At 41.2% G+C, this 522,602-nt stretch overlaps 4 protein-coding genes across 9 annotated transcripts; 2 read left to right on the forward strand and 2 right to left on the reverse strand.

Annotated features, from left to right (window-relative positions):
• Positions 1-847: 847 nt before the first annotated feature.
• On the reverse strand, positions 848-52,800 carry LOC126248852 (ER membrane protein complex subunit 7 homolog). Of its 2 annotated transcripts, none has more exons than XM_049950282.1 (4): positions 52,470-52,800; positions 28,048-28,306; positions 4,787-4,861; positions 848-4,298 (listed from the first exon to the last, which is right to left on the reverse strand). In XM_049950282.1, the coding sequence occupies exons 1-4, from the start codon at positions 52,670-52,672 to the stop codon at positions 4,170-4,172; spliced, it is 666 nt and encodes a 221-aa protein (XP_049806239.1). In that variant the 5' UTR covers positions 52,673-52,800; the 3' UTR covers positions 848-4,169. The 2 variants fall into 2 exon arrangements, with proteins under 2 accessions (XP_049806239.1, XP_049806238.1); XM_049950281.1 differs by lacking the exon at positions 52,470-52,800 and adding an exon at positions 45,763-46,075.
• On the forward strand, positions 46,190-143,775 carry LOC126248850 (protein unc-50 homolog A). 3 transcript variants are annotated; one of them, XM_049950278.1, is made up of 7 exons: positions 46,190-46,625; positions 46,729-46,880; positions 76,376-76,441; positions 82,902-83,022; positions 119,267-119,406; positions 134,269-134,370; positions 143,398-143,775. In XM_049950278.1, exons 1-7 carry the CDS (start codon positions 46,519-46,521, stop codon positions 143,532-143,534), a joined length of 825 nt encoding a protein of 274 aa, XP_049806235.1. In that variant the 5' UTR covers positions 46,190-46,518; the 3' UTR covers positions 143,535-143,775. The 3 variants fall into 3 exon arrangements, with proteins under 3 accessions (XP_049806235.1, XP_049806237.1, XP_049806234.1); XM_049950280.1 differs by lacking the exon at positions 46,729-46,880 and adding an exon at positions 53,436-53,587; XM_049950277.1 differs by lacking the exons at positions 46,190-46,625; positions 46,729-46,880 and adding exons at positions 52,897-53,332; positions 53,436-53,587.
• Positions 143,776-156,905: 13,130 nt separating this feature from the next.
• Positions 156,906-377,745, reverse strand: LOC126248853 (phosphotriesterase-related protein). Its single transcript, XM_049950283.1, has 7 exons — positions 377,590-377,745; positions 263,220-263,379; positions 258,809-258,999; positions 253,470-253,628; positions 220,761-220,925; positions 174,290-174,507; positions 156,906-157,196 (listed from the first exon to the last, which is right to left on the reverse strand). The coding sequence occupies exons 1-7, from the start codon at positions 377,615-377,617 to the stop codon at positions 157,053-157,055; spliced, it is 1,065 nt and encodes a 354-aa protein (XP_049806240.1). The 5' UTR covers positions 377,618-377,745; the 3' UTR covers positions 156,906-157,052.
• Positions 377,746-427,165: 49,420 nt separating this feature from the next.
• LOC126249779 (centromere protein S-like) lies at positions 427,166-504,689 on the forward strand. 3 transcript variants are annotated; one of them, XR_007545660.1, is made up of 6 exons: positions 427,166-427,337; positions 428,339-428,496; positions 428,611-428,677; positions 430,112-430,235; positions 502,747-502,853; positions 504,456-504,550. XR_007545660.1 is itself a non-coding variant. In XM_049951462.1 (5 exons), the coding sequence occupies exons 1-5, from the start codon at positions 427,302-427,304 to the stop codon at positions 504,470-504,472; spliced, it is 402 nt and encodes a 133-aa protein (XP_049807419.1). In that variant the 5' UTR covers positions 427,166-427,301; the 3' UTR covers positions 504,473-504,683. The 3 variants fall into 3 exon arrangements, 2 of the variants coding, with proteins under 2 accessions (XP_049807419.1, XP_049807420.1); XM_049951462.1 differs by lacking the exon at positions 502,747-502,853 and having other exon boundaries at positions 504,456-504,683; XM_049951463.1 differs by lacking the exons at positions 430,112-430,235; positions 502,747-502,853 and having other exon boundaries at positions 427,172-427,337; positions 504,456-504,689.
• Positions 504,690-522,602: the final 17,913 nt, after the last annotated feature.

Here is a 522,602-nt window from a genome sequence, read left to right on the forward strand (position 1 = left end):
TATAATAAAATCACTAGTGCAAGCAACATTTTTCTCAGAAAGTACAATAATTTCTCATTACAATAATTTCTTGACTGAAAAAATAATTCGGTCACATTCTGTGGAAACATCTTATCTTGTCTACAAAGATACTACGCACACAGCCAACTGCTATAGCACCAGACCTTTAGAAACAATTACAGTATTGTTAGGTCTAATAACAGATAAAAAATTATCTTCTGAACATGAAAAATCTTTGCAAAACCAATGAGAAATTGCCAAAAACCAGGCTAATCAGCTGATGTTTTGGCAGGAATATAACCTATGCAAGTGCTATTAGTTTCTGGATATCAATGACACACAACCATTTTCACCAGTAATAATTCAATGCGGTACAATGCTGGTAAGAGTACACTGTTAACAATTACCAAAGTTTTGAAGGAAATGTGTTGATTGTGTTAATAGGATGTTAAACTTATGTGGGCAGAAAAGAACAAATATATATTGTTACATGATTTCCTTTTTTATTCTTGTTCAATAAATGTAACAAACTACTCAGACCATTGTAACAGTGTAAAAGTCATATTGCTTTTTGTTGGTGTTCAGTAGCACATCAGTCAAAGGCATGAATACTCTATTGTGTATGGCTATGACAATGCTAGATGTGTAAATAAAAAAATAAAATAACTTACTGGATCAAGAGTGAACACATTACCACTGGGTGAAACACACTGAGTCCCTTACATGTGTTGTTAAGTGTAAAAAAAAAAAAACAACTGGCAATGTACTGCCTCCACCAAATCAGGTTTGACCCTATTGTAAACAATACGAGTCCTGTTATAACTTTCAGTCCAGCAAAACAAAACTGTTCATATAACTTTTATTCCGCAAACTTACAAGCACAAATTTGTGGATACTTAAAAAAATTCTGCAACAGTGGCACTGCTGGTGACAATTTGTGCGGTAACTGTTACTATAAACAAAAGGAGTGACCGAGTGAAGGTCTTTGTCCTGAAGTTTAACCTTGTGTGTGTGTGTGTGTGTGTGTGTGTGTGTGTGTGTGTGTGTGTGTGTGTGTGTGTACGCGCATGCAGTGGCAAACGCACGTGCATGTACACATTTACATTTTTTTAAGGGGTGGTGGCACAAAGAGAATAGAGGGTTAGGTTGGGTCAGAGTCAAATTAAAAGGGATTGCTTTGAAAAAATTATGGCTCTCAATTAATGGGGAATATGGTCTAAGGTAACAGTGTATTGACCCGCACTCATTGTTTTTGAGAATTTGTTTTTACAGACAGTATCCAAGAAGAAGCATTTTAATACAAACACAAAATTAGGAAGTATGGTATTGAAACAAAGATCGTCTGAAAGTTTCCTCTTCATGCCTCACAATTCTCAAGAAAATGCAATTCTCAAAACTATTTACCCAGTGTAGCAATACATAATTCCTACATACTGCCCTTTTATTTCACAGGCCACAATTTACAATCAAAATTCACACACTATCACTGCACTAAAGAGAATATGATATGCATATAACAAAATTGTTTTTATATTAGGAGTACAATAGATTCTACTACTATCAAAATACAATGATTGTAAGATAATGAAATTTTGATGTTTCAATTAGTTGTACCCAAAACGAAATGGTCCTCTGGCTTCCCCCCCTCAGTAATCATATTTGTAAAGAATTATTTTGGATTTCATTATTAAAATGTACAATATATAGATCATAAACAAGGAGATGAAATAAGGCACACGTTTGCGTACTATGCAGTACCAGCTGCATATGATGTACTGCATTCACATCTGTTTCTCAAGAATGGTCAACTGTAGTAACAGGAATAGCTAAATGTTTGGGTTTTCCTTGCAGAAGCGTGACTTTGCTAAAACTTAAGACTTCTGCATAGAAAAATTTGTCCACAGCACTCACACGAACACGAAATTTTTTTAGGCATATCTGCTGAAAATTAAATCACTCGCAACATTTTCCATAAGTATAGAATGACTAGGACACACATTCATGTATTCCAGCTATAAATTTTCACTTAATATTTACAAATAAACATCAGCTGACTAACAGACAATAAAATTACTTTTAGTAGACTCAAGTATTAATAACAAATACTCCTAACAATGGCAATGTCTTTTCTCAGACTTCTTACTCAACATATTGTTTCTTTTACAGTCTAATGTTTTCCATTACGAATGTAATTGTCTTATTGTATCAAGAAAAATCTCATCAGAAAATGAAATGACGTATGCATAAAAAACATATAAAAAACACTAAGATAGTTTGCAGAAAGCAGGGAAGCTGTATTACAAATGAGAGATGCAAGCACAGCCAGAGTGAGACCAAAGATAATGTTAATTCATTAACTGCAAGGTGAGACATTACAGGAAAGTCACTTACAGCACGAATAAAATAAGTTTGCAATTGAGAGATTGCTGTGGTTGTGGGTGAGGTGTGTGTGTGTGTGTGTGTGTGTGTGTGTGTGTGTGTGTGTGATTTGGGGGAGGGGGGGGGGGGGGGGGAGTTCTGCTAGCCTGCAAGCATGCACACTTGACAAGACTCTGCAAGTACCTACAAAACAGGCAACACAGCAAATACACTGTGTTCTATAATTGGGTGGCAGCTGGCCCCAATACTTGACATCTATAGCAATGTTACTTTAATCTAAGTATAGTGACCCGTGAAGTCTAATTAAATCAGACAATCTAGAGGAGAATTAGATTAGGAACAGACACATGGGATGTGGTACATGAGTTTTGATATTTGGACAGAAAAATTACTGCCAATGGCCAAAGTAAAGATAATATAAAATGCAGGCTGGCAATAGCAAGAAAAGTGTTTCTCAAAAAGAAAGGCTGTTTAACGTCAAATACAAATTTAAATGTTATGTTGTCTTTTCTGAAGGGATCTATCTGAATTATAGCCTTGTATGGAAGCGAAACACAGACAAACAATACAAACAGGAAGAAAATAGAAGCTTATGAAATATGGTGCTGCAGAAGAATCCTGATGATTAGATGGGAGGAGAAGGTAACTAATGAAAAGGTACTGAGCCAAATTGGAGAATAAAGAAATGTACGGCCCAACTGGACTAAAAGAAGGGAACGGTTGGTAGAACTCATTCTGAGGCATTAAGGAACAGTCAGTCTGATAATAAAGGGAAGTGTGATGGTACAAATTTTAGAGGGAAAACAAGAATTGGGCAGAGTTCAAATGGATGTAAGTTGGAATAGTTATTACAGAGATGAATAGGCTTACATAGAATAGAAAAGCTGCATCAAAACAGTCTTCAGACTGAAGAAAATAACATCAACTATTACTACAACTACTGTGATCCATTCCACTGCATGTGGAAATACAGAACATAATAATGAATTTTTTATATAAACTAAAACAATGCTACTGTGGTAGCATAGATAAGCAGACAATAGATAAAACAAAAAGTTTCAGAGCATAACTAAGAGGTTAGAGCATAACTAAGAGAAGTTGTCTTCAGTTTTACCACAATAAGTGATATATCAGAGAAAAACTTTCTAACAGTAATAATTCACACAAAGTCAATAACAACCTTGTGCAAAAAGTTATTACCCGATTCCAATGCATGAATGTATCAAAATACTGCCAGCAAGAAGGAAACAAGAGGATTACTTTCCCACACCAGTATATTAGGTTTTTCTTTTTTTTAGTCTTAAAGCAACAACCATTCATGATTCTTACAGAGCATCCTTTGGGCTGAAAAATAAATTCCAAACGGATCTTGTTCCCATATGTAACATCTGTCATGTCTCTCAAAAGCACAAACACAAGCATATGACCACACACACACACACACACACACACACACACACACACACACACACACACAAAGCAATTCTGAGATATTCGTTTTCAGATCACCTTTCATGCATTAACCCTTTAGAGCACATTTTGTAAAATAAAAACTAAATCTTTAACAAACTGATGTTCGAGCCATGATCTATAAACAATTGTGAAAAATTTTCAGTAGTTTGCCAAATACTAATCACTAATAGATTTCCAACTGTGATTAAATCAGTTCACTGTGATGCTGTACTCCAAGATATAAATATCAAATAAAAACATGTAAAGCATGATAGAGTCTTAAATTCTTTATGAAAATGAAAATTTCACATTCCATTTTTATACATCATCTTCTTCTGTTACTGTCTCTTTTTGCTTGGTTTGACTGCTCTGGATTTCTGTTTTTCTCCACCAGCAAAAAATGAAGTCAGTACTTCTGACATTTCTGGCATATCATACTTAGTTAAATTATTGATCTGCTCCATCTCCTGTTACGAAAATATCAGCATATAATTAATATACTACAGAATAAGTGGTAAGAGTAACTAAAGGATGAAAAGAAATTTGGATGAACAATCAAGAGTACATATGCTGAATCTTGGAATGAAATCGATTTCACATATGCACTGATGATACACTGATGCACAACAACTAACACTTCCCTTAACAACGCATTTATTTATTACGAATTACAACCAAATGTTAAGGGATTATCGTACACCTGGCATGTGAAGACAACACAGAAAACGGCAGGAGTAGGGTAATTACGGCGTATGTAATAAATGAACTACATAAATGATGGTAAAAGCTACTGTTATTAATGATTAATGAGGCAACTTGATGTGCTGTGAATGACACACACTTAAAGACCTCTTCTATTAACAAAAATTGCAAAACTGTTATCACTGAATGTAATGTATCTCATTAGCTACTGGAAAAATAAAACAAATTAAAGTATTTAAATTGACAATATTACCTTTCTTGTTTCTGGATCATTCATCATTTTTGGGAGTACCATGATAAGTAACAACGGTAGTACCATCATAAGTACCTGAAATTAGTAAAGTGTGTATTTTAAACTTACCACATTACAGAAAATATTAGAAATTAAAAAGATTATGAACCAAAGAAATTAATGAAGACCTATACAGTAAAGAAGGAAAATAGACAATTAAAAGAGTGATAGAACTTTCTCAAAACTTTTGGAGTGACACACACAGGCCAACGATGACAATAACAGGAAAACCTGTCTGATTTTGGGATGGGATTCGTGGCAGAATTGAAGCAAGGGTATTTATTTTACCTGGAGTAATTTACAATTACTTCAAATCACAAGAACACTGAATCGGCATCTCCAAATGAACCGATATTTAGTACTATAGAAGGATGGTTCACATCCCAATGTCGTACGCTGTGTGTTTAAATACTGAACACCCATGTATAATGAATGCATAGATCCCACAAGAAGAGAAGAACCAAGAAAAATAGAATGGTCAACCACCAGTCTCTGAATAATCTGGCAACAGGGAATGTATAAACAATGAGTGTATGAAAACACAATTCATACAGCCTCTACATAAGTAAATTGTAATCTAGCATTAAATTAAAAAATCACCCAATTTTCTAGCTATGGATATATTATATTCCTTGAAATTGTACTTCAAACACTGCTTTATATATGTCTTAATCTCCCTAAAGAAGTCAATGGTGATTCTGGTACAAACAGCAGTTTTAGCACACTTCTAATTCATTTTTATTGAGTCACACAAGCACATCCCTTCTCACTTTGTAACCCTAGTAAAACCAAACATGGCTTTCAGCACACACATTCGGCTCCCTGTGCTCACTTTTCTGGCGTAAGCTATTGTAAACAATGATGGTGCACTTTCTGCATAACCTTACAAGAATTTTCCTTCCTTTTCACGTAAATCTTGCAAAAGCACATATTGTTTAATAATAATAATAATAATAATAATAATAATAATAATAATAACAATCTCATCATGTACTGCACCTATTAGAGGAAAGTCCTGTCTACAATCATTACCAAATTGAACAAATTGTAGCATAGCCACGTACACCATCTGTATAAGATCTTGCTTAGTTTCATATTTGCAATCAGTAATAGCTTCACCACGACAGAGGGTCTGGTGTGAACCAGCTGCAGCTTAAGCCACCACCATCCAAGCAACGAAATATTACTAGCATTATAATAAATTAAATTTGACCTCGACCATACACCAAATGGAATAAAACTTTCTGTTATGTCAATAGCTAACAACAGTGTTAATTCCAGTGTTGTGTCTACAGTACTTTTAGAGAGACACAAAATGCAGAATTTGGGACTTCCATGAGAAATTAACACCCTGTCAAGTCCATATGTATCAGTTAAAAGCAAATGATGTTTAATGACTTATCAAGCCATCCAATAACATAAAAATCACATAATTACAAAAACAAATTAATTTTACATAATTTTATATTCTAATTACATCATGATTTATGTTAAGTATTGCCAATTTGATTTGTTTTATTGCTTGAGCAGAAAGGAAGAAGTAAGTGTGATATGTGTATGACATGAAACTCTTTCCAATTGTAACTGAACATATACAAGTGTGGGAACCTGAATGTGACACACTGATTGTTATCAGGGGGCGAATTGTATGTAGGGGGCGACGTGAATTGTGAAGCAGCCACTTTAAGGTGCTATGGAATAATAATACCTCCTATAGTTCTCCAGACAATTGATGAAAAAGTTAATCTGATATGTTTTTTGTGGTGCTTATTATTCAATAATTCTGTCTAAAGTAACTTCAGTATGGGATTGGTTCAAGGCAGAGAACATGGGGATTCCATGGATCTTAATATATAAAACTGATTGGCTAAATTCCAACTGAGCCAATCAAAGCAAGACAGTCCATTAGGGCTAGGAGCGAAGTTTGGTGTATGGGTCTGGAGGAGTCAGTGCCCAACTCTCATGATGGTCAGACACGTTTGCACTGAGCTGGGTAAAAATGTTTAATTTGAGTAAATATTGGATTTAAATGATTGTGGAGTATCAGGAAGTGTTACTTAATGAACTACAATGATGATTGCATGAATTTTGTATCTTTTATGTATAAACTCTCCAGGTTGTGCAGTTGTAACTGAGAACTTTTAGTTCAAAGTAAATATTCACAAAGTATTGTGTGAGCAGTCGAACTATGTATTTTTGGTATCAAATCAGGGTTGAGATCTTCAACTGGCTACTAAGAGTGGCTGTGGTGGACGTGTGAAAGTCGAATTGGAAACTGTAACAACTGTGGCTCGGTAAATTAAAACTGTACAAATTGTGACAATACACTGGAGTTTTCATTCTACAGCTCTCTCATTTTGTCGTTAGCGACCCTTGGAACTTAATTTTTGCTCCTTGTCAACACATTTAGAGTGGCTAGTTCCTATTACAGCTTTTCTAGCTGAGAAACATTATACATCATGTCAGGCCAGATGTGTTACAGGAGGTCAGCTAAAGATGGCTGGAGCATTCTTGTATACACACAATGAACTGTGCCACCACAAAATGCTTCAAAAGCAGTTTCAATGGACACTTCCTTCTCACTGATCTGATATCTTGTTGGTAAAAAGTTTGTGCAAGGCCCAGAAATCATCCTACTATTCTCATGATAGACTTCTTCAAATATTTTCAGTTATGAATATCATTCAGTCTTGCTTCAACTGTGACTGAAACATATGAAGACCTACATAAAGCTTCGATAAAATTATTGGTGGCAAGTTGTCTGCCTCCCAAGTTTTGCCACTTACATCTTTCTTTATGTTGATTTTTGTAAAGCTAAAATTTCTTCAAAATCTGTAAAACATAGAAGTGGATCAGTTCTTTTACCCCTCTTGCATAAAGGAGTCACCTGCGCTTTTTCGCAGTTTCTTGGGGCATTGCACTGGTCAAGAGATTCATGATAACTTCAAGCAAAGTAAGGGGCCAATCCCATAGAATACTCTTTGTAAATCCTAGCTGGGATTCCATCAGGGCCTGGCGACTTACTTGCTTCACACTCTTTCAGTTTATTCTATATGCCACAGATGCCTGCTGCTATGTTCTCAGTACAGGAATCTGTGCAATGATCATACAACGTACAATCCTCCTGCATGAACAATTTCTTTAATGTGAAATTTAATACTTCAGCTTTCCTTTTGCTATCTTCCACTGCCACATCAGATTGGTCAATGAGTGTCTGGGTAGAAGCCTCCAACCTGCTTAGCAATTTTACATAAGACCAGAATTTTCTTGGGTTGTCAACTAGATCCTTTGCTAAGGTATGACAGTGGTAGTTGTTTCATGCTTCATGCATTGATGTTTTCAGAGACACACGAATTTCAAAATTAATTTTTTCCTGTTATCATTTGCGCATTCTCTTTTAAGCTGATAGTGTAACAGTACAAGAAGATTAAAACAACTGGACTAAAAAATAACATAATATTGGCACCCTTAATATATTAACCCTGCTCTTTCTAGAAAAAATACTCCCCAGCCCTCTTGGCCAATTTATTATAAGGGTGGTTTGAAAAGTTCTCTGAACGGAATAGAAAAAAAGTACTTACATCACTGAAACTTTTTGTTATTTTTCAATTTAGTCTCCTTGTAGATTAATGCACTTGCTCCAACTATGTTCCAGTTCCTTGATCCCATCTCGAAAATGAGTTTTCTCCAGGCCTGCAAGATAGTTATCAACTCCGGATATCAATTCTTCGTTTGAAGTGAATCTTCATCCACCAAAAAAATTTTTAGTTTTGAGAAGAGATGGAAGTCTGACGGAGCCATATCAGGTGAATAAGGTGGGTGTGGCAACAATTCCAACCTCAGTTTGTGTAATTTTGCCATGGCGACAGCATGTGTGTAGGCGCATTGTCTTGATGGAAGATGACTTTCTTCCTTGCTAAACCTGCCTTTTTTCACGTGTCTTTTGTTGCAATTTGTCCAGGAGGTTTAACACGGTATTCTCCAGTATTGTTTGCCCAGTGGTGAGATAATCTACAAACATAATTCCCTTCCCATCCTAGAACACTGATGCCATGACCTTTCACACTGAAGGAATTGTCTTTGCTTTCTTTGGTGACGGAGAATCAGCATGTTTCCACCGTTTTGACTGTTGTTTTGTCTCTGGGTATAGTAGTGCACCCAAGTTTCTTCTATGGTCAAAAAACAGAACAAAAAAATCTTGTTCGTTTCTCCTAAAACGGGCCAAATATTGTTCCGATATGTCCATTCTCATGCGTTTTTGATCCAGCAGCAGGAGTCACAGCACCCATAGTGCAGATAATTTTTTCATTTCCAATTTTGCAGTTAAAATGTGATATACCCTTTCAGATGATATCTGGCAAGTGCAAGCAATTTCATGCACTTTCAATCAGCAATCCTCCATGACCATTTTGTGCACTTTTGCAATGATTTCTGGAGTAATAACACATCTTGGCCGACCACTGTGTGGAGCATCACCTAAGTTCTCCTGACCACATTTAAATTCATTTTTCCACTTGGAAAGTTGAATATGAAAGCGCAGAGCCCCCAGTGTATTCCGGAAATTGGCATTAATGTCCTTTGCTTTCATACCTTTATTTATGAAGTACTTAATCATGGCTCGGACCTCTATTTTTTCCATCTCCGCAAATCACTATGTGGGAACAATAGAGCCACATCACCATCACAGCTCTCTTCCAAGAGCACTGACATGGCACGTGTTTATAGGCAATAGTCCAATGAATATCATGTGAACAACTCGTTGGGCTAAAGCTGATCTCTTGTAGGGATTCCGAGAACTTTTCAAACCACTCTTGTAACTTTTAGTAAACATTGTCACTATAAATACATCTTGATCACTAATCCCTGTCTCTATACTGACACCACTGATAAGCTGAGGCCTGTTTGTCACTACAAGGTCTAAAATATTTCCGCTGCATGTGGGCTGTTGAACTAGCTGCTCAAGACAGTTTTCAGAGACCTGTGTTCAAAAGTACTTTGCAAGACTGCCTGTCCATAACTCCGGTACTGAATCCATAGATGTCCCAGTCTGTACTCGGTAGGTTAAAGTTGCCTCCAACTAGTATTGCATAATCTGGGCATTCCTGTGTTACTAAGTGTACACTTACTTTGAATGATGCTCAAACTGTAACAGTGTAATCTGGCAGCTGTTAAAAACATCCAACAAATAACTTCATTTTACCTAGAGCTGTCATATGCATCCAGGTAACTTCACAGTCAAACTCAAATTTTACCTTGATAGAGAGAATATTTTTGTTGATTGCAATGAACACTCCACGCCCTACAGCATCTAATCTGTCTTACTCATATATGTTCCACGACTCGCTAAATATTTTGGAGCTTTCTACTTCAGGTTTCAGCTAGCTCTTGGCCCTGAGAATAACAGGCTGTGTACCAAACCTCATGGAGGGCAATAAATTCGGAAACTCTAACGGATACTGCGACAATTTACTTATAAAATATCACCAGTCAAAGTGTCTTTAGTCTGTACCTGGTCTGATTTTGCTATCTGTGTGTCAACTGCAGAGAGTTTATCAGAGTACCTTAAGCTACCACCTAGCATAAAAAACCTCATTTACCCTCCACGAGTAATCTGCTATCCTAGTTGCAATTTCCTTTGTGTAATGCGCTCCTGGCCTATCAACTGACATGCTAGTAGTCTCCATCTGATAATGTAGATCCAGAAATACACAGCCAAGACCATCACAGAGTCGATGAAGTCTTTGCCCAAGACCCTCCACTCAGCTCCAAACCAAAGGACCCCAATCAACTGCGAGCTCTGACTGCACCGCAGGGCACAAGGCCAGCAGCCTTCGCTACTTCTGCCAGCCACCTGTATGAACCGAGAAAGGCCTCAGAACCCAAGCGACAGGCATCATTGGTGCCGATGTGAGCCACAACTTTCAGACAATTGCACCTTGCATTCTCGATAGCAGAGACAAGGCCACCTCCACAGCTCTGACGAGGCCGCCCATCAGACAGGCTGAGTGCACATTGGCTTTCTTTCTGTCTCTGAGCAGTATTTCCCTAAGAGGTTCCATAACTTGTCTAACATTGGAGCTCCCAATGACAAGCAAATCTGTCCCCCCCCCCCCCCCCCCCCCCCCCACGTGCCTGCTCAGGCCCTGCTGAAGAAGCAGCCACCTGTACACTAATCAGGTGAGTAAGCAAGGCCAGATAGCCAGCCTTCACATTGGTCCTCTGCCTTGGGGTATGTGAATGCGTTACTACCTGCCACTCATCCTGTAATGAGGTCAGATGACCCATTTGGGTTCCACTGGAATATGCATTGGCAGCAGAGCTTCAGAGTGAAACACGTGACAATTGATGTATCCCATGCAATGGGACAAATGTTCCGCCACCACGACACTCTGAGGCAGTGGTCTGAAGACAGCTGACCATACCCAAAAGCACATTCAGCAGCTTACAAACTGGCCAGGTGCTGCTGTGTCCGCACACAGCACGCACAGAACCTATCCATCCCAGCATACTAAGAAAACAGAGGAAGAACTAAATACATAACCTGCTGCTCTGCAGGTGTTTAATAGGTGACAGTCAAAAAGAATTCTTCCTGGTTCTTCAAAACAAACAAGTGAGTAATAACTGCACTAAAGACTGTCTGAATTTACACTTTTAAGTTACAAAATGAGATATTACACCTCTTAAGTAGAAAAAGACACAGCTTATTTAAGAGTTAAACTACTAAGAAAGCACAGAAATAACTAAATACCTAGCTTGCTGCCCTACAAGTGTGTGGCAGGTGACAGTTGTAAACTCTCTCATACTCACATATTAATTGAACCTACTGGTAACAAATTGTGGTAGACCAAGATTAATTGTAATTAGGCCAACTGAATCTTATGATACCATATGTGAAGAACATGATTCAATCTGTGTTATAAATTATGTGAAAGAATTTTTTTTGTAAGACTGTGATACCCTGGAGTGTTTTTGAGCTATAAATTTTCCATATTTATTTATTAACTTAAAAAAAATCATTTTTGTGAGATATAATGTGAAACATCGCAACTTGAATAGATAGTAATCCTACTGATTTCACTTTAAAAGTGAATGGAAACATTATTTTGAGGGAAATTTGTATCTGTGGGGATGTAATGTGCCTTCATTTCAGTCATAAACAAATGCCACATATACTCACCAAATCTCCAAAATTTTATTTAAGTTGTACCAAACCATAATTTATTATCTCTCAGATAAACAGCCATCATTTTATCATGAAAATACAGTTAACTCCACTAGAAACAAACTCACTTGATACAAAAATCACAACATTTTCAAATGTAAACAAAATTTTACACAGAGAATATTTTGGAAGTTTCAGTTTTTAATTCAGGAGAATTTCATATATCTTTTATAACTATTTTGATTCTTGGATTTTTCTAATCACGAAGCTGTACTACTTTACCTAAATTTTCACTGTTATTAATACTGCATGTTACCATCATAATGAATCTGAAAAATTTCCAGAACATTCTGGTGCGAAATTTTGAGTTAAAAATGTGTCTCCAAATGTGAACCAAACAAGCTGTTTCATATTTGTACTGAGACACATTATGGTTCACACGCATCTGCAAGTAGTTCATAGTACGTCTTTTGTCCACCAAAAATGCTCCTTTGCTACAAATACAAACACTGTTGTCAAAGAGTTTTATGGTGTGAACTTCCTGTACTGCTGAGTGAAAACGTGAATTTTCTTTTAATGTGACAATTTGTTGGGAAAATTCTTCAATTGCTCAAGTAAATGTGGAGTAGTGCAGACAACAATTAATGACAGATGAGGCATAAAAATCAAATACTGAATAAACAACAAAACAGTGTTTCTTCTTGCAATAAAGACCCAAGTGACCTGTTAAACAGCCTAATCAATGAGAACCATGATTCAAGGAAGACCAGCCAACGATGAGTATTTTGATCCACCTGACAATAAATACACTTCATTAGCAATATATCGGCTAGAAGTGTGTATCTAAATTCTGAACATTATTTGAACTTGTATATTTCAAAAGAGATTGATCAATTTTATGGTGAATGGGTACAGAGGGTAGTTTTAAGTGTTTGGCTCATCTGGATGTTATTTCTCTGATGAGTTTCAAAATCTAGCAGCATACCTCAGAGTTCCTTTGACAAACTCCTTTAATTCGACATGGTTAGGATTCCAAAACACTCAAGCAGTACTCTGGGAAGGGTCACTCTTGTCTTCTGTACACAGTCTCGTTTATTAATGAGCTACACTTCCCTAGAATTCTCCCAATGAACCAAAGTCAACTATTCGACTTCCCTATTACGAACCTTAGGTGCATTTTCCATCTCATGTTACTTTGCAGCATTACGCCTACAAATTTAATCGATGCGACTGTGTAAAGCAGCACATGAATAACATTGTACTAGAACATTACATATTTATTTTCCTACTCATCTGCATTTTTGGCCTTTAGAATAAGCTGCCCTTCGATGCACGAAACAAATTTCATCTAAGGCATCCATATCATCCTACAGTCACTCATCGATGACACTTTCCTGTACGTCATAGCATCTTCTGCAAACAGCTGCAGATTGCTGTTCACCCTATCTGTATTGCTGTTCACCCTATCTGTCAGAGCATTTACGCATACAGAGAACGAGTATTCCTGTAACACTTCCAAGGATCACTCCTGGTGATATCATTGTCTCAGATGATTGCACCAATAGCTCTACTGCAATCCTTCCCTTGTTCCAAGAAAGTACTCAGAATAGTTTCACTACAGCAGCAAGGATACTGTCATGCCACCAAAAAATCATCTTAATAAGTCCCACTAGTATATCTCTAGAATGGATATTCAGTTGCAGCAACATGTTACAGAGAATACTGTTAGGGTGAGATCTGAGTTCTCCAGCTGACACAAGACAGGCACTAATTTCTACATGGAGAAGTGGCAGTTGTCTGTGTTAAGCAACTCTAAGCCCAGTCTTCTCACCTATCCAGTCTCCTAATGGTGTCGGAATATGGAATACTACCTGACACGAGATGATACAGTGTCAAATATTCTGTCATCATCTACATAATAATGGATGTTGGAATTGCTGGTCATTACTTACCTTCAGGAAGTGAAGTGTATAGTACTGCCAATACACAAACATAAAAGGCTCATACCCCTGTTGCCGGAACGGAACAGTCAATAGGTATCAGAAAGTATTATCATGACCTCTTCTTACTTTCTTTAATCACTCAACAAGTCTATGCCTGCAGCTGACCATAAGGTTGCTAGTTTGTATCACCTAATATGGACCAGAAGTGATATTCATCTATCCTCACTGCCCGAGTGACATTTTTCATTTCACAACACAGCAGGTTGCTTATTATGTTCTGCTAAGTGTTTTCGAATTGATGTGTATGCAGCTTGGGAGATCCAGCCAGTTGTACAACATCCAAACTGCTTTGTTAAGCATCCATAATCACGCCATGTAAATAGACTGCTATCTGAGATGTGCAGTCAACAAATAAGTGGTCATTTGGATGGAGATTGGTACCAACTACCAATTGGACTGTGTCTATAAGGACACAGAGCAAAAGAAAAAACTGATGGCAGAGAATGATACAGCTAATAAGTTCAAGCACATCAATTCTTTTCTGTTCAAAATACATATATCCTCTGGGTCCCTTAGGACTTAGTCTTCCTTAGGCAATAGAAGTCCTATAATTAACTCTCTGCAGGCCCCTATTAAGAGAGCTGAAATGGTTGGAGGGGCACCAAACACACATAATTGGAACACTTTCACTGAACGTGACACAAGCAACAGTATGAGCCCACTTAGCTTACCCTTATAAACATAACCAAAACAGACATGCTTCGCACAACTGATGCCTACATACATGCAAGTACACCCACAAGTATATTATTCATACTAGTTTTGTATCTGTGTTTATACAAGCAACCGATGAAGTCTTGGAACATTTTTCACTTTCTATTTATTTTTCCTTAGTTGTTTGCGATACATACTCTTCGAAATGATGGGCTAAATAACCAACACTGGAACCTACTAAACACAAAAGGTGTGAAAAATTAATCTTCGATCAGTTACTGAGCATATTATAGAAGAATAATGTCTTTCGCAAAAATAAATGAAAGGAAAAGGAGAGGGTGCCGACAGTTATGAGTGTGTGAAAGTTGAACATACAGATGTATTTTGTGATGCAGCAAAATCAGAAATTATTCACAGTAATTGTGTTGAATTCAGTGATGATTTATAGCTCACACACTAACAGAAATAAAAACTGGGTACGTTATGGAACAAAGAAACAACATTCATTGTCTTCCATTTTCCAAACAAGAATGTTTACTTATTCATCCTACGGCAATAAATCAATATATTTCTTTATGTTACTTTTTACATATGATTTGCTTCAGCTTGTAGCTAACGAAACAATGCAAACAAAATATTTATCAGCAAAAATAACACGGATTGGACTAGAATTTTTCACTGGAAACGTCAAAGCATAACTGAAGTACTTGTATTGTTGAGCCTTTCAATACATATGAATAATGTAAAACTCATTTGATTAAAAGACTACTGGAAGAAATATTTTGAAAAATAGAGGAATCTGCATGAATATGAGCAAGGTGTTCATTACGTTTGTTAAGAATCCAGAGCTCAGAAACTATATGGTACAAGCTACAGTCTATCTTACATTATTTCAACAGCAAGATATATTCTTCAGGAAGAGATCTATCTTTACTATACCAATGACTGGCTGGTGAAGAAGACTGTAATTTAGGTGGTGTATATGAAACAAGGCATACCTGACCAAACAGCTGAGTGTGTTACTAGGTCCCTTCTGGGATTCTCAGAGGCAAGTCTACCTGGATTGAATCTGTCTTGCAGACTGACAATGAGGACTGGTGAGCCAGGAAACGTGGATGTAGTTTTTAGGCATCAGAAAGTATTATCATGACCTCCTCTTACTTTCTTTAATCAGTCAACAAGCCTATGCCTGCAGCTGACCATAAGGGTGCTTGTTTGCATCACCTAATATGAACTAATATGAACTCTCTCCTCAATGCCCGAGTGACATTTTTCATTTCACAACATAGCAGAGAGTTGAAATGGTTGGAGGGACATCCAGCTAGGTAACTACTGCGCTGGTATCTATGTCACACCTCAAACACACACTAAGCAAACATTTAGAAAACGTTCTCACATTTTAACACGACATTTACTATAGATGCAGACATGGTGTACACAGACTCCATCCTGGGGGTAGTGGTGGTGTCAGGAAGGGCATCCCTACACTAACTGCGTTGACATTGCCAAAACCCACATCATATTGCTAACCCTGAAGGGAAATGGAAGAAGATGAAATGATGAAGAAATTGACGAAGAAGAAGAAGAAGATATGAATATGAAACAAAGAGTGTAATAATGCTACCACGATGAACATGAATGATATAAATGAGTGCAAAAGAATGCATGATGAAATGGGGGAGATCATTCTGAAATTGTTGGAGGACAGCTGCATATTGGGCAACATGTTGTTGTTGTTTTCAGTTCCAAGACTGGTTTGATGCAGTTCTCCGTGCCACCTTACCCTGTGCAAGCCTCTTCATTTCCGAATAACTACTGCAACCTACATTCTTCTGAATCTTTTTAAGAACAGAAATCAGTCAGTCATCAGCTGCACAAATTTTTATTAAGTTAACTTCTCAACTACTTTCAGTAAATTAATTTGCCATCCTTAGAAGATCATACAATTACAGACTGTTGGTGCTAATCATATGTCTTATGGTTTTTTAATATTTTACTTATGATGCCAAGTTTTTTTGTCACCATATCTTCACATTTTTACATTACTTTTTAAACTGCTTGACAGTACTATATAACAAATTTTAACTAAGGGCTCCATCGTCCAGAGTTTGCTTGACAATTGCTTTCCAATGTAAGCTTAATTGTATGATCTTCCGAGGATGGCAAATTAATTTGCCAAAACCAGTCAAGAAATTAATTTAACAAAAATTTGTGCAGATGATGACCGATTAGTTCTATTCTTAAAACATGCTTCACAGCTGCTGATTGACAGTCATGAATAAAATTTTAAACCTTCTGAATCTGCTTACTGTATTCATCTCTTGGTATCCCCTCTATGATTTTTACTCCCTAAACTTGCCTCAAATACTAGACTGATGATCCCTTGATGTCTCAGAATGTATCGTATTAACTGATCCCTTGTTGTCGTCAAGTTGTGTCACAAAATTCTTGTCTCCTCGACTATATTCGGTACCTCTCATTAGTTCTGTGACCTACCCATCTAATCCTCAGCATTCTTCCATAGCACCACATTTCAAAAGCCTCTATATTCTTCTTGTTTAAACTGTTTATACTCCTTGTTTCACTTCCATACATGGCTATACTCCATAAAAATATTTCCAAAAAAAGACTTTCTAACACTTAAATCTATTTTCAGTGTTAGCAAATTTCTCTTCTTCAAAAATGCTTTCCTTGTCACTGACAGTCTACATTTTATATCCTCCATAATTTGGCCATTGTCAGTTATTTCAGTGCCCAACTAGCATAACTCACCTACTACTATTAGTATCTTGTTTCCTAATCTAATTCCCTCAACATCAACTGATTTAATTTGACTGTATTCCATTTATCCTCATTTTGTTTTTGCTGTGTCTAACAGAATTACAATGCCATCAGCAAACCTAAAATATTTTATTTCTTCTCCCTGAATTTTAGTTTCTACTCCAAATTTTATTTGGTCTCCTTTACTGCTTGCTCAATGTACACACTGAATAACATCAGGGATAGGCTACAGCCCTGTCTCACTCCCTTCTCAATAAGAGCTTCCCTTTCATGCCCCTTCATTCATGTAACTGCTGTCTAGTTTCTGTACAAGTTGTATATAGTCTTTTTCTCCCTATATTTCACCACTTCTACAAGATGAATTTCGAAGAAAGTACTCCAGTCAGCATCATCAACAATTTTTTCTAAGTCTACAGATCCTGTAAACATAGGTTTGCCTTTATTTGATCTCTCTTGTAAGTGAAGCATAAGGTCAGAAATGCCTTGCGTGTTCCAACAATACTCCGGAATCCAAGCTCATCTTCCTTGAGGTCGACTTCTAGTTTTTTTATTCTTCTGTAAGGAATTTGCATTAGTATTTTGGAACCATGATTTATTAAACTGAATAGTAATATTCACATCTGTTGGCATGTGATTTTTTTGGAATTGGAATTATTACATTCTTTTCAAAGGCTGAGGGTATTTTGCTTGTCTCAAATTTTGCACACCAGGCGGAATAGTTTAGTCACGAGTGGTTCTCCAAAGGCTATCAATAGTTCTGATGGAATGCTGTCTACTCCAGATGCCTTGTTTTTACTTAGGTCTTTCAGTGCTCTATCAAATTCTTTTTTCAGTATCATACCTCCCATCATATTTTTATGGTTAGTTATTACTTTAGTGTTGTGACATTTAAAACTCTTGAATCTGAAAAAGTGTTGTGCTGAGACACTACAGTTGAAGAGGAAGAATAGAATAGTAGAAGCTGTATTGGTAAAATTAAAAATATAAACACCTAGGAAGCAAATGCAGACAAGGAAAGACCTTTGACCAAAAAATGATTATCTCAGCACCGTGCCAGGCATTTCCGAGTAAGCTCGGAAACAAATTCAGAAGCACAAGAGAAAAACTATCAGACTATACTAAATATAAAATTCAACAAAATCTATTTCTCTCATAAAGTAATGTACATTTAATTGTAAACATTATGTCACCTGCAGCACAACATGCTAAGCACAAAGCAGAAGTAGGTTGACTGAAACAGTAAATTAAATGTCTGCATTCCAAGAGGGACATGCTCACCCTTGACCTGTTCAAAATTCATCTTGAACTTGCAAATCATATAAAAATATCAGAAATATTTATTGATATCATGAATAGAGTCAAGAAACACACAAATTCTAATGGAAAGAAAGTGGGGCAAACATCAACAAAAATTACAAACACTTATAGAAACTAACACACCAGCTAACAATAGATAAACAAACCACACATTCCACATGTAAATGGTCAACCTCATTGACATACAATTCACAAAACAAAAACTAAACCTACTAGAACGAGGATTTCCGTACAATGTCAACACACAGGCTACACACAAGGCAATAAGGAACCTAACAACAGAAAGTTAATATAAGATAAAACAAGAGAAGAAGAACAACTGTAATTTCAAAGCGGGGCTAACAGGAGAGCTAACGGCAGAGGAAAACTATGCATAATATAGGAAAACAAAAATGAACACTGACAGCAACAAAAAATGAGGAAGAAAACAGATCCAGAAAAATAAGAAATAAGCTTAGAAGCAATGGAGCTCACATCATAAAATTGGACAAGAGCAACACCATGGTAGCAAGAAAACAGGAGGAATACAAAACCAAAACCCCAAAATTTACAGAAGATAATAACATTATGAAACTAACCACTGACCCAATACAAAGATCCCAGAAAAACACAAACACACACACACACACACACACACACACACACACAGGTTAGGTTAGGTTAGGTTAGGTTCACACACACACCTCTAAAAACATCTCATATATACTCACAAAACAGAAAGTAATATGTCTCATACAAAAGAACCCCAAGGAATCCACATCAAACAGCCTAACAAATATCCACAAACTAGACACACCAATACGCCCACATATAAATTACAGAAGTGCACCCACATATCACCTAGCCAAAGAAAGGCACACATACTTACAGGAACATTTTACACACACACACACACACACACACACACACACACACACACACACACAAACAACTGAAGTATAAGCGACACTGAAGAGCTTATAGAAAAGATCAAACATCAACATAGCAACAACAGCCAAACTCACATCATTTGACATCACATCCATGTACACCAATATTCCCACCACAGAAACCATCAACATCATAAAACAACAAAAACACATTCCAAATCCCAAATAAAAGAAATAACAAACATTCTAAAATTAAACACAGAACAAAACTATTTCACATCTGACAAACCACTTCTACTCACAATAGGATGTACTCCTCATGGGATCACCAATCACTGGAATCCTAGCCAACATCTTCCTAAATCACATTGAAAACAAAATATTTGAAACCATAGTGAAACCCAAACAATACAGAATAATACACTCCTGGAAATGGAAAAAAGAACACATTGACACCGGTGTGTCAGACCCACCATACTTGCTCCGGACACTGCGAGAGGGCTGTACAAGCAATGATCACACGCACGGCACAGCGGACACACCAGGAACCGCGGTGTTGGCCGTCGAATGGCGCTAGCTGCGCAGCATTTGTGCACCGCCGCCGTCAGTGTCAGCCAGTTTGCCGTGGCATACGGAGCTCCATCGCAGTCTTTAACACTGGTATAATGCCGCGACAGCGTGGATGTGAACCGTATGTGCAGTTGACGGACTTTGAGCGAGGGCGTATAGTGGGCATGCGGGAGGCCGCGTGGACGTACCGCCGAATTGCTCAACACGTGGGGCGTGAGGTCTCCACAGTACATCGATGTTGTCGCCAGTGGTCGGCGGAAGGTGCACGTGCCCGTCGGCCTGGGACCGGACCGCAGCGACGCACGGATGCACGCCAAGACCGTAGGATCCTACGCAGTGCCGTAGGGGACCGCACCGCCACTTCCCAGCAAATTAGGGACACTGTTGCTCCTGGGGTATCGACGAGGACCATTCGCAACCGTCTTCATGAAGCTGGGCTACGGTCCCGCACACCGTTAGGCCGTCTTCCGCTCACGCCCCAACATCGTGCAGCCCGCTTCCAGTGGTGTCGCGACAGGCGTGAATGGAGGGACGAATGGAGACGTGTCGTCTTCAGCAATGAGAGTCGCTTCTGCCTTGGTGCCAATGATGGTCGTATGCGTGTTTGGCGCCGTGCAGGTGAGCGCCACAATCAGGACTGCATACGACCGAGGCACACAGGGCCAACACCCGGCATCATGGTGTTGGGAGCGATCTCCTACACTGGCCGTACACCACTGGTGATCGTCGAGGGGACACTGAATAGTGCACGGTACATCCAAACCGTCATCTAACACATCGTTCTACCATTCCTAGACCGGCAAGGGAACTTGCTGTTCCAACAGGACAATGCACGTCCGCATGTATCCCGTGCCACCCAACGTGCTCTAGAAGGTGTAAGTCAACTACCCTGGCCAGCAAGATGTCCGGATCTGTCCCCCATTGAGCATGTTTGGGACTGGATGAAGCGTCGTCTCATGCGGTCTGCACGTCCAGCACGAACGCTGGCCCAACTGAGGCGCCAGGTGGAAATGGCATGGCAAGCCGTTCCACAGGACTACATCCAGCATCTCTACGATCGTCTCCATGGGAGAATAGCAGCCTGCATTGCTGCGAAATGTGGATATACACTGTACTAGTGCCGACATTGTGCATGCTCTGTTGCCTGTGTCTATGTACCTGTGGTTCTGTCAGTGTGATCATGTGATGTATCTGACCCCAGGAATGTGTCAATAAAGTTTCCCCTTCCTGGGACACGAATTCACGGTGTTCTTATTTCAATTTCCAGGAGTGTATATCATTATGTGGATGATATTGTATGGTTTCTAGATGAAACATCCGACTGCATACTACTCCACAATGAAATAAGTACAGTTCACCCATAGATAAAATTCCCCTTAGAATCAAACAAGGAAAAAAAGCTAAATTTCTTAGACATCACAATACACAGACACAATAACTAACAGCAATTTTCAATATTAAGAAAACCTACAAGCACCAGCACAACCACAGATCAACACTCAAACCACCCCATTACCCAAAAGGAAGCTGGGTTGCAACACATGGTACACATATAGAATCAAACTGCCCTCAATGGTGGAGGACAACTACAAAAATGAGGTACAAATAATCGAACAAACAGCAGTTGAAAATGGATACAAAGCAAACATGATAGGCGAACTAATCCAAAAAATTAAAACAAAAACAAAAATTGCATCCAACACACAGCAGCAAACAGATCGACACCAATGCACAACCACAGGCACACAGAAGACAAACACACAGAACACACCTGAAAACAATGAAGCACCCATAAAGACAAATGGCACACACACACCTACAACAACAGAACGGCTCACAGAATATGCAATATATTCAATAAACAAGGACCGAAAATTGCCTAAAGAACAAACAACTCTATACAAAAGAAACTGAGGGCAACTAACACAACACATCTGGGATCTACCAACTCATGGATCAAAACTGCAACTCAGTTTTACTGGACAAACGAGTAGAAATTTCAACATCACGTACACTGAACAAATAAGGGCACTTACGAGTAACAACAGTAATTCCACATTAACATGTCATCTCACAGACAAGAAACACAGACATAAACATAGACTTAAAAGTTCTTAAATGCGGGAAAAGCACTACACAGAAAATTATAACAATCAAAGACACACTCCACTCCCCCTTCCCCAGCTCAGTGTCACTGCAAAACTCAAAGTTCCCACCCAGAACAAGTAAACATCACACAAGCAGTGAAACAGTGTTTGTTACGAAGCTCCACTCAAACACCCGGGAGAAGCACGAAAACATTAGAAAAGTAAGTACACACATTTACATACATAGTCTACTCCCTCTCCGCAATCAACTTTTCACAAAGCCAAACAGCATACATTTCAACACATTTTTCAAGAATTAGTACTATAAACTAAAAAATGTTAGTCACATAGAAAAATAGCAAACCTTCATTTAAGAAACAATATAATGACAGTATTGCTCCAGGAAGGAAAAGAATCAACATCATATTAGGCCTAAAATTTTGAGAAATTAGGCAATAAAACATTGATAACCACATATTAATCACAGATGACATACTGGAAGGCAATCATTATAGCTGTGCTGCAAACACTAGAGAGATTTGTGAACACCAATATGTAATAATTAGGTATGTATTTATACTTCATGTTAACATTTCTGTCAATACTTGTACTAATGTAAACACTATAATCTCAAAAATTGGTAACCATCTTAATGCATAAATTCTTTGTATATTGTTCAACAGATAATAAATAAAACTCACTGAATATGGAGGAACACCTCTGAAATTTGTGTGGGTAGTAAAACAAGAAAGATTGTATTTGTTCAAGGCAGAACCACATTTCCTTATTACATAATGGAAACACTATTTATCAGTATTTGTACGGATTGATTCTTTTTAATTGGAAGGACAGATGAGAGCTTTGTAACATTTCTAAAGATATGTAAATATGTGTCAAATACATGCCATAAAGTAACTTCAAAAACTGTCAATTGACAAATATATTTATGTCCTGCACTGATAGGTAGCAGATGTAATATCAATATTTATGAGAATGAAGACCATATGTCGGCACAATATTTGTATAGATAAATTTTTGTATAAATAACATGCTACCCCTCATTACATCTGCAGTACATAATGGGGAAATAAAATAACACTGTATGAATGTAGCTCAAAGATAATAATGTGTGTGTAAATTGAAGGGGGTTATAGTCATAAAATGGCAGCCAATCAATGGCAAGCTAAAGCCCACACCTGTTCTGGTATCCAACTCCACAGAAGTTAAATGCTCCCCAGAGGAAATGGACCCACATGGTCGTCAGAGGGCACAGTCTCACCACAGTGCTGCACTCACAGCATAAGGATACCACTTGTCCTGCCACATGAATATGCCAGCCAATAGTGCTCCTCACAGCCAATATAAATACAACCACCCAGTGAATGGTCAGTCAGTTCTGTACTAGACTAACATCTGGAAACTATCATCACAGCACTACAAGCTATTCAATGACTACCTCACTTGGCACTTGGTCTTTCTCTCTGGTTGCAATTTGGATTGCATTTCCATTTGCTCTTGGTCTGTTGATACTGATGTGGCAGAGGTTTCTGCTTTGCTTTTCATTGTTTACATATGTTGCTTTGGTCTTATCCTTTTCTGTGTCCTGTCCACTGTCAATCAGCTGTGTTTAGCTTAGGTACAGCTTCCTATTGTGTTCTCTTCTGCAGGCAGTCCACCTTGCAGCTTCATGTGTTTCTGTTCTGGGTTCTGAGCATGCACTGATATCCCGCTACTCGCGGATATAGCATCCATGAAGAACTTGGAAGCAAGAATTTTGAGCCCACAGGGGTCCATCAATAATGTCAACTTTGTAGTGATGTTGGAAGTGGAAATTTTAAGCATTGACGGTAAAAACTGTTATCTGAGAAGAAAAAAAATTTTAAAATTTAATTTCAGTTTTCTTTTTCACTACAGTCTTAGTTCACACATGCTAATCTACAGTACCTTTTAGAATAAGAGTTCATCCATGCTGTCTGTGCTGCAGCAAAAATTAACACACACAATGTTTAGATTTAATTATTAATAACATTACAACTTACAGAAACACATGTCGACTATCTCGCCACAGTGCTGTCGTGCAGTATAGCTCATTTTTTAACCGAATAAATGGCAGTATGGTAGTTTTACCATAGCTGATTTAGTAGTCAAGCTTTATCCAGCAAACATCACGGAAAATTTGTCTCTGTAACTTGTCACGGACAACAATTTAAAGTTTTCCTAGTTTTAACTGCTTAGCTGAAACCATTACCTTCAAATGGTTTAATTAGTGGGTGCACAATTTAATGCAACATGTATTAGTTGGGGCAAGTTAGTTGGGGCCACTCCTGTTCCTTATTTACATAAATGATATGCCCTCTAGTATTATGTGTAACCTTAAAATATTTCTGTTTGCTGATGACACTAGCTTGGTAGTAAAGGATGTTGTGTGCAACATTGGCTTGGTATCAAATAGTGCAGTCCTTGACATAAGTTCATGGCTTATAGAAAAAAGTTCATGGTTTATAGAAAATAAATTAACACTAAATCACAGTAAGACTCAGTTTTTACAGTTTCTAAGACACAATTCAATGAAACCCGATGTTTTAATTTCATAGAATGGGCATATGACTAGTGAACCTGAAAAGTTCAAATTTCTAGGTGTTCAGATATACAAGGTGTCCCAAAAAAAAGACGCGATTTTAACTTATAATAATATTGAGGCAAATGTCACTAGGTAACTGAAACAGTGTTAGATGTAATTGGCACGGTCTAGAGTTTCAGAAAAAATCCACTAGATGTCGCTACCAGTGCTGATCTGGAGCGTGCAGCCAGTCTCGCACGATATGGCGTTCACGCAACAGAAGGCGTATTATGATATTGAATTTAGTCATACTCAGTCATTGCTTGCAGTTGCTTTTCATAATTGATTTTGTGCTAAACCACTGTCACCAAAGAACATTTGACCATGGTATAAACAGTTTGAAGAAACAGGGTGCCTTTGTAAATGCAAAAGTCCTGGCTGGCCATGCGTTCCTGAACAAACAGTGGAACAAATCCGATGAGCATTTGAGCGGAGCCCCCACAATTCTACGTGTCGTGCTAGCTAAAACTGTATGTTACTGCGCATGACAGTGTGGCGTGTGTTATAGTGTCGTTTAGGCCTCAAACCATACTGATTACAAACTGGTACAAGCTCTTTGAGATGCTGACAAAGTGAAGCGAGTAGACTTTAGCAATGCTATTCTAGAGGACATGGAAGATGACACTTTTATGTCGCAGTTGATATTCAGTGATGAGGCAACTTTCCACATTAGTGGTAAGGTTCACCTTCAATGTGCGTATATGGGGGCTCGAAAATCCTCATGAAACAATTGAACACGAACGTGATTAGCCAAAAGTGAATTTTTTTTGTGCTGTTTTGCAAAGCAAGGTTTTTGGACCCTACTTTTTTGAGGAAGAAACCGTAACAAGACAATTATATCTTGCAATGCTACGGAACTGGTTATTCACACAACTTAACTGACAATTTCATCTATCAGCAAAATGGAGCACCACCGCACTGTCACAATAACGTGCGCAGTTCCCTCAATGCCAACGTGCCTCAACATTGGATAGGGTGTACAGGACCGAGAGACCAGGCTTTACACTCTTTGCCTTCTAGGTTCCCTGACTTAACACCATCTGATTTCTTCCTGCGGGGATATGTTAAACAATGTGTTTACGTTCCTCCCTTACCTCATGACACTGATGAACTGAAAGCCAGAATATCAGGTGCTGTAGCTTCAGTGACAGAAGACACCTTACGCTCAGTTTGGGACAAATTCGGCTATCGGCTAGATGTCGCCCGTGCAGCCAATGGAGGACATACTGAACATTTATGATGGATTTTTATAAACTTCTGTCTTTTCTGAGTAATTTAGTATGCAATTCTTCCTCATAAATAATTCTATTTAAAATCGGGTCACTCTTTTTGGGACACCATGTACAGTAAAGTGTCGTGGAAAGCCCACATTCAGGATCTTGTTCAAAGACTTAATGCTGCCATTTTTACTATTCGAACGTTATCTGAAGTAAGTGATTGTTCCACACGAAAACTAGTCTACTTTGCCTATTTTTATTTGCTTTTGTCTTATGGTATTATATTTTGGGGTAACTCTTCCATTCCAAAAGGATATTTTTGGTTAAGAAATGGGGGGTTCGGGCAATAAGTTGTGTAAGTTCGTGAACCTCTTGTCGACCCCTGTGCGTGCGTGCACGCACGCACGCACGCACGCACGCACACACACACGCACGCACGCACACACACACGCACGCACGCACGCACACACACACACACCCCTTGAAAAATTAAGCTGATTCTTATGTTATATTGTTGACAGTGTTTACTTAAACTTATGGCTTCACTTTTTTCAGTTCATAAACATTTTATTTTTATCTGTTATTACTTTTATGTTTTAATTTATGTACTGACATGTTCCATGACCTTGGAGATTTTCTCCTCAATTCGGTCCTACGGAAACTGACATGTAAAAAAAGTGATTTCCATTAAACATCCTGCTCTTGCTGACAAATAATGTGATTCTATACAAGTTTTTACCATTTCACAGTAATATAAAACCGCTGAAAAATAGTATTCTTAAAATGTTACGCACAAATTATCATAAGAAATATTTGTGATAAAAATTACACTTATACTTTCAGGAGGAGTATGAAAGTTTAATCCACGATGCTTCATGAAGTAATTTGCACTTATTTAAACCAAATCACCAACCACCGGGAGCTGTAATGTGTTAAAATACAGTTTATGCCTAGACTAGCTTAAAACACAAGAAACTGAAAAGAAACAATAAATTGCAATTATTTGATATTATACCACTACAATAATTATCCTATTGATAAAGAATACTGTGTATATTGTTGAGTGTAACATGGAAAGTGCTACACATTTGCTGTCAATCTGGTTCTAAAAATATGGGATAAAAACCAAAACCTACCACATCTCAAAGTAAGCGAAAGCAAACTGTCACATTTATGCAAGTCACATAAGTAACAGAGTTCAAATAAACAGTAAGGCTTTACAGTGATCTACTACATGAAAGGATGGGAAAGTGTATGGAAGAGAGAAACAAAACTTTTTGACAAGTGATTCTTTTTCTTTTCTTTACTACCACGTTGCACTGTCTGCACAACTTTACCACTAAAAACATGAGAATGACTGCTTCAGCTGGAGAGCCAACACTCAGTCAGGAGATTTCACATAAACTACTTGTATAGCTATGGACCAGTGGCTAGTAATGACTGAACTCAATGCAGAAGAACCCATGAAACAATTTAATGTAACGACCTCAGTCAATCAAAGAAAATTTTGTTAGCTAACAGCAGCAAAAATATTTAAATGAAGTTGTAAGAATTAGTTCTAATAACGTATCTCTCTCTTCATCAGACAGTATGTTGGCAAACTACTAATAAGAAGCAGACGTCTCACTAGTGGTAGAGGAAACAAAGGTTGAGGCCACAGCAGCAGCAGCAGAAAGTTTGATTAATTTATATACCATACTAAAAGCTGTTCAATGAACTATAAGTAACATAAATAAGATTGGATTATGGTAACAAGCACAAAATATTAAAAATCTGTCTTGGACATGTTTAAGTAATTTTACTAAGTTACACATCAGTTTTCAGACATTACTTTAGTTCCCTAGGGAAGACTACTAAAACTATAGGATCCACAGTGTTTCAACAGTATTTTGCCTCACTGAAATTGTAAGACAATATACAATACTACACAGTATATACTCACCATAGGACTGAACAGGAAATCTGTGATTCTCCATTGCTCTCTTGCCTGGAAATACCTTAAGCGAGACAGAGCCTTCAGTTTTAAAGGGTATGTCACTGGTATCACTTGAGATGTCTGTATATAATTTACTTTTCTTGCTCTATATTTGCCTTTAGAATTTATTTCCACTCTCACAGGTTCATAGGCATAATCCGGATTGACTACTTCTAGTACATATGATCCTGAAGGCACATTATGTATGGTGAAAGTACCGTCCTCTCTGTAAAAGTATGCATATAATTTATTTCAGAAACACACACACACACAAATAATTATTTCAGGTATAAATTAAAATCAGATCAAATATATAACTTTAAATTTTCATGTAAAGGCAGGCCGCGGTGGTCTAGCGGTTCTAGGCGCTCAGTCCGGAACCGCGCGACTGCTACGGTCGCAGGTTCGAATCCTGCCTCAGGTATGGATGTGTGTGATGTCCTTAGGTTAGTTAGGTTTAAGTAGTTCTAAGTTCCAGGGGACTGATGACCGCAGATGTTAAGTCCCATAGTGCTCAGAGCCATTTGAACCATTTTTTTTCATGTAAAGCTGTAATCTTTCTCAGTCAAGTACCAAATTTACAACTATTAATCACTCTCATATCCTGTCATGCAGCACTTCTTATTTTACAATTTCGTTGAAATTGGTTTCCTTATTGCACTTTCTGGGAGATAGTATAACTCTAATGTACAGTATCTTCGTACTTGTCACCAATTAATGAGGTTCTTAAGAAGACTACTGTTTACAAGTTAAGGATAGTAAAGAAATGAGAGCAAATTTTGTGATCAAGGTATTGGGAAGTTTACAGCAAACAACACTTTTAGCATAAAACAGTCTCCACAAAAACAATTACAAATTTCTGAAAATGAAAATATACATTTTAAAAATCAATAACAAAACCAGAAAATCCCGTCCTCAACAAAACAGTTCATAAGCAACATGATTACTTATAGCTGCCTCAATTTTGGCAGCAATGTGGCATGGTTCCTATGAGGTCATCCAAGAAGTTATTGGTATTGGAAAGTTGATTTAGTGGAGTGGTACCTGAAATGCCAAAATTTGTGTACCCAACACAGCCCATGCATGCTCTTACCAGCTCTTGCGTTGAATGTCTTCACCTGTGAGAAATTCATCAGTCACCATACCTTGATAAGAAAAGAAGTGAATACCCATGAAGTTGTCTGGATAAATGGCCTCTCCGGCAAGTTGCACATGTGGTTGACATATCTCATCACTGTGTATCAAGACGTTAACAGCATCTCTCTCCTCGACAATGAATATATGAGGCCCCGTACGCCCCTACAACATGCAATCTCGTCCACATCAGAAATCCATCACCCCCAAATTGATCTCTTTACATGAGGTTTCTTGACTGTACTAGCTACCACCTTCCCATCAGACATAAGAGCAATAAAAAGTATTTTGAAAAGAGAGGCAGGATTTGTGTGCGATAAAACACATTCCTTGTCCAACTCCAATGTAGTTAACTTCAGAGGAAATCTTTGTGCTCTGGTATGATTAATATTGGACAGATTTTTTTTCTGCCTCTAGAAACCATAATCAGCATTTTCAGATTACACTTTGTGGTGTCCAACACTTACAGTCTGTATCTGAACTTCAAGGAATTAAAGCCTACAGTGAAAAACTGGATCAAAATGGAGTCTTCTGTAGCATTAGATGGGAAACTTCACCAACAGTCTACACACTGCTCACAACAAAATTGAAATGCACCAGCACATTATAGTACCACTGCATTTACTTTCATTATCTTCGAATCCTGTGCCCATTTGGCACATGGTATACTATTTTACCACATAGATAAAACAATTCCAGTTTGTGAGTAAATGTTGATCAGTTACTGAGGTTGTTCACAGCTTCTTTTTTCATTTCACTTTTCTACAACTGGACACTACTGCAGCAGGTTGACAGCAGTGCTAATAAAAATTATGACACACATAGACAGTATAAATACAGAAATATCCATAACACAAAGAATGAAACACCAGTATTAGGAGGCATATCTAATTCTGCCAAGAGCACTGACACAACTAAAAAATGCAATACTCTGGAAAACTCCACCTAAAGAATTAATTCTATGAAACTTATATTGAAATAGTAAAAGCGCCTTCAAACTAAAAGTAAGTATTGTTGGCACTACTTTTCTTGCTGGAGTGTGACTTGGAGAGTTAAATGCTATCCTTTGCGATTGTATAACAGGACAGTAATAAGGAAAGTGTCTTACCTTTTGTTTCCCATGGTCTAAGAATTTCTGAACATAAACACTGGGAAAAACTGAAAGAGAACAGTGAACTACATCTACAACAGTTGTGTGAAATTAAAACTAACATATTTTGACATTTCTAACACTGTGCGCCTCAAAAATCACTGATGAAATTATCAACTAAGCAAAGTTGTTTGCACTGAAAGTCTTTAATTATCACCTTAGCAACATTTGGGAAAGTCTACAGATGAAGGGTAAATTGGGTGCTATTGCACACAGAATGAAAAAATCATCCTAAGAAATGATAAGCTTTTGCATGTGCAAGCTAGTGGTATTGTTCGCAGGACTGAAAAACAAAATAATTCATAAAACAGGTGGTAAAGTAGCTGTACACTTGATGTCCCTCCTAAGAGTTGTCAGGTAAATTTTCTATGAGGTTTTGACAGATATTTGCAATTTCATTTTTTCAATGAGTAGCTGCAGTCAGCTAGTCATGTCTTTCACATGATGCCCAGTGTCAATGGAAAGTGTCAGTTTGCTTCCGCTTTGAGGAAAAAAAAAAAGATTTTAAAGTCGAATTTTACATGCTCATTTAACAGAGCACTCCCAAATTAGTTTAGCGCAATATCTGTGTTATTGATATGTGTAAAGTGGGGAAGTAAAACACAAAGAATAGCCAGTATCCTCCCAGTGACAGAGCAATGCTGCTGTGTGGTAGTAGCAGTCAGCGTGGGCCAGGGTGGTGCTGTTGCTGCTGGTGCGCTGGTTGTTCTTCACCTTCTATGACTTTTACTGTCTCCATTAACACACATTGTTAAAACAAATATGGCACTTGATTAATGTGGGTCCGCTCTATTCAATGGGCAGGTAAAATTCATAGCAACTGTAACGGAACTGAAATGATGGTGGGCTGACAGTAATTTGGAGCCCGCGCGTTGGAAACGGGCGCGCTGGTGTGAGACTGCCAGGGAGTGCACCCTGATGCCATCTATTGGTGAAACTGGGAAGTAGCGCTACCTGTCAGACAATGCACTAAGCTCTCGGAGTCAAATGTATTCTTTTTCTTGGTAATTATAAGTTATTACTGTATGATTTAATGTTATAAAGCACTAGTAGTAAATTATTATGACTGGTATGAACTCCAGGGTAATAAATATAAATATTCTTAAATACTAAATGATTTCGGTAAAAAGGTGGTAGGGGAACGCCCCCACTCTTGGTGATACGAGCGTAGCTAGGGGTAGCTGGAGACACAGGGACTGAACAAGGAAATGGCCTGTGGAGTGTTGACGTGATCGGACGTGCGTAACTGTGCTCACGCAAAAGCGATTGTGCAACAGCGAAGAGGCGAATATCGTCGCCGTTTGTGGAGTACAACGCGACGAATGGTTGTTGAAGCCGCCTCTACGCCACTGGGGCTGATTGTAAGAGTTACTGCACCCAGATTTTATGGCGGACGTGCAGTAACTTATACGAGTGCTACAGCTCGTAGTTCCAGCCGCCATTAAGGGCATGAGGCGTGAAGAGCTGCGTTAGCCACATGCGTCTCACCACCAGCACCGACACGTCTACCCAAGGCAAGACTGCTTGCAATTGTTAAGTCGAACTTTCTATACATGTAAAAGGAGAATACCAGTTTTCTTTTATGCAAGTGCAGAGGACTGAATATAGTAATAAGTAAAATTATGACGCATGTTGTTCATTGTAAAGTGTAGTAACCTCAAACATAGTATAGTGAAATCAGACTGAGGCCACCATCGCCTCTCATTTACAATTCTTTTGGTTGTAGAATACTTTAGCGTATAAGAATGTTGAAAAGAGCAATGGTCACACCAGAATGAGTCGCCTATTTATAGTTACTTAAATTTTTCTGAGTAACCTTTCAGGTAAAGTCACTTAACTAATTCTATATCAGTTGTCCAAAGAGTAATATCCAAAATCATTAAATAAGTGGAAGGATAGAATTTTGTTAACCTAAGTTGCATAAATTGTCTTGGTAGTAATTACCAAGCCAACTCACAGAAATTGAGAGAGTATTTGCTTTGTAGAATCACTTAGAATGATCAGAAATAGTAATATTCAGAATTAAGTTTAAATTCAACTCAAGCCGTTTCACTTTGAAACGAGCCAAAAAATTGATTTATTCTTTTGCTCCTTCAGAGCTGGCGACCGTAGTTATAAGTATTTTCAGGAGGATTCGACGGTAAGTCTGCTGCTCTCGTCGTGCTGATAGGATTATCCACTGCTGCTAGCAGTGGTGATTGGATACATAAGCTCACTACCAAGTTAAGTGGGTCAGGTAGGCAGTGTTACCGTGTGAACTGTAGGGCACTGTAGACCGTGGATCGAACCCGTTCAATCATCACAGCTTTTTGGGAAATAGTCCGGTTAGGAGTGTACTAATCATTAGGTAAATACTGGCGAGTAACGGTCAAAATGTACACGCAAGTGAATTTAGCAAGGTCCATGTAGCACCTAGTTAATGTGGTGCCATGGCGAGGGTAGGAGTGGAGTAAAAGTGAGCTGAGCTTGTGGCAGCTGTGCTGTATTCAAAGATTAACAACGTGAATTCACTACTACCTCTTACCATTAGGACTGAGCTATTTACGGTTAAAATATGTAGCAGTAAGCGCAAAGGCGTGACAGCTACAAGTCCGTATTGGCTTTATACACACGGAAGTAGGAAGCGGGTCATTCCTTCAGTGGAGGGGTTAAAACAACCGAGTCAGTTGAGAACATACCCCATTTACTGATGGAAAGATTCGGCGGTTCGGTCGCACAACTAAGACATTGGAGGTTCATTTAGGAGCAGTGAGTTTCAGGTTCCAATACAGCAATCCACATTTAGGTTTTCTGTTTCATTAAATCAGTTCAGGTCTTTCCCTATATTTATATCCAACTGGGAACAGGGACCTACAGCTTAACGTGGAATTTGAACCACATTTCATTTATGGTGATGTGCACGTCATTGAGAGATGAATGACAGTTTAAAAGTCAGAGTGAAAAATGAGTGGGTCACACAGAATTTGAGTCTGCAACATTTCAGTTTCCAGGCATGTACTTTACTGGTAGACCACCAGGCCAGAAACAGGTTTAGATTAAGCTTCGCTGCCCTCTCAAGTTGTGGTGGCAGAACTCCTAGATGGCAACGGCATCATATTCACAGTCCAGGAGAATAATTCATCACAGTTCTGCCAATTTCCACAAAATATTTGCAAATGATGTACACAAATCTTACTTGTGAATCAATATCTCTATTAGTCAAAACCGGAACAAATATACGGGCAGAAAGCATGCCATGGGACTTCAATTTATGGATGTACAGAAGATAGAAGATTATATCTAAAAACAAAGATGATGTGACTTACCAAACGAAAGTGCTGGCAGGTCGATAGACACACAAACAAATACAAACATACACACAAAATTCAAGCTTTCGCAACCATCGGTTGCTTCGTCAGGAAAGAGGGAAGGAGAGGGAAAGACAAAAGGATGTGGGTTTTAAGGGAGAGGGTAAGGAGTCATTCCAATCCCGGGAGCGGAAAGACTTACCTTAGGGGGAAAAGGATAACATTCAATTACCCCTTTTTCCTTGTGTTTTATTAATCTTATATCCTCTTTCCAAGGGGGAGGGAGGGGGAGAGGAGTGCCCCACCAACTCCTTGGTTTCTTTTACTAATTGCGCAATGCAGAGATTGTATAACATTTAGGATAGACAGACCTCTAAAACATGACATTTAAAGAAAAAGTAAAGCAGGAAAGGCTAGAGGGGAATGTGAAGCTATACAAGCATGAATGAAAAAGGGGGATGAAAGATGGTGTGCATGGGAAAATTAAACAAACCTTTGGAAGAAAGAGAAGCAGCTGGTGAATAGCAAGAGCTCAGATGGTACGCCATTACCATGCAAAGAATGAAATGCTGAACGGTGGAAGGAATGTACAGAAGGGCTATACAAAGGAAAGAAACATGAAAACAATATTACAAAAAGGAACCTTGACAAGGCACTAAATGGCTTAAGTTGAAACATGGCATATGGAACACATGACATTCTGTGAAAATTACTGAGATCCTTGGGAGGACTAGTCATGACAACACTATTCAATCTAGTATGCAAGATACACAGGATAGGTGAAATAGCATCAGACACCAAGAACAATCTAATAATCCCAATTCCAATGAAAGCATGTGGTAACAGGTAATAAATATTACCAGACCATCAGCTTAATAAGTCATTGTTGAAAAATACTAACAAATTATTTACACAAGAATGGAAAGACTGGTAGAACTCAGCTTCAAAAATTAGTTTGGGCTCCAGAAAAAATGTAGAAACATGTGAAGCAATACTGATCCTGCAACTTGTCTGAGAAGATAGAACAAAGAAAAGAAATCCTGCATGTGTAGACTTAGGAAAAACATTTGACAATGTTGACTGGAATGCACTTTCTGAAATTCTTAGGGTAACAGGGATAAAACACAAGGAGAAAACATTTTCTACAATTTGTACAGAAATCAGACTGCAGCTTAAGAGACAAACAAGATAGAAGGGAAGCAGTTGCTGGTGGTGGGGGGGGAGAGGGGGTAGGGAGTTGCAACCTATCCCCAAAATTATGCAGCCTATACATTGAGAAAACAGAACTTTCAAAACAAAATTAAAGTTCAGGTAGATAAAGAAAATTTTGAGGTTTGCTGGTGACATTGTAATTCTGTCACAGACAGCAAAAGAACTTTGAATATAAGCTGAAGAGAATGGATGATGTCTTGGAAAGATGATGATGATGACTGGTTTGTAGTGCACTCAACTGCATGGTCATCAGCACGGGGTATTGTCTTCTCATGAGTAGATATAACTGAAGAGAGAATTGCTGAATCGAGTTAACGTAGTGCAAGAATAGTATTTATGCTCATCTGAAACTTTATAAGGAATTTGGTATATCTTAAAGATATGCATTTTGATTCTTGATTTTAATGATGTGGAAGCATCATAACCAAACCCAACACAGCTGCAACAAATTAATGAGCAATAAATGAAATATTTGAAAGCATTTTCTAATGGTTCTTCGTAAATGGTCCATCACTTAACTTAGGGGGGAAAAAAGTTCAACTTGAGGCCTCATTTTGTAAAAAAGGGTTATTCACTTGAAAGTAAGCAGGATAATTAGGAAAGAATAACTAGTGATTAGAGGGAAAATTATACAATGAATTTCTGTTCAAGATTTCACAAAAAAAAAAAAAAAAAAAAAAATAATAATAATAATAATAATAATATAATATAATAATGTGAAAAACTGACAAATTGATATCAAATAGGACATAATGAGAACTAATTTTGGAAAAAAAGTAATTCCTTTAAAATAATGAGGGCAATAAAGAAAACTTCATTAGTTATTTGAGAGAAAAGTGAAATAGTTGACAAACAGCTGCTATTAGTTACATAAATGATGTGTCAAAAAGTTCATCTCTTCAAGGCCTAACTAGTTTGCATCTAAAAAGTTACTTTGGTGTGATATTTAACTGTCAAAATGGTTTCTTCGAATAAACTACTAAATTCGGAACATTTTGAGGCCAGAAGACATTAGGAAAGCAAATGAGGTGTCAATAAGATTAATGAACAAAACAAACATTGAATACAGCTGGGGCACATAATATTTGAGAAAGTGGTATTTCTTATTCAGGAAACAAATGTAACAATAGTAGACTCAAATATCCACAACTTAATACTACTCTTTCACAGAAAGGACCAAAGTACTTGACAACTCTATTGTTATTTAAAGGTGTTGTTAGTTAATAAAACTGGGATCATTTCTCTCTGATAATTCCTTCTGTTCCATAGATGATTTTCTATGTGGTGTTGATGTGGTTTTGTTGAAAAAACAAAAATAAAAAAAATTAAAAAAAATCAGTTAAACCTATGACCATCATGGAGCCATGTTCTTCAAAGAGTAAATGTATTTATGAACCTACTGACACATTCCACATTATGGTGAGTTATCATGAATATGAGCCACAGAACATGCAAAAAGAAGTGTGAAACAATCAGTAGCTATGGCAAACCAAACTGAACAACGTGATATGTATTAAGACCGGTTCCATTTTTAGATTTAAAGTTATTAAATTTTTAAAGAAACCATAATTATTCATATAATTACAGAAAGTACTCTAAGTGAGAACCTGTGGCTTGACTAATAGAATACCATACTGTTTCCACAACGAATGAATAAGTCGTGTAGAACCTTCTGGCCTACACATTACCCAGACTTAAATCATTAGGTCTGTATTTTGTATTTTAGTAGCTCTCTGAAAGGAATTGTTTGTTCAGAGCTCTTGACTGAAACAACCCTACAAGCTCCTTGTACTTTCGAAACCTCCAACATTCAATTGGTGTACGAAAACAAGAATCTAGACACAACGTGTTATATCAAAATGTGCTTGTGCAGCTGAAGGATGGACATCCAAATCAGATGAGGAAGATGGTCCGGCCATAACCATGAAACAAAGAGAAGGAATATGAATTTTAGATATGACTATGATAAACTAGCAATGAGTTGTGTAAATTACTTGCAGACAGAACCATTCAAATGAAGTGTAGAGCAGACACTTTTCAAATTCATGGTAAAACTTTATGGTTGTTGTGTTGATATACCATGATTTTTGACTAGTTCACACACATCATTGTTCATGGAAGACAGATGTTGATGAGTATAACACTTGTCAAAACATTGTTGTACTTATGTGCTGCAATTCTACTGGAAACCCGAAAGCTCTTTATCTACAGTATAGATAGGGAAAAATCAAATGTTCTTACACTCAGGAAATCTTTTTCACTCCCAGAAGTAATACAATTTTTAGCTTGGGATGTTTTCTATTTACCTTTGTCCATGGTCTTCCTGTGTTTTATAAATGCTGTCACTTATAGTTTGGAAATGAAGCACATTTCAAACAAGTAGTATTTAGTTTGGTGCTTTGGTTCCACTGGTGCAATAAGTCTTACATATTAAGGATTATTGTATATTGTGCAAACATTTATAGAAGCTAGGAGGACATCGCAGGTTTGGCTCAAGTCTAGATCAGGGCCAGAAGCAGTCACAGCTGTGCTTATCTGCTATTCATTGGTTGGCAATGCGCCAGTTTTGTGTAGCCAGGGGGATGATTCTTTAGCATAACCAATGTGAGGTGAGAACAGAGGCAATGTATTTCTAGTGCTGAAATTGAAACCGTTGTCTCGTTTGCTGTTCTTCAGTGTATTAGTGAGTTTTGAGAGAAATATCTTGTGATTATGGCAGTGGGTGCTATAAGGTGGACTGATTTAAGTAATTTAGGTCTGCATGGTGATGCCATATGTTGGTGCATGTCTTATGGATTAATTGCAGAGACATAAATATATCAAAAGTAGTGGTGAAATTGCTCTGGAAGGTTTGTGTGGATGGATAATCTGGAAGTGCGGCAAAAGCCACTACTTTGAGTAAATGGATCAATGTTTTTTTTTTTTAATTCAATCACAGGTGAAGAAAGGCAGATCAGTGTCATCAATAATAAAGTCACACTTTTAATATATTAATAAACTCTGATCGACATACCTTCTTCCATAATTTAATTAAAATAATTGACCAACTTATTTGGTGTGCTCAAGCAGATCAATTGCATAGCAACATAGAACACAGCTATATTTCACTTCTTTTTGAAATATATCACAGATTGAGACGCTGTCCTTGGTTTGTAGATACCAGCCCAGTGTACATAGCTGTGATTCGAACAAGGAGCAATTAAATTTATAATCCCCACTTACAGCAATTTTTCACCCTTTCTTCTGAATGTATTATTTCAAAACACGTCATCTGCCTGCTGCTCTCTCATTGGCTGCATAACACAAATAGCTAAATCATCTTTTGTTCCCATCATACCGCACAATAAGTGCTGACAACATTCTTGCACGAAACACACAAGTCCACCACTGGCCCTATTCTAGACTTTTACAAGCAGTGTTGGATCTATCAAAAAGAGAGTTCTGTAATATTGTTTTATGAAGTTCACACAAATGTGTACATTAAAAAAAATTTGAGTCAAGACCATAATTATAGGTCTAGAATTAATGGAAATTAATTTATATATTTCTGAGACCTCTGGGAGAAGTGTTAACTGTGCCGTAACATGATTTTTGGCACAAAGGCTATTAAAGAAAACATTGGTAATATTTTCTGTTGTAATGGAAGGAGGGCTCTAACACCACGGAAGAGTCTACTGAAAATATAATAATCACATGTGGTAAACATTTGTGACATTCTGATGGCATGTGAACAGTAAAAATTTTTGTAACATTTCACACATATAATTTGCATATGTATGTAGTGTACATTACTTAGGATCTAAATATTGTTACAATATAGTGTATATGGAGGGGGGGGGGGAGATAAAGCAAATCTTACATTACCAGTCAAGTAATAGCCTTCTCTTAATGTAACAGTCCAACTGCAGTGGAGGGCGACTTACTGAACAAAAAGTCACAAAGTTCGAAAAACATCGGTCAGTATGAGTGCCTTTAACATTTTGTCGAGACAGTAAACATATTTTGTAGCACATAAATATCAACAACATTTAGTAATGCTGTATGTATGTTTTATTTATTTAATCCCAGGATCATCTCACATTGATATACACAAAAATAAAATTGTTTAGCATTATTTTGTCTTGCAAGCTCCTTATCTTGGACATAGAGCAATCACAACTCTTGTTTTGGCACTTAACCCATTCTCAAGTGTGCATTCATTAGTATCACATGAGTCATTTTCTAAGCCCATGACTCTGCTCTAGGTATGAAAGTAACTAGTTTTACCATTATACAAAAATGGAGATCCACTGTGCTCTAGCAACTACAGATCATTTAGCCTACTGCCAATTTAAAACTTACTGAAAACAAATATACATTAGGTTTATGTCACATTTTGAAATAAAGGACACCATAAATGGTAGACTATTTGGAATCCAGAAAGGAAAATCAAGTTTCAGCATCAATTGTGTGTACAAGTATAACCTCACATATTTTAGATCACAGCCAAAATTCTTTTTGTGTACTCTGTGACTTATCAAAAACTTTCAATGTAACTGACCTTGATATTTTATTAAGGAAACACAATCACTATGGGATTTGAAGAACAGCTCTTATTAGCATTAAATTCTACTTATAACTTATAGAGTGCAGCAATCAGTCATCTTTTTTCGATTTTTTTTTTTTTTACACAAATCCAGATTTCAGCTAGTGGCTAGCCATTCTCAATGCATAATTTTTGCATAAAAAAATCTAAAAAAGGATGACTGATTGCTGCACTCTATAAGTTATAAGCCACATAACAGTTACTGAGAATTTTTATGGGTTGTATGGCCATGGTCCATGGACCTCTTCAATCCCTGACGTTTCGTCCAAGGCTACGTTGGACATCTTCAGAGGTGCCCCTGGTTGTGCTGAGTCTTGTCAACTCGGCAAGACTCAGCACAACCAGGAGCACCTCCGGAGGTGAGTTCCACGGACCACGGCCATAAAACCCAGAAAAATTCTCAGCAGCTGAAACATCCAGTTGTGAAAGCCTTCATTGTATCACATAACAGGCGCTGAGTACACCCAGGTAATTTGATTAAATCATACATTCAAAAAAGGAAAGAAGCAGTAGAAATACAATTTGAATGAAAGAAACATTATCAGAATTTCAACAAATAAATCATAGTGTAACACAAAGTAGCACATTAGGACCACTATTGTTTCTGATATACAGGGTGTCTCAGAAATGTTACGACAAACTTTGAGGAGTTATAGAGGGTGTCTCGAACAAATCAAGGATAGGAACCCATGTCCACAAACTTCATCCAACTATACTACTGAGCACTGATGTGGTGGTGCCTACCACTTGGTCATCCCTTTGGCATCAAACATGGCTTTGTGTGCTGATGGACTGCAGGCAGAATGTCTTGCAATGTTTGCTATTGATTGTCACAATTGCCAATGGAGAAGCTGAAGCTAGCTGCTGCATAGACAGGCCTTGTCTCCTAGGAACATGATGCTCTGTTGCCTTAATGGATGCCAGTTTCGGACATTGGTCTCCACCTGCAATATATTTTTCTCCTGTATACTGAAAAAGACTGGAGATTTTTGAGGATTCGAGAAGAAAACTAAATTTTGGCTGAAAACGTGCCCGAAACTGTCATCCCCCCAAGGCAACAGAGCTTTGAATTCATACGAGACGAGGCTGTCTATAAAGCAGCAAGCTCCACCTTCTCCACTGGTGAATGGAGGCAATCAGTAGAAGTCACTGAACAACTTTGTGAGACTTTTGAATCAAGCTGTAAGAAGTAACCATCAGTATAATGGCTAATGTAACAAGAAGAAACAGCTGCAGGGCCCTATTCAAAAAACTTAAATTTTAACTTTTCATTCTTTTGTTTGTGTGTGTGTGTGTGGGGGGGGGGGGGGGGGTTGCACACACAACAAAGCACACAGCTAACCTAGAAAGAAGTACAGCTTATATGGCAATAAAACTGTACAACTTTTTACCATTTCTTATTTTAAAAATTAACTTTAAAGCTAAATTTAAGCAGACAATAAAATTATTGCTTAAAGTAAGTCCTTTCTAGTCAATCAATGAATATACACCAAATGCAAAATATTTGAAACAGACCTACAGTGTAATGGAATTGAAACACGTGTAGACAGGTATGCAGGCTAGTAAACCAAAAGATTCCAGAATGAGATTTTCACTCTGCAGCGGAGTGTGCGCTGATATGAAACTTCCTGGCAGATTAAAACTGTGTGCCCGACCGAGACTCGAACTCGGGACCTTTGCCTTTCGCGGGCAAGTGCTCTACCACTGAGCTACCGAAGCACGACTCACGCCCGGTACTCACAGCTTTTACTTCTGCCAGTATCTTGTCTCCTACCTTCCAAACTTTACAGAAGCTCTCCTGCGAACCTGGAAACATCCCCCAGGCTGTGGCTAAGCCATGTCTCCGCTATATCCTTTCTTTCAGGAGTGCTAGTTCTGCAGGTTCGCAGGAGAGCTTCTGTAAAGTTTGGAAGGTAGGAGACGAGATACTGGCAGAAGTAAAAGCTGTGAGTACCGGGTGTGAGTCGTGCTTCAGTAGCTCAGTGGTAGAGCACTTGCCCGCAAAAGGCAAAGGTCCCGAGTTCGAGTCTCGGTCAGGCACACAGTTTTAATCTGCCAGGAAGTTTCATATCAGCGCACACTCCGCTGCAGAGTGAAAATCTCATTCTGGAAACATCCCCCAGGCTGTGGCTAAGCCATGTCTCCGCTATATCCTTTCTTTCAGGAGTGCTAGTTCTGCAGGTTCGCAGGAGAGCTTCTGTAAAGTTTGGAAGGTAGGAGACGAGATACTGGCAGAAGTAAAAGCTGTGAGTACCGGGCGTGAGTCGTGCTTCGGTAGATCAGTGGTAGAGCACTTGCCCGCGAAAGGCAAAGGTCCCGAGTTCGAGTCTCGGTCGGGCACACAGTTTTAATCTGCCAGGAAGTTTCAAACCAAAAGATGTTTCTTATGTATGGTAAAATAGAAATAAACTGTGTGTAGATAGACTTTTCAGTAGATATAAAATGTGTACTTATGTACGATGCTACTGTACGATATTCCTTGATAAGTAGTGTATGTGATCATTATTGTGTCTGACACTGAAAATATGTACTTGGATCTGATCCACGTACGTACATTCAAAGATGCTAAATAGAGGTACACTTTCATATATATATGTGACTCATGGTGTGCTAACAAATGAATGATCACTTGAGAAAGACACGGATGCCAAAACAAGAATAAGACATAGGTTTTTAAATGGCAATGACAAGAAATTCGTTTTTATTCAATTGTTTAGTGAAATAGACACTATCAAGAGCACTTAATGTTGTTATGATAAAGACCCAAAGATTAATTTATCATCACAGTACTTTACTAGGATTAACACTACCGGGGGCTGTATGGCAAGCTGTTTACTGCAGATCCACCTTGTGAAATAGCACACTATGAGTATATAGAACGATCTTCACACAAATAGCATCTAATCTTGGCCACGTGACATGGAAAAGAAAGTGTCATATGAAACATCATCACTGGGATTTTTTAAATCCAAGATTTGTGCCCATGGCCACTAAACAGTAGAACAGAAAATCCACATCCTTCATTGAAATGGTGCCTCACACCATCAGGCTAGGTTCCCGTATCTAATGGAAACTCGCACATGCATAACATCACTACCAGATTTATTCCCTCCATACTTTCTCCATCTAAGGATCTGAAAACTTCACTTAGGATACCTGAGAATAGTTTTGATGAATAGATTGAAGATTTCAATATTAGATGTAAACTCTGACCCACAATGTAATAATGTTTTGACATCATATGACTAGAAACAGGACATAATGCAAACAATTTTTATTTATTTTATTAACATTGCAGGCGGTGACAGACTGATACATAGTATAGTAAGAAATCCAAGTTAGGTTGGAACTGACTGGCTGTGAGTTATGGGAAGTTGAAGAATGTAAATATGAAACCTTAATTGTGACACATTGATCTGTAGTACATCCTTAAGTAGCAAGGTGACAGTATGGCTGTAAGTTGGTGAAGTATTTTATGCACACTGGATTTTTATGAGCTTTCTTGTGAATGACGAAACCATTTTCAAAAAAACTGCCATAGGCTGTCAATCCTATTATGCAAGATTATGATTATCACATCATGTATGATGATGATGTTTGGTTTGTGGGGCACTCAACTGTGCATGTCATCAGCGCTCGTACCAGGTCCCAATTTTTACACAGCCCAATTTTTTACACAGTTCAATCGAGCCATTGTCACGAGTGATGAGGATGAAATAATGAGGACAACACAAACCCCCAGTCTTCAACCAGGCTGTGAATCGAACACAGGACCCCATGATCCAGAGACAGCTATGCTAACCACTACACCATTAGCTGCAGACAATGTTGGCAGGCAGTGTTACTTTGATTCTAGTTGCATATAAAATTATTTTTAAAGCAGAATTTTACATGCCCATCATCAGAGTGGTCCCAGATTAGTCTAGTGCAACTTTAGTTTTACCAATGCGTACTAACAGCGAGAGTAAAACATACAAAAACCAGTACTCCAGCAATTACTGAGCAGTGCTGCTGCACTGCGGTAGGAGTCAGTGGAGGAAAGTGTGGTGCTGACGCTGATGAAGTGATACAGGTGCCTTGTTTCAACTTTTTCAATGCTCTGTCAAGTTGTTCTCATAGTATCACATTTCCCATCTCATCTTTTTCCTCAGCTTTTCATAATATTTTATTCAAGTTTATTTACTTTGTAAACCCCTTCTATATATCTTGCCAGCCTTCACTTCTTTACTTAGTAGTGACTTTCAGTCTGAGCACCTTATGTTCATACAGTTGCCCTAGATTTCTCCAAAGGTTTCTTCAGTTTTCTTAAATGCAGCTTTTACATTCTTCATATATATGCAAGCTTTGCATTTCTCCTCTGGCCATTCCTGCAGAGCAATTCTGCACTTACTGCCAATCTTTTTTACACATCTGTATTATTTTTGTCTATTTCCTCTTTTTTTTATCTTCTTTCATACATTAAATTCAGTGAGTCTGTTATCCAAGAATTCATATTGGGCCTTGTTATTTACCTGCAGACTCCACTATTTCATCTCTAAAAGTTACTCATCCATCACCTACTGTAATGCTTCCACTTATTTCAATCAGTTGTTGCCTAATGCCCTCTTTAACAGTCTCAGAAAGCTATGGTTGCTTCAAGTTGTTCAAGTGCAACCTTTTTGTAATTTCTTCCACTTTTCCCCATACTTTATATATATGTCATTATTTTTAAACCAAATATTACCAATGACAACTGCATTCCATTCAAAATTCTACTAGGTGACAGCTCTCATTCATTTCTCTCAGCCCATCTCATCCCTTATTCTCTTCATTTTTGTAAGACTGAAATGCAGTCCCTCAGAGGATGTTAGCTTTGTATCTATCGTGGCTCCAATGTGTTGACCTATGTTGTTCATAGCAACTTATCACATTCCTATTGTATTCTTCTTTATTAGAACTAGTGATGCATTATCCCTATTTAATTTTGTGACAACCCTATTAACTTACCGGACCACAAATTTTATTTTTCCTGCCACCTCACATCACCAGTTCCCACTACATCCACACTTTTAAATTTTCTCAGCTTTTAATGAATCTAATACTACACACACTGACTTGTCAGATTTGTTTATATACTTCCTCTTAAGTGTTTTCCACTTGGAGACCTGAAAGGACTACTACTTTACCATACTGTACAGCTGCATGTCATCCACTAATATAACAGTTTTAGCTTTCCGGTGTGTAAAGTACCAGCATAGCACGGCAATGTTGTCTAATGTCATAAGACCAGATCAGTCAGTCATCCAAAATGTTACACCTTTTTGTTTCAATAGCTCACAACCTTATCATTACCTTCAAACCTAACACAGACATCGCATTACAATGCAAATGAGTCTGACATCAATGTTTTTTTCTACAGAATGAGTCAAAAGGGTATAACAAATCAACTGGCTACACTATTTCATACATTTTAAACCATATACACTGCCACTTCCATTAGAAAGTGTTGCCAACATTCCTTCTGTCTGGACATATTCAGAGTGTCCTTCCCTTTATCACAATGACTCAACTGCAGCTTCAACACGAAAAGAGCCACAATATATACTTATATGACAATGTAGAATGAATGAGTTGTTTAAGTTGGCTACTCTATGCAAACTGCCGGTTTCCCTCTTCATTTTCAACTATTAAACCATAAAAAATAGAAGATAAAAAAGCTCATGTGGGAACATTTTGGAAGGTATATCAGCAATGTAGACAACATTGGACTTAAACACTATGTAACTTAGTGAAGTTGCTTCACTATTAAATGTAGTCAAGGTCGGGTAGCAGAGAGATGTGATCCTCAAATAGAAGCCATAAGCCATAGCAGTCCTCAAACATTTCTCACAGGTCATGAGGGAAGTTACATTAAGAGTTAACATATAATCATTGTAGCTATCTAATATTTACGTAACGATCGAGCTTTTTGTTAATATCACACTCGCAAGTTATTCCCTGTCATGGTGTGACGGGATCCAACCCTGCGGAAACAAATTAGGATATGACAGATTCTTCTATAGAAGCCTTAACCACTTTGACAAAGACGAAATGGCATATTTTGACGCCAATATTCAGCTGTAGTTAACAGCGTAATTATTGTAAATTTAGAAAATAAACACTGATATTTACAGCAGAGCAATTATTGCGACACTGTCAAATGAGGACATTATCACATTCAAAGACGTGAGAGGGGTAGATACTAAGATATATACGAAATTATACTTAAATATAGAATTAATTGTATAACGTTAATTCTACAACCATTAAAAACGATTCTTTCGTTGACCACTTACTTCAAAAAGCCTATAAACTCACCACCATTAACAAGCACTTTAGTTACAACTTGCCAGTTACTCAACACTTGTGCCTCAGGGGGATATATTTTCCCTTCTATATCATACAGTTCTGATAACGAATTCGAATCGGCACTTATGTGTGAAAACGACCTCCCAATCACATTTATTAAAAAAATAAGTACTACTATATCACAATACATTTCGTCAACTCAGCATTCCACACAGCACACACCATAATCCCAGACCCTATCGTCTGCAAGATACACTTCTCTCGTGAAGACTAGACACAGACCAAAGATCTTCACATTGTGTCGAAGATGTGTGTAGTTTCAATAAGTAAACAGAAACACAAGTAATGTAGAACGCCTGATAAATATTTATGTTTATGTTTACAAAACTGTTTCGTTCAAAACGTTTAGCGAGCATATAATGCCACTCCAATAACTGCGACTAAAGTGAAGGTAACAGAGGTAACTATACCGTTTACTTAATGAGAACGCAGAAACAGATGAAGATTGAGGTACGCAATTTGAGTGACGTTTGAGGATGTGTTGATGTTGTGGTGGAATGAGACGTTTGTCTCTTTGGCTGTGGAACGATTTAGCTATTAATGTTCCTTTCCCATATTTCATACACATATTTGAAGAAATTTTACGTTCGTGGTATCATGTCAAAATAAAAACGTAGTTCAAATCACTCCTCTGATGTTCGTCAGTTTGTGTAAATGTAACATCAGAGGTGAAGTTTCATATCATGCCGGGCAATAGATATCAGCCTTCTCCTTTGCCCAGCAGAAGCTCTTCTTCGTTAAGCAATAATATTAGGCCAGGCTCACCATTGCCTGTACCAGTGGGATATAGGTATGTCAACTTCCACAAGATGTAAAAATGAGCTACAAAGTGTGTCGTGTCTGTTGACACCTATATTGTAAAAACATTTCGACTTTTTTTCGCGTTGTTTCAGATTGGACTGTATGAGTGCTGCAGCGAAACGATACAAATACCTCAGGAGACTCGTGAAGTTCCATCAGATGGACTTCGAGTTCGCAGCATGGCAGATGATATACCTATTCGTTTCGCCCCAACGAGTTTATAGGAATTTTCACTACCGAAAACGTAAGTGTCGATATGACTAGTGAACACCTTGTCTAAAAATCTGCAAACGGAAAGTATATTGTTATTCAGGTCGAGTAGTAAAATTTTGATCGAGGGAAAAATATTTGAAGAGGGACACTTAACAGCGCTATCATTTCTCTGTGAGGTGTGTGTGTTAATGGAATTGAAAATATGGCAAATTAGTGTTTCATTAAACTGAAGATTTGTTTTGTATTTCGTTGGTATGTGAACTTTTAGGGCTAATTGATTTTGCTGTTAACTGTTCAGTGTGTGTGGTAAAAGGAAATTAACAGATAGTGTGCAGTTGACGAATGTAGCATTCTAGATAGCTACAGTTGGAAGCACCTTTTGTGAAAGATTTTAAATGCACATAATACGTTGGTTTTCCACAACACCTGCCCATGGCCAATTAGGCCAATGTGGCTCATGTTTTAAGATTTTGTAAGGAGTCAGGGCTGCTTCCCAACATATTGGATGTGCAATTTGTGTATGTCGCATAGTTGCTTCATCACCTATCATTTCTAAGTAGTCACCTTGCCACAGTAATCTGGCCCATTGAAAATGCATCTGAACTGTTATTTTATACTTGATTTTATCAAGTGATTGTCTTGTGTTTATCTGCATTTATTGGATGGTCTTATGTATATCTCCCAATGTTATTGTTTGTTAAATTCGATTTTGTTGATACAGTTTCGTTTCAGAATTTGTTACTTTGTAATAGATTTTGACAGCCCTCGTCTCTGTTTCAAGTAATGGCATTGATTTCATTGTCATTTAATACCATAAAACAGTAATCACATCACTATTGTGCAACATGGAGTGTAATATTACTTCCCAACAGAACAAGTGTATAACTGTCTATTCATTAAGTATACTTCATCAAATTTAAGCAGCTGTTGAATCAAAAACTTTCATTAAAGGTGTAAAAGACCAAAATGCAATGAGAGCAATTGTGTAACACTTGTACAGTGCCATTTCTAGTTGAAATGAAAAGACTTTATGTAACAGGCTCCAAAACATTTTAGTTCCAGTAGTCTTTTGTGGGTTAGATTTGAAAATATGTTGCATTACACTTGGCTCTGTTGGTTAAGAGTATCAACAGAATATCTTACTTATGAGGTTCTACAAATAAAGAAAAAATATGGAGTAACTGCAGAACGAAATTTTATCATGAAGTTTGAAATATTATCAAGTTATTAATAACTTCTACTTCAATATAATCATTACGTACTACAAAATGATATTGTTTTTGTGATCTGCATATCAATATACAGAGATGCAGATCGCAAACACTATTATGCCTCAGGCTATGCTACAGCTTTTACTTCTGCCAGTATCTCGTCTCCTACCTTCCAAACTTTACAGAAGCTCTCCTGCGAACCTGCAGAACTAGCACTCCTGAAAGAAAGGATATAGCGGAGACATGGCTTAGCCACAGCCTGGGGGATGTTTCCAGGTTCGCAGGAGAGCTTCTGTAAAGTTTGGAAGGTAGGAGACGAGATACTGGCAGAAGTAAAAGCTGTGAGTACCGGGCGTGAGTCGTGCTTCGGTAGCTCAGTGGTAGAGCACTTGCCCGCGAAAGGCAAAGGTCCCGAGTTCGAGTCTCGGTCGGGCACACAGTTTTAATCTGCCAGGAAGTTTCAAACCAAAAGATGTTTCTTATGTATGGTAAAATAGAAATAAACTGTGTGTAGATAGACTTTTCAGTAGATATAAAATGTGTACTTATGTACGATGCTACTGTACGATATTCCTTGATAAGTAGTGTATGTGATCATTATTGTGTCTGACACTGAAAATATGTACTTGGATCTGATCCACGTACGTACATTCAAAGATGCTAAATAGAGGTACACTTTCATATATATATGTGACTCATGGTGTGCTAACAAATGAATGATCACTTGAGAAAGACACGGATGCCAAAACAAGAATAAGACATAGGTTTTTAAATGGCAATGACAAGAAATTCGTTTTTATTCAATTGTTTAGTGAAATAGACACTATCAAGAGCACTTAATGTTGTTATGATAAAGACCCAAAGATTAATTTATCATCACAGTACTTTACTAGGATTAACACTACCGGGGGCTGTATGGCAAGCTGTTTACTGCAGATCCACCTTGTGAAATAGCACACTATGAGTATATAGAACGATCTTCACACAAATAGCATCTAATCTTGGCCACGTGACATGGAAAAGAAAGTGTCATATGAAACATCATCACTGGGATTTTTTAAATCCAAGATTTGTGCCCATGGCCACTAAACAGTAGAACAGAAAATCCACATCCTTCATTGAAATGGTGCCTCACACCATCAGGCTAGGTTCCCGTATCTAATGGAAACTCGCACATGCATAACATCACTACCAGATTTATTCCCTCCATACTTTCTCCATCTAAGGATCTGAAAACTTCACTTAGGATACCTGAGAATAGTTTTGATGAATAGATTGAAGATTTCAATATTAGATGTAAACTCTGACCCACAATGTAATAATGTTTTGACATCATATGACTAGAAACAGGACATAATGCAAACAATTTTTATTTATTTTATTAACATTGCAGGCGGTGACAGACTGATACATAGTATAGTAAGAAATCCAAGTTAGGTTGGAACTGACTGGCTGTGAGTTATGGGAAGTTGAAGAATGTAAATATGAAACCTTAATTGTGACACATTGATCTGTAGTACATCCTTAAGTAGCAAGGTGACAGTATGGCTGTAAGTTGGTGAAGTATTTTATGCACACTGGATTTTTATGAGCTTTCTTGTGAATGACGAAACCATTTTCAAAAAAACTGCCATAGGCTGTCAATCCTATTATGCAAGATTATGATTATCACATCATGTATGATGATGATGTTTGGTTTGTGGGGCACTCAACTGTGCATGTCATCAGCGCTCGTACCAGGTCCCAATTTTTACACAGCCCAATTTTTTACACAGTTCAATCGAGCCATTGTCACGAGTGATGAGGATGAAATAATGAGGACAACACAAACCCCCAGTCTTCAACCAGGCTGTGAATCGAACACAGGACCCCATGATCCAGAGACAGCTATGCTAACCACTACACCATTAGCTGCAGACAATGTTGGCAGGCAGTGTTACTTTGATTCTAGTTGCATATAAAATTATTTTTAAAGCAGAATTTTACATGCCCATCATCAGAGTGGTCCCAGATTAGTCTAGTGCAACTTTAGTTTTACCAATGCGTACTAACAGCGAGAGTAAAACATACAAAAACCAGTACTCCAGCAATTACTGAGCAGTGCTGCTGCACTGCGGTAGGAGTCAGTGGAGGAAAGTGTGGTGCTGACGCTGATGAAGTGATACAGGTGCCTTGTTTCAACTTTTTCAATGCTCTGTCAAGTTGTTCTCATAGTATCACATTTCCCATCTCATCTTTTTCCTCAGCTTTTCATAATATTTTATTCAAGTTTATTTACTTTGTAAACCCCTTCTATATATCTTGCCAGCCTTCACTTCTTTACTTAGTAGTGACTTTCAGTCTGAGCACCTTATGTTCATACAGTTGCCCTAGATTTCTCCAAAGGTTTCTTCAGTTTTCTTAAATGCAGCTTTTACATTCTTCATATATATGCAAGCTTTGCATTTCTCCTCTGGCCATTCCTGCAGAGCAATTCTGCACTTACTGCCAATCTTTTTTACACATCTGTATTATTTTTGTCTATTTCCTCTTTTTTTTATCTTCTTTCATACATTAAATTCAGTGAGTCTGTTATCCAAGAATTCATATTGGGCCTTGTTATTTACCTGCAGACTCCACTATTTCATCTCTAAAAGTTACTCATCCATCACCTACTGTAATGCTTCCACTTATTTCAATCAGTTGTTGCCTAATGCCCTCTTTAACAGTCTCAGAAAGCTATGGTTGCTTCAAGTTGTTCAAGTGCAACCTTTTTGTAATTTCTTCCACTTTTCCCCATACTTTATATATATGTCATTATTTTTAAACCAAATATTACCAATGACAACTGCATTCCATTCAAAATTCTACTAGGTGACAGCTCTCATTCATTTCTCTCAGCCCATCTCATCCCTTATTCTCTTCATTTTTGTAAGACTGAAATGCAGTCCCTCAGAGGATGTTAGCTTTGTATCTATCGTGGCTCCAATGTGTTGACCTATGTTGTTCATAGCAACTTATCACATTCCTATTGTATTCTTCTTTATTAGAACTAGTGATGCATTATCCCTATTTAATTTTGTGACAACCCTATTAACTTACCGGACCACAAATTTTATTTTTCCTGCCACCTCACATCACCAGTTCCCACTACATCCACACTTTTAAATTTTCTCAGCTTTTAATGAATCTAATACTACACACACTGACTTGTCAGATTTGTTTATATACTTCCTCTTAAGTGTTTTCCACTTGGAGACCTGAAAGGACTACTACTTTACCATACTGTACAGCTGCATGTCATCCACTAATATAACAGTTTTAGCTTTCCGGTGTGTAAAGTACCAGCATAGCACGGCAATGTTGTCTAATGTCATAAGACCAGATCAGTCAGTCATCCAAAATGTTACACCTTTTTGTTTCAATAGCTCACAACCTTATCATTACCTTCAAACCTAACACAGACATCGCATTACAATGCAAATGAGTCTGACATCAATGTTTTTTTCTACAGAATGAGTCAAAAGGGTATAACAAATCAACTGGCTACACTATTTCATACATTTTAAACCATATACACTGCCACTTCCATTAGAAAGTGTTGCCAACATTCCTTCTGTCTGGACATATTCAGAGTGTCCTTCCCTTTATCACAATGACTCAACTGCAGCTTCAACACGAAAAGAGCCACAATATATACTTATATGACAATGTAGAATGAATGAGTTGTTTAAGTTGGCTACTCTATGCAAACTGCCGGTTTCCCTCTTCATTTTCAACTATTAAACCATAAAAAATAGAAGATAAAAAAGCTCATGTGGGAACATTTTGGAAGGTATATCAGCAATGTAGACAACATTGGACTTAAACACTATGTAACTTAGTGAAGTTGCTTCACTATTAAATGTAGTCAAGGTCGGGTAGCAGAGAGATGTGATCCTCAAATAGAAGCCATAAGCCATAGCAGTCCTCAAACATTTCTCACAGGTCATGAGGGAAGTTACATTAAGAGTTAACATATAATCATTGTAGCTATCTAATATTTACGTAACGATCGAGCTTTTTGTTAATATCACACTCGCAAGTTATTCCCTGTCATGGTGTGACGGGATCCAACCCTGCGGAAACAAATTAGGATATGACAGATTCTTCTATAGAAGCCTTAACCACTTTGACAAAGACGAAATGGCATATTTTGACGCCAATATTCAGCTGTAGTTAACAGCGTAATTATTGTAAATTTAGAAAATAAACACTGATATTTACAGCAGAGCAATTATTGCGACACTGTCAAATGAGGACATTATCACATTCAAAGACGTGAGAGGGGTAGATACTAAGATATATACGAAATTATACTTAAATATAGAATTAATTGTATAACGTTAATTCTACAACCATTAAAAACGATTCTTTCGTTGACCACTTACTTCAAAAAGCCTATAAACTCACCACCATTAACAAGCACTTTAGTTACAACTTGCCAGTTACTCAACACTTGTGCCTCAGGGGGATATATTTTCCCTTCTATATCATACAGTTCTGATAACGAATTCGAATCGGCACTTATGTGTGAAAACGACCTCCCAATCACATTTATTAAAAAAATAAGTACTACTATATCACAATACATTTCGTCAACTCAGCATTCCACACAGCACACACCATAATCCCAGACCCTATCGTCTGCAAGATACACTTCTCTCGTGAAGACTAGACACAGACCAAAGATCTTCACATTGTGTCGAAGATGTGTGTAGTTTCAATAAGTAAACAGAAACACAAGTAATGTAGAACGCCTGATAAATATTTATGTTTATGTTTACAAAACTGTTTCGTTCAAAACGTTTAGCGAGCATATAATGCCACTCCAATAACTGCGACTAAAGTGAAGGTAACAGAGGTAACTATACCGTTTACTTAATGAGAACGCAGAAACAGATGAAGATTGAGGTACGCAATTTGAGTGACGTTTGAGGATGTGTTGATGTTGTGGTGGAATGAGACGTTTGTCTCTTTGGCTGTGGAACGATTTAGCTATTAATGTTCCTTTCCCATATTTCATACACATATTTGAAGAAATTTTACGTTCGTGGTATCATGTCAAAATAAAAACGTAGTTCAAATCACTCCTCTGATGTTCGTCAGTTTGTGTAAATGTAACATCAGAGGTGAAGTTTCATATCATGCCGGGCAATAGATATCAGCCTTCTCCTTTGCCCAGCAGAAGCTCTTCTTCGTTAAGCAATAATATTAGGCCAGGCTCACCATTGCCTGTACCAGTGGGATATAGGTATGTCAACTTCCACAAGATGTAAAAATGAGCTACAAAGTGTGTCGTGTCTGTTGACACCTATATTGTAAAAACATTTCGACTTTTTTTCGCGTTGTTTCAGATTGGACTGTATGAGTGCTGCAGCGAAACGATACAAATACCTCAGGAGACTCGTGAAGTTCCATCAGATGGACTTCGAGTTCGCAGCATGGCAGATGATATACCTATTCGTTTCGCCCCAACGAGTTTATAGGAATTTTCACTACCGAAAACGTAAGTGTCGATATGACTAGTGAACACCTTGTCTAAAAATCTGCAAACGGAAAGTATATTGTTATTCAGGTCGAGTAGTAAAATTTTGATCGAGGGAAAAATATTTGAAGAGGGACACTTAACAGCGCTATCATTTCTCTGTGAGGTGTGTGTGTTAATGGAATTGAAAATATGGCAAATTAGTGTTTCATTAAACTGAAGATTTGTTTTGTATTTCGTTGGTATGTGAACTTTTAGGGCTAATTGATTTTGCTGTTAACTGTTCAGTGTGTGTGGTAAAAGGAAATTAACAGATAGTGTGCAGTTGACGAATGTAGCATTCTAGATAGCTACAGTTGGAAGCACCTTTTGTGAAAGATTTTAAATGCACATAATACGTTGGTTTTCCACAACACCTGCCCATGGCCAATTAGGCCAATGTGGCTCATGTTTTAAGATTTTGTAAGGAGTCAGGGCTGCTTCCCAACATATTGGATGTGCAATTTGTGTATGTCGCATAGTTGCTTCATCACCTATCATTTCTAAGTAGTCACCTTGCCACAGTAATCTGGCCCATTGAAAATGCATCTGAACTGTTATTTTATACTTGATTTTATCAAGTGATTGTCTTGTGTTTATCTGCATTTATTGGATGGTCTTATGTATATCTCCCAATGTTATTGTTTGTTAAATTCGATTTTGTTGATACAGTTTCGTTTCAGAATTTGTTACTTTGTAATAGATTTTGACAGCCCTCGTCTCTGTTTCAAGTAATGGCATTGATTTCATTGTCATTTAATACCATAAAACAGTAATCACATCACTATTGTGCAACATGGAGTGTAATATTACTTCCCAACAGAACAAGTGTATAACTGTCTATTCATTAAGTATACTTCATCAAATTTAAGCAGCTGTTGAATCAAAAACTTTCATTAAAGGTGTAAAAGACCAAAATGCAATGAGAGCAATTGTGTAACACTTGTACAGTGCCATTTCTAGTTGAAATGAAAAGACTTTATGTAACAGGCTCCAAAACATTTTAGTTCCAGTAGTCTTTTGTGGGTTAGATTTGAAAATATGTTGCATTACACTTGGCTCTGTTGGTTAAGAGTATCAACAGAATATCTTACTTATGAGGTTCTACAAATAAAGAAAAAATATGGAGTAACTGCAGAACGAAATTTTATCATGAAGTTTGAAATATTATCAAGTTATTAATAACTTCTACTTCAATATAATCATTACGTACTACAAAATGATATTGTTTTTGTGATCTGCATATCAATATACAGAGATGCAGATCGCAAACACTATTATGCCTCAGGCTATGCTACAGATCATCGCAACCTATGTTCCAACAGGTAATGTTGCTGTTATGCTCTTCAGTCCAAAGACCAGTTTGATGCAACTTTCCACACTATCTAGGGCAAGCTTTACCTCTGAATAACTACTGCAGCTGACATCCATTTGAACCCGCTGACTGTCCATGTCTCCTCGTTTCCCTTTATTTTTATGCCCCACACTTCCCTCCAACACTAAATTGATGATTCCTTGATATCTCATAGTGTGTCCTGTCAACCAGCCCCTTCTTTCCCCCTACGTGTCTAATTCTATTCGGTACTTCCTGATAAGTCACACGATCTGTCGATCTAATCTTCAGTCTTCTTTTGTAGCACCACGTATCAGTTCCTTCTATTCTCTTCTTATCTGAACTGCTCACTGACCACGTTTCACTTCAGTACATGGCTACACTCCAGACAAATACCTCCAGAAAGACTTCCTAATGCTTACATTAGATGTTAAAAAATTTCTCTTACTGAGAAATGCTTTTCTTGCAATAGCCACCCTTCATTTTACATCCTCTCTAATTCAGCCATCATCAATTATTTTCCTGCCCAAGTAGCAAAATCTGTGTACTACATTTAGTGTCTCATTCCCTAATATAATTCCCTCATCACCACCTACATACATACTCCAGAAGCCACCACATGGTTCAAGACGGAGGGTACCTTGTATCACTACTAGACATTTCCTTTCTTGTTCTATTCACAACCGAGGGAAAAGTGACTGTCTGTATGCCTCTGTAGGATCCCTAATTTCTGGTATTTCATCTTCGTGGTCCTTAAACAAAGTGTACCTTGGCCTCAGCAGAATTGTTGTGCAGTCTAATTCCGGTGCTGGTTCTCTTAATTTTCTCAATAGTTTTTCATGGGGGGGGGGGGAAAAAAAGTTGTCTTCCCTCCAGGGATTCCCGTTTGCATTCATGGAGCATCTCCTTAACACTTGCATTTTGATTGAACATACTGGTAACAAATTTGGCAGTGTTCATTTTAATTGTGTTAATGTCTTCCTTTAATCTGACTTGGTGTGTCTCCCAAACACAAAAGCAGTACTGAAGAATCTATTGCACAAATGTTCTGTGTGTGCTCAACCTCCGTAGATGCGCAACACCTTTCTGAAACTCTTCCAATTAACCAAAATGGACTATTCGCCTTCCCTGCTATCATTCTTACGTGCTCATTCCCTTTCATATTGCTTCGCACCGATACCTCTAGATATTTAATCAATGTGACTGAATCAAACAGCACATTACTAATGCTGTATTCGAACATAATGGAAGTATTTTTTCTACTCATTTGCATTAACTTAAATTTTTTGTACATCTACAGCCACTCTCTGCAGACCACCATGAAGTGTTGTACCAGTTCCTTCCCATTTCATTGACATATGGACTGCAGGAAGAATGATTGAATGCCTCTGTGCATGCTGTAATTATTGGAATCTTGCTGACGATCCTCATATGAGAGATATGTAGAGGCTTGTAGTATAGTCCTAGAGCCATCATTTAAATCTGGGTTTTGAAACTTTGTTAGTAGACTTTCTTGCGATAGTTTATGTTTGTCTTCAAGAGTCTACCAGTTTAGTTTCTTCAGCATCTCTGTGACACTCTCTCACCTGTGACAATTTGTTCTGCCCTTCTCTGTATACATTCAATAACCTCCATTAGTCCTATTTGATCAGAGTGCCACACATTTGAGCAATATTCTAGAGTGGGTCGCACAAGTGATTCATAAGCAATCTTATTTGTAGATTGATTGTGTTTCCCAGTATTCTACCAATGAACTCAAGTCTACCACTTACTTTACACGCAACAAGGCCTATGTGATCATTCTGTTTCATATCCCTACAAAGTCAGGTATTTGTATGATTGGCTGATTGCAACTGTGACTCATTAATATTATAGAATAGAATTTTTTGTTAAGTGAACAGTTTTACAGTACTGAACATTTAAAGCAAGTTGGCAACCTCTGCACCACTTTGAAATCTTGTCAAGATTTGATTGAATGTTTAGCGTGTTCTTTCATACAGTACTTAGTTATAGATAACTGTATCATCTGCAAGAAGTCAGAAATTAATACTGATATTGTCTGCAAGGCCATTATTTTAGAACGTGAACAGCAGAGGTCCCAACACATTTAACTGGGACACTTGCAAAGTTACTTCATCATCTGATGGTGACTCTCCATTCAAGATAACATGCTGTGTCCTCCCTACCAAAATGTCCTCAATCCAGTCACAAATTTCGCTTGATACACCATATAATCGACCTTTTGACAATAAGCGTAGGTTTGGTTCTTAGTCAAATTCATTTCGGAAACCAAAAAATACTGCATCTGCCTGACTTCCTTGATCCATGTGAGAAAAGACTGAGTTGGGTTTCACATGATCGATGCTTTCGGAATGTGTGCTGGTTGGCATTGAGGAGGTCATTCTGTTCAAGATACCTCATTATGTCTGAGCTCAGAATGTATTCCAAAATTCTGCAATAAATTGATGCCAGGGACATTAGATAGCAGTTTCATGATCACTTCCACTACCGTTCTTATAGACGGGTGTGACCTGTGCTTTCTTCCAACTACTGGGCGCAATATTTTGTTTGAGGTATCTATGATAAATTATAGTTAGAAGAGGGGCTAACTCAGCTGCAAATTGAGTATAGAATTTGGTAGGGATTCTATTGGGCCCTGAAGCTTTGTTCAGTTTTAATGATTTCAGCTGTTTCTTGACACTACTGACACTTATACTGATTTAACTCATCTTTTCAGTGGCATAGGGATTAAACGGCTTTTCCTTTATAAAGGAACATTTGAAAATGGAGTGAAGCATTTCAGATTTTACTTCACTACTCCGTTTCAGTTCCTGTCTCATCTGCTAGGGACTGGACAATGACTTTGGTGCCACTAATAGCCTTTACATACTACCAGAATTTCATTGGGTTTTGTGAAATATCATTTAACAATGTTCTGCTGTGGTAGTTATTAAAGGCTTCACGCATTGCTTTCTTGACAGCCAAATGCGTTGCACTCAGAATCACACTATGTATAGTCCTATGCTTTGTTCACACCTTTGATTTAGTAGTCTCTGTTTCTTCAGAAGTTTCCTTACAGTGGATGCAGTTTAGAAAAGCTGGTGTTGGTGGGAAGGATCCAGTTGGCACAGGCTGGGACATAGTCATGGAAATGAAGAATGTTATGTTGGGCAGCATGCTTAGCAGTGGGATGTTCCAACTGTGTCTTTGCTACAATTTATTAATGGCAATTCATGCGGACAGACAGCTTCTTCGTTGTTATGCCCACATGGAATGCAGCACAGTGGTTGCAGCTTAGCTTGTAGATAACATGTTTGGTTTCACAGGTAGCCCTGCCTTTGAGCAGGCTGGGGTGGCCGAGCGGTTCTAGGCACTACAGTCTGGAACTGCGTGACCACTATGGTCGCAGGTTCGAATCCTGCCTCGGGCATGGATGTGTGTGACATCCTTAGGTTAGTTAGGTTTAAGTAGTTCTAAGTTCTAGGGGACTGATGACCTGAGAAGTTAAGTCCCATAGTGCTCAGAGCCATTTCAACCTGCCTTTGATGGGATAGATGATGCTTCTGACTGGACTGGAATAGGTGGTGGTAGGAAGATGTATGGGTGGGATAGGTCTTGCATCTGGATCTATTACAGATATATGAGCCATCAAGCAAGGGGTTGGGAGCAAGGGTTGCTTGGGGTTGGGCAAGGAGATTGTGTAGATTTGGTGGGTGGAAGAATACCACTGTAGTATTGGTGGGAAGGATAGTGGGTAGGATACTCCTCATTTCAGGACACGATGAGAGGTGGTTGAAACCCTGGCAGAGAATATGATTCAGTTGCTCCAGTCCTGGGTGGTACTGAGTCACAGGGGAATGCTCCTCTGTGGCCAGACATCAGGTCTTTGTGGGGTGGTGGGTGAATGAAGAGATGAGGTGCAGGATATCTGTTTTTGTATGAGGTTGGGAGGGTAATTACGGTCTGTGAAGGCCTCAGTGAGACCCTCAGTATATTTTGAGAGGGACCGATTGTCACTACAGATTTGACGGCCACAGGTGCTTAGACTATGTAGAAGGGACTTCTTGGTATGGAATGGGTGACAAGTTGGAGGGTCAGTATTGCCTCACATGTTCCTACATGTCCTTACAACTATGAATAATTAAAGTAATAGTTTGACAATTTTCACACCTGTTGGCACCTGATTTCTTTGGAATTGGAATTATGACATGCTTTTTTAAGCCTGAGGATACTTTTCCTGTCTCGCCCATCATGCACACCAGGTAGAAATTTTTGACATGGCTGGCTCTCCCACAGCTATCATTAGTTCTGACTGAATGTCGTCTACTCCAGGGGCACTCTCTTCACTTAGATCTTTCAGTGCTTTGTCAAAGTCTTCTTGCAGTGTTACATCTCCCATCTCATTGTTATATTCCACTCCCCTTTGTATAATATTGCCTTAAGATTCGTTTCCTTGTCCTTCTATATACCCCTCCACCTCTCAGCTTCCTCTTCTTTGCTTAATACTGGTTTCCCATCAGAGTTCCTGATATTCACAAAGATCTTACTCTTTTCTTCAAAGGTCTCTTTTAATTTTCCTATGGGCAATACCAAAAGAGAGTAGGGAGAAGAGTCCTGCTGCTAGGTATTAGCCAAGGGAGGGGTTAGGCCAGACGATACAGGACAGATTAGGAACAGGGTGCCAGGTCACAAATATTGTGAAGCCAAATGCCTTAGCCAGGTGATAGAGGACAGGGAATTTGTGCAAGGATTTTGGCAAAGAGGATTAGATTTTTGTAATAGGTGGAGCTGAGGACAGCTAAGGACAGTAATAACAGCATTAGGTGTGGCCTGGGTGAAATAGGAGTAGCAACTACTCTCACATGTGTGGGTTTTATGGAGGTCCTTCAGCACCATGACCAGCCCTGGGTTAACATGGCTGTGAGCCATGTGAACACAGAGTTAAGTAAGCTGCTGCTGACTGAAATGAAATCACATGTGGGCGCAGTGCCTGCTCTACAATTGGGAGATGGTGTTATACTAGATATGGCCTATACCTGAATTGGAGAGGGAAAGGCAGGTTGGCTAAGTTTCTTGCAGGTATTGTACAGGGGGTCAGTGTCACACAAAGCACGATCCTTTTGATTAGTGGTGTCAGGGAAATATCTTTTTAGATTAGAATCAGGATTCAGGCACCCCGAATTAAAAGTAGTCAAAATAACATAAGAGCCCCACAAAATGCCTAAGAATGCACAGGAAAGCCATAAGGTAGAAGAGCTTCTTGTCTGTTTGAAAAATTTAGAGAGCTCTGAAAAGACAGACATCCTCTACGCATCTGAGTGTCACTTAACCACAGGGTTAGATGTTTTACAAATAAATGTTACACTCAAGCAGTTTGTGCAGAACTAATATGGGAAAAGGAGGAGCGTAACAGAACACAAGTACAAAAACTTTGAGACAAGTAGATTTTGTAATGATCAGCACATAGGTGTGTGTACTTGTGAATTAATACTGGAAATTAGTTAGTTGTTAATTGTAACTTTATACAGATCTGTTTGAGCAATTTGGATTCCTTACTTTGCTATCTGTTAGACAGCAGCATGCAGTTGATAATCTGTGGTGACTTCATTGTAGATTTTTTAAAGGATTCTGATAGGAAAAATGATTTAGTAACCTTATTTGCATCCTACAATTTGATCTCGGTAATTGACTTTCCAATACGGTGGATAAAGGCACTAGGCCCCTAATTGATGATTTCTTTGGTGAAACTCAGAGAAAGAAAATACTGTTTATCCAGTAACATATGCTGTCTCTGATGATGGACAGTTGGGATAAATAACATAGTACCTTACAGTTAGGATAAGCCTCACTGGAAATCAGCAAGAACAGTTAATGACTCCAGGGCTAATGTTTTAAGAATAGTTTACAGGAGATGGCCTGGGTAAAAATTTATAATGGCCCAGACACTAATATAAAATTTAATATATTCCATGATACATTCTTACTATTATTTAAAGCTAATCAGAAGCTAACCAGAAAGGGCATTAAACAGATATTTAAAAAACGATGGACCACTAGAGGGATTAAAGTGTCTTGCAAAAAGAAGAGGGAAGTGTATCTGTTGGCAAGAACAAGTAGAGATTCTGCAACAGTTGCACACAGTGTCAGAAATTAGTAATTCAGACAACAGACTTAGCGCTACATGGAATGTAGTGAAATGAGAGACAGGACAACCAGCCACAGAACAGGATAACATCACTAGTGAACTAAAATGGAAGGGCTATAAATGATGAGTCAAAGGTAACAAATATATTTGGTAATCATTTCTTAAATATAGTAGAAAGTATAGGGACAAACAGTTCAAGAGTAAAATCACAACAGTATGTTGAAAAAGTAATTTTCATAAAATTCAATCATATGGACGTATCACTGACTTCTCCTTCTTAACGTAAGCAAATTATAAATTTGCTCAAAGTAAAAGCTAATATGTTTTGATCATGTTTTCAATTTGTTCCCATATAATAAGCCCAGTCTTATCTGAAATGTATAGTAAATGACTAACTGAAGGCAGTTTTCCAGAAAGGCAGAAATATGCCATTGTCAAACCTGTATTTAAGAAAGGTGATAGGAGAGATGTCAGTAACTACTGACTTGTCTCACTGCTGCTATCATTTTCCATAATTTTTGAGGTGGTAATTTGTTCTAGAGTAGTATCACCTCTAAGCAACAATAACATCCTCAGCAAACCACAGTTTTGATTGGACAAGAGTTGCATTACCAAGAATGCCATTTCCCTATTCGCTCACAAAATATTACAAGCATTAAACAATAAAATAGCACCAGTTGGTATTTTCTGTGACTTGATGAAGGCATTTGACTGTGTGAACCACAGTATTCTCCAAAGTAAATGATTTCATCTGTTTCTCAACACCACTGACACTAGTTCTTGTTTCATTCATCTTTTCAATGGTATGAGGATTAAATTGGGGAAATTCTCTTGGGTTTTCCAGTGTAAAGGAACATTTGAAAATGGAATTACGCATTTCAGCTTTTACTTTGCTACCCTCAGTTTCGGTTCCTGTCTCATTTGCTAGGGTCTGGACACTAACTTTGGTGCCGCTACAGCCTTTACATACTGCCAGAATTTCTTTGGGTTTCGTGAAATATTGTTTGAAAATATTCTGCTATGGTAGCCATTGAAGGCATCACACATTGTTCTCTTGATGTTCAAACATGTTTCATTCAGCACCTCTCTCTCTATAGCCCTATGCCTGGTTTTACACCTGTTATGCAGTAATCTGTTTTTTTTACAAGTTTCTTTTCAGTGACTGTATACCACGGAGCTTCCCTCCCATTATGAACTGCATTATGGGTACATATCTATCCATTAAACTTGAGCAATATTTCTTTTGCATGCTCCTGCTGTGTGCTGAAAGTTTTGAGTTCCCATTGAGATATGACACTACTGATTTTTGTATTTAGTCTACTGTAAGTATGTATCTTTCTCCTTGTTTAATTGTCCTTTGTACTTTGGTAATTATGGTTGCCACAACCGCATCATGTTCATTGATACCAGTTTCGATGTGGATGTCCTCAAAGAGGTCAGGTCTATTTGTTACAATTAGATTCAATATATTTTCTTCATGAGTGGGGTTCCCAACTATATGTTCTAGTTAGTTTTCAGAGAAGGCATTTAGTAATGTCCTATCATAACCACCACTAATAAAACTGTAATATTCCCAATCAATTGCAGGATGATTAAAGTCTCCAATGGTTGCAGTACAGTTGGAGAAAAGGGAAGATGGAAAAATGGCACATAATGACAAGGAAAATGCCGAAATCATAGCAAAAGCATTTAGTAAACTATTGAATTGTGAAGAACTCAGGAACTTTTAGCAATTAACACACACACACACACACACACACACACACACACACACACACACACACACCAAGACTCAGAGAGATGAAAAATATAAGGCATGCGGAGAAGACCAAGTTTTTGCAGAAATGTGGAAATATTCCAGTGATACAGTTCGAACATTTTTACACATAGCCCTAACAAAAATCTGGCTAACAGAAAAGTTTCCCTAACATTGGACCGCAGCCGTAATCGAACCACTCCACAAAAAAGGAGATAAAAGCAACCCAGATAATTACAGAGGTATCTCTCTCTTAGACTGCACATACCAGATTTTCTCCAGACTCCTATACAAGAGGATCAGAGAGCAACTAGAGGAAGAATTAGGTGAACACCAAGGAGGCTTCAAACCTTGGAGAAGCTGTGCAGAGCAGATCATCACTTTAAAATTAGCCATAGCATATTACAAGAAACGAAATAAACCTCTTGTAATAACCTCCGTGGACTTTAAAAAACCGTGTGACTGTATCCATAGACCTTCAATGTTAAAAATCTTAAGAAATTTTGGGCTCCATACAAAATTAATCAAATTGATAGAACTCACCTTAACCAACACTGTATCAAAACCCAAGTTCAGGGGGCAACTCTCTGAGTCATTCATCATAAAAACAGGTTTAAGACAAGGAGATTGCTTGGCACCCCTGCTGTTCAACTGTGCTTTAGAATACGTAATGAGGAAATGGTACAAGACTAACTCAAAGAACATCCAAACTGGAACACGCAAAGACAATATAAGTTTAAATTGTCTAGGATTTGCTGATGACCTTGCTCTCTTGTCCAACAGTATTCAGGAAACCAAACAAGAAGTTATCTCACTACAGGAAACATCACAGAAAATTGGTCTTGGAATATCCTTTTTTTTAAAAAAAAAAATTGCCATAGGAAACCAAGAAATCAAAATTGTAGATAAATTTAAATATGTGGGAGAAATCGTAACATATAACCTCAATGAAAAGCCAACATGGCATAAAAGAATAAACAAATTGACTAGAGCACAATGTATCACCAAGAACACCTACAACAAAAAGAGCCTGTCAATAGCAACAAAATTAAAACACTACAAAACAGCCACTCAACCAGAAATAACATACACAAGTGAAACTACCTTCAAAACAACTAACACTGCACAAATAGACAAAAATACTCAAAATAGAGAGAAGAATCATCAGAACGTGCATCAACAAATCGTACCAGAAAGATGGACACTGGAGAGTAGCTACAAATGAAACAGTCTACAAGGAAATAGAACCGGTAATGAGTACAATCAGGAAGAAACGAATTTCATTTTTCAGACATCTAATCAGAATGCCAGAGAACAGGAACATCAGGAGAGTAATAGAAAAATTGTGGAATAGTAAGTGCAACATTAAGTGGATTACAGAAATCACGGAAGATATGGATGTGCTAGAGATTACATTGGAATATCTAAGAAACAAAACTGACAAAATTGGGAAACTCACAGACAAACAAACCAGACTGCAAACAAGAATCAACAAACAGACAATAGGAAGAGTGATTTCCACTGAAGAAAGAAGGATGAGATCTGAGAGAATGAAGTAGTACTGGGCTGACAGGAAACTGAAAAATTCTTTGTATAAAGTTGGCTAGGGTGATACAATGAAGGCCATAAAATGTAAATAATAATTGGAGAACTTAAGTGCAAGTGAACTGAGATTTTCTCTAAAGTTTTCGGTTACATCAGATCAGGCTGGTGGGTGATAGAAGGTTCCAATTTTCATTTTATGCCCACCTCTGATACTGAGTCTTGCCCAACCAGTCTCACGTGCAGCTTTAATTTCTATCTCGGTGGATTAGAGTTTCTTGTCTACTGCGACAAATACACCACTTGCATTTCCCATTTGCCTATCCTTTCGATATACTCACAAATTTTCCACAAAAATCTCACTGCTACCAATTTCAGTTTTCAACCAGTTTTCTGTACCTATCATTAAGTGAGCTTCACTGCTTTTCAGAAGCACTTCAAATTCTGGCACTTTGTTGCAAATGCTTCGGCAGTTAACCATTAGAATTTTAATACTTTCACATGTGGGAGGCATTTACTTTGATCTTATACTGATACTTGTAGATTTCCTACACCTATCATTATCTGACTTGAATGGAGAGATGCCTAATCTAAAAAAAAAAAAAAAAAAAAAAAAAAACCCTTGCGTGCACCCCACACACTGTCAGCTACCTGAGGCAGTCTCTGATGTGTAGTGCACACGTGACCCACTTAGGGGGTCCCTACAGTTCCCAACTCTATGGTACAAGTGCAGGAAGTTGCAGCCTAGCTTGTCACAGAACCTTCGTAATCTCTGGTTCAGTACTTCCACTCGACTAAGAACCAAAGGGCCATGATGAGTTCTGGGGGCAGTGCTGCAAATCGTAAACTTCATTGAAACTCCATGCATATGGCTGGTCATCTCAACCTCTGCCATTCACTGGAACAACTGAGCCCAGATGACAAGCATCATTTCTTCCAACGTGTGCCACTACCTGCAGTTGATTGCACCCTGTTTCCTCAGTGGCTGCTGCAATAGCCTCTTTAACATGTTGACTGAGAACCCCAGGCGTACACACTTAGTGCATCTGGTGTCCTCTCGTGCCCTTTGCTCCATTTCCGAAGGGGTACCATCATTTGTTGTACATTTGAACTGCTGATGGTTAACAGGCCCCTACCATTTTGTGTTTGCCTCCTCTTCATGCTGAACAAAACAGGTTTCCCCAAAACAGGTGAAGTGAGTGCCACTAGCTCTGTTTCATTTTCAGTGAAACACAACACCTCAAACTTAGGGGGATTGGTACAACACCCTGGACCCTCTCTGGTCCCCATCCACCCTGTGCAGGATGCCTGGATCTACCACTGACACACCCCTCACAGTCAAGAGGACAAGTAATGACGGATTCTGTACTTTTTGCAGAGGAGAAAGGATCCACAGGAGAGGATAGGACAAGATATCTCTGGTACCGGTGTCACAGCTACGCGACTCTCAGGAGCTCTTCCAACATACTGATTTGCACCAGCTGCCAATCGTTTGGCAATAGTCGGGGTGATTTCCAGCTGCTTACGAACGTCGAGCATCTCATCCCATGTTCGAGAACAGCATTTACAGTGGGATTGCATTTTAGCTGATGTGCTGAATTACAGGGCAGTGAACAAATAATTTTAAATTAAGCCTGCTTGATTATCTTTTAATCTATTTAGCTAAAAAGTTGCTAATTCCCTATAAGAATTGGAGCAAATACACAAAACGAGATTTTTCTTAAGCCAACACAAAAGCCTCTGGTAAAAATTACTAGTTTCCTAAAATGCTTTGAGGTTAATTACAGTTGTTAGTTAACTCAAAACCAGAGTAAATTGACTATTAATGTAGATAATGTATAGGGCTACTCCTCTTTAACGGAAAACTAAATGTTATACAATATGTTAGTTAGAATATCTGCTACAGTAATTAAATCACTGCCTATTACTTGTAGATTATGCAAAGGACAGTGGTAGCTTCTGAAAATTCTCAAAAGCGTATGTTTATGTGCGTTCATAGACAATGAAATTCAGGGATGATGTATTCTTTGGCAGTAACTGTGAACCACAAATACGGATTTGCTATGCAAGTAGTTACATATCCAAAACACTCTTACCAGTAAATTATGAAAATATTGTTTTGTAAGTGTCCAAAAATTCTCAGAAATAAGTAAAAAAAATTTAAAGAGCACAATTAAGCTTAAGCATACAATTGATGATAACCGTACTCCCAAATGTTTGAAATTTCACAATATATCACAGTACGAACAGGTATTGATACAAGCAATGAAAGATTATACAGAAGCAACGCGAACAGTAAAATATTTGAATCTAGGACTTGAAATCGGCATACGAATATTTTACACGCAGTCTCACTTAAAGAAAAATTTGGAAGTCATCTTTTATGTATAGATCGACGTTCGTATTGCATGGATTTTTCACTTAGCTATTTCTATACACACTTCTACACCTTCATGCCAAAGAACAGCACTGCAGCATGAGTTTATCTCTGTCACAATCGCTAAAATATGCAGCACCAGCAAAGCATGTCTTCTGTGTGTTGCAGCTAACAGTGTTCACATTTGTAGGGATATGAGACTGTATGTACACATAGCCTCACTGACAGGTAAAGATGGTGGCAGATTTTGATTCACTTGTAGAATACTAGGGAAATGCAATCACTCTACAAAGGGGACTCGTACAACACAGTTGGGTGACCCATTCTAGAGTACAGCTGAAGTGACTGGAGCCTGTACCAAATAGGACTAAAAGGGGATATTGAAGGGATACGAAGAAGGGTGGTAATAATGGTCACAGGTTTGTTTGACTCATGGGAGAATGTCATGATGATGCTGAAAGAACTGAACTGGTTGACACTTTATGATAGATGTAAACTGTGCTATGTGATCAAAAGTATCTGGACACCTGGCTGAAAATAACTTAAAAGTTCATGGTGCCCTCCATCGGTAATGCTGGAATTCTATATAGTGTTGGCCTAACCTTAGCCTTGATGACAGCTTCCACTCTCGCAAGCATACATTCAGTCATATGCTAGAAGGTTGCATGGGGAATGGCAGCCCATTCTTCACGGAGTGCTGCACCGAGGAGAGGTATCGATGTCGCTCGATGAGGCCTGGATTGAAGTCAGCATTCCAAAACATCCCAAAGGTGTTCTATAGGATTCAGGTGAGGACTCTGTGCAAGCCAGTCCATTACAGGGATATTATCATCGCGTAATCACTCGGCCAAAGGCTGTGCGTTATGAACAGGTGCTCGATCATGTTGAAAGGTGCAATCACCATCCTCAAATTTCTCTTAAACAGTGGGAACCAAGAAGTGCTTAAAACATCAATGTAGGTCTGTGCTGTGATAGTGCCACACAAAATAATAAGGGCTGCAAGCCCCCTCCATGAAAAACATGACCATACCATTACACCACAGCCTCCGAAATTTACCCCCTGGGGGTCCAGGGGGTAGAAGAGGCTCAAGGTAATCCTGCCTGTAGTAAGAGGCAACTAAAACAAGTCTCACAGTTTTCGGCTCTATCAGCTCAGGTCCCATTCTATGGTTTGACCTGCCACTTTCAAAATTGTACAGAAGTGCGGGCCTTATGGGGAAGGATGCCTTACGTGGTGCACAAGTGCCCTTAGATTTGATTTCCTGAATCTCTTGTCATGGCTTTGCATCTTCACGTGCGATTCAGCTGTTTGGGCGAGGATACTTTCCAGGGTATGTCATCTTCTTCCATTGTCTCCTGTCCTCTTTCACCCCCATGACAATATTGAATTTCTCTGCATCCAATATCCAGCACAGTAGCCAGTCCATTGTGGTGGGGCCATCATGTACCCATTTGGTGGTAGCCCCTGACAACACAGGGATCTCACTGTTGATGCTGAGTAGATGCTCGTCTTCCTGGGGCATCAGCACTCCCAGCAACAGGCATCATGACAGTTGGCCTTTGCTGTGGCTGGGTGGTGCCTTTGGGGAGAGCCCCTGACCGGGCGGATGACGCACAATTAAATGGACTAAGTCATCCCTTGCTTGTAACCGTACTGTGCCAGCAGTCTCTAAGAAGGGCAAGATAGAGTACAATGCCGACAGGTATGACCCTAAATCGTTTACCTCCCTTGCTACATCATGGGAGGAACGTACAGTTACAGAACGGAGAGAGCCATATTAGCCTCAGTTTTTAGTCTGTAGCAGAACCGATGGGGACTCTTTTCTACCGACAAAGCCTCAATTTTTCGTTGAACACCTTGAGGATAAGTTTGGAGAAGTGATGATGCTGTCCAAGATGCGAAACAGCGCAGTCTTGATTCAGACAGCATCCCCAGTCCAATCCCGAGCATTACTCGCCTGTGACAAGCTGGGTGATATTCCTGTTTCCATCATTCCCCATAAAAGCCTCAACATAGTCCAGGGGATTATTTTCCATTGTGACCTCCTGTTGCAGTCTGATGATGAGCTCCGCGCCAATTTAGAATGGCTGGGTGTTCGTTTCTTCTGTCGTGTATACAGGGGACCCAAAGACAACAGGGTTGCTACCGGTGCCTTCATCTTGGGCTTTGAGGGTGATTCATTGCCTGAAAAGTCAATGGGATGGTTTACCGTTGTGACGTTAAACCATACATCCTGCCCCCTATGCGGTGCTTTAAGTGCTGGAAGTTCGGGCAAATTCTTCCCGCTGCACTTCCAGTGACACATGTCAAGACAGCGGATGTCCACTGCACCAAGATACTCCATGTGCGCCACCTCCCACTTGCATCAGCTGTGGAGACCACCACTCCCCCTGCTTGCCAGACTGCCCAGTACTTCAAAAGGAACGGAAAATTATGGAGCGCAAGACCCTGGAGAGGTTGATTTACACAGAAGCTAAACGTAAATTTGAAAGATTACAGCCTATTCGGTTGACGTCGACATACACTGCAGCTACATCACCATCGCCGTCCAAAGTGCCAGTGGTTCCTCACTCTGTGCCACAAACAGTGGACCCTCCAGGCCACCAGAATACATACACCTCCTTGTACCAAATCTTCCTCCATTGCTCCCAGAGCACGTACTTCGGGAGCAAGGACCCCCCCCCCCCCCCAAACACATGGGACATCAGTCCCCTCCCCCCTGCTGGACAAGCAACAGCCACCTCCGGTTCCTCTCGTGCGGAAGGGATCCCTTGGGGTCCTCTCTTCCAGGGTATCCACTAATGCCACAGCGGACACTTGCCAGTGGCTCAAGGAGCCAAAAGCTGTTGGACAAAGAGCTTCATGGTCTTTCTCAATGGCTGAAGCTGCTTTGGAGGAATCTTCCCAGCAAGAGAAGCAAGAGAGCAAGCAAACAAAGAAGTCTGCTAAGAAACAGGACCCTCTGGCAGCCCCAACACCACCACCACTCCCTATCAATTCCGCATCTGAGGATGCAGTGGAGATCTTAGGGTCCCGTGCGGACCTGGATCTCACTGATGCCTCATCCACCATAGAAATGCCTACAAATACTCAGTTGGAGGCAGCAGGTGACCCTGAGACATAACCTGCCTCCTTGTGCCCTTCATGCCTACCCAGCCTCATGATAAAGTCATCCTCCAGTGGAATTGTGGCAGTGTTTTCCACCACCTGGCTGAGCGACGGCAACTGTTAAGCTTTACACCTGCTTTCTGCGTTGCCCTCTAGGGAACCTAGTTCCTGGCAATGCGGACTCCTGCCCTCCGTGGCTATAAGGGATATTGCAGGAACCGTAGCAACTATAATAGTGTGTCAGGTGGAGTTTGCGCATGGCGCAGGAAATAACTGTCTGCAATGTATATCTTCCTCCAGATGGTACAATACCCCTGAACACATTGGCTGCACTGGTTTATCAACTCCCTAAACCTTTCCTACTTTTGGGAGATTTTAATGCCCATAACCCCTTGTGGAGTGGCACCGTTCTTGCTGGTCGAGGCAGAGATGTCGAAACATCAGTTCGATCTCTGCCTCTTAAATACTGGGACCGCCACACATTTCAGTGTGGCTCATGGTACATATTCAGCCATTGATCTCTCGGTTTGCAATCCTGGCTTTCTCCCACCTGTCCATTGGAAAGCACATGATGACCTGTGTGGTAGTGACCACTCCTGCATGTTCCTGCCACTTCCCCAGTGTCAGGCCCACGGACACCTGCCCGGATGGGCTGAAAACAAGGCAGACTAGGAAGTTTTCAATTCTACTGTCACTGTTGAAACTCCCCCACATGGTAACATCGATGTGGTGGTTGAGCAGGTAACTACAACGATCATTTCTGCAGTGTAAAACGCGGTCCCTCATTCTTTAGGGTGCCCCGGCAAAAGACAGCCCCTTGGTGGTCGCCGGAAGTCGCTGAGGCAATTAAGGAGCATCAGCAAGCTCTACAGTGGCATAAGTGGCACCCTTCCCTGGAGCACTTCATAGCCATTAAATGGCTCCGTGCCTGCATTCACCAGCTTATCAAAAGACGGAAACAGGAGTGTTGGGAGAGGTACGTGTCGGCCATTGGGTGCCATACGTCACCTTCTCAAGTCTGGGCAAAGAGCCCTTGCATATTACCCCGACTCAGATCCTGGGGCAGATCGGATCCACAGTTAGATGATTAAACATCTCTCATCTGCCTACAAGCAACATCTCCTCGTCATCTTCAACTGGATCTGGTGCGATGGCATCTTTCCATCACACTGGTGGGAGAGCACCATTGTACCAGTGCTCAAATCCGGTAAAAACCAGCTTGATGTGGATAGCTATCGGCCCGTCAGCCTCACCAACGTTCTTTGTAAGCTGCTGGAACGTATGGTGTGTCAGTGGTTGGGTTGGGTCCTGGATTCATGTGGCCTACTGGCTCTGTGTCAGGGCGGCTTCCGCCTGTGTCACTCTACCACTGATAATATTGCGTCCCTCGAGTCTGCCATCCGAACAGCCTTTTCCAGATGCCAACACCTTGTTGCCGTCTTTTTTTGCTTTACAAAAAGCGTATGACACCATCTGGTGACATCATCTCCTTGGCACAATATACAAGTGGGGTATCCGAGGGCTGCTCTCGATTTTTATCCAGAATTTCCTGTCGCTTCATACTTTCTGTGTCCAAGTTGGTGCCTCCCATAGTTCCCCCCATATGCAGGAGAATGGTGTCCCACAGGGGTCTGTATTGAGTGTATCTCTATTTCTAGTGGCCATTAATGGTCTTGCAGCAGCTGTAGGGTCGTCCGTCTCATCCTCTCTGTATGAAGAGAACTTTTGCATTTCGTACTGCTCCACCAGTACTGGTGTTGCTGAGCGGCACCTACAGGGAGCCATCGACAATGCACAGTCATGGGCTCTAGCCCACGGCTTTCATCTTTTGGCCGCAAAGTCGTGTATTATGCACTTCTGTTGGCGCCGTACCATTCATCCGAAACCAGAACATTACCTTATTGATGATCCCCTCACTGTAGTGGAGATGTATTAATTTTTAGGACTGGTTTTCGACGCCCGATTGACTCGGCTTCCTCACCTTTGTCAGCTTAAGCAGAAGTGCTGGCAGCACCTCAGTGCCTTCTGCTGCCTGAGCAACACCAACTGGGGTGCAGATCGCTCTATGCTGCTGCAGCTATACAGAGCCCTTTTTCAATCTCAGGACTATGGGAGTGTGGTTTATGGTTTGGCGGCGCCCTCAGCATTGCGTTTACTCGACCCAGTGTACCACTGTGGCATTCAGCTAGCGACAGGAGCTTTTACGACAAGACTGGTGGCCAGCATCCTTGTGGAGGCTTGAGTTCGTCCATTGCACGTCAGGCGTGGATAACTGCTCACCAGTTGTGTTGCACATGTTCGTAGTTCTCCTGTGCATCCAAATTACAGTCTCCTTTTCCCATCCATGGCAGTTCATATCCCACATTGGCGGCCCAGGTCAAAGCTTACAATTGCAGTTCGCTTCCGATCCCTTCTATCTGAAGTGGAGTCATTGCTTTTACCACATGTATTTGAGGTCCAATCACGTACACATCCATGGTGTACTCCTAGCCCACGGCTTCGCCTGGACCTTTCACATGGCCCAAAGGACTCAGTTAACCCCTATGCTCTTCGCTGTCACTTCATCTTGATTCTTGACATGTACTGAAGCCATGAAGTGATTTACACCGATGACTCGATGGCTGACGGTCATGTCGGCTTCGCATATGTCCATAGAGGACATATTGAACAGCAGTCCTTGCCCGATGGCTGCAGAGTTCTCACTGCAGAGCTGGTGGCTGTATCTCGTGCTCTTGAGCGCATCCGTTCATGCCCTGGGCAGTCGTTTCTTCTGTGTACTGACTCCTTGAGCATCCTACAAACTATCGACCAGTGTTACCCTCGTCATCCTTTGGTAGCGACCAACCAGGAGTTCATCTATGCCCTGGAATGGTCTGGTCATTCAGTGGTGTTTGTGTGGACCCCAGGATATGTCAGAATCCCAGGAAATGAACTTGCCGACAGGCTACACGAAAACCACTTATGGAGATTGGAATTCCAATAACTGACTTGCATTCGTTTTTACATCACCAGGTTTTTTGGCTTTGGGAGACAGAGTGGCATAGTCTCAGTACACACAGCAAACAGCGTGCCATTAAGGAGACTACGAATGTGTGGCAGTCCTCCATGTGGGCCTCTCGCTGGCACTCTGTGGGTCTCTGCTGGCTCCGCATTGGCCATGCTTGGGCGACACACAGTTACCTCCTGCACCATGGAGACCCGCCTCAGTGTCGGTGCGGCACATGGTTGACAGTGGCCCATATTCTGGTGCACTGTCCCACTTTGACTGCCATGCAACGAAATCTTCGGTTACTGGACTTGTTGCCGCTAATTTTATCTGACAATGCTTCATCAGCTGATTTAGTTTTACGTTTTATTCATGAGGGTGGTTTTTATCATGTGATATAAATTTCAGCACATGTCCTTTGTCCCTCTGTGTCCTCAACCCTAGTGCTTTTAGGGTGGAGGTTTTAATGTGTTGTAGAGTGGCTGGCTTCTCCTTTTTATTCTCTATGTTCAGCCAGCCATGGTAATCTGTTTTGCCGTTTTAATCTCTTGTACCTGTTTCTTGCATTTCTGTGGTTTTCTTCTCCCCTTTTTTCCATTAAGTGTTTGTTGCCCTTCGGTCGTTCTTGTGGTTTTTCCTTTCTCTCCATTTTGTGTTGTCAGTCTTGCTTGTTTTATTCTCACCCTCGTGGCATTGTTTTATTCGGAACAAGGGACCGATGACCTAGCTGTTTGATTCCTTCCCCCCTATTTTAAACCAACCTACCTACCTACCTCCAAAATTTACTGTTGGCACTACATACGGTGGCAGATGACGTTCACCAGGTATTCGCCATACCCACACCCTGGCATCAGATTGCCACATTGTGTACCATGATTCGTCACTCCACACAACAGTTTTTCCACTGTTCAATCATCCAATATTTATGCTCCTTACACCTAGCGAGGCGTTGTTTGGCATTTACTAGTGTGATGTGTGGATTATGAGCAGCCGCTCGACCACGTAATCGAAGTTTTCTCACCTCCCACGTAACTGTCATAGTACTTGAAGTGGATCCTGATGCAGTTTGGAATTCCTGTGCGATGGTATGGGTAGATGTCTGCCTATTACACATTATGACTCTCTTCAACTGTCGGTGATCTTAGTCAGTCAATAGACAAGGTCGGCCTCTACGCTTCTGTGCTGTATGTGTCCCTTCACATTTCGACTTCACTATCATATCAGAAACAATGGACCTAGGGATGTTTAGGAGTGTGGAAATCTCACATACAGATGTATGAAACAAGTGACACCCAATCACCTGACCATGTTCGAAGTCCGCGAGTTCCACGGAGCTCTCCATTCTGCTCTCTCACAATGTCTAATGACTACTGAGGTCAATGATATGGAATACCTGGCAGTAGGTGGCAGCACAATGCACCTAATATGAAAAATATATGTTTTGGTGGTGTCCGTATACTTTTGATCACATAGTGTGTCTTGTGAAAACATACTTACAAAGAACCCCTTGAGTGTGAGATCCCAATTTCAATCTTTAGTAAGGCTCACTTGAAAATGTTGGGTTAACAGCTATGACAGTAAAAGTATTTGCTGCTAATGGCTCACTGTCTGCATCAGGAGAGTGAGTGACTGGCAGGTGCAGATATCAACCTTCTGTGGGATGTTATGTGTAACATTTCACAAAATGGACATTGTCAACATTCAAGAAATTTTCAAAGCAAACTATTAACTTGCACCTAGAGTACTGAATGAGAAATGGTGCGCCTCAGTAATCACAGAGGCTTTTACCATCGAGGTTGAAGACGAACTTCTGAAGAGTTGCAAACCATGCAGGAGGTTCAGCCAGATATCCACTCTTATAGAATGCATTCAGAATGTGACTTTTGTGATGTAGTGGGTTAGTGTGTGGGGACTCACCTGCTCGCTCTTCAGTTCACAGATCTACAGAGGAGGGTATTGCATGACCACAGCCTTCCCTCATGCATCTACCTTTCAGCCACCACTCTATGCCTCCTCCATCCAACTTGTCACACAGCCAGAATATAGGTTCTCCCTTAATAAGTTCTGATGCACTTAGATGTTTCACACACATTTAGTGTTTGTTCACCTGTTTCACTTATCAATAAACATTAAATTAAACCATTAAAACACTTTTTTAATGATCTGCAATTTTCCCATCCCCTGTAATGTGGAAACTATTACTCCTAGAGAAAAAATGAATAGAAACCTTTTTGTGGAAAATTTAATGTACTTTAAATTTGTTATGGGAACATTTTTGCTAGAAGTGCAGATTTTGAGATATTCAAGAAAAACTTAAAAAGTGACCTTTAGGTCCGCAGTGTGCTGAACCCCCCCCCCCCCCCCTGCTGCCGCCCTCTTCCCCCCTCTTCCCCCCACACGAATGGTTGTTAGGAATGGTGTCATGACCAGTAAGCATGGACTACTGATGAATGATATTGCATTGTGTTCAGCAATGAATATTGTGGTTCTGCACCAAATCAGATCACCATGGTTAGCGTGTGTGACAGTGACCTGGATAGAGTTCCCATTCTTCCAACATTTTGAAGATGCACTGTGGTAATACTCCCGGCATCATGGTGTGTGGAGCTGTAGGATATGACTTCAGGTCATGGCTGGTAGTGATTGAGGGAACTGTGACAGCACAGTGATATGTCATGGATATCCTCAGTCCTCGTGTGTTACCTCTGGTGTGACAGTATTGTGGTGCCATTTTTCAACAGGATGATGTTCATGCACACAAAGTACATTTCAGTATGAACTGTCTGTGTGCTCTTGAGGTACTCCGTTGGCCAGCAAGATCCTCTGATCAGTCCCCAATGCAATACATGTGGGACGATGTCCCAGAGCCCGTATCCAGGATATGAAGGACAAATTACAGCAGTTGTTGACCAGCTTGCCTCAGATGAGAATACAACAGCTTTATGACACCCTTTCCAACTCAATCAGTGCATTCATTCAGCCCTGGGGTTGGGGGGGGGGGGGGTGCAACATTTTAACATTTTGTACTAAGTGGTCTCATACTGCCAAGTTATTTGTAAATTTGAGTCATTATTCTAGTTGTTGAAATAACATCATATGCCCTTTCAACATATAAGGTTTCACTTTGTTTCTTCTTCCCCCCTGCTTCATGTTTTAATTTGCGGCATTTCCACCAAGAAACAGAATGAAAGTACTGGCAATTGTGCACAGAGACATAGACTCAAATCCAATGTGAACTACTTGACCTTTGCTTGCTTCTGATAATGTTATTACTTAATTATTGTTGACATAATCAAAATTGTAGTTCCTGAAAATTTAACAATGTGTCTGACTTTTGTGGAATTTGAAGAGTGGCTTCTGATGAAAATGTGAAGCATATTAATTGTTGTGGTGACTTCAATCTTTCTTCTCACTGGTAATCATTACGATGGAAGTGAGAAAATATTTTTGGTTTATTTGACTGTTGTGAATATTCTTGGAATCTTTATTACTATTTATTAATTTAGGCATTTATCGTTTCAGAAACAAAATCACAGTTTGCAAGGGATGATCCAGCATTTCTTGTTCTCCTGATGTTTTGGTTGTGTGGTATGTACCCTTGAATCTTAAGAAAATCTAATATAACAGAAATATTTTAGAGGTAACATTTTACGCTGAGGTTTTTTCCATGTAAATGCATTATATTTCAGAGTGGGTGGCATCCACAACAATCTTGTGTTAATGCAGTTTAATAAATGTAAATGTGTTGTGTGTCCCACAAAGACAGACTGGCAGCTAAATAACAAAACTGGACTGCTGTGAACGTATCTTTACATATATATATTTAGCACGATTCATGTGTCTCACCAAACTCGCTGGACCCTTGCATGATAAGGTGCATTGGGTAGAATTGTTCTAGGCCTTACTGCCATATGTGAACTCATGGGATGTCAGTATTCTGACCTGGGTGAAAGACTATTGGGCATAGTAAACTTGGACAGTGGCTTTAGTCCATAGGGCACACCAGATATTTCTGCACCAGTTTTGGCTAAATGAAGCACTACATAACCCTTAGACACAAAACTGCTTTTATGACCTCTTATTCAGGGACGACAAATTGTGGAACTTTGGGATCTGAAGATAGGTCAGTGGTGTTGAAAGAAGTTACATAGCATCAAATGAGATATGTTAAGGTCATCAGGAAAGCAGTGGTATAATGAAGACGAAATCAAATTAAAAACAGAAAATATTTTGCTATACTGAGAAACAGAACATGTCTGAAATCCAGAGTTAGTGTTATTTGTAAATGATAAAATAAAAGAAACGGTTTTATTGTTATTGAAGGAATCCGAGAGAGAATAGCAAAGCTCTTTTTAAAGTAAATAAGGTATTCCAAGAAAATCATGTCAGTCTATACACCAGCATGCTCAAATTCTTATGAGGGGTCAAAGATTTCTGTGAAGAGTTAAAAAAACTGTTAAACTATGGCAAATCCCAGTAGGAGATAATGGTGGGGGATTTTATCACACATGTAAAACCAAAAAAACTGAAGAATGATTCTTTAATGAGAAACTTTATATGTCATTGCAGAAGTCATTGAGGCCATATATTATTTACATTTATAAAGAAAGATGTATTTTAGTAACACATTGTTCTGGTTGAATACAAATAGTTAAAGCAATTGACAATGATCAAATAGGCAAAACATGAAATTACAGCTTTTTATGTGACAGAAAAGAAATTAATAAAAAACTTAATAATAAAATGTCTGCTGTCTTTAAATAGCATCTTTTAATTGTCATTGTTCACTTTGAGGACCAGGTTCATCTGTAGGGCTTTAGTTGTCTACTGAGGGACCTAAATTGTGATGTCAGTGTGACAGAAACCTGTATTTTACAAGGTTATAATGTGTTTCTAAAAGAAATTACCAGAGTTATTGTAGAACATACACAATATTATGATTGAAAATAAGCAGGTTTTTACTAGAAACGTGTAATTTATGTATGAACTGTGAATCTTTCTGTTGCATATAACATCACAGTGAAGTAGCTTCCTCATGGATAAAATTCAAAATCAGTTCCTTGTATTCAAAAAAAGTGTGTTTGAAATCAACACTTACACAAAGTACAATTCAAATTAAGTTTTAGGCTCCACAGACTGCTGTATGGACAATCTACTAATATGATTGAAAAAGTGCAAGATATTCAATCAGTTCACAACTAAAAATGTGAATAATCTCCAGGAGCTCACACAATAGGAAAAAAAGTGTAGGACAAAGTGAAAACAAAATTTTATCCAGTAGTTAACATCACAGACATTCACATCATCAACCAAGAGTTAGCTTAGCAAAGGCCTCAAACACAATAAATAACAGTCATCTTCCAAACGAACTGCTCACATGCTTATTACTGATGTAACTATAATTACTTCTTTTGCTGTATCTGATTAAATTTATAGCACAATTGCAACACACAAAATTCAGGAAGCCGTTCAGAAAGAAATACAAAAATCACAAGTATCTTTTAACATGTTGCAATATGGTATGTGAAGCTGCCTGCAGGAGGGGCAGTGCATCGGGCTCTAAGGCACCTCTGATGTAGTGGTTGCTGTTCAGATTGCCCTTAGTACGTAGGAAGTGGGATCACATGTTGTAGCCAGTGGTACTCCAAACCACCACATTTGTCATTTGTCAATTATACCACTCAACAGTGCAGTCTGCCAGATATGTGGCACCATGATAACATCTACACACATGCTACCATCACTGTAGGACAAGTTAAAGTGGAACACATTTGAAAACGCTAAATTTTCATACTCAACATGCCAGTGATGGCGTTTACATGTGCTTAGCAGACAAATGAATTGGTGGTTTCGGAACATTGGAAGCTAATGCAATGGCATGTGTGTCACCAGCAAGTCCTCAGCAGAAGGCATTGAACCATAAATGTAGACATGTCGACATCCATTGCAGCACTCCATGTCAAGTCAGTGCTATGGATGAAGCTGTTTCATCAGTTAGCATCATGTGGATAAGATGGCTGTCGTCCTGAGCTGTAGTTACATTACATGATCGAGTACCCGCTCGTCGCTGAGTACGACCTTCCTCTGTCCACTGGTTTCACACAAGCATTACTGTCACAGCAACATGCCCTGTGTGAGCCATAATGTCACAGTATGGCAAACTCATTTCCAGGAAACCAATCATTCTGCCCTGTTTGAACTCTCACACATGCTCATATTGCACCCTTTTATATTGACGAGCATACCAGATCTTCCTTGCACATTTCCACTTTGTTGAAAGTTTTGCACAAGCTGAGTATAGGGTAACACTGACCTGTCTGGACATACAAAAGGGGCATTTCTGGCCCTACGTGCCACTAGAGTGTAACAATTTTATGTTGACTGTATAAGAAATGGTCTTGTAGTGATGTGAATCCACAAGCATCAGTATTCAGATCACAGCCCACAATTCACAATGCTAACACACTTATTAGACCAATTGTAAATTCACAGGGTGAAACTGCATTTAAAGTTAACAAGAAAAGATTAAAAACATCATAGAAAAATCATATGTTTTTTAAAGAAACTCTTTGATTAAGAGCAACATTGAATTAAAAATGTTCACCCCAGCCCCATGCCAAGTAACTGCATGGTAGCCTTTTTAGCTATAGGAAACATACTCCAAAATGTAAAGGTGGACCCAAATAATAAAAGATAATCTATACAAACACAAAGTATGTAAATACTGCTATTTCCAAACTCTTGGATTTATTAAAATTAGTACCAAATCATAATTATCTTAAATTTACTGGTAGAATATAAATAAGCCAATGAATTTGCTGTGGGCAGTAGCTTACCTATCTTTTATAATGGAGGGTGAAGCATTGACGATTACAGCTATTCATGCTGGCAAAATGTCATAATAATCATCAGATGAATGTTGGCCAAAGAATCCAAGACAGAAACCAACAAACAATTTAATGTACAATAAACAGTTCACTAACTGTGATGCTACAGAAGAATACTGTAGATTAAAATGGGTAAATTGGACAGCTAATGAAAAGGTCCTGAATTGAATGTTGAGAAAAAGAAAATTTGGTGCACAACTTGACTAAAAATAGATCAGTTGATTGAACACATTCTGGGGCATTGAGAAATAGTCAAATTGTTGATGGAGACCAAGTGTTGAGTACAGTTCACAGGGATAAAGTTTGCAGGAATTATGATGGAGCTTACATAGGATAGAATACCGTGGAAAGCTGCATGAAATCAACCAGTCTTCAGACTGAAGATTAAAACTGTGTGCCGGACTAACACCTGAAAGCCCAAGTGAGCTTTCCAGGCACTACTCGTGACTGCTGTCACATCTTTACTTGTGCTATAACCTCTCTTCCGCTTTCCAGACTTCCAGGAGTTCTCTTGCACATCAAGTGGGACTAGAATTTTTTGAAGAGAGGATATTGCAGAGAAATAGCTTAGCCACAGATGAGGGGTCTGTTTTGAGAATCAGTCTTTTACTCTGGAAGAGTGTGTGTGCTGTTTGGAACCTTCCTGGCAGTGGAAAACTGTGTGATAGACTCGGACTCGAATCCAGACGGTTGCCTTTTGCACGCAATGCTTTTGCCAACTGTGGTACCAAGGCCTAATGCACAACCCATTCTCATAGCTTCAGTTTTGTCAATAGTGCACATTCTGCTGCTTGGTGAAAATTTCATTCTAAACTCATGAATTTAAATGGCCAAGAAAATGTGTAGCTGTCAAATTTTTGACCTAATGGCCTCTGCTGTGCATGCCATTGCTATGCAGTTGAGGTAGACTGTATAATATTGAAAATAATGTATCAGTTAAAAGTGGAGTCACAAGAAACAAAGGACAATAACCTAGAAGATATTTTTTTAAAAAAAAAAACCTCATGCAATTTCACAACACTATATTTCCTACATGAATAAGGTTAGAAGCTAGGGGTAGATTTTTGCGTATGCATTGAAACTAAAAGTTTGCTGTGACACCAGTTGTAAGCTTCTGGTTCATGTGGTTGCCAGTAGGGTTCAACCTGGTGCTGATAGCTCACTCCCCTGCTTGCTAATTCATTACCCATTTGCAGTGAGTCAAGATGGCTATAACACAGCAACAAAAGGTGTTTTATATTTTCCGTTTAAAGTGAAGTTCAGTCACAACTAAGTGGTGTGATTCTCTTTGAGAGTACAGGCTCAACAGGTGATCAGCTAAAGGCATTACACCAATGGCCTTTAAGGTTGCCTGTGGAAGTTAAACACTTCAGTTGTGTGCTTCCCTTTCATCAACTTTGGGTGAGCTATGATGACCACATAGCAACAGGAGTGAATGCAATAACTCCAGGCATGCTCGAAAAAGTATAAGATTAGTTTGACCATCATTTGAATGAAAAGTTTGATCCCAAATGTAATATTAAGAAGTTTCCCAATGTTGCATGTGCTTTTACATGTATATAAAAGATATATCTTTGTAAAATCATATGGTTCTTTTGAAAATAAAAATTATGTGTTTCTATGTGTAAATTAAATTTTATTCCAGGTTTCTATCTTCAGTCAAGTAGAAGTTGTATTCTTTTCAAATCAGACATTTCTTTTTAAAACACTGTAAATTTCATGAAATCTACTATTGGAGCTTTTAGACACACTGATGATATTAATTCATTCTAAACTTGAGTAGATGATGACCCCATGAAGTGTGTATGTTATTAATGTAATAGGATATGCCAGTATGGCAAACCTTGAAAGATGTCTACATTATCTTCTTGATTTTTTGAACATATCCAAAATGTCCATATGTTTAAAGAAATGAGGACTATTAGCAAGATGATCTGTGACTGTAATAAATATACATAAGGCAGTTTCATGAAGTGGGCTGTGCAGTTTTTACACTGTTCTTGCCACATGGGGCATTGTTGTATTGTATTAGGCTTTGTGAACACTGTGGATGTTGGCATCGTGCAGGGATCTGCTGTGAAACACTAAAATTTAATTTGTGTTGTCCAGTTTGCAGTGTTCAACTAGTAATTTTTCCTACCTTTCATACAGTAGGGTTGCAATACATCTTGGCAACTATTGTTTGAAAATGAATACACTGTAATATGTAACATAATTATTCCTCATATGGAGAGGGAGTTTTGCTTGATTCACATCACCATCACACTATTAAGTAAAGTGGTCATGATTATCGTATACCATATTGTGTTGTTAACAACACACATCTGATGTCCGGTCACTTACAAATCACACCTTCTAAACTAATTACCTGTTAACATACATAGTATTTGTATTGCTGTTGCCAATGTGCAACAAGGCCATCCAACACCTTGATTAAAAGGAACTTTTGCACGGATGGATGTAGCAGGCGTGAATGTTCTTCTGTAGCATCTTACATGTCAAACTGTAGTCACCTGTAGTTGCTTGTGAAACTGTAGTCATAGGATGTTTTTTATGTAGCAGAAGTTGTTGTTTTGAATTGGAAGGAAACTGATAGTTTAAGCAGAACTTATCTTCATAACACTAAGATATTTTCTCGTTGATATTAAATGACATTAAGCCAATGCTGTGACTGCATGAATAAATTTTTACAAGCTTCTAATTATTAGTCAGTATTGTATAGTTTACTGTCAAATTTGTAACTAACATTGATGCTGTACTGGTGTAGGCGTAAAAACATAACAGTAATATACTTTGCAATATAGAACATTGTTACACATGCTGGATACATTTAAGTATTTCTTCAAGAGAAAGCTATATTAGTTTGTTAAGGGCCAAAAATGTGTGTATTGCTTAAAATTATATACTGTGTGAAGAAAGAGATTGACCTGTGGCTATCGTAGATGAATAGAAGATGAAATTAGACAGATGAAACTTTGTGCAAGTTGAATGCTGTTTGGTTCAGAGAATAGTTTTATCTGTATTCGAAGTCTGTTGCCAAAAAATGTTTCAGTTATATTGATATTACATACCTGATACACCAGTGTTGAACGTGTATTCATATATACAATTATTGCTAGTATTTTGGATTCAGCTGTGTAACTTGACATTCTTTATTTCAGCATCGTCTGTTGGATTTGCCATTCTTCTGCACTTGTCATTCTGGGAGTATTTCAAATTCCTGCTTTATGTGGTATTTGTAGACTGTATTGGAGTTGGTCTCCTAATAGCTACTTTTCTGTGGTAAGTAGATAAATTTTATATAAACTTTCTGCATATTTTGTGTCAGAAAAGCAATTGTTTACAATATTTGTGCACTAGAAAATAGTAACAGTTTTAAGAGTGTAAAATCATAGACAAGATATCATGTATGGATTGTGGGCTGGTCTTCTGGTGCTGGTGCATGGTCATTGCTTCCACAAGCAAAGTAATGAAGGCTAAAAGTTTTCATTGTTTAAGAACACATTATAATATCTAATCACTTCATTAATGCCATAAGGAAGGCCTCTGCCACTCTGCCACATTCCAAAGGCTAGTTTCCTTACGTATGGAAGAGATTAATACATGACTGACATAATGATAGCAAACTATGGGAACTCCAGGTAGGAATATCAACAATGTAGAAAAAGATATATTGCTACTTACTGTAAAGAAGACACCTCAAGTTGCAGACAGGCACGCTTAAGACACTTATATAAGGTTTTTGGCCATAGCCTTCAACAGTGAAGGAAACACACACCATTCATACACACAAGCAAGCACACCTCACGTACACACGACTGCAAACTCCAGCACCTCTGGTTGGAATGCAAGTATCACATGGGATGCAAGCAGCAATCTGGAGAGGGCATGGAAGAGGAAAGGATAGTAGTGTATGGGTGGGGAGAGAGAACAGTGTCTGGTGGAGTGTACAGGGACTAGACTGCCAAAAGGTGCAACATCAGGAGGTTGAGGGGCAGGGAGGTGTGGGAAAAAAGGAGAAGCGCAGCAAAAGACAGGCGGATATGTTGGCAGAGGGCTGAAAATAAACAGGCTGGGAGATGAGAATGGGGAGGAGATGAGAGGACAGAGGGGGTGGAAACTTTTGGGTGGTCAATTTGGGGACAGTATGTTACCTTAGACTGAGGCCGGGATAATTATGGGAGCAGAGAATGTATTGTAAGGATGAATTCCATTTGCAAAGTTCAGAAAAGCTGGTAGTGGAGGGAAGGATCCAGATGGCTCATGTAGTGAAGCAGCCATTGAAATAAACTGTCTTATGTTCAACTGCATGTTGTGCCACAGTGTGGTCTACTTTGCTCTTGGTCACAGCTTGGCAGTGGGCATTCATCCTGGTGGACAGCTGGTTGGTAGTCATATCAATATAAAAAGCTGAGCAGTAATTGCAGCAGAGCTGGTAAATGACATCGCTCCTTTCACAGGTGTCCTGGCACCTGATGGGGTAGGATAAACCTGTGACAGGACTGGAGGAGGAAGTGCTGGGTGGGTAGATTGGGCAGGTTTTGTACCTGGGTCTTCCACAGGGATATAATCCTTGTGGCAAGGGGTTGGGTTAGGAGTGAGATAGGGATGGACTAGGATGTTGTGGAGGTTGGGTGGGTGACAGAGAACCGCTTTAGGAGGGGTGGGAAGTATCTCGGGTAAGATGTCCCTCATTTCTGGGCATAACGATGGGTAATCAAAGCTGTGGCGAAGGATGTGGTTCAGTTGTTCCAGCCCGGGGTGGTAGTGGGTGATGAAGGGGACACTTCTTTGTGGCTGGCTCTTGAGCATGGAGGGAGGATTGGGGGTGTGAGGGGGAATGGCACAGGAGATCTGTTTGCTGTTTAGGTCTGGGCGTGGTGCCTATCTGTGAGGGCCTGATGAAACCCTCAGAATACTGTGCAAGGGGGTTTCTGTCACTGCAGATACGCCATCCCTAGGTAGCCAGGCTGTATGGGCAAGATTTGCTGGTGTGAAAGAGATGAGTGCTGTCAAAATGCAGGTACTGTTGGTCATTGGTGGATTTAATGTGAACAGAGGTGCAGATGGAGCCATTAGAGAGGAGGATGTCAACATCTAGGCATGTGGCATGCTGGGTTGAGGAGGACAGCTGTTATCCCTTTCACACCAAAATCTCTTCAATACAGCCTGGCCACCTAGGGATGATGTATCTGTAGTGACAAAAACTCCCTTGCTCAGTATGTTGAGGGTTTAATCATGGCCTTCACAGGCAGGCACCATACCCAAACCTAGTCTGCAAACAGATCTCCTGTGCCATTCCCCCTCACATCCCCAATCCTCCCACCACCTCTAAGAACCAGCCCCAAAGGAGTGTTCCCTTTATCACCCAGTACCACCCCGGACTGGGACGACTGAACCACATTTTTAGCCAGGGCTTTGATTACCTATCATCATGCCCTGAAATGAGGGACATCCTACTCGAAATACTGCCCATCCCTCTAAAGTGGTGCTCCATTACCCACCCAACCTCAACAACACCCTAGTCCATCCCTATGCCACTCCCAATCCCAACTTCTTGCCACAAGGATCATATCCCTGTGGAAGGCCCAGTTGCAAAATCTGCCCCATCCACCCACCCAGCACTTACTACTCCAGTCCTGTCACAGGTTTATCCTACCCCATTAGGTGCCTGGCCATCTGTGAAAGCAGGCATGTCATTTACCAGCTCTGCTGCAATCACTGCTCAGCTTTTTATATTGGTATGACTACCAACCAGCTGTCCACCAGGATGAATGCCCACTGCCAAGCTGTGGCCAAGAGAAAGTAGACCACACTGTGGCACAACATGAAGTTGAACATAAGACAGTTTATTTCAATGGCTGCTTCACTTCCCGAGCAATCTCGATTCTTCCCTCCACCTCCAGCTTTTCTGAACTGTGCGGATTGGATTCATCCTTACAACACATTCTGTGCTCCTGTAATTATCCTGGCCTCAAACTACAGTAACATACTGTTCGCACACCTTCCCTCCAACAGTTTCCACCCCCTCTGTCCTACCATCTTCTCCCCATTCTCATCTCTCACCCTGTTTATTTGCAGCCCCCTGCCAACACATTCACCTGTCTTTCACTGCTCCTCTCCTTTTTTGCTCTTCCCCCCCCCCCCCCTCCATCTCCCTGCCCCTCAACCTCATGATGCACCTGTTGGCAGTCTAGTCCCTGCACACTCCACCAGACAGTGTTCGCCTCTCGCCCCTCTTGTACATTACTATCCTTTCCCGTTCCCAGCCCCTCTCCAGATTGCTGGTTGCACCCCACTTGATGGTTGCAGTCCAACCCGAGATGCTGGAGTTGACTGTGTGTGTGTGTGTGTGTGTGTGTGTGTGTGTGTGTGTGTGTGTGTGTGTGTTTTACTGATGAAGACACTATCTTTTAATTGTGCCTGTCTGCAACTTGATGTATCTTCTATATGGTAAGTAGCAATCTGTCTTTTTCCTACATTATTGACATAATGATATATAAGAAGTAATGAGTAAATTAATATTCTGATGAAGAAAGGAGAGCTGCAACATTTTAGAATAAGAAAACCAATTTGAGCACAAGCGTAGATCTGGGGTTACATCTTGTTGGCAAGAAACATACATCTTTGTTTTTATGCTTACTGAGCACTATGTTGTCATGATATTCTCATTCTTGGTATCTTGTTAATTATATATTTACATACAGTTTCATACACTTGGTTATATCAGTAGGCCTGTAATAATGCTACTAGTAGTAAGAGTAGAAGAAAGGGTTACAGGAGAACGTGAGCTTGGTACTAGGAATGAGAGAGGAGAAAGACTAATTAGATTCTGCAATAAAATTCAGATGGTAATAGTCAATGCTCTGTTCATGAATCACAAGAGAAGTAGGTATACTTGGAAAAGACTTGGAGATATGATATGATTTCAGTTAGATTAAATCATGGTGAGGCAGAGATTCTGAAATCAAATATGGGATTGTAAGGCTGACCCAGGGGCATATATAGACTCGGATCTCAATTTGCTAATGATGTAGAGTAAGCTGAAGTTTAAGAGACTAGTCAGCAATAATTGGCGTGCAAAGAAGTGGGATAAGGAATGAAGAGAGATGCTTGAAGTTCTCTGAGGGCTATAGATACTGTGATAATGAATAACAATTGTGATAACGAATAGCTCAATAGGCAGTTCAATTGAAGAGGAATGAACATCTCTTAAAAAGAGCAATCAGAGAAGTTGAAGAGAAAAACATAGGTACAAGGAAGGTATTGTGAAGAAACCGTTGGTAACAGAAAAAAATACTTCAATTGATTGATGAAAGAAGGAAATACAAAAATTTTCAGGGAAATACAGAAATAAATGTCACTCAGGAATGAAATAAATAGGAAGTGCAAGGAAACTAAAGTGAAATGGCTACATGAAATATGTGAAGAAATCTAAAAAGAAATGATTATAAGAAGGACTTACTTGGCATATAAAAAAGTCGAAACAACCTTTAGGAAAGTTAAAAGCAAGGGCAGTAACATTAAGAGTGCTATGGGGATTCCACTGTTAAATGCAGAGCGGAGAGCAGTTAGGTGGAGAGAGTACATTGAGGGACTGTATGAGGGGGTGAACTTACCTGATGATGTGACAGAGCAAAAAACAGGAGTCAAAATGGAAGAGGTAGGGGATCCAGTATTAGAATCAGAATTTAGAAGAGCTTTGGAAGACTTATAATCAAATAAGGCAGAGGGGATGGATACCATTCCATTGGAATTTCTAAAATCATGGGGGAGTGATCACAAAGTAGATGAAGGACATAAAAAATAGATTAGAATTGGTAAAAACATCATTCCTGGCCAAGAGAATTCTATTAGTCTCAAAAAAAGGGCTTAATCTGAGGAAGAAATTTCTGTGCATGTACATTTGTAGCACAGTATTGTATGGCAGTGAGGCATGGACTGTGGGGAAACCAGGACACAAGAGAATAGAAGCATTTGAGATGGGTGCTACAGAAGAATGTTGAAAATCAGGTGGACTGAGAAGGTAAGGAATGAGGAGGTGCACCGCAAAATCGCTGAGGAAAGGAATGTATGGAAAACACTGACAAGAAGAAGGGACAGGATGACAGGACATCTCTTAAGACATCAGGGAATGAATATCTTATGGTACTGTAGCTGTGGAGGGTAAAAACGGTAGAGGAAGACAGAGATTGGGATACATCCAGCAAATAGAGGATGTAGGCTGCAAGTGCTACTCTGAGATGAAAAGGTTGGCACAGGAGAGGAATTCATGGAAGGACCCCATCAAACCGGTCAGAAGATTGATGACTCAAAAAAACCTAGTAATAATAATGGGTTACCTGAAGCCTTCAGTACTGCCAGTCAGGTTTGACCAGTGACAACATCAAAATGTTGGATGTAGACTCATCGAAATTTAAATGTAGCATACAGAGCGTAACAAGAATTATACTTATTTTCATTAAATGACATTTGTCAATTTAGTCATCTCTCAACCAAACGGTCAATTTTCAATGTAACCTTGATATCAGGCTATGCAAAATATCAGTATTTCACCACAGCCTACGTTCCAAAAAAATATTACAAACAAAAAGCAAAAATTGTCTTTGTTGTGTTATCTTTCTATTTGTGTACATATGACATCGAAAGTCACATCATTATGTAACAGATCAAAGGTGATGCCTGTTATTGGTAACCCATAATCATTTATTAATCCAGGGATACATTTTTGCAGTACGTAAGATCAGTTTAATATGAGGAAAAACATAATTCACATATACGGACATATAAATGTATGCAGATTAGTTTAACAAGGATAGGACAAAAGATGCCTAGGTTTTATATGATGCTGCAGTAATAGCTGAGAGCAAGAAACAAACTTATAGATATAACCTTCCAAATTTTTGTAATTTTCTTGAACCGCTGTGATCAATTAATATATGCTCCAATTTTGTGGATAAAACTTCTTGTCCATTAGTGGTATATCAATCAGGCGTTCATATTGAGAAAACAACAAATGCTACAGGCAAATGATTTTAACACTTCTATTAAACCTTTAATTGCTCTGGACGTGTTAACGTGCGCGCCTTTGTACCTGTCCCTGTGTGCTCTGAATGTGTTTGTGCGCCACCAGTCTACATGTAGGCACATTCAGAGTACCAGGTAGAAGGACTGGTGGCCTGTGTAAACACGTTCAGAGCCCACAGGAACAGGTACAAAGGCACACACGTTAACATGTCCAGAGCAGTTAAAGGGTTAAATGTTTTCATATTCATATGTGAATTAGTGTCAAGTTCACCGTAAAAATCAAATTTTAAGATGCAAGCAACTTTGCAGTATGTGGAATTGAGGCTAGATGCTGTTCTTTTCTCAGACTTCCTTTATGTAGTAAATATTCCCAACACTCTATACTTGAAATACTGATACATATTAGGGAAATCAGTGCAGTTCAGTCACTGACAACTCACAAAATTATATTGTGCAGAGTAATTTGGCACAGTTGTAAAGACACTAGACTTTTGTTTTTGGCCAAAGCCATAGCCCGTTTCCTTCTCAAAGATTATGCTCTATCTCAGATGACCTCTACGTTGATGGAATGTGAAACTCCAATAAGTGTTTTTCTTTATCATGTTCATTATTGTTACCAATTCATAGAATACTGCTATTGAATGCTCAGCTCTAATGATCTCTTTGTCAACACCGGACCTCAAACATTACACTCCCTTTTAATGTTGCAGGTGGGTGTAAAATTTTAGATCACAATAAGGGACACTCTTATAGTACCCTTCAACACAGATGTATGTGTACTCCACTAAAAAGAATCCTTCCATGTAGTCAAACTCTTAAAATAGTCTTTCAGTTCAGCCAGATGATGTCTTCACAAGCTAGACTTATGATGAAAAATGTGTTCATTCCTTGAGAATCTTATTATCTCCCATATCTACTTCATTTGGTTCTCCACTGCTTACCAAGCCATCTACCTTGATATGTACTGCAATCTCTCAAATGGTTCCTTAAGAATCCCTGACCACATTAAAAGCAACAAAGGTCAACAGTAATTGCTCTTTAACAGCTTAACTCCTTCCACACCAAATTATTTATGCCATATAGTCTAGCTGCTCGGGTATTCAGTCACAAGCAGTTCATCTCCAAATATGTAAAATAATATCCCTATCTAGACTATTAAAATATTAGTTGACAATTCATGTATCACTAGCAGCCATTCAAAAAGTAGCAGTCTCCTCATCACACATTAATTTTTGAACTCAAACATCCTTTTCTAGAACTCTAAAGACCTTTTGTAGTGCACTGAAATGATGTATTGCATACTGAAGATTCTAGTTGCAACATGCTCCATAATGAAATATCAGTGTTACAGTGTACAGTCCAGAAGAGACCCCAGCATACTAAATACCTGCAACTCACTGTGGAGAAAATAATGCCTTAAATGAAAATTTAATTGGTTGTGATGGTAACTATAACACTGAAATACATTAGATGGAAAACTAAAATGGACTGGCACATTATATTACTGAATAAGAAAATGTCACTTCTTTAAAGTACAGAAATCTACCAGTTAGATAGTGGGGAAATGATCATTTTTATTCCCTTGACAGAATCTCAGCCGCCGGCCGAAGTGGCCGTGCGGTTAAAGGCGCTACAGTCTGGAACCGCAAGACCGCTACGGTCGCAGGTTCGAATCCTGCCTCGGGCATGGATGTTTGTGATGTCCTTAGGTTAGTTAGGTTTAACTAGTTCTAAGTTCTAGGGGACTTATGACCTCAGAAGTTGAATCCCATAGTGCTCAGAGCCATTTGAACAGAATCTCAGCCCAATAAGCAATGCATAACTCAAAAATTACAAAAACGAGCATGGTCCACCCTTTTACTTGGGTATCCAAAATGTTTGGGTTTATTTGATACACTACAGATGACCTGATTAATTTTGTAGTTTCCTAAGGGTTTTATGTTTTTAATTAATGTCTGTTGGTGGTGCATGCTGTGTTTACAGAAGTTGTCTGCAGCAACAGCTTTTGCTTGCTAACTTCACTCAGTCCACATGCCTGAAGGCTATCTTTCATGATGGAATTTACAGAATACAGTTTTTGAATGAATGAATGCTGGAGAAGATTGGACTTTTACTAATGGTATGCACTTATATCTGTACAACACGAAAGATGTTACTATTTCCGTGAGCTGGTGTGTTTCTGTGTTCAACGACACTTACAGGTGCATGTTTGCTAAGTCACCTTTCAGAGGAGAGAGGGACTTCGACCTTCGATGCTGTCTCTACTATGTGTGATGCGGCATACATTTCTGAAGTTACTTGTGTGGTGGTTGTTGTTCAAAAATTAGCAAACAAGTGAAATATACTGAATAAAATGTTTCAGGTTTCCAGCTGTGTAAAGTTGTTGGAATGCCATGAGCTTTTGAGCAAGCCCTCCGTGGCCATTGTCAAGTAGAATGACTACTGAGGGCTACTGGTATACCCTTATGGACTCTAGCTGCCAGCCATGATACCAATGGTGCTCACAGCATCATTATATATGAGCATATGTTTAATTCGTGTTCAATGTGCCAGCTCCAACATCATAATCACTTATCTTACACCATGATAAGCTGCAGGCTGTCTCTATTAAGGGTGTTATCGGTGATTTTTATTGCAGTGGCCTCTTTAATTACATAATAAGCTGTTATCGTGAGCAACAACAGAGGTTTTCATCAAATTTGATCCAGTGACCATTTTCTATACTATGCTCAGGTAAAGCAGATTTTTCATGATAGCTTAATCGATAAAACCTGTTGTGCTCCTTCCTGTGTTCATCTACAGTGCACACTATTTGTCCAGCCTAAGGTTGGCCTCATTCACATGGTATTTTGTAAAGTATAGGTGCTCTGAGACCTCTGCATCTTTAACTGATTTCAATAATTGCTAAATTTTTTTGTTAGAATGCTAAGACTGATTTGGTTTTGTGTATTTCAGCAGGTAACTTATCTTGCCGTACACAGAGCCACAGATGGACAAAAAAGCAAGTTTTTTTCCTGCTCTCCATCCGTGATCTTACTGTGATTCTTGCTTGAGGTCACTTCATTCCTTTGGCGAACATAGTAGCCGTTTTTCTGGGAGACCTTGCACGGGTGACTCAGCTCATGCGGCAGGTTATCATCATCTGGTATCATTCTTACACGATGCACGAATGGTTGAAACACGATGTGCGTCTGTGCCAGTTAGTTGGTGATGACTGATATCGTGCAAGAACAGATCGACGTGCATACATTTTCTGTAAATGCTGTGGCCAAGGCATCCTTTTCATTTGTGGTGGATGAACTTTAGCTCAGCATGCTCTAAAAATGATCAATGGATCAAATTTGATGAAATCTGTGTTGTGGGTCACAATAATGGCTTCTGGGATTGTGTAATTAAAGAAGCTATGGAAATAAAAATGACTGATAACATCTTTAATAGAGACAGTGGCCAGCAGCTCAGCATGGTGTGGGATATAGCAGTCAGGAGGTTGAAGCAGGTGCAGAGCCAACGTGTCCTCACACCGAGCACCAGTGATGTGACAGCTAGTAGCTGTAGTTGATAAGGGCATACTAGCATCCCATCAGCAGTTGTTCCACTTAATGGCCAAGGATTGCTCGGTCAAAAGCTCATGGAATTTTAACCACTTGATGTGGCTGGAAACCCGAGTACATTTTATTCAATGTTACTGCCACAATACTCTGCATTTTTACAGGTGGCATACACTGTTTGATTTTATAATTAGAACTATTGATGCTACTCAATGATTATAAGGAATAGGTTATAAAATTCATTGAGCATTCAGTGTATCACTCTTTGTTTCTACAGCATCTTTGAGACTAAATGAAATAGAGCAAGTGAGATGGCTTCTGAAACACCACTATGGGCATGGGAGAGATAGACTAATAGTCTTCCAGGGTTTAGAGAAAGCATATAACACTATATCCAGAAGTAGATTTTGGAGTCACTATGAATGAAAATGGGTGAGAAATAGACTGTACTAGTAAGTGTAATTGTGTGAGAATGGGTGGAGAGAGAACAGGCCAGCTGAAGCAGTAAAACTGTCTGAAAGAAGAAAGCACACTATGACTTTTTATGGTGGTGGTTGATGACATAATAACACAAATCACAAGAGGGAGAGGAGACTGGTTGAAAGCAATATTGTTTGTTGACAGTTTAATGCTGTTGGGGATCTGCGAGGATGGTGTCCTGAGGAAGGTAGTTGCTTGTGAAAAAGCTGTGCTAGGGAATGAACTAAAATTTAATTCAAAGAAATGTGAGTTAGTGGTCACAAAAAGAAAAAAAGCAGAGGTTGTAGTAAACATGGCACTGGGTGGAGAACAGCTGAAAATGGAGTAGTACAGCTCACAAAAATGGAAGAAATGGCCATGAGGTAAGTGAATGTACAAGATAAGCTAATAACTTCATGAGAAGAGCGAAAGGAATGGTGTGAGAAAAGGAGTTCCCCAGAAAAGTAAGAAGGTGATATAAAAACGTATTATGTACAAATCTTTTGTATGTTGTAGAAATCTCAGTCTTGAAGGCAAAGAAAAAAAGTAAGTTGCAAGCTGATGGAATAAAGTTGTTGAGAAGTCAAGAGAGGTGTAACAAAATTGGAAAAGATGAGAAATGAAAGTGTCAAGGAGATAACACATGAGAAATGCTTGCAGAAGAAAATGGAAGGGAAAAGATTAAAATGTTTGGGGCATGTGAAGATAATGGATGGAAAAAGGATGCTTAGGAAGACGTTAAAGATGACGATGGAAGATAAGAAACCAATGGGAAAACCAAAGACATATTACTAATAAGAGTGTAAGAAAGCATTGGAAGACGGGTTAAGACTGGGTCAGAGTATTGATATAGAGGTAGTACGAAGAACGGAGGAGATGGAGAGGCTCGTGTTCCAAGCATACCCTGCCAGTGGCAGGAAAATTGCACAAGATGAGAATGACAACAGTGGCAATGTCGGCTTCATTGTGATATGACCCCTGAATTTATGCACTCATCTTAGCTCTTGACACTCTGTTCCATCTTAAACTGGACTAGTAGATCACAAATGCTAGAAGTAATCTGAAGTTCCTGCGGGGCAGGGCAGCCAGCCTAGCGCTGTGTGGAGATGGTGCTTACAGCAGCAGATGTGCTTGTCGGCTGCCAGTGTAAGTGCCTAACCCAGTTGTGATTGCAGAAACAAGCAGAACATAATTGCAACATATAGTGTCTGCAAGAAAGTGATAATGCTGATGAATCAGTGTGTGATGTCATTTATAATAAATGATACTGGGTGGTACTTCAACCAGTGCTGCACCTGTGATCGACTGAGACCACGCAGTCAGTGGGTCATCAAACTTAATTACTATTATTATGTCTTATAGTATGTTGTTTAACCACTGTGATACTTTCTTTACAAGTTCCTCATTGGGAGTGAACTTCTTGAAGTAATGAGTCTGCATAAGACTGTGTGCACTTTGGGTTTTCATGCATTTGTATATCCGTTTGTGGCTAAGATAGGTAGTGGTATTGTCGGAACAGTAATCTTATTGACACGTTGAGGTTGTAAAAGTATTTGGTGGGCCCCAACACATGCCGGGAGGACAATCAGTTGCGAAGGTGAATGCAGAAATCTCAAACATTTGAGATGTCGTTTGAGGCAAACCTACTTGTGAAAGCAGCCATATCTCTACTAACTTATTGCAACCAGTGCACAGCATTCTGTGTCAGTATGATGATACACTGACTCCCAAGTGACAAGTCTGTATCGGTTTTGATAGCTAAGATGACTGCCAGGATGGTTGTGGATTTATGTCAGATCCGTGTTCGAAAGATTTTTTTATGCAGAAGGTGTCATTGTTGGCAGCTGATACCTGCACCCACAAATAATGGAAGTGTCTCTTATTTGAGTGTGTTTTGTGAAAGAGACATTGACTGTAAATAAATCAAAGTGAGCATTTAAAGTTTTTAGTGTGATTGGCCACTGCCAGCATGATGGAATCCTCACCCTTCCTTTGGGGCAGAGTGTGACTTAGTATTCGTGCTATATCGGTGTGCTATGCGTTGTCAGATGAGGAGGAGAATGTGGATGACAGCACCGTGTCAGGTGCTTGCTGCCAGCTGCTGTGCCGTCCCAGGCTATTACAGCCGATGCAAAGTCAGACACCCGGCACTTATGTCACTACTTCTGGTGACTCATTGAATGATCCCATATAGAAGGCAGCTGAGCAGTTTAACATGAAGAGGCCATGCACCACTGCAAGTTTGGCATCAAATGGGAAAACTGATGTAACCAGGATGGCCACCTGCAAAGGAACAACAGCAACTGGCTTGGCTAATTAAAACAATAATGCTGAAGAGAAAACGGCGACAATTTGAGAAGCAGCTGATGTGAAACAAGGTATGAAGACTTGATAGTAACGGGTGGCTCATAGTAGAGAGGCAGCCAAAACAGCTCCAGATGCTATCATCACAGCAGTGCAAACAACACAACAAACTCCTTTGTTCATAAAATCAAGAGCAAATGAAGAGGCAAAGGTAGTGCAACAAAAACTAATGATCTTAATAAACTCCACCAAAGAGAAATTGTCCATAAAGATCAAGGAAACTAATAATGTAGTCCCCTGGAAACATATACACAAAGTGATATGGAAAAGACAATGAACAACAAACAGATGAAGAGACACTGATGTGTGAACAGCCTAAGAAAAAAAAAAAAAGAGACTTTTGATGAGGTTGTAAAAGAGAACACAGATGCAAAGACGCTAAAACAGACAATATATATGCATAACCTTGAAGATTAACTGACCAAGGAAACCTTCAAAAGTGCCGTTACAGTAAAATTTGCGATGGGATCAGTAGGAAGAAAAGTGGTCCACCAAGTTATTGAAGTGAGCTCTGAGGTTAGAACAGCTCTCAAGCAGTGACATAGTATATCTCAGATTTCATTTAGCTTTAGGGAAAGACTACCTAGTAGTGAAGCAGTGCATGCAATGCCAAGACCTTGCTCATGTGGCAAAACATTGTGATAAACAACAAGTAATTTGTGGAAACTGTGGGGGAGGAAGCCATACCAGAAGAGACTGCAGTAAAAGCAGACAATTGGCAGCACATGTGCTATGTAAATATAGGGGTAAAAAGGCACAGGGAGCCAAGATTAATGTTAAGAGTATTAAACCCTGCTAAGCTAGCAGATTTTTAAGAACAGATTATGGGTAGGTGTCTCATAACAATAGAAATCAATGAAGGCCCTAATGACATCATTAAGTGCCATCTAAATAAAAAACCTAAATCACCATCTGGGAGGGTAAGGGATGTTGAAGAGCAAGGAATTTCTGCCAAAAAGTGAACTGTGGCTGCCATAGAAAAGATTATGCAACACAAGCCTGGAGTAGAGCTTCATGCACCTATGAAAAAGCAGAAAAGAAGTTTTTGGTAAAAATTCAGAACTTTGCAGTATAACAGAGAAGCAAGGTCATAGATGGAAGCAGGAGTTACATATGATGCAGCTGAGCAGGAGTTGGTGACAGAAATTGGGCAGCTGTACGTAGAATGCAACAGCGCACAGCCAGAGCTGTCACTGCAGGATATAAATCTGCAATTGAAATAGTATGAGACAGGGTCAGTTCTTGTTGGAAACAAGGACTTTTTACAGAGACATAGCCAATAGGACAAAGTCCAGAGCAGATCAACAACAGATTTATAAAGCATAGAGAATGTGATGCAACTCATTAGGCTGGAAGAGCTGACAGCACTTTCTACATTGTTAAGACATCAGGTAAGGAATATGCACCCAGAAGGATAGTGTACTACTTCTTTTCCTGTAGATGACATGTTAGATAGAATCCATCTCAAAGTGAACAATCCGCCAACAGAAGTGGAAAAACTGAAGAATTTATTGAAACAGGTTTCTGCCAAAAGGATTGAATTATTTTTCTTAGAGGCATTACACAAGCACTTTGTGATATGGCATGGTCATGTAGCATGATACAGACACGAATGGCCAGATTATTTAATATATTTATCAATAATTCCCAATGGAGATAAAAATAGGACAGTTTAATACCATGAGCAGTGTCAGTGTATTACACAAGGCTAGAAAACTGGGAGAAGAGTTGTACTTAGATGTATTGTCTCTCCAAGAACCATATACTAAGGGAGGAAAGATCCCCAGTACTAGGTGCTCATCCAAGGGCAGTGTCCTCTGACAGCAGTAATAGGGGAGTGTCCTCTGACAGCAATAATAGCATTTAACAAGGCCATTACAGTGATAAGAATATCACAGTACTGTTCAGAAAATGTAATCTATGTGGAATTGTCAACGGGAAAGTAGAATTGAATCCTGGTCCCCATGTATTTTCATTTTAGTTATAAGATCAAGAGTATCTACTATGGCTAAAATATATTAGAATAATGTGTGTTTTACACTGTAGTCGCATTTTCTACCACTGTTGGCAAGCAGTAGCATGCAGTTGTCATACATGCTTCCCAAGTACATGTGTCAAAGTTGTATGTATATGACACACCTATTTGGGAAGCAAGCATGTTGACTGCATGACAGGAACTGGCCTGAAGATGATACTGTGTACGAAAACCGGTTACCAATAGACAAAATTAAAAATTGCAACTATAGATTAAAATATATACTTATCTGATTGTGTTGGTCGCTGTTCCAAATGTTGGAAATATGTAAAGGATTTTAGTCACTTAGGACAAATTAAGCCTCTTTTGTACACACCAATGGTGCATCCACAAAGTCAGTATTGTGGTTGATGACTGTAGAAGACAACTAGAAGCAGCCATCATGGAACTCAGCAGACAGGTGTTGAATACAACTTGCAATCCACCAACCAGCAAAGGTAGGGTTGGAGCAACTTCAGACAAATGATACTAATAAATATGCCAGCAGTGCGCCATGTGAAAGCCTGGAAGGTTGAAAGTGGAATGACATCGAGTGATTGCTGTATTGTACACTGTACCATCACTGGAAGGGAAATCAAAGTCACTACAGAAAACATGCACATAAGGCAAAAATACATATTCAAGGAGGTTAACTGGGAAGAACTGAGAAGGGTGTTCCAGTGTTCGGAAAGTTCATCATTGCATGATGATGTGGATGCTAAAGGGCAGTGGCCATATATAGGGCAATGAACGTGTCTATACCTATGAGGAGAGGTCCTAGAGGGATACCTTGCATCTGGACCACTGTAGAAATTAAGATGTGAAACAAGAAGAGCCAGGAAGCTATACCAGAGCAACACGATCCAAAAAGAAAGAATCCTAAGGCTGCATAGATACATGAGTGTCAAACAAAATTTTAAGGAAGAGTTATGGAAAACAAACCTACATGGTGTACATGAAGTCTGGGAACACTTTGAATCATTTATTGCACAAGAACCAAACACTGTACAGACATCATACATATGTCATTTTGAAAAGAAACCCTGAAAGTTTTTTTTTCATGTATACCGCCACAACATAGTTTTGTAATTTGCCGATAGTCAGCGCTAGTCAGAAACATTGCGAGTTCAGATGCGGAGCGAGCCTTCTGTGTGTTGGAGTTCAACAAAAACAAGTGTGCTACAGCTGTGCAACAGATGTGTAGAACCAATTACGGTAAGAAGCCACCAACAAGGAAGGCCATTTACCATGGACACAACAAATTTGTTAGGATGGGTTGCTTGTGCCTGGCAAAGAGAAGTGGACATCCCAGTGTGCGTGAAGTGAGAGAGCACTGTCACTTGCTATTCCTACTTGGACATGTTGCAGCAATGCCTGATGCGTCAAATTCAATCGGACTCTCTGTTCATCTTTCAGCAGGATGGGGCTCCACCCCGTTTTCATACTGAAGTTCGTGAGTACCTGAACACAGAGCAGCTACATTGATGGATCAGCCGTGCTACAGAACGGGACAGCTGTTTCATGAAATGGCCTTCCCGGTCACCAGATCTCACTCTGTGTGACTTTTTTCTGTGGGGACACATTAAAGATCTGGTGTATGTCCCACCTCTACCACATGACACATGACGTAACAGAGCTCCGGGAGAGAATACAGGAAGTGACTGCTACAGTCGACGATGCCATATTGGGATCGGTATGGCAGGAATTTGATTACCGCATAGATGTCTGCCAGGTTACTCATGGTTCACATATCGAATCTTTGTAAAAAAAAAAAAATTTAGAGTTTTTCTTCAAAATGCAATATGTATGACATCTGTACAATGTTTAGTTCTTGTGCAATAAATGATTGAAAGTGTTCCCAAACTTTATGAACACCTTGTAGAATGACGGAAACAATTCATGGAGACTAACTTAGAAACCAATCCCTGGAGAATACCATACAAAGTAGTTTGTGAGAAAATATGATCACCAGTAATCTTATCCACTCTCAAAAGAAATGATGGGACAGTGGCAGGAAATTGTAAACAGCCAGCTGACCTGCTAATGGAAACACTGCTTCCTGATGATGATGACGAAGAAGGACAACCAGTACAGAACAGTGTTATAGGAAGACTATGGAAACAATAAGCTTGTGAACTCCTTCAGACAAGAAGAAATTAGGCAAGACTTAACAGAAAAAATCTCCAGGACTGGGTAGAAGCCCTACTGAAATAATAAGCCTTATTTGACCACTTGGATGTCTACTTGAATGAACTGTAAGATCATCTCTTCCAGGGAAGGATCCCTTCCTTGTCAAAGAATGCTGAGGTGGTCATTATTAGTAAAGGGCAAGCCAATGATTCCCAAATGACGCAGACCAATTTGTCTTCTGAAATACTGATAAGATATTTGGAAAACTACTATGCAAAAGATTACAAGATCATAGATTGCTTCACAGGATGAGCCCTCACCATTATGAGTTTGGAAGAAGCAAACCAACATAGTACTCAATTAATAAGGCAATATCAATAGCAACAGACACTCATTTTAGATACATGATAGTGATGATGATTGATGTTACTAGCACTTTTGATACTCTGTGGTGACCATCATTCTTTGGTTGCCTTAGAGAATTGGTGTGTCCAGAGATGCTGTGCAACTGTCTTGGAGCCCATACTACAGAAGTTACATGATAGCAGTAATGTAAGTTAAGTGGTACCATTTGCAGACGACTTGTTGTTTGTCGTAAACAATGTCTCCAGAAGACTTATAGAAGACTTGAAGGAGGTGTTTTAAGTGTTACATTGTCAGTAGCACCCCACAAAACTATCTACCTCTTGCTAAAAGGAACCTAGCAAGAAATCCTAAAATAAAACCAAACAATGTATCTGTTAGAAGCAGCATAGTAATGAGGTATCTGGAGGTATTTCTGGACAAATGTTGTAATTTTGCGCATCATTTAGAGGAGGCAGGCAGAACAGGTACAAACATAATGCAGAAATAAGCCACCTTCATTAGTTGTAAGAGTTCAAAGAAAAGTGTCACTAAGATTAATGGGCAGCTACTGCACTGCCCCAAATGATGCATTGTTTATAGTTCTAGCAACACACCCTTTGGACTTAGAAATCAGGAAAAGGGAAGCCCTTCATTGGTTAAAGAAAAGCAATCAAGTAGAAGTATGTAGGGTACTTGGAACTTAGGTGAATACTAAAAATCTAAAACAAGATTGCATACTACAACTGTGGCAGAAATGTGGCACTTCAGTCTCAGGCGGAGAACATAAGAATTTCTCCCTAATGTCAGCAAGAAAATAAAAATGAGATTTATTCACCCATTAAGTGGGCTGATACATTCATTACCTGACCAATCATGGCCTGTATGCAAGTATCTGTACAAAATCAAAAGACAGGTGAAGGTATTTGTGCCGGTAGTAGAGTGGGCACTCCAGAGCACACATTATGTGACTTCGGAGTCTACAAAGGTGCAGCAGCTAATGGTCTAAGGATTCAGGATGTGAAAGCAGCACTGGTACATCTTGGATGATACTGCAGCCATAGTATTCAAGGAGGCCAAGGAAGAATTTATGAGGCATTCAACTTGTTGAACACAGGTCGTGCGTTGCCTGTTGTCAGTGGCTCAGCCCAATCGCAGAAGGATGCAGCGGCATGCATCCCTGCAGCCTGGCGTTGCTCTGAACATCTGTCAGACTCTCGGTGCTCTCACTGAGTGAAGCTACTCTTAAGCTCGGCCCCAGAAATCTGCATGCCCCTATTGTCAGTTGTCGAGATGGCATGTAGGTGGAAGACCCAGCTGCAACATGAAGGACAGCCTGAATGGCGGTCCCTGTGTACAGCCAGTAAGGCGGTACTTGTACTGCCCTAGTAGCAATGACACAGAGCCCAAGTTGAACAGCTTGCAGATGGGCACATTGGTTCTTCATCCACAGAAGATCAGTCTGGCCTCTATACTCAGTCAGGTGCCATTGTGATCAGCAGTACTGCAGCTTACACATCAGAAGTCCCCTCCACGGCCTGACGGTTGTAGATTTGCAGCAGTGGACTCCGAGCTGGTGGCAGCTTGTTGACACTTGCTGAATTCAGTAAAGTGTCCTGCAACTTAAGAGAACTGGTCTACCATTGATGTCCTTTGTGCAGATGGAAAGGCCTCACTATGTGAATAATTGTGAGGAGGGCGGAGGCTTTATAGCAGCCAATGACGTGACCAGTGGTGACCAAATGTGCTCGAATTTTCCGAGCCTGTCAGCGCTTTCGGCTGCTCTAGTATTTAACTTCAGGGTTTCAGAGTGTTCCTTTATATGAAGCTTGCATCCTAAGATGTTTTCTTACGACATCTCTAAGTGAAGTTACTACATTTAGCTTTGTGACAATAGCACATTCTGTCTGTTGACCATTGTTGTCGAAGTGCTGAATCAGTTGCTCCTGGCTTCCCTCTCACAAAGTCTGATGAAATGAGCTCATAGCTTATTTAGCTTATTTGTACTTCAGACCCCCCATGTTGTCATTCAGTTAAAACACCATTGCGTACCCAACAGATCCGCCCCACATAGTCATCTCCATTCGTTCTTTACAAAGATTTACTCCTGTACTTACTATTCTACTATGCAATTTTGTGAAAATAGAACTTTTTACATTTTTGCAACAGAAGAGAGATTGGTTGATAGAACCTAATGGCAGTTTGTGCATCTGTAACAAGGGATGTCTGTGTAGCCTGCAATAATTTCCACAGTCAGATCTTTGTTAAGAATTTTACGAAAGTAATAGGAAGTTCCAGAGGTATGTAAAGTTGGTGAATGGTTAAAAATCGCCCATTGTATCTTTCTCGATTTATTCTGATGTTGAAACTAAAAACAACAGACAGAAAGCTGACATTTAAATTCCATTTTTAAAACCATTTTCATTTATGAGAATACTGTCTTACCAATATTTGACTGCCTTTCTCACATGTGGTTGGCAGTAAAATGAGATTAACAATTAAAACCACTCAAAGTGAACAAGGTACAAGACCCTGATAGACTTCCTATTAGATATTGTATTGAATACACAGTAGAATTGACCCTTTTCCTGGCTTGTATTGATCAGAATCCTATTGTGCTGCAAATAGGACTTTCTGGTTGGAAAACAGTACCGTTCATTCTTGTGCAAAAAGAGGTTTTAAAGAATAGATGCACAGAATTACAGACCATTATCCCTAATATCCTTCTGATGTTGGAGCCAAGAGCATTTTTCTAAACTGAAATATTATGGGAAGGAAAGGATCTTCTCACAAAAAGTTTGCATAAGTTCAGGAAATATACTGTACTTCTTTTGAAAACAGTAAATACAGATGAAAAGGTTGAATCCATCTTCCTAAATTTCAGAAAAGCATTACACAATGTGCTACCTTGTTAAATGATAACCAGATTATAATCATATGAAGTAGCTTCAATAATATGTGAGTGGCTCAAAGACTTTTTGAGTAATTAAACCAGAATCAAGATGGCAGGAAGTCCGAGTGAACCCACCTACTTTCAGGTTGAGGAGAAAGAGTGGCCTTATTATACTGGATGGCGAATATTCAAAAGAAACGAAAGCAATGTTGACTGTGTCCCAAGCAAACAATTTATCAGATGGTCAGCAGCACTCCCAAATTGTTCACTGATGGTTCAGTTGTCAACAGGTAAGTATTGTTGCTCAGTGATTGTAAGGAAATGCAGAATGAGTTTGAGTTGGACAGCATTTCCACTTGTTATCTAGAATTTCAGTTGTCTTTAAATGTGGAAAAATGCAAGATGATTCCAGGAACAGAGGGAAAGAACATGAAAGTATCATATGAAAACATTAGTGGTAAACCTCTAAAGCAAGTTGTATGTTCTACAGTATGTTCTACAGTATGATCTACAGCTAATACTAAGAAGTGATATGAAATTGAGCGCACACATGAATTCAGTAGTAGGGAAGACATATTTAAGATTTTAACTTGTTGGACATTTTTACTTATTTTGTGACACAGATTCAAGCAATTCAGCCTTCTTAAAATGTCCTTTGAGATCCACATCCCATCCTCTGAGTGACAGAAAAATTTTGTCATTACTTGTTTTTGTAGTTATTCTTCTCATGAACAATAAAATTATACCAATTGTTGTCCAAAGCAATGATAAATGGCCTTGTGAGATTTGCCTTTAGTGAAGTTTTGAACTTTTTCTGAAAAATCACTCTGTTCATCTCTTCTTGATAATTACTTGTCTTTTTGAATGAAACATTATCAGACAATTTTGCATGAAACCGTCTGATGTACCTGCGTGTGAAACAATAATTCACCCTCCTTTTCCAGAAGGCACTGTCATTATCCCCTCCAGGGTTCCATCACTCCAACTACTACATTATAAATGACTTCCATTAACCAAAGTATCCTTGGGCTACAAAGAAGTCTTGTGTTCAGTCTGCATCATGCCAGTCTTTTTTTAATTTTGTAAGTTTTCAAATATTGTTAAAAAATTCTGTTGTTACAACAAATTATGATGAGTATTGCTAGATTCATTCCTCTGCAGTGTGCCTTGTCACATTAATTGGGTGAAGCAATAGCCAGTTAGCAATTGTAGCACAGAATTGATGACTCAACAGAATTTTGCATGTGAGGTGCATTTCATATTTTCATGTCATCTGTATTTCAGCGTAAGGTGCATGAACAGCTTTCTGTAAATGACATAAGTATACCACATACTTCAGTGTATTGGAATAAGGGAGTTGTATTCAGTGGTACCCTTCTGAAATTGATGCTCATGGGGACTCATGTAAACCAGTACTATGATATCCAGTAACCAGCCTGTCTGTTCACATCTTTGACAACAATTGTCCACGATCTAGAATCCTGAACCTGACTCCCCCTCATCGGTTCACAACTCTTTTGTGAGTATATGTTGGCTACCAAGGAGGTAGCATTACTTACTTTCTGTGCAGCATTCCTGTACTTCCTCTATCCCTTTCCCCCTCTGCCTCTCCATCAGATGGTTTTCTTGACACCGACGCTGCTTGGACCTGGTTTATGATTAGACCTCGAGGTTCCACTTCTGATGTATTCTCCAACTTTTCATTAAATAAACACATGGTCCCTATTGTTTGGTTTGACCTGCCACCAGATTTCAAAATTCCCCAGAAGTGTGGGTCTTGCAGGGAAGATCACACAATGCTGTGCATGCTCTGTCTTTGTGCCTTTCCACCTGTGCACCCTTCCCTTTAATATAGTAATACACCCAAAACCCAGCATGGTAGCCATCCCATTGTGGGGGTGGGGGTGTCAAGTACCTGCACAGTGGTTGCCCCCTGACCATGCAGGGATCATACTGTTGGTGCCTGAGCTGAAAATTCCCCGTGTATGCCAAGGACTATGTGCCCATTGTGACTGGGGCATGGAGACTTCGAGCAATTGATTATGGCCAGGGAGCTGTTGCTGAGGCCCATGGGGAGAACTCCCGTTGGAGTGGGTGATGCTGTTGTGGATCAGCTGCACATGAAACTGATGAACGGATCTTCCACTGGAGACCATACGGTTGCAGCAGTCACTATGAAAGGACAGTCCTCTTTCAATACAGAGAGATACGGCCCTAAAATGTTTCCTTCCTGCACTATGCCATGGGAGGAATGTGGGGCTAAGCAGCAAGCAGAGCAATATTTGGTTTGTACTAGGACTGCTGGTGATTTATTCTTGGCCACAAAGCTCATGTTCTTTGTGGAGAACTTAGAAGACAAATTTTGGGAAGTGGCAGTCATCTATAAAATGAAAATTGTGTCAGTTTTGATGAAAACGGCATCTGGTACCTGGTCACGGGCACTGCTCACTTGTAACAAGTTGGGTGACTGTTACTCCCCATAACAGTCTAAATTTAGTTCAGGACATCATTTTCCTGCTCTTACAATCTCATAAGGAGCTACTCACCAACTTGGAGCAGTGGGGTGTACAAATTGTCCATCATTTACTTAGGGGCCAAAGGACAATATAGTTGCTATTGGTGTCTTCATCCTGGAATTTGAGAGTAATTCATTGCCTGAAGAGATCAAGGTGATGGTATACCTATGTGATATGGAACTGTATGCCCCCCTCCACATGCAGTGCTTAGAGTGCTTGAAATTTGGGCATATGTCTTCGCATTGCAATGCTAGCCCCATCTGTAGAGATTGTGGATGAGCACTACTTCTGAACACTTCCTGTGGAGCTGCCCCCATCTATGTCAACTGTGGAAAGCACCATTCTCCCTGCTGTCCCCCCCCCCCCCCTCCCCCGGGCTTGCCACTCTTTGGCAGGTTAATGCTTGGCTACCACAGGGTCCCAGCCTTTGCATCATATTTTCCCTTCCGTGCTGCATGTCTATCCTCTCACTATTCTTTTTCCCTGACCATGGGGAAAATGTCTGCATTGTCTGTCACTGACATAAGAACAGTCTCACCAATGTTTTTTGCTTCCTTTTCCTTTCTTTGTTTCCCTTCTCCTCTCGTTCCTCCGCTTCGGTGTTTGAGGTTCCTATTTTTCTTCTTCCTCCCTTGCGCTCCTGAAGGCCAGCCCATGCATCTGACGTGTAGCAGTTGACTGGGTAATGCATAATTCCCAGCCCTGGGTCAACAGGTAGGGTTCGCACGTACCCCCTGGTACAGGCCAGGCCCAGAGAGGGGTGACTGCCTGAGGTACAACCTTCCCAAATTGCCAATTGGTCCCTATATCAGGTGTTCGGGAGGTGCGACCTGAGGTGTGAACAATCACCTAAGGCAGGTGCACCCCCTTGTGTTGGAAGGAGCGTGCCATCAAAGACACTGGCGATCATGGAGGATTTCCTCGCATTGAGTCAATCAACATCTACAAAACATAAACATAATGAGGCTAATGATTCAAAGACCCTTACCGCTGCACCACGGTTCCCCGTGGTCTCACATACTGAAGACGGTAAGTCGTTTGCCACAGTAAATCCGTTTATTATTCAGAAAGGCTTTGATGCAATTGATGCAATTGCTCCCCCTGTGAAATCCTGCTCTCATTTACAGAATGGCACTTTGCTTTTGGAGACTAATTCTGATTCTCAGGCACTACAACTGCTTGCCACCTCACTTCATGGCTACCCTGCTTGTGACGAGGCCCATAGAACTTTGAATTCATCCGGTGGTGTTATTTACACCAGGCTGCTCGATGGTCTGAGGTCAAAATACAATCTTACCTCTCTCATCAGGGTGTCATAGCTGTCCATCGTGTAATGAAAAAGGTTGATTCCTCCTTAGTGCTCACCCGCACTCTGTCTCTCACCTTTTATAGAGTGGTGCTTGTGTCCAAGATCAAAGCAGGCTGTGAAATTATCACAATCTGGCCATACATTCCAAACACGATATTTTGCTACCAGTGTCATAACCACACTGGAAAGTCTTATCCACATCCAACCAAAGGTGTAACCTGTGGTAGGGATGCACACAAGGGCGATTGTCTACCTCCTCCTCCCCGCTGTATCAACTGCAATGGCGACCATGCCGCCTCCTCTCAGGATTGTCCTGTGTATCTTGATGAGCGGACTGTTAAAGAGATCTGGGTAAAGTAAAAAGTGCCTTACTCAGTTGCTCGCAAGTTATTGGCTATTCACAAACCCTGCATTCTCCCATCTGGCACCTATAGTTCTGTTCCTGTTACCCTTGCTTCATGCAGGACATGGCCACAGACATACAACCTCCAATTCAGCTCTGAGGTTATGCAATTGGGTCAGTGTTAAGGTAGCATCGCCATACCCTGTCCACCTTTGCAGCAAACCATCAAACTCTCGTCTCAAGTGGCGAAGCCACCAGCTACACAACCAGTAGGCCGGAAAGGACAGGAGGAGTACTGCCGTGAAAACTTCTTATGTCCCTCAAGTCAAACAACACCCGAGTCTCCCTCTAACTGGAAAGGCTCAAAAAAGTCCACCAATGCCAAACGGTCTTCTCCTTTGCCGACTCGAATATCCTCTTTGAAGGTGCAGCCACCTGATATCTTAGCCCGGCCGGCCTCCGTGTCGCCAGTGCGCACCACCAACCATTTTTCAGTGTTGGAGTCCACAGACTGACTGCACAAGCTGATGCTTCTGTGGACCGCATGGGCCAAGATCCTCCTGCTTCTGTGCCCCGTAATAGTGACTCTTCATAGGCTGTTACTCGGCAGCTGCCGAAGTGACACCCCTACGTCTCTTCCTCATCGTGAGTCTCCTCCAATGGAACATTCACGGCCTTTGATTCCACAAAGAGGATTTAGCATCACAGCATCCCCTTGTACTCTGCCTTCTGGAAACGAAATTGCGCTCTCATGACTGCTGTGAGCTTTCGAATTTCTTATTGATTCATTTTGACCTTCCCCCTGAGGTCAGCATTCCATATCATGGGGTGGTCATGCTGCTCATACAGGATGACATTCATACTCAGCTCATCTCCCTGACTACCCATCTTCAAGCTGTTGCAGTTCGCCTTTTCCTTCCCCACCTGACTTTTTCCCTCTGTGCCATTTATGTCCCTCCATCATTCAGTGTCACCAGGGCAGACTCCTTCAGCTTATTGGGCAGCTAACACCCCCATTTTTTCTACTCGGTGACTTTAAAGTGCATCATCCCCTTTGGGGTTCTCCCAGGACCTGTCAGAGAAGTGCCCTCTTGGCTGACTTTCATAACCTCTTCTGCCTTAACACTGGAGCACCCACTTTCCTGTCCGACTCCTCGCACACCTATTCGCATTTGGACCTATCCTTCTGCACTGGCCAGCTTGCCCATCCTCTTTAGTGGTCCGTTCTTTCTGACACCTACTCGAGTGACCATTTCCTGTGTGCTGTCTGTTTGCTGAATCCTACTCCATCCGCGTGCGCACCCAAATGACAGCTTACTAAGTCTGACTGGCATCTTTAGTCCTCCTTGTCGACCTTCGAAGAACAATATTTCCCCAGTTGTGATGGCCAGGTGGAATATCTCACAAATGTTATCCTTAAGAACGTTCCGTTCCTCGCACTTCCTCTTTACCACATTGTGTCCTAGTCGTGAGGCATACTGTTACGCAATTCACGCACAGAGACTTGCTCTCCACATTTTTAACCGTCATCCTACGATTACAAACTGCATTCATTATAAACAGATGCGTGCAAAGTGTTGTCGCGTTCTTCGGGATAGCAAACAAGCTAGCTGTATTTCATTCACTAGTTCTTTTAACAGTTCCACACCTTCCTCTGTCATGTGGGCCAACCTCAGACGGCTCTCTGGGACCAAGATCCATTCCCCCATTGCCAGTCTCATAGTAGCAGACGATGTTATTACTATCTCCAACATCTTGGGCCACCATTTTCCAGAAGTTTCAAGCTCTTCCCACTATCACCCTGCCTTCCTTCATTGGGAACAAGTGGAGGAGGCTTGTGCAATACTGTTCTCTTCTTCTCCTAATCGTGAGTTCTACAATGCCACCTTTACTAAGAGAGAGGTAGAGCATGCTCTCAGTTCAACCCAATCCTCCACCTCAGGGCCAGATGCTATCCACATTCAGATGTTGCAGCCCCTTTCTCTTGTGGGCAAGCACTTTGTGCTTAACATGTACAACCGCATCTGAGCAGAGGGCAAATTTCCCGGATGATGGCGTGAAGCCACCATCATGCCCATACCTAAGCCCGGTAAGGACAAAAATCTTCCGTCTAGCTACTGCCCCATCTCTTTTACCAGCTGCAGTTACAAGGTGATGGAATGTATGATTCATGCCTGGCTGGTATGGTGGCTCAAAACTCACAGTTTACTGTCGAATGAAGAGTGTGAATTTAGAGTGTGGTGTTCTGCAGTTGACCATCTTGTTACTTTGTCCACCCATGTCATGAATGGTTTTCTGCGGAAATCCCAGACTGTGGCTGTGTTTTTGGATTTGGGGAAGGCGTACGACACCTGCTGTAGAACTGGCATCCTCCGTACTCTTTACATGTGGGGCTTCTGTGGCTGCCTGCCCCGTTTCCTTCAGGCATTTTTAAAAGACTGAGTTTTCAAGGTGCATGTGGGTTCTGCCTTGTTGGACACCTTTATCCAGAAAATGCTGTGCTTCAGGGTTCTGTCCTGAGCGTCATCGTCTTTGCTATCACCATTAACCCTATAATGGCCTGTCTCCTGCCAGGCATCTCCGGCTCTCTTTTTATTGACAATTTTGCCATCTCTTGCAGTTCTCCACAGACCTGTCTCACTGAGTGACGTCTTCAGCGATGTCTTTATCGTCTTTATTCCTGGAGCATCGACAATGGCTTTCACTTTTCCACCGACAATGGCTTTCACTTTTCCACTGACAAAACAGTCTGTATGAATTTCTGACGATGCAATTGATTTCTCCCGCCATCTTTACATCTTGGGCCTGTTGCCATTCCATTAATTGAAAGTACGAAATTCCTGGGCTCATGCTTCATAGGAAACACTCTTGGTTCTCCCATGTGTCTTACCTGGCAGCCCACTGTACGTGGTTCCTCAATGGTATTTCCTAGGGTGACGATCAAACCACACTTCTCCATTTGTACTGGTCCCTTGTTTGTTCGAAACTAGACTATGGGTGCTTTGTTTCTGTGTCTGCAAGTCCATCCTTCTTATGCCGTCTCAACACTATCCACCATTGTGGCATTCATTTGGCCACTGGCATCTTTTACACTAGCCCAGATGAGAGCTGAACTACCTGTGCCTCCCGCCGTGACTTTCTCCTCAGCAGGTATGCATGCCGTTTGTCTGCCATGTGTGGCCACCCATCCTATGCCTCCTTCTTTGATGATTCCTTTGTTTGCCAGTATGGGGCACATCCCTCTTCTCTGTTACCTCCTGGAATCCGCTTTCGGCACTTGCTTCAGCGGCTTAACTTCACACTACCTGCAACTTTCCCGGTTAGTGTGAACCCTTCACCACCTTGGCTTCATGAAGTGGCCCATGTTATCCTTGGCCTTCATTTGCTTCTGAAGGACACTTCTCCAGCCTTGCTTTACCGCCTTCATTTTCACGACCTTCGCATGTAACTTTGCGTTTGTACCTTTGTATATACTGATGGCTCTCAGACTGACCACGGGGTCGGGTGTGCCTTTGTCATTGGCATCTATATCGGCTTCCAGCACACTGCTCATTATTTACAGCTGAGCTCTTCGCCCTGTATCAGGTCATGGAGTAAATCTAGCAACACAATGTTTTCAGTTGTGTCCTCTACTCAGACTCATTCAGCGCCCTTCAAAATCTATGTGCACTGAACATCACCCATCCCTTAGTGCAGCGGGTTCAGGAGAACTGTTACTTGCTCCCTCTTGGTGGGTCCAGTGTGATGTTTCTGTGGGTTCCTGGTCATATCAGTCTGCCAATAAAGGACGCTGCTGATGCTCAGACCGTGCGTGTGCCTATATACCCTCCGATGATCTCTGTGTTGCCGTCTGTCAGGAGGTGGTGTCCCTTTGGCATCGCCAGTGGTCCTCCCTTCACGGGAATAAGCTCTGGCTAATTAAGCCTCTCCCAGTGGCTTGGACGACCACCTCTCAGCCCTCCCACCAGGAGGAGGGCATTTTAACTAGGCTGCATATTGTGCACTGTCGTTTTAGCCATTGTCATTTGATAAGTGGCATTACCCCAGCACTTTGTACACATTGTGCCCAAGTTTTAACTGTCAGCCACTTCCTGATGGAATGCCCATTTTTTAACTGTTTACGTTCTTGCTTGGGTTTGCTGTCTGAGTTATCAGCTGTTTTAGCAAATGACGCGGGAGGTGTTGACCGCGTTTTACTTTTTATCCTCCAAAGCAATATGGCGAAGGCCATTTCATTTTTAGTATTGGTCCTCCGTTTCTGTGTGGTCTCTCTTTTAGCCCTTTTTTCACATGCCTGTTTTTAGCAGCCTTCTGTTATGTCAATAGGGGCTGATGTATAATCATTTTTATTGCCTCTGTGTCTTTGTATTCTATAGTTTTTACTTGGGCGCATATGACCCCAGTTGTTTTTTGTGCCGTAAAGCAAACCAAAACCAATCCCTGCTGATCAGATTGAACTGTTTTCCAGAGAGGAAAGAAAATACAAGAATACAACGCTCTGGACAACTCGGTTACCAAGAGGCCAAGTAGTAGTTCGAGCAGTTACACCCAGCATGTCAAACAATGTTGTATGCTACAGCTACGATGACGTCGCCCCATTTAGCAATGGGCAGTGGGCCCTCAGGGGTGCTCAACCCTGCCTGCCCCCGTAATGGTTGGGAGCTACCCTCTTACTGCTTCCCCCACACCTGCTTTGGGTTCAGTGGCTTCCCACCCACCAGAGACGTTCATACCCACCTCCCAGCCAGAGAGAAATCACCTTCCTCCAGCTTCTCTCACCAGGAAGGGCTCGATACACTTTCTTCAAAGGTCTCCACCGGTCTACAACCAGGCACAAGCCAGTGGCTGAAGGAGCTACAGACTGCTGCTCGCAGAGCTCCATGATCATCACCTTTACCTGAAACTGATTCAGGGAAGCTCTCATGATCGTTGAAATCTTCTAAGGAGAGAAAAGACAAGAAGTAGTCCTCCAATAAGGACAACCAACCAATGCCCCCATGCCATCAGATCCCGCCTGTACCACTCATGTGGCCGAGTCAGAGATTCCGGCAGCCCCTGAGGCCCCAGTTAGCACCACATAATGGAAGCTGAAACCTATATATATATTGATGCCAGAACCCCTCAACCAGTGGCGGCAGGTGACCCAAAGGCATAACCTGCCTCCATGGTCTCTTCATGGCCTCACTGTACATCAACATCATTATTCTCCAGTGGAATTGTAGCAGTTTTTTCTATGATGTGGCTGAGCTACATCTTCTTTTAAGCACTTCACTTGCCTTCTGTATTGCCCTTCTGGAGACATGGTTTCTAATAACGCAGATCCCAGCTCTCTATGGATACCAGGGATGTAATAAGGATCATGCTGCCTATGACAGAGTGTCGGGTGGAGTTTGCACGTGCCGACAATATATATAGTGAACTCTTGCCTCTTAATACACTTTTGGAGACTGTGGCTGTTCGGGTTAGGGGATTTCAGGATATTACCATCTGCAATGTTTACCTCCCTCCCGATGGTGAAGTGTCTCAGAGCATACTGTTTGCATTCGTTTTTCAGCTCCCCCCACCTTTCCTAATCTAGGGTGATTTCAACAACCATAGCCTTTTTGTGGGGTGGAACCATGGTCACTGGCCATGGTAAAGACCCCGAAAATTTACTGGCAGAACTTGACCTTTGCCTCTTGTGTACTGGTACCCCCACACACTCGGCCACTGACCTTTCCATTTGCAGCCCTTGTCTTCTCCCATCCATCTACTGGAGGGTCCATGCTGAGCTGTGTGGTAGTGACCATTTCCTGATCTTCCTGTCCCTCGCTCAGTGTCACTCCCCTGGTCACGTGCCCAGGTGGGCTCTCAAGACGTGACCTTGGCTCCCCACCATATGGAGATTTCGATGAGGCAGTCCAGAGCACAACTACGACCATTCTTTTTGCAACTGATTTAGCAATCCCCTGTTCCTCGAGCCTGTCCAAACACAAGACGTGATCTTGGTAGTTCACGGAAATTGCAGAGGCATTAGAGATCGTAGGCGGACTTTCCAACACCACAAGTGGTACCCATCGTTGGAGCACCTCAGTGCCTTTAAGCGGCTCCATGCCTGGGTTCGCCACTAATAAAAAGATGAAAGCTAGAATGCTATGTTTCAACCATTGGACCACGTGCCTCTCCTTTACAGGTTTAGGCTACGATCAGACGTCTCTGTGGATATCAGACACCTGCAGGTGTACCTGGTATTATCTTGAATGGCACTGTCTGTACTGGCCCATATGCCATCAACGAAGATTTTGATCTGCACTATACTCAAGCCTCAGCGTCTGAGAATTATCAACCTGCCTTTCATGTTCTAAACCAGTGGGTGGAGCGAAAGCAATTACTTTGTGCTACACACCACCTCGAGTCATATAATGCTCCATCCAATGAGTGGAAATTAGTCAATGTCCTAACCCAGTGGCCTGATACAGCCCCAGAGCCAGACAGCATTCATAACCAAATGACCAAACACCTACTGGTGGGTTGTCTGCATCATATCCTTGCCATCTTTAACCGCATATGGAGCGAGGGCGAGTTCCCATTGCAGTCGTGAGAGAGCATCGTTGTCCCAGTACTGAAACCGAGTAAGCACCATCTAGAGATGGACAGTTATTGCCCTACAAGTCTCACCAATGTTCTCTGTAAGTTGTGTGAATGCATGGTGAGCTGGCAGCTGTGTTGGCTCCTTGAGTCTCGGGGTCTTCTGGCTCTGTCCCAGGGTGGTTTTCACCAAGGCTGTTCCACTGCTGATAACCTGGTTTACATGGAGTCTGCCATCTGAACAGCTTTTGCCCAATTTCAACACCTTATAACCATTTTCTTTTACCTGCAAAAGGCTTATGACATCACATGGCAACACCACATTCTTGCTACGTTACATGCGTGGGGTCTCCGGGTTGCGCTCCTAATTTTCATCCAGAACTTCCTGTCACACCGTAAGTTCCAGGTTGAGTTGGTGCGTTCCACAATACACAATACCCCCCCCCCCTTACACCCTCTCCTCCTCCCCCACCATATCCAAGAGAATGGGTGCCCGCATTGCTCTGTACTGAGTGTGCCTCTCTTTCTGGTAGCCATCAGTGGTCTAGCAGCAGCTGCTGGGTCCTCAGTACTACCCTCCTTTTATGCTGACGACTTTTGCCACTACTATTGCTCCTCTGGTGTGGGTGTCACTGAACGTCGACTGCAAGGCTCCATACAAAACGTTCAGTCATGGGGTGTCACCCATGGCTTTAGATTTTCCACTGCCAAGACTCACGTCATGCACTTCTGTCGATGTACAATTCACCTACAACCAGAACTTTACCTCGACGACCAGCTACTCAGTGTGGTGAAGACACACAGCTTTTTAGGACTGGTCTTCAATTCTCAGTTGACATGGATTCCCCATCTTTGCCATCTTAAGCAAAAGTGCTGGCTGCACCTTAATACAATTTGCTGCCTGAGTAACACCAGCTAGGGTGCAAATCACTCTACCCTTCTGCAGCTTTACAAAGCCCTGGTACAATCTCACCTTGATTATGGGTGTCTGGCATACAGTTTGACATCGCCCTGTGGGGCGGCGGATAGAATTAATTGTTATATACTGTTGTATAAATTTTTGAATGTAGAAACACTGCATTTCCCGTCCGATTAACCATATGTGCGGTGGCGGGTGCAGAAATTGTTGTTATATTAATGTTTCTATTACTTATGCTGTTGTTTGCCGTTCTCAACACTGGCTCTCTAACTACAGTATTGGCAACCAGAAAGTGATTAGCAAAACGTGAAGCCTGTAATTAGAATTCCTAGTGCCCACTTCATCTGAGAATACACTTATAGTTACAGCTTATAGCTCTGAGGAATTTGGAGATTGTCCGGGATTTATAATCAAAAACGATTTTCTAAAATAGTTGAGTATATTCTGAAAGTCACAGATGAAAAACAAAAGAATCCACACAACCTAACTAACAGAGCAGTTCAGAGTCTAATGCGCTGATGCAACTATAAAAGTCCAAATTAAATGTTAAAATGAATGCTCGCCATAATTTGATAAGGTTCATCAAACGCCACACTAACTAATGGTAGAATGTTTGTCCCGCGGCGGCACGTGAAAATACGACAATACGCAAACTGAAGATTGATAATTAAAGTCAACCCAGAATTAACACTTCACTCGAAAATGATTTCATGGTTACGCGTATCTCGAGTAACTTAATACGGCATCCGAGGCTGTTTGTAGCAACGTGACTCCCGACACAGATGGCGTGCTATTCAGCGTCTGGAGAGAACTGGGGCCTTTCTTCCTCGCGCAGCGTTCTTATATATAAAGCCGCGGTGCGGACGGCTAAGGGAACGCCTGATCAAATCGGCTCTCCCGACTAGCCGCTGGGCTAGTAATGCACCACTTTAAGTTACTTAATAAATCATAGCTTCTTTTGCTGATGGCCGATGAAGCTCTTAATTTAAATGTGCATTCAGCACGCGGGTAAGTATTGATAATAAAATTTTGACGTGGCTAAGTTAAATATTTTGAGCGAGAGAATTAATTTAATTACACTGCACGCAGTAGACGAGCTCTGAACTGGCCCTTTGGAGATACGCTATCGCTATAGTTTTATAGGTATTCAAATGAAACTTCTCACATCTTCATAGTTATAGCGGATATCCAACCTACGTAAATATAAACATCCTAGCCTTATTTATTAGCCTACTTAATCTATCTTGCTTCCTTAAGTTTTGAGACGAAAACCAGAAAATCATGAATTTCCACTAAAATTTTAATTTGTGAAATCCAAAGTACTGTTTTTATTAAATAATTATGAAAAATGAATTTAATTATAAATTTTGAATTCTCTAGCTCTTTTCTGTTCCACCAATGATTTTTACAGAAAAACGTCCAAATTTCGAAAATGGCTAAAGTTATCGAACTGATATTCAACACACATTAATTTAGTATTACTCCAGACATGCTAGAAACATTTTAGGTTATTCACTTGATTTTTAAGGTATTGCGCAACATTTATGACGTCAGAGCTAGTTACAGCGGACTGGCTGGCACACAATGGAAAGACTGATGTGAATTTATTACGGCGTGAGTAGGCTGCTTCCCTACAGCCCTCAGCATTGCAGATATTGGATCCAACATTCCACTGTGGGGTTCGACTTGCGGCAGGAACCTTTGGAACTAGATCTGTGAACAGCTTCCTCATGGAAGCTGGGTCCCTCCATTGCAGATCAGGCATCAACAACAGCTGGTCAGTTACGGTACTCTCATTCACTGCTCCACTAAGCATCTGAATTACTGTCTTCTCTTTCCAAACACTGTAATCATTCTCCTGCAATGACAGTCTCAATCAGGGATTACAGTTGCAATCTGCATCCAGTTTATCCTCTCTGCACTTCAGTTGTTTCCTCTTTCGCATCTCCTCTAGACCCACTGCCATATACCTCCATGGTGCATCCCTCAGCCATAGCTTCGTCTTGATCTATCACAAGGTCCGAAAGACTTGGTTCATCGCAAGGCCCTGCGCCACCAGTTTTTCTCCATCCTTGGCACATCCCAAGATCCAGAAGTTGTCTACCCTGATGGCTCGATGGTTGCTAATCATCTAGACTTTGCTTATACTCATGTAGGACATACTGAACTACTCTCCTTGCCAGATGGCTGCAGTGTTGTCTCTGCGGAGGTGGTAGCCATCTCTTGTGCTCTTGAACATATCCATTCCTGCACTGGTGGGTCCTTTTTCATCTACAGCGACTTGAACAGTTTGCAAAATCTTGACCAGTGCTACCATCACCATCCCTTGGTCATTGTTATTCAGGATTCCCTGTATGTCTTTGAACAGTGTGGATGCACAGTGACCTTCGTCTGGACCCTGGGCCATGTCAGTATCCCAGGGAATGAACTTGCTGATAGTCTGGCCAAACTGGCTACCAGTAAACTGACTCTTGAGATTGGAGTTCTGGAAACAGACCTCCAATTGGTATTACGCTGACAAGTTTTAGGTGCCTGGAATATGGAATGCTCACACTGACTTTACCAAACTAACTACAGGTGATAAAGGAGACTACGAATCTGTGGAGTTCCTCCTGCTGGGCTCTCGCAAGGACTCCACTGTCCTTTACCAGCTCTGCATTGCCCATACTTGGCTGACTCATGGTCATCTCCTCCGTAGTGAGGACCCACCCCACTGTCATGGTTCTTGTTTGACGGAAGTCTACATTTTGCTGGGCTGTCCCAACCTAGCGACCCTACAGAAGACTCTTAATCTCCCTGATTCCCTACCACTAGTGTTAGGAGACGATGCCCCATAGCTGACTTAGGTTTTTAGGTTTTATTTATGACACATTCTTTTACCATGCTCTTTAAGGGAGGGCTGCTTAGCCTTATCAGCCCATTGAGGGATTGGCAGAACACTCATATGCGCCTCTGCCCAAACTGGGCTGCAGCCTTCTGGGCTTGATGGTCCATCCTGATCCTCTCATTACCTGCTCTTTTACTCTTCTCCCCCCCCCCTCCCCTCCCCTTCATGTGGTGTGTTAAGACTTGTTCATCTTTTTGTTTCTCCAAGGTAATCTCAGAGTAAAGTACCTCTGTTAAATGGCAGGGGCTGGGGGGTGTATGTCCCCTCATTGCACTCTGCTATCAGGGGCTTCCGGCTGCTCCCTAGATGAGGCACCTTCCTTCCCTTTCTTCCTTTGCCTCCTTGTCTTCTTTTTGTCCTTTACCTCAACTTTGCTGACGTTAGTAAATCTCGGTTTTCTCTTCCCCTGAGTTTTGTGCAGTAGGCTACTTCTGATCTACAGTCATACAGACCTGTTTGTTCGAAGGCAAAGGGACTGGGGACCTAGTAGTTTGGTCCTTTAAACCATCAAGCCAGACAACCAACCTGAAGCTCTCTGCAATTGCAGAGGGTTCTGAACAAATATGGGACCTACACGCAGAAATAACAGCTAAACCTGACTGTCCCTGGTTCCATAAAAACCATTCTCTTTTTAAAATGATACTGTCCAGACATAGCTCCAGCAGATTGAGTAATAAACACTGCTATCCTCCCATGTTCTTATAACATTGGTGCCAGAAGAAGAAGATATGGATACAGCAGTTGTCTGTGATAGTTTAAGCCGTGCCATCTTGTATGAGTCATTGGGAACATTCCACTGTGGTAGCTCTAAGAGATACCAGTGAGAAATCCTGTGCTGTAAACTGAACAGATTAGTCAGGAAGTAGCAGATATTATGTAATTATAAAATCCACCTTTGGTATCATGATGATAATGAAAGCAGCTAATGATGTATAATGCTGAAAGCTATATTTTATCAGTTTGACCATTTTCCCTTTCACATATTCAGTTTTGCTAGGAAAAAAAAAGTAATGCAGGACAGGCCCTGTCACCCCAATAACAATTCTGACATGCATGCTGTGGCAATGACTTGACAAGACACATGATCCATGCATTCTTGGTAGCTCTTGACAGATCAGTTTTTGCAGTCCAAGATGTGAACATTCCAGTTGTTTACAGTAGCATGATGAAAGTATCTTTTTTTTCATCTCAAACAGGTTGCTGAGGTGGACAATCTGGTTCTCATGCTGTGCCAGCAAATGTCTGTATCATTTCCTTGTGATTGGTAGTAACAAACATATCAGGCATCCCATTCATCCCATGTAAAAATTTCCACCACCACTGGCCTGAACTGCACCAAACTGAAAAGACAGGTGCATCACCATACATATTTTTCAATGCGCTTGTCCTCTGTCATTAACCTGTACTAAGATTTACCACAACTCAAAAGCCAGGTGGTTTGTTTACCTTTTTATAAAATATTCTGTGATGGTTTTTTTGTGATCATGCCAAGCACTGTGGTCTTTTAAATATATGTATCAGAGTTATTCAAGTGTGCTGCTGGTTCCTGCAACCCATAACGAGTATAGATTGTTCTAAATTATATGGCTGCTCAAATGCAGCTTCTTACAGCATTGAATTGGCTAATAATCTGCTACACTGTGGCCTGTCATATCTGCAATTAAAATCCAGTACAACAAAAGGCAGTGTATGAAATTTCTACTATTCGTGGTACTTGTAGTGACCATAGACAAGGTAGACTGTGGAAAAATCATTCCCTCCTGGATTTCATAGGTGGCATACCCTGTCATCCATAGCTATTCCACAGCTAGAAACACTGTTTACTGCCAAAACAGTTGTAAGTATCGTGTGCATATGTCAGATGTACAGTATCACATGTGAGAGACTTGCAAAGGAAAGCAGTGTGTCTAACTGGCTCCTATCATACCACAGGTCTTCTAAATATGGTCTGTTGCTTGCCGATTGGTTGTTCTTCATCTTTTTTGCTTTCAAATGAAAAAGTTAGTGACCAGTGATAGTAATTGTGTTTGTAATTATAAGTTCACATTTCAAACTGTTTGTAGAATTGATCAAATGTTTTAAAAATGTAAATAAACTACATTAACACATTTTCTTTTTGCAAATGTCTTAGAATGTTGGTTTCAACTTTGTAAATTGTAGGGTAATAGCAGACTGTAAGTACAAAATCGTAATTTCTTTTTTTTTTAGGTTTGTTACTAACAGATACATGATAAAACCGTCATGTCGAGATCAGGATGTTGAGTGGGGTTATGCATTTGATGTTCATCTCAATGCTTTCTTTCCTGTCCTGATTATTCTACATGTGTTCCAACTGTTTTTCTATAGAGGTAAGTTCACAGGAATTACCTTATTTCTACTATTGATTAGTTACAGCCTACACTGTAGTTTTATCAGGTCCTTTAGCTTAGGCAGTTATGTAGTTTGCCCTGCAATTGTATTGTGTTATCAATTTTCATCTCTTTTATTTTGTTTATGGATGGCTAACAATCGAGTACATTGTGTACTAACCTATTTATTCATTGATTCTGTTATACGTATCAGTGAATGCTAGAATAAGCTGTTTAACATTGTTGGTATAAGTTTCTAGCTTCATCTGGCATGAATGTCCATGGTTCAGTGTATTGTACACGAGGGATATACAACTACCAGCACAATATCTGGCACTTTTTGGCATTTAGTTCATGAATAAGATTGTGATGGTTTTTACATCTCACTAGGATGTGACACAGTGGGATGTTGGTGTAAATAAGTGAAATTCTTAAGTTGAGATGAATTGAAGAGAAACATAACAAATGAAATTAAGGTGTTTTGCAAATAGTAGCTAATAAATGAATTGGAACATAATTGTTCATCAAGGCTTACATTTTTGTCCCAAAGTGTGAACATTCTTGTTCAGTGCCAGATTGCATCTGTGCTCCAGGATGCCAAAACTCAAGACTGGTGTGATCATATTATGTTTACTGCTTTATAAATGGGGAAGTATTTTTCACACAAAGCTTTAACTCATACCAGAAAGTTCAAAATTCTTTTCTCTGTAGAAGTATTGCAGTGTATGTTGTCCCATTTAATGTAAAGAGATTAAGAACTTGACTTGAAAAGGAATCCCGTCTCTAATGACCTTGTTGTCGACGGGACATTAAACACTAATCTCCTCCTCCTCCTCCTCCTCCTCCTCAAAAAGGAATCCTAAATGGTGAACTACAAAACAGTGTTGCTATGCAGGTGTTTCATAGGCATGAACATATTGTTTGAATGTATCCTGTGTTAACAGTTCACAGGGAGTACCTGGGCTCAAATCAGCAATTACTACTATTCTGATATGTTACAATTCTATGCAGTTTCTGTGGTTTCATGTTCGAAAGGATGTACATCATTGTATTCTGATGACATTTTCAATGAGTTATGTTGATTGTAGTGTGTGTTGACTCTTAACATAAGCTTTTTTGTGTGGGTGTCTCAGAGGTTATATTTAGCAACAACTTATGGGTATGGAAAGGTGCCACATAAAGGACAGAATTTCATGCTCATAACTGCTGTGTTTAATATCTCAAGCTGCAAAGCTGCTGGAGTCATTGCTGTGACATCACTCTCAATGTAAATTTTCTCTTGTATCACTTTCTATTGACAGTTACATCATCTTTCCTGGTCTAGAAAAAGACTCAGTTAGTATCACCTTGGTCACATTCTCCTTTAGCCTTTTTTGCCTCATCCACCTGGTTAGCTGAGTGCATTAACAAACTGCTTCTGGGATTCGGGGAAATAAGCCTGATCTGGATCATATTTGCTTCACAGATTAACTGTGAGGTCTGGTGAACTGGCCAGCCTGCACATGATTTTTACCTCTTTTCCCATATCCCAGTGGGTAAATATTGGACTGATACCCACATTTCACTTCAGATACCTGCTATAAAAACATTTCGAAAATGTTTTCACACTTGCACCTAGGATTAACTGTAGATGCAGACAGATGGGGCACATAGATTGTTCTGGGGCGGGGGAGGGGAGAAGGTAAATAAGAGGCTGGTGATCGTAGAAGTTTAATCTCTTCAGCCCTTAAGCAGCAGCAGCAGCAACAGCCTTTGTTTCATCTGCTTCTGTCATGTAAAAAAGATGCAAGTATTACTTCTGTTTTCATCTTTTATAATTACTGATAACACTTCAACTACTGCTTCTATTACAACAGCAAAAAAAAGATAAATCTTAGATATTAATAACCATTCTGAGCAATGAATTGTTTTATCACAGTAGTATTGTTATGTACATGCTTTTTGCTATGAAAAGCAAATACATCATTGTTCAGAGATGACAACATTCTATTTGTCTCGCAGTAGATTGGCCATACTGCACTTATTTTTGGCACTTCTTCAGAGGGATAAAAATGCTTTGCTAGTGGCTACCTGATGTGTGGTCCTGTATTTAACTGCTGTGTAACTCCCTTTACTAGACCTGTTTCCTGAATTGTGTAACACGGTTTATCAGTAAATAAAGGAAATCATACTTTTCTTATATCTTCATACTATACTATTTCCAAGCACTGCAAAATATTCAGTTGTATTTTTGTCAAATTTTTTGAAGACCAGGGCTTGAGATTTTTATTTATTACATCGTAGCATGTTACTTAAAATTTAAACATGGCCTGTATTCACTCATGCACATATTATAACTACCAACAGCAATGTTCTCTCTGTACTTCAGAAACTAATTATACAATATGTGTTATTACATCCAAACAACACTGCTTCTCATTTCCATAGCAATTTCTACTATTGATAAATAAAACCTACACCTACTATCAAATCCGTCTACCACTATTATAACAAAAACAGTGCTTATCTACCACATTCCACAATGCACTCCACTGCTCCCCAGTTCGTAGGCACATCCTGCCGGTTTCTTAGTTGCAGGGAACAGCTTCCCGGTGTGGAAGGAGTTGCCAGTGAGGATTATAGTCACTACAGATCTGTTTCCTTGGGTGATGAGACACTGCCTACAGGTACGCTTACAGTGCAGTGGTGTTGTTCAGATTGCTATCCATGCTATGTTAGCTTTTCATCTGCCACAACTGTTGACCTCAGCTGTCTTCACTGTGTTGCTTCTCAATCTTCTGTCACAACCTACTGCAGTGTACTAGATGGGGGTTGATTGGTAATGTAACATACTACCCCAGCCTTTCTTGAAATAGCATCAACAGTTTTGTCCAGCCTCTGCCTTTCTGCCTCGCAGAGGAGTGTCTTGTTGACACCAAGTCTTCTGTGCCGGTTCAGCTGCTGCTGCTGATTAGTATCAGCAAAATTGGCATCCTGTGGACATCCCCAGTGAGTATGTTCAGGCATGCCCACTTAACTGCAGGTGCATTTAGAAACCTCTAAATGTACCTGCAGTTAAGTGGGTAGTAGGTGTCGGAAGGCCCATAACCCATCAAGAAGTGTGTCAAGCCTCTTGAGGGATTCTGGTGCCTCATTCCCTGTGTGTGTGTGTGTGTGTGTGTGTGTGTGAGAGAGAGAGAGAGAGAGAGAGAGAGATTGTTTTATTTTTACATTTGGGACAAAACCATAGATGTGTCACAGGTGGAGGGTCAGATTGTGAATTTGCTGCTTGCTTGCATACCGTTTTCCTTATAATTTAGTGATTTATGGTATTTTTGTTTCTTCAGCCAATACATTGCCACTTTCTTCTGTATCTGGAGGTCCGAGTGGACGTATTCGAGATATTACTTGCAATGCCTCAGTTGACACAGTACGAAAAGCTCTCATCAGCTGAAGTAGTTTTCTGAAATTTGTTCACCAAAGAAGACAAAGTAAACATTCCAAAACTTGAAGTAAGAATAGCTACTGACATGACTAACTGAGAAGCAGATATCCTTGGTGTACTGAAGCAGCTTAAATTATTTAATAAAGCCAAGTCTTACAGTCCAGATTGTATACCAGTTGTGTTCCATTCAGAGTACACTGATGTAATAGCTCCATACTTAGCAATCATATAAAACTGCTTGCTCTATGAAAAATTAGTACCTAAAGGCTAGATAGTTTCGCAGGTCAGACCAATATTCAGGAAAGGAAATAGAAGTATCTGCTGAGCTACAGACCCATATCATTGATGTTGATTTGCAGAAGGATTTTGGAAAATACACTGTTTTCGAACATTATGAATTACCTCAAAGAAAACAATGTATTGACACACAATCAGTGTGGATTCAGAAAATATTGCTCTTATGTAACAAAACTAGCTCTTTATCCTTATGAATTAATGAGTGCTACCTACAGAGGATCACACGTTGATTCCATATTTATGAATTTACAGAAGACTAATGACACTGCTCCTCACAAGTAGCTTCTAATCAAATTGTGCAACTTTGCAGTATTGTCTCAGTTGTGTTACTGGATTTGTGGTTTCTTGTCAGAAAGTCACAATTTATACTAACTGATATCTGAACAGCTGTTTGCAGATGATACTCTCATTTACTGTATAGTAAAGTCATCAGAAGATCAAAACCATTTGCAAAATGATTTATACAAGACAGTGTTAAAAATGGCCATTGACTCTAAATAATGACGAGTGTGAGATAATCCACATGAGTTCTCGAAGTAGTCTGTTAAATGTTGGTTACATGGTAAATCACACAAATTTAAAGGTTGTCAGTTCAACTAAATATCTGAATATTACAATTACAGATAAAAAATTGGAACAATCAAATAGATAATGTTGTAGGGAAGATGAACCAAAGATTTACTTTTATTGGCAAAACACTTAAAATATGCAACAGGTCTACCATAGTGACTGCTTACACTAAGCTTTTCCGTCATCTGCTACAGTACTGTTGTGTGGTATGGAATCCTTACCAGACGGGATTGATGGAGGACATCAAAAAATTTCAAAGAATGGCAGCTCATTGTGTTGTATCATGAAATGGATACGATGTACAAGTTGGGATGGCAATCATTAAAACAAAAGTAATTTTTGTTGCAGGAATATCTTTTCACAACATTTCAATCACCATATTTCTCCTCCAAATGTGAAAATATTCTGTTGACACCCACCTACATAGGGAGAAATGATCATCGTAATAAAATAAATCAGAGTTTGCATAGAAAAATTTAAGTGCTCCTTTTTTCCCCATTTGATGTTCAAGCGAACAGTAGAGAAATAGTGTGAAAGAGGATCGATGAACCCATTGTCAGGCGTTTATATGTGGAATGCAATGTAGTCATGTAGATGTGGAAGCATTCCATGTTGCATCCTGTTAACTACCTTTGCTGGTGTTAAGAGTAGTAGTCTGTGGACCCAAGAACTTGCACAATATCCAATTATTGCAGTTAGGTTAGCATTACAACATGTTCTTATTGTTTGCAATGGTATTTAAATCATAACTGACTAGACTAATAATTTTGTTCATCATGTTCCTGCATCTGTTGCTCATTTCTTCAATATATGCACTATAATATTGTCACTTGGCTAAGAAATTGCCCACTTATATGGTGACTGCGTTTCTCTTTGTGGACCTGTTGCTTAATTTCATGACTTTCCCTCTTAAAAGTTTCCATTTATCAACACGTACAGGGTCTTTTCAGGCTCAAAAGGCAATTTAACTCCTTGGTAACACTAAGGTAATTGTTGAAGGACTATGTTCCATCAAACTTCCAGGTTGCCTCTGGAACTTCCCTTCACAAGGATCATCAGGTCATTGACATGTACCTGGGTATGGCAGAGTTGTTTCTCTGTTTTGAAAATAGTTCTTAACAGTTGTGTAATGCTTATGGGCAGTCAAAGTCCCTCAGGCGGTTATAAAGTGCTGGTCACCATAAGTGATTGAAAGCCTCGGCGATGTTCACCATTACGGCTACAACATATTTATTCTTAGCTTCTTCTTCTTCTTCTCTCTCTCTCTCTCTCTCTCTCTTCCCCCCCCCCCCCCCCCCCCCCAGGTCTTTATCACCTCATTTACTTCATCTTCCGTTGATTTCCTGTTTGCATGCTACACACATTGGACCTACACCTGGAGTTATGGTCTGGGGTGCAATTTCGTATGACAGCAGGAGCACTCTCATGGTTATCCCACCCGCCCTGACTGCTAAATTGTGTGTGTCCTGTGATTTGACATGTGCTGTCATTCATGAATGGCTTTCCAGTATGACTTATGGTAATCAGCAGTGCTGCTATTGACAACATCTCTATGGACTCATCGAGTAAATTGTCTAAATATTTTCAATTAAATTATAAGACTAATGAATAAAAAGAAATTGAGAACTAATAAACATAAAATGAATTGCATTAGCACACTGGAGCGATGTACTCACCCCATTTGACATCAGTGAAAAATTTAATATATTCTGCAAAGTAACTTACAGTTCCTAAGGAAAGAATTCAAAACAAATTTCATAAATTATCATTCTCATTTTTTTTTTTTTAATTTGTTTTGCAAGTATTCCTGAAGATACCTAAATCAGCTGCAACTGCCAGTAAATGTAGCAGAACTTCTCGACACAGATACGTTTGTAATTCTGATTGAAATTTCTTGGCAAATCTCTTGTCTAGGGTTTCAAGGCGAGCAACTGATTATAGGCAGTATCACATTCAACGGATCGCTGCATGTGTGGGGCCCTTAACAGGTTGCAGAAAAATATTGTGAATGGTGATTTTAGAAGCATTACTTTCAAAGTAAATTTCCATTTATGCAAGATGTGAGCTGAATTTCTTAAAACACCCTTATCAAACACTTTGAAGGTCAACCACATAGAAAAATTTTGGACTCTGAAGACCAGCCGTTTATGCCATTGTTTAAAATTTCTACTGACATATTTGTGTTGTGTTTCTTGTAGCTGTACTGTATGTGTATTAATTTAAACCATTAACTTTTCCTAGTTGTGTGTTTGCGCTACTTAACAGTGATGTTGCTATTGGCTGACTTCATCACATGTCCTATGGCCTGAATATCTGCTGTCATTGGCTGGCGAGATCAAATGACATGAGCTATGATTGGCAGACAAAGCACATTGCAATCTGGATTTCAGTGCTTCAGAAGCTACCTAGCTGTATTTAGTGGAATTCATATTTATATTTTCAAAATACGAAAATGTGCAATGTAAACATTGCCACGTATCAAAGATCTTCCCGAAACACATTTTTTTTTGCTGGGTTTCATTTCCTAAAGTGTTGGAAGTTCTATGCTGGTGTATAAAACCTTTAGCATTCAAAGAACTGATAAGCTTTACCCTCCAAGGAAGAGTATATTGTCATTTAACATGGAAAAAACTTGCTTTCACTCAGGAAAGTGTGTTTTTAATCGGGAACTCAGGGAAAAATCCAGGAACTTTTTTTCTTGTCCATGTACGCACCCTGAATAATGTTGAATAGTGAGTGTACTGTGCAAAGAAATTAAGCGGTCAGTGTGCCCATGCAACGTAACACCTCCTTGTCCAATAATACGTGGACCACTGAAATGATCATGTTCGACAATGTTCCGGGGTGTATTACATGTTCCCACCCCTCGCCACATGAGGGTATATCCAACATTGCCAAACAGGATCGTTCTGGTGGTTCAGATGTTGTGGTGTAGGGGGGGCATAATGTTGCATAGGTGTACCAACATCCTAGTCTGTGAACGCAGCACCCTCACTGGCCAGTGGTATTTTGACACTGTACTCCTTCTCTGCATATATCTTCAAAGGGGTTGCATTCGACTATTTGACTGTGATTTAATTTTTAAGGGTGACAATGCATGACCACATCTACTGGAGGAGCTCTATGAATGAGTGGATATTTAGCAAACAGACTGGTCTGCCAGTCCCCCCCACCCCGAATTAAGTATCATGGAGCACTTGTTGGGAAAGACATTTTGGAGCATGTCCACATGCACCGATGACCATGTTGTAAACTGCACTGGTGGAGGAATGGGATGTCCTATCACAATAACTCCTTACGAATATTGTTGCCATTGTGAGATCACACACCCTATTAAAAACCATATCCAATTGTTGTGATGCCCAGGGGATCATCATGAATCATCGAGGCTTTAGTTTAATTATTGTCTTTGAATAAAAGTGTCACATCTGTTCATCTCATTCCTTATTTCTTTCAGTTACCTTCTGTACTATACTGTAGCAGTTCTTTCAATGTATAGTCCAAATTTCATCGAACTGTGTTATGTAGCAGTGGCACATCAGGCGGAAGTTACTTTCGTCCATCGGTTTTGCACATCAGTGTACATTCATTAGACCACCAGTAAACCCTCAGAATTGTTGGACATTTTCTGGAATACAATTTGATAGGCTATAGTTTACCTTTTCCACTATCCCTTCATCCAACACATTTTTACTTCTTTTCGTGTACATAGTTGTAACTTAAATTGGGTTCCGCTCAACTGTTTTTTGCACCTTTATTTTCTTCATATTTTCCCTTCCCTTTCCCTCCCTTCCTTTCAGCCATTTCCTATCTCACATTTTGAGAAGCCCATGTGTATCACTTTTATTTTTCAGTTTTTCTTCTCCCACCTTTCCATTTTTTATGTATCATTCCCACTTATACATTGGCATTATTTCTTTCCAGATGGGATGGGAGGGTACACTGCTCATTATATAAAATAAAAAAAAGTCTTATTTAGCTAATGGGGGGAGGAGCGGGGGGGGGGGGGTCTCTCTCTCTCTCTGTGTGTGTGTGTGTGTGTGTGTGTGTGTGTGTGTGTGTGTGTGTGTGTGTAGCCATTGGCTATGGTGAATCAGCTCATAGGCAAGGCTAAGCGATTCAGTATTGAATGGTGCTTGTTGTGAGTGAGTCAGTTGCTGTGCAGTAAATATAAGCAGTCATTCTGATGATGACTAATTGTGCTTTTAGTTGCACTCTCTTTGAGAAAACAAAGAATGTGATCATACCATATTAATAAAAATCTTTGGAAGGAACTATGGTCATGTGAACACAGTTTTCTTAGTTGTTTTCGTATTTCTTGTGAAGAATTTGAAATATTACACAAACTCATTGAACTGGAAATCTTTACTAGCTCCAGTTTTTGTACCATTACTCACCTAGCCAAAAGGTAGATATCTAAGAATAGAATCGCTAGCTCTAAGTTCACACAAGCATATTATAATAGCAATTGAACTATGTTTTGCACAACAATACTCATTTTACAGTATACAATTACAAGTACCAGTATGCATCTGTTTATAAATTTGTTGTTGTTGTTATTGTTGCTGCTTTTGTCTTCAGTCCAAAGACTGGTTTAATGCAGCTCTCCATGCTACTCTATCCTGTGCAAGCATCTTCTTCCCCGAGTAAGTGCTGCAACCTACATCCTTTTGAATCTGCTTAGTGTATTCATCTCCTGGTCTCCCTCTACAATTTTTACCCTCCACACTTCCTTCCAATACTGAATTGGTGATCCTTTGATGCATCAGAAAGAACATGTCCTACCAACCGAGCCCTTCTTCTAGTCAGTCCGCCCCGGTAGCTGAGTGGTCAGCGTGACAGACTGTCAATCCTAATGGCCCGGGTTCGATTCCCGGCTGGGTCGGAAATTTTCTCCGCTCAGGGACTGGGTGTTGTGTTGTCCTAATCATCATCATTTCATCCCCATCGACACGCAGGTCGCCGAAGTGGCGTCAAATCGAAAGACCTGCACCAGGCCACACGACATTTCCATTTCCATTTCTTCTAGTCAAGTTGTGCCAAAACTCCTCTTCTCCCCAGTTCTATTCAGTACCTCCTCATTAGTTACGTGATCTACCCATCTAATCTTCAGCACTCTTCTGTAGTGCCACATTTCAAAAGCTTCTATTCTCTTCCTGTCCAAACTATTTATTGTCCATGTTTCACTTCTATGCAAGGCCACACTCCATACAAATACCTTCAGAAAAGACTTCCTGACACTTAAATCTATACTCGATGATAACAAATTTCTCTTCTTTATAAATGCTTTCCTTGCCATTGTCAGTCTACATTTTATATCCTCTTTGCTTTGACCATCATCAGTTATTTTGCTTTCCAAATAGCAAAACTCCTTTACTACTTTAAGTGTGTCATTTCCTAATCTAATTCCTTCAGCATCACCCAACTTAATTCGACTACATTCCATTATCCTTGTTTTGCTTTTGTTGATGTTCATTTTATATTCTCCTTTCAAGACACTGTCTATTACATTCAACTGCTCTTCCAAGTCCTTCACTGTCTGTGACAGAATTACAATGTCATCAGCAAACTCAAGGTTTTTGTTTCTTCTCCCTGGATTTTAATGCCTACTCCAAATTTTTCTTTTCTTTCCTTTACTGCTTGCTTAATATTCAGATTGAATGACATTAGTGATAGGCTAAAACCCTGTCTCACTCCCTTCCCAACCACCGCTTTTCTTTCATGCCCATCGACTCTTATAACTGTCATTTGGTTTCTTTACAAATTGTAAATAGCATTTTGCTTCCTGTATTATATCCCTGCCACATTCAGATTTTGAAAGAGAGTATTCCAGTCAACATTGTCAAAAGCTTTCTCTATGTCAACAAATGCTATTAACGTTGGTTTGCCATTCCTTATACACACGTCAAAAAAAGTTTATCACCCCGGTTCCCAGAACTCCTGAAGACAGATGTTGACTGTGGGTATTGTATCACAGGCACAGTCCCTTTGACTGTTCAGAGATGCCACTAAACCTGCCCAAAGATGTAAACAACAATGCATGAGCAGTGCCTATTAGACTGAGGGGGTCCGACAGCCGATCAGTTCCAGTCATTCCATCACGAAGGAGGTACACGGCTCATGTTGTCTGTAGTTCAACCATGCTTAGACGGTCAGTCCCGCGGTTCGATCGTGTCCGCATTGTTACTTTGTGCCAGGAAGGGCGCTCAACGAGGGAAGTGTCCAGGCATCTCCGAGTGAACCAAAGCGATGTTGTTCTGATATGTAGGATGTACAGAGAGAGAGGAACTGTCGATGACATGCCTTGCTCAGGCTGCTCAAAGGCTATTGCTGCAGTGGATGACCACTACCTACAGCTTATGGCTCGGAGGAACCCCGAAAGCAATATCATGTGGAATAATGCTTTTCGTGTAGACACAGGACATCGTGTTATGACTAAAACAGTGCGCAATATGCCGCATGATGCGCAACTTCACTCCTGACGTCCATGGCGAGGTCCATCTTTGCAACCACGACACCATGCAGCATGGTACAGATGGGCCCAACAACATGCTGAATGGACCTCTCAGGATTGGCATGATGTTCTCTTCACTGATGAGTGTCGCATATGCCTTCAACCAGACAATCGTCAGACGTGTTTGGAGGCAACCTGATCAGGCTGAATGCCTTAGACTCACTGTCCAGCGAGTGCAGCAAGGTGGAGGTTCCCTGCTGTTTTGGGGTGACATTATGTGGGGCTGACTTACACCACTGGTCGACTAGAGTGTGCAGCATGTTCTCCAGACATGAACCCTATTGAACATGCCTGGGATAGATTGAAAAGGGCTGTTTATGGACAATGTGACCTACCAACCACACTGCGGGATCTACGCCGAATTGCCATCGAGGAATGGGACAATCTGGACCAACAGTGCCTTGATGAACTTGTGGATAGTACGCCATGACAAATACAGGCATGCACCATTGTAAGAGGACATGCTACTGGGTATTATAGATATCGGTGTGTACACCAATCTGGACCACCAGCTCTGAAGGTCTCGCTGTATGGTGGTACATCATGCAATGTGTGGTTTTCATGAGCAACAAAAAGGGCAGAAATAATGTTTATGGTCATCTGTATTCCAGTTTTCTATACAGGTTCAAGAAATCTTGGAACCAAGGTGATGCAAACCTTTTTTTGATGTGTGTATTCTAAGATAAATCATAGGGTCAGTATTGCCTCGCTTGTTCCTACATTTATACAGAATCCAAACTGATCTTCCCCAAAGGTCAGCTTCTACCAATTTTTCCATTTGTCTGTAAAGAATTTGTTAGTATTTTGCACCTATGACTTATTAAACTGATAGTGTGGTAATTGTCAGCGCCTGCTTTCTTTGGAATTGGAATTATAATATTCTTCATGAAGTCTGAGGGTATTTCACCTGCCTCATACATTTTGCTCCAGATGGAAGAGTTTTGCCATGGTTGGCTCTCCCAAGGCTTCCAGTAGTACTAATGGAATGTTGTCTACTCTTAGGGCCTTGTTTTGTGTCAAATTCTGTCAAATTCTTCATGCTGTATCATATCTTCCATCTTATCCTCGTCTACATCCTCTTCCATTTCCATAATATTGCCCTAAAGTATATCACCCTTGTATAGATCCTGTGTGTACTCCTTCAACCTTCCTCCTTTCCCATTTAGGATTGGTTTTCATCTGAGCTCTTGATATTCGTACAGGATGTTCTCTGTTCTCCAAAGGTCTCTGTAAGTTTTCTTTAGATTCATCTATCTTACCCCCTAGTGATAACATGCTTAAATTACATCCTTACATTTGCCCTCTATCCATTCCTGCTTAGCCATTTTGCACTTCCTGTCAATCTCATTTTTGATATGTTTGTATTCCTTTTCACCTGTTTCATTTGCTGCATTTTTATGTTTTCTCATTTCTTTGATTAAATTCAATATCTCTTGTGTAGTGTTGGCAGAAGCGCCAACACTGTGTTGCTAGAGGAGGCCGAAATGCACGCGTTTAATTACATGCTGACTGGCGTGAGGTCTGGAACAGGACAATATCTTGAGAATTGCAAATAAAGTACGTAGATGATGTAATACTTAACTTTAATCCACAATTGTAGAACATCTCTCTTGATGATACATGCTTCACATAATAATATCAATTGAACACGGCGCCTTGCTAGGTCGTAGCAAATGACGTAGCTGAAGGCTATGCTAACTATCGTCTCGGCAAATGAGAGCGTAGTTGTCAGTGAACCTTTGCTATGAACGTCGGCTGTACAACTGGGGCGAGTGCCAGTACGTCTCTCTAGACCTGCCGTGTGGTGGCGCTTGGTCTGCTATCACTGACAGTGGCGACACGCGGGTCCGACGTATACTAACGGACCGCGGCCGATTTAAAGGCTACCACCTAACAAGTGTGGTGTCTGGCGGTGACACCACATCTTGTGTTACCCAAGGATTTCTAGTAGCCCTAGTCTTTTTACCTGTTTTATCCTCTGCTGCCTTCACTATTTCATCTCTCAGAGCCACCCATTCTTCTTCTACTGTATTCCTTTCCCCTTTTCTTGTCAAACATTCCGTAATGCTCCCTCTAAAACTCTCAACAACTGCTAGTTCATTCAGTTCATTCAGATCCCACCTCCTTACCGTTTTGCAGTTTCTTCAGTTTTAATCTACAGTTCATAACTATTAAGTTGTGATCAGAGTCCACATCTGGCCCTGGGAATTTAAGACCTAGTTTCTAAATCTCTGTCGTACCATTATATAATCAGACTGAAACCTTCTGGTGTCTCCAGCTCTCTTCCACATATACAGCCTTCTTTCATGATTCTTAAATATATGAAATATATTAATACCTGTTTGATTCAGACTTGGAGCCACTTCCCTCAGTGTTTCCACATTTTTGTCATTGGTATGGCATGTATCGTACAAAAACATTGCATGTACCAAATCAATTAACCATTTGGGTTCTTATCACATTTCTCCCATTTGCACACTGCAGTCTCTTAAAAAAAATCGAGCTGCCTGCTTTGGGCAAGAGCAACACAGCGCAGATGTCCATCCACTTGCTATTTCACCAAGACAATGTCATAGTGTGTAACAAACCACTGTGAGCTGCAGGCACTGCTCGTTCTCTGTTTATCACTTGGGCCTGCTGTTAGCAATTTGTAATTGCCCTTTTCTACATGCTTGTTCATTGCTCGGCATGTCCTCTATTTGGTAGTGATCTGTCGCCATATGTTTAATTTCCATCCTGCGTTTTCCCTCAGTTTATAAAAAAAGTTTGGGTTACAATAAAGTCACGTAAGAGACACATAGAACCTGTAATGAACAAGTTAACTCTGTAACTGGATCAAAATAACAAATTGATTCCAACAGGAGAATTTCTGAGCATGGAAAGGGATGATGCTGATTCACCATACCCAAGTGTTCAGTATGGCTGCAGCAGCAACAGCTGTGTGTTTCATACCAGATAAGCTCATACGCTGTCTATTAATGTGCAGCATTGCCCTTTGCAGTTACAAAATAACCTTGTCACTTTTCTGCATACCTTCACTCTTAGCATGCTACACAGAGCAACAAAATGCGCAATAAAATTGAATCACAACGTTTACATTACTGCTCACAAGCTTTGTCTGCTGCTGTTTCTGAAATGAAAACTATGAACAGAAAAGAACACACTACCAAACCATGCTCGGTTTGATTGTTGCTGTGGTAACTGTCCTGTACACTAATAGTTGTCAGTCTCTTTGTTATTGTGATCCAGGAATTAGTGAAAGACTCACTGTTAGTTATGGTGCTAAACATCACACTCAGTTTAAATACTTGAAGATGTGTGAAGGGCAAGGAAGAGATTGTGAGGCGGAACAGGTCATAAGCCCTAATCCTGGGTGGCAGAAGAAGAAGAAGATTTTTAAAACAAAAGAAATGTACATTTCTGTTGGCCATTGTTCCTGACATAGTTACTTTCTACCATGGGAAAGACTGCCCATTCTTTGAACTCGTGTATTTCTAAGCTGAGGAGAAGACTCATACATATCTTATCTGTGATTAATGTAGACTATGTCTCCTGTCTTTTAACTGTTGATGTTTTGTCATGTCTTAATGCAAATAAGAGTAGAAAACCTTCAGACACAACCAAATGTGCATGACAGATCGTCCATCTCTAATATGACTTGTAGATTCTCTATATCTATCAAGGTAATCATCTACATGTTGCACAGTATGAGGAAATTAGATTGCATAATTACTTTTTAAAAATGTCAGTGACAATTTGATTATACCTAATTTCAATTGAAGACCCTTGATACTTTTTTGCATGTTCAGGAATTTCATTGTGAAAATAAATGAGGGTAGTTAATCATCATATACTGAATCTTTAAAATTTTTGTGAAGCGCTGATACATTGTATCGAATGTATTACTTTGTAATAGACTTATTTTCAGAATATTCTCATGAGATGATTTAATAACATTTCTGTGATGGAATACATATATAATGTGTGTGTGTGTGTGTGTGTGTGTGTGTGTGTGTGTGTGTGTATATTTTTTAAATGCTTGTTGTTTCCTTTCCAGCTTTTCTGTATCAACCCTGGTTTGTGGCCAGATTATTTGGAAATACCCTGTGGCTGATCGCCCTTGGCTATTACATCTATATCACATTTTTAGGCTACAGTTGTAAGTATTCGGATATCACTGTGTGTGTGTGTGTTTCTTTTTTTTTAAGGAACAAATGTACATTAAAAGGTCTTTTGTTTATAATCATTTGTATAAGTGTACATTACATTGGAGTGATGCATTTTATTTATTAATACCAGTTGTTCATGATACATGTCATAGCTTTTGTGGTCCTCTCCTTCCCCAAATATGACTCTGTAATGCAGATGCTACGAGCATTTTAATGGTACAAGTGTACAGTTTTTATATACTAGAGTCTCTTTTACTGTGAAACATTTTAAAGTAGAGTAATTCATTGTAGGTACTCGTTAGCAAAAATTTTGTCTTTGCTATCTTGAAATTACATGTTGAGATACATATTTGTAATTGATCAGTTTTTTCTGACAAAAATTGTATTGAATAGTTCAGTGTCAAAGTTAGTTCTTTGATGGTCCATCATTTTAGTAATTTTACTATAAAGGAAACACAGACCTCAATCTGAAGATTATTTTAAACAACACAGGGCTCTACTACACATGGTCCTATTGGAGTTGGTATGCCCCTGCTTTTTTTCAGTCTTTAAACTGACTTACTCAGTGAGTTATGGAAGGACCTACTGTTTAATATGGATTCCAAAACATGATTTAACTTGGAATTTTTGGATACACTATCTGATAAAAACTATCCAGACATCTATTAGGAGACCTTAATATGCAGTGTGTCCTCCTTCATCTTTGACAGCTTGAACCCTACTAGGGAGCCCTTCAATGAGGTGTCTGAATGTCTGTAGAGGCATGCAGCCCATTCTTCCTCGAGATCCAAAACCAGAAGAGGTAGTGATTTTTTACCCCAGGTTCTGGTGTGAAGTTAAAGTTCTAACCCATCCCGAAAGTGTTTCATTGGGTTCAACTTGGAACTCTGGACAGGCTTTCCATTTCAGGAACATTTTGTCCACAAACCATCACCTCATTTACGCTGCTTTATGACAGGGTGCATTGTCATTCTAGTATGAGTTCTCATCACCAAACTGTTCCTCTACTGTATGCAATACACAATGCTTTAAAATGTATTCATATCCTTTCGCATTTAGCATTTTCTTGTGAACAATAAGGGGACCACAACCTAACCATGAAAAACACTTCCATACCATAAGTTGACCTTTTTTTGTACTTCACTGTTGGCACTACACATGATGGCATGTAGCATTCTCCAGGCATTCACCAACCCCAAACCCTTCCATCAAATCACCACTGCAAATCACCAGTCAACCACTGTTCAGTTGTGTTGCTCGTTACACCACCTGAAGCATCAATTAACGTTGACTATAGAAATGTGTGGCTTATGAGGACCATTGTACCTCATCCTTTTTAACGCCCTATACACGGTCATTATGCTACCTGGACTGCTGGTAGCATTTTGGAACTCACAAGTGATTCATTTTGCTGACTTCATGTGTTTTTTTACATGGATGAATTGTAATCTGCTTGGGTACTCTTGATAAATCATAAGCTTACCCATTCATGAGTTTTCTGTGGCAATTATTAATCAAAGTAAATAAATTGTGCCTCTGACACACTGTATTTTATTAAAGGTTACTGTTTTCATCAGATTAATCCTCCATCATGAAAATAAGGGTCATTCGTACAAAACTGGGGTCCTGTAGCATAAGACGTATTAAGGGGCAAATTTCATTCACTGTTTCCCCCCCCCCCCCCCCCCCCCCCCTCGGCATTTCTGTTCTCCACAGATAGATTTTAAATGCGCTAAAATGGCTCAACTGAAGGATGGCAGCTGTACCAGATGAGGCAGCCTTATGATTCTGTATAGAGTATGCAAAAGAACTTGCTCCCTTTCTAACAGTAGTTTGGCATATCTTGATAAGCCTCGCGAGTGGTTTTTTTATTGTGAAAGGGGGATGGGGGGGTGGAGGGGTTGAACCCACAGGTCATTTCCATTTCAAGAATTATTTTCAGACTGTAGCATATAAGTAGAGGTCTATATTGCTGATTTCACTCTGCTTTATAATTATGGAACATATTTTATGCTTATGAATGATTACCATTTTGGAGACTGAAAAGCTCCTGTTTAGTGTTCAACAGAGATTCATCATACAATTATTTTATGCAACTCTGATCGCTTTGTTCATCCAGATAAGTAGTTTAATGTGGAAATATTGTGAGATAGAAAGGTAGCTTTGGGCATACCCTTAGGGGAGTGTTGTAGATCTGATACTTTTCACAACATTTACAAATTGGGTAGTTGGTAAGTTACAAGTGGTGGTTTGTAAATCATACTATTGCATATAGGGATTTTGTAACACACCGGATTATTTCAGAAAGGAGGAAGCCTTCTAGAATATCTACCCTGGGTCCAGGGATTGACAATTGACACTCATCGTAAACGAATTTTATTTGTTATGTATAAGTAGGGGGAAAGGCCCATTTCTTTAATTACACACATCAAAAAAAGGTTTGCATCACCTCGGTACCGAGAGTTCTGGGACGTGTACAGAAAATTGGAATAGAGATCAACATAAACATCACTTCCGCCCTTTTAATTGCTCATGAAAACCACACATTGCATGTTGTACCACATACAGCGAGACCTTCAGAGGTGGTGGTCCAGATTTCTATACACACTGGTAACTCTAATACCGAGTAGCACGTCCTCTTACATTGATGCATGCTTGTATTTGTCATGGCATACTATCCACATGAAATGAAATGATCGTATGGCATTGTTGGCCGGGAGGCCCCATGCGGGGAAGTTCACCCGCCGTATTGCAAGTCCTTTTTAGTTGACGCCACTTCGGCGACTTGCGAGTCAATGAAGATGAAATGATGATGAAAGACACACAACACCCAGTCATCACGAGGCAGAGAAAATCCCTGACCCCGCCGGGAATCGAACCCGGGACCCTGTGGGCGGGAAGCGAGAATGCTACCGCAAGACCACGAGCTGCGGTCCATACTATCCACAAATTCATCAAGATACTGTTGGTCCAGATTGTCCCATTCCGTAATGGTGATTCGGCATAGATCCCTCAGAGTGGTTGGTGGGTCACGTTGTCCATAAACAGCCCTTTTCAATCTGTACCAGGTATGTTCAATAGGGTTCATGTCTGGAGAACATGCTGGCCACTCTAGTCGGGCGATGTCGTTATCCTGAAGGAAGTCATTCACAAAATGTGCATGTGGGGGCGTGAATTGTTGTCCATGAAGACGAATGCCTCACCAATATGCTGCCGATACGGTTGCACTTCCGGTCGTAGGATGGCATTCACGTATTGTACAGCCGTTACGGTGCATTCCATGACCACCAGTGGCGTATGTCCACCCCAAAACAACAGGTAACCTCCACCTTGCTGCACTCGCTGGAGAGTATGTCTAATGCGTTCAGCCTGATCGGGTTGCCTCCAAACACGTCTCCGACGATTGTCTGGTTGAACGCGTATGCGACACTCATTGGTAAGAGAACGTGATGCGAATCCTGAGCGGTACATTTGGCATGTTGTTGGGCCCAACTTTACTGCACTGCATGGTGTTGTGGTTTCAAAGATGGACCTCGCCATGGATGTCGGGAGTGAAGTTGCACATCATGCAGCCTATTGCACACAGTTTGAGTCCTAACACGACGTCCTGTGGGTGCACGAAAAGCATTATTCGACATGATGGTGTTGCTTTCAGGGTTCCTCCTAGCCATAATCCGTAGGTAGCAGTCATCCACTGCAATAGTAGCCCTTGCGCAGCCCAAGCAAGACATGTCATCAACAGTTCCTGCCTCTGTGTCTCCTCCATATCTGAACAACGTAGCTTTGATTCACTCCGAGACGCCTGGACACTTCCCTTGTTGAGAGCCCTTCCTGGCACAAAGCAACAATGCGGATGCAGTCGAACTGTGGGATTGACCATCTAAGCATGGTTGAACTACAGACAACATGAGCCGTGTACTACTTCCGAGTGGAATGACCTTGTACTCATCGGCTGTCGGACCCCCTCCATCTAATAGGCACTGCTCATGCAGGGTTGTTTACATCTTTGGGCGGGTTTAGTGACATCTCTGGACAGTCAAAGGGACTGTGTCTGTGATACAATATCCACAGTCACTGTCTATCTTCAGGAGTTCTGGGAACTGGGGTGATGCAAAACTTTTTGATGTGTGTATTTATTCATCCATCAGATTCTGTTTGTCCATGCAAGCCAAAGCTACCTGCTTATGGAAAATGTCAGCACAGAGTTCACAAATTAATGCTAAGAAAACTTATAAACAAAAGACACAAAAAATTTATAAACACCAAAACATCAGAGAATAAATAATACATTACAGAGAAAAGTTGTCAACTACTGCGAGGAACTAATGTGCAAACCTTTCAGCTTAGATCTGAAGATTTTTCAGTTATACAACTGGCCCTCAATCACTGGGAACAGTTACCAACAGTTAAATATCTAGTCATATAGTAAAGAGAAAAGCCTCAGATAGATGCTGATTTAACTCCAATAGCAGACTGTAAAAGAATTGTTGTACTTGATTGACATATTTTCTATTGTGTGTACATTCCAAGGAGAGTTAATGTACATAATACCTCGTCCCATGTAACCTCACAAAATGCCTATGATGGTTAGTACCGCATTTTTAAAATGTGACCACGCCTATTCGGGCTGTTTTAGTTTTATTTATAGACCATGCCCTCTTAGACAAATTATAGATTCAGGTATATCTTCTGAAGAAGGCTCAATTATTTGGGCTGAAACCTTGGTAAAGGTTGGCTTCATTACTGCAGTTGAGACAGATAGTTTCTTATATATTAGAGAAATTTGAGCTAATTTGGAAGTTTACCAAGGATCATCATTCCTGCACAAGATTTTTAAATGAAACAAGGAAGTTAGGTAAGCTAACATAAAGTTTTACATTCGGGAATTAAACGGGCCAGTTGGCCCAACCAACTGCCGTGTCATCCTCTGCCAATAGTGTTATTGGATGCGGTATTAAGGGGCATGTGGTCAACACACTGCTCTCCCAATCATTGCCAGGTTTCTTGACCTTTGAACCAGTACTAATCGGTTGAGTAGTTCCTCAGTTGGCCTCCCGAGGCTAAGTGCACCTCCTACCAGTCCTCTCACCAAGGGAATATCTTTGCCAGTACCAGAAATTGAACCTGGGTCCTCCGCATAGCAGTAGGCATGCAGACCACTCAGCTTTTGTGTCTTTTCCTGTCTTAATATGCATTTCTTTGCATTTATGTATGTTAAGGATCAGCACCAAGGATTAATTTCCTTCTAATCTTCTTGCATTTTGTAACAGTTTTCTTATGATACGAACTCTCCTTACAAATACATGTCATCTGCAAACAGTCTCAGATAGCAAGAAGTGTTTCTGGTATATAGTTTATATATCACCAACAATGACAGTTCTATCAAACATCCTTTTTGTACACCAGATGCTACTTTGATTTATTATGTTGCCACCCTGCTATTAGAAAGTAACCTCCCATTCACATATCTGTTACAGTGTACCATAAGTATGTAATTTTGCCTGCTAGATGATGGTACAGAACTGAATTGAAGGTTTCCTGAAATAAAGAAACATGGAATTAATTTGATCTCCACAACATAGCCCCTGTACCTCTTCAGTCAACGAGACAAGCTGAGTTTCACAAAACTGGTGTTTGCCAAGTTCATGTTGTTTCCTACAAAAGAGTTTTTCAGTCTCCAGAAAAGCTGTGAAACATGAGAATAAAATATGTTCTATTATTTTGAAATAATTTGACATCAATGAGATAGTTCTCTAGTTCTGTGCACCTGTTCTGTGACTTTTCTTAAAGACTGAAATCACATATGCCATTTTTAAGGGCGCTTCATCAATCCAGCCACCAGGATCAGCCAATTCTCATGCATAATTAACATAAAATCTAATGGTACTGCACTAGGCGCAGTGGGCTTTTCTCTATCAAAAGTGTTCATTTATGTTTTATTTCGAATTTGACTCATTTCTGTCTGTCACTTCTGCATCCATGCAGTGGTCACAAATAGGAAATGTATTGTGATCTTCTATGGTAAAGGACTTTCAAAGTATAATCTTTTTTAATCCAACATGGTAAATGAACATCTAAACAGGTAACTTTGATCCATTAAATGGATTTATGGAGGACCTTTTTAGAATTTTTTCAAAACTCCGTAGGCTAGATCTTTCTTTTGAATTCAGTGAATCCTTCAGGGTTTCTTCTGTATTTGTTTCTTTCCAAGGAGCTGGCTGAATTTGAAACAGCTATGTAGCTCTTTGTGCCATCATGGTAACTTTCTAGTATTGTTTTTGAGTGTTGAGTGTCTCCTAGCCCTGACACTCTCTTCCATAGTATAAATGTGCCTAGCACATGGCTTATAATAATTCTGAATTTGGGCAGTAATGTTCTTCTTCATGGAACTGAATGTTTTCTGTTGACTGTTCATGTTGTTTCTCATCATCTTATTGTCACACATTTTAATCAGAAATATCTTCCCACTTTTCTTTTCTTGTTCAGCTCTAGTAGTGATCAGTGATGTTGTAATAACCTTGTGCATGCTTATTCTTGCTTGTCAAGTGGAAAATTAAGCCCAGGATGAATAAGTGGTGCATATGAGAGAGAGTGTGTGTGTGTGTGGGGGGGGGGGGGGGGGGGGGGAGATCACACAAGTAGTGAGACAGGTGCGTAGTGAGTAAGAGGTGAGGCTGGGTATGTGAACAGTGCTATCAGAGGCAGAAACTGAACTAGCAGTGTAATAAAATGGCATGTTGAAACAAAGATGTGTGCAAGTAAAGTGCACCAGGATAACCAACCGTAGGCACTGTCACAGGGTAGTGTATAATTGGTCTGTGAAACATCTTAATAGCAAAAAATTGCGAATATAATTAATACCTTAGAAAAACATTTGTGGATCTTTGGACACTTCTGAAAATGCTAAAACTCAAGCTCAATGAATATTTGAGGGTCCAGAACTAGCTCAAATATAAATAAAAATGCAGTTCTGTTTCTTATTGTTATCAACTTCATATGTTGTAACACTGCCAACTGAGGGCATCATCAAGCTTGCAGTAGGCCTACATGAAAGGTATAATTTTTGTGGTATATAAAGCATGTATATTTAAATTGCAACAGACAGACAATTTTCAAAACAGCAAACACTTGTCCATTGTCTAAATGGGCTACACAATGAGTGAGTACTATGATCAGAATAGAGCAAATCTTTCTCCCCCTCCCCTCCCCTCCCCCCCCCCACCCCCCACACACACACACACACACACACACACACACACACACACACACACACACACACACTAGTTTTTAAGTAACGGCAGACATATAGATATTAAATAGCAATTCTTGTCAGAGAACATAATGGCTGCTACTATTTGTGTTTTACTAATTATTCTAAAAGATGTCACTATTGACTTCTTGGGGCATAAAATTTATTGGCACTGTCTTTGTGCCACAGTGCAGATATTTCCTGACTTTGTGATTTGTCAAAAGACCTGCTCCTACATTTGGACATACAGTTTTGCCACATCCTTTGCGATGATGTGCAGCTGTCATTGATATTCTGCCGCAGGTCCACATCTTGCTTCTTTCAAGCTCCAACTTGCTGTGTATTTAATGTTTCTGCACTACCTGTATCTTAGCCTTTGAAGTGTTTTTCTTCCATTGACTCATTTTTAATAGTCAGCTGAGGATCCTTGGGCTTCTACGTGTAAGACTCATTGTTGGAAATATTGGGAATACTGGTCTTTTGCTTTTTATCTGATTCATAGTAGTAGTAATACTTAGCAGAAAGGGTTCCCAGTAATCACTTGACTACTATTCTGTGTTCTGTCAACAAAGCTTGTGTACAAGATGTCTTTAGCCTTCAACAAGTTGAGGGCAAGAATGTTTGGCTACATCTCAATTAACCAGATGTTGCTATGCTTGGTTTTAATCATCTTGTGGTGCTGCAGCTCTTCTTATGTCTATGCTTGCTATGAAAATAGGACGAGGAATTCTGCCTTATGCAAGACACCTTTTCAGTTTCATTTTGCCCAGATATGTTTCAGCACTTTTTGTGCTATCTTCAGTGGTTTATTTTATTTTCTTACTGTAAAATTGTTGTCACATATTAACATTTAGAGAAATTTTTGGTACAAAATATTTACCCACCCTCTGTCACAGTTGTAAATATTTTGTACCAAAAGTTTCTATAAATGTTAATATGTAACAACAATTTTACAGCAAGAAAATAAAATAACCCACTGAAGATAGTACAAAAAGTGCTGAAACATGTCTGGGTAAAACAAAACTGAAAAGGCATAAGGCAGCATTCCTCATCCTATCTGCTTGGTTTTATTTACTTCTTTAACCAGAGTTTAAAAAATGGACTCAGTCATTTGAAATGTAACACTGTCGAAGTATATTTTTAAAAAATATGAATATTGAACGTGATATTGCAGAGTTAGATTTTCACATGGGAAGCAAGAGTAAAATGTGGTGCAGATGTTGACGTTTCAGTGAGCCGAGTGATAGGGGTCTGGTGCCAGCTAATCGTAATTGGTGTAGTTACGTGCAAAGTCATCTGGCTGTGGCATGCATTCATTTCAAAAGTTGGACTACAAGATAAACATTTACCTTTTCTGTAATGCTGAAGGTCATTTGTGAATATTAAATCAGTGCGTTTATATTTCTTTTGGGGTCCGAAGAAAATTTTTATCTCCTTAAACAATAAATCACTTAGTACTCTAAAAATGTGCAACTAATTCCACTTTGTAATTTCTCTTTGTTACTGGTTGTGTAAATGTATAGAAACTTTTTATCAAAGCGAGTTGGAAACATTTTTATCTTATTTCTTTTCTACATTTTTACAAGTGTAAGAAATTGTTGCTGTGATCAGTGCTGTAATTATCTGGTCATGATTGTCAGTAACTTGGAGACTATAAACTGAGGGTTTTGTGGCTGCAGATAGTCTTACCTGTAGGAACATCTTTTCTGAAATTGTTTCATATTTTTGTATCTCCACCAAAATTTTTCTTCTTCTTTTCCTGTTGCAGGTTTGCAAATTCTGCAGAGAACTCATATACTTCTTTATCCACTGACAGTGTTGCTGGCATTGTATGTTATAACACTGATGTCTGGTTGGAATATATCTCAAGATATGATGAACTTTTATGAAAGAAGAGTAACGTAACTGAAGATGTGAATCAGTGAAGTGTTGAATATGTATAACATGTATTATAACAAAGTATCAGAGTGGTAACAAAGGAGATGTTGTAATGTGACAGTATTGTCATAAACAGTGTTCGTGACATTAACTTTTTGTACCCAAGGCAGTGAAAAAGAAAAAATAATTTGCCTTATTTTCGGTAATGTAAATTAGTTAAATTGTTTCTTTTAATATGTGATTGTAAATATATATTTCAGAGTTTTGATATTTGTTGTTACAGTATAGTGAAAAGTTTTTGCTTTCCCTGAATTAGGTCTTTCACACAAATATATGCAGTCTTCCAGTTTTGTTACTATCACTTACAGGTAAGTTGATTAGATACATGGTGTTTGAAGTGATCAGATTATCACAAAATGTATAATTACAAGAAGCAATTGCATTTTTAACCTGAAATCAAAATAATTTATTGTACAAACATTGCCATGACTTTTTATTGCTAATGAAAACTAGACAAACAGGTAAGATATAACCTGTAGTAGCAGTAATTAAGATTATCAAACAGGCGTGTAATCTTTGAGAGATCTGGAAATGTGTCTCATCATTGGAAACACTTCAGGGGAAAAAAAGGACCTCTGTATGTAGTATCATTGTTGACAAGCTGAAATTTATTAATGCATATTTGACAATAAAAAACACACCTGTGCTTACTGCGTCCTATTGCAGTTTCACGGTAGTGTGTTTCTCATTCTTAAATATTTCTATAACTACTTACCAGCTGTTTAACAGTGACCATTGCCACATTTGAGCCTAGATATTGTAATGGTATATCAATTGAAGGCATCTTTCAGTATAAATTATACCTCTTTAACACAGATCGACCATATTATAATAGTATGGAAGATTTTGGTAAAAACCTAAGTCTTAGATTGCTTCAGAAATTACAATGTCATTTTTACATACAACTCTCCCCCCCCTCCCTCCCCTCCCCCCCCCCCCCCTATAAATACGTATTAATTTATGTGATACTGAAATGTGTTTCCAAAAGTGGACTCAAAAGTAAGATGAAACTTTCAGTCTCCTGTAAAAAGCAATGTTTTTATCGTACTGCTATGTCCTTGGGACAGCTTTGTACTGGATTATAGAAGATTTGTAGAGATATATGAGAAAACAAATTGTGTTATATTTGAAGGATTGCCTATTGAAAGGATTCTATAAAGATTCCTTCAGTCGGAAATACTATTGTTGATTTCATGTGTAATGTTATTACAGAACGATTTGTTGTTGACAAACCACATACGACTGTTTCAGATGTTTTATCACGTGTATCAAACATTATTTACGTACTCAGGAAACATGGTGTGTCTCGAACTTTTTGTGATTTATAAGCACAGTACAAAGTACCTCAAATAATGCCACTGTGTAGTTTTTAGTGAAAGAGAGGAACTCAAGGTGCCTTTCTTACATCTTCTTATTAATTTGAAATAGCAATTTTAGTTGTAGTTGTACAGTCTTCATTGAAGTGTGGACTACGTTGGAGGGCATTCTACTTTTATCTGCATTTTCACTAATAACATGTATCAATACATGCGAGGTGTTATCAATATGAAGCATACCTTTATATAAAGTAAATTATTTTATAGCATTATAGCACAATATACATGTGTGTTTTTATTAAAAGTTTCTGAAACACCATTATGCTTAAACATGTTTATTCCTTAAGAGACTGCAGTTTTAGTTCTCAGCTTTAGGTAAACTTACAAATAAGCAATGACTTAATTTAGTTCTTTGATCTCTCTCTCTCTCTCTCTCTCTCTCTCTCTCTCTCTCTCTCTCTCTCTCTCTTTTCATTTTATTTGCTAATGAGTTTTTATAACCGAATCTCATCTTGAAGCTGTGCGCCAATGTGTCATTGAAGATACAGTCATATTTTTTTAAAAAAATTGACGTTACATTTCTATAGTTGGTACTTGGATTTACTTTATGTGTTATTCTCAGTGTCTTCTGTAAAATAAAAATATTGTGTTTTATGTACCTCCCAACCCTACAATAATGCATCATGTGAAAGAAATCCGTGTGACCAAAATATTCCATCTGTAAGATTTGGTATCGCCTACTTGTATTCAACTTTCATCTTTTTATCTGTTCTTTCTTCCATTTCATATGATAATACTCTAATCATTGTGAATCCTTCCATTGGCATATTTTCAACAGACAATAGATGCCACATTCTCTAAAACATACCAGCTCTCGTCCTCAGGGGCTCAGCATTTGTTTGCTGGGTGTGGGCTTGGTGATGCTGGGGTTCCTGAGCTGGAGACTGGTAAGTGCTGCCAGTATTCTGTCATTGTAAGTTGTAGGCATGCTTCAGGGACCACCGTATGGCACAGCAGTGGTACATTGTGTGTGCTATAGGAAATGGGATCTTGGCTTGACCACCTGGATTGCAAGGATATAAAAACGTTTGTGAAAAGTACCCTCAATCTCAAGGTGTGCCATGCACCGATGTGATGAATGGCTGTTTAAGTGGAACAGTTGTTAGTGGGCAACCTGTGGGGAAACTGCTATACCTCTGTTGTATAAGGCTTACTCGGCAAGTGGGCTTTGTCTGAGTGGGCCCTTATTTCCCTAGCTGTTCTTGGAACCAAGATGGATCCCTCGAAATTTTCTCATCCGTCTCCCAGTGGAATGGGTGGGCTTCTGGCAGGTAACAACATCCAGTCTCTCAAAAGGTCTCACATGGCGAGTCCTCCAGATTCTAGTTCAGGGTAGTTCAGTCTTTTGTAAAAGAACACATGCTGTGGGTCAGAATGTGTTTCTCATAGTTAAACAAAGGAACGAAATGTTTCAGAAAGTTTCCCCTTTCTACATTCAAAAGGGTTTAGAGGGCATAGAAGGTATATTCAAATCCACCAAGTGTATGCACATTGCAATGTTGTTGGTTGAAATATGTAGTTCCCAACACGCAACAAACCTCAGAATGTGAAACCTCGGGGAATATTCCATTGAAACTGAGCTACACACCACCATGAATTACAGCAGAGGTGTTGCATCGTGCAGGGATCTGGTGGACATTGCCAAAGAACAGAAAACTGAGTGGCCCATAGAAGGCATTGTTGAGATGCTGATCAGGTCAAATCTGACTTGTTTATTCTCCCTTTCATTAGCACAAATCTACCAGAGTATGTGAAGGCAGGTTTTCATCATTTAAATATGTGGCCTTATGTCCTCAAGCCAACGCGCTGTTCTAAGTGCCAGCACTTTGGGCACACTACTCTTGGATGTAAGGGGGAAGCTACTTGTGATAAGTGTGTTAACACCACCCGTGAAGGAGTTGTTTGTTCAACTTAGAAATGTGTGAATTGCTCTGGGGATCACCCTGTCTGGAGTATGGACTACAGTGTATATCTTGAAGAATGGAAGATAAAAGAGCTTTAAACCAGGAAGTGCATCCCGTATGGTGAGGCCAAAAATATGTGTAAGGCCAAGCTGCCGCCCTCCCCTCTGCCCCCACATTCACTACCTCCTTTGCTTCACTTTGCAAAAAGCCTTCCGCCCTCCCCTGTGCCCCCACATTCATTACATCCTTTGCTTCACTTTGTAAAAAGCCTTTTCGGAAAACTGCTACTGTTACACAAACAGAGGTTGTTAGTATCAGCTCTAGTACTTGCATTTATCAATGCATTTGTGCTGCTGCAGTTATTTCAACCCCCCACCCCCCAGAAAATCAGGAAAGGCCATGTTTGCTGACAATGCGGAGCTCCCTGCCCTCGAAAGATTCAATCCAGTCCAAAGTCCAGTGCTGCCACTACCAGTGCTGCAGTTGTGGTTCCAAAGCAAAATAAAAGTCAAAGCATCAGTCACTGATGGAAATGGGAGGTAAACAGTCCGATATCGACATCCTTCTATCTGACGCCTTCCGAGCTGATGGAACGTGATGTTGTGCGGGGCCACTCATCGTGCTGCAAGTCAGAGCCTCCACACGTTGTGGGCACACCTCCCCAGTGGAGAGACTGAGTGAAAGTGCAACACCCATGATAAATGGCTCCCATACTACACTGGAACATTAATGGGTTCAGAACACGTGAAGGATGCCCTCATACTATGGGGCTATACCAGCCATTGCGAGGATGACCTGACTGGAGAAAGTACCAGGGGAGGTGTTTCTGTGTTTGTTTATGATGTGGACCACTTCCCTGCTCTCCCCCAGGCTACTGACCTGGGAGAAGTTGCAGCTGAAAATCGTGTGTCATAGAGGTTCATTGTTTGCTCATTATATTTACCTCCACAAGACGCAATAGTCTCTTAAGAATCTCATTGATCTTATAGAACAACTCCCCCAACCATTTCTCCCACTGAGAGACTTCAATGTCCATCATGTATTGTGGGACTCAGCCTCTGCTTGCCTCATGACGTCTCACAAGCTATGCATCCTCAGCACAGGCACTCCCACTCATTTCTGTGCTGCTGCTAGGTCATCCTCAGGATTCACCTACTGGATGGAGCTCCCTCTTAATAGAAGCAATCACACTGGATGATCAGAAGAGCCAACTGGATGCTGTTCAGCTAGCTGACATGACAGCATCCAGGGCCATATCACCTGAGTCATCCAGTATCCTTCTGACTTCTCCATCCCAAAGTTCTCATGTTATCTTAGGAGGCGACCTGGCCCTTGGTTGACTGGTGAGTGCCATTTAGTAATCTGGGTCAGGCGTACAGTTCTGCGACATTCTAAGTGCCTCCCAGCGGCATAAAACCTTAAGCCCTTCAATTAGCAAGGGCCAAGGCTTGACGCATCATCAAGGAGAGCAAGAGAAGGTAATGGCAAGCATTCCAGGACTCACTAAACTGCTTCACTTGTTCTACAACAGTATGGGAAGCCATCAGTAGGATTTTCAGTTAAGGCATTTGGTTACTTACAGTAACATTGAAACGGGTGTCTCCAAACAACACCTGGAGACATTGTGCAGACAGTGGCAGAGCATTTCACACTGACTACTGCCAATGCCAGCCAGAATCCAGTGTTATGTCATTACCATGCCACCATGGAGAAGGTTGAGTTGGACTTCCACCAATTTGGAATCCTACAACTGTCCGTACTTCATGTGGGAGCTGGATTTATGATGTGGCAAATTAGGTACAACATGTTGCAGCATTTGCAAACAGTGTCATATGAAATCTTCTTACAGTGTTTTAATTTAGTATGACTGACAGGCCATTTTCCTGACTCATGGTGATATCTCTCTGCAAACCAGGATAGGACCAAATGTGTCCTTATAGTTACCAGTGAATTGCCTTAATGAGCTGTGTAGGGAAGATCCTAGGGTGCATGATCAACCATTGTCTAGTTTTGATGTTAGAGATCAGGCAGCTCCTTAGCTGATCTCAGTGTTGATTCGGGAGGCATCAATCAACTGTTGACAACCTGACCCTGTTAGGGGCGGAAATCCAGCAAGCTTTTGCATGTAAAGAGCATTGCTTAGGGGTATTTTTTGAGATCAGTGAGGCGTATGATACTACTTGTAGGCACAATATTCTTAGACAACTACACCAAAGGGGCTTTTATGTCCACCTCCCTATCTTCATTCAGTCCTTCCTCACCAGATGCCTATTTAGGTTCAGAGTTGGTGATGGTCCGTCACATGGTTTTGTGCAGGGGAATGCTGTTCCCTAGGGCAGTGTTCTAAGTGTCACCATCTTTGCTGTAACTATTAACGGTATAACATGCACAGTAAGGAGTCCTGTCAAACACTCCTTATTTGTGGACAATTTTACAATCTTCTGGTCTTCCTTCAGTACTGCAACAGGGAGTTGTCAGTTGCAGTTTATGTTGAAGAGATTCGAGGAGCGGGCCACAAAGACTAGTTTCACATTTTATGCATGTTCATTTTAATCATTGTCTTTTTATGTCACATGAATTGCATATGTGGGGCACCTTTTTCCCTTTTAAAGTGTTTGTGAGGTTTCTGGGCCTCGTTTTTGGCTCCAAACTGTCTCGGTTACCACACTTGAAGGACCTGAAGGTAAGGGTGCAGAAAGCACTGAATGTCTTGAAGCGTCTTAGCCACAGGTTTGGGGAGTGGGCAGGGCATGTCTGCTCCAGTTTTAGAGAGCCTTTGTGTGATCACGGCTGGACTATAGGTGCACTTTGTACTGGTCAGTGAGGCCTTCTTACCTGCAGATCATTGACACTGTACACCAAAAGGGGATCAGGCTAGCCATGGGCACATACAGGACCAGTCCGATACCTAGTCCTGCGCTGCGGCTGGTGAACTGCCACTCGCAATCTGGCAGCAACTCTTAATGGTGTGTCAGGTGTGTAAGTTCCTTGTTACTCCCCATTCACCATCATACCATAGCGTTGCTCGTCCTGCCATGTAATTCCTCTATACCAATCATCCACAGGCAACTAAGGCATTTGTGATCCAGGAAACAAGGTCATTTGAGATCAGCAGGAAGTGTGTGCTGGAGTCCCTTGGTGTGAATCATGTGGTACCTCAAAGCCAGTGATTTAACTGCCTGCCAGCCTGGTTACTGCAGAGGCCCAGAGTAATTTTGGATTTATGGCATGTTGGGGAAGTCGCGCACGTGTTTGTGTGTGTGTGTGTGTGTGTTCTACTACATTATTTTATGACTTTTAACTGAGTGCCACACCCCTGTAGCATTATTTACGGATGGTTCTAAACATGCAGAATCGGTTGGTTGCTCATTTTCTCCCTGATCGTGTCTTTGAGATCCTACTGGGGCAGATGCGAGATGTTCTGAGTGATCAGTTCCTTGTCTGTCCACATTCCCTGTGTGACCTTCACTCTCTACAATGCTTGTATCCAGGAGATAAAGTAGTCCAGAATATCCAGTATGCCTTCATCCAATCACAAAGGCTGAAGAAGAAGGTGTCTTTCAGCTGGGTATCAGGGCACATGGATACTGTGTGATGCTATCGCTTCGTTGTTGAGGTTCAGAGTTATGCGTAGGTGAGAAGAAGAGTGGCTGACAGTGATAGACAATAAGCAGTGTCTGGTAAAGCCCACAATCTGGGCATGGTGTACCTTCTTCCAACCAAGCAGACAAGATGAGGTTCTTCTCACTTGTCTTTGAGTGGGGCACAGCCCTTTGACGCATGGTTTCTTGCTCCAGTGAGGGGACCCTTTGATGTTGGGTGCTTGTGGCATACAGATTACTGTGTGCCGTGTTTTACTAGACTGTTTTATTTTCAGACCATTGGTCAGCAGCATATCTGCTGACAGATCTGCCCTCTATTTTAAGAGACATCCAAACGAATGTGGTTAGTTTAGAGGTTTTATGAAATGTCCAACTTGTTTCCTAAAATTCTGGGGAGATGTTCTTAACCCCTTAACTTAAAACACAGAGTTATCTCATTTTTATTATTTTGACAGAAACTTAAAATCCCAAGTATACTCAGGCAACTTAAGAACAGACCGAAAAAATAAAACCCCACTTATAACCATTTCAGCACTGATAGTTAAGTGTTTGGCTGATAGAAAGCATCTGGTAATACATTTGTAGCCTGGTTGACATGTTTTGGTTGAGATGGTTGACTGTAGATGTCGTCTTTACTGTCTGCAACTTTGGATACTCAGCAACAAAATGTGCACTGTCAGGCTCTATCCTGTATTGTTTAGGCAGTGCTTTCAAAAAAGGATGGGTATAGTGATCCTGAGTTTGACATTGAATTTGATGGCTCAGAAAGTGAAGAAAAATTTGATGTTACTTCATTAGGGACTGAAAGTGATGGCAGCTTGTCAGCTGAATAACAAGTGCTCACCAGCAGTAAAAGATTAATACATCCACTGTGCTCCAACCAGCTTCTCCAAGATTTATGTTCACAGGGAACCATTGTGACTTACATGGTTAGACTTCATAGCTTAAAGTTTCAGGATATGTTTGTGCAATACATCATAAATGGAAAAACAAAGTTAGCAAAATAATTTTGATGCATTAATGCAGAAAACACTATTGCTCTCCCTTGCAATCCCACTGGAGATATCAATAAATACTACCATACAATTGACACACTGTGTAACACCTAGGTCTGGCTGGCGAACTGTGAGTGGGGAACAATACAACATCCCAGCTGTCAGGTCACATGAGCCTGCCAGTTGGCCAACTTAAGGTCAAGCAGCCACCGGCCCAGTCACATTTCTGTACGTCAGCAAGTATGTTCAGGTCCATGGCTGACTGAAGTATTGACGACAACTCTGCATGACACCAACTATTCTTTAGGGCAGGGCTTCCCAACCTTTTCAGCTGGCGGACCCCTTCTTCAGTCAAAAATCCATGGCAGACCCCTAGTCAGTCAAGAGCACAGTAACTTTAAATTTCAGGGCAAAACCCATGGGAATTGAAAGCTTCTTAATGCAAGTGCCATGTTCTCAATGACCCCCCCACCCCCGAAGTATCAATAGTCTTTGGTTTAGACATGAATGAAAACAACTTGAAATTAATGATCCAATTTGAATTCCCACTGTATCCAGACACTTACTAGTGAATTTACTCCCATTGTTCAACTCACTATAGCCTGAATAAAAATTACTTGGTAATTGACATTTCACACGTTGGAGCTGCCTTCCTCCAAGAGCAGCTACTGTTGGGTAAGGAGCATGCATATTTCATAACAGTCGTGTGTGTGTGTGTGTGTGTGTGTGTGTGTGTGTGTGGTTTTTCGTGAAAACCGAAGAAAAATGAAATGTTGAAATGTATGTAAAGTCTATGGGACTTAGCGTGCGCGCCCGCGCGCGCGCGCACACACACACACACACACACACACACACACACACACACACACACACACAAGAGTGGACTCGAACCTCCGGTGGGAGCGGCGTGCAATACACTACATGGCGCCTTAGACTGCGCGGCCATTCCGCGCGGCTGTGAAGAAAAGATGCAGACGCATGATTCGGGATACAAACACATCAAGAAAGAAAAGAGGCCAAGTAATTGCCTTTAAAGGACTATTGTGACATCTGTTGTGCAATGTGCGGGAATACATTCACCCAGTTTACATGCGTTTCCAAAATCGGATTTCATAAGCCAAAGTCCCGGTTCCACTTTTGGTTGGTCAGGTAAACACTTCAAAATTGATTCTGCAAATCTGCTTTTATAAAGCCGTTTTCCACTTCCACAATTGATTTTCATGCCCATGTAAACAGCTCAGAAATTCTAGTTATTTTTACGTCTTTGCATATCTACTGAACGGCAGCTGTCAGTCCATAGTCAGTCCATAGCCAGCAGTTAGCAGGCGGTGTTGCAACAGTGTACTCAGTTGGTAGCTGGCAACTGGCAGGTGGCGTGGCAACAGTTTAGCCACAGCTGACAACTTCAACTATTACTTGGACACTATATCGTGGCAGTCAGCCTCGACTGTAAACAAATTAGCAAAACAAACAAAAAGACTCTCTTATTTCTATATAAGAAGATAAAGCATTTCACAGAACATAAGACTTTTTTCCCAAAGTAAACAATTCTGGCAGAGGTGGTTTACATTTTACAAGGTGGCACATGAAAAGTCCTAATTTGTTTACGCTCACAGCCAGTTGCCACAATATAGTGTCAGAGTAATAGCAAGTAATTGTAATTGAAGTATAGGCAGGCCATATTTTTAACTGAGAGGACGGATATATAATAAAGAAAAAAAATTAGTTTTAGAGATCATTTTAATTTTTGTAACAAAAATATCAATGCCAACATAATTCAATAAATAATTATTTTGTAAATGATAGAAGACAGAAACAAAATTCCTACAGAATTATAGTTCAGGTACGTTAACTGAGCATCTACGAAGAAAAATGCTTTCTTCTTTATTACAGATGTAGGAATACTAATGGAATACTAATGTGATGGTTGAGGGTGCTTCTGCTGACACAATTTTGAAAAACTGGGTTCAATTGTTGACAACTGGAGACAGATGTCTGGTTCCACACCCACACGGCTTCGGTACTGAGATTTGTGGGCAGCATAGATCGAGGATCCAGATTCACACATGTATGTTGTGGCAAATGGGAGAAGCACACATTTTGCCTTTTGAACAAGGGGGTAGTATTTCTTGTTATCCAAATGGATCCAAAAGTGTGAGTAACCGTCAATGGCAAAACATGATTTCAAGGTAGGGTCTGTGACAATTTCTATCAACAACTCGTATTCATTTGATGATAGAATGGTCGGCTTTTTGGATACAGTGAATGGGTTGACCACCTATTCATATTTCTGCAGCTGTTGGGAAATAATGCTCCAGCAATGACATCAAGCTTCGGAGATGTTCCAGGATTTGATGAAACATATTCTTCCCAAGCGCCAATGTTTTGTTTTTCAAAAACTCCTTGAGAAGAGGAAAACACTCGACCTCCCCCTCCTCGACACTCTCTGCCCAAAAATTAGTTTTCCTCTTGAATGCTCAAACTTTGCCGATAGCAGTGACCTTTGTTTAACTTTGCCCTTGGAGTGAAATATTCATTTCGTTCATTTTGGAGAAAATATTTGACAAATAGGCAAGTATACACTGCCAATTTTTGTCATTAATAAGGTCTGCTAATTTGGTGTTATGCTCCAAAAGGAAAGCAAAGACTTCCAGTCTTAATTTGTACAACCAAGAGAGTGCATTCCCATGTGAAAGCCACCTCACTTCTGTGTGGAGAAGCAGGGAAGGATGAAGGCTTCCCATATCTTCACACAGTGTTGTAAAAAGTCTAGACTTCAACAGCCTTGATTTCATGTAGTTAATGATTTGAATGCATTCGTCTAAAACTTTCTTGAACGAAACAGGCATTTGTTTCGTAGCTGAAGCATATCTGTGGAGAGCACAATGACTACTGCTGCAGTTCTTGGCATTTTCTTTTATTTTTGTTATTGCTCCGACTGTAGGACCCGTCATAGCTTTTGCACCACCTGTGCACACATCTATGCAATTAGACCACAAAGCTTCATTAGTCCTTAAAAATCATCCAATAGACGGAATATTTCAGCACCTGTTGTGTTGGCAGGTAGTGGTCTGCACAATAAGAGGTCCTCCTCAAAACATCCAGAATATTCATAATGGACAAAAGCTAATAAAATCACTAATCCTCCAACATCAGTGGATTCATCTATCTGCAGAGAAAATGAATTGTGTTGGATGTGAGAAACAAGAGTTTCTTTCACATCATTTGACATGTCAACAATGCGTCTCTTAACAGTATTGTTTGATAATGGCACCAAAGATACAAGCTTTACTGCCTTTTTGTCTAGCATGCAAGAAACAATATCATTAACATACGGCTTTATGAGATTTTCTGCAATGGTATGAGCTTTTCCTGTTTTTGCCACTCGATAACTAACCAAGAAAGAAGCTTTTAATGAATTTTCATTAATTGTTTCTGCATGAGTTTTCATGCAGTGCTGAGAAGCAGCTAGTTCAGCAATCTTCCTTTTGAAAACATCGATGTCTTTAGCCTGGAAGTCCTGGTGAGTACCTTCAAAATGATGGCGCAATTTAACTGGAACCATTGAACTGTTCGGAACGACTCGCGCACAAATTACACACTGAGCTTTACCCTCCTTTGTCTCCATAAAACCCATTTCTAAATAGCTTTCATAGTACTTACGCCTCTTGGTTATTCCACTTCCACTGGACATTGCAACCAATGGAGTACTTGCAGCATTTTCACATAATAAATCCTGCTGTGGAGCTTCTTATGATTGTTCTTCCTTTGGTCGTCCTCCCTCCTCATTCATTTCAACTGGAAACTTCCCTTCTTGCGACGGCAATGGAGAAACTGCACCCTTCTTCAATGATCCTGACTTCAGCCACCGATCCATGTTAGAAGTAATATACTGGTCAAAAATTGACTTATGAAATTGGTAGTGCACTGACAAAGCAAGTTTAACATTTAATGATGCCTGGGGCCACATACGTGCTAGCGAGGGCTGTGATCAGTCGACAAAGCTCGCTCCGCAAATGCGTAAAAGGTTTCAGCGCATCTATCGCCGTGAGCCGGCACACAAACGACCCCCATATTGTTGCGAAACAGTTGGTCAGAGAAGCCGCATTCTCCGGCACTAAATTGTGTATGCGTTCTCACTTAGAAACCGCAGAGGATGCTTGGGAATACGACCTGAAGTACAAGTACACATGTTTTTCACACACACACACACACACACACACACACAAAAAAAAAAAAAAAAAAAAAAAAAAAAAAAAAAAAAAAATAGTGATGAATTTGATTTTCACAGTTTTATTCAATAATTTTACTCATTATTTTACACGATTTGGTGAAGGGTGGCTGCAGACACCCTAGAAAGAGCCGGTGGACCCACATTGGGAAGCCCTGCTTTAGGGTGTTGTCATTACAACTGGGCTTGATTATAAGCTCAGTATAGTCATATCCATCTACATCATCTTTGTCAGTGGATTGATACCATTCAGGTAAGTCATTAATATCTGCCTCACATAAAAGCGGTTTCTGGAACCATAATTCAGGCTGTGCACTACTGCCAATTATTTTCTCTTTGTAATCCTGGACTATTCCCAGGATTAGCAATGCATATGAACAGTGTTTCATTTATCTTGAGTTTCAGTGCATTCAACAAGTGTTAATAAATTACTTTTGTGTTCTAAATAGGGAACTACAAAACTCTCACAAAGTGAAGTAGTACAGTGGTCAGCAATCTGGACTCGCATTCTGAACGGTGATTGTTCAAATCTGTGTCCAGGCATCCTGATTTAGGTTTTCCATAATTTCCTTAATTGCTCCAGGCAAATGCCATGATGGTTACTGTGAAAGGACATGGTCAGTTTCATCACCCATCGGTAACAGAACAATCAAAGCATGTGCTGTGTCTCTAATGGCCTTGTTGTTGATGGAACATTAAACCCTAATCTTCCTTCCCTTTTTTTATCAAAACTTTCCAGGATAAATTATTTAACTTCATGGTATTTACTGTTCACACAGGTACTATGCTGCACGAGTGCATAAAAGTAAAGTACAGCTATCAAGTGAGAGCAAACTTCCCAGATAGGGTGTTGAGACCAGGATATTACACTGAAAATCAGAGTTCAAATGGCATCTTTGTGACATTAAATTGTTACCTTCACTAAAAGACTATCATTTGCCCATAACAAATGTGCAAATACCTTAAGGACATAGTGCAGAATAATTTAAAGATGTTTAAATCACATTCTTATTGTTAATAGGGTGTACTCCTTTCTTATACAGGTAGCACAATTCTGATGTCTGAGGAAGCCTTGAGTTATTGTCGAACATATCTCAGTTCCATTTCTTCTTTTCCCAATTAACCAAATTTTGGATTCTACTGTAATATACAAAACTCAGTTAAGGGTTTCTCAACCACTGGGTGCATGTGTATGTGTCTGCACATGTTTTTGATATGTTGCAAGAGATATGACATAAAAAATGGCATCCATTTATTTGAACCTGAATTATTTTGTGTACACATGAATACACAGTTTCACAATATATTACATTTTATATTCATAACAATTGCATTATATATCCAAAAATATGGCACCAACTTTCAACCAGTTATTCTTTAGTTTATCACTTTTGATGACAGCCATGTCTGGGGGTTTTTCATAAGTATCTGATTTATTTTTTCTCTTTCAATGCCTTTTATTTCCATCTTGGGAATAACATTATTTATGATGTGTGAAAATCCATGACCTCCAAATTTAACCTGAAACATAAAATAATTAACAGTGCTATCCAATTTAATTTTTCAAATCTAAAAGCTGTTATTGGCTTTAAACAATTATTTGTTGCTCCTTCTCCAAAACTCTTTTGTGTAAACTAGCTAAATGGGAACTTGTTATCAATTTCTACAGTTATTTACACAATATTTGCCTTATGTGACACTTTACTTGTAGCTGACATTTATGTATTCAGTAAATAACTGGTAAACAATGTTGAACATAATACAAAAGTGAGAAAATAAACAGCAGCATTTAGCAAGTGTGTGAGCTGTATGTCTGTAAGGCTGCTGTTGATGAGAAGCTCTTGGGTTTCCAGCTGGGCGGTCATGTTAAAATACTATGGCTGGAAACCCAAAAGCTTTTCATCAATGGTATATATGATGAATGTCAGCATTCATGAGAGGCCTGTTGTTGAAACTGTAGTATCAAATGAAAATCCAAGCCAGACCAGGATTCAGATCTAGATTTCCCACTTATTACGGCCAGCCATCTTAACCATCAAGATATCTGAGCACACCCGCAGGCTGACTCAAACGTTCATTTTCAATATTTCCATCAATGATTTTTGAACAGAGGAAGTGGGAATAGCATCACTAGTTTAAAATGTCAGCAGACGACAATGGCTTAGTGTGCCAAAAGGGTTATGTTTGAGAAGAACTGAATGTACCAAACACAAATGAGCAGATTAATGGGAACAAAATCAGTGAACATGCAATAATACCTGTGAAAATCACTCAGATTTGCTGAACCTGCAATAGCATGAAAGTCTAATTAGAACAGAAAATCCATGACAAATGGGGACTAGAACCTGAACTTCCTGCTTATCAAGAACAGTTGTCTTAATCATTGATCTCTCGGAGCATGCCTCCTGGCCTTCATTGTCATTGACATATCCAATTATTTTTTCAGAACACTACTACCAGAAATTCTCCCACGGAGTATATGGAAATAGCACCACTGGAGAAATGTCTCGGTCTAGCATTGATTTTCACTTGTCACTATAGGTTCATTACATGGCAGTTTCAGTATATCTGAACAGTTTGAATTGACTCATATTTGCGATATTATTGGCAGAAAGCATCAGCGAGCACATCTCTTTTACTATAATGTGTATATCAGTCAATGCTCACAAACATTTTAATGGCTACTCTCCTAGCATATTGCGATGCAGCCATTGGCCAAGAAATATTTATGAGTAGTCAGTCCAGACTGGTATAGCCATCGAACAGTTTGTGTGGGCATTGTCCTGAGTGTGCTTAATAGTTTGTGGTTTACACTGACACAATTTCATGTCATTACATCTTCACTGTCTTCATCCCCCACTGATTTCCTTTTGTGGTATTTAATACTTTCCAGAGAAAAACTTCTGTTGTTTTGCAATTTTCACTGTCATATAAAACACTGCATGGCAGACAGTATTTGTGACAACAAAGATGGATTAATAAAACTGTATAGCTAGAGAATTAGTCCCATCTGAAAGAAAAACATTTAATTTGCTGTGTAATGAGCTACAAATTAGGCAGTTCATAATACATATCGTGTTATTAAACTATTATATCATTTTTATCAGTTCCTTATTCATTGAGACTAACAGGGCAAAGTGGGTGGAACTTCTTAGGAAGTCACAAAAATCTGACATTGCAGAACTTAAACAACAATGGGCATTGCAGGGGATGGTGGATCAGGGCAAAGTATGTGGAGGAATAATAGAGAAATTAAGACGCCTGCCACATTTATTGTGACTTTCAATTCTCCAGTGCTGCCTGACCATATTGTGGCAGAGTTCCTCTGACTTGAGGTTAGGCCTTATGTTTCGTATGCAGTGTTACAAATGCCAGCCTTTTGGCTGTTGCTGAGTTGCAGAGGTGAAGTGACCTGTGTGAATGACTACCCATCTCCAGCAATCTGCATCAACTGCTCTGTCTGGTTTTTGCTGAGGTATGCAAAATTCAGGAAATAAAAGTGATCAAGCAGAAGTGACTACGCAGAATGCAAAACAGAATATAAGGTTATGAAACTCACTGTCTTTGCCACTTTCTATGCCTCCTTGGCACAGAAACTTGACATAAACAACATCCAATATACCATTATCCACCAGCAACAACTGTACTTGTACCTGTACATGCCAAAGCAAATCGAGTAAAGACATATTGATCCAGGCAGTGAACACCAACAAGGCACCCCAAAAGCAGAGTGCCTCTCAATGCCTCCTTTCCCCATCATTCTTGAAGAGAGAGGGAACAGGAAAGGGTCACAACCTTCAGGTAAAAAGTTGTCGCGGGCACCATCAGAGAAATTCTGGCATGTCACACTGATAAGGATGACATCATGGATTTTTATGCCTCATTACTGGACCCACGCAGTCCCTCCACTTCCCCTTGCTCTACAAGTGCCTCACCATCCTGGTGCAAAGATAGGGGTAAAGGGTAAATCAAAACAACACCATTGAAATGGCTGCCACACTCCAGTGGAATATGGATGGATAATGGATACAGGATTAATCTGGAGGAACTGAGACTCCTCATACAGGAGACACCTTTTTTCCTCTATCTCTAAGAGACTCATTTCAAATGGATTGATGCACCTGTACTTGTAGGCTACCACCTCTACAGGAAAGATGACTTTACTGGTGACAAGACATGCTGGGAGTTGATAAGTTTGAGTTTGAGGGTTCCATCTCATTCCCATGAGCACTGTTTGACAAGGACACATTTCACTCCTCACCTGTGCCCTTAACCCCAATGCTACTATTGGTCGCTGTTTGGATAGTGGCCCATATTGCTGCCACGGTGTGCTCTGTTTACCTACTGCTCCATGAGCCCACTGACAGTGAGGTCCTCACACATCTTCTTGATGCAGACTATTAACGAAGGTACAAGCATGTGGAATAATTTCACAGATATGTGAATGGCTTGAAAACTTGTTAAGTAAAAGAAACGAATATATTGTCCTTGGTGGTGAGTGTTCATCAGAGACAAGGTTATCATTAGGAGTGTCACAGGGAAGTGTGATAAGACCAATGTTGTTCTTTATATACATTAATGATTTGGCAGACAGGGTGGACAGCAATCTGTGATTGCTTGCTGATGATGCTGCAGTGTATGGCAAGATGTCAAACTTGAGTGACTGTAGGAGGATACAAGTTGACTTAGACAAAATTTCTAGTTAGTGTGATGAATGGCAGCTAGCTCTAAATGTGGAAAAATGTAAGTAAATATGGATGAGTAGGAAAAGCAAACCTGTAATGTTTGGATACAGCATTAGCAGTGTCCTGCTTGACACAGTCATTTTGTTTAAATATCTGGGTGTAGCATTGCAAAATGATATGAAATGGAATGAGGACTGTGGTACGGAAGGCAAATGGTTGACTTTGGTTTATTGGAAGAACTTTAGGAAACTGTAGTTCATCTGTGAAGGAGACAACACATAGGACACTAGTGCAATCTATTCTTGAATACTGCTTGAGTGTTTGGGATCAGTACCAGGTCAAATTGAAAGAGTACATCAAAGCAATTCCGAGATAGGCTGCTAGATTTGTTACCAGTAGTTTTGAAAGCACACAAGGGTTATGGAGATCATCAGGAACTCAAATGGGAATCCCTGGCGGGAAGGCTATATTCTTTTCAAAGAACACTACTGAGCAAATTTAGAGGACCAGCATTTGAAGCTGACTGCCAAATGATACTGCTTCTGCCAATATACACTGTGCATAAGGACCATGAAGATGAAATATGAGAAATTAGGGCTCGTACTGAGGCATATAGACAGTTATTTTTCTGTCTCACTATTTGCGAGTGGAACAGGAAAGGAAATGACTAGTAGTAATACAGGGTACCCTCCACCATGTGCTGTATGGTGGCCTGCAGTGTATCGACGTAGATGTAGATGAATTACCCTGCCCCTTCCTCCTTTTAGGGGTCTTTAGTGCACACAGTGCACTATGGGGTTCTAACACCACTTGCCCCAGTGGTCGGATACTTGAAGATCTTACACAAACAATAGACACCATATTGATGCATGTGGGTCAAGCTATGTATTTTAGCAGCACTATGGGTTTGTCTCTGGCCATAGGCCACTCCTTCTGCTAGCCTAATCTTGTAGACACTGCTCAGTGGGGAGTGGATGATGACTTTCATGGCAGCAACCTATAACCTATCCGGATCCATCTGCATGATGGAATAGATTCCGAAAGGAACAGCCAAGATGGCTGTCAGCCGTTTTTTAACTGTGGTCTGGCATCCAGAACTGGGTAAATTGCATTACAGTTGTGATCCATTGCACTGCTGATGCGTCCCACCCAAAGTCAATGGTAATGCCTAGGAGGCAGTCTATCCCTTGGTGGAATGATGAGTGTCACTCTGTAATCAGGGACAAGAGGGCAGCTGTGCACAGATTCAGTCAGTGCTCTACAGATGCAGATCTTGCAAACTTTTGAATGGCTTGGGCTTAGGCAAGGAGAATAATTTAGGAGAGTAAGCAGAGGTCTTGACAAGAGATCCTGAACTCCATCAACAGGTCCACATCTGCTAGTAAAGTATGGGTAGCCATCACAAGGATCTCAAGGCAGAACTCAAGACCACCAACAGCAGCTGTGCAGGAGGAGGATTGTCTCTTAACATTGCTGAGAGAAATTGCTCAGACAATGGCAGGGCTGTCTCCTAACATCACTGAGAGACATTGCTCAGACAATGGCTCAATTGCATAAGACCATCACGACCAATTTTAGCCAGGCTCCAACTTTCCGTCATTATCATGAGACACAGGAGAAGGTCGGTTTTGATTTCCATTCCAACGACACTGAGGAATGCAGCCAGCCTTTCTCTCTAGGGGAGTTGGATTCTGCATTGTCAGTAGGTTGTGATACTTTGCCCAGTCACAACCTGATAACACACAGCATGTTGAAAAATTTGATCCACAATCAAAGGAGGTCCTCCTTCAGCTCTTTAATGAAATTTGGATGACAGGAGACTTTTCCAATTTGTACAGAGAATCTGTTTTAATCCCCATTTTAAAACTAGGGAAGGATTGGACTAACTGTGATAGTTATTGTAGCATTAGTCTGACATGCTGTGTAGGAAAAATGCTGGAGTGTATGGTCAACCGACACCTAGTGTGGGCTCTCAAAGCCATGTCCCTACTAAGTCGCTCCCAGTGCAGCTTCAGGAGGTATTGCTCCACACTCGATACCCTCACCCCACTTGAAGCAGTAAGAAAACAAGCTTTCCACCATAAGCAAAACCTTATTGGTGTCTTCTTTAATTTGGAAAGGACCAACAATACTACCTGGAGGCATGATGTTTTGTTGCATCTTTATCAGTGGGGGTTCTGTGGATGTCTGCCCACTTTTGTATAGTCTTTCCTCTCAGACAGGTATTTTAGATACAATTTTGGGACTGTCCTGTCTAATCGTTTTAAGCAGCATAATGGTGTCAATCAAGGCTCTTGTGTGACCCTGATTTGGATATGGATGCCAGGTTTATAGATCAGCAAGGCTTCATACCCCAAAATGCTGGATGTGGCTCACTGTGAGGGTATTAGGCCACAAGAGGGGCTTGTCACACGAATCCAGCTGCTAGCATATGTACATAGGCTGGTGAGCCTCTGCTGGCTATTTGATGTCTTCCCCTCATGGTAGGCCATGCATACAGGTCTTTATCCATTCCAAAATTGCTAGCACCCATCTCTCTTCTGCAGCCGCCACTGAAATGGCTGTTTTGTCTCTGTCCAGGGGCAAGAAGGCAGTTTAGGATCCTTTCTGAGGATAGCCTTGCATTACTATAGGTGAGTGTCACAAGCCATGGGTGGAGTAAGAGATCCTCCTGGCTACTACAGAGTCCCAGATTACTTTTCAGATTGACAGCTTACAGGAAGAATAGTACCCCAGACAACACTTTTAAAATTAAATTTAATGAGATTTTACAGTACCATCTGGATTTTATTATTGTTTACATGGACAGCTTCCCGAACATTGTCCTCAGGATAGAGCTCCCGGAGCAGTTTTCAATTTATTACTCTCAATTATTTGCTCTCCTGAGAGCATTAGAGCAGGTTAGATGGTTCATGACAAGGAATTCCTCATCTCCTCAGATTCTCTAAGTGCCCTTCTTGCTATTGGCCAGTTGTATCCAGCAGCTCACATGGCACAAGAAGTTCAGGATGCTCTTCTATGACAAAGGCAGGACAAGGAAATAATTTTCTGCTGGGTTCCAGGGCACATAGGAATCTGGGGAAACAAACTCACTGATGCAGCTGCCAAAGAGGCTTCCTCCTTTTCACCTTCTGCTCACTGTTCAGTCCCCTGCAGGCTGTTGTGACCAAGAAGACCACATGATGGTGGGGGCCCAGTGGCTGGAAGTGAGGAATAATACGCTACATTCCATAAAACCTTCAGTGGGGTTGTAGCTTACCTCCTTCCAACCATGCCAAGCTGAAGAAGTAGCCCATACACAATTTAGAGTGAGACATTGCCCACTGATGCATGGCTTTCTCTTATGTCATGAGGAGCCACCAGTGTGTCACAGATGTGGTACACATGTGTGAATGTGACATATTTTAATTGAATGTGTCTTATATGACAACTTGATGGTTTGTCTGGATCTCCCACAGGACTTGCCCTCCATTTTAACTGATAGTGAGGCAACTTGGTTCGTGTTTTAAGATTTTATGTGATGCCTGGAACTCTTCCAAAAACATTGGATCTGAGATTTTAATGTGTCACAGAGTGACTCAGTCACCAATTATTTCAAAGTAGTCATTCAACCCAAGTCACCTGTCCCTTTCCGAAACATGTCTGTACTGGTTATTTTATCCTTTGATTTTATTGTATTGTGTTTTATCTGAATTTCATTGAGGGCGTTTCTGATGCTCACCTCATCAGAGTTGTCTTTTAAATTCTTCTGTGTGAATGCAACCTGATTTTCTGATTTATTGTTATTTTTTTAATAGATTTTCACCTTGCTTGTCACTATATCATTCATGGAAGGGCACTGATGACCTCACTGTTTAGCAGACTCACCCACAAAATCATCATCATCATCATCATCATCATCATCATCATCAGCCCTGGCCTGGATATGTGTACAAATTCTGGTGGGAAGGGTGCCATAAAGTCATTGTATCTTCCCCAGAAGCAAGGTTACCCATAACTATTGTAACTCATCTTAATACACTGGGATGGAATTGACATCAAAGATGGTCCCACACATGTTCTATTGGGGGCACATCTGGTGATCTTGCTGGCCATAAGAGTACCTTAACATCATGCAGACAGTTCATAGGAACACATGGCATGAGTGGAAGCATGTCCTGTTGAAAAGTGGGACCACAATATTGTTGAAAGAGTGGTAGCACTGATGTGCTGATGCAGGACATACCTCTGTGCTGTCAGAATTCCCTCCATCACTACCAGCCATGACCTGATGTCATAATTGATGGCTCCCCACACCATGACACCTGGAGGAACAATTCTGTGCCTCTCAAAAACATTGGAAGAATGAAACCTCTCCCTAGGTTGCTGCCATACTCACCAATTGGTAATGCCACCACTCCAAATGCAGTCATTTATGTTGTGGTGTTAACAGGCTTATATATGGTACTGAAAGTCCCTATTCTAGCTGATACTAACCTCTCACCCATGGCGCAGGATAATAAAGAATGTTTCATGGACACCACTTCTTGTACTCAGATGGCAGGTGCAAATGTGAGGTGTTATGGTGTGCTTGGTGCACAGTGTGGCAGTCCTCCCTTGTGTGTAACAGATGTGCTCAATTGGAACCTTGACAACAAGTATGCCACAGTGCAAATGCTCCCAAAATCTGGATACTGAACGATTTGATGAGCCAGTCAACTGGAGACCCACAATGAGGCCTCTTACAAACACTGTCAGATGCTGATAATGCTGTCTCACATGAGTATGTCCTTCACAGTGATCACTTGACATCTGAAACTGTTCACGCCCTTTATATACCCTGCCAGGCCTGGTAATAACACTAAACATTAATAACACAAATGGATTCTCATGGGTGTTCTATCTGATACAGAGAATTGCAACACTAATCTCATATATACCCACCAATGCTGTGTATGTGTATGAAGTAACATTGACACTGGCCATGTCTTCTGGGTGCTTTTCTTCTTTTCTTTTCTTTGTTTTTAGCCAATGTATTTCACAAAATGGGATATTAGTGCCAGTGGAGTTGAGAAACAGCTGAAACCGCTATAACTGAACAGAGCTCCATGACCTGTTGGAATCCCTTCTTATTCTATAGTGCATTTTGGCTGGCCCCGTAATCTACCATAGATCCCTTGAACAAAAAACTGTGCCCAATAGTTGGAAGAAAGCACAGGTCACAGCTGTCTACTAGAAGGGCAGCAGAAGTGATTCATGAAACCACCATCCAGTATCCCTGACATCCATTTGTTGTAGAATGTTAAATCATATTCTGAGTTCAAACATCAACAGAAATCTTGGACAGAATGACCTCCTCCATGCCAATCAGTATGGAACATAACTCTCACTTTTCTCAAATGATATTCTGAAAGCCATGGATCAAGGCAGACAGGTAGATGCAATATTTCTCAATTTCCAAAAAGGATTTGAGTCTGTACCACAACTACACTTATTACTGAAACTATTATCATATGGGGTACCAAGCCAAAATTGTGACTGCATAGAGGATTGCTTGGTAGGGAGAACACAGTGTGTTATCTTGGACAGATTTAATTGACAGATGTAGCAGTAACTTCATGTGTGCCCCAGGGAAGTCTGTTGGGTCCTTTGCTGTTCATGTTTTATACTAATAACTTTGCAGATGACATTAACAGTAAATTCACACTTTTTGCAGTTGATACAGTAATATATCATGAAGTACTGTATGAAAAAAGCTGCACAAATATTCATTTGGATCTTGAAAAGATTTCAAAATGGTCCAAAGGCTAGCAACTAGATTTAAATATCCAGAAATGTACCATTGTGCACTTTAAAAAGAATAACATAGTTTACTAGGATTACGGAATCAGCGAGTCACAATTGGGATCAGTAGACTCATACAAATACCTGGGTGTAACACATCTACATGTACATCTACATCTACATACGTACTCCACAAGCCACTGTACGGTGCTTGGCAAAGGGTGCCCTACATCACTACTAGCATTCCCTTTCCTCTTCCTCTTGCAAATAGAGTGAGGGAAAAATGGCTCCCTGTATGCTTCCATCTGTGTGCTAATTGTCTCATATTTATCTTTTTGGTGCTTGGGAAAAATGTACGTTGGTGGCAGTGGAATTGTTCTAGAGTCAGCTTAAAGTGCCAGTTGTCTAAATTTTCTCAATATATGTTCTCAAAAACAATGCCGCCTTCCCTACAAGGATTCCCATTTGAGTTCCTGAAGCATCTCCATAATATTTGTGTGTTGTTCAAACCTACAGGTAACAAATCTAGGAGCCCATCTCTGAATTGCTTCAGTGTCTTTCTTGAATGTGACCTGATTTGGACCCCAAAGACTCAAACAGTACTCAGGAATACTTTGTGCTAACATCCTATATGTTGTCGCCTTTACAGATAAAACACACTTTCCCATATTTCTCCCAGTAAATCAATGTCAACCATTTGCCTTCCCTACCATAATCTTCACATGCTCGTTCCATTTCCTATTGCTTTGCAGTGTTACAACTAGATATTTAAACAAAATGACTGTGTCAAGCAGCACACTACTAATGCCGTATTAGAACATTATGGGCCTGGTTTTCCTACTCATCTGCATTAACTTATATTTTTCTACATTTACAGCTAGCTACTTCAGTGTCTTTCTTTAATGTGACCTGATGTGGACCCCAAAGACTCAAACAGTACTCAGGAACACTTTGTGCTAACATCCTATATGTGGTCTCCTTTACAGATAAAACACACTTTCCCATATTTCTCCTGATAAATCAAAGTCATCTATTTGCCTTCCCTACCATAATATTCACATCCTCATTCTGTTTCATATTGCTTTGCAATGTTACAACTAGACATTTAAACAAAATTACTGTGGCAAGCAGCACACTACTAATGCTGTATTAGAACATTATGGGTTTGTTTTTCCTACTCATCCACATTAACTTACATTTTTCTACATTTAGAGCTAGCTGCCATTAATCACACCAAGTAGAAATTTTGTCTAAGTCATCTTGTATCCTCCTACAGTCACTCAACTTCGACACCTTTCTGCACGCCACAGAATCATTAACAAACAACTGCAGATTGCTTCCCATCCTTTCCACAACATTATGTATACATTTCCCTGGGGCACTCCTGATGATACCCGTTGTCTCTGATGAACGCTCTCTGTCGGGGACAACATATTGAGTTCTGTTACTCAAGTAGTCTTCAAGCCATCACATATCTGCGAACCTATTCCTAATGCTCATATCTTCATTAACAGTCTGCAGTGAAGTACTGTGTCAAATGCTTTTGGGAAATCTAGAAATATGGAATCTGCCTGTTGCCTCTCGTCCATAGTTTGCAGTATATCATGTGAGAAAATGACAAGCTGATTTTTCCATGAGCGATCCTTTCTAGAACAGTGCTGATTTGTGAACATAAGCTTTTTTATCTCAAGGAAATTTATTATACTTGAATTCAGAATATGTTCAAGAATTCTGCAGCAAACCAATGTTAAATATATTGGTCTGTTACTGGTCTGTAATTTTGTGTGTCTGTTTAATTACCCTTCTTATATACAGAAGTCACCTGCTCTTTCGACCAGACACTTGGGACTTTGCATTGGGTGAGAGATTCTTGCTAAATGCAAGCTAAGAAAGGGATGAATGATGTAGAGTAGTACTTGTAAAACAGAATTGGAATTCCATCTGGACCTGCCAACTTATTTGTTTCTAACTCTTTCAGTTGTTTCTGAATGCCAGGGATGCTTATTATTGTCATTCATATGAGACTCTGTACAATGGTTAAATGATGGTATGTTTGCATGATTCTCTGACATGAACAATTTCTTAAATGCAAAATTTAAAACTTCAGTTTTTGTTTTGATATCTTTGACTGCCACACCAGATTGGTCAACGAGTGTCTGGACGGACGCCTTAGACTCACTTAGAGGTTTTACGTAGGACCAGAATTTTCTCAGGTTCTCAGCCAGATCTTTTGCTAAACTATGATGTTGGTATTTGTTGTATGCTTTGGGCATAGATCTTTCCACGGATGCATGAATCTCTACTAACCTTTGCCTGACTTTATTTGAGCATTCTCTTTTGAGAGAGAGAGAGAGAGAGAGAGAGAGAGAGATGTACTAACAGTTAAAATTACTCTTCTGTTAAAAATATTTGAAATTACAAAATTTCTGGCACATTTAAAATTCATATTATTAATTGCAGAATGAAATGCTAATTATTAAATTTGTGTCTGGGTTTATTTATAAAGTAACAATATAATTTGGTAAAGATTCTCCTGTCAAGAAAGTTTGTTAACTCTTTTTCTTTGTAAAGTCTTTGAAATAATGTGAACACCGCAGAATATAAGGAGTGGTGGGCATGCCTCAGTTGGAAAAGGACATATTTTACTAAACTTGTCAACAACAATGTAATTATTGGTTTTTGTATGTGTAAATTGTAAGGTTAGTGTGATTTAGAAGAATAGAATAAAATAAAAAGCTATCCATAGCAACAGGCAACTCTTCAGCAGTTATTTTGTCATCACAAACCTAAGAAATTAAAATTTTTTGCTGGGAGAAAGTACTCCTAGACAAGACTTTGAGGCATCGACATCAACAACAAAATAATGAAGATAAGTAAAATAGTTCTTCTTTTGTAATCTTACTCCTCCCGAAATTTTCTAGATTTGTGCAATGAATGTGTCTTTAATGGTGATGTATGGGAAGGTAAGATTACAAGCAGTTGAATCAGCCATGATTTGTTGACTGATAATGAATCACCTTAAGAAAGAAGACCAGAGAACTGCCCAACAAAATTGTATCAACAGTGACAATAATTTCATATTGTATCAACAATGATGGACCAGATGAATTGAAAGAGGACTTGACAACTGCAACGAAGGACATCAGAAAAGATAAGTACAAGCCATTTGAAAAATTAATTTTTCTTGGTGGACTCATATGATTGCTAGCAAAATGAATAGAGACAAGGGTAGTGTTGTAGACGTGAAAGCTGCAGGACCCAACCAAGATGTGTTTGAACCAAGTGAAAGTGTAGAAAGCAAAGAAACCGTGAAAACTGATATTTTGCAGTTGATTTTATTAAAATTAGAGGAAATGAAGATGGACAACAATAGCAAATTTAGTGCAGTTAATGATCAGTTAACAAAAAAATTTACATCCCTAAAAGGACAATTAAATGAACTGAAAACTGAAAACAATGACAAAACGGACAGGGAACAGTATCAAATAGACCAACTTAGCAATCAGATTTCGGAGCTGAAAAATGGGTTGTCAGATGGATTAAAAAGTGTCAATGAAAAAGTCGATGTATTAGAAAATAAATGTATTGTTTTGGAAAATGAATTAGTTGCACAATCTTAGCAACAGGAGAAGGATGTTAATGACATCAGAGTTCAACAGAAGGTAGTAGAGGAAAAAATGGAACACAACTTCAGTAGACCAGATTAAAAAAATTTTAAATGTTGAAATGTAGATCAAAAACTTTCAGTAGTTAAGGAAAATTGTATTCACAAAAATCTTCATTCAAACAATGGTATTGCATGGTCCAACATCCCAATCAAAAGTTTTCCATAAGACAATTTACATCCAGTGGATTTTCTATGCCACTGTAGAGATAGTTTTGTGTTGGGCATGAGTGATGACCAAAAATTTACATTTATTAAAAGATGTCTTGAAGGTGAAGCTATGTTATGGGTAAATCTAAATTTAAGTCATTGGGAGACTTATCAGAATTTTGAAAAAAGTTTTTTAAATAAATTTTGGTCAGAAGCTGAACAAGGGAGAATTAAAAGTGAATTTCATGGTCTGGGATGGGTGATGGTAACTTGAAGAATGCAAGTACAAATCAGGCAATGAGTGTACTTAAAACCCTTGTGCACAGGGCACATACGGTGTCAGATGCAGAGAATTTGCCTATGGAACTTGCACATTTGAGGACGGTGTTCAGAGACAATGGATACTCAACTTGGCAAAATAACAGGGCCTTCTCAACTAGAGCCAGGAACCGGGAAGTGGATAAAGAGGAGAACATGCACGTCAAGTCCCTAGCTTTTATTCTCTTCGTTGGAAATATCTCCTTCAAGATAGTGACGATTCTTAATAATTTTCATGTGAAAGTGGTTTTTCGTCTGCCTTCTAAGATTTTGGATTTGCTGGGATTGGTGAACGATGATTTGTTACTGTGGAAGGTGGGAAATTACAAATTATCATGTCAATGTGGTATGGCCTATATAGGACAGACAACACATACAATGGAAGAGCATTGTACAGAACATCAGCAGTTTGGAACCGTGCGACTGCTACGGTCGCAGGTTTGAATCCTGCCTCGGGCATGGATGTGTGTGATGTCCTTAGGTTAGTTAGGTTTAAGTAGTTCTAAGTTCTAGGGGACTGATGACCACAGCTGTTAAGTCCCATAGTGCTCAGAGGCATTTGAACCATTTTTGAACAGAACATCAACGTTGCACTCGTCTGCTGCAACCCAGTAAGTCTGCAGTTGCAGAACATTGTATGTCTAACGGACATTCAATGCAGTACGACAACAATTCAATTTTGGCCACAGCAACAACTTTTTGGGACTCCATTATCAAAGAATCCATTGAAACACACATTGCGGGAAATCTAATGAACTGTGACAGTGGTTACCAATTGAATAACGCATTGAATCCTGTCATCTCTGAAATTTGCTCGAGATGAAGACACCAGAAGACTTTGATAGCTGTGGTCAGCAACAATACCAATGGCAGCTGAGTATTGCAGTTCCACCAGTGAGGGCACTGTCGCTGGGTGGTGTGGCCCTTCTGTCTCCGTGACTGCAACGCATGCACGGCAGTACTATCAGCGCCCTATATAAGACGGAGTGGGGAACGTCTTCGTCAGTCCTCATTCGGCTCACCTGAAGATGGCTGGCAGTTGTCCAGCCAAAATATCATGCAATCGAGTTTACGACGACCAGCTGCAAGCCCGAAATCTTTTTGAACAGTTGATTTGCAGGGAAAATTTCAAATTTTACGTTTTATGTTGTATGGAAAGCTACGTGATCAAATTATTTTCTTTATTATTATTGTTATTATAGGTATCATTATATACTTTTCAAGTTGTATAAACTATTACCATCAACAATATGAAAAATGCTCAAAGATGAAAAAAATAAATAAACAAATAAAAACTGTCACAGCAGAATTAGGTGGCTGGTAAAAACATCCAAAAATTAACTTGATTTCACCTATGCCTGTTATACTCAACCAGATAACTCTACTGACACACTCAATTTCAACATCAATAGAGACAATATCTCTCTCTCTCTCTCTCTATCTCTCTCTCTCTCTCTCTCTCTCTCTCCTATGGCATCTAATCCATCTTTCTGATATATGTTCCATGACTCGCTGTGTATCTTAGAGCTTTCTCCTTTGGGTTTCAGCCAGCTCTCAGCCCCAAGAATAATTTGAGCATGAGAACTTCCCTGGAAGGCAGTAAACCTGGGAACTTGGTTACGAATACTTGGACAATATGCTGCTAACATTTCGAGAGTTGAAGTGTCCTTACACTGAACATGGTCTGATTTCACTTACTGTGTATTGACTGGTTAGCGTTTGTCAGAGTACCTCAAACCACAGCCTAGCTTTAAAAAAATCCCCATGTGCACTCCACAAGTACTCTACTAACCAAGTAGCTGCTACCTTCATGGAGTGGACTGCTGACGCATTGAGGGGAGTCCACCAATTCCCCGCCCAATAACGCAGGTACAGAAATCAGCAACTGAGATCATCACATAGTTGACAAAGCGTTTGGTTGAGACCTCCACTTGACTTCAAACCAAAGGACACTGATCATCTCTGGGGACAATGCAGACAACTGCACCTTGCACGCGTGATGGCTGTAGGCAAGGCTGCCTCCACATCTCGGATGAGGCCTCTAGTAGACATACTGAGTGTACATCGGCTTTCTTTCCAGCCCTGAACCATATCTTACTACAGGGCTCCATACTGTGCCTGAAGGTGGAGCTCCTGACAACTAGCAAACCCCAGCCCACATGTGCCTCCTCTGACTCTGCTGAAGGAATGGCCAGATATTCGCTCACAGGGCAAATAGGCAAGGCCAAATGGCCAGCCTCCACATTGGCCTTCCACCTCGAGGGATGCAAATGCACTATCACCTACCACTCACCCTGCTGTGAGGGCAGAGCCATCATATTGTGTACACTAGGAGGTGTCTTGGCAGCAGAGTCTGTGGACCAGACAACTGACACCTGAGGACTTCCATGTGATGTGCCAGATTATCTGCCACTGCTACACCCCAAGGCAGCAGTCTGCAGGCAGCTGAGCATAGCCAAAAGCACATTCAGCTAAAGGTGAACTGTGGCCAGCTCCTCCTGCATCCACACAAATTATAAGGATATAAAATGGGACATTCAGATACAATCCATCACAGGTTTCATCCTTGTGGAGGTATTTTTTGTACAAAGAGTTCATTAATTTATATCACCACAAACTAAGTAATCATCTGTATTATTATTGATAATGAGGGAGAAAATGTTTACAATTAGCTTCTGTTTGTTTATTTAAGATTTAAAATAAACTTGATCTAAATTAATTATCAATGTGTCACTGTAACAAGTTATGACACACAGACCTGATCAAAAGTATCTTGACACCCCCATGCAATGCAGAGTTGAGTACTAGATGCCATGAGGGACAAACATGCCAGTATAAAAGGAGGAGGGAGTATTGTTTTCTCAGTAGAGAAGCAGTAACTGCAGAATATTTTGGTCAGGAGAGCTAAGTGCATTCGAATGAGGGTTAGTCATTGGATGTCACCTGAGTAATAAATCCTCCAGGGAAATTCAACACTTCTAAAGCTGTTAAAGTCAACATTTGATGATGTGATTGCAAAATGGAAATGCAAAGGGATAACCATAATTAAATTGTGATGGGGCATACTTTGTGCACTGAAGGACAGGAACTGTCAAGCATTGTGCAGAATGGTAGTAAAAAAAAAAAAAAAAAAAAAAAAAAAAATCACCTGATATCAGTAGAAGGAATAATTCATGAGCTTCAAAATGCTACCAGCAATCCAGCTATCATAATGATGGTGTGTAGGATATTAAAAAGAATGGGGTGCAATTGTCAAGCAGCTCCCTGTGGGCCACGCATTTCTATATTCAGTATTAAGTGGTGCTTGAAGTGGTGTAAAGAGTGATGCCACTGGACAATGGATTATTGGAAATGAGTGATTTTTAATGATGAATCGTGCTATAACATGTGGCAATCCAATGGAATGATGGAGGTTTGGTGAATGCCTGGAGTACATCACCTACCACCATGCGTAGTGCCAACAGTGAAGTGCAGAGGAGGCAGACCTATGGTATGGTGACATTATTCATGGTTAGGATGTGATCTCCCCATTGTACTTAAGAAAATGCAGCACGATGTATACCTATCTTACAGAATTGTGTACAGCATACACAAGACAATGGTTAATTGTTTCAGCATGACGGTGCACCTGTCATAAAGCACTATCTCTGAAGCAATGGTCTGTGGACAATAAAATTCCTTAAATGCACTGGCCTGCCTAGAGTCCCAACCGGAATTCAATGGAACACCTTCGATATGGGTTAGAACATCAACTTTGCTTCAGATCTCAGCATTTAACATCTCTGCCTTCGCTGTTTTCAGCTTTTGAGGAAGGATGGGCTGCCATTCTTCCACAGACATTTGGATACCTCACTGAAAGTGTCCCCAGCAGAGTACAAGCCATCATAAAGGTGAAGGGTGGACATGCTCTATATTAATATCCCATATATAATTGATCAGATAGTGTGCCATAAATTAATATTTATAAATTCTGAATCAGTTTGCAGGCACATACTAGTCTATATATGTGCTAACACGTATAACATAATACTTACCAGTCGATGTTTTGTGTGAATATCATGCGCCATAAGTATGCGATCTGTTAACCCATTTGAAATAAGTTCAACAATCCTTTGTATTCTCTGAGCATCAGACAACATATCAGTGTTTGGTTCAAGCTGATACCAAGAGCATTCAGTCCCAAAAAGATCTTGCTGTAGATATGATCCAAGTGAAGCATATTCCAGCAAAGTTTCTGTTTCTAGAATTGTCCCTGTTTGTAGAGGAAGAAATAAAATGTTACACATGTAGTTCTTGCAGTTATAAGTTAGAGAAAAAAGTGTTTTTATTGTTTCCTTACTATTGTGTTTCATTGTTATATGTTTGCTTTCATACTTCTATTATTACTTTGTGGAAACTATTGTGACATTGACAGCATGAACAATGATCAAAGATCGATAAATAAATTGAAATTTAAATTAAATTAAGGCCCAAGATGAGAGAAACATATCTCCAGAAATTACTGTAATTCCATCACGGAAATATTTTTAATATCTTTCAATCAGGCATGTAATCTGTTTGCTTACTTCAGGATTAATAAAGAAATAAGAGGTATTTTTTAACGACCGCACAACAGAAACAATAACAAAAATTACCAAAAAGACATATTCACAATAAATATTGCAACATGTTTGAGGCAATGTGTTCAACAATTTTTCCAGTTGGTGTTTGCAACGTATTGCAAACATGTTTCAAACATGAAAAACCTGTCCCTGTGTAACAGAGCAGGGTTTGACCATTCCACTTATTGTTATACCACTCCTGACATTAATATAACATTTTCTTTATTTGATTTTGGTTTTGTTAATAGCACATTATTCAGTACTTATACAAGTAATTTATTTCTTATTCATCCTTCATTTCATTGACTGTTGTTATTCACTAGATAGTTTTCAGACAACTAATGATAACAGTACATTTGGTTCTTCTGGAAATACATTTTTTAAAGTAACATCCATCATTTGTGATTTATATAAATCACGTGGAGATGAAACTTTCAGTGAGCAAATACGTGTTTGTTTCTGGATCAGGCTAGTTAATTTGAAAGCTCTCTTCTCCTCCTCACTACAAAAATTTTACTTTTTCTGAAAACTTCCAATTTAAAAAGTTATTCATATTAAAAATTTTTGTGTTCCACAAAGTTTGAATCTTAAACAGTGATTATTTCCAAAACCCAGTACCATTGATTTGTATATGAATTTTTCTGATTGCAAAAATGCCTGCTTTCACTAGAATAGCTTGTTAGTTCATTTATTATTCAATTTAGAAAATTTCACCTTCTAGAAACGTTTTGGCTGGCTCTGGGAATTCCCACATAGTAAAAATAGTTTTCATAAAATAATATGTATGAAATTGCCTTCTTTCTGGCTATACAGCTAACAGTGAAATATAGTTGCTCTTTTGCCTGTTGTTATTGTGTGTCTTTTAATTTTGCTATCTTTTATGTTATCATTTGAAACGCAACTTCAAATTTTGATTTTTAATCTTATGCCTATCTATAAGTAGGTGTATTGTACAATGGCACAGTCAGTCAGCAGGTATCAATCATTTTGCTGACTTCTCCATATCGCTATCCATCTGTGGTTAGCAACCAAAATGTATAAACTTCATGTTAAAAGGCAGTCGAAAGCTGTCATTCATTTTGCAAACACCAGCTCGTGAATCAGCAAATTGTAGAGTTACTTGACTGGTTTCCACAACAAATAGAAATTTTGTGAGGTTGTGTTTATTTTGCCACAAAACAATTAAATGCGTAATAGTAAAGTACAAAAAATGTAAAGAACACAAAGTGTAAACAACTTAACATGCATAACTTTAGATAAAATTTTCCTACATTTTTTCCAACTAAACAGATTTCCACCCACGTTCTGATGACTGGTTATTATGCTCAGCATGGGGTGTTACCACATCTGGCTGCAGTACAGGCCTGACAATGATGGGTCATGCTGTGAGTGATGTCATCAGTCTCATGTTGAGGCAATAAAGCTCATTCTTCCTGCAGGGCCAATCCCAAGTCTTGGAGAGTAGTTGTTGGATGCTCTTGTGATGCAATGTGTCTCCCTAGTGCATCCCAGACATGCTCTATGAGATTCAAATTGAGAAAGCGAGCAGACCAAGCCATGTATACAGTATCTTCTGTTACTAAGAAAACATCAACCACCCGTGCTCTATGAGGTCGAGCATTATCATCAGTCAATACGAAGTCTGGGCCCACACCACATCACAACAACTGCACATGAGGTCCCAAGATCTCACCATGATACCTGACATCCATTAAACCTTGCCAATTCATGCATACAATTTCATGAAGAGGTATTCTAGTGGTCAACATAATCCCTCCCCACACCATTAAGAATCTTCCTTGATATTGGTCTCTTTCCACAATGTTTGGATTCTGAAGTCATGTTTCGATTCCTTCCAGATTGTGAATGCATTGAGAATCACTCTCCAGACAAAATAAGGACCCATCTGTGAAAAGAACATTGGCCCACTGTTCGATGATCCGGGTGGCATTTTGACGACTCTACTCTAGACATTCCCTTCTGTGAAGACAAGTCTGAGGTACACATACATAAGGTCTCCAGCAATAAAGGCTACTCTACTGAAGCCTTCTATACACAGTTTGTCTTGATACAACACTCCCAGTTGATGCTGCGAGGTCAGATGCCAGCTGCCGTGCAATGCTAAGGCGGTACTGTGATGCCCTTATGGCCAAATAATGAATCTTTCATTTTCATATCACGCATGGTCGGCCATGCCCTCATCTTCAGGATACTGTTTTGGTATTTATAAATTGTTGCCACATCCAAGAAACAACAGAATTATTCATATTAAGCCTTTGGGTCACATCAGTTTGCGACTGTCCTGCTTCCATCCTTCTTAAGGCCCTCCACCACAGAGTCTGGTGGAGGGCCATACTGCACCATTTGTGACTGTATACACCACGTCTGTGGATGTGGGACTACCAGCAACCACTACCCCATTTCACAGGTGCCACTGACTGGAATGCCATCTTCCGTGAGGAACGCGATTGTACAGACATTTGTTGACATTTTGTCTGATTAGAATGTGAAATGACACAATACAGGGAAATAGCAGTTTGTTGCTTTAATTTTGGTCACCAGCGTGTATCAGACTACTTTTGTGAAACATTATGTATTGGGTCATCAGTATGTATATTTCTGGACCAAATAGTGAAAATTATTGTGTTAATTTGCCACCAAATAAATGTATGATATAGTGTTTATAAAAGTAACTGTTCACCTGGTTTATGTACTGAAACTATTGCTTTTGACAAAGCTGATCACCAGATTGTGACATTCACTATAAACAAACATGAAAAAATTGAAAATTAACTATTACAAAGTGGTGTACATTATTTGCAGTGTGTCAGCAAGATGCTTTCAGTACTGGAAGATCACCACCATCAAATGATGGTGAAGTTATTGAGATGAACAAAGCTACATGTGGTAGTGTCACTAAAGATCAAAGGATACAAAATTTCTGTCCAGCTATTGCATATAGCCATTGTTGGGTGCTAATGTTTATTTTTGATATTCTGTGGTTCATTTGCATATACACTAATTACTATTATTGAAATGGAGTGGGCAAGCCAATGAGTGTGGCAAGCCAATGAGTGTTGGAGTTGACATCATCATAAAGGTGAGAAGAATCCCAATGGAGTATGAGAAGTTCCAATTACAAGAACATAAATATGGAATAGGACTGACTGGAAAAATTGCTATTGCATTTTACATCAACAACAACTCTATATATAAAAACATTAGGTTACTAATTATGCAATACTGACAGGAGAAAAGAAGGTTGAGGCAGTAAGAGGTTGTGCAGTGGCCCTGAAGAATTTGTTAAGTTCAGGTTTGAGCTTTTCCATTAAAGTAAAGGAAGCAGAGGAAGTTGAAGACCCTCGTCTATCTGGTATGCTGCCTCCTCCTACTTCTCCACCTCCTCCTCCTCCACCAAAATGGCAGAAGAAAGTGGGCAGAAGGTTAGACAGCTTTTGAGCTGCTTGGGATATATTAATGAAGGTACTGAAGAAGCAAGAAAACAAAGAGGCAGACAAGTGTGGTGTCTATGCCATGCCTGTGGCATGCAAATTACAGGGACTGGCGTCACCCCAGAGTGCAACAACAATGAAAAGAATTAATCAAACAATTACTGAAGTAGAGCTCCAAAAATACAGTGCCTTCAGGTAGTCTGAATGTGGCAGACACATCAAAAAGTATCTCCTGTCACGGTCACAGCAACTAACAGTGAAAAAATATGTCAAGTTGTGTTTCATGTTGTATATTCTGTAGCTGTCAACATTTATTGAAGTATTTGATCAATGATATTTTCTTAATTTCACCTATCATTACTCAATCCAAGACAAAAAAATGATGCACCATTAAAGAATTATCCAAACAGGATGGAAATCAGTAGATGTGATATACATGTAGAGACAAACAAATGATTACAATTTCAGAAAAAATAGATGATTTATTCAAGAGAAAGAGCTTCATAAATGGAGCAAGTCAATAACACTTTGATCCTCTTCTAGCCCTTATACACGCAGTTGTTCAGTTTGGCATTGATTGACAGACTTGTTGGATGTTCTTCTGAGGGATATTGTGCCCAATTTTGCCCAACTGGAGCATTAGATCATCATAATACTGAGATGGTTGGAGGGCACTGCCTGTAATGCTCCAAATGTTCTCAATTTGGGAGAGATCTAGCGACATTGCTGGCCAAGATATGGCTGAGCAAGCACGAAGACAAGCACATTGTTATCCCACACTGCTCAGTGCATCTCTAGACATATCTTCTTCCTGTAATTTCATTGTCTGGAGTAGAATTGCCTCCAGTGATGAGTCCTGCTTTGAACTGAGCCCCAGTGACCAATGAAGACATGTCTGGAGATGCCCGGGACAGTGGCAGAATGCCAACCTGGCTGTCATCCACCATACAGCCCAACAACCAAGAGAGATGGTCTGTGGTGGCATTTCTTTTCATATCAGGACCCCTTTGGTTGTCATCCGCAGCAGCCTTACTGCACAGTGGTATGTTGAAAATAGCCTATGCTCCATTTTGTTGACCTTCATGGCAAGGGCAAGCCATCCTGGGCTGACATTTTAACAAGATAAAGCCCACCTGCACATGGCAAGAATTTCTACTGCTTGTCTTCATGTTTGACAAACCCTATTTTGGCCATCAAGGTCACTGGACCTCTCTCCAGCTGAGAACATTTGGAGCATTATAGGCAGGGCCCTCCAACCATATCAAGATTTTGATGATCTAATATGCCAATTGGACAGAATTTGGCACAGTATCACTCAGAAGGACATCCAGAAACTCTATCAATCAATGCCAAGCCAAATAACTGCTTGCATAATGGCCACAGAGGAACCAACATGTTATTAACTTGCTCAATTTGTGAAGCTCTTTCAGTTGAATAAATCATCCATTTTTTTTGTGCAATTGTAATCATTGGTTTGTCTATACATGTACATCATATCTACTGATTTCCATCCCATTCAGATAATTCCTTCATGGTGCATTGTGTTTTTTAATAATGTATTTACATAATCATTTACACTTTCAACCAATGCTCCATGAAACATTTGAGATATAACTTGCTTCAAAATGTAAAATAAATATGCTAGGCTCTGAAATGAATCTCCAGTTGCCAAAAGACAACAGTAACAGAAAGTCTTCAGTTCACTGGAATTTTTTTCTGAAATTTGTCTCTGTTGGACACAAATGGTGCTACCATATTCACCTCAATTTCGAAATTGGAGGATGACATTAGAAGTTATGGGACATATTTACTATCTTCCATATTCAGCTTCTGTAGCAGGTTATTTTTGCCACTTATTCTGTACTATGTTTTCATACACCAATGAAAACTATTCCTTTCTCTTTCTTTGCTTAAATTTTTCAGCTTTAACAGTGCAGTGCCACATATGTATATTGTTTCACACTAGATAGTATAGCAGATGATGCCAATGCACTACAAGAAACAAACACGCAGAAAATGTAAGTACGCCATGAGAAATATTTGCAGTCAGTGTGGACAGAGACCTTAACAATCAACAATGTTGTGAACAGTGGTGGGTACATGTGTGCAACAAAAACATATTGCAAACTTCAGTGTGGATGTGCATTATTCAATCCATTGTGCCAGATGTTTTGGAGCAAATAGTCTGCATCAGGATACTTGTGTAACCATTAAACTTAACTCTTTTACTTAATAAAAAAGTCCAATTTACATTCTACATACTCTTTTGGTGTAATATTGGGGATACTGTTGGTAATGTGAGGGTGTGTATCATTTCAGCATAGATGCCTCAAGAAACCTCCCATTCAAGAGCTATCAGTCTTCATATTCATCTTGCAAAGTAGATCTCACCAGTGGTAGTAATGCACAATGACAAAAACACTATCTTAGGAAATACTTTACCACTTCTGCTATCATATTCATTCTTATTTTGAAGCAGTTGTATCAGTCTTGGTATCAGTCATTTTGGTGGCCAGGGAATCTATAATGATCTAATCTGAAGTTGAATAATGATCCTCTTCACAATAATTGGACCACTTAATCAATGTTGATGGGAAGTACATCTCCACCATAGGATGTTGCAACATTCTATGAAGTTCTGTAACAGATTTCTGGACCTAAGTGACATTGTTCCACCTTGTGTAAGAAAACAGCAAGCTCTCACCTAGTTATGGACAAGAATACAGAAGTATCAGTCACTTCCCATATATGATATTATACATCAAGGTTCTACATCTAATTGATTATTCTGAATTCAATTAAGTGCCTGGCAGAGGGTTTATAAAACCACTTTCAAGCTATTTCTCTACTGTGCCCCTCTCAAACAGTGTACAGGAAAATAAATACTTAAATCATTCTATGTGAACCCTGATTTCTCTTGTTTTATTATGATGATTACTCATCCGTATGTAGGTGGGTACTAACAAAATATTTTCGTACTCTGAGCAGAAAGTTAGTGACTGAAATTTCATGAGAAGATCGTGTCACAATGAAAGACGCTGTTATTTTAATGATTGCCGCCTCAATTCATGTATGATATCTACGGCACTCTGGCCCCTATTACATGACAGTAAAAAATGAGCTGCCCTTATTAAAATTTTTCGATGTCCTCTGTCGAACCTATAAAATTTTTTAAAATTCTGTTTTAAAGTCTTTTTTTCATTTCTTTGTGATTGTTAATGTTCGGTCATCTATGAGCGCTAATATTAAATTGCAAAATAAATACCAAAATAATGTTGCCAAATTTTACTGTTTATTCATAATTCTTTTTTCTGATACTGTTGTCCTGCACATGTACACATACGTACAGTTTTTGTACTGCTAATCCATAATTCACAACCCTCCCATAAAACACTATACAAGTGGGAAAAATTAATTGAAACAAGTAATTCATATTTGTAAAGTTTTGTCTCTGCTTTTGTGGACTGAGATCATTTCAGTCTCAAGGTGAATACACTGGCTTTTACTGCCAGCTTTCAAAGCCAGCACGAAATACAAATGATTGTATCTGTGCATGCTCTACTCCTAAACTTAATGCTTAGTCACCTTTAGAAGACTTAGAACTTTTTTCAGCATTTTATTATTTTTCAAATATTTCAGTTACTATTGACATTCTGACTACTATACAGCACCATGGCAGAGACTGGAATACATCCAACACATAGTTGAGTCTGTAAGGCACAAGTGCTACTCTGAGATGAAGGGGTAGGTACAGGAATGGAATTTATGGTGGGCAACATCAAACCAGTCAGAAGACTGAATATTTGTACCCTAGATTATATAAAAAGCGATTTCACTCTTCAAAAATAAATTTATGAAAAGGAAGGAGACATTGAGTCACAGGCAGGCATAGCAGTATCAAAAACTGCACAGTAATTTGAATCATGTGCAGAGAAATTCAGTAATGTTCATGCAGATATGAGTGTTGTGAAGAGGTCATATATTTAAACAGATGATAACAAGCAGCCATCAGGTAATTAGTCATTGCATCTTACATCCATTTTATACATTTTACAAAGAATAGTCCAGGATGGAAGAACAACAATATGGAAAAGGTAGTTTGCTACACACCACACAGGGAAGGCATTGAGTCACATACGGGTCCAATGAAAAAGAATGCTAGAAATATTTCAGTTTTCATACAAAGTCTTTCTTCAGAAGTAGAGAACCCACATATATTCAGAAAACAACAACTCACACACACATGGCTACTTTCTCTGGGTGCTGGATCTGACATTGAGCGGCAGTATAGCTGGGAAGGGTAGTAATGGTAAGGAAGACCCATGGGGTAGGGAGGGGGAGGGATGGCAAGATAAGAGTGGAGGAGGGATAGGAGGGTAGGGGAAGATGATAGTGCTGCCAGTGGGAGTTAGTAGAGGCACTGTGGGGACAATATAGAGCTGTTATGTGCAGCATTTGGAGGCTGTGATGGGAGTGTGGAGGGGTTCAAAGAGAGAAGTAGAGAAACACTGAAAGATCTATGTATGTGCACTAGTGGAATAGCAGGTGTGTGTAGTACAGGAGTGACAGCAGATAAGGAAATAGGCAGGTGGAGGACAGGGACCGGAGAGAGTTGAGGCCAGTGAGGTTATGGGAACCTTCATTAGTCCCTGTCCCCTACTTGCCTAGTTCCTTCCCTTCTCCCACTCTCGTATTATGCATTATGTCACTGCTGCACCTACAGAATTCTTTCCCGTTCTCTACTTCTCTCCTTCCTCCTTTCCTTTACCCTCCCTTTACCCCTCCCTTCCCCTCCCCACAGGCCCCATGTTGCAGCACCTAGTAGCCCTGTGCCATCCTTACCAAGTTCCTCCACACAGCATGAACATCTTTTCGCACCCATACTCTGCTATCCCTCCCCCTCCCAGCACATGCCTCCTCCTTACCCCAATACCCACCCCAGCTAGATTCCTGCTCATGTCAGATGCAGTTGAACCTTACTGCCTGGAGGCAATGGCCATGTGTGTGTGAGTAGTTTATGCGTGAATGTACGTGAGTTTTCTACTTCTGAAAAAAGACTTTGTCTGATAGTTGAACTGTTTCTAGGATTCTCTTTCATTGTGCCTGTCTATGACTCAGCACCTCCTCTACATGGTAAGTAGCAGTAATTCATCTCCATATAAGTGGTGTAAGATCACGAACCTCTTGTCGACCCCTGTTCATGAGTCCGGGTATTTTGACATTGGCCTCTTAATATACATATTCCTTACTGTCATTTCTTGTTAACAATATTAGCTTATCCCAAGAATAAGCAGCTTTCACTCAGTTAATACTCGGCAGAAATCCAACATGCATTTTGATCGGACTTCCTTAACTCTTGTGCAGAAAGGAGTGCAGTATACTGCTCCATCCATTTTCAATAAGCTACCACTCAAATTCAAAAATCTTAGCAGTAATCCATGTGCTTTCAACTTGAAACTGAAGAGTTTCCTCATGGGTCACTCCTTCTATTCTGTCAAGGAGTTCCTTGAAAAATTAAGCTGATTTTTATTGTATTGTTGATTGCATTTACTTACACTTTTTTCAGGTTCATAAACATTTCTTTTTATCTATTATTACTTTTATGTTGTAATTTCATGTATTGACATGTTCCACGACCTTGGAGATTTGCTCCGTAATTTGGTCCCACGGAACTTGATGTGTAAATATAAAAAAATCATTTTATACATTTGTTAGTTTATGGCTAAATGCTACAGTCTCATATGACAAGCAGTATCTTAAAATTTGTTTTATAAATATGAACATTTTTTTATCAGTAAACGTTTTAATTTTGTGTCACAATCTGTCCCTTACATGTTCTTAGAAAGTTTGTTAGATTGTTACACTAAATCAAACAATTTATGTGTTGGTTGTGATCTGTCATTTTTAATTTTGTTCTTTTCTGAAAGTAATTATATTTTGTCCTGGTGCTGTGATCATGTACAACATTACACTTGGTAGCTTCAGTTAGTTTACTCATAAAAATGTAAGTGACTTAAAGAATATATTGTGAAGTATTTGCCTATGCCCTGTCCCATGTATAAGTCTTATTGTTCATTTCTGTGACAACAATACCCCTTTTTAAATGGATATCAGCTTCACTGCCCCACTATTCAGACACTAGTTAAGAAAAGGAGTAAACTGTTCTAATTTTAGGCTAGGAAGTATCTTTGTAAGCTGATTAAGAAGATATAAACCACTACCAGCTTTTCCACATACAAAATTAATAGGATTTATCTGTTATAGATTTTGATGTATGTACACCCTCAGAAAGTTACTGCTGCCAAGATGTTATGTAAACTATTTGCATTGATGTGGTAAGAACCGCCAGTTATAAATGCAAATAACTGAGATTTGGTGAGATTCACCTTGAGGTCCCGATCATTGAAATATTTCATTACTTGTCTTATCCCATTGGTAGTGAAAGGTTCTAGCTGCTTACATACTCTACCATGAAATAAGATTGAGGGATCACCTGCATAGCTTATAATATCAGAGTTAATTGGTTGCAACTCTTACACATAAAAAATAAATGGGGTTTCTTCATCATAGATTTTCATGTAAATACAAACCCAGAAATTTATGGCTGCCAACATGTTACATACATTATTTGCATTGATATGGTGAGATTGCCTGTTTCAGTGCTAATAATTGAGATTTGGTGACATTCGCCTAGAGGCCCTGATCATTGAAGTATTTTGTTTCTTCTGTTACTCCACTGGTAGTAAAAAGTTCTAACTGCTTACATACTCTACCACAAATAAAGACTGAGGGGTCATCTGCATAGCTTATGATATGGCAGTTAACGGGTTGTGGAATGTCATTAATGTATGTAAGGAAGAGAAAGGGATGAAGGATTGGGCCCTGAGGTACACCTTTTATTGCTGCTTCACTGGTGGATTGAAAATTCATAATTTTTCATCTAATTTGTATGTCAGTGTAGTGCACTGCTTACAGTTCAGCAGGTATGTTGTTCGAAGACGCAAGGATGGACCCCCGAAACAAAATGGCTGAAGTTCTTTCAGAAGTGACCTATGGTTTACTGTATCAAATGCTTTTGTAAGGCCTAAAAATATACCTGCAGTTTGCATCCTGTGGTCCAGTAAATATTATACTTCATGGAAGTACTGTGTAACTGCTGTGTTTGTGATAAGTTCTTTTCTAGAGCCATGCTGGGTATCTGAAAGAGGTTTCTGTATTGTGAAAAAGATACTAAATTGGGAGCAGACAATACTTTTGGGTACCTTACTCAAGGCAAGAATTAGTGATATTGTCATGTTGTAGCCACACTTAACTCTAAATCTGAAAGCAGGGTTGCCACGGAAGTACAAAACTTAGCACCAAAAGCACATTTATTATAGACATCAGATATAGCCAGATCAGAACTGAATTCCTGGATGGAGAGTACTGATACTCGTACAAACAAAGGATATTACAGAATATGCATACATTACAAATGTAACAAGTTTTGAGAATCTTCTAGGAATCTAAATAACAAATATTTGTTGGTAATGGCATTTGAACTGGTGACTTGCAGGATGTCAGTCAGTGATGCTAACCATAACTCCACATGGCATGCAGCACATCTCATGGCATTGTTCCCTCTCCAAAATTATAATCAACCTGCTGTTTCAGGTCTCTTGACCTGGATCTTGCCTGTATGGTATCACTAGTAGATCCTTGCATTCTGGTCACTTTGTCACATCCTCTTCAATGTGATGAGAATGAAAGGTAGCCCCTCCCCTCCCACCCCCCAGTCAAAGCTACATGATCCTTGACTGCATCTTCATGTTTCTTGAATGAGGAGCCCCAACATCAATCTGTGCTTCAGGACTTTAGTAGGGTTTTGTCCAGTAGACATGGACAATGTCTCTGAGCTTTTGTTTCCTTGATGAAGGGTACTAAACCTTAACTTCGTATGTGATGTCCAACAAGCAACAAAGGGTACAGTACAACCCAAAGTAATGCTTATCTAACTTTTCTGATAGTTTCATTTTCCAGACAGATGTAAAAATCCGTAACTAGTCTCCCAGGCTGTATATACTGGCCAGTGCTTGGTCTTATAGTGATCTTGGTCCTTCTCCTGGGCATCCAGGGTCCATATGGGAGCCAGCTGTCTTGCTTCTTTGGTCCTGGTACTGAGGTGTTTCATATAGCCACCTGAATTATTGGTCGATTAAAATGGGAATGGTGTCTCCATTGCCATTCCAGCCTTCCAACCATGGAGCAGAAAGAATGGTGCAAAACCTGTCGTGTCTTGCTTAGCTGCGTTTCGTAAAAATGTTGTAATGGGCAGTATTGCATCCCAATCTTTCTGCTCAATGGGTGGTGGGTAATTGTCATCCTGTGGGTGATGTCACAATGTGAAATCACCTCTGATACTAGTCTCGACTGGGAAACTTTTCCACAATCAAATATCATCACATGGGTTGCTCTGGCACTTCAAAATGATGTCTTCTATAAGGAACCTTGTGTTTTCTGGGGCTTAAGCAATCAGCATAACTTTGGTGTCAGCATAGTGGGTTTGGTAGTTGGTGCAGATTATTACCCATCGATTCCAAATTGTTGACTTCAGCAATCTCCCCAAGAGGTTGATTCCAATTGGGTGGAATTGTGCTAATACTGGTGGAATTGATACTGAAAGTTGTGAAGGTAATTGCAGATGTGCTTCCTTCACTGGCATTCATTACAGTGGTTCTCATAGTGCCTAACAGATCAGTAGAGACCTTGCCAGTGATACCAGCATCTGATTCTGATTAGCGTCTTCATGAATCCCAAGTGACTTTATGTTGAAGTGTCATGCAAAAGCTTCAGTCTAGCTGGTCACAGATGAGCTGCAATTTCGAAGAAACATTTCTACACAATCGGATTGTAGTTCCTCTTATACAATGTTCTGTTTATTAATTAAAATTCTCCTTTGTCAGCTCCTCCTCCCCTCAGACTTCTATAGTTTTCAGCAATGCTGAATCTTCCTCTGTTCAGCAAAAATGTCATTTACTACAGCTATGAATAATGTTTTGTCCTTGCTATAGTGTTCTACCCAAGTATTCCTTGAAAGGCAGTCAGTGTCCTTGTGTTGGCATTCATTTTTGTATATTCCTGTGACATCATACTCCTGAAGCCTCAGTGTCCAACTTGCCAGTTGACCTGATGGATCCTTCAAACTACTCAGCCAACCTAGAGAATGGTGATCCATCACAACAGTGAATGGTTTGCCAAATAAATACATCCAGAACTTGTTGATGGCCCAAGGCACAAATCACTCTTCCTCAGTTGTAGAGTAGTTCATCTCAGCCTTGGAGAGTATTCTGGAAGCAAAAGCTATCATCTGTTGAGCACCTTCCTGAATTTATACTAGAATTACACCTATTTTCACACCTGTTCATGCTGGTGTGAAGCTTTGCCTTGGCATTCTCATCACTCAGTGCTATGATTGGAGAAGCTGTTAGTAACACATGAAGGACAAGGAAAGATATTTCTTGCATTCTGCCCTCAGAAGATTTGGAGTCTCCCTGCAGTAGCTGTTCTGCATGAAAATGTATCACATCATAAATATGTGAAAGAGTCAGAAAATCAATGACTGCTCTTATTTTCTGTTACCTCCTGATGTATAGGATCGACATTCATGACTGATATCTCTTGTTCCTCAGTCTCAAAGTTCCGGTTGGCACAAAATGCTGTATCTCTTCTCTCACAACCTAGTGTATGAGAAAGGCAAGATTGTGGTGGTCTTCCACAGCTGCCATAGAGACCACAGTTGGGAATCAGTCATTTCTCTTTCATCTGATTTTTTTTTTCTTTTTTTTCTGTTGCATATGCTTGATGCACTGGCACCATGAGACAAATTCCTCAATTGTTGTGACATCCTTTACCCGAAGAGTTTGGTACATCTCTTCTGTGACTCCTTTCATCAGTTGTGAAATTTTATCAGCTTCTATCATATCTGCATTCACAAAACTGTATAGGGTAGAAACATTCTGTATGTGAGACTGTGTTGTTATCGTCATGACACTGGGTTGTGTTCTTCAGTTGTACTTCCACTAAACGGGCTTACTGTAGACTGTCACCAAGTATTTTCTTCATTTTGGTAAAGAATTTGTCCCTGCATCTGCGTTTCTCTACATTGTTCTTGAACAACAGCTAGGTTGTGCTATCCAAGCAAATTGTACACATTTGCCAAACATATAATGCACCCAACCTGTTGTCAGTGATGACTCAGCTGAATCCTTTGAACCATTTCCTCAGGTCCTGGCCAGTGTCTCCAGCAACACTGGTGGATGGCTAATGTGTAGCTGATTTACTGCTGGCTTGGAATTCATTGGTCTCCTGAATATATTGAGCTTTGGAATGATCTTCTACTTGTATTTCGGTACTTGTCCATGTTGGTGATGGCTTTTACATTGCCTAATTGGACCCATGGTTAAGTAGATATTTTAAAATACTTAGAATCTCCACCAGTGTCACATTGTAACCACACTCAAGTCCAAATCCATAGTGAAGTCATCAACAAAGCACAACACTGAAAGCACATGTATTATAGATGCCAATGTCCTGCCAGACAGAACTGAACACCTGGGAGGGAAGTGCTCCTATTTATACAGCCATAGAATATTCTTGAATATAAAAATGTTACAAACATAAGAAGTTTAAAGAACCATATACAAATAATAAATATAAAATAACAAATATTTGTTATTGGTGATGGGCTTCGAACATGTGACCTGCAGCACACCAGCCAGTTATGCTAATTGCTACTCCACAAGGCATACAGCACAGCTTATAGCAATATTAGTCACTAATCAGAGACATCTTTCTTTCATTCCCTTTTATACACTGGTTTCACAACACTCATTTTTAAAACAGTTGGATACATGTTTTCTCTAATGCTGCAATTAATCAGGCACCTAAGAGTTTTCAGTTTTGCAGTTCTTTTAAGCACACCTTAGTATTTGCACTGGATATACCATCCCATCCAGATGAAAAATTTTTTTGTTGGCATTAACTTGAATACTTCCTGATCATTCACATCTATAAATTTAAACTCAGTATATTGAGTGAGGTGACATCGGATCTCCACCTGTTTATCTATAATATGACTTAATATGGGTTGGTTGTGTGCTTAACTGAAATTTAAATAATTAAGCTGTCATGGGAAAGAAAATTCATTCCACCTAATGTGCTGTTAAATTATTTGCTTTCTGAATTTATTTTTACAATGTTAAAAACTCCTTAATCCTAATGTGTTACATTAGCATTGTTGCTGCAGATATTATCCACCATATGGCATGTGATGGACAGTAGATTGTGTACATATACTCACTCACATGTACGTGATGTAATTTTAAACAGTGAGAACCCATTATTTTTATTTACATACAGACATCAAGCATATATCTTTTGCAGACATAGAGTGTCTAACTAACAGTACTTAAATATTTATAATTTCTGGAAGGTTCTTGAAATATCTTATGTTTCTAATGATTCTTGACTATTTAGCATTTATGTAAATACCACATTCTGGAATATTCTATGAGCATATAAATAGCTGGACTCTCCATACAGAAAATCAGTCCTATTCTGTCAGTTGGTGTCAGTAATAAATGTGCTTTCAGTTCATTGTTGTACTTCATTTATGACCCAGCCTTCATGTTTGGCATTGCTTGTGGTTTCAATGTGACATTTTTTGGTGGAGACACTGGGTGCTTCATAACATCTACATCACCATAACTACAATTAGGCAACACAAAAGCCATCACCTACACAGGCAGGAACCAGAATACAAGCAGTACATAATTACCATGGTCAGTATATTTGGGAGACCAATGAATTACAAGGCAGCACTAAGTCAGGTACAAGCTCAGACATCCATCAGCATACTCCAGAGATGCTGCTCAGAACCTGGCAAAATGACTGAAAGGGTTAAACTGAGTCACCAAACACAACAAGTGGAATGACATGATATGTTTGGTAAATGTGTACTTTTACTTGGATGGCATAGCCCAGCAGTGGTATGAGAACAATGAAGAGCAGCTCAGTAGCTGGGACAAATTCCAGGATGAACTGAAGAAAACATATGGTGGGGTCAACAACAAGTCTCCTTAGCAGAAGAAAAACTGAAGAACAGAGGCTAAAGCCATGGCAAAATGATACAGTCAGACATACAGACTGTTTTGGCCCTTTACAAATTGCAAATCTGAATATGATACAAACTAACAAAATCTCAGATTTGATGAAAGGGATTTAAAAAACATGTACAATTTTCTTGTGGTAAAGGATGTCACAATAGTAGAAGAATTCATCTTCTGGTGCCAGCACACTGAGGAAATTTAACAGAAAAAAGTCAGATGAAAGAGCTATGATCACCTCTTGAATGTGTTCTCTTTGGGGCAGCCGTGGAAGACTAACATGACCCTGCCTCTCTCATACACTAGGTAGTATGAGAAGAGATACAGCAGTGTATGGCAGCCAGAACTGTTGAACGGAATACACAAGAGATAGCAGCCGTGAACATCGACCCCATTGTCAGGAGGTAATAGAGAATATTAAAGAAGTGACGTATCAGTCTTCATCACTAATCTCTACCACCATTTGAATATGATGTTAAGATTTAAGCAGCTACTGTCAAACAATAATTCAGCATCTGGCCAATGCCAGTACAACCAACACCTCCACCAAGTAAAATGCCCTGCAAAAGAACAGACATTTGGAGGACACATGGCAACACATTGGTCTGTTTTCACTCTGGACATCAAGACACATTGTGTTAACTATGGAGAAAGGAGACTATTATGCTGCAAAATATGAACCATCACAACAGTCCTACTCATGCCAGTCAATTGCAGATGATTATAGTTTACTTGTTGGCCAAAGTTCACTGCCGTACCCTGGAGAAGGTTACTCACAAACACACTGGAGCCATTCCCCATCATTGTACAGAGGTACCAGCTGCTCACCTAGCTGCCAAATTCAGGAAAACTAAGCACCGTGACCATCTATAAACATGAGGTCATCACAGATCAAAATCCTCCATGGATGACAGTCACCAAGATGACAGGAAATCTTACTGATGCCACCATCAATGGCCAACCTCTCTGGGTGCTAGTAGACTCCAGGGACTAGTTTTTCTGTAATGTGAAATCTTATTGTTGCCAGTTACAGGAAATTACGTTTCATGATATGAAAGTGATTGTGCTGAAGGTGACAAATGGGAACTATGTTCAGCTAACAGGAAAAAATTTTGCTGCAGAATGAAAATTCAGCCTGGAAACCATCCCCCAGGCTGTGGCAAAGCCATATCTCCACAATATCCTTTCTTCCAGGAGTGCTAGTCCTGTATGGTTTCCAGGAGAACTTCTGTGAAGTTTGGATGGCAGGAAATGAGTTACTGGTGGGGAGTAAAGCTGTGAGAATGGATCATGACTCGTACTTGGGTATCTCAGCTGTAGAGCACTCGATCATGAAAGACAAGGACCCCATTTGAATCCTGGTCCCGAACACAATTTTAATCTGCCAGGAAGATTCAATGGATACACTGTTCCCATTTCAACTGGATGATATTTAGGATGACTACATGAAACACATCACAAGGATAAAAAAAGCAAGGCAGCTGGCTTGAATACAGACACTTGACACCCAGGAAAAAGAAGAACGAAGAGCACCAGACACCAACCAGTGAGATACAACCCAAGAGACTTGATTTGGATTTTTATGCCTGTACAGAAAGTAGGATTGTTGGAAAAGTTACTAAAGGAAATTTTGGGCTATGTTGTATCTTTTATCACCTGTTTGATGTCACATATAAAGTTGAGGATTATTACACTTCATCAAGTAGACAAAAGAGCAGAGACATTGTCCATGGTCTCCATAAGTAGCCCTACTACAGTCCATAGATGCAGTTCAACAATGGGACGTTCAAGGAAAATAAAGATCCACTCAACAATCATGAAGCTTCAATGGGAGGGGCTATCTTTGATGCATATCATAGTGAAGAGGATGTGTGAAAAAAAAAACAAAAAAAAAAAAAACACATGGGTTCCCCAGTTCCATTATACAGAGGAATATTGACAAGATCTAGGTCCAGGGTGCTGTAGTCGGCTTGAATGAGAACTTCTGAAACAGCAGGTCTGGAAGTGAGTGTGATTATGACATGACAACATTCTTCTTTACAGATTTTATAGTTTTTCGATGTATAACAGTGGGACTATGAGGCTGGTATTAAAACTGTCAGTTTCACTACAAAATTATTAATATTACTTTTTTTTAATAAGAAAGATTTCAGCTTTATTTACAATGGATTCCTATGACATCAAAGATTCTCCTGAGTGAAGCTGGCTATCAAGGTATGGGATCCGATCCTCTTTTTTTAAGTTCATCATCAGTCTGAAGTAGTTACATTTAGTTTTGTTGTTGTAATCATGCACCCCTCTGCATCTATATCATTCGGCCTGGCAAGTACAAAAAAAATATGCAACAATGAATAAAAATGACTGGCTTACACAAGTAATAGATAGTAATGTTCATTCACTAAATCCACAGTATCTAAACAAATTCCTTTGTGTACAACTGGATCATAAATTGAAAAGGAGTCAACAAATAAGTAAACTAATCAAGAAGTACAGTTCAACATTTTTCCTCTTAGAAATATCTCTCATTATGTTGACCTGAAAACTGTGGTATGGTGGTGTAGTTTAGATACTTTGTTTCCTGTGACACTGCAGGCAAAGTAAATCAAGTGTTCATTAACACTCTAGGTTACTCTATAAGGTAGATAACAACTGAGATTGCAAAAGCCTATTCATAGGTTTGGGACTTCTTACAATCAAGTGGAGTCCCAATACATTGAATTCTTAATGATATTTATTGCCAATAACAAAAGTTAGTTTCAGATGAATTGTGATTGTAACAAACACCAAACTAGAAAGAAAAATAATTGTCTTCTACACTTTGATTACTTATCTAAAGTTCAGAGCAGTGCTCTGTATTCTGGTGCAATGATCTTCAACAAACTACAGTCTGATATAAATCAGAAAATTCAGAACACTTATAACTCTAACGTAAGGTAAAAACAATTTGTGTCATCAAGTAGATGAGACTGGTTGAGACTGTGTTCTTGAAATGACCATGGCAGTTTTCTGCTGAGGCATTTGTATGTGCATCATCCTATGTGCTTAACACCATATTTTGCCAGCCAATCTGAAGATGCCTTGTATATGGTGAAAAAACATCATTGGAGGATTAATAAAATAAAAAATCCAGTTTTACAAGCCATATTATTTTTTCCTTCATATTTTTACCACTGGTTGCTGTACCACACCATCATGAATTGGAAAAGGTTCTAAATAGTGTAAAAGTAGTTCAATGAATCCTCTGTCAGGCATTTAAATGTGAACTGCAGAGTAGTAACATAGCTGTAGATGTAGAGATAATAAGTGAATTGGACATACCAAAAGGTAGAAAAATTGAAGAACCAGAGCTTGTTGTTGAGAGTTTTAAAGGGGGAATTAGGCAACAATCGACAGAAATAGGGTAAATGAATACAATAGTAAATGAATGGGTAGCTTTGAGATATGAAATAATGAAGGTGGCAGAATATTAAATGGTCAGAGACATAAGACCAAGGAGGAAACCTTGAATAACATATGGCATATCGAATTTAATTGATGAAAGTAGGAAATATAAAACTGCAGAAAATGCAGCAAGCAAAACAGATGGACAAGTCCAAAAAATGAAACTGACAAAGTCCAGAGTGAGAAAGCAGAAATGGCAAGAGAAGATATATAAAGCTGGAGAAGCATGCATGACTATGGGATAGATAGATGCCATCCCTAGGAAAATTTAAGAAACCTTTGGAGAAAAGAGAAGTATTTGCATGAATACGAAGAGCTCAGATTGCAAGCTAGAACTAAACAAAGAAGGGTAGACTGGAAAGTAGAAGGATTATATACAAGAACCATACAAAAAAAGTAGAAAACATACACATGATGGGAATGTGTATGCCTTTTTCTATTTTAGAAGGGGGCCTTGTGGCCAAAAGTTCAAATGTACAGCAGTCAGGCAGCAGTAGCCGGCTGCGACACAAGCAGCTACAGGGAAGTAACCAATTTTGTGACTTTTATGAGTTCCTAACCAGGAGCAAATTTTATAATATCATCTGTGTGCTTTAATAGTTTAGTTTCTTGTGTTTCTGTGTATTTATTTAATATCTAAAAGCCAAATTTCTCACATTTTTGTTTGCATTGGAAAGTAAACCGATTTTGTGACATATTACAAGAACCTAATCAGGGGCAAATTATTTAGTTTCATCTGAGTGCTTCAGTAGTTAGGTTTTTGAATCTCTGTGTGTTAATTTAATTTATTAGGCACAGTTCCTGCATTTTTGTCAGGGTTTACAGTAGAGTTGCGCAGCACGTGCTGATAGTCCGTTTATCTGCACAGTTTAGTTTTCCAGGGTCTTTAGTATGGACCGGGACTGCAATTGTTGTGTGTGTGTCTGTGAGCCAAGTTGATGACACTTCGCTCTTAGCTTCAGACTGTGATGACTTCAGTTATACAGCTTGAGGCTGCAGTGGATGAGCACCATTCTTGTGGGCTGGTCATGGGGATCCAACGGACGTCCAGCACAGCCGAGTCTTCCGATCGGTCCTCACCGGTGGCTAGCCCAGTTACTGCTCACACAGAGGTTGGCCCCTCACCTGTGGCCGAGGGGGAGGTCACCCCAGGGCGTAGGAGGTGGCAAAAGACTTCCCAGGCAGACACACATAAGGCCTCCCCGGTTTGTTTGACAAACAGGTTCCAGGCACTGTCTGTGGCTGAGGCTGTCACTGAGCCAGATGCTGTCACCTGTCCCATTTCAGAGGAAGCCTCTCAGTCTGCAAGAACCGGACAATCACAGAGGTTGGGATTATTGATAGTTTGGAGCTCCAGCGTTAGGCGGATTATGGAGCCCCTTAGGGACACGGCTGCCAAGAAGGGAAAAAAAACAATGTCCACTCCGTATGCATACTGGATGTAGTCATTCCAGATGTGGAACAGGTTCTCCTGGTTGCCATGAAGAGCACAGGGCACAGCCAACTACAGGTGGTTGCTCACGTCCGTACCAACAATGTGTGCCACTTTGGATCAGAAGAGATTCTCTCTGGTTTCAAGCAGCTAAAAGAAGAGATAAATGCTGCCAGTCTCGCTTGAAAGATGAAAGCAGAGCTGACCATTTGCAGCATAGTCGACAGGACTGATTGTAGACCTCTGGTACAGAGCCGAGTGGAGGGTCTGAATCAGAGGCTCAGATGGTTCTGCGACCCTGTAGGCTGCAGATTCCTCAACTTGCACCAAAGGGTGGTTGGGTTTCAGTTTTTACTGAATAAATCAGGCATCCACTATATGCAGGAGGTGGCTACATGGGTAACAAGGCCTGTGTGGTGTGGACTGGGCAGTTTTTTAGGTTAGAGGGTCTCGGGAAAACACAAGAAGGACTTCAGCCACAAAGGGTGCAGGCCGAACACAGGAAGAACATAGATACAGGAACCATTGGTATAACAGTTGTAGATTGTCATAGCTGTGTTGGGAAAGTACCAGAGCTCCAAGTGCTAATAGAAAACACTGATGCTCAAATTGTTACAGGCACTGAAAGCTGCCTAAAGCCAGAGATAAGCTCAGCCAAGATTTTTGTGAAGAACCTAACGGTGTTCCAAAATGCTAGGCTAAACACGGTTGGCGGTGGCATGTTTGTTGCTGTTAGAAGTAGTTTATCTTGTCACAAAATTGAAGTAGATAGTTCCCGTGAGTAGGTATGGGTAGATGTAATTGTTAGCAACTGGAATAAAATAATAATTGGAACCTTTTACAGACATCCCAATTCAGATGAAACAGTTGCTGAAAGGTTCAAAGAAAACTTGAGTTTCATTTCAAACATGTACCCGACTCATACAATTATATTTGGTGGTGACTTTAATTTACCCTCGATATGTTGATGAAAATATATGTTTAATTTTGGAGGTATGCATAAAACATCATCTGAAATTGTGCTAAATGCACTCTCTGAAAATTATTTCGAGCAGTTAGTTCATGAGCCCACATGAATGGTAAACAGTTGTGAAAACACACTTGACCTCTTAGTAACAAATAATCCTGAGTTAATAACAAGCATCAAAATTGATACAGGGATTAGTGAACACAGGGTTGTCTTAGCAAAATTGAATATTGTAACTCCCAAATCCTCCAAAAATAAATGAAAAATATACCTAGTTAAAAAAGCAGATAAAAATTCACTCGATGCCTTCCTGAGAGACAATCTCCACTCCTTCCAAATTAATGATATAAGCATAGATCAGATGTGGCTTGAATTCAGAGAAATAGTATCAGCAGCAATTGAGAGATTTATACCAAATAAATTAAAAAACGATGGAGCTGATTCTCCTTGGTACACAAAACAGGTCAGAACGCCGTTGCAGAAACAATGAAACAAACATGCCAAATTTAAACAGACACAAAATCCCCAAGATTGGTGATCTTTTACAGAAGCTCAAAATTTACCACAGAATTCAATGTGAGATGCTTATAACAGTTTCAACAATGAAACTTTGTCTCAAAACCTGGCAGAAAATCCAAAGAGATTCTGGTCGTATGTGAAGTATGTTAGCAGCAAGAAACAATCAATGCCTTCTCTGCATGATAGCAATGGAGATACTATTGAAGACAATGCTGTCAAAGCAGAATTACTAGACATAGCCTTCCAAAATGCCTTCACAAAAGAAGACAAAGTAAATATTCCAGAATTCGAATTAAGAACAGCTGCCAACATGAATAACATAGAAGTAAATATCCTCAAAGTAGTGAAGCAACTTAAATCACTTAATAAAAGCAAGTCTTCTGGTCCAGACTGTATACCAATTAGGTTCCTTTCAGAGTATGCTGATGCATTAGCTCCATACTTGACAATCATATACAACCATTTTCTCGACAAAAGATCGATACCCAAAGACTGGGAAGTTGCACAGGTCACACCAATATTCAAGAAAGGTAATATGAGTAATCCACTCAATTGCATGTCCATATCATTACCGTCTATATGCAGCAGGATTCTGGAACATATATTGCGTTCAAATGTTATGGATTACCTAAAAGAAAACTGTCTATTGACACATAGTCAATATGGGTTTAGAAACATTGTTCTTGTGAAAAACAACTAGCTCTTTATTCACATGAAGTGTTGAGTTCTATTGACAAAGGATTTCAGGTCGCTTCTGTATTTCTGGATTTCCAAAAGGCTTTTGACATTGTACCACACAAGCAGCTTATAGTGAAACTGCGTGCTCATGGCATATCAACTCAGTTGTGTGACCGGATTTGTGACTTCCTGTCAGAGAGGTCACAGTTCATAGTAATTGGTGGAAAGTCATCAAGTAAAACAGAAGTGATTTCTGGCATTCCCCAAGGTAGTTGTAACACCCCAGGCTTATGGTTACCACCTCTGCATTATGTATTACTAGATCAATATTCTTATATCTCCAGCTATAATTAAATTCAATTACTTTTCAATAATAGGAAAAAGGCTTTTATAAGAATAATAGCAATAGCAAACAATAGCAGTTACAATACCATTTGTACCATAAACAATCAAACTCAGATTCAGGAAATTAATATATGGAAAATGTTTAGAATAATATATTTTGTTCTCATCATCTGTAAATGGTAGGAACTAACTCTCAAGCCTACTTAACAAAATATAGATAATTGATCGTTTAGCATTGTTAGAATGCTTATTTCAGCAATTTCAATATTAATGTGATTTTTATGTGCTTAGAAAATATCTTAAACTTGTTCTATCAAAGTAGGAAATATTATAGAGTGTTTGATAATGTTGTTCAACTATTTCATACTATAAATTATGTTTTGCATTATTATAACCAGTAATACATTGTAGGAAGAGAATAAATACTTGGCCTTGAGTATTGTTAGGGTAGATGAGTGTTGGACCCACTAGAGGACAGATATGTGTGTACAGTTGAGCTAAGTTCTTGGTGCATGATTCAGGTTTGAATTTACAATAGAGCAACTCGTGTGTTGGACATTGTCTTAAACAGCATATTAGAACAGTATAGTAATGGATTATTTAAGAGTGTTAAACAGTTTGATTTAATATTGCAAAAGTCAGAATGATATGTGACTTTATATTTGTACTTTGTTGAGTATTAGTGTTGAACAATGCACTGGACGTCAGACCCATATTTCTATCAAATTACTGCATCTGGACTATTTAATATTGCCAGTGTAGTCTGTATTACCATTGGTTAGCTGTAGTAGTAACAATGAGGCATATTACACCAAAGATTGATCATGATCTCATAAGATACACGTTTTGAAGTGAATAAATCTACGTACTTACTTTGTCGCTGTTAGTAGTAATTTATCCTGTAGTGAAGTAGAAGTGGATAGTTCCTGTGAATTATTATGAGTGGAGGTTACACTCAACAACCGAGCTAGGTTAATAATTGGCTCCTTTTACCGACCTCCCGACTCGGCAGCATTAGTGGCAGAACAACTGAGAGAAAATTTGGAATACATTTCACATAAATTTTCTCAGCATGTTATAGTCTTAGGTGGAGATTTCAATTTACCAGATATAGACTGGGACACTCAGATGTTTAGGACGGGTGGTAGGGACAGAGCATCGAGTGACATTATACTGAGTGCACTATCCGAAAATTACCTCGAGCAATTAAACAGAGAACCGACTCATGAAGATAACATCTTGGACCTACTGATAACAAACAGACCCGAACTTTTCGACTCTGTAAGTGCACAACAGGGAATCAGTGATCATAAGGCCGTTGCAGCATCCCTGAATATGGAAGTTAATAGGAATATAAAAAAAAAGGGAGGAAGGTTTATCTGTTTAGCAAGAGTAATAGAAGGCAGATTTCAGACTATCTAACAGATCAAAATGAAAATTTCTGTTCCGACATTGACAATGTTGAGTGTTTATGGAAAAAGTTCAAGGCAATCGTAAAACGACTTGACAGAAAATCCTAGGAAGTTCTGGTCTTACATTAAATCAGTAAGTGGCTCGAAACAGCATATCCAGACACTCCGGGATGATGATGGCATTGAAACAGAGGATGACATGCATAAAGCTGAAGTACTAAACACTTTTTTCCAAAGCTGTATCACAGTGGAAGACCGCACTGCAGTTCCTTCTCTAAATCCTCGCATAAACGAAAAAATGGCTGACATCGAAATAAGTGTCCAAGGAATAGAAAAGCAACTGGAATCACTCAACAGAGGAAAGTCCACTGGACCTGACGGGATACCAATTCGATTCTACACGGAGTACGCGAAAGAACTTGCCCCCCTTCTAACAGCCGTGTACTGCAAGTCTCTAGAGGAACGGAAGGTTCCAAATGATTGGAAATGAGCACAGGTAGTCCCAGTCTTCAAGAAGGGTCGTCGAGCAGATGCCAAAAACTATAGACCTATATCTCTGACGTCGATCTGTTGTAGAATTTTAGAAAATGTTTTTTGCTCGAGTATCATGTTGTTTTTGGAAACCCAGAATCTACTCTGTAGGAATCAACATGGATTCTGGAAACAGCGATCGTGTGAGACCCAACTTGCTTTATTTGTTTATGAGACCCAGAAAATATTAGATACAGGCTCCCAGGTAGATGCTATTTTCCTTGACTTCCGGAAGGCGTTCGATACAGTTCCGCACTGTCGCCTGATAAACAAAGTAAGAGCCTACGGAATATCAGACCAGCTGTGTGGCTTGATTGAAGAGTTTTTAGTAAACAGAACACAGCATGTTGTTATCAATGGAGAGACGTCTACAGACATTAAAGTAACCTCTGGCGTGCCACAGGGGAGTGTTATGGGACCATTGCTTTTCACAATATATATAAATGACGTACTAGTAGATAGTGTCGGAAGTTCCATGCGGCTTTTCGCGGATGATGCTGTAGTATACAGAGAAGTTGCAGTATTAGAAAGTTGCAGCAAAATGCAGGAAGATCTGCAGCGGATAGGCACGTGGTGCAGGGAGTGGCAACTGACCCTTAACATAGACAAATGTAATGTATTGCGAATACATAGAAAGAAGGATCCTTTATTGTATGATTATATGATAGCGGAACAAACACTGGTAGCAGTTACTTCTGTAAAATGTCTGGGAGTATGCGTACGGAACGATTTGAAATGGAATGATCATATAAAATTAATTGTTGGTAAGTCGGGTACCAGGTTGAGATTCATTGGGAGAGTCCTTAGAAAATGTACCGTATTTACTCGAATCTAAGCCGCACTTTTTTTCCGGTTTTTGTAATCCAAAAAACCGCCTGCGGCTTAGAATCGAGTGCAAAGTAAGCGGAAGTTCTGAAAAATGTTGGTAGGTGCCGCCACAACTAACTACTGTCGTCGAATATACACTCCTGGAAATGGAAAAAAGAACACATTGACACCGGTGTGTCAGACCCACCATACTTGCTCCGGACACTGCGAGAGGGCTGTACAAGCAATGATCACACGCACGGCACAGCGGACATACCAGGAACCGCGGTGTTGGCCGTCGAATGGCGCTAGCTGCGCAGCATTTGTGCACCGCCGCCGTCAGTGTCAGCCAGTTTGCCTTGGCATACGGAGCTCCATCGCAGTCTTTAACACTGGTAGCATGCTGCGACAGCGTGGACGTGAACCGTATGTGCAGTTGACGGACTTTGAGTGAGGGCGTATAGTGGGCATGCGGGAGGCCGGGTGGACGTACCGCCGAATTGCTCAACACGTGGGGCGTGAGGTCTCCACAGTACATCGATGTTGTCGCCAGTGGTCGGTGGAAGGTGCACGTGCCCGTCGACCTGGGACCGGACCGCAGCGATGCACGGATGCACGCCAAGACCGTAGGATCCTACGCAGTGCCGTAGGGGACCGCACCGCCACTTCCCAGCAAATTAGGGACACTGTTGCTCCAGGGGTATCGGCGAGGACCATTCACAACCGTCTCCATGAATCTGGGCTATGGTCCTGCACACCGTTAGGCCGTCTTCCGCTCACGCCCCAACATCGTGCAGCCCGCCTCCAGTGGTGTCGCGACAGGCGTGAATGGAGGGACGAATGGAGACGTGTCGTCTTCAGCGATGAGAGTCGCTTCTGCCTTGGTGCCAATGATGGTCGTATGCGTGTTTGGCGCCGTGCAGGTGAGCGCCACAATCAGGACTGCATACGACCGAGGCACACAGGGCCAACACCCGGCATCATGGTGTGGGGAGCGATCTCCTACACTGGCCGTACACCACTGGTGATCGTCGAGGGGACACTGAATAGTGCACGGTACATCCAAACCGTCATCGAACCCATCGTTCTACCATTCCTAGACCGGCAAGGGAACTTGCTGTTCCAACAGGACAATGCACGTCCGCATGTATCCCGTGCCACCCAACGTGCTCTAGAAGGTGTAAGTCAACTACCCTGGCCAGCAAGATCTCCGGATCTGTCCCCCATTGAGCATGTTTGGGACTGGATGAAGCGTCGTCTCACGCGGTCTGCACGTCCAGCACGAACGCTGGTCCAACTGAGGCGCCAGGTGGAAATGGCATGGCAAGCCGTTCCACAGGACTATTTCCAGCATCTTTACGATCGTCTCCATGGGAGAATAGCAGCCTGCATTGCTGCGAAAGGAGGATATACACTGTACTAGTGCCGACATTGTGCATTCTCTGTTGCCTGTGTCTATGTGCCTGTGGTTCTGTCAGTGTGATCATGTGATGTATCTGACCCCAGGAATGTGTCAATAAAGTTTCTCCTTCCTGGGACAATGAATTCACGGTGTTCTTATTTCAATTTCCAGGAGTGTATGTAGCGCTACGCAGGCATGCTTCGCAGGCACAAAGACAAATACTAGCACCAAAACCTCTGCGTCAGTAAATAAATATAAAAAAAAAGGTGGAAGACGAGCTTTTTTTTCTCCGCCCCGAGTTTCGACCAATGCATTTTCATACATTATCCAACGAAGTAAATACAAATTCCATATTGTTCCTCTTCGAACGTAGCAGCATTTCAATGTACTACGAAAATCCGACTGGCAAGACTTTTTGGGATATTTGTCAATATGGCCAGCTCTGCTTTCTGAATTTTTTCCTAACTGTGAGAAGAAATGGTTGCTAATAGGAACTTTTATGAATTGTGAATCACATGCAGTATTCTCTTCACCATAAGAATAATACGAATATAAACATTTTGCCATGTATTCTTTCATGTTTGCTGCTATCTCATTTAAATCCTGTCTGCCTAATAAACTACGAAACTAGAGTGAGACAACAGCAGACGCGGAAGAATATACATACCATGTCATGTTTATATTCGTATTATTCTTATGCCTAATAATGATACAGTCAGAAATGAAGCACGGCAATTGATTAGATTTTTAAATCTACGATGACTCTAATTTCTGTGCATAATGTAATGTACTAAAGAGGCGTCTGCAAAGATTTTCAAACGGAAAAAATTTTCGCTAAATTCTCGTTCAGAACATCTTCTATCATACGCAGTCTATTATTTGGTTCTTGTTGATCATTACCAAAGAAAGCAGCAGTGTAAGTAGCAACGAATAGCAGTCTCTTGCCATTGTTTCGCTAATGAGACGATTCCTCTCTTTGTTTTTTTTAGTTGTAAGCGGCGGTAGTGTGCACAAAAGCAAGCCATGCCGCGAGCGGCAACAGGCCGTAAACCCTCATTTTCAGAATGCGACAAACAATGCATGACACAGTACAGTAATACATTTTCAGCTCTGAGTGACGGAAACACCTATAACAAAGAGAACTGCACTTGTCAGATCAAAGAAAAATAAGCAATCAATTCAAACCAGATGAAGCACGTGAAAAAGGAAGGGTACCCGTATAAATATGGACTGAGCGCCTGACGCATAACAGCGGCTACCTGGTAAAGCTTAACTGCTAAGCTTACGACTCGAACCAAACTACTACAGCTGATTCATCATTCATTTGACCTAAATTGTGTCCCATATTACAATGGACCAACTTTGTTTCGATTTGGAAGTGCAGCCTAAAACTTTTCTCTCCCCTTGAATTTCGAGTCTCAGATTTCAGGTGCGGCTTAGATTCGGGAATATTTTTTTTCCTCGATTTCGAGTCTCATTTTTCAGGTGTGGCTTAGATTCGAGTAAATACGGTAGTCCATCAACAAAGGAGGTGGCTTACAAAACACTCGTTCGACTTATACTTGAGTATTGCTCATCAGTGTGGGATCTGTACCAGATCGGGTTGACGGAGGAGATAGAGAAGATCCAAAGAAGAGCGGTGCATTTTGTCACAGGGTTATTTGGTAACCGTGGTAGCGTTACGGAGATGTTTAGCAAACTCAAGTGGCAGACTCTGCAAGAGAGGTGCTGTGCATCGCGGTGTAGCTTGCTCGGCAGGTTTCGAGAGGGTGCGTTTCTGGATGAGGTATCGAATATATTGCTTCCCCCTACTTATACCTCCCAAGGAGATCATGAATGTAAAATTAGAGAGATTCGAGTGCGCACAGAGGCTTTCAGATAGTTGTTCTTCCCACGAACCATACGCGACTGGAACAGAAAAGGGAGGTAATGACAGTGGCACGTAAAGTGCCCTCCGCCACACACCGTTGGGTGGCTTGCGGAGTATAAATGTAGATGTAGATGTAGATGTACTTCAGTTGTGGTCTACATCATTGCAGTGAAATCCATTATGGTATCCTGTATTTATTAAACAAGGATATTTTAGCTCATGTATGCAGTGTTGAGGGACACTGAAGGCAAGATATTCACAGGTATTTAAACCATTTTAACTACTCACTAACCAGTGGGATGTTACATAGTGTTATAGGGCCTTTGCTGTTTCTTACTTATGAGATGGAATCCAAAATTTTTGGGACTGGTGCTTCCATCTCGAAAGCAGGAGTTGTAGATCCTTGTACCGCTAGGTGGCAAGAGCTTCATATCTGATGAGTCAGTGTGCGGAGTGGCATTCAGCTGGGAGGACACGTTGTGTGTCCACAGTGATTTCCGTAATACTCTGTGTTTGGTGTGTGGTGATTTTATGATGGATCCATGAGCAGAACAGTGCATGTGTATCCAATTCTGTGTGAATCTCAGGAAATCTTATCATGGGTTATCTCCAGTGATGAGAGCTGGATTTATGGTTATGACCCAGAGACAAAGCAACAATTGTCCCAGTGGAAGACCCCGGGCTCTCCAAGACCCAAAACAGCGAGGCAGGTGAAGAGCAAAGTGAAGAGCATGATCATAGTTTTCTTTGATACCCAGGGAATTGTGCACATAGAATTCATACCACCCAACCAAACAGTGAATTCCGCATACTACTGTGATGTATTGCAATGGCTCTGTGAATACATGTGGTGACAACAGCCCGAACTTTGGCATCAAGGGAACTGGCTGCTGCATCATGACAACGTGTCCTGTCACACGTCCTTGCTCACCAGGACCTTTTTGGCAAAAAACAACTTGGCTGTTGTACCCCACCCACCGTACTCACTAGATTTGGCACCTTGCGACTTCACGAAATTCCCAAAACTGAAACTCAGGTTGAAAGGCCAACGGTTTGACACTGTAGAGAGGATTAAAAAAGCATTGCTGGTGGTGATAAACACCCTCAAAAACAGGACTCCCAGAAAATGTTTTACCAGCGGCAGAAGCACTGGGACCAGTGTGTACGTGCGGATGGGAACTACTTCAAGGGTGATGGAGACCATTAGTCCAAAGGTAAGCTTTCAACAGATGGCAGCACCAGTCCCAAAAATTTTAGCTAGCACCTCGTATATTAACGATTTGGGAGACAATCATAGCAGACATCTTAGGTTGTTTGCAGGTGACGCTATTGTTTATCGACTAATAAAGTCATCAAAAGATCAAAACAAATTGCAAAACAATTTAGAAAAGATATCTGAATGGTGCAAAAATTGGCAGTTGACCCTAAATAACAAAAAGTGTGAGGTCATCCAGATGAGTGGTAAAAGGAATCCATTAATCTTCAGTTACATGATAAATCAGTCAAATATAAAGGCCATAAATTTAATTAATACCTACGAATTACAATTACAAACAACTTAAATTGGAAGGAACACATAGAAAATGTTGTATGGAAGGCTAACCAAAGATTGCATTTTATTGGCAGGACACTTAGAAAATGTAACAGATCTACTAAGGAGGCTGCCTACATTATGCTTGTCCGTCCTCTTTTAGAATACTGCTGCACAGTGTGGGATCCTTACCAGGTAGGACTGATGGAACACATTGAAAAAGTTCAAAGAAGGGCAGCACATTTTGTATTATCAGAAAATATGGGAGAGAGTCTCACTGAAATGGTACAGGATTTGGGTTGGACAACATTAAAAGAAAGGCTTTTTTGTTGTGATGGAATCTTCTCACAAAATTCCAATCACCAACTTTCTCCTCTGAATGCGAAAAGATTTTGTTGACACTGACCTACATAGGGAAAATGATCACCACAGTATAATAAGGGAAATCAGAGCTCGTATGGAAAGATATAGGTGTTCGTTCTTTCTGCGCACTATATGAGATTGGAATAATAGAGAACTGTGAAGGTGGTTCAATGAACCCTCTGCCAGGCACTTAAATGTGATTTGCAGGGTATCCATGTAGATGTCTCCTTGTTATGCCTGTCTGCAACTAAACCTCTCCTGTATTTGGTGAGTAGAAATCTATTCTTTCTATAATATTGTTGAAGAGGAAGTAGATAAAGATGACATGAAAGGTATGATATTGAAAAAAAATTTGAAAGGGCTCTGAAAGACATAACTCAAAACAAGGTACATTGAGCAGATGACATTCCCACCTGGTATGCAAACTATGTGAGAAAGGAAAAATACCCTCAGACTTTAAGAATGATATAACAAGCCCAACTGCAAAGAACACAGGTGCTGCCAGTGTGAATATTACCAAATTGCCAGTTTAATAAATCTTGGTTGCAAAATACTAACACAAATCACTTACAAAAACATGTAAAAACTGGTAGGAGCTTACCACATGGAAGATCAGTGAAATGTTGGAATATGTGACACAATACTGACCCTATGACTTATATTAGAAGATTCACGGAAGAAAGAGTAAATCTACATTTATAATATCTGTAAATTTAAATAAAGCTTTCTGCAATGATGATTATAATACACACTGAAGAAAGAGTAAATCTACATTTATAACATCTGTAAATTTAAATAAAGCTTTCTACAATGACGATTATAATACACTGAAATTTTGAAGGCAGCAAGGCTAATATACAAGTAGTGAAATATTATCTACAGTTTGTACTGAAACCAGATTCCAGACACAAGAGTCGAAGGACATGAAAGGGAAGCTCTAGTTGAGAAAGGAGTGAGACAGGATTCTAGCCTATCCCTGATGTTATTTAATCTGTACATTGAGTAAACTGTGAAGGAAACAAAGGAAAAATTTGGAAAGGCAATTAAAATATGACACGAAGAGAGAAAAGCTTTGTGATTTCCTGATGACTCTGTAATTCTGTCAGACACAGCAAAGAACTTCACACATCAGCTGAACAGCATGGATAGTGGGAAAGGGGGTTATGAAATGAATGGCAACAAAATTAAAACAAGGGTAATATGGTGTAGATTAATTAAATAAGGTGATGCTGAGGGAATTAGATTTGGAAATGAAAAACAAGAGTACTAACTACACTACTGGCCATTAAAACTGCTACAACAAGAAGAAATGCAGATGAAAAACGGGTATTCATTGGACAAATATATTATACTAGAACTGACATGTGATTACATTTTCACGCAATTTGGGTGCATAGATCCTGAGAAATCAGTACCCAGAACAGCCACCTCTGGCCGTAATAACGGCCTTGATACTCCTGGGCATTGAGTCAAACAGAGCTTGGATGGCATGTACAGGTACAGCTACCCATGCAACTTCAACACGATACCACAGTTCATCAAGAGTAGTGACTGGCGTATTGTGATGAGCCACTTGCTCGGCCACCATTGATCAGACGTTTTCAATTGGTGAGAGATCTGGAGAATGTGCTGGCCAGGGCAGCCGTCGAACATTTCCTGTATCCAGAAAGGCCCGTACAGGACCTGCAACATGCGGTCGTGCATTATCCTGCTGAAATGTAGGGTTTCGCAGGGATCGAATGAAGGGTAGAGCCATGGGTCGTAACACATCTAAAATGTAACGGTCACTGTTCAAAGTGCCATCAATGCGGACAAGAGGTGACCGAGACGTGTAACCAATGGCAGCCCATACCATCACGCATGATGAATACACACTTCCAATGTGCATTAACCGCGATGTCGCCAAACACGGATGCGACCATCATGATGCTGTAAACAGAACCTGGATTCATCTGAAAAAATGACGTTTTACCATTCGTGCACACAGGTTTGTCATTGAGTACACCATCGCAGGTGCTCCTGTCTGTGATGCAGTGTCAAGGGTAACCACAGCCATGGTCTCCAAGCTGATAGGCCATGCTGCTGCAAATGTCATTGAACTGTTCGTGCAGATGGTTGTTGTCTTGCAAACGTCCCCATCTGTTGACTCAAGGATTGAGACATGGCTGCACAATCCGTTACAGCCATGCGGATAAGATGCCTGTCATCTCGACAGCTAGTGATACAAGGAAATTGGGATCCAGCTCGGCATTCCGTATTACCCTCCTGAACCCACCAGTTCCATATTCTGCTAAAAGTCATTGGATCTCGACCAACATGAGCAGCAATGTTGCAATACGATAAACCGCAATCGCAATAGGCTACAGTCTGACCTTTATCAAAGTCGAAAACGTGGTGGTACGCATTTCTCCTCCTTCCACGAGGCATCACAACAACATTTGACCAGGCAATGCTGGTCAACTGCTATTTGTGTATGAGAAATTGGTTGGAAACTTTCCTCATGTCAGCACGTTGTAGGTGTCGCCACCAGTGCCAACCTTGTATGAATGCTCTGAAAAGCTAATCATTTGCATATCACAGCATCTTCTTCCTGTTGGTTAAATTTTGTGTCTGTAGCACATCATCTTCGTGATGTAGCAATTTCAATGGCCTGTAGAGTAATAGTGTCTGAAGTAGAGAGTATAAAAAATGGAGGCTGGTAATAGCAAGAAAATCATTTCTGAAAAAGAGAAATATGTTAACATACAATATAAATTTAAGTGTGAGGACATCTTTTCTAAAAGTATTTGTCTGGAATGTAAGCCTATATAGAAGTGAAATGTGGATGATAAACAGTAGAGACAAGAAGAGAATAGTATCTTTTGAAGTATGGTGCTACAGACAGATGTTCAAGATTAGATGAATATTTTGAATAAGTAATGAGGAGGTACTATATTGAACTAAGGTGAAGAAACACACACAACGTGACTAAAAGAAGAGATTGGGTAATAGGACACATCCTGAGGCCTCCATTAGTGTGTGTGTGTGTGTGTGTGTGTGTGTGTGTGTGTGTGTGTGTGTGGTGTAGTTTCAGTAGTTATGCTGAGATGAAGAAGCTTGCACAAGAAAGACTACTGTGGAGAGATCTATCAGACGAGTCTTGGAGCTAAAGAAAGCAATAACAACAACAACAATATTTAGTTCTGGCATTTTGTTTCCCTCCTGCAAGAAGTCAACTCTTTACTACACACTGTATGGTTGCCAGAAGAATATGTGTGTAGTGCAGTGGAGATAAGCATGTCATAATTTGCCCACATGTGACCATGCTGAGTTTTCCACAAGTTGCTTGTCTTGTAAATGCTATGTTTTTTTTCATAAGTCTTCTAAGAGTAGTGATTACACTCTAAATCCTCAGTTATTTTATGTATAAATTTCAGTTTCTCTTTCCCTCTACAATTTCTGCATTTCATTGCTTCTTTTAGTCACATGAGGTTATCCATGAAGTCTTACCACACATCCTGTCAACCTGTCCCTTCAGATTTCCCAGAAGATCTTTGAATGAATACCAAATATTAATTTTTCTGCTAATTTTGCAGAGAATCTTCTAGTTCTAGTCTTACTAGTTTACAATGAGTATATATGTGGTTCTAATATTTCATGCTATTTGTTAAGTTGGGAATTAAATTAAATACCTTAAACATTAGAATCCAATCAACTTCTTCATTTCTCAATTTCTTTTAACACTTTTTTTCATTTTTGAACACTGTACATGTCTTAATTTTTGCCCTTGTTGCCATAACTGAAATATTCTTATGTTGATGAGTTCTTAACGAGTGTTCATACTCTATCTACAGTGCAAGGTTTGTAACTCCATATTGTTTGGTTATTCTCCTAATTTGTCACTCTTTATAATATTCTTTGCCTTGCCATAAGTGCATGTGCCCAAAATGAGGGTTCAAATTAAGCAACCCTTTCCACACATTTCAAATGCTATGTTAGTGATTCTAGTCTAGAGGTAAATAAATTATGTTCTTTTCTGTGTCAGTAACTAATTTTATATAGAGTATTTCAAAAAATTTGACGGGTGTGGAAAGAACATCATCTTTTAGTTGAATCTATAGTCACAGGCCTTACAGTCCCCATACTCATGATGAAAAAGATAAAAAAAGTTCCTCTCTTATCCTTATTACAGTAAAAAATATGTTAATAGCCATAACTTCTATAGAGCCAGCAAAAAAAAAAAAAGTGTTTTCTGAATTATTGGTTGTATCCATAAAAGTAGCCCACAAAAAGGCACTCAAGAATAGCTCTGCCTATCTGAGTAAACTTAATATAAAAATGGTGCAGCAGATACCTTAAAGATAGTCTATCCCAGGGTGCTAAGGCGTTGGCAGCATCCTCATAAGTCAGATGTTTTAGTGAAGAACCTCATTCCCCAGGATACACAGTGATCCATCATTGCACTGCCTGGTGAGCAACTTTCGCTTAAATATTTGTTTGGACCACTGTGAGCAACACTCATCTTGGACAAAGCATTTAAACAAAAGAAGAAAAAGAAAAGGAAACCTCACAATCAGGCTCTAAAAACCACATGATAGTCGACCAACTACCACGTCATCCTAAGCCATTCATCATCGGACACAGTATGGGGGGACATAGGAACAGCACTCCCGACCACAGTCAATGTTTAGACCTCGGAGCTGCTATCTCTCAATCAGGTAGTTCCTCAATTGGCATCACAAGGCTGAGCATACCCGAGTCCAAACCTTCCATCAAGGAAAAATCCTTCACAGTACTGGAAATCGAACCCAGGTCTCATGCATGAGGGTCTGTTGTATTGATCACTTGGTTATGGAGGATGACAGACAAAGTAACTGCACATACAAATTAACGTGAAAAATGTAATCTAAACATTCCACTGATATTTAGAGTATATCTACAATTTCCTGCATGTTTTATGTGATATGTATGACAGTTTGAAACTTTTATCATGTGGATCATAGATTGGATTAGATTAGATTAATACTTGTTCCATAGATCATGAATACGACACTTCATAATGATGTGGAGCATGTCAGGTTAATAAAAGATGTCTGTATAAGATATTACATTACACAAATTATTGCATGACACTAATGTTTAAGTTGTTTTTTTCCCCTTAATTTATATCTAACAATTGTCATCTAGAAATTCTTTTAATTTATTTTTAAATGTTAGTTGGCTATCTGTCAGGCTTTTGATGCTGTTTGGTAGGTGACCAAAGACTTTTGTGGCAGCATAATTTACCCCTTTCTGTGCCAAAGTCAGATTTAACCCTGCATAGTGAAGATCATCCTTTCTCCTGGTGTTATAGCTATGCATACTGCTATTACTTTTGAACTGGATTGGATTATTTACAACAAATTTTATAAGTGAATATATATACTGTGAGGTTACTGTGAGGATCCCTAGATCCTTAAATAGATGTCTGCAGGATGACCGTGGGTGGGCTCCAGCAATTATTCTGATTACATGTTTTTGAGCAATGAATACTTTTCTACTCAACGATGAATTACCCCAGAATATGATGCCGTATGAAAGCAGTGAATGAAAGTAGACATAGTAAGCTAATTTACTGAGATTCTTATCACCAAAATTTGCTAATAACCCTAATAGCATACGTAGCTGAACTCAGACGTTTCAGCAGACCATCAATGTGTTGCTTCGAGTTTAACCTCTCATCAATGGATGCACCTAAAAATTTTGAAAATTCTACATTAGCTACAGACTTCTGTTCAAAGTCTATATTTATTAATGGAGTTGTGCCATTTACTGTACAGAACTGTGTATACTGTGTTTTATCAAAATTTAAAGAGAGTCCGTTTGCTGAGAACCACTTAATAATTTTGTGAAAATCATCATTTACAATTACATTCAAAGTTAATACAGCAACCAGATTTTTAATAGTGGAAAGTGAAAGAGGAGTTTCTATACACTTTCTCCAACTTCAGTTAAGTTTATCAAGACTCAGACACTCTTTAACAATGAACATTCACTTTCATCTATTACTTAGCTGCTTTTAACAACAGTATAAATTAAACCACCTCATAGAAAGAATTCCAAATTTATATCAAAGGTTATCAAAGCCTGAAACACAGTAATGTGGAATCTCTCATCTGCCCTTATTACACCCCTTCAATTATCTTTTTGTTTAATTGATATTTGATTCCAATTTTCTATAACATTTATCTGTCATGTATGCATGAATCAAATTATTATTTAGGTCTGATTCGATTCAGTTTCAGAAGAGGTCAAAGTATCAAGTCAGCAGCAGTACAATTTCTACATCATGTACTTGAAAAAATAAATGAAAAAGCCCAAGCAGCAGGAGTATTCCTGGATCTCTCAAGGGCTTTTGATAGAATACATGATGATGTGCTCTTATCAAAAATCGCTAAGAGTGGTGTCTGGAAAACTCATGCAATTGCTAGAAACATATTTAATGGGTAGACAACAGTGCACGGAGATTATGTACTCTAATGGAGAAATACTGGAGAGGAGGAGGTCAAGTATAAGAAATATAAATTTTGGTGCTCCTCAGGGCTCTATTTTAGGTCCAGTCCTATTCATATACTATGTAAATGATTTCCCAAGTTCTCTTGAACTCTCTCTACTTATGCAGATGATACATCTGGTATCTGCTATGCAGACAACGAGCCCAGCCTAGTTTAACAGATACATAACTTTATGGTAAAGGCAAGAGCTCATTTTGAAAGAGAGAACCTGAAAGTAAACATAGAAAATACTAATATTATGCATTTTAAACTAAGTGGTCCAAACAGACAAAATACTGTGTTTGATTAAATTCTACTAAAAACCTGTACAGATTGTAAATTCTTGGGTTCATGCATAGATGATCAACTTTCATGGAAGCAGCAAGCTGATTATATCTGTAAAAAATAACACCCAGTCTATATGTATTAAAAAGATTATCACCATATCTTAATTCTGAAACCCTAAGGACTGTATATTATGGATTAGTGTGTCCTTTCTTATCTTACGGAATAGTACTGTGGGGTGGGACATGCCAAACTAATATTAAAAGAGTTTTCATACTGCAGAAGTGAGCCTTGAGGATCATAGCAAAAGTAAAACCAGGGACTTCTTGCAAAACCCCTATTCATTAGACACAATATTCTCACAGTTTATGCGATGTATATACTAGAAACTATAGTGCTAGTGAAAGAAAACACTAAGATCACAAAAAGAAACATGGATATTCACAACTATGAAACAAGGCATAGAAAAAGTTTTCATGTGGTTAACAGAAGATTAACTTCAACAGAACAAGTCAAAGGAGCTGTTTTTATTAAATTGTTATCAAATGATGTTAAGATATTCACAGGGGATCTTTTAAAACGCAAGTCAAGCTGTGGTTTATCCAAAAATGCCCTTATAACTTGAATTTATCATGAATTAAAACATAATAAGAAATAATGTAATTAAAAAAATTGTAATTGTAAAAATTTTATACTTAGTTGAAAACACACATGTATGTAAAATTTCGTGTTACAAGCAATAAATTGAATTGAATTGAACTGAAGCTCACTTCACCACAAAATAGTCAGTCCATGACAGGCATTAACACCTATGTAACACATTCATGAGAATCCAATTTCGTAACATTGTATAAAAATTGGCCCCCAGTATTGTTCACTCAAGTTATATGTGTGATTCACACACTGCCTTTAATAAAGTGTATGATTTTGTATGAACTCCTTTTGAGTATGTGTACTGTTTCAATACAGCCAAGCCACTTTGTTCTATTAATATTGTGTTAAAATGACTGTGACTTCATAGTATGATATTTTGCTAATCCCACTTTCATGTATGGTAAAGTGATGGTACCTACTTCCATGTACCATCTGATGTGAAACTGGACCTGGTCATTGTAATATTTGTGGTGATAATAGATGTGGAAAAAGCCACCTTACTTGAAAATTTGTGTAGTGTACATGATTATTAAAATTTATGGAAATCAATTTACATCTGTTCTACAACACTACAATCACAGAAACTCTAAGGGCTTAATGGAAAAAGCAGGTAGGCACCATTGGAAGTTATATAATATTATGAAAACCCATTGGCATTATAGTGTTCTCATCTATGACCAAGGCTGGGGAATTTTAATACAATCCTTACACAAAACAATAGAATGGCAAAATTCAGTATAAATGAATAGAAAGGAAGAAGGTAACAATTCCTAAGAAAAAAAAGAAAAAAATGGGGCGAAATTTCCTCATAGATTAAAACTGTGTGCCAGACTGAGACTCAAACTAGAGACCTTGACCTATCATGAGCAAGTGCTCTACTGTTTGAGCTACCCAAGCACAGCTCATGCCCTGTCCTCACAGCTTTACTTCTGCCACTACCTCATCTCCTACTTTCCAAACTTCACAGAAGCTCTCCTGCTCAACCGTGAAAGGCAAAGGTCCTGAGTTTGAGTCTTGGTCTGGCACACAGTTTTAATCTGCCAGTAAGTTTCACATCTGCACACACTCTGCTACAGAGGGAAAATCTCATAATGGAAAAATTGGAGTAGTTACTTTTAGATTCTCTCTTTCAAAGTGGTCTCTTGCCTTTACCATAAAGTTATTATCTGCATAAATAGTAATCAATTGCTTATTGTCAAGAGAACTTGGGAAATCATTTACATAGTATATGAATAGGACTAGACCTAAAATAGAGCCCTGAGGAACACAAAAATTTATATTTCTTATACTTGACCTCCTCCTCTCCAGTATTTCTCCATTAAAGTACATAATCTCTGTGCACTGCTGACTACCCTTTAAATATGTTTCTACCAATTGAGTGAGTTTTCCAGTGACACCACTCTTCGCAATTTTTGATAAGAGCACATCATGATGTACTCTATCAAAAGGACTTGAGAGGTCCAGGAATACTCCTGCTGCTTGGGATTTTTCATTTATTTTTTCAAGTACATGATGGACAAATTGCACTGCTGCTGACGTGGTACTTCGATCTCATCTGAAATCATGCTGGAAATCATTTAATTTGTCAGCATTGTTGTAATGTTCTAAGATTTTTTTGAATATTATTCTCTCTATCACTTTGCTAAAAGTTGAGATTAGGGCAATGTGTCTGTAGTTCTGTACATGCTTTATTTCCCACTCTTTGTGTATTGGTTTCACTACAGACAGTTTCAACTTGTCAGGGAAAAAACCATCTTCAAGAACACAGTTTATTAGATGAACTAGTGGCTTCATTAGTTTGTGTTTGCATTTCTTCAATAGATATGGAGAAATTTCATCTAATCCTGCAGATTTTTTGTTTCTGAGGTCATCAATAGACTGCAGAATGTCATATGTGCTTACTGTGGGTAGTGTAGAGCAGTTCTGTTTGTTACAGGATTCAAATGAGAGCTGTATATCCTGTTTCATAGACACATGAGTTTTGACAGTATCTATGAAGTAATTATTAAAATTATTGCTGACTAGAACAGGATCAGAGATATCTTCATTATTCATAGTTAATTGTACATTATTAATCTTAGTTTGTGTTTCAATGTTTCTGATTTTATTTACAATTGACCAGTAGTCTTTGAAACATTGTCTGAACCTCGTATCTGTTGGTTCATTCTTTCTGTTTTTAATCTCCTGATTTATTTGCGGTACTTATATTTGTACTGCTTGTAGAGTTTTTTATATAGCTCTGAGTTAGTCAACCAGTGTAAGCTATACATGTTTTTCATTTTTCTTTCACATCTTTTGCTTTAAAATCTAATGGCATGGCTCTATTTAAGTGCTCAGTCATAATTTTTGTGAACATGTTCCATTTATTGTTAAACCCAATGGTAGTCATAACTGATTCCCATGATTGCTGATTTCAACTATGCCTTAGTGAAGGAATGTTGTTTGCTGATAATATTCGCCTCTATTTGTACATTTTTCTTGGTTTGAATTTGGAATTACATTTTAACACTAGTGTTGGGCCTAAATGATCTGAGAGGTGACCATTTATTATGTCCATTGAGTTGATGTGATCATAATTTGTGATAACATGATCAATTGATCTACTGTGTGTGTTAGCTATTCTGGTGGGTACTAGTCCAAGAAGATCTTTAGCTCCATAAGACAGGATACAATCTAGACAAAATTTACAATTCTACAACCTGACATTAATGTACTTATAACTCCATCAAGTGATTTCAGAAAAGTGTCAAAGTTTCCACAGGGGAATCTATATACACCTATGACATAGAAAGCAACAGTGCAAAATGTGATTTTAAGGTCTGCAATTTCGAAATCTTTGTCAACACAGAAATTGTTCCCCCATAGCACTATTTCCATGGTGGTTATGAACTTACATTTTCTTGAGTAGATGGCAACACCAACACTTTTTGTGTGTTCTGCAATAGCACATAGCTTGGTTGTAGCCTTCTAATTTCCAATATTGAATGGTATTCACTGTTTTCTGGTGTTCTGTAACTGTTACTACATGAGGAGGTAGTCCCGTGATAAAAAAATAAAAAGCATATTTTTTTCCTAAACCCTGTACATTATAATGCAAATGTAATAAATTATTCTTGTGTGGACTGACATCTGTTTGAGGCACATATGAAACACATACACTTGCATCTGGTGTTGTGCTGGTGGAAGGTTTTATTCTCTTAAAAAAACATTGCTCTTGTCCAGCCGATGTATTGTTTTACTGATCTGACATTTCATGGTTGATTTTCCCAGGTATTCATTATTTTTGTCCGTGAGAGGGATGGCCTCTGAAGCACAACACTGCACTTTAAATTTGCTGTTCACTACTTCTTGGATCCATTTTATAACTATGTCCTTCCCTGGTCTGTTGAGATTTAAGCAATGGGATGTATGGAATCTTCTTCCTATGCAGCTTATGTCCACAAACGTTACATTTTTTAATCTCATGCATATATTTAGGATCTGTTTATTGGCACTTTGCACTTCTTTATTTACACATGACCAGATTGGCAAGTCATGTCTGTGTGAAACAGAGAAGAAAATCACGTTTGAGCATCTCAGCTCATTTAGCCTTCTTTTAAGTGAGATCACTGGGTCTTTCATTTCATTTTTTTCTATGTCGTTTGTTCCCGCTAAGAACATGAAAAAGTTGTTATTTGTTGTTGCTGCTTTTATGTCATGGTTCATGGAAGTCACTGCCTGAAATTTTGCACCTGGTTTCACTATGCTAGTTATTTTTTGACTGCTTCTAGACTGAAATTTGACTGCTATGTTCCATCCTTGACTATCTGCAAACAGGTTTACTTTACACATTTTTGCTGGTTGATGATAACTGTTTTTAGGTCTGCTGGTACTTGGATGTTGCATGGTGGCAATGTTTGGTTTGTCTTTTTTTCCATATTAGCCAATAACCCATCTTGAGGAACACTTGATTTTGATTCACTGTCAGTGACTACACTCAGGGTTGAATTGTTTTTTTCCTGTGGTTGAAAGTGACTCTGCTGTTCTTTGTTTCTGATGTCCTTTTTCTTCCCATTTGGTTCAAAGCAGCTTGTTGAGATATCACAGTCTACAGCTGAAAGCATTTCAGAAGGGTTTTCATGCACAAAGATTGCGTCACCAGTTTTATACACTGAAGCACCAAAGAAACTAGTATAGGCTTGCATATTCAAATACAGTTATATGTAAACAGGTAGAATATGGCACTGCGGTTGACAGTGCCTATATAAGACAAGTGTCTGGCACAGTTCTTAGATCAGTTACTGCTGCTACAATGGCAAGTTATCAAGATTTAAGTGAGTGTGAACCTGATGTTATAGTTGGTCCGCAAGTGATGGGACACAGCATCTCTGAGGTAGTGATGATGTGGGGATTTTCTTGTACGACCATTTCATGAGTGTACCATGAATATCAGGAAAGTGGTAAAACATCAAATCTCTGACATTGCTGCAGCCTGTAACACTGAAAATGCAGGCTGCATGGCACCTGATATTGATATGTACCTTTTTTTTAATTGTATGTAAATATTTGTAATTTAAATGCTTTCTTTTTAATAAGTAAGGACATTACTTCATTGTATGTGTACATTTAGGTAGAAGTCTGTTGATGCTTTATTGTATTTATCTGTGTTTTACTGTGAAACTTATAAGCTCTGGGTAAAAACCAAAGGAATTGTTATTTGCATCGACTAGCAGCAATAATAGCAGTGCTTGTGAGTTGTAAAATCTTTGTGTAGGGGTTTGTTGTGCAAAGCATGTGGAGAGAGCGAGAGATGGGTTTCAGTGCTTGTAGTGTGTGGAAGTATGGTGTTAATGCTCTCACAGTAGAGAGTACCATTTCAGCGGCATCATGTATGCATGCTGGCCAGATGACTAGTAGCAGGAGGAAGGGCAGTGGACGGGCCGAAGAGGCTGTATTAATTACAATTGCCCGTACCTGTAATTAGCCGTAGCCCCACAAGATGCTACCATCTTCAACAGCAGCAGTTCCAGCAACACAGATTCATCGTCAGCTCTGAGTTTCGTCACACGCACAGCACTGAAGTAAGACTGTTCATTGGCAGAAAGTATTAACGGCTAACCCAGCAGCACAACTAAATGTGATTTGATTAATGAACTTTATTTAAATAATAATCAGTTAAATTCAGGGCGATTGTGTCCTCATTGCTCCCAGACATTGTTACCAAGCAGGGTCCTTGTGCCCTTTTTTCCTTATATGCTAACCGAAGTTTGAGAATCTATCACTGGAAAAAATCCAAATCTAAAGAAAATGCACAAATTAAGAGTGCGGAAGTTTTATTTATTTTACATGTAGCTTGGAGCACATGGCTGTTTTATTTGGTACATATTCTAGTATTTAATTCTGTTCAAGTCAGTAAAAATGGCTCAGTTGTTCAGACAATAATATTAAATACAATTTGAAAATTAAGTAACTGCAAAGTAAAAAGTGCTTGCCTTTCTCTAAATTTCTTTGATGACATTATGTTGAGGTCTCTGAAAGTCATTGTTCACATTACAAAGTTCAATACTAACATACAGTTTAAGTGGATATTTTCAAATCCTTACTTCATTGCCTTTTTCAAAATTTAATGACAAACTTAAGGTAAAAGTGACTTCTCAGTTTTCTTTATCATTACATACTCACTTAAAATTAGTGTCAAAAAATGTGAGAACCTTCAGTTGCCACATCAGTGTTTAATAATAAATGTTTTTCTTTCCCATCATCTTGTACAGGATTTTGGATGTAAATACCCCTAGTGGGCTGGTGACCGTAATTATTTCCTTTTCGTTCATTAGTGTAACTTTTGGATCAGTGGTACCCCTTTTCTCTCCACTGTTGTTCATGACTGAATGCACAAAATAACTTTCATTTTTCCAAATTGTAGCCCTGTTCGGTTTAATTACTTTTTTATTTTTAGTAGACTTTTCTATCAGAAAGATCGGTTGTACACTTTCCCCCTACTTATCGGTATTACTTCTTTGGGAAAGATAGCCTTATCATATTAGAAAAATTCCATTATGCATACATGCGATCCACGGTCATATTTTATATCACAAACAAGATAGGTCGATTAATAAGGGGGAGATTACAAGCTGGAAAAAAATCCTACAAGAATGGGATCAATAAAGACAGAAGAGAATAATTTAATGTGACAGAAGTGTAACCCTTCCACAAATTTCTGCAGATTTCAATGCTGGGCCATCAACAAGTGTCAGCATGCGAACCATTCAATGAAACATCATTGATATGGACCTTTGGAGACAAAGGCCACTTGTGTGCCCTCACCTGGGCCCATAAATATGACATTGGACTATTGATGACTGGCAACATGTTGTCTGGTCAGACAAGTCTTGTTTCAAATTGTATCGAGTAGAGGGACGTGTATGGGTATGGAGAAAACTTCAGGAATCCATGAAACCTGCATGTCAGCAGGGAACTGTTCAAGCTGGTGGAGGCTCTGTAATGATGTTGGGCATATGTCACTGGAGTGATATGGGATCCCTGATACATTTAGATACAGCTCTGATAGTTGACATATACATAAGCATCCTGTCTGATCACCTCAATCCATTCACGCCCATTGTGCATTCCGACGGACTTGGGCAATTCCAGCAGGACAATGTGACACCCCACATGTTCAGAATTGCTACAGAGCGGCTCCAGGAACACTCTTATTAGTTTAAACACTTCTGCTGGCCACCAAACACCCAGGACATGAACATTATTGAGCATATCTGGGATGTCTTGCAACGTGCTGTTAAGAAGAGACCTCCACCCCCTCATACCAATACGAATTTATGGACAGCCCTGCATGATTCATGGTGTCAGTTCCCTCCAGCACTATTTTAGACACATTGTGCTGCAGCACTTCTGTGTGCTCGCGGGGGCCCTACACGATATTAGGCAGGTGTACCAGTTTCTTTGGCTCTTCAGTATATAATGGAGTGATCACATAGGTTAGCTTATGGCTAAAGCAAGTGACAGTCTTTACTTCATTGGTAGCATAATATGACTTCATGGTCCATTTATATAAAGATAAGGAATGGTCATAACACATTCGTTTGGGTCATGTGCGAATGCTACAAAGGTATTGAAAAATCCAAATTGGAAGACACTTGGAGAAAACTTTGAATATCTCATAGACATTAGTTTACAAAATATCAAGAGCACCTTTTTCACAAAAGAGTGTAGGAAGATCCTTTTATCTCCTACACATCACCCACTCACATATGTGCCACAAAAATTGTATTAATTACTGCTTTTGTGGTGACACAGAAGCCTTTGAAAATAATATGAATAGTCTTCCTTATATGGTGAAATAAAAATTACCCTTATCAGAAATGTAAATTTTGGTACATATAAGTTTTAGCATAAATAATATTACTGAAATCCTGACTGACATATTGTACGAATAACTGAAACACATGTTTAATGTTTTTCTCTGAACCACAAGCATTATTTTATCACAGATATGTGCTCATTTCTCACACACTGTAAACGCTGAAACAAAATAAAGTGGATTTCATTTTAAATTTTACTTACTGTCCAAGTGTGACATTATTGTTTTTCCAGCTTTACCACCAGCTTCTGCAAACAGTCGCATTATTTCAAATGGTGCTTTTGGATGACGGCCAGGATGAAAGCTGACAGGACAGCCTAGACTGCTCTGAACCTCAGCTGTAGCTTTGATAACCTTTTTCTCAAATTCTGTGAATAAAAAATTACAAAGAGTTTGGAAGTTTTACCTACTATCTGTATTATACTGATGAAATATTACATAGCTTAAGTAATATCTTGTTTTCAGCAAAGCAGTTTGCAGATCTTATTCACAAATTGTAGGTTTTAAAAAAAATGCAAGTTACTGAGTTTGTTACCCATACTATAACACACATTTTGCACTGAAATATGATGACCTTTTTGGGTATGTGGCTGGGTATTTCTTTCAGTGTGGCATTGTACTGTGACTATGAATCTCTCTCTCTGCTCACAGCATGTGACAAAACATGTTGGATTTGTCATGACTATGAGGCAACATCAACTTCACACCACCATTTATAACCCTTTTCGATTATCCATATACATTTTTCCTTTTATATTTACTATCAACTCTGGACACCAGAACTGGAATTGGAATTATTATATTCTTGAATTCTGGCAATTCCAATTACAAAGAAAGCAAGTACTGACAGATGTGAAAATTACTGAACTATCAGTTTTAGGTCATGGTTGCAAAACACTAACATGAATTTTATACAGAAGAACATAAAAACTGATAGAAGCCAATGAGATCAGTTTGGATTCTGGAAAAATGTGGGAACACACAAGGCAATACTGACCCTATGACTTCTCATAGAAGATAGCTTAAGGAAAGGCAAACCTACATTTCGGCAAAGCTCCTGAGTTCGAGTCTCAGTCCAGCACACAGTTTTAACCTGCCAGAAAGTTCCATATCAGAACATACTCCACTGCAGAGCAAGAATTTCATTTTGGAAACATACCCCTGGTGGTTGCTGAGCCATGTCTCTGCAATATCCTTTTTTCCAGGAATGCTAGTCCTGCAAATTTTACAGATGGGTTTCCTTGAAGTTTGGAAGGTAGGAGGTGAGTTACTGGTGGAAGTAAAGCTGTGAGGATGGGTCCTGAGCTGTGCTTGGATAGCTCAATTTTTAGAGCACTTGCCCATCAAAAATAAAGTTCCTGAGTTCAAGTCTCAGTCTGGCACACAGTTTAAATCTACCAAGAAGTTTCATATCAGCTCGCACTTTGTTGCAGAGTGAAGATTTCATTCTAGAAGTGTCTAGTAATTTGTAAGAGTATAATTGTCAACAGTTTCTTAATAAAGTGAGAACCATGCAGCACACCATTCTTAAATAAAAACATCTGTACTTATTTAATAAATTTTGTAACATTCTAACTTTGATAGATTACATACTGACAATCTCCCAGAAATTCAGCAGTTACATCATAGTAATGGTCTTACTGTTAGTGGCAAGCTCTTCAGAGGCTATTGAGGCTTAGCCTACCCAAAAATTTGAAGAAGGCTTACAATTAGAGTTAGAATATAACAATGCATTGAAAACAGTGTAATGTTGCGTGTTACTACAGTTTCTTCACTCCACCCATGATCTGAGTGGTCACTGTGCTATGCATGCGATCCACTTTAACAGTTCACTGCAGGTTTCTAGTTTCCACACAGCAGCTGACAGGGCAGCAGACAGTGGCAAGTGTTGTATGAGTGTGACATTGAGGCTTGTCTCATCTGTGAAATTGTGTTATTTCATATGCTATTCAGTCCTGGTGTAACAAAACTTGTTTTGGTAATATAATTTGTGAGTGCATGTGATTAACTGATTATATTATGGCTTGTGCTGAGGGAAAACTTGTGTCTTTACTTCATGAATTAGATGACAGACCAATTTGAAGCTGGACTTACAAAACAAAATGTGCTTATAAAGATGAGCAAAGCACACCACACTTAAACATTAAAATAGTTGATGGGAAACAAAACAGAAAATTTCAATTTCTCAGGTATTAAAAGTATCCTTGGCTTACAGGTTGCTCTGTAACAACTAAATCATTTGTTGTGTATGTATTTTATTTGGTGGGTCTGGGACTGAAAAAGAATGGTCAGCTTCTTTCAGAGTAAATAAAAAATTGTCAGAAAAGTGGAGAAACATCAGAATTCAAGAAGGCATCTTCAGACTCAAGTGAGTTTTCAGTAGTTAGGTCATGAACAAATTGAACATTCAATTTCTGAAGGAGCCAAACGTCTAGCTATAAAACATAATGTGATTGTAAAACAAAATAGATTCATAATTGAGAGACTTATTGGTGATGTTCGTTTCTTGGGCAAGCAAGACCTTGCATTCAGAGGGCACTCTGAAAATGAAAGTTCTGGTAACAAATGGAATTACCTTGAACTATCAGAAATTTTGTCTAGAGAAGAATAGTTTATTCATGCAGAGCACTTCTTGTTTCAAAGGAACATCAAGCACAATTCAAAATGAATTAAGTGAATTGATTACTGATGTCACTAATGATTGCATTAAGGAAGTGTTACAGTTTGTTGGAGTGCAAGCAGATGAAACCCTGGATTTTTTGTAAGTCACAAATGGGTATTGTTCTCCGGTTTTGTACTCAAGACAAACCCATAGAAAGATTTATTGGTTTTCACGATGTTTCTCGTGACAAAACTACTCGGGGTTTCTCACAAATTGTACACAATACACTTGATATTTGTGGAATTACTGATAGAACAGTGATCAAAACATATGATGGAGCTTCAGTATTGGCATATAAACATGGAGACATTCAAAATGATATTAAACAAAAATGTCCGTCGGCTATATTGTTGCATTGTTATGCTTGTAAACTTAATCTAGTGCTGTTACATTGTTCCAAAAATATCAAAGCAGTTAAGTTTTTCATTTAAAATCTTGTAGCAGTCCACTCACTTTTTTTTTGGCAAATCCTCAAAGAGAATAAAATTCTTAAATTTCAGACAATATTGTATATTAAATACCCTGATTTTAAAGATATTTCCCAAAATATTGCCAAAAATGATGAAAACTGAGATACAGAGTCATTCAACAGTGCTTCTGGCTTGCTTAGTATTCTTAACAAAACTCAAATCCCTTTCCTACTTTGCCTTTACAAAGAAATATTTTTATATGCTGATCACCTCTAGGCACTTCTTCAGCACAAAACTGCATATAGTATTAGTATGTGTGATGCTGAAATCAAGAAGACTATCAATTTGTTAAAGGATATGAGATCAGAAAAAATTGACCTCATGTACTGAAAGCTGTAACCAGAAATTTCTTAGTGAAATAAGTGTTAGTGTGCATGACTTCCCAACCTTAAAATGTTGTCTTATGAGAGCTTAGGTAACATGATAGTGCAAATGGAAATGAGTTTTGGATATCTTTGGAATATTCAGCTTATAGAGCTGCTTGAAAACAATCAATTTGGACATTATAAACCAAATTTCCCAACAATGAAACGGAATGGACTTCTACAACTTACCCATTGTTCAAGAAAGAATGACTAGAAAATGAGTTAGGAAATATTTACATTGACAAAAATAAATATTTACCACCCACAGACTTTCTTAATATCATTGTGGACAATGATTTTCAAAATATTTACAAAAAAGTAACAAAGTTTATCAAATTGACCCTTAATGGTTCAAATGGCTCTGAGCACTATGGGACTTAACTTCTGAGGTCATCAGTCCCTAGAACTTAGAACTACTTAAACCTAACTAACCTAAGGACATCACACACATCCATGCCCGAGGCAGGATTCGAACCCGCGACCGTAGCAGTCGCGCGGTTCCAGACTGTAGAAATTGATCCTTATATTCCCTGTCACTACAGCTTCTTCTGAAATAAATATGAGAACCCTTAAAAGAATTAAAAATTGCCTTCACAGATCAATGATAAATGGTAGGTTGAGTTCTCTCTACACAGTTGTCATAGAAACAAAATGTGTTAAACAACTTACAAGTGATCAGAAATTTAAAGATAATGTATTGACTCTGGCCTGAGCTGCCAGAGTTGGTGGTCATGTGTGCAGGAGTTGTGCTTGCTTGTATTAATGAATGGTGTGTGTTCCTCTTTCTCTGATGAAAGCTGTGGCTGAAAGTCTTATGTAAGTGCCTTTTCATTGCGCCTGTCTGCAAATTAACATGCCATCTTTACAGTAAGTAGCAACCCATCTTTTTGTATATTGATGAGATTCCTACCTGGAATTTAAATTTATATTCCAAAGCAACAAATTACTCTTCTTCAGAGACACTTTTGTTGCCATTGCCAGTGTACATTTTATATCCTCTCTACCTTGGCCATCATCACTTATTTTGCTGCTACCTTTGGTGTCTCATTTCCTAATCTAATTACCTGAGCACCACCTGATTTAATGCTACTACATTCCATCAACCTTGTTTTGATTTTGTTGATTTAATCTTATATCCTCCATTCAAGATGATGTCCATTCCATTCAACTGCTCTTCCAAGACCTTTGCTGTTCCTGAGAGAATTACAGTGTCATTGGCAAACCTCAAAGTTTTCATTTCTTCTTCCTGAACTTCAATTCTTATTCCAAACTTTTCTTTTGTTCCTTTACTGCTTGTGCAACATATAGTTTGAATAATATTGGTGACAGGCTGCAACCCTGTCTCACTCCCTTGTCAACCACTGTTTCCCTTTCTTAGTCCTCAACTCTTGTATCTGCCATCTCGTTTCTATACAAGTTGTAATTAGCCTTTTGATCCTTGTATTTTACCCATGACACTTTCATAATTTCAAGAAAAGTATTCTAATCAACAGTGTCAAAATGTTCATCTAATTGTATAAATGCTATAAACATAGGTTTGCCTTTCATTACCCTATCTTCTACAAGAAGTCTTAGGGTCAGTATACCTCACATGTTTCTACATTGTTCTAGAATCCGACCGATCATCCCAAAGGTCAGCATCTACCAGTTTTTTGATTCTTCTGTAAAGAATTCTTGTTAGTATTTTGCAATCATGATGTGTTAAACTGATAGGTCAGTTATACTCACACTATCATCACCTGATTTGTTAGGAACTGGAATTATTACATTTTTCTTGAAGTCTTATTGGTATTTTGTCTGTCCCACACATCAAACAATCATGTCAGAGGAACATCCGCAACTGAGCATTATACCAGCAGCTGAAAATACCGCTACAGTTGTAAGGTTCATTTATTATCACATGACCAGTTTTGGGCTCTTATACGCCCATCTTCAGGTCTCATAGCTTGGTGCTGTGACCTCAGGTGCCACAGTGACCATGTACAAGATGCAGTGTGCTACCGATAACTTACTTCAGATACCATTCGAATAGTAAAACTGGCAGCATTAAGTCTTTGAACAAGATCCTGAGTGTGGCCTTTCCATGACAGTTTACTATCTATCTGAACACCTAGAAATTTGAACTGTTCAGTTTCACTAATCATATGCCCATTCTGTGAAATCAAAATGTCAGGTTTTGTTGAATTGTGTGTTAAAAACTGAAAAAACTGATTCATACTGTGATTTAGTGTTTGTTTATTTTCTACAAGCTGTGAACTTATGTCATGAACTACACTATTTGAAACCAAGCCAGTGTTGCACACAACATCCTTTACTACCAAGCCAGTGTCATCAGCAAACAGAAACATTTTAGAGTTACCTGTAATACTACTAAATACTACTAAATTATTCTCACAGTATCATACACTCCTGGAAATGGAAAAAAGAACACATTGACACCGGTGTGTCAGACCCACCATACTTGCTCCGGACACTGCGAGAGGGCTGTACAAGCAATGATCACACGCACGGCACAGCGGACACACCAGGAACCGCGGTGTTGGCCGTCGAATGGCGCTAGCTGCGCAGCATTTGTGCACCGCCGCCGTCAGTGTCAGCCAGTTTGCCGTGGCATACGGAGCTCCATCGCAGTCTTTAACACTGGTAGCATGCCGTGACAGCGTGGACGTGAACCGTATGTGCAGTTGACGGACTTTGAGCGAGGGCGTATAGTGGGCATGCGGGAGGCCGGGGTGGACGTACCGCCGAATTGCTCAACACGTGGGGCGTGAGGTCTCCACAGTACATCGATGTTGTCACCAGTGGTCAGCGGAAGGTGCACGTGCCCGTCGACCTGGGACCGGACCGCAGCGACGCACGGATGCACGCCAAGACCGTAGGATCCTACGCAGTGCCGTAGGGGACCGTACCGCCACTTCCCAGCAAATTAGGGACACTGTTGCTCCTGGGGTATCGGCGAGGACCATTCGCAACCGTCTCCATGAAGCTGGGCTACGGTCCCGCACACCGTTAGGCCGTCTACCGCTCACGCCCCAACATCGTGCAGCCCGCCTCCAGTGGTGTCGCGACAGGCATGAATGGAGGGACGAATGGAGACATGTCGTCTTCAGCGATGAGAGTCGCTTCTGCCTTGGTGCCAATGATGGTCGTATGCATGTTTGGCGCCGTGCAGGTGAGCGCCACAATCAGGACTGCATACGACCGAGGCACACAGGGCCAACACCCGGCATCATGGTGTGGGGAGCGATCTCCTACACTGGCCGTACACCACTGGTGATCGTCGAGGGGACACTGAATAGTGCACGGTACATCCAAACCGTCATCGAACCCATCGTTCTACCATTCCTAGACCGGCAAGGGAACTTGCTGTTCCAACAGGACAATGCACGTCCGCATGTATCCCGTGCCACCCAACGTGCTCTAGAAGGTGTAAGTCAACTACCCTGGCCAGCAAGATCTCCGGATCTGTCCCCCATTGAGCATGTTTGGGACTGGATGAAGCGTCGTCTCACGCGGTCTGCACGTCCAGCACGAACGCTGGTCCAACTGAGGCGCCAGGTGGAAATGGCATGGCAAGCCATTCCACAGGACTACATCCAGCATCTCTACGATCATCTCCATGGGAGAATAGCAGCCTGCATTGCTGCGAAAGGTGGATATACACTGTACTAGTGCCGACATTGTGCATGCTCTGTTGCCTGTGTCTATGTGCCTGTGGTTCTGTCAGTGTGATCATGTGATGTATCTGACCCCAGGAATGTGTCAATAAAGTTTCCCCTTCCTGGGACAATGAATTCACGGTGTTCTTATTTCAATTTCCAGGAGTGTATTTCCCATCACATCTTCATCTACATCCTCTTCCCTTTCTGTAATATTACCTCTTTCATCTCATTTGAATAGACCCTTGATATACTCCTCCCACCTTTCAGCTTTCTGTCCTTTGCTTAGTACCGGTTTTCCATCTGAGATTTTGATGGTCATTTTCTCCACATGGCTTTTAGCTTTCCCTCCTTTGCTCAATACCAGTTTTCCATCTGAGATTTTGATGGTCATTTTCTCCACATGGCTCTTAAATTTAACTATAGGTGGTATCTGTCCCTAACTACATCAGCTGCTACATTCTTACATTTGTCCTCTCGCCATTCCTGCTTAGCCATTTTGCACTTCCTGTCAGTCACTTTTTTAGATGTTCCATATTCCCTTTTGCCTGCTTCATTGGCTGCATTTTTATGTGTTGTCCTTTCATCAGTTAAATTCAATATCTCCTATGTTAACCAAATATTTTTATTAGGACTTGTCTTTTTATCTGTTCACTCTTCTGCTGTCTTAACTATTTCATCTCTCAAAGCTACTCATTCATCTTCTACCATATTCCTTTCCCCTGTTCTAGTCAATCATTTTCTAATGCTCCCTCTGAAACTCTCAACAACCTCTGCTTATTTCAACTCATCCAGGCCCCATCTCCTTAATTTCCTACCTTTTTGCAATTTCTTCAGTTTTAATTTAAAGTTCATAACCGACAAATTGTGATCATAGTCCACATCTACCTCTGGAAATGTCTTACAATTTAAAATCTGGTCCTGAATTGGTGCCTTACCATAATATAACCAGTATGATACCTTCTGGTGTCTCCAGAACTGTTCTATATACACAACCTTCTTTCTTGTGCAAAATTTTACCAGACAGCTTCCTCTTTCATTCCTTTCATCCAATCCATATTCACCTGCCATTTTTCCTTCTCCTCCTTTTACTATTATCAAATTCCAGTCCCCCACCATAATTAAATTTTCACCTCTCTTAACTATCTGAATAATTTCTTTTATATCATCATACATTTCTTCAATCCCTTACTCATCTGCGGGGCTAGTTGACATATAAACTTGTACTACTGAGTTGGTTGTGGGCTTGTGTCTATCTTGGCTATGATAATGCAATCAGTATGCTGTTCATAGTAGCTTACCCATATTCCTATTTTCTTATTCATTATTAAACCTACTCCTGCATTATCACTATAAAGGATATGAAAAGTGAGGGTGATGTGAGATCACTGTGAATGACATGGAAGTGCTGCATACTTGTGTGTGATAGTGTTATCAACACCTGAAAAACTTTGAACGGTGCCCCATTGCGGCTTTCCATTTGGCCAGATGGTCAAATCATGCAAAATTTAGATTTGTGGGGCATTCAGATGTGACACTGGCCCAGTACTGGACTGCATGGGAATGTGAGGGCAAACGTACGTATCGTCAAGGCTCTGTTTGACCGTATGTGGTTTTAGTTGTAATTTCTGTAAATTTAACTTTAACCAATGTGTAAGTTCAGTATCTATTATTCTGAGGATATATAAGGGCTCGATTTTTGGTCATGAGACAGTCAGTCTGTGGCTGGGTGTCAGACGAGAAGCCTGTGTTGATTAGAACTACAACAATGCTTCAACTTAACTGTGGAATAAGTGTTAAACAATTAAGCTGTGTGTAAAAACAATGACAATGTCTGCTCTGCTCCATATGTACCTGATTATTCTTTAAGAACTGTGAACTTTGTGGTTAGGTTTTACTGGTCATAGTTGTTCAACAGGAAACTACTGTTGCAGTATGTGGAGTTTTGCCTGTAAACTAATAATGAGGCTTATTGAAAGTTAAACAATAGTGCATTGGCCATATAACTGTGTATTATTAGGGGGTTGTGAAAAATGAAATTAAAGTACTGTGAATCACAACTGTGCACCTGTTGGCTACATTATTTACAGTCATCAGTGTCTGAATCCACAACCCATCTTTCAGCCAGGGTAGCAACGCAGTACATCGACACCGAGGACAACAAACAAAGAAAATAAAGCAGGCAGATCTGCTACAAGTGGTGCCATGGGTGAGGAATATTGAATGTAGCCACAATAAAACAAGGACTCAGGAAATTTGAAAAGTGAAATCAGCAGCGGTTTACTGTGAACAGATGCTACAGCCAATCAGAACTGGAGTTTCATGGTCACAGTATGACAGCAGCCAACTAGTGAGTCAGTTCTATGGAAGCAGCCATTGAGTACAGGAGCAGCCAATCAGCATGCAGGTGGACACAACTGACCAGAGATAAACAAGACAACTTGCCGCCACTGTGCAGATCCAAATGACAACTACGAGAACCACAGCACTGCATCTGCAGACAAGTGATTAAAAACAAGGTAATTCATTGTAAAAGCTGTTTTGTATTAATTGATACATAATGAGTGACCTTAAGGAACAAGATTGTGAGATGGGAGGCAAGGGACAACAGCAGACTGGTTCTGTAGATGCTATTAGTTATAGATCAAACATGAATGTAAGTTTGAATGATGGGGCAAAATTCCTTTAGTAGATGAAATGATAAAAGCATCATCTACAGTGTATCGTGAGGTGAGCGGAATGGGTAAAAACAATACTGAAGTACATGAGATCGTTAAGGTTAAGGAGGAGGAACCTAGTAGCGAAAGTAAGCAAGGACAAAAGTTTATGGCAGACGAAACTTTGGGAGCAATGTTAATACAAAATATGACTAGTTTGAGCTGTTTGAGTAATATGAGTATAAATGAAGACATGAATAGGATGGAAAATAACATTAGTAGTATGAAAGAAGACATTAGTAGTATGAGGAAAGACATTAGCAGGATGGAAAACAAAACTAATAGCAATTAACTGACATGGTTAGCTTAAAGGATGAACTGAAGAAAGAAATTAAAGAGGAGATTAAGGTAGTCAGCTCCAACCTTTCAGAATTAAATAAGATTGTTGAGGCCATAGCTAAAGATTGTGATGAAAACATAAAGACTGTAGCACATAACGCTAATGGGAAATTAACATTGGTGAGTAGTAAATGTGTAGAAGAGAGAAGAAAGCTTTGTGATGACTACAGTAGGAAGGTGGAGGCTTCTGAAAAACAGTGTAAAATTCAAGTAATAGCTGCCAGGAAATTTTCTGCTGACAACAGGGTTAAACACAGAATTATTAACTGTGGAATTGGCAGGACAGCGGTTGGAATGCAATTTCTTCATAATTCAAAATCTTAGCAGTGATGTAATATTTGGGAATAATTTCTTGTGTAATAGCAAGTAGGGGGGTTCAACATTCTGTGTTGGATTCATTATGTGGTGATAATGCTTATCCCTGCTGTCTGTCTCATTTTTCATGTTTCCTGAGGCAGTCAAACTCTTCTCCTATCCTATATGTTTTTTGTAAGCCAATAAGAATTAAGCTCTCTTCTACTTTCATATGATTTTGTACAGAAAGATATGTTAGTATTAGAATATTTTAGAAAAGGTTTCTCCAGTATTATTTATATATATTATTTTGTGTTAGTACAAGTAATAGAATGATAAGAGGAGGGTAGAAAATAAATCGGTACTATGATTAAAGAATTTATGTCAAACACAAAGGTAAGGTAAACTGAAAATGAAAGGTGTCAGCACATGTGAAGGATAATTATCATCTAAAGTAATCAGCTCATGTGTGAAGTTAGTGTAATTTAGTGCAGCAGCAGAGGTAATATGCAGTAAAAATCATCTTGAATACTAGATCTTAATATTAATTGTGGTATAATAGAAGTGCTTGTGTTCAATGCCATCAGTATATGGAGATAACAATCTACCCATAGAAGTGTCATGGTACAGCCTTTTTTAACATTAAGGAATTACAATTTCAAACATAGATGCCTGGAGTAATGTATGTGGAAAGAATAAGCAATGTTTGTATGTATATCACCCTTCAGGCTAGAATCTTAAGTAATTTGATGGAATACAGTGAAATAATAGTTTTGCAAAGTGATAATTTTGTCTGATCAGTAATGAAAGTTACGTTTGCCTTAGCATAAGGATCTGTAACTGTGGAGTGTTTTTCAGTACAGTCAATTTTGGATTAAATAAGCAGAGCAGGTGTTTATTTATTACTTAATGAAGCAATTATGATATAATCAAATAATGAATAAAGCCGGCCTCTGCTGTACGTTTTTTTTTTTTTTTTTTTTTTTTTTTTTTTTTTTTTTTACACTTGTGTGTCAATGGGGATGAAATGATGATGATAAGGACAACACAACACCCAGTCCCTGAGTGGAGAAAATCTCTGACCCAGCCGGCAATCGAACCTGGGCCATTAGGTATGACATTCAGTCACCCTGACCACTCAGCTACTGGGAGCGGACATAAGACCCAATGATGACAACATAGCTCTATCAAAACCAGTCATCCAATAAAATTCTTTTTTTAGTGATCTTAGCTTGTGAAGTTTTCTTCAGTTACTATACATTGTGTCCACCCCTGGTCAGTGAGTGGTCAGCACAACAGTGCCAATCCTAAGGGCCCGGGCTTGATTCCCGGCTGGGTTGGAGGTTTTCTCTGCTCAGGGACTGGGTGTTGTGTTGTCTTAATCATCATTATTTCATCCCCATCAATGCGCAAGTCACCAAAGTGGTGTCAAATGGAAAAACTTGTACCCGGCATACTGTCTACCCAACGGGAGGCCTTAGTTACACGACCATACATTGCAGATCACACATATGCTGACAGTGTGAGGAATGTATAAGAGGAATACCATTTGAAAAGCTCAAGTGCTCTTCTTTCATGTGAAACTTCACTTTGTTGCAGACTGCTGTGGAGGTGCTGTCACCTGTTTGAAGGAATTTTGTGAACATTTTATCATTGATTTTGGAATGTTAAATTCAATTTCTTTCACTCTCGAACTGTCACCTATTCATGGTGTTGTTCCCAAGATTTGCTCACCAGGTACAATCTGTGTTGCAGGCCAGAAGTGGTTTTTACTGGTTAGTGTCTGCTGACAGATATGTTATCAGTGTGACATCTGCAAGCAACCAATATAAAATGTTGGAAAGATGTTACATGTGCCTCCAGAGGCTGCTGCAGAACATGGATTCCAGACTTGGTTCTCTCTCCCTGTTCTCAGCCGCCGACTTGACAGCATGCACTTTCCTTTCTTTCCCATTTTATAGACTTCGGTCCACTGCAGTTCAGTTGTAATGGCTCCTCCAAACTGCTGGTGGTATGTTTGCCCTCCCCAGGCACACCCATTGTATTCAAAGTACTGAAATACAAGCTCATATTGTATCTATTTAATTCTCCTATTCTTATATGAAGCTACTCTTATTGGGTGTTCTGTCCCTCACTCATCCCAGCACCTGTATGAAACTGGTGCTAAACAAGCAGGATGGCCCATCTTACAGTCTGTAAAAGACCATATTTTCATGACTAAAAATATGGTGTGCATTATGCTTTCATTCAACTATGAAACAAGCCTGGGCACGGTTCAACTGTGGTTGGTGTCTGTCTGTCACTGGGCTGACATTGTGTGTCCTACTGCTATTTCAAGCAAAGGCTGACTGCATTTCAGCAGTCTGTGAGCAAGTGCTCTCATGCACTGAACCTGTGCTGCCACATGGTGTGCCTCCCTGACATATTTGAATGTGGCCCTGCTGTGGCCCCATGTGCCCTCACCACAGCCACTCCAACGCCTGTCCATTCCAAGCAAAGTCTGCAGGTGCACTGCCTACCACCCACTGTGGTCATCATTCAGTGCCATGCTGCCAGCCTGCTGCCCAATGCTGATAACAGTGCCTAGCTGCCTGTTTCAGCCACAATGCCACTCATGCTGCCACCCAGTGGTGACTCTCATCTGTTGCCAGCAATGTGCTATCTGACCTGGCAGTACTGCCATGGGGGGGTCCTGACTCTGACATTGGAGGCCTCATCAAACCTCATCACTGTTGCATTCAGCTGTCAACATCAGGTCCATGATGCATTCATAAGGGTGCTACATGCCTGCAAGCCCATCTGCCCACTTGCGCCTTTGCAGCTACAGGTTTATGAAGTGTCATGAACTTAGCATGTGAACCAAAACCAAAATGTCCCAGAAAATGCAACAAGACTATGAAGAGAAAATATTAGCTTTCCATCACTGTATTATTCATCATCAAAAGGAAACCAATGTGGAACTAAATATATCAAATATGGATGAAATTCCTCTGACATTTGATGTGCCAAATAACAAAACTTTTGCCATGGAAGGTGCTAAAACTGTAACTATAAAAACAAGTGGACATGAAAAATGCACTACACTGTTGTGCTTTCATGTTGTGCTGAGAGTATTAAAATTAATCCAGTGATCATTTTCAAGTGCAAAACAATGCTAATACTTTCTGAAATACAGCCAATTGTTGTTGTTCACATACATGACAAGGGTCAGATGGATGAGGCTGATATGAAACTATGGGTTAACAGAGTATAGGAGAGAAGGAAAGGTGTTTACTGAATAAGAGTTCTCTTCTTGTGCTAGATCAGTTTAGTAGTCATTTGAAAAATTCTGTGAAAGAGAAAATGAGACAGGGAAATACAGAGCTTGCTGCTATTTTGCACCCTCTTGATGTCTTGATAAATAAAACATTTAAAGTGTATATGAGAGAGGAATGGAAGAAATGGATGAAGGGTCCCACTCCCCAAGATTCCAGTGAACTGCATATCTGTGTATTAAGGGCAAATGCACCTGAAACCATATGTGGCAGTACATCCACATCTACATTTACATAAATACTCCGCAAGCCACTGTACGGTGCGTGGCAGATGGTACCCCATACCACTACTTCTCATTTCCTTTCCTGTTCCACTCACAAACAGAGCAAGAGAAAAATGACTGTCTATATGCCTCCTTATGAGCCCTAATTACTCTCTCTTATCTTTGTGGCCCTTATGTGCGATGTATGTTTGTGGCAGTAGAATCTTTCAGCAGTCAGCTACAAATGCCGGTTCTCTAAATTTTCTCAATAGTGTTTCTGAAAATGAACAATGCCTTCCCTCCAGGGATTCCCATTTCAGTTACCAAAGCATCTTACATATTGTTCAAACTTACCAGTAACAAATCTAGCAGCTAGCCTCTGAATTTCTTTGGTGTCTTCCTTCAGTCTGACCTGGTATGGATCCCAAACACTCAAGCAGTACTCAAGAATAGGTTGCAGCAGCTTCCTATATGCAGTCTCCTTTACAGGTGAACTTCTATTTCCTAAAATTCTCCCAATGAACCAAAGTCAACCATTCACCTTTCCTACCAAAGTTCTCATATGCTCGTTCCACCTCATATCACTTTGCAGTGTTACACCCAGATATTTAAATGACTTGACTCTGTCAAGCAGGACACTAGTAATACTGTAGCTGAACATTACAATTTCGATCTTCCTACTAATCTGCATTAAATTACATTTTTCCACATTTAGGGCTAGCTGCCATTCATCACACCAACTGGAAATTTTGTCTAAGTCATCTTGTACCTTCCTACAGTCACTCAACTTTGACATTTTATCGTACACCACATCATCATCAGCAAACAACTGCAGATTACTGTCCACACTGCCTGCCAAATCAGTTATATAAATAGAGAACAACAGCAGTTGTATCACACTTCCCTTGTCTCTGATGAACACTTGCCACTGAGGACAATATACTGGGTTTTGATATTTAACAAGTCTTCAAGCCACTCACATATCTGTGAACTTATCCCATATACTTGTACCTTAGTTAACAGTCTGCAGTGAGGCACCATGTCAAATGCTTTCCAGAAGTATAGAAATATGGATTCTGCCTGTTGCCCTTCATCCATAGTTCTCAGTATATCGTGTGAGAAAAGGGCAAGCTGAGTTTCACATGAGTGATGCTTTCTAAAACCATGCTGGTTCATGGACATAAGCTTCTCAGTCTCAAGAAAGTTCATTATATTCAAACTGAGGATATGCTCAAGGATTCTGCAGGAAACAGAAGTTAGGGATATTGATCTGTTATTTTGCAGGTCCCTTCTTGTATACTGGAGTCACCTGTGCTTTTTTTCAGTCACTTGAGACTTTGTGCTGGATGAGAGACTCACAATAAATGCAAGCTAGGTAAGGGAACAATGCTGTACATTACTTTTTGTAAATCGAACTGGGATTCCATGCAGACAAGGTGATTTATTTCCTTTCAAATCTTTCAGATGTTTCTCTGTGCCAGGTATGCTTATTACTATGTCACCCATATGGGAGTCTGTCCCATGGTCAAATGATGGTATGTTTGTATGATTCTCCTGTGTGAATGATTTCCTGAATGTGAAATTTAAAACTTCAGCTTTCATTTTGCTATCTTCAACTGCCACGCCAGACTGGTCAACAAGGGACTGAATGGAAGCCTTAGACCCGCTTAGTGATTTTACATAAGACCATAATTTTCTCAGGTTCTCTGCCAGATCTTATGCTAAGTTGTGACAGTGGTAGTTCTTTTATGCTTTGTTCACAGATCTTTTCACAGATGCATGAATCTCTACTAGTCTTCACTTGTCATCATTTGTTGGTTCTCTTTTGAACTGAGAGTGCAAGAGCCTTTGCTTCCTGAGCATCCATGATATTTTGTTATTAAACCATGGTGGGTCTTTTCCATTCTTCATCCATTTACTAGGTGCAGAAACCTTCAGACTCTGATTTACAATCTGCTTATATTTTGCCCATAATTCCTCCTCATCCATCTTAGTGGAACTAAGTGATGCCAGCTCAATGTCTAAGTGGGATACTAATAACGGGTTATCTTCTCTATCTAGCAGAAACACTCTCCTAGCCTTCTTGACTTATTTATTAACTTTCATAATCATAGTTGCTATACTGACATCATTGTTGTTGCGTTTCTATACTGCCTTGTCAATAAGGTCCAGCCTATTTGTAGATATAAGTTCTAAGATATTTCCATTTGATGTGGGATGCCAAGCTAGCTGCTCAAGACAATTTTCAGAAAATGTGTTCAAAAGTATTTACCATGTCTGTCTGTCTGTACCCCCCACAATGAATCTATAGATACCCCAGTCTATGCTTGGCAGGTTAAACTTGCCTCCAACTAGTACTGCATGATCTGAGTATTTGCACTATTGACCATACACTTTCTTTGAATGCCTCTAGACCTGTCACAATACAATTGGGTGGCAGGTAAAAACTTCCAACAATTAACTTGGTTCCTCCTACACCTGTTATACATGACCAGACGACCTCACTGTCACACTCAACTTCGACCTAAAAAGAAACAATATTTTTGTCAACTGCAATAATCACTCCCCCCCCCCCCCCCCCCCTCCCTATGGCCCCTAATCTGTCTTTCTGATAATATACATTCCACTACTCACTAAATATCTCAGCGCTTTCCACTTTAGCTTTCATCCAGTCCTCAGTCCCAAGAACAATTTGAGCATGAGAACTTTGCTGTAGGGCAGTAAATTTGGGAACATTATTATGAATGCTTTGACAGTTCACTGATAAAATTGTGACAGTTGAAGTGTCTTTATTTGAAATGCCGTTTGACTTCCCTTGCTGCATATGAACTGGTGAGTGTTCATCAGAGCACCTCAAACTACTGCCTAGCTTAAGAATCCCTTAAGTGCACTCCTCAAGTACTCAGCTACCCAAGTAGCTGCGTTCTTCATGTAGTGCACCCCTGACCTATCAAGGGGAATTCCCACACAATAATGGAGGGAGGTTTTTCTGAGTGACAGCCAAAATTTGAAAGCCTGATGGACCTATCTTTCTGGTTGACCTGCTCACCCAGAATGAAGTTCTAGATTGACTTCAAGTGCATGAAAAACATGCCTTTGGAAGGCAGAGATTGTGAATTGGAAAGTATGTGTACCAAATTTCTTAGATAACTTTGAATTAAAAGATGTTTTAATTCCACATGGAACTGCACAGGTCAACACCTAAAACAGTTTATGATGAACAATCACTTACGGGAGGAGTACATTTTCAAAAGAATAGGAAGCAGAAGTCATTACTAATGAAAGAAATGTACACGATCATGCCATCCATTATAAATTGTTTCCAGAAAAACTGTCAAATTTATCAGAATCAGGTACTGGAGGAGCTTGTGTGGCCATCTGAAGAAAGGTGATATTTTCTGGCCACAGATTTGACCTGTCATGAAAGTCTGACCAAGGATGCCAGACTGTAATGCCTAAGCCCTAATGAATCCCATATCATTTACAGTTGATCATAGAATAGAGTGTCCAGAAACAATTAGACATGGGAATCATTCTGCCATTCTCTAGCCCCTAGGCCTCACCTGTAGTAATTATACCCAAGAAATGTATTAGTTGTGAGGAAACCTTTTGCCTATGGGCTGACAACATGCAGTAAACAAGGTGGCCATATGTGATATATATCCTTACCTTGAATAGATTAAATTTTAGTGAGGCTCGGAATTTCCATGTACTTCACTACTTTGGATATGAAATCAGGCAATCATCAGATCCCTAATGCATATCAAAACAGGACCAAAAGAGCATTCATGGTGCCCTTCAGGGTTGCACAAATTTCTTAGGATGCATTTTGATTTGAGGAACATACCATCAACATATCAATAGTTTTCTGACCTGTTGTTAAGGGGATTGAAACTATATGCTTGGTTTATTTGGACAATATTATTGTGTTTCTGTGAACAATCAAATAACATGCCAAACAACTGAAAAGCATGGGGCACAATAACTTTGAAGTTAGAGAAATGTTCTTTTGCGAAATCATAGGTTCAGTACCTGGACCATGTTAACAGTTCAGCTGCTGTGAAAGAAAGTTGATGACTTATGGTAATGGTAGACATGAAAATTTGACAGTCACTCCTCAGAATAGCAAATTATTATCACCATTTTGTCAAAGATTATGCTACTGTGATCAATATGATGATCAAGTTGTTGATTACTGGGTATCTTGCATATCTACCACAGAATGTGAGACTGCAATGCATCAGCTTACAGATGTCTTCATGAAATCACCTTTGTTAATATATCCTGACTTTGAAAACCATTTACCTTGTCTTGTGATGCAGTCAGTTTTGCTGTGGGATGTCTTTTAAGACAGCTATTGGTTACAGCTCTCACCAGCTCAATAAGATAGAAATTGACTATAGCATGACACAGGAGTTTTATTTGGGGTGAACTATTTTAAGTACTACCTATAGGGTAGGAAGTTCATAGTAGTTACTGACCATATAGCCCTTCTGTTTCAGTTGAATTTAAAGGATCCAAGCAATCATCTGACATAAGGGGCATTTATGCTAAGTAAATATGATTATGACATGCATCATAAGCTTGGAAATTTATGTCATAAAGTGGATATGATAAGCAGGAAGGTTTAGATGTTGTAATTAGATGAGGTATTGATTGCTGAGTGGCAGGAGGTGGGAGAACAAGATGCAGAATGCCAGGTTCAAGAACAAGACAGAGAATGCCAATGATTCATATCCAAAGATGGTATCCTGTGCGGCAAAGTGCCCTTTCAGAATCAACCGGTGATATGAAAGGTGCTCCAGTACCGTATCATTATCCAAAGTCAGTATACTATCTAAGCCTGTCAAAGTGAGTGGTTTGCCACTAATGTACACATTGTGATGCATTAGTGGTGGGAAGCCCAGCAGCATGACATTGAAAATTATATTCATGTATGTATTATGTGCACCCAAAGAGTGCAACAAACCAGGCTATGAATCCCATAAACCACGTCTAAACACTTGAGGCCTTTTGAGATAGTAGCTTTACACTTTATGTGACCTTTTTCACATACTCAACATGAAGACAAGTATATTCTGTCAATTAATGACCATTTCACATGCTACCTGGTTTTAGTACTAACTGCTGACATGCCAGCTGAAACAGTGGCAAAAGCATTTCTCAAACATTTTGTATTATCTTTTGAAAGTCCTGATGTCATTTTTATGGACCAAGGAACCAGTTTTACGTCTGCTTTGTTTGAACAAATATGTGAGCTTTTAATAACCTATAACTATTGGCATAGTAGAGTGAGTTCATAAAAACCTTTTAAAAATGTTATCCTAATATGTGAGCAAAACATATAATGATAGAAATTGATATTTTCCATACACATGTCTATTGCCAACAGTACAATTCCCGAGTCAAAGGGTCACACATCCTACAAGGAGTACATATATGACTAATGAGTTATCCATTTGAGTTGGATAAACTGCCTCTGGGTGTTGATTTGTGTTAAGTGAAAAGCCTGGCCCCAACAACTTACAATGATCCAGTGACAGGTGCCGAAGAGTAACCTCAGAGTCACAGCTAGACAGATGAAGAGCAATAACAAAGGTGCACTGCTGCTCCTCTACTGTCATTTTGACTAAGTCTTATTGCAAAACCTGGCTATCAAAAAGAGAAAAACAAGTCAATTCTCTCCACCCTATGAAGGGCTATACCAAATTACATGGCTAACACCCCAGTCAGATTGTATTGCAATCATTGATTTTCACAGGTTGAACCTTATGGATATCTACATCTACATCTACATCTACATCCATACTCTGCAAGCCACCTGACGGTGTGTGGCGGAGGGTACCCTGAGTACCTCTATGGGTTCTCCCTTCTATTCCAGTCTCGTATTGTTCGTGGAAAGAAGGATTGTCGGTGTGCTTCTGTGTGGGCTCTAATCTCTCTGATTTTATCCTCATGGTCTCTTCACGAGATATACGTAGAAGGGAGCAATATACTGCTTGACTCTTCGGTGAAGGTATGTTCTCGAAACTTTAACAAAAGCCCATACCGAGCTACTGAGCATCTCTCCTGCAGTGTCTTCCACTGGAGTTTATCTATCATCTCCGTAACGCTTTCGCTATTACTAAATGATCCTGTAATGAAGCGTGCTGCTCTCCGTTGGATCTTCTCTATCTCTTCTATCAACCCTATCTGGTACAGATCCCACACTGCGGAGCAGTATTCAAGCAGTAGGCGAACAAGCGTACTGTAACCTACTTCCTTTGTTTTCGGATTGCATTTCCTTAGGATTCTTCCAATGAATCTCAGTCTGGCATCTGCTTTACCGACGATCAACTTTATATGATCATTCCATTTTAAATCACTCCTAATGCGTACTCCCAGATAATTTATGGAATTAACTGCTTCCAGTTGCTGACCTGCTATTTTATAGCTAAATGATAAGGGATCTATCTTTCTATGTATTCGCAGCACATTACGCTTGCCTACATTGAGATTGAATTGCCATTCCCTGCGCCATGCGTCAATTCGCTGCAGATCCTCCTGCATTTCAGTACAATTTTCCATTGCTACAACCTCTCGATACACCACAGCATCATCTGGGAAAAATCCTCAGTGAACTTCCAATGTCATCCACAAGGTCATTTATGTATATTGTGAATAGCAACGGTCCTATGACACTCCCCTGCGGCACACCTGAAATCACTCTTACTTCTGAAGACTTCTCTCCATTGAGAATGACATGCTGTGTTCTGTTATCTAGGAACTCTCCAATCCAATCACAGCAATAAGCAGTAATGCCTCTGCTGGTGGTCCCAGTGGATGTATTGTGAGAAAAATCTAGTACTCTTAATGGTGTTTGGTAGTGAAAAAATTTTTGCTTAGAACAATCATTTGTCGCATCTTTGAATATTGACCATTCCTCCTGGGACACCCTAACTTTTGTCAAAGACCTGCTCATCATTCCGTTCATAAAAGTTTCATTATTACACAAGAGTAGGACAGAGGAGTCTGCATTGAGATTCATTGTGCCACTTGCCTGCCAGCACCTAGCCACACTTTCTACCACATATCTCTGTGATAAGTGAGCGAAGGCTCATGTAATCACACTGTGCCTTTGGCTGCATGAACTAACTTTGAAGAGATGGGCCAACTGTATACATTTACAAGTATCATACCTGCTCCTATTCAAAGACTTCTGAAGTCAATTCAATGTGGCTGCATGATCCAAAAATAGTGTGCAATATTTTCAGTTCATTTAAATGTTGTAAACAGAACCAGTAGTCAAATCCTCCCTATTCCACAGGCCACAAGTCACAAGCCTCACACTGAACCACAAATGCATTTCCTACACTCCCCTCTCCCTCCTAGGTACCTGAACTGTGCCTCCTATCCCACCAGCTACTCACCTTGTGCACCAAAGTGAGCCACCATATTTCCCATGTTGTCACAAGTCCCCTTCTCCCCTTCTTGGAAGCAAGCCCTGCCATTATGATGCACTTATTTGGGTGCCACAACAGACCTTGTCTTGACTTCATGTTACATGAGGCTTGATAGCATTGACACTATGCTCTTATTTTGGGCATACCACACCCCATTCATCTATGGTGGCCTATCATTAACAGTTCCCAGGGTAATAAGGTCACACCTGTTTAAGCCATTCACTCAATAAGAGTACATTTTTAACATACTTTTGAACCCACTTCTTTTGTATCTACTAGAGTTACCCTTTGAAATACATCTTCATGATAAGATACCAGTGCCACCTAACATTACTGATCCCCAGGTGCTACAGCCACTAAACCAGGTAGTGGTCCATGAGAACAGGCTCATTGTTTTGGACTGTGCTGTTTCACATGATGCTGTTGGCAACAGTAAAACCATACACTGATCAGCCAGAACATTATGACTACTGACCTACAATCAATATAAACCCATCCAGGCAATAGCAGCATAACCTGGCAAGGAATGAATGCTGGTCAGACACATGCATGTAGTATCAGCGAGCCTCCTTTTCATGCGTAGAATGGGGAAGGTATGCAATCTATCTGAGTTTGACTGAGGGCAGATTGTGATGTGACAAGCTGTGACGGAACTAACAACAGATTTTAATGCTGGGCAAAATAGAAGTGTGTCTGAACACACAGTGCACTGAACACTCCTAAAAATGGGCCTCCATAGCTGACAACCCATACATGTGCCAATGTTAACACCACAACATCAGTAACTATGACTGAAATGGCCACGTGACTACTGGCACTGGACAATGGCACACTGGCAGATTGTTGCATGGCCTGATGAATCCCAATACCTCCTTCATCATGCTGATGGGAGTGCACGAATCTGTCACCTTCCAGGGGAACAGCTCCTTGACACCTATACTGTGGGATGGAGACAAGCTGGCGGTGGCTCCTTTATGCTCTGGCGAACATTCCCATGGGCATCCATAGGCCCAATGGAGCTCATGCAAGGCATGATCACAGCCAACGAGTATCATACACTGGTTGCAGACCACCTACACCCCTTCATGATGATCACATTCCCCAACAGCAGTGGCATTTTTAAACAACATAAGGCACCATGTTACAAGGCCAGGAGTGTGATGGAGTGGTTTGAGGAACACAGTGGTGAGTTCCAATTGGTGTGCTGGTCCTCCAACTTGCCAGATCTGAACCTGATTGAACACATCTGGGATGTGATTGAATGTGTCTTTAGAGTTCATCCCCCCCCCCCCCCTCCTGGGAATTTATGAGAATTAGGTGACTTGTGTGTGCAGATGTTTTGCCAACTCTCTCCAGTGACCTATCCAAGACCTCATTGCTTCTATGCCATGATGTGTTGCTGCTGTTATCCATGCCAAAGGTGGACGTACTGGATATTAAGTAGGTGTTCATAGTGTTGTGGCTGATCAGTGTTTACTAGCTGTAATGTTGCCTATCTCTGCTTCTCCTCTCTTATTTTTGTCTTATTTTTGCTTCTAGTATGGGTACTGGGAATGAAGTTGTTTGTTTATTTATCTAACCAGGTCTGACTATGGCCATCACGCTCTCTCTTACATGGGACCAGAGCTTCACACACACAGTAACCAAAGAAATAAAATTTTAGTATAACTAATACTATTAAAACCATTTACATGTCTGTAGTGACAATGTATGTAAGTAATACTAAATATGAACTGACATCTACGCCTATGTCTGTACTATGGAAACCACTGTGAGGTGCATGGCAACGGGTATGTCCCATTGTACCAGTTATTTTGAGTTATGGATTGCTTTTCTTCTTCTTCTTCTTCTTCTTCTTCTTCTTCTTCTTCTTTTTTTTTTTTTTTAATTGAGTGAAGAGACTACTTCTGGGGATTTAAATGTGACTTTCACCACAACAAAAGGAATCAGTGATCTTTATGATTGTTATGTCAATTCTACTTTTGTAGAAGCACAGAATGCAGACGTAGGATGACTGTCCTTCAACAGAGAGGTAGGGCTTATTCCCCCACACTGCTCCTCTCCCCTCTTGCAGTTTACAGTCACAGCTGACTGCCTGTGTGATAACAGCAGCAGTAGTAGTAGTAGTAGTAGTAGTAGTAATGACAATAATGATAGTGGAAGATATGAAAATAATTTATAGTTGTAGAAAATATATGTTTTCCGATACAATGAGTTCTGGGAAAGTAAATTTACGTAGACTGTGCCAGCTAAGAATATTGGGGAATGAGGAATATCTGGTTGGAAAGAAGAATGTATAAAGGCAATGAGTGCACACTGGGACAATGGTAACAATTATTGTTGCTTTAGTTGATATGTCATTAACTGTCTTCTGAAGGTGGAGGTATTATTCAGTTCTTTAATGCAATGAGGGGGACTATTACAGAGTTGGGTTCCCATTACTTAGAAGGAATTAAAGCAATTGAACAATGGAGTGGAACAGAAAGGAGTTTGCTCTGATAGGAATGAGTGTTTCCACCACATTGTTCAGGCAAGAGCATTATGGTCAAGGAGACATACGGGGAACAGTGCACATTGCTAAGACATTAGAGAAGATATGAAAATTTCTGCACACAGCCAGGATAGCCCTGCATATTATGCTGAAATATGGTCAAAGAGGCAAGCATCACAGATATAATGAACACAGGCATTCATAACAAGTGCCAGGTGCTGTGAGCTTTCCTGAGAAAGGCCTTGCAGAATAAAACTGCTGTGATCAGTAATTGGAAGTATAAGTATTTGTACCAGTTTCTTTTCAAATCAAGAGAAGAGCTTTTTATATTTTTGTAGGGTATGGAGAGAAGTGGTTGATTGGGTTTTGGATGGATGGAGTTTTAACACTATCTTGTGCACCCATTTTGACATTGCACACAGTATTGAGATTCTCGATAGCTGTCTCCAGGGTTATTGCACTTAGATACAACATTAAAATTGCACTTAGGTACAACAGGAGGTTATGAGCATATGGTATGAGTGAAACCAATGTGCTGCACTTTCTGAGCAATTTAGCAAGTTTGGCAAGTAAAATGAAGTTGACAGTGTCAAAGGCTTTGCTGAAGCCTAAAGGTACATTTACTTCTGGGATTTGTATCAGCACAAGTATGCACAACATGTATACACATCTCCAAGACATGTATTGTGACTTGTATGAGTGTGATCCTTCCAAGCCATACATATATCATCATGGGTTTACATCTGGCAGTTTTTATCAGTGGGTTCGGTGGTGCAGAGCTGTTCAGAATTTGTAATGGCTTCCCAAACGGATGTGGATAACTTTATATTTTTAGGGATGAAGAAAGGAAAGAAAGGCAAAGGAAGTGCCAACAAGAGTTCCTTCACAAATGGACTACGCATGGAGCTTATGCAATGATTGTTCAAGAACTACCTCTTGAAGATGGTTGATATTTCAAAAATTATGCGAGGATGTGCATGGAAGATTTCGATAGTTTCCTGTCTCTTGTGGATCCTCTTGTGTTCAGAACCAATACAAACTTCTGTGAAGCAATTCCACCAGAAATCTGGTTGGCAGTGAACCTCAGATTTTTGGCCACTGGGGATTCCTTTCGAACTTTAATGTACTTGCATAGGATATCAAAAAGTTCAATATGTACAATTACTGACTTTTAAGAATATATAACAATAATATAAGACTATATAATACAGGAATAATATTATATGTAATAAAGTTCTTTAAATTATTCTTATTAATTGCTGTGAAGCTGACAAATGTACCTTGTCCTCATTTTTGCCCCGTACAGAGGGATAAAATAACATTTGAAAAAAATGAATTTTTTAATTTTTATTGTTTATACTGACAATGAGCACTTACTATTATTTTTGATTTCATATAATATGAGCTCTTATATTTTCTTTTGTTAGAGTACCAAAACAGTTTCAGTAGTGGAGAACTCTAAAAATATTATCAAATTTTATCTTAATTTGCGCATGCAGGGTTAATATTGTTTGCATGAGACTAAAATATATAAAGGGAAAGGCAGTGTACTAGGTACAATGATCCTCAAGAGAGATAAATACGTAGTAATTTCTTTTCTGAAAAACAAGTGATATTAGTGGTGTTGAGAAAAGTAACATACTGCTTTAAGCACCATTCATAAGCTCTAAAAAGGAAATAAATTTCCAGAAATTTGCCAACAATGAGATACTTTTTAGTGCTTTGGAATGATCTGCTTACTTCAGACAGCAATACAGTATCAGATTTCTGGTGACACTTTCTGCATAATGAACCTATCTAACAATATTAATTTTTGTTTTATTTTATGCATTCAACACATTACTTTCCTTCAGTACACTCATCAAATTGACATTTGCCTCTTGCCTCTTGCAAACAATCATAAATTCAGTTTACTAAATTAGCCTTTATTTTTATATAGCTATTTTCAAATCAAGTGAAAGTCAGTTTGGTTTCCAAAAGGGTCTGTCAACTGAACAAGCAATCTATGCTTTCACAAATAAAGTTCTCGCTTCAATTAATGAAAAAATGCCGGCCGCGGTGGTCTAGTGGTTCTACGCGCTCAGTCCGGAGCCGCGCGACTGCTACGGTCGCAGGTTCGAATCCTGCCTCGGGCATGGATGTGTGTGATGTCCTTAGGTTAGTTAGGTTTAAGTAGTTCTTAGTTCTAGGGGACTGATGACCATAGATGTTACGTCCCATAGTGCTCAGAGCCATTTCAACCATTTTTTTGATAAAATGGTAACAACAGGATTATTTTGTGACTTATCAAAACCCTTTGAGACAGTGACCCACCAAATCCTATTCGAGAAAGCAGACCAATTAGGACTAAGTGGCACAGCAAATAAGTGAGTAGAATCATACCTCAAAGATAGAAGGCTAGGAGAGTATTCTTACTAGAAAGAGCAGATAAGCAGTTGTTAGCATCCCACTTAGTAAATGAATCGACTTCATTTACTTCCGGTGTGATGGGCGTGGAAGAATTATGGGCAAATTTTAAACACATTGTAAATCATGCATTGGAGAAGTATGTGCCGAAAAAGTGGGTTACGGACGGAAAAGACCCACCGTGGTTTAACAGCGCAATTCGGAGAATGCTCAGGAAGCAAAGACAGTTGCACTCACAGTACAAGAAAGATCGGAAGAATGAGGACAGGCAAAAGTTAGTAGAAATTCATGCTGCTGTTAAAAGAGCGATGCGCGAAGCATACAACCACTACCACCATCATACCTTAGCAAAAGATCTTGCTGAAAACCCAAGGAAATTCTGGTCTTACATAAAATCGGTAAGTGGGTCGAAGGCTTCCATCCAGTCACTCATTGATCAGTCTGGCCTGGCAATGGAAGACAGCAAAACGAAAGCTGAAATTTTAAATTTAGCATTTGAGAAATCTTTCACGCAGGAGGATCGTACAAACATACCGCCATTTGTGTCTCGTGCAGCTTCCCGTATGGAGGACATAGTGATAGACATGCCTGGGGTTGTGAAGCGGCTGAATGGGTTGAAAATAAATAAATCACCAGGTCCTGATGGGATTCCAATTCGGTTTTACAGAGAGTACTCTACTGCATTGGCTCCTTACTTAGCTTGCATTTATCATGAATCTCTTGCCAAATGTAAAGTCCTGAGCGACTGGAAAAAAAGCACAGGAGACACTTGTATGTAAGAAGGGTAGAAGGACGGATCCTCAAAATTACAGACCAATATCCTTAACATCGGTTTCTTGCAGGATTCTCAAACATATTCTCAGTTTGAATATAATGAATTTCCTTGAGACAGAGAAGTTGCTGTCCATGCATCAGCACGGCTTTAGAAAGCATCACTCCCATGAAATGCAACTCACCCTTTTTTCACATGATATCTTGCAAACCATGGATGAAGGGTATCAGACGGATGCCATATTCCTTGACTTCCAGAAAGTGTTTGACTCGGTGCCCCACTGCAGACTCCTAACTAAGGTACGAGCATATGGGATTGGTTCCCAAATATGTGAGTGGCTCAAAGACTTCTTAAGTAATAGAACCCAGTATGTTGTCCTCAATGGTGAGTGTTCATTGGAGGTGAGGCTATCATTTGGAGTGCCCCAGGGAAGTGTGGTAGGTCCGCTGTTGTTTTATATCTACATAAATTATCTTTTGGATAGGGTGGATAGCAATGTGTGGCTGTTTGCTGATGATGCTGTGGTGTACAGGAAGAAGTCATTGTTGAGTGACTGTAGGAGGATACACAATGACTTGGACAGGATTTGTGATTGGTGTAAAGAATAGCAGCTAACTCTAAATATAGATAAATGTAAATTAATGCAGATGAATAGGAAAAAGAATCCTGTAATGTTTGAATACTCCATTAGTAGTGTAGCACTTGACACAGTCACGTCGATTAAATATTTGGGCGTAACATTGCAGAGCAATATGAAGTGGGACAAGCATGTAATGGCAGTTGTGGGGAAGGCGGATAGTCGTCTTCGGTTCATTGGTAGAATTTTGGGAAGATGTGGTTCATCTGTAAAGGTGACCACTTATAAAACACTAATATGACCTATTCTTGAGTACTGCTTGAGCGTTGAATCCCTATCAGGTCGGATTGAGGGAGGCCATAGAAGCAATTCAGAGGTGGGCTGCTACATTTGTTACTGGTAGGTTTGATCATCACGCGAGTGTTATGGAAATGCTTCAGAAACTTGGGTGGGAGTCTCCGGAGGAAAAGAGGCATTCTTTTTGTGAATCGGTACTGAGGAAATTTAGAGAACCAGCATTTGACGCTGATGGCAGTACAATTTTACTGCTGCCAACTAATATTTCGCAGAAAGACCACAAAGATAAGATAAGAGAGATTAGGGCTCATACAGAGGCATATAGGCAGTCATTTTTCCCTTGTCTGTTTGGGAGTGGAACAGGGAGAGAAGATGCTAGTTGTGGTACGAGGTACCCTCCGCCACGCACCGTATGGTGGATTGCGGAGTATGTATGTAGATGTAGATGTAGAAGGCAGAAAGTAGTACTAGTAGATAGTACTGATGACATCCATAGTGGCCTGGTTTTGTCTAATTGGAAAACCACTAAACGTAGAGTGCCCAAAAGGATCCATTCTTGGTCCTTTACTGTTCCTTATATTTAGAAATGACCGACCTCAATGTACAAAGCTACAATGCTTATCTGTCATGTGAAGATCTTCAAGTATCTGTTAAGAATATTCTTATTGATTTAATGAAATGGTTTAACATCAATGGATTCTCATTGAAGTCTAATAAGATTAATTATATTCAGTTTACTGCAACTGCTAAAACTGAGTATAAGTTAACTGTGAAGTGTAGCACAGAGCCAATAGAAAGAGTTGAAACGATGAAGTTTTTATGTGTCGTAATTGACTCCAGAGTAAACTGGTCTCATCACATAATAAATCTTCAGAAGAGACTTAGCACATTGATTTTGTCCTACGCATTCTCTCCAAGAGCAGAAATATACACATAATGAAAATAGCATACTATGGATATTTCCATTCTCTTACAACATATGATACTATATTTTGAGGAACCAAACACTAGCAAAGAAAATACTTGTGTCCCAAAAACGTGTTGTAAGAATAATAAATGGTGTTGACTCTAGGTGTAGTTGTAAAATCTTTTCCGGAAACTAAAAATACTTCTCTTACTTCCCAGTGCATATTTTCTCTTATGTGTTTCATCAGCAAAGATACTGAGTTTTATAAAAGAAACAGTGAAAATCATAATCATGGATATGTTACTAGGAGAAAGTATGATTTCCACAATGATTGTAAAAACCTGTCTATGCACAAAAGGGTGTGCAGTTCAAAAAGTGGTTCAAATGGCTCTGAGCACTATGGGACTCAACTGCTGAGGTCATTAGTCCCCTAGAACTTAGAACTAGTTAAACCTAACTAACCTAAGGACATCACAAACATCCATGCCCGAGGCAGGATTCGAACCTGCGACCGTAGCGGTCTTGCGGTTCCAGACTGCAGCGCCTTCAACCGCACGGCCACTTCGGCCGGCGTGTGCAGTTCCCTGGTGCAAAAGTTTTTAATGCTCTCTCTTCAGATGTTAAAAGCAAATTTGACAGCCATTCCTCTTTTCAGGAGCATCTGAAGCAATTTCTACTGGAAAGGCCATTTTACAGTTTGGAAGAGCTTTTAGCCACAATGAAAAAACCTAGTAGATCTGTAGACCACAAATTTTGAGTGTGGTATACCATACTGTAAGTTTGAGCAAGGATGTAGGTACCATACTTGTGTAGTATTCATGGTTATTTTCACTCGTTTTGTATTTGTTTATCACTTTCTGTGTCTAATGTTTGCTGCAGTCTGTCATTTTACCACATATGTGTAACTCCAACATGGAGTGTTACTTTTACTCATATATGATTGACTGCTTTAATACTACCTATGTATAAATTGTTTACTGACACACTCTATATCCTTGTGAGCTTATCGCAGCTGGATCAATGGTGTAAGAAATAAATAAATACCTTAAATTGTTGGCAACTGCTTCACCTACATGGCTGAACTGATCAAATTTTCTGTTTGATAAATTTTTCCCACTTTCTTTAACATTTTTATTAAATCTTCTCTACTGTCTTCTTCTATTTGTTTTCTTGTTCTTTCCTGACTACTTAACTTAGCACTTCCTCTCCAACTTGCACATGCACTGTCATTTGCTCCTGCAATCTCGTCATTATTAGGAGGAGTTGTTTCAGCTTCCTCTACTTCTTACAGAGACATATCAAAAATAAAGTCATCCACCTCATGATCCTCCAAACAAAAAATAATTTATCTCTTTCTGGGAGGTGGGGCTTTGATGAACTTTACAAAATATAACACATATCTGAGACAAATATATCTTATGTGTCCAAAAGTTTTTGTTGCGAAATTAAAACAACAGTTTCCTTCCCAGCTCCTATGAATGAAAACAAATGGCTGCAAATTGCCAAAGAGTATGAAGAAAATTGGAATTTCCCTTGCTGTCTGGAAGCTATAGATGGGAAGAATGTTGACATTGTGGTACCATCCAATAGTGGAAGAGTTTATTTTAATTATAAACAGCACTTCCGCATTTCTCTGCTAGCAGTTGCTGATGCTAATTATAAAATAATTTGTTCTGATGTTGGCACACAAGAGTGCATTTCAAGTGGTGGTGTACTTAAAGACACTACATTTTATAGTATGCTAAAGAACAAAATACTACAAATACCGCCACCATGTTGGTCGCTGTGTCCGAGCGGTTCTAGGCACTTCACTCTGGAACCGTGCAACCACTACAGTTGCAGGTTCGAATCCTGCCTTGGGAATGGACGTGTGCGATGTCCGTAGGTTAGTTAGGTTTAAATAGTTATGAGTTTTAGGAGACTGATGACCTCAGATGTTAAGTCCTATAGTGCTCAGAGCCATTTGAACAATTTGAACCACCACCACCTTCTCTTCCTGGTAGGAATAGGCCTTTGCCCTATGTTTTCATAGCAGATAAAGCTTTTGGCTTAGAAGAAAATATCATTAAGCCATTTGCAGACCTGAATCATAAAAACAGTTGGCAATGTATTTATAATTATAGACTGTGTAGAGCAAGAAAAATTACTGCAAATGTGTTTGGCGTTATAAGCTCTGTTTTCAGAGTTTTGAGAATGGGTTGCCCATTAGCTCCAGCTGTTGCAAATCTTTTCATGGACAATTTTGAGGATATTGCCTTAGACATGGTACCATTACAGCCTAGTTGTTTCTTTCGATACATTGACAACATGCTTGTCATTTGGTCCCACAGATGTGAGAAACTTGATGAGTTCCTGGAACATCTCAATGGCATTAATGGTAACATCTATTTTACAATGGCGGCAAAAAAAGACAATGCACTGCACTTCCTCGATGTTCTCATCTGCCCCAAATGAAATGGATGCCTTGGCCACAGCATCTGTACAAAACCCACCAACACTGATCTTTACTTGCACACCATCAGCCATCATCACCTGACACAGAAGGGCACTGTTTTACAAACATCAGTGCATCATGCAAGAATGATATCAGATGCTGATAACATGCCCCATGAGCTGAGCCACCTATGCAGGGTCTTCAGGAACAATGGCTATAACAGCTTTCCTGACATTCTGTGGCTCTGTCTTTGGCAATACAAGCTGCCTCCTGAAATGACACAAGGTAAATCAATCTTCAGGCCTCTGGCAAAAGTCCGTCAATTACTGAGACCAGTTAAACATGCAGCAAGTCCCAGAACACTTTCCATATACAAGATACCTTGCAAGTGTGGTGAGTCTTATGTCACACAAACAGCACAGACTGTGGAACAATGTGGGAAGGAGCATAAGAGATCTTATCACTTACGCTACCCTGAGAAATCTGCTTTAGCTGAGCATGCTTTAGAAAATGGACATAAGATAAAATTTGATGAAACATCCATTATGGTCTGCACAAATGACTTCTACAATCGTGTACTTAAAGAAGCCATTGAAATAAAAGTCACCAATAACACCCTAAATAGATATGGTGGCCTGCAGCTCCGCATAGTATGGGATCCAGCGATAGTGAGGTTGAAGCAGTCACATCAAACGCCAAGTCAACATATGCCCATATATGGCAATGCCACAGGCACCAGTGACATCACAGCCAGCAGCTAGTGTATATAAGGGGCTTACCAGCAGCCCACTAGCAGTCATACCACTTGACCTTGGCCAAGGAGTGCTTGGCTGAAAGCTTGCATAATTTTAATTACTTGACACAGTTGGAAACTCAAGAATTTTTTATTCAATGTTACCCCCATGAGACTCGGCATTCGTACATTGTGCTGGACTACTCTATTATTATGTATCAATGACAATAATAAAGATTAATTCATTTCAAGATGATCAATGGCAAATATAACTTATCGGGCTGTGAACTTTCTACCAGATTACTAGTGCCACTTCAGAAATAATGAAACTATACAAAAGTTAATGACTGACTATAACAGTTTTGTGAGTGTATGTTGTTCCTTATCAGGAAGTAAATTTTTTCCAGTTTCAAATATTACAAATTATGCGTCGTTTTGGGTGCATAAATTGTAATACAAATATGGAAGAAAATTCCAAAAGATTAATGTGGAATATAAATGTATATAAAATTTATTTTAATCTATGATTGGATTTGGACGATTGTCCATTTCCATGTGATAACCATTCTACGACTGTTCAGCATTAATTATTCAAAGCTGAATATACTTCATCACAAGGGATGTAAACACATTCAAACACATGCCTTACACTTGAAACTGGACAACTATTTAAAATAAGTTATAATTTAAAACAACAGAAAATGTGTATTCCAGGCATGATTGTTTTTAATCATGTATGTTCTTCCATATTTCACATATGCTCTGTAAACCAAAAGAGCTAAGATATACAGATATGTTGATTATAATTTTACATCTTGTTACTGACATACCATGCAGAGGCCAAGAACATCCGACTTCCCCAATGAAACCACATCTAACACTTTTGTCTTCAAAACAACCTTCTGTGAGCTCACTATGCATAACATTGGCCAGATCTTCAATAGACATCTGTAGAGTGCTCTGTGGCTGAAGTCCAGCCACGTAATAACCTGCACAAGATTTTAGATTTATCAGATACATTAGAACAACAATAAATACAACATACTAAATAAGTACATACATATAAACTATCTAAATACATTCTGTTTTGGGATAAGTAATTGGCACAAATTTCTCTTCTTGGTAATGAAATTGGTCACATTAAAATGTTACATAGTCTACAAACAGTCAGAAAAAGTCCTTAATGATAACAGTATGTGCTGAGTATGAGTCGTTCACCCTCTCTACCAGCAGTCCATTGCACCAGTGTAATGTGAGGGGCCTACATGATGAAGCCACAGCGGGCCACATTTGCAGACGACAGCCAGAAAATCTCACACAGTCACTTGGCTGACAGGTGGCAGTGGGAGTACCACCAAAGGTTGCTGGCCCATTGACCTGCTTGCTTGTGCATCATCACATGGCCACAAATAGGTCACACTGTATCCTGGCACCACCAGGGAATTTAGGCTAGCACCGAGCTGTGCCAGGCCAGTTAGTTCCTTCATGCCCTCTGGGCCAGGTGCTGACTACAGTAGTGGTCCACCAATCAGAGCTGTCACTAAATAAATCATCCAGATCTCTAACATCACACTACTTCCAGTAACTGCTGCAACATGGAGCCACCAGTGACTACCTCAGGCACCACCAGGAAGTGGTCACTATTGAAATGAATGGCAATGCTATGAATGATAAACCACAAGTTGCAAATATATTTCATAACCATATAGTAGAAAGTATAGGACAAATGTTTCAACATAAAAATCGTAGCAGTATGTTTAAAATGCAAGCCTCATAAAATTCAATCATATGAATGTTTCACCAACTTCTACTTCTGAAATTAAGAAAATTATATATTCTCTGAAAAACAATAGCTCATCTGTCTTTGATGGTGTTTCCAATAAAGCATTAAAGACTTGTTCCCATACAAAAAGCCCTGTTTTATTCTGAATACAGTGTGTATCAAACAGAATCATCCAATTTGGCACATCTATATTTCTGAAACTAATAACTATACACAATGAATTTTGTTTTTTGATGAATGGGAAACTCAAAAGCTTTTTTCATACCTTTTCACAGGTGTTCCAACATGCCCACCCTGAGATGCATGGCATATGTCAATGCGGTATCCAGATTGTTCCCACATGATAGCGACCATGTCTTGAGTTACAGCTTCTACAGCTGCTGTTATGCAATGTCTCAGTTCATTCATGCGCGGGTGCATACAGCACAAGCTGTGGCTGCTCTGTTCGGTTGATGGGACTGGGAAGTACTGTACCATCCATCATGCTCACTGGACTTAAGTCCTTGTGATTTTGATTTGATTCCAAAGATGAAGGAACCACTTTGTGGCATTCGCTTAAGAACTGTGTATATACACACATCAAAAAAAGTTTTGCATCACCCCAGTTCCCAGAACTCCTGAAGACAGACATTGACTGTGAATATTGTACCACAGACACAGTCCCTTTGACTGTTCAGAGATGTCACTAAACCTGCCCAAAGATGTAAACAACAATGCATGAGCAGCACCTATGAGATGGAGGGGGTCTGACAGACAATCAGTTCCAGTCATTCCACCAGGAGGGTGGTAAATGGCTCGTGTGTTCTGTAGTTCAACCATGCCTAGACAGTCAGTACCGCGGTTAAATCATGTTCACATTGTTACTTTGTGCCAAGAAGGGCTATCAACAAGGGAAGTGTCCAGGCCTCTCGAAGTGAACCAAAGTGATGTTATTCGGACATGGAGGAGATACAGAGAGACAGGAACTGTCAATGACATGCCTCACTCAGGCCACCCAAGGGCTCCTACTGCAGTGGATGGCCACAATCTATGGATTAGGGCTCAGAGGAACCCTGACAGCAATGCCACGATGTTGAGTAATGCTTTTTGTGATGCCACAGGACGTCGTGTTACAACTCAAACTGTGCGCAATAGGCTGCATAATTTGCAACTTCAGTACCAATGTCCATGGCAAGGTCCATCTTTGCAACCACAACACGATGCAGCATGGTACAGATGAGCGCAACAACATGCCGAATGGACTGCTCAGGATTGGCATCACATTCTCTTCACTGATGAGTGTCACAAATGCCTTCAACCGGACAATCATCAGAGACGTGTTTGGAGGCAACCGGGTCAGGCTAAATGACTTGAAGGTTTTATAGATGTTAAATGTGTTATTTTTCTATAAGTCTTGTTTAATCAGTAGAAACTGATTCCTATCAAACAAACACTTCATCATGCAGATGTTTTTGGATGAAGATTTTTATTTATTTAGTTAGTTATTATTTATTTTTCTATAAGTCTTGTTTAATCAGTAGAAACTGATTCCTATCAAACAAACACTTCATCATGCAGATGTTTTTGGATGAAGATTTTTATTTATTTAGTTAGTTATTATTTATTTGTTGATTTTATTTCAAACTTGTTGGGGACATGTTAGTACTGGATGAACATCAGTTGGTTTAGAAAAGGTAAAAGTGCAATGAAAACAATTCCGACCTTTCACTTAGTGTGAAATGAAAGTACCAGTAAAGATTGTGAGGACTTGCTAAACCTCATCAAAAACTGAGCAAGACTCATTAATAGCAATGAAAGATTTCTCCTACACAGAAGCAAAATTCCACAACATGTGAACTACAAGGGAAATGTTAAAAACACATTAGCAAAAACAAGGAGAACTTTGAAAGAGTTATACTGGCAGCAAATATTCACATGAATATGAATAGTTACTGTAGATGCTGTTGTTTGTCTAAGGTGCTCAACAACTGTGGACATCACCACCCATGAACTGGAGGAAGAAGTTGCTGAGCACATCGGATATGCCATTATGTAAAGAAGGTGCAGAAGTGAAAGAATGACTGTGGTAAAGTTGAAATGCTGTGCTATCTGACAGAGTAAGCAACTTTGTAGAAAAATACTTACCAAATGATGAAGTTGGCTGTAGTAGTAGCTATACAGGCATAACAATATTGGCACAAGAGAAAAAGAGATTGAGCATAGCACCAAATGAAAGATTGATGACTATAACAACAAATGCAAATTATTTAAAATTACGAACAGTCTTGTTATTCTTACACCTTAAAAGGCCATATAGTACAACTTTGTGTATGGAAGAAGATAATATTTGCTGGGCACTTATGCACATATCTAATGGAAGGAGTTGTTGGACAGGAAGGAAACTGTATGCCAAGATATTTAACACACCAATATGGTTATGAGTTATCATGTAGCAAGAGAAAAAAGAGAAGAATTTTGAAAGAAAAGAACTGATACAAGACTAAGATTGTGCAAACATTTCCAGTTTATGTTTTTTCCTACAACAGAGTCAAAGGAACATGTCATTTTTGGATAACAAAGTTACTCTATCATTAATGAGTATACAGTGTTAAAAAGTATTCACATTTTGAGAGTTGATAGTAAGGACCAAACCAGACAAAAGTGCCTATTAAACATGGACTCTAAGGGCTATGAGCACTTGTTCATCCTTGCTACTGTGAAACATTTGTTTTCTACTGCAAGCTCTCTGATATTACATACAACCTACAGAATGCAGTAAGAAAATAGGAACACAGTCCTCTGCTACTGCCCATGGGTACATCATACTGTAAACATCTGTTAATGTTGTTACTGTAAACCATATTCATAGTCTGTGTAAGAGCAGCAATATTTCTAGTGGAACCAATTTATGCTTTTATAAGTTTTAAAAATGATTTTACATTGCTGTTTTATCTTTGCACTTACCAGTATAATGGCAGCATGTTATTCCACATTGGAAATGGTAGACATTATGTTCTGCTATGGTCTGGAAAATGGAGGTCATATGTAAAAGCAAACAGATTACATCAGAAGCTCTGCTGTTTCACAGTAACAAAATAGTCTGTTCTCATTTTTTTGCTCAGTCATTTACTGTGTTCTGGTGGTCATTTGTAACAGCAAAGATTGTCCAATAGAAGTGAGGTGTTACACAGAAGCAAGGATGAACAAGTGCTCATAGCTCTTAAGGTATGCATTTTAGAGCCCACATTCATTGGATAGTGTTAGCTTGTTTTGGTCCATACTACCATCTCTCAAAATATGGAGTACTTTTTTAACATCCTATATAGTGACACTGTATTAAAATTTTGAGAAAATTAGTAAATAGGGCTTTGTAATTATACGGTAGTATTTATAAATTTTATAAATGTATACAAATTTGTTTCTATTTATTCTAAATTTCTTATAAGCAATTATGACCTTACAGTGCTTAAATTACTAATTTATTTTTATTCAAAACAATATATACATAAATAAAGTACTATTTTAGGAACTGTAAGGATTAATCACTTAAGAGCAACATAAAATAAACCAGACAAATCTCTATACTCACCAAATAGTAGAGATAGTGAGTCATCTCAAGGCACATAAAGAAGGTTGACTAGGATGAGGATTTGACTGGGCAGAGTAGAAGAGGGGAGAAAAGAGAGAGGAAGAGGGTGGCAGGCTTGAAGATTTGTATGGTCTGGTATATGTGATTCTGAATGATACATTTTCTATAATATTTGGTGAGTTGTTCCCTTTACTCCTTAGGTTATTAACATTGCACTTGAACTTCCTATCGGCATAAAAAATAATATTTTAGGTACTATAAGGACTTAACTGCTTATGAGCAACATCCTACACATTTTGCAACAAATAAAAAATTAAGTTTCAAAGAACACTAAAATATATTTTACATAAAATTTTTAAGCAAAGACAAATGAAGAGATAAAAAACAACAGCAGTGTCTACACAGTATGAAACAGTGAAATCATATAAAACCTAAATCAAGATGCCTGGATAGTGATCACAATCTCAGCACTTGATAAGTAGGGTGTTTTTCCTACTCCCAATGTACACCATTGCAACACATTTTGGTGTGTGAGTCAAATTAAAACATTATGTTAAGTCACATACATGATTAATAAAAATTGAAACAAATTGTTAAAAATTTCAGTGTTTTCATTATTTCCATGCCAACAGTAGTTTTATTTTACTTTTTAGTTCACATGTGTTGGAACTGCCACTCAGAAGTTTTCACAAATGTATTGTGCAACACAAGATGGAACAGTATTAAACTGAATGTTGTTTTCCCAATTACAGAGTTAAAGAGGCATTTTATTTTAGTACCATGAAATTACTATCTTCTACATCTATATTTTTACTCACCAGTGCCTGCTACAACATGGATGCCAGTTTTCTGTGAAACTTCAATCATGAGAGGTATGTTTCTGTTAAGACCATGTGATGTATTCTCTACAATGGTCCCTCCCCCAAATTCATTAAACATTTGCATTTCTGTGAGAACAGCAGCATGTGTTTCCTTGTCATCAAATGTGAGATTATACTTATTGCTGTAACTGTTAAAAATGCAGTTTATAATAATATTCTGATTGGAAGTATCAGATTGCAATATAAATGGCAATAGTCTATATTACTTCATGGATACTTTAGAACTTAGACTTAGGTGATTCTAGTCAACCCTGTTAAAACAGTACAGTTTAGCATTCTTGACAAAAATTTCTTGACGCATGAAGGCTACAACATTGCACTGAGGCCTGTGTCTCGATCACGACTGATGCCAGTGACTCAGCTGTAGGCGCTGTTTTACAACAGCACACCACCGACTCCACCCAACCCCTCCACTTCTTTTCCAAGAGTCAGAGTTAACGCAAGTTGTCAACTTTCAACCGTGAGCTCCTCGCTGTTTACGAGGTGATTAAATATTTCTGTAGTGACCTTGAGGGATGACGTTTCACAATCTATACAGATCACAAGCCACTCATGGACGCTAATCCGGCTAAGGACCTTCTGCCAAGGTTTTTCCACCATATGGACTACATCTGTCAGCACTCTTCTGATGCGTGCTATATCTGCAGAGTGGAGAACATTGTTGCAGACTACCTTTCCTGCATCTGCATGCTAACAACACCACTGAATCTGGAGGATCTCAACCAACTACATGCTGATGATGATGATATACAGCAAATAATATCAGACAACGAATCATCACTCTCTGTCTAGCCCCATATACTACCTGGGTCAACAATCCCTGTCCTTTGTGACAGCCCTAAAGGCACACTCCACCCCCTGGTCCCTACCGCCCTTCATCATAGGGTCTTTACTGCCCTGTACGGCTTAGCCCACCGGAGCGCTTCATCTGGCCTGGCATGAAGCACGATTTTTGCACTTGGAACAGTGCGTGCATCCTGTGCCAGTGCAGCAAGGTCAACATGCACACTCAACCTCCATTGGGCAAGTTTGACATTCCAAAGGGGCATTTTCGGCATGTCCATATCGACATCGTTGATCCTGTCCCCCCTTCCGAGGGTTACAAAAAAATGGTTCAAATGGCTCTGAGCACTATGGGACTTAACATCTGTGGTCATCAGTCCCCTAGAACTTAGAACTACTTAAACCTAACTAACCTAAGGACATCACACACATCCATGCCCGAGGCAGGATTCAAACCTGCGACCGTAGCAGTCGCGCGGTTCCGGACTGAGCGCCTAGAACCGCGAGACCAGCGCAGCCGGTCCCGAGGGTTACAGATACATCTTATCGATCACCAACTGTGTGACCTGCTCGGTCAAAGTGGTCCCACTTATTGACGTCACAGCCGACACCGTTGCCCATTCTTTCATCTGTCCCCTGTCTCTCATGACCAACCAGAGACAGCAGTTTGAGTCCGCCCTCTTTGTGGGACTCTGCGAACACTGCAGCATAGCCAAATTTCACACCATGTCTTACCACCCGCAGGCGAACTGCCTGGTCGAGCAGTGGCACTGCACACTCAAGGCCGTGCTAATGTGCAAAGGTGGCCTATGGTCAGAGGCCCTCCTGTAGGTCCTGCTGGGTATTCACTCAGCCCATAAATAAGATTTGAATGCCTCATTCACTGAGATTCTACAGGAAACCCCTCCTTCTTTCTGCTGAGTTCGTCAAGGATTCACCGTCAGCCACAACCGAGGATCTTCCTGCCCTGGTCGAGCAGGTTTGTGTGCATGTCACATACCTCCACACCCCCATTCCCCGCCTCCACACCACCCCACCTGTGTTCATCCAAAAGGACCTCGCTGCATTCGACTTTGTAATGCTGTGGGATGACACTGTGTGAGCTACCCTCCAGCTGCCTTATTCTGGCCCTCACCATGTGCTACGTCGCAGTAGGAACATGTTTGTCATTCACCTACATGGATGGCCACAGACAGTGTCCGTTAATCGACTGAAACCAGCGTGGTCACTCACCAATCTGTCTCCTGACGCTGCCAACCTGCCTTCGGCTGACGCGTTTCCACCGGTACAGCTGTTGGAACCACAGGACGCCTGCACCGCCGACACTGACGCCCCATGCTGGCTGCCGCCTACAACTGCCACACTGGCACCAAGATTACAAATTCATGTAATGAAGCTTCTATCCGCCTTGATCCACATTTGGGGGGGGGGGGGGGGGGCTCTGTGGCATCTCTGGCGCAGATCACCCTATCTTTGTGACTTTGATTCTTTGGACTGCTTTGTTCCAGTTGCACTTTCAGCACTTAACTTTTGTGTACTGGCATGTTTGTTCTGTATCAGTAATTAATAAATGTGTATTCGATACTTGATGTGTGTTATGTCCAACCGATCCTCCATGATAACCACACACCCATAATGACATGCTCTTCTTCTTCAGTCATTCTTACTAAATTTATTTTTACTGGTAACTCCTGACTGCAGTGCTGAGGTTCCCTCCTAAATTTAACAGACCCTTCCTCCCAATGGGACCACCTCTGTTATCAGCCCTACATCCTTGTCAGCGACCTACCATTCTCATTAAATTGTTGCCCAACTCTATCACTCATTTGTGGCTAGTAGCACTGCCTCTGCATATGTCCTGTTTATGTCCTGTTTGTCCTCAATAAAAACATTTCACATCTGATGCAAATACGTGTCTTCAATCCCTCATCCCTGTCAATCTATCGATTGCCTCATATTCCAGTGCTATCCTAACCCCAGCATAGCTATCTCTGTGTGCCCCTGTATGCACCCTGCTAGACATCTCTGGTGTCAAACTCTCAGGAAAGCACTGAATGCTCATTGCTCAGCCTCCTGCAGCACCACTTTGTCCACTTCATCATTCTGTAACAAATCACTCGTGTGAACATTCAACTTCCTAATCCTATCTGCAAAGTCCTCCATTGCTTTATTATACACTCTGCACACAATACTCAACTGCTGCTGAAAAAACTGTACACTATTCTGCTTCCTGTGCCATTGTTCAGTCCCCTGCCTCATTTGATCAAAAATGTCTGCATTATGTAATGCTTCTATGGACCTTATGAACAACTTTGCTTCCCCTGTAAAATTCAACATTGCAATTTGCAATAACTGTTTATCTTACCAACCCCATAAGTTACCCAAAGACTTGACATCTTCCACAAATGCTATCAAATCATCGGATGACCTGCAGGAGAATGGAGAAACAAGGTCAGCAATAGCTGAATCCACACCTAGAACCTGAGACCTCAACAATTCTACTTCATGATCCTTCTCTGGTAACACATTTTTTACAACCAAATTATCTGCTCTCAACTGAGATACCTGATTCACTAACAACTGCAAGGCCTCCTCATTGGTGACACCTTGTGTCTCTGACTTTACCTCTGCCTCAACCTCACTCATTTTCACGGCTCAGACAAACAAGGAGAAACAACATAACTAATATAGATAGAACAGATACTCACAGATTATCCTATCAGCCTACTTCTTCTGTCTAATCATGAGCCACCTCAACTCTCTACACTGTCTAGCCATGTGCCCAAAATGATTACATACAAAGCAAGTCTCTGCTACTGATTCAGCACAAGGGACAGAGTGCCCAAGTAAATTGCACTGAGTATAACTCACAGGCAGCAAACATTCATCTCTATAATGTAATATCATTACCCATTACCATGTAATATCTTTCCCAGACTGAGCTCAGTTTGGGAAAGGAGGAGAAGGGAATCAGCTGCATCATTTTCAAAGGAACAATCTCAGCACTCTCCTTAAGTAATTTAGGGATACTACAGAAAATCAACATCTGGATGGCCAAATGAACAGCCACTGTCCTGAATAAAGTATAGTGTCTTGTCATCTTGCCACACAGAAAAGTTCAAACCATTATTTAAATTAATTTTAAAATTATATTTCTAAATTATTTGTCATTGTAAGACATCAGGCAACTGTTTAGCAAAAACAGGCTATACAACCTATATGTGAAGGGGTAATTACATCTGGATGAGAGCAGAGAGACTACCACATTAAAAAACACAGCAGGCGGCTTGTTTCCAGATATACCAGATAGTACTATGGAGGAACAAAAAACTTTAACAACTATTAAGTAAATTTTTATCAGTTAGTCTAGTTCATTTATTTTATTTTAATCATCATTTGCTTTACATCTCTCAGTACTGCATTTGCGATTCCAAAAACATATAACCTCAATATTCTGTGTTCTGACATAATCATGCACAATGTATTCTTCTTAGTAGTGAAATTTAGTGATGAATGTGACAATACTTTCAACATCTCAGCTAGGTCTAATAAAATTATTACTTACGGATATTGTCTAATAAGCCCAGCATTTTCAAGAGTAATTCCACCGTGCAAATAATTTTGCAACTGTTGTGGTGGCTCCACATAAAATTTTTGAAATGTTAGAGAAAAGTGCTCATGGGTCAATGTTATTCCAAGTTTGTTAGGTAGAACTGGTCCTCGAACTGAAAAAAATTAAGTTTATCATAAGCAATAGTTGCTAGTGATTGTCAACAGATGAGTTTTAATATACCAAAGAATTAAGTAGTGTGACCAAACTGTTTTTACCCAGACCAAAAATAATGCAAATTTTTAAAACCCAACAGAGGTAGACGACTTAATTGCTTGTTTCAGAAAAAGGCTACTGATGATGCGCAAAAATAACATGAAGGATTCTTCTTAAGCTTGGATCTAAGTAACGTATCCTCCTTTCCAGCCTTTCACAACCTATTTCTCTTTACTCGCTTAGGAAGGATCTGATAATTACTAAAGTTACATATGGTTTTTTTCTCTGCTGTTAGATATCTCAGAAGTAAGACTGGGTATCCATTCTACCTCCATAAGATTTTACAATTTTTTCAAGAGAATTTTCCTTTCAATACAAAAAGTAGTGTAACAACTTTTCTCCAAGATAGTAAGTGATGAACTAAGAACTATGTTCACTTGATTCTTGCTCTACAACATTCAATTTAAACAGTACATTTAAAACTACACTATCAAAACAAAAAGCAAGAAATCTAACAAAAAAATTTAAATCATAAGATGATACTGGGCACCTCACTACTTCATGCACTCAACTAATTCACTGCATGAAGTTTTGATTTTGTGTACTGTATATCTGAGACATTATTCATCATAGCCACTATCACCACCATAATTATAAACTGTCATTGACCTGCAATTTGGTTTGAACAAAACAGTGTTTTACTAGGCATGATCCTATTGGAAGTGGTATCCTCTCATTTTTCTTCTATTCAGCCAAGTATAGAGGGAACTACAGTTTAACATGGACTCAGAACCACAGCACAACTTGGCATTTTTCATATTAACAAACTGTAGTAAGAAGTAACAGAAGCAATAAGTGATAGAAAAATCTTCAGACCCACTAGGGTTCAAACCCTGTACTTTTGGATGGATTTGTTGTCTGTCAACTAGCCACTATGGCAGGCTGTTCCAGCTGGTGCACCTATGAGCATAAGCATGCAGGGATGGAAAGAACCCTCGTGCAGGTACAGTCAGGTGGCTGGGCTGTAGTCTAAGTGGCCGTTTGCTTTGACCGAGAGACCATGGATTGGGTTGGGTGAATGGCTCATGTATGTGCATAACAAGGAATCAATTTGGTGCAATCTGCACCTGCCCATGGGTGGGTTAGGGGTGCTCACGGTTTCCCGTGTCCTGTATGTCAGCAATGGAACACTATGCACTGAGCTGTATGAGGCTTTGTTGTGTCTCTTAAATTATAAAACAATGAGAACATAGATAGTATATCCACAAGGCTAGTGTAGCATTATTCATATTGGCTAGTGACACCAAAGACTGTTCTGACAATTAAATAAAAGGGCCCAGACAAGTGGATACAATTGGACATGAATGTATGCATATAACCACACCCCATGACATGCACACCATGTGTACATCCACCACGTGATCCACACTGGTTCACAGCATAGTGTGGGCTGTATCATTGTGAGTGGAGCAGTGTGAAGGGGATGATGGTATTCACAGTGGAGCAGTGGATGTTCATTGTGGAAAGTTACATGTCAGCAAAGTCATGGAAACGGTGTGGTCAGTTGTTTGCTGAGAAGTTTAATGGTGTCAAAGAGCCAGCAAAGAGTGCCATGCAATGTTTGTTCTGAAAATGTTGTCAGACAGGATCTGTTTTGAACAAGTCAAAAAACTTTCCGAAATGTGTCCACACAGCAGAAAATGTGACTGCAGTTCACCAGGAAATGCTTCATAGTCCTACCAAGTCAACCCAATGCCTGTCACAAGAGACTGGAACATCACATTGATCATGTAGACAAATACTCCACCGGGGACTTGCATGTGCATCCCTGCCAAGTGTCTGTTGTTCATGCATTAAAACCAAAAGATGCTCCTCAGTGCCTCTAATTTTGTGAGTGACTGCTCACTGAGATAACAAGGAATGGCTTGGGCATGGATCTGTTCTTTACATCTTATGAAGCCTGGCTTTACCTGAGTGGTTATGTCAACTCACAGAATCATAGGTACTGGGCAGTGGAGAATCCACATAACTTCCATGAGACACTGGCTTTGGCGTGTTACATTGCCAACATTTTGAAACCATTTGTGGCAGCATTAATGGAGGAGGAAAAGACCTACAGTTACTTCCAACAGGATGGAGCAACTGCTCATACAGCAGGCCGAACCTTGGAGCACATTTACACAATCTTCTTGCCTGACAGAGTTGTTAACAGGGGTCAGTCTGGTCATGACCCTAGCTGGCCACCCAGTTCACCTGATCTGTCATTGTGTGGTTACTTTGTGTGGGGAGCCCTCAAGTCTAAGATATATTGTGACCGTCCTTATAGGCTTCAAGAACTGCAGCAGAACATTTTGGATGAGACTCCTGCAGTTCCAGCAGTCCACCTTCAGTCTGCCTTCAGCAATGCTGACCAGGGCTAAAAGTGTCAAAAAATGAATGGTGGTCACTTTCAACACCTGCTATAGTCAGGTTAGTGCTGTTATTTCCTTTCTCCACTGTGTTTCGCTGTACCCTGGAACTCTGTTCCCTGGGCCACTTTTATTTGCCCCACCCTGAATAAAGGTGAAAACAAGAAAAATCCTGGAATTTTTAGGATGATTATCACTGCCTCAGTCTAATATAAGATAGAGAAAATGGTTACAAAAAAAGAATATTGAATTTATGTACATAAAAAATCTTAATTCATGTAATAGAGGGACTAGCTGAGCTAGAAATCTATTTATTTCTTTATTTTGCTATTTATATATTTAATCCATGCAACCTGATGGTACACAGTGTGTTACAGAAGGCAGAAAAAATTGTTAACACTGTTAACATATATTATGGGAAAATTATGATATTATAATACATTGCAACAGACTGATTACATTAGTATGGAAATATTATCCCACCTAATTTACTGAACTGAATACGATGTAGCTGAGTGTGTGTCATGACAGGTGCTGTATGAAGGATAGTTCTGGATGCAGTTAGAAAAAGTGATACTTCTATTTACACACTGAATTGCTACACAAAGGGAACATTAATAAGTCTCACAAATTAATTATCCTTGGAGAAATTCACTTGCTAAATTTTATGCTGTACGTACAGGAGCACATGGTATAAGTTACTGCAAAAAGTTGCTCCCTCAGCCCATGGTATACACTAACAACACTGAATTTCTACTGATGCGAGGTGCAGGATTAATTATCTCTTGCAGGGAATATCAGTGGCAAGATCAAGAACGAAAGTCATGCAACTATAACACATGCATTAATGGCAGTAATGGGCAGACTCAGATGGTACCCAAATGGGAAGAAAATGCATGCTGAATGGAATGTTTGTGGTGGGAGCTTTCAGGGGAAACTCAACGATGCGTGTCTCAATATCAAGCATGTCACCACATGACATGTGCACTGTGACAGGGGTACAGGACTGAACTGATGCTGACACCACAAGAAGAAGATCTGGAAAGAGAAAATCTAGGCTGATGGAAGACTTACGAGCACCCAGTCTAACTTCCTTGAACTGATAGACAGCGACCATAGTATCCAGGTAACCATTTGTGCTACAGAATTGACAGCTTGTCATGGAAGTCGGCAGGTGAAGAAAAAACTCACTGCCTTAGCGGGCAGCTGTAGTGACCGAGGAACATGTGGGATCGCTAGGGTCAATATGTGGTTAAGGACCACCACACAGTTCCCCCCATGTGAGAGCAGAGCTCGGATGATGAGTGAGGTGGTGGTAAAAGCTGGTACCTGTGAAGTGGCATCTCCCAGTGGTGAGGCCATGGGTGGTGGTGTCGCCACCATGGGTGCTGATTGTGTTACAAATACAAGCACCAGATGTTGGAGCACTGTGTATGAGGTGGGCAGAGTGGCCGGCTGTCAGTAGTCCCAGCCCACTGCATGGAGCACTGGCACAATGCTGGTGGCAAACATGGGCCTGAGTAAGTTGGCAGGACATGGGGGATGGGGTATGCCAGGCCTGTTCGGCATGGGGCTGTCTCCAGTGCTGAGCACACAGCTGTGAGTACATGCTGGGCACAGTTACCAGTGCAGGGCAATGGAAGCAGGCTCACAGCAGCATTGCTTGGTGGGGCTGACAGCTGGGTGGCTGTATCTGATAGCTGAAAATGGCCATGGTACTGTAGGCATGCACTACTGGTGCCTCCAGTCTTAGGATGGGTGTTGGCAGGTCTGGGGTTCATCACTGCAAGTGCATGAAATAACACTGCTACGGGGGGAGGCAGAGGCGGTAATGTTGAGTCAGAGGTGCATTCACCTGCTGGCAGTGACAGATGTAGAATCATTGCGTCGTGTGAAGGCAGCAGGTGTAATGGAGGGGTAGGCATGTGAACACCCAGGGTGTTGGGCATGCTGGCAATGACCAGTTGGTTGGAGGCAGTGCTGGGGTAGCAAGGTTGGTTTTCCACAGTGTCCCCAGCTGTGGTGGGGTAGGCGCATGACCCAGGGGCTTTGGTGGTGAACGTTCTCAGTTTGATGTCAGCAATAGCAATGTTGGTGGTGGTGTTGCCATTGCCATCGGGGTGGTGGGCTTCAGCCTATCAATCAAAACACTGGTAGGTGTGCCATGGAGATGCAATGTAAACATGTTGGAGTCCCACTTCAGGACCCAGTGGGGCCCATATTAATGAGGGCGAAGTGGCGGCTGGTGAGCATCGATGCACAGCATAATGTTCATGTTTGAAGTAAATTCATCATGAATGAATGTCCTGCATTCACCATGGTTCTGGGGAGGGTTGCTGCAGGTGGGTTATATGGTCCCGCAAGCCAGTGATGAATTCAAGCAGGATGTCATCCACAGACAGGTCAGCAGGCTCTAGGAAGTTAACCAGCACAGCTAGTGGCTGGTCATAAACATGGTTAGAGGCTGACATCACAAGGTTGGTCTTGTGAACAACACAGAAGCTTAAAAGTAGTAGCAGCAGGGTAGCAGATTAGTTGCCATTGTGGCAAGTGAGGGCAGCCTTCAAGTTATGGTGGAGCCGTTCCACCAGGCCATTGATGCCAGAGTGGTAGCTCGATGTCAGATGCAGATGCAGCCAAAACGTGCAATCCATGTGGAGTTGAAAGCAACAGCTACCATGGTGGTGGTGACTTTGGCTATCAGCATTGCCTCAAGCCGGTGGGTGACTCTGTCCACCATGCCGAAGAGGTGGCGACATCTGTCAGAGGATTGTAGAGTGCTGATGATGTCTGCATGAGTATGGGCAAAGTGACGCCTGACATCTGGGATGACGGCAATTGGAGCTGGTAAATCAGCCAAACTTGGTGCACTGGCAGCCAAGGCTGGCGTGGTCCCAGGTACTGTAGTCCCTCTGAACACCTGGCCACATGAAACACTGCATCACCAGAGTGGAAGACATGTGCACTGCACGGTGCACCAGGTTGTGCAACCAGTTGAATGCAGCCTTATGGAATGGAGTGGGCAGGAATGGGCACAGTGAGACAGAGAATATGTTGCCCCAGATATTGCTGTTAGAGCTGGAAACTGATGTACACTAAAGGCAGAGGCCAGAAGCAGCACCCAAGTTGAGGCAGGTCATTCTCCTAGATGGTGCTAACTGTTTGTAGTCCAGGGAAGAGGTGACAGCACAGGTGAAGCTGAGGCAGTCAGGGATGACATTTTCAATTCCAGCATCATGGAATATGTCAGTAGTAAATTCAGAGATGAACAACAGCTGCCAGAATTGATGTGGGGAGCACTGGTTAAAGTCTTTTGCTATGGCAAACGTGATAGGCTTACGGTTGTGGAAGGCCATGAAGTGATGGGCCTCCAATGAGGGCTGAAAGCATTTGACTGTCTCGTAGATGGTGAGGAGCTCTCTGTTGTATGTGTTCCAATGTCACTGAGTGGCAGAGAGATTGCTGGAGAAGAGAGTGAGCCTCTGTCAGGCCAGGGGTCACCAGCATGTTGCTGCAGGACAGCACCGATGGCTGTCTGGCTAGCATCAACCATGACTACAAGCAGGGTGGTGGTGTGGGGGTGGTTGAGCAGGATAGTGTCCACCAAGTCAGGCTTGGTGGCAGAGAAGCAGTCTTCCATTTGTGGTGACCATGACACTAACTTGCCCTACATTTTGGCACCATGGATGTTGTTGATGAGTGGCTCCTGCATAGCAGCAGCATTCCTTAGATGGTGGCAGAAGAAGTTTAACATGCCAACGAAGCTGCAAAGTCCCTTAAGTGTCCCTGGACATGGGAATTTGAGGATAGCTTACACCTAGTTGGGCAGGGGATGTGAACCTGTGGCGGAGATGACGTGGCCCAGGAATACCACCTCACTGGAACCAAGAATGCACTTTACTATGTTGATTACAATTCCAGCATCCTGGAGGCGTTCAAAAATATTGTGGACCTACTTGGTGTGTTCCTTGGCTGTCGTGGAAAAAATGAGTAAGTCGTCCAAGTAGGCGAAACATCATAGCAAGCCTCACAATATGCTGTTGAAGAAATGCAGTCACATTTGGGCAGTATTATGGAGGCTGAAGGTCATGAAGGCACTCTCATAGAGCCCAAATGGCATGGTGATGGTGGTCTTCTGGATGTCTTTGGGTGTGATCACAATCTGGGTAAAAGACTTGGTGCAGTGGATTGTGCTGAGAATCGTAGCCCCAGCCAGTGTGTTGTTGTAGCTGCGTACGAGTGGCACCAGGTACTAGTCAGGGATGGTGCAGGCGTTTACCTCTGGTAATCACATGGATGCCAGGAGCCATCCTTCTTCTTTGCAAGGTGAAGGGCAAATGCCCACAGGCTCTTCTAAGGATGCAGCATGCTCGCTTGAAGCAGCTCATCAAACTCAGCCTTGGCAGTCTTGAGTTTGTGTAGTGACAGGGGCCATGGCTGGCAGAAGATGGATGGTCTGGCAGTGGTGTTGATGATGTAGTGGACAGTTGAATGGCAGACATCCTGAGGTGTGCTCGACAGGTATGTGAGCACAGGAAATTTGGCCAGGAGGCAGTGTATGGGCCAGAATATGCCACCTGCTTCACATCAAAGAAAATAGTGAAACAAGTTGTGCATTTCGTTGATGTCCCAGTACTGCTGTCAATGAGGTGCCAGCCAGCAACATCAGAAAGCAGGTGTTGGTGCCTGAGTAGGTCTGCTCTGATAATGGGATCAGTGACGTCAGTGATGGTGAAGGTCAAGGGGAAGTCTCAGTGCAGATCAAGGCTGAAGATACAATTAAGTACGCCATAGGTGGTGATGGTAGCGTGATTTGCTGCTGTTAAGAAGATGGTGAGGCAGCATTAGTGTCCTGTACAACATGCCATGGAAAGATAGAAAACTTACAGCTGATGTCACTCAGGAACAGTATGGCAGAGCAAGCATCATGGATGAACAGATGCTGAGAGACAGAGGAGAACCCAGCCGCACCTAATCCCAGAGGCTTTTTGTATTTGGTTGCCAAGAGCAGGGTCTGGGCCGAAGTGCTTGTGGTACTAGCAGAGGCTGACCATGTTGCGAGGGGTGTCAGCAAGGTGGCTAGAGCTATGACAAGGGTAGCTGTTGTTGCACTGACAGCAGGTGCTGCACACAGGGCAGCAGATGGAATCAAGGTGGGCCACAGTTGTCTGTAGCATTGCCATATCGATGCTGCGGTGGGTGAGCATGTTGTATACTCCCAGCTGCTGGGTTATGTGCAGCAGGCTGGAAGGCAGGGGAATGACCAGTGACATCATTAGTATTGTGCCATGTGGCTAGGGTGAGTTCATGTCAGGAAGAATGGTGAGAAAGTCAGCAAACTGCACCAACTGGGTATGGGGGTTGGCACACGGTGGCAGCAGTGGCAGGCCAGGGAGGCCAGCATGTCATGCACTCAGTTGATGAGGCTGGTGGTGTTGGTGAGGGCCACAGCGGTTTGTATGAGGGCCGAAACATGAGCCAGCCAGATGTATAGGAAACCATCGGACACCATGTTTGTCTCCACCAGGCTTTGGAGGTGGTGCAGGAATTATGAGAGTTGCCACACCCCACACTGCTCAAGTGAATGGAGGACCTGGACACGCTGCACCTCTAATGATGTGAGTTGCATCACGAGGTGGCATCGGGGTGTCTCATAGCAATCGGTGGCTGGGGATAACGAGATGACATCGCAGACCTCTACTGCATATGTCAGATCAAGTTGGATGATCACCATAGCAAACTTGTTGGCATCCTGGGTAATGCTGCATGCTGTAAAGATGGCACCTACGGAGAAAAACCACAGGTGCAGGTCTTGGGGATTGAAGGGTGCAAAGTTGGGTGTGGCACAAGCGGACAGAGTCATGGTGGCAGGCATGGAATTGGATACTGATGCTTCAGTGATGGTGGGGATGGCAGCAGTGGCAGCAGCAGGTGCAGAGGCCAGTGTGGGCATCAGCATGGAGTCTGGCAGTGGGATTTGTGCCCCCAGCTGTCGTGTCACCAATACTTGTGCGCACAGCTTGATGTTGCAGTGTTCCAGCTCTGCATGGTCTGCAGTCAGGTCAGCGATGATGCCATGAGGCAATGGAGAGGTGACCATGTGTGGTGAGGCATCAGATGGGATGGTGGTGGAAGCCATGATTGTTAGGTTGCACAGGGGCGAACGCATGAAATACGTGTGAGGGGAAGTGGTGCGAAGTACAGTAGGGCCCATAGCACATTAACAAAGTTGCTGGTGGGGTGTGCACATCACGGGAATGGGAATGTGTGTCTAATGACTTGCCAGATTTGAAAATTAAGTCACCTAATTTTATCATCAGGTCGCCATTGTGGGAATGTTTTCCTACCTAATTTACTAAACTGAAGACAATGCAGTGGAGTGTGGTGTGATGAGTGCTGTATAAAGAACTGTTCTATATGTGGTTAGAAAAAATTGCACTTTTATTTAAACACTGAACTGATTCATGAAGGAGACATGAAGTAGTCTCACAAATTAACAGTCGTTGTAGAAAGTCACTTGCTAAATTTTATGACACTAAAGAAAGGAGCACACAGTAAAAGTAGGAGTCACTGCTCAAATCAGCCACTTTGACCCTGGGTAACCACCAGTGTAACACTGATTTTTTACCAAGGAAATGGGCAGGATTCATTATCTTTCATGGGAAATATTGATGACAAGATCAAGAACAATGATCACATGGCTATCACACATGTGTTAATGGCCGTGATGGGCAGACTCAGACAGTATCCACATGGGCACAAAATGTATGCCAGTTGGAATGTTTATGGTGTAAACTTTCTGTTGCTCACCAAGCAGGTATGGAGACAGCACAATTTGGAAGGATCTTTAAGCTCAAACGTGAGTGTCTCAGTATCAAACGTGTCACCATTGTGATGTGGGTGCAGGACCAATCTAGGAACATGTGGGACTGCTAGCTTCAATATGAGGCTAAGGGTTGTCACATTAGCATCAGTGAATAGGTCATATTTGGCACTTAAACTTAACCAGCAAAATTACTTTTCTGGCTACTCTTTTAGAGAGTAAAAACAGTGACACAGCAAATTGGACTTTAAGGCTTTAATGTTATCTTCAACAGACCTCATACATGTGGGGCACAGCTGTAGGCCTATGTAGAATGCTCCATTTTGACAAAATTGAGTGTTTGCCCATAACACTTGCAGATTTGAGTTTATCTCATGTTGTGTTTGTGTATTATACATATTCCTTGATTCTGGGTTCAGTTGATAGTGTGTGGTTTCTTAAAAATTTTACTGTCTTAAGAGTGTAAAGACAAGACAGTGTTAGGATCCCCAGCTTCCTGAAGAGGGGTTTGGGGAGTCTCCATGTTTGCTTCAATTAAAGATTGCTGTAACTTCCTTCTGGATTCTTGAAGTGTTCAGGACAGTTGTAGAATTTCCCCAGAATATCACACCATATTTTAGGTGGTATGTATGTGCAGAGTGCACCTGTTACTATTTTCTGACAAGAACATGATTTAAGTGCACTCGGTGCATAGCAGCCACTACTTATTCTGACATTTATGTTTTCAGTATGTTTATCTCATTTCATGTACACACACACACATACACAGGATTGATAATACAGCATTAGTAACCATTGCTTGATTATTTACTGTTACAAGTGGTTGGGAGGGGTTTGCATCTTCTGTGGTGTGATAGTTCATGGAAAATGTCTTTTTAGTGTTGATGGTTAATCAACTGATTGCAGTCCAGTTGTTCAGTAGCCAAGTTCACACCTTTCTGAACCACCTCTGTGTTCATACCTGGTTTATTTTTTGATGTTTCAGAGGAATTTGCTTGAACTGACCATAAAAAATCAAAGCAAAACCTTAGTTCCTATCATACAAGATATAGGACAAGTGGCAGCATAAAATCAGTTGAGAAAAATACAATGTGAAAACAAAGCATAAAATGTATGGTACTGACATAAATGTACATTCAAAATTCCAGCTGTTAAAGTATGATGCCCTTCAAGACCAGAACTAAATCTATTGCTCTTCATTCTGTATATGACTGATCTGCCCTCAGCTGTAGATGACAATGAAAATATGTATGCATATGACATCTCATTCAAAGAAAGTACAAAATAAATAGGAGAATTAGCATTGAGAGTTTATCTAAATGAGGGATATACTAAAGAAAATCAACAACACTTGTGCAGCTTTGTATGAACATATAAGCAGCCAATTTTTATCTGTCTTAAGTTTGGACAATAAGTTCCGAAATACATATACAACTATAAGTTCCTGGGTGCTACAAATGGAGAGAATCATATCAATAAAATCTGCCTCAAAATAAATACTACCATATTTCAGATTAATAAAGTGTCTGGGACGATAAATGTTTATGATATATTACATTGTTAACAATGTAAAACAGCTTTATCTATCAACACTTATCATACACACACAATAAAATGGGAAAATGTTCTATGTACATGCAGAGAGGCTATTGGATGCATTAAACTGAATATTAACCCCAGAACACTATTACAAATACAAATTAAGAGAACTAAAACTACTGATTATACCCTCATTATGTGCCCCTGAAACAACTATATACTTAAAGAATAGCAGCACAGTTTTAGTAAAGGAAGACATACAAACTTATAATACACAAAAGAGGAGTAACTACCATCTTGCATTAAGACTGTTAAAATTAACCAAGAAAGATACTATAAATACTGGATGCATTATGTATAACAAACTCCCACAGACAATAAAATACATAGACAATACAAACTTATTCAGTAATAAATTAAAAGATTATTTAATTTGAGCCAAAAAATATAACATAAAAAATACTCAGAAATTAGTTGTGAAGAACGAAAATTTTCCAAACAATAATATGTTCATCAAAAAATTAAATTTGCCTATCAAGCCTAATAAGAAGTATCATACAAAATGACAATTATTTATCTGAAAATACATTGTGGACACTGTGATTTCATCATTAGAAATTCAAATTATTTCACAAATATCTCAACAATATCAAGTAAGTGTTCTTGCTGTTGTGGTCCTCAGTCTGAAGATCGGTTTGATACTGCTCTCTGTGCTGCTTGATCCTGTGCAAGCCTCTCCATCTCCAAATGACAACTGCAACCTACTTCCATTTGAACCTGCTTACTGTGTTCAACCCTTGGTCTCCTTTTAAAATTTTAATCCCCCCCCCCCCCCCCTCACTCTTTCTCTTTCTCTCTCTCTTCTCTCTCTCTCTCTCTCTCTCTCTCTCTCTCTCTCTCTCTCTCTCTCTCTCTCACACACACACACACACACACACACACACACACACACACACACACACACACACACACACACAGTTCCCTTCATTACCAAACTGATGATTCATTCATGCCTTACGATGTGTCCTACCAAATAAACACTCCTTTTAGTCAAGCTGTGCCATACATTTTTTTCCCCTGACTCAGTTCAGTTAAGTACTGGGTTGGGTTGTTTGGAGGAGGAGAGCAGACAGCGAGGTCATCGGTCTCATCGGATTATGGAAGGATGGGAAGGAAGTCGGCCGTGCCCTTTCAAAGGAACCATCCCGGCATTTGCCTGGAGCGATTTAGGGAAATCACGGAAAACCTAAATCAGGATGGCCGTTTAGTTAAGTAATTCCTCATTAGTTTAGTGATTTACCCATCTATCTTCAGCATTCTTCTGTAGCACCACATTTCAAAATCTTCTATTCCATTTTTGTCTGAACTGTTTATCATCCATGTTTCACTTTCATACAATACTATACTCCTGAAAAATAATTTAAGAAAATACTTCCTAATTGAAACTTATATTAGACATTAACACATTCCTGTTTTTCAGAAACGCTTTATGTGCTATAGCCAATCTGCACTTTCTGTCCCCTTTTTTCTTTGGCTATCATAACTTATTTTGTTGACCAAATAGCAAAAATAATATACTACTTTTACTGTCTAATTTCCAAATCTTGTTTCATCAACATCACCTGGTAAAATTTGACAACATTTTATTATTTTTGTTTTATATTTGTTGATGTTCATCATTTTTATGTTGTATTCACCAAATACGTTTGGTATCCAAAATAAATAGGTAGCAGGAAGAGAACTCCTTACCACCAAAAGTAGTATCTGCTACAAGGTGGCTTTTTAGCATGCAGCAACTATATAATCCCATCATAGAGCCAAACAGGTTATGCCAAAGCTATACAGAAATATATATCAACACTGATTAGCAACAATTTACAATAATTTATTGAAAGAAATATTACACTGCTTAACTTTAGTATGAAGCTGGTGGGTGGAAACGTTCAATGTTCACTTGCACTGATCTAGCTTTAACTCTGATCTAGGCCTGAATCCAGTGAACAATAACTATGATCACTTGTATACTGTCTAGTTTGGCAGGTGAATGTCCAGTTGGAAGTATTGGAGTGATTTATGGTGGATGCATGAAACAGTTCGTATTGTGTGCACTGTCTACAATGTCTGACCATAATTATAAGTCACCTCCTTGGAGGCTGGTCTTCCTGTGTGCTGCCCTCTCTATGTATAGTCAAGTCTCATATCTGTGGAAGGACAGCAATGATATAAGCTCTTTTTTGCTGATCTTCAGATTACTTTCTTATCACTGAAAGAATTACAAATTCATCAGTAAATGTCAAAGTTTTTATTTCTTCTCCCTGAATTTTATTCCCTTTTCAGAATATCTTTTTAGTTACCTTTATTGATTGCTCTAAACCACAGACTGAAGAAATGGGATGGTAAGCTGCAAACTTCTTTCACTTTCTTCCCAGTTAATGCTTTCCTTTCATATCCTTCTATTTTACAATTGCAGTGTAGTTTCTGTAGAAGTTGTAGATAGCTTTTTGTTCTATGTGCGAGATGCTACCCAAATTACACAGAATTTCAGTGTAAAACTCAGAAAACTATACTTACATCCTAATGTCCTCCATCACATTCAGAGCAGTCACCTCGAGCATGTATTCAATGAACCCAGCATTATTCCCATTTTTGGAAACACTGCTGGAAGTCCACAGAATGAAGGGTGTTCAGGAACCGTTGGGATTCCACTTGGATGTCTTCAACAGAGTCAAAATGTCATCCTCTCAACGCAATTTTCATCTTCAAGAACAGGCAGAAGTTGCATGGGGCTATGTCTGGTTAATATGGAAGGTGGGGGACCTTTGCCATGTTATTTCTGCCCAGGAATTCCTTCAAAACAGGTGAGGCATACGCGGGTGCATTGTCATGGTGCGCCATCCTGTCTTTCTTTTTCCACAACTGTGGCCATTTACATTGATCATTTTACCTCAGTTGCCTCAAAACTTCACAGTAAGACTGCATATGGACAGTCTGATCAGGTGGAACAAACTCCTTATGCACTATTCCTTGAATGTCAACAAAAATTATTAGAATTGACTTCACATTGCTGCAAACTTGTTGAGTTTACTTTGGCTTTGGAGAAGATGGCATTTTCCATTTTTGTGGTTGCTGCTTTATTTTGGGATCATAACTGTAGACCCAAGCTTCATCACGTGTTATGACTCTCAATAAGAATTTTGGACACTCAAACTCTTTGTTGCAGCTCAGTGCATGTTTCAATCCTGTGGTTTTCACTGCATTTCATCTTATGTTCAATTCATCAGCTAGAATTCTCTGATATGTACCATATGACAGCTGAAGTCTGTTACAGACATCACGAATTGCCTGCCTTCAGTCATTGTGAATCACGTCATGCGCTTTCATTATCATTTCTGGTGTTGTGCATGTTGACAGTCAATCAGAATGTTTGTCATCTTCCACAAATTCTTAGCCTTTATTAAAGCACTTGAACCAATCAAATGTTCTTGCTTGACTCAGTGCACTCACACAAAATGCCTCTGTCATCATGCATTGGGTTGCAGCTGCAGTTTTATTCAACTTGAAACAGAATTTGATGCAAATCCATTGCTCCTTCATGTTATCCATTTCACAATTTGCAGAAGTACTGAAAAACATCTTGACATGCACCACTACAACTCACAACTGCATGTAGCAAAGATGATGCAACTTTGTGGCACAGTAGCCAAACTGTGTACCTTGAGACATCTAATGGTGGAATGTTTTGTATAGTGGTGAACTGTTCCATCAGATTAAACTGCAGCAAAACTCAGACAACCACACAAGGCAGGAAGTGAGTGATCAAATAGGTAAATAATACTGACTGTCACACAAGAAGTGCTGTCCAATCCAAACACTTAAAATTTCAGTCAATGAACGGATGGCTAAATGTGCAATTATGGAAATCTAATACAGTCAAAGACGACTTCCAACACCAATAATGGTGACTATTCCTTCAAGCCACACACTGGCGCCCTCAGCACTCAGGACTGGTTTTCTAAAGAGCCAGCTGTTGCCAGGCAGCATGGACTCCAGGACTCAGCTCTTACTAACTCCTGGCAGACACACAGGGCTTGTTTTCCATGTCACCACGGCAACAATAAGTCTAGAGACATTACGCTACAATTACACCACCTATTGAGATGCCAGTAAATCAGACAAATAAATGAGCCAAAGATTCAACTTGAACCATCACAGCATAACCTCCCCCCACTCAAGTAGAAAACACTCCTCCACCCCCTTCCGCTTATGGGTACAGAGAGAGGAAAACTAACTAGCCTGTTTCACCTGACTAACATGAACTTTAAAGGTTTTACCTGTAGCCAGATCATGGCCCAGTTATCTTGACCAGCCTCAACACCCTGTTCCTATAAATAGAGGAGCAAGTTTTTTTGTGATTCTGCTAGACTGCCCCCACAAACATTAAAATTGCATACAAACACTTTATCCCCCATACTGCCCTGCAAGGGTTGCCTTCCTTGGTTATAATGCCTCTCCTGATGATGGTGAGCTACATGGATGTTCCTCCTAGCTGTATTCTAATTTTTCTTAATGACATCTAGAGTGACATGCTCAGGCAATAGGTTATTGATATTCCATAAGTTGGGGAGAGGAGAATTAAGTGGATAAGCAAGCATGAGAATGGCCAGAATGACCTCAGAGGCCTCACACTGAGCAGGATGAAATGGCAAGCTAATCCAAGGGAGGGAGGTATCCCACTTAGTCTAGGCATTAACACGATAGATAATCAGAGCAGTCTTTAAATTCCTATTCACTCTTTCTGAAAAGGAAGGCTGGGGATAGTATGGGGTGTTGATAATGTGCTTAATAGCCTGGCTAAAATAGAAAGTTTAAATTCTCTGCAGATAAAGGCAGAAGCATTGTCAGTAATCAGAGCCTTAGGAGGCCCAAAGAGAGAAAATATATTAGTTAAGTGATGTATGGTGAGAGAAGTGTAGCAACTTCCCTACTAGGAATCAAGGAAACCTGGTCAAGGCATCTACAACAACCAGTACATAATGATTCCCCCCCTTTAGTATGAAGATAGGACCACAGCTTGCTGTCATCGCTGTGCATTGGTTGTATGCACTGTAAAACTTGTGTCCACAGCACCACTTGGGAAGTGACCCTGCAGTTGTCAGCAGCGGATTAAAATTTCCATCATGATGGAAAGTTTAAATATGATTCAAATTATGTTTCTGGACTCAGAAAAAATTAACTTCACTGTATGAGTTACCTCAGAATGAGATACTGTATCATATTATGAAATGAAAGCATGCCAAATATTTTATTGTTATTACATGTCTCTCAACATCTGCATTACAAATAAAAATGGGTTCAGGCATTACCATAGTTCAGTTGGGCAGTCCTTCCAACTAGATTTATAATAATGTAACAATCCTAAAAATTTAAAGGTGTCAGTCTGTTCTATCTGCATATTTCTTATAATATGCATATGCTTGATGGAAACCTCTTGAATGTTCTAAATTGAAAATAGTGAATCTCTTCAACATTTAATGAAAGAAAATTGATGACAAGCCATTGGTAACATTCACAAAAATTTCAATAGGAGCCCTTTCTAAACCTGTATTTGTTTTGCTGATTATAATATAGTTTGTATCATATGCCAACAAAAAACTTAATATCTAGCAATGTAACACATGAAAGGTCATTAATACACATGGGGTTTCACTATTATGTCTACAAAATAAAGGAGCAAGTACAGTACAATGAAAGAAGCAAATAATGTTAAGAAATATAGGTGCAGAAACTAATGGTTTCCACACTACAACATATTATGGAAAAAAAGCATATAATACAGTCCCCAAGGACCCAAACTACAGATGTGCACTTGGAGACAACCACATTACAACAAGAGTTCCACATGGCCACTATTCATGTGACAACAGGCTTCAGAATGTCTCCTGATTTATGCCTGTACATGTTCAAAACTCCCAGGTTTATTCCAAATGCATTGTCAACCATCCACAATGCATTCCTGGAGTTTTCAGCAGGGCTGGAACACACCACAGCTTTTAAATAACCCCACACAAAAATATCCAGTATATTCATATCAAGGAACTTGGGAGGGCACGATGCTGGCAAGCCACAACTGAAACACTTGTTGTCAAAACGCTGTTTACCAGTACTCAGGTATCTGAAATACAGATAAAATAAAGTGATGGCAGTTTATCACTTTGTAATTTATACCCCACTCACAGTGTTTTGAAATAAATATAGTCTTGGATGTTAACAGTGTTGTAACATTGGCATGACTGTGACTGAGCATACGCCATAGCGAGAAAATCACTGGTTTCTGGACCTATGCTTATTAGGATTATTTGCTTGCTTCATCATCCTCTACTTGCCCTTTTCATTTCTGCCTATGAGAAAGGGCGCTACAATGGAATATTGAAGAATATCACATTACTACTTCCCAGTCAAATGACCACTGATAACTCAACTTGTGGGTCTTTTGTATTGACACCCCATATTTTCAAGGAATTGCAAAAGCCACTCTATGAAGAATTCTATATAATCCCAGAGAAGGAAAGTTGCTACTCACCATATAGCGGAGATGCTGAGTCATGATAGGCACAGCAAAAAGACACACACAACTAAAGGTTTCGGCCATTAAGGCCTTTGTCAGCAGTATACACACATACACACACGCACACACATACGCACTCACATAAACGCAACTTGCACACATGTCTGCAGTCTCACAGAGCTGAAACCACACTGTGAACAGCAGCACCAGTGCATGATGGGAGTGGCAACTGAGTGGGGGTAAGGAGAAGGCTGGGGCGGTGAGGGGGAGGGATAGTATGGTGGCAGTGGCGGACAGTGAAGTGATGCAGTTTAGACAGAGGGCAGTACAGAAGATGTGGAGGGGGGAGCGGGTAAGTAGCAGAAATGAGAGAAATGAAAAGATATTAAAAGACTGGGTGTGGAGGTGAAATGATGGCTGTGTAGTGCTGTAATGGGAACAGGGAGGGAGCTGGATGCGTGAGGACAGCGACTAATGAAGATAGAGGCCAGGAGGGTTATGAGAATATAGGATGTATTGCAGGGAAAGTTCCCACCTGCACAGTTCAGAAAAGCTGCTGTTGGTGGGAAGGATCCATATGGCACAGGCTTGGGAAGCAGTCATTGAGATGAGGGACATCATGTTTGGCAGCGTGTTCAGCAACAGGGTGGTCCACTTGCCACTTGTTTTTTGGCCACAGTTTGTCAGTGGCCACTCATGTGGACAGGCAGCTTCTTGATTGTCATGCCTACATAGAATCCAGCACAGAGGTTGCAGCTTAGCTTGAAGATTACATGACTGGTTTCACAGGTAGCCCTGCCTTTGATGGGATAGGTGATGTTAGTGACCAGACTGGAGTAGGTGGTAGTAGGAGGATGTATTGGACAGGCCTTGCATCTAGGTCTATTAAAAGGGTATGATCCATGAGGTAAGGGACTGGGAGCAGGGATTGTGTAAGGTTGGACGAGTATATTGTGTAGGTTCGGTGGATGGCGGAATACCATGGTAGGAGGGGTGGGAAGGATAGTGGACAGGACATTTCTCATTTCAGGGCACGAAGAGAGGTACTCAAAACCCTGGCGGAGAATGTAATTCAGTTGCTCCAGTCCCGGATGGTACTGAGTTATGAAGGGAATGCTCCTCTGTGGCCAGACTGTGGGACTTTGGGAGGTGGTGGCAGACTGGAAAGATAAGGCATGGGAGATTTGTTTTTATACAAGGATGTGAGGATAGTTGCAGTCAGTGAAGGCTTCAGTGAGACCCTCGGTATATTTTGAGAGGGACTGCCCGTCACTACAGATGCGATGACCATGGGTGACTAGGCTGTACAGAAGGGACTTCTTGGTGTGGAATGGGGGGCAGCTGTCGAAGTGAAGGTATTGCTGGTGGTTAGTAGGTTTGACATAGATGGAGGTACTGATGTAGCCATCTCTGAGGTGAAGGTCAACATCTAGGAAGGTGGCTTGTTGGGTTGAGTAGGACCAGGTGAAGCAAATAGGGGAGACGTTGTTGAGGTTCTGGAGGAATGTGGTGGTTCTGAGTACTGTGGGACTTAACTTCTGAGGTCATCAGTCCCCTAGAACTTAGAACTACTTAAACCTAACTAACCTAAGGACATCACACACATCCATGCCTGAGGCAGGATTCGAACCTGCGACCATAGTTGTCACGCGGTTCCAGACTGTAGTGCCTAAAACCACTCGGCCACCCCGGCTGGCGGAGGAATGTGAATAAGGTGTCCTCACCTTCAATCCAGATAGCAAAGATGTCATCAATGAATCTGAACCAGGTGAGGGGTTTAGGATTCTGGGTTTTTAGGAAGGATTCCTCTAGATGGCCCATGAATAGGTTAGCATAGGATGGTGCCATGCAGGTGCCCGTAGCTTTACCACGAACTTGTTTGTAGGTTATGCCTTCAAAGGAGAAGTAATTATGGGTGAGGATATAGTTGGTCATGGAGACTAGGAAGGAGGTTGTTGGTCTGGAATCCATAGGTCATCTGGAAAGGTTGTGTTCGATAGCAATAAGGCCATGGGCATTAGGAATGGTACTGTACAGGGAGTTGGCATCAATAGTGACGAGCAGGGCACTGTGTGGTAAAGGGACAGGGACTGTGGAGAGTCAGTTGAGGAAATGGTTGGTATCTTTTATATAGGAGGATAGGTTCCAGGTAATAGGTTGAAGGTGTTGGTTTATGAGAGCAGAGATTCTCTCAATAGGGGCACAGTAACTGGCCACAATGGGGCATCCTGGGTGGTTGGGTTTATGGACTTTAGGAAGCATGTAGAAGGTGGGAGTGCAGGGAGTGGTAGGGGTAAGTAGAGAGATGGACTCTGGGGAGAGGTTCTAGGTTGGGCCTAAGGATTTGAGTAGTGACTGGAGATGCTGCTGGATTACTGGAATGGAATCACTGTAGGTGGAAGTATATGAAAGCTGACGGAGTCCTTCTGCCGTGTAATCCTTACGGTTCAAAACAACAGTGGTGGAGCCTTTGTCAGCAGGTAGGATTAAGATTGGGATCAGTTTTTAGATGGTGGACTGTGGTTCTTTCTGCAGGTGTAAGGTTAGTTTGCATATTGAGGGATTTGGGGAATGATGTTGAGTCAAGCTTTGAGGTTAAGAATTTCTGGAAAGTTAACAGGGGAGGTGGTTTGGAGGCAGTGGGGGTGGATCACGGTTGGATGGAGGAGTGAACTGAGTTAGGCAAGGTTCAATATTGGCCTTTGGTTGAGTCTGATTGGTTGGGTTGGTGGCAAGAAAGTGTTTCCACTGTAGGGACTGGAAGAAGGAGAGAAGGTCTTTAACTAGTCCTGCATGGTTGAATTTGGGAGTGGGGCAAAAGGTGAGGCCTTTGGAAAGGACTGATATTTCTGTGGGACTAAGGCTTCTGGAGAAAAGGTTCATAACTGTCTTGCAGGTCTGTTTAGGCTCTGGGTTCTGTGTGGTGGTGGGAGGGAGTTTTGGAGGGTGGGAGGTGGGGTAAGTCTTCGAGACAGGGTTTGTCAGCTAGGAGGGGGCGTAGGGGGGGGGGGGTTGGAGGTTGTTGTAGAAATGGTGGACAGTGGTACTCCGAGGTGGGAGTAGGAAGTGAGTAGGATGGAGAGATTTTTGAGGTGGCATTGTGCATGTTGCTCAAGTTCCTGCAGGGCAAGAGTTTCAATGTGTGTTATGGGTTCCAGGAATTTGGGATTACATAGCAGGAGAATTTTGTGGATGGAGAGAAGGTACTGCAAGGAGGATTGGGCTTGGTTGATATGGTTTTGCAGGATTATGTTGGTGAGGGATAAAGATTGGTGAAATCTGAACAGGTAGAGATCATTGTGGAAGGAGGGGTGGCAACCAGAGATGGGTAATTTGATGGTAAGACCATTAGGGGGGATTTCATGAGCCAAGCAACAACATACAGGGTGTTTCAAAAATGACCGGTATATTTGAAACGGCAATAAAAACTAAACGAGCAGCGATAGAAATACACCGTTTGTTGCAATATGCTTGGGACAACAGTACATTTTCAGGCAGACAAACTTTCGAAATTACAGTAGTTACAATTTTCAACAACAGATGGCGCTGCGGTCTGGGAAACTCTATAGTACGATATTTTCCACATATCCACCATGCGTAGCAATAATATGGCGTAGTCTCTGAATTAAATTACCCGAAACCTTTGACAACGTGTCTGGCGGAATGGCTTCACATGCAGATGAGATGTACTGCTTCAGCTGTTCAATTGTTTCTGGATTCTGGCGGTACACCTGGTCTTTCAAGTGTCCCCACAGAAAGAAGTCACAGGGGTTCATGTCTGGCGAATAGGGAGGCCAATCCAAGCCGCCTCCTGTATGTTTCGGATAGCCCAAAGCAATCACACGATCATTGAAATATTCATTCAGGAAATTAAAGACGTCGGCCGTGCGATGTGGCCGGGCACCATCTTGCATAAACCACGAGGTGTTCGCAGTGTCGTCTAAGGCAGTTTGTACCGCCACAAATTCACGAAGAATGTCCAGATAGCGTGATGCAGTAATCGTTTCGGATCTGAAAAATGGGCCAATGATTCCTGTGGAAGAAATGGCGGCCCAGACCAGTACTTTTTGAGGATGTAGGGATGATGGGACTGCAACATGGGGCTTTTCGGTTCCCCATATGCTCCAGTTCTGTTTATTGACGAAGCCGTCCAGGTAAAAATAAGCTTCGTCAGTAAACCAAATGCTGCCCACATGCATATCGCCGTCATCAATCCTGTGCACTATATCATTAGCGAATGTCTCTTGTGCAGCAATGGTAGTGGCGCTGAGGGGTTGCCGTGTTTGAATTTTGTATGGATAGAGGTGTAAACTCTGGCGCATGAGACGATACGTGGACGTTAGCGTCATTTGGACCGCAGCTGCAACACAGCGAATGGAAACCCAAGGCCGCTGTTGGATCACCTGCTGCACTAGCTGCGCGTTGCCCTCTGTGGTTGCCGTACGCGGTCGCCCTACCTTTCCAGCACGATCATCCGTCACGTTCCCAGTCCGTTGAAATTTTTCAAACAGATCCTTTATTGTATCGCTTTTCGGTCCTTTGGTTACATTAAACCTCCGTTGAAAACTATGTCTTGTTGCAACAACACTGTGTTCTAGGCGGTGGAATTCCAACACCAGAAAAATCCTCTGTTCTAAGGAATAAACCATGTTGTCTGCACTTGCACGTTGTGAAGAGCACACGCTTACAGCAGAAAGACGACATACAGAATGGCGCACCCACAGACTGCGTTGTCTTCTATATCTTTCACATCACTTGCAGCGCCATCTGTTGTTGAAAATTGTAGCTACTGTAATTTCGAAAGTTTGTCTGCCTGAAAATGTACTGTTGTCCCAAGCATATTGCAACAAACGGTGTATTTCTATCGCTGCTCGTTTAGTTTTTATTGCCGTTTCAAATATACCGGTCATTTTTGAAACACCCTGTAGGAACAGTATGTGGGACTGGGGTCTCGCTAGGGATAAGGAACTTTTCTGTATTGACACAGATGAAAGGAGCAAGAATCCATGGTTTTGCAAAAAAAGCATTACTTCTCCTTTGAAGGCATAACCTACAAACAAGTTCATGGTACGGCTATGGGCACTTGCAAGGCACTATCCTATGCTAACCTATTCATGGGCCATCTAGAGGAATCCTTCCTAAAAATCCAGAATCCTAAACCCCTCACCTGGTTCAGATTCATTGATGACATCTTTGCTATCTGGATTGAAGGTGAGGACACCTTACTCACATTCCTCCAGAACCTCAACAACTTCTCCCCTATTTGCTTCACCTGGTCCTACTCAACCCAAAAAGCCACCTTCCTAGATGTTGACCTTCACCTCAGAGATGGCTACATCAGTACCTCCGCCTATACTAAACCTACTAACCACCAGCAATACCTTCACTTTGACAGTTGTCCCTTCTGTACAGCCTAGCCACCCGTGGTCGTCACATCTGCAGTGACAAGCAGTCCCTCTCAAAATATACTGAGGGTATCACTGAAGCCTTCACTGACTGCAACTATCCTCACATCCTTGTACAAAAACAAATCTCCCATGCCTTATCTTTCCAGTCTGCCACCACCTCCCAAAGTCCCACAGTCTGGCCACAGAGGAGCATTCTCCTCATAACTCAGTACCAATCCGGGACTGGAGCAACTGAATTACATTCTCCGCCAGGGTTTTGAGTACCTCTCTTCGTGCCCTGAAATGAGAAATGTCCTGCCCACTATCCTTCCCACCCCTCCTAACGTGGTATTCTGCCATTCACTGAACCCACACAATATACTCGTCCATCCTTACACAACCCCTGTGCCCAATCCCTTACCTCATGGTTCATACCCCTGTAACAGATCTAGATGCAGGACCTGTCCCATACACCCTCCTACCACCACCTACTCCAGTCCGGTCACTAACATCACCTATCCCATCAAAGGCAGGGCTACCTGTGAAACCAGTCATGTAATTTTCAAGCTAAGCTGCAACCTCTGTGCTGCATTCTATGTAGGCATGACAACCAAGAAGCTGTCTGTCCACATGAATGGCCACTGACAAACTGTGGCCAAAAAACAAGTGGCAAGTGGACCACCCTGTTGCTGAACATGCTGCCAAACATGATAGCCCTCATCTCAATGACTGCTTCACAGCCTGTGCCATATGAATCCTTCCCATCAACACCAGTTTTTCTGAATTGCAATACATCCTATATTCCCATAACCCTCCTGGCCTCTACCTTCATTAGTCACTGTCCTCACCCATCCAGCTCCCTCCCTGTTCCCATTACAGCACTACATAGCTGTCATTTCACCACCACATCCAGTATTTTAATGTCTTATTATTTCTCTCCTTTCCACTACTTACCCCCTCCCCCCTCCACACTTTCTCTCCTGCCCTCTGTCTAAACTGCAACACTTCACTGTCCACCACTGCCACCATACTATCCCTCCCCCTCCCTGCCCCAGCCTCCTCTTTACCCCCACCCAGTTGCCACTCCCATCATGCACTGGTGCTGCTGTTCACAGTGTGGTTTCAACTCTCTGAGACTGCAGACATGTGTGCAAGTTGCATTTATGTGAGTGCGTACATGTGTGTGTGTGTGTGTGTGTGTGTGTGTGTGTGTGTGTGTTTGTGTGTACTGCTGACAAAGGCCTTAATGGCTAAAAGCTTTAATTGTGTGAATCGTTTTGTTGTGCATATCGCGACTCAGTATCTCCGCTATATGGTGAGTAGTAACTTTCCTTCTCTGGTATTAATACATTCCATCCTTTATTTTCCATTGTTTGAATTATATAAAATTCCATTGACCAGCAAGAAGGATACAAATGTGTCAATTCCTATCATAAATGTTTATCTTTATACCCAAATAATTCTTTATTGAGTATTAGAATACACACCTCATTATAGTACAATGCATCTCATACTACTGTACAAAATGATTCAAAGATAAGCAATTACACTTTCCTTCATGAAAACTGCAACATCCAGAAATCATTCCTCAGATCAAACGATATGCAGAATGGTGTACCAGCAGTAAGTGATTAAGACTGCAGAGAAATGTTGTACACTAGGATGACAAAAGTCACTGGATACCTCCTAATATTGTGTCGGACCTCCTTTTTCCCTCTTCTGTGCCAACTCGACACAGCATGAACTCAACAAGTTACTGGAAGTCCCCTGTAGAAAGAGTGAGCCATGTTGTCTCTATAACCATACATAATTGTGAAGGTGTTGCCAGTGCAGGATTTTGTGCACAAACTGACCTCCCAATTATGTTCTATAAGTATTTGATGGGATTTATATTGGGCAACCTGGTTGGCCAAATCATTTGCTTGTACTGTCCATAATGTTCTCAAAACTAGTCAAGAACAATTGTGGCTCAGAGACATAGTGCATTGTCATCCATAAAAATTCCATCATTGTTTGGGAACATGAAGTCTATGAATGGAGGAAATGTTCTCCAAGTAGTCAAACATAACCATTTCCAATTGACAGTTCACTTAGCTGGACCAGAGGACCCAGTCCAATGCATGTAAAAACAGCCTACACCATTATGAATCCACCACCAGCTCACACAGTGCCTTGTTGGCAACTTAGATCCATGGCTTTGTGAGGTCTGTGCCACACTTGAAAACTACCATCAGCTCTTACCAACTGAAATCGGGTCTCGTCTGACCAAGCCACGGTTGTCCAGTCATCTACGGTCCAACCGATATGGTTATGAGCCCATGAGAGGTGCTGCAAGCAATGATGTGCTGTTAGTAAAGGCAACCATGTTAGCTGTCTTGTGCCATTGCCCGTTTATGACAAATTTAACCACACTATCCTAACGGACACTTTCATCATACATCCCACATTGATTTCAGTGTTTATTTCAGGCAGTGTTGCTTATCTGTTAGCACTGACAACTCTATGCAAATTCCATTTCTCTCAGTCATTCAGTGAAGGCTGTCAGCCACTGTGTTGTCCATGGTGAGAGGTAATGCCTAAAATTTGGTATTCTTGGCACACATTGATTTCAGCGTTTATTTCAGGCAGTGTTGCTTATCTGCTAGCACTGACAACTCAATGCAAATTCCATTGCTCTCAGTCATTCAGTGAAGGCTGTCAGCCACTGTGTTGTCCATGGTGAGAGGTAATGCCTAAAATTTGGTATTCTTGGCAAACTCTTGACAATTTGGAACTCAAAATATTTAATTCCCAAATCATTTCTGAAATGAAATCTCACATGCACTAGCTCCAACTATCATGCTGCATTCAAAATCTGTTAATTCCCATCATGTGGCCATAATCATGTGGGACACCTTTTCACATGGATCACCTGGGTACAAATGGCGGCTCTGCTAATACACTGCCCTTTTATACATTGTGTATGTGATACTACCGCCACCTACATATCTGCATATCACTGTCCAATGACTTTTATCACCTCATTGTATGTGCAGCAACTTCTCTTATATGATTAGAATGGCCAGTGTTATGCCAAGCTCAGTCAAGAAAAGCCATCAAATTAAGTGGAAACATGAAAAAATTCCAGAATGCTCATAAGCATCAAAAGATACTAATATCAATATGTGAGTCAATTCTAAAACCACAGTAATGGTCACCACAAAATGAATTTTTCATACCACAACATTTCAGCAGTGAATAGAAGTCAGTTCTGTGCAGTGATGAGCAGATATTGATCCATATGACAACGGTGTAACTGTCATATTGACTGAATAGCTGCAATGGGCCTACTGCTTCTTTTGTAGTGTTGTAGTGTAGGCCGAAATTCTAAACCTAGCTTTCAAAAACTCATTTATGATAGAGGACTGCAGCACCATTCCACCTTTCGATTAACAAACAAACGAAAGGATGGCTGACATAGTGTTTAGTGTATTTGGGATTGTAAAACAGTTAAGATCCTTAGACGCCAGAAAGGCATCTGGCCCGGACAGCATCCCAGTAAGACTTAATGTTGACTATGCTACAAATATAGCACCATTCTTATCCGTCATCTATCAGATATCATTGGAACAGCAGAAAATTCCACAGGACTGGAAGAAGGCCCAGGTCATAGCAATCTATAAAAAGGGTAGAAAATCGGATGCACATAATTTACGGCCAATTTCACTGACATCGATTTGTTGTAGAATCATGGGACATATTTTGTGTTCAGACATAGTGACCTTTCTACACTCTGAGGAGCTCATCTGCAGAAACCAGCAAGGTTTTAGGAAACAGCGGTCATGCGAGACACAGCTGGCTCTCTTTGTACATGATATACAACAGACTCTAGATACCGGCTCCCAGGTTGATGCCATATTTCTCGACTTTCAAAAGGCGTTCAACTCAGTTCCGCGCTGTTGCTTGCTACAAAAAGTGCATGCTTACAGTCTATCCAGTGACATATGCGGTTGGATAGAAAGTTTTCTATCAGACAGGGAGCAGTATGTTTTCCTGAACAGGGTAACTTCAACAGAAACAAGAATAACTTCAGGTGTGCCCCAGGGCAGCGTAATAGGTCCTCTGCTTTTTACGATTTACATAAACGATCTAGTTGATGGTATTGACAGCAGCCTTAGACTGTTTGGCAATGATGCTGTAGTCTACAGGAAAGTAGTATCACATGAAAGTTGTGAACAAATCAATGAGGATTTGCAGAAAATAAATGCGTGGTGTAATGACTGGCAGGTATCTCTCAATATTAGTAAGTGTAACTTACCATGTATAACAAGGCAAAAATCCCCATTAATGTATGAGTACAAAACAAATGATCAGTCTTTGGAAGTGGTAACATCAGTGAAGTATCTGGGTGTGACTATTCGAAATGATCTCAAATGGAATGATCAGATTACACAAGTAACGGGTAAGGCAAACTCTAGATTGTGGTTTATTGGTAGAATCCTGAAGTGATGCAGTCCTTCAACAAAGGAAATAGCTTACAATACATTAGTTCATCCAGTCTTAGAGTATTGTTCGTCTGTATGGGACCCTTACCAGTTGGGTCTGATTCAAGAGATTGAGAAGGTCCAAAGAAGAGCAGCAAGATTCATGACTGGTACATTTAGCCATCGTGAGAGCATTACAAATCTCATAGAAAGTTTGAAGTGGGACACACTTGCAGACAGACGACACGCTAACCAGAAGGGGCTGCTCACTAAATTCCAAAATCCAATCTTCACCGAGGATGTAGAGCATATATTATTACAACCAACTTTCAAATCACGTAGTGATCATCATTCAAAGATAAGGGAAATAAGAGCTTGTACTGAGGTGTACAGACAGTCTGCGAGTGGAACAGAGGGGGGGCAGGGGGAAGGGGGGGGGGGGGGAAATTATGACTTTGGCGCGAATATTGCCCTCCGCCACACACTGCTTGGTGGCTAGTGGAGTATATATGTAGATATGTAGATGTAGAAACTGGCACAGTGGTTAAGGCACTGGACTCACATATGTGAGGAATGCTATTCTATGACTCAATTATGTACATCAACATGATGTTTTTCAATACATTTGTCCCTTGTTTTTTACACTGACAGAAAAAAATCACAACACCAGAAAATAATTAATGTAGACCAATGAAATTTTGGGAATACATTTGCCTAGGCAACATATTTAAATGGTTAACATGGCAAGATCACAGGTTAAGCTATTGTAAATGTGAAATGCTAATAGGTTAAAAACCAGTGTAATTGCTGAATTCTGAATGCAAGTATGCAAATGTGCATGCATCATGTTGTATAGGTGCCCATTGTCAGTCTGTGAGATGGAGTTTCATGTCTGTTGTACTTGGCCCACCAATACAGAGATGGTTAATGCTGTTTCTGTATGACACTGGAGTTGTCACCCAGTGACGTTCCATATGTGCTCAGTTCAAGACAGATCTAGTGATTGAGCAAGGCAAGGCAACATGTCGACACTCTGTAGAGCATGTTGAGTTGCAATAGCAGTTAGAAGGAGGCCAGTTGAGGGCCCGCATCTAGCCTGTATGCATGCTAGGTACACTGTACCTACAACTGGAGTTATGGTCTTGGGTGCAACTTTGTATGACAGCAGGAGCACTCTTGTGGTTATCCCATGCATCCTGACTGCAAATTTATACATCAGCCTGGTATTCAACCTGTTGTGCTGCCATTCATGAACAGCATTCCAACGGTTGTTTTCCATCAAGGCAACACTCATCCACAATGAGGAATCATGCCATAGCTTTTCCCCCAAAACTAGTGTGCTAACCATAGTAAACATGTACATTCTAAAAAGCCATGTTACTTGTTAAACAACTGCAGCCTAACAATTGTTCTGATTTGCATCAGCAAAATACCAGAAATAAAGAAAAATTTTACTTCAGGCGCCACAGAACAGTACTCTATGAAAAGGGTCCACTGTATGCAGGTTTAAAATTAGCCAATGCACTGCCTAGTACAGTTGTGACCCTTCCAAAAATGAAGCTTAAATTTCAGCTAAAGACATTCCTGTTTGAGAATCCCTTTTAACATTAGAGAAATATCATATTTACATGCAGAATGAGAATTGCTTTGAATAAATATGTAAATAGTGTTAAGCAAACCATTTTATTTGTAATCTAATCATTTTGTTAGTCAATGGCATATTCAGAAGAATGTATTGTAGTGTTATGTATCAAGAACTGTAAACTATTTTTGTACATATGCAATGAATCATTCCTTGTTGAATTAAGTATTATTATTATTATGCACTCTGGTGACTGCTCTATCTGCCACAGGGAATTGAATAGCTAATCATTTATACACCCACTGATGGGGTCCACATGTATGAAGTTACATTGACATCCAACTATGTGTTCTGTGTGCTTCACTTTTTTTGGCAGGCAGTGTGTTGCCAAGCTACATGATAAAAGTTGTAAGTTTTTAAACCTTTCTTTAGAAAAAAGTTAATTGAAATTTTGACAAAACTATATTTGATATTTCCATGCACTAGCATGGCCCATGGATTTTGGTGAGAAAAATTTGGACAGTGATAAGCCTCAGCAGTGTTAATTTCACAGCAGTCTTGACCCGGACCTGAGTACTTCTGAATCTGAGTGCCTGCTGTCAACATAATAAGTTCATATGTTGATCACATGACATTAGTGTCATACTCCCCATAATGTGAATTTGATGAACAGTTCATTCATACTTGTTTCTCACACAGCAATATATCAAAATGGCCACCTCATGGGTACTAAAATTTACATTGCATTAAAATGTGGAATGAAGTTTCGAATCTACCCTAGTTGGTCCCCTTAATACTGATTATGATGGAGTTAATGACTTTGTTCCCTCTCCATGCCTCTCCAAGTTATTATTTTTATTAATATTTATAATAAGCATGGTAACCACAGTGCTTTCTGTGTATATTTTTTCACTATGACTGTGATTAATAACCAGTCTTATTTAGTGATTAAATTTTGTACTTCCATCTCTATCAGCATTTTCTGAGATCATCACATAATGACTTCTTTTTTTCTTTTTAACCAAGATGCCCTCCATTTCCTACACTTCATTTTCTGTTCCGAAAACATAGCTCTTGATTACTCATTTGATCACATCCTTACTGCTAACTTTGCCATCATATACCACTCTGTCATTTCCTGCATTGTATTTTAATGTGCTGTATGGAACTGGGGACCTAGAAACAACAGAGAGGCTTTGCCCTCACCGTAGCCCTCCGTGGTTCACAACCCCACAACAGGCTACAGCAGTCCACTCACCCCACCACTGCCTTACACTGAATTCAGGGTTATTGTGCGGTTCGGCCCTCCTGTGGACCACCTCCCCCCCCCCTCCCCCTCCTGCCAACCCAGGAATGTCTCAAACCAGATGAGTGTAACCCCGATATTTGTGTGGTAGAGTAATTAAATTACGGTGTACTCGTACATGGAGAAAGTGTTTGTGCAACAATCACCGACATAGTGTAACTGAAGCAGATTAAGGGGAACCAGCCCACATTCACTCAGGCAGACAAAAAACCACCTTAAAAACCATCCACAGACCGACCGGCATACTGGACCTCAACACTAATCCACAGGGTGGATTCGTACCAGGGTCCGGCATGCCTTCCCACCCAGAAAGCAGTGTGCTAGACCGCACGGATAACCAGGCAGGCTCATCATTTCCTGCATACTTCAGACCATTTCAATCTTGCACATGTTTGTCTTATGAAATTCCAAATTTTCTGCATCAGGCTATCGTTCTTCATTGTCAAAATGCAAAATGAGTCAAAAGAACAACTGTTGATGATTTCATTTGTTCCATAATCAATCACAATTCTACATAAGACCTCATATATACCGATCCATTATTTCATTTATTTCACAAAATATTTCTTAGCACTCTTCTTTCTCTCTTTACTGACTGATTCTTTAAGGTTCACATGCTTAGAATCACTATCGTATAGTACCTTAAGCTGACTATTATATTAATTGTTGATGATTGTTGTCAGATAATATTCTCAATGTTTTTTCTAATCTTGGTATCAGTTGCTCCCTTTTTGTAACTTATTCTTCCGTATTCTCTCCACCACATACATGTACTGGGTTTTTTACTTGAGCTATTCAATCTTTCCAAAATTGGTGATCATCCAACATGTATCATTACTGATGCTTATACTGCATTTAGTTATCTCAGTACAAATATGGAACCCAACAACTGCTTCTCTTCTTGGAGTCAGCCAAGCTTGCTTATTGCCGAGCTGCTGGAAAAATGGTGACATTACACAAAAATGTCAGGCAGCCATTGCAAAGCCCTTTGAGCTTTGGATCTATTGTGAAATGATCACCTTCTCTTCCTCCTTAGCTTTTCAAAATACAAATGAAAAGAAGTGGTGTCTCACTTGACATCAGCTTTGGTATCATATGTCTCCTAGATTTCATCCATAAATATAAGCTTTGATACTGCTTGGACAGTATCTCATTCTCACCTGTTACACATAGACTGTGAACGTGGCAAGTTCCGAGTAAAATTCAACAGTATGGCAAAAATAACTATTATTAAGTTTTTGCAAAATGTGATACAGTCCTTGCCCCATTTTTTTTTATATGATCATTTCTGCATGCTTAAATATTCAACCTGAATCTTTCCCGTCTGAATCAAACTGAGTAATTTTTTCCTAGTTGAATTCTATTTCTTCTAGGTCTTTTACATTTTGATACTCATACTTTCCTTGATATTTCCCTTAGTGGTTGCCACATGATTAATTTGCTTATCTCAGAGTATTTTATCCACTGACCTCCACAGTTTTTGCCTACTTGGTTTAGATGTGTAGAAAGTTGGCAACATGTGGAGGTGAAACATCTGCACAGTTTGATACACCTTCTTTTCTATTCTTCAGTAAGTTAATAATCATTTAATGCACAGGGACAACACAGAGACCCTAAAAAATTATTTTTAAGCCATCTACACAATTACTTTATACATTATCATTCTTTTTATTAGGGGTTCAAGTGAAGTAGTGACGCATAAAACAAGATAAAGACAGATATTCTTTCCTATTCAATCCCATCTCTCACCTCCAGGTTGGAGGGTCAGGCAGATGGGAGCAGGAGAAATGGTCCTCAGAAGAATAGGGGGTTGAAGACAAGGACAAATTATTTTTACGAATATCTTAATAGAGAAAGTTAGACTGCCCTCATGTAGACACAAAAAACTAACAAACAAGGAAATGAATAGGACTCTCAAATTTGGAACATGGGCTATGCATATCTTGCTGCAACTAGGAGTAATGAATAGTGTAGCCAAAGAAGTGTTGAAATTTGGACTGGAATCAGTTGCCCTCCAAGAGATAACATGGAAGGGTAAAGGAGAGAGATAGAAGCCAAATTTTTTATATTCTATTACTCTGAGAGAGATGATAGATGGGTTCATTATAGCAAAAATGTGAGAAAATGTATCCTTGCCATCACACCATACAGTGATAGAATATGCACCTCAGAATAAAAGGACAATTCCATAATATGACTTTTGTAAATGTATAGGGTCAGCAGAAGGATCAATGAGCATATGGTGGACTAGTTTTACGATCAGCTGCATGAAGTCTGTAAAAGGATACCTGCACATGATTCAAGAATTGTCGAGGGAGATGATAATGCAAAGCTTGAGAAGAAGATTCTTTCCATGCCATTTTAGGTAAGGAAAGCTTGCATGAGGAAACAAGAACAAATGGGCTGAGAGTCATTCAGTTAACGACTGCCAATGATCTTATAGCAGTAAGCACATTTCCAAAGACAAAATACTAACAAAGGGACCTGGGAAATTCCCAGAATGAATGATAAAAATCAAACTGAGCATATATTGGTACCAAAAAAGATGGGTAAGTCACATTGAAAATTTATGTGTTTTGCAGAGCAAATACAGACTCAGATCACTAACTTGTAGTTGCAAAACTGAGGCACAGGATTGCTATAGCATATAAAGTGAAAACTATGAGAATTCTGAAATAGGACGTGTAAAATTGGAAGATAGAGACATAGTGTTTGAATATCAGAATAAACTGAAATAGAAATTACAGGTAGTGGAGCATACTAATGACAGAGATAAGGAATGAGAATGTGTTAAGAATGATATCATAACTGGGGCAAAGGACATAATAGGGAAATCTAGAAGACCGGAAATGAGGAATGGTATGATAATGGATGTAGACAGGTGGTGCAACAAAAGAGAGAAGCAAAATTAAAATGTGTTAAACAAAACATAAGAATTAACCAGGCTACATATAATGAAATGAGGATAGAAGGAGTAAGGGTATGAAGAAGAAAAAGACAACAAACTTCAAAAAGGAAGATAGAAGATATGAAAGAGAATTATAATAGGAATGAGAGTGAAAAGTTTGTAAGAATTTAAAAGAAGGAACACAACAGTATAGACATAAAATAATATGCTGCAAGGATAAAGATGGAAACCTGCTGACAAAAAAGGAGAAAGTCATGGACAAAATATTTTAAAGAAATTTGGAGGGTCACTGCATTGACAGAGAGTAATGGATATATCAGACAGTAGAACCAAAAATAGGTGGGACTAGAGGTGGTGAACTGTCCAAAAATCCACAAATATCTAGGAAATGGGGGAATAATTTCCAAGCTGCTGAGGAGAGGAGGCATTACTTTATACAGATGGATACATAAACTTATGTGTAATCCATAAATAATTCCAGAAGAATGGACTATAGCTGTAATTCAGCCCATACATAAGAAACGCGACAAGGCATGTTGCTCTACCTACACAGGGGTCACTCTGTAGCATGTGGCATATAAGGTTTTAACAAGAATCCTGTAAACCAGACTAGTCCCATATGAGGAAGATGTATTGGGTGATAATCAGTGTGGCTTTAGGCTTAATAGATCAACTATGGACCAGATATTCGTACTGAGACAAATACATGAAAAAATATGTGAATGTAAAATAGAACTCAACAAACGATGGACTTGAAGCAGGCCTTTAATTGTTTAAATAGGAAAGAAATGTTAGAATATATAAAACTGCTTGAAATACCATCCAAACATATTCCAGTTATTAACGCAACTTTGGAAGATTCCAAGGTAATGGTGAGAATGAATGTGGAATTAAATGACTGTTTCAATAACAATAAAGAACAAAGTGATGCTCTTCCCACAATGCTTTTCAATTTGATCTTAGAAGCACTTATATGAAAACTGTAAACATCTTGACACACATGTTTAATGACCATGCAGTTGGCTGCAAATTCAGATGATGTTGCAGTTATTAGTAGAAGAAGGATGTCACTTATGATAGTAGTTGCAGAAGTGAAAGAATCCACATGACACAGCGGACTAGACATTAATGAATCATAAATTAAATGTATGAAACTCCATAGAACAGGGGATAATAACCAGGATAAAAGACTAGCAGCAGGTTTCAATATTGATCACACAGATGACTTTTATTACCTAGGGACTAATATAATACATTTTTGAAAAGCTAATGGCATGTAGAATAGTACATCAAAAGCTCAAAATGACTGCATATAAGATTATAATTAGGCCAGTGGTTACATATGGATGTAAAGCATGAGTGCTAATTGGCACTGATGAACAACAATTCAGGATATTTGAACAAAGAATATTTCAGAAAATTTATGGAGGGATCAAAAATAATTATGATACTTGGAGAGCAAGGACAAATTATGAGTTAGATTGTCTTATACAAGGAGCTGATGTTATAGGCCACTTAAAAGTAAAAGAATATCCTGGCTAGGGCACATCCTAAGGATGGAGGACACAGGTACTACAAGGGTCCTCTAATGCAAACTGACAAAAGAAGATTAAGTGAAAGACTGTGTAAACCATGAGTGGATGATGTAGGAGAAAACATGAGAGACCTAGGAATCAGAGGATAGAGGACAAAAGGAAATGATGGCAAAATGGAAAGAAGTTGTTTAGGATGAGAAAACCCATGCAAGGTTGTAAAGCCACAAAAAGGAGTCTTTTTGACCGACTTGATGCTTGTCTCCATTGTTTCTTACCTACGGGTAACCTTTTCATCTCTACAGAAGCATTAAATCCAACATCTTATGTAATTTATTTTGAATATTCTAGTCTTTGTCTGCATTTACTATTTTTTCTCTGCCCCCCACTCTTTCCAATGTGAAATTAGCTATTCTTAAATGCTGCAGAAAACATTCCACTAAACTGCCCCTTATTCTGGTAAGGCACATCCGCAACTTTTCCCATCTACTCTTTGTAGTACCTCTTCAAATTTCCTCACCTATTCTTTTTGATTCTTTGCCTGCCCATTTTATTTTCAACGTTTTCTTGATACCACTACATTTGAAATGCTTCCAGTTTCTTCTTCTCTGAATTATTAACTGTCCCTGTTTACTGCCATACAGTGCTGAGCTCCAGGCATATACTTTCAGGAACCATTTCCCTTATTTACATATTAATATCTGATATCATTAGTTTGTAGGAAAGTAGCAGTAGATTTTAAATACTTCAGGTTTGTAGGAAAGTAGCAGTAGATTTTAAATACTTCAGGAGTGAAGGAGACCACTCTCACCAAACAGCTGTTCAGACATGGAAACGTAAAAACAAAAAACAACAAAAAACCAACTTTCAGAATAATCCTTAATACAGCTAGAGTATAAAAACACACATACACATACACACACATGCAACACACATCTACCTCTTTGCTCCTACATTGTGCCAGATGGATGCACAAAAAATTCGACAGATGGGCTAATTGGGGGCAGAGTTGTGTCAGGTGGGGTGGGGGTGGAACGTGACAAGCAGTGGGGCCTCATGGTCAAAAAAGGACATCACGACCTTACCAGAACTGGTGTGCACGGCCTTCGATTTCTTTGGAGGTGGTGAAGTCACATGTTTCTACTGCTTGCTCTGACACTAGCTTTCTGGTTCAAAATGGTGACACCATGTTTTGTCACATGTGACAATATGCAACAGAAAGCCATATTCCTCCTCATGATAATGTTGCAGATGACTCAAAGACAGCGCCATTCGAGTATTGCGCAGTTCAGCAGTCAGTTGGTGGGGAACCCACTGTGCACAGATTTTTCAAAACTTCAAGAGTTGATGCATTATAGTGTGGGCAGTGCACACACTAACACCGAGTAACCCTATGCATCTCATCCATGGTGATTCTGCAAATGTCCAGGACTAAAGCATTCACTTCTGCAACCATTTCCAGTGTGGTGACACAATGAGCATGTCCAGGAAGAGCATCGTCTTCCAGTGACTCATGCCCCTTAATGAATTGTTTGTGCCATTCCACAACACTTGAAGGACTCAGACTGTACTCATCATACACAGCGTTCATCCATCAATACATTTCATGGCCTCCAACTGCCTCTGCTGCCAAAAATTAAATCACTCCTTGTTGTTCCTACTTACTCGCCTGCATGTTCAGTAGTGGACAATAACTTGTGTGACCACCTTCTCTTCGGTGTGAAACCACACTGGCGCTATGCAACATCAAACAGTGCACACACGTCAGCCTCTCTACCAATAGATCGCACCACCATATTCACAGTTATGTGGTGCCACCTTGCGTGTAAGGCAAAGGTAGACACACTGAACAGGTTTCATTTGAATGAACCTCATACAAGAACAAGAGTGTTGCAGTGGTGATTTGGATTATGCAGTGCATGAGCCTAACGTTGCACTGCTTCCATGATCTACATGACAAAGTACTGTCATGAGAGGGCCAGGTCAAGTGGCCACAAATACTGCCCACTCAGCTATGCAGTATCTGTCAATGTCCACAGCCAGAACTGAGAAGTATTCCACACATGTTGCCAACATATTCAGGACAGTTGGTTGTGCCCAGTCCTGATGCTGCTGGGAGCTTAAATGGTCTCTTCCAGTTACAGGCCTAATGTGGTCTGACATCAGCTGAACTCCAGGGTGTCCTCCAGGGCTTCACAGCTCGTCACCAATGCTCAACCTCCAAACACATCTAATTTCCTGTTCAGCCACCAGCTGCCTCACATTCACACACTCTGCTACTGCAGACTTGCCTCCGCAGGTTACTGAGACTGCATCCTATGCTGGGGCTCTTATGTTTCAACTTCACTTGAATGCTTCCTGCACTGGGTTCATTGCATTCAAACCTAACAGCACGCCCAGTGTCGTAGCGGCTTCCATCCTGTCCAGACTCTTTCCGGACTCATCAATGGTTGGAGTGCCACACTGGCGAGCAAGAGGCATGGCTTGCAGCAGAGCAGGCCATATCGCTGTTGTGTGTCAGGCTTCAAAAAACATTGCGTCGATGCCACACTTCCTGCAGACACACAGGCTCATCATGAATCATCACCTCAGGATCTGTAAGCCACCCATTCCATTGACAGCCAAGTATTCTCCATTATTCCCCAGTCATGTGACTGTTTTTTCATTACCAATGAGACCATGCATGTTCTGGCAGTCTTTCAAATTGATACAAAATCATCCATCTCTATTGTGGATGGTGCAACATACCAATGTTTGGGCTCGCCGACTTTATCCCCACACACTAATGCCTTGCACAGTTTCAGTAATCACTATATATCTGCCGATGGCATTTTTCCACAAAAATCTCTTACAATGGTCGTTCCTTCACTGCTCAGTTTTAGTGATGGGATCCCCTGGAGCTACTCATCTTGTGGGTGTGGACATTTTTGGTCATATGGGTTTATCAGTGCAGGATGTGGTACAAGCGGTGTTGATTCCCTCATCGGATACCCTCCTCACCCTGTTGCTCAGAAAATACGACACATTGTTCTCATCCTCCATGCCAGGGGTGAAGGGTTTCACCGCGCATGTTCAGCTTCTTCCATCTGCTGTTCCTCATTTTCTTACGGCCCACCCAGTCCCCTTTGCTCTCTGAGACAGGCAGCAGATCCTAGTCATCAATACCCTGTGTGGCCTTTTCCGGTACAACCGCGTCCCATTTGGCATTGCCAGCACCCCCGCCATTTTCAAACGTTATTTGGAACACCTCACAAGCCATGAGCCCGAGGCGGCCAATTATCTGGACAGTGTCATCGTCTGTGGCTTGTCTATGGTGGACCTCATGGATAAGGTGGACTGGCTGTTTCAGGTTTTTTTCTGAGGCTAAACTGTGTTGCCTGAAATCAAAGTGTGACTTTTTTGCTAAACACGTCAGGCAGCACCTCCGCGCCAGTATTTTTCGTGGCTGGATGCTGCAGCTCCATGGGAACGTCTCCATTTGGAGTTTGCAGGGCCGTTTCATGGCTCTCAGTGGCTCCTAATCATAAACTCTGTGTCGGGATTCCCTTACATCTCCCACATGATGAACACCACTTCTGCTGAGACTATCAAAATTCTCCGGCGCGTCTTTGTTGTTGAGGAACTCCCCAAAACAATTGTTACGGATAATGGTCCACAGTTTACTTCAACCGAGTTTGTGCAATTCTGTACTGCCATTGGAATTTCCTTCATCCATACCGCCCCATTTCACCCTGCATCAAACAGCCAGCCAGAATGTTTTGGGCAGAAATACAAGACCCAGCTCAGTAAGCTGCTGCGCTATCACCCGCTGGAGGATTCTGTGCATCTTTTCTTGGCTACGTACCATGTGACTTCCCATGCTGGTCCAGTCCCATGCAGATACTTCACGGTCGACCATTCTGCTCCCCCTTACCTGTCCTGGTTCCCAAGGCTCCTCACCCTCCCACCCACGTGCCGATGCACTCCTTTTGGGTCAGGCAGGAGGTCTCGGCACGGACCATCTCTCATCCTTGGGCGCATTGGGCACCTGCCATCATCACCCTCTGAGGCCAGATGATGTCATCTATTCATTGGGCCAATGGTTCCACTGTTAGCTGGCATGTCAACCAGCTCTGCCCCCATCTGGTGGACCACGATGCCCCAGTGGAGTTGCCAGTGCCTATCGCCGACCAACCTATGGCGGAACCTCTGCTTCCACCTCTGCCTCAGCCACTGTCTCCACTGCCAGCTGCCTGTGCTACATAGCCACTTCCCACCCCGTGCTAGCTACGAACCCATGGACATCGACCAGCATGCCCCTACTCCTACGAACGTTCGTGGTGCTGTACATTCTCTTTCCTCAGGCGGAGAAATGACGTAGTGGCCCCTTATTGTTACAGGGCCCACAGAACTGACACACAAGATGTGTTGCTAACCCCCCTTCAGCAGCACAGAGAGAAACATCGCCCGCGGACAGAAACAATAACAGACTTTCGAAATAAACACAGAACTACTTCGCCAGACAACATGTGACAGTGTTCCACGAATCAGAACTCATATGACTGCTGTAGCACTCTGCCAACCTGGTTTTATAAGCACGCCTAGACTGTCAGACCAGCAGTGTTCACCAACCGCTAGGAACGGCTCCGGCCAGTACTTACTCCGGCCCTAGCCTTTTATTCATTTGCCGCAGTCTTGTAGTAGCACATTGTATTTTGTAGAGTAGTCTTGGTAAGTGTTTTCTTGCACTGTCTTGTTTCCTCATCTATTTTGCAACCACAGAGTTGTGGTTTTCTTTTCCTGCATTTAAAACTTTGTTTATGTCAACAAGGCGTTTTTTTATTTAATTGTAATAATGTGTGTTCAAATTGACTGTTAGTACTATACTGCTGATCACAGGATACTACAGTTATTGGCAACGAGCATGGGGTTTTCGTTTCTGAACAGAATGGTCTCCTCTGATGAGCTTTTTCAGTCCTTGGTGGAAAGTCTACAACAGATTCAGGTAATGCTCACACATTAAAAAATTCGCTCTCACTTGCCAGCATTGCCCATAGTGTCGATTCTGTCTCAGGTAAATTGAACACATTGCACTTCGCTCCACTGACGTTTCTGGGTTTCGATAGGTCTGTCAAACCATGATCAAATTATTTCAGATGGTTGGAATAACATTTACTGGCACATCCACGACGAAACTCGAAGTCGGGGTTTTCTTTTTAGCGACAGTCGGTCCACAGGTCCATCATTTAATTCAACAATTGAACCTTGAGCAGTGCCCTCAACACCTCTCATTTACTCACATTAAGGGCTGCCTTTTGAGGACTTTGACACACAAATACACATCACCTCCATCAGACTTTCTTTTCTTGTCGAAAGTCTCCAGGTCAGACTTTTTGGGAATGTACACTACTGGCCATTAAAATTGCTACACCACGAAGATGATGTGCTACACACATGAAATTTAACCAACAGGAAGAAGATGCTGTGATATGCAAATGATTAGCTTTTCAGAGCATTCACACAAGTTTGGCGCCGGTGGCAACACCTACAACATGCTGGCATGAGGAAAGTTTCCAACCGATTTCTCATACACAAACAGCAGTTGACAGGCATTGCCTGGTGAAACGTTGTGATGATGCCTCGTGTAAGGAGGAGAAATGCGTACCATCATGTTTCCAACTTTGATAAAGGTCGGATTGTAGCCTATCGCGATTGCGGTTTATCATATCGTGACATTTCTGCTTGCGTTGGTCCAATGACTGTTAGCAGAATATGGAATCAGTGGGTTCAGAAGGGTAATACGGAACGTCGCGCTGGATCCCAACGGCCTCGTATCACTAGCAGTCGAGATGACAGGCATCTTATCCGCATGGCTGTAATGGATCATGCACCCACGTCTCGATCCCTGAGTCTACAGATGGGGTTACCCTTGATGCTGCATCACAGACAAGAGTGCCTGTGACAGTGTACTCAACGACGAACCTGGGTACACGAATGGCAAAACGTCATTTTTTCGGATGAATCCACGTTCTGTTTACAGCATCATGATGGTCGCATCCGTGTTTGGCGACATCGTGGTGAACGCACATTGGAAGCATGTATTCGTCATCGCATTACTGGCGTATCACCTGGTATGAGGGTATGAAGTGCCACAGGTTACGCATCTCGGTCACCTCTTGTTCGCATTGACGTCACTTTGAACAGTGGACATTACATTTCAGATGTGTTATGACCTGTGGCTCTACCCTTCATTCGATCCCTGCGAAACCCTACATTTCAGCAGGATAATGCACGACCGCATGTTGCAGGTCCTGTACGGGCCTTTCTGGATACAGAAAATGTTTGACTGCTGCTCTGGCCAGCACATTCTCCAGATCTCTCACCAATCGAAAACGTCTGGTCAATGGTGGCCGAGCAATTGGCTCATCACAATACGCCAGTCACTACTTTTGATGAACTGTGGTATTGTGTTGAAGCTGCATGGGCAGCTGTACCTGTATAAGCCATCCAAGCTCTGTTTGACTCAATGCCCAGGCATATCAAGGCGGTTATTATGGCCAGAGGTGGTTGTTCTGGGTGCTGATTTCTTAGAATCTATGCACCCAAATTGCGTGAAAATGTAATCACATGTCAGTTCTAGTATAATACAGTTGTCTAATGAATACCCGTTTATCATCTGTACTTCTTCTTGGTGTAGCAATTTTAATGGCCAGTAGTGTATTACGATGCTCCAGGGTCTCTCCCACAATTTTAACTTATAGTGCGCCAACGTCACTTGCAAGCAGTCTTATGCCTCTTCATTGATTCGTGATATGGTGGTGTTTCACGCACTAGACAAGTGTCTTCGAGCTGATATTTTGAAGTTACAGGACCCGTCCCTCGACACCTGTCTGCCAGTCATTTGTGCATTCAAACAGTCTCACCTGCTACAACTACAGCATCTTGATCCAGCTGTTTACCCCGGCTTGCCAGTTGGCTAGCGCCAAGTGGGAGCCTCGTCGATCTGTTGGCCCACTCCGTGACAGTAAGTCTTTCACCCGGCCTCCATCTTGTCTGGACCATTCCCGGACTCACCAACGGTCGGAGTGCCACACTGTCGAAAAAGATGCACAGCTTGCAGCCGAGCGGGCCATACTGCTGTGGTGTGTCAGGCTTCACAAAAAAATCATGTTGATGCCACGATTCCAGTGGACACACAGGCTGATCATGAATCATCACCTCAGGACCTGGAAGCTGCGCATTCCATTGACAGCCAAGTATTCTACATCATTATCCAGTCAGCTGCTCGTTTTCTCATTACCTTGGAGATCATGCATGTTCCAGTGGTCTTTCAAACTGACATGGCATCATCTGTCTCTAGTGTGGATAGTGCCACATACCAATGTTTGGGCTCGCCGGCTTTATCCCCGTACACTCATGCCTTGCACAGTTTCAGTAATCACTCTGTATCTGTCGATGGTGGTTTTCTCACACAAATCTCTTACAACAGTTGTCCCTTCACTGCTCAGTTTTGGTGATCGGATCCCCTGGAGCTACTAATCTTCTGGGTGTGGACATTTTTGGTCGTCTGGGTTTATCAGTGCAGGATGCCCCATTGCTCAGAAAATACGACACATTGTTCTCATCCTCCATGCCAGGGGTGAAGGGTTTCATGGCGCACATGCAGCATCTTCCCTCTGCTGTTCCTCATTTTCTTATGGCGCACCCGGTCCCCTTTCCTCTCCGAGACAGGCTCCAGGTGGAATTTTGCTGCTTACAGAATGAAGGCATCCTTTCTCCTGTCATGCACAGTCACTGGGTGATGCCTATAGTGACAGTCAAGAAGCCCAAAGGTACTTTATGCTTCTGTGGCGAATTTAAGGTCACTGTCAATTTTCAGTCCGTCATCGATGCCTATCCTGTCCCATCAGTGGATGACATACTCACACGTCTTGGGGACTCGAATGTTTTTGCCAAAATTGACTTCCGTGATGCTTATTTGCAGCTGCGTTGGACGAGAAATCGCAGCAGATCCTAGTCATCAATACCCCATGTGGCCTTTTCTGGTACAAAAGCCTCCCGTTTGGCATTGCCAGCAGCCCCGCCATTTTCCAACGTTATTTGGAATGCCTCACAAGCCATGAGCCCAGGGCGGCCAATTATCTGGACAGTGTCATCGTCTGTGACTTGTCTGCGGTGGACCTCATGGACAACCTGGACTGGCTGTTTCAGGTTTTTGGGCTAAACTGTGTTGCCTGAAATCAAAGTGTGACTTTTTTGCGCGAGAGGTCAGCTATCTCGGGTTCATGATCGATGCCCACAGCCTACACGCATCTAAGGAGTATGTCGAGGTGATTCAAAACCTGCCTCTTCCCACCAACGTGAAGCAACTGCACTCCGTCCTCGGTCAAATCAACTATTATCGATGTTTTATACCCCACACCGCCGAGATTTCAGAAACCCTGACTGGGCTATTGCACAAGAGTGCACGTTGGGATTGGGACATGGAGTGTGAGCTGGCTTTCACACGTCTCTGGTCAACTCTCTCCCGCCCTCCTTGTCTGGGCACCTATGATCATTATCTGCCACTCATCGTCGCCACTGATGCCTAAGACTATGGCCTGGGTGCGGACCTCTCACAAGTGGTCGACGCCATTGAGAGGACGGTGGTTTTCACATCCGAAAAACTGACCAATGCTGAAACCAAATATAGTCAAATTCAAAAGGAATCTTTGGCACTGGTTTTTGACCTGTTGAACTTCTACGATTTCGTGTATGGTCATCATTTCACACTGCAGACTGATCACAAATCTTTGGTTTCTTTGTTTCACACAGGTGCTGCAGTGCCCACCTGGACAGCTTGCTGACTCCAATGTTGTGTGCTCTTCCTGGCATTGTTCAATTTTGATATTATCTACCGCACCTCTGAACAGCATGCAAACACTGATTTTCTGTGCTGGATGCCTGCCAGGGTGGACCATTAGTTTGACGCTTCCCCCTTGGTTTGTTTCCATGTGGAACCAGACGTGGACACAGTTCTACATGAATTTCCATCCGATGTCAATGCAGTCCGGTGGGCCACCACTCAGGATCAGACACTACATGCTCTCCGCTGCCAAATTGTTTCGGGTTGGCTGACCAGCTGTTGTAGTGTCCACAATGCTAAGGTCCAGCAGTTTTGGGATCATCGGTACAGTCTCTTTTTCCACAGTGGCGTTTCCTCTTTCCATAGTGATTCTGACATTCCCCGGGTGGTCATACTGCATGTGTTGTGCCGCCGTGTCCTTGACCTTCTCCACACTGGCCATTGGCACATTGTCCTCAAAAAATAGCTGTCCCACCGACACCTTTATTGGCACGGTATGAATAAAGACATTGCCTCCCTCATGTCAGCCTGCACCATGTGCTAAACACATCAGGCAGTACCCCCACGCCACTATTTTTCATGGCTGGATGCTGCAGCTCCATGGGTACATCTCCATTTGGATTTTGCAGGTTGCAGGGCTGTTTCATGGCTCCCAGTGGCTCCTAATGATCAACTCTGGGTCAGGATTCCCTTATGTCTTCCACATGATGAACACCACTTCTGCTGAGACTATCAAAATTCTCCGGCGCCGCTTTGCTGTCAAGAGTTTCCCCAAAAGAATTGTTATGGATAACGGTCCACAGTTTACTTCAACCAAGTTTGTGCAATTCTGTACTGCCGATGGAATTTCCTTCATCCATACTGCCCCATTTTACCCAGCATCAAACAGCTGGGCGGAACGTTTTGTGCAGACATTCAAGACCCAGCTCAGTAAGCTGCTGCGCCATCACCCACTGGAGGAGGCTGTGCTTCTTTTCTTGGCTACGTCCCATGCAGCCTCCCATGTCAGTAAAAGTCCAGCAGAGATACTTCACGGTTGACCATTCTACTCACCCTTATCTGTCCTGGTTCCCGAGGCTCCTCGAACTCCTACCCGCATGCCAACACACACTTTTGGGTCAGGCAGGGGGTCGGGGTTCAGACCTTCTCTCATCCACGGGCACACTGGGCATCTGCCGTCATCACTGAGCTCTGTGGCCGGGTGGATACATCTCTCCGTTGGGCCAATGGTTCCACCGCCCGCCACCCATGGACATCGACCAGCATGCCCCTGCTCCTATGGACGTTTGTGGTGCTGTACATTCTATTACCTCAGGGGGATAAGTGATGTAGCGGCCCCTTGTTGTTACAGGGCCCACAGAACTGACACACAAGATGCGTTGCTAGCCCCCTTTCAGCAGCACAGAGAGAAACATCGCTCCCGGACAGAAACAGTAACAGACTTTCCAAACAAACAAGGAACTACTCTGCCAGATGATGTGTGACAGTGTTCCACCAATCAGAACTCATATGACTGCTGTAGCACTCTGCCAACCTGGTTTTATAAGCACACCTAGACCATCAGACCGGCATTGTTTACCAACCGCTAGGAACAGCTCCAGCCAGTACTTATGCTGGCCCTAGCCCTGTATTCACTTGCCACAGTCTTGTAGTAGCATGTTGCATTTTGTATAGTAGTTTTGGTCAGTGTTTTCTTCCATTGTCTTGTTTCCTTATCTGTTTTGCTACCACAGACTTGTGGGTTTTTTTCCTGCATTTAAAACTTAGTGTATGGCAAGAAGACCTTTATTCTTTAATTGTAATAATGTGTGTTCAAACTGACTGTTAGTTCTTTCCTGCCAACCGCAGGACACTACACCCAGCTTATACCAGAGTTAACTGGCACTGCATGCCTGTGCCTGCAGGCCTCACACAGCTCAACACTCACAGAAGTGCTGACATAGCTTCTTCTGCAGCTGTCTGTCCAGCAAGATTCTTTGTGATGGTGGCAGTCACCCACTGAAGTGCACTGAGCCAAGCAAGCACTGCTTCACAGGGCCAACATGCACCACTGGGGTTCTGACTAAATCAAGACAATGCCAATAGCTTCTGTGTGAATTATGATGAATAAGCTTGTTGTTATTATCTCTCTGTCTAGATGATGGGCAACCACCTACTTCTATGTACCTGCTACCTCGTCAACCATCTTCCAACATAATCATGACCTGCTATGAAATTAATAAATGCTCAAGCTATTCTGACCCAACTACAATACATTTCCACTAAGTACTTAAAAATACACCAGTGTAGTTCAGGGAGTTGGCCTCCAGTACATCCTTAATACTCTTCTTAAAGTAAACTTCATTAGTTAAACTTTTTATGATTGATGGTAAGTTACTGAAAATGTGTGTTCCTGGATGGATAATGGAGACCTTCCTGGCCAAAGTAAGTGACTTTAAACCTTTGTGCAGATTGATTCCATGAACTGAGCTGTAGGTCAGAAAAAAGAGAGGTGTTATTCGTGACAAATTTCACTAAGGAACAAATATGTTGGGAAGCAGTAATAAGTATCCCAAATTCCTTGAACAAACCTATATAGGCCATTCTTGAGTTCATGCCACAAATAATTCCTATTACATTTACATATGTGTCGAGTCAGAAAATTTTTTTCTTTGCTTGATGACTTACCCCAAAAAACAATCCCATGTGACATTGCGGAATGAAAGTATGTGAAGTGTTCTAGCTTTTTTATTTTACTATCTCTTATGTCTGTCAACATCTACATTATAAATAAAGATTTGTTTCAGAATTTCAGCTGTTGTGTGGTACATTCTTCCCAACTGAATTTATTATCAAGGTGTTAGTTAGTTAATTAGTTAGTAATGTGATCCATAGATCATTTTGCACAATATATCATAATGATGTGGAACTAGTCATTATACATTCATGTTACTAATTAATTTGTACATACAGTGACATTCTGAACATTTCTAATTCTTTTTCAAAAAAAAAAAAAAAAATGTATGTCATTGTTCCTCTTGAACTGTAGTGGATTATTTACTGCAATCATGAGGGAATAAATATATTTTAAAGCAGTAGTCAGAATGCCCAACTCCTTAAACAGATCCCTACAAGATGATCATGGGTGGGCACCACATATTATTCTCACAGCACATTTTTGTGCAATGAAGATTTTCTTCCTTAAAGATGGGTTACCCCAGAACATTATTCCATATGATATTACTTAATGAAAATATGCAAAATATGTCAACTTACTGATTTGTCTTTTCCCGAGATGCAATGATTCTAAGCACAAATGTGGCTGCACTTAGTTGTTTTTGGAATTCCAAAATGTGTTTTTTTCCAATTTAAATTCTGAGCAATATGGACCCCTAAGAATTTTGAAGTTTCCTCCCTATTTATTATGTCCTCACCATGTGTTGCACATATCACTGGTATAGTACCTATAGATGTGCAAAACTGAATACATTGGGTCTTTTTAAAATTGTGTGTGAGACTATACACAGAAAATATAGTCAATGATACCATTTCTTCTGTTTCTGTATGTATACTTGGACTGATTACAATACTAGTGTCATCTTCAAAAAGAAGTAATTCTGCTTGTTGTAGTCTAGATGGAAGAGCATTTAAATAAATGAGGAAAACTTGAGGACTTACGATTGAACCTTAAGGAACCTCGTATGTGATCCCCCCCCCCCCCCCCCCCCCCCCCCCCCCCGCCAGTCAGAATTACATCCCTGGACTATATTGCTTGAATTACTAAGTACAACTTTCTGTATTCTTTTGGTTAGATGTGGCATTATCAATTGGCTGGCTATACCATCAATCCCATAAAATGTTGATTTATCTAGAAGAATGCTGTAATTCACTCAGTCAAATGCATTAGAGAGGTTGCAGAAAATATCAACAGGTGACGTTTTATTATTTAAGCTGGTTAGTGAGCACATAAACAGCATTCTAACTAGACCAACCCTTCTGAAACCCAAACTGTGATTTGCTAAGGATATTATAGTTGCTAAGATGTGATACTAGTCCAGAATACATCACCTTCTCAAAACTTTTGCAGAATTATGTCAGCAGTGAAACAGGTCAGTAATTACTGACATCTCTCTTATCATCTTTTTTAAAGCAATGGAATATCTCAATCTCTCTGAAAAATGCCTTGAGTTAGTGATGCATTAAATATTTCAGATAAAACAGGGCTTATTACATCAGAACAAATTTTTAGTACTCTATTGGAAACACCATCAAAACCAGATGAGCTCAAAAATATGGGAGAATGTATAATTTTCTAATTTCAGAAGGAGACACTGGTGATATATTCAGAGGACTGAATTTTATGAAATCAAACAATGGAAACTCCAGGTAGGAATATCAACAATGTAGGTAAAGATAGATTGCTACTTATTGTCAAGAAGTCTCATCAAGTTGCAGACAGTCTGAACTTCTTGTCCCTATGCTTTCTACTATATTTAAGAAATGATTATTAAATGCATTTGCTACCTGTACCTCATCATTTATAGCCCTTCCATTCAGTTCAGTAGTGCTGTTGTGTTTTTCTGGGGGTGGTTGTTCTGTCTCTCACTTCATTCCATTCCATATTGACTTAGTCTGTTGTTGGAAGTGCTGATTTCTGACATTATGCGCATGTTCTTTGATTTTTTAACGACCTTTCTTAGTAATTGTGAGTATTTTTTGTAGTGTGCAACTGTTGCAGGATCCCTACTTGTTCTTGTCAAAAGACACATTTCCCATTTCCTTTCACAAGATCCTTTAATGCCTCTAGTGATCCATGGTTTTTTTTACCTAGCTGTTTAGCATCCCTTCTGGTTACTTTATGTGGAAAGCTATTTTCAAATAATGATATGAATTTATCATGGAATAGATTAAATTTTATGTTAGCATTTGGTTCATTATAAGTTACATCCCATGAGGAAAACTTGAGGACCTACGATTGAACCTATTCTTAAAAACATTTGTCCTTGAGTCATTAATTATTCTCACTGATTTCCACTGAATAGTATCCATACTGTAAGGTGCTATGTTATTTATCCTAACTAACTGTGTGTAATGTAATCCCAATAATTTAACACTGTCCACCTCTTATGTCTGCTTGCCATATCTGAGACATATACGGTGGGGCTGTAATCTACCACAAGTTCTGAATTGCATGTGGTGTGCCTTTCAAAGTTTAGAGAAAGTAACTGGTTGTTGTTGTTGTTGTGGTCTTCAGTCCTGAGACTGGTTTGATGCAGCTCTCCATGCTACTCTATCCTGTGCAAGCTTCTTGATCTCCCTGGACCTACTGCAACCTACATCCTTCTGAATCTGCTTAGTGTATTCATCTCTTTGTCTCCCTCTACGATTTTTACCCTCCACGCTACCCTCCAATAGTAAATTGGTGATCCCTCGATGTCTCAGAACATGTCCTACCAACCGTTCCCTTCTTCTAGTCAAGTTGTGCCACAAGCTCCTCTTCTCCCCAAAACTGGTTAGGAAGCGTCCATGGAAATATCATTAATCAACTTTTCTAAAGCTATACTTGATTTTCAGCTTATTTCAACATTTGTATCATCAGTAAACAAAACAAACTTGGTATCTGGTAATGCTGCTTGTGAAAATCAAGGGCCCTAAAATGGAACCTTGTGGGATGCATCATGTAATTAGTTCCCAGTTGCATGATGACTGACAACTTAATACAGAATTCTTTTCTATCGACACCCTTTGTTTCTGTCAAAGATATGATCTGTCTTTAAGGGCAGTTCCCCGCCCAAAGGCCATGAGGCTGCTCTGAACCTAAGCCCCTTCCTCCAATCTCTTTTGACAAGGCCATTGACAAAAAGAGGATGAATCCTTATATTAGAAATTTTTAGTTGCCGTAGATGATAATTTTATTCAACATCCAAGCAGTGGCTGGTATCAAACATGAGACCCAGGATCTCTGGATTAGTAGCCAAAGACAATGCTCCCTACTCTGTGCTGACCTCTGCTTTTTTATGACAATGGCATTCAGAGACTTTCCATCTATGAATCAGACTGGTAATTATTGTAAATGATCATTCTTCACCTTTTCTGCACTCTCTGGTTTGTGTATTTAACCATATTTGATGCAGAAATAAATTTAGCACCAAATATTAATGTTCAAATTAATAACTCCTCCATAATGTCCATCTGCATAATAGCTTTTTGTCTGCTTTACAGTACAAAAGTTTTTCTGATTTCATTGACAATTGTGGATGATGCTAATGCCAGGGAGTACCTGTGGAGAGGCCAGGACAACTTTTAGTTCCTAACGAGAGACAGCAGCATTTTCAGTAGTTCGAGGAGTAAAAGGCTGAATGACTGACTGATCTTGCATTATAATACTAGTCAATGGCTAAAACCAAGGGAAAACTAAAACCATTATGTTTTCTGCTGAGGGCATTCATCTTACTGTAAGGCTTAATGATGATAGCACCTTTCTGGGTAAAATATTCTGGAGGTAAAATAGTGCTCCAATTCAGATCTCCAGGTGGAGATTACTCAGATGGATGTCATCACAAAAAGCAAAAATGGCATTCTTTAGGTCAGAACATGGTACATTAGAGCCCTTAATCATTTAGCTAGTCTAGAAATTTTAAAAAGGGAAATGGATAGATTGAAGTTACATATAGCGGGAAATTGTGAAGTGTGGTGGTACGAAGAATGAAACATCTGGTCAGGTGAGTACAGGCTTATCAATGTAATATCAAATAGGGGTAATACAGGAGTAGGAATAATAATGAATTAAAAAATAGGAATGTGGGTAAGCTACTGTGCACGGCATAGTGAACTCATTATTATAGCCAAGATAGACACAGAGTCAACACACGCCACAGTGGAAGAAGTTTATTTGTGAATTACCTCTGCAGATAATAAAGAGATTGAAAGAATGTATGATGATATAAATGAAATTATTCAGATAGTTAAGAGAAATGAAAATTTAATTATGATCAGTGACTGGAATTCAGTAGTATGGTAAGAAAAACAAGGAAAAATAGTAGGTGAACATAGACTGGGGGAAAGGTAGGAACTATTTGGCACAGAGCATAATTTAATCATTGCTGACACTTGGTTTAAGAATCATGAAAGAAGGTTCACACATGGAAGACACTTGATGACACTGTTAGGTTTAAAGATAGATTATATGGTGCCAAGACAGGGAGTTTTAAAACAGATTTTCAGTTGTATGAGGTTTCCAGAGGCACAGGTGGACTATGATCACAATTTATTGGTTGCATATTACAGAAAAAAACTGATGAAACTGAAAAAAGGTAGGAAGGTAAGGAAATGGGACCTGGACAGATTTGAAGGAACCAGGGCTTGTTGAGATTTCAGAGGGAGCATTAGGCAACATTGGACTGAGACAGGGAAAATGAAAATAATAGAAGATGAATGGGTAAATTTGAGATCAAAAGCAACAGAGGATCACATAGGTAAAAAGAAAAGACACAGTAGACATCCCCGGATAACACAAGAGATATTCAATGTAACTGACAAAAAGAGACAATATAAAAATGCAGCAAAAGAAGATGGCAAAAGGGAATGCAGATGTCTAAAAAATGAGACTGATAGAAAGTGCAAAGTGGCCAAGCAGAAATGGCTAAAGAACAAATGCAAGGCTGCAGAAACGCATCGCTAGGGGAAGATGCCACCTATACAGGGTGTTACAAAAAGGTACGGCCAAACTTTCAGGAAACATTCCTCACACACAAAGAAAGAAAATATGTTATGTGGACATGTGTCCGGAAATGCTTACTTTCCATGTTAGAGCTCATTTTATCACTTGTCTTCAAATCACATTAATCATGGAATGGAAACACACAGCAACAGAACATACCAGCGTGACTTCAAACACTTTGTTACAGGAAATGTTCAAAATGTCCTCCATTAGAGAGGATACATGCATCCACCCTCCGTCGCATGGAATCCCTGATCCGCTGATGCAGCCATGGAGAATGGCGTATTGTATCACAGCCGTCCACAATACAAGCACGAAGAGTCTCTATATTTGGTATTTCAAATGCCCCCATAAATGAAAGTCAAGAGGGTTGAGGTCAGGAGAGCGTGGAGGCCATTGAATTGGTCCGCCTCTACCAATCCATCGGTCACCGAATCTGTTGTTGAGAAGCGTACGAACACTTCGACTGAAATGTGCAGGAGCTCCATCATGCATGAACCACATGTTGTGTCGTACTTGTAAAGGCACATGTTCAAGCAGCACAGGTAGAGTGTCCCGCATGGAATCATGGGGGTGAATCGAGGAAGTACAGTACATACTGACAAAACTAAAATGCGCTCTAACATGGAAATTAAGCGTTTCCGGACACATGTCCACATAACATCTTTTCTTTATTTGTGTGTGAGGAATGTTTCCTGAAAGTTTGGCCGTACCTCTTTGTAACACCCTGTATAAAAATTAAAGAGACCTTGGTGAAAGGAGAAGCAGCTGTATGATTATCACATGTACAGATGACAAACTAGTACTAAATAATGAAGAAAAAGCTGAAAGGTGGAAGAAATTTTTCCAAGAAGAGGTAAGATTGAAAACTAGCCAGTGTTGATATAATTGATTCTATGAGTTTGAAAACGTGTCATGCCCCAAGAATTAAGTGTGGCAGTAAGTACATAAAACCATTGTATCCCAAAATACTGACAGTTATCTGCTTAGTTTTTTAAAGATGGATTACTTTGCTACAAAATGGTAAGTATATTCCAGTAGAAGATGATTCAACAATCTGAAATTATGACAAAATCCTGGGTATCGAAAAAGTTATGAAATAAAGCTAGAAAACAGGCATAAAAATAATTTGTCCATCATCTAATAAGTTAGATTAAAAATAAAAATTAAAATCTGAAATAAGGAATAAGTCAGAACTCCACATTAACGCCCTTCAAAGTGGAGGAAATGGGAATAAATGTTTAATTTTTTTCTTTTGCTTTAATGCTATCTATAATACTTTGCTTGCTTAGAAAACATGAAATACTTTCATGTTAATGGATTTATTGTATAACTTTCATCATTTCTATTTTTGGTGTTGATTGATATAACTGAAGTTGAAGAAAATTATGTGTTTTGAAAAGTTACATTTTTCGGTTGGTTAGGTAACCATATACCATTAGATGGATATGGAAAACCTTCCAAAACCACCTTCAAATTAGTGGAATCAACATTTAGCAGACTAGAACTGCACCAGGGTAGTGCTTGTCTCTCTTTTTGTCACATTATTGTGCAGCATGCCAACTGGGATGCAGAATTCATAGCTTTGTGACTGCATGTGGTGCTGTGTTGCACCCATAAACATAAGCCTTTGAGAAGGCCCCATTCTTTGAGAACACATTCCTTCCACCTGGAAAATTTGCACATGCTTCCTTAGACTGATAAGTGTGTGATTAAGTATAGATGTACACACCTACAATATATCTCGAGTGTGTTCCTTCAAGTGTTCTACAATATCTCTGTCCCATAAAACTGAATGCAGAATAAGCAAGCCATCATGAGTTTACTTCCTCCACAGACAAATGGTAAACTACTGTTGTGGTTCTGTTGTGCATCAAGGGGGAGGGGGGGGCGGAGGCATCCTTATGTGAACTGGTGATGGATGACTGGCACATATACTGTTGTCATTTGAATTGAATTGAATTGAATTGAATTTTTGAATTGAATTGAATTGAATTTTATTTGATCCTGTAAGATTACATTGTGTACAGTAAAGGTACGTGTAATATAGGACATGTCAAAGTATTAGAATTCTTTATCACTTATTTTCCTACACCTTTAGCTTACATTTTTACATCACTGATAATGAGTAACAATATATACAAATTTAATGGCATAAGTATTCTGCAACACTGTAAAACTCTTTTTCAATGAGATAGTCTTTAAGTTTCTTTGCAAAGTCATTGTGAAGTACACTATCTTGCAGGGTTTTGGGCAGACTTCTTAGTAGTCTTATACCAGAGTACTGGGGTCCTTTTTCTAGCATTGCCAGTCGGTGGGGTATGCTCCGTACTTCATTCTTCTTTCTTGTATTGTGGGTGTGTACACTAGCATTTGTAATCCAGTCCTCACTACCTTTTGTGATGTACATTATTGTTTTGTATATATACAACGATGAAAAAGTTAAGATACCTAAATTCTTGAAACAGTCTCTGCATGTTTCAGAGGTATTTCTTCTTAAAATGGTCCTAATTGCTTTTTTTTGTAATGTGAGCACTCGTTTTGTCTCTTGTTTGTTTGAGTTTCCCCACACAGTCACTCCATACTGTAAGTATGGTTCGAAAAGTCCATGATACACTGTACACAGAAGGTTCTTGTCTGAATACTGTGATAGTTGCATCATTAAGAATATGACAGAGCTCAGTTTCTTACAGATATTATTAATATGTTTTTTCCATTTCAGTTCATTATCCACAAGAATACCTAAGAATCTAGCAGATTCTACTTCTTCCAGCCTTGTTCCATCAACCTCTAAATCCATGTCTACAGCCTTTTCCTTGTTTTTAAACACTGCATACATAGTCTTTTTTAGATTTATAACCAGTTCATTTTCCAACAGCCATTGAGCTGTGACATTTGCAGATATGTATGCTCTTCTCTCAAGCTGTTCCATATTTTGGTCACTATTTAGTATTGTCATGTCATCAGCATACAATATTTTCTTTTCTTCCTCCTCAACACCTATATCATTAACAAATACATTAAATAACAATGGCCCCATTACCGAACCCTGCGGCACTCCATATTTGATGGATTTGGTTTCTGATTGGTACGAGTTTCCTAATGATACATACTGCTTGCGGTTGCACAAGTATGATTTTATCCATTCACCTGGTTGCCCCCGAATGCCATAGTTGCTTAATTTTTGTATCAGCATTTCATGGTCAATGGTGTCAAATGCCTTTGAAAGATCCAGAAACATTGCAGAGACAACCTTTTTCTCATCTAAGGACTGTAAAATGTATTCTGTTAGACTGAGAATTGCTGATTCTGTAGATTTACCCTTTCTGAAACCATGTTGTGAGGTCATGAGAATGTTATGTTTGTCCAAATAGTTAACTAATCTGGTATACATAAGCATTTCTAGGATTTTTGAGAAACCTGATATCAGTGAAACTGGTCTGTAGTTGTTGGGATCATCCTTACACCCTTTCTTGTACACTGGCACTACCTTCGTTATCTTCAGTTTTTCTGGAAAAATTGCATCTCTGAAAGAACAGTTTGCTATGTTCAGCAGTGGTGTTATTATCTCCTCACATACCAGCTTTATTACATGATTTGATATTTCATCATCACCAGCTGATTTCTTGGACTTCAGTTTCTGTATAGTTTTCCGCAATTCATCTTCCGTGACTGGTCTTAAGAACATAGTACTGCATGATCTTTTTGGTACCTTAATACCCTTCTGTTTTTGACTATTTCTTTCCAATTTTAGGTTTTCTACTACACTGATATAGTTATTATTCAGTATGTTTGCTATTTCCATACCATCTGTGACCACTGTGTTGTCTACTTTAATTGACCTAATACCTTCTTCTTTGTTTGACCCATCTTTTTCCTTTCTTTCAGCATTGATTGCATTCCAAGCTGCCTTTGCCTTGTTTTTTGAGTTCGCTATAGTGGTGTCAATTGCTCTTGCTTTCGCTTCTCTTATTGTTTTTCTATACTTCTTTTTTAACATTTTATAGTTTTCAGCTTCGCCCATCCGTCTCACGTCCTGAAGCTTCCTTCGCTGTTCTAGTATTTCACTCGTAATCCACTGTGCTTGATGTTGATGCCTTTCTTGTCTCTTTACTTTGGGAAATGCTACATTAAAATGGTACTTAATTGTTGAAATAAATGCATCATATTTTTCATTTACACTCTGGGCCTCTAGGGTTTCATTCCAGGTTTCCTTACTTAACATTGTTCTAAAGATGTTGATATTTTGTTCACTGATGATCCTAATTTCTTTGGTTGTTTGTTTTGGTTCTGATACTGTGTCATTACTTCTGCAAAAGCTGATTAGTTGTCCATGATGATCAGATATTTCTGTCTGAACTACATGTGACTCATAGTTACACATATTAGTAATTATGTTGTCAATAATTGTCTCACTTTGTGAAGTCACTCTTGTTGGTGCAGTTATTGTCACTTTCATGTTATGCTGTATTAACAATTCTTCAAAATCCTGTCTTATTTTTGTGTCTTTTCCCATGTCAATGTTGAAGTCTCCACATATAATAAGATTTCTCTTCATATTCATTCTCAATAAGCTAGCAACTTTTTTTAGAAAGATGCTAATATTGCCACATGGTGACCTGTACACACAAAACACTCTAAAATCCTCTGCCACTATACCAGTAACTTCAAAGTCTTTTTCTCTAGCTATGGGAAATGTAGCAGCTTCACTGTTTACATTCTTTGATAGAGTACCTGTTTTAATATATATACAAACGCCACCACCCTTATATTTAGATCTGCAGAAGTAACTAGCTAGTTTGTAGTCCTTTATTGCCACATTATGTATTTTACTTTCAGGTAGTCCATGTTCACTTATGCATAATATGTCTGGTCTTACTTCACTCAGGAGTACTTCTGCTTCTAATTTTTTGTTACCAGAGTATTGAATATTTTGATGAAGTACTTTTATGTAATTTTTCTTTTGTTGGTTTACATGTTGTGAGCTGTATTCTGGGGCAAATTCTTTAGTATCATCTTTTTTTGTGTGGTGCTTATATTTTTCTTTTCCAGCTGGAGTGTATGATTTTTCATCCCCTTCAGGCCATATTAGTTTCCCTTGCATCTAATGATTTTGCAGACATCTGCAAACATTCTGCTGAACGTTACAGACCCCAGTCTATTTAAATGCAAGCCATCCTTCGCTAGTGAGTTTTCACATAGGAATTTGTTTGGGTCTATAAAAATTGCCCCAAGACGATCACATTGTTCTTTAAGAGCACAGTTTATTTTGGCGATATATTTTTCACTCACCGACCTTCTGTTTATGATTCCGCTAAGTATCAGACGAGATCCTGCATACATATTTCTTGCAGAACGAATCATGTTTCTTGTTTCGCTTGCCATTTCTTCCTCACTGCTGCTCCTTAACGAATTCGTCCCAACACGTATAAACACCCCATCATAGTTATGTCTGGTTTCAGAATCTGGTTCTGTAGTATCTTGTCTTGCATTTACCATATTTTTAAAATGTTTACCGAGTTGATGCGTTCTAATACCAGGTCGTACGTCGATCTTGCAATTGGGGACAGCGATATTCTTCAGCAGCGAATCGCCAATTATTAAAAAGTCATTTTCCTTTTGTTGCGTATCTGGCACTTTGTTTTTCCTTTTGCTGTATGTCACCACCTTCCATTTATATTTATCTTCCGGTTTTTGGCTTACTGAGTTTACCGAGACATCAACGGGAACACTTGAAATGTTGTTTTTAAAGTACGATCGGTCATTCGTATTTTCGCGATCTTCTTGCTTTTCCGTTTGATGGCTTTTACACACACATGACTTCTTTTCTTGTATTAATGTATCGTTTTCTTTCTTGATGGTTGAAAGTTCGGTTTTTAATGCCTCAATGTCACTTCGTAGTAACTTTATAATTTCGTTTTTTGTATCAACTGCACTTACAAGATCGGCCGTTTCGTCACGTAAACAACTGTGACATGTGTTATGTGTTGGGATTCTGTGGCAGAATCCATGCAACAGCATGTCAGACCAGTTTCTTTCTGCACCTCAGTAAGTGCTAAATGAGAAAATGACAGAAAACACTGAAGCCATTATTTTGGCACATTCTGTAAAGGTTCATATCCATCTTCAGAATGAGATTTTCACTCTGCAGCAGAGTGTGCGCTGATATGAAACTTCCTGGCAGATTAAAACTGTGTGCTGGACCGAGACTCAAACTCAGGACCTTTCCCTTTCACAGGCAAGTGCTCTACCAACTGAACTACCCAAGCATGACTCACGACCCACCCTCACAGCTTCAGTTCTGCCAGTGCCTTGTCTCCTACCTTCCAAACTTCACTGAAGATCTTTTGCGAACCTTGCAGAACTAGCACTCCTGGAAGAAAGGATATTGCAGAGACATGGCTTAGCCGCAACCTGGGAGATATTTCCAGAATTAGATTTTCACACTGCAGCAGAGTGTGCACTGATATGAAACTTCCGTGCACTTGCCTGCAAAAAGCAAAGGTCCTGAATCCGAGTCTCGGTCCAGCACACAGTTTTAATCTGCCAGGAAGTTTCATATCAGCGCACACTCTGCTGCAAAGTGAAAACCTCAATCTGGAAACATCCTCCAGGCTGTGGCTAAGCCATGTCTCTGCAATGTCCTTTCTTCTAGGGGTGCTAGTTCTGCAAGGCTTGCAGAAAAGCTTCTGTGAAGTTTGGAAGGTAGAAGACAGGATACTGGCAGAGTTGAAGTTGTGAGGACGGGTCGTGAGTTGTGCTTGGGTAGCTCAGTTGGTAGAGCACTTGCCTGCAAAAGGCAAAGGTCCCAAGTTTAAGTCTCAGTCTGGCACACAGTTTTAATCTGCCAGGATGTTTCATATCCATCCTGACTGCAGATCAGTACCAAAACCACAAAAACAAAAACAAGAAATTTACTCATTGATAAAGCTGCAGTATCTCTTGTCACAGTCAGCAATGCAAAATTTTCAGTTTAGTGGCACGACAGACATTCATTGCTACAAATCTGAGAAAATTCTGTAATTAATGAAAACTCTGTACAAAGATTCCAGGAGGGGCAAGTGCCCCTCTTGTTTCTCCTCGTAGACAATTATGATTGAGGGGCTATGTAAGGGAAATAAACTTTAGGGAAGAGGAAGCAGGTGAGGATAAGATGGGACATATGATACTTCAAGAAGAATGTGACAGAGCACTGAAAAACCTAAGTGGAAGAAGGCCCCTGGAGAAGACAAAATTCCCTCAGAATTATTGAGATCTTTTATTATATCTGGAGTGCAATATACACACTGATCAGCCAGAACATTATAACCACCAATCTAGTAATGATATAAATCCATCCAGGTGATAGAATCATCACTTGGTGAGGAATGAGTGCTAGTCAGACACATACACAGTGCATAAAGTATCAGTGGGTGTGCTGTCCGTGTGTGGAATGGGGAAGGTACATGATCTATCTGAGACTAACCAAGGGCAGATTGTGATGGCCCAAAGGCTCAGCAAGAGCATTTAAGAAACTGCATGACTTGCCAGTTGTTTGAGTGGTGCTGTGGTGAGTGTCTTTAACACGTGCCAAAATCAAGGTAAAGCATGTCCAGATGTCTTGGGGTTGAGCAGCCACCACTCATTACAGATGTGGGATGTTGTAGGCTGGGAAGACTGCTAAAACAGGACAGGTGGTGAACTGTGGTGGAACTAACATCAAACTTTAATGCTGGGCAATGTTCAAGTGTGACTGAACACACAGTGCATCAAACACTCTTAATGATGGGCCTCGCAGACGATGAACCGTGCATATGCCAATCTCAACAGCACGACATCAGCAACTATGACTGAAATGGGCATGTGACCATTGGTACAGAACATTAGCGCAGTGCCAGAGCATTGCATGGTCTAATGAATCAAAATACCTTCTTCATCATTCCAATGGGAGGGCACAATCTGTCATCTTCCAGGGGAATAGTGGGATGGAGACAAGCTGACACCATCTCCATTATGATCTGGGGAACATTCATGTGGGCATCCATGGGTCCAGTGGAGTTCATTCAAGGTGCCATGATAGCCAAGGAGTATTGTAAACTGGTTTCAGACTACAAACACCCCTTCATGATAATCATGTTTCCTGACAGCAGCGGAATTTTCAACAAGATAACACACCAAATCACAAGGTCAGAAGTGTGACACAGTGGTTCAAGGAACACAGTGGTGAGTTCCAATTGATGTGCTGGCCCTGCAACTCACCACATATGAATACATCGAACACATCTGGGATGTAATTGAATGTGACATCAAAGCTCATTGCCCCCCTCCCCAGAATTTATGAGAATTACGTTACTTGTATGGGCAGATGTGGTGGCAACTCCCTCCAGCAACCTACCAAGGCCTCATTGCTTGCACACCATGATGTGTTGCCACTGTTATCTGTGCCAAAGGTGGACATACTGGCTATTAGGCAGGTGCTCATAATGTTCTGGCTGATCACAGTGTATGAGACAGGCAGAATATCCACACGTCAGAAAGAATGTACTAATGCTAATTCCAAAGAGAGCAGGTTCTGACAGATGTGAATACTACTGAAACATCAGTTTAATAAGTCATGGTTGTAAAATATTGTCACATTGTAAGCACACTCAAGCTGAAACCTGAAAGCAGGGCAGTCAGTGAAATACAATACTTTACACTGAAAGCATGTTTATTATGGACACCAATGTACAGCCAGAACAGGCTGGTGGGTGGGCTTGAACTGGTGACTGGTAGGACACCAGTCAGTAACATTAACTGCTACATCACATTACATGCCCTACAGTTTGTGGCATTGCTCCCTCTCCTGGAGAAACAGTGACCCACCATTTCAGAAGTTCTCATTGGAGCCAACTACAGCACCCTGAATCTAGGTCTCATCAGTGGTCCTCTGAATGGCAATGCTGGCAGGTCCTTTTATTCTGGTCACCTGTCACACCCTCTTCACGATGAAGAGCATCAGAGGTAGCCCGTCCCATCAAAGCTTTGCGATCCTCATGCAGGTCTTTTGCTTCCTTGAGCCTCTATCATCGATCTATATCTCAGTGCTGCAGTAGGGCATCATATTTAGGACAGGAACTATGTTTTTGCACTTTTGTCTTCTTGATGACGAGTCATAATCCTCAACTTTTTTTGTGATGTCCAACAAGTGACGAACATATGATGTGGCCCAAAGTACAGTTTTAGTAACTTTTCTGATGGTCTCACTGTCTGCACGGGCATAAAAATTCATAGAAAGTCTCCTGGGCTGTATTTCACTGGCTGGTGCGTGGCATTATAGCACACTTGGTCTTTCTCCAGAGCATCCAGAGACAGTACACAAGCCAGCTGCCTTGTTTCTTTGATCCTGGTGATGAGGTGTTTTGTGTAATCATCTTCATGATGAGGTGTTTCATGTAATCATCCTGTGTGCCATCCAGCTGAATTGGTAATAGTGTATCCATTGTCATTTCAGTCTTGTGAACTTGTAGCAGAAAGAACTGAGTGAAGCCTGTAGGGCCTTGCTTCATTGTATTGTATGCAAATGTCATGATGGGCCGTATCATATACCAGCTCTCTGTTCAACATCAACAAACATTGAGAGCATATCTGCCAGCATCTTATTAAAGCAGTCTGTGAGGCCATATGTCTGTGGGTGGTAGGCAGTTGGAACCCTGTGAGTGATGTCACAACATTAAACTACCTCTTATACTACTGGGTTGGTGTATACTTTTTTAGCATTTTCCATACGTTTAATAAACACAACAGATACACATAACAGAGAGTTTAGTATCAATAATATATTCTCCTTCACCATTTACAACAGTTTACCAATGCTGGGCTATCTTTTCGATTCTGTGACTGTAGGGATCACGTGGCTTTTAGGCAAAGAACTCATCAAGCCATGTTCAGAGTGCATTTTTGTCTCAAAAAGAAGTACCTTGAAGGTTGCACAATAGACAGTGGAAAAGGTGAAAATCTGATGGTACGAGATCAGGTGAATAAGGTGTGTGTGGAATGACTTTCTGACCAACTCCTTTATAGTGTTTTTTATCTGTCTAGCAGAATGTGGCCAGGTGTTATCATGGAGTAGCAGCACTTCATGCAGTCTTCCTGGTTTTTGTTCTTGGACTGCACCTGCAAGATGTCTCAGTTGTTGACAACAAATGTCAGCAGTTATGATTACACCTTGGGGAAGCAATTTGTAATATACCACATCGTCACTGTTCCACCAAATACATAAAATTGTCTTTTGTGGGTGTGCAAAGGTCTTTGTACAGAAAGTTGCTGCTTTCTTTGGGCTCAACCATTCCTTTCTTTTTCTTATATTAGCATAAAGACACCATTTATTGTCACCAATAATGACAGGTTAGGAATTGTTGGTGTTGTTCATGAGCGAACCGATGATTAGCAAGCAAAGATGCACATACAGCCACCCCACAATTTTTGTGATGTTGGCTTAGAGCATGTGGTACCCAAACAGCTGATTTCTGAACATTCCTCACTGCATGCAAATGTCACACAATGGTGAAATGATTACAGTCCATCACATTTGCCAATCTTTGAGTTCACTGATGTAGATCACAGTGGATTAATGTGCTTAAATGATCTTCATCAGACCCCAAATGTCTTCCTGAATGTGGAAAGTCACTAATGTCAAATTGATCCTCCTTCAAATAAGAACATCATGCCTTGTCCAATGGCATTATCCCCATACATGGAACAAATGTTTCTGGCTGCCTTCGCTGCTGTCAGGCCTCTACTGAACTCAAACAGAAGAATATGTCAGAAATGTTCTGATTTCTCCATTTAGCACTCAATTTTCTAGTTGATGATGATGTCTGGTTTGTGCGGTGCTCAACTGTGTGGTCATCAACGCCATTTCTTACACAGTCCAATTTGTTACACATTCCAATCTAACCACTGTCACAAATGATGATGATGATGATGAAATGATGAGAACAACACAAATGCACAGTCCCCAGGCAGAGAAAATCCCCAACCTGGCCAGGAACCAAACCCATGGCCCCGTGATCCCAAGGTAGCAACACTAGCCATTGGACCACGAGCTGCGGACTCCATTTTCTAGTGTCCACACCTCCACTACTTATCTCCTAATAACAAATGACAATATGTAAATTCAAACAGAAATAGTGAATTATAAATAAAAAAGACTTTCACTAAAAGAATCCATAGCAACTGGAATACCAACATGCAAAATAAAAATGCTACAAACTTATGCACCAACCTTATAGTTTCAGCTGGAAAACTTTTAGACACTCAGAGCTCATCAAATGGGTTGCTCCATGCTTCAAAATGATGTTTTCTACAAGGAACCTTGCAACTTTCAGAACTTTGGCAGTTGGCACAACTTTGGCGAAAGCGTAGTGGATGAGGTACAGTGTTCTGTCTATTAACTGGAATTTTCCTTTGGTTGTTTTCTCATTCTTCAAGGCTTCTATGGTCTTCCACAGTGTTGGATCTTCCCTCTCTTCAACAGCAATGTTACTTACTGCAGTGGTGACTGAGACTTCATCCACACTGCTGTGTTCCACCAAAGGATTCCTTGAAAGGCAGTCAGCGTACTTGAGTTTGCATCTGCTTTGGTATATTTCAATGATGTACTCTTGAATTCTCAGAGCTCATTTCCCCAGTTGCCCCAACAGTTGCAGAGTAGTTCAGCTTAGACTTGGAGAGTACTCTGAATGTATAAACTATCACGTTTTCAGCACCCTCCCAAATTTGCACTAGAACTGCACCTATGCCATAACTACTAGCATCAATATGAAGTACTGTCTCAGCATTCTTCCCATACAATTTTAGGCCTGGAGAAGATGTTAACACCACTTTAAGAACAAGGAAAGATCTTTCTTGCACCTCATTCCAAGAAAATCTGGTCTTCCCTTGTAGTAGTACTTGTAAGGGATGTGTTCAAAGGTGGCTTGAGCATACATAGTCTAGGTGGCATTAAATTGAACTAAGAGAGGCCACCATGAGTTACGAAGGCAGTCTTTTCCCAGTCAGCCTCATATGCTTTGATGTGTCAGTAGCTTGTTGTAATCAATGCACGGCAATGTCTTTCTTTGTGATGTTGTTCAGTCATCAGCAGCTGACGCAGAAATGCAATGTGCCATTGCCCTTCGCAAGGACCACAGGAGAGTACCAAGGGCTCTCTGAAGGTGCAATGATGTCATCTTGCAGCATCTTCTCCACTTCTTCCCAGATTATCCATCATGCAGCTGGCAACATTCTGTATGAACACTGGCTAGCTGGAGGATGATCCCCACTGTTGAAGCAGTGTTTTACCATGGGCCACTTGGTCTGTCTTTTCACCACTTCAGATTTGAAAACATCCAAAAATTGGTGCAGAATGGCTAACACTCACTGATGTTATTCCTCAGTGAGGTCAGATGCTGCCCTGGACTGATTCACATGCCATTATGCACATACAATTAGCAGTGAGGTTTGGTTGCTGTGGAGTTACAAGCAGCTGGTTTGACTGCTGCAGGACAAGTTGAATCTGACAGGTTGGCTGGGGCTGGTGTAAATGTTTGTTGAGGCAGCCAGATGTCAGAAGGCTGTGATAGGTGAGCTGAGTGGAAATAAAGGTGGCTAGCAAGCCATAAAGTCCAGTGGTCATCAAGGTTTTTCTAAACTGAAAGAGGGGTGTATTCTGGCAACAAGGTCACGGGATGAGCTAATATGAAGGGATGTGTGACTTGAAATGTTATCAATGAAAATGTATTTAAACTTATTACATGCAGGCTATAGAAAATCCAATGACAGTTTTGGAACTGTGGCAGTGGGACGAGCTTATTGAACATAAATCCATGTCTGAAGTTCTAATAGTTAAAAAGTTATTGACATTGTTACCATTACTGTTTATAACTATGAACTCCTCCACAGAGACACAAATTTTTGTGTCATCTCGTTGCCACTGTAGAGTCTTGTACCACGGGAAGCAAGTAGAGGATCTTGTTTGGTGGCCGGCATCCTCTTTCTATAACACAACTGCACACATGTATTAACAGGGTTCTTTATTTATCAGACCAGAAGGCTACTTATCTTAAGCCAATACATGTGTTGTGGTACAAGTTCTTTCATAATAATCCATGTTAGCCTCACTGCTGGTGAAGTGCAAGTCCCACTAAGTACACTTCTCTGGTTGCCAGGTACTAACTGACTGTAAGCTGGAGACTGTGACTGACTCTGTGACTGGGCTGACTGTCTGTGACTGACTGTGTCCTCTGGTCTGCAGCAGCAATCTAAGTACTATTGGTCGAGAGCGCGTTGGCAGCTCATTTCTTGTGAGTCTGTCTTTGGCCTCTCTCCTGATAGGCTCACTCGCTCCGGTGCCTACTACTGATCTTCTTGCAGCCTATTTGCCAACCAGAGTGCTGACAACAGCTTACACCAGCACACACATGGTATTACCAGCATGAGTTTCCTTTCAGTAACTTTTGATGTGTATTGAATTTTAGTTGTGATTTATAAAATAGGTCAAGTTACTGTTTTGACTCGTTCCACATCATTACGAAATATCGTATTCATGATCCATGGAACTAGTATTAATCTAATCTAATCTAATCTAGTGCTGAATGTGGCAATATGTGTGTTTGAAATTTATTTAAAATTGTTAAAATAAAGTGTAAATGAGTTTGTTAAGAGATTGGAAAATGACTGCAAAGATTTTCATATGTTTTATCATAACTAATTATATGAAAGTGTTATGAAAATTATGAATGGTGGTCAGGATGAAAGTACCTGCACTGAACTGAGGAGTTGTCATGTGACTGAACCTTTAAATTAGTATGCAGGGCAGAGCTCATGGTCTTTCGCCTGTTGTCTTTCGTCTGGAGTGTTGGTGAGGTATTAAGTCTGGAGCAAGTAATGCTAGGGGCAGTGAGAATGCCATGAATGTTATTTTTGTGTACCGGGACTTATACATTGTGATTTACTGCATACTGCTGGGTATAATTCTATGTCTGCATAAAGTAATATCAAAATTTGCACTGGTGATAAGACACTGTTCAGTTATTCAATGAGTTATTTGTTTGTGGCCACCATTTGCATACGTTGTGCTTCTCTAAAAAATAATTACAAGGGATTTATTCAAAATTTAAAATCAATCTGTTTTGAGCAATGTCATTAACCTTTGGGATTTCGACCAACAGATCCAACCTCAGTACACTTTTCATAAAATTATTCGCCAATATCTCATGGCTAATACAAGGATTTGGTATTAACAGTACTATGTTGTGTTGTTGAGCTAAAGAGTGATGGTTCATGGCCAGTGCCTATTGATGTTAGCAAGCCACTCTCAAAGTTAATGGTTGTACATTGCCCACACCCAGGGGAACAGGAAAAAAACATCATACTGCTCACGACAATTAATGACCCAAAGTTCTCCCTGACCAGCTACAATACTTACGATTGTTGCTGGCATGTAGATTTCTTTTGTGAGCCTGTGTAGCTTTTTGCAACTGACAAAAGCTTCACAGTGTAACTGAGCATCTCAGTTGATGCTGGAACTCATCTTGTTGATGACGGCAGCCTAACAGCTTCACTAGCAAACAACTGCCCAGTGCAATCTTTGTATAGATTTGCCAGTATGGAGCTCTGGTCTTAAATAGCCTGTGACTGCTTGTGGTGCCTGCAAAAAGTACCATCCAAGAATAATATCATGACTAGATTTTGCTAAAATGGCAAATTCAAAGGGCTGCATTCTGTCATTCATAGTTATTCTTGCAATACATGCTCCTGTTGGCCGGACATATTTCGTATTTATGACTTTCAGCACAATCACTTTCATCTCATGCAATAGTCTTCTTTAGCTGACAACATTAAGCATTCAACATTACAGAAAAAGGAGCCCTGAGTTGACTAGCACATGGAGAGATTGGTTGTCAATGATGATATTAATGAGATTTGCAAATATCTTGAAGACTGTTGTCCATGGAGAACTTTCATCTGTGGTGGCCCATCCTCATAGGTGGTCACCTTGCTTTGTTTTCCTTAATTCTGTGGCTAGTTGAGCAGCTAGTATCTCTGTACAGGATGAGGAATGGCTGCGGTGTCTTGCAGAGTGACCTTGTCCAGAGTTTGGTGAGGGGCTTCATCCTACAGGTTGGCTATATTCATCCTCAGTTGACTTGTGTAAATAGAAATGCTGTGGTGGTTGACATCTTGTGGCATAGCAGTCATTGAAAAACTCTCCTGCATTCTCAGCAGGAAGATACAATGTGTCCAGGGTGTCCACAGTTGAAACACACTGGTGGGTTTTCCTCTGTCCCCCCCCCCCCTCCCCCCCGCCGCCGCCCCACAAAGTATCTGTTCTCCTGCAGCATGTTATACTTGGCGGTGGAGTTGGTTTCACCTGCACTGGACGGCTTTCGCAGAAGTCCAATTTGGCCAAATCCATTCTTCCTGGCATGTTCGACTGGTGGCAGAGATTGTTGCTAATGATCATCACACCACTTTTTAACATTCCCTATTACCTCTTTTTGATGTATGGTGTCTCCTGCTTACTCAGTCTGACAGTTCTGGTTGCCATTAAACACTGCTCTCCTCTCTCACAACCTGGCATATGAGAGAGGCGAGGTTCAAATGATATTCCACAACTGCCATAGGGACCACATTCAGGAGTTGGCAATACTCTTTTCTGTTGCATTTCCGTGATATACTGGCACCACTTGCTGAATTCCTCAATTGTTGTGCCATCCTTTACCAGAAGATATTGGTACTCAATTTTGTTTGCTTCTGTAATGTTCACATTCATAATTAATCATAGTGCCAAATATTCTGTATGTAGATCTGTGTCATTTCCCCAAAATGTTGGGCCCTGTCCTTCAATTGTTCTTCTACTAAGTGGATTTGCTGCAGATTGTCACCAAACATTTCCTTCGGTTTCATCTGAAATTTGTTGCAGCTATTGAGTTTCTCTTCATTGCTATTGAACCACTGCTGTGTTGTGGCAACAAAGTAAAAGTACACATTTGCCAAACACATCATGTCATGCCACCTGTTGTACCTGGGGATTCAGTCAAATACTTTCAGCCATTTCGACAGATCTTGATGAGCATCTCTGGGAAACACTGATGGATGCCTAATGTGCAGATGACTTGTTGCTGTTTTGCAGTCCATTGATATCCTGAATAAATAAACATTGGGAATGATGTATCTGTAGGCAATGACTTTTTCATTGCCTAATCAGAGCCACAGTGATGTATATGTTTTGAAGTACCCTGCATCTCCACCAAACAAAGTCACATTGCAACCACCCTCAAATCCAAAACCAACAGGAGGGTCTTCAGTGAAGTACAGAACTGCGCACTGAATGCATGTTAATTATGAACCCCAGTGTACTGCCAGAAAACAACTGAACTGAACTGAACTCATGGATGGAGAGTGCCGCTCTTTATACAAATATAGAAAATTCCAGAATATAAAAACATAAAAAATTTTGAGAACCTTTGTGGAATGGTGGATAAATACTAAATCACAAATAAGTGCTGGTTGGTGTGTTCAATATGGTGACTCGCAGTGGACTAGCGAGCAATGCTAACCCTGGTGTGGCACTGCAGGCACCATTGTGTGTGGCACTATTGACACAAATTATTTACAGAAGAAAGGAATACCTGGTAGAGGAAGATAATCTAGGGGATGATCAGTTTGGGTTCTGAATAAAATAAGATAGTTTGAAGAAAGGCAAACCTACATGTATAGCATTGGTAAACTTAGAGAAATCTTTTGACAATGTTGACTGGGCTACACTCTTTGAAATTTTGAAGGTAGCAGAGATAAAATACAGGCAGCGAAAGATTATTTACAACTTGAACAGAAACTAGACTGCAGTTGTAAGGGTCTAAGTGCATGAAATGAAAGCTGTGATTGAGAAATGAGTGAGACAGGGTTTCAGTTTTAAACTCACTTAATTTAGTATGCCAGGTGAATACAGGGTTATAAATACAAAATCAAATAGGGGTAATGCAGGAGTAGGTTTAATAACGAATAAAAAAATAGGACTGCGGGTAAGCTACTACAAACAGCATCTTGTGGCCAAGATAGACACGAAGCCCATGCCTAATACAGTAGTACAAGTTTATATGCCAACTAGTTCTGCAGATGATGAAGAAATTGATGAAATGTATGATGAGGTAAAAGAAATTATTCAGGTAGTGAAGGGAGATGAAAATTTAATAGTCATGGGTGACTGGAATTTGAGAGTAGGAAAAGGGAGAGAAGGAAACATAGTAGGTGAATATGGATTGGGGGTAAGAAATGAAAGAGGAAGCCGTCTGGTAAAATTTTGCACAGAGCATAACTTAATCATAGCTAACACTTGGTTCAAGAATTGTAAAAGAAGGCTGTATACATGGAAGAATCCTGCAGATACTAGAAGGTATCAGATAGATTATATAATGGTAAGACAGAGATTTAGGAACCAGGTTTTAAACTGTAAGACATTTCCAGGGGCAGATGTGGACTCTGACCACAATCTATTGGTTATGAACTGAAACTGCAAAAAGGTGGGAATTTAAGGAGATGGGACCTGGATAAACTGACTAAACCAGAGGTTGTACAGATTCAGGGAGAGCATAAGGGAACAATTGACAGGAATGCGGGAAAGAAATACAGTAGAAGAAGAATGGGTAGCTTTGAGGGATGAAGTAGTGAAGGCAGTAGAGGATCAAGTAGGTAAAAAGACGAGGGCTAGTAGAAATCCTTGGTTAACAGAAGAAATATTGAATTTAATTGATGAAAGGAGAAAATATAAAAACGCAGTAAATGAAGCAGGCAAAAAGGAATACAAACTTCTCAAAAATGAGATCGACAGGAAGTGCAAAATGGCTAAGCAGGGATGGCTAGAGGACAAATGTAAGGATGTAGAGGCTTATCTCACTAGGGATAAGATAGATACTGCCTACAGGAAAATTAAAGAGACCTTTGGAGAAAAGAGAGCCACTTGCATGAATATCAAGAGTTCAGATGGAAACCCAGTTCTAAGCAATGAAGGGAAAGCAGAAAGTTGGGAGGAGTATATAGAGGGTATATACAAAGGTGATGTACTTGAGGACAATATTATGGAAATGGGAGAGAATGTAGATGAAGATGAAATGGGAGATGCGATACTGCATGAAGAGTTTGACAGAGCACTGAAAGACCTGAGTCAAAACAAGGCCCCGGGAGTAGACAACATTCCATTGGAACTACTGATGGCCTTGGGAGAGCCAGTCCTGACAAAACTCTACCATCTGGTGAACAAAATGTATGAGACAGGCGAAATACCCTCAGACTCCAAGAAGAATATAATAATTCCAATCCCAAAGAAAGCAGGTGTTGACAGATGTGAAAATTACCGAACTATCAGTTTAATAAGTCACAGCTGCAAAATACTAACGTGAATTCTTTACAGGTGAATGGAAAAGCTGGTAGAAGCTGACCTTGGGGAAGATCAGTTTGGATTTCATAGATAACTTATCTTAGAAAATAGATTAAGGAAAGGCAAACCTACATTTCTATCATTTGTAGACTCAGAGAAAGCTTTTGATGATGTTGACTGGAATACTCTCTTTCAAATTCTAAAGGTGGCAGGGGTAAGATACAGGGAGCGAAAGGCTATTTACAATTTGTACAGAAACCAGATGGCAGTTATAAGAGTCGAGGGGCATGAAAGGGAAGCAGCGGTTGGGAAGGGAGTGAGACAGGGTTGTAGCTCTCCCCGATGTTATTCAATCTGTATATTGAGCAAGCAGTAAAGGAAACAAAAGAAAAATTCGGAGTAGGTATTAAAATCCATGGAGAAGTAATAAAAACTTGGAGGTTCACCGATGACATTGTAATTCTGTCAGAGACAGCAAATGACTTGGAAGAGCAGTTGAACGGAATGGACAGTGTCTTGTAAGGAGGATATAAGATGAACATCAACAAAAGCAAAACAAGGATAATGGAATGTAGTCAAATTAAGTTGGGTGATGCTTAGGGAATTAGATTAGGAAATGAGGCACTTAAAGTAGTAAAGGAGTTTTGTTATTTGGCGAGCAAAATAATTGATGATGGTCGAAGTAGAGAGGATATAAAATGTAGACTGGCAATGGCAAGGAAAGTGTTTCTGAAGAAGAGAAATTTGTTAACATCGAGTATAGATTTAAGTGTCAGGAGGTCGTTTCTGAAAGTATTTGTATGGATTGTAGCCATGTATGGAAGTGAAACATGGACGATAAATAGTTTGGACAAGAAGAGAATAGAGGCTTTCAAAATGTGGTGCTACAGAAGAATGCTGAAGATTAGATGGGTAGACCACATAACTAATGAGGAAGTATTGAATAGAACAACTTAACAAGAAGAAGGGACCAGTTTTGTAAGACATTTTGTGAGGTATCAAGGGATCACAAATTTGGCATTGGAGGGCAGCGTGGAGGGTAAAAATCATAGAGGGAGACCAAGAAATGAATACAGTAAGCAGATTCAGAAGGATGTAGGTTGCAGTAAGTACAGGGAGATCAAGAAGCTTGCACAGGATAGCGTAGCATGGAGAGCTGCATCAAACCAGTCTCAGGACTGAAGACCACAACAACAATACAGAATAGAATCATTTCAGGAGGTCATGAAATATGCATATATACAAAGGAAGGGATTATGTATAAAATTGTAAATGATGTTATTTCATTAAGTGAAGACAAATATGTACAGAGAGATCTACATAGACCAGAAAGCCAGATATGTTCCAAATACTAACTATGGTATGTATTTCCAGAGGTGACACTCTTACTTTCAAACAAAACAAGGTAACCAATAAGATAAGAAAATCTTTTATAACCCTCAAGCACCTTAGCAACATAAAAAATCAACCAAAATTATCCTTCAAAACTACTACCACACATAAAGAAAGATATATAGAAACGTATTACTAGCAGCAAAAAAGTCCCAAAATGATAAATGTGTAGAAAAAGCAGGAAACAAAATCAAAGCACCATGGAATGTCACCATATATGTGGGAGAAAAACAAATAAATATCTAATTCCAGCACAATGGTACCTCAATACTTGCCCCCAAAAAACTAGCAAACTTTGCTGATCAATACTTAAGCAACATAGCTACAAAGCTACCCCAGAAGTTTGCCAAAACAGAACCTGTACAAACACTGAACTATGTACCAAACACAATGATGTTGCAACCCACTACTGGGAAAGAACTAAACAGTATCGTGCACACCTATAAAATTAAGCCTCAGCAGTTATAGATGAAGTTCCTGTATGCTTGCTGAAGTACTGCAGAGACTGTATCAAAGACCATTAGGGCACATCATAAAAGAATCCTTCACTATCTCTTTACTTTCATCATTTTCAAAGGAAGTAATAGAAAACCCAATTAAAAATTGGCTTGTAGGGTACCTAACCCTGTAAAATCTTCCATGTAAAGAACAGTTTGGTTTCAGGTCTGATAAGAGCACAGGCCCAGTTATAGCTATAGATCACATAACAGGCTTCTTCCTTGACCTTGGCATACATCAAACCACACAATTCTCCTACACAAACTGGATGCACCAGGAATAACAGGAGGAGAGAGAAGGAGGAGTAGCAAATGTACTGAGCAAGCTGTGAAGGAAACAAAGGAAAAATTTGGAAAGGGAATTAAGAAGAAATGAAAACTTTGAGGTTTGTCATTGATACTGTAATTGTGGGAGACAGCAGATGACTTGGAAAAGCAGCTGAACAGAATGAATAGTGAGTCGAAAAAGATAATAAGATAAATATCAACACAAGTAAAACAAGGGTAGTTGAAAGAAGTCTAATTAAATTACATGATACTCAGGGGATTCAATACAAAAATGAACATATTTATTCCTTGATGATACTTCACAGATATAACATATACCTTTCTGAAATTATAAGCTCAGTTCACAGGACCAGTACTAGGAATAAGAACAATCCTCAAAGGCTTATAGATGCTTACTTTGGTTATTAAAATTGTCCTTATTCAGCCAGAAACATTGTCAATGTCTTTCCACTGGATAAATTACTTATCAGCAACTTTACTTATCAGCAACTTTGACTATTCTATTGGCAAATTTTTTAGCATCCTAATTAATGTATAACTATTAATAATTTCACACAATGTGAGTTCTGTGTAATATTTCACTTCTACACATCTTGAGTGCAGCAATATGTTTGCTTATTAAGCTCTTTTACTTGATAATTCTTGACTGCAACAATCTAGGAATTATTTATACTCTGTGGTGTGTATCTGTGGAATAAACATTGAACCAAAACACATCACTTCTTGTGTAAAATGCATATTCTATATTCTAATTTCTGACATGTTTAGAATTCACCAGGATGTCCTCACTATGGGTCCATCTCAGTTATTCACATGTTCCATGGGCCAGAATTGTGAACTCTTGCTATGATATGGAACAGGTCAGTTTTATAATTATAGTACATCTGCTCAGCAGAAAATATGGCAACAAACTGATCATTTATACAATTATTCTATTTCATTTTATTTATTTATTCATATCCAGTAAATCTCTACAGATTGTGGGATGTTATTTGCACATGAGCACATGCATGTTCACCCCCCCCCCCACCTCACACACACACACACACACACACACACACACACACACACACACACACACACACACACACACAAGTTACATATAACACCGGAATTTAGTTTAACAGTACAATAAATTCATTCCTTTTGATCTTGCACTATTGTACTTCACATGGTTTAAGAATTCTGCCACTGAATAAAAGCAGTGATCTAAAAAGAATGACCTAAGGAATTTATGAAACAGTAAAAATCAAGTAATAATTTTTATTTTGTGTGGCAGGCCATTGTAAATTTGCATTGCACTATTTGTAATGGAGGTTTTAAAGGCTGTTGTCCTAGACATAAGAGTTTGTCTTTTTGCCTGGTATTATGTTCATGTACATTATAGTTTTTATCTATCTCTTTGAAACTCTTCCTCATATTTTTACAAGTTTCTGTGTCAGGAATAACATTGAGACAGTGAATAACATGGTATCCACTACAGAAGAAAACATGTATGTCACATGCATTAAAATTTCTGATATGGAAATCATAAACCTCTATAAGCCTCCAGCCCAAGCTTGGAATAACAGTACAATCCGAGATATCCAACACCCTTCAGTCGTCATGGGAGATTTCAACCGTCACAGCATTCAGTGGGGATACAACTAAACCAACCAAGATGGCGAAGAAGTATCCAAATGGGAGAGACACAGAATATTTATCTAATATATGACCCCAAAAATGGGCACATTCTATTCTGCTAGATGGGGTAGAGACTACTGTCCAGATTTGTGCTTCATCACAAAAGATGTAAAAAATACACCTTCACGTTGCAACTAGAAAGTCCTCTCAGATTTCCCTCACAGTAAACATAGGCGTGTTCTGCTCAAGGTGGGGATACAAATTCCTGATATCAGATCGATTCCTAAACCCCGATGGAATTTTGGTAAATCTAACTGGGAGAACTACATTTCTGAGCTAGATTTTAACATTCAATGGATTACTCCAAAAGCAGAAAATTATGGGCGATTTTTGGGCCTCATATTATCCATCACCAGAAAGCAAGTCCCCAGGGGCTATTAGAAAACATTCATTCCTGGATGGAGCCAGGAATGCACTGACCTCTATAATGAATACCTGGAGAATGCCAACCATGATGTCGCTGATGAGCTTTTGCAATGTTTGGACTCAGCTCGCTGAGAAAAATGGCACACATTCATGAATGAAATGAGTTTTGAACATTCCAGTAGAAAGACGTGGCACTTACTGTCAAGACTTGGTGTGACTTCAATGAAAACAGTACACAATAGTGATGATATAAGTCCCAGTGATGTTGGCTACAGAATTTTCAAACTTTCACGTAGAACACCAGAGATAGACAAAAAGAAAACCAGAGAAATCAGAGCATAATAGAACAGTGTCAAATGAAGAACACGTGAAACTGACGCCTCAAAGAATTTTGAGACATTCGAGATCTCCAAGGCCATTAAGGACACAAGAACAGGGAAATCTGCAGGCATTGACTGCAAATACCCAAAATTTTTGAGACATTGTGGCCCCAATGCTCTAAGATGGATGACAGAATTCTTCAACAACCTATTACAGACTGGAAGGCTGCCAGCCCTTTTTAAGAGAACCAAAATCATAACAATCCTAAAACCTATAAAGACAGGAAAGCACCCTGAAGACTACTGACCCATAGCACTCCTGAGGGTCTGCTATAAATTGTTCGAGAGGCTCATTCTTAACAGAATAAAATCCAATGTTGAGGAGAAGATACCAGTTGAAAAGGATGGCCTTAGACCTAAAAGGAACTGCAGCAACCAGGTACTAGCAGTAACCACACATTTCGAAAGGGGCTTTGAAGAAAATACAAAATCCACAGCTGTATTTATTGATCTATCACCAGCGTATGACACAGTGTGGAGACAAGGAATGCTGCTGAAATTCCTACGCATCACACCTTGTAAAAAACTGGCCACACTACTTGCCAACATGCTGGCAAATAGACACAATGAAATATACCTTAAGGGCAAGAAAAGCCATAACTACCAACTCAATGACGGCCTTCCCCAGGGAGGGAATATATACACTATGTGATCAAAAGTATCAGGACACGTGGCTGAAAATGACTTACAAGTTCATGGCACCCTCCATCAGTAATGTTGGAATTCAATATGGTGTTGGCCCACCCTTAGCCCTGATGACAGCTTCCACTCTCGCAAGCATATGTTCAATCAGATGCTGGAAGGTTTCTTGGGAAATGGCAGCCAATTCTTCATGGAGTGCTGCACTGAGGAGAGGTATCAATGTCAGTCAGTGAGGTCTGGCATGAAGTCGGAGTTCCAAAACATCCCAAAGGTGTTCTATAGGTTTCAGGTCAGGACTCTGTGCAGGTCAGTCCTTTACAGGGATGTTATTGTCGTGTAACCACAGGCCGTGCCCGTGCATTATGAACAGGTGCTTGATCATGTTGAAATATGTAGTTGCCATCTCCAAATTGCTCTTCAACAGTGGGAAGCAAGAAGGTGCTTAAAACATCAGTGTAGGCCAGTGCTGTGATAGTGCCATGCAAAACAACAAGGGGTGCAAGCCCCCTCCATGAAACACACGACCACACCATAACACCGCCGCCTCCATATTTTACTGTTTGCACTACACATGCTGGCAGATGATGTTCACCGAGCATTCGCCATACCCACACCCTGCCATTGGATCACCACATTGTGTACCGTGATTTGTCATTCCACACAACGTTTATCCACTGTTCAATCGTCCAATGTTTACATTCCTTACACCAAGCGAGGCATCGTTTGGCATTTACCGGTGTGATGTGTGGCTCATGAGCAGCCATTCGACCATGAAATCCAAGTTTTCTCACCTCCTGCCTACTTGTCATAGTACTTGAAGTGGATCCTGATGCAGTTTGGAATTCCTGTGTGATGGTCTGCATAGATGTCTGCCTATTACACATTACAACCCTCTTCAATTGTCAGCGGTATCTGTCAGTCAACAGACAAGGTAGGCCTGTACGCTTTTGTGCTGTACACATCCCTTCACGTTTCCACTTCACTATCACATCGAAAACAGTGGACCTAGGGATGTTTAAGAGAGTGGAAATCTCACATACAGACATATGACACAAGTGACACCCTATCACCTGGCCACGTTCGAAGTCCGTGAGTTCTTCGGAGCTCCCCATTCTGCTCTCTCACAATGTCTAATGACTACTGAGGTTCCGATATGGAGTACCTGGCAGTAGGTGGCAGCACAATGCACCTAATATGAAAAACGTATGTTTTTAGGGGTGTCCGGATACTTTTGATCACATAGTGTACATATCTGACCTATCAAACACCCACTTTAAAAAGTTCTTTTACACTGATGACATATGTTTAATTAGCCAATCTGTTGACTTTGAGACATCAGAAATTACTCTTGAAAATGACCTGAAAAATATGGATGAATATTTCCAAGTATGGTGACTTAAACCCAATGCCATGAAGACAGAGACAGCCTGCTTTCACCTAAACAACAAGCAGGCACACTATGCGCCCAGAATCGCTTTCAGAAACCAAATGTTGAGATACAATGCTCAACCAAAATACCTGGGTGTAACGCTTGACCACACTCTCACCTTCAGAGACCACCTGAAGACAGCCAGCAAAATAAAAACTAGAAATAACATAATCCAAAGACTGAGAGGAAATGGCTGGGAAACGAATGTGATAACTCTCAGGACATCGGTCCTTGCTCTTGTCTATTCAGCAGCAGAATACTGAAGCTCTACATGGTGTTAAATAGCGCCCATACAAGAGCAGTAGATACTCAATTCAATAATACTATGACGCTGATATTGGGAACCATAAAGTCAGCGTCAAGCCAGTGGCTCTCTGTTCTGTCCAACATCCATCCTCCACACTTACGAAAACAGCTAGAACTGAAAGAAGAGTAACAAAAATGCCAAGAAAATCATCAACATCCTATCCAGCAAGATCTCATCTCGCAATCTCAACCAAGGTCTTGTAAACCATCACAGAAGGTGGGAGAGGGTTTAGTAAGAGACAATTTTAGCATTGATGATGCTTGGCACTGAGAATGGTCTTCCTCCAACCCAGACTCAAATAATCTAATCAAAGATCCGAACCAACGCTCTAACAGATTTGAGCTACCAAGGAGATCCTGGACATCACTCAACCGGTTCTGAACAGAGCATGGAAATTGTCACTACTGGAGGCATAAATGGGGACACAACCAACAGACACTACAGCACATCACCACTGAATGCCCTTTAAGGAAATTCCAAGGCACCTTCACCTTCCAGGACCTTCATTTGCTTAAGGGAGAAGCTACCGCCTGGCTGAAAGGACTGGACCTTCATCCTTGAGCAGTACAGTAATGCCAACTACATGGTCACCTTATGTAATTATACATAACTTATTATTTTATTCTATGTGACTTTATGTTATATACATTTGTCATTATCAGTATTTTATAATCAGTATGTAATTATCTCAAAATGTACCAGATGTAACCTGATGCTGTATTACTGATGTAATCTGATGCTACATTTAAAGCCATATTAAATGATAATAATAATAATAATACAAGTTTCTATAAGAAAAAGACAGGGGAGAGGGAGGATTGAACACTTCTGATAGAGGGGCCTGCAGGAGTCAGTCTATTGTGCATGTGCATTGCTCTATAACTATTTTTTGGGTCAAGAAGATGACTGAGCAAGCAGATGTGCTAACCCAGAATACTATAGAATACTGTGGAACTGGGAAAATTATGCAACTCAAACAGTGTAGAAGCTTGGTTTGTGTGCAAATAAACTTTTTTCAGCATTGTATTTGTTTTTGTTACATATGTCTGTGTTTATAATCATGTTGAATCCACATGCCTAAAAATTTTGTTTCCAGTGAGGATGTAATTCCACTGCCATTTATCATCACACACATGTTGCAGGCTTCCCCTTTTAAACAGAAATTAAGAACACTTGTTTTGAATGTGGTTATTATTAGTTTATTTCCTCCAAACCAGTCATTTAGCTGATCTGTAGCTTTGTTGCAGCTGCATTCATGTTTTCCCTGTAATAAGAGTGCTAGTGTCATTTGCAAACAAGGTATTTGTTTGTGATTCTATGCTGAGATCTATGTCATTTATGTACAGAAGGTAAAAGATAGGCCCAAGAATGGATCCTTGAGCGATTAAACTTTTGATTATTCCTGCATCTGAAAAATATGTTTTAGTGCTATCATTTAGTTCATATGTTATTAATACTTTCTATTGCCGATTTGTCAAGTATGAGGAGAACCATCTTAATGTGGTGCCCCTAATGACATACTTTTGGAGTTTTTACAACAGGGTTCTGTGGTCCAAGATGTCAAAAGCTTTGCTTCGGTCTCAGAAAATAATAGCAGCATTATTTTCTTTCTTTACTATCCAGTGCTTCTAGAGCATTTTGTAAGAAATTATATATGCCAATAGTCATAGATTTATTTTTCCAAAAACCATGCTGGGTATCAGCGAGGATTTTGTTCTTACCCAGAAATACCATTAATCTGTTGTACATCATTCTTTCAGTGAGTTTGGCAAAAACTGATAATACTGAGATGGTGTATAGTTTTCCAAATTTGATTTGTTTCCTTTTTTATGAATAGTGATCACTTTGGCAATTTTAAGACAGCCAGGAAAGGTTCCTGTCAAGAAGGATGAGTTGATTATCTCTGCAAGGGGTGTCACAATGTTAATAATACACTCATTTATGATGAAGTCTGCAATACCATCAATTCCTGAGGACATTTTTCTGAAGGTTTTTGCTATGTGAATGATTTCATTTGGGAATGAATCATACAGGTAAACTGAGTGGAAGCAAGAATTTACTTTGTTCTGTTGATTGATTGGGCTCTCTCTCTTATTATTAATTATTAGATTTTTTGTATTTTCTTTATAGTACTGCCTGAAGAGATCTGCAATATGCTGGGCTCAGTAATTCTCTCGTTGTCATAGTTCAGAGTGATATTTTCTTTTTTACTATTTCCTTCCTGCTTTATTACTTTCAAGATTGCTTTGCTTTCATCTTCAAACTCTGATATAAACTTATCATTGGCTATTATTTTTGCTTGGCATATGACTTTTCTATACACCTGAATATATTTTGTTAAGGAGAGGGGATATGTTGCAGCTTTTTGGTAACTGAACCGTTTTCTTTGTGTTGCTTGAGACTTTTACGCCTTTGTTATCCATGACTTTGCTTTTAGATTTGTGTTCCTTAGTAACCATGTTTTGACAGGAAATGCTGTTTCAAAATAATAGTTGAAAATGTTAGAGAACTTTTCAAACTTTCTGTTGGTGTCCTGCACCTGAGAAACTTCTTCCCACCTTTCTCCTGATAGTAAGTGACTGAATGTTTCTAAGATCTATCTGTTGAGCCTTCTTGCAGTGAAGTTGTTTTATGCTTTTGGCTGGGTGTCTCTCTTTCTCCCTCTATTAAACAATCTCAATTACTCTCATGCCACAATGGCTTGTTGACAACAAATTTCATCAGTGGATAAGTGTACTCTGAGGCTTTTATTAATACTCCCAGTTGCTTAAACAGATATCTGCACAATGTACACATGTAAAACCCACACATAATTATAATGATTTTCTTTCGTGCAATAAATATTTCTTACGAAAGTGAGTAGCTATTTCAAAATATTATTCTGTAACGTATCAGTGAATGAAAGTCTGTAAAGTTAAAGTTTTAGATTATTCTCAAGGTGAAAGCAACCAAACCTAAACATTTTAGCAGTTATGCTATGTGGTTTTTTTCCTGTTTAAGTTTTCATCAATACACACGCCAAAGAACATGGACCTTTCTATTCTATTATTTTCATTGGTAAACTACACTGCCTGAAGAAAAATTAGTACACTTGCAAAGACAATATTGATTTTGATCTGATGACAGCATATGCCACTTGGGGTATAATAGATGTACTGATAATGGTTTCAACATTGTCTGCCAATAGATAGCGTAGTGGCATAGCTACCAGAGCACCACCCATGTCTACACTTTAATAGGGAATGCTCACAGGTAGAAGGCTCGGTGTGATGCAACTGCATGAAGTAAGCAGGCAACTATGCCACAGAGACACACCAAGCTTCCTACAGCCAACTGAGCAAGTTTGAAAGGGGTCAGATTGTGGCCTTCTGAGTGGCGGGCTGGTCCTTTTGGAGAATTGCCGCAAAACTTCAATGTGCTGTGTCACTTGTGCAATAGTGGTGGTATCAGTGGTCACATGACCATTCTCACACCTGTAGACCAGGTTCTGGATATCCACACAGCACAGATGCCCACCAGAATCAGTGTATTGTAAGGGCAGCAGTGGCAGATAGTACAGCCACAACACAGATAAGATGGCTTGTGAGTCCAGTCGTGTCAACATGAAGTGTTGCAAACTCAATATTAGCAGCAGAACTATGGGCATGATTACCTCTAGCCTGTCTTCCATTCACACCACAGCATCAACATGCACAGTTCGACTGGTACCATCAGAGGGTCATTTGGCAGATGTAATGGCACACCATGGTCTTCAGCAATGAAAGCAAATTCTGCTTGCATGCAAGTGATGGACGTATGCATGTACGACATAGACCTGGTGAGTGCAGTCTCGTAGAGTGCATTCGTGCAGGACACACTGGCCCCATCCCATACCTTATCATCTGGGGTGCGATAAGCTACAACTCTCCTTCATCTTTGGTGTTTCTGGAGGGAATGCTAACCAGTGCTCTGTACATGCAGAATGTTGTTAGACCCAATGTTTTGCCATTCTTGTAACACGAAGGTGATGTGTGGTTCCAACAGGATAATTCTCACCCACACACTGCCCATGAAACGTAATGTGCTCTGCAAGACGTGCAGCAACTTCCCTGGCCAGCATGATCTCCGGACTTGTCTCCAGTCCAGCATATGTGGGATATGATAAGTGACTCATGTGACTTGTCAGCCAATAACTCTTACAGAAGTTGAAGTTGTAAACATGGCTGCTTGGTCAGTGACCGTTTACAAATTATAATTAAAGCAATTACAGCTGTCAGTCACAAAAATTAAATCTTTTGACCAGGTTTCAGCACTTCTATGAGTGCCTTCGTCAGAAATTAAACATTTAAACTGGCATGTCAGGTATAAAATAAATATCAAGCAATAAAGCTTTAGTCACAAATTTATTTAAAAAAAAAAAGAATAACTGGAAGGCAAGCCACTATGGGCTGTTCACACATGTCAAGCCACAGGTAAAAACAGACTCTTGCAGTTCTTACAGAACTACGTGAACAGATTGAGCAAGCATGACATAACATAGCCCAGGACAGTATTCACCATCTGTACAATTGACTGGATGCCAGAGTCAGCACCAGCTTTGCCACCTGTGGAGGCTACACAACATGTTAATATGGGTGTTTCAGCATGGGTCAGTACCTGATACCTCAGAACAGTTTGTGCCATTGATCTACCAATGTAATCATTTCATGTACTCCATATGCTCTGTTGCAACAGTTAATCTTGAGTCACTTGAAAATCTCTAAAAGGGTGTACTAATGTACTTTTTTCTGGCAGGGTATATTATTAGGAAGGTTTGTAGATTTTTTTCCTCTCCAAAGTTTAAAGTTTGTGAAAAATCAATTAATAACTTTAAAAAAATGATCAGTTATTTTCCCAGTTGATGCTTCTTTTCTCAGCTTGATGGTAATGCTTGCACTGTCTGCCAATGACTATAATTCTGTCACTCATTAGATAGCTCATGTATGTTTTGTGATAAATCTTCTTCTGAGTGGGGATAAATTACTACTGGTGTTTTATGGATTTAATTCAAGACCACTCTCATTCTCACTATATTTATTTTATTTATTTACATACTCTGTACATTCTTTTATTCATGTAAGATACTAGTATGTGAACAAACCAAATATTACTTAAATATAAATTACAATAGGGCATGTAACAATGTAAAATACAGTTAATGCACAAAAACAGTTGCAGGGAAAATAAAAACATAAAACTGCAGTAGAGGTGTGGGTTAGCAGTAAGAGGGGGAGGGGGGGGGCGGGAGGGGGAGTGGGGGGACAGAACCAGAGTGAAAAGAAGACATCATATGAGGTGCAGTCCATATTGATTTACACTCTGTCTTATCCTATCATTCATGATGCATCATTTGATTCATCATTACCGTTGCAGGTATGCAGTACTTTGGTCTAACCACGGATGACAGGACAATCACTAGAGGTGTAATCCCTGCATAGTACAGTCAAATTTCCCAATTGCTGTCATTATTTGGGCAAACAAAATGGAGTGCAATAATCAAGAACAGCACTGGATGATGTAGTTTCTGCAGAAGGAGAGTGTAAACACAGCAGATATTCACATATGATTGGTAGCATTGTGTGGAGAGTGTGCACCATAATGAAAAGTGCTCCTACAACATGACAATGCTCATCCCCATATGAGTCAAAAAACCAAGGCTGACATCATTGAAATGGGGTTTCAGGTACTGCTGCACCCACTGTATTCTTCTGATTCGGCTGCTTCTGATTACCACCTATTCAGGGCTATGAAGAAATGTCTGCACAGACATCATTACACAGACTTCCAGTAACTGAAAGGAGCTGTCATGCGATGGGTGTAACAGATTCCAGGAAAGTGGTTCAAGGAATGCCAAGTCAGGATAATATGGTAGGTGTGCAGTACCTGGCTCCCCATTTCAGCAATGGAAGCCATGGTTTTCTAACTCGTATGGGGACAAGAACTGTCACGTTGCAAGAGCACTTTTTTGTGATGGTGCACGTCCTCTACACATTGCCACCAATTGCCTGTGAATATCCATAGTACTTAAACTCTCCTTCCATGGTAAGCACATCATTCATAGCTGTTCTTGATGATCACACTCCACGTTGTCTGCCCATGTGATGACAACAGATGGGAAACTGGGCTGTCCTATGCAGGGATTAGACTTCTAGTGATAGTCCTACCACCTACGGTTAGACCAAAGTAGTACACACTTGCAACTGTAATTATAAGTCAATAGTACACCATGAATGATGGCAAAAATTGAAGTGTAAATCAATGTAGCACTGCATTGATTGACTGTTCTGTCAGTTCTTGGTAGAATATTTTATAGATTATGAATGAAACATACACAATACTCGTGTAATATTCCACAATATTTATAATTTGTTTCACAAACTGGTTTTCAGCTGTTACACCATCATCAGGTACAAAATGGTAGGCCCCTTGTACAAGACCAAGCTCATGTTGAACAACAATACATAACAAACAAATAATGAAAATATATCATTTTCAACTCTGATGTAAACCTTATCAATAAATTGCAAATATCATAAGAAGTTTATATGCATCTGTTAAAAAAAATTATATAATGAACAAAAAGTTTAATCAAGCAAATACACCTTTATTTTATTTTTAAGTAACACACTGTTACTGGATAGACTATTGATGTTCCTTGGCAATGAATTAAATATTTTAATACTGGAATACTGTAGACTTTTCTGCACTCAGATTAGATCTTTGAAATTGCAATGTAGGTCAGCCCTTCTTCTTGTACTATGGTCATGGTACATCTCATTGGTTCCATACTGCACAGGATTGTCAGCCGTAAAGCTCATAATGAAACAAATATATTGGGAAGTCATGGTAAGTACCCCATTTTGTTAAAAAGATTATGACAGGAAGTTCTTGGGAAACTCTGCACATAATTTGGACAACCTTTCCCTGCAGAAAGAAAATGTTCTTTGATGTAGGTGAATTGCTGGAGAAGATGATTTCATTCAACATAACATAGTGAAAGTACCTAAAGTAAGTGGAATTTGTGACACTGATGTCTTCAGTATGAGAGGCTGTCTTAATGGCAGAAGTAATCGAGGATAACCTTTTTATAGTCTTGAGGACATGATGTACTCTGCTAACCCCACTATGTGTGTGTGTGGAGGCCTAAGAATTTGGTGCAGTATACACTTTGTGTTTGCTGTCAAGCACAGTAAGTATCTATGGTGGAATTTTGTAATTGGAGCCAAATTGGATGTAATTAGTTTTGCTCAAGTTTACTGACAGTGAGTTTACTTTGAAACAGGTTAGGAGTTCTGAGAGTAACTTGCTGGCATCAGCTTCTATACTGGTGAAATATTTGTTGTTCTTCACAATGCTAGTATTGGGAGTGAACATAGTAAACTTGCATGTTTCACCCAACAAGGTTAAGTGATTTTTTACACACACACACACACACATACAGAGAGAGAGAGAGAGAGAGAGAGAAAATAAAGCTTCACTTGTGGACATTTTTATTTGTAAACCAAACTAAATTTCACTGATGCTGCCATCAAAGTTTTTGAAGTGTCTTGCAATTCTGAAGTACAGTACTTTCTTCAGGACTTTTGTGAAAGTGATCAAGAGGGACATGGGATAATAGTTTGCTATTTGTGATGTGTCTCCTTTCTTGTGGAGATGCTTCACAATAGCAACCTTCATTGCATATGAGAAGGCACCATGATTCATTGAAGCATTAAATATGTGGGCCAAAATTTTGCATAAATGATCTTCACAGACTTTTAGAAGTTGACTGAAAAGCTTATCTACAACTGATGATCCTCTGCTTTTTAAAGAGGCTATGGTTTTCTTTACTTCACCTTATACTGAGAAAGCAGAAACAGTGCTCTCTCCTAGTGATGAAAGGAACATAAACAAACACAACAGAACAAGCAATAAATGAGATAGTCAAAAGTACTTTTGACTGGTTCTCAGTAAATGGTCTATCACTTAACTTAGAAAGAAACACAGTTAATTCAGTTTTGTGCAAGGCCAAATGTATCATGAATCAAAGGAAAGATGTAAAAGTGATTGTTCAAAATTCCTTGGTATGCATACCAATCAGAGCTTCTCAAATATCGTAGAGAGTAACTTTCTGGGACAATTCCACAGATGGACACAAAGTATTCATTGCACAGAAGCATGTTGCAAGACTAATTTCCAGTGTAGACAAAATCTGAAAATAACAATAGCTTGCACAAATATAAGACTGGAAACCCAAATAATAAAGTCCACTATCCACATCATAAACTTAATCTCGCACAGAAAGGAGCAAAGTATGAATCCAAAAAATACACTGATGAAAAAAATCACACCATCAAAAAAATAACTAATGTAGCATAACAAAATTTCAAGAATACATCTGTACAGGTAACTTATTTAAGTGATTAATCCTCACAATACCAAAAGTGGGGGGGGGGGGGGGGGGTGAGGACTTTATGCCCACCTTTTGAAAATATTTAAATCTACTTATTTTTTTAAATTTTGTAAAAAATATTTATTGTCTTTAATGAAGTCTTCCAAATTCTCAGATTCTATGATTGTTTTACATTTTTCGTTTAAGCTTAATTGGAAAATTTAAGTTTAAGTTTAAGGGAAGTGGTCATAAAGTCTCTCCCCCCCCCCCCCCCCCCCCCCCCATTTGGTAGCAAATGCGACTTCCAACAACATTTGTCTTACTCATACAAATAATAGCATTACGTGACCTTAGAACACATGGACATTATATCTATCTGGGTTGACAGCAACAATGGTCGCAACAATGATTCATTTCCCTACGTTTCTTAACTGTCTCCTGTTAAGTGACACTTAGTCCAGTGTTAGATACAACTGTGATTGAAAATGTATCGACAGCCACTTACTGTCAGTGAAATATCACAGATTTTGGAAGAATCTACAGATTCCCAAATTGAATTTGATGAAACTGTCAATGTAGTGAGTGAACCTGAAGAGGAATGTGTTGTGCACAAGGATGTGGACAGTGATAGAGTAACTACAGACACTGAAGATGAGCTCTGGGCACCTGAAACTGATGATGAGCTAGCGAGGTTAGTGACACATATATTAAAAGCATTGGAAAAATTTATAGCTCCAAACCTCCTCACATTAGAAAATGAGTAGCACAAAACATAGTGACAGAAATAGAAGACATAAGAGACAAAGATAAAGTAGGAACAATAAGAGAATCATTTGAAAAGTTTTTGTCTCCAGAAATTGTCAACATCATAATAAAGCATGCCAATGATGAGGCATTGAGGCAGAAAATATGCAAGACAGACAGACTTGAATTCATGGCATATGTAGGGCTACTTATTATTATGGGGAAGGAAAATGACAGTAAGTCATCTGTTACAGATTTATGGTCCTACACTTCAGGAAGGTTTGTTTATACTGCTAGCATGAGCTGAACCAGATTCAGGCAGCTTACTAAAAGAGTAAGATCTGATGACAGAGTGTTGCGAAGCGATCACAGGAAACGTGATAAGTTTGCTGCAAAATGAGAAGTTTTTGAAAAAATGAATGAATTGCTGCCAAAATATTATTCTCTTTGGATGCACACTGTTATTGATGAAATGTTGTCATTGTTCCGTGGCAGGTGTCCCTTCAAGGTCTTCATGAAGGAAAAACTTTTATACGCAGGCAAACAGACACTAAAACCAGATATGTTATCAGCATGGAGCCTTATGCTGAGAAAAGAAATGATGATACATAACACTCAAATTCCACTGCAGCTGTGGTCAAACACCTGGTGGTTCCTATACACAATTCAGGCCCAAATGTCACCACAGACAGATATTACACTTCAGTTGATTTGGCCAAAGATCTATGGAGGAATCATAAGCTAACTCTCATGGGAATATTACCTCAAGAACTGAAAGATATCTCAAGATGAGAATTATATACTAGTACTGGAAATATTCCAATCACATTTGTTTCTTATAACCCCCATGAAAAACCCAAAGGAAATATGCTGTTTCTATCATCTCAACATTATGACGCTGCAGTTGGTTCACCTACTGACATTAAGAAGAAAACAGTTATAAATTTATATTATAATAAGACTGAAGGTTGCGTTGAGATGACAGATCAAATGGTGAGGAAATTTCAACTAAGAGGGCTACAAGAAGAGGGCCGCTGTCTGTTTTCTATACTCTTGTGGACATAGCAGCGATAAATTGTTATACACTATTTTTGTTGAATTTCCTGGACTGGAATAAGAAAAAACCTAATAAACGATGACTTTTTCTTCAAGAACTGGGACTACAGCTCATGAGACCGTACATTGAAGAAAGGGCTACAAATATGGCAAGACTGCCACAGTTTCAAGTATGGAGGGTATTCTCAGATGGAAAATCAAGCACAACTTTGATGCAAAGGAAGCTCATTGAAGTAAAGGTAGATGTCATTTGTGTGTTAGTGAAAGCTGATGAAAAGCAGAAAAGTACAACAAAGTGAACAAAACAACAATACTCTGCAACAATTGTAAGAGATACACGTGTGGTAAACACAGCAGAAAAAAACTGTTGTATGTTCCAAGTACGAAGTAGATTCCGAAAAATCTGGTTAATAATTCTTCTCACAAAATTATGTTATGCACCTAAGCTATTTGTGTATCACCTCAAGTTTATGTAATATTTTTTAACTATAGTAAAGTATACTTCAGTAGCACTATAATGAGTTTTACTTAAATTTTTCTCAATATAATTAGACTTAGTAAACTTAAATGACTAAGTATGTGAAAGATATAAAAAACATTTTTCAAAAAGGTTTTAATAGAAGTCTTCAGGCTCTGGATCCTGATTATGCATCTATAGAGCTTTCAAAAGTATGTTATTAATGTAGTTTAAGAACAGTTAATGAATTTTATTATTTTTTAAATTTTTTTAATGGTGGGCACAAAGTAACCTTGCCCCCCTCCCTCCTCCCCCCACCCCATGGTAATACACATAACTGAAAATGGCTTGGTATTGTGAGGGTTAATGTTGCAAGATCATAGGTTAATGTAAGCATGAGATACACCATTTCAAATGTGAAATACTGGTACTGGTAACCAGTATAACTGCCAGAATGTTGAATGCAAGGATGCAAATGTGCATGCATGCATTGTGTTGTATGGGTACCGGATGTCAGTTTGTGGGCTGGAGTTCCATGCCTGTTGCACTTGGTCATTCAATACAGGAACAGTTATTGCTGGCTGCGGATGGCATTGGAGTTATCATCTGATGATGTCCCGTATGTGCTCGACTGGAGTCAAATCTGGTGATTGAGCAGGCCAATGCAATATGTCAGCACTCTGTTCAGCATGTTGTGTTACAATATCAGTATATGGGGGAGTGTTATCCTGTTGAAAAACACCTCCAGGAATGCTGTTCATGGACGGCAGCACAAGAAGTCAAGTCACCAGATTGACATACAATTATGCAGTCAGGGTGCATGGAAGAACCATGAGAGTGCTCCTGTTGCCACACGAAATTACACTGAAGACCATAAGTCCAGTGTGTCTGCCACACAGACAGATTGGTTGCAGGCCCTCAACTGACCTCCTTCTAACGAACACACAGTCATCACTGGCACTCAAAGAGAAGCAACTTTCATCAGAAAACACAACAGACCTTCACCCTGCTCTCCACTGAGCTCTTAACTGACACCAATGAAGTCACAAAAGGCAGTGGTTTGAGGTCAGTGTACTGCACATGACAGAGCTTCTAGCTCGAAACTGTCCTTGAAGCAACTCATTTGTAAAAATTCATTGTGTCCCAATGGGGCAAAATACTGCTCAAATTGCTGCTGCAGATGGAGTACAATGTGCCAGAGCCATATGCTGAACATGACAGTGTTCCCTCTCAGTAGTGCCATGTGGCCATCTGGAGCCCAGACTTCTCGCAGCTGTACATTATCGTGACAACCACTGCCAACAATTATGTACAGTGGCTGCATTCCTGCCAAGTTTTTCTGCAGTATCACAGAAGTAACATCTAGCTTTTCATAGTCCTGTCGCGCAACCTTGTTCAAACTGATTCAGATGTCGATAATGGTATCTTTATCACCTTAAAAGCATTCTTGACTAACATAAACTCACCACATCCAATCTCAAAGGTAACTAACTTTTATGATTGTTGCAGAGTGTATTTAAAGCAAACCTGATATTTATCCGCACACTGGCATGACTAGCGACACTCTTATGCAACAGGTATGAAATCTGAATAGACATAACCTTTCAGATGAAGAAACCCACCTACCAACTTTCATTTATGTAGTACAACTTCTTCTTGGTGTTGCGATTTTTTTCCATCACTGTATTTCTAATAACATTTTATTTATATTTTCAAGTGCTGAACTTTCTCCATTGGGTTTGATTACAATAAATGAATCATCATCCAGGTCTGGGATATATGATAGAGCATTTATGTATAATGAGAACTTGAGGGGACCCAATATACCTGTGATGTGCCTGTAATGATTATTCCTCATTTTTAAGATGCTGACTCATAGTGTACACTCCCTGGGTTTCTTAATACAACAGCTTGCATACTTTTAGTCATATACATTGAAACCCTCCCACCCTCCCCTCCCTGCATGAACCACAGACCTTCTGAGGTGGGGTGGATTGCGTACCTCAACGATACAGATAGCTGTACCTTACATGCAACCACAATGGGGAGGTATTTATGGAGACACCAGAGTAGCCCATGGTTCCTGAAGATAGACAGCAGACTTTTCAGTTGTTGCTGGGGCTACAGTCTGGATGAGTGAGTAATCTGGCTTTGTAAAATCAGCCAACATGGTCTTGCTGTGCTGGTACTAGGAACAGCTGAAAGTATGGCAAAATTACAGCCTTTATTTTTCAGAGGGTATGCTGTTCTACTGTGTAGTTAAATGATGATGGCATCTTATTGGGTAAAATATTCCAGAGGAAAATTAGTCCCCCATTCAGACCTCTGGGTGGGGATTACCCAGGAGGATGTCATCATCAGAAAAAAAAACTGACATTCTACGGGTCAGAGTGTAGAATGTTAGACCCCTTAATTGGGCAGGTCGCTTAGAAAATTTAAAAAGGGAAGTGGATAGCTTTAAGATAGGAAAATTGAGAATTAGTGAAGTTTAGTGGCAGGAGGAACAGAACATCTAGCCAGGTGAGTACAGGGGTACAAATAGAAAATCAAATAGGAGTAATGTAGTAGTAGGCCTTATAATTAATAAGAATGCAGATGAGATACTATGAACATAATAGTCAACGCACTGTTATAGCCAAGACAGATATGAAACCAACACCCACCACAGTAGTACACGTTTAAATGCCAACTAGCAATGCAGATAATGAAGAAGCTGAAATAATGTATGATAAGACAAAAGAAATTATTCGAATTGTTATGGAAGATCAAAATTTAATTGTAATTGGGGACTGGGATTCAATAAGAGGAAATAGAAGAGAAGGAAAAATAGTAGGAGAATATGTACTGAGGGAATGGAATGGAAGAGAAAGCCACCTGGTAGAGTTTTGTACATATAATTTAACACTTGGTTTAAAGTCATGAAAGAAGGTTGTATATATGGAAGAGACCTGGAGAAATTGGAACATTTTCGATTATTTATATAATGATAAGAGATAATTTCAGAACCAGATTTTAAATTTTAAGACATTTTCAGAGGTAGATGTGGGCTCTGACCACAATTTACTGGTTATGAAATGTAGATTACACTCAAGAAATTGGAAAATGGTAGGAAATTTAAAAAAAAAAGGGGGGAGACATGGATAAGCTGAAAGAACCAGAGGTTATCGAGAGTTTTTAAGGAAGCATTAGGCAATGATTCACTAAGACAGAGAAAAGGAATACAGTAGAAGATAAATGTGTACCTTTGAGAGATGAAATAGTGAAGATAGGAGAGTATCAAACAGGTAAAAAAACAACACCTAATACAATTCCTTGGATGTCACAGGAGATACTAAATTTAACTGATGAAAGGAGAAAACATAAAAATGCAGCAAATGAAGCAGGCAGAAGGGTGCACAGATGTCTAAAAAACAAGACTGACAGAAAGTGAAAAATGGCTAAGCACAAATGAAGAGAGGACAAATGCAAGGATATAGGATGATGCAAAGACTGGAGTGAAGATAGATACCACCTACAAGAAAACTAAAGAGGCCTTTGGAGAAAAGAGAACCACCTGCACAAATATCAAGAGCTCAGATGGAAAACCAGGACAAAGCAAATAAGAGAAAGCAGAAAGGTGGATGGAGTACGTACAGGGCGAACTTGAACTCCACAGAGAATCTTTGAGAGATTGTTCGGGGATACCTTCTGAGTATTTTGATACAAGGGACACACAGTACTCAGAGGTTCATTACAGAGTAATAATGTAATTATGATTTATTTGGTGTGTTACCACAATCACCCTCATTTCTGTGGAAATACCTTCACCAACAGTGAAGAAGCCTGCAATATGCAATACACAAAATATGCAACAACACAACACAGAGTAATGTTCGGCATAACATAGTCATGCTGTTCTTCCATAGAATTCAGTGAACCCAAACACAAGGTGCAAATCGGCCAACTCTTCATCAGTAAACCTGTTCATAGTACTGCTGTGTATCACTGTTAATGCACAACTAACACTGCTGGAAAACAAAACCCTACACATAACAATGCAGTACTGAATACAAACTTGAAGGCAATGAGTTAAAGAGAGCATTACTGTTGTCAACCGCAGGTGCCGTGACCAACTGAAATCAAGACACACAGCGCATACTGCCGATATTCACGCTGTTGTGCATTATTTTCAGTGCAATACAGATCCAAAGCTAATTGCTGCAAGAAACCAAAAAAAAAGCTATAACTATGTGATAAGCCACTGGACAATAAGGGGCTGTTGTACCAAACAAACTCAGAAGGTATCCCTGAATAACTTGCAAAGTTTGTCGGTGGAGTTTTGGTTCACCTTGTAGAGGAGCTGTATGACTGAAATGAACTTAAAGACAATATTATAGAAAAAGAAGAGGAAGTAGATGAAGTGTGGATGTGGGATATGGTATTGTGAGAAGAATTTGACAGAGCACTGAAAGACCTACATCGAAACAAGGCCCCACGAGTAGACGATATTCACTCAGAACTACTGATATCAATGGGAGAGCCAGATATGACCGTACTACTCCACATAGTGCAAAAAATGTATAAGACCACTAAAATACTCTTACATTTCAAGAAGAATATAATAATTACAATGCCAAAGAAAGCAGGTGCCGAAAGGTGTGAATATTACCGAAATCAGTTTGATAAGTCATGGTTGCAAAATACTAACACAAATTATTTACAAAATAATGGAAAAACTGGAATAAGCTGACCTCACAGAAGGTCAGTTTGGGTTCCAGAAAAATGTAGAAACATGTGAGACAATACTGACCCTACGGCTTCTCTTAGAAAATAGGTTAAGAAAATGCAAACCTACATTCATAGCATTGCAGACTTACATAAGGCTTTTCAAAAGCTTTTAATGATGTTGGGTGCAAATACACTCTTTTAAATCTGAAATTAGTAGGGCTAAAACACAGACAGTGAAAGATTATTTAAAACCTGTACAGAAAACAATAATAAGAGTCAAAAGGCATGAAAGGGAAGCAGTGGCTGAGAAGTGAGAGAGACAGGGTTGAGGCCTAACCCCTGTGTTATTCAGTCTATACATTGAGGAAGCAGTAACAGAAACCAAAGAAAAATTGGGAGAAGGAATTTGAGTTACGGAGAAGAAATAAAAATTTTGATTTTATGTAAATTGAAGGGGCAGAGGTGAGAAAAAAAAGGAATGGGAAGGAACTAATGATATCAGCTGCATCAGGACATTGTGCAGAATCAGTGACAATGGTGGATTCACTGCCCATCAAGGCAAATCAATTATATGAATGCGTGGTGTCCGTTCTTTTGAACATGCCCAAAAGAATGGATAGCACACATTCATACAATTGACTTGCCTTGATGGGCAAATAATCCACAACCTTCAGTATGGATGCACACTTATGTTTGACCTCTAGCGGAAACTAAAATTAGTGAGCATGAAGGTCATGAACGGGGACTGCAGATAGGTGGTGCTATGTGGGAATGTAGGTCGGCCGGGCAGCGTGCTGAGATAGTACGTGCATTTGCGATAAAAGCTGTGTCTGGGTAGCGCACTGGTTAATGCTACTGCCTAGTAAGAAGGAGATCCTGGGTTCGAGTCCTGATCCAGCACAAATTTTCACTTGTCACCACTGATTCCGCGCCAGGTCCTGATGCAGTTGATATCTTCTGTTCCTTCCCTTCCTCCCCCCCCCCCCCTACCCCTTCAATTTACATAATATATATCACAGCTGTGGATCCCGCATCTTGTCTGTTCTTTCAGACATATCTGAAACAACAGACACCACATATTCATATAAAAACTTTGATGTTTGCTGAAGACATTGTCTTTCTGTCAGAGACAGCAAAGGACTTGGACAGTGCAGTTGAATGGAATAGACAGTGTCTTGAAAGAAGAATGTTGTTGTTTTTGTGGTCTTCAGTCCAAAGACTGGTTTGATGCAGCTCTCCATTTCACTCTATCCTGTGCAAGCCATTTCATCTCCAAGTAACTACTGCAACCTATATTCCTCTAAATCTGCTTACTGTATTCATCTCTTGCCGCCTCCCACCCCTGCCCCGCCCCACCACCATGCTTCCTACTAGTGCTAAATTGGTGATCCCTGGATGCCTCCAAATGTGTCCTGCCAACCAATCCCTTCTTTTAGTCAGGTTGTACCACAAATTTCTCTTCTCCCCAATTCTATTCAGAACCTCCTCATTAGTTATGTGATCTACCCATCTAATCTTCAGCATTATTCTGTAGCACCACATTTCAAAAGCTTCAATTCTCTTCTTCTCTAAACTGTTTATTGTCCATGTTTCACTTCATACATGCCTACATTCCATACAGATACTTTCAGGAAGGACTTCCTGACAATTAAATCTATACTCAATGTTAACAAATTTATCTTCTTCAGAAATGCTTTTCTTGTCATTGCCAGTCTATATTTTATACCCTCTCTACTTTGACCATCCTCATTTGTATTGATTCCCAAATAGCAAATCTCATTTACTATTTTAAGTGTCTCATTTCCTAATCTAATTCCCTCAGCATCGTCTTCATCAGCCAGAACTTGGTAACTGAGTGTGTGAAAGATGTCCTGGGTCCTATTCCACACTCCCAACATAGACCCATCAAACTCACAGTTACTCCAGCAGTGGTGCCAGTGCGGATTCCATTTCGAAGAAGATTTAATTTCAAGAGGGAAAACTGGGTAGGTTTCGCAATTGGAATCGACGAAAAGCTGCAAACTCTAGAACCAACACCCAGCAACTACGATAAGTTCATAGAAATCGTCCAGAATGTATCAAGAAAGTCTATCCCTAGGGGCTGCAGAACGTAGTTTCTACCAGGCCTAACGAAAGACATCCAGCAACTATACGATGCATATAAGGAAAAGTATGAGGAGAACCCATTCTCTGAAGAAACTCTTGAACTTGCAAATGCACTTACCGACCAGCTAATCGAGAAGTGCCGAGAAGAATGGCAACATCTAATTGAAAGTGTAGACATGAAACATTCTAGCCGGATTGCCTGGAAGACAATTAAGAAGCTAAATAATGACCCTAAGCAGCAAACGGAAGCACCAAGAGTAACAGCCAACCAAATAGCGCACCAACTCGTTCTTAATGGTAAAACAAAGACTCCAGCAAAAAACCATCCCAATAAGAAGTGGCGAAAGTGACATGAACTACTACAGCCATCCATTTACCATCGAAGAGCTAGAGTCCGCACTTAAATCTCTGAAACCTGGCAAAGCAGTAGGGCTAGATGACCTTAGGAATGAAGAGATCCTTAAATTTGGCGAGTACATGAAAAACTGGCTGCTCCTACTTTTCAATACCTGTATCCGGCTAAACAACATCCCGAAAATCTGGAGAAAGTGCAAGGTCATAGCCATTCCAAAACCCGGCAAACCATTGGACGAGCCAAAAAATTTCAGACCGGTAACATTACTCTGCTGCTTGTACAAGGTGTTCGAGCGCATGCTGCTGAATCGACTTGTGCCTAATATTGATCATCAGATAATTCCGGAACAGGCGGAGTTTCGCCCTGGGAAAACTTGCACTGGACAGGTCTTGAATCTTACCCAGTTCATAGAGCATGGGTACGAGAACCGTCTAATTACTGGAGCCGTACTTGTCGACCTCTCATCCGCATTCAACACTGTAAATCATAAACTGCTGCTCACTAAAATATATGCTATGACTAATGATTTCGGGCTGATACAAATTATATCAACTCTTCTCAGCAACAGACAGTTCATCGTAAACCTAGGAGGGAAGCGAAGCCGATGGCGTATCCAGAAAAATGGAATACCCCAAGGCAGTGTCCTCGCACCTACTAATTTCAACATATATGTGAATGATCAACCAGTTGCACCGGGGACTAGGAGCTTTGCTTACGCGGATGATCTTGCAATAGCCGTGCAGGGTTGGAACTTTAACGACATAGAAATTAGCCTTACGAATGCCCCAAACGGTCTAACGCCATACTACGAAGCCAACTGACTACGCCCGAATGCAGCAAAAACATTATACTGCCCATTCCATCTTCGAAACCGAGACGCCAAAAATACCCTAAACATCATGTGGAACAACCAAGCATTCAGCAGCACTCCTTGTTATTTAGGCGTCACCCTTGATCACACACTTACTTACAGACATCATGTAGACAAGGTCAGGGGCAAACTATCAACAAGAAACAACTTCCTGAGTAAGCTCACCTCCACAAAATGGGGTGCCGACCCACATACTTTACATATGTTGGCACTTGCACTCTGCTACTCGGTTGCTGAATACGCTGCCCCAGTTTGGGAAAGATCAGCACATGCGAAACGAGTGGATCCTCTGCTGAACGATGCCTGTCGCATAATCATGGGATGCCTAAGACCCAGCCTGGTTAGCTAACTTTATTTGCTTAGTGGCATAGCTCCACCCAACATCAGACGAGCTACAGCAAGTGAAGCAGAGCGCCTCAAGCACCTGCGCGACCAGCGCTATCCTCTCTTCGGAAAAACCCTCCACACACACGTCTAAAATCAAGACGGAATTTCCTCACCTCAGTTCAACCGCTCAAAACCTCAAAACAAAAGGCCAGATTGTCAAAATGGCAAGAAACACTGCCTACGGGAGACCAGGCACCTCTAATCTCGCCCAACGAACAATTGGCCTCTGGAAATGAACTAAAATGGCCATTATGGAGAACCCTCAACCACCTACAAACTGGGGTGGGCAGATGCAATGTAAACATGTGTAAATGGGGATACCAAGACGGGACGGACATGTGCCAGTGGGGACAGACCCAAACAATGGACCACCTCCTGGAATGCAGCAACGTGGGGGAAGTGTGCAGGAAAGAAGATCTGGCAAACACTACGGCAGTGGCAGTTAAATGCGCTGAATTTTGGCGGGACGTGATATGATATATATGCTATGTTTGTCTTTATATTGTAATGTGACTCCCCATTTTGAGTTTGTTTTATTTATACGTATGTGTATTGTATTTGTATTTGTGTGTATATGTAATATGTGGGTTGTCTATGGCTTGGACACGATTAAATAAAAATAAAAATAAATAAATCTGATTTAATTCGACTACATTCCATTATCCTCATTTTGCTTTTTTTTATGTTCATCTCATATCCTCCTTTCAAGATGCTGTCCATTCCGTTCAAGTGCTCTTCCAAGTTCTTAGCTGTCTCTGACACATGTCATCGACAAACCTCAAAATTATTGTTTCTTCTCCCTGGTTTTTAATTCCTACTCCAAATTTTTCTTTTGTTTCCTTTACTGCTTGCTAAGAAAGGAGGATATTAGATGAAAATCAACAAATGCACAGCAAAGGTAGTGGAATTTAGTTAAACAAGGTCAGATAATGCAGAAATAGTAAATAAGATTTGCTATTTGGGCAGTCAAATAACTGATGGTGACCATAGTAGAGAGGATATAATAAAATGTAGACTGGCAATGGCAAGAAATACATTTCTAAAGAAAAGAAATTTGTTAACACTGAATATCAATTTAAGTGTCAGGAAGTTCTTTCTGAAGATATTTGTCTGGAGTGTAGTCTTTTATGGAAGTCAAATGCCGATGATTGGCAATTCATACAAGAGGAGAATTGAGGGTTTTGAAACGTGATGGCAGAGAAGAATGTTGAAGATAGGTGGACAGTTTACATAACTAATGAGGAAGTACCAAACAGAACTGGGGAGAAAGAAATTTGAGGCACAATTTAAATAAAAGAAGGGGGGGGGGGGTGTATAGTGAGACCAAGAGATAAATACAGTAAGCAAGACCAAGTTGTAGTAGTTATTCAGAGATGAAAAGGCTTACACAGGATAAAGTAGGATGGACAGCTGTATCAAACCAGTCTTTGGACTGAAGACCACAGCAGCAACAACAACAAGATGAAAACAAGTTACCAGCAAAATCACTGACACAATAACATCTGAGCTTCTCTATGAGACTACTCTAAACTGCACAATCTGTTGCTTTCCATATGTGAGATCACCTATAAGCCTACTTTTCATGTGTAAAAGTTTTTAGTCATGTTCTCTGCTGTCTCACTGAATATCACCTCTGGCGAAAGAGCAATTATGCTGCAGAGAAGAGTAATAGCTATTATCTAATGATTTTATGTCATTTTCTTGTTTAAAAAGAAACACAATATGATACACTCATTCAGACACCACAGTCTGCAGATCTAATCACAAAGACAGAACATCAAAGCCTAACATCCCATCAGCAATTAAGTAATTAGAGATGGATCATTAACTCAGCTGCGCAAGGACTGGAAGCAGGGACTGGCCATGGCCTGTTTTTAACAAATCATCTCAGCATTTGTCTGAAATTATATACTGAAAGTTAAATCCCCTTCATTCAGGATGGCCAGGTGCAAATTTGGTCTCTACTACTCCCACATAATAGTAAAATGTGATTTATTTGTCCCATAGATGATGAGACATGTCATGTTTAAAAGGAAACAAGTACTTAAAATGTGCACTGTTTCCCAATGACTCATACAAATTTTCACAATGCTTTTACAGTTACAATAGCTTTTCAAGCCAAAGATGTAAAATTTATGACAAAAAATGTAACTGCTAAATTAAAAGTGCACACAATGAAGTTTTGTATAATTTGAAGTGTTTCGTTACAATGTCATTCATAGCTGCAACATTATGCTGATAAATGCATATCCTCCATCATACTGTAGCAGTGTCCTTCATAAATTCTTCTATGGAGAAATAGTGCCTGTTCACAATGAGTCATACAGCAATATTTTCACTTAATCAATTTACATATGAAATTTACTCCTATCTACTAGTTTATTAAATTTTTTTAATTCCATGGACTGTGATATCATGGCAAAAAGCTTTAAATGGTATCTGCCAAATCTGAAATTAATATTAATTGACTAAAATTAGTGGTGCAAAGCCTAATTATTACAAAGAAGACTTATTTGGCAAATTAACTTTGTGCCTGCATGTCCTTCTTGTCATTACAGTCATCAGGTAACCTAAAGGAAGGAAGTTGTGTGCACCTTCTCTCTGTAAATTGTGTAAGCTTTGTTCTGTGTGTTACTCTATGTTAAACATTTATGTATTGTATTTTGTGAGATATAATTAGGGAACAGCCCAGCATTTACTAACTGAGCATGGAAAACTGCCAAGAAAACCACACTCAGGCCGATTGGTGTACCGTACCGATAGTCACTAATCTGCCACATGGATGAAGAAGAAAGGTTATACTTTAACATTCCATTGTCATTAAGATCATCAGCAATGGCTGTGGCTGATGAGGTAAACTTAAAATTTATTTTTAATTTCTAGAGGTATCATTGTTATATCGTATTCTTGTAGGTAGCATATATTAATCTTTTGCACCAGAGTATAAAACTGTAATGCCATTCCTAAATTTTGGGCATTACGGATTTACAATAAGCTCCATTGTGATTGTGGCTACATGTGAGGAAAGCAGGCATGCACAGAGATGCTGATACGTAATTTCAAAAGCGAGTCTGTTTGTATACCACAAGACAGCCAAGACAAGCCACTCAGTCATTTTGGCACTGCAAAGTTCCTGCAAGTTCGAGCCAGCCCACAGAGTATTTCGACACTGTGGAGACATGTAGGTGTTGATTTGAACATGCCTGGAGGCAATGTACAGGCACAACAAGTGTGCTATTAACCACTATAAATACCCTCTGATTCTAACACAGTTATGCACAGTCTGGCAGCACCCTCCATGGCATCAGGTACACACAAGTCTCCATCATGCTATGGGACAGTCGGCAACAGACACTGGTCTGGGCAGCCAGCTCCACCAGACCATCTCACAGTTCTCAGTCCACACCCGTGGCTTTAGAATGATGCAATACATGAGCCATCCCCCACACTCTATAGCAGCAATGAATTGAATTGGCAGATGGAACCATTATGGTGTAGAAGTGTTGGATTAACAGGTTGTGGAGGTTGTGATGCTGGTCTGCAGTTGCTAGGAAAACCCTGCTGCAAGATATAACATATATTATTTCATCTCGAGTCACAACGTCAGAGTGCTGTGATGCCCCTGGATATGCCCTCTGCAGGAGTGTGATCCATCTGTCGTGGCAATGTTGTCTGCAGGTTGTGGTAGTAGGATGGCCGTTTGATTTCGGAGAGCAGTGGTTTGCAGCCACGCTGGTACTGCCACCACGCTTCTGCACCAGGGTGAGCTTCTAACTCAGTCACAGTGGACGTCTATGAGAATTCAGCAGATGTACATGTTACTGTCACTGCTCACTCAGCACCACATAGTGCTAACTCAGGTATGCACTGCTGGGTGGGGAAACAGTGTCAGAAAAGTAGGTCGTGGAAATCAAACAGCCATCCCACCGCCACAACATTCCAACGTCATGGCCACCGCTGATGGGCCACGCTCCTGCAGAGGGCATATCCAGGGATGTCACAGCACTCTTGACATAAGTTGAGAGGAAATAATATATGTTACATCTTGCAGCAGAGTTTTCCTAGCCACTGCCGGCCAGCACTACCACCTCCACAATCCGTTACTCCACCACCTCTACGCCACGACAGCCCCACTCACCCAAGGTCACTATAAAACTTCATCCTGCACCTCAAACATGGATAAAAAGTTATTTTGTCAGTATATGCTGTATACGATGAGACACTTACTGTAATGCATGAATATGTTGCAAAACAGCAACCAACCACTAAATTCATATGATATTCAAAACATTTTATTGTTAACTGCTACTTTTATTAAAAAGCAGTCATTATCAAACAAACAGTAGATTTGAACACCACAGTGCTTTACTGGTATTAGCAATTTAAACATGGAGTGAAGCTTCGCAACGATGGATTGCATCTAAAATTACAGGTAACAATAGACTGCGTCCAAAATTAGAAACTGTTGAACTAATCACAAGGCTCCTTCACAAGTCATCATAATTAAAATCAAAGGCAACATAAGACGAGAAGTGGTACATACACTGATGAGCCAAAACGTTATGACCACTGCCCATGACGAGCTTGTACGCTGCCTGGTGTCACTGAGGGCACGTGGCATGGTAAGAGAAGTATATAAGCAGACCAGAGATGAATGAGGAATCATTCTAGTGATGATAAGTGGCCCAAATCTGGAAATCTGCCAACTTAAGCAACTTTGACAAAAGCCAGATTGTTGTGGGCCAGTGCCTATGAGCAAGCATCACAGAAACGGAAAAGCTGGTTGGCTGTTTGCATGCTACTGTTGTGAGCATCTATGGAAAGTGGTTGAAGAATGCTGAAACCAAGAGTAGGTGACAAGAAGTTGGACATCCAAAGCTCATCACAGCACATAGGGATTGGAGGTTTGCCAGCTCTCTAAAGCAGGATAGGCAGCGATCTGTGTCAGATCTGATCACAGAGTACCATGCTGGTTCAAGCACTAGGGTTTTGGAGCACACCATTCAGTGCAGTGTTGAACATGGTGTTCCACAACAGAGGACCCCTGAGTGTTCCCATGATGACCCCACAACATCATCAGTTATGATTACCTGGGCAAGGGGTATCAAGATTGGACTACGCATGAATGGAATTCTGTCACCTGGTCATTTATTGTTAAACCAGGTTGATGTCGTGTCTGGATGCTCCATCATGCAGGCAAACAGCTGCTCAAAGCATTAAGCATGCCAGAGGCACAGACCAGTGGGAGCAGTATTATGTTAAGGGGGACATTCACCTTGGCTTCCATCGGACCTGCAGTAGTAATCGAAGGCACCACAACAGCTGTGGACTACGTGAACATTATTAGGGACCACCTGTAAAACCATATGTTTGATATTTTCCACAACAGTGATGGCATCTTCCAGCAGGAAAACTGTTTGTGTCCCAAACCCAGAATCGTGTTGCAGTGGTTTTAGCAGCATGACAGTAAACTCAAATTGATGCCTTGGCCATTAAAATTCAGCTTATCTGAATCTGATGAAACCCAACTAGGATGTTATTAGGCACCAGCTACGTGCCCACAAACCAACCATCCGTTAATTAAGGGAAGTTTGTGACCTATGCGTACGCATCTGGTGCCACAAACCTCTGGAAACCTACCAAGTATGTGTAAAATCCATGGCATGCATAGTCACTGCTGGACTGCATTCCACAAGTGGGCCAACATGATTTTAAGTAGGTGGTCATAATGTTTTGGCTCATCAGTGTATATTCTCACAGAGAATGTATATACAGTTTGAGTGAATACTAAGATGGTGTTTAAATATGTTATATCATCACTAAAATGTACCTTTAAAAATTATCATTTCTGTTTGTTGTTTGGATTTGTGTGTATATATAATGTGAAACATGTAATACCTTTGTATGCTTATGGACTATTTCTGTTTAATTATTTGTTTCATGTATATATAATGAAATCAAGTTTCATGTTAATAGCCTATTGTATGACACACCCAATACTCTCAGCTGGATTTTCAGCTGGAGTCCATGGGCAAAGAATAAATAAATAAAAATAAATAAATAAACTGATGAGACAAGACATTATGATCACTGCCCACCACAAGACTGGATACTGCCTGGTGGTGTTATGGGCATGTGACATGGTAAGGAAAGTATATAAGCAGCACAAAGATGAATGAGGAATTATTCGAGCAGTGATGTGGACCACAAATTAAGAAATCCAGTGATGTAAGTGACTTCAAGAAAGGGCAGATTGTTACAGCTCTGCTCACAGATACAAGCACCTAAAGAACAGTGACACTGGTCGGCTGCTCATATGCAACTCTCCAGAGTGTGTAAAGAAAGTGCTTGAAGGATGGTGAAACCATGAGTAGGTGGCAAGATGTTGGACATCCTCACACCATCATAGAATGTGGAGGCTGATGGCTTTTTATTGTGTAAAGTAGGATAGATGGTGAGTGTGGCAGACCAGTACAGTACAGTGCTGGTGCAAACAGGTGATCAGAACACACTGTTCAGCGCACACTGTTGAACATCAAACTCCACAGCAGATGACATCTGTGTGTTCCTATGATCATCCAACGACATCGTCATTTATGATTTCAGTGGGAATGAAATCATCAAGATTACACTACAGATCAATAGAAATGTATTATCTGGTCAGATGAATTGTATATCGTGTTACACAAGGATGAATGAAGTATATGGACATGCCATATTAGAGGCTTGCACAACACCATGAAAACAAAGCAATGGGGATAGTATTATCTTATGGGGGACATTCACCTGGGATTCCATAGGACCTGTGGTAGTAATCTAATGCAGCATGACAGCTGTAGACTACATGAAAATTACTGTGGACCACCTGTTTCCCTTCATGCTTGATGTCTTCTCCAATGGCAATGGCAACTTCCAACAGGATAACTGTCTCTGTCAGGAAGCCAGAATCCTGCTAAAATGACTTGATGAGCACAACACTGAACTCACACTGATGTTTTGGTCACCAAATTTACCTGATTCACACCTGATGGAACACACCTGGGATGCCAGCTCTGCACCCACAAACCACTGGCCCATGGCCCGTAATTCACAGGAAGCACATGACCTGTGTGTAGTTGTCTGGTGCCACATACCTCCAGAAGCCTGCTGAGGACTTGTCAAATCAATACCAGGCAAAATTATTGCTGTATTCAGTTGCTAATGTGGACCAGCAGGCTATTAAGCAGGTGGTCACAATGTTTTGTCTTGCCAGTCTACATCACCAGTTAAAAAAAGAAAAGAAAGAAAGAAGAGAAAAAAGATTCACTCACCAAACTTTAGAATATTTGAAATAAAGTTCAGTGCCAGCAGAAATAAAATCCGTACTACGGCTGTTTGTCAACAGTAAACTTGCTCTAAAGTTTACAGAAATGCAAGTGCTGAGAGGAAGTGCTAGTGTAGAATACACTGCCAATATTTTTTGATGCTTTCAAACTGCAAAGACTGTAAGTTAAATTATTAAAAAATTCTTTAACAGGTATGATTTCACAATTACAAAATTATCATTTCAAATAGTAATACCATATACATGGGGAGTTCATCAGAATATACCATGTAATCATTACATTTGCATTATAATCACGTATAGCTTCAGCTTTATATACATTTTGCCTTAGCATGTTGATGTGAATATCTTGCAGTTGTAACTACTTGTGATAGATACATAGAAACTGTGTCCTTGGCACTGAAGTTTAGATAAACAGTGAATTTGAAAACAAATTAAAAAATACAAAACAATCAGAATAATAAACCAATACACTTCAGAGAGGCAAACCAGCAATTCAGTAACTTGCCCACAGAGGAGTGTCAGTTACAGTGCAAACAGTAGAACTTCACAGGCCCAGCCAACATGAGATGTTACCCAACAAACATCAGGAGAATCTGTGTCAGCCAGCATGTCAACACAGTAATTCACGAAAAATTTCAAAAACCAATTTGCACTAAAACTGAGTGAGAATCTTCAGTTATATGTGTCAAAATATGAAAGTCTTCTAGAATGTTTACAGTATGTCCTATTCGTGAACCGTGCAACAGCACCATGCTTTCACTAATCTGATCCAAACTGCACTCATACGTTTTTAAGTGATCCTTCAATGTGCTACTGCTCCCACTGTGGGAATGTTTTCTAGATTCTTAGCCACATATGTAATAGCTCTCTGAAGCAGGGTATTTTCCCAGATAGACTGAAGTATGCCATTGTTAAACCACTGCATAAAAAGGGGGATGCGTCTGATGTCAACAACTACTGCCCAATCTCTCTTCTGACTGCCTTATCCAAAATTCTTGAAAAAGTAATGTATTGTAGAGTAGCTTCACACCTTGATAAAAATAAAGTTTTAACAAAATGTCAGTTTGGTTTCCAGAAGGGCTTTTCAACGGAAAATGCTATATATACTCTCACTAATGAAATATTAAATGCTCTGAGTAACCGGAAGTCACCTGTTGGGATTTTTTGTGCTCTATCAAAGACTTTTGATTGTGTAAATCATGGAATACTTCTAGATAAGCTCAAGTACAGTGGTATTAATGGAACAGTGCTCAAATGGTTTAAATCATACCTAACTGGAAGAGTGCAGAAAGTTGAAATGAGCAGTTCACATTATATGCAAAAAACTGGTGAGTTCTCAAACTGGGGAACAATCAAGAATGGCGTACTGCAAGGTTCGGTCTTGGGTCCTCTGCTGTTCTTAATATATATTAATGACTTGCCATTCTATATTCACAAAGATGCAAAGCTGGTACTTTTTGCCGATGATACAAGTATAGCAATCACACCCAACAGACAAGAATTAATTGGTGAAATTGTAAAAGATGTTTTTCAGAAAATCATTAAGTGGTTCTCTGCAAATGGGTTCTCATTAAACTTTGACAAAACACAGTACATACAGCTCCACACAGTAAATGGAATGACACCATTAATAAACATAGACTTCGGGCAGAAATCGGTAGCTAAGGTAGAATATTCAAAATTTCTAGGTATATGCACTGATGGGGGGGTTGAACTGGAAAAACACACTGAGGATCTGCTGAAACGTTTGGATTCAGCTACTTATGCTATTAGGGTCATTGAAAATTTTGGCGATATACATCTCAGTAAATTAGCTTACCACGCCTATTTTCATTCTCAGCTTTCATATGGCATCATATTCTGAGGTAACTCATCATTGAGTAAAAGAGTGTTCATCGCACAAAAGTGTGTAATCATGATCTATGGAACAAGTACTAATCTAATCTAGATTTTGTCATGAATTCCTCCCTGTTTATCCTATGTACACACCCCACTTTGGCACAGGTTTTATTGCAACTGACACTACAGTCCTTTTACACATTCTAAGTTTTGGTGGCTTAGCATTTTTTACTCTTTTTGATTAATTATATTTACATATAACACTCCTCATCCTTACGTACTTTTGAACTTAATTATAGGATCTGATGATGGAAACAGCCTAAGTTTGTCATTAATTTAAGAGGTCTAGACAGTATTATGCGATGATAATTCTCAGAGATTCATTCCAAGGATTTGTTTTGTTTGTTAACAATTAGATCAGTCTGCCACAACAAACAAGATAGCTTTCTCTCAGCCTGACAACCCCCCCCCCTCCCATTTCTTTGACAGGAACAGCTGTAAACATTCTGTAAACACAATACAGACACATAATCTGCAGTGGTACCCCATATTAATCACTACTGTTGAGAAAACTATGTAACCTGTAAATATTTACAAAAACTTCCTAAAGAAACATAGGTGGTGATCCACTTACTGGTGAATGATATTCAGGGTACAATTTTTTGTTCTTCATCCTTCCAATCAATCCATTCAAATGTTGGAATGGGTACTAGCAATAGGCAATGGGCATCACCTTCCAATTCTAATCTCATTATTAGTAATTTGGAAAAAGGAAGATTCAGTTTTAATATGCAGTGAGGAATTCTTTATGCACAGAGCACACACTCAGACTGAGTAATGATTGGTAATGAAATTGGTCATGTACTTTTCAAAGAAACAATACTGGAATTCGCCTTACACAGTTTAGGGAAAATGATGTGAAATCTAAAACTGGATGGCCAGATGAGGATTTTAACCATTGTTCTCCTGAAGAAGAGCCCAGTGTCTTATCACAGGGCAACTGGAGTTGGTAGTAATTTAACAACAAACATACAATGAAATAAAGTTGACCACATACAATGTTAATTTTATTCACTTATTGCAATGACATGTTTCATGACAGTGTGACAATGTCCCAGTCATCCTACAGCAAAAAGCCTCCCCGCACTGAATACAATGGTTCTCATCAGGTCACCAAATTTAAGCAAACATTATAAGTTCTCCAATCATACTATAATCGTTGGTGGAGACTTCAATCATCCAACAATTAACTGCGAAAATTACTGTTTACTTAGTGGTAGGCATGATAAGATATTCTGTGAAACATTACTGAATGCCTTCTGTGAAAACTACCTAGAACAGATCGTTAGGAACCCCACTCATGATGGAAATATATTGTATCTAATGGCAACAAATACACTTCAACTCTTCTTTGAAGATTCCACATCAGAACTGGTATCAGTGATCATAACACAGCTGTGGCAACAACTAATACAAATGATCTTTCACAGAACCCAAATACATTCCAGTCATACATGTGACTGGAATTTCTGCTGCGGCACCAAAGTTAATGTTCAGTCCCTAGCGAATAAGACAGGAACCGAAATTGAGGGTAGCAAAGCAAAAACTGAAATGCTTAACTCTGTTTTTGAATGTTCCTTTGCAAAGGAAAACCCAGGAGTACCACCCCATTTTAATTCTTTTACTACTGAAATGATGATTGGAATAGATATTAGTGTCAGTCATGCTGAGAAACAGTTGAATTTTTTTAAATTGAACAAAGTCCTAGGGCTGATGGAAACGTTATCAGATTCTACATCCAATTTTTGGCAGAATTAGCCCCTCTGTTAACTATAATCTAGCATAGATCCCTTGCACAAAAAAAAACATTCCCCGTAGTTGGAAGAAAGCATTGGCCACATTTGTTTACAAGAAGGGTGGTAGAAGCGATCCAGGAAACTTCTGTCCTTATTTTTGAAATTGATTTGTTGTAGAATCTTAGAAGATTTTCTGAGCTCAAACATAATGAGCTATCTCAAACAGTACCAACCAGCATGGATTCTGAAAACATTGATCATGTGAAACTCAAGTTGCACTTTGCTCACATGACATACTAAATTTGACTCTGTACAACACCAACACTTATTGTCAAAAGTATGATCATCTGGGGTATCAAGTCAAATTAGTGATTGGGCTGAGGACTTTATGGCAGGGAGGATGCAGTATGTTATCTCAGATGGGAAGTCATTGTCAGATGTGGAAGTAACTTCGGGTGTACCCCAGGAAACAGTGTTAGGTCCCTTGCTATTCATATTGTATGTTAATGACCATGCAGACAATATTAGTAATAACATCAGGCTTTTTGTAGATGATGCAATTATCTATAATGAAGTACTATCTGAGAGAAGTTACATAAATATTCAGTCAGATCTTGATGAGATTTCAAAGTGGTGCAAAGATCACTTTAAGCATTCAGAAATGTGTAACTGTACACTTCACAAAATTAAGAAAACATAGTGTCCTTTGACTATCATATCAATTAGTCACTGTTGGAATTGACCAACTCATACAAATACCTGAGTGTAACACTTGTAGGAATATGAAATTGAATGATCACATAGTTCAGGTAGCAGACTTTGGTTTATTGGGAGAATACTGGGGAAGTGCTATCTGTCTACAAAGGAGATTGCTTACAAATCACTCAAGCGACCTGTCCTCGGATACTGCTCAAGTGTAGTAGTAGTAGTAGTGGTGGTAGTAGTAGTAGTAGTTTATTCATCCAGAGACAATGTACATTGCATCGATTTTGTCTACAACAAAAATATAAAGGGTGAACAATACTCTACACAATACAAATGTGCATAGTACACTACACAACATCAGACCACATTGAAATAGCATGTACAACTTTGATTAATTACATTAATGTATGAGAAAGGCTTTTTACATGGAATACACAGTTGATATTTAGATATAACACATAATAATTCTAACACTTTCGTATATATTATTTATTTAGATCATAGCAACAGTAAGATAAAAATTACTATTGGCACAGAGTATATAAATCTAATTGTTTTGTATGAAGCTATTCCAGGTATTCCTTTACACTATAATAGCAGCTGGTCATTAAAAATCTGAATACTACTTCTTTAAATTAAGACAATTTTTTTTATTTCTTTCATCTTTACTGGTAGTTTGTTATACAATCTACTTCCTTGTATGTTTGTTTGTTATGTGCCAAAGCCTTGTTAACTCTTTGAATATGAATGTCATTGCACTTTCTTGTGTTGTAAGTATGTAGATCCGAGCTGGATTGGAAATTGTCAGTATTTCTTTTTACATTAATTACACTTTTTTTGTATATAGAGGCACGGTAGGGGTAGAATATTTAACTGTTGAAATAACTGATTTGAAGGAGTTAGCCTTGAACTATTGGTAATTATTCTAACAGCTTGTTTTTGTAGAGTGAAGATGGTCCGAGATTTTTCTTACTATGACCCCAGAAGGTGAGACCATAGGTAATAGCAGAATGTCTATAAGCAAAGTAAACAGTTTTACAACATTCCCTATGACACACAAAGCTAATAACATGTAATGCAAAGCAAGCAGAGCTTAACTTATGAGAGAGATACAGGATGTGGGATTTCCAGTCTAAATTTTCGTCTATATGTACACCTAAGAATTTTGTGGTAGCAACTCTCACAATTTCTTTATTTTGTATTCTGAGATCCAGATCAGAGTGTGACTTTGTTTTCCTGTAATGGATATAATTAGTTTTAGAGATATTTATGGTTAATCTGTTCATTTCAAACCAATTTTACAAATACTCTATAACTCTGGTTGCAGATGTTGGCAATACCCAGTTTATGTCAGTTACTACAATGTTTGTGTCATCTGCAAACAGGGTTATGTGAGTACCATTTACTGGAATCTTGATATCATTTATGTAAAGAAGAAATAGGCGAAGTCCTAGAACACTCCCCTGTGGTACCCCAATTGGCACAGTCTGAATATCCGATCTGTAAACAATACTTTGGTTTTTACTGCTTGTTGTTGCAATTTCTACTACCTGTTTCCTATTATAGAGATATGACTGAAACCACTTTTTGCCACTCCTCGTATACCGACATATTCTAATTTGTCTAGCAGGATATCATGTTGGACAGTGTCAAATGCCTTTGATAAGTCCAAGTTTATTCCTATTGTACTGTTGTTCCTATCTAGCCCTGTTACAATATTTTCAATGAATTGGGTGATGGTTGACTCTGTACTCATTCCTCTGTGGAAGCTGTGTTGGTTTACAGACAATGGATTGAATTTCTCGAGGTAATTTGTAATTCTGTTTTTCATTACTGTCTCTATTACTTTTGAAAATACTGATAATAAAGCTACTGGTCTACAGTTTCCCACTTCATGTATATTGCCCTTTTCATACAATGGTTTTATTTTTGCAATTTTTAATCATTGTGGAAAAACTCCTTCTGACAATGATATGTTTATGATGTGGAAGAGTGGTTCTGATATGACACTAGCACATCTTGTCATGACTGAACAAGGTACCTCGTCAATCCCTGAGGACATTTTATTCTTCATTGTTTTTATTATTCGATTAACTTCCAATTTGTTCGTGGGAGGTAGCAATATTGAATTAACACTTTGTTCTCCTGGGATTGATGTTCTACTAATCCTAGAACAATTTTTACTCAGATTGATTGGACTATTTATGAAGTAGTCATTAACGTAATTTGCTAAAGTAAGATTTCTGCCTAGAGCACCTTGATCATCTTTTAAAACAAAGTCATCTAGATTTCTAACATTTTTGCTTGGGCCTATTTCTTTGTTTACTACATTCCATACAACTTTTGGTTTGTTTGCTGACCCAGCAATTACATTGTCATTGTGCATTTTCTTGGCTTTTTTTATCATCTTCCTGTAAATTTTCTTATATGTCTTAACAAAATCCGTGAAGTGTTCATCTTTGTTGTCTTTTTTGAGTTGACTGATATGTTTTAGTGTTTGACTAGATACTCTAATAGCAGGTGTTATCCACTGGCTTGTGTTCTTAGGCATGGCATTGATCTTTGTGAGCTTTTTTGGAAAACACATGTCAAATAGGAACATGAATGTACTAGAAAATGCATTGAAAGATTCCTCGGTTGTTGTTTGTGCAATGACGTCTTCCCAGGTTTCATTAGCTAACAACTGGGTGAAAGTATTTACTTTTTCTGTATAGAAGTTCCTTTTGTATTCCCACTTATATTTTACTGCCTTGGGTACAGTGGAATTTATGTATGCTAATAGTGTTTTGTGATCCAAAAGACCTAAGTTTACATTTAGTGCCTCAGTGATACCATTATCCATATTTGTGAAAATATTGTCTAAAAGAGAAGATGACAGTTCTGTTATTTTGGTGGCATCTGTAAAGAGTGGTTTCATGTGAAAGCTGCTTCGTATACTCAAAAGCTGCCTGTTTTCATCACTTTCAAATAACAGGTTAATATTAAAATCCCCACGTAACAACAATTTCACTTCATTACTATAAAAAGTGTTAAATGCTGCTTCTATTTTTTTGAAGAATATGTTTTTGTCACCCAGTGGTGATCTATATATTGTTATGACAATTAGTTTTTCACTCTTCTACTCAGTTTTTAACTCTATGGCACATGATTCAAAAAGTCTTTCTGTATTTAGATGGTCCAATTCTGTTTTCACTTTGAACTGCAGTCCTACTCTAGAGTAAATGCATACCCCACCATTTTTAAAAACACTTCGGCAATAATGTGATGATAAATTAAAGTTGCTTATATTTATGAGACTTAATTCACTAGCCTTGTACCAGTGTTCAGATAAACAAATACAAGAGACATCAGCAAAATTGTTTAACGCTACTTCTAGATCTAGCACTTTCTTTTTGAGGCACTGAATATTCTGACACATTATCCTGACTGGTTTGCAAGTACTTTTTCTTTTGTCATTACCTGGTAATGTGCTGTTTTTTTCATAGTAGTTGTGGTAATGTGCTGTTTTTTCCATAGTAGTTGTGACTTATCTGCAGATCCGTACCAGATAGGACTAACAGGGGATACTGAACATATTCAGAAGGGCAGTATGAATGGCCACAGGTTTGTTTCATCTGCGGGAGAGTGTCACAGAGATTCTGAAGGAACTGAACTGGAAGACTCTTGAAGAAAGACACAGACTATCCCAAGAAAATCTATTAACAAAGTTTCAAGAACCGGCTTTAAATGATGACTTTAGGAATATACTACAATACCCCCACGTATTGCTCACATAGGGATTGTGAGGATAAGATTAGAATAATTACTGCATGCACAGAGCATTCAATCATTCTTCCTCACTCCATACATGAATGCAATGGGAAGAAACACCAATAACTGGTAAAATGGGATGTACCCTTGCCATGCACCTTGTGGTTCTTGGCAAGGTATAGATGTAGATGTAGAATGTTGGTCATGGCCAATACTTGGATTGATAATTGCCTGGATATGCCATGCACCTTTCGCTGCTTTCCCTTCGTCTTTACAGCAAAATGAAGGAGGAGTTGTGGCATAGTTCCCCATCACCAGACTTTGCATCAATGTCCTGGATTAAACTCCAGCCTCTCCACAGTCTCATGACTTGAGGTCAAGCAACACTGTTGATGATGACCTGCCGACAAGTTGGGATGTTAAGCTCAGGACCTTGGTACTATTCATGAGATATAGCCTATGTGTTGGCACTGAGATTCACCCTGTTACTTCTCTCATCATCATTAAACACACACGACATCACACTATACACACTCATTAGACTCACCTACACTCAACTCTCACACTTCATAAAGGAAAGGTGCCATTCTGCATGAAGGATGGATAAACCTTTCCAATCAGGCAGCTGAACCTGCCCCTCAGGGTTTCCTAAAAACACGACCATAGAATTTCACTTTTTCTAGTCAACCTACATAACAAAAAACAAATTTTTGACATCATTGTACCGAGTGAGGTGGCGCAGTACTAAGACACTGAACTCACATCTGGAATGACAGTGTTTCAAATTCCCAACCTGAGCATCCAGTTTTAGGTTTTATTTGATCTCTCTAAATCATTTATGGTAAATGCTGGAATGGTTCTTCTGAAAATGACATTGCCGGTTTTCACTTCCATACTTCACCAACTTCAAGTTTGTATTCTGTCTCTAATGACCTCATTGTCAGCATGACGATTAACCTTAGTTTTTCTTCCTTCCTTACGCATCGTTACTTCTTTAAGGTGCTGATAGTGGGTTCTGTATGATTACGAGTCAAACTGTTTGACAAGATCTCATCACTAGTGTATTTGGCTATTGTATTGGCTGTATTTGACAGGCTTGACCTCAAGCCCTTGATTAGTATACACTCCAACAGTATCTCCTGGAAAGCTTGTTAATAAACTTGGGGACCATTTACATGTACGAATAACAGAAGTATGTCAAGTAATAAATCTTGAAGGCTCTCATTAGTTATATAATGCATTCTTATTCCTTTTAAGGTGTGTGAGGATTCAACATCAGTATTCTGTAAGAAAAATGGGAGTGTCATTTGTATCAAACTATGAATGTTATTTGCTTACCTCTATTCTCATAAGTGTTTCCTTTTACAGATTATTGTAGTCCTTCAGGAAATATATTCATTGACAGATTGCAAAATAGCTCAACATTCCTGTTAAGTACCTCTGTACTTGGCTAGAAACAATTTGGTGACCCAAGAATTCCTTAGGATCTTTAGAGCTGTGCAAATGAAGTCAGTGACGGTGAAACCCAGTTTTTTCCTTAATGTAACTGCATTTGCTGCTTTCTTTGTACTCGCTGCACTTTTTCCTTATTCAATAACTGGTGCCAAACATTACCACACACTGTAGTATTGGCTCCGTTCTGACTGATGAATAGTCTATGACATGATTCTTCTTTCTGCCATGTAATAATTTGACAGAAAAGTCAGCCAGACATTCTTCCCCTTATATTCGAATTTACCATTGCCTGTTTTCAACTGAAACATTCAAATTTGCTCCCAAGTATTTTAAAGGGAAACGTAATCCAGTACACTGTATTTGTTTTTAAGAGTTGCATTTTGTGACAACAATCACTGCTTTATATACATTCCTAAAATTTCTTCACACAGTGTACTTCAATACTCTGTCATTTATCATTGTCTATAATTCATTTGTGTATTTTTCTCCCTCCATTGGCTATATGTCAAGAATCAGAATCATTATCACACAATGAGTCACTAAAATGAGTATGTACTGCAAAACTAGCATTCGGCTGAAATCTGTCAATTTGCTTGAGGTGACAGACTAGTGTATAGCATAGCCTGGGGTCTAGGTTAGGTTGAAGGGTGATAATCTGGTTGTACGTCAGCGAGGCCAATGAGTGTGAATTCCCGTACAGGTTGTGGGTACTGACTAAGCACTAGTGTGGCTAATTTTCATGTTTGCGCTATATTTAGTTGGCAGATTTCAGCTAAACGCCAGTTGTTTATGTCTACGTCCGTAATCTCCAAACCATTGTAAAATGCATGGCTGAAGATACTGCCCGTTACACCAGTTATTATGGATTTTCTGTTCCATTCACAAATGAAGTGTGGCAAGAATTATTGTTTAAATGCCCCCACGTGAGCTGTAATTCATCTAATCTTGTCCTCATAAGCCCTACGGGGGCGAAATGTAGAAAGTTTCAGTAAGGAGTTGGATTCATCATCATTTAACGCTGGTTATTGGAACTTTGTAAGTAGGGTTTCTCGGGATAGTTTGCATCTATCTTAAAGTGTCTCTCAATCTAGTTTCTTGAGCATCACTATGAGACTCCCCACGGTTCAAACGAACCTGTGACCATTTGCGCTGCCCTTCTCTGTATGCATCAGTTAGTCCTATTTGATACGGCTCCCACCCACAAAGCCTATTCTAGGGTGTGTCACACGAATGATGTGTAAGCAGTCTCCTTTGTAGAATGACTGCATCCCCTTAGTATTCTACCAATAAACCGTAGTCTGCAACCTGGTTTACCCACGATTGAGCCAATGTGATAGTTCCATTTGATATTCCTAGAAACTTTTACTCCCAAGTATTTGTACAGGTCGACCGATTCCAACTGACTCACTGATGTAATCTACGTTTTCTCGTTTTGCGTAGTGGCGCCGTAATCATTTTTGTTGCTTGTGTAGCGCAAACTGGTTTGTAAAATGTTAACGCCATAAATATTAAAAAACGAAGATTAAATATTTCCCAAGCACTACATTTATACGATAGAATGTTTCAGCCATCCCCGAAAAACAAAAGTTGGTCGGAAGTATGTGATACAGCAGTGCAATTGCGTCGCTAAGAGCGCCACCTGTCTAAAATAAGCATTCAAAATTCGTAACATCGTCCTACAAGTAATTAGCCAGCACATGATACGCATTACATATCATGTTTTAGTTACGTCTGCTAAGACCATCAAATGACATCGCCGATCTCTATGCTAACGCGCATATAAACCATCACCTGCACTTCGACGTAATTAAATTATCTCACGGTACCTGTTTGGATTTGATACGTCATCGTCATGCCAACGTTTACAGGTTCGTTTCTATATTGTCTCTTATCAAAGCCCCACGTGACGCAGCCTATTGCCTCAATGACCTTGTTTGTGATAACTTTTCCTACTAGTATGCAGTGCACCTATGCACATGAAAATCAGAGGTTTCTGAAACCATCCAAAGATTCCCATACTCGCCTCTTTAATTCAAGGTCCCTTCGAAGTCCATCTCCCCTCTCGAAATTTTCCCTAGCTGGCTAACCGCACGGTTCGCTTTCCCCAGTTCTTGATCAGCAGCAACCCGTAGCATACACATTCCGGAGTTTGTGCTTTCTCTCTATCCGTTGCCAACACAAACACGTTGACTGCGAACGCATAGTCATGGATGTTTAACCGCCAGGCCAGGGGTAAAGTGTTTGGATTTGACGCATCATCATGTTTCCAACATTAACTAGGTTCGTTTCATTTGCCCGTTGTCAAAATCCCACGTACGGCTCACAAGACTTGGTGCAACAGTGACGTCATCGTGACGTCACACGCTGTATGTCTATCGACTTTCGTGTTCATACGGTTGACAACGCGCAACGCTAAACAGGAAGTTCAAAGCAATAACATTAATCTCAAGCAGAGAGAAATTGAAGTTAGGCTTTTTCTTTACTGCATGGTACGTTAACATCGAGGTTACGTCCTTTATAAATATGTAAAGTTCTGTATTAATGCGGACTGGGCTATGATAAGGGAGAAATTGAAGTGTTAAGTCGGGTTCCCACACACAACAAAAGTATCGCCACAGCTAGAGGCATACTGCAGTTGCATGTGTGAACTCCCAATTTTTAGTGGCGCAATTTTAGAGGTGCAACCTTACTCACGCCACAAAAAGTTCAGTTAAGTTGTACTTTGTTGCGCCACTTTCTTACCACCACTGCTCCCAGATGGCACCAATTCGAAAAACGAGCATTCTGTCACAATTATAGTGGAGTAATTTCTGCTGTACTCTATTCGATTTCAGTGTTTTTATTTTATTTCTGAAAATAGTGAAAACAATGGTCGGCAGGTACACTTTCATAGCCTTTAGAACTACGAAAACAGCAACCAACGTTTGATTTTCTACACCAGTGAAACTTTTTAAGACACCAACTTACAACTATCCATAATTATTGAATGCACTTTTCTAGATACACGGAATTAGAATTGTTACTAAAATTGTATTGTGGGGCATGTTATCCTTTTTTTTCAAACACTCAATTTTTTGACAGAATTTTGTAAATAAATGAACAGAAACACAAAACAACTCAGGATATTTTAATTATTCTAGTTCCATATGTGTTGAATCTCACATTTGGCATGTCTCTACCATCAATACTTTGTTTAGAAAATGGGTTATTTATTGCAAAAAATGTAGTTCAGAGGTACTGTGATATAAAACTTTTTTATTACAAATTCTTATACACACTTACCTATCTGCGTCTCTTATGCACTATGCACTAGATTGCCCTGGCCCATAGTCTGTGTTTTTTTCAGTGTCACAGCAGCCCAGAGCTTGCCTCCTTCTTTTCCTTATTGCCTCTTTTGTCATTTGCTGGGCAGCTAACTCTGCTTCACATACACAAAGCTCATCCAGTTCCCGCAGTCCTTTAGATGTTTTCTGTCCAAATCTTACCTCTAACTTCTCCAAAACCTTAAGTCTTCCATAGTTCCCACCATTAAAATTATTGCAACACCAGACACTGCTAACATCACAGTCACAAGGGTAACAAATACATTTTTAGGCACACAGCACCACACAACATTATTGAAGGACTCATTCACATTCTGGGTCTTCCCATGTAAACACTTCTTTAGTAGCTCAGGATCTGTCAAATCTCTGTAAATATGTTTGATTGCCTCCATTACTGCCAAAGGAAGAGAATGTTTATGTGTAGATTCTGCCATAAAATTCAGCTTGCCTATATTTACACCAAGTGTTTGTTGGAGGTGGTCACAAACTATGACATGGCTTTTCATCAGTTGATAATCGATGAAAGAAAGGGCTCCACACCGCTCTTTTCATCTTCTCTAAATTGTTAAAGTTATCTCTAAAGGCCTTCCCATAATATTCCTGTAATTCATCAATTACTTTGTCCATTAGTCTTCCAGCACATTTTATTGTCTTGCCATCAGACAGTTTTGTGCTACCCAGCTTGGTTTTTAGGACACGCGGACATGTTCCCATCCTTTTCTTGATATGTCCTACACAAAACAAAGCAATTGACAGCCTTATAGACTGTGTAGTTCCCAAGGTTTGACTCCTCGACAGTGGCAGTATATGTGTAGAAGCGAAATTTGAGTCACATGTCAACATTCAAAATATTATTTGAAAGTCTCACAATTGTCTGATTTTAATGTATTATATACCAAAATGTTCAGGAAAGTCCAAAGTGGATTATGGAGTAGAAAACATCAAACGTCAAAATTCAACGAATTTCATGTACAATGTCCCATCTGGTGAGCAAAATGTATGAGACAGGCGAAATAACCTCAGACTTCAATATAATAATTCCAGTCCCAAAGAAAGCAGGTGTTGACAGATGTGAAAATTACCGAACTGTTAGTTTAATAAGTCACGGCTGCAAAATACTAACGCGAATTCTTTACAGACGAATGGAAAAACTGGTAGAAGCCGACCTCGGGGAAGATCAGTTTGGATTCCGTAGAAATAGGGGAACACGTGAGGCAGTACTGACCCTACGACTTATCTTAGAAGCTAAATTAAGAAAAGGCAAACCTACGTTTCTAGCATTTGAAGACTTGGAGAAAGCTTTTGACAATGTTGACTGGAATAATCTCTTTCAAATTCTGGAGGTGGCAGGGGTAAAATACAGGGAGCGAAAGGCTATTTACAATTTGTACAGAAACCAGATGGCAGTTATAAGAGTCGAGGGACACGAAAGGGAAGCAGTGGTTGGTAAGGGATTGAGACAGGGTTGTAGCCTCTCCCCAATGTTATTAAATCTGTATATTGAGCAAGCAGTAAAGGAAACAAAAGAAAAATTCGGAGTAGGTATTAAAATCCATGGAGAAGAAATAAAAACTTTGAGGTTCGCCAATGACATTGTAATTCTGTCAGAGACAGCAAAGGACTTGGAAGAGCAGTTGAACGGAATGGACAATGTCTTGAATGGAGGATATATGATGAACATCAACAAAAGCAAAACGAGAATAATGGAATGTAGTCGAATTAAGTCGGGCGATGCTGAGGGAATTAGATTAGGAAATGAGACACTTAAAGTAGTAAATGAGTTTTGCTATTTGGGGAGCATAGTAAGGGATGATGGTCGAAGTAGAGGGGATATAAAATGTAGACTGGCAATGGCAAGGAAAGCGTTTCTGAAGAAGAGAAATTTGTTAACATCGAGTATAGTTTTAAATGTCAGGAAGTCGTTTCTGAAAGTATTTGTATGGAGTGCAGCCATGTATGGAAGTGAAACATGGACGATAAATAGTTTAGACAAGAAGAGAATAGAAGCCTTTGAAATGTGGTGCTACAGAAGAATGCTGAAGATTAGATGAGTAGATCACGTAACTGATGAGGAAGTATTGAATAGGATTGGGGAGAAGAGGAGTTTGTGGCACAACTTGACAAGAAGAAGGGATCGGTTGGTAGGACATGTTCTGAGGCATCAAGGGATCACCAATGTAGTATTGGAGGGCAGTGTGGAGGGTAAAAATTGTAGAGGGAGACCAAGAGATGAATACACTAAACAGATTCGGAAGGATGTAGGCTGCAGTACGTATTGGGAGATGAAGAAGCTTGCACAGGATAGAGTGGCATGGAGAGCTGCATCAAACCAGTCTCAGGACTGAAGACCACAACAACAACAACATGTCCCCTTAATATATGTAACCAAAAAAGCGAGTCGTATAAATTTGGTAACTTGTGAGACCAAGCATTGTGCAAACTGTGGATTATATGCAGGAAATAGCTCCAGGTGTGATTTGGCAGCTGTTAAACTGAAAATTAATTATTCGAAATGCCTATATCAACGAATACAAGTTTCTGAAATCCTGGAAGAGTGGCGGGTCCGCAGATGATATTTACATGACAGCTGTTGGTTAGTTTGCCAATGCAGACAGCATTTTCTTCTCTGAGTATTATTTATTTTATAAATGTGCTTTTATCCCGATTTACCCATGTGGGAAATCTGTTTTTGGATCCAACATTTGTGTTTCGTTTTCCTTGTATTTATCTCTTGTCACAGCTGTAAGACCATTACCTGCACTATAACGTTAATACCCACCCATATGATTTCACTTGATACCATATTGAAAACGGTGCAACTACGTAGAATTTGTGGTGTCCTGTTTGAATGGTAGCTCACGATACCACAACAGCAAGTCATAAGGGTGGCGCCACATTTTGTTTGGTGGTACCAAATTCGATGTGTGTGTGAACCCGGCTTTCGCAAGAAGTAACTGCTAAACTTACTGAAAAAGTATTACTGTTTTTCCTAATAAGCTTTCATCAACACCGAAAGTAACGCAACTCACTGATTTACAAGGGAAAAACGCTGAATCCACGTAGCATTGAATCCAATAACTTATATATTCATCAGTGTTCATTAAGGTGTCTCAATAAAATGTTTGTTTTTAGAAACTCTGAAACTTAATTTGAGGTGTTGGTCTGTCATTAGAAAGGATTCCAGCAGCTCATTTATCGAGCATCTGATGAATAAATGCTGTATCAAAACATTAAGGATATCTGGAAAACATGTCGGTATTAGTAAAATTTGTTGTAACGAAATTACGAAAAAGTCACATTGGTGGTTAAAGGTGTACATTAATTACGACATTTTTGTTGAGCAAAGAAGTATCCTAAAGGAAGTAGCTCATCAATTTTCTTTTATACTTTATAGAAGACATCACATCACACCGCGTCACTTCACATCCATCATTTTATTTCATCGTGGTTGATATGAGTTGTTTGTTGTTCATTATTTTTGTTATTTGTTATTAATTGTTTGGATTCATTAATTTCTTTATAAAAATTTATAATTTAGTGATAAACAACATGAAAGTTTAATTGAAGTAGTGAGGTAGCCATCTGAAATGTATGACATGAGTATACTAAATTACTTGCCCCTTACCACATTTATTTATAATGTGGATTTTTATACGTGCTGGACCTATATTTAATATTCTGCAATGGAATGGATTGCAATATAGCTGCAACTTGAACTAAAAAAAGTACTGTTGGTTGAATCAGATTGATTAGTAAGTGGAATTTATTTGAATTTTGTCAGGCATTTATAATGTTTCATAAAGACAGCATTTGTAGTGTTTCATAATGAAATTGAGTGAAACCAACAGACACTGCAAGAGTGGCTTTTTTGTGAAGTATATATCAAATAATGTATTAGAGTTGCTTGTTTAAATATACGTTTTGGAAGGTATATTTATTGTTAAGTATCTTTCTGAAATGCATGTGAAACAGTTTTGCAAGCATCTATTGTCAATATTTATGTGGTTTCGCTAGCTAATCCCTATACAAATAACGCACTTAAAAGCCACATGCAAGACAGAAAGAAAACCTATAATTCTTTAAGGGAGAGGTATTGAGGGACGTAAGACTACCACACAAAAATTTGCACTGGACTGCCAACTAAACTTAAATTAAACAATTTTTCATCGGATGTGATGGCAGCTCGTAACACTGTTTTCCTTTTAGGAATTCTTGGTGCAACAAAATGAAAAATCTGGTCTTTAGACTTTCTAAAATATTCATAAAATGCTAATTCCTTTTCCTTGCACTCCTCGTGTAGTGCATAAAATGCAAATTCCTTTTCCTTGCATTCCTCGTGTAGTGCATGAAATTCCCCTTCTGTACCATGTAACGACATTTCTCAGACCCACACTCTTTTTGTTTACATTGTTTTGCAGTTCTGTCTTCTCTAAAAAAAACAAGCTATCCCTGCAATCTGCAAACAATTTGAGTCTGATGTCATTTTCGTATAAATCTTGACTCCAGCATCTGTATGTATATGCTTCCGGGTTGTGTATGAGCACTTCATGCATAAAGATAGTTGAAAATCATCTTGTGAAGATCACAATTTCTGTAAAAAAAACAGCTGAGGACAGCCATGCGAGTTGAGATCATATGAATGGAATAGACTTGACGTGATGGACGTGTGAATACACCCTGACATGACAGTGCCATCATGTCATGATGTCATGACAGCCTCTGTGAATTGGTCTTAATTCGTTTGCAAATGTGTCAGTCTTTTCTATGGTTTCTATTCTGATTGGTAGTTAGTTTTACTAGATGATCAACTTGTTTTGGCTATTTGTTCACACTTGTGTGTTTCATGCTTCATCTGCGAATTACTGACAATGACAGTTCACGACTAAGGGAGAGAGAGAGAGAGAGAGAGAGAGAGAGAGAGAGAGAGAGACTGACAGACAGAGAGAGTGAGAGCACGCTTATATTTATGTAACTTTAAATATTACAGAACATACTCCTATTAACTTAATAAAGTAGTCCCAGAACTTTGTAGAAATGCGAAGGTGAAAAAAAAATTCAGGTACAACATGACGCAAATCTGCTATACAGCTGCACTATGCTCTGCAACTCAACACTTATAAACACTACATCATGATGAACTAGCCATAGCTTGCCTTTTGTGCAGTAACTTAGATTTTGTAGCAAGAACTGATATCAATCGCAGTGACAAAGACTCCAGTGACCTATTTCAGTGTTTGCTATCTTTATGTATGTAGTTCTTTCCTCTTGTTCTATCTATAATTTTGGCGCAAACAAGCAGCTCTCGTAAGTTCTGTTTTTAGAAAATTATATATTTTTATCTTGAACGTGTGGTCAGTGTATTCTCTTTTCATCACTACCATCCACCATAAATAAGATAAACAAAGTGATGACTACAACACAAGAAACAAGATATCATGGATAACAATACAAGCGAAACAACAGCAGTCACTACAGCACGTATAATGTTAATGCAGAGGTAAGCTCTTCACATGCACCTACAGTAGGGTTGCCATACGCCACGGATTTCACGGACAGTCCGCGATTTTAGGGTAAATGAAAACGTCCGGGCCGAAAAGGCAAATGTCCGCGATATTTGCTGGATTTGAAGTCAGCTTCCGGTAATTTAAAAAAATTGCTGTCAAAGAAGCATCAATATGTTATCTCTTTGCCTTCACATTATATAAAATCCAAACAGAACAGAACAGCTTTCGAGATATGGAAACAATGGGCAGTCAGGCTCAGGCGTACGGTACATCCTCTTCGATTTGCGAGATTGCGAGTTGTCGATACAGTGGGTGGTCAGTCATCTCTGGCAATGAAGAGTTCAAATGGTTCAAATGGCTCTGAGCACTATGGGACTCCCCTAGAACTTAGAACTACTTAAACCTAACTAACCTAAGGACATCACACACATCCATGCCCGAGGCAGGATTCGAACCTGCGACCGTAGCAGTCGCACGATTCCGGACTGCGCGCCTAGAACCGCGAGACCACCGCGGCCGGCGCAATGAAGAGTATTATCCTCTTTGATTAGCTTGTTGAATGTTCGTATCAGGGGGGGGGGGGGGGGGCAAATGGCCTGCGCAGATCGGCGAATATTTCGTCGTTCTGCGCATGACGTCAGCACAGGAGCACGTTGTGTCGAGGCGCCAAAAGAGCTGTTTTACCGATGTTCTTGTTTTGCTTTAGTTTGTGGTGTTGTTGCGCTGATTTGTAAAAGTATTGCGTTAAAATGCCTGGGTGTGCTGTAACAGGGTGTCTGTCGTACAGCCGAAAGACAAAAGGCACGGATATAATTTATCATTCGTTCCCAAAAGACGTTAAAAGTGCAGAAGGCCTGGATTATGAAGTGCCACCGAAAAGATCGCTTCAATGTTGCGACGTCAACTGTTTGTTCGTTGCATTTCACATCCGATGATTATCTACGTGACTTGCGAGCAGAACTTCTCAATCTACCGCCGAAGAAAACACTTAAACCAGACGCAGTGCCTTTTGTGAATATACCAGGAAGTGTTTTCAGTGTTAGTGGAAATTCAGGCCCTGAAGACACAGTTTCTCCGAATAGGGCAGACAGGTTGCAGGCAAGAAAGACAATGAAAAATGCAATTGAGCACCTGGTTAGTGTGTCTCCGAAAAAAAGAAAAATAGACCAGTCAACAGCGACAGATGACTGTGACACTCATAGTAAACAGATCAGCGAACTCTGTAAACGTATAGAAGAATTAGAATACAGGAACCGCAGACTGACAGTTATGTGTGCAAATCTCAAGTGTAGTGAGAAGCGTTTGAAACTCAAAGTGCATGCTTGTGGTGAGAAAATAAAATATCAACAAAAGTGTCAAAAGAAGCAAGTGCAGGAGAAAGTGACTCAAATATTAGGCAAATTGTTTTCAAAAACACAGATAAACTGCTTGTTGACTGGAAAGAAACGAGCAAAATAGCAAAGGGAAGATATTTGTAAAGCGGTTACACTTCATGCTGTGTCTAGGAAGTGTTATTTGTTTTTAAGAAATCAGGTCGGTGTCCCACTTCCAGGACTGTCAACACTTATGAGATGGACGTCACGCTCTTTCAGATGCTTTCCTGGTGTGCTGACAGACGTTTTGCAACTAATGAAAGCCCACTCATCTGTATTGACAAAAACTGCTGTGTACAAGATGTTGGTTACGATGTTGCTGCGGTAGTGTGCGACCTTGAAACAAAAAATCGATCTGTGTGGAAAGATTTTAATGTGACAGAAACAAATTCCTGCTTTTCCAATCCGCAGTATGGAAATAAACGAATCTGGGTGTTTTTTGATGTTCCGCATTTGTTTAAATTGATGAGGAACCACTTTCTGGATGACGGACTAAAGCTTCCAAGTGGGAAAATTGTTAATAAATCTATTGTAGAAAGACTGCTCGCACTAGATAGGAGTGAAATGAAGTGTGTCCTAAACTGTCACAGCTTCATCTCAGTGTCAAGGGGAGAGAGCGTCAAAGGGTTTATTTGGCAATGCAACTTTTTTCGAGTACCACAGCTAAAGCCATAAAGTACCTAACGCCTGAAGAAGAGGAAGCAGCAAATTTTTTTCAGTTAGCAAACGACGCATTTGACATTCTGAATGCTCGGAGGTACAATAAGAATGTGTTATCATGTTGTTATGGGATACATAACGATGTTCAAGAAAGAATATTGAGAGAACTGTATACGTGTGCCGAAAAAATGCGCGTAGGCAATGCAAATCACTTGCTCCCATTCCAGAAAGGCATTATGACAACTGTTCAGTCATTATTTGGACTGTTTTCAGATCTTCAGCCACTACAAATAACATATATTTTAACTGCAAGATTGAACCAAAATGCACTGGAAAATTTTTTCTCACAGATCAGAAGAATTGGTCATTTCCAATTGAACCCTTCTCCAACAGAAGTAAAATATCGATTATGGCTGTTACTGCTGGGACACAATGCTCATGACATTCCTCTGTCAAGTGACACATCAGTAGAGGCAGATGAGTGTGACGGATTTTTGATGTCACATCTGTTCACAGGAATTTTGCCTGACATGAGCGAAGCATTGCAAATGATAGATGGTGAAAAAGAGCTACGAGATATTAACTTTCCTGTTCAACCTGCACCAGAAGAATCTGCTGTCAAAGAGGGATGTGACTGCTCTGCAGAAGGATTCCGTTACCTGGTTGGCTACATTGCATATCGTGCAAAGAACCGTGATAAGACACTGGGAACGCCGTCTGCTGATATTTTAAGTCCTCCAAAAAATGAAAATTATGGTTGGATTGAATTTCTATCTCGCGGTGGGCTTACAGTTCCAACAGATGAGTGGCTACATAAGGTGTCTCAGTTTGAACTAATTTTTAATGAATTTAATGGATTGGATAGTAGTTTCAAGGAAAAAAATATAGTGAAAACAATATGCACTGCTGTCCAAACTAAATATCCAGAATTTTCGTCACACGTTATAAAACTGTATGTCAGAACACGACTTTTCATTCGTATGCGGTTCCTCAATACGAGGCATAAAATGCAGAAAGCAGCACCAGCACAAAACCGGAAATGAAGACAGTGGCACTCTTCTTCTACTGCAAACATCTAAACAGGTAAATCAACTGTTTTAAATAATTTCCTGAGAACTTATTGGTGTTATAAGTAGTTGCTTGTCCTTAGTATGAGTCGCTTGCTGCGTTAGCCGCTGCCTCGCTTTGCTCCTACAGTGACGTCACTCCGCCAGCCAATCACAGCCGATTTAGCTTCGGGCCCAACCTCCCTTTTAAATAACCTTGGTTCGCATGGTTTGTTGTGCTTGCGATTTCGTTGTGTTATATTGTATTAAATAGTTGTTATTATTTGCCTGGTGGTTTAATAACGTCGGCTAGACGGAAGGTTAAGTACAGGGAGGAATATACTGAACAGTTGCCAAATATAAAGCCAGGAAGAACTGAATACGAAGCTTTCTGCAAAATTTGCGGGTTAGTAACATTACGATTATACACAGACCCATTGAAATCGTTCTTTTCATAGAAAAATTATTCTATTATACGTTTTTCCTCTTCACAGTTCCTACATTTTGGAGGTAGACGTGATATTAACGACCACGTGCAATCGAAAAAGCATAAGACGGCAGTGGGTTCATCATCTTCCAAACAGCCCACCAGCTTTTTCAAAACACAGACAGATGGTAATAAAGTAGCTGCAGCAGACGCTGCATTTGCATTTCACTGTGTCAAGCACCATCATTCATACAACTCAAGGTCTTGCACATCAAAAATTATCTCTCACGTTTTTAGTGACTCGAAAGTTGCAGTAAACTTCTCCAGCGGCAAAACTAAAACAGAAGCCATCGTTAATAAAGTGATATCACCGTTCATTGAAGACAGAACAAGGAACAGTCTATCGAAGGCGAATTACGTTAGTATTAGCACTGATGCTAGCAACCACAAGTATTTGAAAATATTTCCTGTTCTTGTGCAATATTTTGATTATGACGAAGGTGTCCAAAGTAGATTGTTAAATTTAAATGAATGTGACAGTTAGGATTCTAGTACAATAACTGAGTGTGTATACAGTGCCATTTTACAACATGGGCTTAGTGATAAGGTATCTGCTTTTGGTGGAGATAACACAATTACTAACTTTGCGGGTGTTGCGAGCAAAGGAGAAAACAATGTGTACAAGAGACTTCAGAAGAAACTGAGTAGGGAAATTTTTGGAGTAGGTTGTCCAGCTCATATTTTGCACAATGCAATTCATACTGGTGCAGATGCCCTCTCTTATGACATTGAGAGCATTATCATGAAGGTTTTTAATTATTTCTCCATATATACTGTTTGTGTAGCATCACTAAAAGAATTTTCAGAATTTGTTGATGTGACACATAAGGACCTACTTAGACATGTAACAACCAGGTGGCTCGCCATGTTTCCTGCTATAGAGAGGTTCATCCACATGTTTAAGGCACTTAAGTCTTACTTTCTTTCACTTGATACATGTCCTTCTCTTCTCAAGAAATTCTTTTCTAATTCTGTTGGTGAAATGTATCTGCTCTTCTTGTATGCACAAATGAATCCTTTCCAGAGGGCAGTTAGCAGCATTGAGAGGGAAGACATATCAGAGAATAAGGTAAGACTGGAGCTAGAAAATATACTGCAAATTTTAGGAGAGAGAAAACAGTGTGTTTTCGTTACGTCTAAAGTTAAAGAATTAATGTCTGACCTCACACAATATCAGCAGTCTACATTTGTAGGGGAAGTCTCTCTTTTCTATCAAACTGTTATTGATTACTTGATAAAATGTAGTAAGCCCTTGTCTGATACTAAACATTTTGACTGGATTTTGCTAAAGACTCTACCTTCATGAGAAAATGTTGAAAAGACATTCAAGTGGATGCATGAAAACACAAGCTGTAAATTGAATGAGTCCCTTCTCTTTGACCAAGTACTGAAATTAAAGTGTGTTTTGTGGGAGGTCAAAGATGAAAGTTTTGAGAATATGATTTCACATAAGAAATGGGTGTTCTTCGTTCATAATTGTATTTCTAGTGAGCAGTATTCAGAGTTGCGGAAAATTGTGGAATTTTATTTCTCCATTCCCAGTCATAACGCCAATGTAGAGAGAGTCTTTTCCCTCATGAATTCTCAGGGGACAGAAGAAAGGAATAGGTTAACAGTAAAATCAGTTAATGCAATGATGCAAATACAGTACAATATAAAAAATGTAAGTTGCAGTGAATTTCATAAACTGATTGAGAACCAGATTAAGTTCCTTTCATCTATTCAAGGTTCTGAGAAATACGATTGGTATAAGAAAAGCTCAATTGATGACAATAGAACTTCGTGTACTGAATAATGTAATGCATATTCTTATTTTTTGTAATAAATGCTTTCTTAATGAAGCAGTCCTTCCTAAATTCTGGATCATTAATTAAATGAACATTTCCCTTAGCTTATGGGTGTGAGGACTCCTTATTCCTCTTATTTCCTTCGATTGGCTACGGTGACCGTAAGTTTTGTCCTGGTTTTGGATTCCGAGATTATGGCAACCCTAACCTACAGTCTCTACAGGAGATAGGAACTTCAGAAATGTAAAACTTCCTACATTTTTGACTAAATAACCACATCTGTAGTTCCAGCATGTAGAGACAATTTTTTGCAACATGGCATTCTGGCTTCGCTGGACAGATTTCATTGCGTGGTGGCGCACTTGGATGATGCTTAAGTTATGCATGCAGAAGATTTGTTACCTTCGCAAAGTTATGGGATCTTTAACACAGGTTTAATTAAAGAATATTCTTTAACTCCAGAGAACAGATTACATAAACTAGTATGAGGACTGCCGACCGGTGACTTGTCACCAAAACAAATTTTGGAGGAGTTAAAATCACTAGCAAGTAAGTATTTGTTGACAGAAGCTTCCCTGCATTTATTATGATTCAGACAACTTCCCCAAACAATTAACATAGTCTTGACAGCATGTACTGATTTGCCTTTGGCAGCCTTGGCAGATAAATCAGAGGCGATGGCTATGTATTCGTAACATAAAGGTGGTAGCATCGTGCAGCAGACCGGCAAAGCAGTAGGCCCTAAATCCATCATCAGCAGTGAAGGTGGACAATGTGGCCCTAACATAAGTACATCACTAGCCACAGCTGACTGTGTGCATGAAATATCTACATGAAACAGTGGCAGCACTGAAATGCTAGCGAGGATTCACACAGGAACGAAAGGTAAAGACATCTGAGCAGATGACGTCAGTGCAATTTCCCAAACTTTTTCGACGCCCCGTCAGGGTATAGATCGCCTTCAGCGAAAAATGCGCCCTACTATTTCCATTTCTTCCTTATCTACTGCGCCGGTTTTTAAGGAGTCGAACGATCCTGTACATGGGAAATGTAGTATATACCCAGGTATGTCACGCAAGAAGATTCGTGGAGGCTCGTCGTTCAATGATCAGGAACTGTTTTCACACCTAAGGATGGTATTAACTAAAATGCAGAAGCCTACGAGAAGACAATACGTGTTAGTGAATTAATCTGAAAATTGTAGTTTCAAAGAGCTCTAGTCTGCAGATAGTATACAACTCACAAAAAAAGATTGGTCTCTCGAGTTCCATGGAAGGTCAGTCTCGTCGATTATTTGTGAAGGACAAGAAGTGAGGAACGACATTTTTGACTGACAGTGGCTCTGACTGCAGCGGTTTCCTGTTCAGACACTTCAGGGGAAATAGTTTGAAGGTACTGATTATGCTAATAGCATCAAATAATTCTGGGCTGGAGATAATTGGTAAACAAGTATTGTCACTGGATTAAGGGCTACAACGTACATTCACATCGTTTTTCATCGTGGCAAATGTATCACAGCTGATCTTATGAGCCGACTTTTGCATTTCTTCCAGTTGGCTCCCTATTTGTCAACAAACCGCTTGCTCAAGGTGGATCAGTTAGCAACAGTTAACAATGGATCTGACGCTGATCTGCAGGATTTCCTATAAATAATGGAAGTTAGGAGACCAGGAATGATTTGCAAGCATGAATGACTGCAGTATATTCAGAAATCATGTAGACCTCTGGTACTGGCTCGTCCTCTCAGGCTAACGCCAGAAAAATTTGTTGTGGCTAAAGAGGACTTTGACAGACAAATTAGTGAAGGCATTGTGTCTTCATCGGATAGCTAATGGGCATCAACTATCCGTCTGGTCAAAAAGAAGGATAGTAAATGGGCCATGTTCGAGTATTACAGAGTCATAAATTCTTGTACTATTCCCAACAAATATCCATTACCTCAGGTGGTTGATTGCAACAACGACGAGCGGGAGCGAATGTTTTCAGTGTAACTGATTGCCGCAAGGCATATGTGCAAATACCGGTGGCAAAGGGTGACAGGGAGAATACTGTTGTCACTATTCGGTTCAAATTTTTCCATTTCAACTTTGTGCCCTTTGGTCTCGAAAACGTGATGCAATCGTGGGATAGACATCTATACACCAAGTACTAAGAGACCTGTGCTTCCTGTTCTGTTATGTGGATGATATTCTCGTCTTCCCAGATTTAATGGAGCAACATGAGGTGGATCTACGAACGCTTATCCAGATGCTTAAGGCTTTTGAAGTGGTGATTAACAGAGACAAATGTATTTTCGGTAACGACAGCGTGCAATTTCTAAGCTTTACCATTTTGGCAGAAGGTTTGTCACCAAACCCCGACAGGGTGCATATAATTCGTGATTTTCTGGTTCTGAAGACTTTCAAGGAACTGCGACGAATTTTGGGAGCAATTAATCTCTATCGATGCCATCTTTCACAAGCAGTTGCGAAACAGGCATCACTAACAGAACTTTGCAGGGGAAAATTCACTTACGAGAACAAAAAATTAACTTGGAATGAGAGATTGTTTGAGTTGCTCAAGAAGATGAAAGATGCAATTGCTCATGTAGTACTACTGAATCATCCTGTCCGTAACATCAAATTTGCAATCATGGTCGACGCCTACCGGGAGACAGAGGATTGATGGTCACTGGCAACCGTTGTCATTTTTTTCTCTTCTCGTAACAGAGGCACAGCATAAATGGAGCCCTACTGATCGAGAACTCGTCACCATACATGCAGTGGTAAAATTCTTCAGAGAATCCCGGGAAGGCAAACACTTTACTGTATACACAGACCCTGCATAGCTTACAACATTTTTTCCAAAACTACTGACCTAGCTCTGCCATGGCAGTGTTTGATGGCAGAATACGTGCACAATACTCCACCAACGTTAGGTACATCTGTGCTGAGGACAGTGTCGTTGCTGAGTATTTATCATGTAGCAGTACCAATGTGAAAGCAGTCTGCTGGGAGAAAATAACCCGATATCAATAAGACAAGACGGAATTACCACAATTATTGTCAGCTCAATCATACAGCTTGGTGTTGACCCACACAGAAATTATAGAAGTGGGTATTACTTTATGGTGTGATGCATCGCAGAAAAGGCACCTTGCATACATTCACTAAGACACAGATGAGATGGTTTTGGCACCTCCCCTAATCCAGCATAAGGTCTTCCATTAGATTGCTGTCAAAATGTGTCGTGTGACCCAGGATCAGGAAGGATACCCACTGTGGGGTACAATATTTTTTACAATGTCAAAAAAGCAAGGTATATCGACACATACCATTCGCATCATTTCCTGAGCCTACCTTCCGCTTTATGCATTTACACATTGATCTGTGTTCAGAGAGTTACAGCTTCATGATGACAGTCATGGATCGGTTCTCCCCTTGGCTGGAGGAATATCCCATATCCTACATTTTAGTTGACATGATAGCTGCGACACTACTATCTGGCTGGTTTGCCGACTGAGGGGTTCTACAAGTCATTACATCTGACTCAGGGAGACAATTTGAATTCTATTCGTTTCCAGAGCTTCTTCTGATGTACTGATGTCACACATCTGGACAACTAGTTACCATCCAGCAAGCAGTGGGTTAGTTGAAACATTGAATCAGACTCTTAAGGTAGTATTAATGGCACATGGTTCGAAATGGATCGAGGTTTTGCCTTTGGGTGTTATTAGGCCTTTATTTGCTTGTGAAACACAACTATCTATTTTCTCACATGGCGTGTTGAGTGCTGTCGACAAGGGATATCAGATTTATTCGATATTTCTAGATTTAGACACTATACTTCACAAGCAGCTTGAAGTCAAACTACGTTCTTATAGAATATCGTCTCAATTGTGTCACTGGATCCGTGATTTCATGTCAGAGAGGCTACAGTTCGTAGTAATTGATGGATAGTCATCGTGTAAAACAGAAGTGATTTATGGCGTTCCCCTTGGTAGTGTTATAGGCCCTCTGTTGTTCCTTACCTGTATAAACGATTTAGTAGACAATCTGAGCAGCAGTCTTAGGTTGTTTGCAGATGATGCTGTCCTTTATCGTCTAGTAAAGTCACCAGAAGATCAAAACCAATTGCAAAACAATTTAGATAAGACATCTGTATGGTATAAAAATTGTCAATTGACCCTAAGTAATAAAAAGTAAGAGGCCATCCACATGAGTGCTAAAGAGAATCTGATAAACTTCAGATATACGATAAATAAATCAGATCTAAAGGCCATAAAATCAACTACATATCTAGGAATTAAAATTACAAACAAATGAAACAGGAAAGACATAGATAAAATGATGTGGTGAAAGTGAACTGAAGACTGCATGTTATTGGCAGAACACTTAGAAGATACCACAGATGTACTAAATAGACTGCGTACACTATACTTGTCTATCCTCCTTTGGAGTACTGCTGTGTGGCGTGGAATCCTTACCAGATAGGGTTAATGGAGTACATCGAGAAATTTCAAAGAAGAGCAGCGCATTTTGTATTATCGAGATATAAGGGAGAAAGTGTCATGGACATACACAAGATTAAGGGCGAACATCATTAAATAGAAGGCGCTTCTCGTTGCGGCAGGATCTTTTCATGAAGTTTCAATCACCTAATTTCCCCTCTGAATGCGAAAATATTTTGTTGACCCTGACCTGCATAAGGAGAAACCACCATTACAATAAAACAAGGGAAATCAGAGCTCGCACAGAAAAATATATTCGTTTGTTTTTTCTTTGTGCTCTTTGAGAGTAGAATAATAGAGAATTAGTGTGAAGGTGGTTCGATCAACGCTCTCCCAGGCACAGACGTGTGATTTGTAGGTTAGCCATGTAGATGTAGATGTAGACGTAGATGTAGGATGTTCACCTGTGGAGCTGGTTTTTGCGAAGATGCACGCCTTCCTGCAGATCTGCTTACTGACAAACCAGCAGTCCTTCCATCCGATGAGTAAGCGTCAGATTGGTGTTGGCATTTCAAAAAACCAGTATCGCTGATCAACATGGACTCCCAACATCAGGGCATCAGAACAGTATTTTACACAGGGATGTGGCTACATCAGCACACATATGGATACAGGATGACACTGTCTGTCCTTCTCTTTGCCAGCCTCATATGCGGCCTTTCCGAGTACTACAAAGATTATCCATCAACATCGAGATAGACTGGTATGGAAAACTGGAGTTAGTCTCCATACAGTGGCTGAACCTGCACAGCTCGACGCAGATCAGTTCAGCAGCCAGGATTAACAAATCTCCAGTTTGCAACTAGACCTTGCACTACGGATCTCACCAGTGTACCAGAGAGCACGCCAACATTTGCATTGGTGATCAGCAGAGCCAGAAGGTTCGTTTACCATCAGTACCCTGGTATTCCCAGGGCACTGGACTTCAGAAATGGAGGCTAGTGTAGCGACAAGTGATATCGATTGCTGCCACAAAGATTGCAGTGATCTGTTTCAGTGTTTGTTATCTTTATGTATGTAGAACTTTGTTCTGCCACAAAGATTGCAGTGATCTGTTTCAGTGTTTGTCATATTTATGTATATAGTTCTTTGTTCTTGTACTATGTGTAATTTTCGGAGCTAAAGAGTGGATCTCATAATCTGTGTTTTTAGAAAATTATACAGGCTGAGTCAAAAAGAACTATAAAAATTTGGAATGATATAGAAATATACTGATATAACTTACAGAATCGGTAGGTGTGTCATTTTGTAACAAACAATCTCAAGTTTGATCCACGTGGTGCATCAGTACGCATTCCGCCACCTGGAGCGCCAGCGTAATGCACAGTTCAAATAGCTACGTTCATTGGTGCGGAGTGTGCTCGCTGTGTGTTTTGGTTTCATGAAACGAACTCTGCAACAACTGTTCGGCATAAATTTCGCACCAGATACGCTAAAGAACCTCCAAGCAGGCCTGCGTTTGGCACAAGAACTTTGCTGAGTTGGGTTTTTCACTGCTATTTGATAAATCACCAGACCGCCCGAGGGCTTATGATTAGGGAGAGTTTCGCCCACAATCCAAACAAACATACACGAGGGTGCCTCGCGAGACTGGCATTCCACAAAAGACTGTTTGGTGAGTACTGCGTGGATGTTTACACTTGAAACCATACAGATTAACAATAGCACATCACATTAGTGATGCAGACCATGCTTCTTATGGGGAACTCTGTACGGATATGTTGCATCATTTCGAGGACTAATCGACATTCCGGAACACAATAATCTTCGGCAATGACTCAACATTTCAGATCAGTGGCATGGTGAACACCGACGACTCCAGAGTATGAGGCAGCGAAAAACCACATGCTGCCCTGAAACACGCTTGTGACAGCCCCAAAGTTTGCACTTAGAAAATTGAAAGTGTTCGGCCCTTTATTCCTCGTGGGGAAAACTGTCACTTGTATTGTGTATCTGGATATGCTTCACAGCTTTTTAATTCCACACATTGATAAATATGACCAACTTGGGATGGTTTATTACCAGTAAGACGGTACACTACCTCATTTCCTCACGGAAGTTGGAGGTTTCCTCGATAATCGCTTCCCAGGTGGGTGGAATGGCCATGAAGGGCCAATCACAAGGTCACTTCGCTCCATAGCCTGGAAACCACTGGACTTCTTTCTCTGGGGTTTTATCAAAGACAGTTGTTATGTTCCTCCCCTACCAAACAGTTTTAGCTGACCTGGAAAGTCGTATCTACATGGCTTTGCGAAATTATACCTGATTTGCTGCAATGCTTGTGGGAAGAAATTGATTACCGAGGGGATGTTTCCAGTATCACAAATGGATTCACATCGAATCAAAATGAAACTTGGCTCTTCAGACTGTTTACTACAAAATGATATGTGTACAGATTGTGTAAATTATTTCAGTAAATTTCTGTACCATTCCAAAGTTGTAAAGTCCTTTTTGACTCACCCTGTGATGTGTTATCTTACACATGTGGTCAGTGTACTCTCTTTTCATCCCTATCATCCGCAGTAAAGAAGATAACTGGCAAGACATCATCATGTGACATTTAATTACAACTAATTTCACCAGAAATGATCCGTTTTTATTAATCTTCAATTTGCCATTTCCTTGATACGAAATTACAGAATCCAATATTGTATTTCACAAGTGCGCAGCATCGAATGTTAACAAAAATTAACTGCATTTCCTGTGGTCTTCGATCTGTGTGTGTGTGGCATTAAGACAACCTCACCTTTACACAAAGATGTTTACCCCATCCCAGGCTACAGCATCAAGAGTGCCAGACGCTACGGTGGCCACTGCTGGTCTTCATTCAACATGTATTTAGCCACAAATAGGTAAGGCCTGAAACTCTTCTAAAGTAGCGTATTTCACCCAGAGGCGCAGTAAGCAATGCTCAGAAAGTAATGCGTTTTCTTTGATGTGTGCATGACGTCAGAGTGGAAGCAGTTGCGACAAACAGTACACTAGTTCGTGTAGTGTGTAATAATTTTCGCTGTATTTGGTGGAGTACTTTGACTTCTTCCTTCGTAAGTACGCAGTCAACTCGCCAGCTTTATGGTTTATGGTTTGTCCTGTAAAATACTCAGTGCGGAACGTACTAGTCAGTGTGAAAATTAATTTTTACAATGCCAGGCTGTGCTGTTATGGGCTGTTTTTCCTACAACCGGAACACACTGGGAACTGACATAATATATCGGTTTCTGGCAAAATGAAACATTACAAAAACTATGGCTGTCCAAATGTTGTAAGAAAGACATTGTAAATGTTGTGTATGCACGAATATGATCTCGCCATTTCACAGAAGGAGATTACGTGAGGGATTTATAGCCTAAAATGCTCAGTTTTCCCTGAACAAGAGGCTTCAACTCAGATGCAGTATCGTCGTGCAATTTGCCATGAAGTTGTGCGATGTTCAATGTGTCACCTGCAACAGAAGACAGAAGCTAACGGTATAAGGAAGAAGAACTACATAAAAGGTCTCATAAAGCCTAGGAAAAACTGTCGGCAAATAAAAAATATTTTAATAAGGGCACATTTATGGATGACAATCTTTCTTCTGGCACAGACAAAGTTAGTTTGATCAACGTTATAGCAGCGTTAGAAAGAAGGAATGCTGCTCTTCTACAAACAAGTTTGTGCAACTTAGAGCATGTAGTAAAGAGCCTCAGAGTCATTTGTCGAACACGACTTCTGTGGGAGGAAGAAATTAATAAGGCGTTCTTACGTCTAACGGAATTACTCGAATGTTTGGGAAAAATGTTTTCATCCAATAAAATAAGAAGTTTATTAAATGACTCAAAAAGGATTCGATGGAATACTGAAGACATTCGTAAATAAATTACTCTGGGTGCTTTATTTTGGAAATGTTTTAATTTTCTGAGGAAAAATGTTGGATATCCTCTATCGAAAGTGTCTACATTGAAGGCCTGAATAAACCTCTCCTTCAAATTGCACTCCTGGCACTTTGAAAGATGTTTTAATTATGATGAAAATGGAGGCTGAAACATTCACCAACAGGCCTTAGTAAGTTGCATGCAACGCTTTGTGAGTGATCCTCCAATATATGCAAAAAGATAATTAGAATTTACGCTAGAAGCCGCAGATATATTTGATTACAAAGAAAGAATATCTGAGACAACCCATCGAAAAAACGGAATGAAATGGCTTACATCATTACAATAATCAGTTCAGAACGTAGTCTGTTTTGTAAATAACAGTTGTGCATGCAGGTACATACATTTTTGGCAGAACTATTGTATGAGTATATAAGTGTAGCTGCAGGTGATATTGTGTTTGTATACATCTCCCGAATTTTGCCACAGCATTACAAGACTGATGTTACCAATGCTTTTGCATATGTGCAAGATTGCTTGGCAGTTTTTCTGCTGAGGAGAAACGGTAAGTAAACTTGTTGTTTATTTATATAGTCATACTTTACAGCAATTACATTCTTATGTAAATTTGCTTCAATGTGATTATAGTTCCTGCTTTATTTCAGTCAACATTCCGCATTTCAAGTGTGTCTATGTGGTTGTGATCTGATATTTTACCGATGTGTAAGCCATAAGCTACGCTAGATCATATCTAAGAAAGAGTTACTAAACGAAATTTCGAGGAAACGAGATATATAATTTCGTAAAAATGTAACCCACTGTGGTTCAAAGCAAATAATGTTTGTAAACCCACAATTTTTTAGTTTGGGAACATGTTAACGATAGATAAACTTCTTGTTTATTTAGAAGATTTAGAAAATGTGAGTGGAATAGATGTACTATGCCTGTCTGAACATCATATAGTCACAGATATGGAAAAGGTAAATGTAGGATAATTTAAGCTTTCAGTGCATGTAAGTAGAGACACTATGGAGAGAGCAGGACTTGCCATATATTTTAAAATCTGTCATAGTATGAACAATTTAGAACTAAAAAATTTTGTGTAGAAAATCATATAGAAGCATGAATCATAATAACTTTATAATTCAAATTTATAATTATATTTTGTAATGTGGAACAACTGTGCCAGTGGTCTCAACCTTTTTACTGCTGAGGACCACTTGTTATCCTTCAGAATCCGAGGTGGACCACATACAATATTTCGTTTTTAAGGCAGAAATGAGAATATTTTTTTTTTCTTTTTGGCAGCAATTCACAGTTCATATATGTAACAGAAATAGGACATCCATATAAAATCAATTGGCTATTTCGTGTTCTAATTTGTTTCTTTTCTACATTTATCAAGAAAATAGTTGAATTTATTTTGTACCTTTTTGTTTCTATACGTTGCTCATATTGTAATATGATGGTACAAAAATTCAAGTCTTTAGGCTTAAATGTCATGCTCATAGAACATAATAAATAAACGTTACTTATTTATACACTCACACATGTCATTAGGTAAAATGAAATGAAACCTTCAGTTATATTAACATATTTTATTAAATATAAAATAAAATTGATACCAAACGAAATAAAACAATGCTGTTCAATGGAAATTCAAATATAATTCTTACATTATAATGAAATGTCAAAACATATGTTTCAAGGAAGAGTTACTTTTTGTTGAACCACAAAAGGTTATTTTTATTATGGTAGTCACCAAGCTGTAAAAGATTATATTCGTCATGAGCAGATATCTGAGATGGTGTTGAATGACCTGACAGGTTTCTGCCATGAGAACTACAGGAAGTTGATGTTGGTAAAATTTGAGGGACATTCGGTTGTCCTGAATAAACTCCTTCTTCTTGATCTTCAGCTGTTTTACAACAACCGTTTTGAAACGTCTATGAGTAGTGTCAGACAATTTTTCAATTTCTGGCATTAGACATCTAAAATAAAGCTTCATAGGATGTTCTCCTGATGATTTTTTTTTTTGGGTGATCGATTTAAAATATGCAGCCATTGGTTCAACCACTACCTCCGCTGGTGTGTCAGCCTGTTTTTTTTTTTCCTTGGATTCCTTTCGACCGCTGCTGTAAGTGAAGATGAAGTACCAGCGACTGTGGCAACATCTCTCTCAGTTGTCGGTTGTTCCAAGTTCTCTTCTGTCCCTTCCTCAGCTGCTACATCTGTTCACGTTCGAACCATATTGCTGGTTGTATTTTGTGGATGCCCAATGCAGGGCAGCAAAAAAATCATTGCGTCAGCCAAATACCACTTTTTCTTGTTCCCACCTGATCCACTTGGCATTTTTTTCAATTCACGCAGATATCTCGCATATGAGGACCTCAGAATGTGCCACTTGGAGTTGCACTCATTACCTAAAACAAAACAACAAAAATTAGTAAAATAAGTTAAAAACTATTTGGTATTTTCAGGTTTCTGGCTACTGAGGATGGATTTCAATACGCCCATTACAATCTTCATGTTGGTGTGATGACAGCCGGAACAGTAATAGCTGAGACATGTACTTATATTTGGGAAGTACTGTCACCGTTGTATATGTTGACTGAGCCTACACATGAGAAATGGGCATCGGTAGCTGAACACTTTGAAGACTTGTGGAATTTTCCAAACTGCTATGATGCAGTAGATGGAATATATATAAGAATTAAGGGTGCATGCAACTGTGGATCAGCCTACTACAATTACAAGAACTTCCACTCTATCATGCTTCAAGCAGTGATAGATGCTGAAGTAAACTTTTTGATAGATGGCGTAGGAGCACTGGGAAGAAACAATGATGTTGGTGTTTTTCTGTCTTCGAGCTTTTCACAGAGATTCGTTGACAAGAGGTTAAATCTCCTTGTACCCCGATTGTTGTACCCAAACAAAAACGTTTCGTTTCTTTACGTGTTAGTAGCTGATGATGCATTCGGTTTGGCTATCAATATGATGAAACCATTTCCAAGATCAACACTTCTAAGTAACGATACAAAAATATACAATTACAGGTTACCTAGAGTTCGCAGAATAGTAGAATGCGCGTTTGGTATGATGGTTAAAAAATTCAGAGTTCTTGAACAAGCAATGCTCGTTCACCCAGATGTCACAAAACAAATTGTATTAGCCTGTTGTGTGTTGCACAATTTCATAAGGAAAAGGGAGGGAAAACTAGCAGAAGTCTATGATGAGCTTATGCATATTGTTGAGGTTGATGAAGAACCACAGCAGGCTGGAACACGAGCCTCAAAAGCAGCCTACAAAGTTAGAGAAAGCTACGTTCGGTTTTTTAATAGCCCAACAGATGCTGTTCCTTGGTAAGACAGGCTGGCCTTCTGTAATTAAGATATCAATCAATACCCGAATATAGAAATGAATTCATGTATGGAAGTAAAGATGACGATTAAATTATTACCTTATTATCTTACTAAATAGTAATTTACAACCAATTTAGAAATATTTTTGTTTAAACCCTTATAAAACTTTATGTTTAAAGCTGTAAAACGATTGAAAGAAGAGGTTTTCAAAATATGAACAGTTTTATAACTCTTGAAGGTCATTTTTGATAAAATTGCACGAATTCTATTAATTTTTTTTAATTATACATTTCTTACCTGAGATCTTCATTTCCTAACCTATGTGTTGCCATGCTTTGGCGATCACGTTCTCGTTGTGGTGATCTTTCCTGGTAATCACGTACAACTCGGGTCTGGTTTCCACGAGGGTTACAACTTTATCAACATCAGTAACTGTATCGTCGACCACGCCATCTTCCCCTGTTTCAGTCATTACACAATACACTTGACTAAAACACAGATCCGAAAACCAAAAGCAGACGCTTCTGTACGGTCAGAGCTGCTCGTAACAGCTGTAGTGGTGGGTAGTGGAAGGGAGTTGGCGCATGTGCAGAACGTTTTGCTCCTTGTAACTTCAAGCATCGTGCTGTATCGGATCCAGGTGTCGTGCAACTGCTCAAATGTTTCAAGGCGTTGCGAAACACCTCGCAACGTTTGCTTGATCAGTGTGTGGGCTCCCATTTAAATACATGGAGTGCTCATACCCAGCAAAACATTTTGTTTGGCAACACTTGCTTCAGGTGAAATGCTGGATCAGTGTGCGCCCAGCCTTAGGAAACCTACAAAAAAACAGATGTGGTATCTTATTCTTGTTCTTGCTGCAACTTATTGCGCTACGTTACGCTCCCAAATGTAAAACCCATTGTACAAACCAAAGCAAGATGGCGCCATGCGGTAAAGTCGTATGTGAAAACTGCACCAGTAAAAACGAACTTATAAGTGCAAACAGCTGCAAGATTTGTGACAAGAAAGTATTAAAGGGTATCCAGTGTAGCAACTGTCGCCGTTGGCTTCACGAGTGCGTTGGTGATGCTTATGAATGCAAATTTAAAGGTGTAATCAGAAAAAAGGACGAAATAATCAGATCACTTCAAAGTTATATGTTTGATCTAAACGAAAAGTATGATTCTCTGAAGAATAAGTGTGCAGTTTTGGTAAAGAAAATACATTTTTCTCCATCGCTAGAAGATCGCGAAAAAGGATACGATGTAAACAAAGATGTGGATATGTTCATTCGCCATACAAACTGTACTTCATCAAAAGAAGACAACCATCAACACTAAGAAAGACATCTCAGAGTCGGGTAATAACGGTTTTTCAAATGAATATTAAAAGTGTTCGTCAAACAGCGGCTCAGCAGTTGAAAAACGGCTACAAAAGAAGAAAGTAAAACTATTTGGGGATAGTTATGCACGAAACATTCGAGAATTATTGACGAACAATGTGAATAACTGTTTTCACGTGTCTGGCATTGTAAAGGTGATTGACATTAGTAACTATGAAAGAAACTGTTTCACATACCATGGAATGCATCTCGACAAATACGGTAAAAAGATACTAGCTTCTAACATAAGCAATGCTCTTGATGAGATCTCTCTCGTCAACGAAAGTAAAAATAAGTCTGTTATTGTGATGGGCGATCCTTAACAGTGAAACTAATAGAGTGGGCCAATTCCCATGTAATTTGGTATACGACAAACAAAATAATGGAATGCAATTTAGAATTAAAGACCCATTCAGGTGCCACATTCGATGAGCAATTAAATGATTCCCAGTTTGATTCAAAACGTAATAATTTCATAATGCAGCTTAACATAGGCGGTCTGTCAGTAGGAATGATGAACAAATTGTATGAACTAGAAGTACTTCTGGCGAACACAATTTCTGTTGTGTGCTTAAATGAGCACTGGCTTAAAAGTGAAAATATAAACTTAATAAACTCACTTTCAGGCTACAATTTAGCAGCGAGTTTTTCTGGAAGAAACGGTTTTGGAGGATGATGCATTCTAGTAGAAGAATCACTAAGCTTTGAAGCCAGGCAGACTTTTAATTTGCTTGAATGTGGAACTATTATTGGAAAGCTGCTGCATTGAACTTTTGGAATATGGCATATTAATTATTAGTATATATAAAATCCCTGATTATTCCGCTACATGTGCATTTTTAGACAAACTTGAAACCTTATTGTATAGATTGCAAGTAGAAAAGTTATGTAAAAAGATAATAATTTCTGCTGACTTCAACATAAATGTAAGAGCTGATTACAGGTTTGCTGTTTCTCTGAAGGACATGTTATCTACAAACGGCTTAACATTAAACTTTAGTGAGTACGCTAGAATAACAGCATCTTCTGGAACATGTATAGATAGTATAGTGAGCATCATCAACTATGGTGCTAGAGAAAAGTTCATCTTAGAATTTGGTATATCTGACCATTCAGCCCTTTTTATCACATTGCCAAATTTAGATAAAACGGTAACAGTGAAACGAGTCAGGAACTTCAGCCATCACAATGTGAATACATTTGTCTGAAGACTAAATGAATCATCTGGGCCCAGCGGTTCTAGGCACTACAGTCCGGAACAGCGCGACTGCTACAGTCGCAGGTTCGAATCCTGCATCGGGCATGGATGTGTGTGATGTCCTTAGGTCTGTTAGGTTTAAGTAGTTCTAAGTTCTAGGGGACTGATGACCTCCGAAGTTGAGTGCCATAGTGCTCAGAGCCATTTGAACCAATCATTCTGGTCTTTCAGCAAGCGGTAATCACTAAACAGAAACTACAATGCTTTCATATCAGAATTCATGAGTGTTTTCAATTAATGCTTCCCCTTCATACAGTACATGACAAAAACTGTAAAAAGAACTCATGGCTAACTGAAAGCATCAGAATGTCTAGTATTAGAAAGAGGAAACTGCACATGCAAGCAAAGAACAACCATGATGCAGAGCTTGTCACCTATGTAAACAAATACAAAAATATATTTGGTAGATAAGTTGAACTGGCAAAACAAATGCCAAACAGTAAATACATATCAGATACCACAAATAAATCAAAAGCTGTATGGCAAAAAGTTTTAATCATAAATTAGGAATAGATGGGGAATAATTACAAACTCCAGATATATTTAGGAAGAATTCAACAGGTACTTCATAAATTCAGTCCAAATATAATGCAGCACATATCACTAGAATTCAAATTCACTCATTTATGCTATAAGGTGGCTAACATTATAAAATCCCTTAAAAAATCTCAATTCTGTGGGCTGGGATGAATCCCCAACAAAAATAATAAAGGCACGATGTGATAATATTGCACCCCAAATCAGTCACATAATAAATCAATCGTTTGATGAGGGATGCTTTCCGAGTAGGCTGAAGTATGTGGTTGTTCGACCTAAAAAAGAGTAGACAAGTTGCCCAGTATCAATACTAATATTTATTTCTAAAATATTTAAGCTAGATGCGTGTAACCAAATAGAAAAATATAACAGAAAACATAACATTATTCTTAATAATCAATATGGATGTAGGAAGAGCCAAAGCACTGTGTATGCTATTAATGAACTAATTACTAGAATAAGCAAATAACTCAATAACAAGGAGAGCGTATCCGATATCTTCTGTGACCTCAGTAAGGCATTTGATATGATAAACCATAAGCAGCTGCTCCTCAAATTAGCTTCTTATGGCTTCCATGAAAAATATTTAAATTGGTTTGTATCTTAAAAATAGGAAACAGAGGGTTGCTATACAACATAAGGGCGAGAAAGCTTGCTCTAATTGGAAGGAAATACAAGCAGGTGTACCCCAGGCGTCTATACTAGGCCCATTATTATTTCTATATTATACAAACGACATGGCAGGTAAGGTAACTTCCTTCACGAACTAGAAAATTGGATAAATAATAATGCTCTGAAGCTAAACTTAACAAAAACAAAAATTGTACACTTCAGGATCAAACAAATTCTTGAATATGTATCACAGTAGTTATGAAGGCAGAGAACTGCTAACTGCAGAATCTGTCTAATTTTTTGGGAGTGACCATAAACAAAAACTTGTCAGGGACTGATCATGTGGATTGCTTACTGAAGCAGTTAAATAGTTTTGTCTACGCAATGAGGGCTCTGAATAAAGTAACTGACTTAAATGTTAGGAAAATTGGGTATCATGCATATTTTATATCAGTTGTAAGATATGGCATAATTTTTGGGGAGTTGAAAAAGGAAGCCTCCTCAGAGTGTTCAACCTACAGAAAAAAATTATCGGAGGTATGACTAGAACAAACAATAGACAATCATGCAAACCTTTATTTGTAAGCCTTGACTTACTGACAATTCCTTCCATGTTTATATATGAAACACTTTTCTTTGAGTTAAAAACCCACATCTTTTTGAGGGAAATTCATTACACATATGAAATGATGCGCAAACAAGATTACATGTTACCTTGCCACAGACTAACATTATTTGAAAATACTCCATATTACATGGCTTTGAAGCTTAGCAATAAAATCCATTCAAAGCTGAAGGACTGCAAGCTAGAATCCACATGTGCAAACATTGAAAAATATTTAAAAAGCAAATGCTGCTACAGTTCATTTTATAAACAAGGAAGACAAGTAAGAGATATTACATCTGTTTTGTTTTCCAGTTTTTTTTCCTACACTCATGGAAATGGAAAAAAGAACACATTGACACCGGTGTGTCAGACCCACCATACTTGCTCTGGACACTGCGAGAGGGCTGTACAAGCAATGATCACACGCATGGCACAGCGGACACACCAGGAACCGCGGTGTTGGCCGTCGAATGGCGCTAGCTGCGCAGCATTTGTGCACCGCCACCGTCAGTGTCAGCCAGTTTGCCGTGGCATACGGAGCTCCATCGCAGTCGTTAACACTGGTAGCATGCCGCGACAGCGTGGACGTGAACCGTATGTGCAGTTGACGGACTTTGAGCGAGGGCGTATAGTGGGCATGCGGGAGGCCGGGTGGACATACCGCCGAATTGCTCAACACGTGGGGCGTGAGGTCTCCACAGTACATCGATGTTGTCGCCAGTGGTCGGCGGAAGGTGCACGTGCCCGTCGACCTGGGACCGGACCGCAGCGACGCACGGATGCACGCCAAGACCGTAGGATCCTACGCAGTGCCGTAGGGGACCGCACCGCCACTTCCCCACAAATTAGGGACACTGTTGCTCCTGGGGTAACGGCGAGGACCATTCGCAACCATCTCCATGAAGCTGGGCTACGGTCCCGCACACCGTTAGGCCGTCTTCCGCTCACGCCCCAACATCGTGCAGCCCGCCTCCAGTGGTGTCGCGACAGGCGTGAATGGAGGGACGAATGGAGACGTGTCGTCTTCAGCGATGAGAGTCGCTTCTGCCTTGGTGCCAATGATGGTCGTATGCGTGTTTGGCGCCGTGCAGGTGAGCGCCACAATCAGGACTGCATACGACCGAGGCACACAGGGCCAACACCCGGCATCATGGTGTGGGGAGCGATCTCCTACACTGGCCGTACACCACTGGTGATCGTCGAGGGGACACTGAATAGTGCACGGTACATCCAAACCGTCATCGAACCCATCGTTCTACCATTCCTAGACCGGCAAGGGAACTTGCTGTTCCAACAGGACAATGCACGTCCGCATGTATCCCGTGCCACCCAACGTGCTCTAGAAGGTGTAAGTCAACTACCCTGGCCAGCAAGATCTCCGGATCTGTCCCCCATTGAGCATGTTTGGGACTGGATGAAGCGTCGTCTCACGCGGTCTGCACGTCCAGCACGAACGCTGGTCCAACTGAGGCGCCAGGTGGAAATGGCATGGCAAGCCGTTCCACAGGACTACATCCAGCATCTCTACGATCGTCTCCATGGGAGAATAGCAGCCTGCATTGCTGCGAAAGGTGGATATACACTGTACTAGTGCCGACATTGTGCATGCTCTGTTGCCTGTGTCTATGTGCCTGTGGTTCTGTCAGTGTGATCATGTGATGTATCTGACCCCAGGAATGTGTCAATAAAGTTTCCCCTTCCTGGGACAATGAATTCACGGTGTTCTTATTTCAATTTCCAGGAGTGTACATTATGTTCTATGTGTGTGCTTATGTTCCCTTTTAATGGAGGTATATGTTCTTTTCATATGTGTCCATACTTATAAACCATGTATCATGTGAACTATGTATCTAAATATCTAGATTTAAACTTATATACTACTTTTATGAAAGTATGTCCATATTTATAAACTACAGAAACAAACATGAAAAATACTTTAAATGAATGATTTCAAACCACTGTGGAAATTTTATGGAAAAGGAAGAAATCTAACAAGTAATTATCTTTTTATGTTGTACTGTGCTTCTGAGAGCAGCCATATGCGTTATTTTAATGAGCCTTGTTTTAGGTATACTTAGGTAGGTACAGAATTATTCATTCACGAGTCACCAATATTTCAATCAAATGATTGTATATAACATGTTATGTGACAATAAGGCTTCTATGCTACTCTAATATAAACAACTACTATTGGCTCTGAGTACTATGGGACTTAACATCTGAGGTCATCAGTCCCCTAGGACTTAGAACTACTTAAACCTAACTAACCTAAGGACAGCAGACACATCCATGACCGAGACAAGATTCGAACCTGCGACCGTAGCGGTCACGCAGTTCCAGACTGAAGCACCTAGAACCGCACGGTCACACCGGCTGGCAACTACTATTCACTTTCGCTTTCTGCCTCTCTGAACATCATGTGACTACAGGTATAGATATGTTAAATCTTACAGAATTTCAGTTAGCGTCTTACTTCAGTAGACAAAATATGGAGAAATGAGGAATTATCACATTTGTTGAAAACAGTTTTAAATTTAAGAATATTGGCATTAATAAATTTTTCTTAGAGCAGCACATAGTATTCGATGTATTGCTAAGATGAGCTCTTTGATGAGCAGCCATCGTCATATGTGTTAACGTGCCACAGCAATGCCTCTGCGACGTGGTTACCGTCATCGCTGGCGGCGCAGTGTACCTGTGTATCGCAGTTTGAAGGCGATTCATGTTGACTTGACTGGGCAGTTTAATAAACAGCAATTGATTGTGCGAGGTGCCGGGGCTAGCAGTGTATTTAACACTAAATTCTTCTAGAATCTACATATGTAAATGATGCTCTAAGCCCCCCCCCCCCCTATTCTAACTCCGACTTTTGCTGTTGCACATGGATTAAAAAAAATACGCTAACTGACTGTAATCAACCCTGCCAGTGGAGTAGAAAAGAGTTTGGCACCTGCAATAATTTAATTTGATAAATAAGTTAAATAAACGAAGGTTTCATTAACGTAGTGAGAAATGATAGGGTTGCTCTACCGATTAACAGAATGAAAGTTCTGTCCAAAATAACAATATGATTTATTAAGACTAAACACAAAATAATAAACAAAAACACATGAAACATTTACAATACATCAAATTGGATACTCAAACAAACGCTGTAAAGGTGAAGTTGTCCCTAAACTAGATTGTGAGAATTATGACGAAGTGGTATGTGGAACCAATTCCTTGCCACTCAAATCTTAAGAGAGACACACAGCTAACCCAACATTAATTGCTGCTACATTAGTGAGAACTCAGACGATGAACACCCAAGACAGAACAAAGTTAGAGAAAGACGAACAGGCGAGCTCTGCTTAGCTCTGATTATCACCTAGGAAAATCCCTATCTGCCGGTGCTGTGGACATACATTACCAAACTGTCTTCTTAACTGCAAGAACACGATCTGGCGTACCGGAGGCGATGGCTGGTTGCTTCGACGTCCCGTCGTGGTGATGATAATGTCGCGAGTATAGCCCGAAACTAATTATCCTGGTCTGGTTGTTCCAGACTAAAGACTTTCTAGCAATACAAGTGCGCCTCTGAGGGAGACGAAGAAGGCTCGCCACACAATCACTGACGGTACAGTGATTTTATCAAGCGAAGTCACACTGTAACTCCGATACAGTCAACTTTAGCCAAAACTGCTCAAGACAGACAACATACGCCGCTTGTACGCAGAATGCTCAATTGCCAACTGTATTCAGAAAGTTACGTTGAAGTCGAAACTTCAGCAACTTCGTCAAACAGTTACAATTAAATAAAAGTATATTAGACAGCCAACGGAAGGCTGGCTGTCCAGAGCGGCGAGGGCTCAGTCTTGCAACCTCCTCCGACCGAAAGGCGAGAGCCGACTCCCCTGAGCACCCATACAGGCCGAGCACAGAACATTCCCGCCCCCACGACAGTGGCCGTGGTTAACCATTCCAATCAGCAACTCGAAAACCGGCGGAAAATTCCACTCTATTGCCGGAGCACTACCATTCCACCAATGGAGATTGTTGGTGCCAATTTCTGCGCCGATTTTGCTACGTCACGGAGTTATGCCCTGAGCAAGCCAATCACAGTTACTATATGGCAGAAAAACGCGGGAATTTGCGCGCCAAGGCTGCTTGGGAACACAAGTCATTCCCACGCCTCGCTGGTAGCCCGCCAGAAAGTGTTTTCGCTAAGTTTCTGCGAAGTAACGGAACCTCTAGCCCAGCCGCTACTTCAGGCCCCTGCGGGCGTGTCTCTTGACAATGTCGGCGTCTGGAAAGCATTCATTCGACTCCCTCACACCCGTCGGCTTAACGCTCTCAAGTTCAGCAGAGCCCGCCTGTCACCGGACCACCCGGGTGACGAGAGACGCTGCGTGGGAAGTCCGTGTGTGAAGGAATAGCAAATTTTCACCGCATGCAATTAGAGAGGAAAATCGTAAGATAGAAATATGAGAGGAGGCTCATGCCACCTCTCAATTGGAGGTCCAAATGTTTTTCGTGGACTCCATCTGAACTTTACCTGTGATGTACAAGCAGTGTTTGGAGGTCGTACCTCGCTGACACTTGCTGTTGTATGGGGCAATCAAGCATTTCCAGATGCTAACATTTTGGCTTGGAAGACATGGAGTATTGCTGAGACTAGAGGACTGTTGGCTAAACAGCCTTATGGTACTCTTGTTCCAAGCATGCCATTTGTTTTGACTACGATATTCGGTAGTATTAAGGACCACGGTGGCATTTCATTTGTCAGCTGGTAATATGACATGATCTTCGTCCTTAAGAATGAGCCAAAAGAACTTTAACCGCGATAGCGGATACCATCTGAGCTGTGTGTGGAAACGAGCACTTGATGCAGAGAAGCAGCAGAGACGTTCCTTACAAGGTTTACGTTCAAACGGAAGCGTTGGCGCCACCGACGCACACAGTGACACGATCTGAGACAGCAGTACGTAATCGCCGACCAATCAGAAACTGTCATCGAGCTATATAGAGGCTATCACAGCAGCAGTTAAGACAGTCAGCTCCAGGCGATGACGATAGAGGTAATCGTCGAAAGCTCGAGATTTTATCTAGAACTGACGCGACAAGAATACCGAGAATGTTTTATATATAAGTGCCGTCGCGAAAAATTTCGTTCGCATATTACTTTCCTCTACGGGGAGGACATCGCACGTCAGGTTCGTCAACTGGACAAGCTGCGCGTCAAATATGCACAGTTGCGGAGTAATTTGGCATTTCTGCAAAGCTGTCGCGATAAGGAGATTGTCCCTAGGTTTGCTGTGGTTAAACACCATATCAAGTCGGTTGGAATGAAGAATATACTACAGAAGACAAGCCGGGCGATCGTCAGAGAAAGGTTATGACACACAAGGTACGAACTGGATCTTAATGCACGAAGCTTATATAGTTGCCATCTTTTGTTATCTACAGCTCTCTCACCGTTTGACTGGGAGTGGGTCGATATGACGATGGCTGCTCATCAAAGAGCTCATCGTAGCAATACATCGGCTAGCCAAGTAAAGAAATTTGAGTGTCTTGCAGCTGTGCAAAGATCAGAGTCATCGTACGAAACAGCACACACTGTCGTCAACCTATCGGGCAAGAACCTGGACAAAGGAGCCATCTCGGCCCTTAATAAAGGTTTGGATTTTGCTCCTGCACCACGTACTCTACCCATCGTGGATCTTATCAGTGGAGTAGAACAGGCTGTGCAGCATCTTGCACAAGACGACGCCGACGAAGTGAGACTTGTTACCAGTCGCGTTTTGGCCTCAGCTAAGCCTCCCAGATCTAATATCAGTAGAGAGGAGAGGGAGGGGCTCCGTTTACTTCGGAAGGACGAAGATCTTGTCATATTACCAGCTGACAAAGGAAATACCACCGTGGTCCCTAATACTACCGAATATCATAGAAAAATGACATCACTGTTGGACGACAGTACGTATAAATGTTTTAAACGGGACCCAACTTTGACGTACAGCAGAAAAACCATGAAGTTACTGAAGAATTCCGGGCTGCCAGACGATGTTACAAAAAATCTCAGAGTCTGAGCTCCTAGACCACCCAGGTTGTACGGACTATCGAAGATCCACTAGGATAATGTTCCCATGAGGTCTGTTGTCAGTGCAATTGGTTCTCCTACTTATAAGCTGGCCAAATACCTAACAAAGTTGATGACTCCTATAGTCGGCCGGTGTGAACATCACATCAAAAACTCCCAGATGTTCATTGAGAAAATCAGAGAGATTAGAGTTGGTCCAAATGACATTTTAGTCAGCCTGGATGTGGTATCGCTGTTCACAAAAGTTCCTGTGGATGACACTTTGAAAATGCTGGCAGATCTTTTTCCTCCTGAAACTATAAAGTTTTTCCGGCACGTGATGACGACCACCTACTTCTTATATGGTAATAAATTTTATGAAATGACAGACAGTATGGCGATGGGCTCTCCGTTGTCTCCATCACTGGCTAGCTTTTTTATGGAGAATTTTGCAGAACGTGCATTAAATTCGGCTGCCCTCCGTCCATCCTAATTTTATCGTTATGTTGACGATACATTTATGATCAGGCCACACGGCGTAGAAGATCTCGAACAATTCCTGGAACACGTGAACAGCATACATTCGAACATCCAGTTCACTGTCGAGATGGAGAAGGAAGGAAGACTGCCTTTCTTAGACGTTTTAGTACAACGACAGGCGGACGGGCGTCTTGGCCACTCTGTATACCGTAAGACGACTCATACCGATTAATACCTGAATGCACAGAGTTTCCATCATCCTAATCAGAAGAGAGCCGTTTTGAATATGTTGGTATATAGAGCCTAAACTGTTTCTGACGAGGACCACTGAAGGTCCGAGATTAACCACCTGAAGAACGTGTTCCGAAAGAATGGCTATGGTGTACGCGATATAAAGGCAGCGTTTTCCAAAAGAAGGAAACGTGAAAATGCTGCAACCTCACTGGATGAAACACCGATTGCGGTTCTTCCTTTTTGTGGCGCGATTTCCAGCAAAATAGGAAGAGTCCTGCGTAGACGTGGTATAAGACCGATTTTTCGTCCTCCTAAGAAAATTAAGGAGATGATGTGCCATATTAAGGACAATCTCGGCCTCAGGGTCCGTGGAGTTTATAATATACCCTGTGCGTGTGGAAGCAATTATATAGGTCAGACGATTCGTACCGTTTCCGACCGCTGTGCAGAACACCAACGCCATATTAAAAATAGAGAACTGGAAAAATCGGCAATTGCGGAGCACAGCCTCACGAACAAACATAAAATATTGTTCGATGAAACTAAAATTCTGTCCCATGCCTCCACGTACTGGGATTCTGTTATTAAGGAGGCTGTTGAAATAAGAATGAACCAAAAGAACTTTAACTGCGATAGCGGATACCATCTGAGCTGTTCGTGGAAACGAGCGCTTGATGCAGAGAAGCAGCAGAGACGTTCCTTCCAAGGTTTACGTTCAAACGGAAGCGGTGGCGCCACCAGCGCACACAGTGACACAGTCTGAGACAGCAGTACGTAATCGCCGACCAATCATAAGCCGACCAATCAGAAGCCGTCTTCGGGCTATACAGAGGCTACCACAGCAGCAGTTAAGACAGTCAGCTCCTGACGATGACGATGGAGGTAATCGTCGAAAGCTCGAGATTTTATCTAGAACTGACGCGGCAAGAATACCGAGAATGTTTTATATATTAAATTTTGAAAGTTGTAGAAGGCCAATAAAAAAGGCAAAAACTGAGAAATTTAGGAGATTGCTCGAAGAAATTAACTGGGTGGATGATTACAGCATCCAAGACAAAATGGAAAATACAAAACATCCATTAATAAAGTTAGTACCTTATTTGAAAATTGTTTTCCCCTGAAGGTAACTCATATTAAGCAGAAGTCTAATAACAAACCATGAACCTCACAAGGGATAAAGATATCATCTGAGACAAAAAGCAAACTGTATCTGATATGTAGGTACACCTTTGACACTAGCATTATAGCTCATTACGAAAATTACTGCAAAATATTGAAGAAGATTATCCAGAAATCTGAACACCTGCATTATGAGAAGATAAATACAGCCAGCAATAAAATAAAAACAATATTTGATATAGTTAAGTCCAAGTGCGGCTCGTGGTTTCTGTACTGGGGAAGGCTGTGGCATTTATCGATCGGAGCCAACATAGACCTTGCGTTGCGCTACAGATTAGTCTGACATAAACCACTAAGAATTCAGGGGGAGAGGGTGGGCAGATCACTTTCAACCCATAATTACACGCACTGTATCTTCTATAATCAGGTATTAAATATCATTAGAAGCTAACTTCGAGTTAAAATCTTTGGTTAGTGTTTTTATACGTCATCATTACATTTTCTGACACTTTGCAGCAAATCATATGAAAAGACGCGTTTTGGAAAGATCTTTAATGCGATGAATGTTAACTTTGCGGTTGCTTAATATTTTGGTGTTTTCAGTTCTAAACTTAAGGTGTTTTTTGTGGTTTACCTCCAAAGCTCGAAGTTCACGAGTTTGCATGACGATACTGTGATGTTTTGGTGATGTGACAGGTCTTGTGCTGTGATTGGGTGGCATGAGTAATCCATGCAACTGCCATATTAATTCACAAGTTTGAGAAGCAAACAGTTCGTATTTATTGTGTATTATGAAAATATGCATTTATGTGAAATAGCGCACTAAAGATCACTGCAAAATACGTCATTTTTAACACGGTTTGTTGTGCTAAAGTACACAAAATGTGACACTGTAGCGCCACTCACTGTACCGGTACCAAAAGTGATTCGTTTCGAAAAATGTCATCACGTTTATGACTGGCTAAACATGACGCTACCCTTTTTTACTCACTTCACTTAATAGGCTAAGCAGGACTTAATATAAAGAAATTACCTCTTATCAATTATGAATGCACTTTTTCTTGCCTAAATTCATTTGTTTATAGACGAAGTCCTGATAATTTAGATTATGTAATACATTCTTGCGAAATTTACTTTAACATATATTTCTGGGCAGCTCTACCTCAGAGCCTCTAATTACGAGCTGCGCCTTGTTAAGTCAGAGACAGGTAGGACCAGAAATAAGGAGGAACATATAGCTCTAAAAATAAATGAAACCCTGGTAACAAATGCATGTTGCGTTGCAAACCATTTAAACAACTATTTTGTCTCTGTTACTGATAAATGGGGTAGTCAGGTTCAGTGAATAATGCAATGGAATATCTGAGACCACTGCACACAAACAACCACAGTAAAATGGAATTGACACTTACTTCACCCAAAGAAATAGAATCCATGATAAAGTCCTTGAATTCAAAGCATTCTAGTGGTTATGATAACATATCAACAAAGTTAATAAAAGACTGTTCATGTGAGCTTAGTCATATCTTAAATTATTTGTGTAGAAAATCACTTATCACTGGAACATTCCCGGACTGGCTTAAATATGCTGAAGTTATGCCTCTCCACAAGAAACGGGACAAAGAAATGCTGTCAAATTACTGACTGACCTCACTTTCGCCAGCTTTTTAAAAAAATCTTTGAAAAGGTTATGTTCAAGTGTCTATTTAAGCACCTTAGTCAAAATAACATACTGTCAAAGTCACAGTTTGGGTCTCTTAATGATTCTGATATTGAGAAGGCTATTTACACTTACAGTGAAAATGTCCTTAATTCATTAGACAACAAATTAGAGGTAACTGGTATATTCTGTGACCTGTCAAAGGCTTTTGACTGTGTGAATCACAGCATTCTTTTAAGTAAATTTAAATATTATGGCATCACTGGTAGTGCTGCAAAGTGGTTTCAGTCATATATTACTAATAGAAAACAAAGGGTGTCATTACGTATCACTTCAGCAGTAGGCAATCAGATATCATCTGACTGGGAAGAAATTACATGTGGTGTTCCCCTGATTCCATACTAGGTCCACTACTTTTTCTTGTATATATTAATGACGTATCATCTGTTACATTAACAGATGACAAGATTGTCTTATTTGTAGATGATACAAACATTGCAATAAATAGTAAATCAAATATAAATTTAGAAAGGGCAGCTAATCAAATTTTTACTGACATTAATAAGTGTTTCATAGCCAATTCACTGTCATTAAACTTTGAAATAGATCCACTATATGCAGCTCATAACTTCCAAGAGATTTTCTTCTATTGTGTGTATAAAAAAGTTGCCATGGAAATAGGAGAAGTTGAGAGTGTAAAATTCTTGGGATTACAACTTGATAATAAATTCAGCTGGGAGCAACATACTAACGAACGGCTCAAGTGCCTCAACAAGTCTGTGTTTACAATGCGAATGATGTCAGACATAGGAGATATAAATATAAAAAAACTTGCATATTTTGCTTATTTTCACTCCATTGTGTCATATGGTATCATATTTTGGGGTAACTCCACAAACCGAGAAAACATTTTTAGAGTACAGAAACGTATAATGAGAGTGATGTGTAGTGTAAATCCAAGAACATCATGTCGAAACCTATTCAAAGAATTGGGCATACTAACCACAGCTCCTCAGTATATTTATTCCTTAATGAAGTTTGTTGTAAATAATACATCTCTTTTTCCAACTAACAGCTAAGTACACAGTATCAATACTAGGAATAAGAACAATATACATAAAGATTTAAAATCACTTACTCTCGCCCAGAAAGAAGTCCAGTATTCAGGAACACATATTTTCAATAAGTTACCAGCAACCATTAAGAGTTTAGTTTCAGACAAGGCACAATTTAAACATAATTTAAAAGAATTTTTGGTGGCCAACTCCTTCCATTCCATCCATGAATTTCTCAACAAGTGCAGTAGACCATTTTAATGAAAATTTATTATACTTTAATTTTTGACAATACTTGGTTGTAACAGCCAAGTAACTACGTAGTGTGTGAATGATGGATGTATGGAAAGCAGATGTAAGTCTTAAGTCTGTAAATAGTGGAAGTTTAATTTTAAATCTTGAACATGATGTGGCTGTTCTGAACTGAGGATAATAGAAATAAATAATTTACTTCGATTTTTGACAATACTTGGTTGTAATAGCCAAGTAACTAGCTACTGTGTGAATGATCGATTTAATGAAAGCAGAAGTAAGTATTAAACCCTTAAATATTAGAAGTTTAATTTTAATTCTTGTACATAAGTTTACTGTTTATTGACTGAGCATCATTAAAATTAATGAAACTCAAGTTTTTTTAATTGAGAGGTGTATACCATCATGTAACTAAACTGTATCGTCAGCATTCAATTGCAAAGTACATGTGTATTAATGATTAATGTTTCGTTGCAGGAGCAGAAAATGGGTAGTTAATAGCAGACGAGAAGGCCTTATGAAAAAAGACCCAGTTTACCTGTATAATAATATTAGGTTTTGTTCGCTACATTTCGAACAAAACTAATTCATGAACGCAGACAATAATAATCTCGTGTGGAATGCAGTGCCCACATTGTTTGACATCCCAAATAAGCCACCTCAACTGACGATGAAGAGGAAAGTGCCATAAAGATTCGACAATCCATCTAAAGCTGTAAAACAGTCATATGACACAGAAGCAGCCAGTTCAGCTCTCCATGTATCAGTTCCAGATTCGTGTGAATCGTCAACACAGACCTGCTTTGACGATGAAGTGGTTAGATTAATTGCAGTTATTAGTGTCTTACAAAATCGTAATGTTTGGTATGTATTTCATTCACTTCTGTTGTTAGTCACGTAATTTTCGTTACTGCCTTCGTGTGATGACCTTGGTCACTGACAGATAGTTTGAAAATTATTCAAATATTTGGTTTTCGTGAAATGTGATGTAATCAGCTCATTATAATGTTTTCATTATGTTTCACCCATTATTTGGCAGTTGCTTGTCCCACTTAGAATAATATAAAGATGAAGGTCGTACTTGTGGTAACAGGCGACAATGACAAACACAGTAGGCCTACAGAACGATAAATGAGCTGTCGATCGCTTTTGCATGTAGAGGTACATGTCTGTGCTTCTTACGTGTTTTTTTTTGTTGTTTTTCTTTATTGTGATTTTTATCACCTTACACAAGGCGGGCTGTCAGCAGCTGAGCACGCTGCTCTTCAGCCCTGAGATTGACAATAAGTAATAAATAGAGGGGACACAGAGAATACAATCAAAATGGCGGGCAAAACAATGTAGACACCAAAAAACAAAAAAACACGGAGCTGTTCACGCCTGACGAGAAAACATCACTGACACTAGTTGACACGGCGCACAAAACAGGGATGATGGCGATGGTACACGTGAACAGTGGCGGCGTTTCGGCGAACAAACACTAAACACAAATGAAGGCACACACACGAGACACTAATGGCGATGACCTCCGGCGCGCGAATGTTCACTGTGCATGTGCGAGTCCGGGGACCTGCCAAGAGAGGAGGAGGAGGAAGGGGAGTGGGAGAGCGAGAGGGGAGAGCAGAGATGCCTCGGGCAGGGGAGAGAGGGGGAGGGAGGAAGGGGGAGGGGAAGCCCAGGGGAAGAGGGGTGGAGGGAGGGGACAGGGGAAAAGGAAAGAGAAGGGAAGGGAAGAGAGGGGAGGGAGGGTGCCTAAAGGAAAGGACACCAGAAGTGGGGGAGTGCAGGGTCAAAGTTGATAGGAGGGGTAGATGGAGGGTAGGAGGACATCATCAGGGAGGGGGAGCTGGTGGAAGCCACCTCGGGAGAGGGTAAGGAGGGTGGAGAGATGGAGACCGGGTGGGACGTGGGAATACAGGCGTGGCAGCGGGCGGGGGCGGGAGAGGATCGGGGAGACGAGCGGGTGAGGAGGATCAAGTTTACCTGAGGTGTACAGGATCCGTATCCTTTCAAGGAAAAGGAGGAGGTGGGGGAAGGGGATGAGATCGTAACGGATCCGTGTGGGGGAGGGGAGACGGATGCGATAGGCGAGGCGGAGAGCATGGCGTTCAAGGATTTGGAGGGATTTATAAAAGGTAGGGGGGGCGGAGATCCAAGCCGGATGGGCATAACAAAGGATAGGGCGGATGAGGGATTTATAGGTGTGTAGGATGGTGGAGGGGTCCAGACCCCACGTACGGCCGGAGAGGGGCTTGAGGAGACTGAGTCGGGATCGTGCCTTGGCTTGGATTGTCCCGAGGTGGGGAGTCCAGGAGAGGCGACGGTCGAGGTTGACGCCAAGGTACTTAAGGGTGGGAGTGAGGGCGATAGGACGGCCATAGATGGTGAGATAGAAATCAAGGAGGCGGAAGGAAGGGGTGGTTTTGCCTACAATGATCGCCTGGGTTTTGGAGGGATTGACCTTGAGCAACCACTGGTTGCACCAAGCGGTGAACCGGTCAAGATGGGATTGGAGAAGGTGTTGGGAGCGCTGCAGGGTGAGGGCAAGGGCAAGGAAGGCGGTGTCATCGGCAAACTGGAGAAGGTGGACGGGGGGTGACGGCGGCGGCATATCCGCCGTGTACAAAAGGTACAGAAGGGGGGAGAGGACGGAGCCTTGGGGCACACCGACGGAGGGGAAAAAGGTATAGGAATCTGTGTTCTGGATGGTGACATAGGAAGGACGGCGGGAGAGAAAGGAGCTGATCAGACGGACGTAGTTAATGGGAAGGGCGAAGGTTTGGAGCTTGAAGAGGAGACTGGCATGCCATACACGGTCATAGGCACGTTCGAGGTCCAGGGAGAGGAAGATTGCGGAGCGACAGGAATTAAGCTGTTCGGAAAGGAGATGAGTGAGGTGAAGGAGAAGGTCATCGGAAGAGAAGGACGGCCGAAAGCCACACTGGGTAACGGGAAGGAGGCGGTGCTGGCGGAGATGCTGGTGGATGCGTCGGGTGAGGATAGATTCCAGGACCTTGCTGAAGACCGAGGTAAGGCTGATGGGACGGTAGGAGGAGACGGCGGATGGCAGTTTGACGGGTTTAAGGAACATGAGGATATGGGAGGTTTTCCACAGGTCAGGGTAGTAACCTGTGGACAGGACTACATTGTAGAGCCTGGCCAGGGTGGAGAGGAAAGAGACAGGAGCTTCACGAAGGTGACGGTAGGTGACACGATCGTGACCAGGAGCAGTGTTGCGTTTTGTGCGGAGTGTAGTAATGAGATCCTTTGTAGTGATAGGGGCATTGAGTTCCGTGTGTGCAGTGTTGTCCAAGTACTGAAAACCAGGAGCGAGGGGAGGGACAGAGGTATCAGTTCGATCGCGGATATCCGGGAAGAGGGAGTAATCGAACCGGGGATCATCGGGGATGGAAAATACATCTGAGAGGTAGGAGGCAAAGTGATTGGCCTTGCTAAGGGTGTCAGGGAAAGGGTGATCATCATGGAGAAGAGGATAGTAGGGGGAGGGTTTAGTTCCGGTAAGGCGACGGAAGGCTGACCAGAACTTGGACGAGTTGATAGGTAGGGTAGCAGTTAAACGGGTGCATTTCTGTCGCCAGTCCCGGCGTTTCTTAGCCGCGAGCAAATTACGAATGTGTCGCTGGAGTTGCCGGTGGCGTCGTAGTGTGTCTGGGTCACGCGTGCGGAGGAAGGCACGGTAGAGACGGCGGGATTCACGGAGGAGGAGGACGGCCTGTGGGGGTAAGGTAGGACGGTGGGGGTGGATGGCGACAGTAGGGACGTGGGCCTCCACGGCCTCAGACAAGGTCTGCTGGAGAAAGGAGGCGGCATGGATGACATCATCGGGGTGGTGGTAGGTGAAAGGGTGGCTATCAACCCAGGTGGAGAGGGTATCCCGGTAGGCATTCCAGTGAGCACGGGAATAATCATGGACGTACTTAGGGGGAGGGTCATGACGGGGGTCGGGGCGGGAGCGACGACCGTCTGAAATGGTGAGGAGGACAGGGAGATGGTCGCTACCAATAGGCTCCAGGACATCCACCGTTATGCGGCCAAGGAGGTTGGGGGAGGAGAGGATAACATCGGGAGTGGAGTCGGATTCAGGACGGGTGTGCTGGGGGATGGGAATGAGGTCGCCTTGAAGGGAGGAGAGGAACCGATGCCACCGCCGTAACTGGGCAGCGGAACGACTATGGATGTTGAGGTCAGCGGCGATCACGTAGGAGGAGAAGGTACGGTCGATGTGGGAGAGGAAGTTGAAGGGAATAGGGGCGTTGGGGCGGACATAGATGGTGGCGCAGGTAACGGTAAGGCCGGGGAAGAAGAGACTAAGGATCAGGTGTTCGGTGGGGTCGGGAAGGAGAGGTTGGAGCCGAACGGGGATCTGGCGGTGGTGCCCAATGGCAACTCCGCCACGCGCAATCGGGAGGGGATTATCGGAGCGGTGGAGGAGGTAGGGCGAAGTGTGGATGGTGTGGTGGGGTTGCAGGAAGGTTTCATTGAGGAGGAAGGCATCCACGCGGTGGGTGGCAAGGGTGTGCAGGAAGAGGTTCTTGTTGGCTGGAAGGGAGCGGATGTTGTTGAAAAGGATACGGTGCTGCCGTGCCATGACAGGGATTTAAACGAGGCTGTCAAGACGGGAGAAGGTGAAATGGGCCTGGTTGTTGGAGTAGATGGCGTACATTTTGAGTTGGAAAACGGAACAAGCGGCGAGGGAGATCTGTTGGAGGGTGTGCGGGCACTGAAAAGGATGAACATTCTGAAGGACAATGGTGAGGAACCTGATGATGTCCTCAGCGGTAGGGGGTTGGCGAAGGGAGTTGTCAGGAGGGGTGGGGGCGTCCAGAGGGCGGACAGGAACGGTGAGTTCAGGAGTGGTAGGAGGGGGCCGGGCCTTACACTTCTGGGAGTATGTAGGATGAGGGAGGTTACAGGTATTACAGGAGGGGGGCGACTGGAGATTGGGGCACTGCCGTAAAAAGTGGGCTTGCCTACAGTGCGGGCAGGTGGGGGCCTCGCGGCACTCAGATGTTGGGTGCGCATTATACCACAAGCACCTTTGGCAGCAGAGGGAATGAGGAGGGGAACGGGAGGGGTCAACCTTATAATGCTGGTTAAAAAGGAGGGCACCCTCCTTCAGGAGACAGTCTATGGAGGGGGCGTGCTCAGAAAAAACCCGCATAAGGCGGATGGGGCCAGCAGCGTTGTGGATGTGGCGAACCGCACGCACCTCCAGATGGGGATGGGCCTGAAGCTCCGCCAACACCTCCTCCTCCGTGATCACCGGACTGAGCCGAGTGATCATGGCGGTGAGGGTCGGTGGGCGACGTGGGGGTTGGGGTTGGCGGGAGGTAGGTGGGGAAGGAGCAGGGGTGAGGGAGGCATGAGGGCCAAAGCGGGTGACAGGGATGCGGGAAAGGAGGTCTGTGTGGAGGGTAGGGCTGGGGGAGGAGATGAGTACCGAATCATGGCGAGGAGTGAGGAGGGAGATGGGGGCACCAGGACAATTCTGGCGAAGGAAGAGGGTGAGGTTCCGGGCTTCAAGGAGGGAGGGATCAGGACGGGAGAGGAGGTAACGGTAGGAGGAGGGGGTAGAGGAGGAGGAGGATGGGGCAGGGACAGGCGGGGAGACATCCATGGCATCAGGGGTGGGGGAAGGGGGACGTGGCGGAGCCTTTTTGGGAGCAGAGGAGGCAAGGGTGCCACTGGGGCGCTTGACGGCGCTGGAGGAGGTTTGGGGGATGGGAACAACTGGAATGTGGCGGGGAGTGGCAGGTCCCGGGGCTGGAGTCGGCACCGGAGATGGTGAGCGCGATGGCGAAGGCGATGGTGAAGACAATGACGATGAAGGTGAAGGGGAGAGTGGAGCGTGGGCCGTAGCCCGCCGGGCGACCACCCTGTCGGGGGCCGCAGAAACGGAAGGAGCAGGGGGAGGAAGCGGAGGGATGGAATCAGAGGAGGTGCGGGAGGGAGGAGCTGACAAATAGGGAGGGAGATGAGAGAGTGAGGAGTGGGGGGATGGACTGAGGGGGAAGTGAAGCGGCACACCACGAGATAGTGGTGGCAGCAGCGGAGGGGGAGGTGTATATAATGGCAGTGGTGGTGGCTGTAGAAGAGGTGGTGGGGGTTGACATTATGATAAGGCGGAAAAAAACACAGTACTAGATAAAGGAGCAAATGAGAGACGGGCAGGGCGACGAGAGAGATAGAGGACAATGACGAAGGAGACCCGGGGCCGAAGCCCCACTCTGCTGCCGCTGGGGGGGGGGGCGACCCGGCTGGCTGGCTGGAGGGGACGCCTCTGCTGCTGCTGCTGCTGCTGCTGCTGGCGGCAGATGGTGGGGGCAGCGAGGACCACCGCTGGCTGCGACCGCTGGTGGCAAGGACTGCTGCTGGCCGCTGGATGCTGGCTGCTGGCTGGGGCCGGCGCAGGCGAGGACCGCTGCGTGCTGCTGGCGGAGACCGCTGCTGACGGAGACCGCTGCTGACGGAGACCGCTGCTGGCTGCTGGCGAGGACCGCTGCTGGCGAGGACCGCTGCGGGCTGCTGGCGAGGACCGCTGCTGGCTGCTGGCGAGGACCGCCGCTGGCGAGGACCACCGCTGGCTGCTGGCTGCTGGCTGGACTGCTGCACGCCGACGGGCTGGCTGGCTGGCTGGCTGGCTGGCTGGCTGTCTGGAACCTGCAACACCTAGCACTTCGATTGGTTCCAGAACAGCACAAATCGAAGGGCAGTATTCAACCGAATGACCGCCGGAGATGCTTCTTACGTGTGAATCTGTGTGTTTATATTCGTTTGATATCAACGAGGTAAGCTGCAGTTCTATCCAACGTCACAAGTGTTTCTTCACGAATGTGTTGTAGTTTGCCACTCGATTCATGGTTTTTGTCCATACTTGCGCTTATTTTAGAATCATTTTTAGACACATATACGCCTTCTGTTAGTTCACAAATCCTTGGAGGCAAGAAAATAACTCAAATATTTCATAAATTTCGTGGGAAATGGATGCAAAACAAACGTTATGCATACGACACGTCTGATGTTCACCTTACTCGCCACTTCGAGCGCTAGTGTCGCTCCATCTGTCAAACGCTAACAACTTTTACAGCAGTGAGTGTCGCGACTGTTATGTTAGCCTGTGTGTTAAGGCCCGTCCACACGCAACGATCTGTCTGTGCAAATGTCTGCGCACATCACATCTGTGCAGACAGATAGTTGCGTGTGGACAGAAGATTTGCACCAACCTTAGGTGTGTGCAAACCTGGAAGTTGGAGTTGGAGGTTTGAGCGAAACCTCTCAAATCTGTGGGTTCAAACCACATCTGCGCATACAAGTTGGAGCGTGTGGACAGGAGATCGCCGCAAATCTGGCGTGAAACAGCTGTTTGCTCAGTCTAGTGTTTGTATTTGTGCGCACAGGGCATTAAAATGGCTGGGTTGACAGAAGCGTCTGATCCCACGTGTCGGCTTTGACCCGTGACGTAAGGGTGTTGTCGTGTGTGACGTCATGACGGTGCGGAGTTTGGCTTGAGTGTGGCTGTCTCCAGTTCTGTTTTATCTTACTTTATTTACTTTTCTGATCTGTTTGTTCTATCTCGTGAGATTTTTTTAAAATTTAAAGACACATTACTTATTTTAATTATCTGTTTCCTCCAATTTCTGTTTTAGTTTGTTATACACTCCTGGAAATTGAAATAAGAACACCGTGAATTCATTGTCCCAGGAAGGGGAAACTTTATTGACACATTCCTGGGGTCAGATACATCACATGATCACACTGACAGAACCACAGGCACATAGACACAGGCAACAGAGCATGCACAATGTCGGCACTAGTACAGTGTATATCCACCTTTCGCAGCAATGCAGGCTGCTATTCTCCCATGGAGACGATCGTAGAGATGCTGGATGTAGTCCTGTGGAACGGCTTGCCATGCCATTTCCACCTGGCGCCTCAGTTGGACCAGCGTTCGTGCTGGACGTGCAGACCGCGTGAGACGACGCTTCATCCAGTCCCAAACATGCTCAATGGGGGACAGATCCGGAGATCTTGCTGGCCAGGGTAGTTGACTTACACCTTCTAGAGCACGTTGGGTGGCACGGGATACATGCGGACATGCATTGTCCTGTTGGAACAGCAAGTTCCCTTGCCGGTCTAGGAATGGTAGAATGATGGGTTCGATGACGGTTTGGATGTACCGTGCACTATTCAGTGTCCCCTCGACGATCACCAGTGGTGTACGGCCAGTGTAGGAGATCGCTCCCCACACCATGATGCCGGGTGTTGGCCCTGTGTGCCTCGGTCGTATGCAGTCCTGATTGTGGCGCTCACCTGCACGGTGCCAAACACGCATACGACCATCATTGGCACCAAGGCAGAAGCGACTCTCATCGCTGAAGACGACACGTCTCCATTCGTCCCTCCATTCACGCCTGTCGCGACACCACTGGAGGCGGGCTGCATGATGTTGGGGCGTGAGCGGAAGACGGCCCAACGGTGTGCGGGACCGTAGCCCAGCTTCATGGAGACGGTTGCGAATGGTCCTCGCCGATACCCTAGGAGCAACAGTGTCCCTAATTTGCTGGGAAGTGGCGGTGCGGTCCCCTACGGCACTGCGTAGGATCCTACGGTCTTGGCGTGCATCCGTGTGTCGCTGCGGTCCGGTCCCAGGTCGACGGGCACGTGCACCTTCCGCCGACCACTGGCGACAACATTGATGTACTGTGGAGACCTCACGCCCCACGTGTTGAGCAATTCGGCGGTACGTCCACCCGGCCTCCCGCATGCCCACTATACGCCCTCGCTCAAAGTCCGTCAACTGCACATACGGTTCACGTCCACGCTGTCGCGGCATGCTACCAGTGTTAAAGACTGCGATGGAGCTCCGCATGCCACGGCAAACTGGCTGACACTGACGGCGGCGGTGCACAAATGCTGCGCAGCTAGCGCCATTCGACGGCCAACACCGCGGTTCCTGGTGTGTCCGCTGTGCCGTGCGTGTGATCATTGCTTGTACAGCCCTCTCGCAGTGTCCGGAGCAAGTATGGTGGGTCTGACACACCGGTGTCAATGTGTTCTTTTTTCCATTTCCAGGAGTGTATTTATCTTTCTGATCAGTTCGTTCTATCCCGTGAGATTTTTTTTTAAAAAGACAAAAAACACTAATCAGCTACTGAAGCATTTTTATCTTCTATGGGTTGCAGGGGTTACGACCCCTGGGAGGTGGGTGGGTATTCATGCATGGCTGTCTTCACTTACACGTTGTAGCTACGCAAGGCGTCTAAATTTGTTTATATTTAGTTTGCCCCCCACCGAAAACACCCCATTTCCCGCGCTTGTCCCGTTAGTGTCATTAGGCTTCTTGTGGAAAGTGTGTGTGTTTGTTTATGTTTCCGCCATATTTGTGACGTCATGGGTCAAAGCAGACCGGCGGGATCGGACGCTTCCGTATTTCCAAATGGCTGATACTCTTTAGTGTTCTCGAGAGTTTGTAAGTGAATTCATTGAAATATATAGAAACCACCCATATTTGTGGGAGATTAAAAGTAAAGAATATAGTGACCGAGACAAAAAGACAGCAGCATACAACGTTCTAATTGAAAAATTGCGGGCAGTTGACGCCTCGGCAAACAGAGAAACAGTAATATATATTTTTAAAAAATTCGTTGCGAACTGTTTACCGAAAAGAGTTATCCAAAGTTCAGAAATCTAGAAGATCTGTTGTAGGAGTAGATCAAGTATACCAGCCAACGTTATGGTATTTTGATCTGCTTGGCTAGCCGTTCGTGAGGAGAAAGTGTCCTTCTCATATAAGTTTTTTTTCTCATAATATGAGGGGTTACAAGCTTTAAGAGATAATGATAAGTTCGACATCCATCCGCAAATAATTTCGCCAGTCGTTAGGTTCGCCCAGCAACTCTCGCAGTAAATTTACGTGAGAAAACTGCTTTAGCAGCCAGCCATTGTCTACACCATTTTGACCGCTTTATCTGTTTCCTGCGGTTGGTCTGAATGTTTTTTCCAACACAAGTTGCGAACACAGACCACAACAGAACTTTTCCCATTTCTATATTTCAAAATAACTGAATTAAATTTTTGACGTTTACGGGGAGCGTAGTCGCTTGCCACTGATATTTCATTTCTACACCGACAGATAGCGGGCGAGTAGTAGATTTGGGTTTGTGTCGTGTGAACACACCACATTTGCAGCGATCTTTTGCATGTACAGACATCTGCGCCGATGTCTGCGCAGACAGATCGTTGCGTGTGGACCGGGCTTTAGACTGTGATGGGTCTGTAGCCAGTCGCCAGAGGGGTTAGACCAGCCGTATGTATCTTACTGTGATGATCTTTGCAGATGTTTAACGGAAGTGGCAAACAGCGGTAATTTGGATTTGGACTAGGAGTATTCTTGAGTTGCTATAATGTCAGCTGGGATGTCTGCTCTTAAGAAAGAAGAAGTAAGCCTTTTTTTTTCTTGCGTGAAAGTAAGGTAGTCATGTTTTGTAGCGCATCAACTGAAATATGTGGAATTGTGGTTGTATTTCGTGGAAGCAATGTGTGTCAAATGATGTGGTGCTGCGTTTTGTCAGCAGTGTAGTTCAATAGAATTTTGCCTTAATAGCAAGGAAGTGTTATGCACTGAGCAACAAAAGGATGTGTGCTAACAGACAATGTCGTATAAGCCGTATGAGTCAGTTTGCGTAAATTCAGAGCGCAAGTTGTTCATGCGCACAGAAATAAGTATTAGTAACAACTTTTAGTAAGACTATATAAGTGAATGAATGCCGATAGAAATATTGGAGAAACGTGAATGTACCCTTTGCAAGTGAAATAGTTCACCGACTGTAAAAGTTTGTATTTCGAACTTACCACACCTGAGCGCCGTAAGTTGATTTGAGGAAATGATTAGATAATTTATCGAGTCTATTGATTTCTATATATCATTCATCTTTGTACCCCAAACGAAGTTTGCAATGCGGTCATATTATTGTTTATAAAGCAATGATTAGTTTATTGGTCACTGTACATTGCTGTATAATGAAACTTACTTTTTTTTTGTCAGTTCTCTTTGGTAACATTGGTTCCAAAGATGGTGAAATAACAACAGAGCTTTAGCCTTTAACTTTCTGTTTTAAATTTGTGTGGGTATTTGAGACATATAGTAGTTTAATTTCTTCAGAGATTGAAATTTTTGATTTTATACAGGCTGCATGGACTGGCACAGCTTGAAGGATACCTCATTTATTAGGACTGATCCAAGATTAAATGGTAGTTAGTAAAATAATTAATTTTCCACCTGTTTTGTGTAAGTAGATAGATGTTTTAAAATTTTGCTATTAAGCATTACTATTTTTGTACTGCCAATCAACAGTTTTTCATAAAGATTTTTTTTTGTAGCAAGCGGTGCATTAGTATCAGTTTTAGGTAGATGTTACTAACTTTGTGTTTTTCTATTCAGATACTGAAGATTATCTTATTCCAAGAGGTGGACAGAGTTGTTACAGAGACGTCGAAGGAGATTGGTGTAACATGTTCATCTGAGGTTGTGAATGTATTTGCCGAAATGGCTTGGAAGAAAGCTCGTTCAATTGCTGAAGATTTGGAATTGTTTGCAAAGTATGTGTCTACCCATAAATTAAAGAATGATTGTCTGTTTATGTGGATGCTTAGAAATGCACAGTTTATGTTCTTTATTGTTTGCAATGAAAGCACCTGAACTCTTCTTTCCAGACATGCCAAACGGAGTATGGTATCTTCAGATGATGTGAAGCTTGTTGTGCGGAGAAACCCTTCCTTGGTGAGTAAATATATAAAGCTTTGTTTGAAATGTGCAAGTTCCTCCAGAATATTAGGACATGGTGTGTATTTATTTATTTTTGTAATCCTGAGTGTTCGTTTTTCAGTTTTTTTTCTCCTTAGTCCACTTTTTATGTGATTAGCATGTTAATGAAAATACCTTTTGAGCTCTGTATTCTATTGATGAATGAAGTACCAGAAGAGACTGAGAGATCCATATGTTTGATCTCCACTTTTTCTAAATTTTCCAGTAGTGTGGGCTGTACGGGGAAGATTGATCTGTATGTAGCATGATAACCAATGTTTTGGGGTCTTCAGGAATCAGCCACCTAGCCGTGCGGTCTAAGGCGCTGCAGTCATGGGCTGTGTGGCTGGTCCCGGCGGAGGTTAGAGTCCTCCCTCGTGTGTGGGTGTGTGTGTTTGTCCTTAGGATAATTTAGGTTAAGTAGTGTGTAAGCTTAAGGACTGATGACCTTAGCAGTTAAGTCCCATAAGATTTCACACACATTTGAACATTTTTTGAATCAGCCACCTAACAAAGCAGGGAATTTGCTGTTCATGCCTGAATTTGATACCTCCTTGTGGATGCTGAGAAGGTGCCTGTCTTTTTGGGAGCTTTGGACAATGGCCTTTAAGCCAGGCACCCATAGCTCAGGCTGATTGGTGCACGTGGAGGGGGATCCTCGACCAGAGAAGGCAGTGTCTTGGTGGATATCTTGCAGAGTGAAAAGATAAAAATTAAAAGCTAGTGGCTGTGAGGCTCCGGCAGTGACTCAGTACAGAGGTGAATGTTTCAGCACAGATTATAGGGTTCAATAATGTTCACTCCTCAGCCATGCCACGAGAAGAAAGCAGGATCAAACTACAAAAATTTATTCATCAGTTTTCCATTTGCACCTGGACTGATGAAGGGTCCTTTCTATCTACCAAACATATGTTCTTTATAGACAGTACCGAAAATGTTTTTGAGGAAATCTTTCCTCAAAACTACAAATCTGGTCTGACAAATTGAAACAATTCCTACCTAGTTTCAAATGTTACTGTCTTCAAAGAAACTTGATATACCTGTCATTGCAACATAAGAGCCTGAGGATGGTACAGGGTTTAATTTTTTTACTGGACATTAATGCTGCAGAAGGATGAGGAAGTATACGAAAACTTGAAATGACAATAAATCTGCTTCATACATCGTAAAAATCCAAGCCTGATAGAGCAGGAGGTTGACACCCTCAGTTTTGAGGTGGATTCACTTCCTGAATAAGTTAAAATTGAGGTCTACTGTTGTCATGTGACACTATATTTCCCACCTCGAATGCAGTGTTTTAAATGCCAACTTTGGGCCTAGTCTTACCTTTGTACGAATAATATAAGTTGTGGAAACTGTGGTTTGCTGCTTCATGAAACCACCTCGTGTGACCATACCTAATTGTTTCAGTTGCAGAGACGATTGCCGTGCATCCCCACCACCACCTTGTTGTTTGAAGTATGCTGCCTTTTTGAATACTTAAGGATCTTAGCCTATGACTGCCTCTTATATTTTGAAGGCCAGAAAAAATCGTGTACGTACACATCTTGCTCAAAAGGTATCGAATTTTGTCACTTACATGGCCAGGTCATTGGTAGTACCTCGAGTACTTATTCTACTACTCGATGTTGACTTCCTTCCATGGAGGCCTAACTAGGATTGTAATTCAATGGAACTGTTATTTGGCAAAATGACTGCTGGTGTACTCTTCTTTGATCTGGGTTTGTATCATGATTCATGGCTCATTTGTATGATAAGTCGTAATGATGTGGAACAAGTCATTTTGTATTTGCATCAAACATTACAGGGTGTGCATAAAGTCCGGGAACACCTTCAATTATTTATTGCACAAGAACCAAACATTGTGCAGATATCATACATATGTCATTTTGAAGAGAAACTCTGAAGGTTTTTTCGTATATACCGCCAGAGCGTAGTGTGATAATTTGCCAATAGTCAGTGCTAGTTGCAAACATGATGAGTTCAGGTGTGGAGTGATGCTTCTGTGTGTTGGAGTTTGACAAAAACAAGTGTGCTACAGCTGTTCAACTGATGTTTAGAACCAAGTACAGTAAGAAGCTACCAACAAGGAAGGCCACTGAAACAACAAATTCGTTAAGACGGATTGCTTGTGTCTGGGAAAGAGTAGTGGACGTCCCAACGTGAATGAAGTGAATGTGGGGTGCATACGAGAGACGTTCATAAGGATTCCAAAGAAATTGGTGTGTCGTGCATCCTGTGAACTCGAAATGCCTCAAATGACAGTGTGGAAAGTCCTGCAACAGAAGCTGTCTACGAAACCATTCAAATTTGTGAGTACCTGAACACGGAGCTGCCGCATCACTGGATCGTCCGTACTACAGAAAGGGACAGCTGTTTCATGAAATGAAATTGTCTCCCCAATCACCAGATCTCATGCCATGTGACTTTTCTGTGGGGACACATTAAAGATCTGGTGTATGTACCGACTCTACCACGTGATGTAGCGTGACATCTGTACAATGTTTAGTTCTTGTGCAAAAAATAATTGTTCCCGGACTTTGTTCACCCTGTGTTTTGTGAATACAGCTGCATGCTGATCGTTTACAAGTCTTTTTTTCTTTTTTATTCCTATTTAAAAAAAAAAGAGACCCAGATATAATTTCTGACCAGCACCTTCTGTGCATTAAGTGACAGAAATTCTATAGAAGAGTCTTCAAGCAGAAACTTTTTTTAATTTGATGTGATTCTTCAGTTTCTCCTGGCATATTTGTTGCTTGAACAGTTCACGGGTGTACTGCCGGTTCATAGTGTCCAATGGGCACAATATTTTTTAAATTTGATTTCAAAATTCTTCTTTGCTGCCTGTCGGACATTTTATATCACTGAGCAAATGATCAGAAATTTTGGTGCTTAATCTCAGAATAGAGGTGGTCCTTGTCTGAAATAGTTCTGGCTTTGTGTACTAATCTGTTCATCTTAGCTTTCTTCTGAGCTGGGTGGTAAAAGCTACGCCCATTGGCATACAGATCTGTGTGAGTCAGTTTTCTGTACACACAATGGCCGCGTCATCTGTCCGATTTCCGTTTGACCAACACATCTAAGAAAGGCAACTTCCTGTCCTTTTCCACCTCCACTATAAATCTTATGTTGGATGTATACCATTCAGATGATGAACAAACTGCTGCAGTGCCTCACTGTCATGCGGCCATATTAAAAATGTCGCTATGGCTGAAGATGAAAGATGGCAGGAACAGAGCACTGTTCAATGCTCTTTCTTCAAAATCTTCCATGAGAAAGTTAGCTATGGCTGGTGACAGTGGTGAATCCATGGCCATTCCATCAGACATTTCATAATGGTTTCCACCATACAAGAAGTAAGGGGTCGTCAGTGTGCCAAAATTATTTCAAAATTTCTGGGGAGAAATGAATGGCCAACAGTTTTAATGTGTCTTCCACAGGCACCTTCGTAAACGAGGAGACCACATCAAGGCTAACCATAACTTCATTTGGGCGTATCCTCATCTGTTTTACGATAACAACAAACTTTTGAGGCTTTTTAATGGTGTCTACATCGACCGACTGTAGCCTTAGTCAGATACATTGCCAGCCTGTATTTAGGAGAGCCGGTAGCTCTAATATTCTGTCTTTGTGTATCTTAGGCAGACCATACAGCCTGGATGGCCTCGGTGCAGCGAGGGCTATTCCGACAATCGTATTGCGATTGGCTGCACTCACATTACGTCACCCGGCAGAAAAGCTGCACCTGCGTCAGAGAGTGGGCATTAGAAAAGCAATGTTGTTGTTTTATAAATGAATTACCAACTTTTCAGGCATGTTAGACACACACACACACACACACACACACACACACACACAAAACTAAACCTAAAAAAAAATACGTAACTAACATAGTTCGACATAGGAGGTAAGAAAGAATGCGTAAAACAAACTTACCACCATTCCGTAATTTTCAAGTGCATTGATTGGCTGTAGTTACTGACGAAAAGTGGCTCTTCATTTCTTATGTGGTTTAGATGCCGTCCACATGAGATTCTTCCTTGTCACTCTTCTTTGTTGCTTCTACTAGTCTTTCTTTATTTAAATGCCTGATACGTGTAGAAGTTCGTGTTCTAACATACACGAGGAAACTTTATTTTGATAATCGAAGTTAAACTTTTAATTATGTTGTTACATTTCGAAATTGTTTGTCCATGGAAATCTGAAAATATAACTTTGAACTGTTTCACGGTATTCACCCAGTCTGTTGTTGGTGTTAGAAGACCCCCACAAGAAACAGTATTTATCCATGATTGAGAACTTGTTCCAGGAATCTAGCACATTTCAGTGCGTGATCCCAAGGCTTAATCGATAGAACGACTTTTAAATGCGAGATAGCCAGCCAAGTATTGAACAGAGTCAGGAGTAGCATCTTCTATATCAGCACTATTTTGATCTATTTCGTGGACAGTTCTCAGAAATTCTTCTTCCTCTTCGACAATACCTAAGATGTCACAACTATTTGCACGTTTCTCGTGTTATTCGTCTGTTATCTCGATACAGAGTTCACTTGTGATGATCTTCAAGATGTCGTCATCGTGTGTTTCAGTACCAGTATCTGCAGAAATGGTAGTGACATTTTCTTCAGCAACTGCTGCACTGCCTGATAAAGGTATGTCATCTGCATTTCCAGTTAAAAGAAGAAGCCGAATTCTGTGTTTGGCTTCTACAGCTGTGGGATTATTGTAGAACGCACAAAGTCCTCGAATTCTAGAAAAATAAAAAATAATTTTCCAAGCAGTCCTGATTTACACGTGATGTTAAGATAAACTTCACATTATCTTTCTTTACCTCTTCGAGTAACCCTAGAAGGGATGTGATTGAGACTATAAACCTCTTCTGAAATGTCAACAAACTCTTCCTGTTTCCACAGCGCATGTCATGGCAAACATCGCGAAACCTTTTTAAAGTGTTCTTGACTTTTAAAATTCAGACCAAATCCGCAACATAAAGGTGTGACATCATCAATGGGAGTTCTGGAATTTAAAATGTCCAAAACAGTGTTTACTAAATCAAAGAACATGCTTTCCCATTCTTTTCCCAAAACATACAAGAGAGCTTTAGCCGCAGTGAAAATAAGCGGGCTACCATCCTAACATTTTGTCGAGCACGTCCTGTAACACTGATGTGCGCTTCTGAAATGTGATGTACTACATTCAGTTCTGGCTGTCTAACAAATTCTTAATTACACTCTTGGTTATCAAAGTTCCATCAGGAGGAGATAACCCTTCATCTAAAAAGTGGTTCCTAAGGAGCTTCAGTAAATGTGGCACATTTTAAAAAACCCAGATTTTCCTTTCATTGTGTGCTGGATTTTTGAAAAAGGTTTTTGAGATATTGACACAAAGTTCATTCCACACTTTAGAATTTTTTTGCACCCACATCACACGTTACAGCCACAACATATAGTCCCGAATTTTCAATTTTTAATATTATATATAGTAGCAAGCCACAGTTCATTGTAACGTCAAAATTTTAATAAATCCACTGCTTCCAAGATGAAAACAAACCACGAATCATTGCAACTACAACATTTATGTGAGGTGCCTAAAATCCTGTCTTTTGAAGCATCATAGCAGATTCTACCATCAATGTTCATTTCATCGAAACACAACACAGTTGTCTTCTGTAGGGGAGTAAATGTATGACTCTTTGCTTCCAAAATTGCCAAAATTTCTTCTGAAATACCTGGATTACACTTAAAATTCGTAGTCCATTTTCGAAGTGTGGCTTGATATGGCAAATGAATATTTCGCTTCCTCAAATATGTATAAGCTTTTTGAGAAAGAGATTTCATAGTTAGGGCGTTGGCAATATCCTTAGCACTCCATTTAACACGTCTGTTGCCTTGTAACAAATAGTGAATTTGTCCTGGAGTGAAACACTTAGATAAGATATTCTGTCCTTCTTTCTTTACAACAGTTTCTTTCTTTAATAAGACGCGTCTAACAGTATTGGCTTTCTTCAGGGCTGCTTCACACTTTTTAAGGCTACTTTCAAGCTCGTCATTTTTCTTATAAAGAACTTCTATTTCTGATTTCAGTCTTTTTATTTCTTCGTCCTTCACTTTCAAATCAGTGTGTTCACAAATAGGCACTGTATTTGTGTCTTGGTCCAGTTTCCTTTTCCTTGGGGACACAGACTGCAAAGTATCAATTGCTCTCTTGTGCACATCTCTCATCTGCTAACATAGAGCTCGCTCACGAACATCCTACAGGAACAAAAAAAAAAAACTGTTAATTGTTTCATTTACGATTAATAATTAGTACTAAAATGATATTTTTCACTAAACAATAAATCATTTGAAAAGAGAAAAAGCTTAACGAATTAGTACCTTAATCTAACTGATGAGTATAACACAGCAGCTTGCTTACCTCGTTGTCAGGTTCAGTGCTGTTTTCAGCTGTACGTAAATCTCCATGCCAGTTAGGTAAGTGTTGAGATGGAACTGCATCTGCTTTAAGTTTCTTCTTTTCCGGCACCCCAGGCATTCGTTCTTTAAATCCCGCCCATAATCCTCAGGAAGACCCACTTTCTTATGATTAGCTCAGAAAAGAGCTATGCTAAAAACAACAAGGACCACCTTGGTTCTGAGATTAAGCATCTGAAGACAGTGTTAGAAGGAATGGGTATTCTGTCCATGGCATTAGATCAACGCTCTTGAGGAAACAAAGACGGAATGCTGATCAACCAGGCTGAGGATCAACACACAGCACGGCTTCCATTCTGTGGTGCAACAACTAGCAACATAAGTAGAACCTTAAACAGGCAAGAAATCAGACCAGTCTTCCGGCCACCCAGAAAAATTAAAGAAATGTTGCAAATAGTTAAAGATAATCTCAACCTGAGTGTGCCGGGAATTTGTAACATTCCTTGTGAGTGTGGTGAGAGTTACGTGTGACAGTCTGTACGGATGGTTGCTGATTGTTGCATTGAGCAGAATCATCATAATCTTAAATACAGGCATTTTGATAAATCAGGGGTGGCAGAGCACAACGTTATAAAGAAGCGCAAGATTTTGTGTGGACAGACGAGAATAATTGCTCACACATTGAACTTTTGGGTTTCTGTGATCAGAGAAACAGTTGAAATTAGACTTTGTGAAAACAGCTTCAACATGGCACTTAGCAATGTATGGAAGTGTGCACTTGATAAGGAAAAACACAAAGGAATACTTCCCACATGATGCGATGGATGGTGCTGTAAACAAAATCTATGGCTGTAGAGGGCACCAACTCTCTATGCGCCTCCATGACATAATCTATCAAATCGGATGCCAATCTGTGTACATAAGAGTACCTTGGCAGTTCACAACAGTCAGTTTTAGTCCCTGATGCAGATGATTGAGTATATTCTTAAAAATATGTCTAGATGATGATTGTGGGTGAGCACAAAGTACTGTTCTTGTTGCACATTTTTGAGAAATAAAGCCTATCTTCCTAAATATTGAGTTACCCAAGAACTTTATTCCATATGACATTGAATGAAAATGTGTAAAATGTCAGCTTACTGATTTGTTCTCTGCTTTCTCTCTCCCTAAGATATTCAGTGCTTCTGAGTGCACATATGACTGAACAATGTTGTTTTAGGAGTTCAAAAATGTGCTTTTTTCTGGTTTAAATTCTCATCGGTGTGGACACCTAAGAATTTGAAGTTCCAACCCTATTTGTTATTTCCTCACCATGTGTTGCACTTATTATTTGTGTAATACCCCTAGGTGTTCAGAACCGAATATGTTGTATTTTTTAAATTGAGTGTGAGACCCTTCGCAGAAAACTAGTCAGTGATACTTGAAAGAACGTTGTTTACCATTTCTTCTGTTGCTGTATGTACACTTGGATTGACCTACGCTACTAATGTCACCCACAAAAAGAACTAATTCTGCTTATTGTATATTAAACGGAAAATGGCTTAGGTAAAAATCTAGAATAGGGCCAGTAGTGTATGTGTGTGTTTCATGCAGGAATTTCAGTGCTTACTGTGAAATATGATGGGAGCAACAGGTGTGTCTGCTGTTTCTTTTACTCAGCCAATAAGAGAGCAACAGGTAGACGGCATGTTTCAAAATTATATATTCAGAAGAAAAATTGAAACATTACTGTAGGTGAAAATTATAAATTTAATTGCTTTTTGTTTGAGCTGCAACTATTTAAAGTCTGCTAGTAGCTGCACACAAAGGGCAGCATCGCAACCCATGATATGTTTGAAAAAGCAGTGAAATATTTCTGTGCTCTGTATTGCTACGCAGTCAATCTGAGAGTGTAATGAGTATGTGGATCAATGTTTTTTAATTAAATCATTGGAGAAAGTAAGTGGATCGATGTTTTTTAATTAAAGCCTGGAAGAAGGTTGGTAGATCAATGTACGTTAATATATCAAACGCTCAACTTAATTACTAATAAACATTTATCCACCTACCTTCTTCCATGACTGTAAAAAATGTTGATCCACTTGCTTGAAGTTGCAGGTTTTGCTGCACTTTGCAGGAGATTCTATCAACACAAACCTTTGACCCTGAAAGTAATTTCAGTACCACATTTGATAACATTTCTGTTTGTCAGTCAGTAAGACATGCACCAATGGATGATGTCATTGTGCAGAACTAAATCATGTAAATAAGTCCACTTTATAACACTCACTGCCATAATTGCAAAATATTTCTCTTGAAACTCGCTAATACTCCGAAAAACACAAACAAGACAATGTTTTTAATTTCGGTGCTAGGCCTACATTGCATCTTGTTGATTGTCAGAGAATCATTTCAATGGTGATGCAAAACTGGTGTGTTGCCAAACTTTGAGCAGTAGATAACCACTGCTGTGACTGTCGCTGGCCGTGATCTAGACTTCAGCTGATTTCTTACATATATCAGGAATGGTAGTGGACTTAAAATTGAGCCTTGGGGAATCCCATACATGATTTCTCCCTTGTCGGAATAATGTCCCCCAGCTACATTGGTATGGTGCTCCAAGAAATGTATTTCACGTGGCCGTTCACAAATCCTTAGAGGTTTGCGTGCCTTCTGTCAAACTGTACAGGCAACTGCAGAGGTCTTCATGTTGGTCTGTGCAGATGCCATCAGTAAATGAGTACCCTTCCATACCACAGAGGCAGCTAATGACCTCAGTAGTTGCCACTTGAAATGTCTATATAATTCTGTGCACAGCCCTTATTTACTTTTGAGATGGCCACCTTAATCCGCCAACAGCCCCACCCCCTTCTTTTCTCATAATTGGGGATTTCAGTGCACACCACCCCCTACGGGGTGTTGTTTAGTATGAGCCATATGTTTGACCAGCTGCCTTCTTTGTGCTCCTTCTAAGGCATTTGATTGTATAGGTAATGTTCCTGTCTTAAAAAATATCAAGTTTTATGGACTGATGGCTTTCTTTACGTGTAGCTGGTTTGTCATATGTGACAACAGAATGCAAGAAGTCATGCTGCATGAATGAAATAATGTTGGAAAGGTAGGAAATTTTAGTGACTGGGGAGAAATCGGAAAGGGAGTCTCACAGGGTTAAATTGTGGATCCACTCGTATTCCTGATGTAGGTGTAGGACCTTCCACTTAACATTAAACAGGCAGAATTGGTACCGTTTCATATATTTCTCATGTTGTAAAAGACCACATCAGAGATCAAGCAACAGAAGATATTGTTAATGTTTTCCAAAGCATTATTAAGTGGTTCTCTAAAAATGGGCTCTCTTAATTTTGAGAAAACAAACTATATTCAGTTTTGCACAACAAGTATTTGTACCAACAATTGGTGTACCACATGAACAGGAGTCACGGAATAGGATAGAATGCTCAAAATTTTTGAGTGTACTTATTGATGAAAAGTGGAGCTGGATGAAATGTAGTACTGATCTTCTCAAACAATTACATTCAGCTACTTTTGCTCCTTTTCTAATTGCAAGTCTTGGAAACGAGTCTGCCTCCTAAGAACATATTTTGCATATTCTTCTTCTTCAGTCCAAAGACTGATTTGATGCAGCTCTCCATGCTACTCTATCATGTGAAAGCCTCATCGGCAAATAACTACATAACCTACATCCTTCAGAATCTGCTTAATTTGTTCATCTCTGTCTACAATTTTTACCCCCTCTCCTATTCCTTACAGTACTAAATTGGTGATCCCTTGATGTCTCAGAATGTGTCCTATAAACCAGTCCCTTCTTTTAAGTTGTGCCACACATTTCTTGTCTCCCAAATTTTATTCAGTACCTCATTAGTTACACGATTGACCCATCTAATTTTCAGCATTCTTCTGTAACAGAACAGTTAAAAGGCTCTATTCGTTTCTCGTCTAAACTGTTTATCATCTGTGTTTTATTTCCAAACATGGCTACACACCAGACAGATACCTTTTAAAAAAAACCTTCATAACACTAAAATTATTTTATTTTAACAAATTTCTCTTCTTCAGAAACACTTTTCTTGCCATTGCCAGTCTACATTTTATCTTCTCTCTACTTCCACCATCAATTATTTTGCTGCCCAAGTAGCAGAACTTATCTGCTACTTTAAGTGTCTCATTTCCTAATCTAATTCCTTCAATGTCATCTGATTTAATAAGACTACATCCTATTATCCTTGTTTTGCTTTTATTGACGATTCTCTTATATCCTCCTCTCAAGATGCCATCAGCTGTGTTCAACTACTCTTCCAAGTTCTTTGCTGTCTCTGACAGAATCAAAATGTCATTGGCAAACCTCAAAGTTTTTATTTCTTCTGCTTTAACTTGAATTTCAACTCCAAATTCTTCTTTGTTTTCCCTTAATGATGGCTCCATGTGTAGATTGGATGTAATGTGATGTCTTAAGAAATAACTTTCTGGGGTAACTCATCACTTAGAAAGTGTTGATTGCATGAAAGCAAGCAGTAAGAATAATATGTAATGTTCACTTGTGGCCGCCATGTGGGTACCAATGTCATGTGGATAGCAATGATGTAAAATGTTCAATAATGTCGAATGTGGCCATAGATAATGAATAAACTGTCAAACATGTTAAAAACGTATTGAAAGTGCTGTATAGCATAGTAGTCATGAATAACACAACTTTATCCCAATTACTGTATTACAAAAATTAATCAACAATACCGAAATGAAAATACAGTATTATGTATGTAAATTAGACAGCTTAAATTTGCTCTTTAAAAATGTTTCTCTTTAAGATGTGGTGCAAATGTGATGTATTGTACCTAAAACATTGAAAATCTGACCCCCCCCCCCCCCCCCCCCCACACACACACACACACAAAACCACAAAAATCAGTAACGAGTACACTATTATTCCACTTCTGCACTTTGAAAAAATTACACATATTGGAATTTAATTTTTAGTTTTCTACACTCACAGCAGAGTTAGTGTTTAGTTTTTAGCAGTTGTGTTACCTTTAAATTCAGTACAATAATGTATACTACAGTATACTGTCCTAGTTAAGGTAATCAGTTATGTCTGTTTGCATTTAAGATGTGGTTTGCATTAATTATTGCATTAGGTTTAACATCTCATTATTGTTATTTCTATTAAACTCTTCTTTGAAAATAAGAAGTTTTTGTGCAGTTTTTGCGCAGTTTTTTTACACAGTGAGAGCTTTGTTAAGTGATGACACAGCAAACTAGTATCATTCATTTTCATGTTCAACCATTTTTCAAAAAGTCAGATGTCATCCAAGATCTTGCATAGTTCATGAAAACTTCAGGTACAGTGTGAATGTTTTTAAAACGTTTGTCTTTTCGACTTTCCGATTACCTGAAGCTTTTCTTTACATGATCACGTGATATTTTCAGCAACATAGCTGTGAATCTTGTCTTAGACATTTAATGAAGTTCAGTATGCAGCAACAAAAGTTTCTGATCATTTACCAAATAACATGTGTTCGGCAGGTAGCAGAGCAAGTTTTAAATTTGACTCAAAATCATTTCTTGTGGACAACCCCTATTCCATGACAAATTTCTGTTCAAATATTGATAGGTTATGAAATAAGAGGAACAACTAGTTTTTAAGCATAGTTGCACAACTGCTAAAAATGTGATCATTAGTGTTAAAACTAATCATATCTACATATCCTGTTAATTGGCAAGTTGCAAATCATTTTGATAAGAGAATCGTTCAAATGATATGTAGAAATGTAACTAATTAAATCACTTTTGATTTGTTTTCTCAATCCTGGTGCCCTTGCCCACGTTAGTGCAGCTCATGGCACCTATTTGGTTGTCAGGCTTGATCTTTTCCCACAGTCCCATGATTTTGCTAGAACAGTCACTGTATGATGAACTTCGTGACAGCAATCACTTTTTGGGGATGTTTGGGCTTTCCAAAGAACACCACCACTGCAGTCACCCTCATCGCTGTGCGGCTAGAGGCGCCATGTCACTGACTGCGCGCCCCTCCCGCCGGAGGATAGAGTCCTCCCTTGGGAATGGGTGTTGTGTTTTGTTCTTAGCATAAGTTAGTTTAAGTAGTGTGTAAGTTTAGGGACCGATGACCTCAGCAGCTTGGTCCCTTAGAAATTCACACATTTGAACATTTTTCACCCTCATCGTTTGAACTTTCTATAAGTCCCACCACTGGCAGTCAGTATCATGGTGGGCCAGTCCACACAAAAGCTATTCAGGACTATAAGAGGGCCCTCAGTGTGTCAAGTGACATCCTTCAGACTACCCTCATATTTTAAGGGTGTCTGTGCAAAAGCCCTCTACCTGATTAAATGCAGGAAGAAGGAATGGTGCGGGCAGTATATTTCCTCTGTGGGAAAGTGTTCTTCTTTGTACTTGTAGGCCAGGGTTCATGGATCAACAACCATTCTACGTCTCATCCTTCATGGTAGTAATTATACAATTGCTTGGATTTTTGATTAGATTGGCAAACTTGTTAATCTTTGGGAACATTTTTGCTTGTTTACTGTTAATTTTTTCGTCTAATAATCTAATACTGTATTCTTGTATCAAATTTTAATTATTTCATATGACTGGTAATTAAAGAGAGAAAAGGTATTTCTATTAAACTTATAATCCAGTATTGTTAGTATTATTTTCATTTATCAACGTGTATGAAATCTGAATAAAAGTAAAAAAAGAAGTTCCTAGTTACATTTGAACCAATGGCTTTACGATTACAAAACATCAGCGCTAGAAACTCGGCTACTATTGACTCAGCCGTTCACACTCTGAAATCTTCCCATCTTCAAAGACAATTTATGAGTTCTTTTTGAGAATCATATTGTACAACATTACAAAATTGATGTCCAGCATTGGCCATCAAATGTTATAAGTTTTCCATTGTAGAAAAGTGTCATATGTGCATGTTAAATTCAAGTGGGATCAGAAATTTTCAAAATTTGAAAAAGATTAGAATTATTGGACTGCCATTTAATCCCTTCAAAGGATTACCAGCTGTGCCCAGGTGGCTGGCTGTGTGTGGGATGCATACAAGGCAATAGATAAGGCGACGCTCTATTGAGTTCAAATAATGACAACTATGAGACGCAGAAGTATAAGTGTAAGATCCAAAAGAATGCTCCACACAGATGGGAGTATTAAGGGCAGTTTCCACATAGGGCACTGTGTTCAGACTTCGCTTCTGCTGTGTTGCATCACCTGCGTTCCTGCATAACACACCATTTGCGAACTGTGCTCGGGCACAAATGGAGCAAGTAGATAAGGATGTTGTTGTGGTTCTTGGGACTTGTTTAGTTTTGTTGAGGAGAAAACAAGAATGCGAAAGAAAGAAATGTCGTTAATGGGTTCACCCTCTATTCAGAGCTAGAGAAGAGGGAGAATTTCACATGATATTTAATAGGCTTGCAGATGATCCTGTGAAATTCTTTTAAGTACATTAGAATGAATTTTACTAACTTCAAGAAATAATGCAATCAATTATTCCTGAGATTGAAGACCCTTGGCTTCTGTTCATCAGGCCAGCATGCCGTAATGTTATAGAGATTGCAGGAGAGGAAGTGCTGTGGCTGGACCTACATCAATATCCTCAGTTTCTTCTCCATTTACATCATCATACACTGCTGGCCTCCGTAAATGCAACACCAAGAAAGACAGGAGGTAGCACAACAAGATTTATTTTGTAGATAACATGCTGACCAAGTATCAAATGATTACGTTTACAGACGTCTGTGACATCTGGTTCCTGCCAGAATCAGTAGCCAGAGTAGCCGTCATTGTTGGAGATCACCGCTGCCACACGTCTCGGCATTGAGTCAGAGATGTTGGATGTGTTCCTGGGGTACAGCAGCCCAAGCAGCTTCCACACGTTGCCAAAGATCATCTGGTGTGGCAGCTGGGGATGTAATCTGGGTCACTCGTTGAGCAACCATGGACCACATGTTTTCTATCGGCGAAAGATCCGGAGAGCGAGCCGGCCAGGGAAGCAATTCAATCTGGTTATTGACGAAGAACCTTTGGACAATGCGTGCCACGTGTGGTCGCGCATTATCCTGTTGAAATATGGCTGTGGCCGAGCCCTGAAGGTGAGGAAGGACAATTGGCTCCAGCACCTCAGATATGTAGCGCCGGCTATTTAAAGTACCGGCAATGCGTACTAGAGGTGTGCGAGAGTAATATCCAATACCGCCCCATACCATAATACCCGGTGCAAGACCAGTGTGACGGTGCATAATGCAGCTGTCCAGCATCCTCTCTCCACGGTGTCTCCACACTCGAATCCGACCATCGTGGTGCTGCAGACAGAAGCGTGCCTCGTCAGTAAAGACAACGTCATTCCATTCTGCCGTCCACATCCGTCTGTCATCACACCATTGGCGACGGAGACGTCTGTGGTTCTGCGTCAATGGTAGACGAAGCAATGGACGTCTTGCGGACAGACCACTCTGCTGTAAACGGCGTCGAATGGTACGTGCAGACACTGGATGATGCGTTACAGACGCAATGTGCTGTGCTATGGTTCGGGATGTCACTGAGCGATCCGTCACTGCCATGCGCACAATTTGCCTATCAGCACGTGCAGTGGTGCACCGAGGTGAATGCGATCGACCACGTCGGTCCGTCGTACCCTCCTGAATCCAACGGTCACATATCCGCATTACAGTTGTTTGGTTTCGTCCAACACGACTAGCGATTTCTCTGTATGATAACCCACAATCTCGGTAAGCCACTATCCTTCCTTTGTCGAACTCGGATACTTGATCAAAAGATGTTCGCTGTTGTCTACGAGGCATAACTGATCGTCTTGTGAAACAACCACAAGGTAAACACACGTGCCGAACGTACACTCGTCGAAATCGCCAAGCCTTAAATGGCGCTATGAGGTGGCGCCACAGGCGCGCGTGAAGTGCGTCTGCGCTGAAATTCTAATCAGTTGCATAACTCATCGCTGCAAACCCATGGTGTAAATTTCACGTGATTCGGATGCTTCCTTCAGGGTGTTGCATTTACGGTGGCCAGCAGTGCGTAAGGAACTTTGAACATTGGCAAGTCTTACAGTTTTGAGGAAACAGAATTAAAAACTGCTTTTCATCTTCGTCTCTGTTTCTTTATCTTCTTTGCAGACTGGCTAGATGTGGTTGTGTCTAGCACAAGCTCCAGTAAAATACAACATGCGCAGTGCCTGTTTGCTTCTGCACTCATCACCTACATGTAAGCAAAATTATAGCTGAATGTGAAAAATATTACTGCTGATACCTTCAGCAAATACACAAAAGGTGATGTGAATAGGAAACAAAACATATACTAACTAGATTTGTTAAGCTTCTTACCAATGTTGCTCCTTATATTGTCTTTGACTAGAGTATTTTGTAATCTATATGCGCCTCATTGTAGAATTCTGGGTGCTGCTGAGCAAATATTACAGGCTCCTCATCCATAATGAGATTTTCACTGTGCAGTGGAGTGTGCGCTGATATGAAACTTCCTGGCAGATTAAATCTGTGTGCTGGACCGAGACTCGAACTCGGGACCTATGCCTTTCGCGGGCAAGTGCTCTACCAACTGAGCTACCTGAGCACGACTCACGCCCTGTCCTCACAGCTTTATTTCCGCCAGTACCTCGTCTTCTACTTTCCAAACTTCACAGAAGCTCTCCTGCGAGTTCAAGTCTCGGTCTGGCACACAGTTTTAATCTGCCAGGAAGTTTCTCCTCATCCATGTTTACAAAAAACATGCAGAGCCCAGTATGAGGTCAGACATTACCTGTGTATTTGAGAGTCATTTGGGCAAAGCTGGAAAGAGCTGAACACCGAACACCTGCCAACAGTCGACGTACCAGTGCCTTGATATAATTCCCACATGACATACTGTATTCTCACTGCACACCTGTCATCTTTGAAACGAGGTGCTTGACACCTATACAAAGTGAATAGGCAGAGTTCAGTCAAGATCCCGTGCTTCATGACACAGTTGGAGCACAGTCGAGACAGTCAGAACACGGTACCCTATGTGGAAAATGGTCCATAAAATCGTATTAATTAACTGCGGAACCATTTGCAACAAAGTGCCAAAGTTTGAAGCGCTTCAGAAGAAGGGGGGGGGGGGGGGGGGTAAAAAAAAAAAAAAAACTGAAGCTCACATAATACTAGGTGCCAAAAGTGGTTTGAAACCTGAAATTAATGGGAGTGAGATTTGGGGAACATTTTAAGTGTATATTGAAAGGCTAGGCTAGGCTAGTGGGGAAATGAAGATAGTGTATTTGTTGCAGTACACAAGAAACTCAGATCCACAGAGATAGAAATTGAGGCTGCATGCGAGATTGTTTGGGCAAGGCTCATTGTGACAGTTGAGCATAAAATGGTAATTGGGTCATTCTGTCACCCACCAGATTCAACTCCTGATGTAAGTGAAAACTTTAGAGCAGGCCTCAGTTTGCTTGTTCATTACTTCCCAAGTCATACTGTAATCATTGCTGGAACTTCTAATCATCCAACAATCAGTTTTGAAAATTGCAGTTTTGTTAGTGGTGGGTGTGAAATGTTACTGTGCGAAACTTTACTAAATGCCTTCTCTGGAAACTACGTAGAGTAGATAGCTCGAGACACCACTCATGATGGAACAGTGTTAGATCTAATGGCAACAAATTGACGTGACTTCTTTGAGGATTTCCACATTGAATCTGGTATTAGTGACCATGACTCGGTTGTGGCAACAGTGATTACCAAAGTACAAAGGACAAGTAGAAATATCTACATGTTCAGTAAACTAGATAAAAAAAGCAGGTCTAGTCATATCTCATTGAGGAACTTGAAACCTTCAACACAGGAGAGGAGCATGCAGAGGAACTATGTCTCAAGTTTAAAATAATACACTACTGGCCATTAAAATTGCTACACCAAGAAGAAATGCTGATGATAAACAGGTATTCATTGGACAAATATAATTTACTAGAACTGACATGTGATTACATTTTCACGCAATTTGGGTGCATAGATCCTGAGAAATCAGTACCCAGAACAACCACCTCTGGCCGTAATAACGGCCTTAATACACCTGGGCATTGAGTCAAACAGAGCTTGGATGGAGTGTACAGGTACAGCTGCACATGCAGCTTCAACACGATACCATACTTCATAAAGAGTAGTGACTGGCGTATTGTGACGAGGCAGTTGCTCGGCCACCATTGACCAGATGTTTTCAATTGGTGAGAGATTTGGAGAATGTGCTGGCCAGGGCAGTAGTCGAACATTTTCTGTATCCAGAAAGGCCTGTACAGGACCTGTAACATGTGGTCGTGCATTATCGTGCTGAAATATAGGGTTTTGCAGGGATCGAATGAAGGGTAGATCCACGGGTCGCAACACATCTGAAATGTAACGTCCACTGTTCAAAGTGCCGTCAAAGCAAACAAGAGGTGACAGAGTTGTGTAACCAGTGGCACCCCATACCATCATGCCAGGTGTGCGCCATTATGGTGATGAGAAATACGCGCTTCCAATGTGCGTTCACCGCGATGTCGCCAAACGCGGATGCGACCTTCATGATGCTGTAAATGGAACCTGGATTCATCTAAAAAAACGAAGTTTTGCCATTCGTGCACCCAGGTTCGTCTTTGAGTACACCATCACAGGCGCTGCTGTCTGTGATGCAGCGTCAAGGGTAACCGCAGCCATGGTCTCAGAGCTGATGGGCCATGCTGCTGCAAATGTCGTTGAACTGTTCATGCAGATGGTTGTTGTCTTGCAAGTGTCCCCATCTGTTGACTCAGGGATCGAGATGTGGCTGCACAATCCGTTACAGCCATGCGGATAAGATGCCTGTCATCTCGACTGCTAGTGATAAAAGGCTGTTGGGATCCAGCACGGTGTTCCGTATTACCCTCCTGAACCCACCAATTCCATATTCTGCTAACAGTCATTGGATCTTGACCAGTGTGAGCAGCAATGTCGTGATACGATAAACTGCAATTGTGATAGGCTACAATCTGACCTTTATCAAAGTCGTAAACATGATTGTATGCATTTCTCCTCCTCACACGAGGCATCACGATGACATTTCACCAGACAATGCCGTTCAACTGCTGTTTGTGTATGAGAAATCAGTTGGAAACTTTCCTCATGTCAGCACGTTGTTGGTGTCGCCACCAGTGCCAACCTTGTGTGAATGCTCTGAAAAGCTAATCATTTGCATATCACAGCATCTTCTTCCTGTCGGTTAAATTTTGCGTATGTAGCACATCATCTTTGTGGTGTAGCAATTTTAATGGCCAGTAGTGTAGTTGACAAGCACTGGATACACATGTACCCAGTGAAAAAGGAGGGACCCCTCCATGACAGTCACTGTAAAGAAAAATGCAAAGAAACAGACTAATGGGCATGGTAGGAACTCGGAGAGTAGCGCAGCAAAATCACTTAAGTGTTTTCAAATGTTCCTTTACAAAGGGTAACCCAAGATTATTGCCCCAATTTAATTATTTTACCACTGAAAAGATGAGTGAAATAGATACTGGTATCAGAGGTGTTGATAAACAGTTGAAATTGGCAAATTTGAACAAAGTCCTAGGGCCTGATGGAATCCTTAAGGAATTCTACGTCCAATTTGTGGCCGAGTTAGCCCCTCTGTTAACTATAATCCATCATAGATCAATTGAACAAAAAAAAAAGTTTCCAGTGATTGAAAGGAAGCACTGGTCGCATGTGTTTACAAGAAGGGTGGTAGAAGTGATCGGAAAAACTGTCCATTATTCTTGATATCAGTTTGTTGTAGCACCACGGAATATATTCTGAGCTCAAACCTAATGAGGTACCTGGAACTGAATGACTTACTCCATGTTAACTGGTGTGGATTATGAAAGCATCAATCATACGAAACCTTACTTACACTTTTGTCACATGACATACTAAAAGCTTTGAGTCAAGGCAGTCAAATAGATGCAATTCTCCCAGTGTCTCACCACTCTGGTGAGTCCGTGTTTGGCTACCACGGGGCCCCAGGCTTAGCAGCACCTCTTCCCTTTCTGTGCTGCATGTCTCCTCCTGCTGTTCTTTTTCTGCTCCCTTGGGGAACATGTCTAGGGTATTTTTGGGAATGGGCTCTGAAGTTTTATAGCCTTACATCAGAACATTCCCTCATTCGTTTTTTCTTTCTTTCTTTCTCTGTTCTCCATCTCCTACTCTCCCTCTGCTTCGGTGTTTGAGGTTTCTGTGTTTCTACCTCCTCCCTGTGTGCTCCTGAAGGCCGGCCCATGCATTTGACGTGTAACAGGTGACTGGGTAGCACATAATTCCTAGCTGTGGGTCGACAGGTAGGTTTTGCATGTGGCCCCTGGTAGAGGCCAGGCTCAGGGAGGGACGGTTGTCTGACCTGTTATCTTCCCAATTTGCTAATTGGTCCCTCTATCAGATGTTTGGGAGGTGTGGCCAGAGGTGTGAAGACTCACCTAAGGCAGGTTAGCCGCCTCAGAGAGAGAGAGAGAGAGAGAGAGAGGGGGGGGGGGGGGAGAGAGAGAGAGAGAGAGAGAGAGAGAGAGAGAGAGAGAGAGAGAGAGAGGGAGGGGGGCAGTTGTAAGGAGCATGCCATTGGAGATATTGGAAATCGTGGGAATTTTTTTGCAGTGAGCCCATCGCCATCTTGGTCTACGTCTACTAAAAGTAAATGGAATGAGGCTGAAGATTCAAAGAATCTCCCAGCTGCACCTTGGTTCCTCGTGGAGGTCAGTCCTTTGTTGTGGTTAATCTGTTTATTATTCAGAAAGGTGTTGATGCAGTTGCAGGCTCTGTGAAATCCCACTGTCATTTACATAATCGAACTTTGCTTCTGGAAACCAATTGTGATATTCAAGAAGCTCAACAACTGCTTACAGCTTTGCTCCTCCACTGTTATTTTGTTTGTGTTGAGGCCCATTGAACACTGAATTGTTTGCGTAGAGTTATTTACACTTGACTGCTTGATGGTCTGACAGAGGGTGAAATCAAAATTTAACTCTCTGATCAGTGCATCACTGCTGTCCATCGGGTAATGAGAAAGGTTGATGCAACTATAGTGCCTACGCACTCTGCTTTTCTCATGTTTGATCTTGTAGTACTTCCATCAAAGATCAGAATAGGCTATGAAGTCATCACGGTCCGACTGAAGGTCCCAAACCCGATGCATTGCTACCAGTGTCAGTGTTACAACCACTCTCACACATCCAGTGAAAACATGGTCAAATGTGTTGCTTGTGGTAGGGATGCTCATGGGGTGATTGCCCGCCTCCTTCTCTCCACAGTCTCAATTGCAATGGCGGCTATGCAGCCTCATCCGGTGATTGTTCAATGTATGTAGATGAGTGGGCCATCCAGGAGATCTGGGTGAACGAAAAAGTACCTTATCCTGTTGCTTGCAAGTTGTTGGATAGTCGAAAGCCCTGCATTTTACCATCTGGCACATACAGCACTGTTCTTGCTACATTTCGGTCCTTGAAGGACATAGCCAAACAGACTTGTGACCTGAAATTCAGCACTGCAGTTGTAAAATCATATACTATGACAGTAGCATCCTCACTGCCACCTCCTGCTCCTCCTCCTCCAGCTGTGCAACAAGCCACCAAATCTTCATCCCCGGTGGTGAAATCACCTGCTTCACATCTGGCACCCCCCTCTCTTCCCCCTCCCCCCCCCCCCCCCCCACGGGGCCCACAGTCCTTTTGTGGGTACGTGTGTGGTGTGAATGGGGCCCTGAGCTATTGCAGTCTCCTTTCCTTTCCAAGCTGCAATACCATCCCTGTTCCTCTCCCTCTGTATCCTTACTCCTTTGTCCCTGCCCCCTTTTTTCCCTCTTAGTGGACTTTTTTATTTCGGTCTGGCTATCCTCCTGGCTTTGTTTTGGTCTGTGCTAGTGTTTAGTTTGCTGTTTCAATCTCCATTTCGGCATTTCTAGTCCCCTTGGGGTTTGACCTCCATTCCCAAAATTTTCCGTTCAGCGTGAGCCTTTTGGGGATGAACTCCCTACCTAGCTTCCATGGTGCACGTTCCTCTCCCCCTCCCCTCCCCTCCCCTCCCCTTTGCTTTGCACCCTGGCCCACCTCCTGCTAGGTCACCAGCACGGTAGCCAGTCGGTGTGGTGGGGCTGTTAAGTACCCACTTGGCTGAGCCCCCTGAAACCACAGGGATCACACTGCTAGTACCTGAGCTGTTAATGCCTCACGTATGCCCAGGAGTCGATGCTCGTCACTTCTGGGGCACCAGAACTCCTGGCAATGGCCACTGTGGCAGATGGCCCTTGCTGTGAATGAATGGGTGGCGCCCACGGGGCGAGCCCCTGATTGGAATGGGTGGTACTAGGGTGGAAGCCTTGCGCATGAAGCGACAAAAGCTTCACCATCCGGGCCATTCTGTGGCCGGCTCTAGGAGTGGTAGCAGATGTCACACTCCTTCTGATTCTTCGGCCTTCCCCTCTCTGGCCACCCCCTGGGAGGAGGGTCAAGCTCGCCGGCTTGGGTTGAAAACTTTCCCTCGGTACCTGGTTTGTACCAGGACGGATGGCGAAAGTCTTGAATTCTGGTCTAACAGTCAGCAGGAGCCTCCCAGCTGATACACAAGGAGGCACTTCATATCCCGCCGACAGTGTAAATGCCCCTTGTGATAAGTGTCCACAGGCCATGTTAACTGGCATGAGACTCCACTACACGGCGCCATATCCAAACGTGGGTTCTCTGCTGGGTGTGAGGAAGAGGGTGGTGGGGGTGTGTCCTCGGTTGGTTCCTGGTGACAGAATAACAACATTTATTGATAACTTGTGGGCCCTCTGGGCGAGGTTTGCATCTGCTCATAACATTCTTGGTGGCATCGAAGGGGGCCAGCAGACGCTCACCCGGGTGCCTGCTGCTGTTTCTATAGCTGCTGTGGTGTAACTCAAATCTGCTGCCTCTACAGCGGTGTTCTGGCCTCACTGGGTTGTACTGCGGTGGCTGGAACCTCACGCCACTGGCCTCTGTTTTGATCGGGACTGGGGACATGATGACAGTGGGAGAGGTCAGTGTCCCAGCTGGGTGACCATTCCAAGTCGTGGCTGTCTGTATTGGCGGGCCAGGGTCCCCAGCTCCTGCCTTGCTTACTGCATTTGTGATAGCATCATCGCAGGACGACAGAAATAGTGCATTACCACAGTGCACCCCAAGCAATGACTCCCATGACACACATCTGCCTTTTGATGGCGTCCGACGATAGTTACGGCAGCGGTGTCACTCTGGTGCCTCCTAGGCTATGACCTGCATTATGACAGCGACTATTACAATGACTGCAATGGCAGTCATGACTCCAAACTTATGGCAGCACTGACACAGGCTCTGTGTCACTCCAGTGCCTCATGAGGGACAGTGCCGACGAGCTGGCTGCCGATCCCTAAATACGGCTTTCTGCTGCCGATGTCTGCAGTTCTTCTTCCGCAGTAGCTCGGTGGAATATTCTGGTGTTGCCCAGCTGGAATAACTGACCCGATTACTGCCCTCGATGCCGACAATCTGGCATGCAGTGAACTGCTTCTTGTCACATCCTCCGCTGAGCAGTGACACAGCACTGTCCTTCGTGTTGCTTAACTTGGTGCTCCACTGACCTAATTGTGCCGTGGTATCGTAGCATAGAATTGCACAACAGAATGTAACACACATAATATTTCTGGCTCCCAGTATTCCTTTACATTTTAATTAACTTCAACACTGTAAAACTACTACCTTTGACTAACTTAATCATTGTAATCATTCGACCCCCTGCACCTCCTCTTCTAAATTCTGCCTCTACTCTATTTATATGGCTTTGAACCCTCTATTACCACAAGGAATATACAAGAGGCTGATGTTGATGAAGCAGTGAGTACCAATTGCTGTTGCTGCTTACTTCTGTAACTTTTCACGTGCTCTAAGAGATAGTCCATAGTAACACAAACATGCTGGATAGCAATTGTCTGATCTAGAGAAGTGAGCAGGTCCTCGTCAATGGTATCATCAAGAAACAGAAGGTGTACGGGAGGGCAAAACCGAGGAAGGTAGGTCAGGTACATAAATTAAGGGATGGATCATACTGATGACTATGGTTCCCATTATTGTAGCTGGTAAGTGGAAAGAAAATTCTAATGTCAGCGCACATCCCTGCTCTGGGTTTTAGCATATACTGGTGATTCAGCCTATTATCCTGTTTCCTTCACGTTGCTTCTTCCTTTTTCTCCTCCTTGTCTGCAGTTCGTTTGCCCCCTGGGATCACATGAGGCAAATTGTCTATATCCCTAGATGGGGAGCTGCAATTTAACTTTAGCCATTGACATCTCTATTATCTGGTAAGGGCCATTATACTGTGACACAAACTTCATTTTCCCCTTCAGCACATTCCCCCATGAATTTGTTAACATAACCCATTGACCCACATGGTACTTACATAACATTGCTTTCACATCATGTGCCCTTTCCTGTTTCTCTAAAGGCTTTGTATTCAGTTTTTGTACTTGACTCCAGATAAGTGTCACTCACCTAGCGAAATCCTTCATTGAGGAGCTACCTCCTTGTGGTCGGGCTTTGCAAAACACAGAGGAGGATGGCATCTTGTCCAAAAATTACTTCATATGGGGATAATCCTGTGCCCTGGTGAAGTTGAGTTGTATGCAGTGACGACGCAGGTCAATAGGATATCCCAGTTATGCTGGGAATTTATGTAAATCTCAACATTTTTGAAATTGTAGTGCGGACTTGTTCCGTGCAACTGTTAGCTCCAGGATGCAGACCACTCGTCTGTAATTTCTTAATGCGCAACAGCCTGCATAGCTACTATATTAACTCTGACATGAAATTTGTGCCCTGATACATGATTATGGTTTCAGGTGTTCCAAACTGAAGTATCCAATGGCTGGCTAGTGCCTGAACCACTGTTGTGGCTTGCTGGTCTGGTAAAGCTATTATGGAGATGTAATGAGAAAAATGTTCAATAATGGTTCATATTTAAGGACCCCCTGTTGGTGTTTGTGCTAGGGGTCCTAGGATGTCCAATTTGGAATGGCTTATCAGCTTCCAGTAACCTCTGTAGTTTAATTTTGTGGTGATTAAGATCTGTCCTTTGAGCACATTGAATACTCAGTCCTCCATGCAGAACTGCTGCTGTTTAGCAAATTGCTGACAGTCAAGGTCAGCACTTTGTGCTGTCGTCTGTTCACTTACGTCAATGCCTATGAATTCCATAGTGCGTAACTTGCAGCAGAGTCCTTCCGCATTAGTGTGAGACCTTCCCAGACGATGTACTACATCATCATTGAACTCGCTCAACTGAAAGGCCCATGTTAACAATCTACTCATTGGATCTTTACGTCCTGAAAGCCACTTGTGCTGCGTAATCAGCTGCCACATTAAACCATCTACCATAGAGGTAACAATGAAAGTACCCAATTCGAAAAATCGCTGAGTATTTCCTTCTCCGTAGTGGAGTAATTTCTTCAGCATTATTGAACTACTGTGAAGTGTATTCAATAGGGTGCTCCTGTCCATCTACTTCCTGACACAAAGTAACTCCTAAATCGCTTGAATAACAAGAAAAATTATGAACATTATCACCACCTGTCTTGAATTTGTCTTACAGAGCCAGCAGGAGCCTCCCAGCAGAGACATCAGGAGACTCTTCATATACCTACAACAGTACAAGAGAGGAAGACGTACTCCACAGCTTCAAATATAATTGATGTTCAGTCAAATACTAGTGGTTAAGAGACAGAGATGTTGGACCAAAGAAATGTCATCTTCTTACCCAATTACTTGAAGGAAAACAGGAGAGAGAGAGAGAGAGAGAGAGAGAGAGAGAGAGAGAGAGAGAGGACAAGAACAAAGCAAAGAATTAATTTGTTGGTTCCGGTGGAATGGGAACACTCTTAGACAGCAGAATAAGCTGTGGACATTATGTGAACCACACAGGTGGGATTGGAGAACACTTCAGCTCAACATGTATCACATACATCTTTGCTGATTACCTTCTCAGTTATCTTACAGTGGAAATGCAATGGCTACTATCTCCATGTGGGAGAAATTTGACAATCACAAACTATCCCACAATATGTATAGCAATAAGAGGCTCAAGATTTTTTGAAGATCATCTTCCTTCTCCTAAAAGGGTATAACATGTGTGGCAAAAATATATTGAACATGGAATGAGCATCTGGAGATGTCTTGTACATTAGTCAAACACCTTCAGTGGAAAAATTACCTATGAACAGTAAGCTTGAAGTGATAAACCTTAGAATACAGTTGAACATAATGATGCCAATGTGTACCATCTACTTTCCCCCGACAGAGATATTATGTACAGATAGGTGGAAAACTTAAGCAGTTAGGCCCAACTTCAATTTTAGTGGGAGATTTTAATGGCCATAATCACTTGCGGGGCAGTGGAACAACTAATAGCTGACCACCATTAGAGAGATTATTCTCAGCTGTTGATATCTGCCTAATAAACTTGGGAGTCCCAACACACGGCACCATCTATGGCTCCTATTCTGCAATAGATTTGACAATCGGTAGCCTAACTTTGCAGCACCAACATACATTATGCACAAGGACCACAAAGATAAGAGAAATTACTGCTTGTATGGAAGCATATAGACGGTTGTTTTTTCCCGTGCTCCATTTGTTAGTGGAACAGGAAAAGTGGCTAGTAGTGGTCAAGATACCCTCCACCATGTGCTGTATGATGGCTTGTGGCATGTATATGTAAACAGATATGATCCAGTGGGACACCCTTGTAATGGTGGAAATTACCCGATTATTGTATCAGTGCCAGTCCTACAACCTAATGATAGTTTATCACATTAGTCATTGTAAAGAGCCAATTGGAATACTTTCATCAACAAAGTGATTACAATAAAAATTATGAAGAGGCTCATGAAAGAAGTACAAGACACAATGGAAACAATCTTTTAGACTGTGAACAGTAAAATACCATTCTTTTGAGGTCATCCTAGATGGAAACATGTGCCATGTGCCATGACACCATATACCCAACTTGGACATGTGTGGTGCAAATTGTGGTGGAGTAGTTGACTAAAATACAATAACAGAATATAGGGCATCCTTGAAGGCAGAATTAGCACCTGCTCCTCTAACACTGTTGAACATCCAGCGATATATTATACATAAATGTCAGCGTCTAAGAATTAGTGTCATACTTTCACTCAGCACTGCCTTTTAACGAGGTCTTTCATCTAAACAGACTTGGCAATCTACAATATACTCATTATAGCGCAGGAACTAAATAATGCTTTAAAAGAGAGAGAGAGAGAGAGAGAGAGAGAGAGAGAGAGAGAGAGAGAGAGGAAATCAGATGATTGGCATCCGTACATAGGCTTGGGTGGAGGGTCTGAACTGCCACACACTGGTGAACTTTAACACATAGGTTAGGGGAGGGCACATTTTGGACCAAGGTTTAAACACGTGGGCATGGGGGGGAAAAAAGTTGTATTCCCCAGAATGTCTTCCGTTCCACCACATACAGTTGGCTCTGAGCCGTCAGACTCCATCTGCCCCCTTGCTCGTGGGGGGGCACCCTCCCTGTTGTTCCTGCACAACCTACTTCAGGAGCAACACCCCCTTCCCCCTCCACAACCATCGGGGAAGTCAGTTCGCACTTCTCAGCCGGAGAAGCATAAGCCTTCTTCAGCTTCTCTCACAAGGAATGGATTCCTTGGGTCACTCCCTTTCCAGGTTCCTACCAGTGGCTGAAGCAACCACAGGTAGCTAGTCATAGGGCTCCACGGTCCTCCTCAGTCCCTGAGACTGAATCAGTGAAGCCCTCCCAGCCAGACAAACCTAAGGAGCAGCGAGAGAAACCTAAAAAGAAAGACTCTCAAGAACCAAGGCACTGCGGTGGCACCACCACCACCACTACCACTATCACTATCACTATGTACAAGCTCTGTCTCTGAAGATGCGGTGGAGCTTCTGGCATCTGCTGGTGACTTCGATCTCCCTGGGCCCTCAGACACAATGGATGTCGATCGCACAGGTACTCATCTGGTGGCAGCAGGTGACCTTAAGGTGTAGACTGCCTCATTGAGTGTTTCATACCTTCCCAGTCTCTTGATCACATAATCCTCCAGTGGAATTGCGGCGTTTTTTTCCACCACTTGGCTGAGATATTGCAACTGTTCAGCTTTACACGTGCTATCTGCATTGTCCTCCATGAAACCTGGTTCCCAGCAATGTGGACTCCTGCCCTCAGTGGCTACAAGGGATATTATGGGAAGTGTAGCGAATGTAATAGTGTGTCAGGTGGAGTTTGCATCTAGATTCTGAACTCAGTATTCAGTGAACCTGTGCCCCTTCAAATCCCTCTTGAAGCTGTGGCTGTCAGGATAAGGACGACACAGGAAATAACTGTCTGCAACGTATATCTTCCTCCAGATGGTGCAGTGCCCCTGAACCTATTGACTGCACTGATTGATCAACTCCCTGGAGATTCTAACGCACATAACCCATAGTGGGGTGGCGCCACGCTTACTAGCCGAGATAGGTAGGTCGAAAATTTACTGTCACAACCTCGACTTTGACCTCTGCCTTGTAAGTACGGGTGCCCCCACACATTTCAGTGTGGCACGTGGCACATATTAGGCCATTGATCTCTCAGCTTGCAGTCCTGTCCTTGTCCCATCTATCCACTGGAGAGCACATGATGTCCTGTGTGGATTGACCGCTTCCCCATCTTCCTGTCACCCCCCCCCCCCCCTACCATCCTCCCCTGGCATCATGCCCATGGATGGGCTTCAAACAAGGTAGACCGGGAAGTCTTCACCTCTGCTGTCACCACTGAATCTTCCCCATATGTTGCCATTGATGTTGTCACTGAGCAAGTCACTACAACAATCGTTTCTGTGGCAGAAATCATGATCTCTCCCTCTTTAGGGTGTCCCCGGCGAAAAACAGTCCCTTGGTGGTCTCTGGAAGTCGCTGAGGCAATTAAAGCGTCGGCGAGCTCTACAGCGACGTAAGCAGAACCCTTTCCTAGAGCACCTAATAGCCTTCAAGCGGCTCTGTGCCCGTGTTCACCAGCTTATAAAACGACGGAAGCAGGAGTTTTGGGAGAGTTACGTGTCAATCGGTGGGTGCCATACACTACCTTGCCAAGTCTGGGTGAAGATCAGATGTCTTTTTGGGTACCACACTCCATCAGGTGTCCCTGGTATTAACATCAATGGCATGTTATGTAGACACACAAAAGTGATTGCCGGGCACTTTTTGCCGGGCACTTTTTGCCGGGCACTTTTTGCCGGGCACTTTTTGCCGGGCACTTTTTGCCGGGCACTTTTTGCCGGGCACTTTTTGCCGGGCACTTTTTGCCGGGCACTTTTTGCCGGGCACTTTTTGCCGGGCACTTTTTGCCGGGCACTTTTTGCCGGGCACTTTTTGCCGGGCACTTTTTGCCGGGCACTTTTTGCCGGGCACTTTTTGCCGGGCACTTTTTGCCGGGCACTTTTTGCCGGGCACTTTTTGCCGGGCACTTTTTGCCGGGCACTTTTTGCCGGGCACTTTTTGCCGGGCACTTTTTGCCGGGCACTTTTTGCCGGGCACTTTTTGCCGGGCACTTTTTGCCGGGCACTTTTTGCCGGGCACTTTTTGCCGGGCACTTTTTGCCGGGCACTTTGCCTCGGAGAACTACCCACCAGCCTTTCACACCCTCAAATGGGGGATGGAAAGGAAAGTCCTCTCGTTCACTACACGCCACAGTGAACTCTGTAACGCCCCATTTACAGAGTGGGAGCTCATCAGCACCCTTGCACATTGCCCCTACACAGCTCCTGCGCCCGATTGGATCCACAGTGAGATGATTAAACATCTCTCATCTGAGTACTAGTGACATCTCCTCTTAATCTTCAACCGGATCTGGTGTGTTGGTGTCTTTCCATCGCAATGGTGGGAGAGCACCATCATTCCTGTTCTCAAACCCGGTGAAAACCTACTTGATGTGGATAGCTACCGTCCCATCAGCCTCACCAACATTGTTTGTAAGCTGCTGGAATAAATTGTGTGTCAGTGGTTGGGGTGGGTCCTGGAATCACTTGGCCTACTGGCTCCATGCCAGGACGGCTTCCACCAGGGTCGCTCTACCACTGATAATCTTGTGTCCCTAGAGTCTGTTCTCCGAACAGACTTTTCCAGACACCAACTCCTGATTACCGTCTTTATAAATTTATGAAACGTGTATGACACGACCTGGCGACATCGTATCCTTGCCACATTGTATGAGTGGGGTCCCCAGGGCCCGCTCCTGATTTTTATCCAAAACTGCCTGTCTCCCCGTACTTTCCGTGTCCAGGTTGGTGCCTCCCATAGATCCCCCGGATTCAGGAGAATGGTGTTCTGCATGGCTCCATATTGAGTGTGTGTCTATTTTTAGTGGCTATTTACAGTGTAGCAGCAGCAGCTGTAGGTCCATCGGTCTCACCTTCTCTGTATGCGGATGACTTCTGCATTTCGTACTGCTCCTCCAATATTGGTGTTGCTGAGCGGTGTCTACAGGTAGCCATTCACAAGATGCAGTTACGGGCTTTGGCCAAGGCTTCCAGTTTTCAGGCAAAGTTGTGTGTCATGCATTTCTGTGGGTATCGCACCTTTGATCCAGAACCAGAAATTTACCTTAATGACGATCCACCCACTGTAGTGGAGATATATCAATTCTTAGGACTGGTTTAGGCACCTAGTTGACTTTGCTGCCTCACCCTTGTCACCTTAAGCGAAAGTGCTGGCAGTACCTCAATGCCCTCCGTTGCCTGAGCAACACCAACTGGGGTGTAGATTACTCGATGCTGCTGGAGCTCTACAGAGCTCTTTTTCAATCCCCTTCATGGTGGGACTTTGGTTTATGGTTTGGTGGTGCCCTTAGCATTACGTTTACTTGACCCAGTGCACCGCTGTGGTGCTTGACTAGTGGCGGAAGCTTTTAGAACTAGTCCGGTGATGAGTGTCCTGGTGGAGGCCAGAGTTCCTCCATTGAAGGTTAAGCATGCACAACTGCTCGCCAGTTACATTGCATATGTTCGTAGTTCTCCTGCACATCTGAATTGCTGTCTCCTTTTCCAAACCACAGTGGTTCATCACCCACATCGGTGACCCAGGTCTAGGCTTGAGATTGCAGTTCACATCCGGTCCCTTCTCTCTGAACTGGAGTCCTTCCCGTTACCATCTCTCCTCGAGGTCCATTCACGTACACCTCCATGGTGTACAGCTAGGCCGCAGATTCTTCTGGGCCTTTCGCATGGCCCTAAGGACTCCGTTAACCCTGCTGCTCTCCGCTATCACTTTCTCTCGATTCTTGACGTGTACCGGGGCCATGAAATGTTCTATGCCAACGACTCGATGGCTGATGGTCATATAGGCTTTGTGTATATACATGTATGATATATTGAACAGCACTCCTTGCCAGGTGGCTGCAGTGTTTTCCCTGCAGAACTGGCAGCCATATCTCGTGCTCTTTAGCACATCCGCTCATGCCCTGGCAAGTCATTTCTCCTGTGTGCTGACTCCTTGAGCAGCCTATAAGTTATCAACCAGTGCTACCCTTGCCATCCTTTGGTAGCATCCATTCAGGAGTCCATTTATGCCCTGGAATGGTCCCGTCGTTCAGTGGTGTTTGTTTGGACTGCAGGACACTTCGGAATCCCAGGCAACGAACTTTCCAACAGGCTGGCCAAACAGCCTATGGGGAAACTGCTTCTGGAGATGGGCACCTCCGAAAGTGATCTGCATTCTATCTTATGTTGCATGGCTTTTCGGCTTTGGGAGACAGAATAGCATAACAGTATGCACAACAAACTGCTTTGCGAAGGACTTTTAACTTTCCCAGCACCACCTACCTTCGGTGTTGGGTGACAATGCCTCAACAGCAGCTTTAGTTTTATGTTTTATTCGTGAGGGTGGGTTTTATCATTTGATTGAGCTTTAGCGTATGCCCTTTGTCCCTCTGTGTCCTCCACCCTAGTGCGCCACAGGTCCCCAGTCACTGTAAGCTCTGGTTGTGCTTCAGCAACCACCATGTGGTGCAGTGGTGGAAAGTTGCGTGTTTCAGAGAACAGGGACCTGCCGGCAATCTCAAGGTGTGCTCCGTGCTGAGGTGGTGAATGCCTGTTGAGGTAAAACAGTCTATAGCAGGCAACCTCTGGGGCACCTGCCACCCCCAGTTGTATAAGACTTGTTCAGGCATGTAGGGCTCTGCCTGGGTTGACGATTGTTTTCCTAGTGTGTCATGGGATCCCTATGGAACTTGTCTCGTGAAGCTACTACTCCTCCCCCCTGCGGATTAGAATAGACCCGAGGTATTCCTGCGTGTCATAAGAGGCCACTAAAAGGAGTCTCTTACGTTTCGGCCTTCATGATGGTCCGCTGTAGGGTTTGACATCCATTTTTCAAAATTTTCATGAAGAGCAAGCCAATTGGGGAAGGGTGCCTTACATGGTACATTGTGTCCATGTGCTGAGACCTATCACGTCATTCGCCGACGTGGATCTGAATTTCTGCTCATTCTCCAACTGTTTGATGAGGTCACCCTCCTGGGTGCGTACTTTTCCATCAACTGTGCAGAATTGTTTTCTTCACCGATGATGATTATGATGGACTTGTTTGCTTGGTTGCACATGATTTCCGGCACGGTAGCCAGTCTGCTGTGGTGGGTCGCCATGTACCCTGCTGATGCGTGCTCCGTTAACACCCCATGTATGCCGAGGAGTATATGCCAGTCACCCTGGCGCTTCGGGACTCCTGGCAATGGCCATCCTGGCAGGTGGCCTTTGCTGTGGCTGGGTGGTGCCCGTGGGGAGGGCCCCTGGTCGGAGCGGGTGGCATCGGGCCGGATGACACGCCATTAAGTGCAATACGTCATCTCTTGCTGCCGGTCTGCCGTCAGCAGTCTCTAAGTGGGCAAAGTCTAACTTCAATGCTAAGAAATATGACCCCAAATTGTTCCCCTCCGTGGCCACACCATGGGAGGAATGCCAGGCTAAGGATGGCAGTGAAGCTTATTTGCCCTGGTACCTCGCATGTATGAGAGTTGATGGGGAACGTTTCATGGCTGTGAAGCCTCAGTTTTTTGTGGAGCATTTGGAGGGCATGTTTGGGGAGGTGGAAAGTTAGTTCAAAATGCGCTCTTGATCAGTCTTGATAAAAACAGCGTCCACTGCCCAGTCATGAGCATTACTCACTTGCGACAAATTGAGGGATGTTTGTAACAATCAGGCCACATAAGAGCTTAAATATGGTCCAGGGTATTATATTCTACATGGACCTTCTTTTGCAGTCAGACGACGAGCTGTGTGCCAATTTAGAGCGGCGAGGTGTTCATTTTGTGTGGCGCATCCATTGGGGCCCGAGGGATAATCAGATTGCTACCGGTGCCTTCATCTTGGCCTTCGAGGGTGACACAGTGCCCGAAAAGGTCAAGGTGATGGTCTACTGCTGTGATGTCAAGCCATGTATCCCTCCCCCGATGCGGTGCTTTAAGTGCTGGAAGTTCGGCCGTATGTCTTCCCGTTGTACTTCCAGCGTCACATATTGAGATTGTGGACATCCATTACATCCCAATACTTCATGTACCCCGCCTCCCATCTGTGTCAGCTGCGGAGAGCATCATTCACCTTGCTTGCCAGATTGAAGGATTTTACAGAAAGAAAGGAAAATCATGGAATATAAGACACTGGACCGACTGACCTACACTGAGGCTTAGAGGAAATTTTGAGCACCTACATCCTGTGGCTATGACCACCTCTTATGCCGCCACTAGAACAGTTGTCGTCCCATGAGTTCCTTCCTGTTGCCTCTGAGAACCAGAAGACTGCACCTGCCCCCTTGGTGGTGGGGGGCACTTCCCTCCCTGTTGCTCCCCCACCACCTGCTTCAGTAGCAACACCCCCCCTCCCAAACATCGGGAATATCAGTCACCACTTCTGCGCTGGGGAAGCGCAAGTCTTCTTCGGCTCCTCTCGTTATGGAGAGGTCCCTTGAATCAACCTTCCAGGTTTCTGCTAGTGGGAAAGATGACACCCACCATTGGCTGACGAGTCCAAAAGCAGCTGGTTGTAGGGCTTCATGCTCATCCTCAGTCCTGGAGACTGAATCAGTGAAATCCTCCCAGCCTGGGAAACCCAACGAGCAGCGAGAGAAATTGAAAAAAAGAGTTCCCCAAGACAAAGGGTATTGTGGTGTCACCCACACCACCACTACCTACAAGATCTGTGTCTGCGGATGAGGTGGAGATTCTGGCGTCCGCTGAAGACTGGGATCTCACCGGACCCTCAAAGTGGATATAGATCGCTCAGGCAAAAAGTTGGTGGCAGCAGGTGACCCTGAGGCGTAAACTGCCTCATTGAATCTCCATGCCTTCCCAGTCTCATGATTATGTCATCCTCCAGCGGAATTGTGGCAGTTCCTTCCATTGCCTGGCTGAGCTATGGCAACTGTTAAGCTTTATACCTGCTTTCCATATTGACCTCCAGGAAACCTGGTTCCCGGCAATGCGGACCCCTGGCCTCCATGGCTATAAGGGATACTACAGGAGCCGTAGCGACTATAATAGAGTGTTAGACAGAGTTTGCGTGTAAGTCCTAAACTCCGTCTGTTGTGAACATGTGCCACTTCAATAGGGGTTTTAAGCTGTGGCTGTCAGAATAAGGAAGACACAGGAAATAACTGTCTGTAATGTATATCTTTCTACAGATGGTGCAGTACCCCTGAATGTATTAGCTGCACTGGTTGATCAACTCCCTAAACCATTCCTACTTCTGGGCGATCTTAACGCCCATAAACCTCTTTGTGACCTAGCACCATGTTTAGTGGCAGAGGCAGAGATGTCGAAACTTTAGTGTCTCAGTTCGGCCTCTGCATCTTAAATACTGGGGCCACCACACATTTCAGTGTGGCTCGAGTTAGCTACTCGGCCATTGATTTACCAATTTGCAGCCCAGGACTTCTCCCATCTATCCACTGGAGAGCACATGACGACCTGTGTGGTAGTGACCACTTCCCTATCTTTCTGTCACTCCCCTGGCATCATGCCCACAGACGCCTACCCAGATGGGCTTTAAACAACGTTGACTGGGGAACTTTCACCTCTGCTGTCACCGTTGAATCTCCCCTACACGGGAACATCGCTGTGATGGTTGAGCAGGTGACTAGCACAATTGGTTATGCGGCAGAAAACGTGATCCCTCGCTCGATAGGGTGCCAGAGGTGTAAGGCAGTCCCTTGGTGGTTGCCAGAAGTCACTGAAGCAATTGAGGAGTATTGGAGGCCTACAGCGATATAAGCGGCACCCTTCCCTGGAGCACCTCATAGCCTTTAAGCAGCTCCATGCCTGTGTTCGCCAACTTGACAAACGATGGAAGCAGGAGTGTTGGGAGAGATACATCTTGACCATTGGGTGCCGAACGTCACCTTCCCAAGTCTGGGCAAAGATCAAACATGTCTTCGGGTACCAGACCCCGACAGGTGTTTCCAGTGTTAACATAAATGGCGGGTTATCTAACGACGCAATCGTGATTGCTGAGCACTGTGCTCGAGCCTCTCTGTCGGAGAATTACCCCCCCCCCCCCCCCCCCCCAGCCTTTCGCACTCTCAAAATGTGGCTGGAAGAGAAAAATCCTCTGGTTCATTACACGCGACAGTGAATCCTATGATGCCATATTTACAGAGTGGGAGCTCATCAGTGCCCTTGCACATTGCCCCGACACAGCTTCTGGGCCAGATCGGATCCACAGTCAGATGATTACACATCTCTCATCTGACTACAAGTGACATCTCATCATCTTCAGCTGGATCCGGTGGGATGGTGTCTTTCCATCGCAGTGGTGGGAGAGCACTATCATTCTGCTGCTTAAACCCACTAAAAACTTGCTTGAAGTGAATAGCTATCAGCCCATCAGCCTTACGAATGTTGTTTGTAAGATGCTGGAACGTATAGTGTGTTGGCGATTGTGTTGGGTTCTGGAGTCACATGGCCTACTGGCTCCATGGCAGGGCGGCTTCCGCCACAGTCGCTCTACCACTGATAATCTTGTGTGCCTAGAGTCTGTCAAGCCGAACAGCCTTTTCCGGACACACACACCTGGTTACCGTCTTTTTAAATTTACGAAAAGTGTATGAGACAACCTGGTGACATCATATCCTTGCCACATTATACGAGTGGGGTCTCTGAGGCCCACACCCGATTTTTATCCAGAATTATGTCGCTTCGTACTTTCCATGTCCAAGTTGGTGCCTCTCATATTTCCCTCCGTATCCTGGAGAATGGGGTCCTGTAAGGCTCTGTATTGAGTCTCTCTATATTTTTAGTGGGCATTAACGGTCTAGCAGCAGCTGTAGGGCTGACTGTCACACCTTCTCTGTATGCAGATGACTTCCGCATTTCATACTGCTCCACCAGTACTGGTGTTGCTGAGCAGTGCACACAGGGAGCCATCCACAAGGCGCAGACATGGGCTCTAGCCCATGGTTTCCAATTTTTGACCACAAAGTCATGTGTTATGCACTTCTGTTGGCGTCGTACCGTTCGTCCAGAACCAGAACTTTACCGTAATAATGATCCACTCACTGTAGTGGAGACATATCGTTCTCAGGACTGGTTTTAGATGCCCGATTGACTTGACTTCCTCACCTTTGTCAGCTTAAGTGGAAGTCCTGGCAGCACCTCAATGCCCTCAGCTGCCTGAGCAGCACCAAATGGGGTGCAGATCGCTCTATGCTGCTGCATAAAAGCTACTGTCGCCTAGCGACAGTAGCTTGTAGGACAGGTCCAATGACCAGTGTCCTTGTGGAGGCCAGAGCCCCTCCATTACCGGTTAGGCATGCACAACTGCTGGCCTGTTACGTTGCACACATTCATATTTCTCCTGCGGATTCGAATCACTGTCTCCTTTTCCCACCCACGGTGGTTCATCTCCCGCATCAGCGGCCCAGCTCAAGGCTTCCAATTGCAGTTCGTGTCCGATCCCTTCTTTCCAAACTGGAGTCCTTGCCTTTAACACCTATACTTGAGGTTCATTCATGTACACCTCCATGTGTGCTAGGCTGTGGCTTCGCCTCGACCTTTCACATGGCCCTAAGGACTCAGTTAACCTCGCGGATCTCCGCTCCCACTTCCTGTCGATTCTTTACGTGTACTGAGGCCTCGAAGTGGATTACACTGCTGGCTCGATGGATAATGATAACATTGGCTTTGCATATGTCCATGGAGGACATATTGAACAGCATTCCTTGCCCGATGGCTGCAGTGTTTTCACTGCTGAGCTGGTGGCTATATCTTAGCTTTGAGCACATCCATTCATGCCCTGTGGAGTCATTTCTTCTGTGTACTGACTCCTTGAGCAGCCTACAAGCTATTGACCAGTGCTGCTCTAGTCATCCTTTGGCAGCGACCATCTAAGAGTCCATATATGCCCTGGGACGGCCCAGTCATTCAGTGGTGTTTGTGTGGGCCCCAGGTCACGTCGGAATACCAGGCAACGAACTTGCCGACAGGCTGCACAAACAGGCTACGCGGAAACTGCTTTTGGAGATCAGCTTCTCTGCAACTGACCATCCGTTCAGTACTACGCCGCAAGGTTTTGCGGCTTTGGGAAACGAAATGGCATAACCTCAGCATGCACAACAAACTGCGTGCTGTTAGGGAGGCTACGAATGGGTGGAAGTCCTCCATGCAGGCCTCTCGCAAGGACTCAGTGGATTTCTGCCGGCTCCGCACTGGTCATGCTTGGGTGACAAACAGTTGTCTCCTGTGCCCTGACACCCTCACTGTCGGGGCGGTGCCCATCTGACAGTGGCCCATATCTTGGTGCTCTGTCCTTCTTTGGCTGCCCTGCAACGGAGCCTTCAGTTACTGGACTCGTTGCCATTAATTTTAGCTGACATGCCTCATTAGCTAATTTAGTTTTACGTTTTATATGTCATGTGGGTTTTTATCATTCTATGTGTGTTTTAGACCATGTCCTTTGTTCCTGTGTGTTCTGCACTCTAATGCTTTTAGAGTGGATGTTTTAATGTGTTGCAGAGTGGCTGGCTTTTCCTCTTTATTCTCGTGGTCAGCCAGCCACAGTCATCTATGCTCTTGTTTTTACTCCTTATACCTGTTTCTTGCTTCGCCCTGTTGTTTTCTTTTCCTGTTTTGTCCATAGTAGTGTTGGTTGTCATTCTGGTTCTTCCTTTCTCTTGTTATTGTGCTGTACGCCTTCTTTGTTTTCTTCTTTCCTTGTTTATTTATTTTACCGGGAGCAAGTTACCTACCGTTGACCTCGCAGTTTGGTCTCCCCCCCCCCCCCCCCCCTTCTTTTAAAGCAACCAACCAATCCAAACCAAGGTAGTATCCCAGGGGGTGAGAGTTCTAGCATGATAAATGCACAGGGTGCCCTTGTGGTTCCTGTTAACTCGCTTGGCTTAAGACGCTTTGGGGTAGTACAGGGTGGTTGTAATATGTTTAATGCCATTGTTAAAGCAAAACCCTTGAAAGGTCTTTGAGAAGAAAGCCGGCATGTCAACACTCACCAGGCTCTTTGGAGGACCAAAACAAGAAATGATCTTTGATAGTTGCTGGACCGTGGTCTTGGCAGTGGTTCACCGCATAGGTAGCAGCCATGCGAAACGGGAGAAGCTGACCACAGCTACAAGGATATACTTATTGCCCCTTTTGGTACGGGGTAGCAGACCAATATAACTGATAAACATACAATCCGGAGGGTATTGCTCCTGTTCGGATTTCAGGAATCCTCTATGTGGTCCCGAGTCGGGTTTGGTGCACTTGCAATGATCACAGTTAATGACATAGCACCGAATGTCATAATATAATGTAGGCCTGAATAGTGTCTTACGGACCCGGTTCAAAGTCATACACAGGCCCAGGTGTCCACCCACTGGTGAGTCATGGAAATAGCAGTGTACCATCTTGACCAGTTCCCTTTACCGGACCTGACTTGCTTACAAAGAACACCCTTCTGTAGGCAAAATCCAGGAACCCCACCTCTCCTCCTTCCAACTGATTACAGAGCAGACCCCAGATCGGATCCTGGGACTGTTTGATACTAAGATTGGAGAAGAGCCCGGGTGTTTTGGAGCGAATAGTGTTCAACTGTAGGTCCGACTTTGTATTACTCTCCCCTTCCTCTGAGTCTTCTTCAAACATGCGACTGAGCGCACCCCTGACATAATTATCAGCTCCCCTTGTATGACTCACTCGAAAATGAAAGGCTGAAATGCATACTGCCCAGTGAGCAATATGACTGCTCTTTCAGGGCTTGGCCAAGACCCAGCTCAGAGCCTGGTTACCTTTCTCAATTATGAATTCTTGGTGTTCAAGATAAAAACTGAACCTTTCAAGGGCAAATAGGATTGCCAGAGCTTCACATTCATAGACGGAGTAATTACGCATGGGATCGGTAAGATGCCGGGAAGCATAGGCCACTGGGTATCTTTCTCCTTGCCATTCTTGCAGGAGAATGGCAATAATGCCAGCATGAGAGGTGTCTTTTTGGACAATAAAGGTACAGCTGAATTCGGGAATGGCCAGGACCGGGGGATTAGCAATGGCAGTTTTGAGAGCCTGAAAGGCCTCCTGCTGCTCCTGTCCCCAGACAAACTGCTCATGCTTCTTACGCAACTCATTAAGAGGAGCCACTATGTGGGCAAAATTTCGAATGAACTTAAAAAAATAAAAACAAAATTGCAATTCCCACAAAAGGGGCGATACCCCACTTATTACATGGAGGAGGAAATTCTCTTAGAACCTTGATCCTGTCCTTGTCAGTGCGGATCCTATTGGCCAAAATAAAGTGGCCCAGGAATGAAATATACAGTCTGCACAAGGTGATCTTCGATGGTTTGACCATAAGACCCTCAGAGTGCAACCAAGCAAAAACTTGGTCCAAGTGTTCCAGATTTTTGGAGAAGGAACGACTGAAAAAAGCAGGTTGTCGAAGTAATTGTAAACACAGGCAAATTCCAAGTTACCTAACACATTGTCCAAAAGACGGGACAAGACCGCTGCCCCTGTGGTGGGACCAAATGGAATATGGTTATATTCAGACAGGTCCCAGTCCGTACAAAAGGCTTTGACAGGCTTAGACGCCTCAGCGAGAGGAATCTGGTAATAGGCCTAATTTAAATCCAGGGCAGTAAATACCATAGCCCTGAGAAACCGTGTAAAGCAATTATGGAGATCAGGTAAGGGCACAGATTCTAAGATCACCTTCTTATTCAGTGCACGGTAATCAACCACAGTTTGAAATTTCCATATTGATATTGTGTTATCCAGATTTTTTATACCAGTTTCCAACTTTCCATTCAAAACGCACATTCAACTCGTATATGGATTAAAGAAGAACTGTTTGTGTCGATGCCTTTGTCTTGGCACTTATTTTCCCAAATAAGTTTTCTCTAATCAGAAAATTCTTGGTGAAATTCTCTGCAATACATATGTTCAGCAGATGGTGCCACAGCTGTGATTTGTATTATAATGCGACACTAATGCATATTATCTTAAGACCCCCACTTCATTGAGATGTTACTCCATCAATGGCTGAATGAAGTAACACCAAGCCTGCCACTCCCATGCAGCTGTACATACAAATAATAAACAGAAATTCAAACACTGTGTCAAAATGTGAATAGGAACTTCTTGTGGTGAACAATTTGGAATCGAAATAAGATATAAGTAAGTAATCACACATCTAAACTAAAAGTGCTGCCTAATATCTAAACATGTTTATAAATTTGAATAATGATTGGTCTCTCCATGGGCAACCCCCCCCTCCCCCACCCCCCAGGTGGCTCGTGCGGGGCCCCTGAGCTATTGCAGCCCATTATTCCTTCCTGGCCTGCATTTCTTTCACCATGCCTCTTCCTCTTCATCCTGGCTCCTTCACTGCCACCCCCTCCTTACCATCTCTCGGACTTTCTGCTTATGTCCACCTGGCTATCCACCTGGTTTCCTGTATTCCATGCAGTTTTGTTCCTCTTTCCTGTTCTTTCATCCATTTTTGTGTTTTTGGGCCCCCTTAGGGTTTGACCTGTACTTCTAAATTTTCTGTGTTTAGTCTGAGCCATTTGGGAAAGAACTCCCTACCTAGCATCTACAGTGACACCCCCCCCCCCCTCCCCCCTCCTCCACTGCACTTGGTCACCAGCATGTGTAGCCATTTATTATGGTGGGGCTGTTATGTACCCATCAGGCTGAGCCACCTGACTACACAGGGATCAGACTTCTGATACCTGAGCTGTTGCTTCCCCATGTATGCCTAGGAGTGGTTGCTTGTCGTTCTGGAATCTCGTAACTCCTGGCAACGGCCACTTTGCCAGATGGTCCTTGCTATCGCTGGGTGGCACCGATGGGGAGAACCCTTGATTGGAGTGCGTGGTATCAGGGAATATGCTTTGTGCGTGAGCATATCAGTCTGCAAAAATCCAGCCATTCTCAAATAGTTAGCTCTCAGAGTTGTTGTGGATCACTGAATGCTGCTTCATATGACAGTGCAACCTTCCCTTCCCTGACTACACCCTGGGAGGACCGCCAGTTTGCTGCCTTGGGATGAAACACTTTCCCGATTAACCTGGTGTGTACTAGGCCAGAAAGGGACACAAAGCTGTTGTTTTTTGTGGATAGTATTGAGGACAAGTTTGGTGAAGTGGAGTGTCTCAGTGAGATGGGATCAGGCTCCCTGTTGATGAAAGCTGCTTCTGCAGCCCTTTGTGCTTGTGATTGCCGTGACAACATCCTGATGTCTATTACCCCTGACCAGTCTCTGAATATTGTCCAGGGAGTGATTTTTCATAGGGACCTCATCCTGCAAACTGATGAATTCCAGGCTAATCTGGAGCGACGTGGCATTTGTTTTGTTTGATGTGTGCAGAAGGGTCATAAAAACAACTGCAGTGATACTGGCGCCTTTATTATGGCTTTCGAGGGGACACCCTCCCATAGGAAGCCAAGGTTGTGTGTCCCTGATGTGATGTAAAGCAGTCTGTCTCGCAACCCATGAGGTGCTTTCGGTGCTTGCGTTTTGAGCATATGTCTTCCCACTGTACAGTGGGCCCTATGTGTGGTGACTGTGACCATCCACTCCATAAGGGAAGCCCCTGTGCTCTGCTGCCTCTGTGTTACACCTGTTGTGACTGCTACTCTCCATGTTCACAAGATTGCCCAGTTTACAAGAAAGAAAAGAAGATCCAAGAGTAATAGTCCCTGGATTGTCTATTTTATGCTGAGGCTCACCAACAATAAGATTGACTCCACCCGGTGTAAACTACTTCTACTTTTGCCTCTGTTACATACTTCCCCATCGTACCTCTTCCTTACCCCAGTCCTGTCCCCCTCTCATCTCACCCTCTCCTGCGGGTTCCCATGCCCTCCCTCTGAGTGCTGCTCCCCCGTGTGGTCAAATAAGTGCCTCCCTTCTTTGCTGACTGCCAGTGGTGCCCCCCCCCCCCCAACCGCCCTCAGACTCCTGTCCCCAACATCTCTTAGGTCGGATGCCTGCTACAACAACTTGGCCGCGAGGTGCACCATCTGTGCCCCACAAGCTCACACACTCTTTCAGGTTCGGTTCTGGATCTCGCGGAAGCCGGCTCTCTCCCCTCTTTGCTCTGCACCCCTCAGCCTCTGGAGGAGGGAGGAGGAAGGAGTAAGGAGTAGTAGACCCAGGACACATTCGCCACATGATAATCTAGTGGAATAATAATGGGTAATACATCACCTATTGGAAATAAGACAGTTTGTTTCCTCATATTCTGCATTCTGTCTTGCTCTTCAAAAAACATGCTTCTGTGATGACCACTGTCAAACATTTTGTGGTTATTGGGCATTTTGTCGGAACCGTGCTGGACCCAGGATAGTGTCTGGAGGGGTCTCCACTTTGGTTCACACAGGTTTCATTAGTGACTGGATCCCCCTTTGTACCAGCCTGCATGCAATAGCAGTAAGAGTGCGAATGACCCCAGCAATCATCATTTGCAATGTCTACCTCTCTCCAGGTAGGGCACTTCCTGATGTTGACCTGCCTACCTAAATACAACCACCCCACCCCCATATCTCCTCCTCAGGAACTTCAGTGCACACCACCCCTTATGGGGGAGTGCCACTTCAATGGGTAGAGGTCTTCTAATTGATAACTTTGATTTCTCTCTCCTCAGTGACAGTTCCCCTACCCACTTTAGTGCTCCTCATGGCACATTTTCTGATTCCGATCTCACGATCTGCTCCCCTCGTATCGTGGCTTCCCCACATTGGTCACCCCATGACAATTTTTGTGGTGGTGATCATTTTCCAGTGATTCTATTGTACCCCTGACGCTGTCAGGCAGACAGCCCCCTACGTTGGGTATTCCACAGAGCCAATTGACCTTTACATATGTCCGCTGGTACCTTAGACACCTCTCTCTCGGATTGCATTGATGCGGTCGTGCAAGACATCTCTGCCACTCTTCTCCATGCCACTGGCACTACTATCCCCCTATCCACAGGTCCCTGTCACCATTGACCGGTACCGAGGTGGACCAAGGACATGGCATTCGCTATCCAGGACTGCCGATGGGTGCTGTAGCGATTTCAGCAACACCCTTCACAGACCAACCTAATCACTTTTTAATGTCTGCATGCTAAGGCTTGCTACCTTGTTAAGCAGAGTAAAAAGGAGTTCTGGGAATGCTGTGTTTTCTTCCTGGGAATGTATACCTCTTCATCACAGGTTTGGTCAAAGCTCCATAGCCTTGTGGGCCACCAGCAAGTCAGCTGTCCAGAGTCTTACCTTACAGGGTGCTCTGTGTACTGATCCACTGGTCCTTGACACTGCAGGGGGCTCGCTGCTCTTTGGTGGGGTTTGTGCTTGCCTACCACGGGGCCATGGCCTTTGCAGCGTCCTTTCGCTTCCGTGCTGTGTGTCTTGTGTTCTTTCTGTTCTTTTCCCCCTCCCTTGGGGAACATGTCTTGGATGTTTTTGGAAATCTGTTCTGCATTTTCAGTAGTCAATATCAGAACAGTCTCTACACTGTTTCTCATTCCTTTTTTTCTTTCTTTCTTCCCCTTCTCCTATCCTTCCTCCACTTGTGCGTTTGAGGTTCCTCTTTGTCATCTTTCTCCGTGTGGACGCCTGAAGGCCAGCCCACACGTCTGAGCGTAAAAGGTGACTGTGTAATGCATAATTCCCAGCCCCGAGTTGACAGGCAGGGTTCACACGTATCTCCAGGTTCAGGCCAGGTCCAGGAAGGGGTGACTGCCTGACGTGCTACCGATTGGTCCCTCTGTCAGGTGGTCCGGAGTAGGTACTGCAGCCTACATCCTTCTGAATCTGCTTAGTGTATTCATCTCTTGGTCTCACTCTACGATTTTTACCCTCCACAATGCCTTCCAATACTAAATTGGTGATTTCTTGATGCCTCAGAACATGTTCTACCAACCGATCCCTTCTTCTAGTTAAGTTGTGCCACAAACTCCTCTTCTCCCCAATTCTATTCAATACCTCCTCATTAGTTATGTGATCTAGCCATCTAATCTTCAGCATTCTTCTGTAGCACCACATTTCGAAAGCTTCTATTCTCTTCTTGTCCGAACTATTTATCGTCCATATTTCACTTACATACATGGCTACACTCCATACAAATACTCTCAGAAACGACTTTCTGACACTTAAATCTATACTCAATGATAACAAATTACTCTTCTTCAGAAATGCTTTCCTTGCCATTGCCAGTCTACATTTTATATCCTCCCTACTTCGGCCATCATCAGTTATTTTGCTCCCCAAATAACAAAACTCTTCTACTACTTTAAGTGTGTCTTTTCCTAATCTAATTCCCTCAGCATCACCCGAGTTAACTCTACTGCATTCCATTACCCTTGTTTTGCTTTTGTTGTTGTTCATCTTATATCCTCCTTTCAAGACACAATCATGAGGTGTATACCTGCAGTGAGCCAGTCATCATCTTTACAGTCAACGTCCATGAAACATATATGGAATGAGGCTAATGATTCAAAGACTCTCCCAGCTGCACCACAGTTCCTCGTGGTGTCACGTACTGAAGACGGCCTGTCCTTCATTACAGTAAACCCATTTGTTATTCAGAAGGGTGTTGATGCGATTGCTGACACTGTGAAATCCTGCTGTCACTAACACAATGGTACTTTGCTTTTGGAGATGGCTCCTGATTCTCAAGCACAACTGCGTGCAGCTTCACTCCTCCATGGCTATCCTGTTCATGTTGAGGCCCATCAAACGCTGAATTCTTTCCGTGGCGTTATTTACACTAGGCTGCTCCCCCTGCGGGTCCGGGGTAAGAATAGGCCTGAGGTATTCCTGCCTGTCGTAAAAGGCGACTAAAAGGATTTTCAACCATTTCGGCCTTCCATGTGATGGTCCCCCTTGGGGTTTGACCTCCATTTTTCAAAATTCTACAGAAGTACGAGTCTTTTGGGGAAGGACGCCTTACGTGGTGTCTCACTGGTCCTCAGTGCACTAAGACCTTCCCACTCAGCATTGTAACGGCGTTGTAACGACACCCACTATTCCTCAAATTGGGCCTAAACGCCTGATGGGTTGCACAAGTTACGCCCATAGTGCGTCCCCATCTGCACCTACGATCATGATGGACTTTCCATGGCACCCGAAATCCAGCACGGTAGCCAGCCCGTTGTGGTGGGGTCGTCATGTACCCTCTAGGTTGTAGCCCCCTGACAACACAGGGATCGTACTGCCAATACCTGAGCTGCACCCTCCCCACGTCGGCCAAGGAGTAGATGCCTGTCTCCTTGGGGCATCAGGACTCCCAGCAATGGTCATCCTGCCAGGTGGCCCTTGCTGAGGCTGGGTGGCGCCCCTGGGGAGAGCCCCTGGTCGGAGTGGGTGGTATCGGGCCAGACGTTTCACAGATGAAATGTCAACATGTATCGGGTCACTCTGCGGCCGAATCTTTTAAACAGAAAGGTACTGTCTCTGGTTCTGGTTCTCCTGCCCTTTCCCCCTTGGCCACTCCCTGGGAGGAAGGACAGGCCCGCCGGCTTGGGGCGAAGTACTTCCCGCGCTATTTAGTCTGTTCTCGGACCGATGGGGGGACGATAGCCACCTCCAAGCCCATGTTCTTTGTCCAGCACATCGAGGACATCTTCGGGGAAATCGAGGCTCTCAGTAAAATGCGTTCGGGGTCCGTTCTTATAAAGACCACCTCCGCCACTCGGTCGGCGGCGCTCCAGGGGACATCCCAGTGTCCATTGTCCCGCATCTGGCACTGAATAGGACGCAGGGGGTTATTTTTCATCGGGACCTCCTGCTGCAATCTGATGAGGAGCTTAGGACCAACCTGGAGTGCCGAGGCGTTTATTTCGTCCGGCGAGTTCAGCGCGGCCCCAAAGACCGTCGCATCGACACCGGAGCCTTTATCCTCTCCTTCGAGGGGGACGTTCTCCCGGAGAAGGTAAAGGTGATGTGCTACCAGTGCAACGTGCGACCTTACGTCCCGCCTCCTATGCGCTGCTTTCAGTGTTTGCGCTTTGGGCACATGTCGTCACGGTGTGAGGCTGAGCCCCTTTGTGGCGATTGCGGATGTCCTCTTCGTGAGGAACATACATGCACCCCACCACCTCGGTGCGTCAATTGTCCTGGCATCCACTCGCCTAGATCTTTAGACTGCCCCGCGTATCAGAAGGAGAAGAAGATTAAAGAATTAAAAACTTTGGATCGTCTCTCTTATTCTGAGGCCAGGAAGAAGTATGACCGCCTCCATTCCGTGACATTGACAACTTCGCTTGCCTCAGTCGTGTCCACTCCTTCCACAGTATCCTCACCCCTCTCCTGACCCCCCCTCCACCTCCTCAGCCCATCCGGGGTCTATCCCTCCGCCTCCCAAATCCCTCCTTTCCAAATCCTCCTCCCTCGCGGCCCCTGCCCCCTCTGCCCCAGGGGCCACCCTTCCTCCTCCTCCCCCTCCGCCGCCTGAGAAGCGATACTCTTCTCAGGCGTCCATCGGGGAAACGTTCCGGACCCCGGCTTCCGAGGTCCGGCGTTCCAAAACGGACCCCGCGCGTGAGGACGTTCTTTGGGTCCAGCCCACCATCCCTGTGCCTCATCGGACTTCCAAGAGGGCCTCCAAGAAGAAATCTTTATCCCCCTCTCCACCCCGGCACGTTTCGTCTGACGCTCCATCCATGAGTCGCTGCTCCCGGCCGTCCTCAGTTTCGCCGGGACGCTCTGCTGCCAGGCCCTCAGCTGGCCTCTCGTCGGCGAATGATGTTGCCCCTCCTCCGCAACCCGGGAAAGCGGCTGCTGCTGGCGACGACTCGATGGAACAGGTTCCGCCTCCCGCCGGTTGTAGCGTTGTTCCCTCGACACCTGGCCCTCTGCGGTGACCAGCTCTTCACCAGTTTCGTTCCACCTCTTTTCTGACTAGCGATGGCTTTGTTACATTGGAACATAAGAGGTATTCGATCTAATTGGGAGGAATTAAAACTGCTCCTCTGCCTGCACTGTCCGCTCGTCCTTGGTCTCCAGGAAACCAAGTTGCGCACAACTTACCGTATTGCTTTTACCCGCTATACCTCGGAGCGGTCTGACCTCACCCCCTGTGGACGGTATTCCAGCTCATGGTGGGGTCATGTTGCTCGTTCGGGACGATGTCTATTACCATCCCATCCCATTGACCACCCCACTCCAAGCAATAGCTGTCCGTATTACTCTTTCTGCCTTTACTTTTTCCGTTTGTACCGTCTACACTCCATCGTCATCCGCAGTTAGTCGGTCTGACATAATGCACCTGATTGTTCAGCTTCCTCCGCCGTTTTTATTGCTTGGCGACTTCAATGCCCATCATCCCCTTTGGGGCTCTCCTGCATCCTGTCAGAGAGGCTCCCTCTTGGCGGATGTCTTCAACCATCTCAATCTTGTCTGCCTCAATACTGGCGCCCCGACTTTCCTCTCGGACTCTACTCATACCTACTCCCACTTGGACCTCTCAATCTGTTCTACCACTCTTGCCCGTCGGTTCGAGTGGTATGTCCTTTCTGACACCTATTAGAGCGACCACTTCCCCCTGTGTCGTTCGTCTCCTGCACCACACTCCATCCCCACGTCCTTCGAGCTGGAACATACCGAAAGCTGACTGGGGACTTTACTCCTCCCTGGCGACCTTTCCGGACCACGATTTTCTCAGTTGTGACAGTCAGGTCGAATACCTCACGGCTGTTATCATCAATGCTGCCGAACGTTCCATTCCTCGTACTGCCTCTTCTTCACGTCGCGTTTCCGTCCCCTGGTGGAATGAGGCTTGTCGAGACGCTATCCGTGCTCGACGACGTGCTTTACGCACCTTTCGCCGCCATCCTACGTTGGCGAATTGTATTGGATACAAACGACTCCGAGCGCAATGCCGTAGAGTCATCAAAGACAGCAAAAAAGCTTGTTGGGCCTCTTTCACCAGCTCCTTTAACAGTTTTACTCCCTCTTCTGTCGTCTGGGGTGGCCTGTGCCGGCTGTCGGGCATTAAGGCCCACTCCTCGGTACCTGGCCTGACTTCAGGTGATGAGGTCCTTGTTGATCCTGTGGATATCTCCAACGCTTTCGGCCGCTTTTTCGCGGAGGTTTCGAGTTCCGCCCATTACCACCCTGCCTTCCTTCCCAGGAAAAAGGCAGAAGAGGCTCGGCGACCTTCCTTCCACTCGCTGAATCTGGAAAATTATAATGCCCCCTTTACTATGCGGGAACTCGAACATGCACTTGCACTGTCCCGGTCCTCTGCTCCGGGGCCAGATGCCATTCACGTTCAGATGCTGGCCCACCTTTCTCCGGCAGGCAAAAGCTTCCTTCTTCGTACCTACAATCGTGTCTGGACCGAAGGTCAAGTCCCCATGCGTTGGCGTGACATCGTCGTTGTTCCTATACCCAAACCCCGGAAGGATAGACACCTTCCTTCTAGTTACCGCCCCATTTCTCTTACAAGCTGTGTCTGTAAGGTGATGGAGCGCATGGTTAACGCTCGGTTAGTTTGGATTCTTGAATCTCGACGGCTACTTACCAATGTTCAATTCGGCTTTCGTCGCCGCCGCTCCGCTGTTGACCACCTTGTGACCTTGTCGACATTCATCATGAACAACTTTTTGCGAAATCGCCAAACGGTAGCAGTGTTCTTCGATTTGGAGAAGGCTTATGATTCCTGTTGGAGAGGAGGTATCCTCCGCACTATGCACAGGTGGGGTCTACGCGGTCGCCTGCCCCTTTTTATTGATTCCTTTTTAACAGATCGACAGTTTAGGGTACGTGTGGGTTCCGTATTGTCTGACGTCTTCCTCAAGGAGAACGGAGTGCCTCAGGGCTCCGTCTTGAGCGTAGCCCTTTTTGCCATAGCGATCAATCCGATTATGGATTGCATTTCACCTAATGTCTCAGGCTCTCTTTTTGTCGATGACTTCGCGATCTACTACAGTGCCCAACGAACATGCCTCCTGGAGCGCTGCCTTCAGCGTTGTCTAGACAGCCTATACTCATGGAGTGTGGCAAATGGCTTCCGGTTCTCTGAAGAGAAGACGGTTTGCATCAAATTTTGGCGATATAAAGCGTTCCTTCCGCCATCCTTACATCTCGGTCCCGTTTTCTCCCATTCGTGGAAACAACTAAGTTTCTAGGGCTCACACTGGTCAGGAAACTGTTGGTCTCCGCACGTCTCTTATTTGGCTGCCCGTTGCACACGTTCCCTTAATGTCATCAGAGATTCAGTATTTTAAACATAGCTGCGCTACAGCAACGGTTCCAAGTGTTAAGATTAGAAGCAGCCGACCAGTTGCAAAGGATAAAGTACTCATTACCTAGGTTTCGATAGATTTAAATCTATCTTCTTCAGAAGACGGCCTGAGGACAATGAACATCGTAATTTATATTAAAGGTATGAAACATGAGTCAAGAATAAAGTTTAACATATATTAGGAGAATCTTGTATTACAAAATGTGAGAAGGATTCCTGGTACTTACAGTATTACATTAACATGGAGTGATATGTCCTTGTCGTTTTTACAAACATCTGCATAACTCCATTAGTCAAATAAAATATAGCCCTGAGAACAGGGTTTGTCAGACAAATAAAAATAAGAACATGGAAGTTGGAGAGCGCATAGGCGACTGAGTAAAATCGGCCAGCGTAGTGGCACTGCGGCCAGGGCAGGTGGCGCTCAGGTCGCGAACTATGTGCCGATTGGCGTACTGAAGTAACATGTAAAATATCAATATTAAATGCGTCCTTAGATAGAATGACAATAAATAAATGGAAAGCATTTATCACTCCCGTTATGACATTGTGGGAGCTATAGGAACAATAACGTAGATACATACATACATCAAAAGGCAGGTGGCGCTTACGCCGTGAGTAACATGCAGTGGCATATACAGCCAGAATATAAAAGTTATATTACCATAATAGTGAAGCACATAGAACGTATATAAGTCAAAACTTTAAGAAAAATCAATAATGGCTCTTAAGACATAATTACGAAATCTGGTGCACATTCAGTTAATACACATTTTAGAAAAAGAGAAAATTACATGAGGGCCGATGTGGTGGCAGCCATACATCGTGAGAAAAACACATTATATAACAGGTAGTGAGCTGAAAGATTTGAAAGTGCATTATAGCTCCCTGAGGAAATAGACTACTGAGGTTACTCGTATTAATGTTATATATTAAACAGTACGGGTTTAAAGCCTTCGAAAAATTGTCTACAGGCAAGGTTCAACTGATCATTCAATATATTGCCGTGTTTGAGCTCTAGATGTTTAAAAATAAAGAACTCTTCCCACAGATCTAGTCTCCGTCCTTTGACTTGTCTGTGTAGGATAACCGTGTCTTCTAACTGTTTAGGCGTATGGCCGGCTATCAAGAGGTGTTCAGCAAAAGTAGAGTTGTGAATATTCGTTCCTTTTTTACCTAATAGATGTTCTTTATATCGTGTTTTTACAGCTCTGCCTGTTTGACCAATATAATATGAGGGGCAGTTATTACAGGTTAGTTTGTAAATACCTGATTTAGAAAACCAATCGTTGGCAATCTCTACTGACTCTCTCAGATTTCTTTTTAAACTATTATCTGTAGAGGAGACGTTACAGTTATATTTTTTATTTAGAAGACGTTTAATCCTATACGATACGTTACCCAAGAAAGGGATGGAAATAAATTTTTTAGTTTCTGTGGTATCTGTGGGGAGGTTATTTCTCAAAGTCGAACAATTTTGGGAAATTTTCTTATTGAGCATGTAATCGATCGTATTCTGGTTGTACCCGTTACTAACCGCAATCGCTTTGATGACATTCAATTCCTTTTTTTGATCCGCAGGTGATAAAGGAGTGGTTACCATTCGGTGAATGGCGGAATGAAAAAATGCCAGTTTATGAGCTTTTGGATGAGTTGAGTCAGCAGGAATGACATTATCTGAATATGTTTCCTTGCGGAAGATATTGAAAAGATCTGTGGGAAGAGTTATTTATTTTTAAACATCTAGAGCTCAAACACGGCAATATATTGAATGATCAGTTGAACCTTGCCTGTAGACAATTTTTCGAAGGCTTTAAACCCGTACTGTTTAATATACACTCCTGGAAATTGAAATAAGAACACCGTGAATTCATTGTCCCAGGAAGGGGAAACTTTATTGACACATTCCTGGGGTCAGATACATCACATGATCACACTGACAGAACCACAGGCACATAGACACAGGCAACAGAGCATGCACAATGTCGGCACTAGTACAGTGTATATCCACCTTTCGCAGCAATGTAGGCTGCTATTCTCCCATGGAGACGATCGTAGAGATGCTGGATGTAATCCTGTGGAACGGCTTGCCATGCCATTTCCACCTGGCGCCTCAGTTGGACCAGCGTTCGTGCTGGACGTGCAGACCGCGTGAGACGACGCTTCATCCAGTCCCAAACATGCTCAATGGGGGACAGATCCGGAGATCGTGCTGGCCAGGGTAGTTGACTTACACCTTCTAGAGCACGTTGGGTGGCACGGGATACATGCGGACGTGCATTGTGCTGTTGGAACAGCAAGTTTCCTTGCCGGTCTAGGAATGGTAGAACGATGGGTTCGATGACGGTTTGGATGTACCGTGCACTATTCAGTGTCCCCTCGACGATCACCAGTGGTGTACGGCCAGTGTAGGAGATCGCTCCCCACACCATGATGCCGGGTGTTGGCCCTGTGTGCCTCGGTCGTATGCAGTCCTGATTGTGGCGCTCACCTGCACGGCGCCAAACACGTATACGCCCATCATTGGCACCAAGGCAGAAGCGACTCTAATCGCTGAAGACGACACGTCTCCATTCGTCCCTCCATTCACGCCTGTCGCGACACCACTGGAGGCGGGCTGCACGATGTTGGGGCGTGAGCGGAAGACGGCCTAACGGTGTGCGGGACCGTAGCCCAGCTTCATGGAGACGGTTGCGAATGGTCCTCGCCGATACCCCAGGAGCAACAGTGTCCCTAATTTGCTGGGAAGTGGCGGTGCGGTCCCCTACGGCACTGCGTAGGATCCTACGGTCTTGGCGTGCATCCGTGCGTCGCTGCGGTCCGGTCCCAGGTCGACGGGCACGTGCACCTTCCGCCGACCACTGGCGACAACATCGATGTACTGTGGAGACCTCACGCCCCACGTGTTGAGCAATTCGGCGGTACGTCCACCCGGCCTCCCGCATGCCCACTATACGCCCTCGCTCAAAGTCCGTCAACTGCACATACGGTTCACGTCCACGCTGTCGCGGCATGCTACCAGTGTTAAAGACTGCGATGGAGCTCCGTATGCCACGGCAAACTGGCTGACACTGACGGCGGCGGTGCACAAATGCTGCGCAGCTAGCGCCATTCGACGGCCAACACCGCGGTTCCTGGTGTGTCCGCTGTGCCGTGCGTGTGATCATTGCTTGTACAGCCCTCTCGCAGTGTCCGGAGCAAGTATGGTGGGTCTGACACACCGGTGTCAATGTGTTCTTTTTTCCATTTCCAGGAGTGTATAACATTAATACGAGTAACCTCAGTAGTCTATTTCCTCAGGGAGCTATAATGCACTTTCAAATCTTTCAGCTCACTACCTGTTATATAATGTGTTTTTCTCACGATGTATGGCTGCCACCACATCGGCCCTCATGTAATTTTCTCTTTTTCTAAAATGTGTATTAACTGAATGTGCACCAGATTTCGTAATTATGTCTTAAGAGCCATTATTGATTTTTCTTAAAGTTTTGACTTATATACGTTCTATGTGCTTCACTATTATGGTAATATAACTTTTATATTCTGGCTGTATATGCCACTGCATGTTACTCACGGCGTAAGCGCCACCTGCCTTTTGATGTATGTATGTATCTACGTTATTGTTCCTATAGCTCCCACAATGTCATAACGGGAGTGATAAATGCTTTCCATTTATTTATTGTCATTCTATCTAAGGACGCATTTAATATTGATATTTTACATGTTACTTCAGTACGCCAATCGGCACATAGTTCGCGACCTGAGCGCCACCTGCCCTGGCCGCAGTGCCACTACGCTGGCCGATTTTACTCAGTCGCCTATGCGCTCTCCAACTTCCATGTTCTTATTTTTATTTGTCTGACAAACCCTGTTCTCAGGGCTATATTTTATTTGACTAATGGAGTTATGCAGATGTTTGTAAAAACGACAAGGACATATCACTCCATGTTAATGTAATACTGTAAGTACCAGGAATCCTTCTCACATTTTGTAATACAAGATTCTCCTAATATATGTTAAACTTTATTCTTGACTCATGTTTCATACCTTTAATATAAATTACGATGTTCATTGTCCTCAGGCCGTCTTCTGAAGAAGATAGATTTAAATCTATCGAAACCTAGGTAAAGAGTACTTTATCCTTTGCAACTGGTCGGCTGCTTCTAATCTTAAGTCCTCAGAGTTCTTAGTGGTTCATCTTGGGGAGCGGATCGCACTGTCCTGCTTCGCTTGCATCGGTCCATAGTCCGATCAAAGCTGGATTATGGGAGCTTCGTGTACTCGTCTGCTCGGCCATCCCTCTTACGCCGTCTCAACTCCATCCACCACTAGGGGGTTACGTCTTGCGACCGGAGCATTCTACACTAGTCCCGTCGAGAGTCTTTATGCTGAAGCTGCCGAATTACCATTGACCTACCGGCACGACGTACTGCTTTGTCGGTATGTCTGCCGGCTGTTGTCAATGCCCGACCACCCCTCTTATCAGTCCTTCTTCGCAAAGTCTCTCGACCGTCAGTATGGGTTGTACGTGTCTGCCCTGCTGCCCCCTGGAGTCCGCTTTCGTCGCCTGCTTCAACAATTGGATTTTGCCCTCCTTACCACCTTCAGAGAGGGTGAGAGCCCGACACCACCTTGGCTCCAGGCTCCGGTTCATATTTATCTCGACCTCAGCTCGCTCCCGAAGGAGGGTACTCCGGCTGCAGTGTATTGCTCACGGTTTGTCGAACTTCGTGCGCGACTTGCCAGTCACACCTTTATTTACACTGATGGCTCCAAAACTGACGATGGTGTCGGCTGTGCCCTTGTCGTCGGGGCCATCACCTTTAAATACCGGCTCCTCGACCAGTGTTCCAGCTTTACGGCCGAGCTTTTTGCTCTCCACCAGGCCGTTCAGTATGCCCGCCGCCACTGCCATTCATCGTATGTACTCTGCTCTGATTCACTCAGTGCTCTTCAGAGCCTTGGAGCTCCATATCCGGTCCATCCCTTGGTGCAACGGATCCAGCAGTCCCTCCATTCTTCTGCTGCTGATGACTCTCCTGTCAGCTTTCTGTGGGTTCCCGGCCATGTAGGAGTGCCTGTGAATGAGGCTGCTGATGCTGCAGCCAAGGCTGCAGTCCTCCTGCCTCGGCCAGCCTCCCATTGTGTCCCGTCATCTGACATTAGTGGGGTTGTTTGTAAGAGGCTTGTGTCCTTGTGGTGGGATACTTGGTCCTCACTTCAAGGAAACAAGCTCCGGGCAGTAAAACCGTTCCCAACTGCTTGGACAACCTCCTCCCGACTATCTCGGCGAGAAGAGGTCCTTCTGACCAGGTTGTGGATTGGGCATTGCCGGTTTAGCCACCGCTACCTGCTCTCCGGTGACCCAGCCCCGCAGTGCCCTTGTGGTCATGCATTAACAGTGCGCCATGTTTTATTGTCGTGTCCCCGTTTTAGTCAATCTCGTGTTGTCCTGTCTCTGCCATCTACTTTACAGGATATTTTAGCGGATGACGCTCGAGCAGCTGCTCGTGTTCTTCGTTTCATTACTTTGACTGGATTGTCCAAAGACATCTAACTCTTTCACTTATTTTATCTGCATCTTTGTAAGAACTTTCTGGTGTCCTCCCCCCCCCCCCCCCCCCTTGAGTTTTACTAGATTCTATGTGCTCTAACAATTGTGACTGGGCGCTAATGACCTCAGTAGTTGAGCGCCCTTGAACCCCAAACAAAAACAAAGAAAAAACACTAGGCTGCTCAATGGTCGGACCGAGGCAGAATACCTCTCTGATGTCATTGCAGTCCATCGGGTGTTGAGGAAGGTAGTAGATGCTGCCTCACTTCTACTATGTCAGCTCACAAGCGTAAGTTCAATGAGTCTCAGCCACAGACCGTCCTTCCATCGTTGCCAAAGTTCCTTGTTGTTTCTTGGTCTGACGAAGGTCACGACTTCTCCACGGTCAACCCTGTCATTATTCAGAAAGGTGTCGAAGCAATTGCAGGTCCTGTAAAGTCTTGTTCCACATTACGGAATGGCACCTTGTTGTTAGAAACAGTCAGTGCCCTCCAGGCACAAAAATTGCTGCGTACTTCAATGCTACACACCTTCCCTGTCCGCGTGGAACCGCACCGTGCTTTAAATTCATCAAGGGGGGTCGTTTATACACGCTCCCTCGACGGATTGTCCGACGAGGAAATTCAACACTACCATTCTGACCAGGGCGTGACGGCTGTTCATAGTCACGAAAAGGGTTGACACGAACATCATTCCAACCCGTACTGTCTTCTTGACATTTGACAGGGTTCAACTCCCATCGAACATAAAAGGGGGCTATGAGATAATTTCCGTTCGCCCTTACATCCCAAACCCTACGTGTTGCTGTCGGTCTCAGCGGTTCAATCACACCAGCCAGTCCTGTTCCAATCCGGCCAAATGTGTTACGTGTGGCAAGGATGCCCGTGAGGGTGCTTGTCCACCTCCATCCCCTCGTTGCATCAACAGTATGGGTGACCACGCTGCTTCCTCTCGAGATTGCCCCATTTTTAAAGACGAAAAGCTCATTCAGGAAATCAGGGTGAAGAAAAAGGTGTCGACCTTTGCTGCTCGAAAATTATTCGCCAGTCGACAGCCCACCGTGCCTCAGACAGGAAAATACACCGCTGTCCTTGCCTCTCCTCGGCCAACTAAGGAGGCGGCCACGCAGACTTGTGACCTTACCTTTAGTATCACGGTCGTCAGATCGGCCAGCGCAAAGATCGCCCGTTCAACCTCCCCACTTTCGCCTGCCCACTCTATGGCTCACCCTTCATCGGGTTCTGCTAAATCTCGAGCCCAAAAGTCAGACACCAAGACTTCGGAAAAAGAGCATACTCTTGAAGATTTTTTACGTACCCCAACTTCACAACTATCGGTTCCTCCTTCATCTAAACATCATATTTCCAAGAAGGCTAATAAGAAACCCAGTTCATCTCCTTCTCCGCCAAGGCGTGTCCCATCTACAGCACCACATGGCGGAAATCGCCCTCGACTGTCTTCTGTGTCGCCGAGGCGCACTGCTGGCGGCCGATGACCTGGCCGATCGCTGGAGGCAGCAGCTGCTCCTGAACAACCTATGGATCAGGATCTTCTGCCTTCTGCTGAATGCCATTCCATGCTGTCTGTCGCAAGATCTGAGCAGTGGTTGAGTTGACGGCAACCGTGGTCACATTCCTCCATTTTTTGTTCACCCTATGTCCATTATCCACTGGAATATCCGCGGCCTTCGAGCCAATCGGGATGAATTGTCGATCCTCTTACGATCCTACTCGCCGGTCATCTTCTGTCTTCAGGAAACAAAGCTGCGTCCCCATGACCACTTTGTTCTCCCCCATTTCAATCCGTCCGATTTGATCTCCCTTCTGTTGAAGGCACTCCAGCACATGGAGGACTCATGATTCTTCTCCATGATACTCTACATGATCACCCAATCCACTTAAACACTTCCTTCCAAGCTGTCGCTGTCCGTCTTTTCCTTTCTGGATACACCTTTTCTCTTTGTACTGTATACATTCCATTGTCCACACCAATTGCACGAGCTGATCTCCTTCATCTTCTTGATCAGCTTCCACCCCCTATTTGCTGGTTGGGGACTTCAATGCCCACCACCCGCTTTGGGGATCTCCACATCCTTGTCCGCGTGGCTCACTATTGCTAGATGTCTTCCACCAAGTGGATATAGTTTGCCTCAACACTGGGGACCCTACATTTTTGTCTGCCTCCACGATAAATTTCTCTCATTTGGACCTTTCGGTCGGTACTGTTCCGCTAGCTCGGCGCTTCGAATGGTTCGCCCTTGATGATACACACTGGAGTGACCACTTTCCATGTGTCCTTAGACTGCAGCCTCAACTGCCATATATGCGCCCGCGACGCTGGAAGTTCGGCGTAGCAGATTGGACACTTTCCGTCTCTAGCAACATTCGATGACCGTCACTTTCCTAGCGTCGACGATGAGGTCACACATATTACAGACGTTATTCTTACAGCTGCGGAACATTCAATACCACGCACCTTCGCATTGCCCCGGCGTCCCCCAGTTCCTTGGTGGAACACGGCATGCCGTGACGCAATACGTGAGCGGTGACGTGCTCTTCGCGTATTCCGCCCCCATCCTACTTTGGACAACTGTATCCGCTATAAGCAGTTCAGAGCGCGATGCCGTCGCGTCATCCGCGATAGCAAGAAGGAATGCTGGAAATTCTTTACTAGCGCATTTAACACCTTCACTCCCTCCTCGGAAGTTTGGAGTCGGATTCGACGGTTCTCAGGCGCGCCTAGTTTCTCTCCGGTCTCTGGGCTCACTGTCGCGCATGATACATTAGTGGACCCCGTCGCAATTTCCAACTCATTGGGTCAACACTTTGCTGAGATTTCAAGCTCTTCAAATTACCCGCCAGCGTTTCTCCCGAAGAAACATGCAGCGGAAGCGCGACCTCTTGCTTTCTCCTGTCAAAATCGCAAAAGCTACGATACTGTTTTCTCCATGCGGGAACTCCAACATGCACTCTCTTCTTCTCGCTCCTCCGCCCCAGGACCGGATGGTATCCACATCCAAATGTTGCTGCATTTATCAACCCATAGTCTGCGTTACCTCCTTCGCCTTTATAATCGAATTTGGACCGACAGTACTTTTCCCAGACGATGGCGGGATGCTATCGACGTTCCTGTTCCGAAACCTGGAAAGGACAAACATCTCCCCTCTAGCTGTCGCCCCATTTCTCTCATGAGTAGTGTATGTAAGGTTTTGGAGCGTATCGTGAATTGCCGTTTAGCTTGGTGGCTGGAGTCCCGCAGTCTTAACACCTGCCCAATGCGGTTTCCGAAAGCATCGTTCTGCAGTTGACCACTTTGCTCTCTCCACTTACATCATGAACAATTTTCTCCGGAAAAGCCAAACAGTAGCAATATTTTTTGATCTGGAGAGAGCATACGATACCTGTTGGAGGACAGGCATCCTCCGCACACTGTTCTCTTGGGGCCTTCGAGGTCGGCTGCCCCTCTTTCTTCACGAATTTATGGCAGAGCGCACATTTAGAGTGCGGGTGAACACTACTCTCTCCTGTACTTTCTCCCAAGAAAACGGGGTACCCCAGGGCTCCGTGCTGAGTGCTGTACTGTTTGCCATTGCCATAAATCCGATTATGGATTGTCTCCTTCCTGATGTCTCGGGCTCCCTCTTTGTGGACGATTTTGTGATCTACAGCTCTCAACGGACCAGCCTTCTTGAACGACGTCTTCAAGGGTGTCTCCATCGTCTCCACTCTTGGAGCATCGAAACCGGCTTCCGTTTTTCTCCCAGTAAGACCGTTTGTGTTAATTTTTGGCGACGTAAGGAGTTTCTTCCACCCTCCTTACATCTAGGACCTGTCAACCTTCTGTTTTCGGACATCGCTAAATTCTTGGGTCTTATGTTTGACAGAAAACTGTGCTGGTCCTCTCACGTTTCCTATCTTTCGGCTCGCTGTCTGCGATACCTCAACACCCTCCATGTCCTGAATTGTACCTCCTGGGGAGCAGACCGAGTGGTCCTTCTCCACCTCTATCGCGCCTTAGTGCGCTCGAAATTGGACTATGGAAGCATAGTTTACTCCTCTGCTCAGCCGTCTATTCTTCGGCGTCTCGACTCTATCCACCACCGTGGATTACGTTTAGTGTCTGGAGCTTTTTACACCAGCCCTGTGGAAAGCCTCTATGCTGAGACTGCTGAACCTCCGCTGTCCAATCGGCGAGCTGTCCTGAGTCATTATGCTAGCCATCTGTCTTCCATGCCTGCTAATCCGGCCCATGACATTTTTTTCGACGCCTCCTTGGATGTAGGGTATGCAGGCTGCCCTTCCTCCCTACTACCACTGGGAGTCCGCTTCCGTCAACTGCTCCATTCTCTTTCCTTCCGCTTTCCTAAAACCTTCTTGACAACTTGGGGCACAGCACCGCCTTGGTTCCGTCCCCAGATCTGCCAGCTCTGTGACCTTTGTCAATTTCCCAAGGATGGTACCCCTTCACTTGTTTATCGTCGGGCATTTGCTGCTCTATGTGCACAAATGAAGGATGCCACATTTATTTACACTTATGGCTCGAAAACGTCGTTAGGTGTAGGGAGTGCCTATATTGTTGGCGACACACCAAATCGCTTTCGGCTTCCTGACCAGTGTTCGGTTTATACTGCGGAGCTTTACGCTGTTCTCCAGGCTGTCCACTACATCCGCCGCCATCAGCGGATACAGTATGTTATCTGTTCAGATTCAGGACTGCCTGCGCTTGCTCCATTTGGGGGACGTCTCTGTGGTGTTCCTCTGGCTCCCGGGACACGTTGGTATCTGTGGCAATGAGGCGGCCGATGTAGTGGCCAAGGCCGCAGTCTCTCTTCTTCGGCCAGCTATTCGATAGATTTCCTTCGCCGATCTACGGAGCGTTTTATGTCGTAGTGTTGTTCTTTTATGGCACGCACATTGGTCGACACTTCGCCATAATAAATCGCGGGACGTGAAAGCTCTTCCCTGCGCTTGGACCTCTTCCTCACGAACGCGTCGTCGGGAGGAGGTAATTTTAACTACACTCCGGATAGGGCACTGTCTTTTTAGCCATCGACATCTTTTAAGCGGCGATCCTCCCCCACTCTGTCCCCACTGCTCTCAGCTGTGGACGGTGAGACACCTTTTACTTGAGTGCCCCTATTTTACTCCGTTACGCGCCCCTCTACAGCTGTCGCCTGATATATCGTCCATTTTAGCAGATGACACGCGCTCGCCCGATCGCGTTCTCGAGTTCACTAGTGCCAGTGAGATGACGTCAGTCATTTGAAGCTCTGTTTGGGGACAACCAACCCCTTTCTGTAGTGGATTTTTAAGCTTTCCTTCTGCTTTTAGTTTCTCCAATTTTTTGAGTTTCGTTCCCATTGCTGCTGCCTTCCATTTTCGTTTTTTACCGTTTCCTAAGTCACAGACCAGGTGCTAATGACTATATCAGTTTTGCGCCCTAAAACCAAAAAAAAAGTTCCCTGGTGGGCTGAGTCATGCTGCAATGCCATTTGTGTTATGGTGACTTGCTCTCCATGTTTTCAACCATTACCCTACAATGGCAAAATGCATTTGTTATAAACAGTTACGTGCACAGTGTCATAGTGTTATTTTGGATAGCACCAAAGGTAGCTGGAGTTCATTTACTAGTTCTTTTAACAGTTCCACCCCTTCCTCTGTCATGTGAGCCAACTTCCGATGGCTCCCTGGGACCCAGATCCATTTCCCTCATTTCCAGCCTCACAGTAGCAGACGGATGTTATTGTGGACCCTAGTGGTATCTCCAACATCTTTGGCCACCATTTTGTGGAGGTTTTGAGCTCTTCCCGCTATCACCCTGCCTTCCTCGATCGGAAACGCAGAAATCCAATCTTACTTCTCTGATCAGGGTGTTGTTGCCATCCATCATGTAATGAAAAAGGTAGATTCCTCCTTAGTGCCCACCTGCACTCTTTCTCACCTTTGATAGGCTGGTGCTTCCATCCAAGATAAAAGCAGGCTATGAAATTATCACAGTCTGGCCATACTTTCTGAACCCGATGTGCTTCTATCAGTGTCATTGTTTCAACCACACTAGAGCGTCTTGTTGACACCCGGCCAAGTGTGTAACCTGTGGTAGGGATGCACATGAGGGCGATTGTCTGCCACCTCCTCCCTGCTGTATCAACTCCAATGGCGGCCATGTTGCCTCCTCTTGGGATTGTCCCATGTATCTTGATGAGCGGGCTGTCAAAGAGATTTGGGAAAAGGAAAAAGTGCCTTACTCAGTAGCTCGCGAGTTACTGGCTAATTGCAAACTCTGTGTTCTCCCGTCTGGCACCTATAGCTCTGTTCTTGTTACCCCTCGCTGCATGAAGGACATGGCCACGCAGACATGTGACCTCAAATTCAGCTCGGAAGTGTGAAATCACCCAGTGTCAAGGTAGCATCACCATCTCCCTGTCCCGCTGTCCAACAAACTGTCAAACTCTCCCCTCAGCAGGCAAAGCCACCAGCTACACAACCAGTAGGCAGGAAAGGACAGGAGGAGTACTCCCGTGAAGACTTCCTCCATCCCTCCAGTCAAACATCTGAATCTTCCTATAACCATAAAGGCTCAAAGAAGTCTACCAAAGGCAAATGGTCTTCCCCTTCGCCAACTTGAAGATCCTGTTAGACAGTGTCAGCATGTGGTACCTTAGACTGGCTGGCCTTTGTCTCGTCAGTGCGCATCACCAACCGTTTTTCGGCATTGGACTCCACAGACCAACTGAAGAAGCAAACTGATGCTTCTGTGGACCCCAGGCAGCGGGATTCTCCTGCTTCTGTGCCCTGTAGTAGCGACTCTACACAGGCTGTCACTCAGCGGCTGCCGAGTTGACACCCCTGCATGTCTTCCTCCTCATGATTGTCCTCCAATGGAACGTTAGCAGCCTTTATGGCTGCTTTTAGCATTGCAGCAGCCCCTTTTACTCTGCCGTCTTGAAACGAAATTGCACCCTCATGACCGCTTTGAGCTTTCATATTACTTACCGATTCGTTTTGACCGTCCACGTGAGGTTGGCATTCCATCTCATGGGGGCGTCATGCTAGTCATACTGGATGATATTCATAGTCAACCCATCTCCCTGACTGCCTGTCTTCAAGCTGTTGCAGTTCTCCTTTCCATTCCCCGCCTGACTTTTTCCCTCTGTACCATTTATGTACCTCCTTCATTCAATGTCACCAGGGCAGACTTCCTTCAGCTTATTGGGCAGCTACCTCACCCATTTTTGCCACTCGGTGACTTCAAAGCGCAACATCTTCTTTGGGTTTCTTCCAGGACCTGTCAGAGAGGTGCCCTCTTGGCTGACCTTCTTAACCAACTTAGCCTCTTCTGCCTTAACACTCGAGCACCTCACTTTCCTTTCAGACTCCTCACACACCTTATCCCATTTGGACCTATCTGTTTGCACTGTCCAGCTCGTCCATCGTCTTGAGTGGCCCGTTCTTTCCGACACCTACTCGAGGAACCATTTCCCGTGTGCTATCCATTTGCTGACTCCTACCACATGTACATGCGCACCCAAATGACAGCTTACTAAGGCTGACTGGCAGCTTTACTCCCCACTGGCGACCTTCGAAGAACGAGATTTCGCCAGTTGTGACGACCAGGTGGACTCACACCAACGTTATCCTTACTGCTGCAGAACATTCCATTCCTCCCACGTCCTCTTTATCACATCGTGTCCCAGTCCCTTGGTGGACTGAGGCATGCCGCGTGCAGTTCGCGCGTGGAGACGTGCTCTCTGTGTTTTTAACCATCATCCTACGATGGCAAACTGTATTCATTCTTCCTTCCCCAGGCTCCATTTCCTTCCCCCTGCCTCTCCATCTCTCCTCCCCTTCTACTCCCCCTCTCTAGGTGTTCTTACCAGGCTACCCACCAGGTTTCCTAAGTTACTTGTTCCTCATGCTTTCTCTGTGTCGTTTTTGGCAGTTTCGGTCCCCCCTTTGGGATTTGACGTTCACTTCTAAATTTTCTCTCTGTAGTGTGAGCTATTTGTGGAAGAACTCGCTCCCTAGTGTCTATAGCATGGATTCCTCTCCCCCTTCCTTCTGTCATATCCCTCCCCTCTAGGTCACCAGCACGTGTAGTCAATCCATGTGGTGGGGCTGTTACGTACCCATCTGGCTGAGCCTCCTGACAACACAGGGATCACACTTCTGATACCTGAGTTGTTGCCTTCCCATGTATGCCTTGGAGTTGCTGCTTGTTATTCCACAGCATCAGAACTCCTGGCAATGGCTGATGTGCCAGATGACCCTAGATGTGGCTTGGTGGCGTGTGGGGACAGCCCCTGATCAGAGTGGATGGTATCAGGGTGGGTGCTTTGAGTATGAAGCGTATCAAGCTCCAAAAATTCTCTTAGGGCTGTCTCTTAGAGGGCTAACGGATGATTGAATGCTGTGGGGGACTACTCCGATCAATCGTCCGCTTTGATTGGAAACCACATTTCGGTAGGTCTTTTCTCAGCGCTATCTTGTCAGTTTTCTGTGAGCTTCATAAGGCCTACAACACAGCTTGGTGCCAGCACATCCTCCTTATTCACGATGTGTGGGGTCTTTAGGGCTCCTTTCTGATTTTATTTGCCATTTCCTATCCTGCTGGTCACTCAGTCCATGTTGACACTGTTCTCAGCTCTCTATGGGCACAGGAGAATGGCATTCCACATGGCTTTGTATTAAGTGTCCTTCTTTTTCTAATTGCTTTTAATGGACTTGGGGCCTCTGCTGGACCATTGATCATCCCTGCTCTGTGTGTGGATGATTTCTGTATTTGGGCTGGTTGCCACTCTGTAGCCTCCACAGAACAACAGCCACAGGGTGCTATCCGGTGCACTCCCACGCGGACCCTCACACAGTTTCCCATTCTCTCCCCTTAAGCCGATGGTGGTGCACTTCTGTCGCCATACTGTTGTCCATCCTGATTTGGAGCTCTACCTTGATGCCAGACGCCTGACTGTGGTCCCTCAGTTCCGTTTCTTGGGTCTTCTTTTTGACAACTAGCTTACTCTTTATCTGCCATCTTAAGGTTGGCTGTTTATATAAACTCAATGTACTTCGCTTCCATGCCCACAAGTCTTGGAGTGTGGATCATTCGAACCTCCTCTGCCTTTATCTGGCATTAGTTCTGTCTCATCTGGGCTATGGTCATAAAGTTTATGGATCAGCTGCCACTTCCACACTGCACCTCTTGGACCGGTTCACCATTGTGGATCTGTTCAGCCACCGGTGCTTTTTGCATAGCCCCATTGATAGTCTTCAGTTGACGATGAAATTCCTCCCCATCCAAATCGGTGATCCCCGCTCTTGGTTTCCTATTCCATCACTATCCGCTATTCCCCTGCTCATCCCTCCTATTTTATTCTTTTCGTGGCTTTGGGCCATCACCCACTTGCTGCCCACCCTCTGGTGGGTTTACCAGCTCGGCTGGGCCTCGCTTCTCTCTGCCATGACTTCCATCTCCTCTTCTTGTCCTCTTCCCCACATTCTCTCCCAACCACCTCCCCACAGTTAGTTCCTCGGTCATGGGTTCGGATGGATCTCTTCTGGGATCTGAAAGCCTCCATCAGTCGAAAGATATTCCATTGTTTGTTCTGCCTGTTCTTAGGAGTTTCAAGATGCCATTGTTTTTTACACCAGTGGCTCTAAACCAGTTGATAATGTGGGATATGCCTTCACATCTTTTGTAGGCACAGAACACAATCTCTTGCATGCAACATGTGGAGTGTTTACTGCGCAATTGATGGTCCTCTATCGGGCCCTTTGCTTTATTAAAAGGTCCTCCCTCGCCCAAGTTGTGTTATGTAAGGACTCAATGAGCAGCCTTCAGGCTATCACTCGGGGTTTTTCCCACCAGCCCTTGGTCTGTGCCATCCATGACCTTGTCGCTGGTCTTGGTAATGATGCATGTTCAGTTGACTTCCTTCGGGTTGCTGGCCATGTAGGTATCCTGGGTAATGACTTTGCTGATTGTCTGGGTAATGAATTTGCTGATCGTCTGGCTGGGGGGGGGGGGGGGGGGGTACGGCTGCGGCGGCAGCAGAGCCCTTTAACCCCCATTCTCCGTGACCCCTCTGAGGGCAGATTTGCGGCTTTACATAAAAGCCTTTTTTTGCTGTGGGCTGACTCTTGGAAGGCTACCATCCGCCCCCCCCCCCCGCCCCCCACCACCCTCCCCATTCTAGAAAACTTCGAGCCATCGAGGAGACTCCCATCATGTGGTGTTCTTCAGTCTTCCTCCCCCAACAGAAATCTACCATCCTATGCCATCTTTGTATTTGCCATACTAGGTTGACCCATGGGTTTTTACTCCACAATGACCCCCTCCTCCATTTTTTTGTAGTTGCAGGGTTCCGCTCAGAGTGATCCATCTTTCGCTGCACTGCCCCCACCTTTTGGCCCTTCATGCTAAATATGCTCTTCCACCTTTTTTCTCTCAGGTGTTTGCCGACTACCCTGGCATGGTTATGTCTGTACTCATATGTGTAAGTGGTTTGTCCTCCCAGGTGTAACTTCTTGGTTTCCTCTGGAATTTGATTGCCTCACTGAGCACAGGCATTGGTTATGGAGGCCTTGACCTTACCTCTACACTGGCCATGTTCTCCCTGCCTTTTTCCTACATTTTGTGTGGTCTCTTTTGTTTTGTTTCCCCTTTTCTTGGGTCTTCTTCCCGTGGTGGCATCCCCATTGTATTGTGATAATGGTATGGTAATGTATGGGTGTCAGGATGGTTTGGTGGCAGTGCTGGTGCTCCAAAATGCGTAGCGTTTATGGGGCACCTGTACTCTCCATGTTTCCACCCACCCCTTTTTGTTCTTTCCTCTTCCTGCTTCCCTGACATTCCTTTCTCCTCTTTGTTTGCGTGTTAGCCCTTCCCCTTGACTGGACTGTGCTGTTAGTGTTGTTCCTCCCTTGATTTCTGCCATCCTAGATCATGGGACTGATGACCTTGCTGTTTGGTCCCTTCACTACCAACCAACCAACCAACCAACCATCCTTCTTGAGTTCCAGCTCCGTCTGTGCATCAGGTGACAGCCTCTCTTGCATTGAGCTACAGCCAACAGTGTATTGCACTACTCGTCAGCCAAGCCACTTCCTGACAGATGTCAAACAAATGACCCAAATCAACAAGTGCCTGGAACTGTAACCACACGGCTTCCCAGTGATCAAGCTACTGAAAGCCTCCTTGGTTACCATGCATCCACTGCATCAGTTCACAAGTGAGAGATCGTGTAGCAAGAACAGAGTGCACAGGCAAACTCCATATAAATGCAAATTCCTTATGAATCAGTCGCAGAATCGAACTGCAGCTACAGACTTCACAATCTATAAACATTTTATTTAAATAGGCAAATGGTATGCTGTTTTACCCAGCAAACACCCTAGGTACCAGTTCATTAGATAGAATTTCTAATTATAATCATCACTTTTTTCAAATTACACATTTTTCCTTACTAAGGCACCTTTTTGAATTCTGCCCAGCTCACATTCACCCCCCCACCTGCCTCAACTTTGGGTGCAACTTTCCTTACTGTACTAAGGAAGAGTATATTTCCCCACAAAAGCTTCCTTCATATGCCCTCATATAATTCCTCATACAAATCAATTATTGTCATTCTCCCTCACACACACACACACACACACACACACTCTCTCTCTCTCTCTCTCTCTCTCTCTCTCTCTCTCTCTCTCTCTCTCTCTCTCTCTCTCTCTCTTACTGTAACAAACTCCCAAAATTACTGTTAAGCAAAGTAATAACACTTCCAGCACAATAATTATTTACCATTTCATACGTTCATTCAATATTAGCACAACATTCCCCAAATAGTACACCCATTTGTACTGGCAAATTTGTAGAACTCAAAGACCACCACCACAATCTGCTGGATTACCATCAATAACTTTAGTATCAGGCACAGCGCTAGCATCTGGCCTACAATTTTGAAATAACACACAATGTACACAACTTTTCTCACGATGACAAACATGGTATATATTCCTTCTAGTCAGATATTTCTCTTTTGATTTGTCATCAGTTTTCTCCATTAAACCAGTATCTGTTTCCATCCCAATCTCTCTCTCCATTATACATTCACATGGACCCCTATTCCCATCTTCAATCTCCTACCTCTTCCATTTCTGAACAACTTTTTGTAACTTTAACACCACCCTCAATAGTGTTATTAAATTCAGTTACATTGTCCTCAGTGTTACCTAATTCTTCAGACTTCTATTTTTTCACTAATTTCAAATTCCGCATCCCCATTATGACTTCAACCTTCTCACTGTCTGATTTAGCCTCCTCCAGATTACCTTCTCCAATTTTCTCGCAAGAATTATTCACCTTTATTACTTCATCTATTTTATCAAAAAGTTCGGCTTTTAAATCACCAACTTCAGACTTAATACTATCACTAATTTAAAACTTTAGATCGTCAAATTTTGATTCCATTCTGTCAATGACTTTCTCATTGAGTGAGTAGGAGAATAGTGTAAACTGATTGACCATGGCTGATTTCTAGCAATACGAGGTCCATAATGCAACTGGTATTTGTACTTAACTTGTGGCTGCTGCGATGTCAACTGTTAGTGACATGTGGAGCAGGTGACAGTGAGCCATGCATTGGGGACACTGTGACAGCCGACGCCTCGAAAATGATGTGGGACGAACTGTGGCGATGGCGCATAGACGACAGCATAGCTTGGCTGCACTGAGGGCATGTGTGCGGGCCAGGCAATGACATTGAGGCAGCCAAGTGAAGGTGCACGCGTGTGCGGTTCGAATGTTGAACCTGGAACAACAGGGAGGCAAGAAATAGCATCTGCACTGGCTTGCTTAGAAATGGGATGATACAGTCTCATACTGATAATATGACAAAAGAAGAGCCCATTGTTGTAGCTTCTGTGCTGTGAGAGTTTGGGCTGACTGAGCAGGGCCGAACAGTGATTGTAGAAGTTTACGGTCAGTCGCCAAGTAAAACGTTTGCCAAAAAAAGTAAAATAAAATAAATGCTGTGAAATTTAGTGACACCGTAGACAATGGAATGAGTCTCATTTCCAATTTGTAAATACTTACATTGAGTTTGTTCAACAACTTCGAAGCAAACGCAATCGGCCTGTCAACAGAACCAAATTTATGCAACAAAACTGCACACATGCTATAAGAGAAAGCATCCACAGGCAAGATGACAGGTTTAGCTGGCTCAAAATGAGCAAGACATTGATCACTAAGCAAAGCATCTTTCAGCTTCTGGCAAGGAGACTTGCACTTAAGACCAAAGAAGAGGAACATTTTTCCTGCACAAGTGATGCAAGGGTGCCATGATTTGAGTGGCTGTAGGATTAAATCAGATGCAGTATGTGGGCTTCCCTAACACAGACTGCAGCTCCCGCATATTGCATGGGTGTGGAAGGTCACGGATAGCAAGCAAATGTGATTTTAGTGGGTGAACATCCTGTCTATTACTGACATGTCCTAAGTGCTCAAGTTCTGTCTGAAAACCCACACACTTGTCTTCTTTACATTTGAGACCAGCTTCAGACAACACTTGAAACAGAGTATGAAGATTTGCTAATGTGTGACCTAAGACGACAGTGTCATCTAAATAATTGGATCACAAAGGAACTTTCGCAGTGAGCTGCTTCAGAAACTGCTGAAATGTGGTGGCTGCAGAAGCACTGCCAAATGACAATCTCAAAAATTTGAAGAGACCCAGCGTCTTGCATGAAGTCATCTGCACCATCATGTAGCAATTCATCATTTCAAGCAGTTGCACCATTTGTTGACTCGGAAACTGAATAAACTGACTTAGATCATCTGCAGGTGACACAGGTGAGAGTGGCTTGGCAGCCATAATAAGTAAGCAACACACTAGTGCAAACAGCGGAAGGTAGAAATAGCAGACAGCAGAAAACGATTCAAAAATAGCAACTGCGGGAAGTAGAACATAAAGAGCACAAGCAAGGCAAATCCTGGATACCCAGAAGACGAAAAAAAAAACAGCAAAAAATCAATCAAAAGTACGACAGAACAGAAAGAAGCAGCAGGATGATAGCCCCACATTAGGGATGATGTCTGGTTGCCAGGTTTGTTGTGTAAGACTTCGTACTCAGTGGTAAGGAGAAGCGAGCTACAGAGAGGTGTGGCAGCTGTCATAAAAGCTAGACAAGAGTAGAATTGACTAGCAAACAAGTTAGCACAACAAACAGAAGATTGCTTAACTTGTACTTTTCCAAATGTATGAAGACTCTTTAGAAATAATGTATCAAGAAATAAGTCTAGCTATTAAACAGCAACAACAAAGAGGCTCACTGCACAAGGCACAAACACTGGTGTCATAGCAAAGAGGCTCAAAGTGCCAGTGGGAGCCTAGACTGTGTGACATTTCCATAGTGTCCTATAGTGAAGTGGCTCGAAGCATGAGTGGCCGTGTCGCTGCCATCATCTGTCGTGTATTGTTGCAGCAGAGGGCACTCATAGTCCAGAGCTGCTAGAGTTGTTGCTCAATGGGAGTGTACCATTGGGTCCACTGGATCCATCACTGCTATTGGCCAACGGTGAGATGGTATCGATATGTGATACTAAAATTGTAACCATGAATAATGCTATGGCTAAAATTAAAATAAATTATTTCTCTCTCCCTGTGGGGAAATCATGAAATGTCAGAGTGGAAGGATTGTGAACTCCATGATGTACGGAAGTTTGGATTGGTCTTGGAGGCATGCTTGGCTAGCTGAAGTGGTTAAGGCAACAGCTCCCAAATAAGTGGGAAATCTACGTTAGAGTCCCGGTCTGACAGAAATTTTCATCTGTCACAAACAGCTGATGTCAATCTGGATTCACAAAATGTGAATCAGTTTTATAATCTCTGTAAATTGCATTGACACACAAAAGGCATATGATACCTTTTAAGCTGCAGATGCTCTGGTTATTACAGACAGACAATAGGGTGGAATAATCATGGTGACCTCAACTTATCTGTTCTTCTTCCATGGTTGTTTCAGATGATTGTGGATTATTGTTGTTGTTAGAAATCTTTCTGCTGGTTCTATGTCTGTAAGCTTTTTCAGTTTTCTTTTGCTTATTTTTGTCATACGTTTGTCTGATTGGTGACAATTAAGCCCACAGAATGTTTCTCTTACTTCTATTGTATGCAGACTGGATGTTGCTGAGGGTGTAAACATAGTTTCACATCCTGTGGTGTTCATGAGCACTACTTTGGCCAATAAGTTCCCATTGGTTTGGCTGATTACCCCCACCTGTCTGTCTGCTTTTAGCATGTGAAAGTGATCACCACACAGTAATTCCTCTGTTTTGTCAAGTTGTGTATGAACTATGTGCAAAAACTTAATCATGCTCTTAGCAAAAGAAATTTCGGCACTCTTCTAAATAAGTACTTGATGTTACTAGGTATACTTAAATTTCAGTTTGAGTGATAATTCACTATGTGCTCCATTAGGTACAAGATATGATACGGGGAAGTACCCTTCGTAAAACAGTCCTGCCACCACCCAGAAGCCTGTTGAATATATAAGTGCTCCTATTTTTCTGTGACTGTGATATTCCTTAGTAAGTAGTTTCTGTATTGTAGACAATGGCTTTGGGAATAAAACACAGCCTCTTGAAATTATTTTCTTTGCTTCTCCTAGCAGTGACACACAGTTACTTACAATTTATCAAAGCTCTGGCAACAATTTTTGGCCAGTACAGACTCTACTGTTGTTGTATCAGATGGCAAATGTGGTGTATAGACACCAAATGCAGTGGATGGGTGCCAGGAGGTGCTGTATTAAAGCTCGGCGTGAGCGCTCCAAATGATTTATTCGTTTCCACTACAGTGCTTCATTCACCTTGGTCCGCGTCACAGGGTCCGGCAATGCTGAGGCCACTGCCCCAGTGACCTAGTGCAATGCGCTGTGTCGAGCCGGCCTTGTACGCCAGCGGAGTGCAACGTCATCAGGATGCCGCGGTTGACTCGGTGGTCTGCGTCTATTGTGCACCAAGATTTTGCATGCTACTTATTGTCGTGCAGCGGGCTTTGCATCCAACGTCTTATGGATTACATACTTCTCGTCTCCTGTGCCGTCCCATCCTTTGTGCCCATGATAGTTCTGGACCATTTTGGCACCTTAAATCCAGCGTGGTAGCTAGTCCTGGCACACAGGGATTACACTCACGATGCCAGAGCTGAGACCCCCGCATATGCCAAAGAGTAGGTGCCCATCCTTTCTGGGGCACCAGGACTCTCGGCAATGGTCATCCAGCCAGGGGGCCCTTGTTGAGGCTGGGTGGTGCCTGTGGGGAGAGCCCCTGGTGAGAGTGGGTGGTATCAGGCCGGATGACCCGCAATGAAACAGGTAAATTGAATCAAGCTGATGGTCGCTTGGCCCCAGCTGTCTCAGAGCACGTAAGGAATGGTTTTGATGCTGCAGCCTAAGATTGCCGATCGTTCCACTCCCTGGCCACACCTTAGGGTGACCGTAGGGTGACCAGTCAGTACCCAGTTTGCAGCAGGACTGATTAAGTGACATTTCAGGCAAAGGAGCCCCAGTTTTTTGTCGACCATCTTGAAGATAGTTTTGGGGAAGTGGCGGCGTTGTCCAAAATGCACAGCGGGTCGATTTTGATCCAAACGGCTTCCCCAGCCCAGTCGCGGGCGTTGATCGCCTGTTGACAAGCTGCAGCCTATGACAGCTGGGTGACATCCTTGTCTAGATTATGCCCCATAGAAGCCTTAACATGGTCCATGGTATTATTTTCCATCACAACCTCCTTTTGCAGTCGAATGTGAGGAACTACACACAAACTTAATGTTGGGGTGTCCACTTCGTCTGACGCGTGCATAGGGGTCCCCAAGACAACAGGGTTGCTACCGGTGCCTTCATCTTGGCTTCTGAGAGTGACTCGTTACATGAAAAGGTCAAGGTGATGGTTTACTGTTGTGACGTGAAACCATATGTCCTCCCTCCTATGCCGTGCTTAAAGTGCTGGCGGTTTGGCCACATGCCATCTTGCTGTACCTCCAGCACCACAAGCAGGGATTGCAGTCGTCCTCTGCACACAGGTGCTCCATGTGTGCCTCCTCCCACTTGTTTCAGTTGTGGGAAGCACCACTCCCCCTGCTCGCCTGACTGCCCTGTTCTCCATAAGGAGCGGGGAATAATGGAAATAAACACTCTGGACAGGCTCACCTATCAGTCCCATCTCGATTATGGGAGCCTGGCTTACGATTCAGCAATGCCTTCCGCGTTGCGGTTGCTTGACCCCATACTTCACTGCGGGATCTGACTCACAACTGGAGCATTCCGCACAAACCCTGTAAACAGCCTACTTGTGGAGGCTAGTGTCCATCCATTGCAGACCCTGCACCAACGACTACTGGCTGCTTATGCTGCACATGTTTGTGGCTTGCCCAGGCATCCAAATTACCGTCTCCTGTCCTCCAACTTGGTCGTCCATCTTCCAGAATGGCGGCCCCGGTCAGGGTGTAAAATTGCGGTTTGCGTCCGGTCTCTGCTCTCTGAGTTTGAGTTTTTCTCTCTCCCACCTCTTTTTCTGGGCCCATATATGTATTCCCCCGTGGTGTGTTCCCCGCCCAGGCCTTCAGCCGGATTTGGCACAAGGCCTGAAAGAGTCAGTCCCGCCTGAGGATCTCCACCATAGCTTTCTTTCAATCCTTGTTGCGTTTCATGGCTCTGCCATAGTCTATACCGTCAGTTCGATCGTTGCTGGTTGAATTGGTTATGTTTTTACTCTCACGGATCAATTTGAACAATGCTCGTTGCTGGATGGCTGCAGTGTTTTCACTGCAGAGCTGGTAGCTGTCTCTTGCGTCCTAGAGTATATCTGCTCCTGCTTAGGTGAGTCCTTCATCTGTAGTGACTCCCTGAGTGGTTTACGAGCTATCAATCAGTGTTTTCCTCGCTCTCATCTGGTGATGGCTATCCATAACTTGCCTATTTCGACCACTTCATGGTTTTTGTGTGTTCCCCGGGTTATGTCGGCATCCTGGGTAATGAACATATTGACAGGCTAGCCAAACAGGCAATCAGCGAACCGGCCCTGAGACTGGCCTTTCGGAATGTGATCTCCCGTCAGTCTTGTGGCAGAAAGTCCTTGGTACCTGGGGTGATGAATGGCGCACTCTGCCTTCACCAACAAACTTCGGGTCATCAAGGAGAGTACAGGTGTGTGTGGCACTGCTCCATGCAAGCCTCTCGCAAGGACCCGTGTTGTTCTTTGCCGACTACGCATTGGCCACACCTGGTTGACGCATGGTCATTTATTGCGCCGCGAGAACCCACCTTTATGTTGCTGTGGATTGGCATTGACAGTGGTCCACATCTTGTTGGACTGTCCTCTTTTAGCTGCACTCAGGCAGACAGTTGCACTGCCTCATACGCTCCATGCACTTTTAACAGATGACACTGCAATGGCAGGCTTAGTTTTGAGTTTTCTCTGAGCAGGGGGCTTTTATCACTCAATCTGAGAGTTTGTTTCTTTTGTGTGTTGAGTGTGGCCTTTGGCCTACGGTTTCTGATTGAGGATTTTAGTGTATCTCTTGGTGGTTGGCTTTTCCTTTTTTTGTTTCCTTGGTCAGCCAAACACTGTAAAACTCTGTGTGCTTTTAATTGCTCTTTTCTTGTCTTTGTCTGTGTCTGTCTTGTTCTGTGTCGTTCCTTGTCATCTCCGTTGCTTGTTTTTCTTCCTTGTGGGTGTTTCATATTCGTGGAAAAAGGGACCGATGACTTTTGCAGTCTGGTCTCTTCGATCCCACAAACCAACCATCATATTGAAATGTGTACTAAATTTCAAGCCTCTGTCGTGTACCAAGGGGATCAGCTCTGCCGTATCTGGCTGCACGTACATTGTTAATTTGGAAGGAGTGGAGACTAACAGGAAGGCTTGAAGTGCACTTTTACCTTCTTTTTTGAATAGATATATTTTTCATTAATTTTTGGATGATTTGGGAGTTTGGAATTCAGTCTTGCTACAACAATCCTGTGTTTACTAATCTCTGTATCCATTTTGTTGCTTGTTATTAGCTCAGGATTATATGTTGCTAGGCGATAGTATTTTTTTCACAACTGTTTACTATTGGAGTGAGCTCATGAGCTAATTGCTCAAAATAATTTTTGGAGAATGCGTTTAACACAATTTCTGATGACATTTGATGCATGCCTCTGGATTTAAATGTGTAGTTTTGCCAAAATATTGAGATTTAGTATAAGTCTTCGTCAAATATAATTGTATGAGTTGGATACGTATTTGAAGTTAGACTAAAGTTTTCTTTGAACCTTTCAGCAGTTGTATCACGTGACCTTGGAGATCGATTATTTTATTCCAGTTGTGAAGAATGACCACTACCCATACTGACTCACAAGAACTATCTACTTCAATTTAGTTGCAAGGTAAACTACTTCTAACAGCAACAAACACATCACTGCCAACGGTATTTAGCCTCTCCTTTCTGAACGCTACTAGGTTGCTAAAATTTCGGCTGAACTTATCTCCAGCCTTGGTCAGCTTTCAGTGTTTTTCTATTGGCACTTGAAGCTCTTGTACTTCCCAACACAGCTATGACAATTTAAAATTGTTATACCAATGGTTCCCAGATCTGCATTTTCTCTGTGTGTGTTTGACATGCATTCTTTGAGACTGAAGCCCTTTCTGTGCTTTCTCGAAACCCTCTAACCTAAAAAAACCACCCAGTCCATGCCACACAGTGCCCGCTACCCATGTAGGCACCTCCTGTGTGTTATGGACTCCTGACCTATTTGGCGGAAACCGAAACCCCGTCACCCTGTGGTGCAAGTTGAGGAATTGCAGCTTACACCCTTGCAGAACCATCTGAACCTCTTATTCAGACCCTTCACTCGGTTCTGTACCAGAGGGTTGCAGTCGGTCTTGTTGTCTATGCTCTAAAATCTAAATGGTGAACTCTACTTTCATCTTACAAGCAAGACTGGTTGGTAGTCTCTACCACTCCTGATAACCGCTTGTAACCAGAGGGCCCTTCTGATCGAGTGACACACATCATTGGTACCGACATGAGCTACCACCTGCAGTTGGCTGCACACTGTGCTCTTCATGCCATGAAGTACTTCTCAAAGTTACACGAAACAGTTGCTGTTGGGACTTGTCACCTTTTGTTCTGAATTGCCCAGTGAGTGTGATTTCTTAGACACACACTTAGGATGTTGGTAGTGGGTGCATTGTATCAAGAGTTTAAAGACTGAATTATAAGGAAATAAACTTTTGAACAAAACAGTTAAAGTGCATAGCAATTTAGAGTAAAATTTTAAGAATATATGTGTCTGATTCAGTATTCTACACACTCATAATGAAGTGTGCTAATAATTTGAGAAAGGTTTTAATAAAATGGTTGGTGGTGGTCAACGAGGAAGATCAAATATTAGAATGTCTGCTGTGACATCTGATGGCCAACAGAGCATCTTCATAGAATTAATTCGTATGTTTGGTGACTGCTGCAGTTGGTGGGACAGAGTGCAAATAATAAGTTTTTGACTTCACTATTCTCTTTTTAAAGTTTGTTATATTAACAGAACTTGTGCTCAAGGGAGATAAATGTCTTTACCTGTGTATCCTACTGTACAGAGAAAACTGTGGCTGTTTTCTTTAGCTGTGTAAGGAATTTTAAACTCTTTTAGACAAATTTTGTCCATATCTGTGAAATTTAATTTCATTATATTCAGTAAAACACCAACAGTAACTAATAATTCTTCGCCAGTGGAGTGTGTTTTGGTGTCTGTGTTATATTATGATTGATAACTGGTGTTATTAAGGAGCTTACATTGTGTAAACCTACTGTAGGTTTAAGAGGAACAGAAATGTGCTACCCTCTTCAGACAACATATAAGTGATTTGTTAGTACCCATGATTCTGCTGATAAATATTTAGTGTTCCAAAATGCAATAAATGAATCACAGTACTCTTTTTGTTGCCTGATATAGTATTAATCTGCATTAAATTCTCTATAATTATTTTAACAGGTATCAACAATAACTGAATTAGAAGAAAAGATGGGTACATCAAAGAAAAAGGTGCAACGAAAAGAAAGAAAGAAAAATAATCCATCGGACACTTGATCCACTATAGCAAGGGATTATTTGATGTGTTTGGAAGTGAATTGTCAGATGTAATAGGGTATATATTTTCAATAACTTGACAGTAAAGATATTCTAAAAACTAAATACACCTTTCTGTTTTAGTCAAATTGAGTCATAATGTAAAAGCTGACTATGTATGGTGGTTTTACTTCAGTAATTGGTCCAGTGTCTTCTTTTTAATTGAGTATATTGTGACTGCAACCTTAGTGCCTCTACAGTTTTAAGATGGTCTCAAAGTTATGAAATCAACCTTATCTTATTTTGTGTAGGGAAAGGAGGGGGAGGGAGGCAGAAAGCCCAAACCTGAGGAGGAAAATGAGCTTGGAAGAGAGAATTTGTCTGTGCGCAAGCAACAATTTAAGTAACTGTTTAAAAGTGGAAGTATAATATAACTGAACATGATTTTACTTCTTTCAGCAGAAAGTCTATATTAAGCTGCAAAGAGTAAGGTGGAGCATAACCATCTTCTCAGTCATCTTGTGTTAAAGGCCTACAATTCTATCTTGGAGTTCATGTATAACTTTGATACACTAATGTCGGACAATGCTAGCAATAGAAAAGACAAGTAAATGGGCGAGGTATTTTCCGTTGTGTTAGGGATGCATTCATCATGCACAAGGAACTTCAGATGGAGTAGTTCACCACGAAAGACTTTTTTCAGGAGATGTACAAATATTTATTACATCCTAAATTAGGTTGCACCAGCTACTCCAGCCTTTGTTTACTGATCAAGGCATACAGACCATATGTAGAGAAAATAAAATATGTAAGCTACAAACACCAGCCTGTTTATTCAGTGTCTTGACAGTGCGCTCTAAGGAGTTAAAGGGAACTCACAGTCCAAGCTGTGTAAATGTGTTCAGTATTCCCAAGAATGAGCAAGCAATATTTCGAAAGTTATCATGAAATCTGGTAGAACTTTTACTTAAATTAAGCTTCCAGTCATCAAACTTATATTCTGAAATGGGGCAGTGGTTAGTTGTGACAACATTTCATACCAGTTGTTTGGTTTTTAGATGGACTTCTACAGACCTGTTGTAAAATATATGTCCAGCTAATAAAAGTAATAGGGCACAAAAGAGCTGAATTAAAATATGCAAATTACTGTTCATGCCACACGCTCTTCCCTGTGGTCTATTTTGGAGGTCCTTATGTGCTCCTCATTGTTAACATGAGAAACATTGTTGGTTTTCTCAGAGATAATGGTAAAGAATTTTGCTTCTCTAAATGTTGCTAAAACTGTGTGATTTAATTTGCTCCTTATCCGTGTCAATAAGCTGATTTTATTTAATTTTGTGTACACAGGGTGACACTTATGCATAAAACATCATCATCTGCAGAAAATAGATAATTTTCACATACACATTCCTCTTTGTTTCATTTGTTTGGCAAACAGTTTACTCAATAATTAACGTAAAAGATTTGTTGTTCTTAACTATGAAAACTTTTGAAACTACTTGCCAGGCAGCCGCATGGGAGACTTTTCCTAGGTCATGATAACAGGCAACAGATATGTGCAAGGGAAAATATACCAAATTCAGTTGTTAACATTAGCCAATTAGTCTGCTCACTAGGCCCTGAGGAAATATCGTGTTTCCGAAGTTATGACTCTTTCACTAGCCGGCTGGAGTGGCCGAGCGGTTCTAGGCAATACAGTCCGGAACCGCGCGACCGCTAGTCACAGGTTCGAATCCTGCCTCGGGCACGGATGTGTGTGATGTCCTTAGGTTAGTTTGGTTTACGTAGTTCTAAGTTCTAGGGGACTGATGACCTCAGCAGTTAAGTCCCATAGTGCTCAGAGCCATTTGAACTCTTTCACTTGGTTTACTGCTGAAAATGGAATGATCCCTCTGTCCACTGGCCATAACGGCCTTCCTTGTAATTTCCAGCAGCTCCAAAAGAGTACATCTCCCACAAGCATGTCCACCTGTCACCAAACGTTAGCCAATGGAATTTTGAGTATCTCCCCACCACATAACACACTGCATACAACACTTCGACAGATTGTGTGCAGTTGAAATGTAATTAAAATAAACATTAAATCTAAATGTAAATGGAATTGGGCCACCATTCCTACGCTAATAATTCTACAGTTAATTTAAATATGTTACATGAAATATTATTTAATAATGTGTCTACTGACACTAATTATTATGCCTTTAAACATAGATATTAGTGTGATTTACATAGACAAAGGTGTGTGTTTATTGCACTTTCAATCAAATGCCATCGGCAAGGTTAATATGGTAAATTAATTTGACATACCAATAACTGCATACCGCCTCATTCATAAGTGTGTGTCCGGAGCACTTTCCGATATGACACAGTGTAGACACTTATTATAGCATGTTTTATAATACGTAATTTGCATTATTACTCAGGATAAAGGCAATTATGTAATGCCATTATCCGATTTTATGTCCGCCATGTAAGACAGCCTTGTTTGTTGTTATAGCGTGTAAATGTTTACACTGTAGTTTAGTTAAGCTTGTAATTATGGTTGGTGCTTGTGTACATAAAATTACCTTTCTTGGACCCACATATAACCCTTAAGGTTACTGCATCAGTGTTTCTTGTGTCGTTCTAAGTTGTTAGAATGTTTGTTCTGTTCAAAGTTTTGGCATTTCCAAATAACACTTTGCTTCTGATATCTGCAGCTGTTAGTGACGCTCTTGGTTTTTACCTGTAAGTGCCTGCCACTTAGTCTCTCTCTCTCTCTCTCTCTCTCTCTCTCTCTCTCTCTCACTCTCACTCTCACTCTCACTCTCGCTAATCTCTCCCTTGTCCATAGGCACCCATCATGCTTACCTCAGCTGAACCCATTACCATTTGCCCAGCCTCTGTTTTTATACACACAACACAATGAACAATTTTCTGTAGTAATTCAATGTTGGTTTCTCTAGCTTTAACAAATAACTCTCAGTGGCAGCCCGGAGTCATGTTACATGCATACCCACACTTAGGGCCTGTTGTGTAAACCATTTGACCGTAGGATAATGCAGAAAGTGACCTCAGGTCCAGCTTAACTCAGAAATCTGTATTGTATAATAATTCATCCTTGATTGTATTGCCATGAAGTATGGTCAACTTTGACTTGTGAAAATTTGTGAATGGAAGAGGCTGGAATACCTAAAACGCTCGTTAAACTTTCTATGATGACCCTCAGCAAAACAAACTGTAAAGTAAAAATACAGGGTGAAATCTCCAGAGAAGTGGAAGTGAAGAAGGGACTTAGACAGGGTGACAATATCTTCTCATTGCTATTCAACCTTTGCCTAGAAAAAGTCATAAGTCAGAGTTAAATAAAGGAGGAACCTTCTTAAATCGTTCACTACAGTACCTAGCCTACGCTGACAGTGTCGCATTACCTGCATGAAACACTGCTGTGCTAGGTGAGGCCTATCAACTGGAGAAAGGTGCAAAGGAACTTGGCCTGACAGTCAATGTCGAAAAGACCAAGTATACGGCAATGACCAACCAACAAAACCTACCAAATCTCAGGATAGCCGACAGGGAGTTTGAAATGGTGAGAGACTTCAAGTACCTTGGGTCCACTATCACTGACAAGGGCAGGCCGCCAATTGTGAAATTCAGATTCGATTCATACTGCGCATAATAAAAGCTCATGACCAGAGGTGTAATGTGGCAAAGCACCAAGATGCACATCTCAGCCGTTATCGAGAAAATCGACAGTTAAAAGAAACCGTTCCGGTGAAATACTCTCTACGATTATTGGTTTTCTACAGCGTCGTGGCGCAGCGGTAAGCGCTCGGGTTCGTAATCCGAAGGTCGCTGGATCGAATCTCGCTCCATGCAATTTTCTTATTATTAGTTTTTTTGTTATATATATATATATATATATATTACAAAAAACAAATACTAAAAAAAAAGTTGCATGGTGCGAGATTCGATCCGGCGACCTTCGGATTACAAACCCGAGCGCTTACCGCTGCGCCACGACGCTGTGAAGAGTTATTAATCGTAGAGAGTATTTCACCGCAACGGTTTCTTTTAACTGTAGATTTTCTCGACAACGGCTGAGATGTGCATCTTGCTGCTTTGCCACATTACACGTCTAGCCATGAGCTTTTATTATGCGCAGTATGAATCGAATCTGAATTTCACAATTTGCGGCCTCCCCTTGTGAGACATATGACATTGGCAGTGAGGTGAAAGCCAGAATAGCAGCAGGTAACAGATACTACTTTGCCGCATTACCCATGCTTAGGAGTTCACTTCTATCACCAAAATCCTCATTTTTTAAAAAAATTATAAGACCAGTCGTTATGTATGGTGCCAAAACGTGGCCCATGACTGTAAATCACGTGTGGAAATTATAGCAAAGCGATCATGTCAGCGTATCAAAAAACCTGTGTACTGCTTTAGATCTCAATGATTGATGTGCTCCAATAAATGTTGAACGAATCAATCCAGAACTGAATTATATTTGATAATATTACGTTGAACTTATTTATGTACACGAAAATATTCTAAAAAGTTATTACTTGTACACTATACTGTACACTACAAAAATGGATTTCCACATACAACAAATATGATTCCACTTAGCCAGATCTCTGTCTTCGAAATGGTGAATGGAAACAAATTCCTATGGTGGCACTCTAATTACAACACATAGAGCCATAGTACAAAAGTTGTATTCAAACACTTTCCCAGTGAATTTGAGCTGTGATTTGAGAAAGGGCGTAACAAGATTTACCTGTGGCAGTATTATTTTAGGTTGAGTGTTTTTTTACCAAAGGAAATAAACTGTATAACAATGTCCTTTGGTGCACTTTCACGACTGCTTAATTCAAAAATTTGATATGGAATAAATGTGGTACTTCGTCCTATTTAACTGATGTGGTGTGCAAAAGTGAAAATATTCTTTTAAATGAGTACAAACTTTCAGCATGCTGGAATAATTGGTCAGCAACTTCTGTTAATCAGTACAACGAAAAACCAGCCTAAGTTGCAAAATTCACTTTTTTTTATTTACTCGATGACTAGTTTCGGGCCAAAAACCATTTTCAAATCATGGTAACAGATAGTCAAAATGGTATCTCCGAAACTGCAAAATCCACGTCAAAAATATATACATACTACGAACTGCAAATGAACAGTTACAGCACAACTATGTGCGCTGTAACTGTTCATTTGCACTTTTGGCGGGTCTGTTCCAGGTAGAACATCCCTCCATTTTGTGGCAGCCACTTCTTGGTTTTTCATTCTTGCCCAAAATTAGAGCTTAAGTTTTTATTTTCACCTTATGAATGGATCACTATGGTATGATTTGTTTAGGACGCATTCGCTATATTGGAATGTGGCTGTTTTGTTCTATGACATACCGCATTTTAGCGGCATTTTGTTTTGACAACGAATGGTGGGCACGAAGTTCCGAGCTTTTCCGCTCTAATGTTTGTTACATGAATACTAATATTTTTGATATTCTCATGAAAAAGGTTTTAATATTTTTTAAAATAATTCACGATGCCAGTATCTATCTCAGGGTCGTTATTCCTTCTGGATTTATTGTTACACAAATATTCACCTGAAGATGTGGCTTTCAGTGCCGCAAAACCGGTAGTGATCCAATAATAAAGGACTAAATACAGCAGAAGCGTTTTATTAATACCCAAATTATTGTTTGTTTTTATGTTCTGTCCTATATAATGAATTCAGTGTTAAGTGGCGAAGTAGGTATTTTAAATCGTACGGCAGCATAATCGAAACAAAATGCTTTTGCCATTTCTGTTGCGGATTATTTCACAGTAAGCAGTCACTGAAGCATTTTCTAGCTTTTGCTAATTTTAAGCATACGATGTACAATGCAGTTTAACATTTTTTTTTTGTTATGGTTCAGGCAATTCTTGTACCTCTTTTCAAAGTTATCGACAAAAGGGCATCGTTCGTCATGATAGTACCGCCTGTGAAGTGTTTTATAGAGCGAAGAGAAATGCCAAGCTAGGTTAACACCTTAGTTTTGACTTACTAATTTTTTAGAAATTAAACAGTTTTCCTCGGGACTGTGTGCAGCATAGTACTTACCTCCCACTGCTCAGGACATTTTTAATAGAAAAATACCCATAGAAGTAACCAGATTCGAAACTAGATAACCACAGTAATAAACACAGACAACATGAATGATAGCGCAATACTAAGGAGAGTAATCGCATTAACTAAACAATGATACCTCTTCGAAGTCGTAGGCGCTGCCCCATTCGATTGCTGATAAACGAACAGAAGGCTGCGGCCAGACCGTGACGACAATGTCAGGCGCAAATTGAGACGCGTATAGCACGTGTGACGTGACACGACACTACAGCGCGACACGCACGAGTCGCGCGGGTCCAGCGCATATTGCTACGCGTACACCATACTTCGCACGCGCCGACTGGTGACGCTCTGCGCTGACAGAACCGAAGCGCGCGCAACCTGCCATCTTTCTCAAACGATTTTACAGAAACTATTCACTGAAAATATTTTATGTTTGCCTTACTTGTAGCGTTATGTGTCAGCTTCGTGGCGAAGTGCCCATCACCTCGCTAATGACCATTCTTATTGTGATGTACACATTTTAATAAGGCATTACGCAAAACTCAAAAAGTTTGCAATGAAAATTAGGGGTCGCTATGATTTTGCATTTGGTGCGTATTACACCATATGTTGCTGCGTATGAAATTTAGCTAACATGCTGAATTTTTGTTTAGACTTGGTAGGAGGTCTATATCTGCCTCCGATCTCGAGAAAATGGATCCCATGTAGCGCGCTCTCTTCCGATCTCACGCCCGCGAGAATGAAATACTCGCAACATCTCTCATATCTCCTAAACCGCTCGAGACATAGAAACCAAGGTTTGGCGAATGATAGCACACAAAGAGGATAGTGTTTTGCCAGTTCTTAAACACACGTAACTTTATCTATGGCGATATATCAGTACTTATACTTCCCTTTTTATTTATTTCGCTCCAGTGACTTTTTTTAAGAGTTATAGACAGCTAGCGAAACAAGAGCTTTCTAGTATGAAAATAAATATGAAATTTCTTCTTTTATGTTACTGCAAACCGACAGTATGAGATTTTTCGTAAGCTTTGGAGCTCTGTGATTGCCAATTACTTGTTTAATGAGGCACTCCGTCTCGGAATTCTGTCTCAATGGCTGCTGTGAGATGAGTTTGACAAATTACACTGTGACAAAGGAAGTACAATTAAAACAGTCACCAAGAGAAATGTGGCCGTTACTCACAAACGGTGATGCTTCTTCGAATGAGAAAAGATTAACAACTCACACAAAAACAGATTGGCTATTCTTTTGGAATTTTTGCGGAATCCTCGTAACCCATCGTATTTTTAACACTGAGCGACTGGAATGGAAACTTACCAAAGGATTTTATTCCTTCTCTTGATCTGAGCAGTATTAAAATGACGAGCGTTCCTTCAGGCGGAATGATAGGCACATGCCAGATACTGTTTACTCACCTAGGGCTTGCCAAACTGACAATGCGTGATCGCGAATAAAATAGTTGTTATTGAGAAAAATAAACAATTGATCTGTCGCACAACACAATGGTCAGTGTATTGTCAGCAGCGAAGAATAATGCGGGCGACAGGACTACACAAGCTACCCATGTGTGCCTTGTGAGATGTAGTTCGAAAAACATTGTCATGAAAGTAGATTTGCCTTTGTCAGCAGCACATTCCAACAAATTAAAATATCTAATCATAACACTCTTTTTAGGATATACCTACTTTCGTAATACCGACCATTTTCTTCATTTGTGTAGCCTGTTGTATAATTACTTTATTAATGCATGATAATGTCCATGCAACAATTGAAATGCTTTTTCTCATCACGGGGAACCAATTAAAACATTGTTACTTGTGACTGCATTTCGACTGTTTGTAGCTTGTAGTGGAAATGTGATCACATGCATGTAATACAGTGTGTCGTATAACATTATTACATCCATATCAGAGTAATCACAGTGAGACTTCTATACTTCTTGGAAGCTTTTTACCGGGAGCACAAAGGGATCACAACTGTGGAGATTATCCCTTTCTAAATTTTTGTAACATCGTACAGATACGCCAGCATACTAGGCAGCGAGAAGATAACCATGTTTTACTTTCCTGCCTTGATTCTTAATCACATGATTTTATAATATTCATTGCTTCCTTATTCACTACCCACTGTCCCTTCTTGCGACCTGAAAACATCGCGGAGGTATGTGATTCAATTCCAGCGGCCAATGGCTCATCAGTTACTGAAGTATGCAGTTTTCTTGACAGAAGAAAATCAAAACTATACAGGTATAAATAACAGAAAAGTATAATGTCCTAACGAAGAAAACTGGAGCGTTTAAATGGCGAAAAACGAAACACTACCCAAAGGCAATAAAATTTAGTACACGGTAAGGCAAAATTTATCGTATGGGCAATACTAACACTCGAGCGGTCTAAGGCTAGGCGCAAATTGAGAAGCGTATAGCACGTGTGACGTGACGCGACACTACAGCGCGACACGCACGTGCCGCACGGGTCGCGCGGGTGCAGCGCATATTGCGACGCGTACACCGTACTTCGCACGTGCCGACTGGCGACGCTCTGCGCTGACTGAACCGAAGCGCGCGCAACCTCTTATCTTTCTCAAACGACTTTACAGAAACTATTCTCTGAAAATATGTGATTTTTGCCTTACTTGTAGCGTTTATATGTCAGCTTCGTGGCGAAGTGCCCATCACCTCGCTAATGACCATTCTTATTGTGATGTTCACATTTTAGTAAGACACTACGCAAAACTCAAAAAGTTTGCAACGAAAATTAGGGGTCGCTATGATTTTGCGTTTGGTGCGTGTTACACCATATGTTGCTGCGTATGAAATTCAGCTAACATGCTGAATTTTTGTTTAGACTTGGGAGGAAGTCTCTATCTGCCTCCGACCTCGAGGAAATGGATCCCATGTAGCGCGCTCACTTCCGATCTCACGCCCACGAGAATGAAATACTCGCAACATTTCTCATATGTCCTAAACCGTTCGAGACATCGAAACGAAAGTTTGGCGAATGAGAGCACACAGGGAGGAGAGTATTTTGCCAATTATTAAACAGACGGAACTTTCTTATCTGTGGCGATATATCACTATCTTATACTTTTTTTATTTATTTCACTCCAATGACTAATTTTTTAAGAGTTATCGACAGCTAGCGAAACAAGAGCTTCCTAGTATGAAAAACATGAAATTTCTTCTTTTATGTTACTGCAAACCGATACTACGAGGTTTTCGTAAGCTATTGAGCTCTGTGATTGCCAGTTACTTGTTTAATGAGGCCCTCCGTTTCGGAATTCTGTCTCAATAGCTGATGTGAGATGAGTTTGGCAAATTACATTGTGACAAAGGAAGTACAATTAAACCAGTCGCCAAGAGAAATGTGGCCTTTACTCATAAATGGTGATGCTTCTTCGAATGAGGAAAAGTTAACAACTCACACAAAAACAGATTGGCAATTCTGTTGGAATTTTGGTGGAATCCCCGTAACCCATCGTATTTTTAACACTGAGCGACTGGAATGGAAACTTACCAAAGGATTTTATTCCTTCTCTTGATCTGAGCAGTATTAAAATAGTGACGAGCGTTCCTTCAGGCGGAATGATAAGCACATGCCAGATACTGTTTGCTCACCTAGGGCTTGCCAAACTGACAATGCGTGATCGCGAATAAAATAGTTGTTACTGAGAAAAATAAATAATTGATCTGTCGCACAACACAATGGTGAGTGTATTGTCAGCAGCGAAGGATAATGCGCGCGACAGGACTACACAAGCTAGCCATGTGTGCCTTGTGAGATGGAGTTCGAAAAACATTGTCATGAAAGTATATCTGCCTTTGTCAGCAGCACATTTCAACAAATTAAATATATCTAATCATAACACTCTTTTAGGATATTCCTACTTTCGCAATAATACCGACCATTTTCTTCATTTGTGTAGCCTGTTGTTGTTTAATTACTTTATTAATGCCGATAATGTCCATGCAACAATTGAAATGCTTTTTCTCATCACGGCGAACCAATTAAAACATTGTTATTTGTGACTGCTTTTCGACTGTTTCTAGCTTGCAGTGGGAATATGTTGCTCACATGCATGTAGTACAGTGTGTCGTATTACATTATTACATCCATATCAGAGTAATCACAGTGAAACTTCTATACTTCAGATTTTGGACGCTTTTTACCAGATGCACAAAGGGATCACACCTGTGGAGATTATCCCTTTCTAAATTTTTGTAACAGATCGTACAGATACGCTAGCTTACTAGGCAGCGAGAAGATAACCTTGCTTTACTTTCCTGCCTTGCTTCTTAATCACATGATTTTATAATATTCCTTGCTTCCTTATTCGCTACCCTCTGTCCCTTCTTGCGATCTGAAAACATCGCGGAGGCAATATGGTGCAATTCCAGTGGCCAATGGCTCATCAGTTACTGAAGTATACATTTTTCTTGACAGAAGAAAAACAAAACAAAACTATGCACATATAAGTAACAGAAAAGTATAACTTGCTAATCCGATGTGAGCATATGGCCGTGCTACTTTTCCGCTCCCCGCCTCAAATTTCCCACGGTGCTAGAGAGGCACGCGCGGCGCGAGAAACTATGCCTCAACCACAACGCCGCGCGACCTGGCGCAGGCGCGTGTCGCGTCCCAGTCGCGTCGCGTCGCAATTTGCGCGTTCCCATTTGAACCTGTGATGTTACAAAAACACGCGCTGCGCTGCGTCGCGCCACACGCGCTATACGCGTCTCAATTTGCGCCTAGCCTAAGGCGCTCCAGTCATGGACTGTGCAGCTGGTCGCGGCGGAGGTTAGAGTCCTCCCTCGGGCATGGGTGTATATGTTTGTCCTTAGGATAATTTAGGTTAAGTAGTGTGTAAGCTCAGGGACTGATGACCTTAGCAATTAAGTCCCATGCGATTTCACACACATTTGAACAATACTACCACTGTTCATATGCGCCGTTCCGATGTGAGCATATGGCCGGGCTATTTTTCCGCTCCCCGCCTCAAATTTCCCACGGTGCTAGCTAGGCACGCGCGGCGCGAGAAACTGTGCCTCGACCACAACGCCGCGCGACCTGGCGCAGACGCGTGTCGCGTCCCAGTCGCGTCGTAATTTGCGCGGTCCCATTTGAACCTGCGAAGTTACAAAAACGCGCGCTGCGCTGCGTCGCGCTATACGCGTCTCAGTTTGCGCCTAGCCGCAGAGTACAGGGGAATATCTCGGGAGCCACGCTTCGCCAGCCCTGTATGCGTTATTTGAATAATACGTACCCTGGATAGCAATCATGTCAGCATTACTTTCCAAGCAGAGTTCTCATAAATATTGGCATTCTGTTGACATATAAAATTGTAGTATTTGCTCCAAAATATGTCGGCCTTTGGTTCTTAAAAGCACCGTTGTTGTTAGTAGCCGTAGTGATGTGTTGTGCTAGATCACGAGGATTGTCTAGCGGCCAACGTTGTTTCTTGCTTAGCACCACCCAGGTGTCACGTGTAGATTTAACCTTAAAATCTAACTTAGCAGTAAAAAGGCCGTAATTGCGTATATCAATCGTGATGCCGGCACGGTAGCTCAGCGTGTTCGGTCAGAGGGTTTAGCTACCCTGTCATAAAAAACAGTGAAAAAAATCGTGGTGTGAGGTTATAAGCATGGAGTTACGAAGTGGAAAGCAGTTAGTTCGCGTCCTGCCATATCCCATTTTTTTTGTCCTTTCGCCTTCGCGTTTCTAAAAAGGTTTTTGGACTTCATTGTTAATTTTATATAAATATGTTACCTAATATTTGCTATGGTCATCTGGTAAAACGAACTGTCATTCAGAATAAAAAGCATAGGAAAAAACTAACAGACTTGCAAAAGAAGTAAAAGGTAACTGTCTCCGCCAACGATAAAGTACAAAAGAAAATTTAAGAGCTGGCTCTTTTAGTGCACTTCCGCTGCAGAGGAGGTGGTCTTTAAGTATATCTTTACCCACCAAAACTAAAGTTTTTCGTCATTTTACAAGAACAAATTTTACTAATACTGGCGCGTTTGAGAGGTCCTCGGAAATTACTTGGAGTTTTGAAACATTTACTCATAGTACATAACATGAAAGAGCTGTTGCTTTAATTCGTCTGCTGGAATGGCTACCTACTATTTTTAATGAAGCGACCAATTTCTGAAACTAGTTTGATTGTCAGAAAATAAACTTACGTTGTTGACTGACTTTAATGAACACGGTTGAATGTGTACGTTATTCCATTTAACGCTAGCTGGCTTCAGCTTTTTTTTTTTTTTTCCTCGTGTAAGTCAGCAGCACGTCTCACATTTGACATTGATGAAGCCATAATAGGAAAAAAAGAGTACAGTCTTTTAAGTAAGTTTGAGTTGATTCTTGCGAACACTTTCTTTCCGTTGTCCACAGCGCAGTCCACATGAATGCAGAACTTTGATGCTCATAGAACACATCGATTCTTTGTATAGGTTAATACAGTGCTTGCTGAAGCGCTATTGGAAAAACATACATTGCAGGAAAAAAATGCAACAACCTCAGACTTACGTGACACCAAGGCATAATACGTGCGTACTGGGTGGGTTTGTAGTGCTAGTGATTTGTCTCTCATGGTCATCGGCAATCAGATGGTTCTCACGAGGCTTGCCTATTTTGGCGCTGTAGGCAGTAACTGTGCTGAGTTGAGGTGAACAGTGGTTGCAACATACATTCTGGGGTACAACTATGCCAAAAGCCGGCCGAAGTGGCCGTGCGGTTAAAGGCGCTGCAGTCTGGAACCGCAAGACCGCTACGGTCGCAGGTTCGAATCCTGCCTCGGGCATGGATGTTTGTGATGTCCTTAGGTTAGTTAGGTTTAACTAGTTCTAAGTTCTAGGGGACTAATGACCTCAGCAGTTGAGTCCCATAGTGCTCAGAGCCATTTGAACCATTTGAACTATGCCAAACCAACACGTACATACTGATGTTAATCAACTTCAGTCACTTCAGTGGGGAGCATTGTCGGCCTACGGAAAGCTGGATGGATGTGTTGACGGATTGCTGCACATGTTGGGCTCGTGTAGACCGTGGTCTGGACGTCCACATAGTACAGACGCACGCAAAGATCAAAGCATTGTGCGAGCAGCTATGACCGACCTATGATCATCCAGGGACAAAATATGTTCATATGTTGCACCTGCTGTGTCATCAGCGACCATTGGGAACAGGATGCTTGCAGCAAGATTCAGATCACGTATGCCTGTGGCCAGGCTACCACTGACATAACAACAACGCCACTCTACATCTACATTTATACTCCGCGAGCCACCCAACGGTGTGTGGCGGAGGGCACTTTACGTGCCACTGTCGTTACCTCCCTTTCCTGTTCCAGTCGTGTATGGTTTGCGGGAAGAACGAGTGCCGGAAAGCCTCCGTGCGCGCTCGAATCTCTCTAATTTTACATTCGTGATCTCCTCGGGAGGTATTAGTAGGGGAAGCAATATATTTGATACCTCATCCAGAAACGCACCCTTTCGAAACCTGGCCAGCAAACTACACCGCGATGCAGAGCGCCTCTGTTGCAGAGTCTGCCACTTGAGTTTGCTAAACATCTCCGTAACGCTATCACGTTTACCAATTAACCCTGTGACGAAACGCGCCGCTCTTCTTTGGATCTCCTCCGTCAACCCGACCTGGTACGGATCCCACACTGATGAGCAATACTCAAGTATAGGTCGAACGAGTGTTTTGTAAGCCACCTCCTTTGTCGATGGACTACATTTTCTAAGGACTCTCCCAATGAATCTCAGCCTGGCACCCGCCTTACCAACAATTAATTTTATATGATCATTCCACTTCAAATCGTTCCGTACGCACACTCCCAGATATTTTACAGAAGTAACTGCTACCAGTGTTTGTTCCGCTGTCATATAATCATACAATAAAGGATCTTTCTTTCTATGTATTCGCAATACATTACATTTGTCTATGTTAAGGGTCAGTTGCCACTCCCTGCACCAAGTGCCTATCCGCTGCAGATCTTCCTGCATTTCGCTGCAATTTTCTAATGCGCTCTAGTGTCATGAGAGAGAGTGGATTGGTGCTCTGCTGTGATGGGAGCAGGTTCTGTCTGTATGTGATTGATGGATCTACATGTGTTGTTAGTCCAGTCAACAAAGGAAAATTATTGGGAAAAATGTGTATACTCACTTTTTTTCATAGTGCTAGGAGGTAGTATCGTGAACAACATAGTAAAAATTCTGACCAATGGGGTTTGAATGTTGGGATGAAGGGGCGTTTAAAGGTCATTTTTTATATTCTACTCGAAAACCGCGGCTCCTACCGAAAATTTTTCGCTGTATAAACTCGAACTACATTAAATTTCCTACAAAACAGGCCGTATCCATTTTATCCGCCAAGACAAATCGTTTCCACATTGCAGATTATAAAAAAATTCGTATTAGGGATATAAAATTGTTTCTTTAAAGGAATTGTGCTAAAAACAAATATTAAATGGGTGCCACATCTAAATGCAGTAGAGGCGTATTACGGGATAAATTTCGTTCTGGGGGTGTAACAGGCTGAAGGTGGTGGGGATGGGGGGGAGGGAGGGAGGGAAGAGAGGGATGTGTGGTGTAGAAGCCCAAGGGTCACCGGGTTGTGCCCGTGCACTTTTCTCCTTTATAGGTCTGTAAACTGAATATCGAGCACATGATTCCCGACATTATGTACCCCACTGTCAGAAGAAGCAACTACAGTGTGTCTCACATAGTCGTACCGACCTCCACAGCATGCCTTATAAACCACTGGTGACATAATGTGCAGACATGCCTAGGGTATGTTTATTTTCCACAAAATGCATTAACACTACATGGAATGCAGATGTCTCAAATGGTTCAAATGGCTCTCAGCACTATGGGACTTAACATCTGAGGTCATCAGTCCCCTAGAACGTAGAACAACTTAAACCTAACTAAACTAAGGACATCACACACATCCATGCCCGAGGCAGGATTCGAACCTGCGACCGTAGCGGTCGCGCGGTTCCAGACTGAAGCGCCTAGAACCGCTCGGACATTTCGGCCGGCGGAATGCAGATATGAGTTACTAGTAACACTAATACAAGCAACACGTGTGGACAGAATCTATGTAAAGCCGAGTTCACACGTGCAACAAAAGTGTGCTATGTTGAAACTGCAATGAAATTGCATGTGTGAACTCCCAGTTTTCATTGGCAGAACTTAAGAGAGAGAGAGAGATATATTGTCATGCCACAAAGTTCAACTTGGCTGTACTTACAAGGGAACCTCCCCATCGCACCCCCTTCAGATTTAGTTATAAGTTGCCACAGTGGATAGACCTTGAAAAACTGAACACAGATCAATCGAGAAAACAGGAAGAAGTTGTGTGGAACTGTGAAAAAATAAGCAAAGTATACAAACTGAGTAGTCCATGCGCAAGATAGGCAACATCAAGAACCGACAGAACACACGAGCGCCGTGGTTAGCGTGAGCAGCTGCGGAACTAGAGGTCCTTGGTTCAAGTCTTCCTTCGAGCAAAGAGTTTAATTTTTTATTTTCAGACAATTATCAAAGTTCAGGCACTCACACATAATCAACTTCGCTCTCGAAAATCCCAGGACATGTTCAGATTTGCTTGGACATATGCAGGATTTGACGGTCTACACACGGAGAAATTTGAAAACGTAAAAAACACATGTTTTGACAGAGCACAGGGAAAAGTGTGCGAGTGTGAGACTTTTGGATTCATTTGTTGCCGTTTATGTGACAAACTCTTATGTTTTCATCACTTTTTTGGGAGTAATTATCACATCCACAAGTAAACCTAAATCGGGCAACGTAGAAGAATCTTTTCACCCATTCGCCAAGTGTACAAGTTAGGTGGGTCGACAATATATTCCTGTCATGTGACGCACATGCCGTCACAAGTGTCGTATAGAATATATCAGACGTGTTTTCCTGTGGAGGAATCGGTTGACCTATGACCTTGCGATCAAAAGTTTTCGGTTCCCATTGGAGAGGCACGTCCTTTCGTCTACTAATCGCACGGTTTTGCGGTGCGGCCGCAAAACACAGACACTAAACTTATTACAGTGAACAGAGACGTCAATGAACGAATGGATAGATCATAACTTTGCTAAAATAAAGAAAAATTTTTCGCTTGAGGGGAGACTTGAACCAAGGACCTCTCGTTCCGCAGCTGCTCACGCTAACCACGGGACCACGGCGCTCCTTATCTCGGAATGTCATGATGTTGCTTATCTTCGCGTGGACTATTCAGTTTGTATATTTTGCTTATTTTTTTATAGTTCCACACAAATTCTTCCTGTTTTCTCGATTGATCTGTGTTCGGTTTTTCAAGGCCTATCCACTGTGCCAACTTATAACTAAATCTGAGGGGGGGTGCGATGGGGAGGTTCCCAGTTAGTTACGTCACTTTTCTTCCACCACTGCTCGCAGGTGGCTGTATTTCGAAACATGGGCACTCTGTCGCAGTTATGGTGTTAATTGCTGCTGTACTCCATTCGATTTCAGTGTGTTTTCGTTTTTTGATGAAGTCAAAACAGTGGTCGGCAGGTACACTTCTGCAGCTCCTGAAACTTACGTTATAAACTTCATAATTTGTGGGACCAAGTACTGTAGAAATTGTGGATTTTATGCGGGAAACAGCCCTGGAGTTTGATGTGGAAGCTGCTGAAATAAAAATTTTATTTGAAATACCTAGATCAACAAAAACAATAAGTTCCTAAAGTTTTGGAAGAGTGACGTGTGTGCAGATGTTGTTTATACATGACAGATGTTAGTTTGCCATAGCATTCAGCATTTAGCATTTTCGAGTTGTGTTATTTCTTCTGTAAATGTGTTTTTGGAGCCTGATTTATCCCTGCGTGAAATCTATTTTCGCATCTAACATTTGGATTTCGTCTCTCTTGTATTTAACTCTTGTCGCAGCTCCAACGCCATAACGTGCACTATAACATCAATACCAGCCCATATAATTTCAATTGACGCTGTGTGGAAAGTCGTACAATTACATAGAATCTGTGTCGTCCTGTGTGAACGATAGCTCACGGTGCTTCTGCAGAAAGGCACAAGCTGTGACGTGGCAGTAGTTAAAGGTTGCTACAAATTCTGGAAATACCAGGGACTTTCAAACATGTCAGGGAAGTTTCGAAATAAAAGTACTGGAAAAGTCTCGTTTTTGTCTCAGTAGATGAAATGGTTTGTTTACTGAGATGCCATGCGTCGTCGCTGGCAGGGCGTAGACCAGTATGTGCGCCGCTTTCGTGGTCTGACATTCCTACTGCCCCCCCCCCCCCCCCCCCTTCCTTCCTATCACTCCCCGTCAGCTCGCAGTCAGTGCTGCGACCACTTCTTGCCTCTAGCCTAGCAGCTGCCGACGAGAGGCAGGGAGGCGTGAGGAGTGATTTGTTTGGATCTCATTCTCAGAGATTGTTGACGCAGCGACCGAAGACGGCGGTCATGTGAGCGCGAGTTGTCTGTCACAAATCGAAAGTACTTACATTCACACAATCACTCAAAAGCTACAGCTGAAAATTTAGTTGTGAGAGTGTAATTGTCTTTTCTACGTGCCTGTCTGAGGCTCAGCAATCATCTTCACGGAGATTTGCTACTTATCCTCACTAGTATTCATTCTCAGAGTATTTGTGCAAGTTATCTGTTGTACGGATTGATTACAGCGGTCTCATTTCATCAACATGTCTGTGAAACACCACACGATTGGATTTCCGCAACGGACGAAAACAGCAGGCCATTTCTGCGGTTATGTCTTAACGGATCGGGCCTGTCCGTCTGAAGCCCGTCGTTTCCCACTAAGGCTAATGGCACGCTAGGCGATTTTCTCCCCTCGATAATAATCGCTGCTGAAATAGTCGCCTAGGGTGCCACACTTCACGCGATTATAATCGCGCCGACGTAACTGTGTACCGCACAAGCGATAAAAATCGGTGGTCTCTGCAGTTGGGTTG

Source organism: Schistocerca nitens, chromosome 3 (genome assembly GCF_023898315.1).
Source record: "Schistocerca nitens isolate TAMUIC-IGC-003100 chromosome 3, iqSchNite1.1, whole genome shotgun sequence".
Taxonomy (NCBI): Eukaryota; Metazoa; Arthropoda; class Insecta; order Orthoptera; family Acrididae; genus Schistocerca; species Schistocerca nitens.

Coding starts and splice junctions, on each gene's coding strand:
- LOC126248850 (XM_049950278.1), top strand. CDS start 46,519: ATGCCGGGCAATAGATATCAGCCTTCTCCTTTGCCCAGCAGAAGCTCT. Junction 119,407..134,268: donor CCAACTGTTTTTCTATAGAG/GTAAGTTCACAG, acceptor TTTCCTTTCCAG/CTTTTCTGTATCAACCCTGG. Junction 134,371..143,397: donor CACATTTTTAGGCTACAGTT/GTAAGTATTCGG, acceptor TTCCTGTTGCAG/GTTTGCAAATTCTGCAGAGA.
- LOC126248852 (XM_049950282.1), bottom strand. CDS start 52,672: ATGTATTGTGATATAGTAGTACTTATTTTTTTAATAAATGTGATTGGG. Junction 28,307..52,469: donor GAGTTTATAGGCTTTTTGAA/GTAAGTGGTCAA, acceptor ATACTTTTACAG/AGAGGACGGTACTTTCACCA. Junction 4,299..4,786: donor ATGATCCAGAAACAAGAAAG/GTAATATTGTCA, acceptor TTTTCGTAACAG/GAGATGGAGCAGATCAATAA.
- LOC126248853 (XM_049950283.1), bottom strand. CDS start 377,617: ATGACGATGACGTATCAAATCCAAACAG. Junction 259,000..263,219: donor GGGCTTATTAGACAATATCC/GTAAGTAATAAT, acceptor CATTTTTAACAG/TTACAGCAATAAGTATAATC. Junction 157,197..174,289: donor TTCACACAAAACATCGACTG/GTAAGTATTATG, acceptor TTTATGTTTCAG/GTTAAATTTGGAGGTCATGG.
- LOC126249779 (XM_049951462.1), top strand. CDS start 427,302: ATGTCAGCTGGGATGTCTGCTCTTAAGAAAGAAGAA. Junction 427,338..428,338: donor CTGCTCTTAAGAAAGAAGAA/GTAAGCCTTTTT, acceptor TTTTCTATTCAG/ATACTGAAGATTATCTTATT. Junction 428,678..430,111: donor TGCGGAGAAACCCTTCCTTG/GTGAGTAAATAT, acceptor TAATTGTTTCAG/TTGCAGAGACGATTGCCGTG.